Below are 525277 nucleotides of genomic sequence, written 5' to 3'. Positions count from 1 at the left end.
GAGCTTTTGCTACACACCTACAAAACTTCACACTTTAACCAACTAGAATATAGAGAAAATAAACAAATAACAAATAACTCTGTTTGAGACTGAAAGTTCATCCTTCAGTTTACCTAAAAACCGTACCACATAGTCCATTTAGTAGCTTTTCTAGTGCTTTCAATCATATCACATTAAGAATGACCTTTCAGTTTCAACTTTTCGGCGAACATTGACAAGAAGTCTTTGTGCTGAAAACTGCTCGAAAAAACGAAAATTTAAACATCTACAGTTCCTTGACAACTGGGCAAACGTCACTAGTTTAGGAAGATCAAGACCTCCAGAAGCACCACTAATTTTATTAGAAACATTTGATGAAGGGAAATTCAGACTTTTATACACTGTGTGTTGTATTTGCGTATCATCACTGTTCAGTAAAAATCGTGTATCTCCAAATTTGGTGATTTTTAATTTTTCATATTAACTGAGGGATTAAACGTCCCTTTATGGGCTGTGACAGTGCTACTGCTTCTTGCAAGAACAATTTAGAAACCCACTGGGCGATCTGAAAAGTGTATTTCACAAAGCTAAAAACTGTGTTGTTCTTCTAGCTTATCAAAAATTGATGATACATGTTTTTTACAGGACATCAACAATATGCTTGAGTTTCACAGCAAAACTTCAAAATCTTCCAATGATCTGAAATAATACTGCACAGTAGGCTGGTGGAGGACACACATGCAGCAGTTACTGTCTTTTCAAAAGTAAAACACCATTAAAAACTTGACCTACCATCCTTAGAGAGGTCATCCTATTTTTTTTTTCAGTTTGCACCACATGGTGTAAATGTGATGTTGTGCTCATGGGCATCACTAGGAAGCATCTGAACCAATGAATCATCCTCCTTCCACGCAGGTCCCTGTAAAATGAGCATGTCTCCTCCAATCATCTGAGAGCTCCTCTATGCCCCAGCACCACTCCCCTGAGCCTACTCTCAAACAGGAAGAGGAAACAGTTAAGGCCAATGGAGGAAACGACCAGTGGGATCAGTTTCACAGAGGAGAGTGGATAGGTGGTTTTTACTATGGGGAGTAAATGTCATAGGGAATGACTTCCTTCTTCAAAGACCAGCAGTCAAATCCTAACAAGTCCTCTACTCACCAAAATACCACTCTGTGGCATATTCACCATACAGTTTATATTATACTAAATGGCAATATTATATTCTGTTGCATGAAATTTCTCTGTAAATATAAATTTAACACAATGTTTCTAAGTGAAAAATTACATAGTGGGTGCTCCATGCAATACCCGATCAAAGCCAGTACCATGTTCTCACAACATTATGAGTTTAAGTATGGCAGCTGGCCAATGCTGCATTTCACCACATCACTCTCTTCCCCCTCTCTCTCTCCCCCCAGCCTATCCTGTCACACTCCAGTGTATACTACCCAATAAAGCAAACATGCCATAAAAAATAATCTCGAAATTACTGCTCTCTCATTTTCGTTTTTATGAGGTAGAAGGTATTAGACAGTAACAAAATATCACGCACTTCAGCTGTTGTGCATGAAGTGTAATATGGCCAAGAAAAGGAAGAAAGGGCACCGATTTTCTCCTTTTAAGTGATTTGTCTCACGCTGTAATTGAAGCCAACAATCAGACAAAAAACATGAGTGTCATGATATTTACAGGGTCTGTTAAAAATATACTTCCAGACACGATCAACGTAAATATTTTTTTTCACATTGCAGAAATAATTTATTTTTACCATTTTAAGAGTAGTGAGCCTTGATTCAACGGCATTTTGTGGAAAGTGACACGTTCACATACAAATAACTAGAAAATGCGCTCAGTGGAGCGCAGACCTCCGCCAAGGCCAATGTCAAACAACATAGACCAGACTTCAAAGCAAAAAATTTAGAAAATAATCCAGAACTGTTCCAAAATTTAATAGCTTCTTCCCTGGCCCATGCCCCGTCCCTCCACCAAGTTCGGTGCAAATCAGTGCAGTACTTTTTTGCGTATTCCTGCTGACAAATATACCAACAAATAAACAAACAAACCAACAAACGGACATGGATGATCACATAACCTCCTTGGCGGAGGTAATAAACCAAGTAGTGTATCAGGTCAAAAAACCTTCTCAATCAATTAAGTTAAAGTATATGTCAAAGTGTTTCTGAGAGCTACAACTCATCAATTTAAAAATATCTGGTGTTCTCAAACACCCACAGCACTCAAATACACCAGAATACCACCCACATTTATTTTTTGAAAACGTACTTCTTCCCTGAAGTGATATTATATATTTTTTTATTTTTTATATCATCAGCCTTTTCATCATATCGGCCTTGATGTCTTAGAAATGTCTTTTTAGCCTGCTCTGCTCCTTGCAATCAGATGAGGTCACAGCAGTGCAATAGACTCAAAGAAAAACAGCATTTTCACTTCGATTTGTGACAAAACCAACTAATAGCGGTCGGTTGCAGAGCAAATTCTGTGTCAAAGGCAACTGGAATGGTTCCATCAACTGGAGGATGTCCTCTAGCTAGGGTTAATGGGAGTAGAGTGGGGGGAAAGGAACTACGGAGAGCACCAGAAGAACAAAATAAAGAACTTTTCAGCTTGGATTTCTCAGAGTAATGCAGGGTCAAAAAACAGGTCAAAACCACAATGAAATCCTAATCTGGTGTGCGCTCGCAATTGTGCGTATGTGTGTGCGTGTAATCCGTTCTGTGCAGCTCACATCATGTCTCATTTTCAGCCCAGAATCACAGACAAAGGTCACCGCTTGACCTTTTCACAGCTCAGAACTGCTGCAGCACACTGGACTGATTAGTGTACACACAGACACACATTTACAAAAACTGATAGATAGACGCACACTTGCTCCGAACTGAAAAATGAAAGTAATATAGCTCTGAGCTGAAAGCACACCAAATCTTCTATTTGTAATCTCAGCCAACTGAACTGTGAGAGTACAATTTCCAAACATGTTTACTCTTGGATCCAAAATCAAAGATAGAGACCTAGTTTCTTTGTTATTTAAATTTATTCTGGTATTTTCTGATATTCTTTCCCTCTCTAAATTGCTCTCTCAATCAATGAACAATTAACTTCGTCTTAATGCCACCGCACAGGGTGGTTTTTGTTATGTGTAAAATGTCATGTTTTTTTAATGATCAATATTGTGTATTTTCAGTAATTACTTGAACATAAAATACTGAAATCAAGTGAGTGCTTGGAGCTGGATTTCGCATTTGTTCTGCAAGATGGAAATGGTGCAGCTCAGTACAAAGTCCACTCACATATATGCCAAAACCCACCTCTGTCTCAAAAAGTCTAGCCTATTACCAACTATACATTTACATTTACACATAGTGTATATATCGAGCTTGTTAAGTTTCAGATCAATTGGACCGCTGGTTGAAAAGCCAGTCCTTTAACTGTACTTGTTCATTAAAAGCCAGGTTTCCTGTCAAAGCTCGTCTCCCACTCCAAGTTAAACTTAAGAATGCAATATAAATGTAAAAGAAGGGGAGCTGGTAGCTTATTAGCAGGTGGAAAAGAACAGATTTAGTTTGGTCTCTTGTCTGATGGCGAATAGACAGGAACTATAAGGTGTCGGCGTATTGCCATTGGACATAAAATGCCATATAGCTCTAATACAGAGGAAGGATTTCTTGATTATAGGTACAGACAGCGGTTTGCAGTGTTGATGCGGTGGCTGCTGAAGGTATTGTGGCTTTTATGCAGCATTAACAAGCATGTGTGCTGATTGAAACGTTCTCCCTTATAGTAGCGTGCATGCATAACAATGATAAACACAAGGAAAGCGGCTCCCTGGTCACCACTGTAGTTGGCATAGCAACCAATATGGGACCTATCAGCACAGGTGAAACAGGGCTTTGTCCAATCAGAGTACTTGGACTGAACTACCTGGTGTATGAATGTCAGCAAGGGTCAATTGCTGCAAAATCATCAGTGATGATGAAAACACCCCATTACTGTCACAAAATGTCAGCGTGGCCATGGATCTCAGCCTCTCCCAGTTAGAGTGAATAATGTTTCTTCAGTAGGCTGCAAGGTCTGTGTGTGTGAGCATGTTAAGTGAGGAAACAAGAGTAAGTGCTTTTTTCAGTGTGAGACAAAAGGCATGCTGGCTAAAATGTTCACTCAGTATGAAAATTATTATGTTAAGACTAACGATTTCCTTTGTTGACAACCTGCTTTTGTGTTCACAATGGCTTTTTGCTCGGCTATTTGTCTTGGTGTGCTATTCAAGGCTGTCTAAAGGAAGGTTTAACTACATCTCAGTAAATCACAGTATAACTACCTCGACAGACAAAACTACACCACTGCCAAATGGCATCAACTTGTGCAGATGCTAAATAAGTCTACTCACATTTCTGAAACACTAATGGCCAATTCAGTGTCTGGGCTAAAAAAAATTATGCTTGGAAATATTGTCATCGATGCTGCTGGTGTAGTTCATTCTGCCCAGCGCTGTTCCTTGCATGAATGTGCTTTTAAACGCTCCAAAAAGGTTCATTTACTAGGGGAAAAAGGTGGCATATTTTTCTTATGAGTCTAAGTCTGGCAGTCTGTGCTGTGTACTACTCTGTACAGTTATGTCCTGTTCAGGCCTCTACGTATGAGCTGTCAATGTGGATATGGGCTGCTGGCGTTGGTTGCTGTTTATCTGATCATGCTGCTCTGCACTGTAAGAAATTTTTAGAGCTTTACTTCTGCAAAAGTAGCAATAACTCTTAAGTCCTGGATTTGAAAGTTTTAGAATGCAGGAAATACTGTACTCATCATAAAGACTATGTCCTTTAAAAATATTAAATTGTTGTAGCTCATCTAGGTGATATACTACAAATACTTTATATACTCTAGCATATCTAACTCCATATCAGTTTATATACTCTTTATATATGTTCTGTATGTAAAATATTCATTTGTAAAGTAATCATGAACCACAAATGTCAAATACATGAAATGTACTAAAGTAAAAAAGGGCTTAAAAAAAGTTTTAAAAAAGTACATTTCTCTGTGAAGTGAAAAAATGTAGTGGAATAATAGTATGAAGTTGCACAAAATGAAAATACTCAAGTAAAGTGTCAATACAGTAATTTGTAACTGTACTTGAGTAATTTGACTTTACTTCACTCCTCTGCTCCAGACTGCAAGTCTTTTGTTTTGCAATGCTGTGCATCAGAATTGGGTATGGACTAATACAGCCAATAATGATGAACTGCAATATGCCGGATACCGATCTTGCAGAATGGCTTAGGGCGGCCCTACGTCACTCATCCGATTCCTCCTTTCTTCTCCTTTCCCTCCCTGTTTTATCCGATCTATTCTTTCCTGTCCAGTTCTGTTTTAATCTCTCCCGTCTCGTCCTGTTCTTTCTCCGGCTCCGTTTTGTTCTGCCCTGTTCTGATCCAGGGCAGGGCTGCTAGCCAGAGTCACTCCATGCAGACAGGCTGATAGATCCCTCTGGCTGCAGAGTGGATGGGAAACACATGGGCAGCCTTCACTTAACTCAAAAACAACTGCTTGAAGACAGCTTCCCAATGGAAAACTTCTACAGAACATCATGCTGAAACTTGGCAGGACAAGTCTCGATCCATATCTGTGGAACAGGCCCTTTGTTGTACTGAGGATTTGGTTTTGCAATGGCAGGCTTGTGCGCCTTGGGAATGTACAATATGTGTTTATACACTATGACTGTCCAGTCTGTGAACTCGTATTGCATTCGAAAGTCCTGTTTCTGTAAAGTGTGTTTGTGCGTTGTGTGTGTGTGTGTGTGAGAGACAGGGATAGAATATGAAAATATACACAAGTAGAGAGTGAGATTTACCTAAAATACCGCTCATCAATAATGCTAGGGAATAATACGTCCCACAGACCAGGCATGCTGGACCACAGACACACCACACTATCATTTACACAGAAAAACACACACTCGCAGTTTATCCCTTAAGATGCTCCCTCCAATCTCCGCAAAGTAATAAAATATAACCCATGGGAAAATATTTTTGAATGAAATCCTTTTCCTGCTGATATGTCAGATTTTATTCTTGATGTTACATCTGATAAGTGACACCTGCATATCTATGTTAAACTGATGTATTTATTCATATTTATTTATTGAGTTATAGTAATCACTTCCATTTTTGCTCATGGCACATAAAGAGGACTTCAGAGTCTGCCTTGGCCAATTTTTCCCACACAGGAAACGGTACAGTGTGTGAGGGTCTGAGTTGGACGAGTCCATGTGTATGTTGTTTACTTGTTGTGGTGGTGGTCGAGGCTGTAGGTAAGGGCTCTGGGTCGGGCCCGGAGGGGTCTGCTGAGGGGGACTGAAGTACGGAGGGGTTCCCTGCTGCCCCGTCTGCTGCTGCTGCTGCTGTTGCTGTTGCTGCTGCTGCTGCTGCTGCTGCTGCGGCTGCGGCTGCGGCTGCTGCTGCTGGCTGTAGCCCCCCATCCCCTGCTGGCCATACGGCGCCACCTGCTGAAACAACCAATCACACAGTGGTTAGAAGGGAGATATTAAGGTCAGGGGCTGAAGCTGGAGCAAAACTTTCACTTTAAATTCAGAGCACTGCAGAGAGGCTGTTAGGTACAATTAGTGGGATATCACAGCAGGTGCCAGGTGACATATCGTAGTAGTCAATCACGTAAAAGCCAAATATTCCTCTAACCTACAATCCTCCTGGAATGATTGGAAAATAAAAACAAAAACATCGCACATGAGCCTACACAGCCAATGCATCTTTTTGTCCCTTAGCTAAAGCTCTTAATTTAGCTCAGACCGGGCTGACACCGGTCTCCCAGCAGCCCTCCGCCTAATGAACTCACACTGCAGAAACCTCTAACTCTATGTCCTCTGGCTTGCCAAATGCATCCTCCTCTCTACATTATCTCCATCGCAGTCAGCTCACAGATGGGATGACTTGTGTTGGATATTACCGCAGGCCCGTCCCAGGCCGTAACCCTAATGAGGGACACATGGATGAGCGGGGGCATTCCGGAGCAGTGCAGTTAAAAAACGAAATCGCGAGGGCGAAGCCACGCCAAGTGCCGATTCTGCATTACACAGTGGTTATGAGAGAGAATGTGAACAGGGAGTGCGTGTAACAAGCTGGCACCAATACAAATGTAGTCTTAATCCCTCCTTGTCATTTGTTATGACTACAGACAGCGCCAGGTGCTCCTCACTCCTCTAAGGATTTCCTATGGAGGCTGGGGGTTTTCTCATTCACACAGCCTCACACGCACGCACACACACACACACACACACACACACACAAGCCAAGTACAGACTATTAAACAACATTTACGACCGCTGGTGAAGCAATATGACAGCACATTTCTTGTCATATTTTTTCTCCATCATGTCATGCTGCTTTTTTATTCAGTGACAGCCAACAGCGCTGCCACAAACTCATTAAATGTGCACACAGGCTGTAATTTGGTGCACGCGCAAAGCTCATGGTCCACCTCCTAGCTTTAGCCCGAGCCCTAAACTTTGAAATGTCCCTTTAAATCTTCCTTGGAAGGCTTGGAAAAGTAAGAGTCTGCCAAACTCAGAGTGATTTACAGTATATCTCAAGTGATGTTGTTACAGGGGAATCCGTGGTGACGTAACTACTACACTGCGGCCTTGTCAGATCAAAAGCAAAGAGCACACATCCAGAGTTGTAGCTTTTCTGTGCCTGTCATTAGTGAGAAAACCCACTCATAAAAGCCTTGTTGAAACTGATGGCTGGTGTAAAATATAGTGAAATCTGATCTGGCTGCAGAGGGCCAGTGGAGATTAATACGTTTGAAATAGTTTTAAAGTGTAACTTCCTTTGAGTGGCTGGTAAAAAAGAAATCTTCTGTCTACGCTGGCAGAAGCTTTTTGACTCTCTGAATAAAGATGGTTGGACAATGTAGAATACTTCAATGGAAATCTGATTAGAAAGGACAGGTCTTTGTGTGTGGTGTGTGTGGTGTGTTGTGCGAGTGTGAGAGTGAGAGTATGTCATTAGGCCAATGAGACAGATAGACAGGGTGAGATCAGTCTACCTGGCGGAGAGGTTAATAGCATGGCCCTGCTCATGCCAACAGCACCACTGGATTCATTACTGCCAGCAAGGGCTATACACACGCACACGTGTGCACACAAACGCACACACACGCACACACACACACACACACACACACACACACACACACACACACACACACACACACACACACACACACACACACACACACACACACACACACACACACAAAATTGCAGACATAATATTCACAGACCAACATACTTAAATTAATGCACATGAATTCAAGTTGCCCTTGTATGGGGATTTGTTAGAGTAAGAAACACAAACAAATGCTCACTCTCTCTCTCTCTCACACACACACACACACACACACACACACACACACACACACACACACACACACACGCACACACACACACACAAAACACGTTATTAGATGTGGATCAAAGCCACTCCGATAAAACAGCAGCAACTCTATCCAGTGATCAGTGATGACAGGCTGGTGTGACACAGTGGGTCTCAACTGGAACACTACTGTTCTGGGATTGGTGAGGATTAGGTCGCCATGGAGATCGAGACCAGACAACCGTGGGTGGGTTCCTTTTCTCAGACAAATACAATGACGGGCTGACAGACAGATATGGGGAGACAGTGACAGATAGATAGAGGAATAGATAGATGCAGGCAGAGAGGAAGACAAAACACACAAAAAAGCGTTAACAGAGATTTGTTCTTTCTTCCCCCAAAAAATCCTCTTGGTGCTATAAATAACCCCAAAAAGCAAGTAAAGCTAATGTATACACTAGTTCCTGTTGTCTTTAAAATTGTCAACTTGAGTTGCTGAGATCTGATATGCAAAAATACACTGGGGACATAGCCAGGAAGCGTGCTGGAGTGAGAGCGCTTGAACACACCAATGTTACATCTGTTGTGTGTCTTGATAAAGTGACTGACTGGATGGGAAAAGATAACCGTGTAGGGCATCTCGTGTAATGTCATGTTACATGATTTCTATTTTCTGAATTTTCACGTCTGTAAAACTAAATAACTCTTGCTACCATTTGGGGCCACTGATGTACAAATTTACCAGGTGTTACCAGACGTTACAGGTGTCATTAACGGCATTAATGATGGCTGCATCACAATTATTTTTGCCAGATATTAACAACATAACTCTGCCTGCAAGAACTGTCTAGTATAGGTTACAGGAACATTCTTTTGTTCTGTTTGTAAGTCTGTTTTTACACGCTACAGATCCCTTGTTTAAAGACTTTTGTAACATGGCTTTAGTTGTTATCAAGGTCAAAGGCTTGCAGACCTGAAGCCTCCCTTAACTACTTTCTGTTAAAAAAAAAAAAAAAAAAAAAACTTCTTAGAGGGGGACCTCTTAAGAACCAGTGTATTCACCAAGAGAGACTGAAAGACACGCAAGCATGTAGACAGGCAATCAGGTAAGCGAGCAAAAAGGCAGACACGGAGACAAATGAATAAAGAAATAGCAACACCACCAGCCAGATGGTCAAATAAGCATAGAGACGGCAGGTAGACTGGAGGTCTAACAAGTAGCAACCAGTCACAGTGGCTTTGGGAGGGAAGAAAGAGTCATTCAAATGCAGCTCCTGTTTGATTGCTGTGCCCGGCTGTTTGAATGTACTGTACCTACTGAGCACACAACAGCTCACTGAAACCTGATATTCTTTGACTGAGAATATGCTTAGTAATAAACAGACTTGCTGTGCTGTTGCTTATACCAATAAAAATAACTGCTGGAAGTAGAAAATAAGAACATTTTCTGCCTTTTCCTACTGCTCAGGTGTGTGGAAGCAGACAAAATAACTGTGTGATTTATCCAGAGTGTCTTGGCAGGCACACAGTGTCAAATAAATGTCTGTAATGAAATGACAACAGATGTGAAGTGCTGTAGGGAGAAATGACACAGAATAGACGTCCTGCGAAGCAAATAATTCACCATAAACTGCAGAAACAGTGTGATGAAAACAAAAGCCTTGGCGGCATATTAAGATACAAAGAAACAAACACGCACACAAACACTGAGAAGAACTCAATCAAAAATCTATCAAAACAAAAGTCGTATGAAAAGGAAGACAATAACTTCCTGCTCTGCAAAGGGAGGGAATAAATAGGCATGCTAACCCTCCTCCAAGGCAGCGATATGTGTGTGTTTGTGCACATGTGTGTGTGTGTCTTAAATCAGCCGTTTAAGAACCTTGCACGGAACAAGGTACTGCTTGTAATTCAATTGGGCCAATGAGCAATAGACAGGAATTTTCATAATTCTGGCGAAGTGGCGATACAGTTCGCTGGAAACCGGGACCACAGATCGCCCGTTTTGAGTGACAGATGGGCTCAGCCAACCAGAGCACTAAGCGGAGCCACCACCCCGACCCCTGAAAGCACACACGTTCACACACCGACAGTCATGACAGGCACACACAGGCACTGCATCAGAATTAGCACCACAGACCACAGAAGTGCCAACTTAAATTAAAAAAAAGAGAGAGCGAGAGAGAGAGAAAGGCTTATGAGAAATAGGAAGTCAGGTCAGCTGACAAAGAGTCAAACAGAAGAGAAACATCATAGAAAAAGCATGGTACAGACATGTGAAGAGATACAGAGACAGTGGCAAAGGCAGATGTTTAGAGAGGCAGATATAGGGAGCTAGAAGAAAGGTTTTCCAGACTGAAATACTTAAAGGGGATGGATAAAGCGATGTTTCACATGATAAAGACAGAGAGAGACAGATAAAGACGGTGATGCAGACACAGAGATATGTGGAAAGAAAGGGGCAACACAGACAAGTTTAAAAGAGAGTGGAGGAAGGAAGGAGAGCCTTAGAGGAGGGATGGGGGCAATGTGAAATAGTGATGAAGATGAATGGAGAGAGGAAGAAAACGCAAAAGAGCTTCAGTGGATAGGAAAGTTCTTTTACACTCACATAATCTGAGGAACATAGAAGAGAGGCAGAAAGACAGACAGACGGGTAGATCTAACTGCTCAGACTGGCATCAGGACCACTAAGTGAATGTAATTAATTAATTAGCATCAACAAGCTGGGATAGAACAGCAGCAGTAGTTGAGTTGTGATGGCTAGGAATGAGAAATGTTTGCCGTGTTCACTGACTGGCATGTCTCCAACCACAAAGGAGAGGCTAATCAGTGATTTGCCTGTCTGTGTCTCATTGCCACACTGCATACTGATAGTTTAGAATATAGTGCTTCATGTACTATATAATAATTCTCTCGGTACACTGTTTTGGCAGTTTGTATACAAATAAAATAAATAGAGCAGATTTAGTATGCATACTGACATATTTGAATATACTTAATTACGTCTCCTTTCCGTTGTGAATGCGCAACATACTCAAAACCTACTTTTAAGAGACACAGCTCCGGTGTCCCTGGTGTCTTTGGCTGAACTGAAAAAAGTGCACTGTTGTGCCACCACAGCACATTGTTAGACACCCCTGATCTGTACAGATGGAAATAACAAAACATGCAGTTAATAATAATACTAGCAAATAATCCAACATCCCCGCAATGATTTGTGGGCACACTGATGAAAAGAAATGAGAGATCACATTGTTTGCACTATATTATATTTAAATCCCGTGAAGCAACTGATTGATGCTGTAATACCATATACCTGCTTTGCTAACATTAGCATACATTACACTAAAAGCCCAACGTCATCGATACAAACTGACATTTTTATTTACAAGCCTGTCCAGGTTTCATTGAGTAACTTGGCCCCAAGTTTAAAATATCTCAACTTATTTCATAACTTTGACTTAATCATATAAGGACAGGTATTGATCGAGAACTTGCTGTGGGAAGTTAGGTGTGTTTGTCTCAATGGCAGCCATTTTTCTTTTGTATTTTTTGAAAATGGCAAATAAGTCTCATATACCAGCCCTCTGGGGTTCTGAGGTTTCAGAATACTCCAAATTTCTTATCTAAGATTTTCTAGTGGAAATAATCATATATAACTGTAGGCTTAGTAACTGTACCTAATCACATGGGTTAATTGCAGCATCATTGGAAGGATGGACGTGAATATGCAGAAGCTGGCTACATTAAAATAATTCCGTTTGTAAACAGAGTGCAAAATGAAACAGAGAAATTCTTCCCATCCAGGTTCAGCGATTAAATCTAAAAGCAAACTTAAAGGCAGATAATCAAAGGAAATTTCAGCAAGCAAGCGCAGCAGGGAGAAAGGGTGTAAGGGAGAAATGGCGGTGTTGACAGATCTGTCAGTCAAAAGAATGAATACGTATACCGGTATCAAAATAACTCTGACAACTGTGGCAGTCGCCTAATCTATTTTTCTACAGTTTATTTGCCATAAGTGGAAAACATTTCAGTTATCCAGGTGTGACATTTTTCAGTTGACCTGCATCTTCCCTTTTCCTCTTGCTGTCTGACTAATCATGTCAGAGAAGGAAAGAAAGAAGAATGCGTTTTTCAAAATGGTTTAGACAATGAAAAATTAACATTAAACCAATAAGACAAGGACGTTGAGCCTTTGAATGGTTTTCATGTTTTAGGGAAGGATCCTATCTTCTATAAGGTCTTCAGCAACTCCTGATCATTTCCTCCATCCCTGAACTCACTGGATGAACTCAGTGATGTATGATAATCACGAAAAAAAAAAAAGGCAGCAAAACATTCATTCAACAGCAACTTAAAATACAAAACCAGGTAATGAAAAAAGTTATTTATAAAAGATTTCTCGTTTTTTCTTGATTTTTCGTTTTCTTTTTTCTTTTTTAAATTTTCATTTGTATTCTATGGCTCTTGATGTGTACTGTTTGTCTTAGTTTAGGCTTGTTTTTATAAGTGATTGATATGGTAAGTGTTTTAGGTGTTTTGGTTTCAACTGGTTGTTGCAGCCTGGGGGCTCTAGTGTAAAGATGCTGAAATTGCGCATCGTGAATATGATGCCTGACGACACTCTATAACCAAAACATTGCATTTCTGATAAGCTCAGCCCTGATGTTGTGAGAGAATTTTACTTTTTCTTTTGCTTGAATTTTCCTATGCATCTGTCAGAAAGGTGTGCATTAGACAACACTTAGTTTGTAAATGAATCATAGAAGATTAGTCTAAAACAAGCTTTCTGATTTAGTGTATGTCAAGATGTTTGAACCACTGGATCATTGTGCCCTGCACACACAAGTGTGTTACTGACAACAAGAGTGAAACTTCACTGGTCCAGTCTAAAAACACAGAGCACATGTGCTGTTGCTAAAGTCAGTCTCTGGTTATATGAATGTCCCCTCTCCCCATTTCTGTCACATAAAAAAAAAAAGGTGACATCTAAAGAACCCCGTTAGTTCTTTCACATCCGAGCTGAGCTGACACGAGGTTATCATTACACTCAGGACCAAAACCAATCAGCCAGCATGTTCAGCTCGGTGTGCTGATCAGATCAGCTGCTCATGGCCAATACCACAACCAGATGTGAACACCAGCGCTGGTTAGAAAATTGCAGGTGAAGGTGAGTCGGAGGGAAGGATCAGCATCAACGGTCTCATTATTAAACACAAGGCAAAGAAGAGGGGATGCATCACCGTACTTGTCATCGTCCTCGCATTTCTCCCTCCAAGGTGACGGTGCTCTCCATCGCGCAATACCTCTCTTTGATATCTATTTCTCTCGCTCCTCCCCCTCCTCATACATCGGGAGGCCCTTGACAACTCAGGAATGAGCTGCCCTTGGAGTAGTGAGAGAAAGAGTGGGGGACAGGGGGAGTTATATTCAGGACTCTCAATCGTGAAATCCCTGGAACATGAACCTCGATGCTGCACATGAAGCCAAAACTAAATATGAAAATAAAGTAACACAGTCATATTCAGGCCACAAATACAAAACCAGACTGCAGATGATTTGCTGGTATTTTTTGTATGAAGCACGGTGCACTTCATATACTGCAGATTCTTATTCCCAAATGAAAACACAAGCCTGCCTATTCAAAGATTGTGACTTATCGACCTGGTGATAACATCAACATCGCACTGACGGCAAGTGAAAGTGAATAGATAATGTAGCCATCGACTGATATACACACAGGCGTGTTTTTTTCTATATTTTCATCTCGGATCCCTTTCTGAAGACTGCCAAACGCTGCTCTCTGCCCCCGTCTGTCTTTTTATTCTTTCCCTCTCTCTAATTCTCTGTTTCTGCTCACATCTATTGATGGAAAACCGTAAAAGACAAAACAAAAACAAAAAAAAACAGGCGCTTTATTGCTGGCTGGCTGCAACTCGCAGTGGCTGTGTTGTTCCAGGCAGAGTCGTAATGGAGACATTTGGTGAGGCAGAGCAGAGCAGGTTAATGCTCTCTGTAATGTGTGTGTGAACAGCGATTTATTTTTTTTATTTTTTTTTCAAGAGGCTCTGGGCCCCGTGCCACCGGCTCCAACTGTTTTTCCCCTACTAAACTCCTGACCCCAATATGGGGCCAAGAAAGACAGAAGACAGGGGGAAATTGAGAAAGAGGGAGAGAAAAAGAAGCAAATCTGAATTGGGGGTGAAAAGGGTTCAGTTGCTAATACTGAAGGAGTCAGTGTAAGAGAGACTGTTAAATAGATCATTGATCACTTTAATTGTTTCTTAACACAGAATTTCTCAGTGTTTACACAAGAATTGTAGTGGGTAAAAGGCTATCTAATACTAGATCTAACTCAACCTAGATTCATTTTTAACAGATAGAAAATACTCATCATTAAATTACAAAGCAGAGAGGAAGGAAAAAAGGCCGGTGACACTTGTAAACATCACAATTCAGCACAAAATAGCCCTAAAACATCTTTCAGATCAATCATTTCAGCACACTCGGCTCGGCTCATTTTTCAACGCTTGCTGTGATGACAGGCTCGAACTTGTGTAGGAGTCATGTCAATTACATCTGAACAGGGAGGGAGGGAGGGAGCGTGGGGGAGGGGGGGCGTGGGGGCTTCTAGTTGAAACACGCTTGTTCACCATTAGCAGTCGATTTCAGCACAGGAGATTATACTCATATTTTACATCCCCTGCTGCGAGGCTGTCTTTCTTCGATGCTGACGCTCCGAGGCGGCGCCGTGTTAAATAACAGTGACACGATGGATTGTCGAGTTCCTTCAGGTCAGTGCGGATACCGTACGGCGCGTTAGAGAGGAATCAGGTGTTGGGTATGTCACGTAATGGGGTAGGAGGGTTAAAGGCATATGTTGTCCATGACACTTTCGGGATGATCAGCACTTCAGACACTGACACATCAGCGTACTGTGCCTTGACTAAGTCAACACCTCGTATTCATGAGTCAACCTCTATATCCTACCAGCTTTTCTGCATCACTCTGTGACCTCTGACCTTACAGACAAGAGGAAAAATATAACAGAAGTTCCTTACAACAAACTGAGAATCACATCAAACATGGTGAAAATTTTGTTCCAGTTCAAGTTAAACATTTATAATTTCCTTATATTTATTCATTGCCATGTCAACCATCTTGATAGGAATTTAATCGTGTTTCACTCAGATAAAGAGAAGCAAAGGAGCAAGCATGCATCACTGTACGATCACTAAACAACAAAACACACATACATACATACAACCAGACCACCAACTTGCCATATTGGCTCAAACGATCTATAAACCTGCCTGAATATGTGATGATGTTTTACACTTAAATAATGAAAACCTTCTCTCTCTGTCTGCTCTCTCTTCCTCTGTTACGTTTGAGGAAAAGGTACCAGGGAACTCCACCAGGTGCTACGTTTGGTTAATACTAATCTACCAGTTAATGATGATTATTCTCTTGAGATGGCATCATGGAATTTATAACATTTGAAGGCCATAGTTTGTTATGTTTACAGAATTTTCTTTAAACAACTAAACTTGGATGTCTTCAAAAACAGGTGTCCCTAAAAGGTGGGGGTCATCGTAGGCTTTGTTAAGACTGCAGGTAAATCCAGTTTGTTTCCCAACCGGATCTGTAGGACAGAATGTCCGCACTTTGTCTTCATTTTCTCTTCTCATACCGATCAAATGCCAATATACAGAGGCTGAAATCTACACCTTGATCGTGCCAATCTACGCCTTCCCAGATCTGTCTTCACATGCTGATAGTGTGTCATGTCTCTTCACTTCTCCGTTCTGCAAATGAAGCCCAGAAACTGCGATGCTGCAGCAGACTTGACCTGTGTAAAAATCTCTCTCTAATCTGGATGAAAACTGAGATGAATTCTCGGTGAGCCAATTAGAGCAGCAACTAATCCCCTTGTAACTCGGCATAGATGTAAAGCATCCCTTTCTTTCCTCTCTCTTCCTCGCTCCCTCCGTTTCGCTCCACTTTCATCTCTCTGCTCTTTTATCTTATCAATAGGAAGATACAGAGTGCTGCAGACACAGAGCGCAGAGCCAGGATCTTTCAAAAACACACCGTTTGTGACGTTTTACACCGCTTTCCTGCATTCAACACTACACTACATTAAATTCCAGCATCTCTTCACGTGCCCTAGCGAGAATGATGGAGTTTTGTAGCTCATACAACTAATGCAACAACCAGAATTAACAGACAGCCGAGTATGTAATTTACCTAATGGCTCACATGAAAAAGTATAATCCACGGGGTCACATCTTATTTATCCCAACTTAGTCTTATTTATCACGTCTATGCTATGGTTGTCCTGAGTGAATAAAACATCTCCTAATAGATGTTCTGTGTTGCTATCTTCTTTTATGTTAGATCTAGTGTATACACCCTTGAACACTAATATAACTGATAGCATCACTTTTGTCTGTAAAGGGGGAGGGTCTCCCCCCCTTTCCAGTTAATGGCCACGTAGCATCATCTCCACGTGGCATCTGATTGGCTGAGAGCCACTCTACAGCAGTGGGGTAATAAAAGTTACAAATGAGAGCAGGCTATTAGAGCCATTGACGTGCGTGGGCTAGCTTGCTAATTAATTGATCCTGAAACTTCATCTATTCCGTAGCCAGAGTGGAACCCTTAATTAATCAGCCTTTCCATATCGTTGTCCTCCTTTCTTTCAATCCTTTTCACTCTCCTCTTTTAACCCGCCCTCCCTTCCGTTTCTCTCTCGCTCCCTCCCTCCCAATGTCTTTTTTTTTTTTAGTTTTAAGCTGCCGAGAGTCCCGTGGGCTGTCTTGGAGTGCAGGTCTGGAGTTGTGGAGTAGGGAGAAGAAAGAAAAGTGTGTTTTGTGTGGGTATGTATCTGCAAGGTTGAGATGTATACTTTGAAAAGCGAGCCTCCGATGTTTCAAGATCCTTTCAGAAAGGGAGGGGTGTGATGAGGCTGTAGTGGTCCCCTTTGTACCCACAACCCTCCTCTCTCTCCATCTTTCCTGACAGAGGGGCTGATTTATTGGGGCTTCCCGGCCATCCGTCAGAGCCAGCAGCGCTGGCTGCATTAACCCCAGAGACAACCCCAGCACCCGGGGCCCCTAAGTGCTTCCAAGTGGCCCTGGCTCTCCCCATCGGTGAGGAACCCCTGTGCTGGGCTGAATCAATGCCATAAATTACCCATCTAAAGTCGATATCCCACAAGATGATGTTTGGTCAGAATTTTTACAGCTTTTTGTTTTAATGGAAACTTAAAGCCTTATCAGTACTTTCTGCCCATGTAGAGTACGTTCACATATTCTGTTGTAATTACTCAGCATTTATGTGTGTTTCTCGTTGGCTAGTTTTAGTCAACGGTTATAAACATTATGGATGTAACCTAACACCATGGATGTAACTTACTTACTTGTTGTCCTTTTGATATTAAGAGACCTGACGAAAAGTCATATTTTCACAGTAGGAGAAGCACAGGAGTAAATAATGAAATGAACAATGGATGAATTGCATTTAGCTGCTTCAATTTCAGGGTACTGGTATCATGCATGGTGGCTCGGTGTCATGCAGTCACGGCTTACTGGGACACTTGAATGGAACAGAGCCATCATTAATGTTATTAGCAACATCTGTGCTTTTACTACTATGACAAAATGTCCGCTGTGGGACAGGCCTGTTTGACAGTGATTGCAGATTCTGGTGTTGGAACGACGCTTGTGTTTACATTTAGATCATGAACAGCAACTTTTAGTTAAAATTGGATTCCTATAGCAGCTTTGGGGTAAAGTGGGAAGACTTAACTATTGAGGACAGACTCATGGTTTTATTTAGTTTACTGAAAGGAAAGGGGGAGTTCTCTTGGGGTGAATTAGGCCCATAAGCCCTTCAAACACTCTCTTCTCCTACCTTCTCCCATCCTCTCTCGTCTTTTGTTATCACTTTTCTTTTGGTTTCCGGTATATGCAGAGAAAAATGAAATAATCTGTACACTATCAAGAGACAACATGAAGGCCATGAATGGTTAAATACATTTGATTCCCTAGTTATTTACTATTACTTACTTAAAATGTTTACAATTAAAAATTCTAAAAAAGAGGATAGTGTGAATATGAATGTAGCGGCCAAAATCATAATTCCATTCAGGTGCTTCGGTTGCTTCAGGTGTTCGGTGCTATTCAGTTGTCTCGGTAAGCCAAGACCATGGGATAGTGAGGCAGCACGGACAATAATGTGACCCTGACGCTGAAGCACCTAAATTGAATTCAGCCATCGTTAATTTTATATAATGGTATATGTATACTGAATTATTATCATAACCATTTAATTTAAATAAAAGCTTTATTGAGTGCCTACAACTTTTTTTTAAAAGGGAATAAAACTCTTAGTTGACAACTGTTTCGCACTGCTTTAAGTTGAATTTTTTTCAGCTGTTCTGAAAACCACTGTAAAACATGTTGTTGTATTCCATATATGTATCACTTGAAGTGAATGAAAACAAAAAAGAATCCTGAAATGTTGAAATTATTTAGGATTGTACACAGCTGTTGCCCATTTGAAAGGAAATGAGACATGCTTTTTAAAGAATACAGATGTACTATTTTTTCTGTTTTTTTTTTCTTCCTGCCAGTTGATTACTGATGCCTGAATAATCATCTTTAAAAAGAGAGTGGGACTGGATAAAAGGTATAGAAAGCTACGAAGGACAGAGGGCTTGTAAAGGGGTCTTGTGGTTTGTATGGAATGAACGGGCAGCGGGACAGCCACATTTCCACTTGACTTTAAATGCTTGGCTTCTATTAAGTTGGCCCAGTGTGTAAGGAACAAACAGCGAACACTGGTAATGGTTTCTGCCTGACTCGTTGACACATTCAACCCCTTCACTCACACACACACACACACACACACACACACACACACACACACACACACACACGCACACAAACATACAAACACTCCTTCCTTTTGCTCTTTCCCTCTGTCTCTCTCTTTCATTTCCCAGGATATTTTTTTTTTCTCCTGCTCTTTCTCCCACTCCATCACCCCTCCCTTCTTTTCACATCAAACACTAATGTTTCCTTCAAATTCCTTTTCCTCTCCGTCTGCCAACTTTGACATCACAGGAAATTACGCTCAGAATTGGCTGCGCTGTTTAATTTTTTCTCTCTTTTTTTCCCGCTTTCAACTTCATTCCACTTCCCAAACAGACGCTTCTCTCGTGTGGCCTGTCATCCCCAAGACACCTGCCTCCTCCCTCTACTTCCTCCTCTTCTTTTTTTTTTTCTTCTGCTGATATGTTTGTTCTGGCTCCCATCACTCCACACATACACATAGTGGCTTACACTCTTTCAAATGCACGCTCTGTCCCTAACCCTTTCTGACACACTCAAACTGTCTCTCATACACACGCATGCAGAAGCAGTCTGACACTTACTACACCTAATGCAAGTTCTCTTATTTGCTGGAGGCTAATAGGAGAGGCAGATTTTTTTTCTTTCCGAGACATCAACAGTGAGATCGTTGTCTGTGCTTGCCTCCTATGACTGGATTAAGAGAAGGAGGCCATGAGCAGAGCACTTAATTGGTACTGAACTGCAGTGCTAAGAATCTGTCAGAGCGTGTGTGAGAGTGCCTGTACGATCACATCAACACGTGCATAGGTAAACTGGAAAATGTCTGTACGAGCACGTGTGGGATTGTGCATGTGTAGAGAAGAAAAAGAGCTCCAGACATTAAGCTCGAGGGCCTGAACAGTTAAACACGCTTCCCCAGAAATGATGACTTAACCTGGACTCAAGGGTCAGCCATAGCCTCCGGGTTACACACACTGTCGGTATGTTTACATGTACACCAATAAACCTTCCACTGTGAACAACCAGATTAAGTTAACAGCTCAGCCCAGGTGTTTACATTAATTTTGGACAGTAAAATGAATAAATTAGCTGAGTTGATGATCTGTAGGTGTACACATGCCACAGAAATTCAAAAAAATGAAAATAATCCTTCCTGGTAACTAAATTATACTAAGTCTTCTGCTTACAATGTTAAGAGAGTCTTGTTACACATCCATGAGCTTTTCTCACTTACCTTTATTGGTATCTACCCATGCAGCTAGTTTTGTTTTCTTTTGTTTTTTTTTAGATATCATCATCTCAGAGATTTCTGCCTCTACCCCAATACAACGGAGTCAAATAGATTTTTTTGTGGTGTTCAAAGCATCAAACAGTGACACTGTCCCTGTCACTCTGGATAATCCACAAACCTTGCTGTCAACAGTTTTCACAGGCACAATTTTTTCGGTAGAAATTAGTTTAAATAAAAACTGTAGAAGGAATAGATTTCCTTGAGTAACAGGGATTAAAATTCTGGATATATATGTTGCTTTTAATTTTTTTAAATGTAATTTGAGGTTGTTTTTTTCTAGAATTTTTTGGGTAATTTATGTTTTTATGATATAGTGATAGTGGAAAATATCAGAGACCTGGTCAAACATAAGAAACTATGATCTGGATAGACACCACCAAGGCTTAGTGACAAAATGAATGTTTGGCTGATTTGGGTAAACTGACCCTTTAATATTAAAATGAAGACCTGGTTCTGGTGTTTCCTTATAATAACTGGAGTGCTGCTGTATTCAGGTGTAATCACAGTGGTTGTAAGTGCATCCGCAACAAATATCAAAGCTGTTAGAAAGATGAATTTTGATGCTGAAGTGTGAGTCTTATGTAAAGGAGGGAGGTGAGCCCCTGCACATACCCAATACCTCCACTGCATGAAATGTTATGTATTGCTGTGGAGCTCTTATTTAATACGAGTGGGGCTTAATTTTAGTAGGATTTAATCATAATAATGAAAGGCAGTCAAAGAGGACCTTTTGTTCCCTCTGCTAAAACCCCCTATACACACACACACACACACACACACACACACACACACACACACACTCACACACACACACACACACACACACACGTTCAGTCCTGGGGAAGACGTACACACACACACATCTTTGTTGACGTCATGTTGCCTGGCAACATCCCAGCATGCTTGGCTGTGACAAGCTGAGGTCTCAGCCCTGAAGCGCGATGCATCATGGGGGATTGTGCGTGCTGTGTCTTAACATCACCCACAATCCCTCGTGCTGATGCGGCCACAGTCAAGCTGGTGAGAGTGTTCTTTTCAGCTGATCCTGGGACAGTTTTGCAACATTTGAGGTTAAGAAAGAGGGTGGGGTGGCTGATTTCTCCTCCTCAAGACACAGCTGAAATCTTGTCCATCTTCATTGTGTTTGGTGCATCTTTTGATATGATATTAACAGTCACTTTAAGACTTGATGTACAGTATATTTTGCAGTACACATCTGGAGCATTCATTTTTTTAGCCCTCCGCGCTCCTCCCTGATCAGACCCCTGACCGCTTTTCTGTAGGTGAGGCTCATTATGCTCATCTGAGAGTGTGGAATTAAACCTCCTCCTCCGAACTCATTACTGTGAGCTAGATTTCACCGGCTGCAGATAGGCAATGCGGTGGTGCTGCTTTTAAAGTCAGAGCTAGATAATTAGAAACTTTAGAAGCGCAGTTCCCATGGCTATAGCCAGAGTGAACAACTAATTCTATTTGAACTAATTACGTTCCATAGCGCTACGCTGCGATTGCTACGCCGACGCTCAGCCTCCCCTATGTAATACGCCCGAGGATTTCATCACAAAACAGTACCAGGGATGTATTTTTATGTGTGTGACTGACTGCACGTCATTATGTGCTGGTATTGCTCTCTATGCACAACATTTCTTCACGTATACACCCCTGCTTTTTCCCAACTGTGGGTATGTCATTCTGCAAAACCCCTGAGCAGGCTCAATATGTTTATTTTTGGGAGTGTGTCGACATCATCAAAATGCGTCAGAGGAGTTTTGGACCTGCAGCTTGGGTAATGAAGTCTAAGAAGAAGCCTCCCTGGTAGGACTGCAGAGCACAGTGTAATCAGTGAGACAAAAACAAAATTATTTAATCAATCATTATTTTTATTATTTGTATTATTTGTTTGTATTTTTGTATATTGATAAGAGTAGACGTTATTTTTGGCATTTACTCTTTATTTTGTAGCTGTCTAAGCTGTTCTTTCAAGACTGAAATAAAGATTGAAATAAATTTTTATTGACATTATTATTAAATAATATGAGTATTATATTTATAACACTCATTCATATTATTATTCTTATATTATTATTTCTTTATTACATTATTTTATTCATATTATTATAAACACACATAGCTCACACACACATGTAACCAAAATGGTAAAAACACAAACACACATATTTATATATATATATTTATATGTATGATGTCAACAGGTTACTTTGACATTATAAATGGGGGTTGAAGTAGAGAAATGTGGTCGTCTACCAGGCAGCGAGAGAAATTGCATTATGGGGAGTGTACAATCTAGTATTGTTGGGAGTTTATTAACCTAAACTAAAATCATGGCCTCAATTTGCTACATCAGCTTTGATAATCTGTTTAAACCTGTGTCTTGCATAGAATTTCTATGTGTGTGTGTGTGTGTGTGTGTGTGTGTGTGTGTGTGTGTGTGTGTCTCTCTCTCTATATATGAAGACTCCCAACAATACAGACTTTAGAAAGCTCCTCCAAAGCCACAAAAGACACGATACAACTGGTTTCATAATCTGAGATGTACTCCCCACGATGAGTAAACTGATCCTCACGTATGTTAAGTCAGTGTAGTAACCCTTTATTCTTTGTGCACCACTCAGTCACCCAATTTGTTAATGTCTCCACCTGAGGTTTTCTGTAGAAAATGTAACCCATGTCTCAACTTCATAATGTGAAAGAGTGTAAATGATCTGCATATAGATATGTCACCATTACACATCAATTTGCTCTGCTACTGCATGTACGCCTATTTGTACGATATTTTTAGACAATGTGGGAAGTCTGTCCATCTGTATGTCTGTCCATCAGTGTTTCCCCTCCTCCTCTCTCCATCTCTGTGGTCTTGCTATGTGTGGAAGCTTGCTTGCCCCCCTGAGAGGTGCCCAAGTCCAGACCAACAGACCTAAATGACTAAATATAGCAGGCAGTGACACATGGGACATTGTGACCCCCACCCCCCGCTGTTTCACTACAACATACACTGATGGAAGAAAATTGTCTTAGTTTGCTTTCGGCTAGAAATGTGGTAAACATACATCACACACTCAAACACATATATAAAGTTCGCACAGATTAATGCACATGCATACTTCCTCTCTACTATCCCTCCCTCTAACACACACACACACACACCCTTCCAGTCCAAATGGGATTTACTTTAGACTCAATAAAGCAGACAGAAGCACTATTGTCTCCAACACAGGCCTATTATGTCGCACAGAGACTGTGACGTGGGTCGGGTGTGCTGCATCTATGTTTACCACACAGTGAGCATTCCACTACACACACATACACAATCCAAAACACATGCGTACAAAAAAAAAAATCGCACGCACGTATATACACACACGCACACTGACAGAAGCATATAGAAATACATAATCCAGCATACAAATGCTCCATCAAACAAGCATAGAGAAATGAACATCCTTACACACACACACACACACACACACACACACACACACACACACACACACACACACACACACACACACACACACACACACACACACACACACACACACACACAGCATCGAATCCATCTTGCTCCAACGGGAATCTAAGGGGAACTGAGCGATGAACAGGAGCGACATCACCACATGCCAGGGTGTGAGATGTGCCGCCTGGTATTTTAGGCAGCGTCTCAAATTGAACATGCCAAGCCTTCAGGGGGAAATCGCTGGAGAATGTTCACAATGAGAAGCAAACGTCCCACCGCAATATCGCTTATAATACCATCTACAATATCTGGAATGGCTCTGCAGAGGTGGCTGACTCGCTCACAAGCCACAGTGAGACACACACATATGCACAGATGCAATGTATGGGTTTGTTGACATACCTGCTGTTGAGGGTACTGCATCCCACCCATGCCCATTTGGCCCCTCCCCTGCATGCTCATTGGATATCGGTGTGGAGGAGGAGACGTGTAGGGCTGGCTAGGGGGGTAAGGACCACCCCCTGGCTGCTGTGGAGACGAGTAGGGATTGTTGGACATGCCGTACAACTGCGATCGCTTCATAGCCATGAAGTCCATGGAGGACACCTGTAGCGGAAAACGAGGGATTAATGAGAAGTCATCAGCGTTACGTCCTTGGTTAATATTTCACATTTATTCATGACGGTGCATTGTGATTGTCTGAGAGACATTCAAATGAGTTCATCCACCATCTGCCAAGTTGGAACCCCTGACAGAAGTCCACTTAGTGAACAAACTCTAAACCACAGCCACCACTGATTTATTTTATAATTGCACACCAAGGGGAAGCCTTAAATTAATGTCTACAGGTCATAAATGAACTAAGAATGGTATTACGTAAGAAAAGATATTTATTGTGTAGCGATCAGGAACAAACTTTGCTGGAGGAGGGCCAATGTAAAATGACTTAATTAAAACCTGAAGCTTGTATCTTTGTTATAATGTCTGAAAGGGTTTTAAAAGAGTTCTAAATGTTGTTTAACGCGATGGGAAGCAATAGCAATAAAAACTCTATGGTGGTGCTCCCATAGCCACAGCCCAACAGTGCCCATAACCACTGTACAGTGGTCCCTGCTCACATGCTATGTTGTTGCTTAAAGCAAATGGCAGAAATAGTGATTATTACACTGAGTTTATGCTCTTATTTATACATATAAAAGAACAGGTAATGATTGACAGTTTGGCAGGGATCCAAAATTGCATTTCAAACTTGCAACAGGTTTGCAAGTTTGGATCCCTGGAGCCAATTCGGGACAGTCAAGCATTCAAAGTACCTGCTCTCCAAAGCCACACCTTGGGAGCTAGCTCCTTATACAAACGCAAAAAAAAAAAAAAAAAGAGAAGAAAGAGAAGGTGTCAAGGGCAATTTATTCCATTGTAAGTATTTCAGAGACTTTTTAGGGGTTGTCTGGGGTCTCAGTGAGCCATTTCACAATTCCAATACAGTGTGTCGGGCTAATGCTAATCCGTCACCCGTAGCGCCGTGTTTGTCTCTCTGCCGGGCAGATAATGTGGAGTTCTTCTGTCTTCCCTTTCTCCTCTCATGCTTTCTCCCTTTTGTCTCCGCCGTGTAGGATCATGTGTGATTTATGACATTTTGTTCCTACTGTTTCTTACACACACACACTTTCACTTCTCCTCTCTCATCTCCAACTAACCACCCCCCTTCTCCACCTCCATCACCACCACCACCAGCTCCCTCCTCAGTTCCCTCTCTTCTCCCCAACTCAATATCACCTTGTCTAGTGTAGAGGAGAAATTGCCACTGGATCATATTGCCAGGCTAATATCAAGAAGACATGTCAGGGGATGGGAGCACTTTATTCAGCAGGTTATGTGCAGACAGTTACGGTGCTCTAGTTTTAAAGTGGTTTGTCTACTGAGGCATGTACGTGGCGTAGTTTGGACTATTTCACAGGGTGTGGAAAGGAGAGAGAGAGTCTGGTTGGGTAGTGAGACAGATGGAGAAAGAAAGCCAGAGAGAGGGGAATGAGTGCTCTGGGGTGTCTAAAAGTTATTTCACAGCACGGAGGTGTATGTCAGCGTGTGTGAAGGGAGGGGGTTATCCTGCAAAGGGCAGCATCACTAGGATTTCAAGAGTGGAATCCTGAGAAAGAGAAAAAATGTCTTTTTGACATTTCATTGTGTGTGTTAATGCATGCTTGTAGTCCTGCTCATGCACTGTGCTCTTTACTTTGCCATGCATGTATGAAGCTGCTAATAGTGTAGAGTGTATCAGCAGTACCGATCGAAATGAAATATTTAACCACCAGAAGAAACTCACATCTCATCTGACAAAATGATTGTCACCAATAGAGTAAAACACTTCATGGAATTATTAAAGTTATGAGCCATTTTGTGAGTTAACCCATTTAAAAATGTTTTTAATAGACAAATCATTTGTATTTTTGAAAAAATGATGGATGAACTTAAGGTTCAAGAAGTTAAATTTACTCCAAATTGGATTTTTTTGGAGAGAAAACCTTGAGTCATTATGTAATTTGTCTCTGCTCCTTGTTGCTCAGTAAGACCATGAAGGGCTCGTCTGAACAGGAATGAAAGTGATCTAATAACTTCATTCAGAACGCAACCCAAATAGATTTAATCCTTAAGTACAGCATGTCTGAACTGAGCAATATACAGAATTAAACTAAGTGAATATCAAAGGAGACATTTGTTTTGGGGTATTTTGGATGTACTAAAACTGAAACTGGTCATATGTTTCTAATGTTGCAATAATGGTGTTTTTGCTAAAGTGGAGGGCAACACGTGACCTGCTTAAATGTTTTGTACACCCACACCACACCACATGCTAGACGTGCACACGCTCTCACACACACACACGCGCTCACACGCACACACAGGTTCACTAAGCAATATCTGCAGTGAAAGGGTGACATTCTCCAGTTTCTGAAAATCCAGGGTACTTTGCTACCTGTGATATTGGACACACATCCCCTCCTCAACCTCACCAATCCATCTCCTCCGTTTGCCAAAAATGCTGAGTGCTACACAAGTAAATCCCCTCACACAGCTACCAACTGTACACACACGCTTGCAAAATATGTTAACTGCAGCACTTGGAAAGCCACTGGACACAGAAAATAACTTCAGAGTTTTGGGAGCGGAGAGGTGGATGCTCGATTAAACACACACACGCACGCACACACATGCACAGGAAAAATGCATTAGCAAAATCTTGCACGGGCTCTCACTGTTGATTTCATCTCTCTCACGCACACTTGTGGGGAATTCTTAAATAAGACAGCCGCAATAAAATTATATAGAGCTATCAGATACATTGGTCCGTCTTCCACACGTGGCATTATCCACACCTGTCCATGGAGGCAAAAAATGACTATTCTCTGCCTCCCCAAACGGAGCCTCATATCTGCTCTCATGACAAGTTCCACTAAATGAGATTTCAGCCCACTGCAGCCTTTTCCTAGAGATATGCCAACCATTTCCCTCACACCACTAGGCACAAAAAAAAAAAAAACGACAACAATTCTTGACAAATTGAAACATTATTTTTTTCTCCCCTCAGAGAAATGGCTGTACTTAGGAAAAAAATTATGAATATGACACGAAGTGAATCGTGTTTGTGCCAGGAGGGACAGCAGAAAAAAAACTGGAGGGAATACACAGAAATTGTTTTTTATTTTCTTCAAATGTTTTTTTCACTTTTGTTCATCTGGGCATGCCATTCAATGGAGGAGGGGGAGGAGACATTGGAGACAATAGTAATTCAACTGCTAAATTTAAAATTCAATTTATGAACTCCTCTCCAGCGTTCTGACTCTCTCTCTCTCTCTCTCTCTTTTTTTTTAGCAAAACAAAGCCATTAAAAGAGAACATGGGTGAAATTACTGTGGGGTGAAACCTGCTAAATTGCTTTTCTGAGCTCAATCGACAGCATTTTTATGTTGCGAAAATAATTTTACTCCTTCTCGCTTTAATGTGCTAAGTTGTTAATCAGAAAGAGACAAAATGCTTGACACAAAAGGCTGGGATATGTGGATTATGAGACACACACTGGGATCAAACAAACATAAAACAATATTGGTAAATGGTTATTATTCCAATTTCATTTTGAATACGGGAATTATTTAAAAAAATCTTCTGATTTATCAGCCATGGTAAATGAACATGTTGGAGCAGGTCCTGGCACACACGCACGCACGCACGCACGCACGCACGCACACACCCACGGTCCCTGTGGCTATTGCTACCCTTGTCCTTCACACTAGATGACCAAATCATCACCTGTCTGCATCAGCCCTTCATTTCAGTTATTTACAATCCACACACACACACACACACACACACACACACACACACACACACACACACACACACACACACACACACACAGGAAACAGTGGCAGAGACAGGCTCACCCACTTAGCAGGTGTAGTGACAATACAGTGAGATCAGTGTTGTTAGTCTACAGGTATCAGCCTATATGGCTAGTGTTTGCACTAAAATCCTAATCTTTGCTGACTTTAACAGCACGCTGGTCTTCATACAACCAAAACCATGATCAACGATGTTCCTTCATATGTTCTTTATGGGCTACAAGCTGCTATATTGAGCGATGGCTACTTCAGAAATTGGTTGAACCTCGAAAGAGCAATTTAGTGAACTATTATCATCCCTTATATCACCTGGTGGTTAAATGCTGTCTCGAACAACAGCTTTTTCTGTTGGATAGGTACTGGTGCTCTACACCTCAATGCCCTTAGTTGTCTGGATACTCCGGAATCTGCAGTGTGATGTACAAAAAGAACAGGATTCAGATTTTTAAGCTATTGAAGACATATCTGGCATGTGAAAATGGTGCTGAATATATCACCTGTAAAAGATGCATCAAGCCTGACCTGATCATGGACCTGACCTTTTTGGTATTGATTATCTTCTCTTTTTCTTGGAGGGACTACCATAGAATCCAAGCTTTTATTCCAGTGTAATGAAACCATTCTAGCCTGTGTGCATTTGTGAGGAGAAACAAATAACGATAATTATTGTCAACGGATCCTCTTTATCCTCTGTGTCGGGTCTGTCTCTGGAGAATCAACATGCTGCAGCCGGCTGCTCTGCTGGGACAATCAGCCTTGTCTTTTATGTTATTTATTTAAACCATGCAGCAGAGCACTCTCCAATTCCTTTTACACTGCAGGGCCCGGCCATGCCACGGCCTCCGGAACAAAGCTCCACATATCAGGCTCGAAACCCTGTGCATTTGGGCCTACTGTTTCAAGCAGAAAAAATAAAATAGAAAGGCTGAAAAAGGAGAAAAAGATGGGAGAGGAGGAGAGGGAAAGGGAGAAAGAGGAGAAGAGAGACTGCAGCAGTGGGCGAGTGCAGATCGAGTTCCATATTAATGTGTGCAAATTCCCCCGCTCCTGCTGACTAAGATTAGAAAAATTAATTTCATGGATGCAGAGACAATACTGATGTCATCAAGCGGAGAGGAGAGGAGCAGTGCGCTGTTAACTCCTCCCTTCCTGGTCTCCATGAGAAACAGATCACTCTTTGGTATTGGTTCGTCGCTTCATTTCACTGCCAGGATTCAGCAACTAAATACTGTCGGCAAAACAGAACTCTTGGCCTAAATCGATTTTTTTTTTTTTTTATCTGTTTATCCCATCCTAAAAGCAGAACTTGTTGTGCAAGTGTGTATCGAAGTAACTGAGCTGTGTGCATGGTGGTGTTCCCTTGTGACTGCTGCATCGCTAAGAGGACCAAATTCAGTGAATTATGTCTTGAGACACAATCTCATCCTGCATCTCAGTATGCACGCCTTGTTAGTAAAAAGTCTCGTACCAAATGACAGTGTGAAGAGTAGCACTAGTCCACGGGGAGCTGGGTAGAGCCAAATTGCCTTTCCGCAGCCCAGTATGTCGGGATGGTACAGGGAGCTAGGCATGAAGGCTGGCTACCAATGAGAAGCCTAAAATCATCTGAGGAGAGAGAGGTGCAGGCAGTGACAGCCATAGAGGAGATGGGGGGGGGCATGCATACATAAACAGTGTATGTTTGGCAATGATGCTGTGAGTTGAGAAAGAAAGGCAGGCAGAGAGAAGCCAGATAACAGACTGTTGTTCTGCGGCCGACCAGCGGGCTGTTGTGTTTGGCGCAACGCACATAATCGGTCTCTCTCCTGCGTTACCCTCTGAGCTGTTGATCCGTGTGCCCTCTGCGTTTAACACCAATATTTATACCCCACACAAACATACCCACACTCATATACATCAGGGTGCTCAGAAACACAACCACCCTTTCCAACCCCCTCGCATGTGCATCAAGAAAAGTTGCCAGGCGTTCGGTTCGTCACGGCCAGCACAAAGACGTCATTAAGAGAGGGGAGGTGGGGGATGGGAGAGAGGAGGGGAGAAGGGAGGGAGCAGGAGAAGGAGAGAGGCTGCTTCATCTGTCTCAAGTGAGATTGGGGTCGCGGGGTCACCGGAGCCCTTTTCCTTCGCCGAGACTGAGAGCGAAAAGAAGCAGCGGACAGGAAAAAAAAAAAAAAACAAAACCAAAAAAAAAAAAAACAAAAACCAAAAAACCCTCAATGATAAAACGAGATGCGTCTGACATGCCGGCCACATGCCATTAGAGAATGAAAACAAATAAAATGCAATTGTGTGCAAACAGTAGAGGAAGAGACTGAATTTATTTAGATCTCCACTGTATAACAAGGAGTAGGGTAGACCAATGAATTAAAAAAAAAAAAAAAAGATAAACGTATACAGGTTCAGATAGAAAAAAATTACTTTTCCATGGGACATTTTGTAGTGATTTTCAAATCTGGTCACAGATCAAAATTCTTCATTCTCTTTTAACACATTGATTCTTTTTATATGTGCTGAGCATTTGTTTTTAAACCATATGACAAAAAAATCAGCAGTGTTACCCCTCGAAAATTGAAAAAAATCTAAATTAAAATGCTTTCAGGAAATAGTGGAGGCACCTCTATCAGCGCTGCGTTCCTATTTTCATAGAATCTGTTACTGATGTGGAGGAGTGCGAGCCTTACTACATTCCCAGTCTTTTCTTGTCTCTCCGTCCTGTGTGCTTCCTGCCTGCCGTGACCCTGGGACAGAGGAGAGCTGCTGAAAAAGCCCATTTCATCTAAGGGCCACGGTGGAACGAGAGGAATGTGTTCCTCTCTAACTTCCTCAGCCCGCAGAACCCCATGGCGAGACGCTGTTACACAACCAAATGAAAGAGAGAAAAAAGGGGCAGGAGGGAGGAAAATAACAATAACTCCATCTGCCCTGAAGAGAGAGAACAGGCTATTTGAGTAAATGTGCTGCCCTTTTGCTTCCCACGTCTCCCGGAGCCGAAATGCTGGTATTAAATATGCAGGCTAGAATCCCCCCTTATTCAAGGAAATCACCACCTTTGCTAATGGAATGGTATTGGAGAGGAACTGCGTTTCTACAGCTTGGATAATTATGAACAAGGTCCCGTATCGCCAAGTGTGTTTATGAATTAGCAATGGTTATTCATGATATTGTGCTCAGAGTAGGGTGAAAATACATAAGTGAATACTAAGCGAGCAGACCAACAGAAATGATGCTAAAGGGTCCTGAGGGGGCTTTCTCTGCCATCCATTAGTCTTTCCTGTAAGGCAAAGCTTAACAAGCTCCTCAGGCTGGGAGGCTGCCCACTGAAGGAGAGGGAGGAGAGTAAATTATGAATGTGAAAGCCCACAATAAGTCCCACTCCCTGTTATTAAGCTCTTTTCCACCCTTCCTGCTTGATTTTGTTTAGTGCTCCTGAAACGCAGGTGTAGTATTCCAATAAAAAAAGTCTTTAATCAAGGAATTAATAAATACCAAATGTGCTGTATCCATAAAAAGCAAGTTGTCAAACTAGGTCACACCTGTGGTGCAGTTAAAGAGGCTCCCCACTAAAAAACAAGGATTTGTATTCACACTGTTTGTTTTGGAGCACTGCCCAGTCCTCCTGGGTGGAACCATCCATATATCTCCTGCAGGTGATCCATCACTTAAAAAAAACCAAAACCAAAAAAAAAAAAAAAAAACCCCACAAAAACACAAACAACAAACAGATATCCTGACCTTCCTTCCTCAGGCGGATATTAGATACTCATTATAAGTCACCTGAAACAATCTGAACCAAATTGATTTCATTATTGGACTCGGCACGACACACGAGGCCCCCATGTCTGATAGCTCAGCGGGAAATTTACAGAGTTAATTAGAAAAAAATTGATTTTCATATAATCCCCCCCCCCCTCCACTCGAACATCATAAAGTGACATGGAGAGGGGCCTGTTGATGCGCGGCGGCGGCGGCGATGTTCAGTGTGGATGCGAACACAGAAGGTTAGAGGCTTGAATATTGTAACGGGAGTCTGAAAATTTATTACAGCTTTCAGTGGTAATAGAACTGTGAGTGTGTGTGTGTGTGTGTGTGTGTGTGTGTGGCTATGACAGATTGTGTAATAGCATGTTATGGTAGTGTTCTTTCCCCGCAAACCCCCTTGCACCTATATCTCCTAACCTCTTCACCTCCTGCATGCATACACTCAAACACACACTCCACTGGTACCCCACCTTCTTCCCCCCCCCACACCTCCATATAGCAGTCACAGCGGCAGCAGCCAGCAGACGTGGCCTTAATTTTCTTCTGTAATGAATGTGAGCCTCCACTCTTTCACCCCGCTGTGAAGGCTTCCCCGGCAATGGGCTCCTCGACCTGTGCTAGGGGCCCTGGAAATAGACTTCCCTCCTCCCACAGCCCCTCCAGGTCAGCCTCTGGGAGGCCCCAGGCTCTGTGAGCCTGAGCCAGGTCTCCCATCTCCTGGGCCCTGACTGGGAATCAATCACAGAGGCTGGCTGGGAACATAAGGTGGGGGAGCTGGGTCGATCAATGAGAGGCTCCAGGCCTGTGGGAGCCCTGATGCATGGCCTGACTGCATATACAACCCCCTGACTCACACTGAATTCCACTATTCACTCCTATTATTGCTAAGCCCCAGGGCAGCTAAAGTATGTTTATGGTGGACTGGCTGTGCCAGACCATATGAATAACATGTGACTGAGAAAATTGAGTGATATTAGCAACTAAAGGGCCTTAATCAGATTTGGATATGATCACGCTGAGAAAATCTATATTCATCTCATGCATGGTATCCATCCCTTTGTAATTCTTTTTTCATTCATTTTTTTTCCATCTTTGAGTTTCATTAGCCTCATTTTTTTTTTTCACACTATGAGAAAATAAAATTAAAGAACAGCTACATCTTATTGTCATTACATAAAGCATTTAGTGCTTTATTTATAGTCCTATGGAAGTTATATCAGAACGAGCCACTATGTGGCCAGAACAAGTACCCTGATCATGAGTTGTTTTACACGCTGAACCCTGACCGACCTTTTATGTTCAGGTTTTTATTAAAGGCCAGACATATTAAAGGGATGCACATATTTCCCAGGAGAGGCAGAAGATCCTTTGGCTGCAACACACAGATTTCACCATGTGTCCAGTTCTGTGAAAGAAGGTGTGTGTGTGTGTGTGTGTGTGTGTGTGTGTGTGTGTGTGTGTGTGTGTGAGAGAGAGTATCTATTGTATGTATTCACCTACGTGGCAATGTTCATGTGTATATATATATATTTTACACACTACAGTTGCTAGTAAAAATGATTTTGAATATGAGTAAACTATATTTGGGGACATGAATCTGTGTGTTCATGCACTGATGCACGCAAGTACACGCGCGCGCACACACACACACACACACACACACACACACACACACACACACACACACACACACACACACACACACAAATCAATATATTAACCAACTGTAAATGCACAGCATGTCTGTGAATGTCTGCCAATATCAGTAAAACATGTGTAGAAATATTTTGTGCGCGTGTGTGAGTGTGTGATCAGTATGTACCATCTGTGTCCAGATGTTGCGTAGAGAGCAGGCTGTGTGGACAGCCAGACAGTTGGCAGGCCTTCTGAAAGGCCTGTGTTCCTTATTGATAGAGGGATCACAGAGAAAGAGGAGTCAGACGTTCTCAGCTAGACCACAATATTGTCCTCTCTGCTGTTATTCATCCCAGTCAGCCAGGAGAAAATGGGATGTTCTGAGCCAAGTTTATAGCTGTCAGATCTGGGCCAAATAGGAGTTGAATAGGTTTCAAACATTTGGAAAACAGCATGAGGAACGTTTGATTTGTCATACAGATGCAGCCAGATTCTGGTGCCAGAGCTAAAGAATTTCATTGTATTTCAGTTCTGACAAGGATGTTAATACAGATGACTATAAAGCTGAATCTGAAATGCACAGCCCAGCGAAGCGAAGTGAACAGTCGCAAGGGCCAACATGCTGGCAGAGCGGCTAGACTGGTTCCTGAGTGTTTGTAGAGGTGAGATTGAGGCAGAGTGCAGCATAACAGAAAATACCATCTAACTATCAGCATGTTAACTTAATTGGGTAATCTCTTTGTGCTTACGAGGTGTAGTCAACACTGTGTAGATTGAATAAATCAAATACTTTAGGTATCAGAAGCGGTTATCTTAAGTATAGATACAAATACATTATCAAATAAAACAAATTTTCCAAAACTACAATAATCTCAGTGACCATGACAATAAATCTTTGAGTAAGGGCTTAAACTATCTTGCACTACCCCAGATTCTTATACTTATGAGCCTTTATATAAGGCATCTTGACTACTTAGTTTCCATTATTGCCTTGCAGATCTGTCTCCCTGACCCTGCACCCTGTGCCATCTTTCTTCCCGGGCTCCTGCCGGAGTTATGGAACACGGCCGACATTTATGAAGGGGCAGACCTTTTTCCTGGAGCTTTGATCCAGAAACTTCTATAGCCTATAGTTTTGCAGGGGTCATCCAGGAGGAGCCATGTGGGCAAGCAGCGTTTGTAAGTGAAAGCACATTGAGCTGTTCGTTTTAAGTAGAGCTGGGTGCGGAGGCCAGCGCAAAAGGGCCTCAGAGGCTTACGGGGGTTATAAGGTGCATGTTGGATGTGTGCATGTGTCTGCGGAGGCTACGCTCTACCTACTTGCGCAGGTGTGGGAAACAAATAAATACTTCGCACTAAACCATGAGGGGGAGAAAAAAAAAAAGAAAAAAAACACACAAAAATGAAAACAAGTGCCCAAAAATAGTGAATCGAAGACCAACCCAAAATTTCATCAGGCAATATAACGGCTCTCATATCTGTCATCTCGCTTTCATCAAACCCGTCCGTCCCCTATACAAATTATTCATGCCAGCAGCTAAATGTATTCAAACCATTCTGTTTACTTTATTACTCCACTTTTATTCTGCTCTTTTCCCCACATTTGTTTACAAGAATAAAAGCCTACTCTGACAGAATTATCCCTCTGCACAACAAAAATAAATCACAGCGCTTGCACACACATCATTCACATTCAAAGAGCACAGCTAAATTATAGATGGCCCCTTTCTCCCCAAATATGCATTTCATTAGCATTTCCTTCGCCTGTTGTCTTTTTTTCCCTTCTGCCCGCCTGTGTGCACGACCCACTGATGTACGTGTGTGCGCGCGCGCGTGTGTGTGTGTGTGTTTGTGTGTGTGTTTGACTACAGAACGGGAACAGACTTGCAGCAAAGCAGGACGCGTCCCCTTTCCCAAGCCTAATTTAGGATTCAATTACAATACTCTTTAAAAAGCGTCGACTTCGCAATTAATTATTTTAAGATTAGCCTGACAGTAATGGGCCTCCCACCGACGCCAGCTAGCGCAAGACTGGCCGCCTGCACCCCAGGACCCCTCTGTCTCTCCACACATATACAAACACACCTTTCTCTTTCTCTGTTTCCCCCTCACACTTTTAGTCTGCCTTCTCTCCATTTTCCTCTCCTGAGGAAACAAGAGATAAATCTTCCTCCTCCTCACCTTCATCTCCCTCGTTCTGTCCTTTCTGTTTTCTACTTCCTCTCATTGCTGCGTAAGGCTTTCTTTCTTTTCTGGTTGTTGCCCCCCCCCTTTTGTTACTTTGTGTCGTGCTCTGATCCCCTTGCAGTTGCCGCGCAATTGATACTGCTTCAGTACGGCGGGCTGCCTTTTACGAGCCACAAGGGCCTTCTCCCACATCCTACTGCGTCCCCAGGAAACACAGACGGATGAGCCCCACGACAACGTGCACACGCACGTCAACGCTTGCACTCGTACATACGGGAGCATACGCAACCGTCTGTCACCGCGGCTGCCAGGCGTAAGCGGAAAAAACGAAAAAAAAACCCAAAACACGCTGCCCTCCTCTGCCCGCTTTGATTGGAGCCAAGCGAGGCATTTTTTTTCCCTCCCCCTTCCTCTCCGCTGCTGCTGTTTTTTTTCTTTCCTTGTTTCGGAAATGGATGTCATCATCCATCCTCTTTCTCTCTCCGCTGCCAGTCAACCCCCCCACCCCACCCCCACCCCACCCCCACCCAAACGCCGCCCGCAAACCTCGGCCGAAGCCCACGGTTCTGTTTATTTAAATATTTGATATGTAAGCTGTCATAAAATAAATGTCAGAAGAGGGAAAGGGAATGGATATGCGGGGTGTGGGGAAAGAGGCCATTATGGGTAATGGTCTCTGATGTATGCCACGGCCCTTACAGCGTAACCTCCCCTCCATTCCGACCACACCATACAGACCAACCTGCACTTGACGGAGCCGAGAGACGCTGAAGCAACAGGGGAGTAGATGGAACAGGGGCATGTACAATCTGAATGTGTGTGTGTGTGTTGTGTGTCCGTGTGCACCACAAAGGCAGGGATGCAGCAGCTACACACACACACACACACACACACACACACACACAGTGACACACTTGTTCAGCTAGCGATATGGAAAATAGGCCCTCCCATGCACAATTGACTTCTAATACATTGTATACTCCTCAAACCATCCATTTACCAGGCATTGCAATTTCAGGGGCCCTGAAAGCAGCACTTTGCAAGCACTTTGCAAAATACCTTAGAAAATCTCCAGCCTTTACAAATGCTCTCTCTCTCTAACTGCCAATTCTTACATGTCTGTTAAAGTGGAAACACAGCCTTGTTCCCTGGTATATTGAACATTTCTTTATTGACTTGCCAAGATTTCCATGTTGGACACGAGACCTGGTGCTACCTACTGTTTAGACACCCTGCCGCAAATACCATTACAAACCCACACACATCTCTCCGAATGAGTGCATATGTGCAGGTCTCCCAGCTAGTGGCACCCAAAGGATTACACAGCTGTGACAATTTCACCCAAGAACTGATAAAAAAACAGGAGGTAGGCGGGCTGAATAAATCAAGTGCAGCTGCTGAGAAAGAGACAGCGAGAGAGTCAGAGAATCTCTTGGTGAACAACCTTGAATTTCTCCTTGATGCTGAGACGCTAAAATATTGAAGATCAGCACAAAAACCCCAATTAAGAAGTGAAATCATCACAAAATGTTCATTAGCGCTGATGGTATATTGGCTTGGCATTTCAGGGCCTTGTGTTCTCAGACCTTTGCCTAACAAGCTCCTTGGCCACACCAAAGGGCTGCCGGAGGGGGGAGTGACATCACATCAGGGATCAACAGTCAAAGAGAGGTGTTGCCGGCTGTTGACCTCCGTCACCTCTAAATGCTCAAAAGAACCGGATCCCCCTGTGATTTTCCCATCTGTCAGCACACAGGAATGTCTGAAAGGATACACCCCCCCAACTTTGCCTTATAATGTACATGTAACACACATACACGTCTTAAACATCCCATAAACACACACAAACCCCACCTGTAGCCTCATATTCAATTATATAAAAAAATCATGGCCCTGATTACACATATACAAACACATAATACACATCCCTGCATTAATTACATACACACACACACATCTATACTCAACCCCTACACATTTTCACATACAATCACACAACTATAACGGTTTCCCTGCCACTCGCCAAAATACACACCTCTCCATAACATCAATACACACATCAATAATCACCTCCCCTAACTCACACATAGGTGCATGTAAACATGCACACCTTCCCTAATACACACTGTTCCACGCATATATACCAAAATCTCCTCCACACACATGCCCGATGCTCCCCTCTGCCCCCTTCGGAGTCCGGGTCAGGGTGCCCTCCAGAGCGCCTCGCCCTCTCCGCTGTTAATTACCACTAATTGGCCCCGCTCGTTTTTTCCCCCTGCTATAATGGAACCATTCATCTTTACTACTTAATGAGTAGGCACTGTAGTCACCAGCCAAGGTCACCCACAACTAGCATCCAAAAGACAGAAAGAAAGAGATTTGGAAACAATTGGGGGGGGAAAAAAAGAGCCGAGACAGAGCAGTAGAGAGAGATGGAGGGGTTGTTTATGCTCTAAACTGCCAGAGAAGAAAATGTGAATTTGCAGAAGTTTCCACACATGACTCGGCTTTTTGGAATGTGGCCAATGTGTAAAAAAGTTGAGAAATGTCTGGGAGCTGTGGGAGTCTGCAGTGTCCAACGCAAACCACAACACACACAGGGAATTTCCAAAGACAGACTAATTAAAATACCCGTTATGCGAGTGAAAAGAATGAATCCCTCAAAACAATGCTGAGAGCGCAGTCTCACGCAGTCAAACCGAGCATTAAATATAAAATGTATTTTTCAAAATGCAGAAAGAGCCTGTTCTCTGGCTTATGCACACATAATTATCAAAACAATCACTGTGAGTGTAAGCACAGACTCCAGCCCCAGCGGGTGAGAGGGCAACATGTTAGCTGCCTCAACTACCATAAAACATCTAATTAACACTGAATGATTTAAATATTAGTCCAGTGGCTGCTTTGTATTCCTTTCTGTGGTGATTCCTGAAAGAACTCAAGTTACTGCTCGAAAAATTGACCTTATTACTTAAGAAAATAACACATACAACTCCCTTATTCTGCAAAATTCATCAGGGAAAAACAAAAAGAAATCGAAGTTCACAGGAGGGTCTATTTTAGTCTGATAATTCAATAAATTGTTGCCAAATCACGTACTACCCACTGAATAATAGAAGCTTTCACAGTACTCAACAAAGTGTTCGCACATGCACCCAGCAGCCAGCAGGTCGGACAAGACAACGGTGTAATGGCGAGTAATGCCGAAATCTGACAACCAGTCATCTTCCTCGGAAATATCTTTGCATCAGAGAAGTCCCAAATTGTTGCAGATCCCCCATTCAGTTTCATGCAGCGGAGCGGAAGCACAGTCACGTGCTTCTGAAGCATTGTGGCGACCAGCCTGGCACGGCAATGTTTGTAAATGGGAAAGTTGTCTATGGATTATGTTAATGTGGTATTCCACACTCCCCTCTGGCATGTGTCTGACATTACAGTAACCTTTGCATGTTTAGCTAACTGTAACTATGGATGTTCATTGAGCAGGGAGACTCACACACATGCTCGCACTTAGAAACACACAGAGACACACAGGCACAGTTGCACAGGGAGATTAACTGTGCACAGCAAACATCTGCTCTTGCGGACCACATTGATATCCTTTGGAGGAATTAACATCTTAAAGAAATAAGATATTTAAACTCCAGAATAAAGTTCACTTGGGTTGTCGATATCTAATCCAGTTCATCCAGTGTGTGTCTGAGGAGTGGCTGGAATGTAGAACATATGTCTGCATCAGAGGTGCATAATGCAAAAAATGAAAGAAAGACCGAGACTAAATATCTCGACTCCACACCCCGTGCAACACATTGCAAATGAAATTGCTAACATAACATCTTCTCCCACATACAGTCTCTCCATTGACCGGTGTCAAATATGCGTATGTGTGTGTATCACTGTGTGCATATGTCTTCTGAAGAGGATGTGGTGTGAAGTTGTTTCCTAAATTGCTGTGATAAAACTGAACTAAATGAGGCAGCGTTCAGCCAGGAGTGACCACTAGTGTCCTGCTTTTACTGGTGTCTATAAATCACCAAAACATCCACACCAGCTCTGTTCTCTCTCTCTCTCTCTCGCTCGCACACACACACACACACACACACACACACACACACACACACACACACACACACACACACACACACACACACAGAGTAAGATGTAATGGACAATTCTAAGTTTGGTAGTAAAGGAATAAGATGGGACATGTTGTGGCTGGGAAAATACATGGTTGATCAGTCAACACAAAAGACAGAGTGCACGCATAAGTGTATATTAAAGAGTGTGTGTGACAGAAAAGGACAAAGATAAAAAGGAAGGGGGACTCAGATAGAAACAGAAATGATACGGAGAAACAGCTAAAACTCATTAACAGAAACTCGGAGTGTCATCCACGTCCCATTGTTTTCCTATTTTTGTCACAGACAGTGCCTTGCTGGTGCTGTTTGGTTGTATTTTTTTTTCTTTTTTTTCTTTTTTTTTGTAGCTGAGCAAATTGTCCCACCATGCCAACGCTGATTAGGATCAGCTCAAACCAAACAGCAAGACGTGTGACTGGAGTGAACAGTCTACAGTCTGGAAACAGAGGGGAGTGCAGAGGCTTTGATGTGTAAAGTGACAAATGATGTGACGATGATGATGATGTTGATGATGATGATTTCCTCACAGACCGGTGAGAGGATGGGAGGACGGTGGCAGCATGCAGATCTTATGTGAAGTCACACACGCAAGGACTGCATGGATTACAAATAGGCCTCTATGTGAGCATGCATTTACATTTTTATCACTAATGTGACCAAAAATGCTATTAGTTGTTTTTGCTCAACGTAAGCAGAAATTCTAATAATATATAATAAAACACGGTCTTATTGAAAATATTGTGCAGCGAAAAAAATCTTCTGAATTCTTATAAATAAAAACTCCCAAGGTAATCTGCCAATTATCCTCCTCTCTTCGCTTTTGTATAGCTTAACTGTGGAACCATTAGTTCTATTATACAAAGAGGAAAGCGATGCAGAGTTTGGTTGGATCTTAAAAATGTCATGCCGTGTCTTTGAATTGGAATTAATTGCTGCAATTACAAAATTGCTCATTTCTGCAGGGACTGACCCGTTTGTTTCCCATTTCCTCTACTGCTGGCCAGAGAGGATACAAGGGATGGGAAAGCGGCAGTTACTGTAAGCAGGACAGTTTTTTAGCAGGGGCCCACAGATCTCTTCAGTATAATTTATAAATATTCCATAGGATACGTTGGCTGTCTAAATACCTCTGAACTGACTGCTGATCCCATGGGAGACCTAGCTAGCTACTGAGAGCCAGGGACAGAGAGGCAGATTAAAGAGGAGAGACTGTGTTTAAAAAGAAAACACAGACAACAAAAAGGGATGGCATCGAAAGTGAAAACGATATGTACAGAGGACCATCTGTTTAGTAAGTACATAGTTAACTGCCGTACATTTACTTAGCAAATACACAAGAAAGAAAGAAAGAAAGATCACCCCTCCTCTGGGATGGAGGAGGAGGAAGGGGTCCCTCCATTCAGCAGCTACACGTGGCTAATTAGCATATGTGAAGGTCAGGGTGGTGGCTATGGAGGGGGGGGGGTCTGGGGCTTAACCGCAGCACCCACCCCCCTGAGCTCTGGCGCCCTGCCAGCCGCACACACACACTACTCGAGTGCGGAAACCCAATATATTCGTGCGTATGTGTGTCTGTGTGTGAGGACTACAACTCATAAATACTTCTTTTTCCCCGCATCGTTCACAAGGCTGAAGCGGGGTGGGATCCAGAGGGAGAGGATTTTAACTATGCTGACATTTGCCAGAGTTCAGATACTGATTCTCTCCCTCTCTTACTCTCTCTCTCTCTCTCTCTCTCTCTGTGAACTCGGCCAAGCCCATTCCTGAGAAGTCAGCAGCCCTCCATGTGACTCACTTCAAATATCGCCTACATTTCTACATCTCTGGCCTTCCTATACTCTCTCTGTCTCTGCTCACACAGACAAGACAGCAACTGAGTCTCTAAGCAAGTACAAGTATAGTCAAATCACGACCTATTGAGATAGAAAAGACAAATGAAGATTCAATTAAATCATTGCAAAAAAGATATGCAACTAATGAATTAACACTTTCTTACAGTCAAAGTTTTTTTTTTTTCCTTTTTCTGATAAATTAAAAAGCAGGGGAAGTGCATTTGTTGAATTTATAATGATGGCATATAAAGCTATTGTGCCCATGTAGAATTTGTGATTACATGGTCGTTGTAACACTGACAAGTACTTTTCTTTGTTTTAGTGTTCAGGCTACATGAATACAGTCAGTATAAGCTGGCGTTTAAGAACAATAACAATATGCCCAATACTATTGAGTCGTTGAAGAACTTCATTTTTGCTGGTGGGTGAGTCAGTAAATAAAATTAAAATAGCATGTTTATTCAGTTTAAGTCAGCTGATACGGAGGAGAGCTAACACTCATTTTCAATTTATTTGCTATGGCATCTTTAAAGTTTTTTTGGTTTTTGATGGACACATGGCTATAAAAGAACGAAAAAGTGTTGGCAATAGTTGTTGGGTGCTGTATCCAGAACTCAACTATAGCTGCATCTGACCCTATACCAGACCTGTGATAAATCCTACAAATCCCACAATGAAAGAGGACGGCTCGGGATGGACGGTCCTCCTGAGTAAAATCCGCCACTGCTAAAATTGACTAAATAAAGTTGAGAAATGAAATTGAAAGTACAAATCAAATCCAAAAGGCCTTGGACCACCTCATCCACATGGAAAAGTCAAATTCTCCCATATGGACAATTAACTTTCTTCCCAAAATTGCTTTGGTTTTGATTTTTCTGCTCCCTCCTGACACCAATAGTTCGGATAAAACAGAGCTGGGAAACAGCTGACACCAAATCAATTCCTGCAGCCAGTAATTAAATCCTTTCTTCAGGGTGTTTACACATCAACCTTTGGCTCCAGGGGATGTTGTGAGTGCACAATGGTGCCAGGCAGAAAAATCACAATTATTTTATTAGCCAGGTAATAATACTCAAGCTTATGTCCAGTGATGCAACTGGCCAGTTTTTTTTTGGTTTTTTTTCCAATATAATTTTTTAAAATCAGAATTAAATGGTGTTTTGTGGAAACCATATGCAGACCAGGGATAACCCCGGCCTGCCAATTACCTGAGCAAGCTCTGTGTTTCATCCAAGGAAGATGAAAAACGCTGCGCGGGGTCCTTATCGGACACAACAGAGCAAATTAAAATTTCACTCTAGTGGTGCTAATCAGCACTGTGCTGGCTGGCCAAGACAGAGATGTAAACAAAACAACATAAGGAAATGACTGACGGGAGGGGGCAGAGAGCAGGAGACAGAGAGAGAGAGAGAGAGAGAGAGAGAGAGGCACGTTGCGAGAGGGGCGTGGTTGAGGTTGGATTGCTTAGTGCTGACGAAGGGGCTTTAGCCTGCTCCTGCCTGTACACACACAGACAGAGATACAGAGAGAAGAGACACACGCCCAACGACACACATTTTAAACACACACCCAAAATAAAAAGAAGCACCCAAAAAGACACGCACACCAGCGCGTCCACTTCCTAGCCAGACCCCACGAGCTCTCCGTCCGATGCAGAACATGTACCATGAATTAAATTCCAGCAGCCACAGTCAGGCCCATCACTATGCACAAGGCTCCCTGAGATAGCCGCATAATACAATGTGACATTGATGCATAGCTCCCATTATAAAGTCTTTGTTCGTATCACACTAATAATTCATAAGAGAGAAATGTAAACAGTGTGCACTGGAGAGCTCTGCGAGCAGGGATCATTTCAAGGTAAGCACATTACCAAGGATGGGATTGGGCCGAGTCTTTGATATGTAGAACTACCGGGCTTTGATTTCAATTCAAAAAAACAAACACAAAAAAAAATGGCAAAACACTGAGCATAATAGTGATAAATTAGTAGAAACTGTAGATATCCATTCATTTTTGTTTTATTAGGTCAGATTTTAAATGAGTTGCTGCTGTAATTATCCAAGCAACAATACTATTTCCAACTTCCTAAGCCCTCATTATTATCTACTAATTACTTTTATTGTTCTCTGTATTGTGTGTGTTCTGATTAGTGGATAACAGATGGATCCTTGTTACACGTATAAGATGAGACAGAAAATGCTGTTTTATTTACGCTATAAACTTAAATAAGTCATTAGGATTGCACATATGCTGTTATATTACCGCTATAGGTGCACGCGGTACATGAGGAGGGAAAAAACACACACATTGATTCAAAGCAGCTGAAGTTCAGACAAACACTCAGGCAGAAGGTCGCAAACTGAACACTGCATATTGTTCTGTTTTCCCTCAGTCAAATAGGACATGGCAATTTGAAAAACTAGGACAGTGTTATTGTGATGAGAGAGCAGATTCAACACACACCTCTAAATAACATATCTCATGTATCTCTGATGTGTGCGCACACATACACAACACACACACACACACACACACACACACACACACACACACAGTGGTGGGGCTTGTCTTCATTTTGGTGAGTGGCCAGACAAGTGAGCGTGAGGTGGGGGAGAAAGCGGTGTAAATGAGGTGCACTCGTTTCGCTCACAACTTGCTCCTGAAGAGAGGCAGTGGGGAGGGAAATTGAATTTGAAAGAGGGGAAACTGTGCCAACAGGTGACAGAGGCGTGCTCCGACCAAATGCACTCTGAAGTGAAGCGCAGTCATATCACGGGGCCAATTTGGAGGCAGTATTATGCACTACACCGCTCGCCTTTCTCGCACAGCCTGTCAGTGCACGGGAGAGCGGTGCTGCCGCTCCAAATATGAATTAAACATAGGGCTTTTGTAGCATGAATATACTGCTGCTGAAATGTTGGCAGAGTCAAAAAAAAAAACAACAAAAAACAAAAAAACAACACAGTAGCACATGCACTTACTTCTAAAGTGGAAAACTGAAAAACAAAAAAACATTTGCAGCATAAAATCTTTCATATAAGATTTGTTTAAGGGGCTGGTTTGTCGGAATAATATGAGCAGGTTAGAATAAGGCACATATAACTGTATGCTTTGACTAATGTGCCATGTGAGATTCATCAAAATGACTTTGATCCATGTATATTTAATACCCAATACACACAATCACTGATACTGTAGGTTTCTGCTGACCATCTTATCGGCCCATAATTCGCTACGATCAATACCACAACAGCCCTCCCACGCTGAAACACTCACTTCATTTCCCCGGCATACAACGCAAATTGCCTTTGATTGAAACAATGCAGGCTAATGAACTGCTTTCGTTTTGCGCGAGGCAGACCGTGCAAGCGACGCCCAACCACCTAGCCCCCCGGTCGTCCAGATGTGCCATCCGGCAGTGCGCATAATTTAGGGGCATCAAAAACGACTGGGGAATAATGCCTCTTCTGGAGAAACACTGTGGTGTTTTGGGTTCAGAGTTCTCAACTGGCAGCCCCTGGCCGCAGATCGGCACACTACTGACACTAGAAGTAATTCAGCACAGGGTTAAAGGACAACCAGGGACCCTTGAACGCCCCCCCCCAAAAAAAAACCTAGGGAAGAATAGTCGAATAATGAGCAACACTTGCTTCCTTTTCTCCACATTTAAAGCTCGAGTGCCCTCGAGCAAGGCATTCAACCCTAGTTGCTGCAGTGCCCAACAGTAAAAGTCCGCCTGAGGGGTTCGTATATAAAACTGTGGCTCCGCAAAAACGGAGTCTTTTCTTATATTTCAAAAATGTTAAAGCGCAAAGTTTTATAATACAATAACATCCTATGTAAAACCCATGATCCTATACATTCTGGATTTACATCAAGCAGAACAAAACAAAGCTGGACAGTTCCCACCATTTAACAAGTCATCCAAGACCTTAACTCAACATGGAAAGACATGGTGTATTTTTCACTGAGGGCTGACACTGCAGTGTTTCTCCGTGTCTGTTCTGTGTGGAAAATCATGAGGATAATTATCAGGAGCGGCCTAAATCTTCATAAAACTTCAATTATTGCGTTGGACGGCCTCCAAGTCTGGAGTATTCCCCTAAGATGCCAATGCAGCATCACAACAGCGCCGTGGCCAAAGATCCCTGCAAGAATCCTCCTTTTTTTTTTCTCTCTCTCTAAGTGCAGTCTCCCCAGCGGGGCCACGGGGAGCCAATCAGATGGCAGACTGGGTGTCAACTGCGAGCCAGGAGTGCGGAGAGCTTTTAGCCACTTTACCTCCACTATTCGAATTCCGAAACAGAGCTGCATGGGAGATAAGCGAGGCGCGCAGAGGCGCTCCGGCTCGACACGGAGCGCGCCGGGGGGCGACGCGGGGTCGCCGCACGGGCCGCGGCGTCCCGCCTCTCCAACCGGCGAATAAAGTCGGTCGGACTGGAAGTGTCACGGAACGCCGGCGTTCCTCGCGACCGTGTCGTGCGCGTTTCCGATCGGAATATTTGACTTTGTTCGACGAGCGCCCTCGAGTACAGCACGTCGCGTAAACTGGGCGTTTCGCAACGTGTCTGACACCACGTCGGCAGAGAGGTGAATCTGCCCGACACGACTTGTTTTTTTGTTTGTTTGTTTTTTGAAATCTCCTAATACCACAAAATGAAACAACACGGAGAACACACAGCTGGAACGTGAACTTTTGAAATGTGACAGAAACACACCCTCTGCTGCAGCCTTTGAATCATTTTAGGCTGATTCGAATCGCCTCATCAGCGATGCCGCTTTTCTAGAACCAAATGTGGGGGTTTCTCCCCTTCTTCTGTCACACCAAAGCTCATGCCGGGCGAATGTTTGACACGTTTACATAAGTCACAATTAGGAACAAGTGACGGCTTTTCCTCCTCGATATAAATAACCCATGTTATTTTCGTATAATTCACTTACAAACTTCAGCACATACTGTACCTTGTTTGAGGCACGCAGATTGTATTTGTGGTCGACACACACACACACACACACACACACACACACACACACACACACACACACACACACACCTGGTAATTATGAGTGACAGACAGTGGCTGGGAAACTCAAGTTCACCGATGCACACCTAAGCGCCTTGCTGAAGTTCCCAAAACTCACCTGCGTCCTGCCGAGGCCTTGTCCTCCGTTGCCTGGGCTCATTGAATGAGGGTGGTTTCTCTGCTGCCCCCCCCAGCCGTGAGCCGAGGCGGCTCCGTACTGGGGGCCCACGTCTTTCCCCAGGCCCATACCGGCTTGCTGCTGCGCCGTGGGGCCGCTGTAGTCTTGATAGGCACCGCCGTAGCCCCGCATCATCGGGCTGGGGGACGTCAGCAGCTGGTTGAGGGTCGGGGTTGCCCCCGAGGGATGCTGCTGCTGCTGCTGCTGCTGCTGCTGCTGAGTTTGCACCGGAAACCTCTGGAAGCCACCCGAGCCGGCTCCCAGGGGAGACTTGCCGTGGCTTGTTGAGGAGTTGCTGCCCATCATCATGTTCCCAGGTTGCCGGCATCCAGAGGGGGCCATCATCCCGTAGGCCGCGCCGCCGTAGCCCGCCCGGTACGCCGGGTACTGGTTGTACTGGCTGTTGTGGAACCCTGCTTCGTGGGAGTTCTCCATGCTGTTATGCGCCGAGGAGCGCGTTATCCCCATCCCACTGCTTTGCTGCTGCTGTCCGCCATGTTGCTCATAACAGGGCCTTGGAGTGTAATAGTTGTTATTAAACTCAGAGTTGTTGCTAGTTGGCCCTAAGTTAGAGTGTTCATACCTGGTGCTAGTCATCCTCTCGGCGGGTTTACAGGTGAGGTCCCCCTCACCTTTCGCTGGCATGTGCTGCTGCTGCGGCTCCCCCTGGCTCCCCAACAGGTTCTCTTTGCCACCGTGGTGTTGGTGATCCATACCTCTGTCCCCACGGGGCCCCTGGCCGTTGTTATTGGCGGTGTTATTACTTTGGATCTGTCGCTGCTGATGTGACGCAAACTGGCCGAATTGCGGCGGCGGCGGCGGCGGCTGCTGCTGCTGCTGCTGCGGCAGCGGTTGGGACTGAGGGGGATCTCCGCTCCCCACACATTTCAGCTTGTGGTTCGCGATCAAACCCGTCTCCATCGAGGAAGTGGTTGAATTAGTCGACGCCGAGGCGGACGTAAGGTTATTCCCATCCTTGTCGTGGCCGTCCGGAGCGTTGTGAGTCGTGGAAGTTGAATGGACCATGTTGAGCTCGTTTCGGCGGTGATGGTCTACATTATTCAGAGTCCCATCTCCGGCACCCAGCATCGGTCCAGTTCGCTGTATGGTCCCTCCTCCTCCGCCTCCTCCGGATTTACCCGAATTGAGCTCCGGACCCAAACCACTGGATAATTTCTTATTTTTGTTATTAGTTCTGGTCGGAGCCGATGCCACTTGCGCAGCCATGGTCACTCCAACATCTCAGCGCGCAGTGACAGCAAGCCCCGACCAGCCTTGCACACAGAAATTAATACAAGAGGGGAAGAAAAAAACGCAAGCTGGGAGGTGAAAAATATAATCAGTGGAAAAGCAAGCTTTGTTCTAGCGCTGGTGTGGCTGTGGTGGCGGTGAAACGGTGCGTCAGTGAGGCTTCATGTTGAAAGTTTCTCTGCCAGGTTTAAACGAAACTTTTTTGCCTTCCCCCCTCCGCCTCTCCTCCATCCCGGTTCTCGGTAATATGTTGCAGCGTCTCCCGGAGCCCTTGTGGCCCAGCATGGCATGAGAGAGAGCGGGCTCTACCAGCTTATCCACCTCCAGGGCTCCGGCGCGCCTCACATGGAAAATCCGGACTGGAGTAGCGAGTCATTACGCACGCTGCATTTTGTTTCTGGTTTTTTTTTTTTTTTTTTTTACGATGCTTTGCCGGTTGATTTTACAATAAAAAAGGATACACTGATATGGCAGTATTTTAACATGACATACATTTCCTTATTTCACTATAATATCAAGGTTTCGTTCAATACTTGCATGCCCGACGCTCAAGGAATGACTCCTTCGCTTGAGTTTAAGGTGCACACTTTATTTTTAAACACTCAACGACCGGATCAATCGTGCATTTCCTTATTACGCACGGACGCTACTCCTGCGCTCCGCAAAAAAAAATCTTCAAATAAACGCAGCAGAAGCTGTTGACTTTGCCCGAGCGAGCTTCTAAGCAATTATCCAGATCTGATTTTCCCTCTCCCCACCATCTCTGTCCCTCGGCTCAAGCCAGTTCTCTGCAGCTGACAGGAGTTGGACACGCAACCCCAAGCTGTGCGCAATAATGTTGCTATCGAAATAAGAACGTAATCACACTTTATAGCAGCTGTAATGTTGTAATATCTATACCACAGGAGTTCATCCACTACCAATCACTTCTTTTCAGACAGAAAAAGAATAATGTTCCACTTCAACATAGAAGCATAGCAATCCTGTAATAAGAGGAAAATCATGGGAATATCTCAAAGTATAAACTATATAATATTTCTCAAACTATTTGGTTTGGTAGATAAAAATGACCATTCGGTACGATTAGGTCAGTATAAACTCATTGCAAGTCTCCATAGGAATGTAATATGAATATTAAAGCAATTCTTCATTAGGGTCTTAAAAGGCTACATTTTTTAATTTCCTCCCTTCCATTTACTTTGTCAGTGACAAACTTGTCTGAAGTGATAATGACAATGAAATGGGGGAAAAAAAAGGAAAGAAAAAAAAAAAAAAAAATCAACCCCAGGCTGCAGTGTAGGAACACACAAAACCAAAGTCTACAAGATATGCTCTCCCATCAGCGGTATTCAAACATGAATGTAAAATAGTGCTTAGTAAAGAAGCCGGGGTGTCTGTTGGGACTTGAATGAGCAGAGGGTCCGCTTTGATGAGATCAGATGCATTTGATCAACAGAAGGAGCTGCGGATGAAAGAAGGGTGGAAGGGTGGAGGGGTGGGAAGAGAAGCATTTGGGGATGAGAGTTGTGCTGAGGATGGCCATGGTAATGATGATGACGACTGGCGGTGGGAACACGTGAGGAAGATGATGCTGATGATGCCAGTGGAGGAGGCAATGATGGCTATAGTAATGCTAATGACTACACGGGGTAGTGATGGCATTATTCTTTATCACCTAAATGTTGCTTTAGGTCACGTATGCTTCAAAACAAGGAGGTACAATTCACTCTGCCTTACACTTTGTGTATAGTGGAAGAGAATTCACTATGAAGCCATGTCCATGACCGTGGGAAGACCCCTGCTGGAGATACATTGTTAGTACAAGCTAGAGCTTAAAAAAAAAAAAAAAAAAGGAAAATGCATAGAAAAAAAAAATAAAAACAGAAACACACCTTGTGTTCCAGTACTACAGTACTGAACACAAATAAATGTCATAGAATAAATTTGAGATTTTTCTTCCCCCTCATTTCACATGGTAAAAAAATTACAAATTCACATCATCACATGACAGCGAGAGGCTTAATCCAATTTTTCCAAATGGAAGCTCACTGGTTGGAGACAAATAAAAGCAAGTGACATCCCCAGAAACCTTTCCCTCCCGTTTCCCTTTATGAGTCCATATGGCAGAGAATAAAAGCCATAACGTTGTTATGGTCCAACTAAAAAGTCTCCATGGTGTTCACCATTTAGTATGCTCAGGCCCAGCCCACAGCATCAACACGACCAGATGGCTGTTTATCTATAGGACAACCTGAGAAGACATCACATTTACATCCTCTGCGAGTGTGTGAGAGAGAAAATGTATAGGTGACAGAAAGTGCCTGCTGTTAATTGTCATCATCACTGATTGTGCACCTTTTCTGATTAGAACAAGCCTCATCCACACCCTTCCTGCTCTCTGTACTTTGTGCACATGACGATTCTGGCTCCCATCAGCATCCCACATCAAAGCCTCAGCTCTGATCTCATCTAGAGCAACACTAAGGCTGACAGTGAGGGGACGTCGGGCATTAGCATATTCTATGATGGCGCCCGGCTTTTCAAGCCGTTGCCTCGGCTGCAGCTCTGGGTGTGCCGCGCTGTGGCTTTGCAACTCTAATTTCCCTCTCTCGCTCATTAAAAAAAGCCCACTGTTCTCCTATTAATTCGCAGACACACTGATCTGTTTGAATGGCGACGATGGGTGTGTGTGTGTGTGTGTGGGGGAGGAGGGAGGTGGAGGAGGGCAATGGCTCAGCGCATTTGCATTTATGTTTAATTTATAACCTTCAGGGGCCCCCTGATGCAGCAAGATTGAAACAATAACTCCAGACAAACACGGGGAAGAGAGGAGGAGGAGCCGTAGGAGGGTGGATGGAATTAAAAGTATACAGATCTGGGATAGTATGTGCTTTGAATATGTGTGCGAGTGTGCGCGCGAGTGTGTGCGCATGTTGGCAACGATACAGTTACAGCCTGCCGCCCCCGTGCATGCGTTTTTGCGTGTATTCGTGAGTGCGTCTGCATCAAGGTGTATCTTGAACACACACGCACACACACATACACACACTGACAGAGAGGCAGAGGTCTCCAGTCCGCAAGGGGATAACATACCACGGTGAGTGCCTGTCAGGAAGAGAGCTGGAGTCTGTTCTGGGGGAGTCTGCAGGGATCTCCCCCTAGCAGCGCAGCAAAGAACAGCACAGCACAGCACAGCAGACAGCGGCAGCAGCACAAGCACAAGCCTGGCCAAGCACAGAAAGTGGGTCAGCCCAAAACACACACATGCACATCCAGATACACACACCCAGCTCAGATGGATGCAGCCCCGGTGTCACACTGTGGGTGCGTTTGAAAGAAAAAGAGCGGGCAGAGAGAGAATAAATAGATGATGGTTTGTGTACATGAGAGACAGCATTATTTTGCATTAGTGATGCGAAGGGGTGGCAGTCTTGTTTAAGATGAGGGGTGGATGGCTAAGGAGTAGAAAGAGGCGGGTGTAGCTGAGACAAAAAGCCAGCCAGCTATTGTGAGAACACCCTATGGAAGTGCATCAAATTGATCCATAGTCTTTTCATTTCAGGCTTGGGTAAATAACAGCATTTGCATTGATCAGTCTGCAAAACCAGGCAACGATGGGCTTGGAAGCGTACAAATACATGTGTGTGTGTGTGTATTCATGTGGCTGGTAACAAAACAGATCTCTTATTCCTTTCTACTCCTTGCGGAGTTGAAGGCCTCACCACAGCTCTACAAACGGCTATGATGGATAAAATGTTTTTCAACAACACTTGAGAAGAGTGGATGCTATTGTGTCTGCCTATATACTGAAACACAGAATCACAGAATTCCCAGGATGCCGCATGCTCTATTTATGTGTTATGAAAAACATGACTCAAAAGAAAACGGAAAACAGCTATGCTCTACTTTCACTGTCAGCTATCATGTGAAGTGTGAAGAGGAGGAAGAGGATGAGAGCGAGATACAGACAGGGAGAGGAGAGTAGCGGAGAGTGATTTTTCTTCATCCACACAGATCCTATCCTGATGGTGACAGGGGACTGGGCTCTCAGAACCCCCACCCCCCCCACACCCCCAACCCCCCATACCTCCATCCCCTCCTCCCACCCCCGTCACTGCTCCTCTCCTTCCCTCCCTCCCTTCTCCTGACTGGAGGAGTGTGTGAAGTGTCCCCCGAGAGGCACAGACTCAAAGACGGTATTTACAAGATCCACACTGAGCCCACTTTTAACTGCCTGTGAAGAACTTCTCCCGCCGCCTTTGATGTGCCAACCTAATGGGGAAGAGCTCGCCGGCAGTCATTGCATATGTTAGCGAGGCAACGTGAGCTAATCCGCTAGCATTGCAAGGTAGACTTCATGCTGCTTGCAGTAAGTGAACACTTCAAATGCTGTATGGCTTTGGTGCATTGCTGCCCTTGGAAAAATCCCTACTCTCAAACAGACGGCGATGCGATGCGTCAACTTTTACAGCAAATTAGAGGCACCGGCAGCAAAAGATGAGCACTTTGCTTATTTCATGGTGGACTTAGCATATTCATGAATTTATATGAAAGCCTACTATTGGATCACCAAGTCTATAATAAAAACTCAGTAAGATGTGCAAAACACCAACCCAATGATACTATTTACCCAACTTTTAGTAAGTATATTTGCAGATCCTAAACCCATTTTTACTGGGATTGAAAAAAACTGTGGTGCAACAAATTAGACGGCATGCTGATTGCCCTGCCACTTGACATTTCTACCCAGATGGGATAAGCAACATCAGCAAAGGAGGCAGCTCAGCGAGCTTTCCCACATCGAAAAATGCAGTTTACAAGTCTGTTTAAAGCAGGTTTGCTTTGCTCTCCTTTCTGGTGTGAGTGAGGCAAGAGGACTGATGCGTCGGAGCGACTGGTGCCCGGTGCCTTCCGTCAATTGTAAGGTCAAAGGTCAAATGACACATTTCTGGACTCATTTTCTTAGTTAACCCGCATCATCACGAACACACACACACACACACACACACACACACACAGGCAAATACACAGAGGTAAAACACTGATGCTTGTCCAACTTAGTTTTATCTTTAACAGCGGCACTGAGAAGGAAGGCTTTCATAACAAACAGAGGCATTTGGAACGATCTTGAATTAGGCTAATTAGGTTTGTGTTTTGTTTGTTGTTCAGGAGGCATGATCAAAGTGATATTTCACCAATTTGTGTCAGTTCCGGAGGAGAGGAGGAAGAGTTTGGAGAATGCTGCCTATTAATCTCCTCAGGTTCGGCACGCTGTGCGTTAGGGACAGTAATCAAAACAAGAGAATTATGAATAATGAAAAGTGTTGATCAGAAATGAAACAAAACAGAAGATTTGTGCTTTATTAGTGGCTTATTAGTAATAGAATTGGACTGTACAAGTTTTTTTTCCCTATTTTCCTGTTTTCCAGCTCTTTAAAGGGAGGGCTTCAATTTCAATGCATGCTCAATCCTCCCTGCTCAGCCTGAGTGGAAGAAGAAATATCAAAGGGATGTGGATGGCTTGACCCAGGAGCTTAGAGTATGAGAGCAACCGGCTGTTTTGATATTATCTAATATTTATGGATAACTTCCTTGATATTTCCTTCGCTCCATGAAGCCGTCCGCTTTTACAGTGTTACACAATGATGTCTTAGAGGGGCGATGACGGAGATCAAACGGGGCATGGGCTCGGAATACAGAGAGCGCTCTCTCTCTCTCCGTAGCCTGGAAGGAAACTCAGCAGCAAGCTATCTAACGCTGTGTGATTGAAATACAAGCTCCACTAGGCTGCAGCGTGAAGTGTGATGATATTTGTATTTGTGTCTCTGTCAAAGGAATACGGGCACAGAGAGGGAAAATACTGTCAGCATCTGAGCATGAAGACGTGTGTGTCTGTGTTTCTGCTTGTGATTGCATCCTATGCATCTCTGCCGTGTATATGGGATTTTTCTGCAATGAAGATGATTCCACAGTCTGCCTATCCACGGCTTTCACAGAGCCAGACACCACACAACTATTCGAGGCTGTTTGGATCAGTGATGGCCTCAGATGCTTTTCACTATCTCATCACAAAAGTCAAGTGTTCTCAACATGTTATTTGCCCAAAGTAGCCTTGTTCCAAGGCTCTATTGTTAGTCTAATGGAGGCTAGACAACACTAAGACTCTAATTATGGACACCAAAGATCAGCCCTGATAATATTGCGAGCAAAGTGGGTAATTTGTGGCTGTTGTGTTGAAGGGTTGAGGGTAGGTGAATAAAAAGGGGGTTGGGGAGGGGTGGCGATGAGAAGATGGGAGGTAGGGTAGTTGTTTTCTTGTGTCATCGCCCCATCGTCCGTCACCTTCATCGTTTCCCCAGAGCAGAAAGCCAAGATGTGGGCACAGCAGGAGAATATTAATGGAGTGTGTGACATTATGGTTCCTGCCCATTCAAAAGGAATGTTCTATAATATTATGGGCCATCAACAGGTGATTTCTCACCGCTCACTAGGCTTCATCGAAGTATACCCGCATTTCATAAAGTGCCTCCACGGTACAGCTCAAGTGCCCATTCGTCTTATTTAATACAGATATTACACATACAGTAGACCCATGCTTATAGATCAGTGGCTTGTTTGTCACTAAGCTTGCTGCATAGCTTTCCTCATAGCTACCTGAAAGATTATCCAATAAAAATTGATTGACAGTCAAGATCTGACTGAATTGATATTCTCGTACAAATTCCAAATGGTGGAGCAATAACAAGTCATCTCTGCATCATAGCACTTTCTAGTAACCTAATTCCCCCAACAATAGCTACTGTGAAAGGTTCGACAAAGCTTGGCCTTTAGTTTAAGTGCGGACTGAGGTAAACAGCCTATCACGATCAATACAGTGCAGTGCCAGATCGGCAAGACAGACACCAAAGCAACTAAGCCAGCCTGTGCCTATTCTGTCAACACCCAAAATCAAAGCCGCTCTCCCTTGAGTGATCTGTCCAAACAATTAAAATGGAACCTCTTTGTACCATCACACTTAACATGTCAGACAGGAAAATGAAAGGAGCCTCGTGTATTGGAGCTGCGTGCCGTGACGCCTCCTGTGACAAGCCCCATGGAGAGAGCGGCACACCACAGGAATGACGGCACTGTTCAAATTTTAAATATGTTTTGACACAAAATCAAAAGTTGCTCACCATTATGGGGGAGAGATTCCCTGTTTTTCTGTGTGATCACTTATTAGACCCCTAGGTGAACGAGGCAGAAATACTGACACCTGAATATTCTCTTTGCACTTTCTTTGACATTTTTTTTTTTTTTTTTTTAGCAGATCTGGGAATCATTTCACATTGTGAGATATCATTTCATAGTAAGATTGAAGCTCTGATCTCTCCACATCTGAGTCTAACAAAAAGCCACCAATGATCAATGAGGATTCCTGAGTGAGTTGCTGGGTTTTATCCGCCTCACATTCTTCCTTCTGGTGTCCAAAGCTAGGTTTGCTGCTGTTCCTTTTCTGATTATAGTAGTATGGAAGATTTGACAGCTTTGCTGTTGCAGCTCTGACAGCGAACGTTGGGCTATTTCTAACAATCCTGAAAATACACTGTACTAGACTTACCAGGATTTTTCTGTCTGTTTGAAAGCTGATTGGTTTGATTAATTTCATCCCGGAGGCATACTGACTGACTAATCAGCCAAACAATCCCATCAATCAAAATAGCTGCCATCTGACATCTTTTTGTCATGTGACAATAGCGTTTTGTAGCGAATAATACATTTTCCTTTCACATTAATAAGCTTGAGTGGCTTTAAACATAATGGAAAGCAAGACTATTTCATGGGCTTTCACTGTACTCTATACATAATCCTGAAGATGAAATTCCTAATCTTCTACCAAACAGGGGAGAGGTTTTTAAAGCAAGACCCCAATTATGCCCAGCCACAAATTAGCATGTTTAATGCAGCAAAATGTTTTAATAAAGAATAAAAGCAAGGCAGTAGAAAACAAAAGCCAACTGGGTAATAAGATTATCTCTGCCAGGCGCCCAGTGCACATCATTGTAGTTCACACAAATGGAAGAGATTATAAGTCACATTCAAAACAGCCTAATCCGTGAAAGACTCCCGATATGATTACTTTCTATTACGTTTGGTGACTGAGAGCGATGGATTTATCTGGAAGCCTGAGGAGTCTTTAAAGTACAGTTGGACATAAAGGCAAAGAGCCAGTTGAAGATTAGTTGAATCCATCTGTGATAAGCTTCAGCAGTTTGGCCACAAACAGAGATAAACACAAATCTGAAGACCAGATGATGTAATACACATTCGACAGCTATAGATTATCCCTGCAGATCAGAAATTTACATAATGTATCAAAGGCGTTATCGCTTTCCAAAACACACAAATGGATTATTTACTCACTTCTGTCAAGAACCTGTTAGATTTTCAAGTTTTTAGTTACTACAGATCTGACACAATGCCATTTTTACTGCTGTGTGTTATGGTGGTCTTAGTCATTGTCGTAGGTGTTCCTCCACTGAGTCCCATCTCGCTTGGGCAGATTACGGCCTCCTTCATCCCTGACCTCCCCTTAGTTCATGACAAGGTCAAACACCTCCCATTATGAAAAACTCTGCCTCGCCTGTTGCCAGAGAAGTATCCAAGTCGTACATCGTGAAGGTCAGGGGATTGCATAATGAACTGGAAAATGTCACTTATATTACTCCCCATTTAAATAGGGGATTTTCCGGCACCAGGAACAAGGGTGATATTTACCCTTTTTCCTGCGCAGGCCCTGAGCGAAGAGTCCTCTTAATCCAGCCTCGGGTGTGAAATTGAGTCGTACGTATGAGGGAATGTGATTCCTGGTTCCAGAGATGAGCGACTCTGCTATGCTATACTACACTACAATCAACTCTTCTTAACCAGGGGAAAGACATGAGGAGAAAAACTGTAATACCTTCGTCCCTGTGCACTCATGGTGCCCGCAGCCTTTAACAGACAATCCTAAGCATCACATCCTGGATGCTAAAATATAGAAATGATGACAGTGAAAATAAGAGGGAAAACAACAGCTAAATAAGATAATAAATGCATGATTAATATTCTTCTAATGCCAAAATATCTGCCCACTGAAGTGATGGAGCAATTACTAATTATTAGTCTGATTATTCGCATTTTCCAGCATATTCACAAAGCGACAGGAATGTCAACGCCTGCATAAATTAGCGTGAGAATAAAACAGGAGAGGTGACAGGCTGAGATGACAAAAGGGCATCCAAAGGAGAATGTTAATAATGATCCCTCTAAAACAATTTCCATTAATTTTCAGCCATCTCACCGGGGAGTAATATCTACATGCCCGAGGCAGGTTTAAATTGCATAGTCTCTCTGAAAAAGGAGGCGAAGACTCCCCAGTGTCCAGCTGCTCTCATCAGAGCAGGAAGACTTGAGGAATACCCAGGAGACAGCGCCACAATAGTGGCAGCTAAGCTATTAGCACAGCGTCAAACCAGAAGAGAGACTCACTGGATACTCATTGTTTTGAATAATCCTGTATAACAACACAAACGAGAGACATGCGCGGGCCAAAACCGGACTTCCTGGAATTCTCTTCACTTGATGTTTAGACACACTACTTCAGGTGGACAGTACTGCCAGATTGTAGGTCTATCTGTGCTGCCTGCTGCACAGCTAACAGGCAATGTCAAAGGTAGGACGTGAATAATACAATCATTTCATATTCTGACTCCCTGCCAGCAAATGTGTCACTTGGACACCGGGTCACATACCCAGTCAGCATGTGAAGGCAAAGTTGGGGCCGCCAGCTTCGCAGAGAGGAGAGGGAAGGCAGCCAGCTAATGTCACACATACCACCATCAGGGATCCTCTCCATCACCCCCTAAAGTTATTCTGTGGCCGAGCTGGCATCTCGTCTCTCTTCACCGCCAATGGGAGCCCGCTTTGCTCGTTGACACTGGGCATGTCTCCCGGGTATTGGCACACCTGGCAGACTGTCAGCGGACACAGGTTTTAAGAAAGGGCAAAGAGGGTAAGACAGGGAGGAGCTGGAGCTCTGGGATATCTTCAGGCAAAAGACGATAGTGTAATAAACACACTACAGAGCAAGTCAGCTGACTCTACCAGCCCTCTGACTAAGTTTGAAGACTTATATAGATATTGACAGAAGCTGCAAATACTTTATATTTTATGCCAAAAATATATACAAAACATCATACAAGTTCAGTATTTTCTCTATTGGCCTTTGAAACATTATTTATGTGACATAAGTGTTATTGGCTGATATTAGCTTGGCGCAGATACATGCAGATAAATAACAAGAAATTGCAGAACAGTAATAAAATAGATATGCTTGCAGTAATTTATAAACTGTGTCGCCACTTCATATTTATCACTACATATCTTGATCATAATTCTTTAAGTTCCTAATTTAAGTGACGCTTATTCCTTAAAAATGTTTAATGTTATTCATTTATGTAAAAAAAAATAAAAAAAAATAATATCAGCCAAAATATCTTTATCACATTTTGAAACTCTATTGGTTCCGGCGTCAAACAAATTTTATGGGTTAGGTTCTAATTATGAGGTAATTTCAACTAAACTTAAAGACAATTCAGTAATAATAACCAGAGAGAAACATTCATGCTAGCCGTCCTGTCGCTAACCTGTTTGAAAGCCAAAATCAAAAGTTTTGACCATTTTGTTAACATTTGGATCATACATTGTCCAAAAAAAGGTCAGCATTGACCAATGTATTGATGTTACCAGACTCTGCACAATGTGTGGTATTTGTTAGATGTAAAGAGTTTTATTTTTAGAATTAATCTCACAACATGTGAGGGAAATACAAAACCGCCCAACAGCACCAAGCACATTTAGCATCTCCTCCCACAGTCAGTCACACAAGACCATATAATGAAAACAAAGTTTCCTCCCAATGAAACTTTTCTAATATCCTGTCCCTCGCCTGCCTCTCTAAGAGGTTGGATGTCTCATTTGCAAGTGAGGGCCAGGAGAAGAGACGGCTGCCCACCAGCCTGTCCGTCAGAGGAGCTCACTGGGGAGAGTCTGTGCGCAAGCTTGAAGGAGTGTGTGTTGATTAATATCAGGAGGGCAGGGCAGTGCCCTGGCTGCGGCTGTCGATGAGAGCGAGAGAGGACAGTTCTTTTTGCTGCCGCCCAGGGAGAAGTCTGCTGGCGGAGGGGGTAATGAGCCAGAAACAGGCTGAAAGGAGAGAGAAGGCTGAGAGAAGAGGAGTGGAGGAGGCACAAGGACAGGCCACACTCTACCCCCACCTCACACACACGCGCACACACCCTTCATTCAGTCTCTCTCCTTCTCTTATCCTGCCATCCCTCACTTACCCACAGAAAGCCAAGCACCATTAAGGTCCCCCTGTATTTTTTTTTTTCTTTCACCATTTGACACTCATTCCCTACTTCCTTCTGTCTGGCTCGCTGTCTGTTGAGGTCTACATCACATTCGAACTTGAAAAACACATTTGTATGTGCTTGCATGCACACAGTCACAGGTTAGGCACACACGCATCCTTGCATTACTATTCATATGGGGGCCTTTCCAGTGTGTGAGGTTACATGCACACTACTCTCACTTCACTTCACCCAATTACTGTTAATAAGGTAGCAGTTCATGAAGGTTACATTGTTAAAAATAATCAGATTTCATTCATAACGCAACATTGTTTTTTAAAAGGATGTTCTGACATTTTGAAATATTTTCTTATTTGCTATCTTACCAAAAGTCAAAAAAGAAGTAATCAATAGCACCTTTGTATATTCAATATAGTAGTTTCAGGATGTGTTTAGTCTAACTTACACAAAGACTAGAAGTTAGCCTTCATCAAAAGTAAAGCCCTATCAGAACTGTTTTACTTGCATGTTTTATCTTGGTAGCTAGCAAGCTAACACATCAATTGTGATAGTGTCCAGAAGGATTTGTAGTAACCAACAGTAAACAGGACCACAAAATAAGATAAAAGAAATGGAGGGTCACAGTAGTATTTCTTGTATTATTGTAGGGTTACTACATCTAATTAATAAGAGTTTAAAAAAAAATTAAAGCTGGCCTGATCAATACTGATACATTACCAATGGATCAAATGACTGATTTGTAATATGAAATGGGTCTCTCGCAGGCACATACCTACATTGTATTATCACCAGACTCTGCAGTGTTTCAGCATCTTTCGGCTCATCGTCTTGATTTCACAGCCTGCAACTTTGTTTTGGTTCAGTCTCACCTCTGTCATCAGCTTAATTTCCAGCAGCAGTGGGCAGCTGTTTATAGGGGAAAAAAAAAAAATAAATAAAGTTTCTGATAAACCAATTTATGCTTACTGCACAGCACCAAACAGCAAACAGATAAAGTTAGCAGATAACCGGTGTATAATATAGCAGGCTAAAGAGTCAACTATTTTCCTCAGGAGTTGGTGGAGACTAAGACAGAGCTAAAAGACGAGTGAATATTGGACTTACATTTGCCAGGTAGGCTGAAACTCAATTCTTAATGATAATGCTAATGTTGAAAGTATGAGTACTCTGTTATTCAAAAATGTCTTCTTATAGTGCATTCAGAAAATATTCAGAGCCCTTCACTTTTTTCACATTTTATGTTGTACTTTTATGCTAAAATCATTTAAATTAATTTTTTCCCTCAATAGTCTACACTCAATAGCCTTTAATGACAAACAGAAAATAGAATTTTAGATTTTTTTTTGCATTTATTAAAAAGGAAAAACTGAATTACTACATTGACATAAGTATTCAGACCCTTTGCTCAGTACTTAGTTGAAGCACCTTTGGCAGTGATTACAGCCTCAAGTCTTCTTTGGTATGACACAACAAGCTTTGCACACCTGGATTTGAGGAATTTCTGTCATTCTTCTCTGCAGATCCTCTCCAATTCTGTCAGGCTGGATGGGGTCCGTCGGTGGACAGACATTTTCAGGTCTCTCCAGATATGTGGATTGGGTTCAATACAGGGCTCTGACTGGGCCATTTCAGGACATTCACAGAGTTGCACCTAAGCCACTGTTGTGATGTCTTGGCTGTCTTTCCTGTTGGAAGATGAATCTTCAGCCCAGTCTGAGGCACTGAGCGCTCTGGACCAGATTTTCATTAAGGATATTTCTGTACTTTGCTCTGTTCAGCTTCCCTTGAACCCTGACCAGTCTCCCTGTCCCTGCCACTGAAACCCCCCCCCCCCAAGGATGATTGTGCTGTTACCATGCTTCACCATTGGGATGGTATTGGGCAGGTGATGAGCGGTGCCTGGTTTCCTCCAGACATGACACTAAGAACTAGCACTAAACACCAAACAGACCACAGAATCCTGTTTCTCACAGTCTGAGAGTCCTTTTGTTGCTCTTTTGCAAACTCCAAGCCGGCTTTCATGAATCTCTCACTGAGGAGAGGCTTCCGTCTGGCCACTCTGTCGTAAAGCCCAGATTGGTGGAGTGCTGCAGTGATGGTTGCCCTTCTGGAAAATTTCTCCCATCTCCACACAGGATCTCTGACGCTCGGCCAGAGCGACCAACGGGCTCTTAGATCACCTCTCTTACCGAGGCCCTTCTACTTCAGTTGCTCAGTTTCCCTCGGTTGCTCAGGCAGCACTAGGAAGAGTCCTGGTTGTTCGAAACTTCTTCCATTGAAGAATTATGGAAGTCACTGTGCTCTTGGGAACCTTCAATGGGAGAAATTTTTTTTTGTAGCCTTCCCCAGATCTGTACCTCATCACAATCCTGTCTCTGAGTTCTGCAGGCAGTTCCTTCAACCTCATGGCTCGGTTTTTGCTCTGATATGCATTGTCAGCTGTGAGACCTTATATAGACAGGTGTGTACCTTTCCAAATCATGTCCAATCACATGAATTTACCACAGGTGGACTCCAGTCAAGGTGCAGAAACATCTCAAAGATGACCAAGAGAAATGGGAGGCACCTGAGCTAAATTTCAAGTGTCATTGCAAAGGATCTGAATACTTACGACAATGTGATATTTCACTTTTTCCTTTTTAATAAATTTGCAAAAATTTCTAAAATTCTGTTTTCGTCTTGTTATTCTGGGGTACTGAGTGTAAATTGATGAGGGAAAAATTAATTTAAAACAATTTTAACAAAGCTGCAACTTAACAAAATGTGAAAACAGTGAAGGGGTCGGAATACTTTCTGAATGCACTGTAAATGCAATATTCCATATTGCAGCTACTATTCTCCTCCAAAGCCCTGAAACAGGTGCAGTACTTCACCACTGCGTGAAAAAAATGTTTGGAGGCCCTGTAAATCTCTCTAACTACACCAGCACTCGCACAACACTCATAACAGCGAAGGCCTCAGAGCAGTAAGCCATAAAAAAGACACAGCCACGGGAAAAATGGGGCAGCATGGGCCTTTTCACAGTGGCCAGAGGCTGATGAGGTAAACAAGAGACCATGGGTGGGGACTAAGAATGGACACTCAGTGTTTTGGCGGGGTTGTGGTGTCAGGGGTTAGGTTGTGCTGACTGAGAATATTCCCCTCCGGATAAATTTTTTTTTGTTTTTTTCAGAGCATTGGCCACTGAGCTGCATGTTTTCTTGATGGAGGATTGGGCCGTGCAGGGACTATCTGCCGAGAGAGGATGCATCCACTGAGACTTATGAGAGAGAGCTGGGCACTGGTGGCGGTGGTGGTGGTGGTGGTGGTGGTGGTGGGGGGGGGGCAGGAAATAATATGAGCAATTTCATAAATGGAAGGGAGAGGCTGTGACTTCCTAAATCGTCTGTGAAAGACAGAAGCAGGGAGCGGCGAGGCGGGGGAGATGGTGAGCGAAGGGGACGACAGGGAGAGAGATGGAAGGAGGCAAGAGGGAGCGTGATGCAAAGTGTGAAAGAGAAAGAAGAGAAAGGAGAGGAAAGCTGGAGCCTGGTGGTAAATGGATATAACTGGGTGACAGAGGAAGGGGCAAAGTGAGAAAGAGAAAGGCTAGAGAGATGAAAAGATGAAGAGGGCAGATTTCCCACCAGCTGAGTGAGCACCTCTATTACCCTCTCTCTCTCCCTCTGCCTTTCCTCCCCTCCTCTATCTCTGTGTCCTATCAGCCTCAGTGTGGCATCCTCTCACATCAGATTAGCTCCAGACCAGAGAGATGGTTCAAACTCCTCTGTCAAAGTTATTTAAAATACATCTGACGCTGAGGCCATGCTCCATTCTGCTCCCTCCCACCATCTTTCTTTCTCCCTGTTCGTCCTTGTCATGGCCCAAACTTAGGAGATCCAGCCTCAGCAGCTCAGCTGGAATGCACATCTCCCCATGGCATCGAAAGTCACTATCAATCAAACATGAGGGTGCGGGGGAGGACCTAGGTGTGGCAGGAGGCAGGAAGGAAGGGAGACTGCAGGAGGCTCGCATAAATCACCAGCCAGGGGAAAGATGTCAGAGATAAACATGACCTGGATATTAAGATTCATATTTCCTCTTTGAGCTTAGATTTAAATAATGGCCCTACAGAGGAGCCGCCATTTAAAACTTGATTGTTTTCTTGTCAGCAAGACAAGTTACTTTTACCAAGAGCATAACAGCTTGCTTGGTATCTTCTTTTTATGATTTATTTTTTTTTTATTCCTGCAAATCGATAAAAACATTGTAGGTGAGAGTGGAACACTGCAATCCAATAGAGCAGTTAAGGGAGGCTTGGCTTTATAGAGGCATGACTGTGCATTGACCAGCACACTATGGATGACTCCTGTGAGTGAGAGGAACAGATCACACCATGAGCCACTGTGTCAAGGCTTCATTCCTCCTGATGAGAGAGGCCAGTTTGGTGTGGCACAACACAGCCCGGCGCAGCCCATTTTCTGACAGAGACGGCTATTTGAGCTCTCCAGTCATGGCCTCAGTGATGAATGGCCTCCACTGCCAGGGAAAGAAAGGAATAGGGGGCCTGGGAGCCCTCCGAGGATCAATACGTACGCACGGGAGGACCTGCTTCGCATGTTAAAAACCCTGATCCAGCCCCAGCCCCCCTGCCTGCTCACTCCACTGTCTTCTGCATCACTGACGGACAAGCCTCTGGGAGCAAGTGGGCGGGGAACTGACTCTGAGGAGGTAGGACTTCAGTGTGTGTATGTGTAGGCGCATGTGCTTGTGTACGTACATCAAGTGTGTCAGCAGGTTTCTAGAGGGGCTGGCATGTCATCAAACTCAAGGTCAACATGGCACACACAATCGCTTGGTGCACACAGACACACACGCTCACACAGCTCTGCAAATCCACCCGCTGTTGATGCTGTGAAAGGGGCCACAGTGTGACATGGTAATTCAGAGGTGTCTAAGGCGATGGATATCCTATTAATGAGCCCAAAACAATGACTAGACTAATGAGCTTATAATGGGAATATTGAATGCATGGGAATGGGATTGGGCCTTCCGTGAGCCAAGAAGGGGGACCACTGAATGAGAGCCAATGCACAAGGGTTAGAGGGCTAAAAGCTTGAGACGAATACAAACTGCAAAGGGCGTAGCAGGGGCTGTAGGAGTAGGGCTGTGTGGAGGGGTGCACAGTCAACCCAAATCAATACACCACTACCCGCCTTGCCTCATTGGGTTTGTGATATACGAGAACAGGCAGCTTCTCTGAGCATAAATAAAACATGAAAATGCAACAAATTATCAGGCTGAATGGACAGAGATCTATTTACTCAGTAATGCTGTATTTTTTATTTGTCAGATCAGACTGGGGTGGGAGGGACTGATTGTTACCCTGCATCCAATTTGAGTCAACCGAGTGCTGAGATGTGATTCAGCTTCTGTTTGTGAATTAATGAATTAATCAAAGACTGGTTGGTCGGGGAGAGGGATGAGAAGCGAACCGAGCAAACGAGTGTATGGCAAGCTGTGACGGCCTAATAGCTGGAAAAGGAATTACAGTCCAATTGCTCTGTCTTATTCTGGCCCTAATGCTGCCGAGGCCTTTTGCTGCAGCCCCTCTGTGTGATTTGATTCCATTTGGAGAGCCTTATTTTCCTCTTGATCTCACACATTAAGGACCTTGCTATTCACCAGAGCAGAAAAAAGGGGGAGGACAGTCAGCGCAATGGAATGGATTAGCACACAGCTGTTGAGACCGGGCAGGTCAATGTTTTAAATCTCTGGCCCTGTCCAGTTAAATCTGCTGGCCTGTACTTCACAGACACTCATGGATCTAAAAGGGATGAATAGCTCTGAGCAAGATGGTTGAGAATAAAAAAACCTCTGGTCCTGGAAAGGGTGAGGTGGTGGCCTTGTAAAATGGGCCTTTAGTTGCCAAGTAAGATAATCCTTTGAAGTGGTTTAAAAACAACAGAGGCCACATGGAGAAGATCCTAATGTGAGACAGATGACTAGTCCCGCCACTTGGACCATAAAACATCTCAAAAGATAATCTTGCTAAATCATACTGTGCTCTTCAATGGAGGACACTTTAAATCCCTGAAAATGTTTAGTACACAATAAAAAACACAACATATTTACAAAAAATGCTCAATTTCAAAATCCATTTGGATCACTGAAAGTCTATAGTGTTACCAGCTTTCCATCTTAAATTCCAAGTTATTACATCAGATATAACATTGACCTCCAGTGAACAGATATCTCTACTTTGTGTGTGTGTGTGTGTGTGTGTGTGTGCGATACTGAGGTAAGGAATGGAACTTTACCAGCAGTGCTTGTCTGCCCAGAGCGCAGCCAGCCAATTATCCCTCTTAATTATCTATTGACGAGATGGAATTGATGTTTTTGGAGCGCTGATTGGATAATCAGGAATGTTGGCCACAGTTATTCTCCTTGGCTGGTCTCACTCATCTGTCCAATCTGGTATCCTTGTTTGAGTAATCTGCTCAGTTGCACAACATATTCCTGCTTAACAATAATTTATGATCACAGTGAAAGGCATGGGAGATGTTTCATTTTGCTACTGAGGTTAGCATTCCGTACACCTACCGAGCACTTTATAAAGAACACCTGTATTCCTGACCATTCATGCAATTATCCAATCAGCCAATCATGTGGAACTATTTCAATGCATTAAACCATGCAGGTACAGGTCAGGAGCTTCAAATAATATTTCCATTAAACATCAGAATGGGGAAAAAATGTGATCTCAGTGACTCTGACCATGGCATGATTGTTGGTGCAAGATGGGCTGGTTTGAATGTTTCTGAAACTGCTGATCTCCTGGGGTTTTCGGACACAAAAGTCTCTAGAGTTTACTCAGAGTGGTGCAAAAAACAAAAAACATCCAGTAAGCTGCAATTCTGCGGATGGAAATGCCTTGTTGATGAGAGAGTTCAGAGAAAATCATCTCAGAATGCACAATATGTCGAATCTTGAGGCCGATGGGCTGCAACATCAGACCACGTCAGGTTCCACTCCTGTCACCCAAGAACAGAAATCTGGGGATGCAGTGGGCACAGGCTCACGAAAACCGGACAGTTGTAGAATACAAAGCAGAAATCCAAAAATGTAGCCTGGTCTACATTTTTGGATTTCTGCTGAGGGAGCAGATTGTGAGTCTGCTTACATTTTTGGATTTCTGCTGAGGCAGAAGATGGTAGGGTCAACAGTCCAGGCTGATGTTGGTGGTGGAGTAATGGTGTGGGGAATGTTTTCTTGCCACAGTCTGGGCCCCTATATACCAATCAATCATTGCTTGAATGCCACTGCCTATCTGAGTATTGTCGCGGACCATGTACATCCCTTTATGGCCACAATTTACAATCTTCTGATTGCTACTTCCAGCTTGATAATGCACTATGTCACAAAGGGAGAGTCATCTCAAACTGTTATCACGAACATCAGAATTAGTTCAGTGTCCTTCCTTGGCCTCTGAATCCAGTAGAACAACTTTGGGATGTGGTAAAACCGGTGATTGGCAGCATGAATGTACAGCGGAAAATTCAGCAGAAATTATGTGATGTTGTCATGTCAACATGGATAGAAATCTCAAAGGAAAGTTTCCATCATCTTGTGGAATCTGGGCAACTAAGAATTGAGGCTGTTTTGAGAGCAAAGGGAGGTCCTACCCAGTATTAGCATGGTGTTCCTAATAAAGTGCTCAGTGAGTGTATGTTCCACTGTGCAGGGGGTTTACTTAAACACATCAAAGGCTTTTCTCACAATGGACCAATGTTTTCAGGAGCATGGATGGCAACCTTTCCATTCTGCTCCGTTCATTAACCTTCACCTTTATCTGTAGACAGGCCAATGCTTCTTATGGGGCTCCATTTCCAAAACAGCCTGATTCTGAACAAAAGAACTTAGCTGCATTAATTTCTGCAACCTCTCTCTTTTCACATTAGCAGCCCATTTTCTTTAAACTCTCTTGGAGATCAAGCTGGCACAGGACCAGGCAGGCATCAGGAACAGCAGAGCACAAGAGTAGAGTAACACTGATTGTGCCTCCTCTAATTAAACCCTACCTGACCCCGGTGTTGGGACATCATTAGTTCTCCCTCATAATCATCACACAGCAGCAATTACATTCTGTTTGGCCCCATTTGCATTTTACAAGATTTCCCTGAACAATCAAAGACAGATTGGGAAAAGAGGAAGAAGCCAAATAAAGCATGGAAGTCCTGAAAAGAGCAGCTAGATTCAGTTTCACAACAGTATGCTGCAATGATTTGTTGCAGAGAAAGAATGTCTTTTTGCAAAATATCATGGGAGAATCAAGGTTAAAGGTTAAACATGTTGAGTCTCACTGGCCAGGATTGTAGTCTGAGACAACTTTCCATACAGCATTAATGCTATCCTGATGTTCTCTGTGGGGACAGGAGTTACACCCCTTCTTGACCAAAAAAAAAAAGAAAAAGGAAAAGAAAAAAAAGCACCACAATAATTTCTAGCAGTACAAAACTACAACTTCAACCCCTTTAGGCTTGAAAGTCTTACATTCTGCCAGGAACCAGAAATGGGTTTGTTCCAGAGATGACTGCCTCAATTTGGTAACACAGAGAGACGGGGACAGAGAGAAACTCAGACACTAAAAATAATCACACTCCAGAATACTCCACTGCAGCAGCCATACGTCTCCCCACTTGCAGAAAGTACACTACACAGAAACACACACACCAGTGCAGAATAGAGCCGTCTATGTAAGTACACACTTCAGGGAAAGTGCACAAGGGCAAATCCTCCATCTGTATTCTGGGTGACAGCAGCGTTGTGCTGGGGTAGCGTTTCTCGCCATGAGATGCCGTCTACACAGAAACAGTCATACGTCATGGACATAACAGAGGGCCCTTTGAAAGCTCATACACACAGTTGGCATTTGAATAATCTGAAGGAGACTTTTTCCTACCAGCTCCTCTCATGCATCTGTTGTTACTAAATCTGACAACAGCAGCAGAGTAAGGTCGCTGTGTTAAGAAGAGAATTATGCTGGCAAATACCCCAGGGGCATCCGGATTTCTAGGCAGTAGATGATCGGACATACATTCTCCTCTCCATACTGCAGTAAACAGAAATGTTGTTATTATAGTTGAGTCAACTACACGGATGCTAAATATATAAAAAATATACACATAATATCTGCAGAAAGCTAAACACCAGACACTGTACACTTGAATCTCAGCAGGTTTTTATTTTGATGCATAATAGTACATACCTTAACACAAGAATAAAACATTACGATGAAAACTGGTTCTGTTCACAATTGTGTTATCAACATCTCAGATTATTGTCAGTTCATTGATACTCCCGACTTTTTATCCCTTCCCGTTTGATGCCCTCAACTGGCTTTTCTCTCCCAAACCAATCTCCAGTCAAGTGTTTCTAATCTCTGCAAAGTCTGTTGAGAGACACTGTTGGGAGATGCACTCTTAATTGTGACTTGAAAAAAGATTATCGGGCTGAGATCCTATGAGGTGCACTCATTTGTTTAGAGATGGAGTTTGAGCTTTTGGATTCATGGCATGGTTATACTATCATATCAACATGGACACCATACAACTCTGTTACAATGCAACCCAATAGGAGAAAATATACACGGGACTAATGTGCTCTTGAAAACATGTTTATTCAGTGGTGGCTACAAATGATTAGCTGCCCTGTGAATAAAAGAATCTAAGTTCTGGTGAGGCATGTAGTTAGAATAGCACTCCCGTGAAAAATGCAGATTGCAAATGTACATAGCAGTGCATTGTTATCAAGGGACCTGCCGCCATCTGCAACCATTGTCGAGCCATATGAGGGTCTGAAGGAAAAGAATGCAGTACTGTGGTGCTTCTACAGCCATTAAAAGCATGAGTCTGCACCATTTCACCAAAACTGAAAAAATACTAAGTAGAGGGTTAGCAAAAACTAACTTAAACTCCTGTGAATGATGAGTCTCAGCAGTATATATTAAAAAATAAGCGCGGTTTCACAGACTCCCACTCAGGAGCGGTACTGGGGGAGGTGGGGCGCCAAACTCTGATTAGAGGGAGGAACATTTAACATTCCTGACTTTAAATATATATTTTTTTAAACATAAATTTCATTACGTAAATAAGTCCCAAACGGTTGACTCTATGTCAGCATTAGCCTTGCAATGTCCAGTATGATTTAAAACAGTACATGGCTTGTTGAGCCATTTTCAACCCAAGAAATGTCAGTATCAACACCAGCACTGATGTGTTTCATCAGAGTACGGTCATTTTCTTTAGTTTACAGCGTAAAAAACATGTTTAAGTGTACAGATGCCTCTTGAATATTTCAATCTAAGAAATTTCATTAACAGAACAAAACCCAAGATATTAAATTCGCAATGATGTAACAAAGAGGAACATAAAAATTCCCACAATTTAAAGTTAGTAACAAGTGAACATTCTGCAGTTTTGCTTCAGTTTAATTCAATTTACTTTATTTCACTAGGATAATACACTTAATATCAATATTGCTTTCCAGGGAGTCCTGAGTACATACAGTATATTAAAAACAAACAATATGACAATTAAATCATATTCATTTATATCATAAACCTTATTGGTTTTCTGAATATTGGGAAAGCCATACAATCAACAGATATATTGATTCTTTATCAAGACTGCTGTCAATTATTTTTTTGTTGATGAATTAATCAACACTTTCACTAATCAACACTTTTTTAACACTAGTCCCTTTATTTTCACTTAAGCTATAGTACTTTTCAGCATCTGATGTGATGTGAACAGCATGGATCACACTGTGTAGCCAATACGTGACAGTCATGAGATAATAAAATCCACATTAGAACAAGGAAATTGAAGGGTACTCAGGTTGAGTCCACACATTAAAATTTTATACCTCCCTTTATTCCTTCACCACGACATGGGCCTGGAGATAGTTCACGTATGTGCCACCAGTATGTCATCACTTCTAAACAGAACAACTATGACAAGTTTAGGATAATCAGAAAGTCAAGTTAGTCTACTTGGCTCACAGACAGAGTCATATTCAATGCCAAATGAATATCTTCATCAATCAACAAAAAGGGAAACACAGAAGGACCGCTGACCATCCATTGGCTAGGAGTTCATATGGAAGCTGCTAAGACTGTTAGGAGCAAGAGCACCAAAGATGCGCCAGACCTTATGAATGCTACAAGGTTGCATTTCATTGCAAATTTCGATTGCCTTCAGAATACATTAAGTAAGAGAAATGAACTAAACAATAAATTAGACAATTAAGACCTCATCAAAAAGATCAATGGTCGAAAACAAAGACTTTCTTATGTTTAAATTCAGTTTGATGAGCATTACCATAAATTCTGTCTTTATATTTTCACTTCACTGGTCCACAATAAGCTATACAATAAAATGAGCCTCTTTTTGAAATTGCAATTACTTTTTGAGGAAATTAATCATATAAAGGAACAACGTGATAAGAACTGCTAACAGGTTATTACAGCATGCCGTTCATTTCTGCCGTTTATCATGACTAAAAACTTACCTCATACCATCAGGAGAGAACAAAGTGCATTCTTAAGCCAGATTTCACATTAAGGCAATTTAAAATATTCCAAACTGCCTAATTTAGGGGTCGGACTTCTGTGTAACTTAATTCGACAAGATTAATTATACAATTAAATCCAAACTTCTCTCAATTATGTGGAGAAATGCTGCCTGTCTGCTTGGGCCGACCCTTCACCTTTGCTGAGGCAAGGTACCTGATAAGCATAATTTCAGCAGGAGCAGAAGAAATTGCTGCCTATTTTGTTGCCTTGCTCAACTCAGCACATTATAGTTCTTAATTGCTGGCAGACTTCGTAACTGTGCCCTTGACATGGAAAGGCAAAATGTTATGCCATTCACTCGCACATTACTGTACGTGCAGGAGCTCTTACCTGATTGACAGGACAATCCATTGAAACAAAAGACTTAATTGTGTGTCAACTGATTCTGCAATTACAATCGGCAGGTTTGCCACTTCAGTTTCACTGATGATGATATAATATGGCATTAGTATTGTTGTAGTCGGTCTCCAAATGTGGGGTGAGCATGGTTAAGGAGGCGGATCTACTGTATTTTAGTAGGCCTACAGTTTGGTTAATAGACAGGTAATATTCATGTCTTCACTCAGTAAAGTGTATTCCTTGAGTGCCCTTTCGCAGAATATTGTAACCTTTACAGCTACATTAAGGGGCCACTGACAACCAAGATGCAGGATCACCACTAACTCCCAGTTGTGTTTTCTTTCATATTTATGTCGAGGTTATGAGCCAAACCAGCAGGACTAAGTTACAAAGAGCAGGTGGGCTGATCCTCCTTGAAAATCAGACATTATCAACACAGTTCTTGGAGTAAGAGAAGAAAACCACCAGGGATGGGTGTAAAACCGCTTCCAAAGACCTTCAAAATCTGAGTTTCTACCCTCGGTCTCTCTCTCAATCCCTCCCTGTCATCATTTTATTCGCCTTCTCTCTGCTGCCTTCAGAGGAGAGGGAAAAAAGAAGGGGGGGAATAGTCGACTTGACCTTAATCTGCCCAGTAGTGAGTTTCAGAGAGATGACATGCAACCTCAGAGATAAAGGGCAATTGTTTCTTTTTCCCTCTTCTGAGAGCCAATTTACAGCCCCTGAGGACTTTTTCCTAAAGCTGAGAACTATTTCAGGTTCTGCCACATTGTTTTTGACTCACTCAGCTGAAGGCAGCTAAAAGAGCAAGCACCTTCACTTTCCTTTTTCTCAATCATCCTGCAGTTGATTTAATTTCATTCATATTTCTTATAAAAGACAAGGGGGTATAAAGTAGTATTTCCAATTCATGGACTATACTGTATGCGTAACCTATAATGGAAAATGTTTGCTGCTTGCTGCAGCAGCTATTAGCACAAGTCAGCAATAACATTAATCTTATGCAAGCCAAACAACTGGTCTGTGTATAAAATGCCAATAAGGAAATAAATCCCATTGGTAACATTCTGTATGCATACCCTGAGGACATGAATGAGAGGTGCCATCAGTTGCAATTGGCTTAAGGAGTGGATATTGCCTATAGACTCCGCAAATCTGCATAGAAACCAAGAAATCCACAACAGTCTGGAATGGCCATATCGATTTTTTGAGCAAGCAAGCAAATAGGCAAAAAAATAGCTATTCTATTCAAAAATATCTTTCCAATTACATTACCTTGATCTTCATTTGTTGAATCTAATGTCCAAAGATATTCTGGCAAGGTTTTCCACCTTTGTTTTATGACAAACATTTTCTACTTCAAGTTCAAGTGGCATGACTGATTAGCAAGTTGATAATTTTACCTTCAAACAGTTGGCACCCAGCAGGGGATTGATACAGAAAAACATCAAAACATGATCCATGATTGCTGGATTGTTACGTGCCCTAATCAGAACCACCTCATTAGCTCAAATGTGAATCAAGGGAGGCTGACTGGAGGACATTTTGCTTAAATGTTAGCCATTCCTCAAAGTAAAAGTGATCTGCTGTATCAAACTATGTTAGCTAGACCAGTATAATGCACAGAAGAAAGTGCATCTATTTCCCAAGCTATAAACAAAACATTAGTTAAGACTAGAATATTCATATCAGTATGTCAACAGACAAAACTGCAGCTCAGATTTTCTAATAAAAACTCTGACAGATTTGCCAAGTGCTCATATAGAATAGTCAAGAAGTGATGCATATTTAACAATGTATAAAGGCAGAGAAATTAACCATGAGACAAGTCTTGCCGAGCCAATGTGAGCCATGAATTAATAATTCGGAGTGAAGTTATTAAGTTATTTGTTAACAGTAAATATTCTGTATGTGTCCCTGAGAGCATGACTTTTTAATAATTCGGAATTTTTAAACTTTAATGTTTAGCTCCATTCTGGAAACAATGGTGCTTAGCTGTAATTGATTCTTCTGGCGTGGAGTAATTATGATGGCTGTGTCGAAGTGAAGCCTGATCCACTTGGCCCTGGGTGATAGGAGAGAGAGTGAGGGGAGAACTGACAGATTTAAAGACGTGGAGGAAAGCCAACATGGAGACACAGATTTGAATGTATCTCTTGACAGAAAGCCTGACTGAACTGGAGGCAAAATACTACACACTGGTGGGAATATCCATCTTCAAATCCTGTTTTTTTAGGCCTATTCACTCAAACGCTTCACGTCCACTAGTCTTCTTTATTTAGATGATTTGGGACTGATAAACCTTCTCCACATTTCTTTCCATCCCTGTTGGTCATATCACTCTCTTTGCCACTCTCGCCATCCTTGCCCCTGAAACAGTTTTGTTGCTAGCAGGTCACTATGCCAAAGGCAGAAGACAGAGTCGATCTCATCAGGGTAGTGCTTAATCCATCAGGGCTCAGTGTTAATTACTCGCACATCCACTAGGCTCTGAAGTGAAGCTGGGTGATGTAACATGGCCCTGCTTTTTAACAGGAACCATCCCACAAGCATGTGCAGAGTCTCTGTCTAGGGCCCATTACCTTTGCTCAAATTAATATATAAAAAGCCAAACATTCTAAACACCAGCCATGACCCACAATGGTCACAAACACATCCCATAGAGCTAGGGCAGAATGGAGCTGGGTAAAACAAACACACATGGTAAAATCCCCTAGAGGTAAAGGTGTACGGTCATCTGTGACTGTTGGGGTTTCCCACAGGTCAGCGACACACACCGCTTCATGGGGACCACCCGGAGAGAAATGCCAATTGTCTCGTGGGTCTCTATAGCCAATACACACACACACACAGACACACACACACACACACACACACACACACACACACACACACACACACACACACACAAAGACAGAGTGTCCTGTCATAGCAGGCCTGTGGCATAGCAGGCCCTGGTCACAGCTGCTCTCCCCCGCCTCGGGAGGAATTGCTTCCATTTGGCCTGTCACTTTGGCCAGGGCCACTGTGGCTTTTCTCATTTGTCAGAGAGCGGGGGCGATCCTCTGGCTCTCACAGCTAATCTGCAGCCGCAGGCCAGCGGAGACACACATGCACGCACGCACGCACACACACACACACACACACACACACACACTTCTCTCATCTGACTGATATAGGCTTTGGTTCACAAGGGTCTTTTTACTCTTTCCATTCAGTAGGGGAAAACAAGAACAACAAGGAAGAGACAGAGAGAGATGCCAAAAGTATCAAGGTCAAGAGTACAACCTCTTGTGGATCTCACTTTTTTTATTTACACTGACTGGATGGTGATGAAATTATATCCTTTTTCTGTTGACTTGAAGAACTACAAACAACACACAAGGTAATTGGACATGGTTTTAGTAATTATCCTCTGATCGAGGTAAAAATATTGCTTTAACTGTAACACCAAGGAGTCTCAGTTCCTCCTTCTTTTACATGCATGAGCACTCAGCTAGCACTTGATTAAAGGAGGAAAGGAATCAGTGAGTCTCAGAGAAGGATATCAAGGTCCAAATGAACATGAAATTGCCTGTATTCATGAATACATGTACAGAATTGCTCGGGATCAACTTTGTCTTGCTTGATTTTATTACAGTATATTGTGGAATAATTATACCATCGCCAAGCAATGCTGGCTAGTAACATTTTACAGCACTGAAGGAACGAAGCAGTCCAATTAAAGAGCTGTCACACAAGGCTTTGAGGGAAACATGGCCAACATGCTGTGCCAAAACTGATCCTATCATTAGAGGCTGCCATTGCTTTGAGGTACAAATGCTTTTAAGTCTTTCTTTCAGTCAGCTTCTGCTACAGTCAACAGGTGATGGCTCTACTTGATTATTAGTCTGCCTTAAATCTACTAGTATCAATATGCAGCTACCTGTGAGATCTATATTGGAATGAAAATTTATTCCTATGATCAAAGGCAGTTCAAAATTGGTTTGTCTCTCAAGATAAAAACAAGTAAGTCAAGGCTCTCTTGATGCTTTTAATATCAAGAGACAAACAGAACAACTCCGCAGGAACTGAATGGGACACTGTGTCAGTAAAACATGTCTTAGAGCTACAATGTACTTCTTTGGAAATAAGTAATTAGAGGAAGTCTATGATCAGACAGTATCATTTGGTTGGAGCATCTCTGACTTTCATCTTCTTATAACATCTCAAAGTAGAACTAGGTTTTCTAGCTTTTATATGAGAACACTGCCCATGTTCACAAATATTGCTCAAAGCATCTGAGATTACAGTGAGAATTAAATACTAATGAGCTAATGAGTTAAATTTATGCTGTAAGGTCATGACACACATATATTGATTTTATTATTTTAAGAGGAAGGAAGATATTTTCAGTTCACTTAAGACTATTTCAATTCACTTAGTTTGAAGGGATGGAACAAGCACAAGTACACATATTTATAATACATATGAAGCAATCTAACCGAATAACATAATCATTTGTGGATTATTCAATATATTCAATTAAGATACACACACACACGTACTGAATATATATCAAATATACAACCGAAACTGTCACTGTATAAAAACAGATAATTACTTGGTTTTGATTTAACTGCAGGTGACTATTAACTGTTCGGGTCTTACCCTGCCATTTAGAAAAGCACACTGTATCTCAATTTAAACATACATGTGGGTTTTGAATTGAAATATGTATCCTGCAAACATTATCTTCATTCTCATGCTAACAATTGCAACAATTGTAAGATGATACCTTCTTCTGGTGGTGAATTATGGTCCAAAGGCTAATGTTAAATTAAAAAAAGACAACAGGGTTCAGTACCTGTGGATTAGCGGACTCGTTGATCCTTCCACCATCTCTTGAACTCTTTGGTGACCTTTGGCAAGTGCAGTTCACACAGGTTATCGGTCAGGAACCGTTCTAAAAGGGTTAGGTGTTACAGCAAAGAAGTTAACAGTAAGGAATTAGCTTTTCCTTAATAAGACTGAATTCTCTACATGGATGCCGCTTCTGAGAGCAATGCCTCTGGGGGGGAGGGAGAAAAAACAAAAAACAAAAAAAAAACATAGGTGATAATCTAACTTACTAACTATCCAGTTCAGTTTGCCACACACATTGATCAAAGTCTCATCTTTAATTTACAAATCATTGCAAAACATATTAGAGAAAACATCATTTGAGTGATGGCCAAAACTTTTTAAGTATTTCTGACAACCTTAATATATTCCCAAGTTTAATTATTTCTTAATATTGACATTTCTAATTAAGCAGCTTAATTGGAAAGCCTGTGTGCAGTGGCAATCATTTCAGAGGCCACTTAAAAATTAATATAAAAATTATTAATGAATACTACCGCTTTTAATTGCTGTGTACCCATATTCATAATTGCTGCAGCATCCTCCTTGAAATGACACGATGACAAATACAAGTGTCATGTCAGCGCTTTCCTTCTTCATCTCACACCTCAATCAAAGCTAATCCATTTCACCTCAGCTATGAACACTGAAACAAATTAAAGTCCCATTTCATTTTCCACCTTCATTAATGCATCTTGTTTCCAAGGTTACAATCATTTAGTAACCGTGGAACAAACAAATTCAAAGAAGTGTGTGCTTTGATATTTTGAGAGGAAGACGTGGATAGAGCTTACTGGGAAAACAAATCAGCACAGAGTTTTAATCCTCCAGCTCCAAAGTGTTCTGAGCATGTTTATCATGAAACAAAGCCTTTTTCATCTAAACAAACATTTTAATATTAGACTTTAGAAACTTATGCCCAGACAATAATGCTCATAATTTAAACCTTGCCTTGGCAGTGTTATACTAGTAAGTACGTCCTGTATGTCATATGTAATATTTCTCCCTACTGCACCTGGCCTCATCAACAAGGCCAGGGGCCCTCACTGAACTGCACTATATTGTACTTATTTTTATGATCTTTTTTTTATATTTTACTGTTAATTTCCTATTTTCTATTTATGCTCCTTAACTTGCAGTACTTGCTTTATCTTTCTTTATATTTTTCTACTTACTATGTTTGTTTATTTATACGCACCAAAACACCAGGGCAAATTCCTTGTATGTGAAATCCTAGTTGGCAAGAAACCTGGTTCTGATTGTGATTCTGATAGTCCTTCTCCAAATGCCGACAGCAGACAGCATGAGCAGTAACTACACAATGTCATTATGTTTTGTAGTGTTTCCTCGTGTGTTGTGATGTGACAATGCCAGACACAATGACCCAATTTGCCTGAGTGCCTATAGGGGGGTGTCAATGGTGGGTTGCCCCATAAATACTGTACAAAGACCTTTTTAGAGGCAATAGTACAATTTCTTGTCTCTAATGACACACAGCCATAAAAAATGTCATATTTGGAGAGTGTTTACACACTAAATTTTCTTCTTTGCTCACATATAAAGAAAAAAACTGAGCCTCAAGAAATATGGGGATGGAGGTGGTGGAGGCAATGATGAGTTCTCCGACTAGCCTCTTTGGCATGCAAATCATATCTGAATTTCTCATTAGCATAAATGCATGAGCAACTTTAAATGCTTTTAATTTTCAATCTCGCCAAGCAGAGGAGTAATTTGTCACTGTCAGGACGGGAGACTAAAAGGGGGGGACCAGAGGGAGCCAAGGACTCCACGCTAAACTGGAATCACAGAAAATTTCTGATTTACTAATTGACTGATGTGCAGTTCAGTCGAGTTGCCTTGAAGGTGTAAATAATTCTGTGTATATTCAAATGGCAAAAATGAGGGAGTGTGGGGTGGATACGGAAAAGCACATTATATGATGCTTCTCCCCAGGCCATACTTTTCTCTGGTGATTCTAATTTCCAGCCTTTTACGTTTCCACTCTGTCTCCCTAAATGGGTGCAAGTTTGCTGTTTTAGTACATAATCACAGATAATCAACTGGAAATTAAAACAAAATGTCACTTTTTTTTTTTTACATCACTGTGCCATTATGTGAAAAGAGCCTGCTCAAAGCTATTCAGCAGAGGAGCACAAAAACATTCCAGCAGCTTATCACATAAGCAGTTGTAAGTCATTTCACATTTTATCTTTATTCTTACAAGATGTAAGATCAATTGACACTTCACTCTGAAGTCTAAACCATTAACGCCTAATTTTTGGAACAAAGTAGTTCAAATTTAGACAGACCTTGTTAGCTAAATATAGCTATAGGTGAAAACTGGGGGAAAAGATTTAACAAGCTCCCCATTTTAATGATTAAAACCAATTAAGCAAACATAATTAGTATGCCATAAGAAAACTAAATACAACTGCAGCATGGGGCTAGCTGCTTACCTCCAAAGTAGGCCCCATCAGACAAGGTCTTGGTGGATGTTTCTGTCTGTACAACAACTGGGCCACAGCTGATGAAATACGTGCCCTCGCCTCACTGGTCACACTGGTTGACCACACGGCCCCATTGCAAACTTCATCACCTCCAAAAGAATGGGACACCAGATCACCATAGTTCCAACTTCTTCATACCTCACCGACATCTCACGACATCCGACATCTCACGTCAGTTTCCAGCTAGCCAAAGCTGACACTAACATTTTTGAAAGCGGTAGGCAAATAAATTCATATTTTCCCTGACTTAACATAGCTGTGACATCTATGATATAAAATGTGCTGCATTTTGTTAACTTGTAACACGATTGCTATGGCGACTAGCTACATCTTAGCTACTACCTAGGTATTATCGTCCAAGCTTAAACACTTGCAGTTTTTGCTCAATTTTAACATTTATGCGTCTCCAACACCAAGCTAACCTTAACATTTAATCAAGCTTTGTCAAGTAGCTAAGTAGCAGCCCTGTAGTTAGCATGGGGTTGCTAATTTAACCAAATTGGCTGTTGTGACAAAATAATCAAATCAAAACAGGCTTCTTCGGAGGTTTTAACCGCATTTCACGGTCTCCATCCGCACAATGGTGCTGGCTCAGGTGTCAGGTATAAACACTGCTTTCTTTACTATTTAGCATTAATGCTGGCTGGTAAAAGAAGCCAGCCAAGCTAATGCTAACTACACTGGCAGCTGTGAAGCTTGCTTATATGAACAGTCACAAAATCTGCGTGCCTGGCTTTGGGGGTATCGTTTCTAATGTCTTCTCGTTACAGTTACAAAGAAACGGAGAGCTATTTCGGTAGGTTGGATAGTGGCAAATAGGGGCGAACAGTCCTTGTGCGAGCAAACCGTGGCAACGGCGGACGGGGCGAACTTCAGATGCACGTGCCGAAACGTCAGGTGCTGTCAATCATCTGAGCTCCATGGCAACAGGCAGAGAGAACTTGAGTTTTGGTTTTATGTGGACTGAATTGTTGTGGCAACTCATAGGGGCAATTAGTAAGATCGATATTTTCTTTCTTCCAAATCTAGACCTGCACTGAAGTTACAGTGCATTCAGAAAGTATTCAGACCCCCTTCCCCTTTTCTCACATTTTGTTATGTCGCAGCCTTATGCTAAAATAAAAAGATGTAATTTTCCTGTCATCAATCTACACTTAATACCCCATAACGTCAAAGCAAAAACAGAATGTTACAATATTTTGCAAATTTATTAAGAAAGAAAAACTGAAATATCATATTGAGATCCTTTGCTATGACACTTGAAATTTAGCTCAGGCGCCTCCCATTTCTCTTGGTCATCTTTGAGATGTTTCTGCACCTTGACTGGAGTCCACATGTGGTAAATTCAGGTGATTGGACATGATTTGGAAAGGCACACACCTGTGTATATAAGGTCTCACAGCTGACAATGCATATCGGAGCAAAAACCAAGACATGAGAACTGCCTGCAGAGCTCAGAGACAAGAATGAGTCAAGGCACAGATCTGGGGAAGGCTACAAAAAAAATAATTCTGCTGCATAGAAGGTTCCCAAGAGCATAGCGGCCTCCATAATTCTTCAGTAGAAGACGTTTGGAACAACCAGGACTCTTCCTAGTGCCATCTGGCCAAACTGAGCAATCGGGGGAGAAGGGCCTTGGTAAGAGAGGTGACCATGAACCCGATGGTCCCTCTGGCTGAGCTCCAGAGATCCTGTGGGAAGATGAGAGAAACTTCGATTTCAGTATTTACTTTTTAATACATTTGCAAGAATTCCTAAAATTCTGTCTTAGCTTTGTCAATTTGGGGTGTTAAGTGTAGATTGATGAGGCACAAAAAACTGAAGGGGTCTGAATACTTTTCAACAGCAATGTATATGGAAATATTAAGAGTACACTACTAAATTGAAATAATTAATTATATAATATTGTTTCATTTTAATTTAAATCTAATTTAGGTCTGAGACACCATGGCTGACAATAATAATAATAATAATAATAATAATAATAATAATAATAATACTTTTTTAAAAAGCCTTTTAATACATGTATACATTAATTTAAAAAAAAAACCAAAAGACCTAACTGGTCTTAATGTTGTGGCTGATTGGTGTACATCCTGGTATGAACTCAAGTTTACATACTCTGGTACAGGCATAGCTGGAGGAGGGTGCAACTGTGGCATATTCATTCCTTAAATCATGCTCATACTGCCCTCCAGTGTCTAAAGAGTGAATAAATGCTCAAAAATGAGATAAATACAAAAGTATTTAGACCCTTTGCTGTGGGAGTCCAAATTAAGGTCAGGTGCATCCTGTTTGCTTCAGTCATCCTTGAGATGTGTCTGGAACTTGCGTGGAGTACACCTGTGGAAAACGGAAGTGATTGGATACAGTTTAGAAAGGCACATAACTATGTATCAAAAGGTCCCAAAATTCATTCTGCATGTCAGGACAAAAAACCAGCCTATGGAGTTCAAGGAAGTCTCTGTAGACCCCTGTGATAAAATTGTGGTGAGACGTAGATGGGGTGAGGGTATAGAACCATTTCTCAAGCTTCCCGTGTTCCCAGGAGCACAAACTCAGTAACGAGCCAAGAAGGGCCTTGGTCAGGGAGGTGACCAAGAACCCGGCAGTCACTCTAACAGAGCTTCAGAATTCCTCTGCAGAAATGGGAGAACCTGCCGGAAGGACGGCCATCTCAGCAGCGCTGCATCAGTCTGGCCTTTTATGGTAGAGTGGCTAGTATGAAGCCTCTCTGGGTAAACGGCAAATCACAGTCTGCTTGGTTTGCCAAACAGCATTTAAAGGACTCTGAAAGCATGAGGGAAAAAGATTCTCTGGTCTCAAACATTTAACCCTTGGAGGAGAACGCCGAGCACTATTTCTGGCAAACCCCAGCCACTTCTCATCACCTGGCTAAGTATGGTGGTGGCAGCATCGTGCTATGGGGCTGGCACAATTTCAACTTTTACTGTAAAATGATGACAATTTAAGTCACAGAGACCCAACAAACTAGTCGTTGCTTAGGCCAAAGAATATACGTTGCAGTTTTTACAGTATATTTACACCACCAATTCCTCAATGAAATTGAGCTTTTTTTTTAAATGTTCAGGTACTGAGATCAAGTACTTCTGTGACTGCATCACTGCAGAGGCATGAAGAAGTCGGATTTGTAAAGCTCTCTCTATCCCAGCTACAATTACAGCTGGTGTGATGTGGATGAAGATCTGTGGTTTAATGTAAATGGAGGGCAAGAGAGGGAGTCGTAAACAGACTGAAAAAATATTTGTCTTAATTTCATTATCAATTTCGTCATAAATGAGAGCAGGTGTGAAATTAAGATGTGATGTACTGCGCTGAAGGGCTTTTATTATGGGATTTGTATGCAGCCACTGAACTGTATGTAATATTTATAAAACCTACTTCCACTCTTTAATTTATCTTTTCTGTTGAGTAAAATTTCAGCTACCTTTTGTTTTCTGTGCCAGAATTCCTCCTGCGTGTTTTTTTTGTTTTAAAACAGCAAAAATAACTAAATGAAATCGAAGCACAGAGTGGGAGAGAAGATTGCTTACTCAACTTCAACGCAGATAGCTGCCTGTGTGGGTATATGTGTGTACAAGAACATGCTAAAGATCAAGTGGCATGGAGTGAAAGTGCAGTTTAGGAGTGTTTCATGTAGTTGTCTAGAAGCGGTTGGCAGGAGATGAAAATGATCTCCCATCAGGCTTTTCTGTCTTTGATGAGCACAGAGCCGTCGGTTGCTTCCTTTTCTTCCTGTGCTCTCGTTCCCTCCTCTGGACCTACCATCCCGACTGTCACTTTTCATGTCTCAGCCCTGTTTGTTTGTTTTTTTTCGGTCTCTGTCTCCTGCCACTCTCCGTCCGCCCACCAGAGGTCCTCAGACCCCCCCATCCCAGTCACCTGACTGCCAGATCCACCCGCTCATCTGTTTCCTGTTCTCAATCACCTGAGCGTCCCTGCCCACTCTCACACCCGCCAGTTTCTTCATTATCCCAGCCCGTACTTAAGCCAGCCATTTCCACCAGCTACCTGTCAGATCATCTGCTTATGTCCGAGTGTGTTTCCTCATGTGCCTGCTATCTGCGTGTAGGAACTTGTTTTCTGTGCCCGCCTGTTAGTCCATCCATCTGTCCCTAAGCTTAGTTTTCTTCAGTCCATCCGTTAAAGTTCCTTCACTGAACCTGCCTACGTGTGTGTCCCTGCGATTGGGTCGTCCCTGCCCCTGCTGCTACCACCAGCTCTGTAACACTTCCCACTGTTAGGACACTGCAAAGGTTGCTCTCTACTGTGCGACTTCCTCTGTCACAAACGCTCTTGTCTTCGAGGGGAAAAAAAAAAAAAAAAATCACTACACTGTGATCATTTAGAAAACACTGACATGCCTCTGCACCCGAAATTTCTGTACATTTACTGCATTAAACAAATGCTGCGATTTTTGAGGTGATTACATGAAAACGTTGTTCATGTAGGCACTTCTACATTAGGTGATTTTCCCAGACTGAACTGATGTCCACGCACTGTAACGGTCTCGGTTCAAATCCGGATCATATTATGCTTTAAAATCTGAATGAGGTTTGATTGATACCGTATAAGAGCCGTATTGGCCTTGAAGTTGGGATGTGGGCTGGTGAATGAAAGACAACATCCATGTTGGAGAATTAAATCTCTTAGAAAGTTAAAAAAAAAGGAAAGTGGGTTGACTTGACTTTTTATGTATAGTTGCTAGCTTAACATCACTGGGCATCGATGTAAATTAAATGTTTTGTGTAGCTTTTGTAGTTCTCTAAGTGATGCAATGCAGTGAAGCTATGCAACTTTTGAAAAAAAAAAAAAAAATTACACAACCTTCCTCTTACAAATATAAAGTTGAATTCAGTGAGAATAAAAGACACCCTTACTACGTTCAATGCACTCAGCGGGTTTGTTTTCGAAGCTGCACTTGGTCTGGTTTGACCAGTGGCCGACCTTTTTTACCAAACCTTAAAAAGTTGTGTAACTGCCATCATTGCGCCAGAGCTGTGCTACTGTACCCCTCTGTTCTCCCGTGTCACTACAAAATGTCTGAATGTTTTGACCCACAAAGTAAAACAAGAAGTGAACTCACCATGGAGACATGTTTGTTGTTTCCTGCTTGTGATCCCATTCCACTTGCTCTCAGTCAGGTCACCTGATGATGATGTATTTAAAGCAAATGTTTAGAAATGAAGGGAAATTGAATTTGCCACTATCCTGGAATGGCCACCTGTGGCCACAGTAGGCGGGCGTTTGGCAGAAGTTAGAGAGTCACGCTTTCAAAAAGAGTTGTTTTACTTGACCCTTTCACGGATGGCGGGATAAAAAAAAAAAAAAAAAAGCCCCCGTACGTCTTGTTCTCACAACAAAACCACTTATAGCGTTGGGATAACAACAATCAAATTTGATCATTACACATTCCTTTAATTGCTGAGAGGTATTGCAGGATAAAGAACATTTGGTTTGACTTTTCTACAAATCCGTTTTTCGGTTAGGCCCTATACTGTCTGTACCATGAGAACGTTTGCTCATACTTTAGCTCAAAACTGTGAGATGGTAAGTCCAAATTATGAGTAAGTTTTGGGGAATTTCCTCATAATTATGAGACCAAGTCATAACTGTGAGATAGTGTCTATACTCTTATCGTTATCATGAGATTGACATCACAGCCATTATGTCATAATTAATAATTGATCAGAAAAACATGTATAAGGTAATATGTTACAATAATGAAAAATATATAGGATATATAAATAAGTAATAAGACTTTTTGGTGGTGAAAATGGGCTTGAATTAGCATTTCCTTTTCTCACATATGAAACACTTGACTCTTGAGCCATTGATGATGCATGTGATTGGCTTGTTATTAAGGGCTTGAATACACTCATAACTGGGCAAACTGAAAAAACACCACGATCGAGAGCAGGGTTGGCCTCTGTGAGCTCATTGAGCCCACTCACAGGTTTTCCCTTAGTACATTACAAGAATTACAATACAATTATTTGCAAGAAAAATACCGTAAACTAACTAATGTTTTGTGATATGAGATTCTTGTGTGAATATACTCCTAGTTGGGTTGGAAAAAAAACAGAGGAAAAACAACCAGATTTAAACAAGCAACCACCTTGGTGATACATGTTGATAGACTCTCCCCAAGGGTATTTTGCATGAACCCTCTTTCAAAAGTATTTCACAGGCAGCGACAAGAAGTATGCGGCAAATGAAATAACACGCTGATCAAAAGCTGGGTTTGCCATAAATGACGTTCACAAGGGCTTAAACTCACACGGCATACTGACATGGAGTTTCCCTCGAAGGAACACCTTGAATTTACCGGCGAGGGATGCACAGTTACCTTAGCTCTCGAATGGTCTGTGGGCCACGAGATAATGTTTGCGCGGCGGTGTTACCGGGTGCTGTTACAGCCAGTGGCCACTAGATAGCAGGTCTTATGCATGTGTGACAGGCTGGCAAAAACAAAGCAGCACTTCAATCACCTCACTGTAGACACATTTCAGAAAACCAGAATCGTTTTCAGACACAAAATATTTTATTTGAAGCACTTAATTCTGAGTGATATACATTATCCAACAGCTTATTTGTCAGCCCACTCCATATGCCATGAACGGGACGAAGCCTTAGCGTTGCATTACTTTACTGTCCATCACAGCAGCAGATTCACAACTACCAAATCTTTTAAAAAACAGTTCACAAAAATACAGAATCCAGCCAGCCAGCCCAAATTTCAAAACCACGTCCATTTTGTCTGAGTCATACTGACTGCATGGAGACACTTCTACAAAAATTACCAAAAGCAATTTGTTCCAAGAATATTCCAGTATTAGCTTTCATACAAAACAACCACTGTGTTATTGCAGCTGGAAACAAGTACAGTGAAATGTCTAAAAGAAGGAAATTTAGAGCAAAATTGGTATTTATGCGCACCAATGCAAGAAAGCCAGGGTTAATTGGTGTCGTAAGACCAGGAAAACCTTTGTGGAAGCAGTGAGGGCCGTGACCTGGCGGTGCTGAAATGAAGCACAGTGGTCTGATTTGACCTTTGACCTAAAGGCATGGGCCCTCACCAGGGAAGTAACTTGGTAACAGGTGAACAAGGGTTCGTCTCTGCGCATTTGGAGCGACTGGGTTTCCTAAGCCTTCCAGAAGGTGGCTGTTAGCAGCAAACTTGATGCCCTCCGTCCTACAAAAGCAGCTGTTGTATGACTTTTTGACTCGACTGTGGTGACGTGTAAAGAAATGCTTTTCATTAAGAGCTTAATCAAGACAAGATGTGAAAATGCATTATAAGTAAGTTTCATAGATTTATTACAGCCTGACAGAATTATTATTTATCTTTGGTAAATGTGCTGAATGTAGGAACCATTACACCCGTGAGTAGGCACTATAAGCAAAGTAGCATATTCTGAATCTAAAAATAAATGTAGTTCATGTGCTTTTTAATCAGAATGAGTTCAGTATGTGATTTGTGATGCAAAAATCTAAAGCTTTAACTTGTTGGAGATACTGAGGTGAAATGCAGATTTGCCTTGACTGAAAAGGTCCCCTGAATTACGACAGGTACAATGTGCTCCACCAATGTTTCGCCAGGAGGAATATTTGTGTGGTTTAGAAGACGGATGCGGTAGTTTTGTTTGTTTGTTTGTTTTTTATACTGATCATAACGTGACGATATTTCACAGGATTAATCAAAAGCGTTGCAGATCAGGGTTAGAAAAATATCGTACTCCTTCCAGTCAAGTTCCACTCATAGTAACTATTAAATAGCACAGCATTACAGCAGGCCCACCTGTATATTCTGTTTCATTTGCATAAAACCTGTGTTGCCTCGTTCACAAAGCGCACTATAACTGTTTCCATCCTTTTTTCCTTTTCACACAATTTTCAACAAAACACTCGTTTTTGTTGCCAAAGTCACCAGTAAAGTAGTTAATATGTTCTAAATAATATCTATTCTAATTACTAAATTGCACCAAACAAAACGGAACACAGGAAATACACAAAATAATCTACAGTCACTTTCATCATGTCATTATCTACAGTCAGATACAAAGAGGGTTGCATTCATTCAACACTAAAAAAAAAAAGTTCTCCTTTTAAGGCTTAACCCTGTAGATGTATTAAATTGCCATGCAAACACACGCATTCAATTGTAAGCAGGCAATGAGACACTGAGATAGAAAGCGGACATTGAAGAGTGTATATAAGCTCTTCTGCTTATTCCAGTTGTGCTATGACACATATATTGTGTTATTCTGGATCTCACACACACACACACGCACACACACACACACACAGACACACACTATTTAACTTTTTCAGGCTTTTCAGGCAAAGTGAGAACAAAGGGAAAAAGGACCCCTTTTGCCTCCAGTGGCGCCCTCAGCGTCTCTTCAACAAAGTAGGCGTTCTCCTCCTCCACTACAAACTGAAGAGTCTGAGTTTTGTTCACACAGTAGATGCAGTTCCCGATGACGGCACACCTGAAAGGCAAATGACTTCCAAGCCTCTGTGATGCGCAGTCGTGCCACATTTTCACTATAGTGTTGTACTTGAACACGTTAATGCCCTGCTCACGGCTGACGTCAAAGCGGTAGATGAAGCTTCTGAAAGCCACCATGTCGGTGGACTTCTTCCTGCTGTTGTTGTAGGGGCACTCCTGCCACTCGTCCCTCTTGGGATCGTACTTAAGAAGGCGGTAGAAGAGAGAGCCTCCCGAAACGTAAAGCTCTCCGCTGCAGGTGGTGGCTTCGTGGGCGACCGCGAAGGCTCCCTTGGGCAAGGGGGCCACCGTGGTCCAGCGGTCCATGCGAGGGTCATATTTCTCCACCGTAAACAGACATTCCCCTCCAATGGCGTACAAGCAGCCATCCATGGACACGAGCTTTAGCTGGGCGCGAGCCTGGTTCAGGGGTCTGACCTCGGCCCAGCGGTTGGTTATGGGGTTGTAGTAGAAGACTTTGTCTGAAACCTTGCCCTTGTCCCCGTAGCCCTTTATTCCCCCTGCCACAAACAAGTAGTTATACATGGTGCAGATGCCGCAGCCTTTAGTGTTTATGTCCTCAGGCATCGCAGTCAAAGGTCGCCAGTCATGAGCTGTTTCGTTAAAGTAGTAAATCATATGGTTCTCCTCTAAAGACCCCACAGACAAGGGGCTCTGCGGTCGGCTGCTGCAGCGGCTCGGCGGCCGGCTCCCAACTCGATCAAACACGTCATTTATCTCGGCAACCATCAGAGTCGTCCTCCCCTCCATTCTCTTCTTCAGGATTAGATCCCGCTCGGATCCAGTCAGACGCCCGTACACGGCGGGGTCTTTGAGGACCTGGAGGAAGTTGTCGCTCATGAAGCCGTAGGCGGTCTCCTTCAGTTCGCTCAGCCGCTGCTTCTTGGCTATGGTCAAAATCTCATAGCAGTTCTCTGCAGTGATTTGCCCCGACATGGAGTCCATGGCCGCCTGGACGGCGCAGGGTATTTGAAGGATTTTAGCCCCCGTGATGACATCCACAACGTTGTCCTTGCTGACATTCATCTGAGAGGTGTAAACATAGTCTATCAACGTAGACAAAGTCTTGTAGCTCACTCCTTTCACTTTCAGGATGTCTCGTGACAGCCGCGCTTTGAAGTAGTCACTCTTTTCTGCCAGGACGGACTTGTGAGCGCTGATCGTCTGCCCGCCGACTTCAATGACTAAATCAGGCTCTTTTACAGCCCGTTTATTTTCAGCCTCCTGGCCGAGGTTCGATTTGAGGACCGACTGATCGGTTTCCCGTTTGACTTGGCTAGACAAGCATACAGAGGAATCTGCACCGTAAGACACTTTAGCTCTGGCGCCATTGCGGATTTCACTGCTTGCACAAGTTTGTTGCATGCCAGCAATGTGATTGGACACAGTGGAGTCAGCGTGAGGAGGGAGATCCAGAGCTCCCTTGTCATTGGAAAGGTGAAACTGATCAGCTCTGGAGATGTACGAGCCGTTACCTTTCTGATGATCAATATGATTGTTCTCCATCAGTCTTCCATCCAACAGGTATTCCTTCTCAAACACGGGCGGAGGCCTGAAATCTTCGTCATCCCGCAGGAATCCCTGCACATAACCTGGGCACAAATTCCCATCTTTGGCAGCGGGCGGGACAAGGTCGGGGTTGGCGGCGTGGAGGATGACATCAGCCTCCACGGCGAGGGCCCCTCTGCCCTGCCCGCGGCCCTCATTCATGTCGGTGTGCTCACTGGTGGTGGGAGGCAGCGTTGGCCCCGATCATGCTGAGTGGACGGAAAAACTTGGGACTGTGCTCCTCTCTCTTCACCTGCATGGGGGTAAACAAGGAGGGAATTCAACCAAGACGAAGCAGAGGAGGGAGACTGAGTCTTGAGGCTGCAAAAACTTCTTTATTCTCTAAGGGGCGCCCTCTCTTGAATAAAAACAGACTGGAAACCAGTAAATTTAAAGGAAAAGGTTACTTTGTGCTGCCATTGCAACCTACCCTCTGTAACACACTCCTGGGCCAACGTGCCGTTGTTTCAGTCAGCAGACTGAAGCGGCGCAACGCTGTGAGAGCCACATCTGCAGTTTACCCATGAAATCGAGGCGACCCCAGCACGCAGCTCGTCGGAGGACGGAAACCGCAAAATATCACCGTGCCTGTCCCGCATTTGTGGTAATCTGGAGCCATTCAGGGCGCATGCGCAAATCGGTGCTGCTCTGATGGTGGAATTAATCTCTAACATTACGGGCAAAGGGCGTTTGTAATTATACGGAAAAACTCCCGTCTAACGCGTTCCCCGATCGTGTTGCTCAAACGACGGGGGAACAGTTAATCCAGTCTAGTCTTCAAGGAATAGGAGGTATTATAGTGTCATTGTAACCAAATTAGAATCTTCAGATAAGGATTTATGCCCATTTAGAGTTTAACGTGACCTACCTGCGTTTGCTCGCCTGTGATTAAACAGCTCAGCGCCAGCAGTTTCCCCTGCCAGTCCCCCCACGAAGCTCGGTTACGTAAGGCAGTCGCAATCCCGACGAACCGGCCAGGTTGAGCCGCCCCCGGGGTGACTTTACTTCACCGACACCTCCAGCCGCTTTGTCCCACCCGTACACCTTTTCCCCCTCCGGCGAGTCTCTCAGCTGCCGGTTCCTTCGCTCCCGCACCGAGGGCTCCCCGGTCGCCGTGGCGGCGGCGGCGGCGGCGGCGGGACGATCAGGCAGTCATTTCAGGTCGCACCTCCTTCTGATCGGCCGGCGCCAAGTAATTTCCTCCGGTGGAAGCTGGGGAGAGCTGCTGCGCACATCCAGCGTCCCTTTCCCCCCCCCCGCGGGAAACTGGAGCTGTCCAGCGTGGACAGCAGAGATACTATCTCCCTGATCTGTCAGGACAGTGATTTTGGATGTCTATTTTTTTTTTTTTAACAGTTGGCTACAGTGAGGCGGTTATTATTGATCTAAGCCACGCCCCCAGTCGGCATTAACCCTACACTCAACAGCACGAGGCTCCATCTGTTGTGCGCGCGCTGGATGCATCCAAGAGATGCGACATTCCTTTACATCCTTGTCCTGGGTACCACGGTGTATTTGGGGGGGAGTCCTCATGCCTATACACCCACATACTGTATATACGAACCCCAACCTAAAACTCATTTTATCATTTCACAAGTGTGTAAAATAACCATACAAAATTCAATGCCTATTAGAATACATCATTAATACTGAAAATAAATTGTGATTGTATACATCTTTAAGATAGAACCTTGACAATGCTCTGGAAACACGAGACACACTTTCTTTTTTGGTGAAGATCCAACACTATTCCTCTCTGAGGTCAATGACAGAGACGGTCCGAGCCAATCGAGGTGCAGCATAAGGTACGTCTGTGTAGCAATCGGGTTTGTATGGAAAAGCAAACTTGGAAGTGGAAATGTCGGTGCATGTGTGTCCCTCCCGTGACAGAAGAAGCGCGTGATGCACAGTAGCAGTCCTTTTTTTTTTAAAAATTTTTATCCAGGGTCCGCAACCTCCCTGAGACTGCGGCGTCCTCAGCAACTGGCCTTCAAATGCGGAAGCGGGGGGGGGGGGCACCGCGAGGGCATCGCACAACTATCAGTCCCGTGAGATTAGACGGCATTCAGCCGGGCGGTTTTAATGCCAGATATTCTGAGAACAAAGACTCGGTGAGGACTGATACACACACACACACACACACACACACACACACACACACACACACACACACACACACACACACACACAAAATGAGCGTCTCCATGGAAACCTCAGGGTCAGGGGGAAAACAAGAGACTTCCCATCGCAGAGCTGTCCTGATATGCGAGTAATGGCAACACCCCGGCAGACACACTGATAACTGGCTTACGTTCTACTTCTAGTTCATAAATACAAGGCAGTATTTAGTTACACTTGAATATTACCTTAGGTTCAAGTCAGTATATTAAATACAACCAAAAAAAAAAATCAGATCAGATAATATTTAGGATCCTCCTGTGGTGCCGTGGATTGTGGCGAGGGAAAAAACTCCAACCTTAATTCATCTTGTCTATTTTCGTTGGAACTGACAATATAGTGAAACATGGTTGTGCAACAGTGGACGTGGGCGTTGCGCGAGAGAAGATGCCTCGACCCTCTCCGCTCGGCAGTGGGAGAAATGAGCAGTGGAATCCCACAAGAGCTGCATCAGGCTCAGCTCATGCGGCCCCTCGGGCACATTGCTAGTCCCTGCATGTACTGATAGCTGCACACAGTCAGAGTGGAGTAGAAGTACATGGTTAGTTTGAGTCAAGACAAACTAGGCAGACCGACACCATTTCTTTTATGCGCGAATACCGCTGCTTGTCTTGACTATGATAACAATCTGTCAGCTTTACCTGGCAGCTCCTGGTCATTTATTTTGAAAATAATTTAAAATAAATGGATATTCTGGATAAAATTGCTCACTAAAGCTCACGAATGTGCATGCATGAAATACACAAGATTGATCTGTAAAACAGTGTTTATCGATTTGTTAATATATATAACATACGTACAGACAAATTGTGACAAAGGTATAAAGCTTTTTTATCTTTTTTAAAAATATCCTTATATGAGAAACAAAGATGCATTAGGGGGAACCAAAAAAATCTCTTGTGGTGATAACAACTCTTTCTTCCCTTTATGAATAGAAACCTGGCCAGCCAGGGATTCTCATCAAGCCTTCTCAAACTAATTCCGTCATCAGTATTTCACCTTTTTATCCCTTTGCTTTGTTTAACAGAATAGTTGGAGCACTGCACAAGCTGTTCCAATAGTAAAAGGATCTGACTCCATATAAACAGTTTCTCTGACCCCAAAACTCCTACACATGTAATCCTGAGCTGTCAGATTTCATATTTACAACTCTGGCCTTGACAGATGATTTAAAGTCCGGCCAAAACCTAATCCTAATCTTACAAGAAGCTTTTTTGTAACAGGTTCAAAGCCCCCCTTTTTACCTTACACCCCTTTCAAGCAGGACGATGTCATTTCTTAAGTCTCATTTCTTTTCAACACTGATCTAAAGATTGCAGTCCTGTACAGTCAACTGGTGTGGCACAAACACTGGAGAGTAATAAAATGTATTAGCCATGTTACAGAACAATGATCAACTTTATCGGTGGGTGAAATTAAAGTTAAGTGTTTTCACACGAATACATCCCTGACAAGTACAGTGTATCCTGTGACTGGTTTGTAGGGTGATGTTTACACCATGAAGCATCATGATTGAGTGGTTTTATTGATCCTTTGTTTTTTTTATGGTAGGAGACATCATTAGAAACATTGTGGAAATAATGCAGAGGGCCTGATGCAGTTCTGGTTTAAATAACACATTTAGTTGTCTTGATTCATAGCATATATTCTGTGATGTGTATCATCAGATCTCCTTGCAAGAATTGTGTGCAGCACTTCTGTTTTAACCTGAAAAAAGACAGAAAATAAAGGTGAAATCCCACAAGTATGCAATTAAAATTTTGACTTTTAACTGTTAAAATGCCATTTTTCTAACCTGTCAAGGTGTGTTTGGTGTCACATGTTAAGTAAGGGAATCTGCCAGATCATGATAGTAGAGGTGGTGTCCTCATGGCGAGACTGTTTGGTCTTTTTGTTCACCTTGCGGTGGCCCAAACCTCCAGACACCACCAGCAGAGAGCTGACATCCACCTTGCTTGAGCGGCGGCCCCTCTGGTGATGGGCTGGGTCGTGGAGCATGTCATAAAGGGCCCCGTCCTCAGGCCCGTGCTCCAAGGAGCCCTGGGATGGAGCTAGGGAGCCGCAGGATGAGGAGGACACAGAGTCTTGGAGAGCCATGGTGGTACAGCCTGCCTCCCCTAACCACACGCCTCGCCCCTGAGGAGGAGTCAGGGCTGAATCTGGCGGCTGGGCATTGTCCACATCCTCTGTCTCTGTTGGCTGGACTGAGGTGGGGGGTGTGGAGGATGGCAGTCCAGAGGGCCGGTTGCACACTGCAGCAGCCACGGTGAGGAACTTGACTGGTCCGTTGTAAGCGTGTAAGGACACCATGCCCCGACCTGACAACAAGTACAGTAGTCATCCTGTTCGTTTCACACACTTTGATGTTTGCTTGTGGATGTATATCACTAGTATACATGTCTGAGAACTGAGATTAGTAACCTGAAACTTTATCAAATGTCTGATTTGCCACTTTTTTCTTCTGTTCTGATACCTTTGATTTGGACTATTTTATCTAAATGTCTAAATCTAATGTTTGACATTCTAAATTAATTAATCCATTAATTAAAATCATATTTTGTTTGGAGCCCTATATGTAAGTACATTTGAAAATGTGATACAGTGATGTTTCAGTGTTAGCTACCTGTGACCTTGGGGATCCCCTGCAGTCTGGGGACAGAGAGAGCCACAGTCACCCCCAGGTTGGTCCCTACCAGAAGCAGACCATGGCAGACCAGCAGACTGCTCACTGACACTCTCTGGTTACCTATGGATGAAAAACAAAAGCATAACATGGGTTTAATCTTACATAGATTAAATCTTTTTCTAAAGTTAATCCATTGACATCTTGTTAAAACATAGAGAGAGACAGTTAGCGAACGACTCTGTTGGCAGAGACATCCTCCACACCCTGAGTGATTTACAGTGTCAGGCGCAAACTGCTGGTCTTCACACAGTTGTACTGTGCACATGCACACTTGTGTCTCCTGGAAAATCAGAAAAGCACATAGTAAATGGGCCACTTCACCAGGCTTGAATACAGTGTGGTGCGTGGGAGGGACCGGGTGCATCTTTTTGAGTGAGTAGGGGCATTTCTGCATCGATGATGTTCAACGGTTATTTGTCTCCAGGGCAACGTAAAGAGAAGCCTGGATAAAAGCAGCTCTTTTCAAGTGTCTGAACACAGACAAATGCACCATTATGCTCTGCTTTGAGTCAAACAAACAAACACAAAAGTGTTATGTAACAGAATGAGTGAAGCGTAATTCTGTAATTAAGCAAGGAGCTCTGCCTCTATTGAGAAAGCTTGTGGCAGCTCCAAACGGACAATCTGACCTGACTTTTTATCTTTCCTCCTGGTCAGAGAAATCCCTCTGATTCCACTTTGGACTGTAAAAGCAGCTATTGTTAAGTTAACAGCACCTTTCAGCAAAGATGGCAAGAAAGTCCGGCTTGCTGACAATCTGTTAGGTCACTTATTATGTGGAATTTGGCACTCTTCTCAGACTATCTCCACACAGGAGCTTTGTCAGGGATAAGCTATGCAAGAAATGGTATCTAGTCAGACATTTTTATCATTATTTTTTATGATTGTAATAAGAATCTGGGGTTTGGCAAAAACAGCCCTTTCAGTCCAGCTTTGTGGGAGGCGAGACTGTCATGAGTCATTACTGCTATAACAGGTTGACTTGAATTTCCTCCCTCGAAGTAATCCTCTTGGGCTTTAGGAGAAATTACTGCCAGTCTCTCTGCCTGACCCCCCTCACTAGAGCTGACCCCTCGCATGGGGCACACACACGCCATACTGCCACACTTCCAGGAATCCTGCCAGATACGCAGGCAGGTACAGAGGAAGACAAGCCTCTGCGTCTTGCCCACATGTGCTTCTAATGAGGGCCCAGAGTTAGCAGAAACACACAGACTGCTGGTCAGGGGCCTTGCTCAACTTCCTCCCTTCATAATATTTGGAGTTCCCCTCCCAGAGGGTGAACTAAAATAAACCTAGAGTGAGCGTCAACACGGCCCTGCTCTGGCCCTGATCCTACACCGGAGCACCACTTTGATCTGCACTTAGTCCTCACAACCACCAGCAGGAGGGAGGAGCAAATCCCAAGCATTACAATAATACACTATATCAGCCATTTAATCAGTCTATAAGTTATACCCTCATTCTCTATTACTCCTATTGTGAAGCTGATGGAAGCGTTTTAGATCACATTCAGTGGTACAAACATTTGTTGATTAAATGACCAGAGGATCATAAAAGTGAATAAAGTAAACTCTGAGGGGGAAATTGAATGTCTGAATGAATTTCACAGGAAACCATCAAACAGTTGTCAAGACATGACTGAAAACCAAAATGAAAACCCTTCTCAGAGGGGCATCGGGGATCACTAAAGTCAGTAGGATTCATCCTCTGGTGACAATGGATGTCTGTATACAATTTCATAGAACTCTATCCAGTAGTTGTTGAGATATTTCAGTCAGGATCAAAGTGGCTGACCGACCGACCAACATCTCCATCCATAGAACCATGTGCTTAAAAAACAAAAAAACAAAAAACAAATACTTAGTACCATTAGCTTTTTCCAAGAAGAAGTTTAGAGTCAGACAAGTTTTGACTGGAGCCACCTCACAGTGCAGCTACAGTATGTTATCCAGTCCTATCATGTCGAGTCAGTGCTTGGATCTCCGAGGGAGTGGATGCTCATGCAGGAATAAGTGTTGGGAGGTGTGCAACAATGGTGGCCTACAAACAAAGAAAAGCTGGAGGTGTTATTTACTGACCCCCCTGATGTTTTTCTCCTATTAGACCATGCATGGCTGCCTATTTAGGTCACAGAGCAGCAGACAAAGGCATACTAGACCTAGCAGCCAGCCTACATCCTCTGAGACACCATCACAGTACAGATGGAGGCCTGCTGCTTTTTGAAGTGCTTATTAAGAACTTTTTAAGATAGTCACTCTTTTATTAGTTTTTACCTTTATTTAGACTTTACACAATAAATTTCTGCACCTTTTCTTTTAATAATGAATATTATATGACTATTTTACAGCTTTTGTCCTTGACATAGATTCTTTGTCCTACTTTGGAAAAGAGGTGCAATGGGATTACCCTGGTCCCAAAGAGGTTCAATAAAATAAATCCATCCATAAATCCAGATGTCTAACTCAGAGGAAGATATTCAGATTATATATATAGAGAGAAAGCAGTCTGTTTTGACTGCAGGAATTTTCATCCATTCAGCTACTGCTTCCACTAAATTACTCTAAAACATGACCTGCACAGGATTGTTTCATAAACACTAGTTATGAGTTGCAGTGATAATGACGGCCATTAAAGCATATTAACCCTCTGAGTGTTTAGTGCTTGGATAAGCAGCTCCTATATCAAAAGAAGGGAGTTAGCAGAATTGCTCCAACATGTTTGAACATGAGAAGGATAATCCCACCTAGAGCACCTCTTGCATTTTACATTGCACCATTCATAGGAGAATTCACACTGAAGACAACGCCCCCTGTCCTTTTCTCTTTTGGTGATAGTGTTCACAGGATCAATCCTGAGCCTGATTTTGTGTTCTGTAGACAAGCCAAATTTGCATTAGGATCTGTAATGTAATATCCCTTCATAATAGTTTGGACTTCCTGGAGAATCAAATATCAGAATAATATCTTTTATTGCTATTTTCTGATATTATATCTGATATTATTTCTAGGATTAATGGAGCACAGAATTGCAGATGAAAGACCCATCACTCTAACTCATCGATTGCAGGCGGTCCCTCCTGTCCAAACAGTTTGGCTGGCAATTCCAATTACACCAGAGTTTGTGCAGAAACAGCACATTTTTTTGGTCTCATTCTGCTCCACAGCAGCGGCCAGCAGCGATAAATGCCAGTGTGGAACACTCTGGAAAAGTACAGATCCAAACAGATGACGGGCAGAGTGGCAGACAGGTGGATTTAACGCAACCACGTCATTAAAATATGCAGATCCCAACTACACACCTTGTAGGTGGTTCAATCTAGATTAAAAAAAAACTTTTGACTTCCATGCTGACTGAGAGTCCAGGGACCCAGCAGAGTTATCAGAGGAAGTAAGCTCTTAATGGCGAGGCCCAGAGGATGAAAGCTTTCATGTGTGGTGGTCTGCCCTAGAACCAGCTTCCGCTGCGGTTGCATGGATCCTATTAGCCAATATGGGCAGTAAGGTCCCAGAGCAGCAGACTTTTATCATTCACATGTGTTTGAAAAAGAGGCCTTTGACTAAACTCTAACACTGGGAATCTCCCACAATATCAAGAGAATCCAGATACTCCAAGCAGTTGGTTATCTATTACATTTTTGCTTGCAATTAGGGATTTCCTTAAGGAAACTTGGGATTGTAAATTCAGAGCTGCCAGTACTGGCCTTAAATCTTTTTTTCTACAGTCAGAAGCACAACAGTGCACAAATGATGTTAATCATTGTATCACCTTGAATAACTTGTAGCCACGGATATAAAAAGCTTTGAGTGAATGCTTCTTAATCGTAATTAGTTTTTAACTCTTCAAAGCACTGGATTTTGGATTCGTAGCTGCTCCAATAGCTAAGGGACATTTAAAAACCTCTCCAAAGAACTAATTACATGAGATCTGACATTCTGCTGATTAATAAATGTTGCATTAATTGGGAGAAGAGCCTGACAAAAAGAGTTTTAGCAGATTTAACACAACTTCCAACTCTCCCCTTCTGATATTTTGTTGCTAAATACTCCCGATGCCTTAGTGAATGTTAATACTACCTTATGGAAATAATAGAGAAATCCCCCGAAGACTAAATGTACAAACATTCTATGCCGAGCTACGCTAATGACAGTACTGCTAATGATGCTGAGGAGGAGATTGCACAGAACAACTACAAGCTGAAGACCACAACACACATACAGACTGAACCACAACTGTAAACACAAAAGAAAACTCAGAAAACACTGTATAATCCAGTTTGAAGAGGAAGGCAGAGTCAATCGTCAAAAAAAAGTTATATAAAACTTGGAGACAATATTGCAAAGAATGCTTCAAGAAAGCACGCCAAACCACAGCTGTCTGCATTACGCTGCGTGGAAGAAAAAGAGATTGAAAGCAGCAGTGATTGGACTGCACAAATCCAGACTTCATACCAACAGAAGCAATCTCCTCTCAATGAAAAAACCCCCAAACAATCAAAAAAAATTACAGCCATCCTTTTAGGCTGTGTGTTTCTGGGTCAAGCTGATGTAACACAACAGATTACAAGATCCAAAGCTACAGGCTACTCTGATGACTTCACCCTAGGACCCCGCCACACAGATGACAGGAAACTGTCCTTGTTCCACATCCCACTAAATATAATATGATCTGCTGACATAGTAACAAAACTGGTGTCAAAACGAAAGGACACATGCAGAAATTGAAAAAGTGTTATATTGTGGTGCAATACACTCCTTGGTTTTGGGAAGGTTCTGTGTGTTACATACATCGTAGGGCTGACTTCTGAATTCTTCTTCCGAGCCTCTAAAACAAATATTTGCTCTCCGCCATAAAACTCACCTGGATCCCAATTGTCTGTGAGCTACGGCTCATTTGGCTCACCTTCGACATGATTCTGCAGATATTACAGCCTGGCAATGTCTACATCCGCAGTGCCTTACACAGTCAGAGATCAAAGGTGAACCAGTGTGGTGGCATAAACTAAGTAAATTGTCTTTCAAAGCAGGGGAAAACCTCTGTGCTCATCGGAATTACTGTGCTCACTAGTAATGCAAACAACCTTCAGATACTCCTACACTGTTTATCTAAGATCTGTTTTGTTCGACACATTTTAGGTTTAGTTAACCCAAATTACATTTAAAAAAGCTTGCCAGCGTTACATTTTGATCAATTGAGGTTACTCATTAGTGGAGAAGGTGTTATTTATACCTTTAAGTGAGTCATTTCTGTGCACAATAGTGAGTCTCAAAACAAGCTCTTTGTCCTTGGTAGCACTGGTGTTTCATATGGCTAATGAATGTTACTTTATGCTGGACTCCACTAGTAGCTCAGCTGCAAATATGTACTATATTTCAGTGTGACCTCATCATTCATGTTGACCACGTTCGGTCAGTTGTCACAAGGATGTCCCGTTATTTGTTTGTGTTTGACTTTGGGCTGGATCCTCCTTTTAGAAAAGTGCCTTCCAAAGCTCACTAAGTTGCCTTAAAATTACTTGAGAGGGTCAAAATTTTTTTCCTGCAACACTATGAATAGAGGCAAAATGAGCAGGTCAAGATCAACTGTTTAGAATAAAGAAGCTTTGAAAGAGGATGAGGGTGTGACAGAACTGCCATAACAAGAGCAGTGTGGATTAGCGCCTGCACTGATGTCAGCTTATTACTGACAGGCACCAAGTAAGTAAGCACTTTGAAAACATGAGGTCATGGAACCTGCAACACCAACCATGAATGCAGGACTGTATTTGAATAAGTATAATTGACTAGAGGATCACAAGATGAGATATCAAAAGAGAACAACTGTTCTGTGCTGTCAGACAGTTCGAAACTCATTAAAGGCTTCAGTCTCTGTCAGGCGTACAGATCGCATTACTGAGTGACACTCAAGGGAAGGCAAAGAGAACTGAGAGTGGTGGTGGTGGGTAAAGTGGCAAAGGTGATGAGACCGCATAATCACTATCACTGAAGCTTAAACCACAAGGCTGTACACAGACCACGGACTTCCACAAGGTGAGAAAAAACTCTGTTTCCTACAGTACAGTATGTTTTGTTATTAGTTACTGTGTAGAATAAACCATAAAAGACTGAACGACCTACAAGAAGGAAAGTCATAGCATCAGCAGTTTAAATAGGCCACTCCAATGCCGCCCCCTACTGGCAAGAAAAATAACAGCTACTAGATTTGTGACATTAGCACCACCTGCAGCCAAAAGGTGTTATATCTACATTTTTTTTTTAATAACTACGGTTTGTGTACAAGTTTTTTTCATTTAACTGTTTAAACCTTCATGACTGTTCTTTTGGTTACTTTGGAGATGGAGTGAGGGGATCTTAACGAGATTTTTATTTATTTTAAATGTGAGAATAAAATGGGGATCGAAAGCAGAGGCCAAAAAAGAACAGTAAAAGAAAGTGATTGAGCAATGTGGGCTGACTAAATTGTGTCTTTGATGCTGAATATTTGAACTATAAATACCATACTTGGGTGTTCGTAAAATTATATACAAATCTGTTTATTGGCAGAACTACCCAGTTGACTTTTTCTCCAAATAATTAATACTTAAGGTCATTGTCTGATGAATAAGTGCCTGAAGAAGCCTAATGTTTGCTTAGTTCAAAGATATCTAGAAATGTAAAGTAAATAATTTTATATAATTTTCACTTGAATTTACAAGTTTTTTATTTTAGTGTTTAATATCCATGGGATGTTAAATCAGAAAATGAAAATTATGCCTTACCAGGCAGTATATTGTGGACAGGTGTAGCGATGTTAATGTCCTGCAAGTGCTCCAAGGTCTCTGTGTGGAAAAGGCGGAGTGTGGAACCAGAGCTGAAGGCGATCCAGATGCCCACCCCGGCCACCACCATGTAGGACACCACCATGCCCTCTTCCTGGTGGGCCTCCAGCTGCCTCTGGATGGGGAAGACAGAGCAGGGTGACAGGGCTTAGCCAGTACCTACTGCGCATACACAATAAATTCAGCCTGAGGGAGGATGTCTATCGTAAAAAGTCACAAAAATTTTCGTTAAAAGTAAATTCTAAATATCACAAAGTGAAATTTAAGAGCTAAAGACTTTTCAGTTACACTTTTGTAGCTAGACTGAAATAGAAGACCAAATTTGTCAATACAAATGAACATGACACCTTTTACAACAGAAAAAAAGATCTACCAAAAAACTGTTTTAGGAATTTTTTTAAGGCTTTTTATGACTGAAGACATCAGAATATTTTTAATACCCACTGGTGCATAGAATTGAGATACAGATAGAAATATAACAGTATATAAAACCTGTAGGACCTCTATTATTACCTATGTGATTCTCATTAACATCTACATTAACATAAACACATTTTCAAGTTAGTTTGGTGCAATAATGTGCAAAATCTGCACATTGACTAACAGAAAATGGCACTTTGCAAGGGAATCCAACAGGTTCTTACACCAACAGCACACAATATTATTATATTAGTAACATTTTAAGCTCGGGCTAAATGTTCCAGAGGCTACAGGGAGAATTTTTGGCTGTCCCATGCTGTCTGTGTGTGACTACAAACTAGAGAAAAACAAATTGAAAAGCTTAAGACACCAATCAACCCACAGAAAGTCTGTCTAGGTCTGTTTAGACTGCAGCAGCCCATGCATTGTCAGTGGTTATAATGTCTGCCACCCTGTGATTATACTTAACCATCGAAATGGAGAATCACATTTCCACATAAGACAACATAGAATATGATACAATGCAAGCTTTTTGGCCAAATGCACAAAAGCTGTCTATTCAGGGGTGATGTTATTACTTCTGAGCATAATGAGACTGTCAGGTGTCGACAAAACAAGAAGCACAAGGAAGGTAGTATTTACCACCATTTAATAAGATTTGGTTTATAGATCTCAATTTAAATCGACTTTATATACTCTTTTTCATAACCATAGGTTTTCCATTCATTCATCAGTTTAAATTAGAAAAGTTTCAAATATGTGCAGTGTAATTTTGAATTCTGTGCATGGAAACTACAATAAACTAGGCTTTTTCCATCACCACGAGTTACATAATCGCACCACACATTGCTTTACATGTAGCTGGAGTTATATTTGTCTAAGGGGAGTCCATTCCCAAGTGTCTCAGTAAAGGGTTGTGATAGAATGTGGCAACAAAAGAGCAACAAGATAATGTCTTGTGCTTTTCATTTTGATAAGTGTAAACCCTTGTCATTTATATTTGATCTACCTTTAATTAAAAATGATCTGAAGTATCCAATATCTTTGTATACATCTCAACATGCTTTCCTCTCTGCCTCAGTCCATCACACCTGTCTGACTTTCAGTCACCACTGTGGACTAACTGTAAGTCTTCAGTGTGGAAAAGAGAGCGAGACAGGCAGGTGGTCCAACATAATGAGCTTAATGAGGCTAAACAGATTATGAGTGAGCGCATGTCAGAGGAACGTTACTATTCCAGGACCCATGGCAGGTGCTTCCATTCCCTAAACCAGGCCAGAACACACACACAGGGAATACTATCCATATTCCAGGATATGGGAAAAAAAGAAGACTGGGAAGAGAATGGAGGCACCCTCATCTACTACATGTCATTTATACTTTTGGTGACCACATTTCACATAGGAAGTATCTAAATAAACAATGACATACCTATCCACACTCAAAAGATACTGCTCTTCATAACAGTCCAATTCAGCCTCGACTGTTTCCCCTTCACTTTCCTCATGACGTTTCACTTCTCTTCTTTCGTCACCTTTTTAAAAAGTGAATCACATCTCCCTCTCTCTACTGAATGATATACACTCTGGATGCAGTCCTCCTTTTCTCACTAAAATACTCATACCTTCAAGTAAAGAAAACAGCCTCTCCAAAATATGTCTTTGCTTTTTGTGGTCTGACCCAATCTTTAAAGAAACACAATTTCCTACAGACTTGACGAACAGATAGGGGGATGATACATACAGTAATCGTCTTTTTTGCTAGAGCTTGTCTTAGATAAGAAGATATGTACCAAGTGTTATTTACAGCACACACACACAAAATGGTGGGCTAAACTGCTCTATTTCTGATGTAGACATGGTATGTAATAACAGTATCAGAGCTAGGTTTCATACCTCAACAGAATGTGTGTGGGTGCTGATGATGAAGACCTGTCCACCCGATGAAGCCCAGAGGTGCTCCTCCACAGCCAGCATGGCCTTGACTGGGAGGATTCCCAACTTCAGCACCTTGGGCTTGTCACAGTTCCACAAACCGTCTGTAAGAACAACCACAATGTTGAAAGCTCAGTACTCAAATAAATAGAATTTGCATTTCATAAAATACCCTATGAGAAAAATGCAGTTTATATGCAAACACAGAATACATACTATTCAGTCAGGTTCAGGAATCTAATAAGATGCAGTAAAAGTGCATATGATGAAACATAAGCAACAACAAACCAAACCGTACAGTGCTTCACATCTCTTCTATGAGGAATATTGTGTTCTCTCTCGCAGTGTAAACCCCTTACAATTTTACATTTAATATTTAAAGATGAATTGTTCATTTAAGACACTGTAACAGTCACTCTATCTTTTTAAATGTCATCTGTAAAGGTCCTCTGCATTTATAACTCTACTAATGCTGGTGGAGTGGCCATTGATGGTTTTCACAGCCTTCACTATGAATATAGATGGGCTGCGAGGCTTTAGTCAGAGCTGAGCTCGATCCCACACGCACCACCTACACACTCTGTTCTACATGTGCCTGGGCACAAACTGTGCCATCTCTGCTGCAATGAAACACTGCATGGAGTGTCTTTATAAATATCAACACATTACACTTCTGCAACCATTATATTCACGGGTTTAGATTTCAATCCATGTTGTCATAAAATAAGAGGAAATGTAGGTTTGTTAGACAGAAAAAAGGTCTGTATTTGAAAAACTGGAACATGCTACAGTAAAAATAGCCCTTTTTTGGACTCATACTTACTTTTACCTTGAAGGTCCCTGTGTTGAATACAAAGTTCATTTCCTCCAGATACCACATTCCCTTGGCTAATCTAGGCCAGGAAGTGAATGAGGCCTCACCAATAGTGTTTGTTTAAGAAAGGGCACAAAGGCGGCTATTGAAGGGAGAGGTGCCACGCAGAGAGAGATGTTCTTTCAGAGGTACAGTAATGACTGGGGAAGTAATGGTAATCCCCGAATAAAGGAGCTCGGTGGGATTAGCACCGCAGCAATACCCTGTGTATATTGTTGTAATAATCATACTGTGTACATGAATGTACATGAGAAAAAAGAGAAAATAAAAACAAAAAAAATGACAGGGATGCCAACTTTGAGGCTTATGTAAGTCATCTCTACTGAAGCTAGTCTGCCCACATCTTTTTAAAAAACTGTAGCATTCCTGCATGCCAGCTGCACCAAACTTCTCATCATGGTGTATATATGTGTATGTGCATAAACAGTAGCACATAACCCAGACAGTAAAAGCTGATTAAACAAGCTTGTCATCTTTCTTATTTTGACAACTCTGTAACAAACAACAAATGATGTACAGCATTCTCAACAGGAAAAAGTAGATCCATGATACTGACTGTTTATGACATGTGACCTTTGCCGAATCATTGCCTCCCTCTTTCTCTATCTCTTTAACAGTCAGTCACAGAGGGAATAGCAAGCATGGCAGAATGAGGCTGACTGGCCGGCTTCAGACGCACTGCATTAAACAACAGAGTAACGTTTCTATGCAGGATAACTGAGCACTGAAGGCTTTGAAGACAGAGCCACATTGCTGTCTGTTCAGAGTGTTTTTGATGTGTCGTCACTATTCACTGCGATGGTCCCCTTTGATCGGCGGACAATGTAACATCAAAGGATATAAACTGATCATTCCTCCTAGTTCTGCTGGCTTTCTTCTCTACAGTGTAAACTGTGAGTCTGCTTTATATGCTACTGAAGTGCAGGCAGAACCAGTCACTGTGATAAAGTACTTGCACAGCATTATAACAGGCATGCAGGATACAGCTTCCCTACCAAACTATGCAGGATGAGTCACCATTTTAGCATCAAGCATCATGTTCAAATGACAGAGCTCCTGATGGGTGGAAATCGTACAAATCAGGTTTTAGGGCCAGGATTGCCTTCTGGGAGTTAATTTTACACACTGGTGGTGATAAATAATGAAATGCAGCAACTGCTGGAACATTCAGACCAATACACTGTGCTGCTGTCTAATAACTGGTTTGTGGAGAAAAAGGCTTGTCCGTCAAAACAAAGCGTAGTAAGTGGCCCAGAAAACATTCCTGAATGGTTGCATATATACTGCATGTTTCTCCCAGGCAAACTTTAACTTGACTGTGGGAGGAGCAAGAATAGTTTTCCTCCTGTCTGTCAGTCTTCAGGCCATCATCCATAATCTCTCTGTCTCTGTTTCGGTCTCTCTCTTGCACACACAATGCCTTAGAGACCAATGTAAGAAAAACAACAAAGCTGGAAATTGATAAATGAAACTTAAAAATTCTCTCTCTCAGAGAATTTGAAAATCTAATTTGAGTCGTATGAGGGAATGTAGAGGAATGAATATGTGTGACTAAGGTTAATACAACGTGCCTCTAGCAATGGCCGCATCACAGGATTAGTGACACCCATACTTATATTCAACAGCCAAGAATGACAAGGATTCTGTTTCCGCATGTTCCAGAATATGAACTTATCTTTACCAATACAATTTGACACAGAGAAAAATCAGACAAAGAAAGAAAAACAGAGAGACGGGATGAAGAAGAGGCTCAGAGACCCTCTGTTTGCACTGCTATGAAAGCCAATAAGAGATGGAACAAAACAGAGAATGTGAAAGACTGCGGGAAGAGAGCAGCCCAGATCCTTTCCTCTGCTCCGTCTGTGCTCATCTGGGAGGGAATATATTAAATAGGTCACCACTAACAGTTTGGCTTCTACCAGACAACGGAGCAAACGGAAACAGAATCTCAACACACAGCAGGGGAGACCCCTGACCTTGAGTTTCACAGTGAACCTCTGACTTACACACTAACAGCAACCCAGTGACTCAGAGGTTAAAAATTGCAGTTGAAACAATAGACCCAAAAAAACCCAGAATAACCATTTTCATCCACTGTTTTCAAATGTTTAGCTTTGTCAATTTAGCACCAATCTCTTCAGCACTTCAAGACATTACATTTTCTGCCTATAGTTGGAAAAAATCCCCAGATATGTTGCTTTTGGTAAGTAATGTCAGCAGAAGTGAGTCAAAGGTGGCTGTGTCCAAAAACAAAGTCATTAAGTCAGTAATGCTCTTAATCATGTACATGGCCAATTATGGTTGAAGTTACAAAATTCAGGGCTAGCGCAGACTAAATATTCAAGTAAACAATTTCAGCCTACACACTTAAAAAAAAAAACAAAACCAATTAACTCAATGAATGCAATTCTGTTTTGCACAATAACACTGACTTAACCTCGTAATTGCCCTAATTATAGCTAGCTAAGAGTATCAAGAATCATTACAAAGGCACAATTCTGAGACTTTAACAGATGAGCCACCCCCTCCTCACACAAACATGCACACACAGACACACGAACCTTGTGATCTGGAGTAGACTGCCACAGAGCCGCTGACCAGGCCGGCGTACAAACAGTGTTTCTTATAGACCAGGCTGGTGACAGTGGACTTGTCTGGTGTGAAGAAATGCTGCAGACGTACTTTCTTGGACCGCTGGCTGCTCTTATACACAATGATACTGAACAGGGAAGAAGATAAAATTAGTACTAAACTCAATATAGAATGCCACTTTGAGATAAACTCCTGTCTGAATATAATCAGTAAGATATTCGCTGTAGAATCAGTTAAAAAATATTATTGACTTTTATTATTACTTTGGTGTTTGTGACACTTTACAATATTGTCATAATGGTGTGCAGCATTTGACCCTTTGAGTTATATGCTCAGGTTTCAACTTTGAGTCTATAACACCTTCCTAAAGCCACTTAAATTTAACCAAACCTATTTTGTAGCTTAAAGAATTGAAATGTATTATGTCTTAACTTGTCACCAGAACAAAATAGTATGTTAAGAAATTAAAAACATTTTCAAGATGCAATTTGGGAGTTTCTTGTGCTAAACTGATTAAACATGTATTTTTAGTGTCTTCGCTTTCCCTGAAGATGCTCCTTCAAATTTGAATTCATTCCAAAACTTCCAACGATTACTGGAATGCTTTTTTAAGTAACAGAATACCTTGACCTGGTGCATGCAGTACATACAAATAGAAGTAAGTGCACTATGTTGGATCTCTCTCTGTACTACTGATAAACTCTGGTGCCAAATGAGGAGTCTACAAAAGACACCCTTTCTCTTTGATCCAAAGACACTGTCAAAAACCATGTTTATTATTTATGTAATCATGTATATTTTAAAAGACCAGTGTGTAGGATTTAGTGGCATCTAGCGGGGAGGTTGCAGATTGCAATCAACTGATTACCCCTTCCTCACCCCTCCCTTTCTAAGAATATACGAGAACCTACGGTGGCCTTCAGGTAACATAAAAACGCGAGAGGCCCTCTCTAGAGCCAGTGTTTGGTTTGTCCGTTCTGGGCTACTGCACAAAAATGGTGGTGAAACATGGCCGGTTCTGTGGAAGAGGACCCACTCCCTGTGTAGATATGAAGGGCTCTTTTAAAGCTTATGAAAACAAAATGATTCTTAGTTTCAGGAGATTATACACTAATGAAAAAACACTGCCTATAGAGCCCCCTAAATCCTACGCACTGGTCTTTTAAAGAGGGTATCCTATTAAAATGTAATTTATGACATTGTGTGGGTACAGCACAATGTGTTTCACAAAAAAGTTCATAGTTACAGCACACACTTTTCAGAGTACACTGTGTATCAACATCTGTACCTGCCGTCCTCCATGCCCAGACAGACACTGGGAGTATCACTGGCCTTTGTTGGGGGAACGTGGTCGTTTTCGGGGACCTTCTCGCCATTTTCCTGGGGTTGCTCAGCTGGGATGTAGGCCATGCATAGGATACGGGATTCCACATTGAAACACTCAGTCACTTTAGGGCTGGAGTTCTGCATGGCCACAATGGCTATCTGGCCCATCTGGTTAGTGCAACTTGCAACCTGGACAAAAATAAATAAAACCGTACTGTTTTAAGGATATTTTAATCCACTTATGTAGCTCAGTTCTGATGGCACATCTTTCCAAGAGATACCCTGTCAGGAGAGCAGACTATACGAAAAGAGAGCAAACAATACTAAACAATTACAGGTAAAGTTCTCCAACATAATTCGTGAGAAGACACTAAAGTCCCTCCACAGAGCAAAGTTGAATTACATTAGTAAGTGGAAATCAAAACAAAGTCATTATAGGCCAATTTAAAAACAAAATAATTTAATTCCTAAGACATTCCCTTACATTAAAAACAAATAACATTTAACAATTTAAAAATCTCCTCTTTCAGTTTAACATCTTTCAGCAACATTATATAAATACTTCAGCATGAAAATAACGAACTAGAGAGATGTTTATATCTTTAACAGATCTAAGGTTTTCCCTAATGGACAAAACACTGCATTAGCAGTGATTACCATGGTTATGACAGTCATTGTTTATTTTGAGAAAAACGTACCCAAGCAATAACTTTCAAACCCTGATTGTCTTTCTCAAGGTGACATTAGACATTTTAATAAATAAACAGCGAAAATGTACCATCTGCTCTGCTAAGGCACAGCAGAGCAGATGGCTCCATTACAAAACTAAGAGCCAAACTTACTGGTAGAAAAGTGTTTAAGCTTAAATAGTGTTAGCTGCTGACAATAAGCGGACTGCAAAACATTTTGTCAACAAACACTTGTTAAAGCCACTTAACACACTTGACAAAATACTCTAGGCCAAGACTCAGGTTTTAAAGTTGAGTTGTTTCTACAGAACAACACATTTAGTTCTCCCTCTGGATGGAAAAGACCCACATTACTGCAAGCAGCCACTATAAACCTTTGAATAAGCTCTTATTTTGTAGAGCTGACACAGTGCTTTTTTTCCCAAGGGATGAAGGAAAAAAATTTCTCACCCAGACACATCCATGGCCAACGACGGGTGTGTCTGCGGTGCTCTCTGTGTTTATATGGGGCTCTGGGTTATGGACAGCACACTCCACCTGGCACAGAACAGGAGGAAAAAAGGGAGGGTGATAAGAAATAGTCAAGTCGTCATATAGGAATTCACAGTGTAAAAAAAAAAAAACAGGAGTTACTAGTGTCCAGTTAGTGTTTATTAGTGTGATGGTAAATCGGCAAAGATCTCGGAGGTTCAGTCATATTGAATTCACCTTTCTGAATGAGCTAAACTAGCCATATGCTTTTTGGCACCAATCATTTTTCTACTTTGTCAGTGCTGACAGGTGTAGCGGAGCTGCCGACCTCTGGCAGCTAGTAAGAATTCTGGTAGACAAACAACTAACGTTACGGATGTGCCAATGTGGCTCCCACACCTGACATCTTTACTCAGACCTACTTGAGGGATCTAATATAAGTTTATTATCTCAATAATTGTGTGGCCCGTACGGGGATCGAACCCGCGACCTTGGCGTTATTAGCACCACGCTCTAGCCAACTGAGCTAACCGGCCATACATCACATAGCTATTTTCTGTGCCAATTCGTTACTGAGTGATGGTAGAAAAGTAACTGCGTGTGACATACAGGGAGGAGTGTGAAAGTTGGGAGATGCACATCCATACAGAAAGAACAAGAAAGACATACACATTCACCCAAAAATATGGAAAATCAGACAGTTGATTTGAGATTGATGGACACAAGGCAAAACCTGACCTAATCCCTAAAATAATAAGAATGTATATAGACAAACTTTCACTTTATAGTTTTCTGCTCTTGCCTAGATTACACTCTGAGTTACAGCCTGACACTCACAAACAAACTAGAGTATTATTATGGTATAGAGTATAAGAGCCTAGCGCCTATAGAGCCTGTGCAGTGTTAAAAGAGTGAACTTGAGGTAGAATAGACAATAGCAAAGTTTAGAATGGGATTCTGGTCACGTGAATATGTAGAAAACTGAACAAGCCATATGGTAACTCAGTGTTATAAGTATTGGGCATTTCTGTCACATCTGACATCAGCAACAGATCTTTTACAGTAATACCATTCCATATGCCATGTCTTACTCAGAGTTATTATAATGACCTGAGCTAAACTGTCAAAGTGTCACTAACTAAAACACACTGGCCCGTACGGGGATCGAACCCGCGACCTTGGCGTTATTAGCACCACGCTCTAACCAACTGAGCTAACCGGCCACACATACACATGCTTCGGTTTTTGATTTTTTTTTGCTAAAGTTCAGTCAATGCTGTTGAACACAGAAGTGTAGTAAGTGTTGTATGACATTGAGGGAAAAGTGTTTAATTTGTGAGACATAGTTAGACGCCCACACGCGCTGATACATGGACACTGTGGAAAATGTGGGGTTAAGATAACATTAAAAAGGTCCCACCTTGAACTCCTGTAGTTTTGACATGACCACAGGCATTTGTCGAAGCAAGAGAGGGTGTTTCTGCTTTTTGATCTGATTTCCATCATCCTCTGCAAAGAACCAGCCCTGCAGGTTGTCCTCTTCTGATGTAACACACACACATACACACACAAACACACACAGATACGTTGTTGAGTCAATAATGTACAGCATGCAGTAATTGTTTTTAAATAAGTTATCTGTTTTCAGAAGGAAAGACTCAAGAAGTCAGATTGTAAAGCTAAAATTATCACCTTACTTGTAATTAATTTTAAACATATTTTGCTACAAACTTAATTTTTCTCATTAGATTCACTAGTAGCCAATAATGTTTGATAGTAGCATTTTGTTTAATCATAGGCAACTGACTGAAGCGATACATATATGTTGTATAAATGCATGGACATACAATCAAAATGGAAAAACAACTGTTCAACTGAGAAAGTGAAAGTGTACAGCCAGGCAGTGTGCCGTACCTAGAGCCAGTTTGGCCATCTGCAAGTTACTTATCCATGACTGTTTGATGGCTGGGCTGAGAGTATTGAACACTGCACTGAAGTAAGTGGGTTTACCTGACCTGCCAATAGAGAGGACATAACAAAAACACAAATTATGATGAAAATAAAAGAACATTCCAACCTTGGATACTATTATATCTACTGTATATCACAAATATACAGGGAATTGTTTTTGGTGCCTCTAAGTTCACTCAACATTCTCTCAAATAAACTTCATATCTTTCATTTTCTTTTAAAGCTCTATATCATAACACATTGGGCAGAAGGTCAGGATTCACAACTGCACTTTTGATGACGTTAGACAACAAACTACTGGGTGCTGTCTGGTGCCTGCAGATTATGGTGGATCAAGAAACACAGGCAGAATAGTAACAACGTTGTTTTGATATTTTCTGTTCATTATACACAAAAGAAAACAAAAATCTCTTTCTGCACGGGGCTCTAATTTAAGGCAGAAAAGGCAGAAAAAAAAATTTAGAAAAATTTAAAGTTTAATGTTTTATTATGTAAACATCATAACATAGAGCTTTAAAAAAAGTGTCATACTGCAGCTTGAGTTTATGAACAAGACATCGTTGGAGGTTTTTGTGAGCCAAACATCAGAGATGCTTTAACAAGATTGTACTAAATGATTAATGTTCTGCGAGACATGTCAACACTTTGGCAACCAGAGGTACTGAATTAGCATTTACATTTCCCTTAACAGTCATGTTAATGTTTGAATATTCTTGCAGACAAACCAGTCCAATGATCAGCATCTTTTACAGTAAAATACCCAATATGATCAAATGAAATGTATGGTTTGGGTTGACTCCCAGCTGAGGGGACAAATGAGTCTGGCTATTCAATGCTGAATGACTAGACAGACTGTGACAAAATTGCATAGATGCCAATGTCAATTATTGCTTCTACCAGCAGCTCATGTAGACAGTATGTGTGTGTGTTTTTGGTGTGTGCGCATGTGTGTGTGGTGGGGTCCTGTCTGAAATACATTGCTCCTGTCAGCTGATGGTGACAAGTGTTGTGTTTTGTGTGCTTTGTGATTGAAGGATCAGGAGAAGGAATAAGGGAGGCACAGCTGTGTTTCCAAACATACCCGTGGATAATCTCACCAGCTAAATGCAGCAGGGACGAGGGATGGAGTGAGGAAGTGAAAGAGAGAGGGAGAATGTGACAAAGCCAAAACAAGGTTCACCCTTGGGGGACCACGTGCAGAATATAATAGTCTGTGTAAATGTGTGACATGAGCGTTCAGTAACAGCTGCTGCACTGGGTAGACTGCTGAACATTTCCTCCCCTGAAATTCATGCTTCAGATTAGAGCTGTTGGAGAAACTTGTTTATCCAAATATCCAAATGTGCTCTAATACGCTCTCCTAAAGCTACTGGCATACAGGGAGGCTGGGAGGATGGAAGGAGAAAGCAGGGTAAAAGGGGATAATGACAATTCTAGGATAAACAGGACAAGGGTGGGGAGCAAGGACTGAGACTGGAGACTGTTAAAATGTTATATGTGCTGTCTGTATGAAAAACCAATTAAAGTAAAAAAAACAGACTTGTCCTGTTTGCCAGGCAGCTGGAGTTGGATCCTACACCGGTCAGCTGCCCTGATCTCCTCCTCCTTCTTGAGTATCAGCCTCTGGAGACCTGATACCCAGTCCTGGGCCACTGTGGGGTTCACATTCTGTACACAAGAATACCGGAGGGAGAGAAAGAAAGAGAGAAAGAAGGAAAAAGGAAAGAAAGAGAAAAGGGAAGAGACTCATAAATTATACTTCAGAGCATTTCAATGTCAATAAATCATAACCACATTTATTTAGAGACAATGGTATAATTTAAGATAAAAATCGACCACTCCCAAGCGGATCTGCTCTCATCCACATTAAGTGACACAATATAGCAAGACCTTACTAATTACTAATTAGACATTGTGTCATTACTAATTAGACAATGTTTCCCTTGTCACTGTAAGGCAATCCAATACAACAATCCTGTTGCATACACTACCTTCAAGAAATTAATAATTTTTATTGACACTGATTTCGGAGCCTGTAGTTTGTGTTGTTGTTGTATTGGACTGCATTATATTGGAATGTAAGTGGTTTCTAGTATCTTTGCTCCTCTGTATATGTAAATGAGATGGAACATTTTTTACAGACTCCTTTCATTGTTCTCCCTTATCAACACAAACAGCCACAAAACATACCATGCAGTTGAATCATTAGACAAACAACTACTGTAGTAGTCTCAAACTAAACTCAACATATACATTTTTTGAGTGGCACAATTGAAGACTGGTTTACATACTCTAGTTTTGCGCAAACAGTGGAGGTACGAAGATTCTCTTTACAAGAGCAGGCAATAAGAAATTTGGCCTTTAACTGTCATTACTAATTAGATAATGATATATGGACCTTTCAATGCATGGTTCCAAACTGTGAAGAACCTTTCTGTATAAATATATAATAAAAATACTGTTCGTATCATTTAGAATATGAAATTTAATGATGAGAAAATCCTTGGCTCACAAAACTCAGTCCTGCTTTTTTCTTCCTTTTTCCCTCTCTCCATCAATCTCTCCCTTCCTCCATCTCTGGGACACATGTCTCTCTGAGAGCTCCTCTGTTACTCTGCCTCCCACTCTGCTTCTGACAGATCTACCAGCACAGCACAAACACAGCCTTACACCCTCATGCTGTGCTCTGCAAACTAAACCTTCATCCCAGCAGCACAGACAGGTGTGTGTGTGTGTGTGTGTGTGTGTGTGTGTGTGTGTGTGTGTGTGTGTGTGTGTGTGTGTGTGTGTGTGTGTGTGTGTGTGTGGCCACATGATATGACAGGCTTGAATGTAGCAAATCAAGACTTAAGAGACTCCAAATCTCCCAAGGACAAATTGTCCATGCCTGCATGTTCCAGAGCTTAAACATTATACGCCTACATAAAAGCCCAATCTTTATGGTCATCTGAGGGAAAACACAATGAATGTGATTTTTAAAGTCCTGAGGTACATTGAAGAAACATTTGTCTATGTAAATTTTTGTCAAGCTTCCAAGAATATCAATAGACACTATAACTATTCCAGAAGACCTCCTATTTAGTGGAAATTACCCAAAAGACAAGTACTTAATTATTCATATCAAATTAGACTTATACCTTTGTGATGACTTTCAGTTCTTTTGACTTGATTTTTTTGATACTTATTCTCTTTCAGACTTGACTAACCAAAGGTTATCAGGATTGAATACAATGAAATTTCATTTTTTTGTGCATTTTAATCAAACGTCCCCCAAGGGAAGTAAAGACTAGGAATGTATTGAGTTCAACTGATGTGACCTTAACTCAGTGCTTGTGTTTAGTGCAGTTGTACGGTACCTGGTAGTTTCCTTTGAGGCTGCTGATCATGCTAGAGATCTGGTTGACCAGGCTGAGGTCATGGATTAGGTTCTGCAGATCTTGGTACAACTGACCCGGGCCCATGTACAGCTTGTCTACACAGAAAAACACAAGGGCAAAATATTAAGATGGAAACAGAATGTTTTGTTTTGTAGTGACTACAATCCCATATAAAAGGCAGTGTCCTAATGTGAGCCAGTAAGAATAAAAGCATAAAAGACTGACAGATAGCAATGAAATTGAGCCGAGACCGAAAAAGCTGATGTCTCCAACACTCCTCTTATAAAAAGTTGCAAAGAAACGCAGGAATGAGTAAAGTCAGTCTGATGAGGGAAGCCGTTCAAATTGTACAAAGATCAATAAGGGGCGATCAGTCAGTTTCCCACAAGAGTGGTGACAGCTCTGCAAACTTGGCAGCGATTCTCACCAGTGTGCTTTGTTCACAAGAACACTTTTATCTAATGTTAGCTTTCAGAGGCCACACACCAAATATTGTGTTTGTCTTCGCATGTCAAAATATATAATTCTTTCTGTTCACTTGTTTACCTACTGTATTGTATGCTGGTAGGTATTTGCCTCTCATCATTTTTGCACTTGTGCTCAAAATATTAAAGCTGACGATCACTGAGCTATATGAACGGTTCAGTGATCGCTAGCGGTTACTGTGCTGTTCTGTATCAAAAAGGAAACAACAGCTTGCTTTGTGTGTATGCAAAGCACTGCTGCACAGAGCCAGGTTCATCAAGGGTCTGACAGGCCAAGAGTCTCTCTCTCTCTCGCTCTCTCTCTCTCTCGCTCTCTCTTACACGCACAGACAGACAGACACACACACACACACACACACATATACATAAACTAATGAAGATAATCATGAAGAAAAGCACGTGGGGGAATGCCAGTCAGCGAGCCAAAATTGCCAACTGAAAAATTATTGAGGTCATTTGATCAAAAGACTCAATTAACAAGTACTGGACCCTTTCAAATTAAAACCTAACTGCAAATGTTTGAGCGTGTGTATCCTCTTTTCTATATTAACCATTGAGAGTTTATATAAGTGGACAAAGAGTTAAAATGTATTCCGAGTCTTTGACACAGTCTTTGGCACACTCAGCTGTGTTTGCTTCTGCCCTTATACTTTCTCTTCTCCCTTCCCTTCTTTCTCCTCCTCCTCCTCTTCTTCTACAATAGTCACTATGTCTGTCTGGTGCTCCATGGCAACCCAGTGAAGTCCTGTCCCGAAGGTCTCACTGACTGGACATTCAGGGGAAACTTTACCCCAGTAACGCATTTGTAGGTGGTCTCTGAGAGAATGACTCAAAAATGTCTCCCTGTCAGTTTGTACACAAGAGGCTGCTCATAGACTGAGAAATTCTTTGCTGGCCTCACACATGCGTGAGCACCCCTACACGCTGAGGCACACACACGACACAGCAGGCCTACTGTAGTGTGCATTGGTTTCGGCTTCACTCATGCTTTCACTGTCAATGGCCTCCTACTTTTATTCATTCATATCACTGGATCAAATCATAGCCAGCCTACAATACATCTATACGTTATGTTTATTTACTTAGACTGTTAATAAGATCAAATGCGAACCTAATTGTTGGAGTGGGTTATGCACTTTTGTTACACTTTCTGATCAATTTGAACTAATTTACTTGTCTAACAGAGTTAGAGCCATTTTCATGGCTCATCAGTCACAGCAAAGGCTGAGACACGGGGTTGAATTCAGGTCAGGGCATAAATGTTGAATAAACAAATCCATGCTTGGTGTGTCATTATGAGCCAATGCAGCTACAACACTTCAGTTACAGCCAGTATCATACAATATAGTTATACAATGAAGACGCTACTTAATGTCACTTAATACTGGAATTGTTGAATGACAGAAGATTAAATGAACTAGCTTTTTTGCAATATCCCTGTACATGATTTAAGTTTAAATCAAATAGGCGTGTAGTTTGAGTTTTAATTTTTCATTCCACTGTATGTTAACAACAGTTCCCCTGAACCGTGTATGAAGGAGGTCTGCGTTAGCCTTGGAGCATATTTCCTCCTTCCTCCTCTTTCAATAAATGTACATTAAAAGAAATCTGAAATGTCATCATTTAATCAATAAAACCAGAGTTTCATACCATCTTCTGGTGTTTATTATCTGTATTTAATAGTAGAAATAATAACACGCAAGGAAGAATAGAATTGTGCTATCACTGAATTGACCATTCCCACAGACTAGACTAGGTCAGATCCAACTTCCTGTGAATGGCTCTTTGTGAGCCTGACAAATGCCAAGAGTTTTCTAACAAAACAGGCCTGGAAGCATCTTCAGAAGCAGGCCAGTCATCCCAGCGATGACACACTTCCAAAAAACACAAACAGTATATCTACAAATTACATACCGGCTGTGAGAGCAGCACGAGAACATAACTTTAAATGACCAGTCTGCATGGTGGTCTGATGGCTATGCAGCGGAGAGAGGAGATGAACTAAGCAGAGAGACACGCAAACAGATGACATCATATGTGGAAGAGCCTTTTCATTGCTTTCTAGCAGGCTGGTCACCGAGCTGCTTTTGGCTGAGCACAGTGGACTGAGAAACAATTGTATCCACTTCTTAAAAGTTCCTGGACAATGCACACATTTGTATGCACATACGCGCACACACACACTTTTCCAAAGGCAGACACACTACTGAGGGTTGTTTGGAAATAACTAAATCAGAGCAAGGGAAATGAGCGAAGGTCAGTATGTTATTGTTGACTAATTCAGTAAATCAGTTCTGTCAGGGGAATTAACAGTTCTTTTTGAAGCACTGCTGTCGGTCCATATCATCTCAAAATCTACTTCCACAACATCTAATTCAATTAACTGGTATTTGAAAGAACAAAACAATACACTGAGACCCATATGGCCATCCTTGGGCCTTTAAGGAGAGTGCACATCCCTTTAAGATGAGGCTGTGAAGCCGTCTGTCAGTTGCAGCCCTAGGAAAACCTGACAGCCAGACCAAGTGTTACACAGGTCTGTCTGTGCCATCTGTTACGTACACTCATGCAATGGCTGGACTGTTCATATAGCTAAGTTAAGTATCAGAGGAGGGCAGGTGGCCTGGCAGGAGATTAGTGCAAAAGAGAGGAACCAAATGTGGCTTATGTGGAGGTAAAGGGAAAAAGATATAAAAGGCAGATAAAAAAGGGTGAAGTATTTTAAGGCAGTGGAAGAAGGGAAAAGTGTGGAAAATCACCATCTGATATTTTCAGGAGGTTGTATGTGCATGTATGCGCAAAGGGTCAATATGGACCATCTACTTCACACGCTATCATCTGGATGACAACTTCACAAAGCAGGAGGAACAATACAATAATACAGGCATTGTCCCACTTAATTTAATTTATGGTCGTTACTGTCATACCCTGTGCACTTGGACAGAAATATGTCCTGGTTTTTACTGAACAGTAATCTTTTGTTAATCAGACACAGTTGATGAACTGGATGCACATAAAAAACATCACAGGATTTATTATGAGATAAATGTGACACTGTGACACGCAGCTGCAAAAGACTGAGTTTAATGTAACTAAATTACAGATGATGGATTAGAGGGAGAAAGAATGAGAGTGAGAGAGAGTGGTTGAGCACAGTGGTAGTAATTTCAGCCCACTACCAATAGCAACTAAAAGAGTGGGACTTTGACCTCAGCTTGAATACATATAACCTTTGACAGACCAGGAATAATACAGTATCAAAGCACTCACCAGCCTAGCAATGTGCACAACCAGTACCTCGACACAAACGCATACACCCAGAAAAATCTAGATCCAGGAATAGAAACTGCAGTGCTGGGACCACAAAATCATATGCTCTCATTATGCCTCTTGTTTGTCTAATCTGGGCCTTTTAAAGTGGCTGAGCAGCTGTCTGTGACAGGGGAGAACCCAGTGGAAAGACTGAAATCATTGGACTCGGCAGCCAGCAGACCAGAGGATTGCAGAAGGAAAAAATACATACTCAGGGGCTGGATGGTCTGTGCAGGACTGACGCCATTTCAGAAATGTCTGTAAATGTCCAGCAAGAAACAACTATCCATTTACTCTATGTATTTATGTAAGAGACAACGTCTGTTAGTTTAACAGAACAATAGTACAATGCTACAAGTCTATCACTTGATTTGTTCAATCAAATCACTCCAGGTACTACAGATAGATAGAGATATTTACCTTTAGTTACTACTGAGAACTTCATTAACCAGACACAAAGCATGAGCAATTACCTGACCAGCAGTAATTGGCTCCTATCCCAGAGTCTCAAATCCACATTGCCTATACAGGGACCAATCCTCAATTACTTGTTAATCCCCAATCAATTCAGCTAATTTAACTCTGTCACCTTTCCTACCAGACATTTTGGCTTCAGTTTACAGAGAGGGAAACAGAGACACAGAAGGGAAAATTGGCAGACTGCTGATTTAAAACAACAGAGTGTGACACTGTGGTTCATACTTGGCTTAGCGTTGATGACCACCTTCTCCCCAGAATGGGCTGTTGGGTAGCGGCTGCTGTCGGCCATGTCCTCACTGGATCCAAACTCTAGCACCTCCACAAAGCTCAGAGGCACGCTCCACTTTAGAAGGAACTTCTGGTCAAGTGGAGCATTACCACTGCCACTCCCACTACCATCCTGACACCTGGATAGAACAGAAAGAGATGTAGGTTTTGTGACAAAGTGGCACTGGTTCATGGTGTTAATCCCTTGTTTGTGGAGATTACACTAATCTTCTGCACTGTGTAAGAAGAAGGGATATGTGTGCAAGAAATGCTGAAGGCAGGAAAAGAGAACAGTTAACATCAGCACCGGTGGAGAAGGCTTATGGATGCCATGTGTGAACTCTAAGACAGTGTAGATTTCTAAGACAATGTAAGACAATGTAAATGTCACTCATCTAGAAAACCAATTTTTTTTTACAAATCAGTGCACATTTCCCAGATGTACTATGTGGTGACCAGCATGTACAATTACAGGACAGAAACTGAAAAGCCCAGGAACAGAGTTCTCCATCACTCTTGGTTAAGAAACAAAACAAACCCAGAGACTCAGTTTGGTCAAATGTCACCTCAAGGACATACAATGCTTACCATCTTTCTCTACACTTGACAGTTTAATTTCAATTTAGTTCAATTTGAGATCGATTTTTACTGAAATCCTAGTTACATTAAATGTTCCCTTACAGTAAGCAAGGTGGTCTTGGCAATCAATACCACAACAAAAATAAATACACAGCAATTCCTTTCGAAAACTGTAAAAAGGTGAAGAGATTACACAATATTGCACCCAAGGACAGGAGAAGGAGCAATTAAAAGGAGAGATTAAGAACAGGTCTGGTTTGCGGTCACTCTTACCGGATATTGGGCGTGGCACACATGAGCACATCATTGAGCAGGAAGAGGCGCCGCTCCTTGGTTTTGATGATTTCACCACGCTCATTGTAAACCGTCTCTACCATGTCGTCTGAGCGAATCAGGTAGCGGCTGCCATTGCTCAGAAGCTAAGGGATAGAGTTGATGTGTCAAAGTGATACTATGTCAACGTATAGTAAGAGTTTGGATCTCTGATTGAAGTGTTTGTTTAAGTACCAAGGTAACAATACCAAGCTCAGAGAGGGAATGTAAGTCATTCAGAGACCAACAGTACTCACATTTCACTAGGTTTTATTGGCTTACACAAGACAACAATCCTGGAGCATTTCAGCCTATACTGCCTCTGATAAAATCTAAAGTGAACACTGCAATCAGCTTTTTCAACCACAAGAAAAAATTCAGTCTGGTTGGGAACCTTTTTCAAGTGTCATCTTGCTCTTCTGCCCCCCATGTTTCGTGTCACTCGCTACTGTGAAACCATCCATTTTGGCTAACAGCATATAATACATGGCTATCAACAGTGACTCTGAACAATTAAAGGCTATGAGGAACTAAACTCCTCTGCCCCATGTGGGGTATCCTGTAAACACATGTTTCTACATAGATGCCGAGTGGGTGGCTGCATATAGACAAATAATTATACCTTGGGGAAAGCTGGTGTTGTGTGCACATGTTGTGCTTAGCCATGCGCTAAAAATATGGTATTCAGTCAGGAGAATAGTTGGTAGGAAATGTGAAGCTCAAGTGCCTGATGGCCACCCACACTGGGACAAGAGGGAAATGCCACAGCATATGCTAAAAGAATCAAACATTAGCCAAAAGTTTGCACACTGACTGAGAAATGAGTACATAATCAGCTCTATCCACATTCTTAACCATCATATAAAAAATATACACTAAAAACCTTATGTATCAAGAACACTGACTCCACCAAGCAATGGCAGTCTTAATACAAATGGGCAGACCTTGTTGAGGTAGCGTTCGTTCATAGCCTTTGCAATGTGACGGATCTCACAACGCTGGTCAGCTTCCCTCTTCTTTTCATTGAGCTTCTCTGCCAGTGTCTCCAGTTCGGTCAGGGCCATCTGCAGAGGCAGACGGTCTGCATGACCCACTGGTGTGTTCTTCAGCATGTCCTGATGAGGATGCACAGAGAAGTCAGACATTAGTTAGTCATTTGCTGATTATCCACACTGAGGACCAGTGCTTTTAAACTATGTCATTAATGGAATAAAAAACCTGCACCTGTACAACGCTCCCTAAAGCATGCCCTCTCCTACTCTTCCATTCTTCTTTATTTATACAGCACACATCCTCATGATAGATGACGATTTAATAATAGAATGAAAGTAGATTACACTTGCCGGTATCATTAACACCCAAGCTATTTTGATTGGTATTTGTAGCCATTAAGCTGCTGTTACACATGTTTATACTTAAAAAAGAAAGTTACCCTGTGTCCCATATTTTATGTGAGGGTTTCTGCAAGAGACACAAGCAAAGTAAATACGCCATGGAAATTGAAAGCAGCATCTGAGGAAACCATTTCCCCTTAGAACATTTCTCTCATCTACCCTTAAGGTAAGCGCTTTGAAAAATAAAGTGCCTTGACTTATGTGTATAGCTCGCCCTCTGCTGGTAGGTGGTGAATGCACATACCACACTGCCTTCTGTATATTGCCTTTACTGTAAAGGAGCATAAAATAAGATGTCATTATACCTGAAGGAGAAGAATGAACTGTGGGAACCTCTGGATAGGTTTCATCATCAGGCCATATAAAGTCATTCTGTCACTGCTGGTCTCCTGACGATGCTGCAGAAGGGAAGACTGGTTACTGCAGTGTAGTGAGATACCAGTCAAAAGAATTTATAAGGAGTAGGTCTAAAAGCATGCTAGAGGGGTACATAGTTGTACCTAACACCTGTGTAAATGTATGTACTTTTGAGTATCTTTATTCAGTGTTGTTGTAAGGAAATAATTTAACCTATCATGTACTTAATGTAATTAGCTGTCTTTACTGTCAACAGGCTGCTAAATACAAAGAATTTCACTAAATAATTGGTGAAAACAATTAGCTGTAAGCCCTTTCTACTGAAATGCAGTAGAATACCAAAAGATGTAACCATGAATAAATATGTGCATGTTTAAAAAAAAAAAAAAAAAAAAATCCCTAAGAACATTATTTATGACACTGTTTTCACAATGCAATGTAGTTCCAGTGCTAAACAATTCATGTTTGTGCAATTCTGTCAAACCTTGAGGAACTCCAGGAATCCAGGTTTGGATGCGCACGTCTTCCTTACCACTGCCATTGCATTACTGAAGTTGTTCACATACTCTCTATAGGCGTCCAGCACCATAGACTTTGAGAACTGTTGAGAAACACAGACATTTTAATGCACTAACCACTTGCAGGAACATATCGTATCACATGATTTGTAACAGTTCTGGGAGACACAGACAAATGATATCATCCTGCAGATGTTGGCATCACACTAGAAAACTCTCGTATGTGTTGCTCTGTGGGACAGAGACAAGCAAAGTACTCATTGGTATAATTCGGAGAACTCTTTGAAAAAAGCAAGGCTGCAGTATCATTATAGTTTAAATTTTCTTACACAAAAAGAAATTTCAAATTTAATTTTTTTTTGTTTAATATAACCTTTATTATTAACATTGGTCATTCTTCATATAACCTTCACAGAATTTGTGTATTAACTGTTAATATCTCATCATTTCAGTTTTTTTCTTTACCAACACATCCTGTAATTTGACAGGCATGTTTACCTAGCAACTTATGAGTTTTTTCTTTTGTTTGTTGTTATGTTTTTGTGCTTGCGCTCACATAAAGAATTCATAAGAAAATGTTTCAAAACAGAATGCAGGTTAATTTTATTTATTTAATTGTTCCTGATTCACCCAAATATGTGTTGAATATGATCCAGCTAAGCTTCTTAGGACATCTGAAAATAAACTGATAGTTCTTTTTATGGCCATAATAAAACCCCGACTCTACCATTAACATTATTTTCTCATGTGGAAAGCAATGATCCTGAACTTTGCTGCATTGCTACTTTGAATGTTGTACATGGCCAGAATCCCAGAATTCTCTTCAAAACCATAAACTCTGATTGGTCCCCCACTTAGCCAGCCCACTGAATCCTCCCCAGAGATTTGTGAAGAATTTCTTCATTATTTCTGTAAGAAGATAGTGGATATTCCGCAGCCAGTGGATTCGGAGAGCTGGATGTTTATTTCTGCCCATCTTCAGCACTAACTCACTTTCAGGAAATCTCTGTCAACCCTTGAATGCACTGTTGCACTTTCAAAATCATCCACCTGCCCTTCAGACTGCATTCCCACTTGATTTTTTAAAAGTAAGTGTTTCAGACGGTTGGGCCAGACATTTTGGCCTTTGTTAAATGCTCTGTCTACTAGCATTGTCCCTCCAATTTTAAACATGCCACCGCTTACCCCTACTTAAAGAAGCCCTGGATCTTTCTGTTGTAAGTAATTTTAGACTGATCTCTAAACAGCTTTCCTTATTCAGCTTGATCTTGCATGGCTGATTCTTGTGATTGACAAGCATTATGTTGTCAGGTTTCAAGTCCGTGTGCATGATGCCAAGATCCTTCAGGGCTTCAAAAGCAACCAGTAACTGGTGGGTCAGGGGGCATATTTCATTGAGACTCAGTGACATCAATTTCCTCTCCTTCATCAGGTCCCAAAGGCTCCTGTCCAGCATTTTGTAGGCCAGACAGGAGAGGTCATTGAACCTGAGATTGTCCATGAATCTTATTTTATTGTTTTTGTCTGGTTCAAGAGTCCTGACTGCTTCTAACATCGCCACTTCCCTTTGAATGATGTGATCTTCATTCTTTTTGTGGATTTTTATTGCCACTAACTTAGCCGTGATTAACTTGAGAAATTTGGCGATTTTGCCAAAACATCCCTCTCTGCTGAAGTCCAATACCAGGTAGCGGGCGGTATTGCTGGCGACAGTGCAGACGCTTTCTCCTTCTCCTTTTCCTTCGCATTATTTAAGGTTGAAGATGACATTGTGGAAGACATTTTGTAGTAAAACTCGGGTTGAGCACTTTTAATTTTTTTTGTTTAATATAACCTTTATTATTAACATTGGTCATTCTTCATATAACCTTCACAGAATTTGTGTATTAACTGTTAATATCTCATCATTTCAGTTTTTTTCTTTACCAACACATCCTGTAATTTGACAGGCATGTTTACCTAGCAACTTATGAGTTTTTTCTTTTGTTTGTTGTTATGTTTTTGTGCTTGCGCTCACATAAAGAATTCATAAGAAAATGTTTCAAAACAGAATGCAGGTTAATTTTATTTATTTAATTGTTCCTGATTCACCCAAATATGTGTTGAATATGATCCAGCTAAGCTTCTTAGGACATCTGAAAATAAACTGATAGTTCTTTTTATGGCCATAATAAAACCCCGACTCTACCATTAACATTATTTTCTCATGTGGAAAGCAATGATCCTGAACTTTGCTGCATTGCTACTTTGAATGTTGTACATGGCCATAATCCCAGAATTCTCTTCAAAACCATAAACTCTGATTGGTCCCCCACTTAGCCAGCCCACTGAATCCTCCCCAGAGATTTGTGAAGAATTTCTTCATTATTTCTGTAAGAAGATAGTGGATATTCCGCAGCCAGTGGATTCGGAGAGCTGGATGTTTATTTCTGCCCATCTTCAGCACTAACTCACTTTCAGGAAATCTCTGTCAACCCTTGAATGCACTGTCGCACTTTCAAAATCATCCACCTGCCCTTCAGACTGCATTCCCACTTGATTTTTTAAAAGTAAGTGTTTCAGACGGTTGGGCCAGACATTTTGGCCTTTGTTAAATGCTCTGTCTACTAGCATTGTCCCTCCAATTTTAAACATGCCACCGCTTACCCCTACTTAAAGAAGCCCTGGATCTTTCTGTTGTAAGTAATTTTAGACTGATCTCTAAACAGCTTTCCTTATTCAGCTTGATCTTGCATGGCTGATTCTTGTGATTGACAAGCATTATGTTGTCAGGTTTCAAGTCCGTGTGCATGATGCCAAGATCCTTCAGGGCTTCAAAAGCAACCAGTAACTGGTGGGTCAGGGGGCATATTTCATTGAGACTCAGTGACATCAATTTCCTCTCCTTCATCAGGTCCCAAAGGCTCCTGTCCAGCATTTTGTAGGCCAGACAGGAGAGGTCATTGAACCTGAGATTGTCCATGAATCTTATTTTATTGTTTTTGTCTGGTTCAAGAGTCCTGACTGCTTCTAACATCGCCACTTCCCTTTGAATGATGTGATCTTCATTCTTTTTGTGGATTTTTATTGCCACTAACTTAGCCGTGATTAACTTGAGAAATTTGGCGACTTTGCCAAAACATCCCTCTCTGCTGAAGTCCAATACCAGGTAGCGGGCGGTATTGCTGGCGTATTGGTGCAGACGCTTTCTCCTTCTCCTTTTCCTTCGCATTATTTAAGGTTGAAGATGACATTGTGGAAGACATTTTTGTAGTAAAACTCGGGTTGAGCACTTTTAATTTTCTTTTTTTTTGTTAATGTTGACAGTTGGTTCAAAGAAGTGGATAACATTGTTGAAAATTCTATTTAGATGATTAACTGCTTCTTTATTTAGTAGATAGATTTTGGCTTAAACAAGTCAAAAGATGACTGGGTGTCTGGTTGTCTGATTATTTTTTGTTTAAGTTTAGTACTTATTTTTGTCCATTTGTAAGTTGTTTTTTTCAAATTTTTCTACAGTTTGGTGGCTAGGGAATTTGTGTATTTAGCTTCTGTCTTGTCTATGTATACTGTAAATGAATAAACAACTTTTAATATTGCTTACAGTTAAAACAGATTAAATGTAACTATATCTTCATATTATTATATTTAATTGTATATGTACACTAAGTTTTAGGGGATATTCCATTCCCAAAATAAACTCTTAGTGTGTGAGTCCTGTTGTTTTATGAGAATTGTGAGGTGAGAGAGGGCAGTGAACAGACTTCAAATGGGTCTCGTATGGGTCTCACTGCTCCTCTGTTGTCATGCCAGGGGTCAATTCATACAAAAACAAGGAAGTGAAGTGGGGAGCAGGACTGTAGGAGATGACGTCTTTTATTTTGTAGATCCTTGCCAACGATTTGCTAGGAAGCCAAAGACGAGGAGGGTGGCGTGCATAAGATAAGAGAACAGAGTGCAGATTTCTGTATCTGCAAGTGTCTTTGACATGAAGTAAGATGGTTAGAAAGTGAGGATTCTGGCTGTGCTGCATGCAATCATCATAAATGCCATAAATGTCAAACTGATTCAAAAACAGCTTGAGTCAGGGATTTCAGGGGTACCACAGCTAATGTAGACTATTTATTTCTAAATATTTTGGTGCAATTCCTGTAAAAGAGGCTTTATAATTACAGCCTCCGCTTACCGACGCCACAAAGACATCCCCAATCATCTCCAGGCTGTCCCACTCAGCCATGCGGCTCGCCAGGGCGATCTGGAACAGGAAGTGGCACTGCAGGATCTCACGCACACGATAGAATGTCATCTTCAGTTTCCTGTCGCTCAGCAGCCTTGGCTCAATCTGGGATAGGGGCTTCTCATATTGCTGATAAAGTAGATAATGTGAACTGTAATAACATACACTTAAAAGTGGATTTGGCATTTCCTGCACTCATATTTCCATACCTCTAGTATCCTCTTCAGTGCATCAAGATAGTTCTTCTCGCTCTCCAATATAGATCCCAATATACATCTTCTCACCAGCTATAGAGGAACATACCAAACCATTGGTCTTTGGGCATTTGGTGTTTATTTTAACAGCAAATTCACACGGCAAATAGTTACATGAACTGGGATCTAAGCTGAAGGGCATGTTCATTACCTGTTGCTGTGAAAGACCCTCTGGTGCTGGACACAGCACTGGCTCAACATTGAAACAGTCCACCTCAATGAAGAGTTCAGACTCCTCATCCTCATAACAGGCTGACTTCCTCTCTAAACGATTAAGAAGAGAGAGCAAGTGAAGCTGTAAAAAATGACTGCAATTAAGCAAACATGTTGAAAGCACAGGAAAAACGCTGCCCTGTGTAAACCATATTAGCCTTTAGTAAAATACCGAAACTTTCACATTAACACTGACTTAACATAAACAGAAGAGCTAAGGGGGGGTGCTTAGTTAAAGGGATTTATTTATTTATTGCCATTTATGAAGGCAAGATGTCTTTTAAGGCTGACGCACCATGACAGAATGACTTGGTTTTGATGAAAGAGCGTCCCTTTTTCACTGCAGCTTTTGTTTTCTCAAGCCCATCCTTGGTCCCCTCCTTAGCTGCCTTCACCAGCTTTTGCATCTAGGATGAGACAAAATATACTATTAATCTTATTGCAAAAGTTTCACAGAGTAATTTTTTTCACAGTTGAGAATTTCAATCCAAGGTGAAGTTTAGTTTACTTTGTCTAAACTTATGTCTCAAACTGAACTGAGCTAAGCAGGAAAGAAGCAGTGTTAGAGCAGGGATGAAGCTAAATAGCAGACCATGTAATACAGGAGAGCAGAGCTGACCAGAGAATGACAGAAACTGGGACATCAGCTAGAAGTAACACAGTACTTACATACATTAAGACTGATTTAAGTTAGGAGAAATACTGTCAATGCCGCTAATATTTTCTGTTACAATATGTAACAGTTTTTGAGCTAGCTTAAAAACTTCTCAAATCAATGGCTCAAAATAAAAACTCAATTGCTGGTGTCTCAGTTTACTGTAGAATTTAAAAACTGTTACTGAAGAATATATCTGAAGCTTTACAACGTCCAGTACATAAACATATAACGAGAAAGATCAACACAGCAGACAGGGAGGCAAATAAATTGTATGCAAACCCATCACCAGTATAACCACCACAAATCATTCACATCAGAGCAGTATGAGGGTACTGAGGGAGTGTCAGATACCCAGAGTGGTTAGCTAGACCGACAGTTAAGGGTTGGGACTACTTTGCCTGGCACAGGCAGGTGAGGTGAGCCTCAGGTAGTTTACCTTCTGCTCGTGTTTCTGTTTTAGCTGCTGCAGCTCTACCGTTCCCACTGTATTTGCCATTAGATCTTTCATCTTTTTCTCATAGTGTTCTTTCAAGCGAGTCAGATCTTGAGAGAGCTAAACAAAAGCAAAGCAAGCGTTACTGGTTATGGTTTTGGAATGAGCTACCACCTTAGAGCCACCGCAAATTCACTTTAATTTTGAGATGTCTGTTGCTAAAAGGCAGAATGCAAAATGCACTTGCACACCATAATGGAAAATTTATACTTCATTTGTATCACAAAAATCTGATTCATTGATAACTGAATCTGATGACTGAAATATAATAACAGAGTCCACAGAGACCATTGTCTCCAGCCACAATACTGACTGTTTTGTTTTTTTTACTGCAGTTGTTATTGATTAATTTTTCTATTTTTTCCTTCACTTTACAAATTTGAAAATAGTTGCATTCATGTATAACTAAATATTTACCAACTCAACACAAAATTCACAAAATGCTTTACAAAAAACGTATTGCCTGAAGCAATCATTAATCTCTGAATGTGGTACACAAAGTGAAGTTGAATTCTCAAAACCACAAGCCAAAACATTACAGAGTGAAGCCGGTTGACTATGAGCCAGAATGATCTCTCTCAGGTCTGCAGAGGCAAGTAGACTGTTGATTCAACATCACACACACAAAGGGACTGTATATCATTGATGACTTGATCTATAAATAATTTATCAACAGGTTAAGAGCAAGCAGACAATCCCTTTTACTAAATTCCACAGTTACAAAATAAAATGAATCCCTGCTTTATCCACTGCTGTCATTCGCCCACCCATAGATGTACAGTATAATGACACAGGAGCTGGTTGTTTGCTGTAATCCAGACAGAGAGTTGGGAGGGTGATTGTTACACACATGGGTCTTCCTCTGGGGCGGCTTCCCTCTCATGAAGGCGTGGGGCAGGCCATTCTCAGGATGACCTTCCCCATCACTGGCCTCGTCGTAGCTTTCAAACTCGCTAGAACTCCATCCATTGTCGAGGGAGCTGCTGCAGCCACCCTCCTCGCCAAGCTCCACGTCATCATAGATCATCTCATCTGGATCTGTATGAAAAAAACAGGACAGTCATAGAAAATGTATTTAGAAATATAGTTCAGCTATTACCTTACTGTAAATAATGGAACCTACAGAACACTTCATATGATTATTCTATCAAATGTTAGCAGCATAAACTTTAACTAGGATCATGTAATGTGTATACATATAAACACAATAACGATATACTGCACTGAAATTGAGTACCCTTGAACTAAATATTGTCTTTGTAGAGCTTCTAATGCTGAATTTCTGCAGAGAGCAGAAATGTGCTGATTTTACATGGTCATTTGTATTATATCATAGGGTGTTGCTCTTATTTTGTTAACAACAACAATAATGAAACTACTGAAATCATAAGCGTCACAAAAGGTAATTTTAATTGAATGGCTATTGTTTTGGTTTGTAAACCAGAACACTCAACGTTGCCATAATGTTACAACAGAAAAATACTGTTTAATAACATTTTCTTCATTCAACAGCCTAAATGAATAATTCAAGTATCCCAGTTTTTGAGGAAAAAAAAAAAAAAAAAAATCAGCAAAGAAACTAGAAGTGAAAGTGAGCGATGCTGACAAGCTTAAGGCTAAGATAATGAATCTGTGAAATTTCACAAACCTGTGTTAGAGTCGGAGTTCTCTCTGGGCACGTCATCATAAATCACCTCATCTGGATCTGACCCACAAAATAAACATTCAAAAGAGCTAATGCAGGATTTCTTATATCACACAGCTAAGCTGTTCACACAACAAAGAGTAATGTGAGGGGGATCTAAAAGACAGGCACACACACAAGGGTCTGCTTCCTCAAAAGAACAGGGAAGGAAATGTCTGGGAATTTGGCTGTGTCAAAAGAAAAAAAGAGTGCCCTGAAGGACTGCACTGTGTGCAAAAGCAAGCGAGTGCAGCAAAAACTGAAATAACACCAGTATTCTCTCCATGGAAATTATACATGCTTCTCTACAAGATGTTCATTTATTATGGATTTCATTCCTTACTTTCCATCCATGCAGTGTTGGCAGGATCTGACGCCCATTTAGCCAAAGCATCCTCTTCTCTAATAGGTGGATACTCTTCACTGAAAACACTTGAAAAACCATGGAAACAAACAAAAGATTAACTATAAAAACAAAAATATTTATCTAATTTATATCTGTCAGAATAATTTTTATAAAACTATTTTAATAAAAACTGTATTAATAAAGTAATATTATTCTATGTATTACCACTGACCTGAAGACAACAGTCATTTTTAATATATTGATAAGGGTCAGTAACTATAACTGTTGCTCTGGCTGTCACGAACCTGTCCACAGGCGTGTTGCTGGTCCCGACCACAGTGACTGAGGGATGAAAAAGAGAAAATATTACACAAAGAAAATCTAACACTGTGCATTTCCTTTTCTGAACTGTGTATTTTTTCCAAACTAAATACACCATTATCAATACAATTTCTTTTTCCAGAATCTGAAAACTGCATGTCAAGCATCTCCAAAAGACCACCCAGTTCCAGGATTTAGGAATTTTAACTTGTGTTAACTTTTTTCATATGCCACCACCAGATGTCACTGATGATTCCATGTCTCCTACAATACCTAAGGTTTATTTAAGATGACAGTTTTTTGAAAATGTGCTTTGATGAATTTCACTTGACACATGCACCTAATTAAAAATGCAATGTAAACTGTAGTAAAATGTCCTTGCTAACCATATCATGGCCAACAGGACACTGAGACAAAAACCAAAACACTGCACAAATGTAAACAATTTTGTAAATTATCACACAAACCTATGTGATTCAAAATTCTTTCTCTGTGACCTTGGTGAGATAATTACAGTGTAATCAGACTCCTCAGAGTGCCAGGCCACAGGCTTGGACACAGCTACTGCATGATTTTAGGGAAACCGGAAAGTCCTTACAGCCAACACAGATCTTTGGGGAGGGCTAAATTTAGTCCCTACTTCCTTGTGGCAAGGCTTTAGGAAAAACAAGGGAAAGAAGAAAGGAGACAGCATAGAAGTAGCTGACACAGCATTGACGTGTCATAGCCTTGTATCTCTAGGTTTGTGTGTAGTGAGAAATGCAGAGAATTTACTGAAAGTAAGAAGAAACAGAGCTTTGATACCCAGAGAAAATTTTAAGTATTTCTGGGGCATTTTATGTCTGTTTTACTAATTTGAAAGTAGAGAGATAACAAGAGATAAGGAGAGAGAGGGGTCAGGAATGACAGTAAAAAAGGTCCCTGGCTCGTCTCAAACCAGGCACATTGTGGTTCATGGTTGGCACCTAGGCCACCAGGGTAACCTAGATATCCACAGAATTGTATGGTGACCTAGATGTTTTTAAAAAAAATGACTATAGTCGCATGGTTATCATTACTATTTCATGAATCATGATTTAGATATAAAAGTATTTTCAAGATTTCCCTCCACTGCAGGCTTTACTATACCATCATCATCCATGGAGAGGTGCCGAATGATGACAGGTGTGGTGTAAGCTGGTGTGATGAGTGGTACACCAGAGGGGGTTGCATAGCCACAGGGCACGGGGACCGAGTATCCGGAAGTGATGCCAACAGGGCTGGTGCAGATATCTTGGGGCTCTTCCTCTCGTTCCTTGGGCTCCATTGGTGAGGAAGTGGGAGAGGAGGGCCCATGCTGCTGCTCAAGCTGCTGCAGCTCGAGAGGAGTGATGTCAATCACAGAGTAGGGGTTGACTTTGCCCTGGGAGGAGGTCCTGGGGACGGTCTGAGGAGGGTGAGGGTCATCGATGGATGGATCCTGGCCTTCGCTGCCTGGTGAGAGAAATCAGATACAGTTAACTTAAATAGTTACATATTTACACAGTTAAAGAACTGAGCAAATATGGATCACAAAAACATGCTAAAAAAATGCTATGTCAGGCACACTCATAATGAAACAAATTACAGAATACATGAGCAGCTTACTTGTAATTACACTGTAATTAATTTGATTATAAATATACTTTCAAGATAAGTATAGACATAGACCCACAGAGACTGGGTGTAAAAACAGTCAAACCCCAATGTAATAATTTCCCTGAAGGGACAAGAACCACAGTTGTAGTTTAGAAAATTATGACACCAGCTAACTAAATTCATTATGGTTGGACAGGGTTTGAACCTACAACTTTAGCATCATCATTACCTCTCAGACCACCTAAGATAAGCAGCAATGGTTTTCCAGTAAAGAAACATTTTATGCTGCCAAAAAATGTAAAAAGTAAAGTCATAAGTTTGACTTTATTTATTCTGATTCTTCAGAGAACTTTGTTGTTTTCAGTTGGTGATATACACTTTATTTTCAACCAGTGGCCTTAATGTTCTATCAATTTACTTTCATTATTCAAGTATATATAAAACTTTACTAAACAGTTACACTTTAAACTTTTTAGACTGTTGTCCAAGGTTACAATAAGTGGCATTTGGACTGCCCTTTGCTTTTATCTATAACTGATCTGAGTTTTAGACTCTCAGAGCGAGGAAACTTTTCCAAAGAGAGGTCATTTTGGATCAGTCTCACTTTTTCAAGGAGCTTTGGTTGAGGTTTAGGTTAGGGTAAGGGCTGGGATTAAACATATAGTGGTAATTTAGTGAATTTTACTATGTAGCCAAAGGAGGTTACCATGATAATAGAAATACAAGGCATATGTTTAGGGGTTAAAATCATGCATGCTTTGGGGCTAGGGCATAAAGTGAAAAATTAGTGCAGTGTGGACATCCCTTCACTACATTACTACAGAATGAGTGAGTGAGTGAGTCAGCGAGAATAGGCAGAGCTTAGCCCTGCCTACTGCTGCTGTCACAACTTTCTGTGATAAAAGCCAGACAACCTCCAGCACCAGGCAGCCAGAGACACAAGGTGTTATGAGAGAGACAGACTGCCCCACTTCACGGCCTCACTTTTAGCCTGAGCTGAAGGGTCTGGATTAGAGCCAGATAATGTACACTAAACACAACAGGAGAATGTGGAGAATTTTTGACCACTACCACAGAGCATCAGACATATTCAAGGCATTATTTGCAGTTAACCAATGTCCAAAAGCAACTGTAGTGCAAAGGGGTCTCTGCCCCAAAGAAAGGCTAAACTGGACTCTTAATCCCCTAGAGCCAACAGTAAAATGTCAACACTTTCGGGCTGCAAACCTATTCTTCCAGGATCTGTCTCTGCATCTTCATTAAGAGGAGGGGGTGGAGGGGGTGGTAAATGTGTCTCTGTGTCATCAGTCCCCTCAGCAGCAGATGTCCCCTCTCCTTCTGGTCCTTCCGCTGTTGCTCCGCCTGCTGTGGAGGCTCTGCTTGCGGCAACTCTTGTGTCTGCCGATGATGGAGCTGTGTCAGATATGAGGGAAGGTGCTGTGGGGTCCGGGATGGGGAGATGGCCCTCAGGGTGACTGGCCACCAGATTGTCCTGGCTCTGATCCTTGCTGCTGGGGGCTGGAGGAGTTGGAGGTGCAGAAGGTGGGCGGTCAGCCTCAGGAACGTCATCAGCACTGTCATCAAAGTCGAAGGCTTCCCCCTCATCTTCATCTGCAAAAGGGACGCTGTCTGCCAACACTGGAAACAGAGATAGGGTTCACAGATACTGAGTGCTGGATTATATTACAATACATTCAGACAAGGTAGCTGAGGTAGCTATTCCTTTTACATCCCTGGTTTTACTAGGACATTGGAGGCAATATTGTAATTATTATTTATCATTGCCATATAGTTATTTTAACCCATAAACTGTACTTCAACCAAATTTCCAGAAGATTTACAATATTGTGATATACATTGCTTTTATAAATGAAATATAGTATTGGAGGGGATTTATATCAACCAGTCCAATTCGACAAGTTGAAACATATCCAAAAAATGAAAAATACATTTGAATCCTTAAGTTACAGTATATAAAGTATAGCAAACTACACTCTAAGGACTCATGTCTAAACTTTAACTCAATAATCATATTATTTCACTCAACAACTACTTTAGAGATTGTTTACAGATACACTGTGGGTGGCAGTTCTAGTCCTTGGGCTGTTAAAGTTAAAGGAGTGAGCCACATGCAGACTTATAATTAAGGGTGGAGTCTACCACCGCAGCATGTTTTCTTAGAGAAATTTTTACATCAAGGATTAGCATCAAGGATTAGCACCAAAGCAGCACATCATCTGCTCTACTGTATAGCAAAAACAAACTAGGGCAAAACCACTGGCTATAGTCAGTATTCAAAGGCGTCACGTTCACATCAGAAAGCTCACTTGGTAGAAGACAGGAAGGGAACGACACATGAATTTCCAGTTTCCACACTGCAAATAGGCCAGCAGGAAAGAGATTTGTTACTCCCTTCAGTGAGTAGTACAGCCTGAGTTTATGCATTACTACTGATCTGATGAACAGAGTGTGGCCCTGAGTCAGTGTCTCTCAATAGAGAGCAAGATGAGAGTAAAAGGATCAGGAATGCCCAGGCTCAACTTTCATCAGTTGGTTTCATGTTTTTGGCACTAAGAGCTGAATGTATAAAGACGGTATTTTAGTATTCACTCAGTGGTGTAATTAAAGAAAAAAAAAAAACTAAAGTAGAGCGAATATTTAAAAAAACGAACATGATTACAGTGCTGTGGAAAATATTGGCTAATCATTTAAACAGGATTCACAGAAGGATAACCTGAGCCAAAACCACAGACCCTGAGTGGAAGAAACTCTTATTACCACCATCTCACCCTTGAACTCTTCCAAACTGTTTCTGATTTTCTTACCAGGAGCCAACATTTAGGGAGGTCCATTTAACTTCTGAGAATGATATTCTAACGCTGTCAAAGTTTTGCTCACAAGCATACCATTGATTCTTTGTGAGCAGTTTCATCAGTAGCCGCAGCTTGACTGTATTAGCTTACAGTCCAAAGTCTTACTCTCATATCCTGACTGCGTTCCCAAAGAAAACAGAAAATTCCAAGTTTGGATGGGTTAATTTCCAGAATAATTCAAAAAGATAACCCTCAGCAGCATCAGTTGCCGAAATAGCTCAGTTGGGAGAGCGTTAGACTGAAGATCTAAAGGTCCCTGGTTCGATCCCGGGTTTCGGCATTTTTGACCTCCTCCTTTCCCCATGCCACTTCTTAATTTTCAGATATATGTCCGTGTAAATCCTATATAAAGTTTTCCCAAACATCTAGACTCCACCATTTCCTGCGGACACATATCAATATCTGTTTAATTTCCAACCTCCTGCCTAACTTTAGCTGATAAGGTTATTCTTTAGAGATAATTACCACCAAATGAACCGCGTTCACTTATGGAATATGCTGTGTTATGCCTCCAGTCCTGAATAGTCCACTGATAGTGACCAAGCAAATCTTAACTTAACGAAACTCCCTGTAGCAAAACCCCATAACTTTGAAGTCCCTCACCACGCTGTACACAGCTCTAAATCACCAGCACATTTTCCTCAGGCTTTGAAAGGTAGCTGTTCCACCCTGTAGTCAGTGTGAGAGGAAACGGCCTGTGACTAACATTCCAGGTCAACATCATGACCCCATGTCCATCTGCACCCATGACTAAAGGCGCAAGAAGAGAGAGGTGTAAAGAGCAAACCTGGAAACAGAGATGCTATCAGTCTTTTTCCATCTATGCAATAATGAGTTGTGTGGGCCACAGAGATAAGGCACAGCTAGCTGACTAACAGTCTGTGCTACTCCAGGACTGTGGGATGTATATCATATGCCAATACCTGCCGTAATATGCACTCAGATGCCCTCTCTGGGGTGTCAATGTGAAACGCTTGACTTTGCCAGAACAGAATAGGACTTGATTTGATTGGATATGGCCAGATGGTAAATCACAGCAAGTCGTTCAATAGTACATCTGCAACTATGTGTACATGAGGCCACTGATAGCTGGCTGTGTGGGTATGCATGCCAGCAGCATAATTACACAGACTGTGGTGGATGCTGACCTTACAGTGTGACCTCGAACGTGTACACACATAATCATGCATAACCACTCATATGAGGATTGTCATGTCATTATAAACTACATCCATACCCAAGCCCTGAGCGGGGAATAAAAGTGTTTTCACTTTTGTGGATGTCTCTTACCCTGCTATCCCTGTGAGAATGCAAACTACAAGATCGTGGGGGATATATATACACAAGTGTATGCGAATGCACACACACACATTGACACACAACCATGGCCTAGCTGAGGTTCCCATTGTCAATTCATAACCACAATATGGATTCTGTTTGGTGGGCTTATCTCCACACTGCTACATAATGGTCTGCTCAAATGAGTCACTGGGTTACGATTTGCTCCAGCATCGCCCCGGCAACAAAGCAAGTGACCGGCCAGCTGGAGACGAAGCATTTTTCTGGCCTGTGTCTATCCCCGGAGGCTGTATGCGTGCGTTTGTGTGTGTGGATGTGTGTGCGTGCTGCTGCAGCAGTATTCAGCCAAATACTAAGGCACATTGTCTGGTTTTCAAAGCAGCGCAGCACATTTTACCCTCCTCACTCCCTCGATCCTTTGCCCACTCACTCAGCAGCGGCGGAGCAGAGGAGAGGAATCTGTGTTGTTTACTCACACTGTCCAGTTTCAGCAGCCCTCCAGGAAGTGATCTGACCATGAGATGACCTTCAGAGGCTAGCAGGTGATACAACTGGTAACTAAGCTCTCACAGTATCACCACAGAGTTGTCTGGAGTTTAGCCTAATAGCATCTCAAAATCTCCAATCATCTCTCTATCAATGTTTTGAAACTCGACTTTGAACTGTGTGAAGTTTCACGATAGAGCTGGAATTAATGATTAATTTAATTATGAATAAATATGCCAGTTATTTTCTCATTTAAAAATCGATAAACTCGATGTTCTATAAGATTTCAGAAAACAGTGACAAATGTCCATCAACATTTCCTAAAGTCCAATGTCACATCTTCAGATTTCTTGCATTTGTCAGACCAACAGTCCAAAACCCACAGATATTTGGCTTAAAATCATATAAGACAAAGACTAGCAGAAAATCCTCACATTTTAGAGGCTAGAAATTATTATAAAAATTACATTTACTTTACAAGTAATTGATTATCAAAATGATCATAGCAATAAAACTGATAATCATTATGTTTCTGTCAATAAACTAATAAATAAAATACCTAATGGTAGACATTAATTTTGGTCCCTTTATCTATACACGTTCTGTTGCTTTGTATTGTCATTTAGTTGTGGTGAGCAAGGTGTAATTACATTAAAAGTGCGGTCAGTGACTACAGTCTGTTCTGAAATCACCTTTATCTCATTCAGTTCCCCAAATCTCAACTCAAAATTTATGGCCCGTACGGGGATCGAACCCGCGACCTTGGCGTTATTAGCACCACGCTCTAACCAACTGAGCTAACCGGCCTACTCTGACCCCACCTCATTTTAACCGATCTGTCTCAAGCTGTTCTATGAAGTTAGGCCAAAGTGCATAGCATGTGTGAATGACAAAGCGTAGTTGACCTTACTTTCAGGAGGTGGGGGAGGAAAGTCTTCCACATCCATGCTTGCTGTTCCTCTCCTGCACAAGCTTTTCAGACAGCGGCATGCGGGGGATCAACTACGCCGAAACGCATTCCTAAAAGGACAAAGACAAATGTCATAAAGTGGTAATAGACATTAGGTCGGTTGATACAGACAGTATTTCCAAATTAATTTAGCAGTGAAGAATGTTTCCATACATTATAAGTTAGGTATTTCTGGGTAGGCATACGTACACTAATCAGTGTCCGAAAGCCAAACCACACTTGTTATTCCATGTTACTTAATCACAATAGCAATTCGTCAGCAGGGGACCATCACTGTGTTGTGGTCACCTTTTGTGTCAACACCAGAATCTCAACCACGGCTAATTCAGGCAAATTAATGAAAACAAAGGAAGCTCTTATAGTGCTCCCGGGGACTGTTGATACCACCATGCGTTTAAATGTACACTACATTCTCATTTGCTAATTGTGGGCGTGAGTCATGTCATGGGCATAAATTTGCTTGGCCACCAATATAATGGATAGGCCATAGCCTGTGGAGTAACCATTATGAAAAGAAGGGCAGTGCGGGGTTTCTGGGGCTAAAAGTTATTCAAAGCAGGTTTGTGTTTAGATTTTAACTCATGTTTATTGTGGTGATTCAGGTAGTAATTGATTCAAAGCATGTCAACAGTAAACAGATATCCCTCCATTAGCTTCCTTAGCTGAGCCTTTATCAAAATTAACAAATTTACTACAGGTCATCAATCAACTGCTTTCCCACAAATAGTTACATTATAAGTTTTCACACTTTCTTCAGGGTGTGAGATCAAACACATTCAAATGTAGATTAGACACTAAACAAAGCTAAAGGCAACCACTACCTCTACCACTTTCAAGTGTTTTTGTTCAAGCACAGGAAAAATCTTTTCTTATGCTTTATTATCAAAAAGGTTACATTATGCCTCAGGCTACGAAAAATATTTCAGTGTAAACTAAATCCCAAGTACATTATCATGTCTGTAGGTTACCCCAGATGGCAATATTCTACTGAAAGACTTGGCTCTTGGCACGACTTGAAATAAAATCAGCTGAAGTATAGATGAGCATTTAGGGTGCGGAGGTCAGTTGTGACATTTTGACTTAACAGCAACCACAAATTCTGGCCCAGGGAAATGTCATTTGCATGCCGAGGCAGGAGAGCCCTTTGGGCCTGCAGGGGCATGAGAGACACTGCATTCCTCCGCAGCACAGCCTTTGTTTGCTGATATACAATTTGCATCCAGAGATGACAGTTTCTGTCAAAGGCCTCATCTAGAAAAAAGCTGTGCTTTCCAGACTTCTTCAAATTGCTAGTATCCACAAGAACAGATTGAAGAGTTATGACATCATGCTGTAGCATAAAGCAGCCATTGTTGTGGTATGTATGCCCCATATTACACCCATGCAATCTCTATAGTTCAATACAAACAACAACATAAGATTACAACAGTCTACTTCTGACTAAGAAATGTACACCACAGTATTGGTGCATACAAGATCCAAAGGATTACTCATTCTGAGTCTCAAAGCTTGTTTTGTCTACAATTAATGTGAAATCCTCTGCTTCTTTGTCCTCCACCCTATTCGCAGGGCACAAGGCCAGATCAGTTGATGTGAGCACACAGGGCCAGTGTCTGCTGAATACAGTGCAGCGGACAGATAACGCTAGCACTAACAGAGGCAGGTAGAGTATGCATAGCCTGAGGAGAATTAGCCAACACAATAGAGAGGAGATGAACAGGATCAGCTACAATGTTATATAGTATGAGAGTATTAGGCCTTCTTTAGGTTACATACTGCACAGCCTGAGAAAAGTTATGTATGTGTATAAAACAGGTAGTTACATGACAAACATGGTTGTAAATTGACCAGTACACTTTGGAGTGAGAACTAACAGCCTAGCCCTGACAGGAGCTTTGACGAGTGAGTCAGTTCTCCCTTCAAATACACTGTTCAAGGTCTAAGAGAGCAGGAAAAAGGAAAGAAGGGAGGGGAAAAGAACTAAAATATTCAAGTGTGCTCCTCAACACTGAGGCACAAAATAGAGAAACAACATTGTCTGTTAAACGTAAACATTTGAATATGCATTAGGCCAACATGATGTCTTCTAGAGGAGCTGGCTCAGTGTTTGATTGCTCCCTCACACATACTGTAAGGCAAATACAGCCTCTCTCACTTCTGCTTTGAAACCAGTCTGCAAATACCTCCTATCTTCCTCTCTCCTATAATTAGTCTGATTTTCGTCTTTTTACATGCTTCTTGGAGAAAACTAATACATCTTTCCACGAATTACATCCTCCATGTCCTGTGCATGGTATGGTGTGAATTCAAATGTGGTGTGCACCATACAAGCACCTGACTCACCCCACAGAGATGACCAGCTCAACAAAAGCACTCCTTACATCTGTAGCATCTGTCAGTAACCTGTCTATACTGCAACATTGTAAATAATGATAAACTGTGAAACACAAGAAAGCGTGTGTGCGTAGTTTGTGACACCTCAAAAGGAAGGCAAAAAACATTCCACGTAATTAATTAACAATCTTTCTGCTAATCTGCGCAGTGTTTAATTAAAAGGTACTATATTACAGTCTAATCTGAGAGAAATGATTGAGGACAGAGCGGAAGACACCGGAGAGGTAAAATCAGCTGCACAGTTGATGATAGACTCAGCTGAGCATGTCATTACGCGCTCGGAAGGCTGAGCTGTGATCTGCAGACAGGAAAACAGCAATCTGGCCTGCTGGTGTAATGCAGACAATTTGCTCACCTGTGTATTCCTAATAGCCTATGTGAAAGAACAGACAAACACAAGGATCAAAAAATGTGTGGACAATGTGTGTGGTACATATATACTGTCCACAAAATCCGCTAGTTAAAAACAAAAAAAAAAAATCAACAACTGCTATAGAGTGGCACTGTAAATGTCAACTACAAGGTTCTTGAAACTGACATTAAATTAACTAGATTTCGTAGGACCTTTTTCCCATTTCAGACTGCAAAAGGGGTATAAGTTTATTATAGTTTATTTTATCTTTAGCATTTTTAGTATTATTTAATATTTTTAAATCAAGGATGGGCTGAGAGAGCATGCATGTTCCTGCAACATCATGTGTGTCTTAATTGATACTAATACACAAATGACAAATCATCTAAATAGGGGAAAAAAAAAAAAGGGAAAAAAAAACAAAGCATGATGGGACTTGCAGAGACAGCATATGATAACAAGGAATAAAATTATACATTTGTCCATACTTTAAAAATCACAAATTTATTGTAATTTCCCTACAGTTTCCAACCTGGAAATAAAACTAACCCTTTTCAAATTTTCCTGATCTGCACCAAACCCATTAGCCATCACTTATGGCAACCAGAGATCTGTCCAAAATTAATTGTGTGTGTTGCTGAGAGCTATTCTACGTCAAACACCCTTTTTTGGTAGGGGGATTTCTGTAGCACACTTAATGACAAGTGGCATTCCACACACAGGCTGAAAGTCATAAACAAAAGCCTGGAGGAGAGGGTGTTGAGAGAGACAGACTTTTAGTCTGCTGTGAGTGTCTGTCTTTGGCTTTGCAGTTCTTTGGCCGACTGTTTTATTGAGTGTGTCCCAGTCTTCTCCTTCTACGAGGCTTACAGTAATCAGGCCTCAACCGAAAACATTATATCCCAGGCCTACAGAGAGTGGACCAACGGGCTTCACAATGTACTGTAATGTATTTGTGGAAAGGTTCAGGGGAGGACAGGACAGTGCCCTGCAGCATACTAAAAAGGAAAACAAATGTACCTTAATTCTAGTCTCTTCATAATCAACATTAAAGGGTTGGAAAAATAACAGTATTATTACAAAGAACTTGTACTGATGGTTTGTGCAGTTAATGTGTCAAATAAGCAACGATTATTCCACTATTACATCATTATATTTTGCTTGTACTGTAATCAGATTCTCATAGGCGTTGTAGACCATTGGCTAAGAAAATCTGTGGCCCATACAGAAATCAAACCCCCATTCTTGGCATTACTAAAAACACACTCTGAGTACCTGAGCTAACCAGCCTTGAGAACCCCCTGTTCTTGGTTCCTTGTATTGTGAAAAACATGGTGACGATGTGATGTACATCCCTTGGTTGCTACTGTGCCAGGTAGCACAGCTTCTACCCTAAATCTTAACTCAAAAGGTTTGTCGTTCATACAGGATTAATCATACAACCTTCGCAGTATCACAGCATCTGGTCCAACCATCCTTGACCACCCACCCTGACCCCAAAAATGGGTAGGAAAGCTTACAAACAGGCACAAGAAAACTGACTTTCAAAATCAGAATCCTGACTCCTGGTAATTTGAAACTGCTGTTGCAATCAGCAAAGGACAAATTGGAAGCATATTCATTGAGACAAATATCATAAAAAATAACAGCGAGGTCTTCTTCATAATTACATCCCCTTTTGTACCTGTAGCAGCAAAAGTCTTCTCAAGCACTGCAGAGTATTTATGCCTCCACCCAATCCCCCACTCAGTGTAATATAACCTACCCTCAACATACTGAACAATCAACCCAATCCAAAAACCAGAAGATGAGTCTGGTATTTCCCGTCTGCTACCAGTTATAATTACAGGCCTATTGGGTGTGGATTGTAGGAAATAAACTTCAATAAACAAGCCTGCAGGTCTGCATTGTTTGTATCTGATGTGAGAGGTGTGATCTATTGGACATGTCAGAGGATTTCATGTCAGCTACAAGCACTGAAGCCATGCTTCTAGACCACATTTGGTCAATGCGAAGCTACCACAGTGGTGCATTACTGCATGGTGTCATCCATCAAATTACAGTACGTAGTTAGACCATTATGATGCATCACGCAATAATAAATTACCCCATTATACACCTAGGAGGATACCTGGCATAACAGAGGTATGACATACATTACAATCATAATGTTTATTTTTTTATATTGACCTTAACCTGGAGGCAAATTATGTTTTCAGTAAAATGAGACAAAATACTGAAATGATCCTTCCATCTCGGGAATCACTGGACAAAATGAACGACTAAGGCTGCATAATATTTCAAATGTGGTGTCCATTTGACAGATTTGGCTTTCACTCCCAACTGTCTCCACCCACCCTGTGAGCAGCACCAAAGCTTTGAGACCTCAACATGTCACCAGAAGAACACTATATAGTGTGTGGTGAGCAGTGGATAAGTGGCTGCTCCAAAGAGCTTTTGTTGACTGGCTGGATTTAAGCTCTGAAGGCATTTTAATATGAATAGAGCAACTCATTCAGATTACAATAATTGAGCACAGGAAACCGCAGTACTCCTAATCGTCAGTGTACCGGTCATTGCACTGACATCAAAGATTGCCAATGACCAACCAATTCACTTATCCTTGGCTGCAAAGAATATAGCTCAATTCACAGACCATGGTACTAACACAGGCATTTGAATAGAAGGATCAAATCTAGAAGGATCGCAATCTTGGTGATTGCGGGATCAATGATGCTTACCATATACAACATAACTGATTTTCCCAGGTTAAATTCTAGCTCTAAAATTATCTGACATGTTCCCAGCTGCTAAACAGGTGTGTGGTATGTGAGCAATTTTCTCGCATCCACCTGCAAAAGAGCAGTGCCTTTCTTTCCCAGATGCTGCTGAACTATGTTGCTAATCCATGGTTTATCTCAGTGGATCATTGGAGAGGTCACGGGTGGACAGCGAATTCATAACCACCTTTCTAAAAATGAATGTTAAGCTCCTCTGCTCCACCAATCTGTACTCTGGCACCCCAAGCTTAGTCATGGTACACAGAAGGCATTTCCATGAGCAGCTACAGGCAAAGTAGCTAGTACAGGCAAAGTAACAGTTACTTTAGCAATTCGCAATTCCTGGCATTTCTCGATTAAACTACATCTGTGTTGACTGTAACAGTTACAGAACAAGATACTGCAGTTGCAGGCTATACCAAATTTTCATGACAAAATGGTTGATAAGATGTTAAAATACTGTCTCCCATAGTATCTAGATGACAGATATTGTAAATAGTGTTAACACTGATTGCCAACATTCCTTTCCTCAAAATACCAACATCCCCCCCCCCATATTCTTTGAAAACATTCACAGTCAACGCAGCTGTGGTTTGATGAGGAGAAAGTGTCAGACCAAAAAGAGCCCTGTGTCTACATGTCTCACCTGAGTGCTTACATTAGAAAACTGCAGTGAATTTTGAGCAAGGAAAAAATGATCTGTGCTTCCTTGACAGCCTTCCCTAGATGGTATTACAGTGGGTCAAGGTACTAAGAAGCTGTATCTGCAGCCAGGCCACCCTGGTTCTTTGCTAAACAAATTACCAGTGGACACTTCGGTGTACATGCATGTGTGTGGGACCTCCTGGATGTTCTAACTCACCCATTTGCTGGCCGTGTAAACTGGACATGCATAACACCAGACAATTCTAATGAAGATCAAGGGACTCTTTGTACTGAAACCATCCCTTGGGGGCTTACCTAGGCTTTAAAGTATCCTAGAAGCACTTGGCTGTTTTTTTGCAGAGGGGTAACTACTAAGGGAAATAGTCTAATTAAATTATGGTTTTACTACCTGTTTAAACTGATCTTCCAGTTGACTGGAGCTGTGCAGCCTTTTCACTGAGGAATGCTATGCATGACTACTTGAATTTGTAGTTGGGCTGACCACTTCAGCTCAGGAAGACTTCCTCACTCTTTAATGATTTTATGCAAGTGTTAAAGTCCACCGGAATTCTTATGTTTTCTATTTATATGTTTTGTATGAATAAAGTTATGGTTATTATCAAGATGGCAAACTTGACATGCCCATAAATCACTATTATAAAGGCAAAAGGCCATCTTGCACCCGCATTTTCATCCTTGGAGAGGGACTGGGGGTTGAGAGAAGTATAAGGTTGTGCTCAACACTGAGCCATACCTATCAAAATGTTAATGGCAGAGTCAAACCCTGAGGAAATATGTTAGTATCCTGTTCAGTTAATAGGTCGACATAAACACACGCAAAAAAAAAAGTTTAGCTGAGACATTTCAAGTTCTTATAAGAGTCAATTAAAACGCTTTAATTAACATAAATGAGTGAATAAAAATTAGTGAGTGCCATTGTTGTAGCAGGTAGTTGAGAGGGTTGGCAACTTGGCATTGTAGCTGAGGCGCCACGTTATAGTCATCTCCCAATACAGTTTCAAAAACAAAATGCACGTAAGGCACTATAATACACAACATTGTACGTGGTTTTATCAAATAATTAGCCTAACACTGGTGCCCACCTGGGGGGGAAAAGCAGAACAGTTGAGTTAGGGATGTTTAAAACTTTGTTATATGTGTTCAAAAATGTCCACAACTCACCATTTTCTGACTTTTTCCCAAAAGAAAATGCCTTATCCCTTCGCTAACACAGCGTGTAAGTGTTAAATGTACTGCATTTCTGTCTTCGACACGACTTTAAAAAAAACAAACAAAAAAAAAAAAAAAACCCAAAACACATCCAGCGTTTGCCCAGTGCCCTTCTCTTAACTTCACGGTCTTCGTTGCAAACTGGCTCCGTCCATGAAAACTCTTTACCGCCTCCTCGTAGCTGATTGGCCGACGGGGAGACTTCGGGAAACTCTGATTGGCCTTACAGCACATCAATCAAGCTTCCAACTTCTTCTCCGGTGGGATCGGCCCGGGATCGGACAGACGCGTTCCAAGCTGCTCACGTGACGTGTGAGGTGGCTCCCCTCGAAACAGCTGTCCGGAGAGGATGTTGCATTAAAGTTTTGTCAAACTGTGTGTGCGGAGTTTCTTGCTAGAAAACATTTTTGCTCCAAACATTTCACAAAAGGGTCACCTTTAAAAGAGGCATGAAGGTAAAAGGGCACATTTTCACCCAAACCGTAGAGTTTGGGGGGAAATGACAGTTTATACTGTCTATACTTCTTTTTCATGTCATTACTTGGTTTTATTAAATGTCACTGAAAGAGAAACCAACACTTCCTTTTGATATGCATCTGTCTGCTTTGTAAAATAAGCCTGTTACAAAGGCCGTGTTGGTGCTTTGGAGACAATAAACCTTAAGAGTGTAACAAATATGTCAAAGTCATGGATGTGTGGTCACACCAAAAACTAGGAAACATAGTGATGAGATAATTATCCCGATGCTGCCGCCTACAGGCAGATGCTCTATTGCAAAGCCTTAATACATTCTAAGTATGAACACAACCAGCGGAAACAACACTGTATGAGTGATCATTTTAATATGCAACTCAAAATAACTCAAATTATTGCATTTTCCATCACAAACAGGATATTGAATGGCATAGAGCTTAGAGGTAATCCCCCCACCCATCCCAAAAGTTATAGTATGGTATTTCTATACCTTCATAACAATTGAAATGCAAGGTGTAAATACAGCACTCTCTGATGTTAATATTTTTTGCTGTACAGCAAGAGAACAGATGAATAAGTATGTTTATATCTTCTTTATAACTGAACTGATGAAAATACTTTCAAATGCTCTAAACAGATTTTATTATTTGTGTGGATTCAGTTATTGAGCTTATAAAATGCACACAAAATTAAAAAAAAAAAAAAAAAAAACTGTCTACAAATCTAGAGTTTATTACCATATTTAGATATGATCTACGGTAGCAATGCTGTTACAGCCACCACACTGAGGAATGTGAGAGATGGTAAAGGATCTGAAAGGTTGCAGCATTTGCAGTGACAATTGAACAAAAAGTCCCTGTGCCAGATATCTGACAACAGACAAACCCGACACTCAAAGCCAAGACTTCCCTTACAATGAAGCCATTGTGTAGAAAAAAAAATACACAAAAATCTTACAGAAATACTGATGTGGGTTAAGTAGAAATAATAATCTACTTTATTAAAGCATCTCAAATTTAAATACATTTCACCCATGACACCAAAAACGAGTATGATCAAAATGTTGCTTGGTTATTTGGTATCAATTCTGCTTCACTTTTGCCACATTACATCTCCATTTTGGACAACAGAGCCTTTGTGGAGTCCTGAGCCTTCTTCCCCCAGTGACAGAAGGTTCAGTTAAGGGCCTTCTCTTTCATGACCTCGATAAACAGTCCTCTCTCTGCTGAAACGGGATCAGTCAAAAAAAAAAACACCAGTGTGACTCATGATTTCACTGATGTAATTATCCACTTCGTATCTAATAGCTCCAACGTAACTCAATTTTCTTGCCTATGCTGCTCTATCAGTGCTATGTCTGTTGTAAAAGAACCATTGGCGCTACGGACAACAAAGGCCACATTCCTGACGTGACTTTACCACCTAGTTGGTTGATGACTACTGATAAAGAGCTTAATTGGTCCTGTCTGCCTTATATTGCATTCCCAAGCACACGACATGTTGCTACTAGTATTATTTTACCTGACAGAGGAACTTTACTTCACTATCAATAGCAAAAACCAGAAGCAGCTGTGGGCCAACAGAGATTTACAGTGCAATACCTCCTCAAACATGACAGGATGTAAATCTTTAAATAATATAAGTGTACAGCAGCTTCAAAAAAATCATGCAACTTTTACATTTCCTTTACATTGCATTATTGCTTCCAACTTGATAAAAGAAGTCAAAGCAATTAACTCTATATGCTGATTTTTCCTTTTAATAAACAAGATTTTAATTTGAAAGTTTGTTCTTTTGAATGGCTCTAGCAAGATTTGCTATCATATATTTTTCCTACTGTAACTAAATCAATCATATGACTGATAGAGTTGATATTTTACAACACAGTGTCCTGAAGATGACACAAACAAACAGGGCACCATTCCACTGCCCTACACAACCACACCTACCTAATAAGAGGTAACCAGATGGAAAATAAATATTCTTTCCTTGAGATAATCAAAAACAAACCTACATGAAAACTGTCTGAAAATAAAGCCTGATGGAAGGCAATGTAGCAACATTTATCTAGGTGGTAGCAGAATGCGGATTTAGGGTCCTAATGCGTAAAAAAGTCCTAATCTAACAGAATTAATCTAAAATATCCATCCTACTATCATCACACTAAAAGTCACTTCACGCATCCATACAAAAGAAAAAACAAGTAAAAAAAATTGTGGCATCAGTTAGAAATGACCTCCTTGGTACCCCTCAGCTGGCGTGAGGTTTAACAGAAACCCCAGACTGGCCCTCCGCGGCACAGTTGAGGGTAGCCGGCTTGTTGCCAAAGTTCCAGTCCACAGGTTTGAGCAGCTGCATGGTCTTCTTGTGCGTCCAGATGGGGTTGATGATAAGCGTGAGGAGAGAGAGGCCAGTGAAGAAGAGCAGGCGTTGGGGCAGGGCCACGTGGGTGCTGATCTCTTCCCAGTGGGTCAAGGTTACCCACCACATGTAGTAGGTGAGCACCATGCGACAGTGGAACATATGGATCATCACCCACTGGTTGGCTCTCCAGATAAGGGTATGTGCCCAGCCGGCCTGTTGGGGTGAAAGAAATACAGAGAGGGGTCTTAACTCAGAAGATGAAAGCATTTTATTGCATTAGGACAAGGTTTATTTTTATACCACAACATCTTTTTATGTAGTTGTCATCACTGTAACTTATGTCTACTCAAGTCAAATATTCGGGGAGGAATGGTGACCAGTTTAATTACTGACTCTGTTGTTGTTTTTAAAGGACTTCCTCTTTCTAAGACTGCTAAACTTTATTTTTGACAGTCATAGTTGCGAAAGACCTAAGAGGAACTGAAACCTAGTTACACTTGTAATTTGAATGGTAATTGACAAGAATCTGTAAGAAAAAGATGATTTACCAGCAAAATCAGATACAACTACAGCCCTGAGAATCTTGTAAGATAACTGCACTTCCCAAAGACAGACTTTGGTACCTGCAATTCCTCTGTATCATGCTAGGAAAAGAAACCACGAGTATGAAATGTGTATGGTGTATGGAGCAAATGTGTATGGAGCAAAGTGATGACAGATAGTTTCACTCATCACAAAGGCACTTTACCTTCAGTAACATCCAGGATATGCAGGTAAATGGTGTGCTCATCTCCAGCAGCAGTGTTACCATCGGCAGGAAGTGGCCCAGGGAGTCCCACACCACCGCCCCTGCGTATCCTGACAGGGCGAAGAAGTGGTGCATCGCCAGTGGGAGGTCAAATGACCAAAATACCACACTGGAGGCGTGAAGTGCTACATTTTCAAACAAAAAGAAACCCGTGGCTGTGAGGACATTAAACCAAGACCAGTCTTCTTGGCCAGTCACTCTGTCTCTGGTTAACAAAGAGTCCTCAGTCAGAGCCCGGAGACCAGCTACAGTACTCTGGATGCCAAATACTGCCCGGGTGGCTGCGAGGTCCCAGAAAACTTTCTCCTTAGCTAGTAGGGAGTTGTAGGTGCGGGACAGAGCCACAGACAGGAGGTGAGAGAGGAGGAATATTGCTGTATAGAAGCCAAATCCCAGGCCCATAAGCTGGAGGCGATAGTCCCATTGGAAGTATTCTGCACTGGGCTGGGGAGGAGGGCTGGTTTGCTGGTCAGGATCCATGGTGGATGGAGGGGTGGCTCGGCTGCAGGTGGGACTGTGGCAGGGGCTGGCACATGCAGGGTCACCTGCAAAACAGGCGAAAGCTGCTGAGGAAAAAAGAGACAGCACACCATGCACTAAACACAGATTAAACACATTACTATCGCTCTAAACAACCGGCAAGTGTACCCAGGCTCCACCAAACTACATGTTTAACTCTGTAAATGTTCTGCTTGACTTAAAAACGCCTTTTTAAAAGCTTCGTATCGTTTGGTCCATTTAAGCCAAACATGTATCATCAAGTGTTTTCAAAAACAAGGGTCAGAGTCAAGTTTCACTCTAAACCTAACTGTTTAGTAAAATTAGCGCAAAAAAAAAAAAAAAAACTCGGAAAAGTGGGGCCGACTCAACCGGGAAAAAAACCACAAAAAAGTCTAAGCAGCAATAATTACTCACCACAAACTACCTAACGTCCTTATAACACATTACGTACGGACTCGTTCCTCCTGGACAAGTTGTACCAGGAAAATTCACATCACACCACTTCGGTTTGGTCATATGACCGCCAAACAGGAAGTCACGCCTCCTCTGAACTCCTGGACCACCCATTGGTCAACACTGCCGAGAGCCTGAATTCTACTGGCTATCTCTCAAATTATCGGTAATGCGCGTGAAGTGTGGTTAGGATTTCTTCTGTCTACATAACAAACACACAAAGCACAGATCGGATTCAAAGCCGGGTCTAAATATGCTTCATACATTCAAGCATTTAGCTGTTTTCAGACATGGCCTCCGCCATACATTTTTTAAAAAGAGAATTAAAGCTATTTCAATAAATATGAAAGTATTACATAGAGCAAATAATGCGAGAGCAGCATTTAATTGATTGCTACAGTTTGTCCAAAAATAAACAAATAAATACATTAAAAAAAAAAAAAAAGGAATTAAACTTCAAACCATCATGCCACAGGAACGCACTTGCCGTAGTGATAACACATATTAACACAGACAGATATGCACAGACAACCGTGTTCATGAATCTCTCCGGTCTGCCGGAGGAAATCCACAGAGACACGAGGACGACATGCAGACTCCACACATAAAGGGGCTCGGTCGGGTGGATTCTGTTGCTGTGATGAGGCCATGCTAACTTGTTACTTGAGCTTAGATGGGCAACAACTACACACACACACACACACGCCCGACACCCAACACTTTACATTTCTCTGTTTTGCAAGAATTTCCACACAGGTGCGAGTTCTGATAAAACCAGTTATCAGAAGTCCGTTATCTGAGGTAAAGGCAGTACTTACAGTATTTTATGTGACTATAGCACTTTACATCCCAGAACAAGAGTAATCAGGGTTATATGTTGATAAGATTTCTCATTCTTTAAAGTCGTTGTCTTCGTGAAGATAACATTCCCTGGCGGGGTGGGAACTTCACCACAAGTGAGCAATGATTAAACCTCTTGGACTAATGGTTAAAAAAATGTTTTTTTTTAAAAAAACTTCAAGAAAGAGTTGGCAGCTGCCTTTCGTGTACCGCCTCGAGAAGATAGATTATGTCATAATAATCGCAGCAATGCCTTCCATCCACTATTTGAGTTCAATTAAATCTGGATTTGTTAATGTAGGAAGAAAGGTGCACAGAGAAACCCAACTGCAACACCTGGTTACTGAACAACGCATGCACTTCTTTGTCCAACAGGGGGGGACCTCACCTCGTATATTTGAGGTTGTAAGAGGCAGGGCAAGGGGTTTAATTTCAGTTCTATATTGGAAAGTTTTTAATGGAAACACCAAACACTAGTTAATTAAGTGCTGCTGATTATTTGATTTTTTTTTTTTCTTTTTTGCAACGTCTCCAAAAAATTAACTACAAGAACATATAAAGCCAGTCTGATGTTCAATTGAAGGCAAACAGAAAGAGTGGTACATTGTAATGAACCTACATTTAATGGATTTCCATCTTCCTGGCTCCCCTATTATCTTTGTTGAGTGGGACAAATTACACTTTTTTTTTTTTGCCTGTCAAAAACCTTGTAGGTTGAAATGTTGCGTGAATTAAAACTTTTGGAAGCTTGCAAATTTCAGTGTTCAGACAGTGTCTCCTTTTCCTACAATGTACACCTTTATTATTCTTATTAGTACATGTACGTTTGGTAATTTCCATCATATCTCTGCCTAACCTCAGAGTTAGAGGAGGTTTAATCTGCCTTTAAAACTAATGATTTAGAATTTGCTGATTTGAAGCTTGAAAGTACAGTCCTGATATATTGTAGCAATAATCATATTCTTGCAGACACCTTTACAACCTGGAACAATGTAAGTATTAAGTATCTACATTTCAGAAAGGGAAATCCACATTTAAATTAACATTAGACAAAGTTATTTGACAACTAAACCAAATGTAGCAATGCTGCCAGTGGAATCAGTATGGCTACGGTGCATGAAACCTGCTGTTGTTTTGTCATAGGCACAACACTACATGCAATATTGTTAACGACTCACTTTCCAATACAACGTGTCTTGGTCTGTAACAATGTTATCACTCAGGCCATATTTTCATGTGAAGTCTCATCTAAGACAAATACCATGTTGGACGCTAATTCTATTAATATCCAGCATGGAAAAAATTCTATTGTGTTGTCAACCTAAAAGATGCTCTTGAAAAATCTGAACAGAATATTATATGATAATGGGAATAATTGGTAGCTATGAAAAAAGAGTTTATATTAAAAGGATAAAATATTCTATCCATGACATAAATGTCAAGTCGCTGTTGGCCTTCCTGACTCACTTAACCAAGAACAGTGAAAAGTAAATGCACCAATTTCTTTGACAGATGATTATACCCTTCATCTTTATCTCATTGCTATTTTGGTTAACAGACTGCATACAGATATAAGACGCATGAAATGTCAAGAAAAGTTTGATAAATTCACTGAGCCTTCCTCCTGTGAACTAAAATCCTATCCACTGGGAATACTGGTGGTATTATGAAAAGTATCAAATAACTGTTGTTTTTTGCCTTCCTGCTTTAGTGGATATCATGTAGTTTGGAGTCTGACAATATGAAATAAAATCTTTAAGGGATTTTAAATCAACTCACAACATTTTACTAAAATTCATATTTTTCCATAATTGCCGAAGTAGCAAGGGTAATTTCTTAAGTTTATAGCTAGATTTTCAAAGCAACCACACAGACAAACATTTCCAAACTTTTTCTCCAAAAATTTAATTGCAGAATTATTTACACTGAATGACCTTGGCAATGATCAAACTACTCAAAGAGGCAAAATCTTTCAATAGCTCAGCTAGGAAAGAATGGAGGAAAATGCATATGTTGTTGCAAACTACTGAAATAATACAAAAATAACCCAGTGATATGCATATGTGATAGACTTAAATAAATACATAACAAATGTACATCAGTGGGACAGTGTCATCATTTTTTGACAAAAAAAAGCCTACATTCAGAATCAGTATTTCGCATGCCATCATATCAGCTTGTAAAATAACCATAAAGTAAAAATGACAACAAAACATGAGCAAGAGCAGAAAATAGTTATGTTTCAATGAAGCATATATTATATATTTATATATCTATATATATATTTCTTTACAAATAATGAATATTTGGAATTATATTCATCTTCACTATAGATATGATATACAAGAGATGAAAATAGTTTTAGCTAAACAACTACCTTTTTCATTTTATCTAGGAATTATAGAGTTGTTTCACATTCCAAGTTCAAGGAAGTGTTGTATCAGGCTATATATCAGTGAGTCTGATGCTCTTTCCACGACATGGTTATGAAAAAGTCCCCTTGAAATATTTCACATCATGGGTGCTAGAGTCTAAGCGGATAGACAGTCGTATACCAGAGGAGAGGCCACTCAATGTCAAGATACGGGCTGAAACTAGAGAAATATGTGTTTGGAAATGGAAAAAGGGGGGTGGCAGAAATGGCTTGCTTACACAAGACTGATGAAGGACATGTGACTGTGTAGAACAATGATTTTACAGTATGCTGGATAGGTCAAAAAAGATGGCACTTGTAGTTAATTGCTGCCCTCATGACACTGATGCAAATTTCTGCCCCTCTGGGTTTCCCGGAGGTTTTGGTGGTTGACCTGGTAAATTACCACAATCTTTTAACTTAAAAAAAAAAATCAGTACAGTTACTTTCTGCCAGGTGAGGGATCCCCCAATGCTCACAGTGTCACGTGCACACCACACAAGAGTATGTCAACTAACGGAATCCAACACAGAACTCCCACTAAAATAAGCTTCAGCGAGGAAATACACGATCACTTTGTCACAAGGAGGCCATTACAGATGTCCAGCTAAGACTGTGTTCATACTTATTTGGACAAAAACGAATGAAAGGGTTTTTTTAATAAAAACTTCTCAAAGGTGGAAAAGGATTTTCACAGAGACAAACTTGAACTAACCATTACAGCAGAAAGATTTTGTTCATATCTTAGAAAATGGCTCTGAGGGAATTTCAGGAGTAACCGATGATTTCTGCAAGCCTAGTTCTTACTTTTAACTGTGGCTGTAAATTTACTAAAGTCATTGTCTCCATTGCTCAAATCCTGTTTAACAATTTTCGCTCCCTCGTGACTTCTGGCACTGGTTTGAAACGGTTCGATCATGAACTACCTAGAAAATTGGTCTCATTGCAATCACGTGAATGCCTCTTGGAGGAGAAAGAGATATGCTTTATACTGAACCAAGGAGGTGGATACAGTTCAGTTTCTCACAGCCCTGATCAGTTTGCAAATGGGACAAAACACCTCTGTTTTGTCAATAACAGCCTTCAGTGACATTAGCCTATCCTAAATTGATAGAAGCACATTTGTACAGTGCTGATGCCAAAGTTCAACTATTCAGCAATACATTTATCAACACCAGCTTTGAAGGGCCTTGGGGGCTATTTGCTTGGTCTCGCCAAGGACCCAAAATCTTACATAAGCTGCTTTGCTTAGTCAAAGGCAGGCTGAAAAATACCCAGCACGGTGCCCAGCGATCCACACAGAACAGCCTTCCAGCTACACAACAGCATACAACACCAGCAGTCTGGGGCTTGGTGCGGAGCTCCCGTCTCCTCTAAGCCAGCATATGTCAGGCCGAGTCTGTCTGTCCCCTGTCTGTCTGCCACCGTGGCAACAGCAGGGGAACGTCTCTGCCCCGCCAACCGCCTGGCGTCCCACACCCGGACAATTTCCAGAAACCCGCGGTCATGCTGTTTAAGGGCCCTGCGTCTGCAATGAAAAAACTGCACAATTAAAGAAGGGTGTGTTTTTAAAAAAAAAGTTTAATCTTACACTCAGCAGTGGGCTGTTAAAAACCCATTCTGTAACTGAAGTATGGCACGACATATCTGAGACACTGCACTCTACAGATGACTTTGGTTAAATGAAAATACTTCTTAGCTCTCTGAAATGTATTGTCTTAGCTCTACTACAAGTATTTATGATAACTAAACAATGAATAATGCATTCTGATACAGTGCAAGGTTGGTTTGAACACTGGAAAGAATTTGGAGTAAATACATCTATACTTGGGGTTATGATGGGTTCAGAGCCTATGTCTTACATCTTCAGGGACTGTGTGTATTTACATTGACCATAGACGCAACCGGTTAAAAATTTGGATTGTACTTCATCAGAAATACAATCTGTAGCACAAAAAAGTAAATTATATGTTATGGTATCTAAAATATGTATCAACAGAGTGCTGATGACACAGGGACTATGTGTATCTGTGTGTATGTTTGTGTGAGACGGAGATGCAGGTCAGGCCACAGTTGGGTAGTAATAGGGAAATCAATCCAACTCTGACACACACTGACCCCATATCACCCTCTCTTTCGCTGAATATGTTACCACTGGGCTACAAAAAACAAGATACACGCACACATATCAACAAAACACACATACACACACAAAACATTCAAATTCACATAAATGTACCTATGTTGTTAATGCTCTATGATAAATCCCCCCTGTCCTACCCTTTATGAAGCCAGGCACACTGGCACAATTAATCAACCACAAATTTCTAGGTCATAAAAATAGATTTTTAAGTGATGATTCGACCAGGTGACAGCACATTGTGTTGCATTGATTGTTTGTCTAGTACTGTATTGATTAAATAAAAAAGCAGCACCATTTAGTTGATTGATTATCCAAAGTTTTTACCATCAGACTTCAGTCTTTAGGTCAGTGTTTTGAATCTAAGGACTAAAAAGCAGCAGAATTTTAGCTTTTGCTCAAGATCAGCTTACCTTTGTGATTAATTTAGTTGTAACTACCTGATAGTAAACTCTGTGACCACTAGAGACTGTTATCCAAGGCCCCATAATTTTAATGTTGGTTTTCCACTTCCACGTCACATACCATGATATGGGTTGCACCAGTTATTCGTAAATCCATTACCGTGTCTGTGTGTAAAGTCCCTCCTTTTTAAATCTACGGGCTGGTTTCAGACTAGTGATTTACTAAATCGGGTTGCACTGCAAAAACTAAAAAAACGTCTTAGCTAGTCAAGCCTTTAGTAATGTTTAGATTAGTTGCTAGGAAATGTGTAGCACAGTCCAGTCAAAAGCTTTTCAACTATCTAAAAACGAAAAGGAAAAAAAGTAAGCCACTATAGCATCACAGGCTGTAATGTAACAGCCAAAAACAACAACTTAACTACCAATACTTTGTTTTATTTATATATGCATATGTACTTCAGATTTATTAGTATTTATGCAGTTTAGAATGAGTCCGACAATGCAAGCCTAACCGACAAATCCAGTTGTTTAGCCTGACATAGTTAGTAAAAGGTTTTGTAATATGAGGTATGTTGTGTTTTTTTTTTTTAATGAAATTTATTTTAAAGTCTTACCAGTTTACATCATTTAAACTTTTAAAGTAGTAAGTCAGATATGTTGACCACATTTCATGTGAACTCTAATTCTTCAGTCGAAACAGGTTGTATATAGCAAGCTAACGCTAGTTTGTCAGTTGATTCAGTTAGCTACGTTGCTGCCACACCTGGCAGTTAGTCGGTGTGATTATATATTTTGTAACAACTAATCTCCAGGTATGGCTTTGTTTGTGTGGTGCAACCCATTTTAATTTATGTGTAAATCTCCACTTAGTAACGTCAAAAACTTAGGCAACGTCACAGCTGGGCTAAGTTTGAATTTACAAACAGCTGGTGCAACCAGCCTCTCGAGTGCATCTGAGCATCGCGATGGTACTCAAAGGCAAATTATAATATCTAGCATGTGGTAACAAAATATCACCCACGGGTCTGCTTAGCCACAGACAGTTAACATCCTATTCCTCATGTATTTCCTTTCAACAGTAGACTCTCAAAGTTTTAGTTATTTGGGACTTGCCTCTTGCATCCCTGTGGAATGCCTTTGCCCCAATTTCTTTTCTTTACTTCTCAGTGTTTCCTAGAGGGAGTCAGTGCAGTTATGATTCTGTTTAGGTAAACTTTCAGCTACATGGAACTTTTCAAGAAATATAGAAGGCTATTTCTTTGATTAAAGAAACTACCATGCAGATATTTTGTTTATGTTTTGGAGGAGTTTTCTCTCACTCCTCATTAACTGTGGCCGGGGGTGCTACTTGGAAGGGCCTGAGAGAAGTATATTTGATGAAAACACAGCAGTTTGGTTTTGTGTGTGTGTGTGTGTGTGTGTGTGTGTGTGTGTGTGTGTGTGTGTGTGTGTGTGTGTGTGTGTGTGTGTGTGTGTGTGTGTAAACAAGCCAGTGTATGTCTGCAACAAATCCAGATTTGTCAAAAGCAATAGAGAGGGCAGGCAAGCAGTGGGTATGTGGGGGAAAAAAAATATACACAATGAATATTCTTCCCGCTCACAATTGAGAAATACAACAGTACTATTGTGAACTTGGGTATGTACATTTCCCTTGGAAATAGAGAGAATTGTAATAAGTGCATAAGTGCATTTGTCTACACATTTTGATCTAAGGAGTTACACAAACCTTCATAGTATTTATTCTACTGCATTGACATAATGAAAATGTTGGCACAAGACTTGCATGTTTTCCGCTTCAAGTAAATGTCAATATTTGAAAGTTGGCAACAGGAACATGAGATATATAGTAAGGTTGTTTGAAATGTGCATGTTAAATGAGCTGACAGATGTCCTTCTTCCACCAATCCAGACCATGAAAAATGTTTGACTGCAACCAGATTGGGTAGAAAGCTGCATTTTTTCAACACTGACCAGTCCAGAGCTTATAAGGGCTGCCTGAATAACCTTGAATGGGTGATCAGTGCCACATGCACGTGGTTGAGGTATTTCAAGCATTGGCACTTTTCAAAGTTTTGAATTTACAACAATTTTGTGATATTTAGCTTGTAATTAACATTTACTCCAAAAAGAACAGAGAAAAAAAAGAGTCACAATGTAACCTTAAATTATTTAAAAATACTGAAGGTTTCCTAACTTTGACCATTTTTGAACAACTTGAAATAAATATAATTTCTCTCATTTACTCTTTTTAGCTCAAAGGCCTGGTTGCTGGTAGGTTTTCAAAGCTGCACTTTTTAAATGGCACTTTGCAAATGCTGAAAAACTACAGATGTACCCATCCAGGACATTGGATGAGAGAGCTTGTAGGCTGGGTATCTTGATCACCAGCAAACCAAGGAGAAACCCAACCAACCCATGTCAGACATACATCTGCTAACACTTATTCTTGCAATGGGAGAAGAGGCTTGGCACATCCTACAGACCGATGGTGATGGGCACTGAGGATGGCTATTGCGATCAGACAACAGATGGATAAAGGAAGAGTTAAGAGAGTAGCAGTCTAGAAAAAAGGCTAGTTTTAAAGTTGTTTGAACATGGGAGCAGGGAGACGCGTTGGCCCCTGACCCTATCTTCTCAAAGTCTAGTCTGAGCCTCGGGAATATAGATCTCGATGCTGTCCGCTCGCTCCGAGGCGGAGTTCTGCCGGAAGGAGGCTGCCCGCTTGGCTGCCATGAGCCGCCGACGAGCCTCCTGTCGGTGCCTATCTGGGAGGTCCAAGGATTTCTCCCTTGTCACTGCACTCTTCTGTCGAACCGTCTTCTTTGGTACAGGAGCTGGTGGCTTTAAGAACAAGAGCGAATAATTATGAAGCAGTTGTACAGTAAAAAGTTATATGAAAATATGAAAATTATTGGGGTTGGGAAGGCGGTCGAAACTTGTGTTTATTTATTTTTTTAAAGCAAGGCCTTTCCGAACACGATTCATTTTTAGTTTGGACCCTGAACTTGACAAAGAAAAAAACTGCAACACCCTTTCTCAAGATATAAATCGAAAAAAAAACAAAACAAAACACTACAAGTTCACCAATTTGCCAATAAAATGATCATAGAGAATTAAGAATAGTACATGCCTTATTACACCTTAATATGTTAAGTAAGACAATAGTTTTCATACAATATAGCAATTAAATGGCACATTAAATGTGTATTTTTATTCACAGTAAATCTCCCAAGGAAGAATTAAATAAAACATAAATCTGGGATGAGAAAAATGTTAAAAGACCCTTGCTTCCCCCAAAAATTTATATTAACCCTCCAAAAAAAGAAAATTTGAAATATTTTCTGCCCCCCTGCTCCCCAATAATTTTCTGTCCCTAATCAAAAATGTTCCATCAAGTAAATTTAAATGAAAAGAGAATCAAACCTCTGACTGCTTCCTTACTTTATCTGTTTTGTTTATGCTTCCACAGAACAGCGTTGAATCAGTTCCGGTCTTTGAAGTTTTGTCAGCATCATTATACACAAGACATGCAACTGACAATGCAGGAGCATCTTGAGGCTGTCTAGTAGGGCTAACACTGGGTGTAGGGCTAACACTGCCTCGGAGACTCCTCACCTTCTTCTCTGGGCTGTCAACGGGCCTCCAGTTGTTGTTCTTGATCTGCTGCAGCTGGTCAAACTTCATGGTTACGTCGTCGATGGAGAGCTGCAGTAGGTCCCAGAACCCAGTCAGGTCCTGAGAGGTGGGCCGCGGCATGGCACTGGGGTCCTAGGTGAGACGCAGGTGAGAGGAGTTACAACGAAGATGGTATTAATGCTTGTGGTGACATTAAGTAATGAGCCAGGTAGATGGTTCAGTGTCTGTAGCCCAGATAATACGCACAAGCATGCTATAAACCACTGGTGTCTTTGCACGCAAGGAAACACATGCACGTACAGTATATGGGCATGAAGACCGTCAAGAAAATTGTGGTTACTGCAGTTCAGCTTCAATCCACTAGATGTCCTTATCAGACTCATCAAAACAGGCATGGATTCCAGTTTTGAGGCTACTGGTTATCATGAGGGATAACAACTGGTGATGGAGACCAATCCTGTCATATTTCTATGGATGGGCTCAGAAATAATAAACTGCCTTTGTCGATCCTATTCATCACTCGATTCCTGAAATGAAATGAGCATCAGATTGAGGAGCGCCTCATTGTCTCCGGTTTTAATGAGTCATGAGAATCAGTGCTAACACTTGGTCCACATCCCCGCCTTTGCTTTGAGATTTTCTTCCACTAATTCAGCCCCTTTTGCTCCATTGTTTATAACCCAGAACAATATTAGGGATAATCAGTGTTTCTGATTGCAGACATGGTGTAGATATGATCCCAAAAGCTTGAGAAGAAAATTCATGAGCTGTTTTTGAACTATGATACAAGTCACTAACACCTAGGGAAATACTCTGTAAATGCTGATATCACTATGAACGTGATTAGAAAGACTACAGTACCTTGTACCTTTATGGCCTGAAAAAAAAAACAACAAAAAAAAAACAAAAACAAAAAACAAAGTTTAAATATAACATATACAAACAAAATATTGAGCTATTTGATATTTGAGCTGTGGTGTCCCGTGCCACATTTCCAAAACATTTTCCAAAACAGGAATTTCAATTTACCCACAAAACAAGGGTTGTGGTTCTCATTTTCTTACACCCATTAATATCTCAACACGAAGTATTAGAACTGTACAATCTTATCTTTGTTTATTGTGTGTGTGGCTGTAACATGGTAAAAAGAATGCTGACCTGTGGAAACGATCTAGAACTAAATGTGTGCTTATCACGACTCTTCGTTCACTTCCTCTAGGTTGGTTCACAAGAAGACACGGTCGCTGGACTAGACTATGGTATAACGCTGGAGTGAAACAGGGAGTTTTCTATGGACATTTAAGAGTCAATGTTGAGTGTATGAAACCTGGGGAAATGTGCTGATGTCTGATGGTCCAACAGATTTACAGTATGATGGCAATCCCTGGTTCTAGTATCTATGCTATTAGAGAGTTATTGTATTTTTTTTCCAGCTTTGTTTCCAGTGTTGTTTTTTTGTCCTTGCCAACGTGGCATTATATCCTGCCACAGTATCCTGTTTGCAGGATGCTTGCAAAATGTTATCTGACTTTGACTTTAAATATTAATGGTCCTCTAAAAGCAAAAGGTTATTCACTAAAAGTGAATCAAAAGCAGACCTTTCATTCAGCTCTTTCTTTAAAGGAATTTATCAAAGACCTTTGTACAAACTGTGCATCGCTAAATTAAACTGTATCAGTGGTACTAAGAGTTTAAAGTTTACAGTAATCGTATTTTACTTTACTGTGGTGTTTTTAATGTCATATGGCATGACTAAAAGTCTCTAACTGTGCATAATATCCTGACTGAGAGTCATAGTTTTACTTTCATATTTGTGTAGCATTATAAGGTTAGTAGAATTCTTTTTTGTACAGAAAAAAAAAGAAAAGAAAAATACCCTACATTTGAAATATTATAGTATTCATCATGTAAGGTAAGCTGGGAGCACATTTCTGTTATCTGTAATTACCATGGGACTGCCTCAGCACTTCATCAGCTTTATCCTGACCCCTGAACTTGTGATGTTCTGCAAACTGTCTCGGAAGTCTTAAGGCTTCAAATATCCAGAGCTGACAGATTTAGGAGGAGTCAGTAAATTTGGAGCCCCAGCTGTGTCAGTGTGTGCGTTTAATCCCGGAGCTCCTCCCAGAGAAGCGCTCCGCGCAAACTGTTTGTCTCTTTTTAGAGCATTTTTAGGTCAAGCTTTATGAAGGTTGATCCATGAGGTAGTGAGAAGCAGGCTGGTAAAACACAATTAGACATCTTTTTCAACTGCTCATTTTTGGGAGCATTTATTTCACAAATGAAGCTAAATGTGAAGTGAATATTGTTGGTTATGTATTTGTCATGTGCAGAAATGTTGCAGCTGTTTGCGATGGAAAAGTTGTTGAGTAAACTTACATAATACTGCCGCCTTCAGTGGAAAAAAAAAGCACTTGACTTGGTCTAAAAGGCTGGTTCCCTGTATCTAATCCCCGTGCAATTCCCAATCCCCCTGAATGAGCAGTTTCTGCTGCACATTGCAAAAAAAACCATCACTATCTTTCACCGCACCAACTTCATTTGAAATATTGGGTACTTGGCTCAGATCAATAAAACGAGTTGTGAACAAGCGCAAGAAAAATATGAGGCAGAAATCCCTGACCCTGTGTGTGTTCCCGAACTCCTGGATGAGCAATAGAGCGACTGCTGTCTGGATACTTCCTGTAGGTCTATTTAAATCCAGGTTTGCCTCATTACCTCAGTTCTTCTGTTCTCTTCTCAGGACAAAGCTGCATCACCGGAAACGCATCCATCCAAGCTCATGTATTGTTCATTTCAAAACACTGAGGTCACATACAAATTTGCTAGATAGCTATTGATTCTCAGTATTGCAGCTTTCCACAATCAATGACATATTCAGGGAGTTTTGATTCAGTTTGTTGGTGCAGTAAAGCATTAAATGTGTATTGCAGGCTGGAGAAAAAAGGTTGTGAGGAGTGTGGAGCTGTGCCTAATGACAAAAGGTAATTTCATAGCTCAGCCAATGTTTTTTTTTTTCTTGTATGCTTTGTTCACACTGCAGCTGTGGCATACTAATTTCTCTTCCCCTCACTTAAAATTCAGATATGGGGTTTTCTGATTTATGCATATAGACGAAAGTTGAATGGGGTAACATTATTTAAATTTTGATCTTGGCAAATTGCACTATAAAACTAGATTTGACCTACACGTGACCTGAATGCTTTTCTGAGTTGCCATGAAAATAACATAATCAGATTTTTCTACTAAGACTGAGAAATGATTTAAACACTGCTAGATAGACAAAATAGATCATATATTTTTAAACTTCTTTTCTTTTTCCTTCATGCTTTACCATATATGGATAAACATACGCAAAAGACTAACTGTCCATTGTTTTCAATGATCGTGTGTATTGTTTCCCATGTCTCTTTTGTTGTTTTGAGATATATAGAAGATCATCTGATAACATTTAACTATATAAAAAGAAATTAACAAATTTTCTGTATTCACGTAAGACAGCTGACTTACTAATTTTGACCACAATTGTGACCGCTAGAGTTAGCCTGAAGGTCAATGAAAAACAACACTCCCTCTCTTTGATAGGTTTCCTACCAGGTTTTGCTGACAGAGCCAGTAGAATTGCTGGAATTTCTGCGACATGAGCAGCTGAGCGCTTCCCACTGCACTTCGGATCTTGCCTAGGACTGAAACACACACAGCATATCAAACACTGTCCAACATATTCAGTGCCGTTCAGTACAGTCCATTAAAGAAAACCCTCTAATCAGAAATATACGAAGCTTTAGGCAGACCACTCACTGTCCTCTGACAGGTCATTCTCTTCAGCTTCTGCCTCCATCTCTTTACACCAGCTCTCCATCCTCTTGGTCTCTGTGTGGAGCAGTTGCATGAACCAGCTCCCATCCCTCCGCAGGGAAGGGGATGCCCTGCCCGACTCGCCTGAGACCGCGCTCTCCCGCGGGGAGGGGGGTTCCAGCTGCCAGGTGGTCTCACTGGTCGTCTCCCTGGGGCTGGGGGGTTCAGCAGGGGTACGGTAGTCTTCACGGTAGCTGAAGAGTCCCTGGGTGCGTACGGTTCGCACAGCCCCATACTGCGTGGGCGTGCTGGGCTCTGAGTGACGCTGGAACCCCCCACCAAACTGCAGGCCTTTGTCCTCCATGGTAGGGAAGCCCTCCAACTCCATGTCTGCCTGCACAGCTGCAGTCACACTGTTGGAGCGTTTGAACCTGCCCTGTCTGCAAAGAGATACACATACACAGGCCAAAATGACAAAAAATGGCAGTGACTATGGGGCTATTATTTATAAAAGTGAGGGCAAACATCACAGATTGAGCTTCGCTAACAAGGTTTAAATTATTATCTGACCCTTTCTTGTCATCTTCGACTTGGATCCCAACAGAGTGGTATTCCCGTGAGCCTTTGCTCTCAGATTCAGAGTCCGTGGCCGCTTCCACCTAATACGAAGAAATGATACAAACCAACAGTGCTTCTCGTTATGTGAGCTATCATTCCCCAGTGTTACTGGGTTTATTGTTTTGGGACTGGACAGAGCACCTAAACTGGACTTGGCCTTTCAGAAAGTAAACACTGTATGATATATGGAGGCTGCAAAGGCAATAAGACAGCAGAGGTTTACTGCCGAGGATTTTAGGTTTCTACATGAATTAATATAAAAAATGAAGGAAGATGTACTGTATGTTGCACTGCACACTATAAAATGTCTAAAGGTATTCATTTTGGTTATAAATGTTGATGGTTGAAATTTGTAATATTTGTATTTCATAATTTTAAGATTTTTACAGGAGCTTGTGATGTTATAATTCTCACATTCAGGCCATATGATTATCACCTCAAGCAGAAAAAAAAATTAAGGTAAGAAGTATTTCGTTGTGCTATAATTTTTATTTTTGATACTTAGGCACTCCACAGGGTTAAAGTTTAACTAATCAATATTTTTATATGAACAATGGGTCAGATAACTATGTGTAATGTGAAGCGTAATTACAATTGTAACTACTGTTTTGGTTCACTCTCACCATTCTAGTATCACTTCTAAATGCAGGCAGTGTTTTTAGTGATAAAGCTAAAGCAGATAGACAAGGTTAGCATCTACCTCTTTGGTAGACAGGTATTTCTCTCAAAAGTGGTTTTATACCAAACCAGAGCCAAAAAGGAGAGTGGACATTGGATTTATTTTCATCAGAAACATCACTTCAAATGAGTGCTAGTGGTGCTCTATGTCTGCTGAATGTGTCTGCTATCAAGTTAGCCATATCAGCCTTCTGAGGTGCTAATACGCCAATGTTGTGTTTGCATCTTGTCATACTGCACCCAAATGGTCTAAAAAAGAAAAAAGAAAAAAAAGAATCCACTTGAAAAATGTTCAATACTTTAAGTGAGGTAGTATGGATTGATCAAGTATTCACGGCTGTGTGACCATAGTTACACAGTGACAGATAGGGCCACATTAGTGGATATTATGGGATGGGAAGGAAGAGTGACTGATGATGATTCTCCCTGCCCCTGCATGGCTGAGATCCTGATCCAGCAGCCCAGACTCAGAGAGTCTTTATCGCTGCCTGCACCACTCCCTGGAGCCCCACATTTACTGGCTTTATGGAAATCCCATAAGTGCACACTGTTTTTGCTCTGCTTTTCCGTGTGTTTCTTATTCTTCTTCTTTTTCTCATTTCTCCATTTGCTCATCTCTTTTCTTATTAACTTCCTTTGCTTTCACTTCTCTCTTGGTCTTACGTTCACAATTTCCTGCTGGTTTACTGTCACAGTGTTTTTTCTTTCCTTGCTTTCTTAAGCCTCTCTTTGTCTTTTTTGTCATTTCAGTTTTTCTTCTTTGGTGCCCACAGAACCTTATTTCGGTGTGACTGTATCAGAAATGGTCTGCAATTCTAAAGTCTGATAGTACAGAGTGTCCGATATGGTTGCTGGTCGGAAGCAATGTGCTATTTCTTTCCTTATGAATGTATCTTTTAATTCCTTTTTTCTATATATCTTTTGATAAGAAATGTTTTTTATGACATGGAGTGTAATAAAAAGAAATCAGTTTATATTTTTGTCACACCAGGAACATCATTCCTGCCTTTGCCACCACAACGATTGCAGGAGCCATCCAGAAATGTCCATATGAGGCCTTTAGAGCGTCTGACAATCATTAATCTTCAGCTCAATGTAGTATTATGACTATGATAATGAATCAAAGGGACTGGTTCAAAATAGGGTGTGCTTCTGCTGTGGAGAAATGTCAACCCTACCTTTGGTGTGGAGTGATCAGTATTAAAGCTGGGGAGTTACATTTTTGGAGAGCCATTTTGTATTCTGTCAGGCGGTTTGGGAGAAGCTGGTAGCAGGGAGGAATTGAGTGCGGAGCAGCTTGGCGAGGTGACCTCCATTGCTTTGTTTCAGAAGCAGAACAAAGTCCACCTCGTGAAGAGAGAATGGGTTTCATGTCTGTGATGGATGAAGACTGAAGGAAGACAAAAGGCCCAGGAGGCTGGCAGATTTATGTCCAATAGGCTTACCTCCACTGAGGATGTTTTGGTGTATGTACATAGAGTTACGCCGACGTGTGTACACACACACACACACACACACACACACACACACACACACACACACACACACACACACACACACACACACACACACACACACACACACACACACACACACACACACACACACACACACACACACACACACACACACACACACACACACACACACACACACACACACACTGCATCAGTAATCACAGGTGTGGAAACTGAGCATCAGCGAAAAGTTGGACAGAGCCACTGCGCCTTTCACCTAAAACACACAAACACCACCTGCTGACTTTTGCCAGCCAATGACTGTTTAAGGTTAATAGCTTTGACTTCCTCTTTATACAACCTCATTATGACTCAAATTAAGTGTTTTTGTAAATAAATCAATCAGCACTTTAGAACAAAAACATGTCGCAGCTTTAAGGTAAAAAAAATGCAGCTATAAAGTGGTCTCTGAGGACTACGGGTAGTCAAGACAACACCACATCCACGTGGTCTGAGATCAATGATTAAAAATATGCTGACCTTCTGAGATAGGGTGTAAAAAGGCAACAGCAGATCAATGCAGACGCAGGCTAATTCAGGTTAATTATACTTCCAGTAGCAGGCAAAGCAGACTGATTGGCCATATGATATGATGAGGTCAACTGCAGCTACCTGCCATGTAGATAAATCAATATTTGAAAAGTCCCAAGAGTTAGTTGCTACTGAAATGGTCTCTATTAACGGACCAGCAGGCAACAATAGGGGCTTGAAGTTAGACAGAGCAGCCTGTGCATGGAAAGCAAAGGCAACACCCGCAAAGAAGAATGTCTCTAAATTGTTCCCAATATTTTCTGAATTAGTAATTCAATGATATTTTCTGTTGTTTTAAATGGAGCTGTTCACTCAGCTAACTAAACTCTAATTATGATATGTAACTCAGTACTTTATCTCTATTTACCCTACAATTAACCAGACCAAATAGTTCAAAAGTCTTAATTTCCCAACATGAATGCTACACTACCAAAAATAAAATTCTGGTGTGGAATTACTAAATTACAAATGTATTTATATTAGTGGATCGAACAGTCATCAAAATTAAATATATTGAGACTAGAGCACTGGATTCTGACAATAACAAAAATTGTCCATATGTAAATTTATATTTAGAAAAGAAACTCAGAAAACCAGACTGATAAAACCCCAAAATTCCCAGAAAAAATACTGATGTCATGACCATAGCGTCCTCAAAGGTAGCTACGACGTTGAGGGGTTGGATTGCATCTAAAGGGAGTTCCTGGGACACTTTTTAAACAAACACTGTTGCCAGGTAAAAGCTGCCCTCTCTGAATTTCTGTCTCTATCGCTCTCATACACACACACACACGCACGCACACACACACACACACACACACACACACACACACACACACACACACACACACACACACACACTCGCTGGCTACTCCTTCCTTGAATTCACCTTCACTTCCTCTCATCCTCTTAAACAGTTAGGACTAACCTTCTGCTCCAAATTTATCTCATCCACACTTTATTATTCCCCTCTGCTGGTAATGAATGAGCTAATTCAGAGCTGCGTGTGTGCAGATTTGGAAAGATGGCGCCTCGATTGCGTTTCAACCTCTGTGAAGCTTGCTGAGGCGTAACAATGAGGTTTTGATGTTGCAGTTCCGCTATTTAAAATTAGCGCTCATCAGTGTGGTTAGGTGGCAGGATCAGCCTTGGATGACTGACTCTGACCCTCACTAACAGGAAAGAGAAACTGTAAGGACCGTATGTGGGTGAGGTATCAAGTGTCTGACAGAGACAAGAGTAAAGAGCTATCTACTCACTGTGTGAGTGGTAAGGCGACAGAAGTAAGACAGTGAGCAAATGAAGGAACACATGAAGGGGGTAGTGTTTTGCATGTTTACATGAGGCAGACAATTAATGTAACCTGGGTACTGTGAAACCTGCTTTTACATTCAACTGATTTCACCTATAAAACCTACTACATTTTTGAAACAAGGCTGCATTTTACATGTATCAGTGATTCCTGATGATGGCTCAGATACGGGCTACACTGACACAGGCTCTATTGGGAGAACCGGCTTATTTAAACATATTTAGTTTACCTTTGGTTTCACTTTCAGTTGCAATTTGGATTTAATTACTGTGTGAATCATTTTTAAGTTTAATTATTTTTGGGAGGGCCAAGTTTAAGTGGACCCAATCAAATCTCTTCTGTGGACAGGCAAAACATGTGATGAACCAAAAAAACAAATCATTTTTACAGCTAGGGGTGAATGGCCATACAAGCTGTAACAATATAACTTAATCAAAGTTTGAGTCTAGTTACTAAAGAGGGGGCCCATTAAAATATCACCAAATGCAGACTGAATTCCAGTACATCATTTTAATAGCCTACTAGAACTAATGTGTTGGAATGTGTTTTTAACTGCTCACAATTACACATAACAGAGAAATGTGCAAAACGTGCCACTGGATACTCTCTAAATTTGGATGTGTAGCAAGTGTAGCAGGATCAATTGACCTTGAAAGGATCATTTATTGCTGGCCGACTCCCTGATGACAACATCTGACAGTCAATGGCTTCAGTGTAATTTGGGTGTTAGACCGATCTTCAGCAAAAGGACTTTCTTAATATCAGCTGAAAACCCCCCCTCACAGCAATTACCCTTTAAGGTGTGCTTGATTTATTTTGCAAGAAACCTGAACAGCACCAAATAACATTCTAACACTTCCAGAATGAGAATAATGGGTCTGCTCTTTTTCTTCAAATATTTGAAAGGTTTTTGAGTTCAACTTAGCACTTGTCTAAGCAAACTGGACAGTCAGAAGAGAAGGGAGTGAGCGTGTGAATGTAGAGATTTATGTGTGGGAAAGGGAATAAAATGATAAATAGAGGAAAGTAAATGTGGATGACGGGGAATCATGATGATACAGAGGGGTTGAGAACCTAAGTATACAAACCAGGAAAATACAGAAAAATTACTACTCCCTATGCACACACAGATACCGAGAATGACTTTTAAACTTTCAAATTAAAAAAGTAACTTTGATATTCTGCTTTGATAAAATACTGCAAATGGCCCTGCTGCCACAGATTCCTCTCTCTTTCTTCTGCAGCCAGACCTGCAACCTTTCGACTGGAACGTGAGATCAACAACACCAGAGCCTCAGCTTGTTTCAAAGAATGAAGAAGACAAATCCAAGGTAAGATCACAGAGAGTGGGAGGTGGAGAGAGACATAGAAGTAAAGGAAGAAAATGGGAGAGCAAAAGAGAAGTAGGGAGGGAGCATGAATGAGATTGGATAGAAAGAGAGAGAGGTACAGTAAGTGGAGAGGGAGTGAATGAACCATGGAGTGAACTATCATTCACTAAAACCTGCGCCAGCATGAGTTGAATCTTAATTGATGGATTGCGGTAATATGACTCACTCTTGCTATTTTTAGCTGCTGAAAAGAGAGCACTGTTTCTGAGTTGAATATATGTGTGAGTGCGTAATCTGTATCATTATGCAACCATGCACAGTTTTGTGGTTCTAAGAATGTTAGTGCTAACCTGTATCCCTATGGACGATCGCGGTGTCTTGAGGTACTCCTCAGCCTTGGACACAAGGATGGCCTTGTCGCAGGTGAGCACCGAGCTGTGGCTGTCTGTGGACGGATGTCTTTTCCCAGCCATGACTCCGGCCGCCTCCATGGCTATAGTCACGGCCTTGGCACTGTCCAGGCTGTCGGTTGAGTTATAGAGGGCCCTGCCTGGGCTCAGCCCCATACTGAGACCATCAGGGGCCCACATCCCATCATGAGGGTGCCTCCCCTCGTGGTAAGCATCCTGGGTGGACTCAGTGCTGCTCTGGGCTGTGATGGAGATGAGGGGTTTGGAGGTGGTGCGCGGTGGGACCGGAGGAGGGGTCTTCTTGTAGTTGGGTGTGTAGGTGATGGCTGGAAAAGGTGGAAAGACATAATTATTTAAAGAGTCATTTTCAATGTTGACAACATGTTATTATGTGTCACTTCCATTATGGAATGTCAAAACCATGTATCTTTGATTGTTAAGTTTTCAAGAAATAAGAAAAACAGCCTTTGTGGTTTGTGATTGTGCATTTTCTAGATAATACAGGTTTTAGGTCTTTTTTAATACATAGGGCAACTGTATAAATCCACAAAATTAATCCATCAATTTATCTGAAAACCTAAAAATAACCAAATATCATTGGATAGACATCAACAAATAAGACATAAAGTTTGATCTATAAGAAATATAGAAATTAAAGACCTATCCATCTACTTAAAACCATCGTACATACCTGTATAATAGTAAAAGTGAATCTTTGAACCACACTGGTGAATTTTTGTACAAAGTCAAACATCAGTATTCCCTCTAGTCTTTCACATCATCCTTTAGAAATTATGTGTTATAAAGGTTAAAATAACATTGACACCATTCCCCCTTTCTCACTGACCCTCCCACTGCACACAAGCCTTAAACGATAGGGCTGGCGATGTTCTATATCTGTTGTTGTTTAAAAAAATCACATGGAAAGACCAAAACCTACAGTATGTTAGTCCATCTTGCAAAACTTTGCAACTTCCCTACTTTGTCCATGGCACTCAGTCCCATGCTTATCTATTCTGAGTAAATATTTAAATCTTTAAAAATGGGTATAAACATCTGACTTTAAATTTAAAAAAGGGTCAGTAATTTCCTGAAACAGCTGGGCACTGTAGTTGCTAGCAGTTGTTACTCACATGGGAGTGACAGCACATTTGCTGGGGACTATTTTCAGCTGCGGAATAATACACATTTAGAGCGCTAGTTAGTATTTACACGAGCAGGACGGTATGTGAGATCAACTCAAAATAAATGTCTGTAGCTGTGTTAATTGTAATGAAGGAACGTGTCGTGAAGTGCAACGGTGTGGCTCAATTATGTGTTTTTTAATAATTCGGGGACTACAACCGAACTCTATGGCAAAGAGGAATAATCTGTATCAGACTTTAGCTAGACAGTCAGTACTTGTTGGTGGGATCCATTTATTGTTGGCTTTGGTCTTTTTCATGGGGTTTCTTGACAATAAGAAAAATATAGAAAATCATTAGATTAATTCTTTACAGTTATCTCTCAACCAGTTGAATCCTTGTTGTTGTTTTCCTCATGGCAGTGCTTGCTTGTTCAGCTCGTAATGAACCTACTCTTCAGTCAATCAGATGATAGAGCTATGGGATCATACATCACCATTCTGAGCCGGATTTGTCCAAAGTTTTAAATGTTTATTTCCCTCCACCATGGTGCATGGTATGTCTATTTGTAAGCATCCTTCTGAGCCCAACATGGCAAGATATATATGACAATATATGGCAGAAACGTCATATGGACACCATATATTCATACCCAGTCGTTTATGACAAGAAGCTGATCGGGTTTAGTATTTTCCAGTGTATTATCACTTAATATTACTGCTCAATTAATAGACTTTGTTACTTAATGTCCTCATTAGCATATGTGGTGAGCTAATATATCATGGCAATTATGATGATGGGACATTAGGCAGAAACATCATTTGTTTCCACAACTTTATAAAATATAGCTGGTTGTTAAATATGTACAGCATGAGCATAACTTTGCAAGGTGGGTTTTGTGTTTGTATTTCTTTATTGTTCCTGATCACCTTATTGATCTAAACTCCTGGCTGAGTGAGCACTTTCTGTTCAAGAGGTGTGTTTTGCCTCTCCACCAATGTAGAAACCCTTTTCCTCCTCTTTTGTTCACTTTCAGTGCTCAGATAAGGGAGAGAATGGTTGAAAATATGAGCACCTTTTGAAGGTTATGAATATATTTTTTCGAATAATGGATAAGTCAATTAAGTAAGAGAGAACATCAAAGCGTCTGTGACACAAGACTCTCATACATGGATGATAGTGAAAAAGCAGAGAAGTAATCATGTGTGGAGGATCCTGGTGAGGAGGAAGTGCTCAAGCAAGGCTGACAACTCTCATCTTCTTATTCTGTCCATTTCATGACAGAAAGAGGGGGGATTACTTTCTTTCAAGTGCAAATGAGAATATGGACTTAATCCACAGAGAGATGGACTGAGGAATCGGTCATGAACGCCTTCTAGACTTTGACGTGTCTTTATTTGCAAGCAAGGCTTTTAGAGAAAAGCTTGCCTGGTGTAGTTACAGGCCAAAACATCTGAAGCACAACCTGTGTTTAGTGTGTTCTGATCAAAGCTGAGAGCGTGCCAGGTACCTCGCAGCCAAGAAAAGAAAAAAGGAAGAAGATGAAGAAGAACAACAGTGAGTCACGCTGCAGGTTAAGTTATGGGTTATCGTTTTCCCTGACAAAGAGGCAAACAGTGTTGAACTCTGTTTCTGTTCCTGTCTTACAAATGCTTACATCACACGAAGCAATTAAGGAAGTCCTTATGAGACCAAAACCGGATCTATTTTGAGTTCTAATGAGCTGCATCCTTCATGCAGGCCCCCAAAAAGTTAAGGCATAGAATTAATAGCCTTTCAACCTAACTACATTGTAGCCTGTACAATTACAGAACAAACTCACTGTTGTCTAAAACAAGGAATAGATTTTTTTTGTTTGCAACCCTTTTTAGAAAGAGCACCATTTATGTTTAGAACAAAACCCAGGGCTTCACCTCAAACCTGCAACACCTTTTGGCCTCTCTCTCACCCGTATTTTGGTTGTGTTTATAAATAGCTAGAGACGTCTGGTTTATGAAAAGCATTCTGCTCCGGGGGCGTAATGACACACGCTGCTGTCCATTCACAAAATTAACTTCTCATGGATGAGGAGATGCATTAAGTGAGGAACGAGGAAGATGATGTGAAAGAAGATAGTGATGTAGAGGTAAGAGGGGAAACAGGAGGGAGGGTGGATTTGCGCAGAGAGGACGGAGAGGGTTTCTTGTGTGTGTGTGTGTGTGTGTGTGTGTGTATTAGAGAGCAAGGATAAATCAGGGAGCGAGATCAAGGGAGGAAAGAGATGACCCATTCAGGGGGCATGATTCAGCAGGAGGACCAAAATAGAACTATTATTAGCCAGCCAGTCGTGCAAAGGGGAGTCATAACTCTTGCTCCCTTCTTAGCAGTGGCGGGATTACTCAGCATGTATTTTTCATCTGAAGTGAACACACAGTCACTCACTCACTCACCTGCTTGCAGCATGAATATTGTTCTGTACTATTTAAACCACTGTAACATCAACAAAATGATTGACTATAATCGTACAGAAATATGAGAATGAAGCCGCGTGTGGAGGCCTCGGACTGAACGCATAACCATGAGAGGCGAGTCCACAGACTAAGCTCATCAACTGTAATAAACTGTAATGTTTAACTAAACATCCTGGCTTATACCATGCAGGACTATTACCTAAGCAGTGAAATGGTCGGTTGAGGACTGGATCACCAACCAGACAAGGCAGGAAACTGCCCTAGGGCCCCAGATCTGACCCAGACCCCTGGGGCCTCGGGGGTCGGTGGAATTATGACTTTTGTCTGTTGGGAGCAAAGGAGGACTTTGAAACGGGAATTAACCGTTTCCCATTTCCCATTTTTTTTAACAATGGTTTTTTTAAACGATGATGATGATGATCATTCACTGACCCTAACCAAGTGGTTATTATTGTAACAATGACGACGAAGGTCCCCTAACCTTAACAAAGCTGTAATGTTTAACCTAATCCACGATGATTCCCTAACCCCTGACAAGCATATATTTTAAGCCAAACCATGATCTTTCCCTAACCAAGTCATTGTTTGTGCCTAAACCTAACTAAACCTTAGCTGTGTCAGACCAGAAAATGGTTTTATTTTTGCAGCAGTGATTTGTAACAGTTTTTGGAAGGAACATACAAATTATTCTGTCCTGCTGATACGGCATCAAATCATAAAATTCTTCTTTTGGTTGTTCTGAAGGCCAGTCACAAATGACGCATTTTGTCATTTAATTTGGAGAAGTTGTTGGATCAGTTGTGAATTTAGCATGAAATTTTCACCACTAAAGTACAATATCAACTAATGTGTGTCATTGCATTATTATGTAATCATCATGTGGCCCTTTCTTGTAGAGGGGCCCTTTGTCAAAATTAAACTTTATCTTATTAATTTTATATGAGGGATTGCCGGGGATGGGGACACCGGACTGGGTGGAAAAGTGTGGCACACATCTAGCGTTGAATGAATCAGATTTATGGTGGATGGACAAGCATGCTCTGATGGTCGCAAAGCTGTCAGAATTCAGATTTATGCAAATAGAAAAATGACCAGAAAAGTAAATGATTGTCAGAAGAGAAGAACAAACACTGCTCTTTAAACAAACACGTCAGTCAACAATGATTATCTCAATTAGAAACGTGTGAAAAGAAAAATGCAGCTCGTGTGCTTCATGTCACTTCAATAAGAATCAACTTGACTTTTCATGCCACTAGTTTTTCCAGTGTTATTAAAAGTTTGTTCACTAAACCAACTCAGAAGGAGCAGACATCTAATATGTAAAGCATTGATATCTGGCGTCTAGCTCTGACCTCATCACTCTTGACAAGGAAACACCAAACCCAGAAATTAATATTTTTTGGCTTCCAAAGGGGGCATGATATAAAAAGTTTGTGAACCACCGGTTCATACTGTCCAAACAACAGTCAATGTGCCAAACATCCCCATGACAGCAAAATGAACAAATGGTCTCCTCGCGTGTGGGTGAAGTTTCAACAGACAGTATGTACAGTGAGTACAGTTTAAATGAAGTTTCTAAAAGTATTCAGCGTGAATACTCTATTAATACTGAATATTGAATACTCTATACTCACACACACACACACACACACACACACACACACACACACACACACACACACACACACACACACACACACACACACACACACACACACACACACACACACACACACACACACACAACTACCCATGTGCTAGTGAGGCTGATTAAAGTGAAACACAAAGGCACTGATTCAACCACTCCATCTTTGTTAGGACCTCTCTATCTATCAGGACTGGCTTGTATGCGAACATGAGGGCGGGGCTGGGTGGGTGTTGAGTGACACGTCGTTAAGAGTCTTTCTCCCCGATTGGATTTATCACTGTAAAGGAAATGCAGCAGTTTGTTTTGCAGCAGGCTTTTAAGGATATGCAAATGATCTGGAGGGAGGGAGGGAGGGAGAGGATGGTAAACTCCATTATCGGCACTGTCACGAGTGTTGCCAAAAGAAACAATAAAGAAATTAATATAAAAATAGCCAACAATAGATAACAAAAACCAGACTGGATGGGTCATTACTCAAGCTTATTTAACCAACTCTGGATAGTTTGCGAAACTTTAAAAGTGTCCTGATCATTGTGATGGATCACTGAGAATAAAAACAGTTTGCAACAAACAAAACACCCCTGTGGCAGCAAATACAGTAATTTCATGGCTAGTTCCTCTTGATCTGTGGATCAAGGACATTCTTTTTTTACTCACCTATAATGCCTCTGATGTAGTCCTGCTGTTCATGAAAGTCACACTGCCGAGTCTGTCTTTAAGTAATGGTTGCTGCAGTCTGCAATGTAGACAATCCCCTGCCTTAGCTACTGGTGGCACACTGAACGGCATCTGCATGTCACCACTTACATGCATGTCACAGTGGCCTTAACCTGACCTTTTCAGGACAACAAATCATCTTCATGTCGACTAGATGGATCACTAAAATAACCAATGGAAGCTAATAATAGATACTTAGAGGTCGCTGTGTGTGTTTGTGTGTGTGTGTCTGTGTTCATGTGATACCGCAGACTTGACGATGGAGGGATGTTGGAAGGCAGGTTTGCGAAAGTGATGCTGTCGTAAATATATCAAGCAACAGCAGAGAGAGCACTCTCAACAATTGAGAGTCTGTAAAGAGTGCAGTCCCTCTCAATCAAAAAAGCAGGATGGTTTAGAGTACAGGTGTAGTGGAGCAAGTGCATTTTCCAGTCAATCTAGCTACTGTAGGGTCAAGTTCTTCATGAATGAATAACAGATATGTGTGCTCAAAGAACTCAAGGGGAAGACACTGACAACTGGTCAAGTTGCATCAATATTGAGAGAGGTCTTAAATGAATTATTATTTATCCTATAAACTCCCATTTAAAAACTAGAGTATCACATTGTGTTCTTTGCATGGTAACTTTTAGTTCATTAATCATATGGTGGTCTTTGATAAAGTTCACTTTTTTCTTTCTTTCTTTCTTTCTTTCTTTTTTTTCTTTAGATGTGAATGTGAGGGCAACTGCATATACTCAACATTATTAAAAGTTAATTTTCAGAGCAACTTACCACAGGACAACTCAGGTTTCATTAAAATTATATCTTGCGCATTAATATGGAGGCAATGGAGTATGCCCCAGGTAGCAGGTTTACCTGGGGTTTGCTGGGGAGTCCGATCAATGCTGCAGGTGGAGGGGAGGCAGAACTGGATCCCTGAAAACAAGGGAGCGGGATGGATATTCATAAGAATGGGCATATCTGCCCAAAAATACAGTACAACACAATCTACTAACATTACACAAAGAAGAGTGGATCCAGGGAGAGACTGCAGGCTACGAGGATCATCCTGCAAAGTGGGATGTAGAGAAAAATCAGTCCTTTTGGCAAAATCACAACAAAGAAGACACTCTTTCTTAAAAAATGCCTTCTTTGTTGGCACACTGACTAGGAAGTCTAAAAACACACAGTATTTAATGCCCCATGTTCCAGTAGAGCATCTTGTTTAGAGAGTGACTGAGGCCATTTTGGATAGGGTATACAATAAGTAATCAGCATTCATACAAATAGTGTTTATTTCCCTATACAGTTTTTTTTCATCTTTGAATGTCTGTTAGCCTCATACATATCTGATCTTTACTGTATACCATTTTCAGAGAGATGCAGTAACCTGTGATTGAGAATGATGTGAATAGGTCAACATGCATCATCTGACCTGGCTCTGTGACGCTGCTCCCTACATAGCTGATCTGAAACTGCTCAATAGAACAAATCATATATATATATATATATATATTTTTTTTTTTTTTTTTTTTTTTTTAAAAATCAGTTTTCATGATTTTGTATTCAAATGCATCCCAATGGGTGTATTTTTTCAAAATGCTTTACTCCTGCTTAACTCAAGCAGTACTCAATCATTTTGCCTCTTATTTAAAAGTACAGTATGACTTCTCAACTTTGCAAGATTTAGTCTTAAATCAAGAAAAATGTTTTCTTAAAGATTGCTAATTATGGTAACAAATGAGGGTATAACCACCCCATATGTGGCAAGTGTGGGGTGAAGAGAAAAGTAATGATCATGATATTTGGTATTGTTAAAGTCACTGATTAAGAAGTATTTTTGCAAAAGTTACCCTACTAGATGCTCTGTTCACATAAAAAAGAAAATGGATGTATACAGAAAGCAATCCAACCAATTACAGTAGTGCAGTTTACTTGTTTTCATGCCATTTAGGCCATCAGCTTATTTGCCTTTTAATAATATAACAGTAAATCGTGTGTTGTGACAAACACAGGTCAGCCAGCACATCACGATTTCTCTCCAAAACCAATTAAGCAGGAATTTCACAACTTCTCAGCAGCACCATTCCCTTTGTTCCAAAGTTCACAGTAGAGAAAGAGCCTGTTATCAAATGCCAATATCTTTCATAGCATGAATGAATACTGACGCAGTTTATTCTCAGACTTTATCTTATGGGAAAAAAAACATAATGTCATCGCATTACAGGTTAAATTATGTGCTACTTTTAGATAACAGTTTTGAAAGTGAAAAGTTAAACATGGAAGGGGCCCAGGGAGGAAAAGGCTGGTGCGTTTTATGCCAGTGAAATGAGCAGACTGAAACAATACAGCCCTAATTAACATCCTACCCCTCTGAAAACCATTCAGATTCAGCCAATTTAGCAAACTTTCATAAAGTGCTCTGCACATATTCAATTCAAAACAACACACAGGAAAATCCTTTTCTGGCAGCTCACTGATGTTCATCTGAAAGATTCTTTTTGTTCCAGTGCACTTTATTAGAGCACAGACTTCAGCGGGTGATTTCATATAGAGCCCATTAATTGAACCGATAGCAAAGATATATCTTGTGAATCTGCCTGGCTTTTTAGCTGTTCATTGCTGGTAACAGAATTCTGCGTATTCGGTGGTATGTAGGTTCCTTCCATTGCACTTAATATCAAAATGAATCTATGAATAAAACCAAATACTTACAGTGAGGCACTGTGTATGAAATGCACAAAATACTGAGGCCATCTTTCATGCGCCATTACAACATAATTTTCATCATTCAGTGTCATACATTTAAAAAAATAACCACACAAGGATGCACAACTCTTTTCAGGAAGGAACACAATTCAGTTCATTTCATTACAGTTATATCCCAGTTGTATTACATTCTCAGTCTTTGATTCCTGAGCTTTAAGATGATATCTTACAGTAAAAAGGCCTGTTATTACTATAGTCAGATTATCAGACAACTTAATCAAGATTTATTTTGTATTTTTTAAATAAATGTATGTTTATACTTATTATCCAGCAAAGATGTGTGTGTACAGTATGTGCTGTATATTTGGTAGCAAAGTGTATGTGCATGTCAGTAACATAAGGTTGTGGGGCTACATACCATAAGTGTAGTGGTTTGTAAGTATATTTGAGCATGAGTGTGAATGATGCAGGTTATTTTCCCAACAAATTAACAGTATAGCATTCTAGGTCTGTCTAGGATTGTGCAAACATCATTCCATAGCATCCGTTCGTTTTTCTTTATAACTGCATCCAACATCCATCCAACAGCTCACATAGTAAACATTATGTCCTTATAGTTATATGATAACTGCCAAGATTTACTTCACTCGACTCTGGAGTGAAAATAAACACAGAGCCCAAATCAAGTCAAGGCAGGAAAGTTTCCATTATCACTGCAAGGATTGCCTGGACCTCGTATACATTAGGCCAGCTTGTCCATAGTCTATAACAGAGCTCCAAAAGAGTCTCTTAAAATAGATGCATAAAATGTCTATGATGTAATCCACTGACTGAACAAGAACTTTCATTACAAGTGTATCCAGTGATTAAAAGGGTACTCTGAAATAAGCAGTACTGTTATGGAAGATAATTCACATCAGTGGTGACAACCGCTTCAGCGAAGTTCCCACAGCTTTCAGTAAATGTATTTGAAGCATCATCGTTCAGTAAATTTGTCACCACAGTGGGTTCATTGCATTCTTGCAGTCCATGACATATGGGTCTTGCTGCTACCAATGCAATCTTTTTTCCTGGAATATTACTGCAGGTTTGTGTATAGGGAAGTTCTTGCTTGAATGCCAATGACATACATGACATTTAGATCCGCACAATGCTCTACAGTGCACTGGCAGCTACAAAACCATGAGCTATAAATATACTCTGAGCTACATTTTGTCTGCTGAGAATGAGGTATGAACTCACAGAGTGAGAGACACATATGTGATTTCTGCACTGTTGTACTCGTATCTACCGCTCCATAGTTCTACACTGGCACTCCTGCGCATTGATTCTCGTCTATGCTCCCGCTTCTGCCACCTGTACCACAGGAAGGCCTTCTCACTTGAGGACCTCTCCGGACTACCTGGGGACTCTTCTTCTGCATGTTCCCCATACTCTTGGTATACAGCCATACACTGCAGTGTCTCTACAATAATACCATCTGGCTCCATGTGTGCCAGGTCCACTGTAGGTATGACTTCAAGATCTGTTGGTGATGGATCTGTATCTGGTGGAGGAGCATCTGGGGCTGGACTTGTGGGTCCAAAGTCTATTTCCAGTGACGTATCTGGGGATACTGAACTAGGAGGGGATATTGTGACAGTGACCTGTGGTAGTGGGACTTTGTGTAATTCCAAGGCTACGTCCTGAGGCAAGTGAGCTAGGCGATTCTCCATAGCTAATTCCAAACAGACGGATTCTGTTGACTGTGAAGAATCCAAGCGGCACAGCGTGGCAGGGTCAACAGTGGGTACAGTTGAACTTGGACAATCTGAGTGGTATAAGGGTGGGTCTAAATCCTCAGCATTAGATGGAGAGTCAACGCTCAGGTCAAATGGCTCTGGTTCAGGGTCCATGAACACTGAGTCAAGATCATCTTGATCTAGGGAAGTCAGCATGACTAAGTCAAAGTGGACTAGATCAGCGTGATATATGGGGGTGGTATCCAGTGGTTCTGGAAGGGGTGGCCATTCTGAGTCCTGGGACTCTGGTTGAGTGTTTGGTTGAGTTTCTACTGAGCTGGAAGCAAAGGTTGAGGCTGACGTCATTTGCTCTGGTGGAGGGTCAGAAGGATAATCTGGAAGGGTGATAATGGGATCTGGATTTGTGTCACTGTCAGTTGGACTTGCAGGAGAGTGTGTGTCCAGGTACTCTGACACCACAATGGATGGACATGTGATGTCAGTCTCTACATTACATAATGTAACAGTATCAAGATCAGGTGTGGGTGCTGAGAGTGGGCCTTGATTAATTTGGTCAGATGAAGACACCGTGGGTAAGTCTAATGGTTTTGGTTCTAATTCTGTTGATTCTGCAGGATCAGGATCTTGTAATCCTGAATATGGCAAAGACACAGTAGAAGGATCTTGAGACATTGGATCTGGCTTTTCCACAGTGTTGAGATCTGGAGACTCTGAATCTGACATGATATCATAAACATGTTCCTCTGGTGGAGACACAGTAACTAGAGGGATTGGATATGGTAGCTGTATCTTATCACTTTCAATTAGTTCTGCATCTGGGGATTTCACATCATCAGAGTAAGATGGTTCAGTATCTGAATGGGATTCATTAGCTGGCTCTATATTTATTAGCTGTGCAGTGATTAGCATTTCTTGGTCCACTGTCACTGAATCCTGGGAGCTCCCAGGGGCTGTTTCTGATGGAAACGGCACTGTACCATGAGTGGTGGCTGGCTCATTACTGACAATATCAGATGAACTCACAATTGCATGGTCTGGTAGCTCTGGTTTTGGTTCTGGTTTAGCTCTGGAGGGCACAGAAGTCAAGTCAAATGGCTCGAGTTGGACTGCTCTAACAGAGCCTGTAAGTATTGGATCCAAAAAAAGTGGTATGGCACTCTCCACATACATTGACTGTGGACAGGCAAGAATGCTTGGGTCCATTGAGAGCTGTTTTGGCAGATTTCGGCGGGCACCTTTCTTTTCCTCCTTCTCCTCTGGACAGTTCACAGCTGCATCTGCAGTGCTTTGCCGCACAAGGACCTTGCTTCTGGCCTGGGTCCCCACAGACACTTTGGATACTTGGGGTTTCTTCTCTCTAGCTCCCCCAGTGCCTCTATCTACTGAAGAGGTTCCAAGTTCTCCTTCCCCTGCCCCTGCCCTGGCTCCTGTCCCTGTCCCAGCACCAACCCCCCCGCCTAAACCAACCCCAGCTCCAGCTGCCATGTGGCCACCTTGGGGAGACCACGTGTTGTAATGCTGTGTGAAAGTGTTGAAATTACTGTTGAAAGCACGAAGCTCTTTACAGAGGTCCCTCCTGAGTTCAGCAAGCTCTCGACGCATGGCCGAGACTTCTTCCTTCCACTGCATGCTGATAGCTGCAGCCAAGGTAGCCGACTCTTTGATGCTGGCCTGGATGGCTTTTGGTGACGGCCGTTCTGGGGCACTAGATCTGGGGGATCTGAAGAGGCTTGGAGAAACAGGTGGTCCAGACAGAGGTTTGGCTGTAGCCCCCATGTTATCTTGTTGGTAAAGCCTGTCTCTTCTGATGGGGCAGCCCAGATCATCATGAGCCAAAGGGGCTGTGTCTGCCAAATCCTCATGTATACTGGTCTGGTCAGGTAAACAAGAGTCTTCCTGCACATAATTTCTATCTGGAAGACAAATGTAAATATGTATGTGTAATATGGCCAAAGGTGTGAGCAGCTGGAGAGAATGTGCTTTTAATTGCTGCAAAGCAGTAACATCAAGTCATGCACTGAATGCTGTGAGTCAAAATAATAGCATAAATCTACAACAATTAAGTGCTAATCTTATGACTATTGCCCCAATTCGCTCATCTGTATACTGTAGATGTATATTGAAGAATTTTTACACTATAATTTTAATAATCTGTAATATCATTACTCATTACAGCGTTTAAAACCAGTGTAACACTGAGACAATGCTCCCATTTTGACTCATTTCCATTAATGGTTTACACTGCCTTCTCAACCTTAATTTGTAGCATGCATTCTTCACATCTTTTCAATGCACAAAGCTGAAACTCCTAGGTCCCGGAACACATCACAGAGAATGGACAATATTCTTAAGAAATGAGGTGTAAGAACAATCCTTGCATGCTCTCCTGCCTTAATTTGAGGTAGAGAAAAGTGTACTTTGTGCAATGAAAAGAGGCAAAGATGAGCAAAGCTTCAAAACCTTTTCTCATAAATCAGGAAGTATAGTATGAACCCTATTGAAAAATGCGAGGTCCAGTTTGACCGATTGATTCGAAGCACCAATTGCCCCATGTCCAATATAGTGGCCAAATCAATCACATACCAAGCTCTGCATCCTAAAAATGCAAAGATATTTGAGTTTACTGAGAAAGCAGTGTAAGCAAACATTTATAGGTATGAAGAATTGATCATAAGCACATCTCCAGATGTCCACACCTCTAACCCTCCCTATTATAGCCCGACTGATGTTGTTAGTTCATCAATCTACTGTGGGAAGAGGTGGAATCCACTCAGACTTCTTGTCCAGACACTTTGTCTTCTTTTCTTCCCACATTCTTCATCTGTACAAGGACGTATCATTTCCTCTGTGAATCCAGCAATCAAGGGAATTGTTGAAACCACCAGCAGCTTACAATTAATAATCAAGGCTCAGTACCAGAAATAAATGCACGTGTCAGCTGAGTAGGTTTAGATTTATTTCAGCAAGTTTGCATATGTGATATATGTGACTAACCAGTGTCACAGTTCAGTTACTGATATATTCATTGTTAGCTTTGCATTATCCATTACAATAGTGTGCAGTTTTGTAATGGGATCTCATTTTGTGTAAACATGAGCTTTGCAATGAGACAAAATAATTTGTGTAAAGTGAACATTCTATGGGCGAAAAAAATTCATAGTGTATGCTGTAATATTTAAGTGTTTGCAGCACAGTGTAAACTGAGTCGAGAAGTAAAAAATGCATACTTTGCATATGGCACTTTCAAAATTTCTTTGAACAGTTCGCAATAAAGCTGTGAGTACCTTGTGGCCTCGTAAAGAAAGTCAGATATCAAAAATGTGGCGGAAAAAGCAGTCATGTACTTATTCTGACCTGATTTTTATTTCAGATCATTTCCATTTGTGATTTTCAATAGGGTTCATAGCTTTACTCTCTGATGCATCCAATGGATGAGCAGATGAAGCACTGTATACAAAATACAGTAGGATGAACTGGCACAGCTCACAAGTGATAGCTATGGTTATCATAACCTCCATCAAAAACAATGGAAACATACAGGAGTGATTCATGCAAAGATATGAAGCTGTTTGACAGCACAACCAGTGTGCACTAACTGTTCTATATTGATCATTACAACACGTCAATGCCAAGGGTAAGCTTTTGGTGTCAGTTTGTCATTTGTACTTAAGCAAACAAAAATACCAACATCCAGGATGTCACATGTTGTATTGTGCAAATTAATTTTATGTCTAATTGTCCTTACCTGTGGTGGACCTGATAGTGGAGGTGACAGTGGAGGCCATGGGGGGGATGCAGTCATCGTCTTGGGAGTAGCCAGCCTGGATGGCTCGCAGGTAGCTGTGACTCCGGGTTCGGAAGCAGCCGGGGAGGTCCAAAGCCTCCATGGCCTGGGACTCCACCTCACTGAACACCGACTCGCACACGGACTCAAACTGGCCATTTATTTCTGTTTCACTCACCTGCGAGAGAAATGCCATAAGCATTCTTTTTCTATCGTTTAGCCAGTGAAGATATTTGTCTGTTTATCTAGAAATATTAATTGGTCGGTTGTAAAACCAGATATTGTGTTGAATAAAAACAAGGCTTGCTGCTGAAATTAAATGGTGCAAACGTTTTACTATGCAAAAGGCAGCAGAGAAATCAATGAAAAATGTGTTTTTATCATGCTACAACAACAATTTTTGTATTCTTTAAGTGTTTGCTGGAAATTGCTCCATCTTATTTCCACACCCATGGTCTGGTGCCTTTTGCTGCGTAGCTTTGTGTGAATACAACTAAACAACATAATTTTAATTTTCATGAAGTGAGGGTCAGATTTTGGGGTAAAAGATTTGTTGTTGTTGACAAGAACTATGCACAGGTTTATGATGTATCTTGTAATGTCTGTGATACTGAATTGTTACAAATGGTTTTGTACTTAGTAGAAAGTTGTTTGATGGTCATCCCTCCATTCCCATTTGGGAATATCAAGAATCAAAGATAAACATCTTGTTCTATTGGGATTTGGAATTAGTAGGAGTTTGGATGAGCTTTTAATAATCTGAACAAATCAGTACACCTCTCTTTTAAGAGATTATTATCTCAACAACCCCTGCTGGTGTCATACGGATAAACAATGTGCAATGAACTGATGTAAAACGAATGTAGGTAAAATGCAGTCAGAAAAAGGGGTATGTGGGTTATAAAAACAATAACTAAATAAGAGTTGCAGTGAGGGAGAAATCTATGATTGGGACAGTTATGCTCTTTAACTGGGGTTTTAAATGAAGAACTGTGTGGTGACATCATTCTATCGTAAATTTTCCTCGAGAGTCCTTAGGACTTCCCCTGGGTCCCTCAGCAGACAGCAGTGTAAGAAGCACTGCTCTTCATTACGTGGTAGGATTTGAGAATCTTCCCTAATTGAAAAGGTGCAGACTCACCTGGCTCACTTGGCTAACACAGCTAGCCTGACTGAGGGTGCTGACAGCCCGCATATAGCTCTGGTTCCTGGAGCGAAACTTGGGCGAGTTGTAGTTGGCAGAGGGATCCAGGGCAATGCTTGGGTGCATGTCCCTGGTGGCTTGCAAATGGTAGCTCTGACTGAACAGAGAGAGAAAAAAGAGAAACAGGCAGGGAGTGGGACTACAGCCATGGTGATGATTTCTTAAGCAAGTCAGCTAAATATAGTTTAACTAATAAACAAGTAGTTTGACTACTGGTTATAGGTGTAACATAATAACAAAAACAATTAAGTGCTATTAAGAGCAGTGGGCCTCCTCTGGGTAACCTGAGCTAGAGAGGGAGACAGGTTATGACATTGCGCCTCCCAAAAAGGGTGCCTTTCTCTTTTTGTTTCTCTCCCCAACAACACTGATATGTTCACCGGTGTCCTTAAAAAGGCAGATCGATTTCTGTGTAGCTGAAACATCCAATCAATGCTTGGAAATGAGGAAAATGCAAATCTGGGGCTAGTTAGCGAACAAGCACTTCTGAGAGCATCCCAGGGTCAGCCAGGTCAATTAAATGTGCTACCCCAGCAGGGCAAGAGAGATGCTGAGAAACCCGTGCCTGGTTAGAAGTCTGCTGGAGAGAAGATGAAGAGAAAGACACAAAGAAAGAAATGTACTTCAAGTAAAGTAAAGAATACTATGTGAGTCACATTAGGAATACCAAAGTGAGCTCCCTCTATTTGTAATGGCAGGCAGGGATGAGTAAGCAGTCTCTGGGCTTTTTATAGAGATAAACACTGGTGGTTGGCAGCGAGGAAAATGCCAGTGTGATTAAAAGTCCCCCAATCCATCTTGTTGTGCTGCAGCAAGGCTGTGTGTATTTGCAAATCAATATCAACCTTCTAAACACCCAAAGACATCCGAGAACAGAAACCTCCAGAGATGAAGTCTAAATGAAGTGGTAAGAGTGAAGAAGCTGTACATGGGATGAAGTCCTACCTCTAAAATAGTGTGGTTAATCTCTCAGAAAACACAATGTAACAATGTTGCTTTCATCTTTAATATAAAAAAGGCATCTACAACCATGCTTATATAATGTATAGCAGTGAATCAAATCATATCTATATTGAGTTTAACAGTGCCTTATGCTTTGCCAGTATGAGCTGATTGCCCCAGGTGACCTCTCACTGACTGGTCTTGAGTGTTTGCTCTGTGAGGTGTCCATATTGAGTATGTCAGCAGGGCAGCGAGCCAGCTGGCTCCTATGTCCGACCACTGCAACATGGCAGCAACAGAGAGGTAAGGGGAGGGGAGGCGCTGAGCCTGTATTCACCTTAAGTCTGCAGCAAAATTGGTGATGTAGTTACGCATGTCACTGTTGATTTTATCCAGGCGGTAAGAGCTGTGGGTAGAGAAGAAAACAGAGTTACTGGGTCCCACAAGTGGGAGTTGAATGGATGTGACGTCACTGGGTACAAGTCCAATGGAACTGGCTCTGTATGGCATTTGTGGTGCACTGAATGTTTGCTTGGGGTTTTTTTCACCAAGTGCTGCAAACATTAGGGTGATACAATATGACCGACATGGCCTCAATGGAAGTGGGAGAAATTTACAGTTACATTTAGAATGCAGATAGCATTGCCTGGTGCAGGCAGTATTCTCTAAATGAAACACGTGTACATACACACAATTGACGTAATGAGAAGTGAGTTGTGAGTTGTGTCACACAGGAGGTGCACACCTACACTGCTCACCAGCACCAACCAAAAATGATAACAAAGCACTTGATGATGAAAAGCTGCACACAAAAAACAATTACACTACATCATAGACCACACATTCTCTACCTGTACTGCTAATTAGATTCGGTTAATTGAGCCTAATGAGAATTTAAAAAAAACAACAACAAACTACCTAACGTCCTTCCCTGAGCAATGAAACGTAGTCAAGATTTCGGCTGACAAAATCAGATAAAAGTGCACCGACTGAGGCATAACTGAAGCATACTTCACCCATCCCTGCCCGTAGAGATGTCTGTTATCGTTAGCTGAGTGAACGGAGGCTGTTTTAAGAATGCGAGGGCCCTTTATCAAATCATGCCAAAGCAAATTTCCTCAAATGTCTACGGAAGCCTGTAGGGGACTATATTAAAATGATAATGTAAACTCTAAAATGAAAATGTAACTCCACAATAGCATTATAATTTTCCACATGTGTATGTGTTGAGTAAGAATGAAAATGAAAATGCAATAATCTAATTTGCATTTACATTTTCCCATACTCATATGGGCATTCCATGACCATATTAAAATAATAATGGAAAAGCTGTATGACATTTAATTTTCAAATTCATACCAGTGTAAATAGTACAGTGAACATTATTAATATGTTAATTCAAATTTGAACATTAAAATGCAATATAAACCATGTATCCTGTTTGTCCATTTATGCAAGCAATATTCAAGTCCCAATTAAATTTAAAATGCAATTTTCTAACGTTTTGAAAATGAAAACAACATTTGATATTTCATTTTCAAAGACATAACCTGCTGTACAGTGGACAATATTCAAATACAATAAGTGAAACAGCGCCCCCAATCTATTGCATTTACATTTACATGTTACCATCCTCTTTTGGTGTCAAAATTAAAATGAAAATGCAATCTGTCAGTCCTCTCATCAAGGTGGGTCTTCAGTTAGGACATCAATCATTCTCTTTAGTGAGGACACCATAGGCTACCTATTGGAACCTGACTTACATGGTCATTGAGTGATGGCGAAGTGTGTAGCGCTGCACCTCCAAGAGGCCGAAGAGGCCTTGGAGCAGCAAAATTCCCCCTGTAGGGATATAACCAATTCTACTCCCCCTGCTTCCACTGCTAGCACTACCAGTGCAATGAGTGTCTCCAATCTGACTGGAATTCCTGATTGGCAAGGCAATACAAGAGGTAAGCAGTAGTAGTAGTTGCCAATCAGGATTTGCAGTCAAATTAGTGACACTTCTGGCACTGGTTATGTCACTATGAGGTGAATTTTGCTGCTCCAAGCTCTCTGCAGCCTGTCAGAGGAGCAGCGCTACAGACTTCACCGTCACACAATGACTGCAAAAAAGGCACTTCCATGGCCAATATAAAGGCATGGGATGATGGGAATCTCACATTTCCTGCCTTACATGCTGCAACAGTAAGTACTCTTTCAGTGATAAAACAAAGTCCTGCCTCGAGAATAGCTATTGTGTGATCATTTCTGAGGGGAAAGTTTTAAAGCAAGGCATCTGAATGAACAGGACATACTGTATAGAAAAAGCAAGGACGGAGGACAATTCTAAGGCATGAAAGACAGTTTGCTGCAGGATAGAAGAATTTCCAAAAACACAAACTTGACAGTGGTGGAATAAGAAGTGTTAAGAAAAAGGCTTGCAAACAGAAAAATAGCCTAACTATGCATGACACGTCTCACGCAGCCACAAGTCAGTGGATTGGAATTCAGCTTTGACCTTGAGATCTGAGGGAGTAATGCTCATACCCAATGCTGTTTGAATGAGTAATTACATTATGTCGAATCAAGAGTTATTCAATGCTTTGCCAGTGTTAACTTTGATTAATTATAGTGACTCAAGAAGCTAATCATGGATGGCAGCAAACACATTTGTGTTATTTTACAAAGTGACAAATCTGGGTCTGATTGATTGGCTTGTGGTGCGTAGACACCGGGCCTCAGTCATTTAAAGAGAAGCTAAGTTGCCGGAAATCAACGCTGATGTCCTCCCGTGCATGTGTGTCAATGCAACCCGTTATCAAACATATCATGTCATTACTGATTGACTCAGTGAAAAATTATGCTAATGGCTAATAGTGAAATTTGCCACATGTCATTCAGTTTCTATCTTCATTAATACATCCTTTAAACCTCTTTGGCAGACTTTACTGTGGCACAGAAAAGATGGTTCATATTCAATTTATCATAGCCATTGGCTCTACAGGACATACAGGACCTGAGGGTGAAGTTGTAATGAATGGGGGTTGGAGGGCGTAAATGATTACTAATGAAAACAATCATCGACATCCAAATTCTAGTTCCAGCTCAGTGGGCCCGTGACTGTGATGTATTCTTTATAGGTGAGATGAACAAAGAGGCGCCCCTATCAACCACAAGAGTGTAAGAGAGCTTGAAAGAGGGATAGATAGAGGGAGGTGACACAACCTGACAGCCTGTTCTCATTTTAACATGATTTGCCTCAGGGAGTTGCTGCTGTCAAATTTGTGTTTAGCCAATCTGAATGCCCCAGTGGGACATCAAATTGATACAAGTGCAGAGGAAATCCAACCTACGCCATGTCTGCCTTGAATCCAATCTAATTCCATCCCAACAAGCCCAATGAACCATAACAGCTCTCATATCAGGTGGCACTCGCATCTGGGGTGACTCTTATGTGTGGACTCAAAACAGTGCTAGATATCGACCACAGCGCTGTGGTGCCAAGAATAAAAACTGAAAAAAGCCACACTTCTGAACAAATGATGAGAGATTCAGGCACACTGCAGACAAAGTAATAACAATAATACACATTTAAAATGACACTTGGCAGGACTTTTATGTAAACTGTGTCCAAAGTAAATCCTAATTAAGATGTATATGAAGTCACAAATATACTCATCTAAATAGGTGATTTAAAATTTTTGCGTGTAGAACAATTGCTGTTAGCAACCCCAAGTAGTTCCCATTTTTTCCACAAAAGCCAGCCTCACCACAATTTGTGAGCTTGTCCCTTTGGTATTTTTGATAAAACAATCACAGACCAGCCAGATTTGCAAACTTGAGTGTGCCCTTTCATGCAAGCTGATTTATGGGACCTGTAGTTCAAAAGTTCAGGGAGTCACCTCTTGCTGTACTTTGATGCTGCCCATGTTTTCAGCTATAACATTATTCCAAATAAAGCTGTCTACTGCAGCAAAACTTAACTAGAAAACTAAACAACAGCCTGACCGATACTGTTTTTTTGAGGCTGACACTGATATTGATATTGAGAATATAAAAAACCTGATAATGATATTTGGTGATATGTATCATATATTATTATTACTATAGGTTTTGCAGATACATGTATACACGCTGATGGGGTAACACACTTTATATTACTGACTTTATATTACTGACTTTGATTTGTTGTTATCTGTATATATGTTTTATTCCTATTATCTGTATCCTGTTACTATCAATGCTACCGGCCTTTTTGTACTGCTGTCGGGCTAAATTTTCCTCCTGGGATCTTAAATGAGCTCTTTTAAAGAGTTGTGACCAACTTCTGTGCTAAGTGGGACATTTTACAGTTCAATAAGAAACTTGTCAGTGCTCTCTTTTGGACAAACTATGCAGTTAAGACACTGTTTATAAATTAACTCACACATCTTACCAAATGAATCTCAAATGCACAAAAGCATAGGCACAGGCAAAAAAACAAACAAAACAATTCTATCTCCATCTCAATCCAAGAGGAAAGATACCACATTATGGCACTCCTAGAGTGGGTTCAGGGGACTCTTCAGTAATGACACCCTTGGGGACACACTGGTGTTTGAAATGAATACAACAACAAACTCCTCCAGATTCAATAATGCTGCCGCTGCTGTCAATGGACTGAGAGGCAGGCCACACAGCCTAATCCATGCTGGTCAATATCTTCCTTAAAGCGGAACCCAGCAGACTCTCGGTATAACCACTGAGAGAGCCATTATTCAGAGGGGCCTTGGAGTACAATAACTGCAACTGATAGCCTTTCCTGCTGTTCCATCCTCATAAATCATTCACTGTTTACAGCTATTCAAAGTGGATAGTCAGCGGAAGCTTTGCAAGATGTCGAAGAAGGAGCATACTTAGCCGTGGCGGCCTCATTCGTTACATCATAATCTGAAAGAGCTGTTAAAAAAGGCCAAACAACTGCATCTTCTGTGACAGATATCATTATCATCCTGCCTGATCACAATCCATAACATTCGATCTGTCATTATATGTATCTTAGCAGATTCTGGGGGTGTTGCTCGCTGCGGTTTGCGTGCATCCAGGTAAAAAGTCATTCTGTGTGACTGAGTGGCAATTTAAAAATCTCTGCTTGATGGCAGTGAGCGTGGAGTCGGCTATTTGGAGAGAAAGAGACGAAGATATGACAGTAAGAGTGAGGGAATCATCTGTGTTTGTCAGTACGTGTATCACTGTCTCCTTCTGTGACTGTCTGATGTTACATACTGTAGCTATGTGTCTGTCACAGGCCGCTGAGGTCAGACACAAGGTCGTCTTTGGATAATGTCTACAATTTATGTCACATTACTTGCCTTTGGGCTTGTGTGGAGCAGAAGCAAAACAGACACACAGAGCAGGCCTGGGAAGGGACTCTTTCTACACTGTCCAGCAAACCTGCCTGATTAAAATCCACTGCGTGGAGGACAAAATGAAACTGGCTCCATTCACATTATGCTCCTTTGTTATTATATCATCTATTTTTGCAGTTCCATGCATTATTTTCAGCCATTTGCTGTGACTTGTGTTTGGATAACCCCAGTATACATGTATTCTTCTATTTCTTTATCCCTCCCTCTCAGCCCAAATATTTACTTAAGATTTATTCTTATTTAATTGAGAGATAATTCAATATATGACATTGATAGAATAATGCTTATACCGGCTTAGCCAGTTAATCTTAGAATAAAGTTTAAGAGAAGAAGAAGAAGTTTTCCAAACATGTCTTTGATTATAGTGTCAGGATGGCCTAAGCTGTATAAGCCATGTTATATAAGCAAGAGACTCTGGAGGTCTGGAGGAAGGACACAGATTTTGTTTTTTCAAATTTTCAAATGAATTAAGCACAAAAGCAGTACTTTTTTTTTAACAGCGTTGGATTCTTTGAAACATTTCTGAAACTCCCAAGTCATTTAATATTTGCACAACTACCTGGATTCTTTTAATATCAAAAATAACTGAGGTAAGACATGATTGTTGCTTCACTATTAACTCTTGCTTTCACAGTTTTTTTTCGATATTTTAGGAGTCATATCTGGCAACTTCCACATAATGACATCAGTTTTAATCTTTGGTGAAGGGTTTTGCGGCTGTACCAGAAGAATAAAGCAGGGCCCAACAACAAATTCTAAAAGCAGATTCTTCTTTAACCAAACTTTAATTCACTCTTCACCACGGTTGCCTCTACATGGCTCTTGTCAGAGAAATCAGTTGTGTCTAATCCTGTCTGCGCTTTTTTGTCATACCCCTTTGGTCAATCCAAATAAAGGCTCTGGGGTAAGTTACTTCTAAGGTTTTCTCAAAAAGAAATGAAAAATAAAAGGATAAACTATATGTGACTGTCTAAAACTGAGAACGTACAACCAGGCGTCCTGCTCTTCTTGCTGCTAAAGGCCTTTAATGGAGACCTCCACTGTGAACTTAAACATTTGCTGGTAAACGCACTCATTATACACATCTGACAAAGCAGGGCAGAGGCAGATAAAGAGATTGTTTTGAAAGAGCAGGTCTAGGAAAATGTATTTGATTGTCATATTAATTAAATATACATGTGAATCTCAGCTGTAATTAGTGTTTTCACATTCTGCTGCGAACAAAGAGGGCTTGGTCCCTTTGAAGGGGGAACGAAAGTGAATCTGCTTTCTCGTACTGCCACCTTTAAAAAAATTACTATGGAAAAGATGAATATGGCATGCACAATACAGTAATTTGGTTTCTGAAGTACTATAACAATACAATTTAAAACCACAATGGGCAGTAAAATAAGACAGTAAATAACATCTGAATAGTTTCACTTATGGATTCATAATTGAAAAATTAACATCTAAAAACTGCTGAAAAAACAACAGAAGGTGAGGCGAAAACAGAAAACAGTGGCAGCTGGGAAACATAAAACAGACAATTATCAGTACATACAACACACGGTAAAAGCTGACCTACAACAGCTTTAGAGTAACCTCTGCAGTGTATCATCGCTGTATCTCATCCTACTATAACTGGCCTTGCGCATGTAAATATTAAGAATGGTAGATAATTTTAATACTTATGTTAATGATAACACAACCCAGCAAATTCCTTTCGGGGAAAAGCTGTTACTGAATGATCTCTCAGTTATAGCATTACTGCAGGTGAGGCTACATTACTTTTTTTCGTTGATCCGAGTACTCTATTATCTAATTTTATTCTAATCTAATGGATTTGTTAATGCTGTGATCACAAGAACTCTTCTTCCATCTCTCTATAACATAGTTTCTTGTGTTTATTTTCCTGTGACATCGTCTTTCGGCTTGTCTCCTCATGTAATCCACTTATGAGCATTTTCTTCCGCCACCGAGTCACGGAAACAAAAGCCCTCTATTTCCTCAGCATTTAATAGGACACATCCCAGAAGAACACACTGAACACTTTCTTACAGTTGAACTGATATGAATATCCATAAAGGGATTCTAATGAGTGCAGAGTTTAGCTATCAAATGTTTGACACTGATGCAGTGTTGGGGCCATACAACAAGAGAACTGCCAACACCGCTAGAGGGAATGTAAATTAGCAAATAAATAGCAAGTAATGTCTTGCTCAGAAAATAAGCTGAGAAAAGGTGCACTCTTAAAAAAAATACAATCTTACAAAAGGAGCACAGAAATAAGCATGTCTTAAAAATCATACAAAACATCCTAGTGCATTGAGATAATTCAATTCCACCAAATCCCATTGTTTCCAGGATTTTCATAGATCACATTATTCTAATATGTATGTATTTCTAGACATTTTCTGGAACAAGTGAAATTACATGAGAGGCCAACAGAATGATCTCACTCGACTAGGAGTTTCATTCACTTAAAACCACTATACGTAGAACTTTTCATCTTTGGCATCCCCCAGTGGTTGTATCAAAAATGAATGGGCTGAAACCAAGAGATAAGCTGCACAAATTTTGACTGGGATTGTTTTTTTTTATTCAAACAAACAAAACTGACAGATGAGGTATTGATGTAACTATCCTCCACATGATTCATTTAAAATTTCGAGACACAAAATTTGAATTGTTAAGATGGAGCCAAACACTATGAACTACTGAAACCTTGAAGTTGACTGTGTTGTACCTCTGAGAGTCCAACAGGTCCCTGGGTCTGATGATGGCCTTGACCAGGGCGTCTGGCCGCACCGACTTCTGAGGCGATGTCTTGGGGCTGGAGTCCGACTCTCCGCTCTCCTCATCCCCCATGGCTTTAACATAGCTGCTGCTCCGCATCCGACGACAAGGGATCTCGTCATCCTTACCGCCACCAGGGTAACCCCCCCACTCATCCTGGGGCACCTGGGTGGAACGGTGAGGGACGAGGACAACATACTGGTTGGTTTCTAGAGGTATACACAACATAACTGGTGTAGTAGTTGTGACGGTGTGCTTTTGATGCTGTGGGTGATGCATTTTTAGAGAAGCTATAATTCCCACACAGAAAATTAGTCAATTTCATTCTCATCTGTCTCCTTGGCTGATAAATGCTGCACTTTGTTCACCAAGTAGTCGCTAACTTTGAGCTGAAATATGCTAAAACGCCCTGTAGGGCTCAATAGAGATAATGCTCCATGGGTTTGTCACGACGAGTGACACCTTTTAGTCTTTTGCATTATATTTTGTGTTGCCTGTTTCTTTCTGCAAACACGACTGTGGGTAAAAGATCATGGTAGTACGTCTTGAAAGTACATTATATTCCCACTTCTGCATTGCTAGCACACAATGAACTTGCAGTTTAAATCCAAGGACTGAGATTTTTCTTAACTCTTAGAGAACCATGTAAATCTGAATGAAGCTATGTTAAAGCATTAAAGCCATAAAATACAGTGTTATAACATTTTTTCCAGTCACGTAGAAATGTGCCATTTGATAGACACTAGAATTTAACCCCCTACCTCTGGCACAGGTAGTTCCATCCAGTTGAGGTACACAGGACCATTTTCATGATGAGTCAACACACATTAAACCTTCCCACAGCTTCCACAGCTGCTCAGTATTTTAGCTTTTCTGTAGTTTGGCCAGGTTACAAACTGTTGAAAACCTTGTACTGAAATGCTGTTATACATTTGGCTGGGCTGTTAATCATAATTACTGGAAAAAGAAAGCTTGAAAACCGAGAAAAGGAGCTACCTTTGCTCACCCTGTCGTGGCTTTCGCACATGGAAACCTGCCATCAAAACAAGCCAGGTAGCTCACATGCTCCAATTTTCTTCCATTCGTTCAACCAGGTAATTGTCCAGACATCATCATCGCCATTATCCTATTCAGAGTGAGGACAGGGTGCCTCACTCACACTCGCTGCCTATCTCTACTGCATATGGAGTGAAAATTTCCCACTCAACAGTGTGTGCAGCATCAGGGTGGTCTTTAAAAAAAAAAAAAAAACAAATAAAAAAAAACAGAGCATCTTGCGTGCAGGCACTCTGGCAGCACAGCACTAAATTGACTTCCACATTAGTCTTGCATGCTTTGGTCAGACAGGCAATTTTGTTATTGGAATCCATTTCAGGCAGAGCACATGTAACTGTTATAATCCGAATACAGATCATCTGGAACAAAATTATTTTTGGAATCATTATCTTACGGCAAAGGAAAAATGGCAAATGTCATTATACAACACGTAGTAATGTAATTATATGATCCTGATAGGTTTCTGTATTGGAAATGGTTGTGTGGCTTACCAAAATCTGGTGGGCTAAGTTCATCCACTCACATTATGAATTGATGAAGATTGCTCACAAGCTCATTACACACAATACCACACTTTTTTTTTCTCTTTCTAACTCACAAACACACACACACACACACACACACACACACACACACACACACACACACACACACACACACACACACACACACACACACACACACACACACACACACACACACACACTCATTTTGCTTCAGTTAAGCAGAACAACAGAGTTCAATTACTGTGACAACAGCAGTAGCAGCTGAGTCAGGGTCTTAGCCTCTCTTACAAACAACACACACACACACACGCAGACATCCTCTATAGTCACACAAAAGCACAAATGTCCCCTACTTTCTCTGTTCTCTCAGAACAGCTTTAGCTGGACACGCATTTACATGGTCAATGATCTGCACTCACAAAATATGACATTGTCAGTAATCATTAAACTCTATTTGGAAGTTGAAGGTTTCTCCGGTGCTGTAGCCATCGGTCACTTTAACATTCTGGCAGCCGGGTCGGCCTCGGCGCAGTGCCAATCCACTCAGCTCTAGATTGCATTAAGTTAAATCTGACTTGGGTCTATATTTCTTTGACTTTACAGTAACTCTACAATCAAGAAGAGTTTTAAAATAGCCCCAACAACTATTGATTATTAAGACACTGTATAGATGTGTGATTATACTGATGATATTGATTCTGTGTTTTCTGAAACTTTCTTCTGCCAGTCAATGACTCACTCACTACTTCACAGGTTCACAGCGAACTGGGTGGCAGCTGACTGGCTGCGGTAAATGTCAGGAGGAGATAGGCTGCATCCAAATGTCATTAATGTTTCAAACACATGACTCTAATCATTTTCTGATGCAAATGTCATCCATTGGAAAAATAACAAAGAACTGGGATTATCATTCAAAAGGAAATAAAAACCGAAATGATCCTTACCATGAAAAGCAGCTGGAATTGTTCAAACAGTACATACATGTCAAGCGTCACCTTTATTAGACATAAAATTCATCAACAGCTCTACAGGTGTCTTTTCGTTGTATTTATATCCAGAAAAAAGATTTCCCAGAGACACTTATTCTACCGACCTCTAGCATCAGTGCACACCCACCCACAATTACTATTCCAACAAGTGTCACATCAAATAAAAATGGCCTGAATAATTGATCAATTATGGTTTTATTACAACCCACTCTTTGTTAATCCCAGAGAATGCTGGATCAAAGCAGCCTTTAACTCTTATATTTCATCTACTGTATGTTGTAATGTTAGTATGTGTTCTTTAGGTCTTTAAAGCTCAGTATCAGATTTCACAGCAAAGTTGTGGTGTTACATCACGAAAAAAGGTATTGGTAAATGTGTATGTGGAACAAAAACACACACTGCTGCAACAAAAGTCATACAGAAAAGGACCAAGATATCCATGCATGAATTACGAATAAAAAAGCTTATTGTGATGTCTTCTATCCAGAACATGCACAGACACGGACATGCATGCACTGATACATAACCTAATGGACGGCTACACACACTCAAACACACAACCTGATAATAGACATTCATCCCACCTCCAAAGACAGGCATGCACCAGCTACCAAATGGAGTCGATGGGTTAATTAAGTCTTGGAGGGGTTTGATATTTTTAGACATCTAATTAATGAACGGAACGCCAGAGGACAGGCGCAAGCTGTGGTGAGATTTGTTTAATTCAGATCTGCTGATAAACTGGATAGATTGTAGGGTGTCTCCCAGTCAGGGTAAAAAAACAAAAACAAAAAAACAGGCTGGGCAGCAGCACGCTCATGTTGATGTGTGTGAAAATACCACACACACGGTGTCCTAGCATACTTAGTGGAGCTGAAATATGGATGCTCTTCAACATACACTTTCACCTTGACCTAAAGATCCCACTAAGCGAAGACATGGGATTCAGAGATGATCATGCATCCACAAGCTCACTGCCATGTGCAATTATCTGAAGTATTTTCAGGGATGGTTTTTAATGATTCTGTTGTTCCTAAATAAATGTGACAGGTCCTGTTCTGTTCATCGGCACATTTTGTGGAAATGATGTAAAGCCCTCCGTGAATGTGAGCTGAGGTTTGTGGGAGCTGTGTGAAAATTCACAGCTCAAGTGTGAAGATTAATATATAAAGTTACATTTTCACATTAACAGAACTTTTACAACCCACAATTAATTGGATTCTGCTCAATAAAGAACAGACATGCTTTGGGGAAAATTATTTTTTCACGTGCGATAATGACAGTTTTCTTAATGCCCACTAGGCTATGACCACAACTCTTTGCACAGCTGTTTCAGCTTTGCCAATAAATAACATTTCCGAAATGGCTCACAAACATCTCATAGCAGGATTATGCCAACACTGGCATATTGGCTTTGTGTGTCTACCTTAACATTCTTTGATCTTGGACTCTGTAAGAGGCCACAGGGAGTGTGGTGTGTGTGTGTTTGTGTGTTAGTGCTGGGTGGTGGGCCTAGGGAGGCCTCAGCCAATGCTCCTGCAGTGAAGCAGTGCTTTTCAATGATCAACTCAGCAGCTCTATCTATACACTGCGCCTCTCCCACTAAAAAACATAGGTCACTGCCATTAAGTAAAGAAATAGAGTGGGATAGACAGGGAGAGAAAGAGGCAGGATGGGAGGGATCTGAGAGGAAAGATGGAGAAATGGGTGGGAGTGAGGAAGGAAGGGAGAAAGTTAAAGAACTCAGGTTCAGTCAATGGTGATCCCACCCACTACCCTCCAGCCCCTCATTTCCTCCTACAAGACTGCATTGATATGCTGTGTGTTGTAACATGTGCTGTTTTTTTCTTCTATCACTCTCTCCTCTTCCCGCCTGACAGGGGAGAATGAATACACGGATTCCTTACCAGCTCCCCTACCTGTATGAACACCTACCACACTGACTCTGCATCTGTCTTCCTTTCTCTTTCACATATATACGCCCACACATGCAACATTCTGAAATCTCAATGGTAATCTTGTCTTCATGTTGTTTATATATTGACACATTATACTATCAGATGTTAGCATGTAATTGTAAACAGAGACGCTCAATGATAATAGGACAAGCAAACAGTCATGCCAAGGAGGTGTGTGAAAAATCTGAGTATGCCAATTTCATAATGTTGTGCTTTTGATTCAAGTGTAACTCTAAGCAAAAAAACAATGCTATACCTGAGGCTAACCCTAAATCCAAGTCTACACCTAAACTTGTTCAGATCAGCAAAATATCTGGTTTCAATGACTAATCTCAAGTACGAGAACGTACGGCCATGATAGCTGCTCCGTTATGCTATACTTAGGGACAGCGAATTGAAATTTGGACCTGATGGCAGTGTTGGAGGGAAAGCCGGGGGATAGCCAAAATTATTATAATTCATCCTGAGGGGGACAGGAATGTATAATATCATGGCAATCCTTTCAATAGTCGTTGAGAAATTTCAGTCTTAACCACAACCTCATGGTGATGCTAGAGGTAAAGTCAGGGTCACTAAATTCATTAGGATTCATCCTCTGGACACCATGAATGTCTGTACAAAATTTAATTTCTAATTATCAGTGGTTGTTGAGATTTTTCAGTCTGGATCGAAGTGGTGTACCAACCAACAGGCAGACATTGCCATCCCTAAATCCCTGCCACCAGCATTGCAAAAATGTTGATTTCCCATTAGTGGCTGGAGTGTTTTTTTGGTAGGGCATTTTTCTTATTCCTGTGGATAACTGGGCAAATGTAGATGTGATATGGTGATATTTTCATCCATCCATCCATCCATCCATCCATAATCTATACTGCTTAACCTTTTGAGGGATGGGGGAGTTGGTCGTCTAACCATTAACGCTCAAATTCACCTACAGGCAATTTAGAGTCGCCAATTGACCTTACTTGCATGTCTTTGGACTGTGGGAGGAAGCCGGAGTAAAGCCTGGTGGTAACATGCAAACACACAGAAAGGCCCCAGCCATCCAACAGGCAGGTTCGAACCCAGAACCTTCTCTCTGTGAGACCACAGAACCACCGAGCCAACCGGGATACTTTCAGTGCAGCCACAATAAATATTACTGTGACAGAACAATGATACTGTGACAAATTCAGTTCCTTCATTTGCTCAATAGTAACGTGAAGACACCAGAAATCTATGCAAACAGTGAGACCTGTTGTGTTTCAAAAGGTTTTTCTTGACCTTAAATTCTTACTGTCTTACACTTACTATCTCAATCACTTCAACCCCCGTCATTTACATAAAGGACTCAAAAAAATGCTGATATGCAAACACACTCTCTATCAAAAGTCAAACTAGGTAACACAGGAAATCACACCAGATTTAGAAGCAGATATCGGCTGGGCTAAACTGGATACAATAAAAGTAAGATTTAACACTTCATCACAACATAACTGCCTAACAGGCCAAGGAAAAACCCTTTCAGAGAAAAAAAAGAAGAAACCTTAGGGAACAGACAATGTATAGCACACAAAAGGAAATGTTTTCACAGAAATCTAAAAAGCGTATAATACATTGTTGGATATATTTTTATGGCAGATAACAGAGAGGGGATGTGGTTCCCTCATGCATTGACAACCCTACTTTTTACCTGCCTTGGTAAACATTCACTGCACCATACTTTCACGAATCCACACATTTCAAACACAGCTGACCTCTGTCCAACCTACTCTACACGTCTCATTGTTAAGTTAACTTATTGGTTTAATAAAGTACTTTTTACATTATAACTATGTGTGTGGCCTCCCCTTTTGTTGTCAGCTTTGAGCCAGATGGTAACACCTGTGCATCTGTTCCAAGTCAAGGTTATTGGCTGGGGACAGGTTAGATTGTAGTCACCCATTAACTCAGCCAGAGAGACACAGACAAAGACAAAGAGACGGGCAGTGAGTGTCAGAAATGCATCCATGTGACTCTAGTGAAATGGCAATAATATGTTCGCCATAGTTCCTCCAGAGAGCGCTAAGTTTAAAGTGAAGCTTGCAATTTACTAGCAAATCTTCATTTTACCCCTACTAATGAAGTTTGAGTAGTGACCAAAACAGAGATTTCGCATATGCGGGTAGCTGAGTCAGGAGGTAGAGTCAGTCATCCACTAACCAGAAGGTTGGTGGTTTGATCCCCGGCTCCTCCAGTCCGCATGTCGACATGTCCTTGGGCAGGATACTGAACCCCAAATTGCCTCCAATGTATCATCGGTGTGTGTGTGTGTGTGTGTGTGTGTGTGTGTGTGTGTCTGTGTTGTGTGTGTGTGTGTGTGAAGCTGTGTGCGTACATACAAAAATGCTGTTTGTATAGAAAAGCGCTGTATGAATGCATGTGAATGGGTGAATGTGGCAGTAGTGTAAAGCGCTTTGAGTGGTTGATAAAACTAGAAAAGTGCTATATAAGTGCAGTCCATTTACCATATGCCTAAGTGCCCACGATGAGGTTTTGACGGGTCTCTGTGTTTGAAAAAGAGTGAAAAGCTCAAGTGTTTGGTAAGATCTCTGTATTCTGTTTGTTCACGTAGCCAATTGAGATGGATCGAACACCAACAGTAGTAAGGACGCCTTCCAGTTCCCTCAGATTGGATGTGTTCTAGCCACAGCTGTCTAGAAGGAGACCCGAGGGCAGACCCACTGGAGAGAACAGATCTCCCAGCAGGCCTGGCAGCACTTGGAGTTCCCCCAAGGAATAGCTGGATGAACATGCTGAGGAAAAGGACGTTCTGGCCAACTTCCAAGTAAAATACTGTATCTAACTACGATATTGTCAAATATTCCTATAGTAATTCATGATATTTCTCTGTCTATGTATTGAATTTATATTTTTTGCTTTCTAAATGACAGGAAAGACATTTGCTTGTCAGTTTCCTGTCGCAGGTGGTAATTTACTGGTCAAAGTTGAACACTGTCATCATAATATTCATAACAAATCAACTCCCACTGTCTGGATAGCTATATTTGTCAAGCTCAGCAGGCAACTTGCTGAAAGTGGAGGGCTGTCAGCTCATCATTATAAGAGCTTGCCCATGTGCTTCGCCCTGTCTCTCTTCCCTCATCTGACATCTACCCTGCATCGTCTTCTTTTGCGCCTTTAAAACCTCTACAACACATTCATCACACATTCATGAAGTTCTTTCATTGTTGATGTTTCTTATCTGCACACCCTAATTATATGTTTACTTAATAAACTATATTTATTTTAAGTAAATCTCTTGTGTGAACTTCCTCCTGGTCACAATCAGTGACAGTATATAAAGATGGATGATGTATCTCCACTTCCTCCCACTGTATAGAAATGAAGCCAAAATATCCTGGATATGCGCTGGTGACGTCATTTGGAGCCAGAGTCTGCGTAGTAGTGATTGGCGGCTCAAACCACAGTATCAAGGTCCCACGCCTGACTCAATTGCGAGCACATACACACACACAGCTGTCAATCATGATGTCACACCCCCTTTTTATAGCTTTTTTATAGCACCCCCTTTTTATAGCATCAAATTAAAACCACTTTATTTGACATAGACTTAGATTTTCTAGTTTGGACCATGTCCAATCCGCTAACATGGAGGGGGCAGGGTTTATGAACTATACTGCAGCCAGCCACCAGGGGGGGATCAAGATGTTTTGGCACTTCTGGGGAGCTGTCATGTGGTCCATCTTTATACAGTCATTGGTCACCATCCCTGAGCCAGTTTGTGACAATCCACATTAGCTGCTACATCCAAAACGTATGGTTGTAATGGGACAATAATTGGCCGACTTCCCATTGCCATCAAACTAGAGGCTGTGGATCTTCATCTGCATTTCCCCTCTCTTTTTTAGAGCTACATTAATCCATTTTTGGCAAGTAAGGGGCAACATATTAAAACAAGCTGTTGAGGGCTAATGTGCTAGCAAACATTTGCCTTTGCATTATTTGTGTGTTATCCCAGTATTCGCTCTACATTTAGCTCTGTTCTTGTCCCCACCATGCTACCAACAAAAAATATCTGGCTCCTTAGCTAGCTAGATTTTTAATTTTCTTCACAAGCTGCTGCAGCTTTGTGTGTCTGCCATCTGCTGCTAGAAAGATACGGAACAGTGGGTTTAGTGGGAAATGGCTGGCTATGGGAGACTGATGAGAGCTCAAATTTAGCTATACAGCAAACTATAAGCAGATATAATACATGGAAGAGAAGATATTAGAATAAAACAAGGCTGATACAATAATGCTGAAGGATGAAGGATCCCTCTATTTAAGACTTCCAAATTCTCCAAATCAGACCCTGAGACACTACAGGGTCAAACTTATGTTCTTGACTTTATTTGCACCCAAAGGCAGGAACTATTGGCCATCCTTATTGATTTAGCTTGGGAAAGCAGTAGCACACACAATAAGGATATAAAAGAATGCACTTAACAACTGACTATTAAATGGTTATAGCCTGACAATCTCCTTGTAGAATCAAAGGAAACGTGAGGTTTGAGATAATAAAACATACAGCAAATACGACAAGGTGATAACCACAAAGCCACTCGGTTGCCTCAGGCAACAGAGACAAGTAACATTATCTACAAACTGCTGTCCAACCCTGGGGATCCTGGGACAAAATCTTACTAAGTATTGGTTCAGGGCCTGATAGTTATCTGGGAACCCCTTAATGAAAAAGTCAGGGAACCCCATGTGTGTGTTGAGGTATGTGTTCCTGTAGCTGTCTGCCACAGTGCCAGTTTTGTTTCTGCTGCTTTGCACTTCCCTTTTGTCTTTTAATCATCACCCTTTCTGCCTCTCAAGCTCCACCTTTGGCAAGCAAACATGGCAATTAATTGGCTTATTAAATCCCTCCGCAATGCCCTATCAGCAAAACTATCAAAGACTCATCCTCCCTTTGTACTATAGTACTGTATGCTGGGAGAGAACAGAGTAGCGTTTCCTGGAGCTGCTGACTTAATCAGGGCTGAGAGCTGTCAGTGAGACAAAATTATTGTGCATTGAAGTTACGGGCTGGGTGCAAGGAAGGAGGAGGAGGCATGGATTACAGCTCTTACGGCAGTCCAGGTGTGTTGACATATTTCATTTTGGAGAGAGTTTGTGAGAGAGAGCAACGGAGAGACGGTCCACACACCTATATGCACATTGAAATTCATCCAGGTGAGCCTGTCGCAAATGGTAGATTAATGTTTTGCCACAGTCACCTCCTTTCATTAATACCAAGCTCGCAGTCAAACTCATGAAGGAATAACAAGGTGTGTGTGTGTGTGTGTGTGTGTGTGTGTGTGTGGTGTGTGTTTGTGTGTGTGTGTGCGTGCGCGTGTGTGTATTTGTTTTGGGGAGGGCTAATTGGGGCTACTTTGTGAAATGACTTAGTCAGAGATGGCTAGTGATGGCTAATACCAGGTCTGATTCCCTAACATTTGTCATTTCATAGAAAGAGCAGCATATATTAATCTACTGTATTCCTATCTTCCCCAGTGTTCAGTTAATCGATCTCTCATACATACATATGTATTAACCCACAAGAAGCACACACACCCGCTGAAAGCACACTTTAACATACAGACACTTAGGCAAGATACATCTTTCTGTTTGTGGTTTCATACTTTGACAGCACAAGTTTTACTTTCCCTCCGTCATCAACCAAGGATGTATACGAGGTGACTAGCACATCATCAAACCATCTAGTGTGTGATAAACCAAATCCTGACTATTGGCTCTATGGCTCAGCCAGACTGCTCTTTGTGATGAGTGACAACAGTAGCCATAGGAAGCAAAAACAGCCATATCTTTTGCTGTTTCCTCCCCTCTGCTTCCTGGAGCATCTCGCTGCATCCATATAGGCACAGACCTCAGTGGTATGCATCTCCAACCTTCTTTTCCACTCTCCTTCGATATATCTTCCAGCTCTCAGAAAGGGCATTGATTCTCCTCCAGGGAGGGAAGATGTGTCACCCTGCAGGGATTGGATTGATAACGCTGGGCTAAATATAGCCCTGCGGCAGGAAGCAGGAGAGGAGGATATTTTTAGAAGTGTTTATAGTGCAATGACTTGGACACTACCTCAGCTGAATGACCAAATGGAAGTAAGGAAGGGGGGTGGGGTGGGGGGCACTAAACACAGCAACTCTCTCATTGAGAGATTACTGCACTTACTGGGATTGTAAGAAATTTGAGAGGATGAGTGCCCTGTCTGTCCGGTTGAAAATGATCATCAGTTATGTTTAAAAACATGTTCGTCAAAATTATTCCTCTAAAATCTTTTTGGATGACATAAGCTTAGATTGAGTGCTTTCTTTGGCTCCATTGGTTGATTTGAGTAATGTATTGGCTTTCCGTTTACAACAGTCTCTAATCCATACAACACACTCTGTGCTTAGAGTACTGAGTCTCCAAGTCACCTTTCCCAATGTGCTGAAGTGCTCACTTTATTTTGGCTGCAGGCAGTACTTATATGATGCTATCAGATACCAAATTGTTGTATACTGAGCAGCATTGTTCTAAAATCTATTTTCCCTGCTTGGATTTGCGATATGGGACTCCTAAGCATGCTTCCTTTTATCATATACCCTTCAGCATGCATATAAAACTCATGAGACACTTTTGTGGAAAGTGCTGACTCACTGAATTGATCCCCGCGGTGCTATGGGGTCTCCTGCAGAGCTGATCATCGGCCTGAGCTAAATGCTAAGCTTTTTCAGAGCCTAAACCTATGCAAAATCGAAGCAAACAACATGGTAAAAATCAGAATTGATCTCTGGTCTTTTATTCTTATACTGCTGACTCCTTGCCTCCGGTGCAGATCATTTATGAAGTTAATTGATTCATCCTGCTGTGCTAGTCATTCTGCTGCCAGCCACATGCTGAGCCACAAGACAGCGACAAATGAAACACTGTATTTAGATCAATCCGAAATCCAGCTGTGGTGAGCCACCTTTCTTCCTTGTCTATTGACCAACGACGCCTATAGAAAAACAACACTTTGTATTGCACAATGTAGGCTTAGGTTTTGGGAATAATGTATTTTTCTGTTTTGCAGTGCCTCCAGTTCTTATGAATTTTACATTATGGTGAATGGACACTCAATAACTAGTGACCGAGAAATAAAATTAATGTTTTTATCATCTTTTCAATTGTTTGTCGCTATCAAAGCATATGGGGCTCCTTTTCAAATCACTATCTTCTCCTTTCACCACATTCTCTAAATACACATCATCTAGCCATCCACAGATGCATGCATTTAAATAAACTAAATTTCTGTATCAGCCTGTAAATTTACCCAGTGAAGTGGCATCAAAAGTAAAGTGTATGCGGTTTCTGTTATCAGCGAAATTAGAAGCTTTATTGTTTGACAGGAAAACTTGCATACCCATGGGTACTACTGCCTGAGAGACCAAACCCAAGTGATACATAGCAAAATAAACCGAACTCACCTGTAGATAGTGACAGGGTCTGAGGTTGGGCTTGAGGTCAGTGGGTGTCATGGGTTTCTCCAGGTTGAGTGAAGACTTCCTGTAGGCCTCCTTGGCTTGGCTGACCGTTAGCGTGGACCAGGAGCTCCTCTTCATGAACTTGCCCTCTGGTGCCATGCTTATGCTCTCGCATGCTGAGCACTTGACGTCATTGTTACTCTTGGAGGTCTTTAGCGACAGGTCTCCTGCCAGGTGGCTGTGCATGGAATCCGGGTAGTAGTGGCTGATGTGGTCCACAGGATGCCGCGACATGATGCTCGGTGTTCTGTACGTACTGTCACTGTCCAGGTTATCGTCCGAGCTCCACCAACCTCCAGAGCGTTGCTTGCCACTACCTTCAGATTTACGGTCTTTGCTCTTGCTGCGTTTGCTGTGTTTGTGGTGGCCTTGGTGGTGGTGATGGTGGTGGTGTGAGCTGTCCCGGTGCGAGTCGCTTTTGGTACCATTCATCTTGGAGGATCCTTCTAGAGAGTGTGACTTTGTGAAAAGCTTCTGTACCGAGTGAACTAAGTGGCGTATTCGCCCAGGGCTTTCATTGCGCTGCTCTGTAGTTGTGGTTGTGGTGGAGGTGCGTTGGTACTGCAATGTGTGGAAGCCATCCCGGTGCACTGGCATCTGCTTTTCGAACTGGTCCAGTAGGTTTGCTGGGATTCGGTTCATTTTGCCGCTGCCACCATGTGAGGATGAACCACCGTCGTCTCGGGAGTCCCTCCCACCAGAAGTGTTTCCACCGCTGTCCCGTGAAGCGCTGCCATAGTGCATGCGGGGGAAAGTGCTACTAGAGATGGAGTGGTCAGTGGCCGACATTGACACCGGCATTACCATGCACTCAGAGTGGATGGAGCTCCGTGGGGAACAGCGGTGGTGACCCTCAAGGGGGCAGCTCTCAGTGGGGCTGAGGAGGTAGGAGGGGGGCCGTGAGTCGCCATGATGGAGGTGGTGGTCAAGGGAATGGTCACATTCAGCCACACCGCAGGTGTGGGTTGAAGTTGGAGAGGTGAGCTGAAGGTGGGCAGGTCGGCCACCGGAGAGACCCTTCATGTTCCTGGGTGGAGGGGAGTAGCTGTCCTCATCGAAGTACTGCGAGGGCGACCATGAATACTGCTGGTCTGAGAGCAAGAAAGAGATGGAATATTAGGTCACATCCAGGGTAAAAAAGCATTTTCCCAAAAATGAATTTCACACATAATGATAAAGAGGGAAAAAGCTAAGTGCCACATCACATGTCCTCAAACAAACTGGTGATTATCCACCATACTCTCACTCTCCACATCCACTGCAACTACAAAGGAAACAAAAAACCTCAAAAAGTGGCACATCTGAAATGTGGAAGTGAAATCAACAGATTGCACAGACAAAATCTCAGTCGTCCTATTTTTTCCCCTCCATTCAGGTCTGTAATGGCATATTGCTGGAGAGACGGAAAAAAAGAGAGAACGAAAGAAAGAGAAGGACAGGCGACAGGTAGGAGCCCGCATTGCCATTTATCCAATGCAAAGTGAAGTAATAGCCTATCACTCTGTGGTGCTGGTGTCATCCATCAAAGCCCTGAGGAGAGCGCTGTGAGCCTTATGGCCGGATAGGCATCCTTGGGAGGCGATCACCAAATGCACCGTCCCTCCTTTTCTCTTTGTTGGCCATGTAATCTTAGATTAAAACCCAATTCTGTGTGATCGGTCACCAAGGGCAGACGTCCTAGCACAATGTTTTTAACTTAATCAGAGGAAAGCTTTACTATATCTTTATGTCTCTGCATCGTCTGCTTCCACTGTAATACAATGCCCTTTCTTTGAACTGCGTCAGGATGATGGGGGTTAAAATCCCGTTGGTTACATGAGGGCTTTGTTATTAATGACACCATGAATACTACACTTGATCTACTGCCTTAACGTGGCTTTATCTTGGAAACAATAAAATTGTCCAAAAGATCCCAATGTAAGATAGATCCCAGTTTGAAGATCTTCAGTACAGTTTTTTTAATTTATGAGGTTTGCACTAGCTGATGACTACTGATTAAATTATGCTAAATTAAAATGTAAAATCTTATTAAATATAAGCATGAATTTAATGTATTTCAAAACAAAATACCTTTCTTTATTATGTTTTCCTCATTATTAGGTAATCAATGAAGAGCTAAATATTAGAACGGTAGAAATGCTTCTCCAGGTCATATTTCAAAATTATCTGCACACAGTCTTGTCAAATGGGAAACAAACAAACAAAGAATAACCATATCCAAGCTCGCTTGTCTGCCAATGATATGCCTCATAAACCTCCTGCACTTTCACTCCCACTGTAACCTCATAGAACAACAGAGAGTTTTTATGAGCTACCACAGTAAGAGAGAGAAGGAGAGGAATATTAGGCCAAAATGTAGCACTTTTAAATTTCAGTTGTTCGATATTAACAAATCAATCAATCTTAAAATATTATCATATAAGGTAATTCTGATATTGGGAAATAAATACCAAAAACAAATTTGACACCCCAGCTGTTATGGAGTAAGAACACCCTGACATAACTTATTCAGCTCCAATGAACAAAATTAGAAGTATTGATGAGTGAAATGCCAGCAGACTACCACAACCTTGTGGCTGTACTAGTGATTCATACTGCTAGGTTGGACTACTGACTAAATGTTACTGTGCGTCTCATGCTGGTGGTGGTCTTACTGCTGCTGTTTCTCCAACAACTTAAACTTAACAACTTCAAAACTTGGTTCCTACATTACCCGCACTGCAATTAACCGCAAAAAGTTTAGTCGGAGATTCAGGTTTGTAATGCTAGTAGCAGCTAATGTAGCCTCGAGGTGCTAGCCCCAAGCAGAGATGAGCAGCGGGCTACAGAGGTCTGATAAGCTCACCTCTTCCTAACTCCACTCCCCCAGATTTTTTAATTTTCAAACTTGAAGTCTTCAGCCCCAACCAGTGCTGACTAAAGTAACAACCCTTGAGGAAATTTATCAGACCACACACAGCCAAAGAAGCCTTTATACAACGTTTTTCACACATGCAGTAGTACTCCACAAGATCTGTAAACAGACTTTGATGCGTAAAATTGGTGGAGTTCTCCTTTAAGAGTTTGCTGTGAAAAACTGAAATGAAGAAAATGATGTCAATAATTTTTTATTCACCTGACGAGTCAATTGGTTGCATCTCCATTAAAATCCTACTGAAAAAGCGGCACCAGGACAGTGTGTGTGATCTGTAAAAGTCACCTGGGCCCTGTAAGACGTTTATCACCGGGTGTATTGAGGATTTTCCTGTTTTGTAAAGAGCTCTGAGAAGGTCTCATATACAGTATACATGCACACAAAAAAACCATCCAACATCACGAGAATGACTTACTATGCTGTTAGTGAATTCTGACTAAGGATGGATGCTTCCTTTTCATCTTTCAAACTGGATAAAAATGTATTCCCTTCAAACTTATTTTTAATGAGGCCTAAGATCTCAACCCCTGAGGTGCAGCTGTGCTCTTCTGTTGCTGTCGTCCTCCATCTGTCGAGATGAAAACAAATTCTCGTTGTTTACCAGTCTTACATGAGGATGACTACTTGGCAGCCTGATGTAAAATTAATCCAAGCTACTCTAAGCATGCATCAGGGGAAGAAGATAACAAATTTTCCCTCAGGAGGAAGTGTTTTTGTAAGGCTGCACATAACTAAGCTGAAAATGCCTATCAAAAATATTACTACAGAGTAAAATTCAACAGGCTAAATCAGGTGAACTTGCTTGGCCTGAGTCGGCCCAGTTCACTGCTTGGTAGTAATTGCATCAAAAGGATGATGGTGCCTTATTGAGTGATGAGTGATGCTACATTTCTGTCTGAAGTCATGTCACTGCCTTACTCCAAGGCCTTTCTCTGACGGCTGACTATTGCTTGAGGTATCTCAGGGAGCTGCACTGAATAAATTATCTACCGGCAGAGTTATGGCATTTCATGGGATTATATGACAGATGACAGACTCATCCGCCCTCCATCTCTCTTTCTCCTTTTTCATCTCTTCCTCTGCTGATACAGAATTGTACTTTAGCTAAGGGAAAGAAAAAAGTAGATGCACAATTCAAAAAGTAAGCCCTACAAAAAATTTTGAAGGTTATTTACTATTTACATATTTAGAGATTGAGGGGGAAAGCAGCTCTCTCTGTGAGTGTGCATCCTTCTGGCAAGTGCTCTGCAAACAGGGACACAAGTATCTGTGACATCTGTGGACAGGGAGAGGGCTTGTTGTTTTTACACTGATACAAGCACCTGCCATCACATTACCGGCTTCCTGGCAATGGTGCCAACTACTTAGATGGGCTGCTAGGATGGATGGTGAATTTTGAAATGGGATGGCAATTAAATTTTAGCACAGCACACAGTAGGGAAGAAAACAAGAAAACATTGTCTTTAAATGTCGACGTAAAGATGAAGAAGAAAAATCGGATATGTTTAATAAAAAGGAAAAGGCAGGGATCCTTGATGTTGTCTTCTTTACACTAAAGGTAAAAACAATCAACCAGACACATAGGCTTTTTCACTACAATGACAACAAGCCCGGCCTTGATAAGCAGACATTTCCCCAATAAAAATAAACCAATTACATTTGACTTAATGTTCTGCACATTCTGCAATCCTCCAATATTGTCTGACTGACTGAACCAATACTCAGCTCTATAATGTTGTCAAAGCTCTCTGGGCTCGACTGTGATAACCACACCTTATATCTGACACAAGGTGTGCAGGGAAAGGAAACAGAGTCAGAGGAAGAGGCTCGTTTATTAAGGGCTTCTGTTTTGTGCTACCGCTCCGCCTGCGTGCAGAGTGTGAGTAAAGGTCGTCTTGCTCCTCTTAACACATTAGCATTTAAATAGCATTATATCTGCACTGAGTATCACTGACAGCTCCCACTCTTCCATTGGCTCAGACCCTAACTGGAGTTGAAAACAAAGTTAAAAGATAATAAAGCGCTGGACTAGACTGAGAGATCAAGGCATGCGACCTTCAGACTTGGCAGTGGTTAGCAAGGTGGCTAGCTGCAGTATTATTTAAGAGAGGATTAGGATAAAGGCAACTGTAAGGGAGAGACCCAGTGTCGAGGCCCCACATGAGAGACTTCTGATTACAGCCTCTAATGTTTAGCATCACAGAAAGAATCTGTCGTTTCTGAGTTGTCTGGCATCAAATGCCCTAATCCAGTACTTTAATTTGGCTGCTTACTGGCCACATTCAAGTAAATTATTTATGAATGAGAGCAACCAATGACTGAACTCTTGTTGTAAACTGGCAAACAATCTTAAGACTCCAAAAACATATTATAGGTTTAATCCTACAACTCTCAACAAATATTATAATTACATACACTGCAATGAAATCATGTCAGTGGTTTCTTTGTGGTGGGTTACAAAGAATTTTGAAGGTGTATATTGTAAATTATATTGTATTGTATTGTAACAAATGTCAAAGGCAGCCAAAAAACTTACAGACCATTTTAGTAGCAGTAACAAAAAAAAGGTTAAAATATGTTTTCCAATAAATAAAAGCCTTGTCTAGCTATTCCATCAGCATCCCTTCCAAATGGCCAGAGTAAAGTCACACCCCTTATTTTCTGAGCAAAACAAATCGATCGAATAGCTTTCTTATCCATCTCCCAAAAGGTTAAATGCAGTCTCCCTAGAATTGTGGCCTTTCTTTAGAAAATCAAACAAAGGGGAATTGTGTCCTCAACCCTCGGGGCAAATCAGCAATGGTCTGAGCTATTAGATTTGAAAAGAAGCCAATGGACAGAGAGGAAAAGTAGCAAGTCTGTCACCTTTGCAAGCCTCATGATATCCACCATAGCGGCTCCAATCAAAATAAGGCCTTGGCTTACAGCTTTGGCAGATATCCTGCTCACTTGTCCATCCAAGTGACAGCACAGGACGCTTAATGCATACATTTCAAATGTCGACTGTGAGCTGAAACTGAACCTGCAGCATTTTAATTGCTATTGCCATACTCAACTGACTGAGCTGTTTCAAACTGCCACAGCAATTGGGAGCCAATTACTTTCTCACTGATATTTTTCCTCATAGACCATCTGTCTCTGGCCGCACGTGACACCTACAATGCCAGAAAAAAGAAAAAAAAGAACAGTTCATGTTCGATGCTGTGACTGACACCTAATGCTGAGACATGAGATGAAAAACAAAGAGTCTATTACATTACCGTGTGCTGAGTCAGCACTGCATGTGTCACTTATGGACAGGTATGCTCACACGCTTATGGGGGAGGACCTGCTCTCACAACTGGCCTTAAATCAAATCATGGGAATTCATACTGGGATGATTTTGAGAGGAGTCAGTGTCACATGAATTTATACCATAACAATGATTTACATTATTAAAAATGACCAGCAATCAAAAAATACCTATGAGCACCTAGGATTTTTAGCCTGTGTGCGTGAGTGTCTGGGTGCACCTGTGTTTTACCACAGTGAAGACTACCATCTGTATTAAGACAAAGATGCCTTCTCCATACTTCGTTAACGCTACCATGCAACTGGTGTTTCTACAGTATTTTACCTGGATCGACTTCTCAGCTGCATCGGTTTCTTTCCTTTACTTTTCATGCTAGACTGGACACTTACTACTAATTACCATAAAGAAGGTCATACACACACATTTAACCACTCTAGTGTATTAAGACTGGTAAGAGGAGATACTAAAAACATAGGTGCAAAGGATTCTGTATGGTTGGCATTGTGTTTTTCCACCTCAAAGATAGTGTACTTTTAAGAGGAATTGTCCAACTAAAAATATCAATAAATATAGAAACATATGCTGTGCCCCAAACTGAAAAAGTGACTAAATTAAATTTACTCAAACCAGAATTTGCATTCTAAACAGGGCTGATTTTTGTGCTGTTGGTAGACACTATTCTCCTGCTGAAACAGTATGCAATGACAACTGGTATATAATATGGTGCTGTATAGAATGACTATGGCTTGGGGACACAGCTTATAATCAAAGATCAAAAAAGACATTATAAATATTATTTTATGAAAAATAATCCACATTTTATTAAAAAAAACATGTATGGTGAAAGATCCTGGTTTTTCCAAGGAGAGAGGCACATATTCACCTGAAGTAACACTTCTAAAATCGTGAGAAGCATTCAATCCTAACCTGCACTGATACACATGCTTGTAGATCTTTGGCTCATTACACTGTAGCCCCCTACGTCCTGTTGCACAGAGCTGCTACTGGTCTCAGTTAGAAACCTGAGAGTGCTGTCTGGATGTGAGAGATGGCAAAGGCAGAGAACTCCCCTTCACCTTCCCCAGCGATCAAACCTGACACCCCGGCTATCTCTCTCCCAGGCGGGTGTCAAGCTTTGCCTGTGAGCACGGAGGGATAGATTAGAGCTAGGAGAAGCTAGCAGAGGTAAGTGGGTATTGTCAGCTGGGCTCATGTAAACAACAAGACAGTTTGTGTGTGGCTGTATGTTTTGGTAGAGTCATGGGCGATAACAGGTACAGGAGACTGTAAAATGATACCGATACAAAGGAAACAGGAGCTGTAACAGCGGATATGCATATTCCTGTAACCCCCTAAAGAGCTCTGAGTCTATCAGCCTCGGCACTAATCTCTTCAAAAATGATTAGGCTATTGGCAGGCTGTCCCAACAAACGTATAATGGCAATTTCTCTTCTCTAACACCCAATTTCACCGACAGAGTGGCGGCTGAAGGCAGCCATAGTATTTAGCCGCAGAGAGATTATGCTGGCCAGATAAGGAGAAGCCGCTGAATGTCTGAATACTTATCGTGAACCTGCTAATGATGAAGTGTTTTATCTGTGCTTTGCTCAGCGCTCCTCCTCAGCTCTCCTCTCTCTCTGCCAGTCAAAGTGAGGACGGAACGATTGGTGACAGAAAGACATTTAACAAAGTGTCAGGATCAGCATTCCTTGTTCCTTCCTGAATGACAACACTTAAGGCTTTTGTGCTTCCCAACTTTCTGGCTCCTGTTTTGTATCTTGGAAGTGAACACAAAAGGCTAACTTTGAAATGCTTACATCGAAAATGAAAATGCCAAGCCCACCTCATATTCTGCTGTGGTAATTTCATCCCACACAACGTCACAGCAGCAGCAACAGTGACAAATTGTTTTGCTATCTTTGTATCATTTTCTTATTCAAACAAATAATCTCCTCAATCTTAATAATTTCAAAGCCACCTGTTTATTTAAAACAGCCACAGAAATGGACTTGGAGCACAACAATGCCCCTGCGCAAACTCTTGCCAAGTGTGGTAGATTGCATGTGCTTGCATTTACATGGTGGAATCATAAATCCAGCGCAGCTATCCAGCTATGAATAAATCATGCTGAATGTGAAATTCTGCCACAGGAAAAGCCCTGTTAGTGTGTGTGTGTGTGTGTGTGTGTGTGTGTGTGTGTGTGTGTGTGTGTGTGTGTGTGTGTGTGTGTGTGTGTGTGTGTGTGTGAGAGAGAAAGAGAGTAAGTCACATCTTATGTAACAGCCAGGTCTGCATTGCCGGGCAACTTGCTAGAGGAAGCCTCAGAACTGTTCTTGGTTGCCATAGCAACTTACTCTGAAGTTCACATCCTTTGCTGTCTTTGCAGCCACCGAGGAGTTGCGGAGAAAATGAGACATAGTTTGATATTGTCATACTGTTATTATTTACTGGGATGACGTAACAAAAATAGACACACATGTCAAGGGCAGATGAGAATGTCCAGACCAACCCTCAGTCCCCAGAGACAATCCCATCACGGAACTTATTTTAAAAACACTACAGGTCCCCCAGGCCCTGCAGGCATTCACAGTCCTCAGCCTGAAGACGACAATTGAAATCCTTTCCCCGCTAATGTAATTTTCCTCTCTACAGACCACGGCAGCCCAGAGCGCGGAGGGTGGGGGCCGACCATAATGACTTTTTGTAGATGGAAGTGATACCAGCAGTCCAGTTCAGATCCTTGTCTCTCATTCGCCTCTTTCTCCAAAGTCAGCCGGAACATTAGAGCCGCAAAGTCAATCTGTGTGGTAAGTGATTAGCTGTGATGTTAATCTGGACAAAATCAGATCAGAAAAATTAAGTACTGACAACATCTGAGGGAGGAAAGTAGTGCTACTGATGGCATGAAAAGTCTTAATTACCATAAGGATTACATGAACTGTATGTGAGCGGAAGAGTTCAAAACCCTGAACCACACTGCTACACTAAACCTTCATAGTCTATAAAAAGACTCATTTGTGTGTGTACACAATCTCGAACACGAGAGCATCCACATGTTGATTTGGATGGAGGAAGGTTGCGTGTCGCTCAGGGAAGTGAAGATGAACCTGGTCACACTTAACGGATCATACAAAAGCTTTTTACCAGCCACTGATGGAGCAGCCAAACAGGAAATATAGCCACTACATAGAGCTACTATATACTAATAACCTTGTTGAGTGATGTGCTGCTGACAGCTGCCCCTATTATCATTAACGTGACTGTACAGTTTGTATTGTTATTACAAAATAATAGCATTTACCTCAGTCCTATTGATGATGCTTTATCTTAAGTTAATAACTTAACGTCAGATATTTTTAGGGCTGCAACTAAAGCTGGATTTAGTTACGGTGGAGCTGACGTGCTCTAAAATTGTATCCACGCTTCGGGGCTACAGCGTCGACGGAGATACCCTGCAAGAACTGAGACTGGCTACTTGTGTTTTCCCCAGCATGTTTTTGAGTTTGTGAAGGGTGAAGACAACATTAAAGAAGTTAAAGAAAGACTCAGTGGTCTTCTCATTTTCACTAACATACATTTAACACTACACTGCAAACCTTCCGTTCACTGCAGTCGACGTTCTGCATGAATGAATGAATGAACGTAAACACAGCGGCTGCAAGGCGGTAGTCTGTTAAGTAATGCGACACAGTGAATAATGTTGTAAGATTGCAAGCTGATGCCCAAAATTTACCCACAGTAACAAGAAGAATGCATAGTCAGTAACAGACCACGGGTGGTCGAAAAATGATCGTATTGGTATGACAAAGATTCAAGGTCACAGAAGACTGAGCTGTCTTAAATATTGCATTTTGGCAATTTGGTGGCTAACCTACATTTTTCTCCAACAAACATTTTCTAGATGCCTTAATTTCCCCGTTTATAACTCATATATGACAGCTATGTGCCGGCATCAATTACAGTGGATAAGAACATTGTGACAGATGATAGTAAAAACGACTAGCTGCATGATTGTTCTCCCACCTACAACACATGTTGCTGTCTTACACATTGGAGTTAAAAAGAGTAATTTACTTCAGGTATGTGCACTCATGCCGCCTTGATCGTCAACACTCTGTGCCAAACCACTCTTAAGGGGGCAGGCTGGCTTTCATTTGCTTTCCAAGGTACTCACTCAAACCACATGATTCTAGCAATAATTTGATGGAGTGAGTGGTCTGATTTAGTTTCCCCCTCAGACCCAACACAAGTAGCAGTAATGGGATAAAAGGAGGTATGGAAAACACGGATATAGGCTTTGAGAAAAAAACACAATGGATCGGATTTACCTGTTGTTTAATGCTTAAGCAATCACCTGATGTTTGATGCTCAAGTGTGTAACAGAAAGAAAATCACAGGAACAGAGAAAACATATCAACAGCAAGAGATTGATTGGTGACGGGCCAAACATGTTTTCCATGTTCAGTTATTATTCCTACTTCACACTCCTCTTATTCTTATTCCCAGCGGTCTTGCTGCAGCCTCTGTCACTGGATCTCCTCGAAAAGCGATTTTTGGAGTGGAAGCCAGGCTAGCATTCAGTTACAACAGAGCCAAGTTTTATCAGGAACACTCACTTGGTCAAATAAACGGTGATGACAATACAGTTTGATTTGGAGGTACAGTGTAACTCTTGGGAATACTCTATGCTGCTGCAATACGAGATAGCAACTGGGAAAACACAGCATTACAATAAATAACACACTGGCAGGAAGGCAAATAATCCTTCAGTGAAAATACTCTTGCATAGCTTTCTGGTAAGAAACAATAGAGATACCTTTGAGTATATCATTCACTCTCACTGCTTGGCACTGCTTTTCATTGAAAATGAAAATTTATGAGCTGCAGATAAGACGTTTGCCAATATCTAGACTTACATCATGGCTGGGAAGCTAGACAACTCGAGTATCTGCTGAAGTTCAACATTGATCAAAAAGCAATCTCTGACATAACTGTTTCTAAAACAAACCCTTTAAGTGGGACCGTTACCACAACAGACATCCATCCCTCCATCCACCCACCCCATCAAGAATCTACAGCGATTTTTTCTTGTTAATTTCTTCCAAGCTTTGAGCTGGAGGTTGCTTAGAAACACAGCTCAAGCATTTCACAGCCAGGACCAGAGTGTTAGTCTTTGCCTGGGGACACATACAGTGTATGGGGAGATGCGACAATCATAGCAGCCACTAGCTGTCTGCCAATTCAGGGGCCTGATCCTCCAAAGTCTGTTCTTCTAGAACGGATATGTTGTAACAGGCCAACAGTGCTCGTACCATTTGAAAGGCTGTTACAAATTCAGCAGAGAATTTCGACATTCCTTTGCTCAAATTTGGAGAACACATCCTGTATATTCCTTGTAGCCGTCAATATCCCATAATCCAATCTATCACTGGTACATATGTCACACCGACAAGACCAATGAAAAAACCGCTACGTATAAATAAAAGAAAGACATAAACTGAAAAGGTTTGTTCTTGTGTGTAGCCTGGATATGCTGTTAATCACAAAATAATGTTAAGCAGAAACTATTTTGATAATTTGTTAAAAATAATTTTGTCAAAAAAAAAACAAAAAACACAAATACCACAAATTCACTGATTCTAGCTTCACAAATGTCAATACTTGTTAGTCTTCTATGATATTTAACTGATTTGCCTTTGGCTTTTGGGCTACTGGTCAAGCTAAGCAAGCAATCTGAATATGTCAACTATGGCCCTGGGAAATCTATGGGAAATTGTTTACCATTTTCTGAGATTTTATGGACCAAACTATTAATCAATGAATTGACAAAATAATTGACAGATTAATTGATAATGAAAATATTTTTTAGATACAGGCCTAGTCTTATTTAAGGGGAAGGCAGAGGTAGAATACCTAAAGTAAGTACCTAAAACATCTACAACAGATGCAAGCCTCGACCACAACTTCAGATTAAACTCTTCAAAATGATGACAGATTAATAAAAAGATGTAACATCTCTGCTTTATACCGACGTCAAACGGAAGAGGCAGAACCAATTCTGGGTGTTCATGCTCTGTGTCATGAGAAGAGAAGACCAATTAAATATGCCCCTAGTCCCCTCTCTGGCAATTACATCACTGTAGGCTATTAATGACAGTTTGCCTCATTGTTACCATCATTTTCAAATTATGCATTAAAACATTCTCACAACAAAATGTGCTGTAAACATGAATGTCTTAGTATTTATTGGTATGAATATTGATATTGCACAACATCTGGGTAGTCTGTCCCTCGACTGAAACCAATTTAAGCGGCTGTGATATCCCTCCCGCTCCCATCTCCATTTCCAACAAGGCAAGCCCCTGAGGGTAACAACCGCATCGTTGCATCACACTGCTTCCTGATTGGCTTCTAATGCTTGTCCTTGGGGCCCAAGTTTTGGAAATTCCTACATGTGATGTGTATGCGCGAAGCAAAAGAATGAGTCCACAACGATTACTTCACCATGAGCGTTGCAGATCATAATTGAAAGACGGAGAAAAAAAAACAGTTTGGGTTACATAGCTGGTTCATCTTCAGTGTCTTTTTTTTTTTTTTGCATCCTGTTCCTCATCAGAAAGATTACACAAGTCTGGGAAAACACGAATCACAAAGTGTTCAATATTTGCAGGTGTGATTCAAAATCAACAAACTGTTGCATTCAGCAAAGTCTGTGTGAGAGTATGTGATCCTGCTGTAAATGAAAACAAGTGCTGTGCCGTCTCACATCATTTTGTCCTCAGAAAGGGCAGACATGCAGGATAGGAGAAAAGGGAGCCAAAGAAGAGGATGAATTAACGTAGGACAAGGTGAGACAAAATGAAGCATGCAGCAAGCCATGCTTATGATGGATTAACTCTGTTTTGCCTGAATTAACAGGGAATATATGGAACATGCTGTGAATCTGTTTCACTCAATGGTCAATTTAATACAATTTAATACCTAATTATGTTTCACTTGTCATACTTTAATGCCGCCTGAACGTGAACAATGAGAGGTGGTGATTTAATTGATGCTGGTCCCCTCGTCCACCACTCTGTGAATGCCATGGGTTTTGTCAGTCTGATAAAGGCAATAGATAACAACTCATTACCTTGAGTTATTAATGTTTTGTACGCTAAAAATCGCGGGGCATCGCTCACTAAGTCCAAATGGGCTGCTTAGTGCAAAACTTGATCATAAACAGATTATGAGGAGTGGAAGAATGAATTTGTAAACTATGTGGCTGTGTTACAATTACAAGAGGGAGAGAGCAGGCAAGGTCCACCGAACTGCATTATGTGAGGATATAAAGTTAAATGGTACTGGGACTAATTAAAGTGTTTATTGGTTTTCCCATAAGATTGAAGAGATACTTTAAGGTCACCAGGTAAGTGTCGACTGAGTCAATAGTAAAGGTAAGCATCTCATGACTTCAACAGCTGCTATTTCTCTTGACTCCCAAATTCAAAATATGAAATTTTGAATATTAAAAAAAAAATTTTCTGCCTGAAAGGGAGCTCTGAACTCCAGGTTCTCTTAAAATTGTTACCAGAGTATTTAAATCAGTCATGAACGAGAAACCATCTTGCAATGGGATCACACCAACTGCGACGCCCGTCAAAATGTTGATGTTCCAACCCATGAGTACTCAGTAGTCATTACTATATTATTACATGGTTACTCAGTACTCATGGGTTGGTCCACACCGATTTTTGAACTCTGACTTCATTTTGATTTAAACTACACACCTGCAAAGTTTTGTGAGTGTATGTTGCATGGTTATGAGGCTATTTTGCTGACAAAATCTGTCGATAGACAGACATACAGTGCGTGCAGAAAGTATTCAGACCCCTTCACTTTTGTGACATTCTGTTATGTTGCAGTTTTATGCAAAAATTGTTTAACTTCATTTTTCCCCCATCAATCTACACTCAATACCCCGTAATGACAAAGCAAAACAGAATTTTTAAAATTTTTGCACATGGAAAAACTGAAATGTTTTAGACTGATTACATGACTACAAGAATCTTCAGCCATTCTAGCAGCACTTTGAGGCTGTAGTTAAGCAAAGCGATGCTTCATCAGCATGCTAACATGCTAACAATTACAATAATGCTAACATTCTGATGTTTAGCAGGTCTTAATTTAGCATGTTAGCATGCTAACATTTACTAATTAGGGCTGAACATAAAGTAGGGCTGAGGCTAATGGAAATGCCATTACTTTTGCTGGTTATCAGGGAAAAACCAAATAAAACCAAGGACAAACTGTCAAATAAAAATTTTGTCCTGATGATGAAGCTAGATGAAAAGTCTCCAATCACTAATTCATCCAGAGGGGGGCATGAATTTGTGTACTAAATTTCATGACAATCTATCCAGTAGTTGTAGAGACATCTCTTTCAAAACCACAAAACTGAACCTCCTTTTAGCACTAGAGGAAAAGTCGGGGGACCACCACAGACATTTGGATTCATCATATGGGGACCATCAATCACTGGATAAGTAAAAAACTTTGACCTGCTGTTTGATGCTAGATGAAGATTCAAGGTATCACTAAGATCAGTAGGATTCATCCCCTGGGCACCATGAATATCTGTGCCAAATGTCGTGGAGATGTATCCAATATGTTTTCAGTCTGGAACAAAGTGATAGACTGACCAACTGACAGACCAACATTGCCATCCACTGAGCCATGCCTCTAGCATAGCTAAAAAACACCTTGGGCCCCCTTTTTTTTTTTTTTTACTTATTTAACGATGAATCAAATAATTTAAAAAAAGTCATCAATAGATTCATTGATTATTAAAATAACTGTAAGTTGCTGCCCTACTATATTTACTGTAGAAGCCAAAGTAAAGGTTCTGTCACAATTAAACTCTCCTTGTATGGCAAGAACCCATGTACGATACCAATCACCCACCTCCTCACCTCCCACAGTTGATGAGAACAAACAATAATAAACCAGCTTCCGTCAAGCCATTGTCAGTGCAGCCTTGCCACTTGTGTCATCCCACAGTTAAAAAAAGATGAATCAACTTCAATGAATCAGATAGCAACCAGAAAGTGAGATACAGAGAATAATAGAGACCCTCTCGAATCAGACAGATGGTTTCGTTTAGCCATCGAAATGTTTGTTAAAAAGTGCTCAGTTGCCTGCCAGGGTTCAGTTGTTGCACCTCAGTCAAGGGGCAGATGCAGTGCGAGTGAGATTTTAACAGTTTAGAGAGGTCTTCAGGGTGCCAGGAGGAAATACCACAGGTTGCATTACCTCTACGGAAGTGACTACGTGGTCGACAGTGATGGATTGTTTGGTTTTTAGAATGAACGTTAAGTGGGCCTGGCTGTCACAGTGTGCAGTGTTTTAAAGTGGACCAAAGTTAAGTGCATTGTGTGCTCTTTGAAAGCACTTCAGCTGAACGCAAAGGTAGAGACCCTGCTGCTGCAAAACGGGCGTACTACAAAAATGTCACTGCTGCCTCATTTTGAATTCACAAAAATGCAAAACAAGCCTAATTCAATCTCCATGTGATTCTTGACGCTTGAAGCAACAGGGGGTATTATATTTCAGTGAAAAAACATCTTTGGAGGACTATGAGCCATGGCATGCATCCATCATCAGCTCCAAACCCCATTTCCTGCCACAAAGATTAACCAAAAGTGACCTCCACTGAGGCTGGGTAAGGAATTAATGTTTCCTGAGGTCCACATCGGACCCAGGCATTGAGTCATTATGAGAACCCCTCAAGGAAGTGGGGGTCTTTTAGGGTCAGGACACAGTACACACTATTAACCCCACTGATCTTGGATTATTGCCACGTCAGACTGAGGCTGGTTATCACACAGACAGACCAGGCCAAAAGGGCCAGCTATTGTGTCCTGAGGTTAGCTTGCCATAGGAGGTACTGTGATTGAACACCGTCTGCAACAACAAAAGGCTGCACTCATTGTTCTTCTCAGATGCACAGAGTGAATTTCAGGGGCAAATGAAACCAAATTTGAAGCAATCACTGCAACAACGACACTTTTGATGTGATTAACATCATCATCGGAGGCTCATATTCAGCCCTAAAACCAACTATCCCCTGGGACTGGGAGAATTTCTAAACTGTATCAACAAAAAATCATTTCTAAATGAAGACTTCCAAATAACACTTCTCCAAAACTTGTGTGGGAGGAGAACTCATTTGTGAGCGAAGCAGCCTCACTCATGGATGATTCAAATGTTCCCTGATCGGAAGGGAATGGAGAAGACGGGAGGGGGCAGCCCAAACCCACAGAGGTGCAGTTTTGTCATAATTGTTGCCGAAAATAATGACAGTCCCCTACAGCAGATCAAGCTGTGTCTCTCTCACGCTGGTTTATGCTCTTTCGGTATGTGTTTCCTTTTCAAAATCAGGATGGGGGAGCATGAGATGTGTTTATTTTTAGCAATGAAAAGTGTGTCTCCAGCCCTAGGACTGCACCTCGGAGAAATGTCTGTCATGAATGGAAATGAGCGTAAGCGTTAAAGCTTTGTGTTTCAAGTGCTCCATGTTATTAGTAAGGGACAGTTTTTAATGACAAAAAAAGGAAAATACTATGTTAGAAGTTACTCGAAAGCAGGCAACACAGCTCATCAGACACAGAACGCCATGATGACAAGAAAATTAGAGACTGCAGTCAGTTATTGACCTGAATTATTATGTAAGCTTTAATTCTGCAGTATTACCCAGTATTGTTACAGCAATAATGGTGATGTTGTTTCCTCTGCCTCATTCAATTTCCCTAGCTAAACATTTGGTCCTCTGAGCATATGTGTGTTATGTCACTACAAAGTCTTAGCCCGACTGGAGGCAATGAATTCTGGGCCACTGGGAAATGTGTCTGACTTGCTCAACTCATTTTGTGTTCACCTGAGTTGCACTGAGGTTAGTAGCTAATAGAGCTGCAGATAGAGTGGTCACTGAGGTGCTATTTCCCAAGTTCCAGCATGGTGGATGTGCACGTACCCAAATACATATTATTCAAAACACTGTGTATGGTAGATTACAGCTGACATTATGGGTTTTCACATAGGCTGTGAGATATGCCTATTGTGAGATGAAAAAAATAAGCCTTATTTCCTGCTGGTCGACATGCTTTCAGAATCTAATGTCTTTTCCCAGCACTACTGAGCCAAATATCTAGCTAAATGAAGAGGCTGCAGAGCATTATAATGTGATTTTGGTGGAAGCGCATGAACTAGAGAGGAGCAACACAACAAGTGAGAGGTAGTGTTTGGCAATGAAACCAGCACATCCTTGAATGGAGTAAAAAATAGCCCCAATGTTCTACTGTAGGATGTGTGTTGTATTCATTATCTCCCACGCTATGGTGATTCAGTGTCACTGAAAGACTTACAGCCTGTCATGGGACACTGAGGACTGAGTCTCCCTGTTACGTAAAGGAGATCTTGCCTCTCTGTGACCTCAAGCTGTTTGGAGTTTATCAAGTTGTAAACAGTGCACCATGATAAACCAATGAGCACTATTTCATCGAGCTACAGCCCTCCTTGTTTTATGAGCTGGTCTGGAAGCACGGTGTCAAATGGCTATGGTGTCAGTTCAGTTGAAATGAAAAGAATCCCCAACCTGCAATATCATACAAAAATATAGTGCGGGTGAAAAGGAGACAAGAGTTCCAGCAGGACATTTTGTGGAAATTCAGATGGGGGAAAATAGGAGTGTTCATGATTCACCCATGCTGCAGCTTGACAGTAGCCATCAGTCTTATACTCTCTGAATTCATTCTTCTGAGTGCTCTGAGCCTATACATAGCAACAGTGTGCTCGCGATTCAGTAGCAAGCCAGTGCATCATCCTATATCTCTGGCCCTGTCTGACGCTTGGCTAGCCAAGCGATGCATCTGTGGAGACTTCATGAATAAAAATGCAGCAATAAACTTTGATTCTAATCAAAAAACGACACAGGACTTAAATATGGTGAGTTTGCATTGCTCTGTAATCACTAGCATCTCTAAGGTGCCATCATTTTGCAAAGCGATGATTAATTTCTTTGGGTCTCCATACACATGAGGCTCCCGATCATATAGACCAGGGATGTCTAAAATGAAGTGGCAAGCAGTGAAATGATGTGAAATGATGACATTGGTGGTTCAGCGGGGGAATTTTATGAGTCTTATTACAGTAATTGGTTCTTTTTGCTTAAAAATCCAAGGAGTTCATGCTTGACTGAGTGGAACAAACTGGAAAGAAATTCCCACCTTTGCCCCTGTGTGTGTGTTTAAAGAGGAAGGGGAATAGAGAGAGAGAGAGAAAGTGGCGGTGAAGGAGAAAGATAGCAAGAGGCTCCCAGAGGTTTTAATAAGCAGCTCTGAAGAAAGAGGCATTGGCCAGAGGAAGGAGGCCTCAGCACTGATGACCACAGCAGTGTGAGGCAGTAGACATACTGATATTAAGAAGAGGACAAAGGTGGGACAGATGGAAGCAAACCAGAGAGAATGAGACCTGATGCTCTTCAGGCTTCTTTTACCAGACTCAATTTAGTGAAAACCTCAGTGGATGTTATACTATTGTCTTGGTTTTGATTAAGGAGACAATTTTGAGATATTTGCAGTGGTGAATTCAAAAAACTGTGGAAAATGAGACTAATGCAACCACAAATATTTTCTATCAGTTATAATTTGAATGTAGTACTCTGATATAACTATGTTGCAGGGCAAGTTTCAAGTTTTCATACACTGCAATGTACAGGATGATGTGCTAATTTTAGGATGGTACATGAAACAAAGGCAAGATATAATAATCATGAAGGCCAAGTGCAGCATTAAAGATGATTTTCCTACCTGAGTCTAAATGCTAATGGCCAATTAGAGTTGACATTGAATTTTGACCCGTTGCACCACTTTTAAAATATTTGGAATAAATGTTTTCACATGGGTCATAATACTTGCATTAGTGTCATTTTCCTTTCTCTCTGTGAATCCTTTCATCCTGCTTATGAGCCTCGTATTAGCATAATGAACTGCACATATAATATAAAGATAAGTGCTTTTATATCAGTGCATACTGATTTGTGAGACAGATGTTTCCATGCGGTTCTCAAGTTACTTAAACCACTGCCTATCTTGTTTACTACAAACAACAGCAAAGTCCGGTGGACGACACTGCGAGTGGAACAAGTGGAACTGGCAGCCAACGGCATTTAGTGTAAGTGGGGCAATGGTAAAGCCATGAGGCTAAGTGGTAATTAAATCCCTACCTGGCCGCAAAACATTTCACCAGTGCTAGCTGTGCTGTGACGCAACACAAAGTTTAAACTTTTCCTCCATCAAACTTTAACATCTGCCTGCTTATCTTGCCTCACAGGGCCAGACAACAGCTCTCAAGCTCAAATGAGAAATGAGCTTTATGTGATTTAAACCCTAGAGAATACACAATGCAAATCCACCCCGTCTAGCAGATATGTTTGGGAACAGTCAGCAAACTATGGGGTGTGTTTAGACAACAGCGTGAGTCATCACATCACACCTCATCACAACTATTTGAACTCTGTAGCTTTATAAATACTGTATATAGATGCACCAATCCAACCTTTTCTCTCCCGATACTGACTCCGGTACCTCAGCTCTTGGTATCCTCTGATACAGAGTATTGATTAAAACTGTATACCTCACTGTAAGGTAAGATGAGGTCAGGGATTGCGTGGTACTAAAAACCTGAGTCATTGGCCCACTGTGACTGAATGAATGTAACGTATAGCTGTACTGTACAGTTCGCTGTAACGGCTGATGCTGGATCTGCTTAATGTCAGTTTTGGCGAAATACTGATACTGTACTGGATCATGCTATATCCCTGGTAGATATAGCATGATTCTGAGCAAACGTATCTCAAATTTATTCAGAAGCTATTTTGTGTATATTATTTATATGTTTTTGGATGTGTGAACTTTTAAAGTGTTTTCAGAATAAATTTCCATGTTTTTACAGCTCGAAAATCGCCCAGCGAGTTGTGTGTTCGTCTAACGTGGTGCAAGACAGGTTCATGTAGATATCTGAGTGAAGGTGAGACTCAAACTTCCAATGTGCAAAGCTATATGGAAAGAAAGGTGCTTTTATTGTCAGATTATGAAACTTGTAAACAACCCTAAAATGCCTTACATCTTGTGGTTTTATCCAGTTTCCTATTCAAGTGTTGATAAGTAACCAATAGTGACATTATGCCATATTTGTTCTCACCACTGTTTATACCTATCCAAATGATCAAGTGGAGTGTTTGTCATTTAACCACCATCATCAAAAGGGAGCTGAACGATGTCTGCACCAGGAGCAGAGTGATGACACCTCCCTTGGCCAATTTGTTCCACAGCCCCGGGGAGCTTTCCGAGTAATGAGACTATTTGCTTGCTGACGGTCAGTTGCTCTTGTTATCACCCCAAGAGCCTAATAAAACCACATGAGCTACAGTGAAGTTAGAGGCAGCAATGAATTCAAAAGTATCACTCTCATTTTATTGACTGTATTCTGCCTAAGAACATGATGCCTATATTCTTCTGTGAGTCATCTCAATGAAAAAAAATATTGCATTTAGTGAAGTATTGCATTTTATGCCAACAAGCTCTCGCTGTGTTTTTTTTTTTTTTTTAAAAATGAGTCGTAAATAGGTGCATTCACAAAAAGCTCATCCAAGACATTTCCATCTAATTTGGTTCAAACACCCCCCCCCCGATGTTTCTGCTGCTCATCAGTATTTTACCTGGAGTGATGTCAAGCTTTCCCCTTGCTATGCCAGGATTCTCTGAGCAAAGCTGCTCCGTATGTGCTTCCCTGCAGCTGTTACAGCCAAACCTGGACAGTTGCTCACCTGGGAGACACACACACACACACACACAGACCTACACACACAGTTAAAGCTCCCATTCTCACCTGCAGCCTGGGGTTTCTCATGTCACATTGTGGAAACAAAATATTGATAGTGGTGGAGCGAGAAAGACAGAAAGTACTTCTGATCTGAGCTCCTGCTAAAGCTGCTGATTGTCTCCCTCTAGCTCTTACTGGTAAGGAGTCCCGTATCTCTGCCTTCTCATTATTGTAGCCACTGATTTTGGCATTACTGAAGAGTCAAAGGCGGACAGATCAATGACAGCAGAGTGTGAGAAAGAGAGAGGTGTTCCATTTCAATCTCCAGAACTGATACATCCCCACACATTTGTCCTTCCTGCATTCAAATTGGAGCTAGATTAGATGGCGTGTAATATCTGAGGCAGTGCCATAACTTTCTCCTTGCAGCCTCCTTCATTGCATTGGCCTGATAAGATTTTATGTCATGTAACTAACGGGGTGGCTCTCCCTGAGACATTAAAAATTCATTTTAAATGTACTGAAGGGTAATATTAAGTGTAAAAATACCAAAGTGGCAGAGGAAAGTGTCAGAAAAGCATGTTGAGTGACAATAAGTGGTGGTTTTGCGGTTCTCTGTGTGTGTGTGTGTGTGTGTGTGTGCGACTCGAAAGAGAATGAGGGAAAGCTGAGAGAGCAACTTTGGTTACTTGATGATAAGCTCAAAAGACTGACTGCCTGCTGCACTTTTCCTTGCCGCCTGGTGAAGGGAAAGAAATTGTTTGCAGTTTAAATAGCATGTTTTCTTAATCCCACTTCACTAGGCAGCTGCAGGCAATCTTCAGATGTAACATTTTCTTCTTACTCTCGCTGCTCGCTCGCTCCCTTGCTCTCTCAGATGGCTGTTAGTGACATAAAGCTGCCGCTTTTTCCATCCTCTCAAACACTAAGCCCCTCAAACATTGTGTCGGCTTCCCAGGGCTGGGAACGGCACTGCAATCCAATGTTGCACTGTTCGCTGTCGGGCTGCTTGGTTCTTCGACTGTGTACAGTATAGCGTACGGAGCCGAGCCAGATCTGCTGGCAAAGGCCGGTGAAGCTGCAGCCCAAGATTTAAGCTGAGAGACATGACTTGTCAAACTGAAGGACGAAGGTCTCTGAATACGCCAACTCGAGCATCGAAAGCAGACGCGGCAGCTTTGCGAGGTTTCAAGCAGCAGTACTAAAGTGGAGAGTCAAAGCTACTGAAGCTCTTACCATTTTTCTATATTGCGCTGAGTGGTAGTGCTAACTTTCACGTGAAATTTAGGTCCTAGTTATTTTTTTCCTGAGAACATTTAAACCAGAATGATTTATACAGCTATTGTGCATAATTTTCAATTTTTCAAAAGAGGATAAAATTGTTTTTGGACATATTAGTAGAAACACCATCTAAGCTTCTAGTGTCTGGCCAGGCCTTTTCCCATGGCAGTGGTTGACTGCCATAGGAGGGCCGGTGTTGCCAGGCGACATGCCGTCAACTTCTGTGGTGTGTTACCGACTGGAGTCCTGGTTGATACAAGACGGTTTTTCCCCTTTTTCAACTAGCTCACATAATGTTGGTTACGTACCATTAGAAATTTAAGCAATCTGTTCCTTTACAACATTCAACATTGATGAAGACCCATCACTCTGCAAGTTTAAAGGTAGAAAGCTAGGCTAACTACATTCCACTGGAAGAATGGAGGCTAGTTAGCTAGTTAGCTTAGCTTATTAAGGTTCGACTGCCAAAACTCACAGCTCCGGTAGGCCGGTAACCTCAGCTCTCCGTACATCACTCTGTGACTTCAGTCACCACATGAAGTAAATTGCACTGTAGTGCAAAGTCACATAGTAACATAGGGAATGTTCAAATCACAGATTGGACTAAGCAATGGCTGCCGTTGTGGCTTTTGGAATTTAAGTGATGCTACAAACTATTACCAGTGCCTTCCCATACAGATGTTTCACCTGTCAAATTACCACTACCCACGGGCGTTATTACTGCAAAACAGTAAATAAAACCTAAATTTCTTTGTTTTGCTAATTACAATTTTGCCCGGGTAACACAAGTCACAACAAACACCACTGATATATAGCTTATACTGATGGCTTAGCAAAAATGAATTTTAATTTATTTCAATTTGACAATTCATTTCTTTATTAGATAACCAGAAACAGAGTGCACATGGAAACTGCAGGAGAAGAGATTGCATTATTGAGGCTCTTGAGCCTCTGTGTTGTATAATGCACAGCATCAGTATTCCCTTCACAACTACCACCAAGCCTCCCCTATACTGGACGCTGACCTTGGCCAGCGGTCTGGCATGCATCCTATTCGTCTAGCCAACATACAATGTAAATGGGTTTCTAAAAATTGAAAATTCATGCTGCCCAATTCAATATACAACAGTGTTTCTGGGCACAGAGGGGAATATGCATTAGGATGATGTTATGATGTTACCTATAACTTATATGTGTATATATATATACACGAAAACATGCAAGGCTTGAATATGGAGGAGACTGTGCACAAAACCATTACTGAGAGACAGACATTTACAGTGTGGATAAAGTACAGTTTGTGGCACAAGCTGAAAGTAAAGATTGACACATGAGAGCTTGGTGCTTAATGGATCACAGTTCAGTACACTGACTTATGTAACATGTAGTAGCTTGGGCGCCAACACACATTTATTCAGTGGGGTTGCGGAGGAGGCATCAAGGAATTAAGGAAAACAAAAAAACAGCAACATACAGTATAATCACCACAGTAACCAGAACGTTTTGATTCAGTCCTCAGTCTTCTGTTTGGATGTGTGACCTCTGCATTCGTTGGTAGTAATGTCATCGTCATTTGTCTCTCGTTATCTGTCCTCATTTTGCAAATTTCTTTTCTTGCTTATCTGTTCTTCAGACTTTTCGCTTGGAATTTTTGTTCTATATGCAACCCTTTCTCCTAGAAACAACATTTTTTTTTTTAATTCATCTTGCAGCGCAATATCCACTCGTACCAACTAATGCATGAATAAACATTTTTTTACTGTGTCCAAACAAAAGAACATTTCATCCTTCTTTTTCAGTCAGTCCGTCTCACGTGTGCCTGATGGAACAGATATGCTCCTATTTTAATCAATCCAGCTGTCTACACAGGCCACATCGCAGCTCGCGATTTACTTACACTATACATATGTCCGTAAACATGACCAGAAGTGCATTTTTATGCTAACTACAGTGATAGTAACTGTTACAGTAACTACAGTGATTGCGTACTGGGCTCTTAGCGCTTGTAAAATGCAGGTGACCTCAGGTCTGACCTACTGTGCCATCGTAGACGCACACGGAGCACCACAACTGTTGCTGCTGCTGCTCGGCTAACATGCTGCTCACGCTATGCCTTCTGTGCAGACACGGTGTTATAGTTATATTTAGGCACTCACAGCACTTGCTTAAGGGGAAGATTGTGGTCTTGGTAGAATCTTGAAGAGAGTTGGTGGGACTCCAGTGACAAAGTCCTATGTTTGGTATGCCCACCATCCACCCCAAACACCTCCCTATGATTTCCATGAGGTACAAAAATGCATGGAATTTATTTACTGGAATTAGCGTTGCCAGTGAACACAATCCAAGCAGCAATCCTGTTTCCCATCACAACATAACTAGTTAAACAAATTAGCAGTATACAAACAAAATTTGGGAGTCAAGGTTGTTCAGCCACCCTTCACTTTCTTGTCTCTCTTTCTCTGTCCTCCCTGATGCATCTCACACTTCACTTCCCTCTACCCCCTTGTCTCTCAACCATTTTCTGTCTTTATCTCCCTCGCAGTGAAGTTCAGGGTCTCGGTGAAGGTTCGGGTAATGATAAAATGCTCCTTCTCCCATTTGCTCCTGCTGTCGGTGAGTAAACTGCCCATGCATCAGCTGAAGGACAGGGCTCTTATTTTGACACAAAAACAGCTGTGATTTCTTTGTCCCCGCATGAGTAATGCAAAATGAGACTGACACCATATGTTAGACCTTGACTAGACTTATTTGAATTTCCCGTGATGTATTCTCTGGGTATGACTCTTCCTAATAATTTCTGTTTTGGGGTTTGAAGTCACATTGCCGGTCCAGGTGAGTCTTGCACACTCTTCCCTAAGACTTTTCAGTTATGTTTAGATTTAAAGCCACCCTGTCTATAAAAGTGTCCTTCCCTGCCCTTTTTCTGTAATAGCTATTATTCAGACCTCTGATTTCTCTCGTTGCAGCAAGAATAGTTTACAGACACAGCTGAGTAACGTCCTCTTATATTTTCTCTGTGTTGCATACAAGTGTGTTATTCTATGTCACAGTGCTTTCTCAGTTTCTCAGGCTTTTTCTCTCCACTGTCTGGAGCCGTGTCTTCTCGTATTTCGTTGCAAATTTGGGGCACGGCCCATTTCACCCCAAAACTCACGGAAAAGCCGTAATTGGTGCATCTTTAAAAAAAAAAAAAAAAGAACAATATATTTGGCTTTCCAGCATGGGAAGTTACAGCAGAAGAAATGATCTCAACATAAATATTCTACAGGAGTTCTTCATTATGTTCACTGAGCAGCTGTGCCTTCAGAATTTCAAGCTCTTATTCAGATTCTGTACAGTTTGGCAAGAAAAGGCTTGGAAAAGAGCAATGGAGAATATGGCTCCATGATGAATTACTTATAAGTGCTAAGAATTACTCAGTAAAAGCTTTAAAAGAAACAAAACACAAATACACTAGCACTTTGTAACAACCAATTACCAAAAAACACTTTACTGAAATCCCTTTACACCCCCAAAATTATAAATATCTATTTCATATTATGCTGACACCTATGATTATGTCCAACAATCTTTTTGCGTGTCAGTGTGTGTGCTATGTGGTGTATACAGTATGCATTATGAGATATGAGGGTGAGGGTCCCAACAGGACATGTTGCCCCTTGCTCAGCCTTCGGCACAAAGACAGGGAGACAAGATGTGCAAATGTGCATGTTTGCACTTCAATCTCTTTCTGACTTTCTCCCTCCCACTATCACACTCTCCTTCTGTCTCTCCTGCAGGACAGCAGGTACCTGCAGGCAAGAACGCCTTGGTTGGCCTTGTAAATGCATTCAACTCTTCTCTAACAAATCTCAGAGCAAGATTACAAAATGATATTTTTTTGTACAGGAAATTAAAGCTGCTCTAATCAATATTTTTATATTAACAATGGCTCAAATGAGCCTGCAGTTCCCCTCAGCTTTACACAGCGTTTTAGCATCTTCCACCATATTGTTTTGGTTTTATAGCACAGGACTTTACTGACTCTCACCTTTCTCATCAACCTCATTTCCAGGTGCAGCAGCTGTTTTAAGCAAAAAAGCTCTGAAAAAACCCATACTGTACACTACCTGCTCAGCACCAAATGGGAGATAAATTTAACAACCAGCTAGTGAATATAGAGGAGCATTTAGCTGCTAAAAAGACAGATATTTCCCTCAGGAGCTGGTGGAGCACAAAACTGATTAGCTGATTTTACCATGTTTTTTACAAAACCTTTGTTTCTGTTTAACATAAAAGCCACACTTTTCAAATGCACCAGTGTTTAATGTTGTAGCTATAAAAATGATTTCTGCAGGCACTGAATTTTGATGATTAATAGTTTTAGTCAGTGTTATGGACAGATTTCAATTGGTATTTTGAGGATTGCTTCAGAGCCCTACAGACACAAAAATGCCCTTTCTCTGTCTTTCTGTCAGTCTTTCCTTACACGATCATTCGGAACCAACCGCACACACACACACACCATCTTTCCAGGGCTGGTTTCCCTTTGGACGGTTGAGGGACACCAAGCTTCTCCCTGTGGCTCTGTGGCCGTTCTGCCCTGTGCAACATAGAGCAAGGGAATGGAGGTGCCTCGGGAGCTCCCTTCTGCCCAGCTCCACACGTTTGCTAACCTAAAATACTGTACACACACACACACACACACACACACACACACAAACATTCCCTGTCCTTCCAACATGCCGCCCCTCCCTCCTCTCTCTGCCTGTCTCAGCGGGAAGGTCATGGGCACACAGTTATCGCGCTCGATTTGATTACGTCTTAATCCAATCAAGCAAAGCAGAGAGAGGACCATTGATTTTTGAGACATAGAATAATGCTTATTGGGCTTAGAGGCACATGGCTGAATCCTGGACAAGGTTAAGTCCATGGGGAAATATCATATCTGTCACTGAGCCTGTCACTGAACATGTTTGTGGTTTATTTCTAGAGTCCCCCTTGTCACTGCAAAACATAAACAAACCTTTCAGGTCCTGTTGTATTCACAGGTAATCTCTGGTTACTTTTGTTCAGTAAGATTGTCAGAAACAGTAGATTTCCATATGAAACCCAACAACAGCCACAACAGATGAAATGCCAGGGCAATGCTGACCAGCTATAGCTGAGGAGAGGGACCAAAAAGGATTGATCACTCCTTGAAAAATTATAATCCATGCAGAAGGGATGAACTCTGGTTTTAGGAATCAAATGGGAAGAGACATATGGGAATGGTTTGCACTTGGAAACGAAGGATTAGGTGGTGTCAGTAGCATGAGAAGAACACATACAATATAGTGTTAGGCTCGAGAGCTAGGCAGCTGTCAACCATTCAAATATATCTGGAGCATATTGTATATACATGATCACACAACTGGACATGTGAATGAGTGGATCAACACTCATAAAATCACATGTGTACACAAATCACAGCATTTAATGAGACGTGAAGCAGAAGCAAGTGTGGTTAGTCAGCACTATGAAGATGTGTCCTTCAGCCTTCATGCTGTCAGTCAGTCAGGTTTAGTAAGAGTAACCTCAAGTGCAGAAAGATGGCCGTCTCCTAGAATTACATTTTGTTGACCTACTCCATCCTACATCAGTGATAGTTTGAAATGTTCTGGGCTGCCGTCCTGAATGCTCCACAGCAAATGGAACCAAAACCAGGAGGACGTTTATTTTTACAAAGTGTATTTTTTCTACATGGAACATAAAACCTGGCCTGCGCCGTTGCTCTACTGAGTTGAAGACTGAAGAACAGTGTGTCTGCAGCAAAGCGTCGCCCCCGCTCCACTTCCCACCCTCCCCGAACAGCAAACAACAAGCCGGGAGATGACGATGACAAGAGCTTTTGCTGAATGGCAAGGCCCACTCACCTTCTGGTTCACCACACAGTGTGCACTGTGATTCTAAACAAGGACCAAAGAGAGACAACAGCAGATTAATAGAGGCAACACATATGTGAAAGTTTATGTTTGTGCATGTGTACGTGGGGACAAACATTAGCGTCAGCGCCCTGTATGTAAAAAATGCTAAAAACTGCTATTCAAGATTCAGCATCTCTCTCTTCCAGGCAAAAAAAACAAGTAAAAACAATAAAAATTAGCAAAAAACATGGAGAACAACAGAGCTTTTTTGCTCCTAATGTAATTGCAGAGTGATACCCATGTGCAACATAATAGAAACCCAGCCACCATGCATAATATGACCATCAGCCACATGCGGCTGCATAAAAAGTATCAAAGTATCACTTCAATTCATCACTGCCATGTGCGATAGATACTGTGTGCAAAAAATATGAACACACAAACGTGGGTGAGAATTGATTTTCAATTGCACGCTATCCATCATTTATATTATTCACATTAGGACTGCTCCTTTAATTTAAGGACATACCAGGCTTCACATGCATCATGCGTTATAATGTAAAGGTGGAAGGTAAGTTGCTGTTTTCCTCTTGATAGTCAGCCCTTATTATTCCCATGCAAACATAACAACACACTATTACTGCAAGCCTCGAAAAGCTAAATCAATATGTGGGCATTACTGTTAATGAAGTATCAGTCTTTCCCACGATCCAACAGAGTGTAGGCAGACTCCAAGAAGTGCTCCAAGTTATTTTAAACAAAACAGATTATTGGAAGGGTTTGTTTTTCAGAGACAGACAATGGGCATGATGAACAGAATGACGATGAAAATGAGCGTTATGTCCTCAGGCCCTGGTTTCCACAGACGGCCCCAAACCAGCTGTGGTGTGTCAGTGTTTATCTCTCTTCCCTGATTTAGCACTGGCCAAAAGAGGCCATGTTCTTTTTTGTTGTTGTTTTTTTTTTTTTTTGTTATGTCAAGGCTCTCCTTCACCTAATACCTGCTAATTAGGAGCTTATGAGATCAGCAGCAACCTTGGATTAATGACTTATCTTATTTTGGTGGAAAAAAAAATCTTTTTTCATGGTTCAAATCCCTACATTCACAAATACAATAAAACATCTCCATAAATGCTTAAAACACTAAAGTGCTGCCATTTCTCCCTCCCGCTCCCCAGATGACCTTGCTCATGGGCATTGAAGGCAGCTTGGCAGACCAGCGGATGAGTGAAAGAGCACTTTTAAAGGTTCATTGTAGCTGTCAGACTGCACAGGTCGCTTGCATTTGGCAGAGCAAAGAGTCAAGTCCTATGGTTCAGGATTTTAGACTATCCTGCACACCCCACCACAGACAGACACACTGAGAACGCTCCAAACACCGTCCAGTGTTAGAGGACTGTAGAGATAATTCCACTGAAATAATTCTCCTGTTGTCACTTTGCAGAAGTAATTGCATTGTATAACTTTATTTGGATCTCTGTTCTCAAGTGCTTTACTGGGGAGGTGGTGGTTGGAGTCTGTGGGGTTGAACGGCAGCTGAAGCCTGCAGAGAATTTACTGGTTTAATTAGTATTTTTTACTTCCTTCTCCCAACACTATAATTCCGCAGAGTCAAAGCAATTGGCTCTACCTGCATGTTTAAATTTAAAGCACTCTTGAATTTCCCATGTGGAGCCAATATTGATCAGGCAGTTTTTACAGTATGGGAACTGTTCTTGGGTAATTCCCCCTTGTTTTCCCAATTGGAGGTGTAAAGCAGGTGCCAGCCTTTAGTCATCAACTAAACTTATTATGGCTCTGCTTGCCATATTAAGAACAATATTGGTCTCTGGTTTGAAGTAGGTTTGAGGTTTACGGGAAAAAAAAGGGTAAAGCCACATCTCTCCACCTACCAATCAGAATTTAACAATAACTGAACCAGAATCAAAACAGTTGGTACCTTGCCTTCTTATGTTGCCAGGGAGAAACCACTGTCACTCAAATCTGATCCAACCACTCCACATTGTCCTGATGAAGCTAAATGTAAGTTTGAGTGTTAAATTCCTATTAATTTATAACCAAGGATGTTTGTTTTTCTAACTTTAAAGAGTAATTGATCACAAACAAGCAATGTTTTACTGCCCTCTCTGGTTGAAAATTTTCAAGCCCAAATAGCATACTGGGAATGAAAAGTAGCTGTACATCCAAAGAGCAAACAATAACAAGGGCCATCCTGTGGCTTTGTTTGGAGGAGAATCCACAGCCTGATGGAGAGGGTTTTCTATTTTTGCTACTTAAGATACTGAAAGATGTTTCTAAGCAACTGCCTGAACTGCACAATCATCTCATATACAGAGAAAACAGATGAGAGCCACAAAGGAAAGGAAGCAGGAAAATAAGAGACTTTGGGAGGAAAAAACAACTTAATGACATAATTGTTGTACTTACATCAGGTCACGTACTGAATAGTTAATCAATATTCCCTTTATCATACTTCATGTGATAGAACCACATATGCCGATCAGCACCCATCTATGCAAGACATAAGAGATGGTTTTAAATCAAATCTCAGTCCATTTCAGAATGCTAGTCTCAGTTAGCATGCTTCACAAGCGTAGCAAAACTCAACGCTGACCTCTTGTTGGTTGTGAGTAAACTACCATAGGAACTCACAAGGGTCCGTGGTGTCCCCTGGTATCAATCTCCAAACACAGCATACACAGAGAACAAATCCTTAGCCTTGATCTGATAATGTATTCATCCATAATTAAAGCCTTCGTTTCCATATCGGCGTGGCTTGCTCACACCTTCCACATTGGCTGTTTTCTCTTATACCCTCACTCCTTCCCTCTCACTCTCTCTTTCTCTCCCATTCTCCTGGTCATATGATGTGTGAGAGATACAGGTGCTAATTAGCTAGTGCTAAGATTGTTCTTGGCTTTTTCACAAGAATGCTGCGTCTCTGGGAAAACACACAAGGTTATATAAAGCAAGGTGAAATGGGGCATTAAAACTTGGGAGTTGGGGCATTTTATCAATGACTTGGAGTTTACTTTGAGGAACAGCCCATAGGCTCATTTTTTTTGTTCTGAGTTGGGCAGCACACAGATTGCGAGACACAAATCAAACAAAGGCCTGTTTATTGGGACAAGGCCAATAGGTAGTCAATAAGGGGAGGTGCACAGTAATATACAGCTCACACAGATGGGTGCTAACACAGATGAACCAACATGACTGTGTACTCACAGGCATGACCGCACACACACATTGGTAAACAGACTCACACAATTATACTCAAGCACATCACAAGAACAACATACTACCACGCCCTCAGCTTCTAGCCTTATCTATGTGGATGGTCAACAATTTCAGTTTACGTTCCCCTTGACTGGTACAATCCATCTTCACCGGGGCCCCCTGCGTATATGCAGCCTCCCTCCGGAGCTGATCTAACACTTCTCAGAGAAGTCACTGTGCTGAGCACACGGCTGGAGGAGAACTCATCAGCCTGGCAGGATAAGCACTGCCTGCCTCTTAAAGGGGCTAAGTGCACCAAATTTTCACATGATCAAACTTGGTTTTAAATATGAATGTACACCAGTAATACTTGATGGAGACAATATTAATGAATCAGTAGGTTTTAAGTTTTACATTTAAAAAAACTGTTTGATATTTCTGGAAATCTTCTTTTTCACTGTCTTCCTGAACATTAGATGAGAAGATTGATACCAAACTCATGTTTGTCTCTTAAATATGAAGCTACAGCCAGCAGCTGGTTAGCTTAGCTTAGCATAAAGACTGGAAGCAGGAGGAAACAGCTAGCAAGGCTCTATCCACAGTTAAAAAACTACAAATAAGCCTACCAGCACCGCAAAATCTTACTAAATAATATGTTATATCTTTTTTATTAATCAGTATATTGAATTAATAAAGATGAAGTGCTTACAAGAAGGAAAAACATTTTTCTCAGTGACATCTTATTGTCAAGGTGAAATTTAGTATGATTCAGCTTACGTACTACATGCAATCAGCTCTAAGTGTTAATAGTTTTAAAGCTTCATGGTACCAAAAATAATACAGTACTTAATGGTAATTTGATCAATCAATCTTTAGTTTACCACGAGGTTAAAATGTCCTCCACACACAGAATCAAAACTCAGAATCAGTGCAATAGAAGCACAATAAAAGCAGTAGAAACATGTATTAAAAGCTGATTATAAATCAGACAAATACCACTTCACGGGACCAGACAGGGAGTCAGCACGTCAATATAGGTACAGGGTGCTTATTGTCAAAAATATTCGTAATATTTCCTCCTTGGAAGGGAAACAGCAGGCATCTGACATCAAACAGCAAGTGTTTTAAATCAGGCCAGACATCATAGTTTTGTGGATGAAGATGCCATGAAAACACTACAAAGAGCTTTACCACTATGTGAGCTCCAAAACGAGGTGCACTAGAACAAATGGTTAAAAAAAAAGCAAAAAAAAAAAAAAGCCATATAGTCAGCTCCTGTTGCTGTGTGTACAAACAGCAGTGGGTGGTTCAGTGTGACGCGAGTGCAGGGGATCCAAGCACGACCTTCAGTTACAGACAAATACTGTCATTCTGCAGCGAGTAAAAAGCCATCACATGTCAAAATGCATCCCCTGTCTATTTGCAAAATCTGTGTGTGTGTGTGTGTGTGTGTGTGTGTGTGTGTGTGTGTGTGTGTGTGTGTGTGTGTGTGTGTGTGTGTGTGTGTGTGTGTGTATACATGGGTGACTGTGAGGCCACTGATGCTTGAGGCAAGCACGTCTTACTGCTATGAGAGATTCATAACACTGCTCTTTGGATTATTGCAGCGGCTGAAGATTTCTTTTCTTTTGTACAATTTATCTATCTGGTGCAAATAATGGACTAATAATTAATCTACAGCTCAATTATCACATTATATAAGAATAGTCAGTGCATGTATGTTTATTTGTCAATATTACAGTATTTGGACAGTGACACAATTTTTGTAATTTTGCCTCTGTACAGCACCACAATGTATTTGAAACAAACACATCAAGATGTGGTTGAAGTGTAGACCTTTAGCTTTAATTCAAGGGGCTTTACAAAAATATCACATTAATTGTTATTTTACAGTTAATTACAGCCATTTTTATATATAGTCCTTCATTTTCAGAGGCTGAGATGTAATTGGACAATTGACTGACAATCAGTTTCATGGCCAGGTGTGGCCTGTTTGCTCATTATTTCATTGAGCAGATAAAAGGTCTGGAGTTGACTCCAAATGTTGAATTTGCATTTGGTAGCTGCTCATGGGAACTCTCAATATGTGGTCCAAAGAGTTGTCATTGCAAATGAGTCCATCATTAGGCTGAAAAAACAATACAAACCTATCAGACAGACAGCAGAAACTTTAGGAGTGGCCAAAAGGCCTGGAAGACCACGGGGGACAACTGAAGTTGATGATCACAGAATTCTTTCCTCGGTGAAGAAAATCCCGTCACAACATCTACCCAGGTCAGGAACACTCTCGAGGAGGCAGGTGTACCTTTGTCAAAGTCTTCAATCAAGAGAAACCTTCATGAATGTAAATACAGAGGGTCTTCCACAAGGTGCAAACCACCTGTAACACTCAAGAACAGAAAGGCCAGATTAGACTTGGCAAGAAAACATCTAAAAAAAAAAACTGCCCAGTTCTGGAACAAGATTCTTTGGACGGATGAAGCCAAGATTAACTTGAACCAGAGTGACAGAAAGAGAAGAGTATGGAGAAGGAAAGGAACGGCTCATGATCCAAAGCATATACCACATCATCTGTCAGACATGGGGGAGGCAGTGTTATGGCATGGGCATGAACGGCTGCCAGTTGAACTGGGTCACTTGTGTTTATTGATGATGTGACTGCTGATAGAAGTAGCAGGATGAATTCTGAAGTGCACAGGGCTAAACTATCTGCTCAGATTCAGCCAAATGCTGCAAAACTGATAGGATGGTGCTTCACATTACAGATGGATAATGACCCAAAACATATTGTGAAAGCAGCCCATGAACTTCTTAAAGCAAAGAAATGGAATATTCTTCAATGGCCAAGTCAGTCACCTGACCCCAACCCAGTTGATCAGACTTTTCACTTACTGAAGACAAAACTGAGGGCAGAAAGTACCACAGACAAGCAGCAACTGAAGGTGGCTGCAGTAAAGACCTGGCAAAGCATCTCAAGGGAGGAAACTCATCATTTGGTGATGTCCAGGGCTTCCAGAGTCATTGACTGCAAAGGCTTACCATCCAAGTATTAAAAGTAATCCTGATATTTATAAATATGTTGGTTTATCCAATTACTTTTGAGCCTCTGAAAATGGAGGGACTGTATAAAAATTACTGTAATTCCTAAACAGTTAGTGTAATATTTTTATAAAACCATCTGAATTAAAGCTGAAAGTCTACACTTTAATCACATCACGATTTGTTCGTTTAAAATCCATCATGGTGGTGTACAGAGGTAAAATTATGACAATTGTGTCACTGCCCAAATACTTATGCACCTAACTGTATTTCCGTTGTGGGGTTGTTTCAGTAGAGACAAGTCACCACTCTGCCGGTCTTGTTTAACTTCGAAAAACAGTCGCACTTCTTGTTTAACTAACAATATTTGGGGGAGTATAGACAGCAAAACGTTTTGGCCTCTGAATAATTTAAACAGTAATTATATAGAGCTGATATAATCTATGATCTAATCATTTCAGATAGAGAAGGAGACTGTAAAACCGGGTAGGAATTAGAAGTTTGCTACATGAATTATTTTTTTAATTTCTGTTTGCTAATAAAAGAGTGAGGATGGATAAAAGATAAAGTACAATAAGAATTTGTATCAAAAAATATGGGTATTTTACAAACTTTGAAGTGGATTCAAAGTGGAAAGGGCTATGAGAGCACATAGGGATGAAAACTTACCAGTCGTTTTTTTTTGCACAGGATCTAATGATGTTATTGACCCCATCTAACAATCTGCTGACAGTCTTTGACACCATTAAAGAGTAACTTAATGCCAGACCGAAAGGCAGTGTTTCACTGCCCTCTCTGGCTGAAAAAGATGAGTATTAAAACCACTGGACTAAGTTTGTTTTCATTCATAAGTAAGTGCATATCTTGAAGTATCTTATTCAGCTATTTTGAGTGTTTGAGTGGGTGTGGAAACTCATAAAATTGCAACACCTACACAGAGAGTTAAATCATTCATATGTGCTTCCTACTATGCACTTTATTTCTAAGTATGTAATGTGCAGTATATGGATGTGAAATTGCATATTCAGGACATACATATATGGACATATAATATGCATGTACATTTGTATGTGTGCCTGTTTCTGTCTACAAGTGTGTGTGTGTGTGTGTGTGTGTGTGTGTGTGTGTGTGTGTGTGTGTGTGTGTGTGTGTGTGTGTGCACTGTGTACTGTAGTACAATGTGTGGGTGGACACACTATGTTCACACTGTGGGTGTTTGTACATGAGAAGCAACATTTCGTTTAGCAGTTTTGTTTCCCAAGTTTAGTCTCTGAGCACCACACATAACAGCCTGTCTGTGACGATAAAAGGCAAAAACCAGATGGAGGGAGGACGGGAGGGACGGATTTGGTTGGACGAAGGGTGGAGAAAGTATTTAAAAGGAGGAGGAAGTAAAACATCCCATCGTTTTTCCATCAACCCCAAGGGCACTGGGGGAGATTTATAGGTTCTTTCTCTCAACTTCTGGGAGGTGAGGGGAGGTGAAAGAAAGGAAGAGGGAGATAAATATTTTAGGGAGAAGGAGATGATTAATGTGTAAGTCTGACACTGTATTGGAGTGATTTGCTACATCTAAACTGTGTTGAAGTGAGGATGGTAGAAGGAGACGAGAGGTGGATGTGTGTAAAAGAGGACAAGTGAGGTTGGACAGATGGAAAAGGATGGAGGGCTAAAGAGAAAGAGAAAGGTGTATAGACAGAAGTAGACAGAGAGACTTGTGCAGGAGAGGATGTTGCCTCTTTCACACCCCAGCAGCCATCTGTCTTGCTAGAGCATCTATCAATAGCGTTCGGCTCCATAGATGACCATATTGACACCTGCTGATGGGGGGGGGGTCGCCATCAATGACAAGTCCCTCACTTTACCTTCCCCTACACCTGCAAGTCCTGCTTGTGTCCATCCTCCCATCTCCTGTTCACTCATCATTTTTTTCTAAAACCCTTTTTAAGCCTTACGAACATTCAGACCTGAGATTCTTTGTGAGTCTCTGTGTGGTTGTGTTTGCAAATACAGTGGAAAACAACAACATGAACTGAGTTACTTATTTCTAACTGTCCACAGTATATCGAAGGTCAGCTGATGTGATTGTGACAGACATGTGACAGGAGTTGAAGTGGGCTTGAGGGTCATATTACTGAAGTTACATACAAGTTCAAACAGCTTTAAAGCCTCTCACTTATATTAAGAGAGTTCCTCAAATTGCAAATCATACCACACTAAAAGCATGATGTACTGCACATCATTCATTTTTGACAATAACAAATGGTAGGAGGAGGGGAAAAACATGTTTATTGCCTTTATTTAAAGCTAAAAATAAATATTTTAAAACAGATATAAGCATTAGAATTCATTTCATAGTGAAATATTGTTGTAGCTACATACATGTGATGCAGTGAATCAGCATATACTGTATTCTCTATATAATCAATACATAAATTGTTTCCAATATTACAGCACACCTCCAGAACGTAAATATCCCAGAAAGTCCAACTTCCCGAATTGACTGAAATAAGAATGAATTGATGCCAAGCCTGCAGACTTGGGTTCAACTATAAACGTAATGAATCGCACAAGGGAAATCTGGGGTTGATGTCTCCAAACTGTTATTGCTATGAATCAATAAATGTAAACGTTGCCAACCTCTGTCGCAGCTCATTGCCCTCAACATGTGCACAGCACTGTGCTCAATAACAGTGGACAAAGAAGCAGGAAAGAGACTCTTGTAAATAATCTGTAAGGTCAGTCACAGTGGTACTGGGGCTACTGTCTATTATTCTCATTCATACAGACATTTTAGTTTTGTAGAAGCAAAACAAACAAAACACAGAAAGGACAAAGTGGGATAAGGGGGTAAAACACAGAAGAGTGTGTGTGTGTGTGTGTGTGTGTGTGTGTGTGTGTGTGTGTGTGTGTGTGTGTGTGTGTGTGTGTGTGTGTGTGTGTGTGTGTGTGTGCGTGTGTGTGTATGTGTGTGTGTCTGCGAGCGTGCGTGCGTGAATGCACGTGTGTGTGTTCATGGGGTTCTCTGCAGGCATGTCTTTTATGCCTCTTGAAACTAGTGAAAAAATTCTATTTGTTTCTGATGGAGTTTTCCTTGTTTCAGTAATTTTCAATTATGGAACAGGGCAGAGTAATGCAAGTCACTCCATTTGTATCAAGAAAATGAGACTTGATTGAAGTAAGTAATTTGGTTTGAACTGGAAATTCATTTCATGGCACAGGCAGAATTTGTCAGCTGTTTTTAGAAAAATCAGATTTTCAGGCCCAAGGCCAGACAAAAATGACTCATTGAGATGGATTCTTTTTTGAAGAACATATTAGGCCTGCGAGTTGCCTGTGTGTCATTATTTTACTGACCAAAATTGAGTATCAGCAAGACTAACAGTCTACAGCCATGCTATTGGCTTTGTGAGGTTGTACTTAAACACAGTGATGATTTGAGCTAAAAGCTAACGTTAACACACTACCATGCTCACAGTAACAACGCTGATGTTTTAGCAAGTATAATGTTTACAACGTTCACCCTACTAGTTTAGCGTGTTAGCATGCTAACATTTGCTAATTTGCACTATACACAAAGTACATGTGAAGCTGATGGGATTATCATTGGTTTTCAGTCAGAAACCAAATAATTGAACAAAATACCGTACCAAAGTTTTTACCAGTCCATCTAGTAGATGTTGAGAATTTTCACTGGACAAGTGAAAACTTTGACCTGTGAGTGCTGCTACAGTCACGGAATCAATAAACTCATTAAAATTCATCCTCTGGGCACATTGGATATCTGTACCACATTTTATGGTAATCCATCAGAAACATGTTGAGATATCTCAGTCTGGACCAAAGTGGTGGACCAATCGACCGAGATTGGTCCACCACTTATTTCTCTAAGCAAGGTACATCGAAATTAGCATTGCCTTAGTATTGGAACACAACCACAGGTAACCTATCAGCACTAGCGTCAAAAATACAACCCAGTTTAAACTCAATATATTTGACCACATACCACCATATTGATATTGTATCTGTTAATCTAAAGTGAGACTATGTAATTTACTTAAATTACTGAACAGCAGTCACTGTGATCAATGGGTTGATCATGGTAAATTTTAAAATATAGTCTAACAGTGGCACAAGTAGCGAAGAATCATGAACTGAACTTTTCATTTGAAGGGCAAAGAATGTGTTATTCCTTATTTTAAAAGTTACAAGTTTAAAAGCCTCACTTACAGTATAAACATACAGAATAACTCAATTTCAAAGCCAAACCCAATGTCCTTTCACACCACCAACCTCCAACACCACACACACACACACACACACACACACACACACACACACACATTTTCTCATGTGCAAATACTTCATAAAGGGGCTGGAGTGTGTGTGCATGTATGTGTGAGTATCTGTCTGACTCAGAAGCAATGGCACAGTGTCACCACACTCATCAATCTACTCGCTCTCCCTAAGGATGATGTCACTGGCACCGAGCCTGGCTGGTGGTCCACTGGACTGAGGGGACCAACTCTCATTATCTCCCGTCTAGATTTATAGGGCTGCCATGCTCATATTTTACACCGGGGAACATGGTGGGGACAGAGGGAGGGAGGGAGGAAGGTAGAAAGTGAGCGAAAGATGGAAAGAGTGAGAGAGTGGGAGGGCCTGAGAGCATTTACTCATATATCACCCCACCTGACTGTTCACTCTTTAAAGAAAACTCTTCTGGCTATCAGCACTCTCAGCAGTATCAGATATCAAAGTGAGCGTGTATGTGTGTTTTGTGTGTGTGTCTGTGTGTGTGTGTGTGTGTGTGTGTGTGTGCAGTATTCCTCTTTAGACACCATATGCTGTCACCACAGACAAAAACACAGCTCACTTTGTAAAACTTCCCACAGTGGAGATATTTGAGGTAAAGACATGCAATTTGATTTCTGTTTATTTCTCTCGTTCTCACACACAACCCGCAGAGGTTACCACCTGTGCACATGAGCTATGAGTCATCCTGTCTAGTGGACAAATACACACACTACTCTGTTCACTCACTCACGAACCCGCCATCTTGCTAGTTCTATCAAATTAAAACAAACTTCAAACAGCCAAATTTTCAATGTGTTGGATGCAGATGTGACCAGTGACTTGGCACTGCCGAGAAACACCCTCCTCACCGTCACCCTCTTCCAAACTCCCTCTTTCTCTCTGTGTCACCATAAGGCACAACATTGTTCCACGTGGTTGGATGTCTGTGTAATGATGAAAGATTGGCACCCGGCACCACACAGCAGATTTCAGCACCTACACACCTGCTGCCTTTGGAGCAGACTGCTCTGCCTGGTACTGGTACACAGTACAGATGTAGCAGTGCACATGTTTGTGTGTGTGTGTGTGTGTGTGTGTGTGTGTGTGTGTGTACTTTATAAGTACTGTCCAGGGGACTGCATTATTCTCCATCTCCTGGAATGGGCCTAATGGGCTGTGAGGAGAAAGCAGATGAAGCAGGCCCAGAGGCAGCGTACGGTGTGTCTAACACCTGGTCAGCCATGTCACTTGGCGGCCATACTGGATGTGTGCCGGGGCCTTCTGTCTCTTTGTTAACTAGTACATGCATCTTGGAGGATAGCCATGACAGCTTTGCTTACAGCAAATTCTTAATCTAAACCAAGTGCCTGCAAGCTAGCAAACTATCATGCTAGACGACAAAATGTATTTAAAAAAATCTGTGTGGTAAATACTTGTATTTGTCTTAAAAAGCTGATGATATAATTTCATTGGTAATAGAACATTGCCAATTGATTTATTCTTAAATGTGAAAATTGTCAAGTCTATGTCCAACAAGATTTTAACATTTTCCTTAAGATACAGAAACCTTTAGTATGTTTAGACAGTTAGAACTTTCCAACATGCTATTCCAGTTTGGTTCTGTGATTGTTAATTAATAATATACAGTAATATAAGTCGTATAAGGGTTGCTGTGGATTTTCTTGTCTTCTTTTCTTCAGATTTTTCCTATCTCTCTAACATACCTTGAGATATTTTATTCTTTATAAAGGGATATATAAAATTATCTTAAACCTGCATTAGCTGATTTTATGTGCACTTGGTGGCAGTGGAACACTCACAAACACTGTTATAGTATCACCTAAAGTTAACATGCCTAACATGTTAGTAACCAGTGGCTTTTTTTACACACTGGACAGATATGGAGCAACATTAGTATTTATTTGGAGTCATGTGTCTTTAGCTGCTAAATGCTCCACTGTGTTCACCAGCTGCTGGAAATGACATTGATGAGAGCAGAGAGAGGAAGGAAGGAAAACAGTGAAGTTGCCTTAAAACCAAAACAGTCAGTTGAAAGATGACGAAATGCTCCAGTGGGAAGTACATTGCCGTTGGATGATAATTCTTTGTGGGTTCATCACTACAGACGACCCTTTTCACATCACACGTAGAAACTTGATACATGTAAAATACACAGATATTTATTAGAGCAGCTTTAAACATCACACACCAAGAAGGAGAAATAACAGCAGGGAGCATCATGTGTGACTGAACCAGGAACGGTGTTCCAAGAGATATTTGAGAGAAGCAAAATACGTGATAAAGGCAAGATGGGACACTCTCTCAAGGCCATGAATAACAAATTATTTCACAGCACAAAAGCATGACATTTCAGTGTTGGGACCTTAATCATCTGCTACGCTAAATGAACCACAGACAACGTAACACAGGTGCACAAGACCAACATCAATAAACCAATGACCTCTGGCAGGTGAGGAAGAGGAAATAAGGAAGAACCTCTGATAGGCTGGAAACAAGACGCCTCAAACCTACACATATAAATCATGCTCGATGGTCCAGAGAGAGGTGTTTGCTTTACCCATACCGAACGCATGAGGATGTGTTTCCACGCACTGACGCCTGGTGATTAAATGTAAACACTATGACACTGTTCGCTGGGCTTTCCCCACAGAGTGACTTCAACTCCACTGACCTGTTATCGTCACACCGCTTGAAACCACATCCCTCCTTCTGTTCCTCGCCGTCAGTGGAGCCGGAATCTGTGTCACATCAGCTTGCTTGAGAAACAATTTTACTGTTCTCCACAGGATTTACCCGTTAGACGCTGCAATGGTGGCTTACGGGGGCAAATGCTTACAGTGCAAAAGGCAAAGGGCTTCAAGATAGCTGACACGGGCTTGGCCCTGTTCATCTGCATGCGCTTCAAAATCAGAGGCGTACTGGGGAATACCATGCAACTGCAGTGCAGCATGTGGCAGAGCAGTTTTTTCTAACTATGTATCACAATATGATGACTTCGACAGCTCCTTAATGCTGAAGGCCATACAATGTAACAATTCATAATGGAGGAATTCTTCAGAGGTCCTTCATGTCCCTCCGTAGCCTAGCAACCACAATACAGCTCTTTTTTGCTCTGCGGTGTCGTACGTTACGGGGGGAGGCAACACCACCACAGAGGTGGAATGAGAAGACAGCAGCAAATGGTAGCATGCCTGGGAAATGAAGGACGACATGTAAGAGGCGAGAAAAAATAAAGAGGAGGGAGTGCATATATGTGACAGAAAGTGACACAAAGGAAGTGAGAAACAGAGAGAGAGAGAAAAGAGAAGGATTGAAGAGACGCACAGCTGCCAAAAACTGCAGACAGTCCCCAGCCTCAAAACACTAATCCTGAGAGACTTGTGAATTCTCTCACACAGGACTTTATCATACACATACACAAAAAGCCAATGCAGTTATGTGACAGACTCACACCCCCTTGCGCTCCCATGTTTGAAGACATCCCGTTGCCATAGCGACGGGCTGGGAGGAGGAGGAGGAGGTGAGCAAGGTGTTTGCGGAGTCTCCTTTCTTCGTGCAAAGTGTTTTCCCTCACACTCTCTTACTTAGAGCAGATGCATAAGCATAAAGCTAATCCGCCATCTCCACCAGGACTGATTTAATGTGGCCCACTTCCATTCTAGATGGGAAAACGCCCATGGAGGGAGGATGCTAACGCTCTTTACTCTCTATTCGATGGTCCTCTCTAGGATCTTATGATTATGTGATTATGCTTGAAGTCAGGGGTTGAAGCGTGGGAAGGGTTTAACTCTGACATAAAGATGAATATTACACGATGTGAGGTCATCCTCGATAAATATGCTTATGAGTCATGGAGTCGAAGCAGAAGTGTGTTTGCAAATCTGATAAATATTACAATGCTGGCCTCTTATATGTCTTCACAACTTCATAGCTCTGGCTATCTATCACAGGGTGTTATTGCATTCATAGTCTGATGGTGCGAGAACTGCAGAGACCGAATCATTCACTTATCCATGCAGCCATTTATTAGGTTTAATCTCCTTGATTTGAACAAAGTGTGAGCTCATCTGGAGGAGTGCTAGGCGAGTGATAAATGCTGGAATAGAAGGCTGACGCAGAGTCTGATCTGTGAAAAAATTCCCTCTCCTCTCTCAGATGTTCTCTAAGCACTGATCGGTGGGCCCTGTGCATAGATGACTAGCGGTGCGCAACCAGACATGGATTCCTAGGTGACCAACACCCACATCCTAACATCAGCACTATCGCACTCTGACTCTCATAGTAACCTATATTAGCGTGTGTCCATGCACAGGTTTGAGCAGATGTATATGCCACTACGCGCAATCACGTAAACATTCGGGCTCTTTATCACCTGCAGGTACACGTGGCAGACATGCCCTCACATACAAATATATTAAATGAATTCATTTGAATAGAGACAGTCCATTGTTTCAGCCCTACTCATTAATAGACTGAGAGCACTCTCAAACTTCTGGGGTATATTAGCCCCGACCTTGTATTAAGAGTGCCTGGGTTAACAAGCTCTAACTAGCAGGCCGACAGCACAGGAGTCCATCAGAGCTGTCTTTAAGTGGCCATGACTAAGTAGTAGCTGGTTCCAGATGGGGCCAACTCAGGTTGTAAGGGACTCTGCACTCTCCACTCTACGGAGGCTGCGAGCTGCTGACATCCAGCAAGAGAGTAAAGCACTCAAATATGGCACAGGCATGTCATAACCAGTATTTTCCAATTTATATGCATTCACTGGAATCAGAAAGAGTGGGTGATGTATATTAAATAGAATACAATGCACTGGCACTTGAGGTAGAGTATCAATGGTGAAAAAGAACTGCTCAAGCTGTATCATTCATGCAAGAATAATACTGTAAATAAATAAAAGGTGTTCCTGCAGCCATTGTCAGTTTGGAATCACAACGTGGCTTTTCTAGCTTTAATAGGTGGCTAGACTGGCAGCTGCGACCACCTGAGGGTGTGTTCACACCATTCTGCTGTATTTTAAAATGCTACTGCCATTTTTCCACATTCAGGTCAACAGGGAAAGGCTGCAGGCTGATTGGAGACAAGCTGGTGTTGGAAGGAGAATTGGGCCTTATTTTTAAAGCACAGGGGAGCACTTCCCTAATTCGAACAAATTTAAACCTTTTATCTGGTGGCACGTGAAAGCATCTTAGTACGTCATTCAACTACACAGCAGGAGCAGGCAAAGTTTCTTAATAAGGATGGGTTTGACCGGCAGGTGACTGACCAGCCCGTTGTTTCACCCATCAGTCAGCCAATCACTCAACTCGTGTTTGCTGCTGTCAAATACGTGTTTGCCGGGGGAAAATGGTTAAGGTGCATACCACACAATGGACATGATCACGGTTCAAATCCTGGCCTAGTAGTCTAATACTAATCTTGAAAAAAAGCTTGTGTTTACCAGGGCTGACTAATCACTCCAAAAATTTGATGATCAACTAATTGTTTCACTAATTTATCTTAAAAAAATGTGAATTATTTGCTATTTCTAGTTCCTCAAATGTAAGGATTTGCTACTTTTCTCTTTAAGTTTTATATTTATATTTAAATTGAATACCTTTGGGTTTTGAACTGTTGGACGGACAAAACTAACAATTTGAAGACTTGAGTTCTGAGAAACTGTGAGGGGACTTTCCCCTATTTTCTGACATTTTATAGATGCACAATTAATCATAAAAAAAAAATCAGAATTGACTGATTAGCTGAAGCTGTATCTCTAAAAAAGTAATACTTGGCAAAACGAACTGAACTAATTTAACAATGAATGTCATCACTAACTGAATGGAGAATCAGATAATCTTAAAAAAGCAAAATGCACATCTTTTTTGCAATATTATCAATTCATCAATTGGTGTGTGGAGATAGAGAACTAGAAAAACAAGTCTGCCCTTTGTAGTGTTACTTTGTTTTTAAGTGAAGTCATATAAAAGAGAAAGTGAGGTCAGGGTTTGATTTATGGTTACTGGAGGGGGATGTATACGAATAGTGGTGATGAGAGGATTAAAATGAGCACATCAAAGGATAGAAACATTTAAAGTGTCTGACAATTTCCTCTTTGTGCTTGAAAACAGATTATCAAAGAGAAAAGGAGAGAATGGGTGGACTCATACTTAGCCTCTCTAACATGACTTAGGACCCTCAGTAACAGGCGGAAAACCTAGTAAAAAATGGATTTGCATCAGCGTTTCACAGATGGTTCACTTTTGGGTTCACGTTTAGTGGCTCAGACTCATCTCCATTAGTCAGTCGTCCCTTTGTAGACAGCAGGGAGAGACTGATGGTCTGGTGAGAATAAACAGCTGGAACTTATGGGAGCGGTCTGTCTGTGTCAGGACCAGCCTTGAATTCCCAAGTATAAAAGTCGAGGTGCAATGTGGCTGGTTAAGGCCAAAAGCATTCAGTGATACATGAGTCTGCTGTCTAAACTTACAAAGCAACCCTGGGATAGAATATTAACTGCAGGCCAACTGGATACAGCGATGACAAATAACTACCTTTATATGTAATAGTGTTTAATTACATCAATATGAAAGGGGTGTTTGAGTGCAAAACCTTAACATGCCGCACTGAATCCTCATGGCATTAAACACAGAGCTAGTCTGAGCCACAAAATAGAGACATGTGAATATCATTCCGTGGCTGCAGAAAAGAGACATGGAGTCTAAGTCATAGTGACACAGCTGTACGGAATAACTCCATCCAATCAAAGAACACTCAGAGGACAAACGCAGTTTGCTTCGGAGTCATTTGCATTTTCCCTAAAATGCTGGTGATTTACGCCCCTTAAATAAAAACCATCATGCGCTTGCGGTCTCCGGCCCAGGGTGATGTAATTAATGGCAAGAACACCAGCTTCCATATGTGGAACATGGCTGGGAGTTTGCTTATCGATCAGCATCTGCCGCCCATGCAACAAAATATGATTCCAATCAATGCTGCAATGGCATAGAGGCCCTGGTGCTGATCAGCCTGACAGGAGCCAAAATTTGTGTGTGTGTATGTGTAGTCATGGGGAATTATTTCTTTTTTGTGGGTCTAAACCAATCCAGTGATATGATCAAGGATGTGTCTATTATAAAAATTGAATAGTGTTTACAATGTTCGATGAGACAGCTTTCACATGAATAATGAAAATGCATTTGTTCTAAGTGTAAATAGGAGAAGCCTTGGAAACCATGGAGCAGGAGGAGGTGGGGATGTTGGTGTGTGTGCTTGCACTTTGGTCTGCATTTAAAAGAGTGCTCCACCGGTGAAAGTGGACAGTTTAAAAAAGACACAAACCAATGCAGCAGAACAAGAGATAGTTTTTTTTGTTTTTTTTAAATTCTACACATTCTTATTCCTGCAATCATAAAAAATGTAATATACAGTGTGGTCGCCAAGATGGTCTTGAAACAAAGCACTTTCTTTATTACCCTCTGGTAATAGCCTGCTTTTTAGGCCCAGGGAACAGATCAACAAAGTAAAAGGACATTCCGGTGATGGGATCACAACCTCATGGATGCCCAAATTATTGGCACTGGCACAGCGTAATGAAATTCAGTCTTGTCTCTGTTCTGATTAAGAAAATCTGGCCTGATGCACAGTGAGGGACCTACCCACATAGGTGCTTGAACTCCCTTCGTGATAATTTTCTAGTATGTATCATCTGAAATTTTTCGATATAGGGGCCAATACAATGCCTGAGCATAATAGACAAGATGTGGCGGGCCCTAAATGTTCAAGTTGCCAACCTGAATGATATAAATGCGAGCTTTCTAAAAGCCCGGTGGATTCATTTAGAGCTTGCTTCATATGCCTGCTAATGAAAAAAGACCAATGCCCATCTGTACAGTGCATCTGTTCCCAGAAATCACTGAGTGACAGTTCAGAAAGCTGACATAGCTTTCTGAACGATCCCCATTGTCATTCACAGAACTGGTTTACTCTTGCATTTGGACGGTAAATCGAGTCTCACACCTCTCAAATGACACTGAGAGTTGTCTCATTTGTCCCCAGCGGATGCTGATCCAATCCGCCTCAAAGACAAACTGGTACTCAGGGGGAGCTGGCAACAGAAATCTGGGGATGTAAAGATGGGTCAGTACTGAAAGACACCATTACACACCTGCAAACATTTATACATGAATTTTCGTCCATTTAATTAGTTAACTCTCATTAAGCTTAGCCCTTTGTATTATCGCTGCAGTGTCACCTTGGGAAACAGTTTAAAAATAATTTTTTATCAAGCAGAGAGTTGATTTTTTTTTTTGTTACCAGATGGCTAGAAGAGTCTTTGAGGATTCTGGAAACATCTTAAGAACAGCAGTAAGTGTCATTAAATGACTTTCTGGGTTTTTCAAAGAAGGTATTTTATTTTTTATTACAGAAAAATGGATGCTTAGCTACGTGACTTGAATGTAATGGCAGTACATGACAGGCACACATTGGGGCCTATGGAGTGTTTTCCCCCACCACTAATCTGGTTCACTCTCAAACTGGTAGAAACATTACCTTCGCACCTAAGAGCAGTACAGTGTACAAAACTCTGTCTACTGGGACCACTGAGGTATCTTCATCAGCGCCACAGCAACAAATTCAATGATTCAAACAAACAATCAGCCTCAAGCCTGCCTCCCTAACCTTTTAGCTAACACTGGCCCTTTCCATATCTGACTTTATGGAATACTAGAAACACTACGCATGATACAGGTTAAGTCCTGATTGTATTTTACCGGCACAATGATTAATTATCCGAGTGTGCTTATCTATAGCGCCGTCTGTAGGTATTAATGCCAGACATGTGCTGCTCAGTGGGTATCGCAGCGGCACCACCTGGCCTAATGACCCTGCCTCTTACTAGTCAGCAGGTCTCTGGCTCGACCTGCTACAGATCAGGTGTAAGGAGGAGGAGGGTGGAGCAGGGACGGTTGCGGATGTTTGTTGTCCCCCAACACATACAAACCTGGAGAAGAAGGTGTTAGCTCGTCACCACATGATCCCAGAGGTGTCACATTTCTACCAAGCCCACATGGAGAAGGTGTAAATGTGAAAATAGTGTCTGTGTTCAAAGGCCCAACACTACACTTGTTGAGGTGGCCATGTTTTGTAAAGCACATTTCTTACAAGCAGCATAGCTGTGTTTATTCAGTGTCTTTCACATTTGTGGCATCTCAGCTGTTGGACACGTTATGTTTGGAACCACACTCATGCCATAGTCATTTGATTAAAATTTGGCAGTGTGTCATGGACATGTCACATTGATGATTTATCTGTAGCTATTAATAGGAGCTGTGGAGGAGTGGGTGTAATTGCATTTTGGTGATGAGTGACTGCATAATACGTTGAGCTATATAAGTAGATGGCAGCAAAGTGAGTCATATTATACGCTACTAAAGCTCATTGCAGGGAATTTGGTTACTTCATAGAACCAGTGATCAACAATACTTGTTCTTTTGGTCATCTGATCTCCAAAACCCTTCTCTTAGGGTCTTTGAGGCCTAAACAGTGTGAAGGGGGGTCAATCTGGGATGTCAAAAGTTAGAGTTGGGCCTTCAGATCATATTGAGGGCCTACTTCAACAAAGTATCTACTGTAAAAAACAAGGTACACACTTGATATTCCTAGTGACATAAATTCTGTTTATGTTAGGCCCACGCGCCTGCTCCCATTGCTTTATGTAACAACTGTGCACACCTGCTGTATTCTCTGCTGCGCCTGCCCATAGTGTACCCATAACCCATTGTAAAGAGCCAGTCCCCCAGCCCACATTTTTATTCTGCTCCATGTACCATCACATTTCACCAAATAATTTTCGGTCCTGTATGAAAAGCTCCATGAAAGTTTCTAATTTTTTCTGTTTGGAGTGTGACAAGGACATCAGCTAGGATTTACCAACCCTAGTCAGCAATTTGGTGTGTGTGTGGTGAACTACAGAGCACAAACTGGAGACTATCCAGCCTGCACGGAAACTTTGCATTACAAGGTGACTGCCAGTGCCTTGGGAAATAAAACACAGTGCAGCAAACATGTTGTAGGGCTTGTGGGATCTACATTTCTCCATTACTTAAATATTGCAATCAATTCGTCATTACATAACACTCATTAATTAGAAATTACGCGACGGCCAGCTCCATCGAAGGTGCCTTTAAACAACTCCAAATCCTCCACACACAGTAAGCAACCAGCCTACAGTTTAGATTTAAAGCTGTGGGGTTCACACACACCCTTCAACTCTGAACAGAACACTGTGATTCCTGAATGAAGGCTTACAATTGTCTAACGTTATCGAAGGAATGATGAAATCAGAAGATTACAAGGCCACTTCATAGTGAAATGTTTTACCCAGTGTCAGAGAACTAGGTTTGAGACACATGTCTTGGGTCTTTCAGCAGGACAGTGACCCAAAGCACACGTCAAGCAGCACAAAAGAACAGCTGAAAAGGAAAAGACGGACTGTTTTAAACTGGTGAGCAATGAGTCCTGACCTAAATGCCATTGAAAGCCTTTGGAGGGGGCTGAAATCTGCCATTTGCAAAAGAGGACTCCTGCAAACTTAAAAGAGCTTGAATGCATAACAATGGAAGAGTGGCAGAAACTACCAGCAGACAGGTGCAAGAAGCTTCTTGAAATTTTTAATTGTGTCTGGGATACAGTTTGTGTCAGTATTATTTTACTATTCGGCAACTTTTTTTAAATTTTCTTTTGTTCAGTAACTTTGGACATTTTATTAAAAATATTTTGATTATATAAAACTGGTTAATTTGCATTTATTTCTGAAGATATTCTAAATTCTGTAATTAAAATTTAGGGGTGCCAAAAATTTCCAACAGGACTGTAATATAGGACTTCTAATATAATTATTCTGAGAGGGGCCGTTCTGCATAATGAGTACTTTTACTTTTAAGTTGCTAATACTTTTGTACTTTTACTAAAGTAAAAATTTTGAATGCAGGACTTTTACTTGTAACAAAGTATTTCTACACTGTAGTATTGCTACTTTTGTTTGAGTAAAAAATCCAAGCACTTCTTCCACCACTGTTAGCAAGCCAGCTAAGAAGACACAAACATGTAAAAAAGTCAACTTTGGAGTTGTCTCCTCTTTTGGTAACATTAGAACCAAACTCATACACTCTTACCCCACCAACAGCACCAAGTTAACCTGTCCCAGACCAGCCTCTCCATCGAACAAAGAGACTAAACCGATATCAACACTCCATCAAATTACTGTAGCGCATTACTAGGTAACCCAACACTGGCCCATTACATCCATGTTGGGTATAGACTAAGGAGCCTACCCAAAAAAAGAATTAGGAATAGTTGGGTGCTGCATAGTATTGGCAACTGTTCTTGAAATAAATGACCTCTTTAATGTTCCAGTGAGGTACCTTAGCCAGGCAGCATATTTAATGATGCTAGTCTGTACTCTGAAGTTCTTTGGGACTATATTGAGACTTCCTCTTCCTATATCCTCATAAAAATCTCACTGTTGTAGTACTGAGCAGTGATAACACTCCTTTATTTGTTGTTCTAGTTTTCTGACACATTTTCAATTCATAATATGTGCATATGCTGCATGTACGATGTGTATAAGCAACCGGCTTTTTGTACATTACTTCGAGAGCTTTTAAAGAATTTAAAAGGTATGGGTAATAATGCAGATAGTGCCAAGCTAATTCAAACATAAAAATCTTTGACTCTAGCAAAATGTTGTCAATGCATACTGTCCCTGAATGTCATTACAGGAGCGTAGATCAAGTCTTGCCTGACACAACGCATCTGCTATTTTTGGAACAGGTCAGTGCATCACATCATGGCTCAGCTAAGTGATGTGACCGCAGCATCCATGGTTCTCATTAGCAAGCAGTAGTCCAGTCAAAAACCCAGCACTTTCAATAGCCCTCAGATGGTGTTTTTCATGTAGGGTCTGTGAAGACATGGGTAGAGACAGACACCGACAAGACTTGTGAGAGAATACATTAATACCATAGAAGAGATCTGGATGGTTTATTTGCCTGATTCAGTTTTTGGTGCTGCACGCTTTTCAGTACATGGACCCGTCTTTGTGCAGAAATCAGACAAAGAGAGAGTGAGACAGAGAGACATTCAGAGAGAATTTAGAGCAGGCAACCTACACTGGATTCTTTTGCGACATCCAGAGCAATACTGCACTTTGGTTGTGCCTATACTGCAGAAAAACACACTGAGTAAACAAGGGAAAGAGAGACTCAGGACTCAGATGAGACAACGCGCGCGTACCTCTGTGGGCGTGGGTGAATAAGAGAGCGCTAGAGAGAGAGCACAGACTAAAATGGGAGGGGGAAAAAGGGAGAGGAGAAATAGAAAAAGTACTCCAGACCACCTTTTGGCCATGGCACAGTCTAGAACCAGAGGGTCAGTGTGTTCACAGTGTATGTATAAAGTATTTTGTATCCTGGCTCGTCCGAGTATTTGGTATAAGTGGCTTAAAAATCTGCACCTGAATAATCCTGTATCCATGTACCAGGAAATATACAGATATACTTTGTCTCAGTGAGAAATCTGTCTCTGTGTTGTCCTTTGCCACGGATTACTTAGCAATTTAAGCTAGTTAGAACTATGACGAAAGACGCTGGACCTTAACCAGATATTTGATTTTGGGTTATCATTTTGCTTTGTGCAGGAACAAACATTGTTTGTCCCCTGTGTCTTTAAAAAATGCTGTTACCGGTGCTGGTGAACATCATGCACATAAAAGACTCACCAATGTTATTAATAGCAAATTAAAATGATTAACTATTATAGTCAAAAGTTGAAATTCAACTTGCATTGTATCAGTCAATGAAAGTAACAAAACAGACCTTTACAGCTGCCACTCTCATCTTCCTCACTAGGCCCTTGATGCCACTTGACAGATGCAAACACTCACTTACCAGGTCACTTTCTTTCCGCATTCTCTCCATCTCTATAATGCTCAATACCTCGCAATGATGACTCCATTTTCCTCATGACTGCGCAGTCTCACCTTTGACCTACCTTCCCTGCCCGCTTGCCTTGAAGGAGCGCAGTGTGTTCAGAGCACATCAGAGGTCATGACTATTTGTCACAGATCTCAGCATCTCTGCTCACTCTATGCCACAGCCCTGTGTGACAACATTGCAGGCCTTGTAAAGTAAAGCAGGAGCAGGATTCATATAAAGCCTGGCCTTAACCAAACCTATCCCAAAACAAATGGTTATGGTACAAACACTCTTAAGCCAATCATAGTTCATGTTTAGTCATTTTACCTAATAGCTGTGCAAGGATGAAGTTATGATTCCGAAGCACTAGACAGAGGCAGGATTGTAACATCTCGATAGCAGACCAAAAATTATTTTTCTGTCCTGAATCTAGAAACAGTACACTGGACACTAGACTAGACAGGTAAATGTTTAAAAAGTACAAGCCATGTTGTTTTGCACATCATTGTGGATTTTTTTTATACAATTAACAATTCTAATATAGCATATCAGTACAGTAGTTCTTCCAGTTATTCCATGATACGAGTGACCCAAGTCATCCCAAATTACAACAAACTCCTGTCTGTTGTAAAAAACCGTCACTACCAAAACCAGATAAGAAACTGGGAATATGTGACCGTCATGACGGTAGAACTGCTGGTAAAGACGGATACAACATGCAGAGAGAAATGATAATGATAGTAAAATAATCAGCAAAGGTGATTGTACCAAGCTGTCGTCTGCACAGTAGGTAGACTTGTAACTATTTGCAGTCATATTTCAAGGAAGCATCCCTTCCTTGAAATGTTACTCATTTAGAGCTATTAGACCACATTCACTTCATAAAGGAGCCCCCCACCTTGATGCAAAACCCTAAAAACTTAAACAACCAATACACCATTAATAATGCATTTGCAGTATTCAACAGGAACAGTGTCCAACTGTGACATCTGCTGACCAAAATCAACAATGCAACCAATGAGCATCACACAGCGTTTCACCATGTCTGTAAATATTTTCAACTGTAGCTGATGATGAAGCTATATAATCTAATATAATCATACCCTTTTCAAACTACATGCTAATGGGGTGAATCAAGTTTATTTACCTTTGCACAACTTGCATAAATACCAGAAATCCTTCAGTGAGCATTGCATATGTTAATATACTTTTAGCCGATTAAAGCAGGAAATCAGACTATTGGTACAGTAAATTGATTTTTTCCGGTAATCCAAAGGAGATAGTAGGAGATAATATCCACAGTGGATTAACAAAAATAACTGGGCCACTTACAAGAATTATGAACAGTAAGTGTTAGGGATTAGTTCACAAAGTGTTATAACCAGGTGAAAATAAGGTGACAAATTAGCACAAATTTTAATTATATTGCACTGTATCCTAACTCAATAAATTCCCGGTCCTCTCAGAAAACAGGTCAATACACTTTACAGGGATCTAAAAAGCATTAGAGTCATTATCAAACTCTCAATGTGTCATAATGATGAGAGTGAGTGTGGTTTTGGCATCATGCTGTGTGAATTGGCCTCAGCAGAAACTTGAGGTGATGCAGTGAGAAGCCCTGGGTTGCAGGGATCAAAACGAAGGCAAAATAAGCTGCACTGTTGCAGCATCCCTCCACCCACACGCTCACCCTGCTCACTCACACGTACGCACTCTCTGCACGAGGATGTGCGTGTACAGTATACGTGCGCGTGTGATCAGCGTGTATCAGCATGTGTGTTTCCTGCTCGTTGTCTCCATCATTCATTCTTCTCCTTGTCATACTTTTCCCCTCTCTTTTGTTCATTCTCTCAGTCCCTCCCACCTTGTTTTGATCCCTTCCCTCTTTTCTCTCCCACTCACTCTCAGTCACAAAAACATGCACATGCACCCATCTATCCACCCACACACGCAGTTGGCACGGCAGAGTCCCTGACAAAAACAGTGCGTTTTGGTGTGGGGTTATGCAAAGAAACACAAAAATTGGTGCGGCACCACTGCCTAATGGTGTCTCCATGGCAACTAAAAGAGCAAGGCCCTGCGATGCGGTGTCAAACAAACACTGGATTTTAAACCTTAGGAAAGAAATGAGCTGTGTGTCGTGGCGGTGGAGGGATGGGATCAATTAAAAAGCAGAGATAAGCTCTTTCCTTTATACTTTATACTGCAGGCTTCATACTGTTACTACTGGATATTACATACTCATCAAAGCATAATATTTAGTATGGAGAATGAAGTTTGTGCCACATATAGCTCTACTTTCATAATATCCAGTGTTCCCCCTTTGTGTCCTTTTAAGTAAGGTTGGAAAAATCATCTTATTTCACTGTTTGAGAGTATCATTTTTACTGTGAATCAGCTTGTTCCAATTCTTCAGTGAAGCTATCACTGAGCAGTCACAACATTAAAACCAGTTACCGGTTTTAATGTTGTGGCTGATCGGTGTATATGCTGTTTACACTGAGTAAAATCATCGAACAATCAAATAATCAAAGCATTAAATGGAAATATCCTTGTTGTGTTGTGCATCATTTCATACACTTATCCCCAAAATTCAGCCTGACATCTTGGCTATCCTTGAAAACTTTGGGGTCTCCACAAGAACTGAAAATGAAGTTCTGTGGGTTTGAAAAGGTTTGGCTGCATAGAGTTGGCAAGACTGATGATGTGGTTTTAGAGGATAAAGTGGAACTGACCCTCTGAAACTTCCACTTCACATTCCAACCAATGGTCTTTTGCTAAATTTATTAGAACATTTATCACAAAAAGTGACAGCTGACCCTTTAAATTTATTCTGTGTTGTATTATTCAGATCTTGTGTCCTGACTAACCTAAAGAAAGTCAAACTTAAAGGAATAGATCAACATTTTGGAAAATATGCTTAATCACTTTCTTGCCAAGAGGTAGATAAGAAGAATGATAACGCTTTCATATCTGCATCGTAAACGTGAAGGTGGAGCCAGCAACTGGTTAGCCTAGCTTAGCATAAGGACTGGAGACATAAGGACAGAGATAACGCTAGCCTGGCTTTGTCCAACAATTACAAAGTCCGTCTAGCAGCACCTTTAAAGCCCACCAATTCACATTTTTATTTAAAGTTCGCTTAATCCATACAAAAACTGAAGTGTAAAAATGACACTTTTCTGTTTTACCTCCATAAAATGGCAAAGTGTGATTTTTACACTCCACATTTTGAGTCATTTTGCCTGAATTGTTCTTGGCAAGAGAGTGAATAAGCGTATGTCCCAAAGTGTTGACTTACTCTTTTAATATAGGACAGAATAGTTTGCAAAGTGTAATGACCTATCAGACCTTATTGAAAACAAAATTATGCATCTCAAGGGGCTTATCTTACCTTTTACATACAAAAGGTTCCACATACTACACAGACACAGCTACACTGCAGGAATGAAGTGTAACTCCATACACACACATATGCCTGTTACACTACAGAGAAAGGTAGGGATGGCGGTGTGCCAGAGGACACAACAGTTTATCATCCTGTAACTTGGTGCCTATCAGAGGCATGAAGGTGTGTCAACAAACTGCTGGTGGAGGTAAAGGGAGCATCGCAGCCAGAGCAGCTTATTCAGGTGTAACTTCCAAGAGGCGGGCCTGAACAGTGCTTCCAAGTAGCAAAGAGGTTGTTCTGTTTCAGTGCATGAGTCATTTGGCTTTAATGCTTTACCTGTGGCTCCGAGGCTGAGCTCTGGCACTGGCTCAGGCTGCAGTGCAACCTATTGACTGCCCGGAGAAACAGAGTGAGAAGAAGAACAAGAAGAAAAAAGAGACGAAGCAGAGAGAAACAGGGAGAAAAGGAGGGCTTGAGAGAGTGTGCTGGTGAGTGACATACACACAGAGAGAGAGCGATGCTGAGCCAAAAGAAGAGAGGGCTTTCTTCTCTTGTTTTTCTTTTGGGTTGAGTTCAAGATTCTCCGTAGGGAGAGAAGCCTGCTCTGAAGAGGTGACTGTTCAGAACCTCACTGTGTTAGCTCCCATGTGTGTGTGTGTATGCGTGTATACCAAAAAGAAAGGGGTTGAAAGAGACAGCTGGACACTGATTGGAGTCAAAACTATCCCAGCAGACAGACTGTGCACTGACAGTTGTTCACGCCTAACACAAACACACGCACACACATATGCAACTGACACACACAAACACACACACACACACACGGAACAAACCAACACATCTGACACAACAGCGGTTGATCATCTACAGCGAGGGGGCTGCCTCATCCCACACTGGAACACCATACTGACCAGTGACTTAATGTAACAAGCCAGGCCACCATGTGTGTGTCCAACAGGTCAAACGTTCATTCACAGCTGTGGAGCATAACTCTCATCCAAAAAAACCAACACACAGAAAGACGTCAGCTGCTGATTCATTACAAATTCAATTATTGCAAATTAAGTTTTCACCCATTTTCTATCTCAACCTTCTCCATTTCAGTCAAACACATTCCTTTGCTGTAAGGTTCCTGCAGCTGCATTGCAACAGATCAGAAATAAAGACATTGTGCTTCTTTATGTAAGTAACCAATTTTCAGAGACACTTGTCGTTCCAGTAGCTGGTCCCTGTTGGACTGTGACAATATGCTTCCTTAAGCTGTGCAAATCAACACGAGTGGCTCACAAACCATGAAATCTGAGCTCTGCAAACATGATTTGTTACCCTGGCAATGCAAACAGACCTGAATCGACATCAACCGTGTCTTCAAAAACCACTTAACTGTATGCAAACCTTCAGAGGCTGGTAACCTTTACAAGATCCCTGGCCTACCTTAACTCACTTTAAGACGTGCTACTCCAGGCCTCTTGCACAAATGGAATTAATTGCTCCTTGTTGCGGTTATTACAGATTTTTCTGTTACACATGTAATTCATGTGAAATTATGTAGATTAGTACTGCAATGTGTTGATGGCAACATTCCATACATGGTCTCACAGCTACTTGTCCATGTACATGCAGAGGGATGACAGGCTATAGGATTCCTTCATTGCCTTTACTTCTTCCCTCTGATTCGTTTACGGTTGACGGCTGTTTTCATTGTTTGTGAGCTTCAGTGTTTGAGCGTCCAGGTTGCTGTCAAAGCTGCTGTGAGCCCATTGTCCCAGATATCCAATGTGAGCCGCCAAGAATGCTCAGAATGGTTCTTCCATCTGTGCACTTTTTAAAACGCTGATCCCTGTGTTTGTACACAAATACAAATTTTTCCATTTCTCAGCCTTCATTTGCTACTTCTGGGAAACACTTGCTTAATTCAGGAAGCACACTGACAATGTGCATCAAACAGAAACGGAATAAATATGTTGCATGGGTCGACTTAAATGCAGCAAGGCCTCAACCAAACTAAACATGACACACAGATACCGTGCTAATTGACCTAAGGGACACACATTATGTAAGCAAGCTGTTTGTGCAATCAAATTCAGCCGCCACTCAAGAGTCATTCATCTTGCTGGAAAATAAATGTGACAGAATCATTTTCAGTGCGCCAACAGCTGTATCTGTCTCACTCCTGGTTCATCCTGATTCCTTGTCAGAATGCTGAAAGGGACAAGCCCAACGGAGCAGGTGTCTCACAGGACAAGCTATAGCCCGTCATTGTCGGCCAGGTTAATATTTACTGTATATATCTAGATTACTCAGGTTTGGTGCGTGATTACAACTAATCAGTGCTGAAGTACATGTACTGCAGCTTAATAGAAGATAAGGGTGTGACTGGTTATTGTGTTGTTTGTGTGCATTTAGAATGTGAGTCAAATATTATTATTGCCAGTGGTCTCATCAAGTTACAAGCCAAGCTGCCAGACGCTGAAGCTAATTCTGATACTACTGCAAAAGCACAATTGCATGACCAATGCAGTGTCTAAGCGTACCTGCTCTTTCCATTACACTTGGAGCAAGCTATATGCAAAACAGTTTGAGAAGTATAAGTCGAAGGGTGTGGTGATAAAGCTCAGTAGGATTGCTTGTTTAATATCTTTTAAACAGATGTGCCAATCACAGGGGCAAATTAAGAAAATAGCTCCACTAAATGAGAAGAAAGTGCAGATCATCAGTAAGAAGTTTAAATACTTTTTGGCATGCATAGAAATCAGTCTTAATAGTTTCTCCCTTGATCATCGATGCGGCCTAAGGAACATTATGTTGCTTTATAAGTTCAATTTCTGCCATAAAACTTTGTCACCATGTTTTATGTGTTTATGGGATGTGGTTTTATTTTCAAAGTCAAAAAAGTAATTCCACAAAGTAGCACAATTCCCATCCATTGGGTTAAAAAGAGATTGTTAATAAGTTACCCAATTGTATTCAATTATAGTACATGCTTACACATTATTATACCGTACCATGCTAATGGTATATGGTATGGTAATGTGAAAAAAATAGGATCAACCACTTACGGGTTTCCCTCTGTCTTAATTTTTTTACTATTAATAGAGTTATTGATGACAATGTACTTTGTATTGTTGTTCTTGGACATCAGTGAAATTACATCTAAATTTCGGGTATTATGTATTTTATTTTGTAGTAATAAGTATGGTGAAATGTATGCAACATATATATAATTACATGCAAATTTGGGAAAATGGAAATTTGAGTACTTAGTAACTACAAAATCTAGTAGCCACTTGACCTGCTCATCCAATCCAAAAAGTCCTCGTTACTGTATGTGTGTCCATGCATGTACTCTATAGATCCATGTACAAATTTATGAACGCTGTCACCTCCCGGCTTACATTTACATTAATCAGAAGCTATGCTTCATGAGTGTGGAACATGGATTGAAAGTCACCACTTACTCACTGCAATGACACTTAGAGTGGTCCTATGCAAGAGGCCATGTTTTTACCCATGCATGTTAACATGAAGGCAGCTCAACAAGTACTTGCATTCTGTAGGAGCACTCACAGCTATGTGATCCAGCAACCTCCGAGCTGGTGGGGACTGGCTCAAAGACACTACAGCTGGACAGATGATTGCTGTTACTGTGACTTGAACCAGAATTGCCCTTTGACTGCCTTACACATACACATAAAGCCCACTGTATTATGAACAGTTTGATACACAATGCAGGATGCATGTAGGGGGAAGCCCCATTGAAATGAGGACCTGTAATTCTAATTAATGAGCACCACTGGGGAAGGTCAGACAAGCCATAAGAACCGCTGATTATCGGTACGTCCAAAATATTTCTGTTGCTGTAAATGTTTTTCAGTTAATACCTAGAGACCTGATCCTTCAGAGTAGTGACACAGTTCAGGTACGGCAATAATAATGCCTGAAACAGGCTTTAATTCCCATCAGATAGGTCCACCTCCAAAAACACCAGGCAGACTGCTGGAAGTTACTTCAGATTAGAAGCATCTGTTCAAATACCATGGACTGATAGATGAAGAGCCTCTCTAACCAAGCCTACGCTGTCTGTGGCTGACTAACACACTGTCTGTTAGCAGCCTTGGTGGGAGAGAGTCTGTCTGCAGTGCAGTAGTGGACATGAACATCCAAAGCATTTCCTCTAACTGGCTGCAGTGGCTCTGTGCTCCACCAAGCAGGCTGATTTACACCGGGGGCGAGAACCCGGGGGACCCAGGTTGTAAATCGTCACCAAGTCACCACCCACAGTCGAACGCCACCCAATACCCGCTAAAGAGACGCCAATGTACTGTAGGTGAGTGTTTCCCAAAAGTGAGCGTGTGATGACGTCTGAGCTCACAAGCACATTCAAGGGATGGGGGACAGTTGATAGTGTTGAAAGGGAAACGCAAACACACACACACACACACACACACACACACACACACACACACACACACACACACACACACACACACACACACACACACACACACACACACACACACACACACACACACACACGACAGCGGGAACACACATGCACACACACATGCACACACACATGCACTCTTTCTCCTTGACCAAAGGCTAAAAGCACTTCATTCACAAAACACAAAGCGACGCACAAGCTGCCCACGCAGAGCTCACCCTTCCATCAGAGAGTTCACATTAGACGCATACAACTGCCCACACACCCGCATGTATGCGCTCACACACACATGCACATTGTAGTGTGCATGTGTGTCTGAGCGCGTACATGCACAATGTAGTGTGCACCCTTACCAGTGCCGTCATAGAATCTCCTTGTTATTATCTGTGCTGCACTGCACTCCACATACAGTAAAAATAATAATGGAAAAATAATAATGCTGCACTTTTTTTATACACCCCCAGGAAACACACTCGAATACACATCAATACAGCTTCTACCACTCCCTGATACTTAATTAAGATTGGATCATGAACATGCAAATCATGTAGAGTACAGGAGGGTAAACATAATTAATCCTGACTCAATATTTAAAAAGAGCTAACAATTTCAAGTTGCTGCAGTAGAACAGAATTTATTGCAGAGCTCTTTGGAAAATATGATGAAAGCTCAGAGAGCAAAAGTGGTCTATTATAAAGCATAGAAGCACACAGTTTGAACAGACACACATGACTGCACGCCAGCCATATGTTGACCATACCCTACATTGGACCTGTTTGCACACAACTTCTGCCAAAATATCATCTCCTGATCAGAACATGTCAACCCCCCCTCAGGGAGAAACGAGCCAAAGGTGCTGCTCTGTCACCCTCTACATCAAATGCAGAATAAAAAAAATCAAGCCAGAGGAAGAACTTACCTGGCACAGAGTCTAACAGCAGGAGGCATCTAAGAGCACACGCTTCTCTGTCACCCGGAGACAGCGCAACATCACACAGACATATGTGCAAGAGATGTTGGATTTAAGACTTCCTGAGCTCTTCCTTTCTCCCTCGTCTATCCTATGACTTTTCCCTCACATTTATCCAGACCCTCTGATGATAGGTAGAGGGGTGGCAAAAGAACGAGGGCTAAAAAGGGAAAGAAGGGTGGGAAAATGACAGTGAGATGCTCAGATCTCCTTCACTGAGACGAGTTGTGAGCGCACCGTGAGGACCATCCACTGCAGCAGACCGGAGTAGCGTGCAGCAAGAGAGGGAGAGGGAGAGGAGAGAGGAGAGAGGCAGGCAAAACAGACATTTGCTGCTGCTGCTGGTTCCAACAGCATGGCTTGAGCAAAAATCTGGAACTGGAGTCTGGAACCTGGACTTTGTCACTGAACGTTTACCCTAACAGATGGAGAGTTATGGTGAGAAGAGGAGCAAGAGACAGTCAGAGGCTTTTTTTTTTTACATGGCACCAATCAGACTTTTCCAATATCTCAGCGCCATTCCTCTCTTGCATGACATCTAATATTTCATTCTCTTCCTCACTCTACTGCTGTGCCTTCATCATCATTCTCCAGGTTCTTCCGTTTCCTTTTCCACATATCAAGAGCTCTTTCCAAACATGGAGGAGTCATCATAACCACTGACAATGACTGTCTTGTCCTTTTGTTTTCTTTCTCAGTGTCTTCCTTTCTTGTTCTTGTTCTGTCTCAGTCAACAATAATGTGTGACAGTGCAAACAGAGCATTGTTTTTAGAATTTAAGTTAAAAGAGATAACATCAAAAGTGGCAATGTACGGTGATTTATGGTACATTAAGTTACATAACTGGTCGAATTATCCACATGGAGTATGAATACTAGGCACACAAGTGTATTCAAAGCATGTCAGATTTTAAAGGGAATTCTCTCCAAAGATGTGGCACATTTAGCCATCTATCAATCTCTCTTATGGAGCAATTGGGCTGCCTGGCGGAAGTGCCCCTTGCTTGCTGTAACAGGGGAGCAGGCTTTTAGTTAGAGTCCTTCGGCCCCAGCGGGGCTCAAGGCCACTTGGCAGAGCTGCTTCCTGCCCAAATCCTTCAATGATTAACAGTGGCAGACAGGATGGAGCAGCTGTCAATCCAGATCTACAGTCTCGGCCAAGAGAGCCGGCTAGCCAACCGCCGCGCACGCTAACAGTGCACAACCAGGTAGAGCGGGGATTTATGAGCCAATTGAAAAAATTCATTCCCCCGTCACCAGATAGGTGGGTACATGCATAATACTGATATTGTTCCTTGCCTTGATCACATAAAAAAAAATTAAAGCGAATGGGACGAGACAAAGGATGGGATGAGCTGACTGCGTTTAAGGTGAGGCTGTGGCTCAGGTCCAAAGGGTTGATAGGGTGATTCCTGTTGGGATGATATTTTCACAGCACTATTTTTATCTTCTGCTGTAAATTACTTGTCAAAATTCACTTGAATTTTTAATTTATTATGCATTTATAATTTTAGTGTGAAGCAGTTTTACCCCTGGTTTAACCTTCTGTCTATATTATATTTTGATCTCATATATCTCCTTTTTTGGTACTTTCACACAGCACCACAGAAATGATGTGTTATTACTATCAATGTTATTATTATTATTATTACAATTAGTTGAAAGTGACCATTCGTGAATCCCCACCTCTGAACAGAATTTGTCCAACTGTGACTAGGCACAGCAAACCTTTCAAGTTTTAGATTATTCCACATGCCAAACCATTCAGGGGTTATGTTAGATTGAATAACATTTTGATTATTTTAATTAGTCAGACCCGGTGTTTGAAAAACTACTGCAAATTCTAAATGTTAAATCTACCAGGATTATCGTTGTAAACTATCTCGTGCTAAACACATGTGGAAGTCACCTAGCTCTACCGGAGAAGGAGTCAAATGTGTATTTCCTACTTGGCCGAAAACATGTAAGCCTGCGGCAGCCTGAAAAAAAATACGAGTGTATGTTCCTGCTGAGAGACTTTATTTTGAAAGAAAGTGATGGCCATTGGGGAGAAAGATTTGTACTTTGAACTAGTATTTCATTTATCTGCTCAACACATCTACTCACAAGATTTATAAAGACATCCAATTATAATCCTTATAGATTCAAGTGATAATCATATTGAAAATGTATTGCATTCAATAGAAGCTCACTCAAGGAGTTCCACAACACCTGATGAACTCAGACCATAATGCAGCTGCTCAGTTCAGTCTAACCTGTTCAGTCAGATCAGAACGACAAAACGAACAGAACATGTTCTTTTTATATCCTTCCAATTCTCTACTTTTCACTTTTCCATTCCTCTCTTCTTCTTCTTCCTCATCCTCCCCTTCTTCTTGATCTCTCTTCTCTTCCTTTTTCTCAGGTATGATCATTTTCTGAGCTCTCCGCATGCTGAACATAAAATACCTCTCCTCTCCTGTGTCAGGTGTCTCTCGGTCGGCTGGAAAGCAGGCCTTCCTCTTTGTGTATAACAAATCTGATCTCACAAAAATATTCATTTCACGGGTCGCTGTCCCATACAAGTCAATATCCTTGCAGGGAAAGGCATTAAGCATTATTCTCTTCTCTATTCAAATTGGAAACAGCAAAGTAGGACTGTGCCAGAGATATCAGCCTCCTGCTATACGCGGTTTGTCCTTGTAATGAGGTTGCAGCCACTGTTAACTATTCATTCTAGTCATTCACTATCCAGCGTTATCATTGCTCTCGAATGGCTGTGGCTAAGCGACATGCAAAAAAGACATGTCTCACCTGTCTTGTTTTGTTGGACTGATGTGTTCTGGCACCCTGGTCTCACCAAATGGCGTACGAATAACACAGCAATTTCCTTAAGTCATTCTGCGTTTTATGACAACGCATTTGTTGCTTTTCACGTGTCATTTCATGCTATGTCATTTCTCTACTGAATAACCCCTTACCCTCCCCACCCCCCTAACTCTAACCCTAACCAAAACGGCGTTAAATGACAGGTGGGTTTATACAGTATTACATGACACGTGAAAAGCTTAAAATGCGTAGAAATTACACACAAAAAGTCCCCGAAAGTGGTGGGCTATTTAAACACAATCCCATGAGCTCACGTTAGCTCTGGGCAGTTTGTCATCGTTTAATGATGCACATACCAAAACCTAAATATTCTATGCAATTAATGCAGACTGAAACTTTCGATGTTTGTTAATTGATATGCTGCTCTTTTATCCCGTATAGTAAAACACTAAAATAAGCAGATTTGTGTGGTTGGAGATGCTAGGAGATTATTAAATGGTAATCTGTAAACTGTTCATTGTGAGTCACCTTTTCTGGCATTGTGAGTCACCTTTTCTGGCTGATAAAGCCCGTAAACTAATGCCCGTGTTTTAATGTGAAATATCATCAACCTGGGTTGACTCTGACACTTTACACTCAAAACAAATGCAATCCACACAAACTATAAAGTCTGAAACAGCGGAAAGCATTACAAACAGATCTTTTCTCAGTGCATTAAAGACACCCAAAATGCTGAACTGAAGTTTCAAAGTTCAAAGACCGGCAACGCTTTTAAACTTTGACAGAAGTAGTTTAGTAGTTTAGAACTGCACTTCCATTACGTTTTGATGTAAGTACTGATGAAGGTACTTGAATGTCTGTACAGAACTACATAGCAATCAGTCCAATAGTTGTTGAGACATTTCACTCAAAACCACCACCAAATTCATTTGTAAATATCCTCTGGAGACCAAAAATGCCTGTATAAAATTATACGACAATCCATCCAGAATTTGTTGAGATATTTCTGTCTGGATCAAAGTAGTGGGCCGACTGAATGAATGACACTGCCATCCTTGGAGAAGGGCGGTCAAAACTGATGCAGTAGATGCAGAAATAGTCTGATTTTTTTGTCACTTTTCCAAAGCCTGGATCCCAAAGTTCCTTTATGCAATTTACTGGATTCTTTCATTGGACAGGCTCTACCTTGTAAACGCCCATATCTTTCAAACTCGATGCACCTAGTTGGTAACACAGACTTTCTTTTAAAAATGTCTTGTCTCTAGGCCTAAGCTGAGGTACCTAGGTGATGTTGCTTGTATAATTTTCTCAGACTTGACAAAGCTCTTCCAGAGCCACAGAGGACAATATTCAGGTGTTTTCACAGGCTGAGAAGTGCTCCCAGTGGCTAGTAAATTGACTTTGACAAGTAAAGTCAGTGGAGTACCACCTTAAGTAGGTTAGGGTTTTACCTGGAATTATCTCTTTCTAACATAGTTCTCTGAGACACTCAATAACCGAGTGTGTCTTGTCTTTACCTGTTAACCTGCAAGACACGACAAAACATTACCAGTTTGTGAGTAATGCAATTTAAAAGCTTGATATTGTTTTGCAGCAATGTCCACTATCCAAAACTAACCAAGCCCACACACACGTCTTACTTTGTCAGTGGTAGTTACCTGCACATTGTCAAAACTACTAAACCACTGTGACATTAAATGTATCCAAGAGGAAATATCTAAGTCTATCAGACAAATCAAATCCAGAGTTAATTTAATACTGTGTTTGTATTCCTGGCATATCTGGCTCTGCTTGCAGCCGGGATAATGGCTCTCCTAGTTTATCTGCTTTCTCTGATCTCATTTGCTGTTACGTTTTGTTTGTGGTTTGTGTAAATGCTGTGTGTGTGTGTGTGTGTGTGTGTGTGTGTGTGTGTGTGTGTCTGTGTGTGAGTCTGTGTGTGTGCACGCGTTATGTAACCACTAAACCCATTGCTAAACACTGCTGTAGTTGTTCAAGGTGATATCACCCACAGTATTAACAAGGATTTTCTCACACAGACAAACCTCACAACCCGCTACTACATCTGCATTAAAGTGTGGTTCATCGATCCACATCTCAGCTCGTCGTACCACATTGGGGAATAAAAGCAGCTACAGAGTGTCTGCATCATTTACAGCAGTTTTGAAAAATCCAGGAGGGTGTCGGTGGACTGCCAGTGTCTGCAGGGGGTCCGTCCTATTCACATCGTCCTCAGGCCATGAGAAAGGTGAACTGCAAAGAGTTGCGTACAACCCACATGTATTTCTCATGTCACTTCTTCATTCATATCTGCAGCTGCCTGTGCATTGACTAGGTCAACACATGGCTTGATGAACGACGCCTGCCTAGGCCCTAAGAAAAACAATGTGCTGAATATGCCAAGTCGTTTAGTTTAGGAAAGCACAAGAAATGACTCTAAGCAGGAGATTACTCGAACGCATTAAGCAGGGTGATGGATTTTCCGAAAGGTAATAATACACCCAACGAAGACAAATGTGTGAGCGAAAGCACTCCGACTGCAAGTGCATAATGAGCAGGTAAAGCACACATACAAACCTTATGGTGGAATCTAATGGCTGATCAATTTGATAAAACTCTTTTCATGTTTCTTTCATGTTGCTTACGCCTTCTGTCTCCCCTCTCTCCATATCAGTTTACTTATTGTGATTGATGCAGTTGCAGAGTTTGCATTTCAGTCTTCTCTGCTTGTGTCAACTTGGAGCTATTTTTCCCACTTCTAACAACTGAGAGTTGAGATTGTTGTGTTTGATCCTGTATTGTAAAAACAGAAATGGTTGACGTGTCCAGTTACATTTCCCCACCTGAAGGGGAGCAGAATAAAACCTAATTTTGTTCCTGAAATTTAATTAATCCTACTTTAATACTCCTGTGTACTGTGAGCTTTCTGGGAGACTTTTATTCTACCAGATTTAAGTAATTCTTGCAAATAAGGTCATTGTTAAAAATAAGTGATAAACAATATTGCAGCATAAAGTTCCTTTAACTCTTGACTTCTTGATCAGAGCCGGACATCCACTTCTGTTCCTGCGTCTCGTGCAGTTTGCGATGAGCTTCGTAAATGATGTGTTTGCCTATTTAGAGTCCTGACTCAGCAGGCCAATTTGTGGCAGCAGCCCAGCAGAAAGGAGACCTTCAGCAGTTTGTCTATGATTCATCTAAATCATTAGTTCTTTAAAACACCGTGGTGGAGGGCGAATGTTTATAGCAAGGAGACATTAAAGGTGTAAATCAGGCCTGGTGCTGGCCCATCCCCTGTGGCATCATCAGAAATATGATAAACGGTCAGCACATTCAGGGAAAGTTTCTCATTCGACAGCCACTTTACCACTTGGGTCACACCGGTTAATTTTCTGAATATAAAAGACGACAGGTAATGAAACAATAAATGCACACATGTATAGTCTTGTTATTCCACCAATGATGTGTACTTATGGTTGCATTAGCTGTGTTTCTCCTTACTCAATGTTATGTTTTACTGGAAAACAGCTCTCTCCAAATCAAATATTGTGCAGAGACTGAAGCATGACTGTCTGGTTGGTCCTCTTGCCCTCTAAGCTGCAACTTGAGAGAGCAATGCCATGAAAACATGTATTTCAAACTATAATCAATGTGTCATTGTTTTGAAATACACGTCATGTTTTCATTGCCAGAGACTGAAATGGACTTGACGTTTTCTTTTTTCAATTACTGTAAACAGACATGCGGAACTGTTGTTAAATAAACCGCGAATGCCAAAAACTAGAATATAAACCTCTGTTACTTGTTTTTGTCCGTGAGTACGATTGTATCAATTCAAAGGGTTCTGAGGGTCATTACATACAAAAGAAGTCCAGGGCACAATGGTGGTTCTAGGGGTTGAAGACACTGACCATGAACCAAAACATTCTTATTTCAAGTCTGGCCAGGGACCTTTGCTGCATGTTATTCCCTCATTTCTCTGTCCCCTTATTTCCTGTCATTACTCTACTGGTTCTGTAATAAAGTCATAAAAACCACCTCAAAAGATTCTCATAAGAAACCAAAGTCAGGGCTCATATATCCTTTCAAAACTACAAAGTACTTTATGTCTGAATTACACAAGCATTAGCCACTGAAATTCACCTCAGTCTGAATGATTGTTTTCTCCTCTTTCTACTCACATCTTTGTACCTCTGAGTTTGCATACAGTTTTCACAATGTACCATAAATTCAGATTTTGCAAAATGCAAATTGGGTACATTTGAAATTGCATGCAATATGTCCCAAGATGATAAACTATATACAACTAATCAAATGATGAAAACTGCTTGTATAGACTAGATTTCCATACTAAGAATCATGTGACATAAGGTACAACACACCATTTTACTTCCCAAGAGGGAGTGCGGCTGCTGTTTAAATTACTATCTTATCTATGAACCACATTCATGCAATTTAAATGTTGAACATTGAACATTTTCAGGTTGAGAAGTTGGCTGTAGCTATCTACAGAAAGCAGATAATGTTTACATAGAAATGAAAATAATTGTCCAGATGGTGAAAACATACTCTTAAGGCATCTGAGCCATGATAACAATCGAACAGCAGTAGGAAACATGTACACGGCACACATACAGCCATGCCAAGTAGATTTTACAGCTCCTCCGAAGTCTCAGATGGCCACTTTGTCGTCTGCAAGTCTCGAGGCCCAAAATGTGCATTTTCAATGACACTGTGTCACCATTTACTTCTCCCTCATCTGACACAAACCTTGGGAAAGGACACCCATAATGGTGACAAAAAAAATTCTGTCAGGAAGGTGTTATTCCGTTCCTGGAAAGGGTGACAGATACAAATAATTTTGGACAGCACAAAGTGGAAAGAGAAAAGGAGAATGAGATGCATTACAGAGTGAGCAATGGTGATTATTGCACTGCCCAAGATGTGGTAGTATTTGTGGAACCAAAGCTGGACTTAATGAAAAGAAGGCACACGATGAAGAAGAATTGTGCTTACACTGAAATTCAATATCATTTTATGTTCACAATCTTGGCTCCGGAGCAGCACTGCATAGATTGTAATGAGTGTGAACTATCTCATTCAGATGGGAAGAAGACTAGGGAGCTCGATAAAGGACAAATCAGGGAGATTATGCACACAGGGTCTTATTGTAGTTCTGAATAATTCCCATGCTGGTCTCAAGTCTGTAATACCAAACATCCCAAAGGAAATGACCAAATGAATTAGTGTGAATTATATGTGCTAAGCTGCAAAAGTTAACATGTCAGGCTAACTAGCTTACTACCAACAGTGGGAACCGAACCCATTGTTACTTCCAACGCATTTCATGCTAAACAGTTTGTGGGGTTATACGTTACATTACAAAAGCTCCGTTCATGACTAGCAATTGAAACTACAAACAATGATGCATAAAGGTAGCATGTAAGCTAAGCAGCTAGACAAAGTTATATTTGAATAAAATAACAGTCTGATCTTATATTTTTCATATACACTAGGCCTAGCTGCCTCCACAAATCACTAAAACAACAATGCTCTTTTGAATGAATCATAAGCTGGTAAGGGAGGCTAATGACTTTTTGCCCATGTAGCTTAAGCCTCAGCATGATGTCATATGCAAGTGCATATCTAAGACATTTTTACAGGGATTCATTTTAAATTGACATTAAGAAGTCACCGGGAGACAGTGTTTTCAACCAACTCATGGAGCTAACAATAGCTTATTTGGCCAGCTAGGTTGTGGCTAATAAAATCTGCTTGCAAAATCAGTATCACTGTGTAAACTGTGCGGCAATGGAAAGCCTGACAAGTGGCTTAGGGGGCGGGGCTTAGCAAACGGTCAGTTAATTAAAAAGCACTGCAATGCCAGGGTAGGGTTAAAATACTGCAAGAGCGTACACTACTCCTGTTTATCAAAAATCTGAGTATGTCAAAAAAGAACATTTTTGGACAAAAACAAGTGATTTAATCGTGGTTCTCACCTATCTGCATCCAATAAGGTGAAAGGCATCACATCAGAGCAGCAATTAACTTCTAGTAATTAGCATGTGACTCACACTCATTTCACAGCCCCTCTCGCAGAAAATGCTGCCTCCACATGTTCAACTCTGCACCTGGTGCTGCGACACAGAGACAGATTGGGGTCATCTGTTGATGTTTACCGAAGAAAATTAAAACAAAGTGAGCTCACATTAAATTAGTTTGACCTACTGCGGCAGAACTGTGCACATATGTGGCTTCTATACGGTCGGCTTCCTTCTGCGTGGTTTGAAAGACCAAAACACAGCAGCAACACGACAGCTGGCCTGATGGCAACAGAGGAACACACTCACAAACGCACATGTTCTCCCATGAGCCGGATTTTTGTTCATATGACGTGTAGTTGTGTGTTTTTGTTGTTTATAGAATTAAGCTTCCTCTCAGCTTGCGACAAGGGAAATTACTTCTACAGAATAACACTGGTCCTCCATGCTGGTCATGTGATCTATTTATCACCTTCTTCCCTGCTGAACACAGCATATTTAAGGAGAAACGAGGATCTCCACTATGAGCTGAATTCTTGTAGACTTGTATTTCTTGACTCAGCTGTAGCGTGCAGAAAGATCCCTCACTCTATCATCGTGGTAAATCTTGTGTATATTTGCCTACTTACTGGATATTACCAGCAGTGCAGCACATACTGACAAAGGGATCATGCTGGTTAACATGAAACAGTGGGTTATCTGATCTCACACACACTGCGAGAGCTCGGAGTGTGCAGATACCCAGAAACAGAGATGCAGCTCAATTTTTTTTGTAGGCAAACACAGTTGAGTCAAATTGAGGTGGTGCATAACACCATTCCATTATGTGCTCACTAACTTTAGAAAATGAATGTTTTGCTTTGTTAAATGAGGCGAACAAACGAGGGTAAAATCTAAACTAAAAATAATAAACAGACACGTTCAGCTTACAAATGGGTTCTTAAATTGCCCAGCTCAGCGGTGAATTCATTTTCTTCATTAGAAATATGCCAGATTCTGAAGGGAGGATGTAAATCTGCATCAGCATACAAAGTCATGTTCCAGCAGTTTTCCTTTCTAAAGCCCACAGGTCTGTTTCAGAGGGACATACGATATTGCTACAGCTTTGTAAATAACTTCAGGGGCTTTCCTAAAAAGTTTTGATTGTAATCGCTGCTGATTCTCACAGTCTTACGTGTTAAGGCAGGACAACACACAAGTCATCAAGCTAGGCCTGCATCTAGTAGACCTATTTGATATTTAGAGTATATCACAGCAATAATAGCTGAAGGGGGCTTTTTTTACTTTGATTTTGGGAATGAGTGTGATAGTAGTAGCCCTTTACTGTACAATATAATTACCAATGCCTTTGCAGATTGTCAAAGGTTAAGAAAGAAAAATAGAAAAAGAAAGTTTCAAACCATTTCTCAGCTTTCTTTGTATGTACGAATGATATAACACAAGGTTATTTTAGAGATGTAAACAAGACAGAGCATATATACATGACCGGATGAACAGACAGAGAATAAGGGCTATGTCGAAGTAATATGGCGGTAGAGGTGTTAAAGGTAGAGTGAGCAATTCAAATCTAATACGCTTTTTAACAAATTAGTCAGATATCTCCTCATGGTGCGCTAGCTGGCCGTTCTGTGTTTGTTGAAAAAAATCCAGTGTTCCTACACAACCCTGGCTCTGTAAATGGAATATAAATAAAGTGGCCCGGACCGACAATTCAAGCCAAACAGCGACTAGGGACAATCAAGCTCGTGCACAGGAGGGTTGAAGGGGATAACAGGATGCAGGGGGAGTGAGAGAGATGGTAATTCTGGCGCATGCTGATGTGCTACACAACAGAGAAAGAGAGATGGCCGATTAATAAACTACTTTCTAGTTTGCCAAGATATGGTGTTGATGTGATGTTAGTTTAGTAGTGGGAGTAGGAGTTGTATCACTGTTTGCAGCTGGTGTGCTGGCTCTGGGAAACCGTCTCGTCCTCTCTGCATGTTAGCTTCGCAGCAGCAACTGTACAGACAGTTTGCTGCCTCGTTGTTTGCTCTACAGCACGGTATTTGTCTGTGAACATGCAAAGGGTTTCATAGCCACAAAGACCTAAAAACCGAAGCTTGCAGAAGCTAGCTTTGAAATGCTTTGCCAGGTAACATTACTCGTCCTTCCAAGCTTGCATGACATTTTTTTCTTATAATTCCACAAAATTGTTGAGGAGCTGCTGTTATTAGCTGGACAGAGAAAGAATAAGAAGATTTCATGGAGAGGGGGAAAGAGGGGTTGAAGGGAAAAACAGGGACAGAAAGTTTGTCTAGGTGGGTGGTAGAGGATGATAAGTGTGAATTTCGAGTGTATGAGCATGCATGTGTGGTTGTATCAGTCACTACTGGACAAAAAAGAGGAGGGGGGAGTTCCACAGAGTAGCTCCACAGGCTGACAGTAACACCAATAAGATGAAGTTAGTCTATTTGTGGAAATCTGAATGCAAATGGTATAAGAACTGTTCACATAAATGTTCCAATGCATGTGATATTCTGACTTTGCAGACACAGTTTAATGTTAATGTATGAACCTATTATCCTCCATCCACTGTACAGGTAACCAATGCATAGTAGCACCTGTTTGTTTTTAGACAGCCTAGAATCTCAAGAGTAAAGAAAACTGAATATCACTATGCCGCTATTCATCCATTATTCAGTGGCATAGAGTCTGTCAATGCTTTTCTTTGAAATTTAAAACTTATTTCTCAAAGTGAATAGTACCGTTAATATTCCCTTTATACACCACAAGAAAGAAAGAAATGAATGAAGCCAAAAAAAAAGGCTAATGGAGCCGTCATTAGAATATGTTACACATAAACAGCTGTGGATGTTAGATTAAGAAACAAAGAAAAATACAAAAGTAAGTCTGTTCTCACATCCTTTTTGCTGCATTTGTCTGCAAAAAAAAGAGGCAATACTCCCGGCCCACTGTATGATTCAAACTTTGGAAATCATGAAAGTCTCCTTCACGCGCCTACTAGATATCAATGCATCACCTCCAGCCTCTCCCATTCCCAAGATTCAGCTCTGCCACTGCACCAATGCATGGAAGAATGTTTTTTGTGCATTTTCCCACATGAACACACAATAGATCACGAACACATGGGTAGAGGCAGACGTCATGCTATGCACACTAGACAAGAAAATCAGTGTTCTGTTCCTTCAGTATTCAGTATCTTCAGTGTTCAAACAAAGCCTTTACTATTTTACTGTTTTTTGGGTTTCAATAAAAATACCACAGATCAAGTCAGATAAATCATCTGGGCCCAATTTCATTAGCAAGTTTTAGTTTATCACAGATACAGGACGAATGTACTTGGGTCGAGGGAGGGGGACGACAAATTCAAAATTAAGGAATCATTATCAAAATGTCTGTGGTATGTGTCTATGCATCAGCTAATATTGTATGTACAGTATGTATATATATATTTTTAAAATCCCATATCAGTTAGGCTCAACGTTTACTTTTTATATGGTATGTTATTTCTGGATATGTGATGCTTAACATAAACAAATTGTTTTCATGGAAAACTGTTTACATGAGGTGCTCTAAAACTTGTGACCGGTAGTGTATCAAAATGAAAGTCAGTGATGATTATTACTAGTATCATGAGTGAGTGTCTGAAATCTCAGTTTCTCATGATAGAGTGAACTATTAAATGTCTATTACACAGAGAGTGGCGAATGAGTGAACTAGGGGATGATTTTGAAGCTGTTGTTTCCTGATAGCTCTACGGAGGCCTGTTTCGGAGAAGACATTTTGACATGTCACGGTAGGAAAAGCACAGCTGTAAATAATAAAAATCAATGATGGCTGAATTCCATTTAGCTGTTTCTTTTTCAGGGTCCTGGAACTGTGCATGCCTAAAGACCTTTTTCAATGATCATTTTTTTGGACTTGTCATACTAAAAGAAAGCACTGGTGAGACAAATTTCTTTAAGCATGGCTCCACTGAGAGTTGCAGTAAACAATGCAGTGCCAGACACAACAGGTCACCAAATGGAATGCGCTCCTGGCTGATGTTTTTAATTACACCTGTGCTTTTTCTGTGATGACCAAACAATGCCCACTGTGTAAAAGGACTATTCTCCTGATGATGGTTTTAAGGAAAACCCAAAAAGCTTGAACCTCTAGCAGGGCCTCTGTCCTTTTTCTGAGTAACTTTACTCTTACATCAGCAGATCTCCTTGCTCACATAAATTATCAATATCACTTTTTTCCAGTATTGGTAGCTGCAACGTGTCATTATTTCTGATGGTAGTTGAAAATCTGTGTTCATACATGTTCCTAAGTAAAATATGAAGTGTGTCCCTTCATTATTGCTCAGTCTCTGTATCTGCCTGTTCTCCTAGCTACCATCCAACACAGTGGGGTGTGCCTACAAGACCTGCCTTCCTCCACACAGTCTGTCTTTCCTCGTTCTCCTCTTCGTCCTGCAAACTCTCTCTCGGCCTATCTCTCTCTGTCTCTCCCCCCTCCTGTTCTCTCATGCCGATCCGCCTGTTCATCTCACAGCCCAAATGGCAGCAGGCAAACCAGACAGCATGACTCCGACAATATTGCGACACATTTTTGTCAGAGTTATAGCTGAGTCTGGTTTTAAGTGAATGATTAATCTTTTAGAAGATCTTGGGAACTGAGGGCAAAGGCCTGAGTCGAGATCTTTAGGGAGGGATATAAACCTGGGCATGAGGTAGTGAACGTATTGTTCATCCTCACATAACTCTAAATCCAGTGAGTTCCAGCCTTAACCTCTGCATTGGAGAAACATTCTTCTTGGCCTTGCTAAAGTTAGAGGGATGCTGAAATCCATAATATAGCAGTGGAGAGGACAACCACTCTGCTAGGACTTACTATAATCCTTCAATTTCATATTTTAGCCGGGTGTGATAAAAAGACAAAGACAGACGGTCAAAAGATCACTCTCGTGTAATTAAGATTTTCCTTCATGGGTCAAATGTAAAATATGTGTGAGTGTGTGCTGTGTGTAAGGGTGTAAGGTACCAAATATTGAAGCTGTAAGACACCAGTACGGTAGTATTTTATTCTAACGTGGCTTGGAATAAGACATCACAGCTCCCCCATGAGGAAAGAAGTTGGCATAAAATGACATGAAAGTAAAAAAAAGTTTAGAGGGACAAAGAAGGAAGCTTGTACGTGTGGAAGCCCTGCCATGAATTATGGATGAATTTTACAAACACTGTCAGAGTGTGACAAAATCTGGGATCAATTTCAGATGTCTTTGCACCAAGGCCCCTTCAGTGCGTATATCAGAAAACAGCAGAACTCTCAAAATGGGAAAAAGGGAAAGCTGAGTGGCAGTATATGTGTAAATCATTCAGGTAGGGAAAAAATAGAAGGGACTAAGGGAAAAGGAAGTTGTAGATAAGATGAAAAGCAAAAGTGGTCCTGGCAAAAAGCAATGATTTGGAAAGAGGTTTTTTGCCCTGGCACATTACCAAGGTGTATCATGCTGTGAAAGGTGTTGTTTTTTTATCATTTCTCCCAGAAGAAATAGACATACAATACCTAGCCAGACAGTTCTTTTTCTTTTCCCACCAAAAAAAATCCACGCAGCCAAGCCAGCACTTTTCATCCTTTGTCCCCCCTCCTCTCTGGGCCCCTGGCCAGCATGGATGAATGGCAGCTACAATCGTCTCTAGCATCCTCATGTTCCCCCTGCATGGAGGTTTGTTCCATTACAAAAACTGACCAGAGATGCTGTGTGAGTGTGTACATGACCGTACGCAGGGTTTTAGAAATACCAAGGTCCAGAAACTGAGCCTCCTAGAGGTGTTTGGGGGGCTATAGGTTCCACTGTAATTACCAAAGAACATGTACATTATTTGAATGTAATCCTACCATTGGCACCGTGGGCAGCACCTGCTCTTCATCTCTCATCTCCATCACCTTCTCTCTATTTTTTCTCTCAGTCTCCTCATCTTGTCTTCCTTTCCCAAAACTTGGCTTGGACTAATGCAATCTTTTCATTTTTTCTGTGTCAGTGAAGAAAGTAAACACAGGATCAATTGAAATTTATATGCAAATGATACCAGCCTCCGCTTGGATAATCATGCAATGAAAAAAAAAATATAGTAGTACCTAATTTATCAGGCATTTCAGCCCTTTATACAAACTGAATAGAAAGAAAAGCATTTCAACTTTTGTTGAAGATTTATCTGTCTGACATTGGATGGATGGATTTAATGTTAGCTATTTAACTAGTTAATTCACTCAACTGAAACTAACTAACCACCATCATGATGGACGGCCACTGTTTAAGATAGCGCAACTACACAGGAGCTATTCGTCAGATGATGCCTGGGGATGAATGGCATTGAACTACAAGCAGTCAGCTAGTAAAACTCTCTAGCTACCTGTAACAAGCTTCAGCTGCCTGCCCAGTTCAACGAACCACCATGTTGAGTAAAGATTTTGTTCTAACAAGATCTTTCATTCCTGCCACCCACACACAATCAATGACGCCAGTGATCATTTGAGAAAGTCGGTTATCTTGGCCTTGTACGATAGCTTTGCAGCACCAAAGTAGATTTATTTTTAGGCAATTATTTCACAGCTTTTATTATATACAGACCTCGGAAAAAATACCGAGGTCCGGACCTGGTTGACCTCAATGGTGACTATGGCCATGAGTGTGTGTCTGCGAACTATTCCTCCTAGAGTAGCTCGCCACACCTCAGCAATTTTCCAAGTTCCAACACCGGAGGCAGACACAACGCAATACCTGATTGGTATAGCGAGATGAGCCTACGGTATTAAAACAGAAAAGATCCTGGTTTCTCTTATCAGTGAGAAAACACAATGTATTTTTTGGCTCAGGTAAATCTGAGGAGAGAAATCTATAAAGGCTGCATACATAGGAAGCTACAAGGTGTCACTCAGCCTTTGTCCTCTATTTATCTGGAGCTCCTCAACTGTTACACTATGCCCTCTGTTCTTTTCAGTTGAGGAAATCCCCAGCTACAGAGATTAGGTGTAAAATGGCTTATTAATAATTAAAGTATTTAAATGGACTTTCATCAATACATGCTGACTCGGGTCACTTCTTGGCACTGCTTGATGGTAATAAAGGGTGTCCCAGCCATGATTAATTGCCACAATTTTGCAAGTTGTCCAGGTACACCAATATTGAAAATTCTAATGTGTGGTCAAAACACTATGAATAATAAATAGTGAACATTATGTAGGAACACTAATCATTACAGTGTAAAGTAATGCGCATCTACATGAGTCTTCAGGGCATCTGAGAAAGGATTATGACCCTAAAAACTGATCTAAGAACCAGTCACATGCAAAAAAAATCCGCCAAAAACAAGCCTGACCTTAAGTAAATCTTGCCCATCTGTCACAGCTCCTGTCTTGTTTCAATCATTCCTTCTAGCCTTCACACTGAACTGGCAGCCTATTTAAATTCAGCCTCCTACTCCGCTAGTGTCGACCTTGCAGTGTTTAGGCAAGCTGCTAAAACCTCTCCAAATAGTCGTCGGTGTGCGTGGCTGGTAGCAGGGCTGAAGTACCGAGCTGATGCATTGTGATGGCACACAGATTGAATGCTTCATGGGTCCCTGGTCCGCTCCGCTAGCCTGTATCCCAGTGCTGTTTCCTCCCCAGCGCTCCGTGCTGTGAGAAAGTGATGTAAATCTTTTGCAAAGGCCTGTTCGCTACAGCCGCAGATTCACCCTCTCAGTCATGCAGACTAAAGATAAGCTGACTCACAGTGCACAATAGGTGAATGCTAAGCAGTATGGGTGAATCTTATTACGGGGCTGAAGAGGAAATAAGTGGGTAAAAGCGTTTTTTTTTTTTCAAAGCTGCAGTTCCATATGCCCTTGCAGAGTCCTTCACCTGCCGCAAAAACATCTCCAGCTGAATAAGATGTACAAAAAGCATAAAAGAGAGCACAGAGCTGAGGGCATTAGTCAGTCTTACTGAACATGAGTTAGTGATCAGTGATTTTATGTTCACCCTGTATTAAAGCATGATGTGTTTTGTTTTTTTCTACACCAAAAATCCCAATTTAGGCACATAGCACCATCTCATGGTCTCACTCAGAAATTCATCTCCAATATAGAGAATATACAAGAGTAATGCTTACAGCACTTGAACATTATATACAGACGGGTGACAAAATAAAGGAAAAACCATGATAATGTGTCTTAGTAAGGTGTTGGGCCACCACATGCTGCCAGAAGCGCTTCAATGCACCTTGGCATGTATTCTACATGTCTCTGGAGCTCTACTGGAGGGATGAAACACCATTCTTCCAAAAGATATTCCCTCTTCTGGTGTTTTGATGATGGTGGTGGAGAGCGCTCCAAAACCTCCCATAGCTGTTCAATTGGGTTGAAATCTTGTGATCCTAGAACTCTGCCCTCATTTTGATCTCAACTACACACCTGTAAAGTTTCGTGAATGCATCTTGCACGGGTGTGACGCTATCACAGTGACCATATCTGTCCGATGACAGACAGACAGATAAACACCTGCCAAGTACTCAAAACAATCTCTGTGGTTGGCCTTGCTATAGAGGGTGTCTCCAGGACCACATTTGCCATGATGATACACACAAACACACACACACACACACACACACACACACATACACACACAGCATGACTGGATGTTAATTGCTCAATTGTACCATGCAGTACCCCTTTTTGGAAGCATCTGCATCTGTTATGTTTCTCCGTTAAATTATTCCGGTTTTTCCTTTAATTTGTCACCTGTCTGTATGTTTTCCCACAGTGACAAAAAATGTTTAACAGTATGCTCTCCTACTGTAAAACACAAACAGTAACATATTCAAATCCGAAAAGGCACTCTTTACTGCCAATAACTCCAGTGTGATTTTATGTAAATCTGCTCATAAGAAGTAAAGATCAGCTCTTGCCAAACCAAAGTCGAGAAGTAAAATGTTCCTAACCTCCACATGTGCATTCCTTACTGAGTTGACACAGGTAGCATTCACACACGGCGCCACACACATCTAGAAAGCTGTGTGAGCCTCCTCAGGAATCCTGGGTCATTTGTTAATTCGGTAGCACTGGGGGTGCTACCCATCCACTCCTTTTTCATCCGAGTTGTAGGACAGCTGAGCAGGATCTCATGAATCGATTACAAAACTGGAATTGGACAATATATTCAGACAAGCCTATCAATATTTAACGCACTGTTATATATTCCACTACCATCCTTAATACTTTGAAGCACTATCAAAGATGACTATGCTAGTGGAGGGGCCAGACAGCTCCAGCCCCAGATACATACAGTAAAGGCACAAGCTGTACAGTTAGATGAATTATTAACTGCTCTCACTCCTGTTTAAAGTGAGGCAAGGCTGCAAAGTCACTTAAAAGCAGCTGGTTCAAACCATCTCCGAGCTGAGGATGTGGCAGGCTGTGGAATTACATAATCTGCTTGATGCAGGCTGGAAATAGAGTTGGAGAAAAGATGACGCCTTCTGATGAAAGAAGGCTTGAGCTTAATTTGTAGAAGGGTAATAATAAAGGCGATGGTGGTGCGGAAAAGTAAATAGATGTTGATGCAGCTTCATGAGTAGATGGAAATGCATGGACGGCACAAAAGGAATGTGTGTCAAATTGTAAAAAATAAGACAAAACCTAATTGTTAAAATAGCTCTACACTAGCAATAGCTGTGTGTGTGAACTTGAATGTTAAGTGACTGTCCAGAATATAATCCATACCTGCATTCATACCTTAATTCTCAATCACCTCCATCTCTCACACCTTAGCTTTTGATTATGATGACAGCCATATGCCAGGCTGTCTGTTGTCTAGGCAGTCCAAACAGCGAGCCATCAATCCTCCGGGTTGGATGTAATACCTGTCGACGCTAAACACAGTTGACTTTCAATACAGCCTGATGCATGAGCCATTTACCTGCTACCATTAACTGGGAAGTGCTATTACCATTCTTCATGCAGATGCTCCCTCAAGACGTCAACCCACTACTTGGGTACAAAGTGGGAAACTGATGTATAAGCCTCATCTGTCGATAATCTTAAACATATGGCAGTGTATATAGCTACTGAGTGTAATACACTGATTAGCTATGATGCAGCACAGCAGGCAAACAAAAGCTGTGGATCACCACTAATGTAGTCTGTCTCTCCCTCTCAAATCTACACCACATTTTGCTGAGGCAGGTGTGTGATGGTGAAACACCATTACTGTCGTCTGTAATGGAAAATTTTAATACTATTCACCTTATATGCTGTAGTTATATAAATCTATGGAATGCACTGATTGCTCACTGTTCCGTTGACCTTCAGCATTAAAACGATGCCAGGCAGACGGCCTTTGGAACAATTCTTATGTGTGTGTCTTATCTCTTTGAACAGTTACACAGCAACCTCTCCCTTCTGTACTCATTAAAGGGCATGAATGAATAACTAAGTTTTGTACTCTTTGCTCATTGTTATGCTTTGCTCATTGCCATACACTGCTTATTGCTGATCTCTGTATGCTTGAGGCCATCTGCAGATGATGAATTAAACTTACAGAAAGACAAGAGTTGACTCTTAGTACTATGTGAAACAGAAGTGAATTTCCACCACACGTCTTAATGAGAGCCCTGCGTCTTTTCCCCCCTGTGGTCGTCCCAGCAGGGCTTTAACTGGGCCTAAGATGTTGGACAGATTAGATGGGAGAGATAACCTCCATCTGTCTTCATGACTGTCTGGCCTTTATTGCTTTAGGAGAAGTGCTGCTTTCACAAGCTCTTCCCCCTGCTCGGCCAGGAAAACCAATATTTGTTTCTGTGTCTGGTCCTGCGTGATTTGTAACAGGGTGGTTTTACATTTGTGGTCCTGACTAGGTAAACATAATGTGTTCATCTTTATAAAGGGCAGGATTCAAGAAAGCATACATCTATCAATGAGCCTCTCAGCTCATCAAGAAGAACCAGATTTTATACTGGCCTGTGAGCATAATATTATCTTGAGAAAATATTATCTTATGAAATATTTGTTACTGAACTTTAGGACAACTTGCAGAGTAAACAGGAACAAGAGTCCACAGCCATCACTTACGCCTTCACAGTTGTGCTTTCAGCTAATAGCTAATCCACATGCTAATATGTTCACAGTGACTATGCTGGTATGTTGATGTTTGAAAGATATGTTTACCATACAGACCATCTTATTTTAGCATGTTAGCAAGATAACATTTGCCAATTAGCACTAAACACAAGTTTTGCAGCTAGATGAAAGATCGGGTTATTACAATTCATCCCCTGAAGACCATGAATGTATGGGCCAAATTTCATGGTAATCAATCCTCTAGTTATCAAGATATTTAAATATCAAAAATGTCAATCTCAATTTCAACCTGCTTTAAGTCATTAGAATACATTTTCTGGGAACCATGACTGTCTGTTCCAAATTGTGTGCCAATTGATGTCATAGATGTAGAGATATTTCACAAAATACTGTAGCTAAAACCACTGACCTGCTGGTAACTCTAGAAAAAAAGTCAAGGGGATCAGAGGAGTCAGAGGATCTCTAAAGGCAGTAAGATTGCTTATCCTCTGGGGGCCATGAACATCTGCACACAATTTCATTGTTCAGCCATCCAGTATTTGTTGATATAATTCAGTCAGGTGGACCAACTGGCTGACCGACATTGCCAACCCTGAAACCATACTGCTAGCATGGCTAAAAACATCAAGTGTGGCTTCCTTAATTATTGGTTTACTCTTCATCTCATTTTTATTTCTTTGAGTTTGCATCTTTTTGGATATATTGTCTAGGAAATGCCATATTTTAAAGTAAAGCAAAGTACTATTAATTATAGGCCAGCACCTACCTGAGGAACTCAAGTTCAAGCCCCAAAATGAGAGAGCATCTACCTTCCTTATGTGTGCTTGTTCAAGATACTGTAAACTTAGCTGCTTGAGAAACTGCTGCTTTATTGCTGAGCATGATGTTCCAATAAGATTATCAATAATGTATGTTGATGGTGTAAGGATGACATAAGGACTTATGTCTCCTAAAAATTCCTATATGTGGCCGTATTTTTGGTTTGATGTCATTAACCTTTGAGGATTTAATGCACCCTGGAATGAAATCAAAACAGTGCAGAGGTGTGCTATACTCATGTACGGGTCATTGAGTTCCCATCAGTAGGAATTAATAATAAGAAAATATTGAGAATTAACGATGGTGGAAGAAAGTGTCTAGTTACTGTTTTGTTTTGTTGTTTTTGGTCACATCTGAGTTTACCATGCCATTTAAATAGTGTCAATTTTTCCTTTGTTTTCTGTTTTTTTTATTCACATGCTTTAATTTGTGATTGTGGACATCATTGACTCTGACAACTATTAATTTCCTCTATTTTATTCTAACATTTGTTATTGCTACTAATATTTTTGTTAAAGCCTTCTTTTTTCAGCTTCTTTATTCAGCTGGATGACAGCTGAGAAAGAGACTTGTTTTTGCAGACAAATTTGTTATTCATAAATCTGAAAGAAGTCTGAGGGAATGTCTTAATGGTTTATATTGCCAGAGTACCAGAATTGTTGTAATCAAATGACTCAACAAGCTGTAATTGAATTATTTTTGGAACTACAAAGACCTTAACCTAATATACTTTCACTTCCCAGTATTGATTTGTTGCAAAGGCAAAAACAAAACAACAGCCCTCCAATTTTCCATCAATATTAAATGAAAACATCAGGCTTTGTATCATTCATGCTGTTCCACCTGTTAGGGTGTCTTCAACTTAGAGGTAACAAAAGATGTCATTGGCAGAGATGTCCCTGGCCATTAAATGAAACTAAACGTTCAAGACAGAGAAAGGGGGGATGTGTTTACACAGATGGATAATTCAGACACTGACAGACAGACTGAGTCTAATATGCATAACTTGGATTCACATACAGTAGATGTAAGGAAAAGTGCATTATTTAACGACAACACTTTGATGTTTGTGAGTTACTTGATTAGGAGACACAAAAATATTAAAAAAGAAAACCTGCAGACTGATGAGTACACTTATCAGTTGTACTAACTTTGGAATGAGTTTCAGTGCGTGAGATGTGTGTGTTGATCTCCTGCAGTATTTGTAGTATGAAGACTGCTGAATGATTAGATGTACATTTTCAGTTTATCACGCCAACTGCAGTTTTTTGTGGCGACTCCACCATTAACAGAGAGTTATATAAAATCCTTCTGCCCACATAATTTTTTTTATTGTATTATTGGATTATTGGATTACGCAGAACATCTGATTCAGGTATGAAAAACAAACAAATGTTTCTTCTTCTTCTTACACTGCATGCCTGTTTTCCTTTCCTGAGTTGTCATAATATTAAAAGCTATCCAGTGCATGTTTTGCGTCTGCATACACTCGTCACAGTAGGGGTCCCCGCACAGTGAATCTCACAGAAGTTTGGACTGAGGGAACGAAAGCCCACTGTCAAAACATCTGTCGTATCACCGCAGTAAGGGACTGAATTTGCTGCTCAATAATATTCTCCCAATAATCCTTCCCAGTGCATGAATAAACCATCAAGTCAGTATTCTAGCAGATTTACTATCTAATGCAAAGTTGTATAAGTTCAGTGCGGCCTCTGAGCTATTGGGAGCTTGGGTTAAGAGAAACTGGTGTCATTTGACTCTTTGTCTTCGACAGCACTATAAAGAGGTGCTCAATCATTATCTTGACATTTAGTCTGTTCACTCTTAATGTCTGGGTCATAGATTATAAAACAGAAACACTTACAGTATGTGTAGGCTAAATATAATTTAACTTTCTTTAGTAGTGCAAAATTTTTAAGCAATTCAGTTCTTGAATCTACTGTGCTCAGAAGACATTACATAACATCAATGCTAAAGGAGAATGCCAAAACTATTTAGCTTTACAGGATAATGCTGCTGCTTGTCATAAAAGCAAAGATCTTTTCAACATTTTCCATGACTCAATAAGTATGTCCAAGCTTTTGAGACAGTGCCGAAAAAAAATAAAACCCAGAACTTTGGAGTTCTGCTTTTTTTTTTTTTTTTTACATATTAAAGAATTCATGACTGGGTTTAATGACTAAATCAGAGTTTACAATGATATTTTTTTCATTGTGTTTGCGCTATTTTAACCCTACACTTCCCTCTGTTTCTCTCCCTGCTCCTATTGTCACTTTCTCTTATACACACTGAAAAACACAATAAACTTTAACCCTGAGCAGTGAATCATCCTGATAAGCTGTGGAATGAGGTTGAAACTGGTTGTCTCTTATTATCTGTCAAGTTGGAGGTCTGACTCTTGCCGTAATTAGGCCGAGAGTCATTACAGAGACATTGAGCGTGTCACTGGCCAGTTATATCGTACATGGCTCTGCTCCACAGCTGAAACAGTTGGTCAATTAATTGATTAGCCAATTGAAAGAACATTTTATAATCAAAATACTACACAAGGAAAAACATGTCACACACAACCCACTCCCAGTGCAATCTTGATGAAGGCATTTGCAGAGGATTACACAAAAGAAGCAAAAATGTACAGCAATGTTGAATAAAAGAAGAAAACAGAAACGCTAGGTCATTCCAGAAATAACGATTCCCGCTGACAACTTGGAGCAACTGATGACACATCAAGTAAAATGCCATAAATTCTTTGAAATACACTCACAATAAAAACGTAAGTCAGTCATAAGTTCAAAGAGAGGTACAGCTGATGTCTTACTTTCCGTGTCCTTGAAAAGAATAGGGTGGTAGAGTATCTGTCCATGCACGTTTCTTATTAGTGAACTATCACCAGCAGCCAAAGGAATGTTAATAAAAAGTGCAAGAGATGACTTACATGCTGTTTTTCTGATTATTATTTTGAAGGATGAGCAGTGGAGGAAAGGCCTTGTCTGTCGGTCCCTCTAGGCATAAACATATTCAATTATATTCAACAAATAGTGTTTGGCTGGACTGGAGAGTTGAAAGAGCATGTGGTTTGGCTGCCTGGCGGAGATGGGTGGCCTGACGCACAAACCCAAAGAAAACCTTATGGTCAGAGAGATTAGATAGGCAAAAGAATCAACAGAGAGTGGCAAGTGCATATGGTATCATCTAGAGCAGAATATGGTCCAGACTAGTCTGAGAGTTCAAAGACAGATAAAAGTCATAGTGGCGAGTGGTTAGCCTAGGAATGCTAATGGCCACCCTAGCATTGCTAATGACAGCCAAGTCCGTTACATATCCATTGGGGCTGAGATAGAAATCTGAGTTAGTAGGCTCATGGAGTGAATAGCCTAGCTTGGCGAGAAGGTAGCTCACCTTGGAGAGTGACAATGAAGACATACCTCCATCCTCTCATATACCACCGTCTGCCTCTCAGTTACCAGCGATGGCTTATCATTGGCCAGATCAGTAGCTGGTTTTTGCAAGGATATAGCCTCCACCAACTTTTCAGTAGTCTTAATTGTGTCCCTTACCCTTCGTCATACATCAGTTCCTCAGTTCTATCTACTAAGAAGACTGGCAATGCGACCAGGGGTCAGAGCCACATGACACAGACAGATGTACTTAGTTTTCCGTGTGCGTGCAAAATCGTTTGTTTGCATTCTTTGTATTGAGTGAGCTGAGGCCAGCAGTTTTCAAGGCCAGCGCTGACTTCAATCATAATCTTGAAATTTAGTCTGTCAACTCTTAATGTCTGGGTCATAGAAACAGAACAGAAACACTTACAGTAAGTATAGGCTAAATATAATTTAACTTTCTTTAGTATTGCAAAATGTTTAAGCAATAATCTTAAAATCTAATTTAACCCTTTGAATGACTCTTTGACTCACAGCATCATAATGTTATTATTATTCTCATTAAATTGGCTTCAGAACTTTTTGCTTTAGTCTACCTCATCAAGTTAAATTCAGTTCTTTAATCTACTGTGTTCAGAAGACATTACGTACCATCACTGCTAAAGGAGAACGCCAAAACTACTTAGCTGACTTCAGGACATACAAAATATCATGATCAAATGGCAGTCACACAATGGACTTAATTAGGAAAAAATATTGTTTTTGTTGTGAAAACCCTGCAAATTACATTGTTCTAACAGATTCATTTACTGAAATAATTTTACTATGCAGAAAATTTTAACCCATCAGTAAAATAGAGCTGGAACAATTAGTCAATTATGTGATCAATCAGTCAACAGTAATAGGCAACTATTTTCATTATCGATTAATTTTGTGAATAATTTTTCAAGCAAAACAAGAGACATTTGCTTGTTCCAACCTCTTCAATTTTAAAAATCTTCTGTTTTTCTCTGTTTTATATCATTTTAAATTGAATATCTTTGGGTTTTTAGCCTGTCGGCTGGACAAAAAAAAGAGGTCTGAAGATGTCACCGTGGGCTCTGGGAAATTGTGATGGGTATTTTATAGACAAAACAATGTACTGATTAAGAACAAGAAAATAACTGGCAGATTGATATAATAATAAAAATGATTGTTAGTTGCAGCCTGAAATTTTCATGTCTTTGTTCTTCAGTGCACACCAGAGAAACAAAGTCATAACAAAGCATGTTTTTGGTATTTGACTTCCTGCCTTGTTCTTGTTTTGGCTGTGATCCTGGTTAATCAAATCATAGCTAGCCTCCCCAGACAGCTGGTTGCTGGCCCGCCGGCTAAAGCCACTCCACAGATAATGTCACTTCCTGTGAAAACAAACTGATTCTGTTACCAGAAATGGTCACTGTTATCCATCACAGCATTATCACAAAAAAACCCCACTAAATCTGAACTGTCGTAAGTACTACAAAGACTCTGTCAGGCAGAGAAAATGTTTCTTTTAGTAAGAAGTGATAGTGTGAGTTATCACCTCCCTCTGAGTACCTGATCGTCTGGCAGTGCAAACAGTAAGACAAATGTTTGCATTGAAATTGGCCTCTGCAAGCTTTATATTTTTCTTATTTTTATACAGCAATGGTAGTGGACATGTCTGAGTGTGTGTGTGTGTGTGTCTGTGTGTGTGTGCGTGTGCGCGCGTGTCAGCAAAGAGAACCACACGGTGATAAATGTGAAGAGACAAGGCAAACAAGAAGTGCTGTGCATAAAAGTGATAAAGACATGCAACTGTGTGCCTGCAGCATGTTCAGACAAACAGGTGGAGCTCAGTTAGGCTTCCCTTGTCTGGTGTTGGGGAGCTCCAGGCTACCAAATGAGTACCTTCTATTCGGCATAGCCACTGCGCTAATAATGAGGGGTGAAATAAATGGTGCCACTTTAAAAACTCTCTATGTCAGGCTAATAGTTGAGTTTTGTTGGCTCCAGCTTTCTAGGCTAGAGGTTACTCTGTGCTCTGAAGAGGAGGTTCATGAGGTTGATGTCACTGTGGCAATTATACCATACAGTGGCATGAAAAAGTTTGGGCACCCCTGGTCAAAATTTCTGTTACTGTGAGTAGTTAAGCGAGTAAAAGATGACCTTATTTCCGAAAGGCCTGAAGTTTAGAACGAAACGTTTCTTTAACATTTTAAGGAAGATTACTTTTTTAATGCCATCTGTTACCGTTTCAAAACCTTCAGCTTGTGCCTCCTGAGGTCGTCCATTGTGGATTTTTGAGGTGTGTTTAGTATCATTATCCTGTTGTAGAAGCCATCCTCTTTTCATCTTCAGCATTTTTATAGACGGTGCGATATTTGCTCCCAGAATTTGCTGGTATTTAATTGAATTCATTCTTCCCTCTACCAGTGAAATGTTCCCCATGCCACTGGCTGCAAAACACACCCAAAGCATGATCAATCCATCCGCGTGCAAAAAAGTTGGAGAGGTGTTCTTTTCATGAAATTCTGCACCCTCTTTTTCTCCAAACATACCTTTGATCATTGTGGCCAAAAAGTTCTATTTTAACTTTCATAAGTCCGCAGGACTTGTTTCCAAAATGTATCAGGCTTGTTTAGATGTTCCTTTAGAAACATCTTTTGCACTCAAACAGGGGTTTTAATTTGCCTTGCCAGCAATCCTACCAGCAGTTCTCTCTGAAAGTTTTCTTGGTCTTCCGGACCTCAACTTGACCTCCACCATTCCTGTTAACTGCCATTTCTTAATCACATTATGAACTGAGGCACCTTCTTATAGCTTTCTGCTTTGTGGGCATCAATTATTTTAATTTTCAGAGTGCTAGGCAGCTGCTTAGAGGGGCCCATGGCTGCTGATTCTTTAGACAAGGTTTGAGGAGTCAGAGTATTTATAAAGCTTTGGAATTTGCATCACATGGCCTTTCCTAACGATGACTGTGAACAAGTCATTGTCTTAACAAGCTAATTAAGGTCTGAGACCTCGTTAGAAGAAGTTATCTGAGAGCTCAGATCTCTTGGGGTGCCCAAACTTTTGTATAGTGCTCCTTTCCTTTTTTCACTCTAAAATTGTACAAAAAAAAAAAATAGTACACTGCTTGAAATGTTGAAAAGAATATTTCATCTTTAACTTTATTTTTGGTTTGTTTTAAAGTGTGTGGAATTCAGAGGCTCTTAAAAAAATAAATAAATAGTATACGAGTAATGTAAATGTAATTTTCATCATTAATATAATTACATGTGATCTAGCAAATAATGAATTCTGATTAAATGAGTTATCATGCTTTCCATAGTATCGTTAGTGTGCCAAAAAAGAGCCACATAGATTGCTGCATCATAATGCACTAAACCAATATTTAGCTTTTATTTCCTTCATAGAGTCGATACTTTTTGAAAAATATTATTGTTACATAAAAAATTTTAATACCATTTCCAATGTAAACAATGCACCTGTAAACATTAAATAATGTTTTACCACAAAGAGCACTGTTCTTTACTGAGTTCTCTTCGACTGACAATCAGTTCTATTGTCTTTTTAGGATAATTATCTGAAAAAAAAAAAAATCTGTAAACAGCTGAATGATTTTTCTACCTGAAAATGCAGAGGAGTTGAGGGACTTTTTTCAGCCCTGAGGAGGGACTGCAGTCTTCCTCACAAGCTGCCTTCTGCCCCAACAGCCTCCACCATGAAGAAAGGACAGCTCAAATGTAGCCTAAAAGAGGCAAATTCTGGTGCCTCACCACTGCTTCTAAAGCTTAAATGCTGTGAGAACACGATTATAACCGTAGGCAATTCAAATGAGCATTTTAACATTTTTATCATTTTGCTCTGAAACTGTAAAACGGAGGGGGGGGGTAGGATTCCCTGCAGTGGAAATTACACCCTTACAACTAACAGATAGGAAATGTGAACACTTTAGTCTAGATATGCACACAGTGCTTCAAAATGCCAAAATCGCTACCGATAGAAAATGAATATACAGTCACATCTGTAGTCCACTGGTCAACTGTGGAAAGAATTGCAATGAGGGTGAAACATAGAGGTGTGATACCCAGACAGAAGAGTGTCCTTGAAAAAAGACAGAGGTGATACATTCTCTATTCTCATTATCGGCTGCTAAATAGACCTTAATAATCAGCTACTGTATGCTATGTGTCACACACGCACATACACATGCATGCTCATATATAGACTGAGCAAATATATCCCGCACTTCCATGTTCAAGTTCTTGCTGCAGTCTGCTTTTTTGTGTTTACTGAGGTACCAAAGGGGGATCACATAAAAGCCCAAGACTCAATGACAAGTTTTTTTTTTTTTACTTAAAAGTAATGTCTCCAGCTTCTTTGTGTTGACATAAACCATTTCTGACATGTACAATAGTTTTGGATGACACTATACACAGACAAACTGTGAAGCAAAGTCTGAGGTGAGTTTCAACAGAAAGTCTGGCACTTGAGACCATTAGAGCATAGCTGACAGCTTGCTATTTCTCACTATCACGGTCACACACACACACACTCACGGATGCACACACACACCCAAGCACAAATACTGGCCGACTTTGTTTGGACTATCTAGCTGGTCAACGATTCTATAGATTTCAGATGAATCATCTTCTACAATCACCCCTCTCTGTCACCTTACAACCCCAATTTTATCTAGCTATTCCATGGAGGCAACCAGTATTAACATGCAGGTGCTGGGCTGCAGCTACCCCCGCAATTTCAGTTTTTGCATGATGTCTGCTGGACTGGTGCAAAACAAGACAAAGCAAAAAAGAAGCTGAACTCCCAGGGGCTTCTCGTGTTTCACAAAACTTTCAGTAAATTGAAAGAGAAAAGTCTGACCAGAGAAGCAAAGAAGGCAAAAAAAAAAAAAAAAAGACTACTCACATCTTATTTGCAACAACAAGTGGTAAGGTTTTAATGAAATGGGTTCTTCATGTCATGAGCTATAACTGGCATGACCTACAAGCTGCCATGTCAGGCTGCAACAAACAATTATATTGAGACTGAACTTTCACTCTTGACTTTGGAAGAATAGATGACAAAGCAGTTTCATCACAAGTTCCATTTAGTGACTGTTCTGGAGCTTTCAATTGCATAAAAAGATCTTCCTCAACAGATGGCATTTTTTCCACGTATACTTAGTTAAGCTTGTCCTTAGATGAGATTGAAAGTTAATTTTTAACCTTGGAAACAGTAGTTGACATATCCTGAATTATATGATATGGCGGGAAATTCCTGAAGAGCTACTTAATGGACCTTTGGTACTTGATTTTACATCAACAATTTCCAGTCTCATATCTATAAAATGTTGAAAGTAAAGATATACATCCATCAAAAATAATGACAACCAAACCTTTCTTACCTTGAAACAAGCAACAATCAAAAAAATCCAACAGTACAGGTAATTTATTTCTACCAAATTGAAAAAATAAAACACTTTAACATTTCAGATGCTGTTACTTGTAAGTTTTTTTTTGGTATTTTACTTAATGGCTGATATGATAATTAAAGCTGATTATTTTTAACTGATTAATTGACTACAGTAATCATTTCAGCACTTCTACTTTGCATTTCAGCCATGTGAGCATTTAGAGATGTTACAACTACAACCTTTAACAACAAAAGCTGTCTTTCCCAAGTATCTGTATCTCACTTATTAGAAGCCCCATCATTCTTTATGTGTTTCTATCTCTCTTTCCTTTACTATTCTGTTTCAGCACACATGGAATTGAGATGTCCATTCCTCCTCCCTCCTACAGAGTGATCATTCTTAATGCAGGATTAAAGCTACACTTCTGAGTGTCTGGATGGAGTCCATAGCTCTTCAGGATGAGCACAAAATGGACTGCCATTAGTAGAGACATATAGTATAGGCTGTGAACTCATTGTCTGCTGATAAGTGCACCATCAGAAAGTGTGTATACGCGTGTGTGTGTGTGTGTGTGTGTGTGTGTGTGTGTGTGTGTGTGTGTGTGTGTGTGTGTGTGTGTGTGTGTGTGTGTGTGTGTGTGTGTGTGTGATTGCTGCTGAAGTAAGGAGAGAAGGAGAGAGGATGCAAACAGAATTAAAGAGAATTAAAGGTCTGTCAACACAGCAACAAAAACTGAACCAACTCCCATTTCTTTCACTTCCTGCCACCGCTATTTAACTATTAATGAGCAGCTTGGAACAGAGTGACTCAGTGTTAAATCAAAGCTTACTCCCAGCTCGCTCATTATGTAAGGGACAAGCTGAGACAGACCATCCACAGAGACCAGCTGTTCTCCAGTTAGACACTATGTAGTTCAATGACAGGGCTCTCTACAGAGAAACAAAGCACACACTCACAAATATGTCCATGGGCTGGTAAGGGTGCAGCACACTCACCTAGAAATAGAAAAAAAAATGAATAGAAGTGTGAATTTTAATTAAGATTCACAGTCATCAATACACATTGAGAAATTCGCCAAAAGCTAGGAGAGCATTCCTGTGGATTCCCAGTATTATAGCTGAATTAGGTTTTGGCCCCACAGTGGGTTTCAAACTGTGCCGTCATAAATCTACGGAGCCCTCTGACAGGTCAAACCATTTTCTGACCCTGACCAATCACACCTTTCAACTGCCCTTGAATCCTACCCTCGCCCAAGCAAAGTGCAGCTGCTCTGCTGATAAATCAGGCCTTACATCTGCATTCTATCTGCCAGGGCTAACCTACAAAGGCCAGCCCATCTAGTTCGATAGGCAGTTTCATCTGAATGCCATTGCCAACTCAGTTGTACAGTCAACATCACTGTTTATTTGGTTGCACTTACATTACAGATAGCGATTAATTAGCAGCCCCTGTGGTATGAGAAATGTCTCCATGTATAAATAATTTTCCTCGTCTGGCAAGTTGTGTCTGGCAATTCTACAGTGTCATCAGGTGGGCATCCTCTCTGCAACTGGTGTTTTGTTAAGTTTGGGTCCCAGAAGCACCTCCCAATTTACCTGTATCCAGAAACTAAACACAGCCCTCAGAAGGAACTTATCTACACTTCCATCTATGGCTAGCATCATCATCAACATCATCACAGCTAACAACAATTTAGCTAAAAACAACTTTTAGCCAACATGTTAGGCCGCAGTAACTATCCATCGCTGGAATGCAGCCTAGCCCACCAAACAAACTCTCTATAAGGACACCAGCTACACTATTGGTTAACAACGTGATAGCTCGCAACAACCAGCTGAGAGCATGATGAGCTACCTGGCATGTTGCCATCACTGGCAGGAAGTGGCCTCACCCACCAACAAAGCAAACATCAACCACCAACATGCTAGTTACCAGTAATGAACTAACAATCCAGCAGTAGCAGCATGCAACCAAAGATTCCACAGGTGAGACCATCATAGTTATCACAGAATTTTCACTGTCGCTGACTATTGCATTCCAACATCTGTAGCGATACACATACAAATAAACAGCAGCGAAAGTGGTAACTCAAACCCTGACATACGAACATTGTACTTGCCTAACAGCTCATCTCGACTCAAATTCCGTTTTTTCAAAATGTCTACAGGCACTGTACAATGAATATTCAGCTAAGCTGCACCTTGACCAGCATGTAATATTTTACAGAGCTCTGATACCGCGTGGGAGATGTATCGCTAAGTTTCCCTCTCATCCATTATGCTTCTGTGTCATATTTGTTTACGGTCAATTTGGTGCCACAGCAGTCGGGGTGCACAGAGACAGAGGCCTGGAGAAAGAGGCCATGTTTCCGAGCTACCCACTCTCGTAACAGTTCACTGGGTACGCCTTGGCGGAGCTGGAGGGAGTGCAGAGGAGGAGAGAAGAGGGAGGCGAGTGTCGAGGGTGCAGACTAACAGCAGAAAGTAGGGAAGGCTGAGGAGGACAGATAGTGCAGGACTCATTATCAACTACAGCAGTCGAGAGTTTAGAAGACACGAGGAGAGCTCCTGAGGGCTGCCAGCACACACACATAGACAGACACACACACACACACACACACATATCCACTCTTTCCCCTCACTTTACTCAATGAGCCCTCATTCATTCTCTCATCTTTCTGCTTTTTTTCACCATCATCGTTCACTTTCTCTTGCAAATACAGTCCATAAGTATTATTTATGCTTTGAATCTTTTTACTGAAGTCTATCTGTTTCTCTCTGGGTGTCTCTTGTGGTGAGTGGGTATGAAGAGCATACAGAGATGGCATCAGGGCCTCTAAGAACTATCAGAAAGAGACAGGCTCTCCCTGGTTGTCTCGCTTTGCTATAGATTGATATCAAGGGTACTGGAGGACACGTCGTGTATGTGTTCACTGAACGACTGAGTGCGTGTGTGTCTACGTACAATGTGTATGTGAACACATTCACTAAAAGGAGGCTGGACACACTCAGTGGGAAAGTGACAGCTCACCCGTTAATTACGCAAGCTAATAGAGCAGCTGCTGATTTCCTCCCCTGTCAGTGAGATTCATAGCGGGACGGGGAGACTCAGGCGGGACGTGAACCATTAAGGTGGACGTGCTGTGGTTCTGGGCAGAGGCTAAGTAAGGTAAAAAGAAGCGCCATTGACACGCAGCTGTGACTGGATGAGGACATAACAGAAACTTTTCATACCGGGGACTCAAGGAGTATTGATGACGCTCTTAAGAAGTTGAGAACTTCCCCAACTTGAACTGGTATGTTGTTCTTATGAGGACCTTAAAGCATAATTCCCAAATACTTTGTTGATTTTCATCTCATAAAAATCTTCTCTTGCTTTCTAACTAAGGTCCTCTCTGTATCCTCTGAGTCCTCCTGGCCAGCTTGTTTCCATGGCAACGTGTCCTCAGACAAACCCTTCCACTTTAAGTTGACACAAAATACACAACAAGGATGGTAAGTTAGCTAATTAAAGTGTAACCCAACAACTACTATACCAGCGTTCGAGCCAGCAAGCTACATTTTAATGATGGAGAATCTTGACTGTCTGCTTGTTTGGTTTATTCTGTTAATTTATTATTTATTAATTATTATCTATTACTGCTTTTTTACACTATCCAAATGTCACTATGACATGATGCTAACACTCTCATATTGCTGATGATATTTTATGCTCTCCGATCTCATTTATTTGATCCTTAGGAAAAATAAACAATACTGACAATAAAATTTTGAAATGCTATGCGATTGTGCACTAATGTTAGCAATCAATTAAATATTTTCATTACCATTTTTAAAAAAAAGAATTGAGGTTTATGCTTGTTGCTGTTTTTTTTTTAAATTAAAAGTAACCATGACATTAATTGTTGTCATTTTTGTCATGCCTGAATTCAGGTCTTTGCATAAACACTGAAATATGCTTTAGACTAAAGAGACCACATGAAAAGAATTCGAGCACCTCTTTAAGTATGTCTTGTACTTTCATACTATACAGCAAATTCACATGCATCAAATGCCATGATGAAAAATACTTGAACTTTTTGCTTTTCACATCCAAAACAGAAGCAAACCTCAAGCACAGCAAATCATGCAAGAAGAAGAACATTATATCTAACTAATCTCCTCTTAACTAATATCAGTGACATTCTCCTATAATAGTGAAAAATGAAAGATAAACAATAACACTAGGTACAATTACCTCCATATAGAGAATAACACATGGGAATCGTAAATTGAGGCAATGGGTAATAGGAATGTGCTTGTGCTTCTGTGTGTGTGATACTGTTAGAGACTGTGAGACTCAGGGGAGACAAAATCGATGAGGATATGAGGCCATGAATGCCAAAAAGAAGTGTCCAAATCCTGAAAGGGATGATAGAAGGGTTTCCCAGAATGCAACAGTCAGCGTGTCTCTTTACAGTACCCCTGTGCTGAAGGTATAACAACATAAGCAATGTCAGAGACTGTACATCTAAAACTACTTGCTCTCTGTAAGAAGTCCTCCCTGCTACTCATTCAGTGGATGCGAGCTTGTACTCTGTATCATAATGTTCCATTCAATCCTAACGTCAAATATGAGGTTGAAGTGAATTTCACCAGCGGAAATAACTAGTTACAGAATTTTTTTTTTAATGTTAGAGCAGGAGAGTGACTCTGAGCTGGCGATAGGATGAGATGATAATAGGATGCCAGAAATTCAACATGGAGATGAAAAATGGCAACAAAATGGTGAAATATTCATGCACTAATTAAGGTCTATAAATAGGAATGGTCTGTGAATTTGTGGCATAGAAACGCTGAGTGCTCATCAGCACAAAGGGTTCCGCTTACGGAGTACATTAGGAGCAGAGGGACACACTGATAACAGAGAGAGAGTGTAAGATTACGATAAGCCTCATCCCTCCAGTTTCTATGCAAGAGCTTTCGAATCAGAGAAACAGAAGGAAGAGAGCATATGAGGGAAGTGGTTCTGAGGAGGAGATGGCTTTGTAGGTGCTTGGAAACTGACCACGAGAGGGCGCCCCTCGCTCATTAGAGTACAGTAGAGCGGAGCACATGCACACAGACATGGACACACACACACACACACACACAATGTACTGGCTTAATTGTATTCAGGAGCAGGAGATACCAGTCTTTTCACAGCCGTTACATTGAAAGTCTCCTCTAATCTTACTTGCTCTTTGTCATTTTCCAGATATTCCACCCATCTTGCTCTTCCCTCTCCGACCTCAAGCCCTACAGTAAATGTTTCAATTCTTGTAACGCCTTACGCAGACTCAAGTGTGACTCAACACTACTGTACTCTCTAATGAGTATCCTCATCCAATGCCAGTGTTAATTTGTGCCATCTGTTTAACATGTGCAAATACAACCACGCTACACTCCCTACTATCCATCAGTGGAAAAAAGTAAAGCTTATTAAGAATGGACACAATGCACCTACTGACACCACGAGCTGTGTTGCCATGAGAACAGGATGCCAAAGTAGACATTATAAATACAGAAACTGCTGGGGGCACTGAGGTTGTTCAAAGCTCTTGTATTTGAGATGGAACTTGTGGCTGAATGATGGTGTATGAAATTTGGTGGAAATAGTTTGACAAAATCAGAGGTTTCGTGACGCACCGCTGATGAGTAGGCTTTTCTAGAGAAGTCCCCTGTACTATGTCTTCTTGACAGCACAATACATCAGAATAAAGATATTGTCAGAGCGATGTTTTTCAAGATGAAATGGAATATGTAAGCGATGGCAGTCAAACTGGTGTGGCTGTCAAGTTAATATTCACATGCAGAGAATGTAGCCTACATACTAATGTGTGTAGATACAAACGTCATGAACTAAATAAACGGCCAACTCCCTCTCCCAGAATCTTGTCTGCTAATATCACCCTGGAAAAGTTTCAGCACTTCAGACATCCATATTCATAAGGTTATTATAAGGTTATTTTAATAAGTGTCCAGTCTGTCAGAACACCTTGTTCTAAGTCCAGTTGAGACGTGCACCCCTGGGTACTCCATATTCATGCAGCCATTGCCAGCCACTTCAGCTAAACACACAACAACTCATCTTGCTGAGAAAGGTAAGTCTTGTAAAGTAATCACCAAAAACTTGAGCTAACATTTATAAAGCTCCTCACAGACTTTTCTCTAAATGATTGAATTTGCCTGGCATAAAAAAGGGGATTGTTCCACAACAGCAAACCACACCCATCTGGCAGCTCTTTGAATGGAGAGAGGAATTGAGTGGATTGGATTAAAATTTTGCCCAGGACTGGCTTACAGAACTTTTATGCTGAAAATAACATTAAAATTGCTGATTTAAAGGTTTGTCAAGTTCCTTATCTGCTTAAGTGCAGATAATCTTGCCTATATGCTCCATCAAACATTAATTTCACGCTGTGAGATGCCTCACAGTTATCAGTTAGAACTGGGAGTTCCAACCTCCAACACCTAAAATTCATGACACATTTCCAAGTCTCTTTTTATCACCAAGGTTGCTGTGCCCTTGCTGTTCTCTTCAGAATGTCTCACACCTGGGAAGGGTGTACAGTTAACTTTCTCACCATGCATCGGAAAAACTGTTTAAGGTAGACATTGGTCTTGCACTGTTTGTAGAACAAAGTGCATAACAGCGGACTAATTTCACCACAGACAACAAATATTTTTAAGATGACAAAATGGCCATGATTCTGACAAATGAGCGGAGCACTGCGTAGCCAATACGTGTTGGAGCAGAGTTAGTGACGTTTTGTTGGTGGGATGGATGGTGTGGGAGCCCATGTGCATGCAGTCTCATTGCAGTCGAGAGGTTGGAGAGGTTGAGTCGCCAAAAGTAAACGCACAGAGAGGCAGAAGAAGTCATTACTGTGAAGACTGCAGCCAGGTACCTGAGTATATCTCCCTGCTCTTCAATTTCATCAGCAACCTCTTCACACCTGCAACGATGTGAAGAAGCCTGTCATCATCACAAGTTTGCAAACACCTGCCCCGAAATTTTTCCCTCCCTCTGACATGTAAGTGGAGAAAGTTTAGGACACACAGAGAACCCCATATGATTTTAGGGTCTTTTGCAACATGTTAATTTTGCAAAAGATAACATTATGTGCCAGAAACTAAGAGTAACAAGTGTATTGTAAGAATCACAATGACAAAAAGGTCAGTCTATGGCCAAATAGGAATGAAGGGGTCACTTTATATCAAAACTGTGTGGAAAACAGTCAGTAAGAATGCATATAGCCAGCAGACGAGGTATGACATACAGAGCACACACAAAAACAGGTAGACAGACAAATATGGCCCACCCACTCAGCATCCAGTACCCAGCATGACCACCCACTCATTACCCCCACTGACGGGCTCTCACCTTCTGTCTCAGCACTGTGTGTGACTGGTGTATTAAATGGAGAGGGGGGCATCTGTTTGATCCTTACCTGTGTTCCTGTCTGGTAAGATACAGCAATGCTTCTGCAGTATGCCTGGCAACACCTTCCAAGAAACAACAAAGGGGTGGGGAGAAGAGAGGGGTGGGAGAGTGAAAAACATTAATATCACAGCAGCTCAAAGCAGATAAACAAGGTGGAGAAACACTGAGCCATGCTGTGACCCACAATTACGGAGCAGCAACAGACACCTATTTCTCAAACCATTTGCATCAAAAGAAGGAGCTCTCATATTTATCTGAGACCTTTCTTCTGCAACATGATCTGAGTAGCAGAGCACTAAATGATGTTCCCGGTGTAAATGTGTATGTGGAGGGTTAATTTCTGACTTTATCCCAGATTCAGTCTTCAAACAGAAGAAAGGTTAAATGGTGTGTGAAGGAAAATATGATACCCAAACAATCCATTGGGAAAGAGGAGCAAAGAAATAAAGTATTGCTCGACTGAGGTGGAGGAAAGGATGGCAATCTAATCGGTCATTCTGATGGGGTCATGTCAAACGGCAAATTTTAAAAGCTTTCTCTGCTGAATCAGCATCATAACTATGCCAGGCAGTTGTAGCAGCAAATACAACAGCCAATTATTGCACTACTCACAAGCGTGAGGTGATGATACTAATCAATAATGCACGCTTACAATCTATTCTGTCAAGAGTTGTCCATCCAAAGTTATATATCTTAGCTGTTAATATTTTGCTATTGTCAGTCTGTCTTCTGTAAGTGAACAGTTTATGTCTTGTTCTTGGGAAACACTGCAGAACCATTTTTCTGCAGAATCAAAACAAAGTACCCTGTTTTAAAGTCTTTCTATGATATGACTTTTCTTAAGCTGTGCTGTGACACTGAATGCAATTATTGGTGTTCAAAAGGCACAAATGTGCATGATTTCCGCCAGAAAGAAACCCAGGGAACCAAAACAAGGAAGACGATGCGGAGGCAGCACAGCAGGTAATATCAATGTCTCTTTGTCCTTCCATATGACTGACAGGATCTTTGTTTTCCAAAATGAGTTTCAGAATATAGACAGACCTCTTCTTCTCTCTCCCTCTCTCTCTCTTAAAATTCCTTTACATGTACACTTGCACCTCATCTCAAGCTCCTCTGTCTCTCTGAGTTATTTTACTCCTCTTTGGAACTGAACAAGACCAATCAGATAAGTGTCCCCTTTTAATTAAAGAGAGGAGCATGTATAAAGGTACCTATTGAAAAGAGAAAGAAGACCAGATATAAAAAATGGAAATGAACCCTAATGTCTTGTCTCTTGGGACATTCAATTAGCTATCAACCCACTACATCATTCATACAGGATGAGGGCATTAAGCACACTGACTACTGTCATCGAGGCTCTCTTTATACTTTACCAGCAGCACAGCAAGAGGAGAGATAATCCTGTCATAACATAAACACTTTAGTTTGTGCCAATAAATTTGTCATTAGAATTCAGTCAGGTCTGACCCTCAAACTCACTTTGAATTTAGTTTTAAGGGAGATGTTTTTCTTTCTTTTTTACTTCTATTTAAAACACTAGATATCTTGTTAGAGTCACCAAACTCTCTTAACTGGCCGATCTTGTTATAAATCACTCATTTCAATCTGATGAATGTCACCTGTTGAAGAGAAGGTGCACATTCGTGAGATTTCATTGTTAGCATAATCAATAACCCCTAAAACTGCCATATAAGGTTGTCTGTTCTGTACCATGTGTGAGTTTTATTCGCAAAGATGTTACTACAGAGTAAAAAAAACAGACTTTCACACTGCAGAGCTTGTAGTCTAGCTTTCGGAAATCATCAGATGAAAAGAAAACAAGTTCTGCAGTAGCAGTAGTGATATTAGAGGACACAGACATAGCGAGGGAATGGTTTGATATAAAGTTAGATGCTGCATAAAAAAAGGCCTCTCTAAAGCAAAGCACTCCATGATTAATATGGGAGGACAATCAGTGAGATATTAGACTAGAGAATATTACATCCTATAGTAGTGATGAAGTGATGTTGCACCGACGTATTATCCTCTGTTGCAACAGAGGAGGATAATACCCATATGACCAAAGCCATTGTTACCGTAGCGTGTTCCAGCCCAACGGCCTAGGCTCATGCACTCTAACTGACAATTTATATTAAACAGTTTAAAACACGCGGTAAATTCAATTTTACCGCGTGTCTTCATCTACTTCTGATCAATTCCAGTCTCCACCAGCCAACCTCTCCTGCAAGCCACACTAGCTTCCCCCCTGTTGTTGAGAAGATCTACTATTACCTCCTTAGGTACAGTATATGCAACCCTACACCAACTCACCAGTCCTTATCCACAACAATAGGGAATAGTCCCAGAAAGTGCTGCTGTGGAGAGGATACTTTTTGACTGCTATCTTATCAAGCCACTGTACAACCACTTTCAACATCAAAGTCACTCTACTGTAATGCTGCCTTTACATGTTGTGATCAGTGAAAGACCAAATACGGTGTTATCAACCCGCACAGCAGCCCTTTACAAATCTGATATCTATTCCCTGTCAGCCACCAACTGTCTTAGGCCCTGTAACGAGTTCAATAAAAGTAGCTCTGCTAAATGATAGATCTCTAGCTATCTGACTAGATTTTATGCTTTTGACTGAAACCCGGTTAGACATGAATAGCAATGCGACTCTTCTCAAGGCATGTCCACCAAAGCACAACTCCTATCAGTCAGTGAGACGGGAAAAGAGAGGGGGAGGAGTCACCATCATTTACTCAAAACAGTTTAGCTGTACAAAGGTAGACCTTGGTAAATTTCATCTTTTGAATATCTTGCCTTTATGCTCAAGGCAGAACAAGCAGTACTCACTCTAACAATATATAGGCCTCCAAAACAGTTATCTCTATCTCTCGCAGAGTTCTTCCAGTTGGCCGCTCTTAAATAAATGGAGATTTTAACATTCATATTAACAACAGCGCTGACTCTAAGTCTATGGAATTAATGAATCTACTTGAAAGCCCTGAGCATGTCACAGAGGCCACCCATCAGCATGTCAAGATCTTCGATTTAGTTGTTTCAAAAGGGTTAGCGGTTGGTGTTTCAGTGTCTCATAGCCCTGTCTCTGATCATTATTGTGTGTTTTTTAACAGTGTCCTGTCCGTAGTTATGATCACAGATGAGTGTTTGGTTCAGAAATTATTCTTAGATGCTGTAGCAGAACTTGCGTTCTCTGAGCCTGTGATTTCTTTTGATCCATTTGCTGTCAACTGCTCACTAGAGGGAAATGGTTATGGCTTTCAATAACAATTTAACTAGCAGACTGAACAAAGCTGCCCCACTCAAGGCTAAAAAGAAGTCATACAATCAAACATCTCCATGGATAGACACCACTATCCATGATTTTAAGAGGTCATGTAGAGCAGCGGCACATGTCGGGAGGTTCAGGGTAGCATTTACAAAGAATACATACTGTAGTCACCTGTAAGAAGACTGTATGCATTGCCAGACAGGTTTACTTTTCTAAGATCATTACAGAAAACAAAAATAATTCTAAAAGAGACTGTTAAATCTTGCCCCTGACCCTGACCTTCTAAGCCAAGCCTCTGCCCATAAATGTGAGGAATTTGCAACTTTCTTTAAACAATAAAATCACAACCATCAGAGCTGGAATTGCTAAAACTGCCGGAAACCCCTGCAATCAACCTAATGAAAGGCAGGCAACAATGAGCAAATTCATCTGTATCTCAAACCGCAGACCTTTGTAAGGCTGTTAATCTAAACAAACCGTCATCCTGTTGTGTCGACCCAGTCCCTCCTCCAATCTTTAAGAGGGTTTTCAACAGTATCTCAAATTATGTCCTAAAAATTATTAACATATCCCTTGAAACTGGAGTTCCCTGAGGTCTTCAAAACTGCTGTCCTGATACTTGAAACAGTTGTTTTCCACCAGATAAACAACTTTCTAAATGAAAATAATATTCTAGAGAAATTACAATCAGGTTTCAGAGCTAATCATAGCACAGAAACTGCTCTCACCAAGATAGTTAGTGATCTGAGACTATGTGGTGATCGCAGCAAGGTTACAGTTCTGGTTCTCTTATATTTAAGTGCAGCATTTGACACAGTAGACCATGGACTTCTGCTAAACCGCCTTGAGAATTGGGTTGGCCTCTCCGAGATGTGTTCTAAACTGGCTCTGAACATAAACTACAGAAAGAAAATTTTATGTTCGTCTCGGGGACCATGTGTCAAAGAAAGATGATATAACCTCTGGTGTTGCACAAGGGAGCTAACTTACCCCTCTGTTGTTCTCATTATACATGCTTCCTCTAGGGGATATAATAAGGGAACACAATGTTAGCTTCCATAGCTCCACTTATTATACATACTATCTGTTGAGCTAAGTGATGTCGATGCCGTAAGCTCCCTCACTGCCTAACTGTTGGCAAATGGATGAATAATAATTTGCTAGAACTAAGTGAGGGTAAGACAGAAATTCTACAAAACTAAAAGGGGTGAACTAATTCAACAACTTGGTAATCTGAAACCCTGGATCAAACCAGAAATAAGAAGTCTGGGTGCTATTTTAGGCTATGACTTAAATTTGATGTCCCATATAAACAAAGTGACCGAGGTGGCATTCTTTCATCTCAAAAACATTGCCAAGGTACGGCCGTTCCTGACCCAGCAAGACGCTGAAAAATTAATTCATGCTTTCATCTCAAGTAGGCTACACTATTGCAATGCACTTTTTACTGCTCTCCCTAAAATCTCTATTGAGATTTTATCCAGAATTCTGCTGCTAGACTGCACACAAAAACAAAGAAAAGAGAAAACATCAATCCCGCCTTAGCTACACTGCATTGGCTCCTTGTATCTTTTAGAAATTATTTCAAAGTCTTTCTACTTGTACTGTATACAAAGCTCAGATTCCCTGTTGTTTTATGTTCCTTCCCTTAGACCCTTTACTGCTGGCTTTCTAGTTACCCAAAACCCCACCAAAAAGAACATTGAAGATGCAGCTGTTTTCAGCTGTGTGCCCAAACTGTGGAACAGCCTACCCGAAGATATTAGAGAGACAGGCTCTGTTGAAATCTTAAACTGCACTTAAAAATATATCTCTCTAACCTAGTGTTCTTCTAGCACCACCTATTACAATATGCATTATTCACATGGTGTTCCACATGCTGTTTTTAAATGTTCTTTTATGCCTTTTTTTCTTTATGCCTGTTTTATTAGTTGATTATGCGTCTAAATGTCTTTTTAGTCATTTTGAAATTATCTTTTGAACTCTCAAATGCTTGCCTTTACTTTAACACTAAGCACTTTTATCTTTCCCTGCTTACTTTTCATTTATTCTGTGTTTGCTGTGTTTTTTCATTTTTAAATGTAATGCACGTTGAGCTTCATGTTTTGTATGAAAGGTGCTATACAAATAAAGTTCACTTCACATAACTGTTTTACTATTTTAGCCAAAATACATGTGCACGGGCATATTGGTAGATACCTGAGCATTGGATTATGATGTTGAGCCACTGGTTCAGCAGTGATAATCCAGGAAGTGAAGGGCACAATTGTAGCCTATGTACAACTTGATGGCACAGAATGGCTGAGCCTGCACTTTAAGGTATAGGTTGCCGGTGAAAACCATGTATCTCCAAATTTAATGATTTTGAATTTTTCATAGTATGAAGTGTTCCTTTCTGGATTGAGAAAATTCTTAAGCAACATAAACCATGTAAAATCCAACTGAAACATATTATCTCATGAAAAGCTGATGTTTTTGAAATACATGGTTTTTAAAGGACAGAGTGGAATGGTAGCATGGTCTGGTCTTAAAAGCAGGGTTAAGTAGCGGCCCTAACAGAGATACAAGCTTAAACTAATATTAACAGGTCATCAAATGTACTGTATACCAAAGTTGCAACTGTGAAGAAAATCTGACTAAAAGTATTTTATTATTTATATTGTGTTTTATAGAATTTATTCAAATTTATTCAATATTTATCTGTTTAAAGGTGATATATGTACGTTTTCTCTGCTGCCAAACATGGTTTCTTGCCAGGAGCATGTGCTGGTGGTGATAGGGGTTGCTTGCCAAGAGCTTCAGTCATCGTTGTGTTTACAAGACAAGAGGTTAGAATACGTCCTCTAAGCAACGCTACTTCTTCAGGGTAGACTGGAGGCTACAGTGACTCGCTATCAGAAAGTGACAAGACGGGCGAGGGCTGGGGGCTAGCTGTTAGCATGCTAACTTCAGTGGAAGAAAAGAAGTGATAGAAATAATGATTATTAATATTGGCATTGCTTTCCACTGCTGGAGACAGTAGCGAGTAAAGGAATTAAGTTTGCTTTGCTGAACTTGCAACATTTCTTCTAGACTGGTAAGTAAACGACTAAGTTAAGGCTAACGCTGGTTATGCAGCAATAGCAGAACTCACATATAGCTCCCTTAAAAGTTTTTGCACAGAGTAAATTAATTATTTCATTATGATTTTACAGATTTCTTTTTTAAATGTGTGGCTATGTGCTATGAAAACTATGCTTATAATGGCTCTGATGACAACAAAACAATTGATTTTTAACTGTCTGAATGCATGCCCTGTCATCCAGGTTCTCTAACTAAATGCTACTCAGAAAATAAGTGGATAGGAAAGTGGGAGTGGTAGATACAAATAGATGGCTCTGCAGAGATGAGAGATACAATGATTGGTTTGTAATGACTCAAACAGCTGCATGATGTACAGTGATAATTGATGCTGGATAGCTGGCTGGCTCACAGAGCCTTGTACTGGAGGAGTGTGGAAAACAAACTGTCATGGACACTCTTCAGCTTTTCAGACGCACAGAGCTGTCACTTGCCTCACATTTTATGGTTTAAAAGGATTGGAGTCTGGATGCAAGGCGTCTAATTTCACATTCCAAAATGCATTACGCATCCATTTGTTTGTCTTTTTCAGCTTATTTCGGAATGAGCACAAGAGAGGATTTATGTCACCGTGTTTTAACGAGACAGATTAACAAGACACAGAAGGGCAAACCTGTGGACACATATAACTGGGATAAGTGGAAATACAAAAACTGTTGACAATCTGGCATGATATTTTGCTTGGTTTGGTATTTGTACAGATTTGTTTTCTCACAATATACACAGATTTGAATAGCAGGTTTATTTCGAATCACATTTTTTGCTTGGCTGATTTTGTGCCAAGACCAACTATTCATGTAATAAATAAAGCTCATTAATTATAATAACCCCTTAAAATCAGCAGTTTTATTTGACAGTTTTTCACTTTTTGTTGCGGTCAATGGAGATGCACCAAAAGAAAAAAAATACATCTCCAACGACAATCCAAAATAATAACCTTGGGACTAGAAGCCAAATCTTGTGAATGGGTCTTCAAACCCCACTGAGTGAGTGAATTAATAAAAAGCTCCATTTGGAGATGTTGTAGCAATTTACCATCATTCTCCTCCAATAGGACTGGTTGCCATTCTCTTGTTGCCCGAGGCTGTAAGAGAAAGGATTCTTTGGGGATATCATTAAACTCCCTGGAAGAAGATATTTCCAGTTATTCTCAACTCTCCATATTATCGCCCTGTTACATCTACATTTCTCATGGCATATGGTTTGGAAATGCACAAGATAATAGTACAGTATATAACAGTATTTTTGTCATAACGCTGGCTATAAAGATAGGAAAGTGCTGATTGAGGAATTATTTACTTGTTATTTTCACATATTTCAAGCATATTTGTTTGAGAGTTATGAGACCATTTGAAGATATGATATAACCCAATCAAAAATAAAATTGAGATAGCTGAACTTCTAGGCCAGAGTGGTGAGTAACATATGAAAATTCACTATTGCATCCATTTAAGTTAATTTTGTGGGTTTTTCTATGAAGGATCAGAAAAACAAGTTTTAGATGTTTTTATAGTTTCTTTGTTGGTTTAAATATAGATACATGTCTTGGACAAAGCAGGTATTGAGCCAGGTGGTTCTTTTCAAAGAGACACATTTTAGAGTGTAAGAGCACTCAAGACAGACAGACAGAGACTCTTGAGGCAGTAATGGAAGAGAGAAACAACCAAATTCATGCTCTCATAACTGAGATGAACAATCACACAGGCCAACTCAGGTGAGTCAGACACCATTTGAGTCAATGAAAAAACTTTTACTCTCTGATAACAGCTTTATGAAAACAACCCCAGATATAAAAAAAAATTGATTACTTTCCCCCCGAAAGTCAATTTGTCTGTGAGATTGTTTTACCTACTGTTTGACGGAGCCTGCCTCAAGAGACTAGAGAGTGAGGATCAGAAATAGCCTCTGTGATCTAACTTGTGCACAAGCTGATGCTCATAAAAGTAAAGTTACAACATCAAAAAGTACAAGTAAATGAGTCTTGGTTGTTGTTTAAGTTATAAAAATTCCCCCAATAGTGACCACTGTGCGCAGGAACCCTGTCAGCCTAGTTGCACTAGACTGGTGTAAATGCCTCCAAACAAGTCAGGCTCCAATGCACCAGCTTCATCCCGAGCCTCAGATCATATGAAGAGCCATTACTCTTTACATGAATTGACGCTGGGGACAACACAGCCTAGTTTGACCACGCTAGAGAGCAGACAACAAGAACTGCTCTGGTCCCAGTGGTGTTTCATGATGCTCACAAAGAAGATACCTGTCTAAATACTAGTCACATAAATATACACAGACATACAGACTCGCTACCTATCTCCACACACTATGACTGCTGGGTACAGGCAATTATCACAGGTGGCAATGTATAATAGCTTATCTTGGTGCCTGCTGCTGAGGGCGAGAGTGCAACTCTTGGTGAGCTAATGGAGATCGGAGGACGGACAGGAAGTGGAGTCACTCCAGTGCATTTCAAAGATCTTCCTGTGTGCCTAGAGCAATGTCTGCTCCATTCTACCAAGTCAAGCTTTCAAATGCAGTGGTGTGCAGATTGATAGATAAGATAAGATAAGATAAGATAAATTGAAGATAAGGTCTGCACTGGAGCCACTTACCCTAGCAACAGCCATAATACATACAACCCACAAATATACAAAATATTGGAAACAGCTTTCAATATAATGCAGTTCAATTGTTTTTACTGCACCATAGCTTCATTGTCAATATCATAAATGTCCTTCTCACAGCAGGAATGATGGCAGCTTTCTCATGCTTAATTTATAGTTTCACCTCTGAGCTTCTGTAGACTTGCTCTGCAAAGGTGAAACCTTGCTAGCTTCACTGTAATCACGGCCTCAGCAGTATACTGCATCCAAGGGCACTGATTTCTGACTTGTACTGCAAAATCGTAAGGTGTGGAGTATTTAGTCCTTGGACAGTAACGTAGTACAATTAAATCACTAAGTAATTCTCTGGAGTTTAATCAAATCTCTTAGACCCGCCACAATCAAAAACTCTGCTGCCTTGATGGTCCTTCATTAGAGTGGGCTGTTGTATTAATCCAGTATATTCAAGTTCATTGCTCAGTTTAAAGAGTCTGGTCAAGACTCAGTTGTAAAAGAGCTCGGCCTTTCACCAGCAGTAATGGCATTAGGACTTAAGCTCTACAACGGACACCTCAAGTACACTTGGAATTGTGTGGGGCCTTGCACTTGTATTAGTTTAAAATTTCAAATTTTGACAGTGTTAACACACTGGGCCTTAGGGGACAAATTTATAATTCCATTTAAACCTTTAAAAAAGTTTCACAGGCATACAGCTTACAAGAGACACAGGCAGTTGTCTCTATGCTCTGCAAACCTTCAAAGGGTGCTGTTATGATGAAAATCAACAGGTCTGCAAAGGCAGTCTGGCAAAATCATCATAAATTATTATATTACAAACTGAGATCAAACTGTCTGTATTTATGCTGTATTTATGACTGTGCATTTAGAATTGAGAGGAAAGTTTACAGATAGTATACCAGCTTGCTAATGACCTTGTAATGAGTCACATCTGACTTCGGGCTATGTGGCAGCTATTGCACTGACAGTAACACTGGGAGAGGGCAATGACACCCCTCTGCCTGAAAGATCTGTGCCCACTGCAGCACAAAGGTGATTAACTGAGTAGTGTTGGTGCACAGGTATACACAGACACACACACAAAAAGACTCACATACTGTATATACACAAGGTTGGCTCTAATGCATTATTAGATTCATAAAGCTCTGTCCCATCCGTCCCCTCCATTCCCTCTACATCCCTCTACTGAAGCCAAACTATTACAGAGGTAGGGGGGCATTTATCATGGAATGAATGGAGACATAAAAAGAGAGGAACATATAGACAGAAGAGGAGGGAGAGAGAAAGAAGAAAGGTGAATAAGAGTGCATGACCAGGTAAGGTAAGAGAAAGTATTAAAGTGAAGAAGGAGAAGAAGAAGGAGAGAAAGCAGAACCACATCTGTCATGGTGAGTGGACGACTGAGAAAAGAGCCTGCTAAATGTTTCAACATTTACTTTTAGTCAGACGAGTCTACATTCACCGCTGCTCCTCTCCCCCTGTAGACAAAACTAACATCACCACACACATAAATGTCGCGTTTCAAGTTCGCTTTGCATCTTCAATCAGATTATGAGAGCCTTATCATGTCACTGCCAAGTAGGCAAAGTCCAAACAAGCCTCCCATTGATGACTCTCTATGCTTGGGCATGTATGTGTGTGTTTGATTGTCCCTGCAAGCAATTTAACAGCAGCGTTGGAAATATCCTGAAACAAGCTACCTTCAATTCCAGAGTACTTCTGCGGGGAAATAGTGTCCGTTTCCGATCAATTTTTTTTGTCCTTTATACTTCATACACAAGTGGTAGCTTTTAATTAGGCTCTCACCTTTTTAGTTAAAGAATTTCCTTACTCCATCTTGTATGAATCTACAGGCTTTCATTGAAAGTCTGATTAGTCACCTGGTTTAAAGCATAGGTGGTGATGTTGATGAGGTGAAAGGTAGGCCCCCTTAAAGCTGGTAAGTGACACGTAATTTATTTTTCAGTCACATAAGGACTTATAGAGGTGACATGCATTTCTCACCTGCCACCTGACACCTGTCCACCCACAGGTTCCTCCTCTATTAGGTATAGACGGGCTACATATGCATACTTATTGCACAGACACACCCAAGTAAAGTATGCACACAGATCTGCACACGCAAATATACTCAATTCCCTTCTCATTGATTTAAAGTAATTACATTTGGTCTGACTGCTTGCTGCCACTGCCACGGCTCTAGAGCTCTTCTAGCCACCTGCATAATGAATGAACATGGGACCCTTCACTAGTGCCCGATATAAAAAAATGCTTGTTACCTCGGCAGAAAATGCAGTTTCCATGTATGGACTGCTGTCTAATGCACACCGTTTCAAGTCCACAGTGTACACGTCGAAATCTCATCCAATCTGTTGTGTGTCATTAAAGAAAGGCTGGCTGAAACACTGCTGTCTAAAAATAAGGACTTTTTGTATTATTGAGCAGGGCACGAATACAGCATCGAGGAGTATCTTGGTAAAACTTCTAGCTGCGAGGGTGAACAGCAGTAATGCCACTGAGCTTCTAAAGCATTGCAATGAATATAGTCCCCTATTTTAAGCACCTCTGTGATTATGATGTCTGACAATGTGAGTGCTGGCAGCCAGCACTTTGTCACTCACAGTGTGTGCTGAGTGCTTTGGATTTGCTGTGGATTCGGCAGCAGTGCTGAAGCAGGCATTCAATACACCTTCCCTTTTTTTTTTTGTATTGCTCAATCATGGGAATCTATTGGAGCTGAGACATCAATAATTGCAACTGCACTGAATCTTAAACAACACAATGTGTCAGTGTACAACGGACAAACAAGCGGTTAATCATTTCTAATCTTGCAACATCCCTAACAATAAAAGAGGCTTGATTCTTTCACCAGCAATAATCACCCATTCACACAAGTACAAGTGTCACAATTTGATTAATCAGAGGGCTTGTGAGAATTGTGCATATGCTTTTCAATGCCTTGTTCAATGACAGGTATTATGTAACATGTTTACACAGGTCTGTGGAGTTTTTCTTGATTCTTACAAAACCTTCAACTCATCCGAAAGGCTTCTCTTGTTAAGATGTGTGGAGCTCAACTCTCACTCAGGATTGCCAGCACTGGGCTTGGGCTCTGTGAGACACAGTCAGTGAAGCTCATCCACCCACAGAGACTACAGTCGGCACGGTACATACAGTATTACATGACGGTGCACAACAGGGGGAGTCTGGAGGAGATCAAACCTGACCTAACATCCTTTTGTGAAGTTAACCTTGTGCTCTGGGGGCTTTTTTCTGCCTGAAATGCTCCTCATTCAAGCCTCCTCCACAGGGATAAATGTAAATTTGTGTAATGTGATCACTGACCATGATTAAACAAATCTGCATTTTGGTACTTGACTTGGTTTAAATAATTATGGAAGGCTTTTACAATGTTACCATTTTGAAATAGCCAATAGTCCAAAAGTGTGATTACCTTGCACACCTAGGAAAATCCTGCAACCAAACTGCTTAAACACACACCCATTTTTTTCCCCCTATTGCATACATCTCCTCATTTACAGTAAGATGATAAAAGATCTTTGATGACTCAAAGATTAATAAAAGATAGTGGGGGGTTTACCTTCTTCAGAGCTGACATTCTAGGTGGATCCTCCTCCTGCAAAGCCCGTTCACATGCTGAGGTCCCAAGCCAAGTTTGGAGGGTGCGCAAATCCTAACTCAGTCCGGTGCTGATGCTGAGCCATGAGGTGCCTGTTTGGTATTCTCGTCTCGCTTTCACCCCGTCCTACAGCTGGCTTGGTGTGCGCACGCCCAAGACCGCTGTTATTACAGCATCCAAACACGTGGGGAGCTGTAGCCCGGTGCATCACATTCATCACACTTCTTGAAAGAAAGTTGGGAATTTAAAGTGTCATGAAAAATAAACTGGCCTCGACTATTATGGCAGGAAGACAGGTTTGCTCAACTGATTTAAGATCGTTGTCGAAGAACCAGGAGTTACAGTTTGATCGTCCTGCACTAAATATCACAGAAGTGAATGACTTTGGAAAAAGCTAAAGTTAATATTTCCTCAGTCCAATTCATCATAATACACAGTGACCAGGCAGTCTCAAAATTGTATGTTATTTTATAGATATGTCATTACATAATAGTGCTTTATATGCCGATTTGAAGAATGGATTCGACTGATCCAGCCAGAACATTAATTCATGAAATACTGGACATATACCTTTCCTGAAAACCAAGTCTACTTTAAATTACCATTATTTTGAATGGAAATTGGCGCAGCGGGACCAGGTCTTCAGGTCCCCTCCCTCGCTGTCAGTGCTGTCATATTGTGTGAGTGTAGTAGCTCATGGAGAGTGCAGCTGGAGAAGCCCGAACATTACTGCACTTTAGTTAGTGTAGTTAAATTAATTTTAATTAGCTCAAGCTATTTTCTTAACACGCACAGTTGCACATTTCTTACTACTTCACCTGTGTGTGTGATGTAGACACCTCTCCGGTAAGAAGGGAACTCAATTGAAAAGCTAGCATGCTGGCTAGCTTGCTAGCATATTACCTATAGCTGCCTAGCGGTCTGCAACATACATGTTTGCCTCTTCCTCGCTTCCAGTCTGCTAGGTATGTCGATATGGCACAAAGGAAAGAAGGTGAGCAATATCAGTGTCCCCTACAACTTTGCGAAATGCATACAAAAACTCAGGTTATGTTGTTTGTTGCTAGCTAGCTAACGTAGCTATCCGGCTAAGTCTCGCGTTAAGTAGGTGACAAGCCATGTTGTAAACAAATGCACGTGTACCACTGTCACAAATACTCAAATGGAAATGAGTGGTTGGGCATTTTGCCAGTCGTTGGGGTACAGTGTAGTGGTGTTACTGTGAGAATAATAGTATAATGCCCACCACATGCACATAATCCATAAAGCAAGCACCTCTTTGGTTTGATGGTCAACCTGGTTTCCTTTTTGACTTCATCCTTTGTTCTACACAAATGAGGTCGAAAACTTGCTGCGCAAATTAAGCCCACTTCACTGAATTGCATTGTTAAACTGGCAGATTTTAGCATGATGTCTAAAATTTTGTTGCCTTTCATAGAAGTTAGGTGCCAACGCATCTCATTAACAGGTAGTGTTATGTCCGTTTTTTGTCCTATGTCTTGTGTCATTTAGTATTTAAATCAAAAGTCCTCCAGAAGCTTTACCCTGCAGCTCCCAAATTGGAGAGGGAACCCAGCCCACCACGCATTGTAGAGGCTGTAGCCAAGAAAACCTATGTAAAGCGAAAAGCCTCTCAAGAGGACACTGCTGCTGGTAAGATCAGACACTTGCTGTTTACCAAAGTTAAAAAATATATATATATTTTTTACCTTTTCTTTCGATCCTCTTCCCTCTTTCTAAAATATACACATTAACATACCAGCACACCATACAGACAGAATTGCCAGCCTCCTGCTCCTGCTCATAACATTGGGTTTTACTACCGTTCTTGATTTGCCACGTCTGTCTCAGGAGATGTAGGGCAGACACAGAGTGCAGCCAATCCCCACAGGCGGGTGTACACAGTCCTACTTCCTCCTGCAGACTACAAGACACATTCCGAGAAATCTGTCACCGTCCCCCAACTGGAAAGCATAAACAATGCCGAGGACCCAGCTGGTAAGTCAACCATAATCTTACATTTATGGACTTGCACCATGCAACATAAAGCTAGGAGAAATTTACAGCATTGGGGTTTCTCCATGTTGGCTCGAAGTAGTATTAAAGTCACTCTTTCTGATTGTGTCGGACAATATACTTAAGGGAAACAGACAGTGATAATCAATTGTGTTCTTGAACTGAGGTGAACAGCGTAGATGGTGTTTGAGCCTGGGTGATCATTCTTTGCCTTTGAAAACTCTGTTAAATCTGTTGTTTGTCAGAGTAAGCGTCCATATGTTAATGTCAGGTTGAAATGTTCTTGACCTGGGATGAGTAGAGTTGGCTGGCAGTTTGATACAAGGATCAGTCACACTCTTGGCAGTTGATATGCATAGTTTAAAGACTGTTTATTTTCATGAACCAATGAAATTAAAAGGGTGTAATAAAAGCCCCTGCCTCATTACACATGTCTCTGTACTTGTCATCTTTCTTAATGCAGACATCCACACACCTGACAGACTTCTGCTTTACGTCAGTGAAATATAAGAGACTTTTATTCCAAAGGCTGGATTAAATGATGAGGTTAAGTTTGATTAATTGCGCTCGGCAGCCTAACAGTCCTTAATTGAGCAAATTTTTGGATTTAATGGGCAGTGAGCCTTGATGGAAATTGCAATCCAGAGTCCTGTTTAAGGTCAGATTGAGTTGGGCTTAATAAAGGTTTCTTGATAATAAAACCAGCAGTTTGATATCATAGAAACAGTACAACAGTAACTAGTTGATATAATATAGTAATGATTAATGTGTTAAGAGTGAATAAGACAATCTCTGTGGTCGTCTTGATTTACCAGATGTATTTCCACACTGTGTCTACACCGTTGCTGCGCAGTCTGTACGATATTGGATAGTAAGATATGAAAAGACAACTAATCTACAAGCTTTTCGCATATTTATGTGTGGTTGTAGCCTTCAGCTAGTTCAAGGAATATTTCTAGAAATAAATCTCTGATCCATTATTTTTTTCAGCTGCCTCTGTGTTACTGTACCTGCTGTAGCTTGCAGTTGGTATCATTTGTTTAACATTGAAAACACATTTTCTGGACATCCAAATTGCACTACTGTCTCTAAATTACCATGCCAAGACATGATACTTACTTCGTTTTTTTAGTATTTCTCAATTCCTTCAGATACAGTATACTGTGTGAGAGATGTGGCTATTCAAGCTATTTAGGGCATTCAGAATTCTCTCTTTCTCTGTGCTTAGCTACATATTGACATGAGACATTGTTTACCATTTTTAATCTGCCACAAAAGGAAAGAATTAATAAAATCATCATAAATTTTGCATATTTGTACATGCTCTTTAAAGGACGAGACTCAGCTCCTAGCTTCCGAGATGTTATCACTCCAATCCCTGTTAAACTGAAATGAGGTGTGAATCCTTTTGAAACCCCCCCAACCACTATTTTCAGTGGTCAGTGCACTGCCACTTTCTGAGCTGCATTATGTTCTGGCTGCTAGCCAGTCAGGTGCTCATTATTGTGAACGGGTCACTAAGAATTCGATGGGAGCGGGTATCTTCGACCTCTCAAGGCCTCTTAAGTTGTTAAGGGCAGGGGAGGTGGTGAGGGAGCTGCTCAGCCAACAAGAGATCTGCTTCTCCATGGGCTCACATTTAAGCTGTAGTCATTCCTGGTTAAGTTTAAAGTGTTAAGACATTACATAAAACTGATTTAACAGTCTGATAAAACTTTTACATAAGAGTAAACTGCAAAACAAATCAAACTGCAAAGCTAAAAGGAAACTGCAGGAGCCCTAATGCTGATATCCAAAGGTTAGGAAGGATGTGGTATTTTTGTGTGTGTGTGTGTGTGTGTGTGTGTGTGTGTGTGTGTGTGTGTGTGTGTGTGTGTGTGTGTGTGTGTGTGTGTGTGTGTGTGTGTGTGTGTGTGTGTGCGCGCGCACTGAAAAGCTGCTGGATAACCTGAGCAATCAGCTCCTTTTTTATTTCATCTTTCATCAGACATAGTGCTGGATTCAAAATAAAGTCAGTTTACAAGCAGTGTGGGAGATGTATATTTCATTGTACATGATCATTACTGAATAATAAAAACAAAACTGAATAGAGGATTTTGTCTGCTATTCTGTCAAGAGGCGGCACACAAAACCACATATACAGCATACTGATTCTACTGTACTTTTATTAACCGCCGGCGGTCTCAGGTTTGTTCCATGTAAAGCCAGGATTCAGCAGGCTTCTTTTCAATCAACACAAGACCGCACAAGCTGATTTTGCTGATTAGAATGCAATCAGTGAAAAAGACGGAGTATCTGACTAGTTGAATCGGCTGGTGCAGTGATTGGCTGGAGGGAACCTGCAGTCTCTTAGCCTGTGATGCCACATTATTGGACACTACTGGAAACCAAATCCTTAATGGTTTGATTGCAGGTGCCCCAGTCAAATCTGTTCCCTTAACAATGGGAACACAAGAATCCGCCATTTTTTTTCAATTCTGGTTTAGGGCCTTCAAGAGTAGAGTTGCACATGAAGGCTCTAATTGATTAATTTTAACTATGTATGGAAAATAATCAAGAGCTTTCGATCTTGTTGCCAACAGAAGAGAGCGTCCATGAGAGCAATGAAGAACTAGACCAAGATAAAGAGCAGGAAGAACAGAAAAGAAAAAGAAGAAGAAGGAAAAGAAAGAAACCAACTCTTCATCAAGACTTTGGGCAAGATGGTGCAGCTCCAGGGAATGAGTCCAGCGGAGGCCAGAGCCAGACGACTGTGGATGAGGGTGGAGAGCACATTAGCAGGAACAAGAAGAGGAAGCTGAAAAAGAAACGGCACAAAGAGAAGCTGCTCTCCATGGGGGTGATGCCCCGAGCTGCTGCCCTGGAGTTCACATACCAAAAAGATGGGAATGAGGAGGAGGAGGATAACGAGAGGAGAGCTGCTGAGATGTCAGACTTCCTCAGGACAACGCTGGAAATCTATATGTCAGATTGTAAGTACTGAGCAAAGGCAGTTTTGCCTTTTTGGATCATGATTCTTTTCCTCTCTGTACCAAATCTTCTAGTTATTGGTAAAGCTAGTGCTGCAGTATTCCCCATTCAATGTTAATATTTGGAAAATGGAGACCCTGCCATAACAAGTTTGATTTTGATTAATTTTGGGAGTTATTATGCAAAAAGCTGGTGCGGTTCATAGATGTAGTTTACAAACATTTATGTAAATGCTGCCAAAAGTTCATTAAGATGCAGGGTGTGCTGACAATTAGGCCCTGACTAGTCCAAATGTAGGGTTATCTTTTTTGTCAGCTGGAGATGGATTACACTCCTCTAATATTAGATAAAACACTAAATATGATGTTGATGCTTTTAATGAGCCGACCACCCTTCTCTTCCTCTGTGCTCCTACAGCCTCATTGCATGTAGACAAGGTTCCTCTCCTGTCTGGCACAGTGGATGGTCTTCTGAGCCACATATCCAGTGGATGTAAGCCCAACTCTGTCCTCAAGCAGCTCTCTAGTCTGAAGGCCTTTGTTCAACAGAAAGACACAGACAAACTGGAAAAGGCACTGAAGGAGCTCTATAACAACTCCTGTATGTCTGCAGGTCAGTGCATGGATCAGTCAAAACAACAAAAATTTAGATAGCGTTTTCCAAGAAGAGCAAGAGGGTAGTTATGGAAAGAGAAATGGTGAGAACCCTTGCTGATGAGAGCTTGACTTGTAGTCAATGCTGCTTCATGTTTGTTACAAGCATCCATTCCTGTCCATACTGGCCTCCTCTCACAGGGATCTGCCCCAGGCACTTCACTGACCTGTCCCTGCAGGTTAATACTTGCCTCTGTCTGTCTGTGCTTGCCTCCCATTCTGTGCACTGTTACATTGATATTTATTGTTCACCTGAGTATACCTGCCCGTACTTGCCTTCACCCGCCTTTACCTGTATGTACCTGCCCCTTGATTTGCAGTACTAGAGCTGGTCTTGTCCATATTACATCTCACGCACTTGGTGACCTCCACCATGAGTTAATTAACATGTTTCAACTTGTTCATCTTGCCCTAACTCTGTCAACACTCAAAACATCTCATGTGTGCCCAGACACGTTTTCACCTGTGAGTGTGTGTGTGTGTGTGTGAGTGTGTGTGTGTGTGTGTGTGTGTTTATGCATTTGCATGTTTGGGTACCTGGCTGCATAATAGGATCAGCTGGGACTTTGCTGCTGTCACGCACGCAAGTGTATGTGTGTGAGAACAAGAGTGAGAGAGACCAGCAAGGAGATTCAGGCCACTGCCACATTGCAGGCCACACAGTGACGCTTGTCTCTGCCTGTCCCTGCCCCCCAACAAAAATTCATATTCTATGACTCATGCTTCAATTCACTGCTTTTTTTAAATGCTGCTGTTTTTAAATACAAATCCAGCAGATTGTATCACAGCAGAAAAATACTCATCTAACTTGAAGGATTCCTTGTGAATGAATGAATCTTTTTAGTTTAAGATTTAGTTCTTGATGTAATTGAGACATTTATGAATCACTGGAATAAGACAGTTTAAAATGATTAAATCTTTTTTTTGCTTAACATCCACCTTCTTAAATCAGCATTCTATAATTTAATTTAACCCTCACCCACTGCTGTGCAAGAGCTTATCCATGTGCTTGTGGAGAGGTGTACTTTGAAAGTCCTTCAAGTGAGTTCATTAAAGCGCTCCTCACTCTATCTACCCTTGCACTGGCAATCAGTTGAGTGCAGGAGCAGGTCTGAAGCACATTTCCTTTGAGTATATTTTACTGCACCCTGGAGATCCTCTCATAAATGACACTGGCTTAACTTCTCCCCTTTATACCATCTGTTTTATATTCGGCACTGAATAAATAGAATTCAAACTTTTTCAAGGGCAAATAAAGAGAGATTCTGTCTTGGGTGAGAGAGAGATGGGTGCGATTGAATGTTTACTTGGAGAGAGGTAGGAAGTAGATTAGCCCAGTAGCAGGAGATTTTGGTTTCTTATGCTTAAAATACAACAGCAAATAGTTCTCTCTTGTGATAACACTGACTGTTCCTGTGGTACTGTGTTGTAAGCAGTCTCAGCTATAACAGAAATGTTTCTCTCTGTTTTTTAGAGGAAACCTCCGCAGTCATTTCACTGTTCCAATACTGGATCACAGACATTCTTCCCATGCAGGGAGACAAGAAGACAGGTCTTTCTACAACACACACATGAGACTGTCAGTCACACTAAAACAGAGCTGTCCTGAAAGATTAATATCTACCACTAGATCTTGAAAATATCTTCTTTATTACACTGCACTGTAGAATGTTTGACTCATCATGATGCTATATCAGATTTTTATTATTAAATATTTTTGATTTTAAATTTATGCCTTTGTGTAATTCATGTTCATGCCTCCTATTGTACAAACGGGAAACAAGGCCAGTTAATCCTGAGCTTTGCAAATCCTTCCAGAATCAGAAAAACTTTATTGATCTCCGTATGCCACGAATAAGCTTTAAGTTTTCATTACCAACCAATCTGTTACTTACCTCTGTGTTTGTTAGAGTTGTTTTTCATGAAATTTCAAATTAATCAAACATTTAATTGGTATTAACATTACACTCATCCTCCTCATCTAATCCCCTAATTGCCAGAGAAGTAAAATGTCAGCTCTGCTGGATTTCCAGTATTGTTTGCAAATGTTATGACATTTACACCCAGTCGGTTAACCTAATAACTCAATTATCTACAGTACACTCTCCACAAACCAATTTCTGACCATGTTGATATTCCATGTGCCTTTTCAGGTTTGCTAACTGCACTAGATTAATTGATAGTCTTCGAGGAGGTAATAGTGATGAGGCTAATAGCGTGTCTCTGCAGATATTCATTGCGGGGCTGAATGATAAAGAACAATAACGAGTCCCATTGCATTATTCTCACAACCGCTTATCTAACTGTATGCTCAAGATAGCAACACAGTGTGTTGTTGATGGAACTTGGGATCCAGTACCACCCAGGGAGTCAGTGGCTTAACTTCCCGCATCACCATACCTGTCTACAGCTCAGGTAATCTATTCTAATACATCTACCCATAGCTCAGGTGGAGAGTTCAGGAAAAGGGCAGAGAATTATCTCGGCTGGACAGCACTGTTGTGATGACCTGTGTGAGAGCTATCTGCCAAGTACCAGCTTCAGAGGAGCTGTTGTCTTTCTAGAACTGGGATGCACCAAGAGAGACCAGCAGGTTATACTGTACACTGTAACACAGCTCAGAGTGTGTGTGTAGTATTATGTTTGTGAACAATTCGCATGAGGGCAGCCATTTATGGACTTCATTCATGGATGGACGCACCAGGTGCTGTGTCTGATGGAAGTTCGTGGGCTCATTCTGCAGACATTAGCCAGAGGAGACAGTAAAAGCAAAGACCACATTGCCTGTCATGTTTATGTAACATAATATGAAGTTCATCATTTGTAGTTCTTGGTGTTATATCCATGCTAGCATGACTCTAGGGATGGCAATGTCAGTCTGTCCAATTTTCAATCCAACACTTTGATCCGGACTGAAATATCTGAACTTCTACTGGATGGATTGGCAAAAAATTTGGTACAGACATTCATAGTTCCCAGACAGTACATCCCAACGACTGACTTTTCCTCTTGCGCCACCATGAGGTTCACATTTTGTAGTTTTGAGGGAAATGTCTCAATAATTATTGAATTGATCGCCATTACATTTGGTACAGACATTCATGTCTCCATCAGTATGAATTGAAATAACTTTGGCTATCCCTTAAAGCAGCTATAATTGGTATTCGTATTATAACAATGTATCAAATGATGATGTGAAAACAATGGGACAGCGTGAAAAGGGGAGAATTATCACATGAATCTGCAGTTCCCCTCTCCTTTACATAGGTTTATAGCGATTTCGGCTTACTGTTTACCTGTCCAGACTACAAATTTACCATTATGGTTCACTCTCACAGCTCTCATAGTATTGTTTTTGGCCACAGCGGGAAGCTCAGAAAAAAAAAAAAAAATCCACTGTAATTAGCCTACTCTGCAGCGAAAGGCTGATAAGCATTTAGTGTATAATAGCAAAAGGAGAGTTTAGTTCTCTTGGAGCTAAAAGGGGAGTGAATATTTGCCAGGTGGCCAGAAACAAGACCCCAAATGAATGCTACTGCTTCCTAACTGATGGATGTGTAAATAGGCAATTGTTTGTTAACAAGTCCGCAATATCAGCTTAAAAGAAGATATGTTCACGGCCTTTTTCATTTGCCCGCAAATGACCAAAATATCAGTTACTACAGGTTGAACTTTTCATCTAGTACCACCATGAGGTCAAAATTTTAATCTGTCCAATACTTTGGTTTATAATCAAATTCCTGCAAAATTAAGGATATTCCCATCTACCTCAGCTCTGCTTTTGACTGCTAATTAGGAAATGTAAATAAATCTAATCTAAATGTTAGCGCTTTAGTATTGTTGTTATTAGCATGTTAGCATGTTCACATTAGCATTTAGCTCAAAGCACTGCTGCGCTGTTAGCAAGAAAACTTTTGCCTGCCTTTTTTATATTTTCTAGCACTGAAGGCTTTTTTTTTTTCTCCTGTAGTACTTTATAAGTTGTATGGTTTGTTTGACAAACCCACTAGGCATTGCAAGTTTCAATGGCATCATGTCAAGCATTACATTGCGGACATTGCCAGGTTTGAGATTATTCATGGATGCATGAGTTGGGAGGCAGAATTGGGTCCTATTATCAGAGCTGAGAAGAAGGTCACTGTTGGCTGCTCTCACTGGAGAGAATTCCTCTCGTCCACCGAGAGACATTATCAGCACAGCTACCTCATTATAAGACCTCCCTGTGAGCTCAGGACCCTTAGGCCAGGAGGGATATTAAAGCTTAAAGAAATTTGCTGACATAGCAGGAGAAGTCATTCTCAGCATCAATAGGAAAACATCCAAATCAACCTACGAGGCAGATTCAAATGGGTTATAGTGGTTCTGACTTCAAGTGACTTGAACCTTCTGCATAAGGCTATTAAATTAACTGCTGAAGTCAGAAACTATTTACACTTTATGCTATTGTGCATTACCTCTACCTAGTGATCAACAAGTTGTCATTCATCATTTTCCACTTTGGCATCATACTCCCTTCAAACAAGAAGGAAATATGCATCAAAAGCCTGAAAACCAAAATATTGACAATGACAGTATGTTCATTGTTATCTGCTCTTAAAATGTGCAAAAAATAATGACATGATTAATAAGAATCTTTTATATTCTTTTATGTATTTATTAATACAATATTACATAGAAAATACTTAATGTTTAACAGAATTTACTGTGTTCCACTGTTGCAATACATCAGACAAAACAGCATATATTAATACGCATATTTCATTGATTTTTAATTACAGCTTGCTTTAAGTTATTAATTTCATTAGCAGAATTTTGTAAAACAATAATACAGTATGATTATATGATTTTATATAAATATGACTCCACTTTCATTTTAATATTTGAGTGTCACCCAGTCCCACACTTGATCCATCCTGCCTTCTGTTTAGACCAACTTCTTTGTCCCTGTGTGCCAACTCCTGTAATCTCCTTAGACACACCACCTGCAGACTGCCTGTTATGTAAAGACAGGACATTATAAGGGCTGACCAGTTTGTCCTGCATCAGATAGCTGAGCACAGGTTGAAGAGTCCACGTGTACACCCGGATAGACCCTCTGTCAGTGGGTTTCCCATCCTGGGAGCCCAGGGAGAGGAGCTTGAGTGAGAGAGAGCCAACTATTACCTGGCCTTTAACTCACCCCTGATCTAACAAGACAGCCATTGTGGAACGCTCCAAAATGTTTTTCAGACTCCCAAGACTGACTCCGGGCTACATCCGGTTACTGCAGGTGAGTTTTGGAAGTTTGGCTTATGTAATGGAAAATTTGATTGTTGTTTCATTTTGAACATTCATAATATAAGGAGGTTCTGATATGGATATTTGAATGCCACTTTGTTATAAAGGTGCATAAGTTTTGATGACAAGAAGATACTGTAACTGCGTACGGCATAATGTAATGTGCTGTGATTTTTAATCTCAGATGCACAGTGACACTAAAGCTGTCTGTAGTACTGGGTATCAGGGGCATAAAGTGCTGAGTCATTAAAAGGGGCCTGAAGTGGATTGAAATTTATTGCAATTTATGTGCACCAGGCCGTTTGTTTTGATTTAAGACCTTTAAAATAAAAGGGCAGAAAGCCCTGTTAATGTCTTGGATTTGAAGTCTAGGTTGCATGCTGCTTGGCATGCTCTGTCTTTACTGGTCCTTGAGGAGTAGAAGAAAGTGGCAGATGAAACAATTTAACAGTTCGGAGCACAGCCATTGATGTAATGAATGTTGCGAGGTACTGCCTTTATGGGTGCGTAGGTTTTATAGACAGAGACAGAACATACAGCAAGCTGGTTTCACTTAGAATTATGTTTTTTCAGTCGGTTGTCTCAACAGATTCAGTTGTGACAAGATGATAAATTACAGTACCATTATATTATATACATGCCATCAGGGTAACTGTTTCAGTCAAAGTAGGATGCATTTTTTTTTTTTTTTTTAAGCTTACAAACCACAAGTTTTTTTGTGGTTTCCAGCAAACAATGGAAAAATCCAAGCCTACGACAGTCCATTGCATTTTAAATGGAAATAGGAACTGGGTGAGTGCGCCACAGGAATGGCTTTTTAACAGCCTGTGACACAGCTCCATTAGAAACTATGAAGTTTTGATCATTTGCTCCTCTGTGCTCTTTATAATTGTCAAGGGCCCATGGAGGAAATCGCCCATGTCACAAAATAGACAAGCTTTTTGTTTGTCAAGAGAGACAGACTGCGATTTGGTAAATCAGAGAAGATGGGTTTTTAATCTTTTGGGCATTGGTGGGAGGGTTGGATGGGGCAGGGGGCTGAGGTGAGCATATTGTGGCTCACTCATTGGATGAAGAAGATTGTTTGGAAAAAGGGCTGCAGAGCATGTTGTCCTCATGTGCTGTGGTCTTTAGAACCAAAATTGACCTCCATCCATGCATATACTTTGGATATTAACAAATCATAACTCTTTGGTCATTCTTTGCAAAGAAGTTGTGTTATTTCTGGATAACCTTGAAGTCCTGTGACAATTAATTTCTGTCATACTCGCATTGAGAAAATCTAACATTCCTCTGATCAAGTCTCACTCTCCACTTTTCTCCCCTTTCAGACCCAGGCCTACCACAATGTGTCTGTAACACCTCCAGCTGAGAAGACCATGCCTGGTATGGCTGTGCTGCTGGGGGCCGTGGGGATCGGGGTGTGTGGCTACAGCTCCAGGCAGTTGGCCCTCTACCACCGGCCCTCCGCCCGTGTGCTGCAGTTGGTTGGCACACACACTGATGCCAGCATGATGGGCACAGCAGCTCATAGGACCCCCCACCTGGATGTAAATCGCCAGGTTAATGCCTGCCAGGAGATCCCACCTCCCTCCTTTGTGGGCCAGAAAGTACCCTTAAAATGACCTGTGATTCTAAGTTGAATTTAGGTTGGCCAGCATTATTGGTTTAGTTCCAGTGATGACACTTTTGCATGTCTAAGATTGTAGCTATGCTGGCCCATTGCACCAATGTGGCCCATGTGCTCTCTGAAGATGTGCAGGTGTTATCTCTGACTGAACCTGTATGTTGGCAGAAAGTTGGAAGTGATATCGTATAGTAATATGGAATGCTGTAAGTACTTCAGCACATTTAAAAATAGTTTAAATTCTACTGGATTGCATCAATTAGTCACTATTATTAGAGTCTTTAATACACTGAGAGGACACTAAGCAATTTGAATGATTGGATGAGTACGTAATAATGCTGGAACTTCCCAGAGACTGTTGCTGAATGTGGTTTGAATGAGCTAACATGTTTAATTATGGGACATTGTGTGTCTTTTGGAGGCCTGGTGTAATAAGGGACTGACACTTGGCAGTACCCCTCTGTACACAGATGGTTGGCAACCTTCTCCCTGTGCCCCTCCCACCCCACCCCAGGCAGACAGCCATTTGTAAGTGCTTGCGCAGTCCATCCCCGCCCATGACTTCAATTGATTTCCTCTGAGGAGGAGGAGCAGGTGCCATCCATCAAGAAGCCTTGGCATTTGCTGGCGCGGTCTGGCATCGGCTGTCAATCGCGAGACAGTGGTGGAAGATACTTCAGAAAAGTAAATTCTCAAAAGTTTGGTCAAGGAGTGGCAGGGCAGTTTTGGGTATAGAAACCTATCTTTAAGTTTATTTACATCTGATATCAAGACCTGGGTCATGTAAACAACACTTGAACAAATAATCCTTGCTGGATTATGAATCCTAATTTACCTATCTGAGACACAGCCGGTGGCAGGTTGGCAAGGTAGAATGGTGATTCCTCCTGGTTAAGCCTGTGTCCTCAATAGGGATTAACCCAGGTGGAAAATCATTCCTGGCACACACGCTCATTAACCTAATCTGGTATTAGAGAGAGAAGGACCCATGAGAGGCAGACAGTTCCTGTGCATCCCAATTTTGTACCATTCCCCCTGCGGTGTCCACCATTCGACCCACTGTCATACATGGATTATGGTATTGGTGTTTCCATTTGTGTTCACACCAAAAAAAAAAGGTTGGCAGTTAAAAGGGACTTAAGATTTGGTGAGACACTGAGCGTGGTTGAGAATGTGTGCCGTGCCTTATAGATTGCACAGGCTCATTCTATCTCTAAATTTACCCCCCCCCTTTTTATGCTGAAGATGGATATGTAGAAATCTATTGAATCCGATATGATGGTGACACAAGTCATTAAAGAGACAAGTTTTACTAGTATTCTGGAAAGTTGTGAAAAATAAGGATGGTGAAAAAGTTGAGTGTTTCATCACTTAGAGGTCAGCCAGACCTTGTATGCTGAGCCATCCTTGTCTGTTTGCCAAATTGGACCAGCAGCTAGTTGTGCCACGTTGGGACTTTTTAGAGCCCCAGTAGCGGCAATTCATAACACTAGTGTAGTAGGTCACCAACAAAATTGTTGTAATCCACTCAGGAGAGGGAGCTAATGGCTCCAACTGGCATCAGACACTGAACATTTGGTCACCTTACTCTGGACAGAGATTGACACCCATAAACAATTTTCATAAAGGGGTTATGATGGTCTCAAAACTATAGGATACTATGTGTGTTCATACACCCGAGGGAAAAGTAGAGGGTAAATTGTGGCTTTTAAAACTTTGCTTTCGGCAATGACAGATTCAGACGTTCAACGTGGTCTTCACCTGCTTTAAAATCCAAGTTGAAAGTATTTCACATGTTAGAACTCAATTCACTTTATAGTCATGTTCAAGCATTGCACTACCGTGAGTGTGAAATCAATGTGGGTAGGGGTTGGAGGTTGTGTAACGCACCTGGCTGGTTTTCATGGATTCTCTCTATACTGCAGTGGTGCACAGAGCACTGTGAAAACCTATTGCTCTCAGTCAGAGGGTGGAGGAGAGTTTGTCTCCTCACTGCAGCAAACGTCCTGTTTCATTCAGCATTGTGCAGTTTAGGATGGGGAACTTCCATGACAGTGCACTGACAAAAGGGATATCTAAAAACAAGTTTGCTTTTAGAATAAAATACAGGCAATGTTTGAGAGCGCAGTGTTCTTCTGTTGGCTCAAAAGTGCTCATCCATTACAATCCATAAAGGTCTCCAAACTTGTATTCAGCTGTGTCCATTAGAGGAGAGATTGTTCTGTTAGCAATGTAATTAATATTTAATGACAAGCTGTGAGAAGAGATTTATGAAATAAAAGCATTTGGCAAACATGCATGCTCTACTGTTGCACTTTAGTCACACCTGTGGTTTTCATTGTTTCTGTACAGCACTAGGTGATGAAGTTGTTCTTTTTGTACCAAGAAATAAATACATTTTTAGTCAAAGTAGAAATACATGCTGTTTTGCTGTAATTAAATTTAGAGATTAGATTACTCTGTAACACTTTACTCATTCAGCCATGTGTAGATTTTAGAATTCATGTATCATCTTTGTTATTAGGATAAATGATTTCCTTATTTTACAGAGAAAATCGCTATGCCTCAGACTTCATTTGGGGCTATATTACTCTATAATGTATCAGACTAATATAAAAGATATGGTCAAGTAAACAAGTTGTTGTGGTTTTTGAGGTTTAAGTAAGTAAAATCTTGGTTGAACACTTCGAAGCAGGGTTGAAGTCAATCCAGATTAGATATTTCAGAGTCTGAAAAATGTCTGGAGGACCTTAAAAGACCAGTGACTTTCAACCCTGCACCCACCTTTTTACAAATCTGCAGATGCAGGATTCATCAGTGGATATTTTACATCTCAGAACCTACGATAACATTAAGCAATGAACTCAAATATACAGTCAAATTCTCTGATTTTGGCTAGAATGTGTTTTTCCAAAAAAACGGGGTCAAGAGTTTAGACAAGCAGGCTTTGTAGCATTTCAAATCCCAGATAGCCAGTCGGAAACAAACTTTGGGCAATCGTAAGAAATTTTTTTTATGTGTCTCAAACATGACCCTTGCTCCAACCAGATTTCTTATTGTAACCTGCAATGGCGTCACAATAAAAGATCACTAAAAGCCTTAGTAAACAAAACATTGGCCCGCTATGAGCCCGTTTACATACTTTACAGAATAAAATGATTCCTTACATTTTTTATTGTTACAGGTGCTTCAGTAGAGTTTTTAAAAACAGGTGGATAAAACCTTCTATGAAAGGAATTGGAAGTAGGAAAGATGGGTGAACGTAGTATTTTAGTAAATGTGCAATTTGTTTGATGAGCGATATCTAATCAACTCTGCATATCAGAGCTTTCACTTAAATCTATTATGTAGCAGAGGCTCAGCAGTCTGTGTTGCTGTCATGATTTGGGGTTAAGTTATTTAACTTTTAGTGTTTTAAATCCTGTGTAATGCTTCAATAATGGGACACGTGTTATGTTTAAGTTGTTTGCATCAGAATCAAACCAAATCAAAGAGCTGCATCAATGAAGAAGATTAATGAGAAGTCTTTGAAATTATGAGCATAAACATACCACCCTAGTTTAATGCATTCACAGCTCGGAGTGTGCAGATGTTGCACTGAAATATCATCATCTTTTTTTGTGATGAACAATTTTGTAATTTTTTTATTTTATTTTATTTTATTTTATTTTTTTTGTTATTTCTTAACAGAGTACAAAATAATATGCATCACAAAATATACATTCAAACCCACCCACACCCTTACGCCTACAACTCATCATCAAAAGACATACACATCTGGCCTCGGTTGTCAACACAAAAGCCCTTCATCATATGCAGTGGCTACAGATATTTAGAACAACACAAAAACTCAACTAACAAACATCGCAAAACAAAGAAGTGAAAAGCAAGCATGTATTTTGACCATGCATAGATGAAGACCACTAAACACAATACATGTGACTCCCCACATCGTAAGGCCTGTATCAGAAGCCCTCCGGAAAGTTTAAGTATTTTCCCCATACATCCATTCTTACAGGCCGTTTATAGGACGTCTTTTCGAATGCTGCTACTCTTGCCATCTCCGCAGGCCATCCTTGGACTGAAGAATCTGTCTGCCTATCATAGTACTAGTCTGGACCCAATTCCCAGTGTGTTTGGTCTAACCAATCTGCAGAGAGTCCAACAGAAGCGATGCATAATCTTAAAGCCAATGAGGTGGGATTTATCAATACCCAATTTTGGATTGAGCTAAACATCATCATCTTAACATTCACTTGAGCCATGTGGGAGCCAAACACTCGGTGGGGAAGCTTAAATGAAAGTCACCCAGAAAAGGCTGGTACAAAAACTGTAGAGAACAGAATCTTGCAGCCTGGCGCTGTCTGGTTCAGTAGGTCAGTGGGTCAGCAACCTGCAGGCGACCAGTGGAGAGGGCCGCCACATCCCAGAGGCAACAGGTTTTTTTCTCCTGACTCAGCCTAACTGTGCCCTCCAGTGGACACATCCAGCGGCCATCTGTGCCATCGGTCATCGTTTTGTTTTGTTTTTCCGCCCTCTGCCCTTGCCGTGCCGATTAAAACCAGGCTTTCTCTTCTTATCAACTTTTCTTTTTCTTTCTTTTTTTTTTTTTGCTCTTTTTGTTTTTCTTTTCATCCGCAAAATGTTGCGGAAGTTAAACTTTGTTCATAGGAAATGCATTTGCATTTCTCAGGCAGCCATTCCCTCTCCTCGGTGAAGACACGGCGGGGCAGTGCGCTTGGTTGAGCAGCGCTGGAGGAAGCAAAGTGTGGAGAAGAAGGATTCGCCAAACTCGGGACCAAAGACTTGAGACTTATTTGTCTGCTTTCAGCGGGTATGTGTCCACTTTTTTATGGCTCTTCCAATTAAAGGTCTTGGTTTTAACGCAGTGGGCGAAGAGTACTTTTACTTTTCTAAACGCGTTTTCAAACTCTTGGATGCGCACTTCATTCGGGCATCTGTGTAAACGTTTTGATTGCGCGTTGAAGTAAAAAAAAAAAAAAAAAAGTGGCTTTCGATCAAAATGATGTTTCCTTTTTATCAAAATATATCAAATTAGTTTTGCCAACTTGGACTAGTTTTTGTCGTTTCGAAGGCGCGGAAAATATGCTGCTTCTGTGTTGGTGTTTGGCGCATTTCTCATGTGTATAGTTTATATTCTTTCAGATGCCTTTAAACCCGACTTGCCCACACGTTTTTTGGCACATGTGGTCACACTGGACTGTTCTGCCTCTGCGGCTGATATCACACCTGTGGTTCAGCCTCATTGTGTGAACACACGGATTTTCTTTGGGTTCAGGTGAGCAGCATGAGCTCCCTGTTCCTCCCTCGGTCAACCAAGAACTTTTCAGGGAATCGGAGGTGGTTCTGTTCAGAGCTGTGGTCACTGAATTATTTCTCAGCTGGGTAACGGTATAAGTGCAAGACTTCATCCATCATCTTACTGGATATCCTGTGTGTGTGTGTGTGTGTGTGTGTGTGTGTGTGTGTGTGTGTGTGTGTGTGTGTGTGTAGGTCACCTCAACAGTGCCACTTTGGTCTGGGCTGAGTGAAAGAGGGGAAAAAAAAAAAAAGCACCTGCAGGGCCGCATCTGTGGCCCAAACCCCAATACTGCAGTATGGGCAACTTTTCCAGCAAGGACGGCCATGGACCTACAGGTATGTCAGCACACACACACACAGGTACACACACTCATAAATCTGAAAGTTTTTAAACTCTCTAATTCTGGTCAAATCACTTCCTTTAAATCTTCTTTGCTCTGTCTGCATTCTGAAATGGATTTCAAATATTTGGCACGACACACAGATGGCCGGCTGTGTGTGTGTGTGTCTGTTGCCCTCCTGTTTTGAGATTTATATATTTTTTTGAGAATAAAGCCAGAACACCTCAAGGCTCTGATTCATGTAGTAGAAGGAGGATAGTGGAGAGAAAAAAGGGACAGATACAGGAGGAGCAAGCATACTACAACAGAATTCCTTGAAAAAAAATGGGGGATGAGGGATAATCAGGAAATTGAAGGCAACAAAAGGAGAGGCAAGCAGGAAGACTGTGTGTGTGTGTGTGTGTGTGTGTGTGTGTGTGTGTGTGTGTGTGTGTGTGTGTGTGTGTGTGTGTGTGTGTGTGTGAGAGAGAGAGAGAGAGGCGCGCGATTACGTGCCTGCCTGTGCGCGCGCTGAGCGGCAGGAGGAATCTTGGCAGCCCTCCTGCGTGTTGCTCAGTGAGTGGTCATTCTCCTCGCGTCCCTGTGTGATTCGTTCTGGCCCCGCCGGGCCAGCTGTGATGAATCGGCAGAATTCCCCGGCTCAGCACAAGGGCAACGGATTAATCATAGGAAGCCTAATGCTATCTGACACACACACACTCACGCAGACCTGAACAGACACACACACACACACTCATTCAGTCAATCTGCCACCCACGGCTGGACGAGCACATTAAGGTTTGGAATGTAGAAATAAAAAGCAGGGGTGGCATGAGAAAGTTATTAGACAATCCTGTCATTCTTTTTTAGTGAGTTGGCCTTACAGCAGGTTGGGCATAACTTTGTAAATGTTTGACTGCTGCTCTTACATCACTTAAGAAAACAGCACATTCATTTTTCTAGGAGTGAGGCTTTTGTCCAAACAAGGCAAAGGAGGAAAGAGAAGAAGGAGACACAATTCCCGGTGGTTCCCATTGCTTCTGCGGTTTTTTATTAGTTGGGCAAGAAACGCTGAGCCACAAAGTAAAAATCACTTGTGTTATTGTTATTGTGTCAAGTTTAGAAATTTATTTGCAACCCACTGCTGGAAAATTTATCATTGTAACATTTGTCCTCTATCTATGTGTGTGTTTCTGAATTTGGGGAATGATGTCAAAGCAACATTTTGGATGAGCGGTCCAAGAGGAATGTCTCCCTTAAAGCATCTTCAGGGGCATGGACTGGCTGTTTGGCGGCCAATGAGGGCCTTGTTTTTCCGGTCACCTCACTGAGTGATGTTTTCAGTGTTAACATGCCAGATCAGTGACCACTACTATTTTCATTCTGGTCGTCATTCTTTCCAAGATTCAGTTGTTTAGTCTCAGTGTCTCTTGCAGTACTTAGAATTTTAACGTACTCCTCCACTTAAAAAAAAAAAAAAGGTTTGTTTATTATTGCGTCACTCGGATGTTTGAGCTTCACTATGAAGAGTGATGTAGTTGCAGAGTTTGACACTGGAAAGCTGTTTTCACTTTCATCTGATTTTGTGACATCTAACACAAGTGATGTGTGAAACTTAAAACCTCCGGTGCACATACAAAGACAATGGACTTTTCAGTGAAGCAGGAGACATCTCGTTTCCAGTAGTTAAACAAAAAATCTTGAAACATGTCTGGTGGGGGTCTTTAAACATGTATTTGCCATCCTGACTTTATCTGAATTTAATGTTTTTTTCTTTAGGCGCCCATGGGGAGAGTTTCCACACTCCTCCTACTTCTCCACAGAGTGATGCGCCTGCTGTCATGCCTGGTGTCCCCCAGCTCCTTCACCCTACCTCGCATCAACCTTCCCTTGCTGCCCCAGTTTCACCTCCACCTCCAGTCCCAGTCATCACATCCATCGGGAAGAAATTGCAGCCCACCACCACCCCAACCACCCCCAACACGTCCAGTCCCACTCATCTACCAGTCAGCCCAAACAGCTCAACCACTGGCCCTGGAGTTAGCCTGGTGCAAAACAAGCCCGGAACTACTGTGGTTAAAGGACAAGCTGCTTTGGGGAGGAATGGGGGTCCTCCAACATCTACCCCTAGGACTCCCAGTTCTAGGACTGTGGCTGTCAGCCCTACAAAGAGCCCCTCTTCTCTGTGTAGTGCCTCACCTTTGATGGGCAGCTCTTCAGGGAAGAACTGGAGCGAAAGGGACAGTGGTCTGAGTCAGTCTTTACTGCCTGGTCATGAAGCTGGGGACAGCCATAGTGAGGAACTTCAGAAACTTCTGGAGGAATGTAGGACATCACTGGGTATCACTGCGAGTCATGATGGGACCAAGAACATGGCAGGCAAGAGTGATTATATGTTGTTATATTACCAGTATTTCTATTTTCAATATTTTTGTTTTCCTAAATATACTTAACTGCCAATAAATAATGTTCAGGTCTGCAGAATTTATGTTTGATCACTACAATTTTTGATTTCATTGCGGGCCTAACATTTCCCTATTTGGAGAAGGGCAAATCCATTTCCTTGACATTTCTTTTTTGTATTTGATATGCATGTGATGTCTTCTGACATTTCTGTATCCTTCCCTCAGAGATACTGAAGCATCTACTGACAGAAGTGAAGAATTTGAAGAGCACTTTGCAGGTGAGATGTGCTTGAAAGGTTGTATGCATTTTAAATATAATCTGGCCAGTTTTTTCTTTACCAGTTGCTGGGTGTGTGCTCAGTGCGATATTAATGCTAAGTGACCGTTGGCTAAACCTTTCCCACGAACAGCAGTTGTTCATTCTTAGCTTGGCAACTATAACTAGGCCCAGGCCTGTCCAGTTCACGACGTGGAAGCGGTAGGCATGAAGCTGTATTAAGAGTGATACTAGGTATAGACACAGTTTGGCGTGTGGTGTCTCTTTTTTGTAGCCATTCCAAAACCAAAAATACAAGAGCAAAAGTGTATGGGAGTGGATTAAGTAATTTCCGTCAAGACATTGGTTAGTCCTCATCCTAAAAGCCTCTTGTAAACCTAAAGGTGAAACATACTGGGGAAAAAAAACATACAGGGTTATGTTAAAATGACAGGTGCGTCTGATTTACATTTTTACATATCATACTAACTAACAAGCTCTACATTGCAATATAAGGCTGCTGACTCACGTAGCTTTAGCACAATATCATGTACGTAGCCATCAAGTGCATATTTAAGACCTCTTTTACAGGGTTCTCGTTCTAAAACTAGTCACCTGGAAACATTTAAGAGATAGCCAGAGACAAATGTTTTGGCAAACTCATGCAGCTAATGTTAGCTTGATTGGCTAGCTACAGCTTATAATATTTGCTAGCAATTATTATCCTTTCAGCCAGCGTAAATTACAGTCCCCAGCTAGAAATTAGTAGCCAGCTTTTCTCTACCTGTGTTTGAAATGAAGGACCCATTGTTTTAAAAAAAATAATACTGATTTTTGAGAGTGGTAACTACATGTCCCATGCGAAAGTGAAAAGTGTGACAGATGTAGTTAATGGTAACTAAGGGAAGTGAGGCTTGGCGAACGGTCAATTAAAGATCAAACTGACAGAGGAAATGCCTCAGTCTTCTAAAGAAAGTCACTTTTGAGTATTCAAATCTTTTCTTATCTTTTTACCAACACAATTGAATGAGTAAAGAGGATGGTATAGCAATGTAAACAGGAAGTCATGCACTCCAATTATACATTAGTCACTGTAGTGCTTGTGACCTTTCATCCAGGAGATAACACCAAAGCACGCCCTGTCACCCCCCCCCCCCCAAATCACAATAGGCCCTGGAGTGGGCCCCACTCGGCCGCCTGGGAATTCTAGCTTTGCTAATGTAGGTCTTCCTGTCCTCTGCTTCTCCTGAGAGGCCCAAAAGAGGAAAATCTGAGATCATCTTCTTTTTACGTTTCTTGGGGCTCATGCTTGTAGAATTGATCAGATATGGTTGCATGTGGTGGCTCCTTTTGAACGGAGAAACTTACAACTTGAATTTTAGCAGGACACCTGTTGCTTTCATCGTTATAGATCTAAAGTGTACAGTGTGAAGATTCCACAACAAGATTTCTTACAAACATTTCAACCTGAAACTTTATTTTCCATATCTGGGATCCAGGCACAAGATGCTTTTCCAGTAGGGTGACTGGCTATTTTGGACTATCCCAAACCCAAAGTTGGATAAACCATGCACCGTAAGAGTAAAAATTCTGGTTAAAAACGAAACAAAAAAAAACAAAAAATCCTTCAGTCCAACTGGTCAGGCGTTTCATTCTTATGAGGATGGTGATATTCTGCGGTAATTTCCTGTCAGTCGTTCGTTCCAATTCCTGACCCTCCCTTATGAGGATTGTAGCCAGAGGCTCCCAGCTTCCTCTAGATCTGCCACAGATTACAACAGCTGGAATATGCCTCCCTCAACTCCATCTCTTTGCTCCTCCTTTCTTCACTCTGTGATTATCCTCACCTCTGTTATTCTCTTATGTCCCCATGTATTAAAAGCAGAAATACTTTAATTGCGTTATATTACAAGCAAGTACTAATTTGACACACATGTACTCCACTTCTTCTCCTCCACACCTCCATGGTGTCACCTCTTTCTCTACTTGATATTCTATCCCTGCTCCCTTCTCTCTTTCCTTCCTCTCTCCTCCACTTTCCCACATCCCCATGAGGACCTATAAGCCTTGTGCAGGCCATCTAAACCTCAGAGACTGTGGTGTAGTACTAAGAGGTAGCCATGTATTAAAAATTGGGGCAAGCCAACACTGTGTTTACATGGGCCCTCGGTAGGGCAGTATAAGCTAGCTCCTGTCCTGGGAGCCTTTTTGTGGAGAGCCAGAGAAGGGGAGTGCAGTGCGGAGGAGGGGGTTCACATTTGGCTGTCCAGGAGACAAAAGTTGTTTTGTTTTGTGCTGTGCTGTATGTGTGTGTGTGTGTGTGTGTGTGTGTGTGTGTGTGTGTGTGTGTGTGTGTGTGTGTGTGTGTGTGTGTGTGTGTGTGTGTGTGGGCTGCTGCTTCAAGTGACTGGCTGGCTGTGTGTTTTTGTGTGTGTGCTACACGTGAGACAGAAGGCTCACAAACACATACAGACACATTGAAAGTCTTGGCGAGTACAATTGGTTTCAGCTTTGTAGGGAAGCCTCCCCCCTTTTGCCTCCTTCCTTTGCTGCGCCTCTCTGCCTTTTCCTTATTCCCTCATTCTTTCTTCATTGGAGAGCTGACCGCTGCTCCCTGAGCACAAGAACTCAAAACAATTACCCTACAACTTTTGCTGCAATGCTCCACTCCATCTCATTCTCCCCTTTCCCTCTCTCTGTCTTCTCCTCAACCCTTCTCTATCACACTCTCTAAGACTCCCAGTCTGTTCTTACACTTCCATCCATCTTTTCATCTGACCCCTACTTGCTCAAGCCTTTTTTTCATTAGCTCTGACCTCCTGTTTTTTTTCCCCCGTTTTTTCCATGTAATTTAAGTAGCCATTTTTCTTGCAGTCCCATTCTATCAGCTAAGCCTCACCTCAAGCTTTTCCGTCCCCAAATGCTACTGTCTTTCTTTGTCTATCCAACGGCCATAATGTATTTATGATGTACTGTAGTTAAACTGACTTCTGAAAAAAGACACATGATTACCCAATGTGCAGCGAACTAGTAAGGATGTTATTCAATGTACCATCTGTCTGTGTTTATGTGCATCACCAGTCTTCAGTTGTCTTAACCAACAAAAATGAAAACACTCCATTCATGGCTGAGTAGTGGGTGGCAGGTCGGATTTGTGCTCCCTCCTGGAGATTTAGTCGATCTCAAAGCCCTGCTTTGGAATCAGTTCCAGGTGAATGCTGCCGGAGATTTCCAGGAATGATCTCCTGGTTCTCTCTGCTCGCTTTTCTCCTTGCTAGACTGCTCCAGCAAACCAGACTCAAAAAGGCCCTGTATCTGGAGGCCACGGAGGCTGTACACTGGTAGGATGAAGATTTAGTGTGATTGGGAGTTGGCTTGTGTGCATACTGTGTCAAATTTGCTCTGCAGAGTAAATGGCACTGACTCCAGACCCTTTTCTTTGATGTCTGAGGACATTTAGAAATGCAACTTGTCCCAAGTTATTTTCAGTAGCCATTCAGTGGGAATTTCGGCTACTTTATACTGCATGTGTGTGTGATTGTGTAGCAGGAGTAAAATGCCTCCTAATAGGCATAAGAGTGTATTCAACCATTTTTTGAATCACACCACAGGCTGTGGAAGGCTGGAGAAAGGAGCCATTACAGAGTTGGGATGTTTCCCCAAGTATGTGTTAGAAAACTGGGTGTGGAGGTGAACTAGGGACAGATGGTTAGAATACATACACACACACACACACACACTGTACTCAGTCTCCAAGTGTGCTGGACTCTTTCCAGGAACAGTCATGAAATCAGATGTGCATCAACAATATGGACAACAAGTGTATCTGTGTGTGTGAGCCTGTGTGTGCCTGAGAATGCTGGACACCACATCTGGTCTTGCAGTGGGGCACTAGGTCAGGTCTTGAGGGACTGAGCGAGTGTGTGTGTGTTTTAAAACTGACAATCCACACCCTTATCTCAGTGTGAACTGAGGAGCGCCCCTTCCTGTTTCCTTAAACAGACATGCTCCAGTTGGAGTGTCCACATTCAGATAGCAAAGACTCTGTGAAGACAAGATCCCTCTAAATTCATGTGTCATAGGATACATGTTGCCAGGGTGAGTGTGCTCCAAATTACCCTGAATGTGTGGATGTGTTTGAGAAAACTTAACAATGTGGTTTGGTGTTGAGGTAAAAGAATAAGGGAGGTGTATGTGTGGGAGAGAAAAGGGGAATATGATATATGTGTGTGTGTGTGTGTGTGTGTGTGTGTGTGTGCGCACGGATCCAGTGTAATCGGGTCCAGCTGTGGTTTTGAGTCACTGGTCAGATGAGGGAGCAACTTGGCTCAGACGACGCCTCCTCCTCCTTTCTTCATCTAATTACCAACCTTCCCAACCTCTCTGCTCCTACATCAGTCCTTCACATCACTCTTGCTTACATTGCTCCACAGTCTGTATGCATCCTCGATTAAATCTGTGTGTCATTTCAACTACTTTTATTGTCCTTCCTCTCTTTGAGTCCTTTTTCACATTCCCTCTGACTTTTATGATTATGGTTGCTTGATGTTTTTTTAATGGTCTGGTATCGTTTACTGCTTCCCTGGTTCTGAGTGCATCTTTTGATGTCTGGGGTAGTGTTTGTGCGTGTCCAAGGCAATAACTACTCCCAAAGAATGAAAACTGCAAACTTTTTCTACCTTAGTCGCTCATTTTTAAAACTGAATCTGTTTCAAAATAAGTTTCTCATCTAAGCAGTCCAGCTCATTTCTAATTGGTAACAGTGGATCACAAGGAAAAAACTTACTGAGCCATGGGGCTGGTGACACAGAAGGCAGTTTCACAATGTGTCTTTGGCTGAGCTCCCAAAATCTTGCTTGAATATTTTTTCTTTTTCTCTATCCAGGCTTGCTTAGGGTCGTGTGTTTTTTTTTTTTTTTTTTACTAAACATAAAGCAAATATCCTTGGTTAATTGCTTTTAGAAGACAGGAGTAAAACCTTTTGACTCAGTTACGCCTTGTTAGAGATGAATTGCCAGCGCCATTCCTCTCTGCATGCTGAAGCTTGCCACTCAGTTCGGCTCAACTTATGCTCTCTAATGAGTTGTCTTTATGAGTTGGTCTTATATGTTGTTCATTTGATTATAGTCATTGTCCGCTGCGTAGTCAGCTATGTTTGGTGTTGGCAATCAGACCCAGTTTGGGTTCAAATGTGCTCCTTTCCTTTGTATGGAGTTATTACAGAAAATGATTTACAGTATAATACTGCTTGTCTAAGTGTAGCAGCACAATTTGCCTGTTTACACAGTACTGCAATGAAAACACAAGTTGCGTGTGTTATTGATATGTACGTAAATTGAAATAAGAAAAGATCAATTCTTTTAGCCACGCTAGCACCTCAGGATGAACTGTGATGTTGGTGATCCTTTAATGTAACATTTTAGCCTCATCATTAGGTCAACATTTTTGTAAAATTTGTCCAATGCTTTGGTTTATCACCAAATACCTGAAAAGCTAATGGCATTCTCATGCTACCATGTTGAACTAAGCTTGGTGAACATGGTAACATGACTATGTACAGCCTCACAACGCTGCTAGCAAGGACTCAGTCTTTTTAGAAATGATTTATCTACAATACATATGTATGGGCCAAGCACACTTTTGTATAGAAAGGTCACCATGAACCTTGGTAACAAAGTAAGAGCATGAAGTTTAATTTGACTTTACAAATGAGTTGAAATAAATGTACTGGCTTGCGTTGTTGTGAGCGGTGAAATGAGAGACAAAACATTCAGACAGAAAGACTAGATGAACTGATTTTGTTGAAGCTAATTGTGTGCCACCATCTACTTTTCAAGAAAGACAAGGCACCACAAATATCACTTTGTGTTCCTTTAAAGCATCTTCAATCGGTTGAAATAAAAATAAGTATTTTTCATGTGAACACACCCACTGTTTCCCTTCCAGACAGAGCGTGGGGAATGGCTGCAGTTCCAGGCCGACCTCCAGGTGGCAGTGTCAGTGGCAGACCGCCTGAGAGCTGAGGCAGAGGAAGAGCTGACGGCGCTCCAGACGGCGCACAAGGATGTCGAGAGGGAGCTGGCTGCTGCCCAGCAAAGACAGAAGGAGGCTGATATGCAACTGGTCACCCTGAGGGGGGAGTTAAAGGAGAGCAGGCAGAGACTGGCAACTCTTACCCAGGCTCAAGGCAAAACTGATGCCCAGGCTCCTTGTCATGAACCAGAGAGGCACAACGCAGAACCCGCCAAAACTTTTGAGAGCAAAGAAGGGACTCAGAAGGGCATGGACAGGGCGGTGTACAGGTTGGGACGAGAACGGATGGAAAGTAGCGGTGAGAATGACGTGACGAAAAATGTTGTCAGCGAGGAGGCGAGAACATGCTGTAAGGGGGTGACTAAACGTTACCTGAGAAATTTGACCAACGAGGATAGGAGCGGAGAGGAGGTGCGATCCACTGACACACGAAGGACGGTAACCACAGAGAGATCAAGGTGCGATTAAACTATTTGACTTTGTGCGTTTTTTGGGAATACACAAAAACAAACAGGACTAATCAGTTTGTGTAGGTGGCTCTCCAGTGTGTTCAGACAGTCAGATATTTCAAAACAAAGCGGCTTGACTGTCTTAAACATTTTTGTCTCTGACATAGCATGCAAAAATGGATAACAATAACCAAATTTGGTCAGGACTGTGATTATGGCTTCTTTTGAATGTGTTGCACACAATCCGTGGTCCTTCACAGGGCCACTTTAGGACAGTTTGAACGGTTTAATTTAAAGCTGGAGCTGAGTGGAGTAGCTGTCCTGAAAAAATTCCACTTAAAAACAGCTGGTATGGTTTATCGTGTCTGTTCTCTTTACTGTGTACTGTAATATTACAGAAGCCTTTCCAGATTACCTGCCTCCTCAGAGCCCGTCACCATGCAGAATGGAACCTCCCAGTCCAATACTGCCACAACAGTTGGACCCACAAACAAAGTGAGATACTTTATCTTGAGGAAGAATCTTCAATAGACTTTGGTTGTTAGCCAGGAAATACCTATGCACTTAATCATTTTTTTCTTTTTTACCATGAGTGTAATGATTTTGACCTAATTTGAACTAGTTTGTTTTCAAGAACTTGGGGCAACTAAGAGGCCGAAGAAATCTGGATTGGCAAGACAGCAGGTCAAGCACTGACATAGGTATGTGTGTACAAAATGCTTGTATACAGTGTGTCACAGTACGCTTGTGTGTGTGTGTGTGTGTGTGTGTGTGTGTGTGTGTGTGTGTGTGTGTGTGTGTGTGTGTGTGTGTGTTTTTGCATGCATGCGTTCTATATCTATATTTGCCAATTTTATCTCCTGAAAATGTTAATGGCACCCCACTGAGTTTCTGAGCACTAGTAGTGCTGTTGAGCAATGTTTTTACAAGTGGGTCCCCATTTTGCTTGTGTTGTGCATGCGCAGGAGGACACACAAGGGACATACAGTACATGCACGCGCTTGACCATGCAGGTGGCCAAGTACACAAACATTACTGATTGTTTCATGTTTTTCTGCTGAATGACAGTTGAAGATGGTAACTCTCAAAGACGCTTAGCTATGTGTCCGCAAAGACAGTGAAGAAGAGTACTGCTGGAAAAGTATAATAAATAAGGACAAAAACTATGCAGAGTTTATAATTGTTTTAAAAAACCTTTTTAAAGCTGCACTAATCAACATTTTTTACATAAACAGTGTCCAAATGACTATGCATAATCTGAAAGGGGAGGCACGTAAAACACAAAACCAGAGGAAATTATTACCCAATTCTGCAGTGTCCCTCAACTATATGGAAAATTTTAGCATCTTTACGCTCAGTGTTTTGTTTTTCATGGTACACAACTTACTCTTTTTTTCCCTCTCACCGTTCTTACAATGTCATTTCCAGCCAAAGCAGATGGCTGTTTTTTAGCCTAAAAGTTTTGCTACACCAGCAGTACTTTCCCTGCTCACAGAGAGAGAGAGAGACAGAGAGAGAGAGAGAGAGAGACAGAGAGATTAGCTGGTGAACATATCGGAGCAGCTAGCATCTAAAGAGCCGGATAAAAGAGAATGAACATTGGACTTAATTCGTTGGGTCGTCCGAAACATGACAAATGAATGCTAATGTTGCTCAGGGTCTGATAGATGTGTAAATAGCATTTTTGGCTAATACATTTGCCATTATACTTGTTTCTCTGCCCCCAAGTGGCCAAAAAATGAATCAATATGGCTTTAAACATGTAGAGGGGTCACAGGTTGTATAACTTAACATCTCCCCTTTCGACACTGCTAGACTTGCTGTTAGGTAATGCAGTATTGTTGCCTGTCATTGCAGGAAAACGTGAGGAGTCTCTAAACAAGTACAACTCTGCCCTCACTGAGTTACCTCCCACAAAGTGAGTCCACACACACACACACACACACACACACACACACACACACACACACACACACACACACACACACACACACAAACACTGTCAGACCATTGTGTCCAATCATCAGGCTAATTGCTACGTCCTGTGTAAATCTAATTACTCGTTTCGACCCGAGCACATTTGTCTGCTGAACTCATGAAGCTCAATATTGGGGCCTAAACAGCTCTCTCACTTGAATCAATGGGTTAATTAAGTTTTTCTTTCAATAACAGAGTCAAGTATGGGACAGGATTTGTTTTGTTTTTTTTGTTTTTTTTAATACCTCCACAAAATTTCCCCTCATAACAGCAACTCCTGTAGTGTTAAAATAAAAAATCTGAAGCCCTCAGCAGTTTATCTTGTTGTCAGATCCCAGGATGGTTTCAACCTGCTGCTGCGTCGCCATGGAGGCTCCAAGAGAAACTCCCTGCTCCGCTGGTGTCAGAGCCGAACCCAAGGCTACAAGGTTACCCTGGACAAAATTTAGTACAGACTTTCTTAAAGCTGAACTAGATTATATTTTATATTAATTTACATTTTTATTTTATGTATATTAAATAAAATATTACTTTTTTTCCAAGCAATATCTAATGTTAAATTAGTGCTTTATATGTATTATAGTACACTATGCTGTCATAGTGACAGGAAAAGTTTGCTGATTTTCCTTCTTACAATTCAGACTTGAAGATGTGTCTCATTGTTCTTAATATTCCTAAAAAGAAGTCAGAATTCCACTTTTCCAAAGTCTCAGGAATGGATCATGATTTTTGGATTTTATACCTATATTTCAATTAGTTACTTACCACTTAGCGTTGTCCAGTTAAACCGAGACCACTGAAACTCCTGTCTTCCATCCCCCTTTCTGTCATTCCTTTCCTTGCAGAATATCGACATCACCAACTTCAGCAGCAGCTGGGCTGATGGTCTCGCCTTCTGTGCTGTCTACCACACGTACATCCCCTCACACATCCCTTACAGCACTCTTACTCCAGAGAGCAAGGTAGGAACTGTGCCTGGCGCCCGTGCATTGAATAGGACCAAGTGATTTATGGTGTTCAACTTATCGATTCATTCTTCTCTTTGTAGAGAGAGAATCTCAGTCTGGCATTCAAAACAGGAGAGACTGTTGGGATTGCACAAACCCTGGTACACTTCAATGTATTTTACAGACAAAACACCATTTACTTTTCTGTGACAGATTCAAGGTTGATTTTGAGCTTGTCAAATTATTTGAAATCCTTGTTCAACAGACGGCAGAGGAGATGCTGAGAGCAGGTGGTCCTGACTGGCAAAGGGTCCTGAGCTACGTGGAGAGCATGTACCGTCACTTTGAGATGTGACTACTAGAGGTACTGACAGACAATCCCACAGTGGATCCTTAAGGACTCGTCAAAGGAAACACCTCAAGTTGTTATGATGATGGCTCCCTGAATACTATACCATACCCTAGGAGGGTGTCTGGGAAACTGGAGAAACTATTCCTCTGTTTGCAAAAAAAAAAAAAAACGAAATCAAAAGACATTTAAAGCTACAAGTTGCAACTTTTTGATATGGAATTATTATTTAGCTTGACGTCAAAGTGAAGGATATCTTAAAACAACAATAACAAAAAAGCCATCAGAACCAAAGGACGTAAACACTGATGAAAATCAGTTTTTCGTACTGTGGTCATTTCCATTCATTTTTCACGTGACTTTACAGATGTGGAAAATTTTAGCGTAATTGACATACTTACAAATATTTACCTATACATACAATCAAGTTTTCGAAGCTATGTGGATGTGCTTGTAAGACTGGACGGAAATCTTTTAGTCCTTTTTGCTGAAGAAATGTTATCATTAAATTGTTAAAAAAATATATATTTATATTGATAAAGGCAAATTTTTAGTAAAGCACACCTTTTTCCAAAAAATAATACTTTGAAAATTTTATTTTGCTGCTGAGGGTTGAAGTTCCTTCTGCTTTGTTTGCTGTCATCTGTAAAATGTCCTCTGACCAGGTAGTGACGAGGTAAAAAGTACCAGGTTTTGATGGGTTTGTTGACATAGACTCCACAGTCAGCATTTCATTTTTTGTTGTTTACCTTCTGATATCCTCCATATTCTTAATCAGCTGACATTTCACATACATCATTACAATAGTCTGAGGAACTCAGCCACAGTGAAAGTAGACAGCTTATCCAGTTGGGTGAAAATTGCAGAGGTGAGCATCTGAAAGACAGAGGAGGGGGGAAGAATTAACAAAACACTTTTAATGCAAAGAGTTACGTATTGTAGCTTTAAAAATAATGGTTATGACTGACCAGCTTATAGAATTTCAGAATATGTGGATCTTTTTTTTTTTTTTTTTTTTTTTTTTTTTTAATATATATAGCATCTCTTTGAGGAAGGTAGTGTATGTACAGAATGAGTTGCTGTATATGTCTCCACACTGGTACTTAGCTGGCAGAAAGTGCTGTATTATATCATGTCTTTCTTCAAATATGTTCTATCTGCAAATATGTTTCGCCTTTTAACCTTTTCCTGGACCTTTTTAGCACTCTGTAAATATGCACTTTGTCAGCACTTTGTTGGTGGAAGAATGTAATAATGTACAGTACAGTAGTTGTTAAAAGCTCAGAGGGCATTCACTAGCAAGGCTGCAGACCAGTCAGAAGATTTGTCCAAGTTAAAATGTCTGCTTTTGAATGGCGGGCGATGTTTTCTCACAGGAAAACACAGGGACTGTTTGGTAGTGATCAAAATCTAAAAAAGTGCCTCCATGTTATCACAAGCGTGCCAGTGCTGTTTAGGTCCTCAGGGATGTGAATTACAGGAGTGACATTGAGCAAAAAAAATACAAGCTTACACAGGCCTGCACAGCCGGTTTCAACATCATGTCACGTCACACCTGCGTCCTCACAGATGCACAAACGCACTATAGGTCATATTTCAACAGCGCAGAGAAACTAAATGCCAGGTATTGTTATGACATGTTCAAAGCCGGTTTGTTGCCAAAGTTGTATGTGCCAGATATTGGACAAATACACCTTATATTGTAAAACATGTTTATATGTAACTAGTGTGAAAAAAAAAACATGATACCAAAGAAATAAAATATTAATTTGAAACAAATAAAAATGTGTGGGTATTTTCTAACCATGTGACGAAGTATTTCCAAGTAAATGTTTGAGTGCATTTAACACTTGCTACAATGAAAAGACTGAACACCAGCATCCATTCCTGGGCTTTTAGCCAAGTAAAGTATTCCCTTCTCTTCCGGTTTAAAGCCCTGGTTTAAAGCGACGAGTTAGCTTTGAGTCTGCTACCTCCTGCTGGTAAGAAAGAATTAATACAGGCCTTCATTGTGACTGTGTTGTCAGGTTCCTCAGTGAAAATTTAATTACTGCTTAGTGGTTAAAACATGGCCCCACAGTGTCAGCTATTCTCCTCCATGCTGCTATTTTTACTAAAAACTATGTGTAGCCTGTATTTTTATGTCATATCATATGACATCCCCTTTTCAGTTTAGCTTTTTTTGGATAAAACTTTTTGCATTTTGGTGACTGATCCACATTTTCTCCTGAGACAAAGCCTCATTATCACCCCAGTTTTTGCTGTCCTGACACCCTGTGTCGTCAGTGTAATTGAAAGGTCAAACCTGTTTACCCCAGAGAAGAATTGTGGTAAAATGGATTTGTTTTCCAAGGAAGGCGCCATAAAGCAGTAAAATGTTCACAAAAACAATCCAGATTCAAATAGCAGCATCTATTTTCATGCCAAGAATAAAACACTCAGGTGGTTTTGTGTCACATATCAAATGCAGCGTTATATTCCTTCTGGCATTCAAGACGTCTTTTCTTCCCCGTATGGACACACTAACACCGGAGCATCTCTCTGTGCTTTGGACAGGACTGGGAATTGACTCTGAATAGACAGATGAGATGCTTACCCCTGGGCAAAGGCGTTAATGAGTGTGTGAACACCCCCCACTTCACTTATCCATTGTGTGTAACAAAGAATATATGCCTGATAAAGTGTGTGTGTGTGCGTGCGTGCGTGCGTGCGTGTGTGAGTGCGAGGACAGGAGGTGGAGTTTTGTAACATGTAGTCCAGGTCAGTTGAGCTTGTGAAAGTGGTGGCCGTCAGTTGGTGTGTTTGAACCAAAAGCCGGACGTGTGACCAAGCGGGGAACAGAAGCATGGCTGGGATCTGGATCCTGGTTGTGTGTTTGGGAATTATGTGTTTAGTTGTGCCTGGTTCAACTCTGGATTTAACCAGGTAAGTGGTGCAGTTTGTTGTGAATGCAATCACAATTACTTTTTGAAGCTACAAAGAACACCTCAGTTCATATTTTATATGTTGGTACAGCCCAACTGACTTGTTTGACTAATCGATGACACCCCTTTCTTCCCTGCGTCTTTAAGGACGTTGTTTCTGATCTCAGGCCCAGAGGTGCTGCATGCTGGGACACCCACTCCGCTGGCTGTCACCGTGTTTGCAGACTTCCCTGGCAGGGTGACGGCTGAATTGGCACACGGCGACACCAGAGTGGCCCAAACAGAGGACTTCCAAGGAGGTGACACTGCCATTGCGCAGAGATTTAGGTTTGATTTGCATAATGATTTTTGACATTTTAGAGAGCTAAAGCATTGTTCTGTTTTTAAGGTTTGACCAGGGTTCTCATACTCCCCCCTGTGAGTATATTTTCCTTTACTTTCCTCTTTACTTTCTTCTTTCGTTATTCAGAAAATCACTGCAGCTTTTTCTCACAGAAGAGAGAATAATACTTGATGATTTCTAAGCCTGATATCACATGATTATGCTTCTGATAATGCTTACACACTCGCTCCAGATTCCTGGCTCTATAACCCAGAATTCCCTCTTAAACTTGACGGTCAGAGGCTACAGGGGTGACAGTCTCATTTTCACCAACACCACCCCCGTCAGCTTCAGCCTCAAGAATGTCTCCACCTTCATCCAAACCGACAAATCGCGGTGCCAACCGGGCGATACCGTCAGAGTGAGAATCGTGTCTGTCCAGTTGGATAACCATCCATACAAAGGCAGAGTGGGTGTCTCTGTACAGGTAGGTTTCTGTCTTGGGTGTGTGTGAAAGAACAAAGCCACAGGAGCTGCACAGATTTTTAGCCAGGCATTGTGTGGCCGTGGGAAGCTTGACTGATGTTCCTCTGTCACACGCAGGATCCCAGTGGGAATGTTATCGACAGGTGGGAGTCCACGGGGAACCCGGGGATAGTGTTGCAGGAATTCAGTTTATCCCAGACAGCTCCTCTTGGACAGTGGGTGATCACAACAACAGTGAATGTAGGGTTGAATTTTTGTTGTTTACCTTTTTCTGTTTGAAAGACTAGTATTTGAACTGAGCAATATGGCGGGGAAAAAAAAAATTCCTGCCAGTTTAACCTTTTACCCTCTTTGATACAGGGCGTGACTGATGAGAAAAAATTCACTGTGGAGCATCATGGTAACAGACCTATATTTTTTTATTTATTAAGTTTAAACCATAGGTTTCGCTTGCCCATGTGTACTGTACACTGAGAGGGTCTCACTGGCCATTGTGAATAATGCTGCTGTGCACACCGACCCTGAGGAGGTCCCTTCCCAAAGCGAGTCCAGTTCCAAACAGTCTTCCTTCTGTGTACAAACCCATTTCACAGTCCCCTCGTTTTGTTGCCGTCCATCCGCTGCAGCTCAGCACGGGCACACTGTCTGGGGAAACAAAAATAAATCGTAACTTCTTGGATGATAACTACTTGATTTTTTTAATTTTTTTTTTTTTTTACCGCCTTTGTCACATCTTTGCTGACGGTTGTTGCAGAGCCTCCTCCTTTCGAAGTGCTGCTCCGGACACCGCCACGGGTCCTCGCCGGGGACGACCTCTCGGGATCAGTCCGAGCGCTGTGAGTCTCGGTTAGCTCGTTGGCACCGATAGCATCCCCCTCGACACACGTGTCAGGAAAGTACACTGAAGGAAGTCCCGGTTTTTGTTTCCTTAGCCACCCCGGTGGACAGCCTGTACAGGGGACGCTGGCTGTCTCGGTCACTCTGGCACCTGACGCGTCCAGTGCAGCCTCTCCGGACGCGCTGGAGCAGACGAAGGAGGTGAGGACCTCAGGCGTTCTGCGCTTGTGGCCGGCTCTTGCAGCCAAAGCATCCGCACGCTTCGTGGCACCGGGCTCACTTTTGACCGCTGTTTGTTTTTTTTTTGTTTTTTTGTTTTCAGATCCGCGGGTCAACGCGGTTCTTCGTCGGCGATGATCAACTCCGAGCCCTGCGCGCTTCGTCGGGAATGAGCGGCGTCGGCCGTGTGCGCGTCGCTGCCCGCGTTACCAGCAACTCGACCGGTGAGACAAGATTTTAGAAAGGGCGTCGGCTCAATGCGTAACGTGCGTTTCCCCTGTGCTTCTCCGAACCGCTGCATGATACGATGTCTTGTCGCCCAAGGATTTAAAGTGGAGAAAACCGTCGAAGTCCGCCTGATGCAGAACACGTACCAGCTCACTTTCCACGACTTCCCGCCTTCGCTTCGACCATCCTTGCACTTCTCTACAAAAGTGAGCGACTTACTGTTACTCTGTTTGCGTGACAGCTGGTTTAAAATGTCACTCGCCGGAGCCAACGACCTGCTCTGTGCCCCACAGCTCAGGATCTCCAGATATGACAGAAAGCCTCTGGGCTCACAGGATCTAAAGTACCCGGCTGTGGTTGAGGTCACTCAGAGAGGGTCCACGATGGATGCTGAACGTGCGACTCGGACCGTCCCCGTGCCCGAGGACGGCCACGTCCGCGTCCAGTTTAAATTACAGGATCGGGTGGAGATGCTCTTTGTTCGGGTGAGTGTTTTTGACTTACAGTACCTAGAGTGTTGGTCCTCTGGGAAAAGTACTGCTCAGCAGTTTCGAAGAAACATGACCCCGGGACCTGGAAAGTGTAAGCAGACATCCTAGGATCCTGAATCTTAGGATGCATCTTTACTAGGGACCTAAATGATTATTGTAGTCCAACGGTTAATGTTTTTAATACCATGTTTGTATTCAGGCCAGATTCCGATCCAGTGAGGAGACTCTGAAGGTCTACAACAACTACTCCTCTCCTAGTAGCTCATACATTCAGATCTCCCCAGTCAATACCTTACCTGCACAGGTAACCCCAAACATGTGTTTTGTAGCTTGGTGCTAATGTATGCAGATAGTGATTGTTTTAATTAGTTAGCTAAGTATTTCACATAATATTTCTAACTTTCAGATTGGATTGCCTCTTCAAATAGATGTGGAGAGCACCTTTAAACTGACTACACTTCACTTTGTGGTACGTGCGCCAACCTCTATTAGCACCAACCTGGTACATCACCACTGTGAAGCCTGCAAATACTGTACGCTATAGTGGACGCAGGTGTACTGATCATTATGGGATGTTATGGATCTCACCGCGCTTATTACTTCTTTGAATGAAAACTCTGAAGAGGTTTGTGGTCAAATGCGAATAACAAAAGCTTCTCCTTTTGGTGTTGTACTTCCAGGTGAGCTGTAGAGGTCAAGTGGTGGCCGCTGGAACAACAAACTCCTCATCTTTTTCTCTGACCCCAACACTGTCCTGGTCCCCTGAGGCCTGTGTCACTGTCTACTGCATCCTTTCTAACGGAGAGGTCACCAGTGACACGGCGCACATACCCATCAACCAGCACAACTACGTACTTTAATTTATTGTTCAATCACCGCACCTGGTTGTATTATTTAAAAAGGTACATAAATTCTCCCGGACATGCCTGTCATTGACTGTGTGTTTGCTTTCCTCAGGTGTCTCTAAACTGGAGCAGTGACAGGGTTCAGCCAGGTGAGCAGGTATTGCTCACCGTGACTGCCCTTGAACCCAGGTCCCAGGTAGGAATTGTGGTAACGGGAACACGTGATGACGACACTCCAGACGATGACCAGGACTTAACAGTGAAGCAGGTATGGCAGCTCTTTTGATTTGCCAAAGCCTCAAAGGACAGCTCTTTTAACACTGATCAGTTTTATGTGTTCTGATTGGGGATTAGAGTCACTTGATAGGAACCCAGACGCCACACTGTGCTCTAAAGCCTTGACAAAAGAGCAAAATATAATCTCTGAAACTTAAACTTCTGTGAACCCTCCTTAGGAAAGTCACCATATTCTGCTTTGTGCATTTCACAGTTACAAAGCCCCAGTCCTCCCAGTCACCTTAATCAGTTGTACAATCTTCAAAGACACACCTTTCCCAGTTTGATACTCGACGAGTATTCAGTGTGTGACCACTAAGCCAGTTGGTCTGGATGTAACCTATCTTTCTGCTTTGTTAGGAGATGACTCTGCTGTTTCTAAGAGATGGTAACCCTAGTGAGTTGGGTGCAAGGCCTGAGGGTTATTGATGGATGCAAGATGGAGGAAACAAAGCTTCACCACAGTGGGTTGTCTTCAGATGACCTTTTCTCATTACCAAAGCTCTGGCAGCATATAGTGTGTCTGGTAGATCATTTAAAAACTGAGATCTCCTCAGGCATCTACAGAGCTGAGACTGTTTTACACCTTACGTCACCTGCCAAGACCTGACCTATTTTTCATAGGCTGTCACGCTAATGATGCATCATCGGATGGTGGACTTCTTAGTACAGGCTTCAATGGTGGTACACATCTAAAAAGACTGTTTATGGTCATATTTTTAGAGGCTACAACAACAAATGTATCTCTTTTTATCATCTTTTTTGTGTCTTTCGCACCATAGGAATGCAATATTAGGATGCTGACCAATGCCAGACTGTATAAGACAAAGCAGACTGATGGACCTAGAAATGGTATGATGATAAATAACACAGTGAATCACTGTGGTCCCTCAACAAAGCATCTCCTCTCCATTTGGAGTCCCTCTTGTGGCCATTTAGTGGATTGTATCGGTCTCACAATTTCAGTAATACTGGATTTAACCTACAGTCTGGCCTTTTCCTGATCTCTTTTCTCTCTTTTCGGGGGCAGGGGGTTTCAAAGGGGGTGTCCTATTGGTGGAGAAGTACTGGAGCCCCTGGATGGCTGCCACTGAAACCTTGCTGTGGTTAGACACTAATGTTAGGTGAGTGTACATCGGTTTGGGAAGGAGATTATATATATTTAGGAGAAATGCCAACTTACTAAATAAAGTACGTACCATGCTTTTTCTGTAATTTCCATTAGTGCCAAAACATGGACAAGTGGGAAAATAACAGTGCCAGATGGCGTTACTTCTTTGAATGCTGTAGCAATGGAAATGTCAGACAACCTGGGTTTGGGCTTCACTCCTGTGCCACTAAAGGTAACTAAACACTCAGTATGTGCCGCTATATACCGGTGATATTTCTCTAAGTTGAGGTAGTTGCCAGAAGTCTTGTTGTTTTTCTTTTGAACAGTGGATGTTGTACACTTTTGCTACCACTCAGAGAAACTCTAAAGCGTAGTCTGTTTGCCTGCTTCTTATACTGAAAACAAGCATTACAGGCTTTACTAATTTTCATTGAAATCTGACTCGATATTTTGTCGTTCTCATGGTGATTTGTTTTGTTTTTATATTATTGTTAGCCAAAAATTGCATTGAACTGGTCTTTGTCCTTTCATTCATAGTTGACTGTGTCCAAAGACTTCTCCTTGTCTCTGAATGTCCCATCATACCTCATCAGGGGAGAGGAGATTGTGGTAGAGGTGAACATCATCAACCATTTAGAGCAGGACATAGAGGTATGAAGGACTAAATTTGTGGTATATTCTGGCTGAGATGAGAGTGGTAAATTATCTGACAAGTTGCTGAATTATTATTCCAGCCCTTTACAACTCCATGAAACTCCCTAGCTGATTATTTAAAAGTTTCTTCCAACAATAAACATCTGTCACTCTCAGAAGGCATTTCAAGTGTTTTTGGAGCTTCTTGGTCCCATCTGTTTCTCTCTGCAGGTCATCGTGCTGCTCACACAGAGCAAGGCCTTTGAGTTTGTGTTGGCGGACAGAGTGGACGCCTCTGTGGTAAATGCCCAAAAACTCACCTTAGGGAGTCACGTCTCTGCCTCAGCTCTGTTCCCTATAAGGCCTGTAGCTCTGGGTGAGATTGAAATATCTGTGGATGCCGTATGTGCTGAGGCCTCAGACAGCCTAGTATGGCAAGTGCTCGTTAAGGTATGGAATGAATGAAATATTGGAGTCTTGAGAATAGTGGGAATGGATGCAGTATAAAATATAATGTGCTACAGGCATACAGTTCATCCTATGATAACAGTGTATTATTTCCATGTTCCTGAAGCCTGAGGGCGTTGAACAGTCCTTCTCAGAGACTCTGTTCCTGGAGCTGGCACCAGAGAAGCACTACAATTCCAAATCCGTCTCCTTCTCCTTTCCACCAGATGTGGTACTGGGCAGTCAGAGGGCCCACGTGGCTTTGGTTGGTACGTCTACCATTTGTCCTCCCTGTTGGCGGTTCCATCCGAGTGCAGTTTATGTTTACTTTTAGTCAATTAGCCGTGTGTAATATGTGCTCACTTTTTCCTTGTTGTTTAGCTGATGGTCTTGGGTGTAGGCGCATCAAACCCCTGAAAACATTTAGGTACTGCATGTTGAAAAATGGAAACAATGGGCATCAAACAGGAATGTTTATGTTGGGAAGAATCTGAACAGCTGCCAGGCTGTTTGGCTGGGCTCATCTCAGGTTGAGGGATGTTGGGCATTTGTCATGGTAGACAGGCGAGCTTCAGGATTTTCCTTGGTCGGAGCCAAATTTGTGGTTTCTGTGTTTGTTGTAATAGTCAGCTTTATTACAGATCTAGCAAATGTGCTGGATGGAGTTTTTGTCTCTACTGTAGATTCCAGCATGTGATGATATTTTATAAGCTCTTTGCCATTTTCCATACCATATAACTTGACTAGCTCTGACTTTCCAAGCGGCCATTTCAAAACTACGATTTTCTTTTACATACAGGTCAATAGTAGCCACATTTGAACTGCTACGGTGACGCATATATTTCAAAATTGACATAATATGCGGTTTGAAGCACAGACCCTCTGTGGTGTGTCTGGTCTGAAACCTAGTAGCGAACATGCTGTGCAACAGTTAAATCCTTCCTCTTTCCCTCACAGGTGACATCTTGGCCTTGTCCTTTAGTGACTTGGGTTCGCTGGTTCAGATGCCTCTTGGTTGTGGGGAGCAAAACATGGTCAGCTTTGCTCCAAGTATTTATGTTCTCCAGTACCTGGAAAAGTCAACCCTGGATGATAAGGAGATCAGGAGCAGGGCTATGGGCTATATGATGGAGGGTAGGCAGCCTTTACATGACTCACTGGAGTCACTTACTTATAGTAAATTACACAGTATACTTACTGTATACATTAAAATTGGTTATTAGTGTTATTCAGGCATAACAGAGCATCTTCTTAATGATAATTAACTGTATTAAATCTAGGTATCTGTTACTGATTTTCAGTTTATATTCCATGTTTTATCAACATGTTATATTATCTGCTGTAAGGATATCGGAGACAACTGTCCTACCAACGAGACGATGGTTCCTTCAGTGCTTTTGGAGCCAGCGACACCTCTGGGAGCACATGGTGGGTTGCCAGTTTACTGGAAATGACACAAGTGAAGGGTAGTTTATTTCAAGTCAGTGGAGGTGAAATCATCTCTTATTTTTGCAGTGCTCACTTGCTTCATGAAATATGTGTAATTAGCCAGTAGTGTCGATATCTTGAAACAAGCTTGAATAAGGTTTGATTAGTAAAAAGTAAATCAATCACACTCCTTTCATTTTCGCACCAAAGTGTTATTTGGTTTGAAAGAATCTTTTCTTTTTTCACAGCTTTTCATCGTTTGTGCTGCATTGATATACATTAAATCGATAGAAATGTCATTTCCCCCTTTGTAACGCTGCTGCTCCCCTGTCTTTGGTTGTAGGCTGACAGCCTTTGTGCTGCGGTGCTTCCTCCAGGCTCAGCCTCACATGCAGGTAGACCAGAGTGTCCTGACCAGAGCCATGACTTGGCTCTTGAAACACCAGGGTCCTCAGGGGGAGTTCAGTGAGGTGGGCAGATTGATCCACACAGAGATGCAGGGCGGACTGGATAATGGTCCAGTGGCACTCACTGCTTATGTGCTGATGGCACTGCTGGAGGACGAGACCTTTGCGGTATGTCAGTAGAGAAGGGGATATTACATGGGAGAATGACCTGTAATCAATTTTGTTGTGGTGTCAATGGGAATATATTAGGGCTGCCATGGAAAGTACATTATATTAGGAAAGCAAGTCAGTTGACAGTAATGATCTTTTGTCTGGTTTCCCTTGAAGGAAATGTACCCAGGCAATGTGTCCCTGGCCCAGAGGTACCTGGAGAACAAAGTGTCCAGTGGGCTGGTCAGTAACTACAGCCTGTGTCTGGTGGCATATGCTTTAGCTCTGGCCAACAGTCCTGTGGCTGGCACTGCTCTGTTTGAGCTCACCAGAAGAGCCGACTACACAGGTAAGTTAGTAGAGGGGCATATGTACTGTCATGCCTTAGCATCAAAGATAGTATTTCTTGTCTTATACAGTATTTCCACCATGATTCACAAATAATTTATTCAAAGAAGTTCGTACTGATTTGTTCAGACTACTGTATCAACAAGTGGCTCCAAAGTCACTAGACGATTTGTGGGTAGTTACTGTATAGCCCCACCATCTGGTGATCTGCTGGAACATTTTTGCCTGAGTAGCAGGTTAGATTTCAAACTCACAAAATTTAACTCTTGTGGTTCTTAAAGTTCCTAAGATCCAGATCCATCTAATCAAGAGCAGCAGCAACACTAAAAACAAAATTTCAGCACTTCATGGTTAGATCCCTAATGATATTCATGTAATTTATTTTTCATTGTGCAGTATGATAAATTTGTAGGAACAGTATATGGACATATACTTATACTGATTACAATTTCTGTCCTTTTACTCCAAAGATGGAGTCATGATGTGGAGATCCTCTGCTGGCCTGCAGTCACATGACTGGCAGCCGCGCGCGGCGCAGATCGAGATGGCCTCTTATGTGCTGCTGGCTCTTTTTAAGCGTGCCAGCCTTGTTGAGGGCATTGCACTCCTTAAGTGGTTAAGCAAGCAGAGAAATCATCTAGGAGGCTACAGGACAACACAGGTGGGACTAAACCTTCATTCTGTTGCGTCAGTAACTGATGTTTAACTATGTAACTGGAAATAAAGTAAGACCCTGTTTATGTTATGTGTTTTGCAAATTGATAAATATATACAGTTAGGTACGTACGTATTTGGACAGTGACACAATTTTTGCAATTTTGCCTCTGTACACCACCACAATGGATTTGAAACAAACACATCAAGATGTGACTGAAGTGTAGACTTTCAGCTTTAATTCAAGGGGTTTAACAAAAGTATCACATTAACCGTTTAGGAATTACAGCAATTTTTATACGTTCCTCATTTTCAGTGGCTCAAAAGTAATCGGACAATTGACTGAGAATCAGTTTCGTGGCCAGATGTGGCCTGTTCCCTCATTATTTCATGACAAATTAAGCAGATAAAAGGTCTGGAGTTGATTCCAAGTGTTGAATTTGTATTTGGTACCTGCTCATGGAAACTCAATATGTGGTCCAAAGAGTTGTCATTGCAAATGAGTCCATCATTAGGCTGAAAAAACAATACAAACCTATCAGACAGACAGCAGAAACTTTAGGAGTGGCCAAATCACCAATTTGGTACATTCTTAAAAAGAAGGAATGAACTGGCGAGCTCAGTAACGCCAAAAGGCCTGGAAGACCAAAGTGACAACTGAAGCTGATGATCACAAAATTCTTTCCTTGGTGACGAAAATCCCTTCACAACATCTACCCAGGTCAGGAACACTCTCGAGGAGGCAGGTGTACCATTGTCAAAGTCTACAGTCAAGAGAAACCTTCATGAATGTAAATACAGAGGGTCTTCCACAAGTTGCAAACCACCTGTAACACTCAGGAACAGAAAGGCCAGATTAGACTTGGCAAGAAAACATCTTAAAAAACTGCCCAGTTCTGGAACAAGATTCTTTGGACGGATGAAGCTGACATTAACTCGTACCATAATGATGGGAAAAAAAGAATATACAGAAGGAAAGGAACGGTTCATGATCCAAAGCATGTACCACATCATCTGTCAAACATGGGGCAGGCAGTGATATGGCATGGGCATGAACGGCTGCCAGTGGAACTGGCTCATTGTGTTTATTGATGATGTGACTGCTGATAGAAGTAGCAGGAGGAATTCTGAAGTGTACAGGGCTAAACTATCTGCTCAGATTCAGCCAAATGCTGCAAAACTAATAGGATGGTCCAATTACTTTTGAGCCACTGAAAATGAGGAACGTACAAAAATGGCTTTAATTCGTAAACGGTTAATGTGATATTTTTGTTAAACCCCTCGAATTAAAGCTGAAAGTCTACACTTCAGTCACATCTGGATGGCTTCATTTCAAATTCATCATTGTAGTGTACAGAGGTAAAATTACAAAAATTTTGCCACTGTCCAAATACTTATGTACCTAACTGTATATGTAATGACCTATTCCATTGTGAAAATAACTTTATATTACAGCTCTAGCCAAATGTGTTACCATATCTCAAAAATATCCCCCAATTCTGCAACAGACTATCTTTAAATGGTGAGAGAACATTGATTGTTAACCTTTTCCTTCCTCAGGACACAGTGGTTGCCCTCCAGGCTCTGTCTTACTACGCTGCATTCAGTGGTGCCAACGCAATTGACCTCAGGCTTAATATATCGGCCCCAGCATCTTCGTTTGTGTCTCTGTTTAGTATCAACTCCAATAACTATCGGATGTATCAAAGACAAGAGGTAATAAACGTGTGGAATCCCACAGTTGATGCCTAATACATGTTTTTTTGGTTTTTTTTGGTTTTCTTTATGATGACGGTGTACTTACTGAACCATTGTACAGCCTGGATTTTCTGCTTTTATTTTATGTTTTCAAGATTAATGCTGACAAGGATCTACACCTAAATATATACATGCAAGGAAGGGGATTTGCCATGTTTCAGGTACAGTATACAACATTGCTGTTCCTATCACCCGCTCTTCTTTGTTTTGCCAAAGCTGTCCACGCTAAAGGAAAATACAACACCACAACTCCAAACTACCCCCTACAATGCTGGAATGTTTTCCTACGTCCAGCACATTCAGCTCAACATAAAGTATAGTTAAACCACCAGAGCATGACTAGAATAAATTGAACACAGCAGCTGTGCATGATAGCTTCACCCAGCACAACGTACTGCCTTGTAAATGCTAAAGGAAAACACCTAAATGCAAATGTATCATGATAATGGCCTTTCAGGAATTAACATCTGGAACACATACTCAGTAATACCAGATAATATTACTGAGAGGACGACTATGGTGAAAGGTAAATCTCTTCACTATGTTCAATATTATAACCTGTTGTCTTTATAGAAACAAGTAAACAAACACAGATGTTCAATCTTTTTTTTTTTTTTTTTTTTTTTTGCTTAATGGAATAGTTTTTCTCACGGCCATAACAGATACTGGTTTTGTGACCGTGAGGCATTTGGCTGTGGAATCGGGTAGTACTGTAAACTGAACTGTACACTTTAGCTCTTTATCCCCTAAATCTATGTCTTTACGTCCCTACACATCTCCATGAACCCATCCAGATGAATGTCTTTTACAACGTGAAGACCACAGCGTTGTCACAGACCCTCCAGCATGCCTCAAATGAGGAGGCTTTCTCGTTAGATGTGGATGTTACTGATGAAAGAGACGACAATCACATGCTGCTGTCTATCTGCATGAGGTAAGTACTGCAACACAGACAGATGTATATGTCAAGTTAATTTCATTTTTTTAACATTTCTTATAATATATGCCTGTTTTTTGGATGTTATCTATCTGTCTGTTGTGTTGCCATGTATATCGAATATTACATAACACCAGGGCCCTTAATTTATATGACCTCTTGCTTGTTTTGCTCTCTAGATTAAAGGACAGCCAGGTGATATCTCATACAGGTATGGTTATCTTGGATGTGGGCATGCTCAGTGGTTTCAGGATGTCTCCTGGAGCTGCTGCCCCAGCAGATCTCATCAGGAAGGTGGAGATACTGCCCGAGAAAGTTAGCCTGTACCTGGATTCAGTAAGTGTGTCTTCAGCGTGGCAACATTTCATGGTCAGGCTAACAGCACGATTTGCAGGAAAATTGCAGCTTTGGTTATGCACACATCCTTCCAGACTAGGGCTGCTAGAACAATCTGATTGGCCAAGTCAAATCTTCATGAGTGGAGCTAAAGCAGTCGAAAGTCCCTGCTCAACCTCAAGCCGTTAAGACATTTTAGACTAGCCACCAAAGAATGGATTTATTCACTGAATATAATTGCGTTGGCAATTTTAAGAAATCTGTTAATTTTTTCGTTATTGCTTTCTTTGCCTGAAAATTGTCCGAGTTGAGTCTAAAGATGATAAGAATCAGCCTTAACATCCCACTCATATTTGTAGAATAAGCATTTTCAGGTCATTAACACACTCCCAGAAAAAATACTTAGGACTTGACCTGTGACCACAGTGGTAGCTAACTGGTAGGTGCTGTAAGGATCTGCAAAGAACCACAGCTTTCTTGGTCAGTTTCCATTAAAGGTGTAATAGTGGAAAAGGATAGCCTGAGGCACAGCACTGTTGTTGCTAACTGAAAAATGCAGTTTAGCTAACTTAGGTTAGATTATTGTCTGAGCTGAGCAACCCAACCAGCTGTAAACTGTAAACCTAAATATCTATCTCAGGTTTTTTACTTATCACACTCAATATATTCCGCTTACACAAATGTCACATCATTGCCATTTATGGTCTGCATTTAGATTCATGCTTGTTCAGCATTTACATTTGTTTGCTAGCTCAACTTCTAGAAATATTTAACACACAAAGTGTGTGTGTGTGTGTGTTTCAGAAAAAGGTAATCATTTAAACAAATGATCCTCTTATTATACTTGCGCATTTACAGTATGTTGTACTTCTTGTTTCTGTGAAGCTTAATGGTTTGTTGGCCCTTTTTACTGACTTCTCCACCTTATAAGGTCCTTAAGTTAAGAGAATGATTTCCTACAGTAGATATCAGTACAAGTATTAACATACTAATGAATTACGAATTACGTAACTATCAATCAGTATATATTGTTTACACACACTAGTATATCACGCTTCACTTTTCTGGCACTTTGCAGCTTACCAAGTCAGAGGTTTGCATCAGACTTCCCGTCATCAGAGACTACAAAGTGGCCCATGTACAGGATGCCATGGTGCAGGTTTACGACTACTATGAACCGAGTGAGTACAACTTCGCACAGTCTTGCTGCAATTTCTTAGAGTTGTATGCAATTATTTAAAATGTTTTTTAAACCACGGACATGAAAACGAAATGCAGTAGCCTGTGCTGTTTTAGCTATGATGCCTTTCAAAGCAGCTTAGTCTTAGTGTTGGACTGTGGCAAAAGTCGGGATCGCTCAACATAAAATTGCCAGTGTGCTTTTTACAGTGATTTACTCAGAGTGTGACATACCGATGATCAGAATATCATCTGATTATTTTTGCCTCTCTCATAGCGAGAAAAGCAGTAAGAACATACAACTCAGATTTTCTTCACAACATGGACTCCTGCTTCTTCTGTGGCACAAACTGCGATCTGTGTACGCCCGGTATCACCATCACAGTTTCCTCCCCCCTCTCGTCTCACTCAGTAAGCGTTGCCAACTATAGCTTGAGTTGCGTATTTCTTGGAGTTACTGCTTTTTTTATTGCAGTCTGTTTCTATGAAATTTGATTTTTTTTTTTTAATTATTCAAGAAATGAATATATATTGAGACACAGTTTTAGTACAGTATGTACACATTCATATGCACTGGATGCAATGTAAAAATTCTCTACAAAAGTTATGATTTCTTGACAAATGATTGTAATATTTAGAGGACTGTTTGCATGCTGCTCTTTTGCTAAGTGCACACTTGTTTTCTACTATTTAGTGTTTAATGTTTAATGTTTTATTGTTTTTGAACAGAACTGTCTGAGAAATTACTGTCTTTGGAAACCTACCTATAAATTCCATTTATACTGTGTATGTATTTTTTGGTCTGATACATTAGAAAACAAATAAAATAATTTCTTTCCTCAGTTCATGAAACCTACCATTCTCCCTATGAATCCATGTGTTGACTGGAATAAATAACTCATGTATAAATGGCAGTGGAACAAATGAAAAGCATTTATTTCTCTGTTCCACATGTGTCCTCTTGTCACCATTTTGGCAGAAAATGCAGGCATTTTAAACTGAAGCAATATAAAGGCTAAAATAAGATTTATTCTACAGCTCTATCGTACTTTCCAGCAAAAGGCTGACGTTTGGGTTTAATATGTTTCTACCAGTGTTGATATGAAACACTCCTGCTTGAGGGAACCAGACCTCACCGAGTAAAGTTCCCTGTAAGATCACCTCTGCCACTTCAAGTAATGCTTAACCAGAGGAAAGCAGACTGACCTGCAGATATATGCACACATGTAAATCCACGTCGCTGACGTATCATGGAAAATGAATGTTATTTCTAAGGTTTCAGCCTACTGTGTTCAGGCCCGTAGCATATTTCATTTTGTACAACAAACATTTCACAGCATGTTCATTTGAATGTGGTTCCTTTTTTGGTTCTACTAATCGATAATCTCATTTTATACTGGCTCCTTCTCTACATACAGTGCTGTATATGAAGCAATATCAGTAGCCTGCTCTTAATGAATCCCCAAAATCCCAGAGAAAAAATATATAGTATAGTTGTGCTAGAGTTAAATGTAAATGAAACCTGTTTTAAACAAATATCTGCCGTGTTGAAATGTCTCTGCCCGTGACAGAAGTATGTTCTGTAGCTGAGCCTGACCTTTGACCTCATTGGGATTAAGCCACATTCTACCTTGATGCATTTAAACAAAAAAAAACAAAAAAGTGCTGTCCTGATGTTTTGTGTTTTAATGGCAAGGCACGTCTGGTTTTTATGTGTTAGATAGGCTAATTGGGTAAAGCAATTTCCCTCTAGGGGACTAAAGCGTATAGTTCATGAGCAAAAACAGACATGGAATGACGCTGAGAGTATGAGTTGCTACACAAAAAGCAAGTATATACTTAAGGCAAACTTAAACACATTCGGACCTTTAACTTTTGGCTTCAATTGAATATAATAAATGTTACAACTTAGGAGAAAATCTCCGTAGAGTCCTGTGAAAAGCTCTTCCGCCTTCAGTAGACACAGTGATGTAACTGTGAATACGTCGGGATATCCCAAATTTTGACCATGTCCCACCAAACTTTCTTGTGCTTATTCTCCCTACAGGTCCCCATGGCGTTCACATATGTTGTTGTTATAAGACATTACCTTATATCATCGTGTTGCTCTAACTGGTACCACACAGTAGTAGCTTACAGGAGTTGTAGGAGCCTCAGAAAACACACGCGCATACAAAAAAGTGATGGATAGATAGAACATATTTGGCTACTACGCTGCCAAAGTTGCCCCCTAGGAGAAATAAAGAAATTCCATACAGTACAGTTCCCATTTTTTAAAAATGTACTCTACTGCTAATATTGTTCTTGTCAATTTTCTAGTCCGTGGTTTCACAAAAAGCTGAAAGGCTGCAGTACTCAATTCACAAACACTAGATGGCAGGCTTGGTATCATTATAGTGATGGGTTCAAAGCTTAGATGAGCACTCAAGCCCATATAAACTAACAGTATCACAAACAGGAAATATCTTCTGCTTCTACACTAAACATGTTTTTAATTTAATAATAACTTTGCTGTTATTAATAAATACAACAAATTCTTATAATGTTGGAAGGATGTGGTCTTAGGGAAACTAATCCTTCCCTTAGAGCATTTTAGCAAGAGTTACAGAATATGCCACTTTTTGTGATGCAAGGAATAATTAAAAATGGGTATTTGCATCCTGTGTGCTGTCACCCTGTTCATTGCCTGTAAGTAAGTCCCTGTTTTTTTTAACTGCTCTGTGGCTCTGAATACATATTCCAGTGGGATAACACCACACACACAAAGGTCATGACAAACGACCCTTACTTATCGGGGCCTTGTTGTGGGTCAGGCTACAAAAACAGACAACCAATCAGGGGCATGCATTGAGTCATGATGTCATGCATTTACAATGTCAGAGGGCTGACAGCTGTCTAATGTAGTGGCCTTAACTGACAGAGAGCTTAGGTTAAGGGCAGTGAAAGTATTAAGACTTTAAGATGAGACGAAAGAACTATTTCTACCCAAAAAAAGGCCCATGGGAGAGAGATTTATGGCTTTACAAGGCATCTTTCTTTCGCCACGCTGTTATCTAGTTGTGAAGTGCAACATGAGATTAAAAAGAACAAAATGGAATATCTCCCAAAGTGAAGCTCCTGTAGAAATAGAGAACGATTGCTGCAGAAGTTTCTGGAGCCCGGTGCTGAGTTATATTGTGCCCAGAACAACACTGAGGTCTAAACCCATGAATCCGGTCCACTGAGGCTGATGATATTTATTAATATTCACTCCTGTCAATGTGTCTGTGAGAGCAATGGTGCTGGCAACACGCCTGTCACCAAGGAGATGCAGATGGGCTAAACAAAGTGAAGGAGATGATTATTTATGAGTTTCATCTCCTGATGGGAGCCATTAAAGCAACATGCAATGTTGTTTTTGGACTCCGTGTGACAGGATATAAGATGGACTGTGTGTTTTGTTCAAACAAGCGATTCACATCGACAGCAAGTTTTGCAGATGAATCCTCAAAGTAGGATTGTCTACATAACTGAGACATATCTATCACTTGTTGAATAGATTTTATCAAACACTCATCAAAAAGGAAAAGACAGATGTAGTACCCTTGTTGATTTGTATATTCAGCAATGAAAATGATATGATATATTGTAATATTATAATGATAAATTGCATGTATAGTTTACATTTTGTAACCATAGTTATTCAGCGTAGGATGATTTGGTTAGTAAGTGCTTCTGGCAAGTTTGTTGCTATATTTAAGTAAAATATTTATTCCAAAAACAGAGATACTAAATTGCTCCATGTGGTCCTGCTGCAGATGACATCAGTAGGAAAGAATCACAAGCACAACAAACAACCACATCATATGGAAACCCACTGCTGTTGGTGTCATGACAGGAATCGGAGGTGGCAGCAACAACGAAGATGAAGGGAAAACTTCCAACTCCCAAGCGATGCAACCTGAACGACTCCCTACGTCTGTGTTTGGGAGGAGGATGATGCGTCTGTTTGGCAAGGCACGCTCCGTTCACCGGGGCGAGTCATGGAAAATCCCTTTGAGCTTCCATCCCACCCAAAGTGAGTGTGTATTTACACAACCCCCCAGGCGACCCTGCACAGACTGGCCCAGACGGATGAATCCATCCCGGACGGAGGGGACTCCGGAGGCACAAAGCAGGGCTTAAGCTCCACTCAGTCATCCTGCTTGAGGGAAGCCATCCCTGATCTTATCACTATGGTATGGTCCTCGGAAGTGGAGATGCTGCCAGACTCGAGGACTCTGGTTGATTCTTCATCACCAGACTAAGACTGTGTTTGGGCAGATTATCATCTGCATGTACACAGGTGAAGGCTATCTGCTTATGTGAGTCACTGTCTCGTGGTGCGTCAGCAGCTATTCAACTATATGTTTTTGTGTCTGCGTCACTGTTATTTTAAGTATGAGCTGCTACAGGCCCAGTGAGACATAACACCACGCAACCCCAGAATCATACACTATGTATCACGGTCCTGCCCTGGCTATCTCTCAGAACTTGGACATTTCAGTCACAGATCCGTTCAGAAAATTTGTTACAGGCAAAATATTAAAAATGCAAATTCATTCACAAAAGTTAGGAAATCTTTTTAGTGACTTTTAAACAAAAAACAACAACAAAAAACAACATCAGGTGGAGGTACAGTAACAAAAAACATGTTTTACTTTAACAGATAAAAGTCCCCATCCTTTCAAATTCAATATAAACCATGTAACATCGAAGATGGTGCAGGACTGTTTGATGGCTCACTGACTGCATTGTTGCTCCATGCTGCCCCTGGTGGCCAGGGGGTGAATGAATGAGATCACTGTTTTAGCCATGCTAGTGGCCCGGCTCTAGAGATTGGCAGTATCAGTCACTTGGATGGTCCATCAAAGTGGCGGCTGTAGGCTAAGAATATTTCCTTCCACCACCAAAGTGGTGGGCCAACCAACCAACTGAAATATCTCAACAATTATTGGATGGATTGCCATAAAATTTGGTTCAGACGTTCATGGTCCCAGAGGGTGAATCGTAATGACCAGATATGAAAAAATACCCGCAAAACTAATGACATTCCCATTGGCCTTAGCTGTTCTTTCTGTATATTGCTAATAAGAAAGACAGTGAAAACCACAGAAACAATCACAATGGTGCAGGCCTGAACGAGTGACAAACAGAACCTACTCCTGAACTGAAGAGAGTCGCGGCAGTATGAACTGCGATGTGTTTATTTACTTTTATGTGCTGCAGCACATTTGAAAGGGAATGTGAAGCGACAAAAGAAAAAAAATTGTTCAATGATTTCCACCTCTTAATGTCCATGTCCCAAGCGAATGCAGGACCATGAAACGTACCATATGGCACTGGATCAAGGCTAAGCACCACACAGCCCTCAGCGGCTTTCTCCCATACTCTTCATTTATCTTCCTCACAGATTTAATAGCTACTTCCAAAGCCTACCCTGTATATTTCCTTATGTGTGAGTGAAGGACCACTTCAGCTCCTTTCCAGGCCCACTGACGTTTCAGCACAGCAAAAAGAAGCTGTTTTCCTTTTGGTGAAAGGGCATCACTGGGAAAGGCTTCAGCGATACCTGCTCTTGGAGTGTGATTGATTTATTCTGTCTGGCTCCGGATGGTTCCTTCACTCATCACCTCTGTGCTCCATTTATCCAGCCTCACACTCCCACTTGGCACCCCTCAGTGAGTCAGTCAGGCTCTGGGGTTCTGTTAAATCTTTTGTGTGTGTGTGTGTGTGTGTGTGTGTGTGTGTGTGTGTGTGTGTGTGTGTGTGTGTGTGTGTGTGTGTGTGTGTGAGAGAGAGTATATTAAACAGAGAGTGAGAGAATTAATGATTAAGAGTAGAAGACAGACTAAACCTAATCAGTCTTAAGCACAAACAAAGGGACAAACCCTGACTCTGAATGTCAATGTGACTTCTCACACGTCCAGTGGGTGCTTGCCTAGTTTTGCACTCATTTTTTTCACCGGGGTCAGTTTTGCTACCCCAGATTCAGCTGTCACACATTTCCTCAACCTCACTGGCAAATTAGAGTAATCCGAAACAGGTGAAAATAGGTTTACACCACTGCTCTCGTATGTGCATGTGCGAGTGTGTTTGTAAAGTATGTGGACATGACACAAAAAAGAAGAGAGGAAATTACTGCAAGATTGTTCATGTGTGTGAAATCCAGGGGCAGCTTCAGGAAAGCAGCCCATGTGTGTTTGTACAGACATATCTGACTGACATGGAATTATTGTGTGTCTAGACCACAGAAAGAGCAGGGGTTCCTGCAGTCTGATTAGGACCCAAACACTGTCTGAGTCGTCTGGATTTGTTTGATCAACTCCTTTGATTACTTCACACGGAGGAAACGTAAAGGCCGAGCTAAACACATGTGACTTGAGGGTTCCTGCAGTAGCAGGGATCACGGGATTGATGAACGGAGGGAGCTGTGCAAATAAACACTCTTGCTCTGTTATTCCACTGACGTATGGCTCGATGATAATGAACATTGAAATGGTGGACCTATAGCTGCTGGAAATACTCGAGTCACAGCTGAAATAGAGCGCACGGCATCCGATATATACTTCTGTATCTCCTCTTCTGGCAGAGGGTCATTTTATCTCAGCTTGAGCCTGAAGACGACAGATTTATAACAGAAAGCTTGCATTACAAACTGTGATACAGACTTTCAAAGGGGCAATTACAAGACAAACAAAATATGTTACTGGTTGCATGATTGGAAATGAAGGATCCAGGAAATCTTTGGGGGTTTTTTGCACTGATTTTGACCATTCTTTTCCAAATCTGTTTCTTGCAAGTCCCCTACTTTATAAAATTGCAGTGCTAAATCACTAGAGTACTATTTATGATCACAAACCCCTGTGTTTGGACAGGAAAGAGTAACAGAAAACATTGGAGGCATAAAATGAATCATAGGACAAAGTTCCGATAATGTCTATTAAACTAGTGTATTCAAAAATGATCCATATTTTTATGTTGGCCTAATCATAGGAAAACATTCTCAAAGTTCGTAGCGGGACAGTTCACATACTACTGTGCAATAGCCAGTCTCTCTTTCTTTCTCTCTCTCTCAGCCCTGCCTAGTCCCATCTGTCCTGTGATTTCAACAGAGCTGATCTTGTTGTCTAAATATTTCCTGTCACAGTTTAAGGAGTTTTGCAGGAGGGCAGATGGTATAAAACTCAGAAGCACAATATTTCCATTTTGCTACTGGGCTGCCAGCCACTTTAGGCCCACTACAATGTGGTGATTGACAGAGTAATAGGCAGGAACTCTGGGGGGACACAGGGTAGATAACCAAAGCTAACTTTTCCAGTCGTGAAATTTTGCCACTCCATTACCATTAACTAGCATGGATGTATTTTTGTGTGTACATGTTATTAGGTCTACACTCGGAAGTGGCATTCAGTCATGTGATATTTTGTCAGCAGGCCATAAATCCAGACCATAAAAGGCATGCTGCCTTGAAACATCTCCTTTACACATATATTTGTACGAGCTCACATGTAACGTTTCTATAATCCAATTACCTAAAATGAATTTACCTTATAGAGTCTATTCAAGCTGCAATTCAAGTTGTTCAAATTCACAGTCAAGAACTCGTAAACTTTATAGCCTGGACTTTGGCCTGAGACCCTGTCAGTGAGGCCACGCTGCTCCTTTTGGCCTGTGGACACCTTGAAAAGAGATCATTTCAAGAAAACAGATGATGTGACAAACTTTGGCACTGCCGACTTAAGTGTGCATCCAGTTCTCTCTTTACAACCTTAATGTGGCTTGCAATGATTTTCATGATCCTCTTGCTCAACTATTCTTTTCTGTCCCATTAAAAGCGATTTTTTGGCAGCGTTAACACTTGATCTGTTGAAGATTTTAAGTGATATTAGGTGCAAAATATGCGGTGTCATTATGTCTTGTAAATTTTGTGAGAAATTGGGATTTTTGCAGGATAAATACTGAACAGTGTTGTTTTTTGGCAACGGCTGCATGTGGTATCTATCCCCAGATGTGCAAATGCAAGCAGTCGAACACCTATACAGTGATACAGAAATACCTGAATCAGTCATTATTTTATTCTTTTAAGATGTGCTGCTGCTTTGTGACATCAACTGTATTTCTTTTCTTTAGCCGCAGACAGCATCTGTATGCACATGTATTGTATGAATAAGAGAACAAGAACTCCACCCATGTGGTGGTCGCTGACACATCAAACACTTCAGGGAAACACACCCAATTTGCTCCTGACTTTTTGCACTTAACTGTAAATCCCCCCCCTGTCAATCCTGCGGTGTTTGGAGACAAGCTGAGCTCTTGCTGTGGCAGACAGACAGAACAGGAATGTCTGTCAGGGCGACATATGTAACTGGCTGGAAGGAAACCAAGCAGGGGCCAGTGGATCGCTGTAAACTGCAGAGCCAAAACAAGAAGATCTGAATCTCTGTTTTTTTAGTACTTTTCTCCACACACCTCTGTTCAGTTACGTATCCAAGGACACTTGCAAACTACCCTGTTTGCCTGTGGTTTAAGCTACATAAAAACAAAAATATTCTTTACACTTTACATTTTTGCTAACCATTTTTTGAATGCATGCCGCTCAGTTTTACATTTTTGGATGTATTTTTCCTACCATTCAAGACAGCCATTGGTTTCCATTCATTTCTGTACAGTATAAAAATCAGTTAGCAGACTCATGAAACTTGCTATCTTGAGTTGTGTTATTTTTTGTCAGTGTTTATTGATCTTTGAGTGGTGCAGTTTAAGCGTGGATTGATGAGAAAAGTCTGCACTGCATTGCCTAATAGCAGGCAAACTGTTATCATATGGAAATGAGTGGAAAACCAGTGGATACCTCGAAATGTAGGGTTACACGGAAATTTCACAGCAGCAGTGTTTTTGTAACAAATGAGCTGACTGCTAAATATGAAGCCATGAGACGGTTAGCTTAGCTTAGCATAGACTGGATGACAGAGGGAAACAGCTACTCTGGGTGTCTTACAAATTCCAACTACCAGCACCCCTAAAACTCACTACTAAACATGTTATAATTCATTTGTTTAATACGCACAAAAACTGAAGAGTGAAAATGGAAAATGAAAAACGTCCAGATATTCTGACATGAGTTCATACATTTTTATAAGATAGTTACCCCACTAGCTTTGTAGTCATGTGATTTAAATAGCCTAAATTAGCTAAAATTGTTGCGTTACATATTCATAGCAGTTTGTTAAGAGATGCAACCAGAAAAAAAACGTCTATTGCTCCTGTTAAATTAGCTAATTCAATTCTATTAATGATAATATCGGAGATGTAACCGCCAGATACAGTGGCTTTGCCGCCTCATAAAACCACAAGGTGTCTTTTTACTTTGGTTTCATACAGATTAAACAAACAAGATATAACGTTAAATAGTGAGCTTTAGCTTTTATTTCCTCCTATTTTCAGTCTTTATGCTATACTAAGCTAACTGGCTGCAGGTTAGCTTCATGTTTAACATACATAATATAAGAGTGGTATTGATCTTGTTGCCTAACTTGTCTCTAACTTCTCTATTGTCTCAAGCAAATATGTGTATTTCCCAAAATGTGTCACTGCTTCTTAAAAGTTTTCCTATCCCCTCAATCCTTGTTAAAGGTACACTTGTAAAAGGAACTTTACTCCAGATTTCTCAAGTCAAGCTGCTCAGTGGTGACAAGCACACAGTGTGAATGTGTGTAGCAGGATGAATGTCAGGAAAGTGTTACTGAAAAAGAACACGCATGCTGAGCAAACCTCCTCAGATAGCTCAACCTTAGAAAAAATGGTTTCCATTTTCTGTGTTGTATCACTGTAAGGACTGTCCTCCTTGTTTCCTGTAAACTACGTACCATACATAAGGCAGAAACATCTACAGGATGGAGACAAATGGAGTAAAGGCACTCTGAACCCCCTAAACTGCTGAGACGGGGAACAAGGGCTGAAACGTAATAGCTATGACCTAAATAGATTTTACAGCCGCTCCTTCCTCACTGGGGGAGCCAACATATGCAGAAAACATCAAGCAGAGGTGAGTAGCAGCAGCCATTATCTTCCTCATTGCAGAGTTTGGCATGAAATATAGTTGGTTTAAGCTCAATGCCACAGCAGGCCAAGGCCTGTAGAGAAAGGGTGCGAGTTGTGAGGAGCCAGTCATACTAAGTCTTACATAACTCTGCCTAGACAGGCTGTATTCCAAGTTGCCCAAACCTAAAGTCCAGCCTTGTTTTGTCCAGGTAACTTCTGCAGATGTTTCTTAGAGAGTCAGAGAGACGGTAAATCACAGCTGCAGTGACAAGAAGCTTGAAAGAAGGAAAAGAAAAAAGAAAGGTACACCTGAGGATGTATGGAAGAAAAACATGAGGCTAGAGAAGATAGAAGACAGTGAAGATTTGATGAGCTTCTGGTGACGAAAGGCCTCCATTTCTCCTCAGTGTGGTGGGAGCCTTTATGTTGTCTAGACTTACTCTGATGTATGATGGAAGCCCGGACCACGAACCCTGGGGGAGTGGGGGGTGGACATCCATCTATATCAGAAACCACAATCTCCCTGTGTCAGGCCTCTTTCCAGGAGACGCTGCGGAGCCTCTATTGTGAACAGCAGAAGCTGCTGAGATTAAGTCATGGAAAATCTGGGCCCCCAAAGCTTGTAATTGCTTAATTGGATAGCCTCACTCCCTCAACTATTTCTCTAGTCTTTATTTTCCTATGTAGCTACATGCATTGATGAGAACATAAACCAGAAAGCTCTGTCTGAGAGGTGTGTATGCGTACGTGTGTCTGCACGTTCTTATTAGTAGTGATTGTTGGATCTGAACTATAGCTTGTCTGTGATTTGTGGTTCTCTGATTTAGAGCCATTTTTTCCACTTCAAACCACAGGGCTCACATGCCGGTGAGCTGGTTATGGAGTATACAGTTGGAAGGGGGTGGATGTGGATGTGTGTGTGTGTTTGTGGGTTTGGGGTGTGTTTTTTGTTTTGTCTTTGATGAGTCGAGACTGTCAGCTTCTTCGCCTATTGACGCAGTAAAAGTGAAACATGGGTTCTAATGAGCAAAGAGCAAGAAACTAGTCGGAAGAGTTTCAATTTGCTCTGTCTAGCTGTGATTTTACGTGTCCGGAGCAATAAGTTCTTCATATATTATCTTGTAAACCAGTCAAATTATCATTCTCCATTACTGTTTGATATAATTGTCATATATGCCAGAATAGCATTAAAATTGGGTCATATTACCTTTAAACATCATGCTTTAACTTTTACAAACCCACAGAGAGATGCTTGGCCCAATATGAGCCGGCTATATACTTTGCACCATAGAACATGGCTTATTCACAGCTCTCAAGGGGCCACGCTTTTGCCGCCTTTAAAATGATCTTAACATCAACGCTTGCTTTTTTGGTGGAACACCAAGGTGAGGGTCCTTCCTGGCCAAGTTGTTTTGCCACTTGAGCACTGAAGCGCTATGAAAGTCAGTAGACCCTGCAGCCCCAGAGGGCCAAAGCAAGGCCCACACAGACACCGCAGAACAGTAAAGAGGAGGAACAGAAAGGGGGAAATATTCGAGTTTATTGTCCTATGAGATCTCATGCTATACGATGACTTGTTCTCAAGGAAGAAGGCTTGCCAAGGGGAATGGTTCTGAGATCAGTTTTCTCTGTATGTCTTAATGTCTTGTGGAGGATGGATTTCATTGTATATACAGAAAGTGGTGAGGTGCAAACGTAAAGACATTTTTACTGATATACTTCTCATTTCTTTATATAGATGATAATCAGACTGTTGTGACTGCTCTGACTTATTCTCAGTCGGTCCCATGAGACTTATTAGCAGTCCTTCGCTGTCTGATAACACGGCAACTCACTCATTCCTGTGTTTAGCTCAGGGTCTGAGGTTTTGAACAGATACACGCCAGGTCAAAGGCTTTCCTCCCTGTCAGTATGCATTAGAGTTATGACATTCGTTGTTGCTGATGTCATTATTGTGCAATGATTTAAACAAGAGATTGAAATAGCTGCTGCAGACAGAGTACAGGCCCTTCCTGAGCGTGTATGACTTAATTTCATAGAAAAATATTTCGATTTTCCTTCACTATGGTCTTGACTAGACTGGAATTTTACCTCAATATTTTTGTTCATATTTTTTATTCGTTTTAACACATCTCCCCATATGCACTGGCGAATTACATTAACTGGCCCTTTTCATTCAGAGACACAGTGCTAAGTAACTGCTGGATGAACCTTGATGGGTTCTATGAAATAGTAACGCTAACCATAAAATTCTGATTTCTCTCAAAGCTGCTCAACAGGACAGTGACAATAAGAATTTGGATTTCAAATAACTAATGACACGTTTAATGTCATCCGGCTGCAGGTTGTAAAACTGAGACATTTTTTTGACCAGTCAAGCCAAGACAACATTATTCTTGTTATAAAAGTGTTGCAAAGCATTTCCAACATTTCCAGAGTACAATGATGTGGTAATTTTCTCTGCAGACAAATTAACATCTCTTCTGGGAAGCAAGGGGACAAACCTATTTGCATCGATGAAGTCTGAGGAATAAAATCACCTCATTATCTGCAAAATAGAAAGCTCGAGGAAACAATGATTCCAGTTTAAATTAAGAATAAAGTGAGCTAACACAGAAACAGCTCAGCAACTTCAGCGACAAACAGAATTCTTGAACCATAGTATGCAAGTGTAATGTGCGTGTGTGTGTTTGTGTGTGCTACAACAAGCTCAAGTGGGCTCACAAAATTGCTTCCTGGAATGATAGGTGGGTGGACAGATAGATGGATAACACTGAAAGGATAAATAATGCCAAATAGTTTCACTGTCATGTTTTTTGTGACCATTATGAAAACATTTTAAATTGAATCATTTTAACATTTTATCTGTTTCAATATACTGTACAACAGGTTTAACCACATTGTGTGTTTAACCACAAAAGATTTATTTGGCAGTAAAAAAAAAAAAAAGTGAAAGTACCCAACATAATGATAATGTAAAATCAACAAATAACACTAATAATAAAACTAATAAACTCAATTTATTAGGGCAGCTGTATATGAAGTTGCAGTAGGTATTAAAACAGAACTTTTATTGATAAATAGTAAAGAGAGTAGTTTAATATTATTCAACTCATGAACCATTACAACAAGGCTGAGGTTTAAAGTTCACTCTTGTGGAAACAACGTTGGAAACGTTGGAAACAACAGTTGGGGAAGGCACTTCCACCCCAAGATCCATTTAGGAAATGTTCTGGTGCTTTTGATCATATCACATGAACTTTATCAGCAGATGGAATTTGCCCAGTTATCATAAAATTGTAGATTTGCCACCATGATGGTTTATTATTCCTGCTGTGTATATTATCGTTTTTCATATTCCAGACAATCGCCAGAACCAAAATTTGTTGAATGGATTTGCTGATTTTTGATCAGATATCAGCCCAGGGTACATCATGTTGATAGTGGCTGGTACGGCAGTATTACGCTATTACAGAATCCTCTTCACAAGATTAAATATATTATATTAAATAATAGCAGGTATAAAAAAATATAAAATGTTGCATGTGCTGCACATCACGAATGATACGAGTATTTTTAATACACTTTCCAGACGTGTGCAATTTCTCTTTAGCCTCTTTAGCTAGCAAACTCAACAGCTGGTACCAAATTTAGCCAGTTAGTCCTGTTAGTCAGAGCAGCAACAATGCCAATGTTATTCTGAATGAACCAGCTAGAGGCTTCTGCTGTAAATAAACACAGTATACAGACACAGAAATTACACTTCTCTAGCTTTTAAACCTTAGCTCAACAACGTTGCTCATGCTGCCTAGTTAGCTAAGCCAGATTGTTAGAATATTACTTAGAAGAGTCTGTACTAGCATTGTTAGATAACTACAACAAAAGTCTGTTTGTCTTTTTGATCTTCACTAACTTGCATCTCTTTCTCTGAAGATCATCTTTAGATTTTGCCAGCCTCTGCTGTTAACATTCAGAATATAACAACAATATACAAAGCTCACAGACCCTGCCAAGCTAGTTAGCTATCTAGGTAGATGGCATATGCAGTCTTGTTACGCTAAATCAATAAGAGATGTTAGTTTCTGTGAACGTGTGCTTTATAACTATATTTACTATTTACAACAGCAGCTCGATAGTTGATTTACAATGACGTTGACATTGTTGCTCTAGCTAACAGGAGCTAACTGGCTAATTCCAGTGGCAACTGTTTAGCTTGCTTTCTAAATAGGCAGGGGGCATGCGATTGGCTGGAGGTTAGAGGGCCGTGACAACACCACTGTAATGAAAAGTGACATTATGAAATGAAAAGTGGCATGAAATACAAGTGTTACTGGGGAAAATGCCAATATGAAATAATAAAAGACGTTTAAAAAAGGCCATTTTGAGATAAAAAATATCCATTATGAACTAAGACTGATTTCCTACATAACTGTTATAATGAAAATAAGAAGGTTCAAATAACATTTTCTAATAATGAGTTGAGTTGTAGTATTTATATACTAAATTATTTTTCCATTTATATATTTTCCACGGTGATTTCATGTTATTGTTCGTTTCATGATTTTGTCAGTAGGATTACACCAAAAGTACTGAACAGATTTGCAACAGACTTGGTCGAGGGATGGAGTACGGGTCAGGGAAAAAAAACACAAAATTTTGATGGGATCTGGTTAAAAGGGGGAATCCAGGATTTTTTTTAAATCACTTTCCCTAACATTGCAAGATATTTGGCCTTGGTGGAGGTATGCGCTCGACTAAGTGCCATTTTAGTTTATTAATTTAATACTGAACATTTTGGAATTCCATACCCCTTAGCTATGATGCTAGGGTCAGATTGTGCCTGGGTTTAATTTGCTGTGAGTAATTGCTGCTTTTCTCCAAATGTGGTCTGATAATCCTAAAGTTACAATAAGATTAACAGCCTGTCATTTTCTTTTTCCTGCAAAAAGTGTATGGGGAAAAAAATGAAGTCATGACATCAGCTGAACACTGTTCGCTAGCCGTCTTTGCTTCTGACACAAGTCGTCTACCTAAAGAGTGACCTCATACTTAATTTCACACATGGTAAGCAAACCTAAATGGAAGGTGCTGATAGCAATAGTGTAGATGATAAAATTTCATTTGAAGCATGTTTCCAATGCAAAGTGATGAATTATTAAAGATTAGCTAATCTTGGGAATTTGTGCCTCTGCTGACTATGGACAGCACAGGGATTCTGTCTTTAATAGCACCCATTGAGCTTCATGATTAGTTTCCAAGCCTTTCATGCAAATTCAGCTCCCAGGCTTCATTTTCCGCTCATTAAAAACAGGCCCTGAAACTCCTGTTCAGCACGACAAATCTCTCCGGTCATCACATTTCTCCGCTATAACAATACAACAGTGTGTCGACTCAGCACTTCCTCCGCTTCCCACATTTGTTTTGGGAGAACGCCTGGTTCTCAGGCTGGGCTGTTTTATTGACTGTTGGAGAGAAGGTTCAGGTGCTGCAGGTGGTGATTCCCACACACACACACACACACACACACACACACACACACACACACACACACACACGCACACGCACACAAAAGCTCAAATATACATTACATCATGTGGTCTGGGAGTTTATGCTCCTGACCAGTGAGGCAGTGAGTTACCTGGTGTTGCTCTCATCAAGGTTTCTCCTCTATTACCTTAATTTCTCAGTTGTGACACTCATTATAATGGTGACAAAACAAAAAACTTGCTGCTGGACGCTGAGAATGTTATGGCGGTGTGAGCCTAATGTTTTTGGTGGGACACCAGTGATTGCATGTGTAGAAATAATCACCCTCTGGCAAGAAATGGTGTCATTTGAAATGGGTCTGATCATTACTTAAAAGCATGACCTCATTTGGCTCTGGCCAGCCTATGCAGAGCTGCCTCATTGGAATAAAGCTGAAGCCATCAATAATGAGCTTATTTGTAGCTTAAAGCACCAGGTCACCACAAATGAAGACTGTTAAAAAAAGGCCCCAAGACATTTGTCCTACAGACATTTCACCCACTGCACCACTTCTCACAGGTCAAATACTTTATTTGTATATTGATAATAATTTTATATTTACAGTAACACCATGAAGATGCTCAAGTTTTTCATGTGAATCCTGGACCATCAGTGTTGAGCCTCATCCACACTTTTATTCCACCATGATAATCCACTCAGTATCAGTACTGCTTTCCAGGAGTCCTGGATCAATGTTTAGGAATAGTTCAACATTTTGGGAAATTTTTGCCAAGAGTTAGATGAGAAGATCAAAGTTGACCTCCCTCTACCTCTCCAGTCTCCTCCTTTATTGATTTTTGAGTGTTTCTTTAAATGTGTTAATCAGATGTTGTCTATCTCAGGCCCTGCCAGGGAAGTTTCTGAGCTCATGGATAGTTTGTGTCAAGTTTGTTCTAATCTGAAACAAACTGGTCCAGAGCATCACATGAGCTGAGCCAACAACGTCAAACTTAACGTGCATATTGTTGTAATAAATGCTTAAAACCTTGACAGAAGTGTCCTGACTGAACTGATGCTAAATATAAAGCTCGGACCATGAGATTGTAATTTTACTTTAGCCCAAAGACTGGAAAGAGCTACAGTGCTGCTTTGTTTGATCTGTTCAAAAGACGAAATATAAAAATCACAGGTTGCGGTTTTTCAGAGTATTTCTTGGCTGGGTGCAGTGACTTCCTGAAGCCTCAACCTCATGTTGATGACAAGACAAGATAAATAACCCCTGTTGGTTTTTGTATGGATTAAACAAACAAAATATAATATGTACTAGGTATGTTGATTATTTGGCTTTAAAGGTAGTCATAGGCGGATTATGTTACATTTAGACAAAGCCAGACTAGCTGTTTCCCCTTGTTTCCAGCTACACTAGGTTAACCAGCTGCTGCCTCTAACGTACAGACATGAGAGTGGAATTGATCTTCTCATCAAACTCTCAGCAGAAGTGGTACTAGGTTGACCGTTTTCACAGACAGTGATTTAGGCAAATACAGCACTGTGATCGGGTCTTTGTTTTGGAACTCTGCTGTTGGTCTACTTCCTTTCTTGATTAATGTGGTCAAAAACTGAGGAACTTATTGTTTTTTGACATCTGTTTATTATTCAACAACCTTAATTTAACCTTAATTTAATGTTATTTGACTGAGGACACTGCACAACTGGTAAGACTCTCAGGACCTGGAACTCTGGCTTACTGCAGGATGTGTTGTGCTTTGTCATACATTACAAAGCCTTCATTGAAGCCACGCCTGAAAGTCAAAGTAGTTTGTTGTAGTTTTGAAAACATGAAAGCAATCAGCATTGCTGAGTCAGAATGTGTGTTCACCATAATTTAGGCTGTGGACGATTACTTGTAAGCTGTCACCGGAGGCTGTCGGCAGCGTGCCTGCCTCCACGCTTAGACTCTAGCTGCTAAGCCCTTTCTTCTCTCTAAAGGCAGGATGTCAATAAACTCACCAAAGCTTTTGGTCAAGCCAGACAGAGGATCGGCTCTGAGGCATTTTATGGAGGATCTCGTAAGTTCAACACACAGATGTTGATATTAGTCTGAGGATGGAGGGGGAGCTGAAGATGGAATCTGCAAGAGTATGAACATTACACTTGGGGTCAATGCAGCAGTGCAAGGGCTGTCTCTCAAAATGCTACCTGCGCCTAAAACCTCATGGTGTACATATTGTAATTTAAGAAATACACACTCAGTCTCTCTTTAGTAATTTATATGGCCAAAGGGACCACTATGTGTAAAGTGGACCCAGCCAAAGTCTGTCTGACTGTGTCTCATACGTAAGGTTAGACTAATACCAAGAAGCAGGGCAGGACGCCACAGCGAGTAATGCACTACTCAACAGGCCTTTTATTTGTTATCCTTTGCTTCTTAAACCTTTAAAGGGGTCATGGGTCAAAGTGACTGCCTGGGGAGAGATTTAGCTGGCTGATTAAGTAAACAACATGCTGGCAGTATCGGCTGAGCGCGGAGAGACGGAGAAACATCGCAGGCTCGTCAGAGGAGGTGGAGAGGAACGTGATCTGGTAATAGGATCCAGAGTGTTGAGGGATGATGTCATGAGGAAACACAGGCAGGCGGCCAGGCCAGTTGCTGTGTAGATGGATATGTGGAGTGACAAAACTGCAGAGAGATAAAAGCACTAAATCTGGAAAACATTTGATTATGTTCAACTGGATTTCTATCTCTCTGGGTAATTTCATTAATCCTTGAAAGGAAGCAAGGAGGACTGGCAAGCAGACTCTCTTTGAATTTCTGTGGTCCGGTGTGAAAACAAAAAAGCACTTCCTATGTCATAATTTCAGGGAATTTTGTTTGGCATTTTGTGTGTTTGTAAATATCTTTTGAATACCCCCATTAATCTGCTACAAGACATACTTTCTTCACACATGGTGGGCCTTTAGTAGTGGTGGTTGTGGCAGGGGTGGTGGCGGCGTGGGCTTTACCAGCAGGCATCCCTGTTCATCTGCAGCACATCCTCCTTGACGGTGGCTGAGGGCCGAGGGCTGAACATATCAAATCTCTGAAAAACCGCTGTCTGAAATCTGGATAGTCTGTGATATATTCCATCCTTCAAACCCACACACTGTACGCATATTACTGTATTCTGACCTCTAAAGGAACTGCCCAAAGGCGCCACTCACGTTGTCTATTTGAACCAGTGATGTGCACATGTGGGACAGAAGTTGGCATTTTGGTTTGTGCTTTCTGGGATGATGTAACTGTGGTGTAATAAGTGAAACAATGTTGGTAAAGACAGTATGAACTGTCTGTCAGCTGAGGGTGTCTTCTCTTTGACATAGGGTTAAAACTAAAGCAATATCGCTATGTTATCCAAAAATCGGCTTCTCCTCTCAAGCTAAACCCAAACAGTGAAAAGTATTGTAGTAAAGAGGGGAGTGAATCGAACTTATGAATAAGTTGCTGCTCTGCAGGGGAGAGAGTGGGTAGCAGCGGTAATGTTACTTGAGCAGGAATGACAGGGAGAGAATGGTCCTGTTCAAACAGCCAGAGTTCATAATGACAGCTGGATTTACTGAGGAGAGCCAGTCCCTTGTATCACTGCAGAGCAGAGTGACATGGAGACTGTGTGAGTGAACAGGTATCTTTTCCACTAATCTCGCGATAAACGACAACAGCACCTGCAACCATGTTAAGCGTACACAACAAAAATGGTGGCCGCTGTAGCCTCATAATGCTTCGAGGACTTTAAAATTAAAAATGACAGAATTGAGACTAAAATTTCACCATCAAAAACTAGATTTTGTCTTTAGATTTTTGTTGACTAAAACTAAAGGACTTAAATGACTCAGACTAAAACTAAACCAGAATCAGATACCAACATTAACATGGTCTTGGACCAAATTTTCAAGGAAAAGCCTGCGTGGAGGTGTAGGGTTTGAACAACACTGTCTTAGAAATTAGAATTTCCGTTTCTATACAACTCAACTGCAATAGCAAATACATTTTGTAGGCAAAGCAATTACTGGCTGGATTATGGTCAGAGACAACATATTTTTTGAATGAATGAAGCACCGGGAGATGCCAGGAGTTGGTTGGGAAGGATGGTGGGTGCACAAAGTGCACAACTGTCACACCAGAGACTCGGGTTCGAGTCCATAGTGCTGTCTGTGTTTAGAGTTAGGCAACAAAAGCGCTTTGGTTAAGCTTAGCGAAAGATCATGGTTTTGGTTAAAAGTAAATAAAAATGTTTCTTTTTTCAGTATTAAACCAGACCACAATCTTTCCCAAACCTTAACCAACTGCTGTGAGAGTCTAAACAAAACCATAAAAAAGTTTAATGATGGTGTGTCACTACTAGTGGACATTGCTCTGCAAGATTGGATATTTTGGTGGAAAACGAACACGTTGTCTGTGCTGATATGTTCAGTATCGGTGTATTTGTGACTTGCCAGAAAAATGAACATAACATCATTACATTAATACAAAACATAATCCGGTCACATTTAGGTTTCCTACAAAAAATATTTGCTGTTACAGTTGAGTCTTATAGAAACGTAACTTTTGGGAGAAGTGTTGGTTTAAAAGATGTGGGCATTAGGAGGCAGGGGGCTTTATTGAAAGATGCCAAAGAGTTACATTATGGGAAATGTAGGACCCAGCATTTTTTAAGCTTAATCAAAAAGTCAGGATACTGTATCTTAGCCTCTATGGCTTTTGACTGTTTTTTGTGAGTCCCCCTATTTTCTGGAAGCGCAGTAAACTGTAAAACATCATACAGGACTTCAGAGGACTCAACTACTCTTTTCTCATTAACTTAATGTAAATATGTAAATTTCGTTAATTTCAAGTTAAATCAATATAGAATGTCTAGTTTTAATTTTCAGACGACTTCAGAACTTATAAATATGAATTGTTCTAACTTTTTTTAAGGTCTTTTGACTTGAAATGAGTTGAATGAATGAACGGCTGAGAGTTCACTCAACTCATTGAACACTTTCCAGCACGCATTGCTTGAGAGTTAAAACTCTTTTTTTTTTTTTTGCAGTGTGAAAAAAACAGACATGATGTAAACTTGCTGTATGTCTTTAATACATGTGAAAGTAAGTCATGGTTGATTCTTTTCATAACAATGTAGACAATGCCTAGCATGTTGTCTTTGCACTGACTGGTAGAAAATTGCTCCAACAGCTTCAGCGGTAAGTTCGTCGTGTCAAATGAAGAAATGACTCTTTAAACTGAGAAAATGTAAAAGGAAAGCCAATCTGTCTGTATGACTAAACAGTCAGTTCAACTTAATATTATAACTTTAATAAACTTGATTTCCCCAGTTCTGTTAACTCAGTTTTACATTTTCAAAATGTCATTGAACTAACTATTTAACCTAAGTTCAGTTAACTCACATTTTTAAGGCAGCCGGAGAACTTGCAATTCTAAGTTGAACAAGCTTAAGATGAGTTACAGTGTATTACAGTGCTGGAGTGCCTCTTTAAGAGGGATAACTAAATATGAATCCTAAATTATTTTAAATTTGATGGCATGAGTGGAATGACACAAAGGCATAGTTACAGAGACTTTGAGAACTCCTCTAAAAATCAGAGGCACACAGTAAATATCACTTTAACCATGTCTTTAGAGATGAAAGTGAACCCATCCCTCAGACTGAGCAATAAGGTCAAGGTCGTTTTGGTCTTGTCTCCCTCTAATCACAAGGTTGAGAATGTTTTTCTATCACACAAAAGCAGCCATAGTCGTGTTACTGTTGTTAGAGCTGACACAAGTTATGACTTACTGGGATGATGCAAACAGATGGAGATGGCACAGCAGCAGCTATTTTGAATTTACTTTTATTCCTGAGTATTACTGGAAATACTGGGTTGTAAACACTTCAACAGTAACTGATTCAGTCTTCCCAACATTTCTGAGGTAGTTATGTCATTTGGTTTCAAACGAATGTTACTTGACTGCATTTTATTACACACAATAAAATTAGGTGCATTTAGGGCCCCTGTACCAACTGCTTTGTTGCAGCACCACTTTAAATCTCCCTCATAAAAATTACAATGAAATGCAACTACATTCTTCTCAGGTGACATATATGAATGCCACATATGAATGACATAACATTAGTCAATCTTAAGTGTTAACTTTGGTACAGTAGATGTACAGTGATAGCTCTGCCAAAGAGAATTATGATAGAGGATAATGTTTTGGGTTTTTCTTGCTTATGATTCTTGTGTTATTCAGTTAACACTCTTCCACAGTGCTTTGACCCTGTCTGCTACCTGGGTTAGGATGGTTATCAACAAGACAGGTCTCTGAAACATTGGGGACGCCCTTTAGTAACTAACTGCTGACACAAAGTTCACACTAACACTTTTTTTAATACATTGTCAAACCATTAAATGATCCTGAATGATGATTGCAGGTTAATTTGGAAAGACTGTTGTTCTGGATTGGACTTGCTTCCAGATGTGATCATGTGGCATTTGGATGAATAATTTTCACCATTACTTGGACCCCCGGCGCAGAGCATTTTGAACTATGTTTATAGGAAGAAAATTCCAGTCACACAGTCCTTTGATCACACTTTGCTGCAGTAGTTATTCATTGTCTTGATCAGTACATCTCAAATCTCTTCCGGGATAATTAGCTTTTTATCATTTGTTCTCTGGGATTCGAGGCCTTTTATCAAACATTTTCCTAATCCACCAGTCTTTGGGGTATTCAGTGTGTAAAGCACTGGGGCACCGCTCTCTGTGTTGTGTTAAGATGGGTGGGCAGATGTGTGTCTCTCATCTTCAACCTTACACGCCCAAAACAACAGGCCACATGAAGCACTGTGGTCCTGAAAGACATCTGGAGCGTCTGGACACTACAGGATACACTCAAACACTATTTACTGCATGTGGACTTGCATAAATGTGCACAGGCTGTATTAATGTATTTCTAAGGGAAATTCCCGTAAAAATGTCCCCACTTTTAGGGACATTTTGTCATCTTTCTGTCCTTAAAAGGAAATCTGGGTCTTTTTCTAAAATCCCATGTATGATTCTTATTTCTTATTTATATACTTGTCAAACTCAAAACAGGGATGCAATCTAAATCTGCCTGAGGAGAGTAAAATCCTTTGCTCCAGATTCCCAACATACCTATGGGCTTATTGTGACTAAAGCTTGGATAAAACCTCCAAAATGGTCCTGTGATAAGTTTAAAGACCTCTAATGGCACTTAATTGGTCGGCTCTTTGTGTAGGGGATACGCCAGAGGGCTGACCAGCATGTCATCAAGTTTCAAGATAGCATGCCTGGACATAAATGGAAATTGGTGGGTTAGTTGATGATTGAACACAGCTACAATGGTCATTTCATTGGGCTGAGTTATAATAGTGCCATTATAGTGCGTGTGTGTTTCAAATCTGTTCACTGCTCTTGGGTGGTAAAACAGTCTAATTAAGTCCTGGTAAGTAAATCATAAGGCTGAGAAAATGGATCTAAAGGCTGTTAGAATGTAATTGAACAATCACATTTGATGTTGTAACATTTTCCAGAACTCAGAGAGGAGAAAAAGTTGCATTTTTTTGCCTTTGCCTTTTTACCCCTGATAGTGAAAGAAAGGTAAAAATTTGTATAAGATGATCCTCCCAAGATATGAGCAAAAATTCAGATGATAAGGAATTCATTGAGTAATTCCAGTGGTCATCTGTATACCATTTCCCATGGCAAAGTGTCTCTGTTTAGTTATGTGGAACAATTTTTTTGCCACGATACCCTCTCAATGTTGCGTTATGATACGGGTAACCAAACCCCAGTTTCTACAGCATTCTGTACAACACCCTCTATTTACCAAACTCTATAATGTTGGCCAAATGGAAAAACTCACTGTCACTGTTGCTATAGGGAACATCAATCCATAGAAGTAACCAGTTGTGGCAGTAGAAGGGGTTTTAGTGGATCCCTTATCAACGGAGCAAAGACAAACCCTGAAATTTGCACCATTTATGCCTCTCTCTTTTTGTCTGTCCAGCAATTTTGTTGATTGTTGCAAAATGCTCGGAGGGCAGCAGACCAGATTGCATGTGGCCTGCAGTCACACGGATGCAAAACAAAATTCTTTATGTTCTGTTCATTTATTGAATCGAAAGAACTTGTTCCTTTAGACTACTCTTGGATCCGTTTTCGCACATTCATTCATCAGGATTGCGGTTTGGATCGAGGGGGGCGTAAGCTGATCCTTGATATCTAAGAAAGACGGCTTCAAAGTCTGGGGATTCAGCCCATACATGAGGTTTGGCGTGTAGAGAGAGATCTTTTGTTCCTCTGGACACAGCAAGTCCAGCTGCTCTTTTTCTTGCTTCACATAAGCAGCACCTACTCCACTAAAAAGCCAAGCTCATTGTCACAGAATCATGCAACGCCTGGAGTTTAACAGTTGAAATCAAATGTTTTATTTGGGGTCATTTTATAATGCCAAGGCAAACCTCCGTGTCTAATTTTAGCTATTCGCTCTATTTAAAGGTAATTAGGTTGTGTAATAGAACAATAGAGGCTGTGTGCACTTATCTTATTACCTATTTTTATCAGCGGTTTAAGTGAATTAGTGATTAGTGATTAGTGGTTTTCACATAATTACTACCAAAGTGATTCAAGCTCTACATTCAGAATTGACTTTTGAAATGAATTGTTTGGATCAACACACATCTGTAAAGCTGCTATAATCAATACATTTTATGTTGACAATGGAAAGCTGACTGCAGTTCCCCCTCAGCTCTACGGAGCATTTTAGTGCCTCTCAGTGCTCTCATATTGTTATATCTTGGCTGCTACTGTTGCTCTGTGTCTGCTGGTTGTGTGGCAATTGTTAGCCATATCAACTTTAGTAGGTGATAAAATTTCAATGTTGTGTTTACAGCCTGTTTTTGCTTACACATATTGACCAAAAATTCTTTTTCAAAAACTAGTAAAAAGCGCAGACTCAAAATAAATTAATTCACGGGGGAATGCAGTTCCCTGGAGGTTTGTGGGTTGCATGGGAACATGGACTAGATTGCTTGCTTTGTATCAGCACGTGTCCTTTGATGTCAGGAAGCTTCGCAATGCTAATGATCTCTTTCATACACAATCTAGCAACACCATTAGCTCTTCCAGTGGGGTTAATCGAGCAACAATCATCCAAAGTGCTCCCCGCGTCCACTTAATCATTCAGCTGGGCTGGGATGTAAATGTTTAAGATTTACGATTTGCTGACTTTCAGTTTACCATTTCCTTGTCCTCTTTAAATGATGAGACACTTTGTTACTGTACTGTATTCAAACAGTGGAGCTAATGTAGTTAATGCAGGGGCAGATACTAGTAGACATTACAGTAACTGTACATTGATCTCACGTTAATGGCAAGTGATTCTCAAGGTCTCCAGAAGTATTTTTGCACAACAATGAGAGGATTTATAACTTTGTTTAGAAAATAAGCTGTGTTGTGGTGATGGTTCTGGTGTAAATAATAAGGGCATATGCCTCCAAGGTCTTTAGCTATTCAGTTACAGTCAATTACTGTTTCAAAGTGCTGAGATATATAGCTGTCTCTACAGCCAGCAGGCCTTTTTTGAATAAAGTATATTGTTATTGCCCATACTGTTCTGGTTTTAATGAACATTATCATGCATTGTACCCATGGGAGCTTTTACTAGCAGCTGAGGACAGTGACATGGGAAGACCTTATTTATTGCAAATAAAACATAATGAAAGCTGGTTTGCTATAGGGACCAACAAATTTGAGTTCACACTCTTAAGAACAATAAACAGTATTTATTGTAATTGGTCACATCTGGGCACATGGTCGGGTGAAAGTCTGCAGTGAAAATAAAAGCAAAACAAGGAGCTTATGTGCAATCACTCAGCAGATGATACAACTGTCATGTCGTAATCTGAAATATTGTGGAGTTTGATTTCTAAAATCTGGAGCTGAAATGCACAAAATGTTTGGAGCTGTTGTTTTCAAACCTGCCAGGCAAAGCCAAAGCGTTGGATCACAGTGGGAGTATAAAGTAGCTTTCCATCTTTCAACCACTGAGACGTGGCAACATGAACACAGAACAAGAGAGATTTTGACAGCAGACCAAATTACGGAAGCCAAGAACGATCGAACTTGCAATTATTATTTTGTTGCTGTTATCTCGAGATCACAAGTTAATTATTTTGTTATCTAACAAATCTAACAAATCTCGTTTTCTCATGATAACGGGATAAATTATCTCCTAATCTTGAGAAGACAAGCCTTGTTATCTTGAGATAACAAAGTAATTAACCCAGGGCTTTATTTGTGCCCGATTCTGCTGGAACAGGATCCAGGACCTCCTAGATTGGGACCGGCAGTTATTTGATTTGATCTGGACCTCCTTTGTCACTATCAAAATCTGTACATACATTGTGTGTAATATTTAAGGTTATCTGTTCTGTCATTCTTTTATTTCCCATTGAAGTTACTTGTAACTTCAACATTAAATAAACCGAAAGATACGGTGAGAGGAAATGCTCCGCTGTATCTCACAGGTTCAGCTGTCCAAGTTAAAACAAAATTAGCTCAGAGTGGACAAAAAGACGAAACCACGCCGCCGGAGCCCAGACTTAGCAGGTCAGTTGTTGTGAGAGGAGGAACCTCAGAGTTGGAGCCATGTTGTTGGCAGAGGAGATTCTGTGCTGCATGCTGCCCCCCCAAACCTAAATAAGCAACTAATGAATTCCATATCCTTTTACATGATAGTCAGAAGAACATTAATTAATTCCCTCCTCATACCTTGCAGTCACACTGCTCCCAGAACTCCCAATGGTAGGAGGCCATTTTGCAGACCAGATGTGAAGTGCTTGCAGAGCATTTATTGTGTGACTAGGGCTCTTGGGTTGCATTGAAAAGAGTCACTTTAGGAGAGTCTCTGTTGGAGAACAATGTGGTAATTGTCAGATCAAATATCTCCGCTGCTATTTCACCCTAACTTACCTTCAGATACTCATAGCTGTTGGCAGCAGAGCAGAGTCGGAGGGACAAGCTCTGTTTGTTTCTTGTTTTAAAACTCAGAACCTCACAGAAAATTTCTTCTCCGTTTGCAGGTTGTTTGCATAACAGCTAACATGAGAGAGTTTTCAAAGACATACAGTATGTAACATTTATAAAAATAATCCAGCACAGTGGCAAAATTTAACATGCATTTAATCTAGTGTGTCAAAACACTTTGGTCCCCCCCGTAGCCTGTATTGCCAGTTCACACTCTACGCTTTAACCGTTGTGAGTAAATGCTGTAGAATTAGTAGCATGACCCATTACTACTTTGTCTTTGTTTGTGTAGGAGTAGCAGTGAGCAACATGTTTTTTTTAATTCATTAAAAGACATTTTCTGAACATCAAAGCCAAATTGTTGCAGAAAAGATACTGCTGTGAACATAACCTGGTAAACAGAACTGACACAGCTCCAATATAAGTATATCCACATACACTTTACACACAAACATAGTGACCTAATTATATAATTAGCTCTAAATGTCCTATTAAGTACTAATTAATGTCAAAGTAATGATTTACTAAACTGGGTTGCTCCATTAAAATTTATGAAATGCCTTAGTTAATGTGTAAATTGGTTGCTATCCAAAATTAGCACAAAAAAAAAAACGCAAACCACGGACGCATCACAAGCTGTAGCATAACTTTCAAAATTATACTTTTAGGGAGCAAACAATAGATTAAACTCATAAATACACGTATTACTTTGTTTATAAGTGGAGAAATATATTTCAGAGTTTGTAGTATTCATTCACTTTAGAAGGAGTGGGAATGATCTGATTACACTAACCTAGCTAACGTTATTTATTCATTTAGCAAAATGTTATTAGCATCACATTTTGTAATTTGTGGGATGTTGTATTACTTTTGTGAAGTGGAATTTTAAAATCTTACCAGTTTAACTACATCATTATTAAACAACATTCAATTGTCAGGCCAGTAATGTCAACAATATGAAATGATATCTTTTCTTTTCAATCTAAGCGGGTAATAGGTCACATTAGCAAGCTAACGTTAGCTTTGTCGGTTGGTTCAGTTAGCTACCGAACAGTTACAACTGATGTAAATATTTTACTCTATGTAAAAAATTAGTTTGTGTGGCACAAACCTTTTTAATTTAGTGATGTGTAAATCTCCACTTAATTAAAATATTACAACTAGGCTAAGTTTATCTTGGTTAGTATCTTAGTATCCTAAATTTGTACTGGAATAAGATATACAGTGTATGGCTAAGATAAATGGTAATGGAAGCAGACCCAGGAGCAAAAAAAAAAAAAAAAAAAAAAAATCACTGCTATCCCTGCTTCCATAATTGCATGCTGGCCCATAACACAACACCACTGTCAGCAGACACTGGATGGGATAACGTGAGAATGTAATAAGGAAAACATGGTTTCATTTCATCCTTGTTGGTCGGCTCTTACATCTCCCCATCTCTCATCCTTTAATCTGTTTTGATCACAACTTTACTCATCTACAAAGACCAGACGGAGGAGATGTCAACAGTGTAAAAGGACTTGACTGCACAGTCAGTCATAAAACTTGCCAAAACACCTGAACCATGTTGTTTCAGCTGCTCGTATCTCCTCACGCACTCACTGTTTGGTTGCTTTCTGATATGATCCATGGCTGTCAGCATGTTTGTCAGCGAGCCAGAGAGAGAAAAGGATCATCTTACGTTAATGCATAACATTTGGACAGAAGGTTCAGTCCAATTAGAACTAGATGACTGCAATCGTAACCAGGCTGTTTACGAGGACAGAAGTGGGCAGTGATGAAACACGAACACAATTGGTCGCTGGACACTTCGGAGACACATAATAGACTCAGGTGTAAACGGCGATGTGTCTCACTTCTCCACTTGTGTTCGGATCACCCAAGATGCATGTTAATTCCAGGTGTAAACAGGGTCACAAACTCTGCAGTTCCCTGGTGTTTTGCTTCCGCTAGATGGGCCTGTGACTGTCAGTTGTCTTTGTGCAGAGATTGAGAATCACAAATCTCTTGAGCTGACGAAAGCTGAAGCAGAGACAGTTTCATCTGCACTTAATTACACCAATAAGAGACGTTTGTGTTTCAGAAATTTAAAACTACTTCATGGAGAAATCATGAACAGATTTAACAACTAATTATTTTACATTTGTTGGAGATGACCATCAGTTTGTTCATTATTCCATGGTTTTCACAACACCATTGGTCTTTAATTTAATATCTGGCAATGCAATATTATAACTGTACATGTGTGTAATTAATTCCATCTATCTTCTGTACAAATACTACAATAATTTATGTTACATGTCTCCCTTCCTCTGTTTTCTACAGCTGCAAGGATGTAGTGTATGGGGTATTTTTGACCATCCAGATTTTATTGTTTAAAAACCATCTGGACTGAGGTTCACTCCAACTTGTCCATTCAGGAAGTGCAGGTAATCAGCCTTTCACTTTATTCTGTCCATTTTCGTGCTAAAGTAATACCCGTAGAGGTCTGTGGAACATGGGAACGGATGCAGAAGAATCCATTTAAGACAACACGGCATGAAACATTTTATTGAATTATTGGGCTTTTGAAATATGAGGTTTCCTGGGTAACTTAACCAAAGCACAGGCACATTTAGAAATTTCATCATTTGGAGTCTTGGCTACATGATTTGCACTACTTGTGCTTCGATGTGGAGCCATTAAATAATCTCTGAATTTGTCAGACACCGATACAGTAAGGTACTCAGCTGTGACAATCTGTTGCTGGTTGCATAGTAGACAAGATCAGTAAACTGTAGTTAAGCTCATCTGAGTAGAAACACACAATGTGCACTGAAACAAGCTTTTCTGTGTGACGTTACTTAAAAGAATATTCAGCAGAAACATGCAAACACACTGAGTGCATTAACACTTATTGAGTAAAATTTGACTGGCTTTAAACCTTGGCTTCTCTGCCCTCCTCAAATGCAAGAAAATGTTAGTATTTTACTTTTGGAAAAACTTTAAATACTTGAAAAAACAAATGCAAATCTCACAGTAATGACTTAATCAATCTTTGCTGTTCCCACATTGATCCAGATGTAACCACCCCCCTTTACTCTGTTGTTTTTGTCCTCTTTAACAAGATCCATATCCCTGAACTTCAAATACCAAAGCTCTGAAACCAGGAGAGGTTAGTGAAGCATTACTGACATATTTTTTCCAAATGGACAGAGGAAAGACAATGGCACTATACAAGAGCATAAGTGTCAAGTAATAGGAGAGTAAAATTGAATTTTATTTTTGGATACACAATTGTAAAAAAAAAAAAAAAAAATTATATAAAGAGGTAGACGGAGATGTTAAAGAAGTACAACTGTGACTACAAGCACTTGGTATTTAAAACAAGACTGACTAGGCTGCCCTTTTAGTCCCAGACCAAAAAATCATATCTACAGTTACCACCTAAAAACAATGCCAACCAATGTCTGAGTTTTTATTGATTCTGATATTGTCTTTATACAGCGGCATGGTTGTCATGGTTGATAATCACAAGGATGACAAAACTCCTGTCTTGCTACTTGCTGCTGTAATTTTTACGTTGATTCTCAGCAGTATGTCCCTTTAAAGCCTGTGGGTAAGTCATTATTCAATCCATAACTATGCCAAAGAAAAACAAACTCTAAGTCCAGCCATGAATCTTCATGGCAGAGCAGCCACACTGACTGCACAACGTAGATTTATGGAGTAATTAATGCCAGGAGAATTTCTCCAAATGGAAATGCACAAAGTGTACTGCTGTGCTTCTTGCATCTGCATTTCTTTGAATACATGTCCTTGACCAGAGAAGTAAGTACTTCCTTGTTATTATTACCCACAGCAGTTGGTGTATTTTAAAGGAAAAGGCTGGGGATATTCTAGATTTTTGTTTTTGTGAACCAAAAAAAAACCAGCAAGTATTGTCTGCGTAGGCAAAGCCTGGCATATATTAGTCCTCTGTGCCACAGACTTCAGTTGTGGTCCAAAAACTATTAAACACACATAAATAGGCCACACCACTGCACTTGGTGATATGTTTTTCATTACAGTGAACACACACAGTTTAGTTTATTTTGAGTAAAACATGCACCCTCAAGCTGCTGCAAATATTCACTTGAGCACCAAATGTATATTATTCCACAGCTGAAAGTAGTTCCCAACAAATAGACAATTTTGTCCAGTTTATGTAGTGTATGCTAAAAACTGTAGTACCCAGCCGTTTTAAGAAATTATTTGTTACTGTTACCTGCTGTTTTTAAATGAAACTACTCTATATATATTTGTGCCTTTTTTTTAAGGTCTCTTCCTTCATGGCTACTAAGAAAACATATTTTTCGATGTGTGATATGCATTAAATGAGAAAATGTCTTGGCTGGGCTCTAAAGAGGAACACATTTTATCTTAAACAGAGATAAGTGTGTGGCCTGGAGAGGAGAAAGAGCAGTAAGTGTGCTGCTGAAAGCTTTATACAACCCAAAATTTGGAGCCTTTCCCTTAATGCCATTGCATAACATGTTGAGTTATTCCAGACCAGACTGAGAATAAGGGATTTTTGATGACATAACAGTGTCGTCTGAAGTTATTTATGAGTTATGAGGGTTTGTGTTGGATAAATATCATACAAGAGTCGTTTGGATAGTAATGAACCTTTCATATAAGGGAAAAAATCATTGTTGTTTCATAGAAAGAATGTGAGCCCTAATGGCAATTTAAAATAAGACTTCTCACCTCAGATCGTTCTAGTGGATAGATCATGAGAAGAGGCCAAACTCCAAGACTAGTATAGTTACCAGTGCAACAGTTAACCTCATTAACAGCTGCTTTGTCTGTCTGATGCCTCAACTCGAAGAATTTTCCAATCGAAGGCTTGCACAGAACCTAGTGAAGGGACCAAACTATGATCTATCTGCTTCTGTGTGTTCCTATTACACCATTTCCATGATCTTCTTTGGAACAATACATTAGAGTTGACTCCTGCAGTGCAGAGTTAGATAGGTGGCCTTGTTGAAAAAACATTACTGTCATCCAGTAATGCCTGCAGTTATCGTATGGTTTAAGTGAAGTGAGACATTTAAACCTGCAGATCTGAAAACTCAGTGGCAACCCTACATCCCTCCTAACGACAATGTGAACTTGGTTCATAACCAGATCTCACCCAAGTTGGAATGTACTGGTGCACAGTTTCATAAAACAAAATGTCAGAAATTGCTTCATTTGTAACACAGCATCAAATTATCTGTATTATCTACCATAAAACAGTACACTGACACAAGTTTTAACATTAATTTATTTACCCAAAGAATTTCACAAGGTTTCATTTAGGATCGCATCGGCACTGCTCATATTTAGTGAAGGAGTGTAGTAGGCCTGCAGTGAATGTACTATATGGCATGTGGGTTGAATTCATATATTTTTAAATTATCTTTTTTGCTAAAGGTCCATTTCTTTCATGCAACTGTCACTGAATTTTTGGGAAACGCGCTTATTTGTTTTCTTGCCGAGAGTTATGTGAGAAGATTCCTATCACCCTCCTGTCTGTCTGGAAGATGTAAGGCAGCTGGTTAGCTTAGCTTAGTATAAAGACCGTCATAGGTGGGTGAAAAAGTTTGTAGTCCATTTGGTTAATGGAAATGTTATACTTTCATTTGAATTTTGTCCTAAGTTTGTAGTAATATCTGTGTCCTAAAATGCCCTAGCATCTTTTTAAAAAAATGTTTTTTAAATTTACACTCACTATTTCAAGTTAAATTCAAAATTCAAAAAGAGAAAACCTGAAGAAGAGGAAGTGTAATCAAACATGTACAAATGTGTGGGCCATGTTGAGAGTTCTGCACACTGAAATCAGCAATCATCACAGTGATCATTTTTCAGGTTCACTCCCAGCTCGTTTACTCGTGCATCTCAGCTGCAGAGGCGGAGCAGCCTTTATTGTGGCGGCTCCACATCCCCGTGCGGACAAGCCGTTAAACTGACAAGATGAATGACAGCCAGCAATCAGAGAAAGCCAGGGGGCCCTGTTCTGTAAGTGATGCCAAAAATAAATGCATCAAGCGCAACTGAGGGAAAAACAAATGGAAAGTTTTGCAGGAAAGCTCACCACACGATAAGTATCTGAAAATTAAAAGCAAAGAAACCAACAATTACATTTAGGCTTTAATTTGATGTTCTGTTTAGTTTGCGCACCTGCCAGAGATCTGACATCTTACACCACCACAGCCCACTTCAAACATGACATAACTCCACGTGTCCTGATCTGCACCTTCCCCCAATGAACTGCTTCCTTGCTGCAAAATGTCTACTCTTACACCTTGCCAAAAGACCTTTTTAAAACTTTATTCCTTTTAGAAGAGACAATAAAATCCCCATCAGGCTTTGCATTGGCAGCTGCATAACTGAGCAATAAAACCGGCTGCCGTCACATTCCTCCATCTTGGTTTTGACCATCAATGACCTCTGCGTGGCATCTCTGTCAGGACTCCCAAAGGTTTTGAAACAGTAACACATGTCAGAATTATGATGGAGGGAATCCCTTCTATGGAAACACCTTCGCTGCACTTCTCTCCATTTGCTTCTCTGTCTTCTGCACTATTTCTTGAAGAGGCTGTAGATTAACGCAACTTTTTTTTACAGAGCATGTATCAACTTGAAAGAAAATAAGTAGATGGCTTTTCCCCGGGTAGCAGAGATGAAAAGAACTTATCCCTTCCTTTTTAACCATGTTATTATAGGTATATTTACAGGGGCTGTGTTTCAGAGCCTAAAATACCTCCATGGTTTTAATTATAGATGTCCTCTATGTGGTAGCTGTTACAATTTGTTAGGAAAAGTTGTGCTGCAAAAGAAAACTATTTTAATGTCATTTGATGACTTTTCAGGAACTGAGAAAAAGCTTAAATAAGTCCCATGAAATCATCCAGCTTAGATTAAAAATCACTGACGAATGGAATCACTAACGTTGGAGTTAGGCAAGGCTGAATTAGCAACTGGAAAAAAAGTGAACGATTTACCACAGACTCTGAGGACCCCTGAAGGCCCGAGGTTGTATGTCGGTTAGTTTGTGGTAATTTGATTGTCATAGATTTGTTCGGTAATATCCACTACGATGTTGGTCTTAAGATCTTGAGGCCCTTTCTTATAGACAAGTTAAACTCAAGTTTAAACTCAGGTTTTAACACCAGATAAACCAGTTAAAAGTTCGAATATACACTTACATATGCAACACATACATATCCTTCACAGAATAAATGACCTGGGGCAGCGTTGTATTCCAATGTAAAAAATACTGGTTTGTTCCTGGGACTCTGGTCAAAATGGGTCAGCGGAACTTATCTGTGGGGGTTCAGTTGAGGCCGTCAGTAGCTTATCTGGCCCTTGAGTTAGGATGTGTCATCTGACAATAAAGAAATGTCCTTATAATGTTTCAGGAAAAGCTGGAAAAGCAGGAAAATGCTTAGTTCAAATGTGTGTTTCATTTATTTGAATTCCAAAGGAAAAAAACAGTTGTGTTTGGCAATGATTTATGTCAAATAAAAAGTTAGTCTGGATTTTATGAATTCTGAAAATACTTCAAGCTGTCTTCGGTATGAAATAGATATGTCTTCCATCCCTGCAGAAGGTCGACTTAAAAAATACAGACCCACTGAGCAGCAGATAACAGGCACTCTGGTGGCCTCAGTGGTAATGAACAACAGCTGCCAAACTCTCTGCACATCTCTAGTTGTTATATTTCTGCCTGCGGGTACGAGCTAAACAACTTCTTACCAACTGAATCCCCCCCGAGTATGTTCAGCAAATGGAGAATGTTCTGTCATGCGTTATTTGTTGAAAACTGTGAATAAGGTTGAACAGGAAAGCTGACAAATCGCTGCTTCATTTCCCATCATACTCCCTCTGCTCACCGTTAGCAGCCGCAGCACCGACACAAACATACTTGTGTTTCATAGACACAAAAAAAGTGATACATGGCCACACGGGGAAAAAAGAGAGAGAAAAAGACAGGGATTAAGAACATCTGCAACTGTTCACATGAAAATCTGTTAAAAACATTATTCTTCCCTTTTATTTGTTCTTGCAACCACTTCTTTAAAACAGGGAAAATTGAAAGACAGAGTTGAGTTGTTGACAAACTTTTTATTTATATTAAGTGAATCTGCAAGCATTTTATTAGTCTTTTGCATGGTAGAAGTGGAGAGATTATCATTGTTTGAAGTTTCCTATAGAATGAAGAGGTTTACTTTTATCCTCAATTCACCAATAGCCTTGCAGCAGTGAGGACAAATTAACAGGGAGTCTTTTTGCTCATGGCTTTTTCAGCATCTGTAGACTTGGTGATCTCAGACCGGATGGAAATGTGTGAAAACGGTCAAGGGAGTTTGGTGCGCTCCGTACTGGTCAGGATCAGGTTAGACGGCTGGCTGAACCGTGTTGAGGTGCGCCGGGTGTTTTGATAGGAGGTAAGTGACATGATGCCCAAAGCCAACAGCGGATTATATATCTCACACATCTGTTCAAACTCTTAAAGAGACTCACGCACCAAGCATTTTGGAAATTCCGAGACGCCCAAAGCAGTGAGACCAAACTAAGCCATTTAGTTGTGTTGTACTCCCCTAACTGTAAATTTAATGTCCAATATGATCACCCCAGAGTGTATTTTGAGTAATGCCAATGATGAGGAAATTTAAAAATTATGATATAAAAGTTTGTTTTAGAGCAGGCATATTCAGTTTCAATGGTTCTACAGCTACGTCCTGAAATTAAAACATCAGATACTAGAACAAAGGTGCTGTATGTATTTGTGTGGTGAAAAGCTTTAAATCACTGAATATTTTCGTCAACACCCTGTCAAAAAGATGCAGCTGTTAGCTAGTATCAAGTTTATGCTCCTGCGCTGGTGAGAATAACTGGGGAGAACAGAAAATGCCAAACCGAAAACAGGCACCGCAAGCATGAAATGAAAAGGCGATGGGCCCAGGAGGCTGAAAAGCGGTCAGATGTATATCCATGATGTGATGGCCAGGGATCTTGCTTTAAATATTATTTTTATCTGTTTTATACACTTACTGGGAGAACTTCAATCTGATATGGAAGTTCTTCACAGACATATGATCAGGATGGCATTTACAGGCAGTCTTTCCAACTTAGCGCCTTTGTCACTAGATTTACCAATGTTTCACAGACCTCCAGCGGCTTTTCTCTACCAAAGCACCTAGCGACAAATCTCTGGTGACTTTTTGGACAAACCTTACCTACGTTCCGTAGAAGAGAGTCGCCAGTATAGCCCCACGAGTGCGAGGTGGAGATTTTGTCAGACCGCATTGCAGTTATAAAATCAGGTTTTTAGCAGTGCAGAGCAGCAGCTTGGAGCTGCCTTGGAAGTGATTGCTAGTTAACATGGAGTCTTAATGGGCCCCGTTTCAGTCACTATTTCATACTTGTTCGGTTGCCTGACAACAGAAACAGAAACACATGTAAATGAGAACAGCTTTACTGGAAATTCATCTGTATTAAAATACCTTATACGCAGAGAGTAGGAGAGAAGCAAACCGATAAAGAGCGGTCCAGCCACATACTAGGTTTTTGAACCCATCTTGTTACTTTTGCTGTGAATAGATGACAAACAGGCTGTTTATCATTTTTTAAATTTATAATGAGCTTAAAACTCCAGCCCCCAGGTAAGAATGGATCATGCGAAAGATGAGGCTTCAAGCCAGCGAAGCCCTGACATTACTATTAGGCTGGGATGCTTTCACAACACACTCAGAAAATTTACCTGTTAAGATCATTAAATTGTTTTGTTTAGCTTGGACGACTCAGAGGAACTCTTGCCTCGCATTCTGGCAGAAGCAGCAAATCCTTGAAATATTATCATACTTCATTCAATCTGTTTACAGTGGAATCTGGGTTGAAATTAAGAGACGGTCAATAAATTTTGGAGGGAATATAAACAACAAGAAGTGCCAGGGACTGTAATAGCACAGGAAACCCTCTGGTGGTGTTTAGAGTGACTTACAGACTGGTCGATGAGAGTCTGAACTGTGACAACACCCCAGACAAAATATAATGCCCTGTTAACACTTTGGTTTAAGAACAAAACAATTTGAAAAGGCAAAGAATTTGTGATCTTTTGTTTTTATTAGTGCGGGTAAAAGACACTGCCAGAAACCACTGAACAACAAAAATGTATAATATGTAAAAAGCTCCTGAGCGGCTATCTTTGTAAACATCTTGCTAACCCCCCCCATGCGGTTCACATAAAGACTCTATTTGTGATATAACAATAAAAAAGAATAAAAGAAAAGAAAAAGAAATGTTACTGAAGCTATAGACAATACAAGCTATGGAACAATACACACAAACCCTTATCCTCAAAAATGTACGGTGTTATTGTTACAGGTGTAAATTTTAACTTATAGATATCACCATGAAACTTCCCCAGGTGATTACTTACATTAAGAAAATTATTTTTTGTATTACAAGTTTTCTGAAATTGTATGTTTAAGTAAATGCAAATGAGGGATAATCTAATTGAATATGCAGTTCTGTGCATACATTTCTGAATTGCCTGAATGTTGGATAAAGCCAGGATCAAAATTCTTGTTTCATTGTGATGACATATTAGAGTCCAAGGGTTTTACAGTGGGGATTTTGGATATCTCTTTTTCTCACTCCATAAATCAGAAAGTACTGTCAACAACCATAAAAAAATCCATTTACACCATGTCTTTTGCAATTAAAATGTATTATAAATCAGGCTATGAATGATGTATGAACAAACCCCTCTGTAAAAACCTTATAGGAATATAGATGGGAATGAAGGTTTGGTGTATGAGAGTAGAGATTTCTGGCTCAGAGTATGTGAAAAAACTAATTTTGAGAAAATGACCCTCAAAGATTTTTATTGGAAAACACTAATTACGGACACAATATCTGATACAAAGGAAATGACCATGTTTAGATGTGATAACATTGTGCAGCGGAAAGAGGGTTTTACAACAGTACCTGTGATGACATGGTGCAGACAACGATCACGGTACTGCATGTTGGCTTAGAACGCTAACTTTTGGTGAATTTGGAAGAAGTCTATAGACGCAAATAGACAAAGTGTAGCAACACCTAAATGTGTATTTTGGATGTTTTCTTTCCACTAGTCTGAAAGGAGACATTATTGAAGCACAATAACCCAGAATCTCGAAAGTGACCAATGCATGAAAAAATGTCTTTGCCTGCCATGTCTCATCTTAACAGGACAACTGATTTTTGTCTAACATCACTATGAGGTAATGTCAAAATCGGTAACAGAGTGTAGCAAACACATCCAAGTGCCCTTGTTTCCCCTATGCAGCTTTAAATATAAAAAAAAAAAATCTAATAAAATAAAAAAATAAACAAACAGATGTCTGCTGACAACAGCTCATAAAAGTCCCAGATGTAAGGCTAGGGCATTGGGACAGATCCCTGTTGGACCACGATGAACAAAAACATTTTCCATGTGATGCAGTCTCCTTAATCTGAATTGAGTATGTAATTTTCATAGCTACAACATCCCAGTGAAATAAAGTAATTCTCTATTATCATCATTAATATCCATTTGGAGAGTGGAGCGTAACGATACGGCCAGATGCACGACTGAGTAAACGAGCAGGGATTCTGGTCCCCTGCCAGTTCAAAGACATCACATGGTCTGACCACATTCAGTGCGCCTGTGTGCGTGTTTGTACATGTAATGGTGTGCTGGTGCATCAGTGGAAAAGGTTCCAGTTTCTCACGCCTCGATCTCCACTCAGCTGGTGTCACACATTCAACCACATCCAACCTGCCGACTCCTCACCCTCCTTTGCTCGAACAGATATCAGTTCATGACGGACGACTCTGGTCAAAGTGGTGGTTAGGAGATGAGCACGATGTACTGGCCATGAAGCAGAAGGAAATACTATACATGTGGTTTGACTGATGAGCAGTTGGGCAGAGCTGTCAGATGATGAGCCTTGTGTCAATTAGACAGGTATTTGACATGAAACGTATTTACCAATGTTTGTGAACGATACAGTATATCTCAGCTGATAGAGTGATTAGGCCATAGATTCCCTTGCAGTATCTACTAAGTCTTTGTTTCTCACTATCACCAACTGAATCTGTAAAAATAGCAGTTTTATCCAGTTGTTCAAGACTTTTATTGCAGTTTCAAACATCTATTATTGGTTAAAGCTCTCCAAGGAAAAAAATCTCTGGCAGTCAGTTATACTGTACATTTTATGTTTTGGGAATAAACACTAGATGACTAATAGCCACAATGGCTGGCCAAAAAAAACCAAAAAAAAACACGCATAGCACAACCTACGGAAATGCAAACTTTATCCACCAAAAAAAACAAGAATTGGAAAAAAAGAGAAGAAAAAACAAAAAACAAATGACTGCTCAGTGGACAGTAATTGTATTAAAAAGGAAAGCAATCATTTCAACAACTGAAGTGAGCATTTACAAAGATTAAAGGTCTCTAAGATGAGAAGGAATGACAAGGAGCTTTGCAGATTTATCTCTTTTACTTTTGGAGTGTTAGACTGATTCGTTTTGAGTGGTGAGATAATATACTGGTCCAGGCACACCATTAGCTGTATGATACAAAAGCAATGGCTTTTGTACATTTAAACAATGGAATCGCCAAATTAAGAAAAACAACTTTTTTAAATAGATGTTACTTTAAAAGTAAAAGTCTTGCTCCATTGACCTCCAAGGGTTGTTTGTATGAAGGCCTCACACCTACAGTTTTGCATTCAAATACTATATACTATACATTATATTCAGTATGATCTTTGGATTTGCTTGCATAGTCACAAAAGCCGCACAAAACTTGTGCAACGAGTTCAACTTTGCTGAAGTTTGACATGCAAATTTATTTAACTCTCCTGTGTTGGAGGATAAATTGCTCCACTAAAAAGAAATGATTTGCAGACAGTTATGAGACAGGAGTCAATGAAACATGAGTTTATTGTCCTGTTAGCGACCGAGCTAACAAGCTTGTTAACTGCCAGTTAGCAAGCCTGTTAGGTCAGAGAGCCTTTTGTCTTCATCAGTAACTTTTTATTGAATAAAATGATGCACAGTCAAGGGAGCAAAATGCCAGGGGGCAGTAAACACCACAATACAGAGAAAATAAAAAGATGCTATTGGGAACTATTGATGGTGCTAGCACGTTCCCGGCTGGCTAGTGTGTTAGCAGTTAAATTCCCCGAATACAGCAGTTCACCAACTGGCCCTGCGAGTAGCACCTGCAGCACCCGGCCTCTAGAGCCAAATATTTTGTGCAAAGGTGCTCTCGCTGGTGTGAGAGTGTCCCAAATCTGTTGAGCCTCTAACCACACTCATAATCACAGCTGGCCGTAGACAGGTGTGTGTTTTGCTTGTGATCATACCCAGCTGTGATGTAGCATTGCACCAAAGTCTAACCATAGCTGTATTGCATGTTGTGTGGAAAGAGCCTGTAGCCACTATAAGTTGGTAGCCCAAGCAAAATTATCAGTGCATTTTTTTTAATTATTATTATTTAAGGTTTTGAATATAAATATAATCCAAATGAGCAAAGTGCATCTGTTACAAATTATCCTAAACAACAGTTTAGGCACCGTGATAACTTAAGTGCTCATTATGGCACCCGTCTACCCCTCCTCCATTACTCTTCCCTCCTTTTTACAAGAACAGAACAGTCATGCAGTTTCCATTCCCACACATGAAACATCTTTGTTGTCAAAGAGCAGATCAATCTTATCAAATACCTACATAAGCTCTCTCCAAAAATCTGCAGCTCATTTGCAGCTAATGTGGTTGCTGTGGTGATTTGTTCCTTATGTGTGTTTTGTTTCCAGGACGTTTATCATCTGCATTATTCATCGTACATGACCTCATATCTGGCACAAAATAACTTGAAACAAGCAGCTAATAAACTTTAAACTACATTTTAACATATGCTCCATGAACCAATACCCTTCAAACAGCATAAATTCAGAATGTTACACAGAAATGACGTGAAAAATATCCAGTGTCTTATATTCGTCTTTCCATCATATGATGAAAGTCAAAGAAAATGCTTGCCCCAAGGGGTTTAGTGGTTAGCTCAGTTTATCTCCGAATTTCATGTTCAGTGTACATGTCAGGCCCAACCTCACACATTTGTTTGTGTCTACAAGAGTGGGCCAAGGAAGAACAGACAAATAAATAGAAGACCTCAGTACAGGAATGATAGAATATTTTTAAACCTACCACACTGAGGCAGAATACATTATTCTCCCACAGTCAGTCTTTTCCTAAATAGCAAAATGGATTTAGTCCTTGGTGGTGCAGGAAAACATAAAATGCCCAAATATTTCTAAATAAAAGTCAATCTGGACAAAAGAGACAGGCCAACGCAAAAAAAAAAAAGGAAATGGAATATCTCTTTGAGCTCTGTTCTTTCTTTGTAAGGATGTTAATCTTCAGCACATTTGACAGAATTACAGTAGTAAAAAGCACAACTGGTAATTCTTGATGATCAAAGATAAGTGCAGTTGTTTTGTTAATAATCACATTACCCCGCCATTGTTTCATCTTAGATAGTCAAATCAGACTATTCAGTTAAAAGTGTCGGCCTGACAACTATTTGACTACTGTATATTGGCTGCAGTCGGTGTTACGTTTTGACTACAGTGAATCGTAACACTGGAAATCTCTACACCCTCTCACTTTTTCCTTTTCTGTGGGTATTCATGATCATTGACATCCAATTTAAGCCACTGACTCATCCTATGTTCTTTATAGACTGTTCACCAAAAGCCAATGCTGTATGTATAGTCTTTGAAATGTCCAACTTTGGCATCCCTTATAAAAAAAAAAAAAACACTGGCAGACAGACGCTTCCCCCCACCAACACTGAGGATGAATTGGCACAAAGCAATGTAGACTGACCTGATTTTCCCAAGGATTGCTTCATTTTTCAACGAACAAAAACCTCCATCAGAATATGTTGGTTATGAAAAACTATTTTCACAGTGACTTTAAGTATTTCTACTCCATATTCTGTCTATTCAGGACATGTGAGAATGACTTTACCTTGTACAAACCATTAAACTAAGAACATATGAGTGCATCTAAACTATGAAGTGGTTACAGATGGAAGCATTTTTCATAACAATAATAATAATGTTAACGATGATATCATTCAGCTGCTGTTCCTCTTGTTTCCTCTCAGTATATATTAAGAGAAACCTTAATTATATATATTCGGTATTCACAAAAAAAATACATAAAAGAAAAATACTGTAAATTCATTACAATATTCCAATGATCAAAGCTGGGGATTTTTGTCTAGACTGTCTTTTTCTTTGAGGCTGTAGTTTGCAGAGTGTTGATAAGCAGATACTCTGTTGAGTGTCATTGCCAGTGAGCATCTGCTTGACTAGTTTTCATGTGTCTGGCATATGTTTTCATGAGACTTTTTTTCCTCTTTGCAGTGTTTGTGCCACATCAATTCAGGCAGCAACTATCTGACCTCTTTTTACTGCTAAATTGCCTTACGTTGCCTTGAAACTCAAAAACTTAAAATGGTACAGTAATAAGTTGTGGGTGCAAGTTTCAAACACTGCCAAACAAGAAAAAAATTGCATTCATGAGGAGTAACAGTGGTTGAATCCACACTTATGACAGTCTCAGTAACATCTGAGGGGTTTGTGTTTTCTTTTCTGTCTACCCTGTGTTCATCAAGCGGTCAGAAGAAATGATTCCCTGACTTTACTGTAAAATACCCTGCACTTCACCCTGTCGGACAGATTTGCATGCTTATAGCCAGGAGCCGCCAGGCTGTAATTCAGACTGTCAGCTGTGGGTGGGGCACATCTCTCTGCTAATGCTGGAGGATTATCAGTGATTTGTGGACAAATAGAGGAAAAGCTCCAACAGCTCCATCATTCATCTGTAATTATTATGTGAGTATTGATGACTGATACAGCTGCAGTTAACATGGTGTCTGCGGGATGATGTCATTGGTCATTGTTGAAATTAAGCAAACTTTATATGCCTGCCGCAGAGCAGTTATTTAATAATGAGAAGAGTTGCAAACAGGTTTCAAGAGGGGATAAAGTGAGCATGAGAAGCTTTACATGTGGTAAAGTTCCTGCTTTATTAGAATATACAGGAAGGAAAAGTGTGATAAAGGGCATGATGAAGACATGGTGCTTCATTTGGACCCGTGTCACGCGTTCCATTCCACCACTATACCTCATCATGGCAACATCTGAAAAAAAGTTTAATCTTTTCTTAATAAAGCAGGATTCAATGCAGTAGCCGCATCAGTCTCTGTCTCCCCAGCTCGCAGGCTTCCTCCTCTCAACTCTCAGGCACATGTGTTGTGAATTAGCCTGCTGGCAACAGACGTAATCTGGAGTCTTCCTCCGATGGACGTGGCCCAGGTAGACTTTTACTCATCCCCCGCTGACTGATCTTAGCGGAAAGTCTATGTCCAGTTATGCTGTAAAACACTCAAAATCCAAACTTGACCAGAGGTGATCAGAGAGAAAAATAGGTCAGTAGCAATGATACCACCCTGACATTAGGACTGGATTATTGATTACCGTACAACAGTGTCTGAGGGGAAGAGAGGCCTCCAAATCAACTCTGACAACTCTTTGTGTTTATTTGATTTTACTCACATAGACTTCCATCTCACACAATTTAATTCTGATCCCCATTTAGCTAACCTGGTAATGGCTGTTATGTTATTTACTTGTTAGCATTCACAAATTTTGCCTGCATCTTTATGTCAAAACTCCTCATTAATGAGAGCTCCTTGTAGCATGTGTTTCCAGTTATTCCAATAATCTGCAAGCCAGAGGTACCTGATGGGGTGTCTTTGAAAATTCAGTGACAGCTTTATGTCCATGTTGTGAAATTCACAAATGAGTAGGTGAGTGACTGTTGACTTATGTTCAAGCACACTTGGATCTCAGGCTTGTCCTAAATGCTCTTTGCAGCTTTCCAAAGATTATAGCCCCTCCTGACACCCGCTGCTGCTGATTCAGCAATTTTAAAGCGCTGATTGCCAGAATCCATCTAATTTACACACAGAGATAAGATAAATGGTAACTATAGCCAGCCAACTGAGTAAGACATTTGTATAAATATGTACGTAAATATTTGACATTATGATATTATATGTAAATAACATATAATCATATTTATGTATGAAAATGTTTTACATTTTACATTGATTCTATGGATGAATCAATTAAATTCAACTGTGATCTCACTACTAGGAAATATTTTGTCTCATAAAATGACAAATGAAAAAAGGTAGAAGATAGAACAGATGCTAAGATGCATCCTACATGCATTTCTTGCTTAACTGTGACTGTTGCAGTTACACTTTATGTGTCCACATGTCATCAGTCCGACTGGGTTTTAAGAGAGAACCAAACATTACATGAGACTATACCTTAAACAGCTCAGATGTCCAGAGAGCACATTACACAGTGTGCACATTCAAGTAAGAATGTTAACTTTGTGACCATCTCAGACGTCTCCTTTACTGCTTCCCTCGATGGTTATAACACAGAATATCCATCCTGGCAATCACTGGGAGCAGTATGGTAATTTCATTTCTGAATCTTATGGCAAACCGCAAAACAGAAACTATCTGTGCTTGTCTGCATTTCTCCTGTTACATGATGGTTGCTTGATGTCTACATGGACATGTGGCAACACTTAGAGAATTTTTTCCACTGGTGCGAGAATCTTTCATGCCTTTTTTCTTTCCACTTCATGGAGTTCAAGGCCCTAGGATTTACCAAACATTATGGAGATGTAAACCTGTGTATTTTGAAAATGAGTTGTTTATAAAGATGCTGTAATTCTAGCATGACTTTAAAGTCAAGCAGACTACAGCGGCTCAACAGGATCGCTACAGTTTTTGTGATGGGTAAAGATATTATCTAACTTGACAGTATCTTCACTTGTAATACTTGGCAGTTTTAAGGATGTAGTATAAGTATTTTTGCTCTGGTTATCTGAAGTTAAAATACTGTACCTTACACCACTGGTTTTATAAAACCAGTGGATATCTAAATGTGACCTCTCATCCAAGATTTTCACTGAGGCCCTGTTCGTACCTGGCATATTAACATGTGTCTTCGGTGATCCATCACAAGTGGACAAATATGTCAGTTCACACCTGGCATTCGAATGCGTCTCCACATGCGTCTCGAATGACCATTTGTGATCGGATCTCACTTCCCCGCCTAGCCTGCTGGAAATGAAAAGAAGAGGAAATCAAAACAGTACAGACTGGTTCTATTCCTTGGCGTGTTCCAGGCACGCTCAAGATGTTTGACGCATGTGTAATATATCTCTATAGGCTTTTCGAAAACTTCAGACGTACGACGTATTTGTTTGCGAATGAGTATATGCTTACGCAGAAGATGTCAGTTGAGTAGGTGCTCCTTCAATATGGCCCAGGAGACATTTGTGTACACACTGCTAAAAGAACCTGGCCATATGCGGCCCAGACCACCTCCGAACGTGGTCTGCACGATAGGATCTCGATGAGTCCTCAATGCGTCTTGGGTGCTTTCATACCTGTACTTAGAGCTTGTTAATTCCAGGTATGAACAGGGCCTGAGTTGTGACCAGTTCAAGTTTAAATAATGCTTTTATATAAAGATGTGTATTTTTCTTCTTTCCTCTCCCATTAGTAAACTTGTGACCCCCTCAGGTCCCGGACCCCCAGGTTGGAAACCACTGCCACACATTGATTTAGAACTGTTCACATAAAGCAACATTTGACTTGTTCTAATACATGGATTAACAAAAAAGTTCTCTCCATCCAGACCCAGGTGACAGGTGGGGGAGTGATGTGCCATCAAATGCCACCTAATGACTGGACTAAAAACCAGCAATGTCTGGTTTTATCACACTGCAAGGCCTGACACTGGAGAAAGCAAGAGGCACTGAAACAGTTTAAGTTTGGATACACTTAAGCTCATTCAGTATCAAACATTTCATTTAAGAGGTTCCTCATGAGCTGAGGGGTAGAATTAATTTGTCTGGCAATTGCATTAAAGTTGGCTCTGTTATTACACATAAATGATGCTAATAGAAACTAATAACTGTCCTGTAAATGCTAAAATTTTACTTTACTATTACAACTGACACTCTTAGTATCATCAGTATATTGACTGCCTGAATGATTGTCGTCATGGAATACGTGGTCTGTGGTTTATCAGAAAAGACAACAGTGAAAATACTGTTTCAAATGTAGGACATTCTTGCATATCATATCTAAATGATTAATTCATTAAAAATGTAATCCTGTTGTTGAGGTTATAGCATCTAGTAATAAATGCTGTATATTGATGTTGCCATACATGTTACTGTCTTCATATACTGCAGAAACTGCATGTACAAGCTGTCTGAATATAAAGTATAAACAGCAGTTTTACTTTAGGCACTTTAAAGCATGTGCATATGATTTACTGCTCCAGCTTGTGTGTGGAAGGCATCTCAGCTGTGGATATTATGAGTCACAGAGCCCAGACGGCCCTCAGATCCTTCCTCTACAGGTAGTGGGGCCCGGCAGTTGTAGACCTGGCTGCCTGGGAGACCGGCACCATGGAAAGTGTGGTTTGGTGGTTCATTTGAAAAGACAGGAGTGCAAAGCTAACAAGGGCACCTTCAGTTTTACTGCACCTTAGGTTACAGAACACTGAGAAGAAGTCTGAGCATCTTTATCCTGGAAACTCTTCAGACATATGGAGAGTTTCTTTGTTACTGTACAACAGTCGGATATAGTTTAGCCAAAGTTCTTGATTCATGGCATATCAATATTTATCGTTATTTTGTGTAAAATCAATCAGCCAACGCATTAATTGCACATAATGGTCCATGGTAGTAAAAGATCAAAATTAGTTACATAGTATCACCTACAATCCAAGTCCCATTTAAAGTATATATACCTAATAGCACCTACAATAGACTGTTAATTTCTAAAGTTGTGCCAAACTGTGCCTGTAAAATAACACATTTTATATAATTTCTGCAATTCAGTTTAAATTAAGTTGGTGTTTAAAGCTCTGTGGTGTTTTCAATAAATACATCAAGGAAAATGTTTTTATAATCACTCTCTGGATGAAAAAGTGAAAGCAGTCATGGTTGCCATCATAAAGTTAGCACCAGACAACACAGAAATGAGCCATTGCGCACCAGGACTAATTTCTTTTTATTATTTATTTCTTTTTTTTATGAAACAATTTCCATCCATAAAATCAAGTTCCAGGAAACAAAAGCATCATTTGGAGCCAATGAATCAGTGGAATATGAGACTTTACAAGGCTCTGCACCCTCATGTGGAAAGCTGAGCAAAGTGGAGCTACATGTTAATGCACAATAACGACCAATGAAATATATTCCTTTAACATTCATGTCTTCAAGTATTTACTTTATATCATCTATTGCAGAGAAATTTTTATGTTTACTAAGGAATTTCTATGAAAATCAGTTGCTATGAGAAGTAAAATAACAGTTCATATTAACCAATGGCCAGTGCAAAATGCATTTGTTTTCATTCTAATGAAAGACATTAATGTATGTTATGAAACATTATATTCCCATGAGTCCTTAAAGCCTGATATTAGGTCACTAGAGAAAGCTGCCGTCTACACTAACTGAAATCATTCTTTAGCAGTAAGACCAACTATGGCAGCTCTCATTAATCTTCCACTTCATATAACTACTGTATTTATTTTGTGTTGTCATGTTAAAGCTCGAGTTTAGAAGCCATTTCCTGTTCATTTTTCGCCAGCGCTCAAGGGACTTAGCCCGTATTTCCACAGGATTGTCAGACTGTTGCTTCTAGTTTACTGTACATAAAGAGATAATTGGGTCATTATCAATGTTTGCACTCCATTAAAAATCAATAATAATCAATTAACACTGTCATTGGACACTGTGCTATACCGGAAACTGAAGTGTCTGTAGTGTGTACCTCTAACTGTGTCTTACTGGCCTGCAGTTAATAATAAAAAAACCTATAATAAAAATGACACGTATAATGAAAGACAACACAATGCATGTGTATGGTGCATTTCTTTGTCTTTTTATTAGGTGGTGTTGTGTTTTTCTTATTTATTATATGTAATTAACTAGCATAGACAATTTGACATTAGCGCTAAGAATTTCCAGTGCAACTAAACTCAGCTTTTATAGCAGAAATTTGAAGTTAGACTAAGTAACTTTAGATAGAAGAAAATAACACATTCTTCTACTTACAAATCAAAAAATGAATTCATAAACAATAAAGTAGATCAGTGCTCATTTAATTATTCTCAGGTGTTTTGCTGCTATAGCTTTATGTGGTCTGGTAGGACCAGCAGTTGATGGTGGCTAATATTAGCTTAAATTAGCAAACATTACGTAGATATTGCTGTAAAACAGGCTGCTGACTTAATGACTGCACATTTAGCATTATTCCATAATTGTCAGTTGTGTTAAGCAAAGGTTACATACTCTCTCAGAATCAAGAGATCCTGACTTATTAGAATAAGGGGGAGGGCAGCAACCATACTTCCCTTCTAAGCAGATGACTGAAAACAACCATTTGCTGTTTCGGGTTTATCGCGGGTAAGTGTAGGGAAACACTGCATTGTAAAAGGATAGCAGAGTAAGAGGTTTTACCCCCAAAAAAGACAACACTTCATTACAAAGCCATTTCCTGTGATACATACAACTGGTCAGACCTTGGAAAATGTAGGTGTATTTCCCACTGAGTGCATAATTAAACATTTAGTTGTGGCTTCAGCAAAACTGAAGATGAAGATAACCTTCAAAGACCAGGCTGTGTAAAACTCAAGCCAAGAAATTCCCCAAACCGCAACTGAGGTCAAGGAAGCTGGTAGTGTTTGCCCTCGACTTAAGCAGACATTAGACCAATTTGTGCTATTTTCAGCATTACAAGCTCCTTCCTAATGTTAAATTAAAGAGTGAGTCAGGATGTACTATTTACAAGGGGTAATGAGAAGCATTCCCCGACACTTTAGCTGCCAGCAGACTGCTAACTGCACTCTGAATCTACACATGATGTCATATGCGGACGAATAGAATAATCAGCCTCTGATGCTCAACGCTGCTCCTGCAGCCTCTGAACAGGAGAAGCATTTAGTCGTTTAGGTCGTTCAAGCATGTAAACCACAATTAACAATACGCAGTAACCTTGCATAATAGCGATAACAGGAGAAGCTATTAGATTTTACTGCCTGTGACATTTAGGCCATTTACAATACTGCAAGAGGTCTCTTCTCAACGCCAGAGCTCATGGCACAGAGCGCAAACTCCTTATCCTTGTCACAAATGACAGCGCAATGAGGTGCTGACATTTTGGCAAAGCCTATAATTGCATGGTTGTCATGCTGGTCACTTAAACAGAAAGATCACATTAGTTTATCAAGTTAGTCTGCTTTGCTTAATCCAAGTTACCTGTTATTACAGGAATGTATTTCAGATTTTCGAGACTTTGGGAAAATCTTCAAAGGAGGCACGATTGTTGTTGTAATGTGAGATGATGACTTCAAACGTAACAATGTAACAAGGCAAGAGAGGTAAAAGGGTCAAAGAAGAATTAGGCTCAGACCAACAACACAGCAAGTGGTGTTCTTTGTTCAGCTGAGTAACATCTGTGACCACCATAACCATTAATCCCTGAATATGAGCTACAACTGCCCTGAGGCTCACATGTTGTTGAATGGCACTTTTGTGGTTGTGGTTAACGGGCAGACAGGATGGTCATGCTTCTCATTCTCTGTGACGGAGCCAAAACACCAGGGATTCCTCCGTCCTGGGCGCAGTGACTCTCATTGTTAACGTCACCTGCAACAGCCCGTAATTGCCTCCGTGACAGATTTTCCCATTGTTAAAATGTTCAAGCTAACGAAATGACTGTCTGGAAAGACTCAGCAAAAAATAATACTTATAACATAGGGCAAAAATGTACTGAATCTTCTAAAAATATGAGGCAGTCATACATGCCTTTCTATTCACATCGTGAATAAAACTTAAGTTTCACTTTGCTGACTCCTCTCAAGCTACAAATCATGTTACTCCTGAGTTTCCCAATATTGTTGAAAATACTATAGTTGCAGTAGTAAGATAGAAATGTTAAGGATTTATAATTTATGATGAGTTGATCTTGATTCATTTTAGGAGCAATCTAATTCAATTTTCATTCTAAAGCTATATGAACTATATGCCTTTCCGCCTTTCCTGCGTAGTTAAATTGCATGACTCACACGCAGTTCACAGAAAAGGTTGTGTGCAAGTACTGGACATGATGCAGGAGACGAGAACTGTTGGTGGTGTAATTCAGATGGCATTCAGTATTACCATGTTGGATAACACTGGTTACCGTTCACTTCTTTAGTCTTCATTTCTAAAACAACGTGACACAATAAACTCTCTCAGCCCACAGTGTATTCCGTTGCACTGTAAACTGATGCACTACAGCTACTCAAGCAATGTTTGCTGCCCCCTAAGGTCAATACGGGTGTTATTTAGAATAGAACTCCAGGACCTGTATTATTAAAACACACTTTCTGTTATCACCAGGACTGGCCTTTCACAGATAATAATGTTAAATATTAATTCACTTCACTTTAATGGCAACATGACAAGTGCTGCCAGAATCACAATGTTCCTAGACAATGAAAAGCTGAATGCATCACAATGCAAGATGCAAGAATAAGAAATGAAACCTGTGTCTATGGATTTTTTGGCCAAATGGGGGCAGCATAACAAGATGTAAACACAAAATTGACCAATCATCACCTTTATATACATACACAGTAGATGTTAGCAAACATTTGCCTACTCATACCAGTCACAAGTCACAAAGCAACATTTGCAATTTTTTTTTTAAATTTTGATTCTGATGATAGGATGGTTGTAAGTACAATATTCAGTTCCTTTTAGCTCTGATTTTGGTCTGTACCAATTCCTGCAGAGTCCCAAGATAATCATCTATGGGTTCATCCCTATCAAATTTTCATAGTCATTTGATCCATCATTAATATAAAAATGTAGCTTTAGAGACATTTACGATTTTGTTATGATTAAGCTGTGTGGCTAACATACATTATGATATACAAAATATACATCTTGAAGGCAGTTTAATCAATTCTGCTCTCATGAACAAGTTTGTCATAGACTCAGATAACCCCAGTCTTCATGGTGAGTGAATAAAAGTTTTACAAGACTCTAATTATATGGTAGGATCTTCTATACAGGTGCTGTCTATTTTATTGAGGGAACTTATAGTATACAACCACAGAGTTGAGCCTTGGATCTATAAAAAATGATTACTATCTTGTCTGGAGGAGGTCCTTCCTTCCTCATCTTCTCCTATAAGCAATTTAGTATTGCTATATCTTCTCAGAGGGAAACCTCAATCCCCTGCCGGCGTCATCCTTCAAAAAAGAGGTTTGAAGTAATTAGGAAAACGTTCTGGTTGTCTCTTGCTTCTATGGGCAGCCACTGGATGGTATTGGCTTGGAAAAAATTGATTTTTCACCCTTTGTTCAATGTTTCTTCAGCTGATTTTGGAAGGAGAATAGCAAGAGCCTTATGGTTCAAAACAAAAAACATAATCCTGATTCCTGGCAGTAACTCTGGGAGTGTGGGTAGTGAACCCCCATAGCTTATGGTGTAATGATGGGGTGAGCCTCTTAATTTCCCATCAAAGAGAGACCCCAAATATCCAGGGCCATTGCATGAAACAGGAATTGGCTTGCAAGTAATTACCCACAGGAAATTTATAGGTCTCTCTTCTTTTGCATCATTGCCATTTTCCCAGACATTTGAGTACAGCCTTATTCGTCTACTGTACAGGTCAAACAGTACATGGAAGCATTTACCAGTACAATTTATGTATGAAAGCTGGACAAAACTGAACTTCACTTTTTGTCAAACTCCTGCCAAATAAAAGTGTATATAGCCAACTGTGCAGCAAATAGTCCTAGGTCCTTCAACATAAGTGTCTCTGACAGAAATCATGTAATTTAAACCAAACTTAAATTAGCTTAAAACACAGCTAAACCAAGTCAGGAATAAATGAAAAGCTCTCTGCTATGTTTGTGAATTCCATATGAGAGGGATAGTTAAAGGCACCAAAGGTGGTAGAATGAATGAACACGGTCTCCCCATAGTTCATTTGGTACCATACTTTACCAAAAACCAAACCCAAACGATACAAGCACCCCGGCCCAGTTTGACATCATGATGTAAGATTGATGCCAAAGAAACATTCACTCCTCTGCTATTTATGGTTTCCCAAATAAAGAGCTTTTACTGGAATGATTGTGGAAAATTACATAAGAGAATGTCTTAAAGGGTTTCCAGTGGTTCATGATTTTTGTTTGATGCATAATGTGATAGATAGTAATTACAAAGTGTCTAAAAAATGGCCGGTTAGGAGATTTTGAGGGTGGAAAGAGGGGACAAGTGCTTTAAAAATGTGAGTAACATAGCTGTGCCTTGAAGGGATACAAATATGGGCTAAGAAAATGACCATTTTTTTTCAGTAACGGGAATACATTGCCCTAACTTCTTACAATCTAGGGTATTTTCAAATGCTAATTAAGCCATAGGCCATGTCAGCATTTTGATATAAATTTGTTATTACGTTTAGGCTGATATGTGAGATGCAAAAGTAAATACAGCATCATTACATCAACTGACAGATTGCTTGGCCTTTTTTTCCCTCTACCTAAATAAAGAGCAAAAAGAAAGAACTCCCTGCTCCCAAACACTGGAGCTTAAACTTTCATAGCAGATGGAAAATGTGAGTGGATGAAGAGCAAACAGTGGAAAAAGTTCCGGCTATGGTTTGAACATTTCTAATTGACGCAGACAGTGCCTGACTGCACAGACAAGGATCCCATTTTCTGTACATACTTCACAGCAGGCATGGCAGGCTCTGAGGCCATGAATAAATAAATCAATAACTTAAAGGTGTAAAACCACCAAGAGTGACAAGGTAAACTTTTCACGGCCACCTAGTTCAACAGAAATCCGACATGACATTTGACAAAGATCCTATTAAGTGAGGTCCTAAAAGAAGAAGGTCCCTGTGAGAACGTCTTTGCTATTTCTGTGGCCTAATGGGTCATTATCTGGCACACTGACAGACAAAATGGATTGTGGGTAGTGAGACTACATTCAAAGAGTCTTCCCTTCATTACCTGTTTGTTTTTCCTAGCCTTGGCTTTCCTTACTCTCGGTAAACTGTTTTTGTATCATCATTCCAGTCTTTCCATCATTCACAACTGAGTCTAAACCTTGTACTGTCTTCTCAAAAATGTTTCAGTTTAGATTAATTTAAGGATTATACTTGCTGCTATATTTTGACTATAAAACATAATAAGCATCAACTGGATTAACATTAAAAAGTTATGAAGAAAGGCAAAATTCAGCCTTCTCAATCTGCCAGCGGAAATAGTGTGATTTGATTGACCTAAATCAAATGTCAAAATTCCCTGATTTTATTATTGGTGCGCTGAAGTTACCTGATGTTAAAACCTGCAGTACTGTTTGCACAGGATAGATTTCAGTCTTAACACTATTCAAAAACACTCACTTTTCCAACAAAAGTTGCTGATCCTTCTTTTTCCACTGTGACATGTTAAATGTCCGTGAAGACACCTACTGCCCTCTCCTTCTCTGCTTACTCAGCCCTGCCTCCAAAGCCCCACCTACTAAATGAGACCCACATTTAAAGGTGCTCTGTGGAGTTTTCTTAGTGGAGTAAACAAACAGTAATGTTTACGTTAGGTGTTTCTAACCAAAATGCATTTTATATATCCTTTAGACAATGTTGACTCTATTTCCTTACTTGTAAAACACTTGCTAAGCTGACTTTTTGAATATTCGAGACCTACATTACCTAAATCCTGCTGTAAAATCAAGAAGTAGCTCTGACACATCACGGTATTTCAGTGACGCTTCTCACCTAAGGTGTTATTTGTGTTTTCCCAAATTTTTTGAATGAATACATTTGTCACTGCGGATCCACACACAAACCCTTTGGTTTGACATGCACCAAAGGCCCTCATCTGGGATTGAAATGAGATTTGGGGTTTTACTCAACAATGACAGGTCTGTCCCAAGACCCCCACTTGCCACCTTGAGCACTTAAGTGCGTGTTCACGTACTGACAGGTAATAGGCAAGCGTGTCCCATGTGGGAATAATACCTACACACAGTACACTTAACCGGCACCTGATACACACTTCTCCTAATACTGCTTCGAAGCAGAGTTCAGAGCTAAATGTATACCACAATTAACCAGTCTCCTGCGCAACACCAGTCTGGCTGCTGGCAGTAGTGCGCCTATAAGTTGGTTTTAAGACCGACACTAATAAACAGACATGAAGAAGTCAAAGTTAATGACAAGTTGGATTCAGTATGAAAATTATGACAGAAGCCATTAGAATAATGTAATGTTATGTCTCTTTTATATACAGTAGACCTACATGCTTCTAGATAACTATTAATTGACCTTCGCAAAGTCCTGCCCCTCGAACGCAGACTCACCAATCATGGCGTAGCATCAGCCAGCTCCGACCAGGGTCCGACAGCTATACGGCTGTGCTCTATAGACTCATGCAATCGTTTAGGATTTTCATCATTGTCAGGCTGTGTTTGGTGGATTTCGAGGTAGTCATGGTTAAACATTGTGCCAGGGGCACGTGGAACAGTGATACCAATCAAAGTAAGTCCAATCAGACGAGTGCAAAAACCTGTGGAGCAAAAATTAGCAGATTACAGCACATCAGTCATTAACTAGCACTTCTATGCTACTTAAGGTATACTGAATGTATACCCTAACCGCTTTTGTGTTTTTAATGATTTTAACAGTGAACCTACCCTGCTTTACAGGAACAGTGTTGCTCCTTCGTTTCATAGTCTTCTGTGTTGATCGCCAGGTGATGTGATGGTTCTTTAACTTTTTTAACGTGTTTTTGCTGCTGAGACAGTTTGAAATCCTGGATACATCACTCAAACGCATACTGTCTGCTCCTCTCTGAAATAGCTTTTTTCTTTTTCCAAAAATTGGATAATATTTCTTTAGGGAGTGCAGTTAGTGACAGTGTGGGCGCCAGTGACAGCTTGACTGACTAGCAGCGGCTAACCACGAAGGGCAGGGCTTAGCAAATAGTCAATTGCTTTATCCATTTATTCCCCCTCTCAGCTCTGATTGGAGCTGTAAGACTGTATGTTTTATATGACTTATTTGTTCCAAAAATCATCTGAGCTCTGTTGTGCCATGCACAGTACATGTGCATGAGTATGGGGATTTTCTTAGTAAGCAAGTGTGTCCCAGTGAACTCTGATAAATCTTCACGTTTGCCGTCTTAACAGTTACTTGGACACTGTGGTAAATACCAGAAATTCATAACACAAGTAGCCAGTTGACTACTCACTAATACTTCAAGTGTGAGTATTGGGATGGACCCATAGGCATTTTGTATTACTTTTTTTAAGTGTTTTTCTATTTTAATTTCAGTGTTTTGCATACACTTTCATAGAAGTCAAAACTGAGACAAAAAGCTTTTGAAGCAGCGTGATGCTCAACAGAGCTATCAGACTCAGACTAATTTTGCTCTCTCTCTCTCTCCCTCTTTCTCTTTCTCTACACAAACACACACACAAACACACACACACACACACACACACACACACACTGGCTGACTGGACTTCCTTAGTCGCTTGGAGGCAGCACTGTTCCTCTAACAAGCAGTGTCTCAGTGGCCATCATCATAAACTTGGCCTTAGTGGCCCAAACAGTGTTGCTCACAGCCAGAGGATCTCTCTCTCTGGTGGAAGTTCGCCTGCTGACTCACTGCAGAGGGACACTGCAGCGAATTCTCAGCCATGACTCTGACACAAACAAGCAGGATGTCTCTCTACATCCAAGTTAGCATCCAAAGAAAGCATCTGCACAAATTAATAATAAACCACTCCTTATAGAGGATAAGGATGTCTGGATGGTGTAGTGCATCCAAGGACCCAACCTTTGGTCATTTCCAACTTCAGTGTGAGTCATAATAATTTTTTTTTTTTTTTTGCTGTTTAACAGTAATCTGTGCAACTAAAATCATTTTAGGAGAAAAATATTCATAATGTGCTGTCAAATTATTGCCATATACCTGCCATCAACCTTGGCAATATAGTAAAATTCAAACATTTGTTATTAATTACCTATCCATCAAAGATTAATAGTAGCCTCATAATCATGATATATTTGGAATACTGTGAGAATTGTTTTTATGATCTTCAGAACTAGATGTTTGTGTTGTTGTGTGTTTGTATGCGCCTAGAAAAGTTGACAGTAGTCCTGCTCACACATAAAGGGCATCTGGTTCATATTGGAGTAAGACGAGCTCTTCTGTGAAACACTGCCAACAAATTACTACAAGTATGAAATGTCTTTGAGCACAGTACATTACATCACACTGCATCATATCATTGTCTAAAATGGACTTTAGGCAGATGCCGCTGATGGTCTGCTAAAGGAAGACTGCCACTGACAACATGACAATTTCGAAGGCAGACAATCATTCTCTGAGTATTTATGAGGGTATGATGTCTCTCTATTATGAAGAAGAAAGTGCTATGCGAAAATAGGAACATTTTTATCATGATAACTTATTAATGTGTCGACAGGAAAATGAAATCACTGTTCTGAAGCAGAGCCTGTGTGCAGGTGTTCTTGTGAAATAATATGAGGGACGTGGTACCTAAGAGGAATCCCCAAGATAAGCCAGGAACTACCTTCAAATCACGCAAGAGCTATTGTCAACATCCCTCATCAGTCTGGGAGAAAAGTGATTATTATCTGACTGTACAGAGGCCAAAGTGAAGCCAGAGGGACAATGCTGTACACTTCAACAGCACTATTTCCAATCTAATCCAAGCTGTTGTGCATAGTAAATCCTTGTGGGGTGGGGGGAACTAAGAAACAAAACCAAAGACATCTGCCGAAACCTGGCGGGACCTTCAGTAACGTCACTGAAATACTAGCATTGGCTAATGGAGAACGCATGGAGAGGGGTGTGTTTTCATAGGTAGGTGAAGTAAATATGAAAGTGTATCAAGTACATGAATGATTAATGGGAGGAACAGCCATGTACTGTTTTTAGCGCTGTGCTGCCTGTCTGTGATGTGACCAGGACCAAAGCTCCAGCTGAATGCTCAATCTGTAATGTTCTGGCTGTCACTGAAAAAACCAAAGGCCAGATCTGAGTCGTGTTAGCAAAGAAGAAATATTCCAATACACACCCTTGTTTAATTTATTTGCTGTTTTTACACTGGCAGCTCCTTGAAGCCGATTACCAAGCCTGTGCATAAAAAAATCAACAGTGCACAGTGAATAAACTATCAGCTAGTTTAGTACTGTAAACTTTACATATACAAAACATGTAGTTCAAAGGAAAACTTTAACATTTTGAGAAATGCTTTTTCGCTTTCTTCCTGAGAGTTAGATGAGAAAGTAGATGCTACGCTTTAGTGGTACTACTAAGCCAGGCTAGCTGACTCTCCCGGTTTCCAGCACCTATGCTACGTAAACTAACTGGTCTCCTGCCTGTAGCTTCATATATAGTGCACAAACATTAGAGTATCAATCTTCTCATCTAATACTCAGCAAGAAAGCAAAAAAAACATATAAATGTCAAACTATTAAGAATAAATACATTTAGAAGAGGTACACGATGAATTTGGTTTACAATAGGACTGGTAGTAGAAAATATTGGACTTGACAGCATTGTAAGCATTATGGCTTCAAGTTTCCTGATTACTTTTTCATGTTTTTGGCTTCTTTGGCTCATGAAAACAACACAGCACAAGGTGGTAGCTTCAGATTATATCATATTGCGTACAAGTAGCAGCTAAACAGGGCTACAAAACCACAAAATAAACTGTGGAGGAAGGAGGTCAGACCCATAAAACTGCTCAGTCCAACTTACCTAACCACAGCGCACACCCTCTTGCTGTTACATGAACATGAAGACATCACTAAAAAAATAATCTTTTTTTTTGTTTTTACAATTTTAGATGCTTCACACTGTAAGCCACACAGAACAAGTCAAATGAGTCAGGATCCGTTTCAGTGGGCAAGTTGTGTAACAAGCCTCTGAGATGGAGTAAAGACAGCCCAGAAGGAAGCGTTAAACTCATAAGCTAAACAAAAGGAAAATAGAAAGTTTGCAGACAAGAAAATCACCTCCCCTGTTGGGAGTCTTTGGTGTCTCCTGCCGGTAACTTCATTCTACCTGAGCAGAGGAAAGTTTGGCACTAAGTTCCAAAAGTATGAAGACAGTCAAATCCATACAGAAGTCAATGAATAAGCCCAATGAACCCAAACAAACCCCCAACTACAGTGCAGTTTTGCGCAAAGTGAGGTACACAAATTTATACAAAGTGAAAAAAGATGAATGTTGACAGAACAATTGGAGAGCCTGAGGGGTTTAAAGATGGAAGACCATCACACTATCATCTTACCAGTCACTTGGCACCAGTGAGTGAAGATCTGCCGGAGAGATTTAAGACAAGGAATTTTAATTTAAACTAGATTATGCTTCAAATCATAAATAAATGCCCATACACCACATCGTAGCCACAAACACACTAGAAGTGTACTGAAAATATGGAATTGTCCCATCAAAAGTCATATAATTTAACATTTCAGCAGTGAAATAAGAGAACCTTGAGGTTGACAATTTCTGACTTACGTACCCCATCTGTTGCTTTCAGCTCTTAGCCCATTCTTCTCTCTACCAAAAACGTAAATCTTTAAAAATGGATTACAAATATATAGTTTATTTTTTGATAAATGCTCAGTAATTTCTTAAATGAGCTGGGCGCTGTAGATTTTAGCAAACATTACTCAAATAGAAAAAAATAGTGCATTTGATAGGGGCTATTTTCAGCTGTGGGTTAATACACATTTGGTCCTCTTATTGTTTACTGCAGCTAGAGGATGTATGTAGGATTGAGTCAAACTAAACTACATTTCCGATGTTCATGGTAATGAAGGAATTGCCACACGGTACAAAGGTGTGGCTCGTTCATGAGGTTTCAACATTTTTAGGACAACAATGGAGCTCTTCGGCATAGAAGAATACTCCTATATCAGGCTTTGGCTACACTGGCAATTTTTTTTTTTTTAGGATCAATTCATTGTTGGTTTTGGGCTTTTCAAATGATTTTTTTGACTACAAGAAAAGAGTAGAATATTGCCAGACTTATCCTTTGAGTCTTGGGACAGAGGTTATATCAAATGAAATATCCTTCCTGTCAACAAGCTAAAGCAGAGTAAAAATTACTATGAGCACATCAGTGGTAATGGTCACGTGGATCCATTCTCTCTGCAGATTTTCAAATCTTGAAGAAATTCCAAGTCCTTCATTTCACACTATAATATTTTCTTGAGTGGTGCCATCTGAATACACTTGAGGACAAAACCAGAACCGCAAAACCACCAAAACAGCCTCTTAATCACCAGTCAGCTGACATCTAGGGCTGAGGATGAAGCCCAAATTATAAACTTCATCAACTTCATGTCAAAACCCTCCATTCATGATTCATTATAAAAGCATCATGAGATCACACAATGATTTGACTATTTTATTCAGCAACAGTGCAAAAAAAAGGTTTCACAAAATTTGATTAAACCTGGCAAAATGGTCAAACTGGCGGTAAAAATGACATAAAGCTCTCAGCCTTAATCAGTTCAAACCAGTGACTGAGTTTCCATTAGATTACTATTTTGTTTCCCAGAATCATGCAAAAAATGTCAGCATGTGATTTACTAAAACATTAAGCAAGAGAACACGTCGCAAGAGAAAGTTAGGAGAAACATCAGGCTACACTTCAAATAACTGGCTTTTTTTTTTCAAATTAATCTTAACAAGACAAACTCTTTGTGCTATATTAAACTACAGCAGGATCTTATTTATCAGACTGGTTCTGATTAATCTTTAGTTTGTTATTTCCATAACTGCAGATCATTTTAATAGACTTGCAGCTCTGTATCTGGTATGTGCTTCTCCAGAACTGGGTTGTCTGTCCAAACTCTAAAACCATGAAAAGAAAAGACCTTTGTTGATCAGATGAAGATTTATTAGACCATTAAAGAATAATGATTAGTCTTGTTTCAGAGAGACCTGGCCTAATTGCAGTAGTTAGACTAAATTACAGGGCTATTATGCCATGTTTTGGCATTACTGTTCACCTCATACTGAATCAAGACGAGCAAGAACATCATGAATTATTTTGACTGGGGTGAGACACAACATTACTGTACTGGAACATAATGAATATGTGTTGGTAGGATTTGCTAACTGACTGTTCGCTTAACCCTTCCCCTGAACAGTGATTGATCAGAGCTTAGGAACTGTAACTAGGCACATTTCATAAATACAAATAATTTTTGTTGTGTGTCTTTACAGCTGACGGTGATGACAAAAAATGTTGAGGATTAGTAAATGTCCAAAATATGAATTTACTGCTCAATACATAGTAAACTATTGAGTGTCCATTGTATAGGGAGTAGTGGATGAGTAAATGATGGAGTGATTTCAGACACAGCCCTGGAAGCTATCAGAGTGTAAGCTAATGGTGCGTTGGAGCAGTCAAGTGGGAAAAACCGTCCAGGCTCCAAGTTGGGAATTTTTGACATCAAAGAAATCTCCCACTTTGTGTGCTAACTGACTATTAGCAGAGTGTCTGCAAATGCACCACCACTGGCAGTTAAACAAAATAAAATGCAACACTAACACTAATACAAACCATTCAGCTCATTTTATAACAGATATACACTGTTTGTATCTGCTTTTGCTTGGTAATGAACTTCTAAACATACACAATACAACCCAAGCAAATAATTTAGGCTGTTAGGCTGTGTATCTGATGTGACAACAAGGTTAACAGTGGGGCTACCTTGGAATAATGCATGGACACTCCCAATTCGGAAATTCCTATTCTTCCGACAGTGCGTGTACATTAGTGGCTATGTCAAAATCTTTAATTGATTTAGAGAAGTTTGCACTCCAGTAACCCTAGGTAACGTTAACGAGATTGTGTCACATTTGCCAGACACATAAAATAGACTTTATCCTAATAGCCTTTTCTCTCATAATGTTAACAGTGAAAATTCTGGCAGAAAATACAGACAAGTGAAGCAGCCAAACACTGTAATGTCAGAACGAAATAAGTCTGACCTTACATTTTTCCTTAGCATATTGTGACTAACTGGCTCTGCCTGGGACAGCTTTAGCCACACTCTTTTAGCATTATACTATCCATGTATGTAGCTGTAATGCGCACCCCTTTTTACAAGATTCTCATTTTAAAAATGAGTCAGCCGGAAACTTTAGCATTTTCAGTCAACTCACGGAGATAACATTAGCTTAATTAGTTAGCTAGCCACAGCTAGCAACGGTTGTCAGCCTACTTTTGTCTACTTCTGTTTGAAATCAAGGAGCCATTGTTTCAAAAACTACCAGTTTTAAGGGGTAAATCAGCCACTGTTGTTATTGTAAAGTGCATTATGTGTCATGCGAGAACAAAAAGCTTGACAGGCATAGCAACAGCAAGGGGGGTTTATGCTTAGAGAACAGTCAATTAAGAAAATAAGTATATTTTATCCTAGTGCTTTCTTATTCACAATTTTGTTCACTAATGCAATCAAAGAAATAACACAATAACTTATAAAATAATTAGATCTTTATATATTGTTATATACAAATTTCAGTATGAATATATCGGTTGTGTTTCACCTCTGCAAAATATATGTAGCATGTGGGTTTTACATTAAAACAACTGTGCTGAAACAATCTTTTAAATAAAAAACAGGACCCATTGCTGCCATTCCACATTATTTGGTGAGGGTGTATGCTTCTTGATGGAAACAGATGGGGGATGGAAGTGGGAAGACCACAACTCCTCCAGTTGTCATCCGGTTTGTCTGCAACAGCACTGTAGTGAACAGCAGAGAGATTGTCTGGGAAATCCATTACTAATAGGAATAGGATTATAAACCTCCACTATCATCCACATGGAATGTCCCTCCCACACGGATGAAGACCATCAGGCCTTATAGCACCTCCATCATGTCGCCCCCTCCTCTTCATTTAAAGTCTGAGTAAGAAATTACTCATATCATTCTGATGGGAAAGTTTAAAAGCGGGAGCACACAAGACACATAATGATTCATGTTATAATTTTAGGTGTTTTATCTACGATAATGACACACATAAACTTATTTCAAAGAAATTTTTATAATTTTAAATGCAAGCTGTGTGGCCGCATTTCATCATGGTGACATCTTTAATGGATGGAAACACCGAGTCAAAGCCAAGTCGTGATGTACTGTATGTACTGTAACCTTAAACTGACATGTTCCACAGAGACGTTTGACATTGACTTAAGTGTGAAGCTGTAAAATTCCCCCCAATGACCAGTCAGGGACACATAGAACTGCTGCTGGGCCTGTAGTTTTATTCCATTGGCTGTTACCGTATTGCACTGTTACTTATTGTAAATCCAAAATCAGATTACCATAAAAATAGGTTGAAATAGGTGAATAATTCATGGCCCTTAGAAGATCAATTCTAATGATTTAGAGGCCCTCTGATAATTTCTTTCTTTTTTCCTTTTTTTATATCACCACAGTCCAGTTTCAGTTTCGCCTTGACTAATCTGGCTCATGACAAAAATGAATGGCTTTAATTTATTGTAGGTTTTGTGATCCCTAAAGGAAATATCCTTGTTTTGTTGACCTTTCCTCTAGCACCAACTATCCATCCATAGATTTTTATGACAGCGGGCTACACATCCAAACATCCTCCATGCTTTCTGGGGGGTCCCAATGCATTTCCAGATAACATGGGATAAGTAGTCCCTCTGTTGTTTTCTGGCTCTACCCTGGTGTTCTAGGGTCCAAGATGCATCGTGATCAGAAGCACAAACTACCTAAACTGGATTATTTCAACAAGAAGGAGCAGTGGTTGTGTTCTAGCTGTCTGGTTACTAAATCCTATGTCTATAAGTAAGCCCAGTCACCCTACAAAGGAAACCTCACCCTACTCATTCCATCCATTTGTATTTGCAGTTTCATTCGTTTTGTCATTACCCAAAGCTTAAAACCACACATGAGGACTGACGTGCTGCCCATCTGTCTGTTGATCTTGTGTTTCATCTTAACTTCACTTGTGAGCAACATTCAAAGACATTTGTAATACTATACTTGGGGCACCACCATCAGGCCAAAATATCAAAACGTAATGACCAGATTGCAATGAAATTTTGGAAACTCCATGAAGTGTTAGCTTTGGTTCCAAGACATCAGAGGCTGCTGTAATAGCTGGATTTCCATTACATTTGCTGCGGATGTTCGTGATCCCCGGAGGATAAATCTTAATGTTTCTGATGATCCCCCTGACTTCCTCTAGTACATCTTTCAAGCCAAAATACCTGTTTCACAAGATATTGTGATTCCTCATGGGCAGATTGCCATGATATTCGAAGACCAAAGTTATTCTCATAGGGAGATAAACTCTTTAGGGTTTAATGGCTCTATGGCCTTTCCTCTGGCAAACCTTTTAATTTTTATTTTTTAGACCCACAATTAAAAAGGTCGACCAAAGTAATTTAGCCTGAACCAAAATATCAACAGCTGACCCAAATCAGCTGTTGATATTTTGGTTCAACCAATTAGATATAACAGCAAAGTCATGTTAATTTAAAAATTCATAGTTGCGTGTCAGAAATGTATGATGAAATGTTAGGTGGGTCATGATTTGAGAAAGTGCTTTGCATCCCTTTTTGGATCAGTGTATTATTTCATGTTTGTGAAGACATAGTTTTAGGGGTCATATTAACACGTTGGAAATCTGATTCAATGTGGTTTTTGTAATTCCTGTAAGTTACTTTGAGAGGTGAGATACTTTTATATGTCATGAGATGAAAATTCAAACAGCCCAGCTCTCCTCTCTTTCAAGCAGCTTTTGACCATTATCTGTAATTTAGAACACTAATGTATTCTTTATGCTAATTTCCTCTCACCCAAAAAAGGAATGAATGAAAACACAACTTACAAATGTTTTCTCTTTTTTTAGTCTTTCCCAGAACAGCAGGCCCCTTTCCTCCTCTCACTGACATTCACAGACACCTCTGAGAGCTGAGTCACTGAGACTCATCCTCCATCGGCAGTTCACAGGTCACCATCACGGCAGCTCAGCCAGCTGCTGCAGCCCCGGAGGGGAAACTGGAGAGGATTTTCTCAAAATGTCTCTGTAAGGAAAGAGTGACACAGCACTACGCTTTGCCTCAGTAAGCATTTTTCCTCACAGCTCTCTGGGGAGGGAGGCACTGACTGTCCAAGCCCACACAGACAAGCCCCCACACTATCACTCAAACAAATGTCCTAAATGAACTCAGGCGTCACAATGTCCAACTCTATTCTAGCTATTTTGAAATTTAACTGAGCTAGTGCCTAAAGTTTGAGGGTTTCCACAAGGTCACCTATCATTTGTTTATAATATTCCATGATTAATTTTGATCAATGCTTTCCAACCTCGGGATGGGACCTTCCAAGATAAATCTGGGGGGTCACCAGATGATTAAAGGAATAAATGTAAAAAATCAGCTACAGAAAATCTTTTCTGAATTTTTTTTCTTTGAAATACTAGATGCTTTAAACCCTTCAGGCCCCTAAAATCCTTAAAATAAAAGTGAGTGAAATGCCAAATACTGAAAATGCTAAAAGGAATAGTTCACCATTTTTGGAAATACACTTTTTCTCTTTCTTGCCAAGAGTTAGCTGAGATCTATACCACTTCAATATCTGTACATTAAATATGAAGTTATACCCAGAAGACAGTTAGCTTACTATATCACAAAGACTGGAAAGAGGTAGAACCAGCTAGCCTGACTCTGTCCAAAGGTAAGAAAGCCTACCAAGACCTCTAAGCTCACTCCACACTGCTCACAGGCAACCTACAGTGACGATAAGACTCCAGGAAGTCACTGCTTCAGGCCAAGAAACAGTCTGGTACTTAACCCCTTACAAAACCACAACCTTTTGTTTTTACACATTGATTTTTGTACGAATTAAAGAAATTAAATATATGTTACTTAGTGAGCTTTAAGGCCTGATCTCACCAGGATTTAAAATGGCGAGCAGATCCTCTGATCATGAACTGAAAATGAACCCGCATGAGGAGACTAAATTAATCTGTCCATATCTCCACTTTCACCTTGTCAGGCATCTAATAATCATTTAAATGAGATTAACCCAGGCAAAAGAAATCACTGCTCACAACCGATGACATCTATAGGCCATATCCTGTGAAGAGGGATCACAAGTAGACAGTGCTTCATTTTAAAGCCAAAAAGACTGGGAAACACAGATTTTGATGATACTGTCACCAGCAAGACTTTTGATTTTTAAAAGACTTTAAAAATCCCACTAACTTAAAAATAAATCTTCTTTCCTGTCGCAGTATAGATCTCTCAAAATGTTTCATATGTGCCCATGTGTGTAGAGAGATGTGGAACACCTACTGAGATATCTGTTCATTATTTAGTGCTTGTTTATAACAGTATGATTTCATACTGTCCCAAGCAGTATGACGTCATGTGGTTGTATCCTTTCTCCAGAACATACTCCATGCTCCAAGGCATATTGTTAATTGCGTCTCATCTTATCTTACATTCAACAACTGACTGCATGGATACACGTGTCCTCTTCCAGACTACTTCAGAGGAGATATTTACTGCGGCACAAACTTTAGGAACAACTAACCCTTTCCTCAGTTCTCCCATGAAATCAGGATTTTCTATATTTACCAGTGGTTGTAACATAATCAGTACAAGATGACACAGATGATATTTTCCCAACATGTTTGTCACACTTCATTTTTGACTCATGCTAGATCATGCTGACAAGCGGCTGCGTTGGGATCACGGATATCTTTAGCGAGAAATGCTAACTAGAGGTACTGTGTGCTGCCACAAGCCGCCTGATTTCTTCATAATTTGGCTTGTAACGCTATAAAACCTCACTGGGCTGAAAACATTGGAAAATAAGGCTGAAATAAGTGCGCTCTAATAGGAGCAGATGGACCATGTCAAAAGTGGAGATGACTTATTCCAATAAAATATTTCACAGCTGTCTGGGAGCATTTAAACAGCCCCCAAAAGGGAAGACTAAACATGTATACTCATTAACAACAGTAGGAAAAGGGTGTGCTGAATGAATCGGGTTATAGACGGGTTCATCTACACCTACACTCTTGGATGAATGAAAATATAAAGGGATGTTGATTTTTCATATAACACTGTCTGACTGCAACATCCAACCAATATCTTATGTTCACAAAAATCCCCTGGATGAGTTTCACCCCATCAGCCCTCTAGTCACAACTACAAAGCATCTGAGACCACCCTCGTCTCTCAACAAATACACCATCACAGCTCGCTCTGCAGAAAGGTCAGACTTGTCGTAAACATCGGTGCAACCTTTTTCTGGGATAGGCGAGGGAATCAAAACACTTGCTGGCCTCCAGTCAGTGATCTCCACAGCTGTGCTCTCCATGTACTGCTTCCTACAAAAGAGGGAAAAGCACTGACCTGAACTGGGGGGAGGGCTTTTTAGAGACTCTCAAAAGAGATAACTTTAAGAGGGAAACTAAAGTTATAATCCTTCAGATTTTCATTGAATCAAACCATGTTATGATGCTATTTATGGTGTACATTCAGCAATAGCCATTCAAAAGTATGTAGTTTATATACTGTTAGTGGTGGAGTCTGCCTTTGCCACGCTGGCTCCAGATTGCCAACCTATGCACGAGGCAGTCAAAGGAAACAAGCTAGCATTAGTGTTTTCAATTTCATTTCATTGATATCAGCCTCACTGTTTACTGTTCACTTACCCACAGCCATATCAGAACTGTATTTAGTTACTGCTAAAGCAAACATAAGTTTTCCAGGTTACTGTTGCTTCACAATCGTTTTTTCATTGTGCAGTTTCATTGCTGAAAAATGAGTATACAAAACAAGACAGCAGTCATTTTCAGCATTTTCTTCACCAGCAGAACCTTTTTTAATTTTTTGGAACGAAGAGTTTTTGGCTTCTCAGCAAGGTAACCAGCTCGTTACCTTGTCCTGCTTATGTGTGGAAAACTACTCGCATCATCTGCAGCATTAAAATCAGATCACGGGTAGAATTATTCTTGGCTTACTTTATTAAAACAATGTGAGTCTGTTTTGCTACTCTGTAAACACACACATCTGTTTTATTCCTGACAAAGTAGCTGCTCAATGAGTTTTTGCTGTAGTATTAAACCACACAAGCTGTTATCACCAGTAACCGCAGTTGCTGCCAATTCAACCAGGACTTGATCAATCCTTTGCATCTAATTCTGAAGTGTTTTCAAAGTTTCCTTTTGAAAATTGCATGTGTCTCTCATTAGTGATTTAAGTTAATGATACTTTATGCAGCAGTAATAGGGCCCAATGGAGGGGATCAGGAGTGATTTTATCTATAAAACACATTGCATAGTTCCTTGTTTTGTTTCCCATTTGGGGGACATTTTGGTGACAAGTAACGGGGCAAACAAGGACATGGGCTTTTTAAGAGGAATAATTCATAACCAAAGCTCCTTTTTTTACAAGGTCAGCTGGAGAACTTTTGGCTCTCCTTTTACCATATCCAAAGGGGAGTGCTGCTTGTCTGTTGCTGTTGGCATATCTGTCAGTGGAAACCTACTGTCTGCATGCTGCCTGAATATTTGCCCTTTGAGGCGTCAACGCCCCTTCAAGTTCAAAAGGACTACTTCATTCCTTCCCCAGTTTTTGGTTGGCAAGCCAAGAATCAAAGCCACTCCGTTCTAATCGGTGACTGCTTAAAGTAAAGCAATTCATATACATTTGTGTGTGGTTCCCTTTGTGCAGTGATTCCCTTTCTAAACCACGTTAAAGTCAAGATGAGATTACATACAGTATTATAGTGCCATTTACAGATTTGTCGTAACTTAAGGCAAATTGATTTTATTACTTTTTTGATGGGTTTCCACAAAAGTATCCATAATATAGATTATTCTACTGCATTTTACTGGAAAGTTGGAGTGTCACATGGTCGAAATGCTGATTCAGCGGCTTGTCCAGCCTGCCAAAAGTAAAATTCAGAGGAGGGAAATTTTTGGAATACAAAAAAACACAAAATCCGAACAGAAGATTGGGTTGTTGCATAGGCGATCTAATAAAAAGCTTTATTATTATTGGTCTTCAAAAACCCATACTGGTCAGCCTCACTCATTATCCCATTGTAGGCTTGAAACCTCAGCTCAAATCTTGCATAAAGGCGGTGTATGCGATATGTTGATGTTTTTGTCTCATGGAGCCCATCCTTCAACCACTAGGCCCACATGAAGCTCAAGTTTCCACCCTGCTGAAGTGTCCTTGAGGAAAACTCTGTGTCCCTTGTACTCATAAACGCTTTGCTTTTTTGCTAAGAGTTAGAGATGAAGACTGATACCACTCTAAGGTTGGCACGCCAAATATTCCAAAAGTATTCCTTTAATGAGGCATCTTGACCACACTGATATGATAACTGTTTTGATGTTGATGATTTAGAACAAAATGTATTTATATTTGCTTTCCCTTGCCAGAAGGATGTTCTATGACTGTGTTCTCTATTTGTGTTTAAGGCTCACATCGTAACGATTAATGTACTGTGCAGAAGTTTACTTTATGAGCAGAGCTGTAACATGAAAATATGAAAACTTTCCACGTTTCTACATTCCCCTGCATGTTATCGCCATTATTTCAGCTGTCATCCTACCAATTCCCATGCTACAGCTTTCATAGCGCTCCTAAAAGTCCAAATAAAAATTTACTTTTCAGTCGCTTATGATTACTTTTCAGTACCAGACTCATTCATCTCATGTGCTGCCCAGTGCCCATGCACGGTTTCATTCTGTTTATGGCATTAAATTCTTATTTAATGCTGTGCAAGAATTTTAAATTATTTCATGAAGATACAAGAAAAACGTCATGCAGTGTGCTTTGAACTTTTACTTTGTTACGCAGTTCTTCAGTAAATCAAAAACTGGTGAACTGCTGAGGTGAGTTTTGCTTTCTCTGAACCTCAGTCTGTGTTTTAACATGGCAACGCTGATATTACGTCACATGACTGATATGAACCATTCCACATTTATTTAATTTATTGACCATATGGTCAGAGTTTGACTTTGTTCTTATGTCTTGCTTCTTGACTAGTGACCAACTTTAAACTCCCTTTATAAAAGGAATTTTTCACATTTATGTAAGTAACCATGATACCATTCTCATATCTGTCCATTCAATAGCCAGGAGCCAGTTAGCTTAGCTTAGCATAAAAACTGGAAACAGAGGGAAAAATCTAGCCTAGCTCTGTCCAAAGGTAACAAAATCCACTTACTAGCACCTCTGAAGCTCACTAATTATTACTAATTAAGAAGAAACACATAAGCTCCCATAAAACCACAACTTCTTGTTTTTATACTTTTTATTTTCGGAACAGATTAAACAAATGAGATACAACATGCTACTTAGTGAGGTTTAAAGGGGCTGATAGGTGGATTTTGTTACCTTTGGACAGACCTAGGCTAGATGTTTCTATAGCAAGCCAAACATATTAAATGTTAAACGGAGTTGCCATACATTTCCCGGTTTCCGGTCTTTATGCTAAGGTAAGCTAACCATCTGCTAGTTTTAGCTTCATATTTATTGTACGGACACGAGAGAGGTATTGCTTTTCTCATCTTAGTGAAAAAGCAAATAATCTGAATTTGTCCTTAAAGTCTTAATTTGGGAATTAAATGCTACACAAGACCACCAATAGTCCTACCCACTGATGTGGAAGAGACACTTTGTCTGGAAATAAAACAAACCTAAGAAAGTTCAAATCTGTAACAACCACAGTCTGTGGAGCAGCCCCCTTGAAACTCTTGCCACAAAGTGAACACAGATGCATGCTGGATCATCGACTAAGTCAAAGAAATCAGCAGACAGAACACAAACGGGGTTACAGGGGGATTGTATCAGGCAACACTGCAGACAGTTTTTTGTTAGTTTGGAGGGAAACAGTGTGAATGGTTGTGGTGGAAAAAAGGGGTACTTTAAGGCTTCAGTGCTGCTTTGGAGAGTGTCATACAATGATGTCATAACAAAATTCAGAGCTGGATGTTGAGACATAGTATGAACAGCATATCACTTATAACAGGTGTGAACAAATTTCAACAAGGCCAGTGTGTCTCAGCGAGTGTTGTTTTGAGATAAGTATTGTTAATGAAGAGGAGCTTTATAAAAAAGCCACACCATAAAGTGTGAGGTGAGACCATAGCTGTGGGTTTTGTTATGTTACGATCTCTGCCATATATGACAATGTGCTGCTAAAGGAAGATTTACATGGCAGACATTCTTTTTTTACATTTCTCGTGTAAGCGCTTTTCTGTATGTGAAGTGGTTTCACAGACTTGCCTCCACCTCCTTTATGACCAACATGTACCAGCTGTTCGGGCTCTCATAGTGTACTTCACCTGCAAGAATTCCCCACTCTCATGAAATATAAATGTCTATAAATTCTACTCGAAGTTCCCAGATATTCCAAAAGTGCCTCGTGGTTTCTTGTGCACATCAGGAAATAAGGGTAAAAAATTATAGGGTTTCAAAATGGGATTTCTCCCTTCTTGTGGTAGTGATCTTTGACTGGATAACCGTTTGTGCAAAACTCCTCCTCAGATATGCTTTCACACCATCATGATAAAGAGAAATGGCGTCAGCAGTTCTTTACCTCATACATCTCTTATTTCATCTTTAGACATGTTTAATGGGTGGAAATCTTTGAGTTTTTCTGATATCTGCCCAGTCACATTTGCATTGTTTCCTCAAGGAAATCTGAGCATAATCATTACAAGCTGATAGGATTAAAGCCAAGCGGGTGCTTATAAAAGGGAGTGAAGTGGTTCACATGTTGGAAAAATTAGGCATTGTGGACTGTTTGTTTTCACACTCCCTCCTTTCTTTTCTTGCTGCCCTGACATGACCTAGTATTCTGGACGGCTCAAAATATCTTTAGCTGTCAAAATAAATAAAGACTCAAACTTCAAAGCACAGAAATAGGTAGATGTTGCATCAGACAGCAGCTGTAGATCTGACCTTGGATTTTTTGGGTAATAAATGTACAAAAATTGGTTTTGGCTGTATATACAATATTCTCTACAGATACTGTGAGAAAGTAAAGTTATTAGTCAAAGACAAAAATGGCTGGGAAGTCAGAACAAATGCTACATTTTCAGTAGTTTTATTGAAAAATGCCTCTTCTGTTTCAGAAATAAATAAGAAAATAAGGCTGTGTGGAATTCACAAAATGTGCAGTTAAAACATGAGAAAAGCAATTCTATGTCAATAGTCTTGCAACCAAGTCCAAACTGCATTGACAGAAAACAACAACTATATTCTGACTTAGAAATCCTCAGTAAATATACAACACAAACATGCAATTCCACCTTTGGTAACAAAACAAAAAAAAAAAAACAAAAAAAAAAATTGTTTTTGGTTTGTTACAATAAATCAGATTATCATTTGGTTTACAAGCCGTACAAAACATCACAATGAACAAATCTTTGGGGATCAAATTAATTGTCCTTTTTACCAACTGAGTATCTGAAACAGCTTTACATACTGAAATTGGACAAAAACAACATGGGTTGTCTGAAAGTGTTCGAAAACCTAGATGCTGTGCTTCCTTTGACATACTTTCTGCGGGTTTTCACATGATTAGTGCATTACACATTGGAATCCGATAAACACTTGCAGTTATTTTACAAGCAGACACTTAAAGGGAAACATTTAGCAAGCACACAGGTTTGTAATGAACGAACATGTAAGTTTGTAGTCATCTTGCTAAACTTTCTTATGTCAAAAAAATATATGTTCAATATAACCAGGGGTATCAAACCCATATAGGTACTAGTTTTGTTCTGAATATCACTTCATCCTCACATTAAGTGATTATGAATATTACATTTTCTGAGAACTCTTTATTGTAGCTATGATGCTAGTGTGTCTGTATTGTCTCTTGGTAGTGATCTCTTTCCTCGTTGGTTTCGTGAGTAACCGGGTGATTGTATTGTCTCAAACTCGTCAGCTGGCTCCACAGGTATAGAGACTACCTCAGGGTCAGGCTGGTAGCGGCTGGCTAAAAAAGTATTCGGGACGGCCAATCAAAAAAAGGGTTCGTTCTATGACTTTTCACATGCACAATTTAAATTATATTGCACTATGGAACTTCCAGAAAATGCCCTGTGTCAAACTATTGTTTCCTCTAGTACCAAAAAAGGCTAAATAAAAAACTTTTGTGATGACATTTACAATAAAATCCATCAAGCTACTGGATAATAAGACGTAGTAAAATAACCAGCTGAAACTACAAAAGACACATGGAAATAGCAGGGGAGCAACATGTAGCACTGATTTAGCCAACGTACATAAAGAACATGATGATTAAAAGTACAAATGGAACATGCTTCAGGCTAAACCAGAGCTGTTTAAATCACTTAAGGCATCGTAAACAGAGGTTATGCTGGTGGTAAGTAAGCAGAGGGTTATGAGGCACAAGCTCAATACAGATGTTAACCTGATTTTTAGTGAAATGTCCTGGTTCATACAATCATTTACAAGGCAAAAAAAAAAAATTAGTTTTATTTACACATATCACCTCTACATTAACTTTGCTTTCAGTTATTAAATCCTCTATGTTAGTAGTTGTTTTGGGTGGTATTTGTACATGCTCCTTCCTTCGTAGAAATGCTCAGTCTCTGTTTTTTTATTTCCCAGCGGTTTGTGGTTCAAGATGCAAACAGGCCAGCAGGTTGCCATCACTGTAGCTTGTAGCTGTGAGATGATGTTAGTGCCAGTCCGCTCCGTTCTGGTTTTTTTTTTTTTTTTTGGTTTCTTTGACTATTGTAATGTTTGTTTTAATGTTCAATAATTATGTCCATGGTGATTATCCTTACGTGCCCGATAGCAAATGGGCAAACATCTCAGAAACAGGGCTTCAAAGTGTAAGTGGCACAGGTGACTTAGAAAGTTTACTATGCCAAACCTGAAAATAGTTCAAAGAGGGTGTGAGTTTTCTCTGTGGAACAAAGTTATTATCATATTATTTGATTTAATGTAAGTCATCATACACAACTAGCTAGAATGCTTTACATGCCAGTTTTAAATTTGTACATCAAATGTATGGAGGTATTGGAATATAGTAGCTTCTAACTGACGGTTCACTAAACCCCTCCTCCAAACAGCAATTGCCCAATCATAGCTAGGCAATCGTAATCAAGGTTGCCAATTTAGTGAATTTCTCGCTAGATTTGGTGACTTTTAGGAACCCTTCAGCAACTTTTTTTATTAGTTTTTTTTTTAAAAGCAACTAGTTACAAATCTGTCGACTTTTTGGGCAGACTTTAACTCCTTTCCCTAGTGGAGAGGTGCTACTTTTTCTCAGTGAATGTGCTTTCATGTGGCTGTGGCCCTCTGTAATGATGATGCTAATGTTAGCTCGTTTGACTAGCTAGCTACAGCTGGTAAAATCAGCCAGTGATAGTTGTCATTTCAGTCGACAAAATCGACGGCCGCTGGCTAGAAATGGGAAACTTGCTTTTGTCTACTTCTGTCTGAAATCAAGGACCCATTGTAAAAAAAAAATAAAAAATCACTAAGAATTCTTGGTGATAAATCTGTACATTATCATCATTAAACTGCATTATGTGCCATGGAAGAACGAAAAGCTTGACAGGCATGGCAACTGCAACTAAGGGGGTGGGGCTTAGTGAACAAAATTCATATGGAAATAAGTTATAACAGCTTTCTGTTCAATATCACTACTGTGGAACACTTTCATTCATATCTCCATACATTATCAAAGAAAGAGGTAGTGCAATGAGTTGCAAATATCATTAGTCTGCATACACTTAGTCTTTTATCTAATGTCGTACCATGCAGGACCTAGACAGTACTGAGTGTACCTGTGTATCCTTGTCCATTGTAAGGAATGCCAACACACTGAGAAGAGTCGCAGTATCCAGGGGGTCCTGATGGTCCCCTCACCCCAGGAGTACCCTGGCGACCTTGAGGGCCACGGGGCCCAGCGGAGCCAGAGGGACCTGGAGGTCCCGTTCTAGAATCGCCTGGTGGCCCTGCAAAGGGGAGAGAGTCGGTGAGTGAAGCCAGTCTGACTAAGGAGTCTCTGGAGCTCAGCAGAGAGTCCCACTGACATCACCCATAAATCTTTGGTGGAAATGGTGGTGGGTAACACAGGGCTACAACACTGTAATTTAAAATTTTCAATGGCTCAATTAAAAAAGCTGGACCCAAAAAAAAAAAAGGGTCTGGAGTTTTGTGGAGTTACCCCCTGGCCCCGTGTGTCTAGACAGTAAAAACTCAGGATGGAATTTTCCCCCTCTCTCTTTTTCTCTCCCTTAAGTGAGCCCATGTGTTGTCAATGAAGCCACCAAAGAAAGCTCATTATACAACAATCCACCCCCCCCCCACACACACACACACACACAAATGTGAATACTCAGTGTGGACTTCCTCCCTCTGGTCTTCACTTGTTTCTCACTTCATTCACAGAAACAGAAATGTCAGTGTTTGGTGTTGTGGGGAAGACATCAACAGAAGGTTCCTGTTGTTTTACCTAGCTTCCTTTGGGGAAAGGAAATCCTCTGAAGTGGTGAGCTTTTTACCGAAGACATATTGGATATCAATTGCGACCGAGGAGAGGCTATGAACTTTTTCAAACTGAAAAATCAGTCTAATACCATTATTTATTTATTTATTTCCAAACCTGCATCGTGACCTCCACTGATGGCTGACTGGAGATTGTCTAAACTCCAGACACAGAAATTCTCTACTTAATGATGAATGTAAATACCTTCCATTTACCCTGTAATATTTCAAATGTGCATCATAAAGCCTCAAGAAAGGAAAGAATTGGGAATATGTTTGCGGTCTTTCCAAAAAAGTTATGTGCTGCAGATGCCCAAACGAAGGTGCCTGGGTCACATATACTGTATGTAAATTTTAACCTCTAGTTGGAATTTGTCGTTTTAATTAGACTAATGGGACTACTCTGTGTCCTATAAAGGTTCCCAAAAAAAGGTGAAAAAGCTCTCACAGCTGTGTTTTAGTGTAAAAATGAAGATGTAAGGGAACAGTGGGAATGCTGGAGAACAACGTTCAACACAAAATGTGGTTGCTTGTGTTCCTGGCTCATTGTGATGGCAGTTTCAACTAAAACAGGATAAAAAGGCAAACTGTGTTACCTGGTGGCCCATTGGCGCCTCTTTGTCCTCTCATACCAGTTCCTGGAGAACCCCTCTCTCCCTTCTCTCCTGGCAAACCTACATAAGCCAGAGAAAATAGGAAAAATTGTTTTCAGTTTTAAGTTTTCAGAAAAATCAGCAATATCTGGAAAGGAGTATAAATCTAAACGGCATGTTTGAAATACAAGAAGAGAAATTCATTATCTAATAATATTTTGCAGTGCTAACTTGAATCATGTGTATACTACACAAGGTAATGCAGTTTTGCTGTTATTCCATTCATGTTGGACAAACACTACAGTCTACAGAGTCCAAGGCACCATGACCTTAATTATTTTATTGCTCACCCTTTGCGTATTATTTCTCCGCTTGCTGCTTTGTACCACTACCAAACATTCAGAAAATGAGGAGAGATAAAATACCTCTTTCTCCTTGACTTCCAGGTAAACCTGGGCCTCCAGGGAAACCAGTTCGACCCGTTTGCCCAGGCTCTCCGCGGGATCCCTGGTTGCCGGGGGGACCAGGAGGACCGGGTGGCCCCGGACTGTTGCTACGATATCCTGAAGGAATCTGGTTGAGCATCATGTCAATTCTGCTCATTTGACCTGTAAAAGAAGAATAAAATCAGCTGGATTTGGTCGAGATGTAAATTTTGACGACTAAAAAATTCCCTTAGGATTAAGGAATGGTTTGCTCACTGTTCACAAGCTGTTCACAGACTTGTCTGGCAATGGAGCGCATCATGTTCTGGGATGCAAAGTCTCCCTGGAAAACAAAGAAGTTTTCATGAAGAGATGGCACTGCCTTTCTGATTGATGATGGATTATAACAGGTGTATGAGTCATTAAATAAAAACAACACATACCCTCTCTCCTTTCTCTCCTTTAAGGCCAACAGGTCCCTGATAACGAAAAGGAAAAAGTTAGACCAAGCAATGACAATGCCCTTAACCTTGTCCTTCCCTAAACTTTGTCATGTGACCATCAGTTTATGTCTTTTTATTTAATACATACTGGGTTTCCTGTGTCTCCTGGTTTCCCTGGTTTCCCAGTAATTCCTGGTACACCTGGATTTCCAGGGCTTCCCTGAAAAAAAAAGAAAAAATGCAGAAAGTTTAGTGTTTATTTTAAATGACTGCACAGTAACATAACTGCATCGTTTAACTCCTGCTCCCTATTAATGGTTGTGTTACAAGCTTTAAGTTGAGATCTATGCTTTGACATGTGCAGCGAGGCGGGGTGGGGAGAGGCGTGTGGTACAAGCTGCCAAGAACACTAAAAAGGAGATGGAAACACAGACATACACACCCGCCACCAGGCACTGCTAATGGCTCTTAGAGCTCTCAGGATAGTATAGTGCATGTGAATTCTATACTGGCATGTTGCCTTTTGGCATTACGGCTGGATTAAGTAGATTCAGACCTCCACCAAACCACAGAAGAAGAAAATTAGATGAATGCACCATCCTCTAACAGTGGAGGGGCCTAAACTCTACGGTCGGATTTTTTTATCTGCTATTCCAGCAGAGTGCAACTGTGGAGCCAGAGGAGTAATTGTTGTAGATATATCAGGAAGAAAGGCACACTCCAAGGAATACTTATTTAGGTTTCTTCTCAACACAAACACACACACACACACACACTCACCATGGGCCCTGGTGGGCCTCTGGGTCCAGATTGTCCCTCCTTTCCCGGTGGCCCCTATGTAGAAACAACATACAATCACACATGGGTTACAACACACTGGGGACCCTGTTCATGCTATACATCAATGTCATGACTTTATATTGGTTCAGCCCCAAGTCTGTCATTTGAAATTACATTTATAAGTATTATTTTGGCTGACACAAGTGAGAACGTGCAGTGTAGTGGCATTATATCTGTATAGCTGCAAAACATGCACTTAAGCAAGTGTTGGATCCATTTCTAGGATTTGAATACAAGTGTGTACACCCAGCAGGCCTGGAGGAGGATCTTACCCGCGCTCCGCTTGGCCCAACGGGGCCCAGAGGACCACGTGGCCCAGGAGGACCCTGGGAAAAAAGCAGACAGACTTAATTAAATACTAATGATCAACAACACCATATTTATACAGTTCCCTTCTGCCTCTGCTGGTGTAGAATTTACAGAAAAAAATCCTGCAGTTTTCTTATTATTTAGCCAAAGATAATATATAACCCTATTACTCAACACTTGAACAATCTTTCTCTTGTCAGTTGAAACACCATGTCTAATTTAATTGTGTATTGATAGCACTGTTATAATAGGCTCTATTGTGTAAAGTTACTAACACAAAGATGCCAATAGGCTCTGAAGATCATTGAATGGGACTTTCTCCCATGTGTGAATTTGCTTATTCAGAGGCCAGAATATCCAGTGCCGAAGTTCTCTGTAGTTGAAGGGGGGGGGGGGTGTATGCATGGGTTGGCTGGATGACCTCAGCTGGATGAATGAACAGCTGCTCGGCCAAGAGATGGCTACGTAATGCCAACCCACTCAAAAATTCACTTCCACCAAAAAGTTCCCACGTAATGTACAATGGCTTTTGCTCAAATTGAATCTGTCTCTGCCTTGATAGAGCAGTGATATCAATAATCTGAAGAAGCTAAAAGTTAAAAAGTTTTAACTTTGAACTTTTATCCAAGAAGTCCCCCAAATGACATCTACTGTAAGGCAAAGATGCTCAGACAGTTTTATGGACTTCGCCAAGTCACAGACATCTTCAATTACAAGGCTCGAGAGGAATATGTTCCATTCCCTATTCCCCCTTTGGAAACATGAGTTTGCACTTCATAATGATTTAACGGCACCACTGGCCTTCTACAGTTTGTCAATCAAACTGGGGGCTGATTTTAGAGTGTGGGTATCCCTGAGGATGGCATGGTAAACCTCCCACTCAGAGTGTGGTTTTAATATCGCCATGAGGACTGAATCCAGTCTCCAGTAGCAGCGCTGCTCTCTATGGATAGTCTCCTGTTTCCTGTTCATAAACCACAAAATGAGAGGGGAGTACTTACTTGCAGACCAGGCAGGCCCGAGTCTCCAGGATCTCCCTTTGGTCCCGGGCGACCCTGAAGGCGGAGGAGGAGGGAAAGAGAGGTTTGCAAGACGCTTTAGTCTTTGTTTTATCTTTCTTAGCTTGTGATTGATTTCATGTTTTGACAAGAACATCCCTAGGTTAGAAAATAAAGAAGCAGTCTAACTGCCTTGCTACAAGTAGAGTGGACTGTAATGTGTTTTGACTGTAGTTGTAAATCCCACTCACTGGTGGATCTGCAACAGAAAATATTTCATCTGCTCAACAACTTTCACACAAACTGCACATTCATATGAGCAAATATGAGCACTAATCATAAGTGACAGTGTATCTCATATACATTGAAATCCGTCTACCACAGACACTTTTTCTTCTCTTTGTTTTGTGTTCCTAATGTCATATGTGAATGGTCTGTAGTGTAGGTAAACTTACAGGTTCTCCAGGTAGAGACAGTCCGTTAGGGCCTTGTGGACCTGGTGGTCCCATTGCACCTGGGAGTCCTGGCTCACCGCGTGGACCCATTGGACCCTACAGCATTACAGCAGACATAAAACAAAACAAAGCTGTTACATAGCCACTCTCTTACAAAAGAACCCCCAAGACAACTAATGACAAATGACGACTAATCAGACAGACTTTTACTGCACAGATATAGAAAATGAACATTAACAGTGTTGGGAAATGGGCCTTTAAGGTGCTTCACATAGGCTCCCTTTAAATCAAGTTGAGAAAAAATATACAGCAGGGTTCAATAACTGGATTCAGATGTGTGCAATTTCCTTGCAGGGCAATAATAGCTTCTGAAATACCATGACAATGAGAAGTTGAAGTCTATTATGTGTGGATTACCATTACTGATAATGTCAGTAAGCTTCACTGGCTATGAACTGAGTCAGATTATTCTTTTAACACCAAATTTATAGTAACAGAGTTATGAAATCAAAGCAAAAAAAATAAATCCCCCCCAAAAAACACTGATAACAATTTACATGCTTTAAGTGATGTTAAGTTTAACTCACAGTGTTGCCGGATTCTCCTCTATCTCCTCGTGGTCCCTTAGAACCTGGGCTGCCCTGGAAAGGCAAATAGCCAGAAACACTGAGTGAGTGTAACAACAGGAGCAGATTCCAAAACCCCTAAAACCGCGAGCCCTACAAAATCCTTGATGGGACTTAGTGAGGTTACCAGGCATACATATTCCAGACTTCTCCTCGAGACATTTTTAGCGTTTTCCGACAGGCATTTATCTTTTGACATGTCTTCCTAAGCCCATATTTCTTTGTATGCCACTGATCTCCTCCTCTACTGCTCTTTCCAGAGGAAAAGTAAATACCACTCCTGATTCAAGGGACATCCTCAGTCTACTGAGGTTCAAACTGTATAACAGGCAAATGTCAAAAAGTTCTTCATAGCTGTAGGGTCACTATAACACTATGACTTTCTCTGGGGATCAGCAGAGGAAAGAGGCGTTAACATCATCATTAAAACACGTGTGACTGCTGAGAAAACATTTTATCAGGTGAAGACAGACAGAGGAAGAGGAGGTGAAGCTAGACAAGAAGGCATGATATAGTAGTGGGATGTGTCTGGATAGTGTCTTTACCGTAGGTCCAGGGGGACCCTCAGGGCCGATACTGTCCTGTGTGCATGTGCACGAGTGGGGAAGGGATGGGCACTTGGCCTCATCTCTCTGAAAAGGAAGACAGAAGATATAGAAATTAGAAAAAAATAAATAAATGTGCAATTGAGTATTGTAAAAGTCCCTTTACTCATAATTGAGACCATGTCTTGGTAATCTGCACAATACAAGGGGTAAAACTGAAAATCTGGACATTTTCCTACAGTATCCTGGCAAACTGCAGCTTTGACTTTGCTTGTAGTTTAAAAAAAAGAGAGTTGAGAAAGCCAGCAAAGGTCATGATGGAATAGTGGCTCATGCTGAAATGTGACTGGAATCAGCAAAGTCAGCAGGGGGGCTTTAAGGCCAAAGAGAGCCAGCTGCAAACCTTGTTCACATTTTTGGAAAGGAGTCTTTGACATGATAAGTTATATAACACTGCATTCATTGATGTGATGTATTAGTATCTGATGCAAATTATAGATCAATTGCTTGTAATTGGATAAATGTGCTTGCATCCGGTCTTTAACACAGTGTATCCAAATAAATATGATTCACTGTCTGCTCTGTGATCTAAAGGAGAGCTTGTTTTCATGTAATTGTGAGGTCATGCTGGCAACAGTCCAGTTAGCACAATTACAAAGGATACAAGGTTCTATTCAGTTCAGCTGAGGCACTTTCTTTTCAAGCAGCAATCTAGTTATCAGCCATGCATTTCGACTAATGACCATATCAGTTTAAAGATAACCTACTCATGCATACAGTATATACAATTGTAATGGTCCTCTTACCATTAATTCTAAACCGCTAACTGTAAAACCTAATATAATGGTCCTGTTTCATTAAAAACTGGCAAATATTCCAGTGGTGCACCTATAAATGACCTTTTGACCTATGTATTTGTATGATTGCGCAATGACACTTGTTCTTACTGTGGCGGGAAGGTCGCAGCATCTGTCTCGGCTGATCCAGCTCAAGCTGCAGATAATATCGAACATCTGGAGCTGGAACTACACAACATAAGAAGGGGGAAAACATCCAGGGGTGTTACAAATGGCTCCCATTCACAATGAAAATGTATATTGTTAAAAAACAGACAACAATGAGCCCCTCAGAGAAATAGAAAGATGGCGGTTTTCATCCTTCCAGCAGTCATTGGAAGCAGTTAAAAAGTAATTGTGCATCTACACACAAGAGGTTTTGGATATTCATTCTTTGGAAGGTTGTGAGATGCTCTTCCAAACGTGTTTTTCCAAGCCTTTGTGTTTCTGAGTATGACTTTATTTTTGCTTACTGTTGCAGACTCCCTCCTTCCTCCAGACTTGACCAACTTGCCAAGCACTTCATAACCGTCCAGTGTGATGTTGTTGGCCTCCTTGATGGTCTTCTCAGCCACCTCTTGACAGTCCACATTGAGCTTGACTTTCTCTGGAGAGATGGTGATGTGGAGCTGCAGGAGGGAGAGAGCGGATGGAGAGAGGTCACTAAAAAAAAAAAATTCTAGTCTTCTCAAAACTTCACAGCTTCCAACTTTGTTGCAACACAAATACTTGGCAGACTACTAAGAACACTGCAGCTTTTCAAAAGCTGGGTTTGGCATTCATTTCTATTTGGAAGGGGCATGATTGCCCTTTAATAGAGCAGAGAAATTCTTTAAGAAAGTCCAACCATAAGGCTAGAAACAACCTCACTGAACCTTTATAAACCATGTTGTCTGAATCATATAGAGACACTGATAACAGATTCCACATAACTGCAAGATTGTTTAGTCTTTGCAGAACCATGTTATTATAGATTCTGATATTACCTCAGAGTGGTTACTGATTCAGCATACAACTGCTGTTTGAGGCCTCTGCAGATTTATGACCATAAAAGAGGAAATATACAACAGTTGGCATTTCCGTGTAGTATTAAAGCTGTAGTCAGTGACTGTATAACAACACGGCATGACAAAGTGCCAGATTTTGAAGTTTCCTGTCCAGAGAACCCAGCTCCACATCTTGAAATGATATCATTTGCGGTGTGCCATCAAAAGTCCTACACGTTCCATACTTTCCCCTCACAGTTGCACTTTTTCCCCTTCTCAACAGTCAGACACGCTTTCTTTATGTCAGGAAAACCAAGCTACCATTTCTTTCTACAAAGCCATAGCAACCACAGACTAGGCCATAGTTCTTGGCAATCAATCCCAAAATTACAGTTGACTTCCTTGGCAACAGAACAAACCATCTTGTGGACCGCAAAGAGAGAGGGGTGTCGCTTATCCTCGGGTCCTGGTAAGGATATATTATACCATGATGCTCTTATGAGGACTCTCATGAGGGCTTACCAAAACAACTTTGGATGATTTACTGGGATGGCATGTATATATTACCTCACTGACCAATAAGTAAACACAATAAAAACACTTCGGTCACTGGAAAATAAGTGTTCAGGAAAACTAGCTTTTCAGTCACCACTGCTCCCTCCGATGATGGTACTTGCTGTTAATCTGGTCCCTCTGCAGCAAAGTGTTGACAGATGAACATTTGTCATTCATCAATTGTTAGGACAGAGGGTTCCACTGTGTTTTGCTGTGTCGACACTCTACATATAGTACATGTGGTAAGGTTTCATGATGACACCATCTCTGCACAATGATTTCTATAATATTAGATTTTATTATTCTTGGTTTTGTCATGACTGTTCCTCCATTTTTATAACCCTGAACACTGAAGGCCTCACCTCCCTAATTTCATGCATGCACTCATGAGCTGTTGTGAGTCCTCTCTATAAAAAAAATGCATCTAAGATTGAATTAGCTTTTGTTGAGAATAAAAGGAAATAAATGTTCAGTATAGAATCTCCATTATATTGGAGGTTTAATGCAAATAGTGCTAAGACTGCCCATGAAATCTGCAGTTGGGCTGATCATTTATGTACTGTCAATCTAAATGGGAAGGTCCCAGTCAGATCGGGCACATGTGAACAGACAAGGCACCGTCTGTTTATTTGGTTAGAGAAGTTAATTTATAATTGACTGTTTTTCTAGTGTGGATTTTAGGGTCAGTAAGTCTACTTGTCCAGGTCACAGAAAGAAGACTTCTTTTCCAAAAGAAAGTTGTCACAAATGAAGAGCACAACGAGTGCAGTCAGTGGATATTTTGGCAAAGTATCCATTAGGCCAACAAAGAAGTGAGAACCAGCGTCAAGGAGTGCTTTAGCTTTGTGGAGAGTTCCATTCACCTCCCCCTTCTGTCCTAATTAGTGTATGCATATTTTGGCACAATCTTCCCCGCTGTGTCCCTGAAAGGAAAGTTTGAAAGACTGAGTTCAAGACATTTTTCGAGAAACAGTAAGGGTTGTGTATTTTTCAGCATGGAAGCAAACTGCAGTGCACTGATCAGTGACTACAACAACTTCCACCAGTCACTATGACTTATGAAAAACTTCTTCTCTTCAGTTAACAGGAAGGTTCCCAGTACAGACTCCCACCCTTCCAGTGTAGGAGGGGATTCCCCAGTGGGGTAGTGAGTGGGTAGCATCTGCTTAAGTCATCTTTGAGAGCTTTACCACATGTTCATCGAGTGGTAGACCAAGACCTCTCCAGCCTGAGTTACTCTTTATTCACTAGCAAGAGGAGAGAAGCCAAATCTGTGAGCTGACTCAGGAGTGCCTAACACGGCTTTAGAAATTGTTGAACTCCTTATCTTAAAATTACAAATTAACTTCTAGCTAGCATCAAAAAAAATTTTAAATGAATGTTTGTTTAAAAAAATGATCTGCATACTGATCAATTGAGGCGACTGACAGAAAACTGATTGGCAACAATTTTTGACAGCCAATTTATTTTCTGAAATAATTCTTCTAGGAAAAACCACAAAATTTCACCTGTTCCAACATCTCAAATGTTAATAATTTCTGTTTTTTCTTTGTCTTCTGTGATAATATACTGAATATTTTTGGGTTTTGGACCCGTTGGTCAGAAAAAACAAGACATCTGAAGATATCACCATGGCCACTATGGGAACATGTGATGGGCATTTGCTAACATAGTCTAAAGAATTAATCACTTAATTGGAAGAATAATCTGTAGAATATTCAATAACGAAAATAATCCTTAGGTGAAGCTCTGATTGGTTAACCTAAAATTTAAAAGTCAACATGTGTTTTTATGGCATTTTGTTTTGTTTTTCTTCGCACATGGACAGTAAGCACAACTGCCATTTGTGTCAAGCCTCATCAGCGGTCACTCTGGTTTCAGCACAGACACACACACATACAAACACAGACACTGAGGTCACTCTGTAATAGCAATGGACAAAGTGTTGGGAAACCTCTGACAACATGTAAACACACACCACCACAGCAGTCGGCAGTGGCACTTACTCAGCAAATAAGCAAATAAGCAGCTAGTAGACCGCCGCACACTCGCCAGCTCACAGAACAGCAACTACCGCACCACGAACTAGTCACCCAGTGTAAGTACAGACTACAGTCTCCACCGGAGACTGATAGAGCACACACACATACGCACATGCAGATCAGGCTGCTGTCCAAATACAGCAGCAGTGATGTCATTTACATCCGGTCCTGAACCAAAATTTTCCAGTTTCTCATTCATTCATAACTTCCTCCTACAAATAGTTGTGTAGATGCTAAATGGTCAAACTGAAAAGCCATTTGCAGCACGCTCTGATTTAGGGGCCAATATATTGCTGTCATCAGTCCCTCAGTTCAGAAAACTGTAATATCAGGAAATGGGCAAACTTTGATGTCGGATAAGACCCCGCTACATTGAAAAAGGTCATTCATTGTGATTACTTTAGAATTAGGGGGGAAAAAGGGATCTGTGTCCCAAATAAGCGGCACACTGTCCTTGGGAACAAACTGTTAAATGCAGCTGGACGTGACTTTGAGCGCATTGGAACCAGACATTTTTCCTCCAGTGACGAATCTAGCATCTTAAGTCGATCCAGGTCGGTATGAAAATAACTGTCCTTCATTGTTCTACTCTCTACACCCTACTGTGGTGGAACATAACAGAGGATGTTTTATATTCGCTGCTACTTTGAGTTGGACTTAAATGCATTTGATGTGTATTTTCACCCCCGAGAGTATCCATACTATACAGATACTATTTAAATATATAGTTATGCAAACTATGAGGGAGTTCCATCTTAATTTCTTGCATGAAAGGCAGGGCAGATGTTGGCACGGATCAGTTTCAGAGTGAAGAAAATGTTTCATCGAGACATTTGGAAACATCTGGATTCAACCTATTAATGCAGTGATTGCAATGCTTGCATTTTTCAGCCAATAACGTGTATTCTTGCTTCCACAACTACTGAGTGTCCTTAATGCATCCTTACACTCTTATACCCTCTGTCATTAAAGCCTGAGAAAAAAGTGTAAAGGGGCACTCTACTTATTTCCCACACAAATTGTAGTTTACTCATCATGGGAAGTGCTATTCAGCCTGCGAAAACAGCTTTATAATGTCTTTTGTGGCTTTAGAGAAGCTTTGTCAAGTCTAAGAAAAGCCCATTCCAAGATAACTCTGATGACCGATTAGGGTTATTTTGGACTGGGCTTGTGACTTTCATCAATTTTGGAAATTATTTTCCTAATCTATCTCCCATTTCTCTGTGAGTGAAATACTAAAGCAGTGGAAAGCCCTTTAAAGAATTACTCTAAAGTCTTCTTATTTAGAGAAAATTATTTAGACTTGCGATCTGCTCTTCAAAAGCTTCATGCCACTTTTGAACCAAACTCAAGCTGAACCCTAATAAAAATCAATGCAGTCCAAAGCAGATTGGTTTGGAATTCACTTAACAACTACCAGGGTAGTCTCAAGTCTTGATGTGGTTCAGACCTCCATGGTTAACTGTAACAATTTGCACATTACGCTGCTCCAACCTCTCCTTAAACGTATTTATAGCCTCCGCTATCCATTCATCAAATTAACTGTGCATGGTCTAAAAAAGCTTAATATCATATTATAAAAAAGGCCCAGAAAACCACATTGACAGTAAACTGACACTCTTAAGTTGGATAGCAGGGAACTTTTGATAGGTAACATGGTACAGCTACATGGCATTGGCTGTTTGTCACATCTTCACATTAAAAGGTAATTCAGCCAAATCAAATGAGGCGTTAAAATCACACACAGACATGCGAAAAAGATTTAAAAACAATATGTGTGAAAGGAATTGAAATTGTGTTTACCTTGTGGAAGCTCCCATGGAAAACCCTCTTCACTTGCTCCTCATTAAACGTGGCCCTCTGGATCTCTCCTCGGGTGTCCTTGTTGTAGAACGTGATGGTTTTGCTCGAAGCTGAAAAGAGCAGAGTCTTTGATGAATCCCGGACAGTGTGTTACGATGCGGTGGCACGCAAAGCACAGACAGGACTATAGAGAACACATGGTTGTAGAGAGAGGAGCGGGATAAAGAGAAGGCTAGGAGGGATTAGGTCCATGCCTGTAATTATTTGCACACATTTATCACGTGTGCAAGCGCACATTTGTAAAACATACTTACTTAAAAATAAAGGCTTTCTATTATAGAATAAAGAAGTCGAGCCAAATCCAACATCAGAATCAAATTCAGAGTAGTGGATTGAAGTCAGTTATATGGTTTGCTTCAATATCCTTCCACTGCCTTCTTTGTGCTCCCTATCATATCTGACAAAGATCAATTAACTTTAACTATCTGTAAATAAGGTAAGAGTTAGAGAGAGAAAGACAGTGGCTTAAGTTGTTAAATAAAGAGTGTAAAGTTGCCTATATGTTGGGTCGGCTACAGCAGCTTCGCCCACCAGCTGAGCGCCAAAACACAACGGGAGGCTTACGGTTGACGTTGAGCCCGACCTCGGGGTTGTTGTTTTTGTCTGCAATCTGCCAGATATCGAAAGGCTCAGAGGTCGTGTCAGGCAGCAGGCGGAAGAGCAGGATAATGGTGTAAGATGGGGGAAGACCCTCCGGATGTATCTCCCTGTTCGTGTTAAAAACATACATTGTGATGAGTCATGAGTCAGAACTGTGCCCTCATTACACTAGAAGTCAAAACATCACATATGAGAAAAGCACCCTGTCACACAGGCTGAAGAACCTGTACTTGATTGCCAGTTTTCCTTCTGGCCTTGCAGAAATTGTCCACATATTGAAAGCATTTTCTGTCCCGTCTCCTTTGCTACAGTTCAAAGCATTTCCATTTGTGCAGATTAAGCCAGCGGCTCTGCCCACGCACACAAAATACATATCATTATAAAGATATTAACAAAGTATGCTGAAGAGGTTTGGATACTCCAACAGTTCTCCAATTTCCTTACACCAGTTAAATGGGGCCTAATAAAGCCAACAAGCTCTTGACCCAGGGATGATCTGTTTGCTCCAAGTATGAAGTAGGCGGGAGGAGGGATTTTTTAATTCTACAACCAAATTTGTTTTGCTCCATACACAGTTTATTCCACAAGCTGCAACAACAAATAGCTAAGGGCTTAGTGCCAAAGGGCACTAGGGAAACCCCTCTGACTCTGACTACAGCAACATCGTTATGGGAAATGACTGTGGGCTGGGCAGGATTATAGTGCACGGGAGATAAGACCAATAGGCGGGGAATATGCCCATAGTGAGACTCACACTCCCTCGATTTGACACATACACATACTATTTAGCATCAGGTCTTACTTGGTGGGCTGGTTCAGGAAGGAATCCTTGTGCAGCCTGTAGGCAATGTAGCTGTTGAAGGAGCCCGGCTCCATGGACACACCATTCATGCCAGCGAATGTCCGGTCTGTGATGTTGAAAGCCTCCAGCATCCTGAAGCCTGGAAGGGTTAAAGAAACATTAGCCACGCTGAGAACATGGAAAAAGAAACATTGGAATAGTGAAATAGTAGCAGAGCATAATAGTAATGTAGTAATGCCTCCAAACTCTTTACTGGATTAGTTTTATGGTGATGTTGTAGGCTTACCAGGCGTGGTGAATCCATCGATGTAGATCAGAGGGCAAGCTAAAACATGACAAGAAGTTATTAGGAGTTGGAAAAACTGATTAGGGTTTAAAGAATGTAGTTCATCTTTCTTTATTTATTTCCCCTGGCAGTAAATCAGCTGAATGTACATCACTGGGTGAGCTTCCTGTTCCCTGTGCAGGTGCACTATTCAACTTCTCTTGAAGCTACAAAATCAAAATCCACAGTAATGTTTTCGTCTTGGAATGCAGAAATACTAAACTATAGTAGTGTTTTAATGATATACATTAATCTCTGCCTTACTGGAAGTGGCTGTTTCACAGATAAAGGTGATCAGGTTGTCCTGGATCTTGGCAAAGGCGTCATAGTCGTCTACTACGAACACATGTCTCTCACTGGGTTTGCTGCCGATATTTCTCAGCTCTGTCATGTCAACATCGGCCACTCCAACCACAAACACGCTGTAACCTGTGGGGGCAAAACACACACACACACAAAGACCCAAAAATAATAAAACACGATTGTTAAGATTCCAGTAACCACCAGCAGTTTCATCACTGTAGGAATTAATACAAATTATGATGATAGGAAATCGTAGTTTGGGTGCAAACAGTTCCACTACTATACTGTACATATGTTCTGTAAACACAGCTCAAACCAAAACACACATGAAAATGATAAATAATTCCACACAGACCAGAATGCTGCAGTTTCTCTGCACTCTTCTTGACGTCATCCTGGGAGCGTCCATCTGTGACCACCACCAGCACCTTCGGGACGTTCCTCCTCATGCCACTGTCTGAGGTGAACACCTTCTCATGCACGTGCTTGAGAGCAATGCCTGGATGAAGGTGGAGTAAGAAATTGGATCAGAAAGAGATCAGAGAACAATTACAAGCAATTCACTGCTAAGACGGACTCTGGTTTGTTTCACACTACTCGAGAAACGAAATCTTGTTGAGTCTGAAGTGCACTGAATCAATACAAGTGAATATTTTATGGTGTACCTGTCTTGGTGTTTCCTCCTCTGTAGCGGACAGTCTGCAAAGCTGACAACACTATGCCCTTGTCATGGTAGGTGTTCAGTTTGAACTCTGTCTTGGCATCATCACTGTACTGCACAAATGAGACCTACAAAAAAAACATACAAAAATTATAAGGATACGACTAACAATAAAACACAAATACAAATGACAAAAACACAACATTCAAAACTACACTGAAAAAATACCTCTACAATCATCATTTCCCAACCAACTCTATGGAGAGACAAACATTACTGAAAAGACAGCACCGAGATTTATACTGACCTGCATGCCGCTGGGACTGATAACATCAAAGGCTCCAGTCATGCTCGTGACAAACTGGATGACCTTATTGAAGCTCTCGTCTCCAATACTCCAGGAGCCATCAATGAGGAAGACCAGGTCCGCTTTGGCACCTTTGCACACTGTGGCCCAGGTGCAATGATGTTAATGTGAAGAATAATCTCAGCTAAGATATAAGACTTGTTATTTTTTAACACACAGGTGCATATGTCAAAGTTGTACTCACCTTCTAGCGCAGGGGGGACTGTTGCTGGAGCAGGGGGGGTTGGAGGCTCGGTTGGCACCTCTGTGGGTTTGACCACTGCAAGACAAAACAGAGACAAATGCACAACATTGACGTACTATACTGTGGCTAGTGAGGAAATATTCATATAACGCAAAAAAAAAAAAAGACATTCTAATAGCTTTTACCATCCTCTCATACATTAGCATTGCGCTGGCATAGAAAATGTTATCTTACATGTCCTCTCCTTGATGCTCACTCCAGGTCCCTCAAGGTTGGGGGTTTGGGTGTACACAGTGGCATTGTAGAGAGTGTCAGGGGTCAAGCCATCAAAGCAGTAGCTGCTCTCCGAGCCTCTGACAGTGATCTCCTGAGCTCCTCTCTTGGAGGCTGGAGAAGAGGAAAGACAGAAGAGAACAGAGTCCAGATTCATCTTGCAGTAATGCAACATATCTAGAGTCTACTTCAACAAGGCCTCTTTATTGTGTTACTGAGTACAACACTTACTGTCGAAAGGATTGACTTTGAGTCTGTAGGAGGTAGCTGCTCTGTGAGGGGCCCATCGGATGCAGAAAGAGTCATAGCCTACATTGTAGGTGGTCACGTCTGTCACATTCAGGTACACTAAAGGGAAGCAAGCAACACGACCATTAGTACATACAGTATTTCTCTTGTGTCCAGCACTTATTTGCAAGTCAATAGTTTGTATCGTCTACCACTCAGTACTGGAATCATCTATTTAATTTTATGCACGAATGCCTGTCAACCATTTTTCACTTACATGTGGTGCCTTGTCCAATCAAAGGTGCACTGAAGCCTGTGTTGTACTGTGCCAGCACTTTCAGGTCATAGGTGGTTCCAGGTTTCAGGTTATGCAGGTGATGGGTGGTCACATCTCCGACAAACACCTCGAACGACTCATCAGAGCCTGAAAAGAGACATAAATATTATACAAGTGCCTTTGAGCAATGCAGTGTTCTGTGTAGTAACAGCTTAAAAACTATATTCTCCTGAAGGTAACACTGCTTTATCCACATAAAAACATGCCCATACCCTCAGGCTGGTAGATAAGCTTGTATCCGTTAACCCTGGAGGGGGCGGGGTCCCAGGCCACCCTGAAGCGGGTGTACCACTCATCAGAAACACGGAGGTTCCTTGGGCCGAGCATACCCACTGTGGGAAACAGGACAGGACAGCACAGTAAACAAAGGCTTCGGCTCATTGAAATGGGATGCAGCTAGTTTGATTTTTCAGTTTATTCATTGTTAGTGAACGGTAATTACTGTATTATAGCCTATTATGGTTTTTGAATTATCTCAACGTGTGGTTGAGGGAATGGTAAATTCAACCGAATCAGAGAAATAATGAAAAATAAATAAATAAATAAATACATAATTAAGTAGGCTCAAGGACCCGAGCGGCATTAAGATATATAATAGGATTTATTTTGTTTGAAAAGCAAAATTGGGCAAGACACTGGCCAGCACTGTAAGTACAAGTTCTACAAGACTGGAACACAGCCAGTTCATCATTCTCTGGCAAAGGCATGGTGCTCTCTTGCTCTTTGGCCTCCATGAACAGTCAAGAGTTTCACTAATTCCACTTTTGCTACAATGATTCAAGATCCCTTATCAATGGATCGGTCTATTCAGATTTTCTGCACACTGGTGGGTGAATGTGTGTGTGCAGTAGCGTAGAATGTTTTTAATGCGGGTCTGTCGATGAGCTTAATTTCATTTCCTTAAATGGTCTCTGCATCAGTCAAAAGGATACACACAGGGTGGAGCGCAGTGAAGTACACTCATGTGGTTGGAGGGAGGAACAGTTTGTACCTGTGCGTCCATCTCCCTCTAGCACTCCTCCTGGTCCATCAGCATAGATCGCAGTCACTTTGATATTATACGGTGTATCTGGATCCAGGTTCTGCAGGATCACATCGTTTCTGTTTCCTGGTACTGTAGTCTACAAGAGGAAAGGGGTGTCACATTTATAAATACATTAATAACAGAGAAAATCAAGTGCATATTAGGGGTATTTTTGAATAATGCGAATTAGTTCATCACTCAGTTCATCGAAAACTGAAAAGAGTGAGGAAAGACAATTTATTACACTGTAATATGTGGAATTATACTCAAGCTTACGTATTCCTCGATGGGATCTCCTATGGTCTGGGCATAGGTGATGCGGTATTGCATGACAGGACCTTCAGCATGTTCCCAGCTCACAGAGAGAGTAGTGGTGGTGGGGTCGTACACACGCATGTTCCTTGGACCACTACGGGGAACTAAGCGTGGAAACAATAAGAAAGAAGAGTTTGTTTGTGCTGTTCATTCCAAACATCTCCATGTCCCATGTGTTGTCTTTTTGCATGATACAAAAAATTAGGCTAATTGTTGATTACTGAAATACCTATAATAGATCTGCATTTATACTCTAAGAAGCTTAATACACAGGGTCTTCAGATGTTTTCCACACTCAAAGATGGTCTTTAAAACACTGGCCCAGGTTCTTACTTGTCTTTCCATTATCAGTGATAGTGGGTCCTTCGCCATCGCTGTACAAGGCGACCACTCCAATGTTGTATTCAGTATCTGGGAGCAGCGGTTGCAGCAAGGCTGTGGTGGTGGTCCCTGGTACCACAAGCTACACAAAGACACCAAACAGGTCAGGAATCAACACTGCCGCATGTGTAGACTTAAGCCCTAAACTATGTTTGGCTCAGTAAAATCAGACAAAGATAATGTGAATAAACGTGTTTATTTTATAAAAAAACTAAGCAGTGGTGTAAGGGTGCTTAACATGATGCAGTACAGTTCCCGCCAAACACATACACAAAAAAAGACCTTTCCCTTCTCCTCTGACAGCTGCTTGTGTTGTACACTCTCTCTACTCCCTTTTACTCAACAGCCTCTTGCTGTCAGCACTAAGTAAAAGGAAGAGTCAAATATTCCTTAGATGTTGGGAGGTGTGGTGGTGGTGGTGGGGTGGGGGCTTGTTTGACAGCCAGCACCACTGTTTAACCCAGTCTGACAGTGAAGACGGCTGATTACATAGACACCACCTCCTCCTCACCCCCTCTGTGTTTTTGGGTTAGTTAGCTGGACAGAGTAAGGCAAGAGCTCCTTGAGGACTCTGGCCTGGTGATAACCTCTGGGGGAGGGATGAATAGCTGTGTCAGAGGGGTTATGTGCGAGGGACCGTACCGTATGTGAGTTTTTGACCAGCAGGTGGGTGGGTGAATCTGCTTACTATGTTTTCATGTAAATGCAAAAACATCTTGCTGTCTGCTTTAGTTCTCTTTCATTTGCATCACTTGCACTCTGCTCCCATCCATCCTGGTCAAAAACTTACTGAGGTGGTTGAGAGTCTCAGTATAAAAATAATATCACAGGCGACACTGGTAGAGCTGGTAATTCATGCTACAAATCTCCAGCTGGTGTTAAATTTGATGGTGCTGCCTAAGAAAGACCACATGGTCAATGACGCACATCATTAGCTCCGTCCAGGGAAAAGGCTTCATCCTGCCATAAATGTGCTAAAATATAAAGATAAAGGCAGAGTTCACCTCTCTATCAATAAAGAGGAATATGCCTCAATCTTCAGAGATTGTTATTAGGGATCCAACGCAGAAAGACTTCTTAAGGGTGCAGTCTTTCTGACAGATGCTAAAGAAAGCTAAGAATGCAGTGTAAAGTTACACTTCAAAAGTTGTTTGTGGTTTCTTTAACCGAGAAAGCCTTTACACATGAAGATATGGGCACATTGGTGCCAGATGCCACATACCGTGTAGAGAACAAGAGTTGCCATTAAAGAATTTCTCCTTTAATTAACACGTCCTGGTCTAAAGAAAAGAATTCAACCGACAGTAACTGCACTCATGTACCATTTGATGAACAGACTAATGTTTTGCTTTCAATAAGTTCAGGATGAGGCACTTTCAGCCCCATTGACACACAGTCTGCTGTAAATGCTGGTAAAAATGGGTTGCTGTTTGGGCAACACCTCCACCCAGATGTTCTCTAAGTCCCCTCTATCTTAATGAATCCCTCGTTGTTTGTGTTTGTATAATGTTTTAAGGGACTTAGCTATGAGATCTTTGCTTGTGTTGTAATGAGTAAATAAAAACTCTTTTTAGTTATGGGTACAGTTGTACACCTACTGTAAATGTGTTTTCTTTGTATGCATATATGCTAAACTAAATTTCTTCCTACACAGTGGATTGACACTCACCGACTCAGAGGGCCTAGTGCCAGTCTGAGGTGTATAGATCACGCGGTACATCTGGACTGGGCCTGTGGCAGCGTCCCAGCGAACGTTCAGACTGTTGGTAGAGGGGTTGAAAACCTGGATGTTCCTGACAGGGCTACGCTCCACTGCCGAGCCAGGAATGTTGGGTGGTTAGAGGCAGAGGCAAAATGGAGGATGTGAAAGGTTAGGGTCAGGGTCAGGGTAAGGTAAAGTAAAAAGTGGGTGCAAAGTGGTGAGAAGAGTAATGAGAAGAAGGTTGGACATGGAGAAAAGAGTGATGACAGGGTAAGGTTAAAGGTTGACAGCAGATTTGGAAGACACATAGAGGGAAAGGATGAGATAAGGCAGAGGAGACAAAAAACAGAGAGTTTGATTAGGTCAGGTACTCGTAAGTGGAGAATGGACAGAGGTCAGTTAATGAGAGGTTTAAACCAACAATTACACAAGAACAAAGCCCATAATACCGCTACACAAATGAACTTACATTTTTATGTATTTTAGTATTTCCCTATTCTTTTTTGTGCTTTAGTACTTTTAAGTTTTACCTTAATTGACTTCTTAGCAGACATCTAAATGTTACCTTTGTAATGGTCTACCCTAGTCTTGCCTACAGTCAGAAGAGCCCAATGACTACATGAGAATGTTTCAATAAAATGGGAACAATACTCCCCAGCAAACAACAGAGACAAGTTTAAGACATTACTGCTATCAACAGGAGACGTCCTGTCAGGGCCCTAAAGGTTAATGAAAATGATATACAAGGCCCATGTGCAGCCTGGTGTGAAGCCTGCCTTCCAAAAAACAAAAGCAGATGTTTAGAGGCGTTGCGCCGCTCCCCATTATAACCCCATAAATGCAGGGGAAAAACATAGTGGGCAAAGCGCAGTGAGTGAGCTTCTGTACTTTTCACGGACTAAAGCCTGTTGCCCAAAAAGCTGCTTTGAATTTGAAGGCACAGTTAACCAAGGCTAGCAATGTTAGCTCAAGTAGTGAAAGCAGATCCCTACTTAGAGTGAATGAGATGAGAATAAACTGAAACACTGCAGTTTGTACTTGACCATATATTCTACAGAGGCAACAGTGTTACAGGGTTAGCAGTAAAAAGTTTTGTAGCAGTATGATCTGATATACTGTACATACTGTATAAGAGTTTGGTTAACATGTCTAGGAAAAAGCCACTAAACATGAGGGACCATTGCTACAGAAGAGAAAATGGGGGTAACAGTAGCAGGCATAGAGCATGCCCTTAGCCAAGTGAGTTCAGAGCCATAAAACATATAATACTATCCATTCATTTCAAACTCCCTTTCTGTTTCTTTTTCCCAAAGGAGAGCCAATTACTCAATATATCCCCTCCCCCATTGCTCAGCCCCACTATTATCCTGACCACTACCCTCCATTCCAACCTATAAATGGACAATATTACAGTAAGTAGAGAGGAGACACCATTATAATGCTGCCAACCCAGAGGAATTCCTTCCTCCGCAATCACCCCGCAAAAAGCTGACTCATTCCCTGTAGAGGTTGGTGGTTTTAAACTGTGGAAGAAAATGGAAAATTGCTGTTCTTAAAAGAAGTTCAAACTTTGCTGACTGAGCTTAATGGTGTCATTTTATGTTATTTTTTTATGTTACATGTTACATGTAAGGTGTGGATTGAGTGTCTATTAATGGCATTTAATGTATGGCTCAGTTTGGCTTGCTTAAAGAATTTAAAAGGCCTTGGATGATATCATGAAATAAATTGAAGCTTTCTGACAACCAGAAACAGAAAGCCAGCAACTAAGGCCAGTAAGTTCATTCTGGACAGACATGAATGGATTCCTGACTCAGGAAAAAATCCCACTGCAGTCATGCAGGATGTAATTCTCAGAGGTCCTCTTCCCAGTCTGCATGGGCTATTCTAAACCCTGAAATATGTCTTCCAAGGATTTCACCACTGCATCTAAACTTCCCTGGATGGAACACCATTGTAAGTTGTTACGTACACCAGCGACTATATGCATGCAGTGCTTACATGTTTTGCCATTCTCAGACATGCGTTGTCCCTCTCCAGCAGAGTAGACAGGAACCAAAGTTACAGTGTAGACAGTATCAGACTGCAGGTTCTTCAGCACAGTGTTGTAGGTGCTGCCTGATACTTGCACCTAGAAAGAAGTACAGCAAGACATACATCACTCTGCATTCATTTTGTTGTTTATACAAATCTACAGTGTAGAGCTATTCTCCAGCTTACCATCTCTTCATCTCCTCCAGCTGCAGGAACATAAAAGACCCTGTACTGGCGCACGATGCCCTCAGCAGCCTCCCATTGGACATTCAGGGTGCTAGTGGTGGGGTCAATAACCTGCAGGTTCCTAACACCACCCAAAGGCTCTGGGGTAAGATAAAGGTATTATACAGTTAATATTGCAAACATACAATAATAGCAACATCATTGCAGTTTTGTCTATAAGCTTTAGTACTCCATGAGTGCACTTAGACATACTGTACCACACTAAAACTGTAAACCTTTTAGACATTTATTATAGAAACTGCTATTATCAATTGTCCTTTGGGGAGAACACTAAGAGGGAGACAACTTACTGGTCTTTCCAAGGCCGTTAAGCTCTCTGCTGACTCCGCGGGCATAGACAGCCACCACAGTTATAGTGTATTCAGTGTCAGGGGTCAGCTTGGGAAGCAGGACAGTATTCTTCTTCCCTCCAACCTGGGTCTAGTTGGTGAAGAATAAACGTCAGCGTCCTTGTTTTGATTCTTCTTAATAAAAAATAAAAAACTATTATTATGACTCTTAAATCAGTCACTGATGCTGTCAAATGCATGTGAACCCAAGGTGATCATATTGAATGTAGACTTAATGAATTTTGCTACTTAATCCACAGTTTACTAGTTTAGTTGGCTAAAAGTTAACGTGGCTATTCATTCTATAAGAAAGCTTTTGCATTTCATCAAATTACTACAAAATATCATCCTCTTGCTAAAACTTTAAAAACAACCATTTGCAACTCTGGAATCTGCTCAGGGAGAAGATATTTGATCTGTTTTTGATGGGATAAAGAGTTTAACAACTCTCCATGGGTTCCTTAAATTGATGTAACTAATCTGATGGAAAGAATTCTACCTGAAAACTACTAGAGCGTCAATATATCAGAGGAGGAATGTTTTGAGTGTTTTTGGACATGGTTAGTACACAGCGCACCGGCCAAGGTAAATCTGTACGCTGATTGCTGAAACAGTCGGATGTCTTCTCATAACAATCATGACTGGTGATGAATTTACTACACTGCTTTTTTCTTAAGCTATAAGGACTGGGGATATAATTCTAAGAGAGATTTGAGAGCGTGTTTGCATGTGGATTTGTGTATGATAATGTATGTATACATCCGCTTTAATCCTTTGTGGATTTGTTTGATCATTGTACAGCTCTCTCAGGCCTTCTCAACCAACTGACTAATACAGCAAAATTCCCTGTGATAGCTGTCCTTGTTGAAATCCTTGCAGTGAACCAAGAAGACTTGGCTAATGTTAGCTTGTTAATTTCCAGTTTTCCATCAACTTTTCAGTGTAATATCGCCTAGGCGATAAGCACAACAACAATTCATCAGATACTAACGTGGAAAACTTTCCATCTTGTGTTAAAAGGGAAACTAATGGTCAACAAATGACCTACATAACACCAGCTGAGCTAAAGCTGAATCCTTTACAAAACTTTTGATAGGGTAAATTATAAGAAAGAAAAATAGCTTATGGACCAGTGTGTAGGATTTAGTGGCATCTAGCGGTGAGGTTGCAGATTTCAACCAACTGATTACCCCTCCCCTCAACCCTCCCTTTCCAAGTGTGTGGGAAAACCTGCGGTGGCCTTTAGGTAACGTAAAAACACGGAAGAGCCAGTTTTTGGTTTGTCCGTTCAGGGCTTCTGTAGAAACATGGCAGTGCAACTTCGCAGCCTCCATGGAAGAGGACCTACTCCCTACGTAGATATGAAGGGCTCATTTAAGCTATCGGAAACGCAACGATTCTTAGTTTCAGGTGAGTATAAACTACTGAAAACATAATCATGAACATTATTTTCCATTTCTGCCAATAGAGCTCCTTAAATCCTACGCACTGGTCCTTTAAACATTTAGATGCTTCTACAATATGCCATATGTCGGATGCCGTCTGGGCCTTATTAAGATAGGTTGAAAAACAATGGAATAATATCCACTGTGCAGCATTTTAAACACAATCTGCCGTATAGTATATGACATCTGTGGCACAGTATTCTCTCATTAGACATAACTAAACCTCACTGGGAAAGTGCATTCCATATTTCATGTACACACACACAGCTGATCAAATAGTACACATCACAAGTGAACCATTACAGCACAGTGCAGATAAATGCTTAATCTCATAAGCATCTCTCCACTTTCCCCCCATAGAGCTGTTAAATTATCAAAATGTGTCATGTGAACTTTGTAAAACATTTAAATTTTAGCTCTATTAAGCAACTCGTGACTTCCAATAAATGCCAAGCAGTGAGGATGAAATATTTCACTAGAGTTGGTTGGAACATTTAACATTGATTTAAGGGGATGTTTCACAGCTTGTCAGTGTGGCTACCGGTCTGTAACCTTGTGTAGGAGTGTGTGCATCAGCACTGTTTAGCAACTCTATAGTCTTGCTTTTAAGTCTTGCTTTTGGAAGCAATGAGAAATGTCTGACAGCAAATTGAAACCAAAAGTTCAGCTGTCATCCAAAAAAACTTTTGTTCAGTAAGGCAGCCAAAAATGCAGGACCATCAGGAGACAGTCTGCAGTGTCAGGAAACACTGAGAAATACTAAGCAGGATTTTGTACACATCAATGCTGCCATATCCAAACAAAAGATTAAGAGACTTGACTTAAAATAAACTAAAATACTGCATTACCAGGAGCAGATGTTTAGCTATATACTTATATTGTGTGGAGGCAAAGCTGCTCTAGAGGAAAAAGAAAATCCACTGACTGAGTTACCATTGTTTGTCTGGCCAAGTAAGCTAGACTGAAGTCCAGTGAAGAAGACAAGGAGTAAGAGTGAGGAGCAGGCAGCTAGTATTTTAAAGCTTAGTGGTTCTGCTAAGAACTGAAAAATGGAATCTAAATGTGCTAACGTATCCGCATTTCCAAATCAGCCTTGTTGACCTTCCAAATTAAACTAGGTATACAACACTTTCATTGATATTCCTTGACACTCATCCTCTTTCTTCAGCTGTATGTACTGTCTTTTCAACCAACTGAAATTCCTCTTATAGATATTAAAATTGAACCTGTAACTTGTGCTACTTGTGCATTCAAGATTACAAGTTGGTTAATTTACACTCCAGCTGTTCTTTAACAAGAACAATGAGATTACTTGAACTTCATGAGATATAAAATGCTGCACTGTATTTAGTCAAAATATGATAGCAGTATGAAGACACTGTGTACAGGTGGCTGTCTGTTGGTCTGTTGTGTGACTTACAGTCTGGCTCCTGCCCCCAGATGTGGGGACATAAGTGATCCTGTAGTTCTGGACGCGACCTGGAGCTGGATTCCACCTGGCGTTCAGACTGGTGGTGGTTTCGTTGAACACAACCAAGTCGGTGGGAGGTGCATTAGGTGCTGGAAAATGCACGCACACACACATATAATTATTACAACCATATCAACATGCTTATCTGTCATTTGTAGTAAAAGAACTCTTCCGAAGGATTTCCATAAAAATATCTTTTAAAGACACAGTCCTTGACATTTTGGTCAGTCTACGTTAAGATGTATATTCTTAGTCTTGAATGCCTCAATTGTCATCAAAATATAAGTTGATTTACCTCTAGATAATGCCCTTTTCTTGTGGTATAACAAAGCAGGTCTACCACTCATTTGTATCAAGGACTGCAGCTTTAAAGAAGAAAAGACAATCCACCTCTGGGATCTTGTCTTTTCTGAAGTAGGGATGGATTCTCTTGAACAGCCATGGATCGAAGGCTGTTCAAGAGAACAGCCATCAAGCCATGGATTGATGGAAAAGATGACAATGGATGGAGTGATGAATGCATGGATGAATGCAATGCATAGATAGATGGATAAATAGATGATGGATAATGGGATGGGCTTCAAAAACAGGGACTGAAATCCCTGTTTTGCAGGGCATGCATAGTTGAAATCCATCTATTTAATTTGACTATGTAAGAACATACTCATGAACAGCCGTGGGATGAATGGCATGGACAATGGGACAAACAGACGACGACAGACAAATACATAATAAAACCAAATGTGTCAGCTGTAGCACCATTGGAGCGGTGGATGGGTTAAGGGCCTTGCTTGATGATGAAATGATGGTTGTCCAATGAACAACAGTGCTGATGACTGGTTGAAATAATAAAACATGCTTTCATCACTTGAAAGAAAAAGCATCCTCTTGCTTTACCACAAATGTACTTACTTGGCCTACCACCTTGCCTGGACACTATAGAGGCAGAAATAGAAAGGTATAATAGGCATACCCTTCACTGAACATTTCACTCAGCATATTTCCAGCAGGTAAAATCAAAAGGTTAATCATTGGTCTAGCCTTCCGTCCAGATCCAACACAGATTTTGTCCAGCAGCTGAATAAAACAGTGTTAAATTGCATTGCTATTAAGCTGTCATCACAGAGCTGCTGGAGTGTGTATCTTACATGTCCTCTCAGTGCCCAGCAGATCCTCGCTCTCTGATTCATCTGGATAGATTGCAGTGATAGACACATCATAGGGTGTGTCTGGCTCTAAGTTCTCCAGGAGGTGGGTTGTCTCATCACTGTTCACAATGGCCTAATGATAAAAACACAAACACAGCAATGTGGGAAGGTTCTTGACTAAAATTTTAGCAAATACAGACTAAAGACAAGAAACACAAGGTCCATAGTAGAGTGTTTATAATTGGATTGGTGAAACTGTCTGTTTTTTAGATGTTCTTGCTGCCTCCTCCAGGTCCTTTCCAAAGCATCGTCATTGAGCTTACTATGGGACTCTTACAGAAATAACAGCATGATTTATTAGAAATGTAATCATCTTGGAAAGTTGGTTTTCTCTTACATATTCGAGGCTGGTCTCTCCCTTCTTAGTCCAGCCAATGCGGTACAGAGCAACATCAGGGGCTCCGTGCTCCCAGCTGGCTCTGAAGCTGGTCTGGGTAACTTCTGAGAATCGTAGGCTCTTTGGGGCAGGAACCACACCTACAGAGTAAAAGGAAGGAAGTTAATTGTGATCTCTATATCCATGAGAATCCACATCCACATTGTCATCATAATAATAATTTTCACTCTTACCAGTGATTGCCTCTCCCAACATTGGCTGTCCAGTTCCCCCGTCATAGATTGGAGTAACAGCTAAACCATACTCAGTCTGTGAGATCAGGTTGTCCAGTTGTCTGTCAGTCACACTTCCTCCCACTTCCAGCTATAAAACAATCAACCAAACTTGTTAAATATTATTACATGAAATCAATGATGCAAATATATAGAGCTTTGCAAATTATATTTGAAATTAAGAAGAACTTCAGATGTTTTCTTCTTCAGAAAAATTTTGCCAAGTACTTGCAAAACTTTAATTCCATTCTCAGTGTGTGTTCCCAAGAACATTGGCGACAGTGGTAATAAAAAGACCTAATAAGGCTGGTTGGAAACTTGACCACAAGATATAAACTGTGCCTGTTTCCAGAGGAAAACGGAACAAATAAAACACTCAACAAACAGCAACAAGATACAAAATCTGACCAAACACCTTGAAAACCAGCAAATACCATACTAGTTCTATTGCTCTATTCCATTCCAAGGTTTATTAGCTGAAGATCAAGAAATTAAACTTTAGGGATTCATTGTCAACACCTATTAACAGTTGCTGTATGTTTGTCTGAATGTTTGCATTTTCATTTGAGTTGTAAGTCTAAACAGACACTTTATTTGTCTCTCAGGACCACAAAACCATGCAAAAGGTTTCACTCTCTGTCCTGCAATCTATGCTGTGAGTGGTATACTGTCACGTATTGGACTCTATCACATAATCCAAGGTCAGACATGACATTCTGCTACTTTCTGAGCAGTAGGTTCTTCCTTCCCAATTCTGACAATCACATCATCAGCCCATGAGTCACTTTCACATGTGTGTTTCCACCCAAGGAGCTTTGAGGATCACCTCCACATGATTTATGGCTAAGGAAATAGCAAACGGCAGACGACAGTTTGTTGCAGTGGCCCAAGAACTCCCAAATGGGGACATGCAAGCATAAAGTATTTGTCTAGTCCCTACGACCCTAACCAGCCTTTAACCCCCACAAAACCATGTTCTGATAGTTTCATAATCTTTTCACTGGACTCCAGAATATTCCCTGATGTCCATCCAACCAGCTGCAGTCTCCATTATGTAGTCTAAGCCAATAATTTGAAGGATCAGTCAAAAAATATCTAGATAAATTCACCACCATCAAACCTAATGGCTCAAACAGACAAAAATCTCAATGCAGGTAATGTAGGGAAGAGCAGAAGGAACAGAACTGGTAAAAAAATAAAAAAAAGGGCTGCTAACACCCTGTTTATGTATATTTAATTGGTTTAGGGATGTGAAAAATGCAAAGCTAAACAGGACTGGAACTAAATTTACCTCTTTAGCTTCTCCATCCACAGGCTTGTAGGTGATGAGGTATTTGCGAACAGGACCAGGAGCAGCATCCCATATAAGCCTCATGGTGCTGTGGGTGACATCACGAACCCTGAGTTCGCCTGCAGGTGGCAGGGGCACTGAACAAGGAACAGAATGTCAGTGTTAGTTTCAGGACAGGATTATATTTGAATGAATGAATGAAAGAAGATAATCGTGAGTTCACAGTGGCCCCAGTACATCAGATATCACCAATGAACATTAAGTTATATCAGCTTCATTAAATATGCATTAATGAAATCAATTCACGATTCAGTAACTACATACGGGTGACTCCCTGATTGGTCAATGGTCCACTAGCTGATTCTCCATGCAGGGCGAAGAGGGAAAGCATGTAGGCCGTGTTGGGGAGTAGCTTCACCAGCTGGACATCAGTTGTATCTCCTCCCACTCTGATCTGCAAGGGGACATAGATAGCGACATTTGGATAAGAACATGAGAAATGTCCCTTTGCGGCGCATCTGCTGAATCCAGTTTTGACTCACAAGGTTTAACACCTCGTGAACAAATGATGATGTTCCCTTTGCAGAGTGAGCTCATGGTTCACCCACCCCTTTGTGACTAACAATGTCCCTCTGTATTTTCCCTTCTGCCTTGTCTCCTGAATGGTGAGCAAACACTGGTAGCTTTGTAAAATGGTATTTCAGTGTGTGACATCTGTATTTTGTCAAAAACTACTGACAGTTTGATGTATTTGGTCAGTTGTAGTGTTTAATTATGTGTTCGCATGTGTTTGGTACATATGAATGTGTGCAAGCATGTGTGTTTTTGTCCACCCATAAAAACATGTGCATGTGCTAATTTTTACACAGTCCAAATCTGTCATATCCACAGCTGGTTGGCTGCATGCCCTTTTGCTCACTGACACTGTGTTCTCACTGCTCTCAGAATGGCTCTTACCTCCTGCTCCAGGGTGGGCTCAGTGGCATTCATGGTGTTGTAGAGCAGCATGTAGCCATTAGCACCATCGACCTCCTCCCACCTCACCCGCATGGTGGTGGTCTGTTCATCATAAACGTCCATCCGCCTCACGGCACTCAGGGGCACTGGATAACCGAGATGACAATTAGTAAATATACCTCACAGGATTACATAGATATTCACATTTTTCTCATTACGTGTTTTTGATTTCAAAGAGTTTCTCAGGCTTATTTTGTATGCCATTAACACTGTGCAATCTTAACAATCAGTGCTGTTTTATATGTCCTATTTAGATACCATATAACACTATTAAATCTCTGCTAGTTTAGATACATCTTAAAAGAAACAAAGAAAGAAGTCAAAATTGCCCTCAAACCCCAGTAAATTAATGTAAATTGTCTAAAAAATAGCATCTAATTAGGATTTACGATTGCTATCTTTTTGTGGCCACATATGGTTTTATAAACAATACCAAGATATATTTTACCTTTGAACCTTTGATTAATGGAGACCACACAGGAATCACATTCACTGCGTGCGTTCAACTTGTGTCATCCAACTAAGCCAGAGAGATTCAGTGATGTTGGCTGACTCAAAGGGAAATTGCTGCTTATGAAACTAAAGGCTGAAGGCTGGAGTGCTCAAGAGCTTGTTGAAATTTAAAATGTTGTTCTTAGACAACCCCTTACATCTGGGTTTCCTTAAGTGGGAAAGTCTCTGTGAGTGAGAACATGCCTCTTCAACCAAGTTCAGCATAATATTGTCTCATCTAAGACCAGTGATCATAGACCAGTCAGCCAGTTCTTGTTAGATAGTTTAGTTTAGGTAGTTTACATTCCCGTTGGCAAATTTTACCATACATGGATCTCTCAGGTGGATCTTTTTAAACCAAATGTTACCAGCCTATAAGTAAGCCAAAAACCCAGACAGAGAAGACATACGTGTGGTCTCGGTTCCTTTAAGAGGCTCACTATTCTCCTCTCCCACCACGGAGTAGACGCTGACCAGGTACTTTGTCAGAGGGAAGAGTTTCTGGAGAACCACCGTGTTCTCAGTACCATCCACGAACACCTAATAAGAGAGGGAATGGTTAGATGATTGCAGCTAAAGTAGTAATCTGTAGGATCCCTCTATTATGTCACTGGCACAAAGCTGTCATTCAGGAGTTAAAAACCTTTTATGAAGTCTGAGTGCCTGCAGATACTTTCTCAAAATAAAAGATAGTGTTTTTGTTGGGGGACCGATAACCAATTTAGGAGCAAAACAATCAAATGCTCTATCTATTATTGTTACTGAATTACTGAATTAACTTGAGCATTTTGAAAAGAATTCCAATTAAAACAAAAACCTCTGACAAATGTTTACCGGCCTAAAACTCGGCCTGAACGTGTGCTTCAATTCCAGATCCACATATAAACAATAATAAAACCTCATCCACTATGTACACTATTAAACAAAACCATGGGAGGTGGACAAAAACAAACATCTCCTACATATAATTAGATTCAGACAAAAAAAAAAGCATCTAGTCCACATTTTGTAGGTCCTAGACCCTGCTGGCTATCACTTGTGATGTCATTATTTACTTTCTAATCTTCTTATCTGAGAGCTGTGTTTTTTTGTTTTCTTGCCCTGTGTCAGATAATAGTGTAATTAGACACCCACAAAGCCAGACGCCAACACAAACAGGAGGCTGGAAATAGACATTTGAGTTTCCCATCAGTATCAAAAACAGTGGGCCAGGCCACCATTAAACCAACATCCACTCAATACCAACACGGCAGGATGCGCTACACTTACTGCAAATTTTGGTGCGATTGAATTAGTTACAGTCGAGACTGTTTTTGGTGTTGCACATTATGGCCGATATACCTGTTGTGGGAGTCCTGACAAAGTCATGTACTCCACAAGGTACTTCTCCACGGGGCCTTCAGGAGCAGTCCACGTGGCTCTGAAGGAGTGGTGAGTAATCTCTGATGTCACTAGATTGGTGGGAGCATCTGCTGCACCTCCTATTTAGATGTAAGCATAGAAAGATAGAAAATTGCAATATGGGCCATTACAGTGAACATTTCACACTGTCCTGCTAATGTATTCCGGATCGTTTTCTGCCTTTAATGCTTGTGATCACTGATTCTGAGTTAATTAAAGAGAGTTACAAAATTTGACAAAACCCATCACCTTTTAATTCTTACAAAGTAGTTTCATGGCTTTTCTACAAAAGTTATTTATGAGGGAGCAAAAACAAAACAAAAAAAAACTAAACGTGGCAATAAAAACATGTTTACTTAGTAACAAGTCTTAACAGAACCTTGTTCATACTGTAGCAATACTGACACTCTAAAGCCACATCCTCTCCAAGAAGTTCCCCAATAGTAGCTCTTTAATTGGATTCAGGAGCCGACAGTTTCCTATTCCATGGAGGAAGAAGGAATAGATCTGCAATAATTTTCAAGAACATGGCTGGTTCTTAGCTTCTAGAGTTGCTTTCCATGGTGGGCCACACATGTAACTTCATGTGGGCTAGGGATGCCCTACACTCATCAAATGTCTGGGAACAGAGCCGTTGGCTTAGACTATGCGGTATGTAGTTATGAATAGTATCTGTGCATACACTGATGCAAACTCATACATACCTGGTCCCTTGACACTGTTACAGAGGTTGTCAGTAAGATTGTCCACAATGTCCAACAGGAAGGAGAAGTCAGCCACGTTGTACATGTGAATATCATCTGGATCAGAGGCAATTGACCTCAACTCATTCTCATCAGCATTCTTCACACCTAAACAACAATGTTTAGTTCAACAGTCATTAGTAAGTTGATACATATGGGAATTCTACTTCAGAGGATGAGTCCTTGCAAGTCAAGAGAAGGGAATTTTGCTTACCAATGGCATACAACTCAATGCCCTGATCACGCAGGTTCTGAGAGTTGACAATAACATCGTCCTGGGATTTGCCATCAGTGATCAACACACCGATCTTTCGAGAGTTGGGTCGCATCCCAACATTCTCTTTGAAATTGTTCTGGAGGATGTAGTTCAAAGCCAGACCTGCAAATAAGACATTTGTGTATTTATCAACCTGATCACAACTTCAACTCATTCATGATGAATCAGAGAAGAACACAAATGGATAAACTGGTCAAATTTTAGACACACAGTCTATAATCCCCTCTGTGCCTACAGTAACAGAAGTGGCAGCACTACCAATAGTAAAACATTAAAGAAATAGATTGAAGTACCGGTCAAGGTGTTGCCGCCTTTGTAGGGCAGGTTAGCCACAGCCTCTAGGAGTGACTCCCGGGTTCTATGAGCATCCAAGTACCATTCAGTCTTGGGGTCTCCGCTGTACTGAGCAAGACCTGTAGACACCATACCTGTTAGACAAACTCACAAAGACTATTTTTGTATTATTAGTAATAACCAGTATACTGGTTGACCCACCAATTTGGACCCTTTCGGGGCCAATGTCAAAGACTCCCACCATTCGGGCGATAAAGGCACGAATGGTCTTGAAGTTGAGACGTCCAATACTCCACGAGCCGTCCACCAGCAGCACAATGTCAGCCTGCGCAGTGGTCTTACACATCACATCTGAGAGGGCAGGAGTTAATGTGTCATAATTGGACAAAGTGGAAAGTTGCAAATGAGATGTAGTTCAACTGTCATGTATACAAAATGGTGTGTTCTGAATTATACAGATGTAGAATGTGTTCAAAGAAATATGAGAGTAAAAGGAAAGAGGGAAAGAAAAGTTCATGACATAAAATTTCATTTTTAGAAAAGGACATCAAAACAATTTCCAGAATGCTAAACAAACATCTCCACAAACAAGCAGTTAAACATTACTTTTCTTCCTTTAATTCTTATCAGAGAACTTTGATTTTCCAGTTGTTATAATTATTATCTTCTTGTCTTGTGGCAATTCGAGGCAGTCTTCCTCTCATTTCTTCTTTTTGGATCCATGAGTTAGTCCAGGAGGGCAAATCAGGAGAATATGCCCTTAATGGCCCATGACATATCAAAGGCCTCCACTGGAGAGATTATTGCGCTCTCCAGAGCAGCAAGGTAATATTCAGATCCATGTGTTTCATACAGCTGTGTGATAGCCAGATGTTGAACCTAACTGCCACTGTCTGCAACTGAAAACAGGTTATATATTTGATTGACAGATTGGTTTGCTCACACAGAAAACCCATCCCGTGACAGACAACCAGCTGTCAGACTTACAGAGAGAGAGAGAGAGAAATAGAGGGAAACTACAGAGGTACTACAACATATCTGCTAACATAATTCCAACAAGTAGGTCTGTTACAGGTATATATATATATTTATATATATATATTATCACACACACACACACAATATCTGAGACTTCATAAGACAATTGGCTATCTGTTGGCTAGGATGAAAATGAAAAAAAAATTAATGAAAAATTACATTCGAAAAATTTTTTTTAATGTAATTTTAAACAGTTCTTAATAAATTAGGACAAGGGATGAAAGAGAATGTTACTTAAGGTTTTTAACACCCACAACTTTCTTTGCCCTTGGAGCTCCAGAGGCTTGCTAAGAACTGACCTGTGGCCATTAGATGGTACAGGGGAGACTGGGATTCTCTCACCTCTTCTATTTTACCTTTTGGAGCTTGCAGCTGTCCCTGAATCTGGATCTGCCTCCATATTAGGACTGGGCCCTGCAGCTAAGAGGTGACCTTTCAAGTTCCTTTCAGTAAACACAACAATTTTTCTCTTCTCACACTTACTGCCTGCCTCACTCTGACTCACAAGGTAGGAAAACCTTTTATAACTGCAAACAGATTGTATGCGTATGGCTTGAATCTACACTGGCCGTACTTGGACAGGAAATAAAAAGCGGAAGCCCAAAGTGACACAATGAACAAAGTAAGAAAAGGGTAGATGGATGGAATTGCCATTACATCTGTTATTGCGTGAGACAATTAGCTTTGAGGAAAGGCATTTAGATGAACTCTTCAGCTTTTATGAGGCATGGGTTTAGAGTGTATTTTCCTAAGCAAAAAATTACAATGTGATACAGACTCCAATGTTTGACCGTTGCTGCCAAGACACAGAACATTCTGGAGACTCTGCCTTAAATGTGATGACAGGCAAATTACTAAAACCATTTCAGTTGTTCGTGTTCTAGTTAGTTTTAGCATACAAATTTTTTTCTCTGTTATTCCTTTGATGTTATAGTACATTTTTATCATATGAATGTAGGTTTTACAATAGAATATTGGATTCTAAAGTAGAACTTTACCTGGTGTCTCAAAAGGTGGAGGCTCAGGTCCATCACTAAGAGTGGTTTTCTCCTCTCCAGCCAATGGCATACTCTCTCCTCCATCAAACATACCAAACACATTCACTGAGTATTTGGTACCAGCTCTGTAGCCCAAAAAAAAAACAGTAGTGTTCAGTTTGTTTGTTTTTTTTACATGATATACTGGAGAATATTATTCAAAGCTTATAGGACAATGAGAATCAAAAAGGGGAATCAGCCTGAAGACACACCTCAGCTCCTCTAGGACAACAGTATTATCATAAGGTCCAACCCGAAGTTCTCCCAGGTCAATGTCATCCCCTACAGGGTGGAAAGTGACTTTGTAACCCCTAACATCACCAGGAGCATGGTCCCAAGTTACACGGAAGCTGGTCTTGGTAGGCTCTGAAGTGTGTAGGTTCCTAGGACCTTTGAAAGGTGACACTGGAGAGAAGAAAAAAGCATAGTGTAGATTGACTAAATGGGACAGTCTTTATAATGAAGATAAAGAACAATAAGTACATTTACTGCCTTAGTCATTTAGTATGAGGTGGTATGGTTGTGATGAGGATGTGGTTGAGTTTGTAAATGATAATCAAACTTTTCCTAACTTGACAACAGACAGAGCTACATTGGTGGTGTGGTGAATGATAGGCCAACGTACATGTTGTTCCTACTCCTTGCCTTGCTTTGCCCTCTCCAGAACGATAGACTGGCAGAACAGTGATGTCATAGGTGGTGAGGGGAGTAAGGCGCCTTAGCACAGTGGAAGTAGTGCCACCAGCCACCTTAGCTGCTAGCTGGCGCCCTCCAGCCTGGGGTTTGTAGGTAACGCGGTAGTTGAGCACATTTCCAGGTGCCGCCTGCCATGTCACCTTCATGCTTTTCTCTGTCTCCTCTGAGACAACAATTGCTCTTCCAGCAGCTGAGACTGCAAGGAAGGAAAAAAGGAACAAAGGTTATAAAGGAGGAGAAATGATGAATGGATGGTCTGAGGGAAAATGTGTACTTTGGGCCTTGTTCAGATTGGAATCTGTACTAAATGTGTGCTTAACCGCTTATATTTCCAACATACCTTTGGAAATATAAGCAGCAGAGCTTTCCTGCTGATAAGTAAATTAAACAGTAACACGCTTGGCTACCTCAGAGTCTTTCATTCTGAAGTATACCTTAAACAGGCCCAAATTTACATGATTGATTGTGTTTAGTTGGTGGGTTTGGGAGCCAGGCTTAGTTGTCTTGTGAATCTGAGCAAATCCCTTTCTGTTTCTTATTTTCAGAGCAGAAAGTGTGAACTGTTCAAAACGAACTGAGGAAAAGACTGCTCACTTTTATTAACGGAAAAAAGCAGTGCACCCAGCGCAACAGACAACGGGTGCAAAGTGAAGGAAGGAATGAGAATGAGGCGGATGAATTCCCTCCAAAATAGTGTGAGTTTCCGCTCAATTTGCTTTACCCATCCAAGCATGAGTGTAGTCTAACAAGGGAGAGGCCAGTGTCTATCTGTCCTGCATCTCCCATGAAAACAGGGTGCAGGCACGCTGGAAATTATATCACCCCTGTACATACATATAACACACAAGCACAGTCTTCAAGATGTGCACGCAAAGTCTCTATTGTCTTGATGTCTCAGGTGAATACCAACAGCTATGAAATTATCTCGTGGCTCGACAGAATGAACAGAACAGTAAGTGTCGCTGACAGATCCCTAATTTTATATAACACCCTGAAATGGCGTTTAAAGCTTAACTTTATTTTGTGGATGATTTTTGAACCCGCGTATCTACCCCAGATTTCTTAGTAATGATCTTCTAAAGTCTATTTGTAACTTAAGGCATAAGGAGAGTTAACGACAAGAAAGTTAAAACCTGCATTCTTGGCTTTTAAAACAATCACCATGACAATTACACATGAAAAAGCTTTTTAGCCGTCCTTTTGTGGTCATACAGCTTTCATGGCTTTTATGGTTGCAGAGTTAAACCAAATGCACCTAACTCATAAAAATTAAGTGGAGAAGAGGAAAACAAGAGCGGAGGAGCTTCCCAAAGAGACAAAGAAAAAGAAACAAAGACAGAAGGGAGCAGATGTAGCAAGCAAACAAAGAAGAAAGGTGAAGGATAGGCAAAGTAAGTTTATGGTGGAGAAGTTAAAGCAGCTAAAGTAACTTACCATCTGTGGTTTCTTCTCCGACCAGTGGCTGGCCCTCTCCACGGCCATAGCCAGCAAACACAGAGACCTGATAGCGTGTCTCTGGGGTGAGACCCTCCAGAACCGTGGCAGTGGTGTCTCCTGGTATTGTCTTTTCCCCAGCCTCTTCAGTGAAAAGAGACTTCCACCTGATCCAGTACTGACGAACGTTACCAGGGGCCGCAGTCCAAGACACAGCAAAACTGGTGTCGGTGATATCTTTGGTCACCAAGTCTCTGGGTGAACCAAGCTCTGTGGATAAATGAAAATGGTGGTGTTAGTACTAAGGTAAAAACATGCTTCAGCTCATCCCAGCCCAGTGATGGCTTTGTCCAGGTGTGTTGATTTTTAATGCAGATATATGGAGGTTTGAAGAAGAAAACCAGACACAAATCGTAAATGGACAAAACCAATAACCCCAACGATAAGCCGCCAACAATCACTCATCTGTCACCACTTTAACCCCTTAGGATCTATTTGAACAACCTGATTTTCTCCCTTCTTAATCAGAGACTGCTGGAAAAATCTCCCTGGAAAACTAATCACAAATCACATATCCTCAGCGTTCCTCTGCAGCACTTTTATTTTCCATCGAAACAGAGGAAACCAGATCCACCAAAGTGTGTTTGCTACAATTGCAGATGTTGCACTCTCCCTTTCCCTCCTTCACTCGCTTTTCCTGAGAGACCATCTTGAAAGGAGAAAGGCACAGAAATAGAGTGGAGGGAATTTTGTGGTGGTGTCTCGTGAAGTGCAGCCAGCACATGCTTGGCTGAGAGGGTTGCCCATGTTGAGATGGACTCTCAACACTCCAGTCTGGCTGCCATATAGAAGAGCTGTATCCACCACAGGAGGATAGGCTGCCATACATAGCCTCCCACACAACCTCTGGGATTATTATTCCTCACTCAATCCCCTAAACCCCTCCATGTCAGCAACTAATGACAATATAATCACAGGCAGAGCAGAGCTGCGCTGCTGGGTGGTCTCTCTCAAACCTTACCAAATGAGCTTTAATAAAAAAGCCAGTTGCAAAGAATGAGATGAAGCACAAATCTACCACAAGTCCAATGCATGATCATTTGGAAATGTTAGGAGAACGTGGAGCACAAAAGGCAGCTGTGTCTATCTGTCACCCTATGAGTCCTTCTCAGCATCAAACCATTGCAGATGATTTGGAATCTGATGTGAACAGAAATGACAGCAGCAGCCGTGCCGGCCAAGCAAAGCGATCTGCACCCTAAGAGAAGAGTCTAGATATGAAGAGTAATGGCCACGACCACAAACTAATGAAGAGTTGCAGATTTTGGAGCCCCATGAAAAAAGTGAGGACTGCTTATAAATACCCATATCATTTTATCAAAAGGGTAATCTTCGGCAACAGCAAAGGATGAACTTGACTGACTTTTACGGCTGTGTGTGAACCACGGGCAAAATAATCGCAAGAAAATGACTTCTGCAGAGAGTTGCTCACTTTTCATCAATACTTGCAGACAAGCTAAAGAGAAGGACCCACTCCAGGAAGCAAAGCACACATACACAAAACACATGGTCCACAGACCTAGCAAAAGCTTTGGTTTTTCTAATATATGCATTTACAAAAAGTAGTGTATGTAACAGATATGTGTTAACAAGAATACACATGTAACTTTATGCAAATAATTACATTCTGGGTATCCCCTTAGTCTTTAAAAAAAAACACACATATGACAGAACTGATGATCATCTTGCAGGGCATGTGCAGACATAACCTTCACATTTGCAGCCAAAGATATCTAAAGGTTGAAAATATAAATGAATGCACTTGTGAAAAAGATTCAATGCCAACAGGTAGGGAAAATGCACAGGACACACTACCAATCTACCAGCACTATCCTAACTATTTTACATGGCTTAATAGACTAAGTATCTTTATGCACAACCTTGGTATTGGATAGCAGTTAGTTGGATCTCAGACCCGACTAAGCTATGTTTTACTCATTCTAATTCAGGCTTTACCCAGGCTAATTCTGTAAACTTCCCCAAAATCACAGCAGGAAATACAAAGTTCCCTCCATCTGCCATTTCAGCACTGGCACTCCACTTCAAACTTTCCTTAGTGCATGGTTCACTAAGACATACTGTATTTCTGAGACACAAAGAAGAAGCCTTCAGTGTCTGTGTGCCAAGGCTGCCTCTTTCTGGCCTTTTACCTCAAAGGATCTTTAGAGCGGTGGAGAAAAAAAGCCTGGCAGTACCACTGAAAGAGCCTGACAGTGCCTAAAAGTTCCCAGAGGCATCATTTTAAGAGGAAATAAAACCATGATGCTACAGTTTCACCTGCTGTTGTGCAGCTCGTTGTGGTGCCATGTAAATAATTACTTATTTGAGAGATGGGTAGAATAGCTCCTTCAGGGTTTGAACATATGACCTCTCGCTTATGGGCCAAGCTTTTTATCCACAGGGCCACCCTGAAGCATTCTGGTTCAAATTTTGAAGTACCCATTTTTCTATTAGTCCTCACTCTCTCTCTCTCTGCCTCTGCCTGTCCTTTGTCCCACCCTGGAGGAAGACGAACAGACAGTTCTCCCTGAGACCAGACAGACAGCTCACGTGGCTTTCAAGGTCCTCTTGGGTAACATCTTCCACATGTGGGATAAAACTCCCTCTTCTTAAGTAAATAATTTTGCCATGTTTGTGTATAATATCCTCATTTTGGATGTTTACCTAAGCATTCCCTTTGACACCATCTCTGTCCTCCTTCTGAGTCATTTCAGGATGTTATAATTCTGTCCTACGGCTTCTGTATTGGCCACCATCCACTGTTAGCCACAAGGGGTGGCTTTGTGTGAGCCACTCTCTTCCAGTTCTCGCCTACGTGAACTTCACAGAGAGGGTCACTCAAAATGAGTGGCACTTAGAACAATAAGATCAGTGTTGGAGTATGCTGACGTCATGACAGCTTCATAGAGCTGGCTAAACAAAGTGCTTTGTCATGGAGGTTTTTCCTGTGGGACAGTGTGGCTGATGACAACACATATTTGACCCAGTGAAACTAACTCTATAATCAAAACCAAGCTCTTTGGTCAAAGTGGGAACGGAGAAAAAAAGAAAAGCAAAATAATTCCCTTTCTTTTAAAATCTTCCACTAAACAAAATGTAAACAAAGATCCACTATTCTAGTTGTGAATTCAAAATTGAAATTTTTTTCATTTCTAAAGGACAGAGTAATAGCCAAAGTCCTCCTTTGTAACCAATGAGCAGGTCCGTGTGGTTTGTAATATGTACGCCTGTTGAGTAGGAACACACCCAGCACTGAGGTCCTCACTACTGCAGATTAAAGACTGCAACTGTGCTGTTTTCATCAAAGGAAAAAAGAAACACTACAGAGGTCATAACTGATACTCTCCAAGTCTAGTTCAGAGGCTGCTACAGACCACTACAGCATATTGGGGTAAACTCCCCACTATAATTTAATGCCCAACCAGGTAAACTCCTCTGGTTTTGCAGTCACAAGTGGAGCTGACTAAAATCCAGAGACATTTTCCTCTGTGGGACAAAGTAGCTTGGTTGTTTTTTTGCACCCCCAGAGCTAGGACCTCCCCCCTTTTCTCTAGAAACAGATGTCTTTGACTTCCTTTCCTGCGGTATGACACTACAACAATTCTTTTTACCAATCAAAAGAGTACAGCCTCGTGTCTTCTTCACCGTCTATAAACAGTCATCTATATGTAGAAAAAATCCACAGATGGCGTACAACATGCCAAAAACTAAAATGTTGTGGGGACTTTTGTCAGAGAGCTAAACTGACAGCCAACAGTCAACAGCAATTATTTACAAGTAAAGTAATACAGCATCTGATGTTCATAATAAAATATTCCCCATATGTCTTATAAAACACTGTAAAACAATAAATCATATGTCCCAGACAGGCCAAGATGTAAAGGTATTACCAGGAAAGCATATGGCTGTCAAAGTCTGTTCCAACCAAAAGTTTTCAAAGTTTACAAGCATCCCCCACCCATTTCCACCTCACTGTCTTCATGGGCGGCAAAGCCACCCTAACCTACAATCTGTGCCAAAAAAATTACATCAAGTGCCACATTCCTGTCTTTTCCCCTCTAACCACAGCCCATATACTCAACCAACCTTGCTAAGTAAAAGCACAACTTCCTTAATTCTGATGTAGTCGCCTGTGAGAAACACCAGATGCTACATACTTGGAGGGACTTAGAGCGAGACAAATTACCTAATTTCAGCAGAATAACACCATTAAGCACTTTGAAAAACTATAAATACTAATCAATAACCAAATTTCCCTAAATGTGCATGCCTAAATCGCTAAGGTTTCTTGCCTCTGGAAAAGAAGCTGAACACAATAATACATTTGTCCATTCAGCAGTATGCACTTGCTGAGCCCACAGCCACAAAGCATGCTTCACATTTCTGTCACACATTCTGTCACGTTTCAACTTAGACATTAGCAATATGACAATCTTCCATACCTTCTAAGGTTGTTCCTGTGCCCAGAAGAGGATCACCCAGACCAGAAGAATAGCGAGCACTAACAAACAGCTCATATTCAGTGGCTGGTTGGAGGTTCTTCAGGACAGCTTGGGTAGTATCTCCTTTGACAGATATCTCCTTCCTCTCACCACCATCAGCAGGTTTGAAGGCAATGCGGTACTGAAGGACATTTCCTGGAGCAGCCTGCCATGCCAGTTTCATTGTAGATACGGTCTCGTCAAAGACACGAAGGTCGCGAGGAGTGCCACGGGCTGAGAGGAAACAAAAATGGATCAGAAACTAATTTATTTCGAGTTTCACATAACTGTTTGGCACTTGCTGTTAACAAATTACTTCCTAAAGACTACTAGCTTTTTCTGACTCACCTTCCTTAGTGGTACCATCGACCTGCATCTCCTTCCCTATGCCAGTAGCGTACTCAGCAGACACAGACACACGGTAGGTGGTAATGGGGAAAAGCTCCTGGAGAACTATGGTAGTCTCTGGTCCAATGGTCTGTGCCTCCAGTGTCTCCCCAGCACCATTCAGTGGAACGTAGGACAGGCGATACCTGATCACCGAACCTGGAGCAGCTTGCCATGACACCCTAAAACTGTTTATTGTCTCCTCTGTAACTCGTAGGTTTCGTACAGTCCCTTGCACTGAAAAGAAAAATATTGTAGATGTTAAATATTCTAATTTTGATTACTTTAGCTGTATTGGGTCAAACCCAAAGTCTCTCTCACCTTCAAGAGTGGTCTCTTCACCAGTCAAAGGGAAACTGTCTCCTTTTTCGTACTGAGCAAAGACGTTGACTTCGTAGGCAGTGAGGGGATAAAGGTGGGGCAGAACAGCTGTGGTGGTGTCACCAGGTACTGCCAGAGAAATGTAGTCTCCAGTGACATCTTCAGCCTTGCGGAAACGCACAAGGTAAGACATGACACTGGTAGTAGGGGCAGTCCACGTGGTACGGAAACTTCTGGAGGTAATTTCAGAGAACTGCAAGTCTCTGGGTGGAAGCAGACCTGAAAATCAAAGATTACTTATTCAGAAAGTCTTTCATTAAAAGGTAGCGTATGGGCCCTAATCACGTTAAAGTTGCAAATTGCTACTACCGTGATCATATTTTGCTATAAATCTATTAGGTTTATGGGGCTACTGTGGCTTTGTTTTATTCCTTTCTCCTCTCTGTCCATTGCCTTGGACATGGGCATTACCTTCAATTAATGGCAGAAATGAATAGCAAAGCATTGTTGTAACTTTGTTCAGCTGACAAAGTTAAAAAACATTTTTATATCAGGCATGGAATGGTACACTCACAAATTGGTGTGTGTTTTGGGACTACATGCCTTCAGTATCAATAAGCATAGTGTTTGGTGTGATGTCTTCTAACCACTGTGTGAAACAGCTACAGCTCTATTTTCTCTCAGAGCTGGGGTGGCCTTTTGAATCATAATTATGGTCAAGTTGAAATAGTACTGTTGTCCTAGTCGCTGTAGTGTTTTCAAACTTTAGGCGATAAATGCTGTGATAGAGCTCATTCAAGAAGCATGTATGTGGTTTTGTGGTGTGATTACTGGCAGGCTGTGTTAGAGTGAGTTCATTAAATTTTGCTTGTGCCTTGCCTGACAGCAATTTACACATTATTATAATGCTGTGTTTTGCTTTTTCTTGATCGCATTGGCTCTTCACCACCAACAGACAGACAGATGGTACAGTGTCTAATAAGGGCAGTATGGACCAACATGAAGGTACTAACATACTTAGCAAATGGCAGTCTTCCAAAACGGATGCCAAGAAAATTATGACCATATTATGTGGCTACACTTCAAGTAACACTTAGCATGTCAAGATATATTCTATCCTCCTACTTACTTCTCTTTTTGATGTTGAGTAGCTCCTGTTCAATCCTCAGACAGATGGATTGGGTCAGCTCCTTGGAAATCCTCTGGAAAGCATCAAAGTCCTCCACCTCATAGACATGAGTGTCTGCTGGGGGATTAGCAATGGCCTCCAATTCAGACCTTACTGCATCCTTCACACCAACGGCAAAGATCTCCACATCAATATTCCTCAGGTTGGTGGCTGCATCCTTAAAAGAGTCTGATGACTTTCCATCTGTGATCAGGACCATGACACGGGGAACATTTTGTCTTGCTCCACGGGCAGGGATAAAGATCTTCTCCCTGACATAGGCCATGGCCTTGCCAGTGTTAGTGGAGCCTCCACGGTAGGGGAACGTGCGCACAGCTTTGACAACAGCATTAATATCATGGTGGGTGTTGAGGGCAAACTCGGTGTGTGGATCACGACTGTACTGGACCAAGCTAATCTGGACCTTGCTGGGGCCAATGTCAAATGAATTGACCAGAACCTCCAAGAAGGCACGGACTTTAGCAAAGTTTTGTAATCCAATACTGTACGAGCCATCAACCAGTAGGACCACATCAGCCTGCACATCCACTCCCAAAGAGCACTCTGGGAGGACAAGAAATCATGGGTCAATTAAAGGCCTCGTATAGCTTACATAATGAAACAAGTTGACAATTGAGGGACTTAAAGTAAATCTAACCTAAAAATAGTCAAATAAAGATGACGTCCATGCACAACCAATTCATCTTACCTGTTGAAACCTTGACAGGCTGGGTCTTCTCCAATGCAATTGTGGGCTCACTGGGAGTCAGACCCTTGAGGGCATACAAGTTGATCTCATACTCAGTCTCAGGGGAAAGGTCACGGACATTGATGGATGTTTGAGTGGCTCCCATGTATAGCTCCTGACGTTTCATTCCAGGTAACATGGGATTGAGAGTGAGCTTGTAGCCTGTGATATCGCCTAGGGATGCATCCCATGTCACTCTCATTGACTTAGATGCAATTTCTGTGACCTGGAGGTTAGAGGCTGGCTCCACCACTGAGGAAAAAAATCACAAGAAATTAAAAGATTTTAGTTAGAGAATTAAACCATTTAGACTCTGTTATTACATGGGCTTTTAAGATGTAGCATCAAAATGTTAGGCTGTATATATTGTAACACATCCAATAAAGATCATTTGGCTCACTTTCTTCTCCGCTGACCAGAGAGCTGAGCTGGTCATCAACACCGGAGCAAACCTCTTGGATGATCTTTTTCTGTACCTCTTGGATCAGGTCAAAGTTGGGAACATTGTACACATGTTTATTGTAAGGTGTGGAGGCCATATCCCTTAGCTCATCCTCATCTGCGCCTTTGATACCTGAGTGGGGAAATGTGAAGTACAACAATGTTAACTCATGTTTTATCCTACTGTCTGCATCACAGATGTGGAAGACTGTTGACGGTTTCAGAGCACTGTGTATGATAGAAAATAGTGCCTGACTTTTACCAAGTAAAATATCTCACAAAGAACAATCAGTGGAAAATCAAATGATTTCCCAGAAGAGGAAGACTTTCACATGGTAGAACACAATTCAGTAAAACACTGAATAATAAACCATACCTAGGACAAATATTTCCACTCCAATGTTCCTAAGTCTTTTAGCATGCTCTTCCACTGGGTCCTGGGATTTTCCATCAGTGATGATCATGGCTACCTTTGGAAAAGCTTTTCTGGATCCAGCTCCTTCTGTGAAGATGTTTCTCAGCAGGTAATGTATGGCATCACCTAAGACAGAAATGTACAGTATGTTTATGTGCATTTTTAAATATTTGCCTGGTATTCTTGTATTCATAATGTCCCATCATATACTACATCAACTCATTAAACAACTTTAAGGTTTGGATCACTTGCAGAAGAGTACAAATCTACTAATTTCCACCTTTCCATCTCTGTACCTTCTTCTAATGAGCACCTTACCGGTCATTGTATTTCCACCCTTGTATGGCAGGGAGTTGATGGCTTGGAGCAGGTCTCCCCTTCTGTTGTAACGGGTAAGAGGAAACTCTGTGCGGGTGTCTGTGCTGTACTGAACCACGGCCACCCGGGTCTTGTCCTCGCCAATATCGAAGGCCCCTGCCAGGGAGCTGATGAAACTGCGGATGTGCTTGAAGTTTTCTCTGCCCACACTCCATGAGCCATCCACCAGAAAAACCAAATCTGCTATTGCACTGACCGAACACTCTGGAGACAGATATTTATATTGGAGAAATAAGACAGTCAGCTAGAAATAAAAGCATTTAGAAATAATGTAAAACATTTTGACTGATCCAGATTAGGAACAGTTTGGGTTTTAGTAGAGGCTAATGATGGGTGTAAAAACTAGAAGCACATCCTTTCTGTCTCAAATTAAGTTGCCAGTTAAGGTATGGCAGCAAGCACTTGGTCTTGAAACAATATTTTCACATTGCCACATTTCTTCTCCTTGTCTGTCTAAATAAAATCAAATCCTTGGCAGTTAGTTGGAAGACTCAGAGATATGCATTCTGACATCAAAGAAAATATCAACCAGTGCCAAACAGTGGGCTGATATAGCCATTCCTTCAGACATTCAAAAATGTGGCTTTATAGACTAAACATTCAGCAGAGGTTCCACCAGCAATGTTCACTTTCAAATCCTGCAGAGCTTTAAACCATAGATAAAACTCTCTGGAACATTTAATATGACTCTACTGAAATAAATGGCAGGGCTTATGTGGATGGACTTTAATCCTCGTTACCCTTGGTCTCTTCGACTCTAAATTCTGTTCCTCAAATCTCATAAGCCTCGTTCTTAAAAGGCCATCGTTCTTTCTCAAAATTCCCTGACCTAATGTTGAAAATTATGGCATCCAAGTAAAGGTTTAGTCAAACATTTTGTGTGGCTGTGAAGGGCTTTCTGAGTGCTTGACCATGAATAAGGGGTTTAATAGAATCTGAAAGTGTGAACCCCTGTCTCCTTTGTTCCTGATGTGCCGACTGGTTCCAATTAAAATAGCCAATGTGTGCCTTCCCAGTCACTGTTGGAACCCTGCCTGCTCACCCTGTGACAACCCTGACCAAATTATTCCATGGGAAAAAAATTCTATAATGACAGTCATGAGGGAAAAAAATATATTAAAAAAAATTGGAAAGCCAGCCCAGTTCATATTTTGGTTGACACTAGAGCAAACATACTCACTGATTGCATCGGACTGTGGCCTCCTGACTCGTTCACTGGTGTTACTGGACTGGACTGAAACACAGGAAACACTTGGTAAGTTAGCACTGCACATTGCCGCCCCTGCCTCACTGTGTGCTTTTCGCAGGGGAAAAAGGCAAGAAAAATAACTCTTCATAAAAGCTGGTCAACAGGATCAAAGCCACATGCACACAAACACATATCTTTATGCTGCATCAACTGTAAACAGTGACCAATTCAAGAGTCAGTAAACAAGTGTGACCCCCCCCCCCACACTACTTTTCTACATCTCATGTGGCTACATGAAAATGCTAAATGGAATAAGCTATGCTCTTATTAAAGGGGGAATATCATCTTTAGAAGCATATTGTATTATAAATTTCAAACGTTATCCCTATGCTGTAAGAGGAGATAATCTTTGCTATTAGTGAACATCTCCTTCACAATTTGTTCTTGATGTCATACTAATGAACATCAGCATATATAATGAATGAGAAGACAATGGAAACGTTTACTGACAGTTATCACTTAGAAATTTCTGGACACAACAGTATCTTCTGCCTTTACACACTAGCAATACTATATCATTAAAAACAAAATTATTTAAATTTTAAAAGTTCACATACTGCAGAAACTACACTAATCTCTAATTAACTCTAAATAGAAAAATAGGCTTCCATTTCTCCACACAATCTAAATTAACCCCATTTGAATTATGTACTTACTGGTCAGTTGCCCAAAGATGGGAATGCTCTCTTCTGACCCAAAAAAGGAGTTTATGGACACTGAATAGTCCAAGTCAGGGGTCAGGTCAGTGATTGAGGTCATGGTGACATACGCCTCAAGGGTCAAGTCTCTAACCGGTTCATCTAGGAGAGGAAATCAAGCAGTAAATCAACTGCTGTGTGCGCATTTACTGTGTGTGTATATACTGGCAGGTTCAGATCACTGACATAAGTGCTGGCTCCATACTGACCTGCATCTGACATAACTTGTATTCTGAAGCCCTCTATCCTCGATGAGGGTATTGTCCATGACATTTCCACTGTGTTCTCATTTAAAATTTTAAATTTCAAGTCTGAGGGTGGTTCCACTGCAAATAAGAGATGAAAAAGTGTTAAATCACAACAAACATATAGATATGTATGAAGATGGTTGTATTGGTGATCAAATCAAAGTAAGACATTTTAAATTAAGCATTCACATTGATCCCAACGACAAACACTTCATGACTGAAGTGGACTTGTTCGTTGTTGGGGACAGACACACAGGACTGACGTCCATTTGGGAGGATGACAGGTAAAGGACACGTGACAACATTGAAAAAGTGTGAGAAGCCATTTTGGAGCAAAATGGCACTTGTTTGAGTTGTCCAGCCAAGATGGCCAGCAACTCAAGCACTGGCATACACGCTTATGTGCCAACATGTGCACGACTCTACACAAACTTTACCAAAGTGCAAACACTGAGTGAACCATCCAACACATGCTGAATGCAGTCATTACAACGCATGCCCCGACCACATACTTAACTGCTTTTATGATGGAGCTGATCTCAGCAGTACAAAAACACAACAGCGACTTCATTCTCAAGGTTACTGATTATACAATGGAATTAAGGTTGCCATATAGTTGATGAGGTAACTCTTGAAAAAATTTAACATCATATGTTATATATACATTGTATATAAACATATTTCAAAGACAAAAAGTGTTTTTTTGTTTATTTGGTTAAGACTTGACACAAGTGAGTGGCACACATCCATTGCAAACCTTTTAAAAAGAATACACAATTCGTCGCCAGAGACTCTTGTGTACCTTTTCATTGGCAGCATAATGTATGAGAAGGCATGAGAGAACAACATTACTCTAGACACTTAAAAGTATGTTCAGATGTACTGTAATAGAGGAGATGTGTACATTAAAATAAATATAAGAAAACATATACAGTGTGACAAGACCACGCGCCTTTACGTCGAGCTGACTTGATCACAGCGTCATGCATCATGTACATGAGAAAGTTGTTTGGTTCAACAACTTTGACTGACTGGACGGTAGTTTCCATGTACCACACACACAGAAATGACAGACATATTTTAAAATGATATTCTTTCTTACAGCTTCTAGGCTACCAGCTGAGAGCTAATGTTACGTAGCAGAGGTGTGTTAAAATTTAGTACTTGTCATTTACATGCATGAAAATCACATCAAAGTATTTTAAGAGTTGAATCTAAAAGTGCTAACTTTCCTTTTTGATAAGTTACCCACTGTCATTCAAAGTATCATAGAGTTACTTTTAATTTCCATTCATTTATTAGTAATTAAACTCTTGATACGAAGAAAAGTTAAAAAGTCATAAAGTTAGGTTATTTCAGAGAAAATTGGTGTTTCGAGACAAAAAAGCTTCTGAGTGACTAAGTGAACAACTGAAAATCAGTAGAGAAGAAACAATCACTGAATTTTGTGAGAATGTTAATGTTAATTAATGAGGTTAGCATGACGTTATTTGCGCTGACCTCAAGTGCTAGGCCATTAATCCACAGTAGTACCAGGAGTAGCAGTCCATGCAGACGACTGTAAAATGTCAGCAAAGAGCTTTGCCATGTGGGTGCATGCTAGCTGTAAAGTATTGCCAGAGTGCCATGGGAGGCAAGAATATCATTTTAAAATACACTTTGGAGGAGGAAGCCATAGCTTGGGACACAGTGAATACACAGGCAGATGACACACAGGAGCCCACTAAATACTTAAACACTGGGATTGGAGGATCACCAACCTGGCATATCAACTCAAGGAGCCCCGATGGACCGTGTTCCCCTGATTTCTCCGAAAGTATCATCTCCAACAGCAAATGGTAAGGGGTATGGAAGTGTGCGTATGTGTGCCTGTGTGTGTTTATATATCTGTGTGTGTGTGTGTGTGTGTGTGTGTGTGTGTGTGTGTGTGTGTGTGTGTGTGTGTGTGTGTGTGTGTGTAGGTGTGTATGAATGGTGGGGTTGGTAATAAGTAGCAAAACGATGGATGGTGGATTGAAAAAATTTGGAAAAACGTTTTAGGCTGGTCTTCACTTGAATGACGCATCTGCCACTCCCACCTTTGTTCATGGCAAGATGGTGTGAGCATGTCATATCTATTTTTTACAATTTTTTTGAGCATATGTCCTTCTGGTTCTACTTCAGGAACAAAGATGGTTTTGTCAAAATAACATCCTCTGTTATTTGGACCTTGTGGTTGCTATTGTTATACGAATGTCTGTCCCAACAGTTCCTAATAAAGGACATTTCTGGCTCCCAGGGGCCAGAGTCTGGCTACTGTTAGTAACCTCTGTCTTCAGCCGGCCAGCCAGCTATCCTGGCCTGAGCTTCTGCCAGGAGGAGAGACCAAGAAAAGAAGGAAAGAACACCGACCTTCCCAAAGAGGCAGGACAGATGCCAAAGTAATTCCACAACATGTGCTGACATTAAACATTACTGCATATTAACTTTCCATATGTATTGCAACTCAGCGTTTTTGTGAATGCCGGCAAAGAAGCCCGAGAAAGGCTCTTTGTCTTTGTGCTGTCCGAGGATTAATTTGCTATTCTCGTATTTCATCTTTCCATTCGGTTAGTGGAGATATGTGAGAACAGACGTTTGACTCCTCTCAACCCGCCGGAGAGCTTTCAAAGGGAAAAAATCAGAAGGTTTCCATACCATATTTCCATATTGGTCATTATTTGGACTGAAATTATTTGAATATGAAATTACTTTAAATCCGATTCTGTCAAAACTACTGACAGATTGTTAACAGTCTGTTGTTGGATCTCGTGACATGTACAGCAAAAAGCATTTAATTACTACTAAAACAGTGATATATAAGCCCAAATGAGAGTTGGAAACTAACAGTTAGCTGAGTATGGCACTTAAATATCATTTTTAAGCACTTGCATTTTCTTCGGATCTTTCCATTCATTAGACCTTCAACCAACAAAACTACAAGACCGGATCCATAATGTGACACTGTAAAAAGGACAATTCTTCTGAAAGGGTACTTTCACTTTTGATACTGAGTGTAAAAAAAAAAAAAAAAATCCTTATACACTGTTTTACATATTTTTAGCCTTGAAAACACTCACTCTACTACCACTATTGTTCTGTTACTGTTGTTGCACAAGCAATTTAATGACTTAATACACTGTATTTACTTACTGCTGCAACCACTCTTAAAAAATTGCAGAGATTTACACACGTTTACAACATCCCACTATGCCCTCAACATAATCAGAATAACTTAAAATATATGTGATCTAGCATTTCAGTGTGTTATTACTTAGGATTTTCATTCTTTCAATTTTTGCTTTGGAAAAAGCGCACAGAAAAAAAAAATTAAAACAGCAACAGGCCTGCTAAAACATTTCTGGGGAAACATAGAGTCATGAAATGAGTTTTGTTCTACTCTTAGTAGCCTATGAGCCCTGCTGTTTAATAAGGTTACTTACAAATTGGAAAGGAAATAAACTCTAGTTTGCTTGGTTTCTTATATGTAGCAAATTTGAATGAGAAAGTTGCCCCTGAGGTATCAGTTTAAAGTATCTAAATTACAGCCTAAATACGAGTAAATTGGATCTGGATTTGGAATTGTCAAAGGCTGACAACATCTGACAATATACGCTGAAAATGAGGGATAAAAGCATGACAGTCATAAAAGAATCAGCCAGTAGTCCGAAAGTGACATAGTCAAATAACATACACATGAAATAAGAATAACTTTATTAAGTTTATCAATACAAATAGTTCAGTGTTTCCATGTGATGACTTTCTGACATTAAAATAAAAGACTAATCATTGTAACATAAACAACCATAGGAGAGAATAGATTAAAGAAGGGAAGGAGGAGATAAAGAGACAGAGGGATATAGTGTGTGTAAGTGGACTGAGCCAGGTGGTTTCATTTACCTTGGGCATCTATGGAGGATAACAAGACTGCAAGGAGGGCAGCCACGGCCAGTGACAGCCTTATCTTCATGTTTGGGTTATAGGGTCAGCAGCGCATCAATCAGTCTGCGGGCAAAGAGATAAAATGAGTTCAAGCCTTGGATCTACAGCTCATTGTGTCAGTGTGGTGTGACTAGGCACCACAGGTCAGGGACAGATATACGTCTAATTTACTGCCGCGCCCAGATGGTCCGACTTCGACAGAGTATGAGCTAAAGAATGGCCCGTTTGCCTTTAACTAAAGGACATAGTATGTCTATTCAACATGCACAGTGGACCCAAATGCTCTCCTGAATTACGTCTTTTTAATATGGAATCCAGATCATTTAATCATTGCTTCCCACCGTGATAACAAAATCTGCTAGCTCCATCTAGACTCCCTTACACAAGTGCCACACCTTGCTGCCCCCGGTTGATGCCCACACCCTGAGGTAGATACTTAGTACTAACTGCTGTAGGTATTTAGTGATGAGGGACTGGAAAAAAAAAAAAAAAAAAAAAACATTTCAACACATGTTCAACTGGTTTGACCTTCATATGACTTTTCTGGAAACCCGTTGCTTTCTAGCTGTCCCGATCATTTTGGTGGCTCACTTCGCAGCTCACTATACACAGTATAGTCTTATCTATAGTTCCCGCTCACATGGATGTAGGGGGTCTGGGAGACCACAACAAAAACTCAGTCCATGGTAGGTTACTTATTTTTGTATCTTAAATCTTACAATTGCTCCCCCTATATATCTCTTTGACTGTATATATATAGTCAAAGAGACTATAGTTTTATTGCATATATGATATATTTATATATATATATATATATATATATATATATATATATATGTGTGTGTGTCTTTATGACAAGGTCAAATTCAGTTGAAGAAATTAAGGGGGGACAACGGTTTTTACATGGGCTCATCTAATAGTCTATAATAAACAGACTTAAATAGATTATTATTCTGCAATCATTAGTTCCCTCGAAATGGAATAAACCTACGGGAGCGGGTTAGTCCTTTTACCAAAGGATCAGCAGACCCCACACAGGCAGTATAGTCTGAACTCAGCGTCTGTGGTCTTCACCACAGGCTTTGCGCCCCGCCTGGTGCACAAGAGGCAAAACTGCAGCTGCAGAGGCCAAAATGACCCTCCTGGCCCCTCAAATGCAAGGGGCTTTATCTCGTCAAAATGACTACATTGCCCATCAACTGAAACTGAAACACCAGGTGGCCCCATCACTTGCAACGACTCTGCTTTATTTGCAGGTAGTATTTCAAACCAGGGGCTCGTCCGTGGGTTTTCATTCACTTCACCAGAGCTCAGTAAAGTGACTGGGCGTCGATTGGCATCCTAAAAAGTTTGTTAGAAAATGTCATTAAAAGCGATTTAGTTGCTCTTAAAAACGGCCATTTTAAGTCATGCATGTAAGGCACACAGGCCAAATTACTGCAAAACGCAGTAAAGTATAAAGCTGGGCAAGGAAATGTCAAAATTCTCCAAAAATTTGGGAAAAGTAAAAAAAAAGTTATTTCTATTCTCTAAAGTGCCAAAATGGACTCATTTGCGATAAATAAAAAGTCAGTCTACTCACCTAATCAACCCCCCAAAAAAAGAAGCGACCAGTTCTCAGAGCAGCCTGCCTGACGCCTCCCGCTCTGGAAAGTAAGAGAGAACTCTGAGGAGCTGCGACTGGAGCCCTCTCTCCTCTCTCTGGCTACTGGAAGCTCCGCCAGCAGATGTCCAAGAAGGAAGAGCCTCTTTCCAAGTGGGAAGAATCTTTCCACCATGGGCTACTTAATAGGGGGGCAGTTCCCAGCTCTCAATTTACCATCATACGGGTTTCTTGCGAAACCTCTGCCTGTCAGTTGACATATGCCCCCCCTCTGGAACCGATCCACTTTTTGGAAATTAACCCCCCCCCCAACATTCCTTCGGTCTGTCGATTTAATGAGTTTCCAGTGCCATTGTGACTTCACCGCAGGGGCACAGCTGGCCAGGCAACACTGGGAGGGGAAGTGTTTCATATGCGCAACCTGCCACCCTTATCCAATCTCCTACCTCAGATCTGAACCGAGATTTTCCCTCTGTGAGCAGAAAATCTCTTGCAATAACAACATGGCTGTTCTCTCTTAATGCGCCCGGGGCACCCAAAGAAACAAAAACAACCGTAATCAAATGAGCTCATTTATGTCCCAAGTTTACACGATGGGTAAGTGGTCCTGGAACGGTGAAGCGCCTCAGCCACAGCCTGCCCTGCTCCCTCACTGCCTCCAATCAGGGCTCCTGACTGATGGGTTTATGGTGCCCTCTAGTGCAAAAGACAAAGACGCACACTGCCCACGCACGTTTGGACTGGTGAGAGAAAGCCAATCTCTTTTTGTGAACAGATCCTTATCTGCAAACGGCGCAGGAGTGACAGACACAAATAATCACAAATACACCGGTAACACATCGGACTGCAGCCTCCTGCTAAACTCAAATTCTGGGTGAAGAGGAAGTCAGGGGTCCTGATCTAGTTCCTAAAAATATATGAGCTCAATATAAAGCTTGTAGCAAAAAGTTACCCAACATCCGCAGCAGGAATCAGGTTTTAAAAAGTGGCAAAACTTGATGAGATGTATATTTTTAATTCTATATTTGCAGGTCGTGATTTGCACAGTCAATAAATAGGGGTTTCAATCATGAAACAAATCTGATATTATCGATGGGGCAAATCATTTCCCAGATTACAAATCTGCACAACAGAGAATTGATGAACTACGTACAGCAACTGTTTCATCGGACAAACAAAGTCAGATTTCACAGTGGGGCATTGCAGTTGTCAACAGCCCCAGTGTATGACATATCTGCTCCCTGCGAAGGCATCGCACAAGGATTACAGATGTGACTGAAACGCAGCACAGCCTAATTAGCCCAACTTCAAACAACCCTTTATGATACATCGTCAAATTACAGTCTTTTTATTTTCAAAGCCTTTTTCAGTAATAACGTGAGTGGCGAGTCACTGGTATGAAATGTGTTTTATCCACACAAAAAAAAAAAAAAAACACACACTGAGACGTCTGAAGTGAGCCTGACTCATCGAATCTCAGACCAATGCTTACAGACCAAACACAGTGAGCTCGGATGGATGGGTAAACTGTGATCTACATGGTGTGTGAAGGACTTTTAGTGTTTCTGTACTATTCTGATTTTGTAGAGTAATACGATTCAAGTTTAGGTTACACTTAAAAAAAAAATACCTTAAGTGTGTATGCCAATATGCCATTTCCGTCACAGTCTGTTGGCAAAGAGCATAGTCTCTGGTTAACCAGAGCAGTGCTTGCTGTGGGATTTAGAAACAAGGGTAGGCCGTTTGTCAACTATGACTCCAGTCATCAGCAAAGCCCACCACACTGGAACGTTGATTTTCCAACGGATTTTTTCTTAATTAGCCGCCTGCAAGCATAATGAGTATAACTCCAGCCCCCCGTTACAGGCCACAGACTTTGAAAAATTGCAGGGGGGAGACACACTGATACTTATCTTACAAGCTCCAAAGAGGATAAAATTCAATTCTGCCTCCAGAACCTGAGGATACAGTGGACGCTTTAACATGATCATTATTACCGTTAAATAATGTAATGTCTCACTTTAAACACTAACAAATGAAAAACAGAGTTTCCAGATTTCAAGTCAAACATGCACACAAGAGGATATATCAAAAAATACGTACATACTTAACCAAAACTATTTATACAGACTGATACAGCAAGTTACTTTGGGACTGTGACTTCACCTCACAAATCAGCACAACCAATTGGGAGAAATGAATGCTTATCACGCTATTATTTCAACATTATTTCATATCTACAATATATTGATTCAAGGTGCCTGAAAGAGAAAGAAAGTTCTTCCCAAGACTAGACTACTTCTACAGCTACAGGAGTCACACCTCAGCTTCTACAACACGGTTAAAAAGATCCGAAACAGTTTGTGCTTTTTCTTCCGTGTTACCAATCTATCTGCAGGCACTGCTGCTTATGGTCCACCTGCAAACCTGCTGAGGACCCTTGTGGCGCAAGCACTTAACAAAGGATTTCATAGTTTCAACAGGTTCAATTCAAGCATGGCAGACAGTGGATGATGGTGATGGTAAAAACTGAAACGGTATGAAATTGAAATGAAACAAAAGACACCAGGTGTCGTTAAGTGACACAAGGTTGGCAAGGTTTGTGTCTGTAGCAATGAGCCACCTTGAACAAAGTGTGCTAAAAATAGTTGTTTGAGAAAATGAATATAGCGACATCTGCTGGCCGATCCTCGGCACCTGCGTGAAAGGTTTAAATTGCCAGACAGTGAGTCAAGACAGAGGTCAACTCACAGGATTGCTTTACAAATTTGTGAATGCATGCATGACCAAAAATGCACGAGGAATCCCAGCCTGTTAATAGGTTTTAATTTAACATCCGATCACTACAGATTGTTATTATTAGTGTGTTATTTAATGATATAAAAATTATACGATAAATGATAAAAGATGTGGCAGCATCGATAACCGAGAAAATCAAAAATGACACCAATACATTGACCAAGTTGTTTAATTGGACCCTACAAACCTTATAAAATCCATACATTTCAAATTTAAACAATTCATTACTTATTAACCAATCAGGAACACAAGATTATAACAGAAGATGTAGTGAAACAAGAGGAAAACCTAACAAATGTGACACTTTTAAAGTGCGTATCATTTGGTCAACATTGAAGATTGCAAGATAGATTAACACCCAGGCCAAACTGTAACAACTAAAAGCAGCTTTGGCCTCTAACCAGCCAGAGACACTTCCCAGAGTCTCAGAATGAAGCATACTGGATATAGTGGTACAGGATCATGTTCCCATTATTAACAAGCATTAGATCGTCAGAGTATTCTCAGTGATTAAAAAAAGATACCTTATGACTGGCTCAGTCTCTTTATATAACCAGTCGTAGCTTAGAGGAGAGTCCTATGACTCTCCAGGGGTAAAACAGTTCTTGTTAAACATCAATGCTTACCGTAATTACCAGCGTGCAAGCAACGATTATCCCATTCTATATTCAAGGTCATCTAAAAAACCACAGAGGTATGTCAATGAAATATAATGGTACATTCATCAGCAGGACATGTTACAGTACATAGTATGGACATAAACTTTAAAAATACATACATCCTTCAATAATTAAGCGATTTGCAAAGCACTGCTAAAATAAAAAAGATACTCTGAGAATGCATAGATAAATAGAAGATTAAAAAAAAATTGAAGATGGGCAAGATGAATCTCAGCAGCCAACTTGAAGCTTTATGCACAGAGACACAGACTCGAGCATCTTTCGTTTTACCATAAACACACATAAACACAGCTTTGGATGAGACGCTTAAGACGCTTTTGTCCTTCCACAAATACATGAGACATTTACAAAGACCAGTGTATTCACGCTAAAGATTTAAAAAAAAAAAAAAAAAACAGTCCAGACCGGACCCCAGAAGGGTCACCTGTGCATGCAGAGACTGGAAAACGTGACACACAAGTGTTTAGTTTGGAATATCTGCACTGTTGTTGCGGGTGTCATATTTATGGTGGATGATGAGCAGGACAACACCCAGGAAGAAGCAGATGGAGCCCACAGTGATGTAGGCGATGCCCAGGAAAGGGTTCTTTCCTCCCATCCAGGAGATGGTGCTCAGGATCATTCGCTTGCGACCATCAAAGCTGAGCACAGGGTAATCTGATTATAGGTGGTTAAAGCAAAAACATCAGGAGCTTCTGGACAGAGAGAGATGACATTTTACATTAGGATTTATAAATAATCTATACATCAACTATTAATATACCTTTAAAGTAATGAAAAAGCATTAATACATTTGTAGACATTATTAAACAGTTTCTCTAAAAGCTCCCCTTAACAAATAAACTAGTGCTCAGAGCCGCACTAGTCCATTTCTCAGCGGTAGAGGTAACAGTTTCACCATAGAACCTGAATATGCAGAAACAGAATGTTGTGTCAGTAAACTGAACAACTACTTTTGTGGGCTTCACATTTTCAGTTTAGTTCTGTAGAGCTTGACTTGTTTTGGTATGCCTGTGTTTAGTTGTGGTTTTTAAGAAGTGGTAGTATGTATCTGTGCTCCTTGTGAATCCCAAGCTTCTCCATCTGGGGACTGATCAAAGTAGCTGGTTTACTGAGGTATCTGGAAAACTTTGCTGAGTAAATCCAGAATACTCTCTACTCTGGAACAGGTGTTGATGGAAAATGAAATGTTTCTGGGTTTTACTAAATATTAAAAACATTGTTTTGTTAAACCAGTTTTCTTTTCTTTTTTTAGCCCCAGGTTGGATATCAAACAAAGAGTACTGGAGTCGCAGTGAGTATAGTGGTGTTTGCTGATAGCACAGTATTTGACAGCAAACTGACAACAAGCTAAATTAACATTGATTTGTTGTTTAGGTGTTGTGGTGCTCACTAAGTTTCAATTTGTCAGTCTCTGTAGACAGGTTTTGTGAATTTGTGGCAAATCTACAGTGCATACAGAAAGTATTCAGACTCAGAATTTTTTCACAGTTTCTTGTGTTTCAGCCTTATCCTAAATTCATTTTTCCCTCATTAAATCTACGCTCAATACCCCATCATGACAAAGTGAAAACAGAATTTTAGAAATTTTACGCAATTTTATTACAAAAGGAAAAAGTAAAATATCACATTGACATAAGTATTCAGACCCTTTGCTCTGACACTTGAAATTTAGCTCAGATGCCTCAAATTTCTCCACCTGTGGTAAATTCAGGTGACTGGACATGATTTGGAAAGGCACACACCTGTCTATATAAGGTCCCACAGCAGAAAATGCATATCGGAGCAAAAACCAAGCCAGGAGGTCGAAGGAACTGCCTGCAGAGCTCAGAGACAGGAATGAGTCAAGGCACAGATCTGGGGAAGGCTACAAAAAAGATTTCTGCTGCATAGAAGGTTCCCAAGAGCATAGCGGCCTCCATAATTCTTCAGTGGAAGACGTTTGGAACAACCAGGACTCTTCCTAGTGCCATCTGGCCAAACTGAGCAATCGGGGGAGAAGGGCCTTGGTAAGAGAGGTGACCATGAACCCGATGGTTCCTCTGGTTGAGCTCCAGAGATCCTGTGTGGAGATTGGAGATACTTCCAGATGGACAACCAATACTAAGCATCATGTCTGATTTCCTCCAGACATAACGCTAAGAATTGAGGCCAAACAGTTCGATCTTAGTTTCATGAAGACCAGAGAATCTTTGTTGTTTTCTTATTTCTTGTCTTGTGTGTGCCTTTCCAAATCATGGCCACTCACCTGAATTTACCACAGGTGGACTCAAATCAAGGTGTAGAAACATCTCAAAGATGACCAAGAGAAATGGGAGGCATCTGAGCTAAATTTCAAGTGTCATAGCAAAGGATCGTAATACTCATGTCAATGTAATATTTCAGTTATTCCTTTTTTAATAATTGGGGGAGAAGGGCCTTGGTAAGAGACCCTTCCAAAATTTTCTAAAATTCTGTTCTTGCTTTGTCATTATGGGATAATGAGTGTAGATTGTTGAGGGGGAAAAATGAATTTAAACAATTTTAACATAAGGCTGCAATATAGCAGAAAAACTTAAGGGGTCTGAATACTTTCTGAATGCACTGTATGTGACTTATGATGATCTAAGATTTTTATGTTTTTCTAATATCATACACTGAAGCTTTACTTGAGTAAATAAAATTCATACTAGCCAACCCTATGGCTTAAGGCTACCTCCAAGTTTCGATTGTGCAGTAGAGTTTCGGGCTACACCTCAAAGGATACTGTAAGTAATGTCCAAGACGTATCTGCCACTGGGTAGAGTGGGAGTCGTGCTGGACTTCTTCTGGATGATGCGATAGAGCTTGCGAAAGGTGGGCAAGGCAGCCGTGCGCATCCACACAATGAAGTCCTCATTGATAAAGCCGTTGTTTTCAGGATCTGATGGGTCCAACTCATACACTGGCTTCCTCCAGTTCAATGGCTTAGTTGTACCTGAGAGAGAGAATAAGACAAAACCAAGCTAGTCACTGCAGTATAAGTGTTTTGAAGTTTTTTTAAGAACAGTTTGCTAAAATCACCTTGGAAAACGACAGTAAGGTTGTTTCCACCAGGATTCCTGAATTTCACATGCTTGTCTGTCCACCACGCAATGCCCTTCTTTACCAGAGGAATTGTATTTCTGGTGACATTGGAATCAATATGATACAGCTCCAGAGTGTCTGAAAACAAAGAAGCACTGCATTCAATATTGTTGCATTGCAAGTGTGGCAGAGGAGCTGAACCGACGTCAGTGAGTTTTGTTACGTACAGAGCTTTAAGTAGGAGTTTAAATGGTCAGATAAGTCTTAAGTTGAACATGAGTATCAACCCTTACACTGCTGGGGGGAAAACATACAAAGTTGTTCACTATGTCTCACTTACCATTGAAAAGGCTGTTAGCTATGGCCCCACATGGGGCAATGGGCTGTCCATCACTCATACGGTATGGCTCACATTCCTTGCTGGGGTTCTATAAACAACAGTGAAAGTTGAATGGATGCAAGAGGCTTTTACTGAAATCTCTGCATGATGTAAAAACATCACTTGCAAGATTGTACCGTCAAAGCAGACCGGTCACCATTCAATTGGCTGTCATCCCTGGACTTCACATAGCGTCTGTGGTTCTGATAGAAGTTGGATAAGCCGTAGTACATAAAGACATTGCTCTGCAGGGGAGGAGAGATTGTGTTATAGACTGCACATGTAACAAATATTGGTCTCTCTATCTTTTTAAATCAATCCTATGTTGTTTTATCTTTATTGCACCAAAAAAAAAAGCAAATGTAGTAACTTGCAACCCAAATCTAGGCTGTAGCAAATGATACTGGTGTTTCTTATCCGAAATCTGTTCAGACTGAAAAGCAACTGGCTGTGAGCTTTTTATAAGTTATCAATAAAAGCCTTCTCAAAAGTTACTGGACTGCATATTTTAAGACCAGAAAAATCAATGACAATGAAGTCTCCAAACAACCTTGAGTGTGCCTTTCTTTGGACTCAAAATAGATCTTAATGGACATTCGGTGTCAGGAGGGTAGTTTTTCCCCCCTTATTTCATTGCACAAGCAACATTATCAATATTGGAGCTGAAGGCATGTATTATTCATTGGGTCCGCAGGTCCTCAGCTCACCTCAAATGGCTGATCCAGTGTGAAGTTCACAGTGCAGATGCATGGCGTTGTGCTGTTCCAGCTGAAGTTCTTGGCACAGCTGTAGCATGGACTGTTAATGTCCACACCAGTGTAATCAATCTGAAAATGAGGAGCCGATTATTTAACAAAAAAGAGCAGAATTTAACATATTAATGACATTTAGCTAAAATAAAGATATGTTTTGTACTGTTTCATATCCATATACACTCAGTAGGCAGTTTATTCAGTGCAAGAAGATAAAATTAATTCTTTGTTATACAACTTTCCTGCAGCACATCCTATTTTCATCCCTCTATTGAGGTTTTTGAGAGGAACTGATTCAACTGTAAGTTTACACTGAAGGCTATTGAATTTGACCGTTATACTGATGTTTATCCAATATTTTTACAATATTTTGTCTACCCTAATGATAAAATAGGGGTGTCACACTAAAAATGTCTTTCTAACATTTTGTACACCCTCATAAATAAAAATTGGGTGCTATGTGTTTCGATCATTGTATCAGTGCTTCAAATATCCAATGTCTACAGATAATGTAAATGGGTGGAGAGAATACTTTTAATTCTCAACTTAATGAAATACAGTTAAACAGCTCCAGAAATGGCAGCCTGCAAAATGAACCCTATAGCCTTTCATTGCAGTGCTGCTGATTTAGACTGCATTAGTGTGAGCTACAGTTGCTAGCTGAAGTTAAATAATGAACTGACAACAAGGTAATTTCGATATGGAGTATTCAGAAATATGGCAACTTGTTATTTGTGTGCTTGCTAGTCGTCAACTTGACACAACTCAAAAACAGATTTGCAGTACATGGCTTGCTGCCGCCTCCGTAGCTAGCTAATAGTAACTTGAAATGGACTATGTGGAAAACCCTAGACGAACCTTGTCCGCGGTGGCTTTAAAGTTAGAGAGTTAAAAGAGGTGAGCTGGTTAAAAGACCGGCGGACATTACTGTTACTGTACCTCGAACTCTCTGATGTTGTTTGATGTGACATACAAGCCGATGCCGATGGGGATGAAGATGAGACCGATAACGAAAAAGGCAGGCAGCACGGTGCCTGCTGTCAGGATGGGCTGCCAGGCTGGTAGTCTCTGCTGCTTGAACGCTGTGTTGTCCGGCTTTTTACTTTTCGCAGCCCCTGCTCCGCCGTGACTCGAAGCGCCCGAGTGGTGTCCGTCCTCTTCCTTAGCGTTATAGCTTGACGCCATCATGGCTGCAATCCGCTCCGAGCAAAATAATCCACTTTACCTGACAGCCGACAGTTCCTCGGTAATACCACACGGCAAATAAGAGACAAAACGTGTAGGTAAAGGGTGAAACTGCCTAAGGAGTGAAACTTTGCATCTTTCTAATTCAAATAGCTTCTTGTTGCACTATTCATTTCATCCGTCTGGTTAATCTCATCCCGAGGAAGAAGCCGGAAGCTTTTGAGCCAATAGGGTGTTGAAACGCAACAGTTACATCATCGTAGAAAATAAAGATGCCCTTTTCTCACACTGACTGCTGTGCACAAACATCTGATGTTAAATGTAAAGATCTGTGTTTATGACAGTTTTAAAATGGGAATCCAAGTATGGAAGCAATAATATGCTACCACCTACCTGTCTGACTTTAGGTGTTTTGAATCCCCGTCATGGAAATTTCCAAGGGAATTTCAAGTTGTGCAATTTTAAAACTTGATTTAATAACTATTTTTCACAAATTTCAGAAGATTCAAGTGTCCATTATTCAAAGGGTAAGTTCATGTAGACACCAAACAATAAGATGAAAAATTTTTGAGCGACCACGGATAAGAACAACGTATAGCTGCGACCATGACAAAAAAAAAGATATAACGTGAAGTTTCTTGTTTTAACAAGAGCTAATTTGCATTATAGGAATTTTTTAGTGTTATAATTACATATTTTCATTATGTGAAATAGCAACAAAGTCTTGTGATATAAAAACTTAAAGTGATAAGTTTCTTTTAAAAAGAGAATAACTTGGTATCTAGTAATAACAACAAAATAATATGAGTGAATGAAAAACAGGAAAAATTGTTATAACGTAAAAAGATTTTTGTAAAAATTATAATATTTTCTTGTTAAAATGACAACCTGAGCAAAAGAAAATTGTCATGGTGGCAGCAATATGCTCCCATTCCTTTGTCATATAAGTTGTACTTTATCACACAAAACATATGGAAACTGAATTGTCCATTGTAGCATCTGTGTGTATTCCTAAAAGATTAAAAGATTACTGACTGCGTAATGTTGCAAAAGCATGACTATAACTACACAGATGAAACAGTCACATGCAACAGATTGGGCCTGTTTGCCAGATGTACACATTTGTCCCCATGCATATTAGTGTTTCTTATTTTCCTACATAAATGAGCATGTCACACTACCCTTTGAATTTATTTAAAATACATAGTAAGTAGAAATCTTTCACAGAAAAAAATAAACATACTTTACATGAAAAGTATTTTGACCTATAATGTGTCCATATAAAATATATCAGCAAACTCATATGTGAGACGACCACTCATAGCAAGAGGCAGTTAGTAGCTGCAGAGTCTGATATGATAATTAACCCAAATGCCCATCACAATACACACTGCAAATACAAAGATTATGGTTCCATCTATATGACAGAAATATATATGAGTCAGACAAGTACAAAAGACTTTACAAAAATTAAAAATGAATGGCTTACTTAATTACAAAAAATACTTCTGTGCCTTGTAATGTCTAGCTGAGTTGTATAGAGTCTTGAGACCTTTTTTGTTATTGTGGGTATTGTCTTAATCTCTCTGAAGCACCATATTTAGATATGTTTAGGTATTTTGTTGGTACTATAATGTTAATCAAGCTTTTCCTCCATTTTGTAAAGTATTGCTATTCACAGTGGATTTCTTAACTTCTATCCTCATAGAATGAGTCTCAGCTCGTGACTCCAGCTTCACTCCACCCGAGATCCCCAGGGATCCCAGCACAGCTTTCCCCGTCTTCAGGCTCTTGGACATTGGGATGCGGGTCAGCCCTGTGCGAGGTGGCTGGGCATCATGCCCAGTCTGACAATAGGGAGAGAGAGTACAGTTTCTCAGGCAGGGGAATGAAGACAGGGGAGCACTTGAGGGGAGCATGACCAGTAAATAATGGAAAAGGGGAAAAACCCATTGCAGGAAAAAAAAGTAAGAATTTCTAACTGCAACTGATCACATGCACTATATTAAATGTGTGAATGAAAAATGCAAATATTTATCCAGTCTTTCACTTCAATTCCAGCGGGTGAGCACTTGTCCAGGCTAGGTTTCAGTGTGCTGTTATTGGTACAAGGCTGTTTTGTGTCAGCCAGAGGGCACTGAGCCCTGCATGGCTGTTTGTGAATTTAAACAGTGCGTAACAACTATAAATTACAGCATGACTGTAGCAGGGTGGCAAAACGCCACATCATTAGCTCTGCTGTTCTGACGCCTGCCCACAAAGCCATTTTTGTCACGCTATCCATCTGATGCACGAAGAGCAAGTTATAAGGTCCACTGAAACACCGACACAATGTTGTCCCTTTACCCATTCCTAGCAGAGTGAAATGAAGCTGTTAGTGGACTTATTTTACTTAATGAAACATCATGTGTAATATATGAAATATGAAACCATTGTCGTCCTCATGCCTTTCTCATGTCTGTACACTAAATATAAGGCCTTAGCCAACAACTGCTTCGCTTAGCTTAGTTTATCTTAGCACAATGACTGGAAATAGGTCTAAACAGCTAGCTTGGCTCTATCCAAAGGTAAAAAAAATCCTCCTATAAGCGCTTTTAAAGCTACATATATCATATTGTATCTTGGTTGTACAAAAATGTCAAAAAAAAGTGTAAAAATTTGATGTTTTACTGAGGCGTTATGGGGGGTTATTGTGAATGTATCCTGGCACATAACCCACCGTACATTTATAGAATCAAATAAACAAGATATAAAATTAATTAGTGAGCTTTAGAGGTGCTGCTAGTCAGATTTTGTTACTGTTGGACATAGTCAGGCTAGCTTTTTCAACTTCCTTAATGAAATTAACATCACTATTATATATTAGATTTTTACAAACTATTATTGTTGGCTCTTAAAATTCACCCAAGGTACAAAAAAAAAAATTCTCACTCACATGGTGCAGTGCAGATAGTTTGGGATTTATTTGCCCACTTGAACTTGTCCAATGAACTGAATTCATTGGCAGTTGAATGTTTTTAAACATAATTTTTTTGTGCTTTTAATCCCCATTGGGATGGAGGAAAAAAAGACCCAAGGAAAACATGCTATTTCATAATTTGTATGAACAGAACCTTTAAGTAAAACTTACCATGCTTTGTGTTGGTCTGGAAGTGGTGGATGTAACAGGGGAAATGGTGATACTGCTCGTCACTTTGCTCTGTGTGCTCCTAGTAGCAGTGGCGGTGATTTGGCGGGGGGAGCGCAAAACCGTCCCAGTTGATAAGGTCATTTCCTTACTGTCTGTTACAGCAGCCATTGGTCTGACTACCATCTTTGGGGTGACACTGTTGCCTAGATGAATATGGATCTTGTTATCTTCAGTGGTGGTGATGATGCTGGTATTGTGGCCCTTCCGTATAGGCACCGGGACCATCTGCTTCTCCGGGGTAACCTTGAACACAGCGCGGCCCATGGTCATCTCCTGGGGCTCTGGGGAGGCAGATGCTTCAGGCAGTACAGCAGTGCTGACTGCCATAATAGAGAAAGGGGACAAGGGCCTTCCTGAGGCAGTGGAGGAAGCTCGACTGCTTTCTGGAGACTTGGCTCTGGATATAGCTGTGATGGTGACTGGAGACTTGGCTCTTTCAGGGCCCTGAGGTCCAGTGGTGGGCTTTCTCCTGGGGGTCGGGGCAGAGTAGGTGGGAATGATTGTGATTCTGGATTTAGGTTGAGATGGGTTAGGGCTGAGGGGAGCTTGGCTAGAGAAAACATCCTCAGTAGTAGGGCTACTGATCTCAACAGTGGCCATGTTGCTTTGATGGTCTGGTGTTACTCGGATATGTAAAGGCTTCCCTTGTTTTGGGGACATGGTCAGTTCAGAGGGCAAATGATCTCCATTAATGTGCAGAGGCTTTTCCAAGTTGGTCTCTTGAGGGGTGTTGTCCTTTTTCCTCATCCAAGGAATCCAGGATTTTTTCATGCCTAGGTCACTGCTAGATGAATGACACCGCTCAATAGTGCCAGTCTTTTCTGTTGGCTTCTTCAGGCACTTTTGTCTGAAGTTGTTCATGATGTGATTTTCTTCTTGAACAGACTTCCTGATAAAAACAGCTGGGGTATCCTCCTCTGCTAGCCCAGTGGACAATGCCTCTGTCTGTACTCCAGTGGATGTCACAGCAACATCCACCATTCTCCTCCCATTCAAGCTGGGCCTTAGTGCTCGACTGTGGCGCTTTGCTATCTCCAGCTCTTTGGTGAGATGGAAAACTTCAGTGCCCGTGTTCTTTGCTTTCTCTTCCTCTTCCAAGAACCTCTGCTGCAGGACAGAGTAGTCCACTTGCAGCTGAGAAAGCTGGTCTTCTTTGTGCATCAGTTCATGGATCTTCTCTTTGAGGGCTACGACATCAGCCTGCAGTTCCCTTGTTTTGGCCTCCTCTCGTTTGCATTGTTGTCGGAGGTCTTCTTCCTGGCTTTCCTCCTCTCCTTTCTCAATTGCTTTGTTCCGCGCTATCTTATTCCTCATTTCCTCCACCTGCTGGGAAAGAATGTTGGCTTTGTCTTGTTCAGTCATGAACCTTTTCTCCAACATGTCATACTGATCCTCTGTCTTGATCAAATCTCCCTCTACCACTTCAAGCTGTTTGAGACGATTTTTCAGGCGTTCAATTTCAAAGGTCAATTCCTTAACTTTGTTGTCTTCTCTTCTTACGGGGTCAGGCGTTCTTCCCAGTTCACATTTCACTGAATTCTTCACTGATAGTTTTTCTGCTTGCTCAAACCCATCTAACCTCTTTTTCATGTGGCTGACTTTAGAGTTAAGATCCTTAGATTTATCAATTTCATAAGCTAGCTTAGTGTCCAGGTCCCTCTTTTCTATCTTTAGAGTTTCTACTTTGGTTTCCATCTCTGATTTCAACTTCAGAAGCTTTTTGCTTTCTTCTATCAGTTTCTCAGTCACCTCCATAACCTTACCCTGCTCAACCTTGACCATTATACTCAAATCCTCCTTTTTCTTCTCATCTGACTTCATTCTTTCCATCAAGGTCTTTCGTTCTTCCATCAAAGCAACCGTCAATGACTTCAGCTTACTCAAGTCATCCTTAAGGCTAAGCTCAGACTTCTCCAACTTGAGTTCAGAAGACTCGAGCTCTTTCATGCGGATCCTGAGAGCTACGACTTCATCTGAGAGCTCTTTGGTCAGGCCCTTTTCTCTCTCTAAAGCAGTGTGCAACTGTGCACATTCAGACTTGCTGATGCTGAATGAACCCTCAAGTTTCTCTAACTCCATCATTCTTTTCTGGAGCTTCTCTACTTCCAGCCTGAGGTCTTTACTCTTACTATCTTCCTCTTTCAGCCTCTTTCTTAGCTCCTTACACTGATTTTCAGTCTTTGTAATCTCCTCATCCTTTCCCTCCATCTCCAATACCCGCTTCCGTAAGTTCTCCAACTCAGTAATCAAGTTGGAGTTGCCACAGTCCCCTTTGCCAATCTTCTCCCTGAGCTCCTGCAGTTCCTCCTCCGATTTCCTCAAGGCCCCGTTGCTTTCCTCTAGCTCTTCCACTTTATGGGTAAGCCCCAAAAGTTTGGCATTCAGTTGACGGTTGTGGAGCTCCTGACTGGCTAGCTTGGCACTCATCTCATCGTGTTGTTGGGTGAGCTTGGCAGATTTCTCTTTAAGCTCAGCATCCAGGCTCAGCACCCTGTGGCCATCCTCCCGTGCACGCTCCCTGGCTTCGGTCAGTGCCTGCTCCCGCTGTTGCAGCTGCTGGCTGAATTCCTGGACCCGCTGGCTCTGTTGGTCCATTTGCTCTAGGTGCTGCTGGCGCTCATTGACCAACATCAGGGCAAAGGACTTCAGCTTGACCAGCTCCTCTCGTACCTTTGCCAGACGTTTAGAGTGCTCCTTCTCCTTTCTTACCTGGTAGGCTTTTTCGTTCTCAAGCAACCTCTTCAGTCTAAAAATGTGAAGGGAAAAAACAAAGTCATGGCATTAGTTTTGTGTTTTATCGATTTCAAAGTCAGTAACTTTGTATCTGTTTGCCATAGTGTCACGGAAATATCAAATGTTTCATTGATCCTGAGTCATAATTTTGATTCTATTCAGACTAGTTTGAGGGTCAAAGTGTTCTCTCTTTTTGAAAGTAATAATCTCAAAACACACCAAGGTACAAACCCAAGATTTTCCTTAAACATATTTAAAGTATTATTCACAGAAATTCAAGAATTTTACCACACACATTATAATATATTTGGGTGATAAGACTAAGTCCAATACTGGAAGCCATTTCTATCTATGACAAAAAATGAATTTCATCATATACAGTAAGCTGCGCAATGAACAAAATTTCATACATGATATGCCACTATGCAGAACAAGCAAGAAGATCAATAGCGAAAACTAGTAATGATCTATACTAAAACTCCCAAATACAATTTTCATCCCTGTTGTGGGCAAAGGACAAAAACTGCTCACGAAAGTTTAACACCCCCTCACCAAGTGTTCTTCTTTTCTCTTAGCTTCTTTCTATGCTGCTCATGCACATTCTCATCTCCGGCTCAAACAAAATGCATGCAAAGCAAATTGAATGCAAAGCTGCATGATCTCCTTGTACACTCACTGGGACAGTGAGTGTAATACAATATTCAACCAGAACTCTTTTGCATTGCATTGCAAAAATTTTGCATTGCAAAAGAAACCAAATTAATGGGTAAAGGCACAACAAGTAAGCTTGTGCATATTCTACATCTTAAACAACCTCTAAAGATTCGAAATGAGCCTCTCTTAAAACATTTCCTGTCACCTCAAGTTGGGTTTGTTCCACTCCTCAGAAACAAACCCGATTTAAAACTTACCCACTACGGATGCTCTACAAACAGGCACATAGCCCTTTTCCCACTATATAAAATCCACTCAGAATGCATAAGAAGCAGCAGGGGCCTCCTTTTCCACAGATCTTCCACCATCACATTCCAAGCATGTTATCAGGACAATGAAAGGTGAATAAATACATCACTCTACTGAGTGATGTCACATCATCCATATAAGGCTGTAATGTGTGTATGAGAGTGTGTGTGCTGCTCTGCTTCGGACACTGTGAAGGGGGTGGGACCCTTGCCACAGGAGGAGTGTTTTTGCAAAACTCCCCCCAATTTCACTCTTTCATAAAACATGATATGGCATTTGAGGGAAAACAACTATGGACAGTTTTGTTTACAAAGGTACTATAGAGAAGGAATAAATATGAACATTTTTTCTCAGACGAAATCAGGTTGAAAATTGAATTATAGCTCAATTTTCTAGAGTGCACAGGATATTGCCTCTGCAGACCAGAAGCCATAATCTCACTGGTACAGGAGACAGGAGATAATGTCTGCTGTAGTTCTACTTGAGGGGAAACTGGACCTGAACAGGGTCCCCTGCAAAGTCCAGATTTGATGAGGAAACCAGATATGGATGAGTTGAAAGTCTCCCTTGAGGTGATGAGGATCTGGGAGGATTGAACGTAACCATGACGATATGTTTGTGAAATGGTATGCCCAGACTCTTGCATGGAACTGTATGGATACAGTTTATCATATAACAGACCACAGTTTTCACAATCCTAAATCTCTGCACATGAATTCAATTTGAAATTCTGTGGATTCTCGGTTTGTAAATGGCAGTAAACATCTAACATTGTTTGATATTACCAGCAGCTTTCATTGCCAAGTAGGATTAGTATGCCTGGCTACTGTACAAAGGAGCCATCCAGACCACAGAGTGCAGCTCTTAAAATTCATGCTTACATAGTCAGAAATCACTGACACCCTAGAAATTGGCACTCTCAGTCAGGATGTCAGTGGTATTTGGCACTGATGGTCCAAGTGATGTAAAAACTACTGTATAGTTTATTCTTACAAGGTTGTGCTCTGTTACTAAGGAAGAAATAACTATGGACAAATTGGCTGTGTACGGTCTTTCCAGTCCTAGGTGGCAAATACAAATGCTTGGCCTTCCCCTAAGAAACATGCTCCTGTTATTTTGTATATTAAATGCATTTTAAAATTTCTTCTTAGTTTTTAACGTTTTCCAAGTGCATTTCAGGTTTAAGAAAGCTATTTAAATGAGGATATAAACTTCTAAGGCAGAAATATAAACACATTTCCTAAGCAAGCACACAGGTGCGATCTATAAGCCAACATCCACAAGAGAGCTTTTTTTTTCCCCATCATGGAACGACATTTCATCCCATGGTTCCTGGGAATTTGCTCAGAGGCACTGTACCCCCCCCCCCCCCGTGTCAGGAGGCTGAGGAGTGAAGCAGACGTGAACTGCCAAAAAGCTGTCAAAACACTGTGTTGTGCAGTAATGACCTCTCTTGACAGAGAAAAAGCATTAAGTGTGAAGCAAGAGAGTCAGTGATAATGTACAGTACGGAAGACTGATATGGCGCTAAAAGAGAGAAATCAGAAGCAAAGTGGACATTAGGCTATTTAAAGGCAAACACAATAGGTCTACACATTACTGTATGCATATGATCTGCTGACAGATTGTTGAAAAATGTGTAGTTTGTGTTGTACGGCTTTAAAATGACAAGAAAACGAACATTTTAGTTTTCAATTTCAGGCCTGCATTTTCCTTCTGACTTTACATTCTTTAAAACTCCCTTCATGAATGGGAGCCATTTCTTCCATTAATCATTACACATACCACCATGCCACTTAAATATTTTAACATCTTGACATATAAATCGCTCTGTTGTCTGAGAGGGTGTTAATTGCTGACAGCTACCAGTCAGAAACAGCTTTCTCAGTGCCCATCCTCTGCATTCCTGCAGATGTTTGGCACAAGACCTCTGACTTTTCTCTCTTTACTCTCACCCGGATGGCTGGAGGAGATCATATCGATAAGGATGAGATGATGACATGCTTCCATCTCACCCGAGAGACTGAATGTCAAAACAGGGCTGTACCAGAAAAGGCAGATTTGTGCGTGCTTTGCCCATCCATCTTTTCATGGTTTAACTTTTTTTCCTCCTGCTAGTTTCTGTTTTTGTGACCTTCCACAACTCTCATTTTGATGGCACTCCTAGCCAGTTTTACGTATTTTTACAGCAACAGATAGAAGAATCTGGGCTTTGCGGGTGCTGACAGATCAAGACATAGCAGAGATGAACCCCTTACTCTCTCTCCGCGATGTGACAGAGGCCAACCTGTGCATGAGCCAAGAAACCTGTTGGAAACTACCTGACATCAGAAGGAGATCAACTCTTTCTTGAATTCAAACCAAGGATCAGGTTAAAGTAGAGTGGTAGTCCATTATGCACGATTTGTGCCATTTACTTCAAACTGAGGCTTAGGCTTACTGCCCCCTACATTGAAAGGTTTTTATCATGATCTCATTCACGTTTTTTTGTTTTTTTTTAATTAGACACACTAGTGGCTTGGCTCTAGGGACGGCAATGTTGGCCGGTTAGTTCACCACTTTGGTCCAAACTCAAATATCGTAACAACTATTGCATGGATTGCCCTGAAATAATCGACAGACATTCACGTCCCCCTCAGTATGGCTTGTAATGACTTCAGCTGAAAGCACCACTATGTCTAAATACAGCTTCACAGAGCTTCTGTCATTTTTCTCCTCACAGCTTCCTAAAGGCCAACCTGTACTGTCACATCTACTTTTGCTAAGATGGTAGAATGCACAAATTTGCCTGCACATCAAAGTGAAAACCAAAAACTTGACTTTCATCTCTCTGTTTTCGACCTCTCTGTAGTCATTCATGCATACATTTTGCTTCGGGATAGATGTGTTTGAAGTAAGGTTTAGTGGAATGTCAGTCAAACCAAATCTTCAATAAAACATAGTATGTGTTCAGCCTCACAAAATCCAAATGGTTTACTGTCAGTTGCACACACAACATAAATTCCTTGAGCAATTTTGAAATCATTAAAAATCCAACTTTACTCTAGAAAAGTTTATATAGGCGTGTCCACACTGATTTACAATCAAGTGCAATTTTTTTTATTGAAATGTTTTAAATCACGATTAACCTCTTTCCTCATGAAACCAGCCTGACGAGTACATGTTGAAGTCTGCTGCTCATTTCCCAACCCTCTCCCTGAGTGTGTGTGACGGCAGCTCAGCTGTCATGAATCTGACTTGGCTTCTATGGTCTGTTTTCTGCGTCCCGCAGGAAAAGCCCTGAGGAATAGAAGCAGTGTGTGTGTCCACTGGGTCAGTGCTGCAAATGAACTGTGTGAAGGTTTGACAGTGTATGAAATGCAGCATATAAGTGGTCTCTAGTCTGCTTTACATTAGAAGGAGAGGTTCAGTACAATATTGCTCTGTCACACATGCTATCATGCCTGTTTGGCAAACTATAAATGTAAAGAGAAGCACATTTTAACTTACATTAGTACAATTAATGCACACAATATCCCCATCTCTCAAGGGTATTGTGTGAGAATGGGCAGTGCTGTGTTATGGGAACTGCAAAAAATAAAATTCCCCAACAAGCAACAGCCAATTAAACTCTCTCATCAGTCAGGACTTTAATTTGTAGGGCCTCCTTTCTCATACACATTCAGTGCACATCCACACCCGGCTTGTTTGATCTCTGTGAGGCCCTCTACACACACGAGATGTAACCCTCCCCTCTCTGATGTTGGAGAGTGTGTACGTCACCCCCTTTCTCTGTCCACCCAACCTCTCATCCCCCATCTCCTCTTGACCAACAAGCCAGGTCACAACCTCAGCGATGACTTCATTTCGGATTGGTTCCTCTGAAATGCCCTTATTCCGTCATTTCTTTTTCCTCCTGTTCCTCCACCTGACCTCCCTCTTTCCCACAGCAAAGAGCCTGACCCCATCCTCACCTACAGTTTCCACTCAGCCTCCCTCCTCCCATCCCTAAGCTACGTACTTGTCCCTGTCAAAGGAAGGTATGTGAGGTTATCACTTCAGTAACCCCCCCCCCCCCGTGCTTCACCGCGTTGATGAGGCCGCCTTTCAAACATTATCCAATGTCGATGCGTTCCTTCACCCAACTTCTCCCTGGATTTTCTCACCTTTTTCACTCAATATGTTCCACACTGGTTTTATAAACCATGTTGGCTCTCTGCTTCATTTTCTCCCTTCTCTCCTACAGCTTTCACCCGTTTCCCCATTTAGTCCTTCCCCTTCTTTTACCAGTCTGTCTTTCCAGCACACTTTCCATATGCAAAACGTATTCTGTTTGAATTAGTGCAGCAAATAAAGTTATACTGACATTAAATATAGATTTATAAGAATATAGTAGGATTTATACTGTATATAAAAATCAATGTTTTCATTTTTCAAAGCTGTGTTTTCTTCTTTTTCGTTGCTTCAGTTATATATACAACTCAAAAAGGGTTCATTTGTTGACCTTCTTACATTTTTTATCATAGTTAGATAACATTATTTAAATGATAAGACGATACTATATATGCCCCTAGAAATGTAGGTAGTTGAAGAGTAGGTTTGCACGATTTTTGGAATGAAATCTGGTGAAGGGTCACTATTGTTTTAATCATGTCGCAGTTCTAAGCCCTACTTCCCGCAGGCCTCCTCTCTCCTCCTCACCTTTCTCTCTCCTGCTCCAAGAGGTTGGTGAAGTCGTCACTTTTGTTCATGTAGTCAACGTGTTTGCGTTTCTCTGTGTCCAGCTCGTGGACGGTGCGACGATGGCACTTTTCAGCGAGCAGCAACTGGCCCAGCATCCGTCGGTACGTCTCCCTGTGCTTCTCCTGCAGACGCTCCAGCTGGGAAAGGGCAAAGTCACACAGTCACAGCCACACGGGCACACACGCAACCACATGCAAGTGCCACAGACACGTGAAAAACTGAATTTTATTTGCTGTGGTGGTAATAGCAACAAGGTGTTGAGGAATTTCACATAAAATCTCTCACCTCTGAAATGTTTTACAGCAAATTTTTTGCAAAAAAGAATAAGCTGGGAAAGAAAAATATTTACATTTCCAACTAATTTTAGGCTTTACTTTACTTACAAAAGTATCTCATACATTTTTAGAGTTCATATCTCAACAAAAGCGTTGTGAGTCAAACATTACCTTTTTTAACATTTCCCTTATGACTTGACTTGACTACTTGACTTTAAGATTTAACTGTCTTTTGTGGGTTTACATGGTCTTGTGACACAAGAGCCCAGTAAACCTGTTAATAAAAAGTAAAATCTCCATCATCCCTAGGAGTTTGACACATTTGGAGATGTATTTGCTGACAACAGAAACACTGCTGTTACTGAGAGTTGCCAACCCACCTCAGCCATAGGCTTTTGGTAGACACTGTCGTCGTGCGGCTCAGTGCCGGTGATGAAGCTGTCTCTCTGCAGGGCCTGGAGAGCTGAGCTGGGGACCACAGAGCCGTAACGTGATTCAAGGGGCTCTGGGACAGTCTGTTTGCACTTTAGCATGCAGATAACATCCTCTCTGGCCTGAAACCACATAGACATATATAGAAATATACGTAAATGACATAGCATATTGACTTGAGGAGGAGGAGTATGTGTTCACTCAATTCGACACCTGTATGAAGAGACTGGCTTCCAGATTTCTTCAAAATAGTCACTTGCCAAACACATGTTGCACTTTGGCACATTAAACTGCCATATTCAACCACAAGATGGAGCTAAATTCTAACCAATCCAAAGCATGCATCAGCACTTTCCATTCAGAATGATCTTGTTTTCATCCACAATGTCTTTCGCATGGGTATGTTTTCTACCCCTCATTATTGCACTTACCCTACTTATTACAGCAGGTTAAAGGTCAAAGGGATCCAATATACCACGTACAATGGGGAACAACATCCAACCCACCTGAACCTCTCCTTCCATGATCACCAGCAGTTTCAGTAGATCCTCTTTGGACAGATCCATGACGTCCCTTCTTATTTCTCCAGCCTCAGGAGAATCCAACAAAAGCTTCTCTTTGTCAGTGATCACCTCGACCTCCACCTTATCCTCACTCTCATTCTGCTGAACTTTGGCCTTCAGGCTCTTCACAGGCAAACCCACTTCCTGTTCTTGGCCGATGTCATGCTTGTCCTGTGGAACCCCAAGCACCCCACTGGCTGGGTTCTCCACCGCCCTGCTTTTGGACCTCATCTTCTACCTGTGACGAGGTCAGAAGAGAGAGGAGGGGGTTTTTTAGAGCAAATAGTACCATTCTCGTGTCTTTTTTTGGCATAATTCGTCTCATGTTATACTCCCGCTCATGAACAAACATTTTTTTTTAAGTTTCAGTTGAAAGTTTGGCCTCCGAATATCTTTCTACTGTAATACTTCAGATTGTGTTAGTGCATGGCCACAGTTTACAGTGCGTTTTATGACTTTGGCCTTGACTATCTTTCCTCGTATTGCATCTCCCCACGCAATGCCTTACTGACCCACTTTTATCCAATACACTCAAACAAAAGAAAACTACACATACACGGGATTACAGCTGGATGATATTGTCCTATATAACATTCCTAATCTAGAATAAATAGCCTTAATTACCCAGCGCTGTGTGTTTGTGTGCTGTATGGGGGTGTGTGCATTCCTGGAACGTCCCGTTCTCTCACAACGGTTGTGTATCCCATGCTGAGTGTTGATGGTCTGGAAGCACATTTGTAGCACTCCTGGGTGCTGTAACCTTCTCTGCTGACATTAAAAGTCTGATTCAAAACTTTTTCTTATCCAGATCCTGAAAATAAATTTGTTAATGACGGACTCTAACTTTAATTCTACTGCATCACTTATAACAACACAAGTCCTGTTGAAGTGGCCTGTAGAATTCTTGTATTGTAAACTTGATTACTTAAACACACAGTTAAAGCAGTCCATGTATGTACTGTTCACTCATACTTTGCAGTATATCAGTGGTTCAAAACCTTTCTTTTTCTGAAGTACCCCACCTGTCAGATGGGCTCAACTACCTCTAACCACCATGCTCCAAATGTGTTCATTTGAAATTATCTTTGTTATTCAACACTATTACTCACACAAAAGTGGATCATTATAACAATATTTTTTCATACAATTGATAAATTAAATTCAACTGTTTATCCATTACTTTTAGCTAACTATTTGAACTTCCCTGTTCGCTTACTACTTTTCAAAAGCTCTCAGTGGTGTTTGTTACGGTTGAAGCACGTCAGTGGGGTTTGTGTCAGTCAGCTTTTCATAGCTGATAGTTCACTAATGAATTTGACAATAAATTTACTAATGGTCAGCACCACAACAATTTTTAATCATATTAGTTTTTTGAGTATGCAAAGAAATCTTAGCTGAGCCTCTCCAAAATCCTCTCACGTACCTCTGGCAACTGCAAAAGTGCCTCTTGTAGTAAGTATCCCTTGGCCCTGTTTGAGAATCACTGCATTAAAAAGTCAAAGTTGCAGTTTAAGTCACTGGGCTAAAGGTATGTTTGCATTTCTTTTTGGTTGTAGAGGTTTTTGTGTGCATGCTTGTGTGTGTTTAAGTTCTATAACAACAGCCTTGAGACACTGAGCAAGTGCACTTTTTGTGATCAATTTCAGATGTGATATCAACAGCACTTCTAAATTACAAACACCTCCCACCCCTAAAAATCCCCTCCATAGCACCCTGGTGATATCATAGCACCCTCACTTCTGAATCATGCGTTGAGACATCCTGAGCAAATTTGCTAGAATGTCCAATGATATTTACTGTAATCTGGGAGACTCAAAGTGGAACAGCCATAGCCATCAATAGCCATCTGAGTCGGTCTAACTAGATGATAAAAGTGAACTGGCTGTTATAAAAGAGGAATGAGACTTTCTATATGCAATGTCAAGAGGCTTGAAAGCAAGTCTATCAAAGGTTTCGGTTCACATGTAGAAAAATGTTTATCTTTTTCTGTAATAGCAGTCAGCAAAGTTAAAGACTGCAGTGAATTCTAATGATGCTTGAAACCGGTCTCTTTGAATCCTACCTGTTTCCAGGAAAAAGAACCAAGCACATGAGAGGGAAGGGTGCACGATAACACTGACTGCATCTTTAAGTTCAAACAAAAAAGTATCAAATCTGACAAACCAACACATTAAGTACATTCCTTATCTCAATTCTGGGAGTTCAGTGAGTGCACACTGGCTCCAAGGAGATCTGGTTCTTAACTGGAGATTAATTGCAGTGCCTTCTTCCCTGTCCATAACTTCTCACTATCACTGAGTCAAATGTCATAGTACAGCAGTGCACACAAGTTCTTACAATATTCATGCCACCATTCAAACAGTGCCAGCGAGTCTGAATGATGCCCAGGGAAGGTGGAGGGAATGAAAAATGGACACCACTGGGGCATGAGAGTGATTAAACATAGAAACATGTGCAGTATTGTAAATGACTCTGGCAGAGTACTGCTGACAAAATGGTTGACACTGAGGTGGGCACTCGACCGTTTATTTTTAATTTCTGGGCTGATGCCATGAAAATCCAGGGAAGCTACTGTAACAGCTCGCCTCATTTTTGGTGTCACTCCCATTCCACAGGCCAGGCCAGGGTGTGTTTGTAGTTATACTTGAATCGTGTATGACTATAGAATGTTATAATAAAATAGAAATTTAATGTAACATTAAGGATAAAGAAATGTAGTATTACAAACTGACCATTTAAATGTATTCAATGCACATAAAGTGAGGGCCAAAAATCTGAGACCAGTTTTTGATTAATTGCAGAGGGTCTGGCAAAAGACAATTTCACTCTTGTATGTAGACTGCCAAAACCCTAAAAATTGGATAAGTTGATGTATATCTCTGTGACTTAAGCAATTCATTTTTTTTTCCATCAACACCCTTGCATTCTATTTGGCTCTAAGTAAATACATTTCTCTATCATATCCTTAATTGGATGTCAGGTTTATGTCCAGCTAATGAAGTCTAATATTCACTCTCCTTTTAGCTGCTTATATGGTCTCCACCAACTCCAGAAGAAAATGCTCCACTATGTTCACTAGCTAGTCGCTAACTTTGTCTGTCTACTTTTTGGTGCTGGGCAGGTAGCATACAGATAGAATTTTAGAGCTTTTTCCCCTGAAAATAGTTGCTTGTTGGGTCTGGAAACAAGAGTTAATAAAAACAGTAAATCTGCGGGCAGTAAAACCAAAACAATAAGCTGAAAGATACTAAACGCTCTGCAGAGCTGAGAGAAAGTGCAGAGTTGGGTGATAATTCTCTTTAGGTTTGTCACACGTTAAACATAGTCATTTGATCCATTGTTAATATGCAAGTATTCATTGTAGCAGCTTTAACTTTCAACAAAAGGACTCAACTATACAACTGTAACTTTCCCAAGTTGCACAATGATAACATTTCATACAAAACATTTCCCGGACAGCTGTAGGAGATAGTAATAATCACTCAAATTTCATAGGTTCTATTGATGACAAGATTTAATTTGACAGCACTTAGTCTTCAAAGTCTGTTTATCATCAAAGCCTGTTGATGACAAGTCTTTGTCATCAATACGTCTTTGCGGTTTGATCCACCTTGGCTGGTCACTGCAGTCTTGACTGTAGGGAATTCTCCAGAGCAACAAATGGGGATTCCTGGGCCACGTGGCCTGCATTCCAGTCTGGCATGCAACATTCCCCGTTGTCTTTATGGAAAATAAAGGAGAGCTGGCAGACAAAAAGCCTTTACTCTGAGGTCTGCGCCAACCCACCACAATGCGCACACACAGATTCATGGCATCTAAAACATCGGCACAATATTAGTGACTGCTCGGTATCATATACTTTGATGCCTTCAAATATGAAAGGGTGGCTTAATACCCAGCGAGACCCCAGTCAAGGCCTAAGCCTAAATTTAAAGCAGGACCTCGAATCTATCCCAGGGTTTGGGCTAGTCCAGCTGTCCCGTCCCATATATGCGTATTTATAGGTCCCACCAAAACACGTGCCTCCATTCCAAAGTGAAAAAAGGGGGCTATAAAATTTTGTCATTGGTCAGCAAGTCAGCAGTAACATGTGCCGCATAGTCTTCATATTATCAGTGACAAGACACGCTGCTTTAGAGTTAAAAAAATGAGTTGATTAATTGATTAGTCGATCAACAGAAGATTAATCAGCTATGATTTTGATAACTGATTCATTGTTTCAGTTATATAATCAAAATTATAATAATATAATAATAATATTATAATCAATAATATATAATATATATATTAACACTATATATTTAATGTTAACTGAGTTCAGCTTCTCAAATGTGAAGATTTGCTTCTTCTTTATATTAAGTTGAATATCTTTGGGTTTTGGACTGTTCATCAAACAAAAGTGGACATTTAAAGATGTCACTTTTTGGCTTTCACTGATTGTTACAGGCATTTCTCACTATTTTTTTTTTTTAACATTTCATTAACTGAATGATTACTGATTAATCAAAAAAGGATTTAACTGTTACCTGCAATCCACTAGCTTTTGGGATACAAGACTTCAATGGCACGAAAGATGGGTTCATGTAAAATTGTGCATATAGTCTGACTTTAAACCCTGTGTATTGGTGTTACATGATGTGGTCTGGTAGTTCTAGACCATGTCTGTGGCGTTCATGTAAACAGAAAAAGTGAGGAGGGGGAGGTCAGGAGATAAAAGTCTGGCGTTTAGCCAAATTAATTTGCCAGAGATGAGGGATGAGAACAGCAGCTGCAAATAATCTAACAATGTGCTATAGGAAAAATGACTAATTTGATTCAGTGAGTTTTGACATATTCACACCACAAACCCAGTGTGACCAAACAAGGAGTTAGAAATGTTCTTTGCATGCGAGCGTTTGGCAACTTGTTCTGCCAGAAGACACTGATAAAATGCGGTACGCTTGAGAAGCTCTTCCGTCCTGACAAGAAAAACACACGGGGCCGCCAAGATATGGGAATTTCAATCAAAACTGTAGCTGTGGATGAGATTCAAAGCTATAAGACAATCCATCTGATATTGAAAGGTTTGTGAGCTCCTATTTCCCATGCAAGGGTACAAAGCTGCAGCCTGTTCCAGGATTTTGATGGACAGCACATTCCACCCCAGACGGCCAGTGACTTCTGGGGTCAGATTTTACATAACAGCCATGTTCTAGGAAAATAGAGACACTGTTAGCAAGCTTTTTCTGTTCAGACACAGACTCAGACATGTACACATTCCCGTAAGATTTAACTTTTCAGAACATTTTGTCCAGTAATACTAAATTGAACTGTCAAAGAGCCTTCATGGACAAAGCACAAGCATTTACAGCTTGTCTTACTGTAATGGTGGCTTCTATAAATACCTCATAGTGACGATAACTCCAGCACTGACAAACCATGCTGGAGCAAAATGTCAGCATAGGTGGTGGGTCGCATCTCGTAGTATTGTCCTGATGTCACATTAACTTGATCCTCTCACTGGAGCCTAATGTAGCTTCAGCAGTTAAGGTTTCACTAATGAGCAAACTAAGAGGAAAGTCTTCTCTACATGTAATTTCTCACATTAATGACTTACCTGCTGTGAAGGACAAACGGAGACACTATTTGCATCATAAATAACTCTGCGCAGGTAGTTCCTGAATCAGTAACTTATGAATTATGACATATTTATCCTTGTTGTGCTGGTGGCAGTTTGTTAAATATTCACTTTGAGTCTACGATGGACTCACATAATCCCTGTGTAAATCCGCAAGAGCAATAGCAAATCTTCATAAGATGAAACAGGCTCTAACTCGTGTCATGCATTATGAACATAGGGGTGTGTGTGAGACTTTGATGCATATTTTATTCAGTCACCAACCCCATTTTTCTGAAAGTATCACACTGTCACCAAGCATATTGATTGCTGCAGCGGCTGGAATACACGACACACCTCCGTCTGCCATAATTAGTTTAACATTCAGTGCATAATGGGAAACATGAACACATCCATTATTTCCAGGAATTAAACGTGTTAAGCTGTAGCCTCAAAACAGGGAGCAGTTCCCACAGCAACAGCATTTATTCAATCTACCGGGAGCATTCACAAACCAAGGCTTACTCATGAAGATTCTTCAACACTAGTGGCATCACTGGATGTCATCTTTACAGCATGGAGATCAAGGAAGAGATCAAGTTCCGGCTGTTCTATGAATAGAAACACCAGGAAAACATATGGATGAAGCATACTTAGATTATGGTACAATGTCATGGGGTCAGCCATTTGTCTGCACTCTCTTGTCTAAATGCCTACTAGATCAGAGTTCCACAGACTGAACTTCATTTGTCAGCTAGAAATCCCCACAGGAAGAACTAAGCTGTTTTTTGTGACTATCAATTTTTGTACACTGTAATCAACCCATGTTGGACCGTTTGGCTCGCGGATGATGTAGCTGTTTCAATTGAAAGCAGTGTTTGGATTGGAAAGGTCCATTGACTTCACGGCACATTGTTCTCTGTCATTTCAACACATGTGGTGTTATAAGTAGTTACTGAACAGATTTCAAAGAATATTGCTTTAAGTGGTGCCGATGCCACAACTTTATTTGTCAGCTTGTTCGGGACCTCTTCAGCAGCATCAAGGCCATAGAATAAGCTGTTGGTCAGCCAGTACGTATCACACTCCCACTGCACTATTCCAAATCTTCACCACCACTACCCATTTAAGTTTTGTAGGTGAGCACGTGTGTTGTTTTTTGTTAGTGTTGTGACTTTGCTCTTTTGTCTGTTGTTTACCTTTTTCCACAGAGAACAAAAACTAGTTATCATAAAAACAATGACGTGATGGTGATTGTGGCAGGTGGGAAAAAATAAAGGAGCGAATAGACTGGGGATCTGAAGAACTCTGTCTCATTAACAGTTGTGTGAAATTATAGCGTGGTGTTCAGTCTTCAGCACAAAGTAACAATCAACCACAGAGACCAGTAATCCTTATCTCAGTGCTTTCAGTAAATATACACTGGCTTATTTTCTCAGACTCAGGGACATCGCTGGACAGATGAGGTCTCTGGGTAGCTGTAATCATCCCACATCAGTCCCCTGGAAGAATCATGATTAAGTCACTTCCCCCCAGAAAAAAAAAAAACATGGATGGGAGAAGGAAAAGCATGGGTTGGATAGAGAGGGTGGGAGCATGATTGAGTCAACTAATATTTCCCTTCTGTGGAATTTCAAATGTCTCTTACATCAAACCAAAAAAGGTTTTTCTGCTCAGAGATTGCCAGAAACACACTATGCATGGAAAATACTTGTTAGCCAAGTAAACTCTGATGAAACCAGAAACATTTGTGACACTCGTGATATTACTACTGTATGTGAACTTCATGGATGACCTCACTATTTCTAATATTATTACATGTCAAGAAGCACTTAACAACCAATCTACTGTTTATAGCAAGTATGCGTTCCCATCTTGCACGCTACATATCAAGTGATCTTGAGAAGATCTTGGGTTGCTATGGAGTTTAAGGACTTATTTTTAAACCAAGGGAGCATGAGTTATAAGTGCCACTGTTCTGTGAAACATCCAAATGTGTCTAAACTGCATTTTTGGAATTCAAGACCGGAGGCCCGTATACGACTGGAGCTGTGCATATGTCAGTGACAGCTGTTGTTGAGGCCCAACAGACGTATGGGGAAGACACTGACTATCCTGGCAGCGCTGAGCTCCGCCTCCCACAGTATTGTGTTTCTGTGCATGTACATAGACATATCCTCGAATGAAGTAGCCTATGCGCCACACACAGACACGCACATACGACACAAAAGCACAGACACACATGCATGCAGCAGTAAGAAAGGAATGGGGTCACTGAGTTGATAATGTGCGTGTCAAAGAATAATGAAAGAAATGCGTTTGGAACATTTACAGTAACAAGTCCTCTTCAGTGCATTAGCTCATTCTTGCAACTGTTACTTATTTAAAATATTGCTATTAAAACTCTTTTTTTCATTCAAATTTATTTTAGTATCTACTTTTCTTTTTAATTTTGTCCAAAGATGTGTAATAAGCGGCAAGCAATTCTTTGAACACATGCTGCACTTGCCACAAGCAGTTCATGCAGAAACACAACATTTCCACTGATCTTGAGCAGGCCTAAAACACAATATAATAAGTTACAAATATCAAGTCAGTGTGCTACACTGTCAGTTGAATATTTGGACTACTACACTGCAACAAAGAGAAAGCTCATGGCAAGGATATAATGCTACAGCTCACAGTTAAACTATGTCGCCTTCTGCACGAGCAACAAGTCAAGTGACGCAGAGATATAGTAATGTCACGAGATAAGCCAGTGACACATTTAGTGTATCGCAAATCAATGCTGCTTTGGCAAACACCCAAGCTTAGCCAGTTGGTTTCAGTTTAAACAGGGACGACAATATTGATTTATAGTGATTGATTCGTCATAACTGCCCAGTTGACATTCACAAATCCTTTTTCAGGTGGCTATTTGACTGACTGAACTCCACAGACCTTCCAAGCATTGTGCCAGGCAGGAGAGGATGTGCATAGATATGGCTGGAACACGCACAAAAATGTTAATGAGTAATATCTCTGCACCAGTTCTCTTTGCCTTGTTTCAGAGGTGATATCACTGAGTGCACAGAGGCCACATCAGCTGGACAAGGTGGGAGGCAGGGAGAGGAAGGGTGAGGTTGCACAGAGCCCCTGGACACTGACAGCAGCCTTAAGCCACACCAGTACTAGATTCCCCTACTGCGTGTGAGATACATTTCACATTTCCTTTTCTTTTTACTGAGGCAAGGTGATGTGCTCCATGACAAATGGACAGCGGCTAGCAGGAGCCATGTGTCTCCTCCTCCAAGGCAGATGACTTCAGGCGGATGAAATGGAATTCATTTTGGCGTCATTACGATCCATAAATATTCAGAATGAAAGATGTCATCCTGCTGCAGCTTGTGAATGCCTCCTAAGATTCGTAATGTTCAGCAGTGGTGTGTATTTTCACTGTGTACTGTATTTGGTGTGTGTGTATGTGTGTGTGTGTGTGTGTGTGTGTGTGTGTGTGAGTGCAGTAAGTGCAACAGTGATAGCTACATGATGCTGAGGAGGTGTTGAGTTGGCAGATGTGGGTGACGTTGAGGGCAAAGGTTGCATGTGTGTGTGTATAATATGAGTGCACATCATCCTTAAACATGAACTGAAACATAAGCTGAATTACTTCTCTTTTGCCTACATTCTTAATATCTCAGTGCACCATCAGCCAACCCCCCCCCCCTTGTCTGGGGAAGTTGTGGGCTTTTCTTCCCACATGCAAAGAAAAAAGGCCTTCACACTAAATGGTCTTATTCAGACGGCAATATCATATGTAATTCACTGAGAAATGTTTGATTCATGACTCTCTTCTTTATGTATGCATTATCACAATGCCATATCTGTATTGCCATTAAGAGCACTAAGAGTAGTCCCTTGTCTTCTCACGGGTGAGTAATTAATGCAAAATGTAGAAATCCATATTATTTGAATATATAAAGAGTGGTCTGAATTAATTACACGCTTCAGGGAAAAGTAGTTTCATTCATATGGCTCAAATACAGCTCAAATGTAAACAAGAGGGTGGATTTCTTTGAACCAGTGCTCTTTATTGGCTTCAGAAAACTGGTGACAGTTCAGCTGCACCTGTACCTGAGCTTTCTCCTGTATTTCAGTCTGAAAGCAGAACAGCTGATAAGTCCTGCTTTGCCAGAGGCACATGGTTGTCTCTGGCTCTTTCCCACACAAGGGCAAGGAGAACAGGAATGTTTTCATTATTAGAAACGTAGAAGAAGCTAACTCACCTGCTGCTGTTTTGTCCCCAGGTTTAAGTAATTAGTAGCCACACCAAGTAATCCAAGAAAAAGGCCCGAAAGGAGTCAAGTATCCACTAATATCCTCTAGCTTGTGTTGTCCACTTGTAGTGTCTGCTACTGCCTGGTGCCAAGAGCCATCTCAAGCTCCGCTCTCTGTCTCTCTCTCCTCTTACAGTTCTTCAGGTCGGGGAGGGAATGGTAGAGAGCACTAACAGCGTACTGTAACTTCCCTCTCTCTCTAAACCTCCCTCCCTCTTTCACTCCCACAGCCTATCCAGTTTTGCTCTGCACAGCACTCTAAAACACACCTCTCATTTTCTTTCCCTCCTATCCTTTCCTGAAGTCAGTTAAAGAGTGTGTGAGAATAAAAGGCGGGGGGGCAGGCACTATTCTACTCCCTCTCAGCAGTTGAAAGGGGCCATTGCCTGGTGAGGAGAAAGGCAGAGGTGCGGTATGATGTCCTTTGTCACCGGGCCAGATCTTTTCACTCAGCTGCATCCTCCATTGTCTCTCTATACTCTTTTTGACTGGAGTCACAGAGACTAAAAGTATAGCTCTATATTTAACTTGTCCTCTTGCCAACATGGGTGCTGTTAGCAGCTGAAGCTAGCTGAATGCTAGATGTTTTGGCTGGCCAGCTAGAGAGCCAATTCTCCCTGCTGACCCTTGGTGACAGCTGAACGCTACCATGCTATTCTCTCATGCTGGGAAAGTCCAGTGAAAGCAGCCACCCAAGCCCTAACAGAGGTCCAAGGAACCACCAATTGCTGACTTAGGAGGGTTGAGTGCGGCCAAACTCTCCAGGACTTTGGAGGCTAGACTGCGTTTTTGGCCCTGCTTGTAAAAAACAATCTAAATTAGGCCAGGGAGCTAAATCTGAGGTACAGTAATTGTGCTCTGCATCAATGGGAATAGTTGACTTTGCTGCCAGGGTACTGTTGGGCTAGACATGTGCATGGTTACAGTAGAAAGTAAACATACCTAAACTTGGTTCAGACACATTTTTATTTGTGGGATAATGTTAACCCACTTTTCAAGGCCAACATAAATTTTGTATATCTTGTAATCTTGTATAGCACATGGTAAACTTAGTTAAATGGCCTTTTAAAGAAAAAACAATTAAGCACATGACTTGACTGGTGACCCCATCCTGCACTAGTAGGCATAAAGGCCTGGTCACATCAGCTTTTAAAACAGCAATTGGAAACAATTAATTTAGAAGAGAATAACTGCAATCAATGGATTTGTTCAAATCGGCCTCAAGTTCACATCTGGTGAAAAGAAGGGCTGACATTTGAGGGAATCGAAAGCTGGAAAATTCAACATGGAGGAAGTTATCGTAGCTTAATAGCTGCATTGCATCATCCACTTTAATGAAACCCCCCTCTGTCGGAGTAAAAACTACTACAGTTATAAGACAGGAGTCAATGGTACAAATACGTCTTTTGAATAAACTGTGTGAACTTATTGTCCCATATAGTGCTAGCCCAAAATGAACAAAAATGATCTTTTCTACTGGTACTTCTGCGAATTCGATACAAATCGAGTTTACACTGAAATGTACTGCCTCCAGGAATCAGCCATATGCTGACACTCTGCAGTCAGACACTGACAAAAGTGTACACATTCTCCCGCCTACTCGGCTTTTATACGCTAACAAACTAACTGTCAGCCATATAAATTAAAGCATTACAACCTTAAATCATTTTACATACCCACTGGAGTGCTCTGTTACAAAGTTTAGCTTGGTTTAAGAAGTGCAGGTGTTAACTGACTGACACAAGTTTTCACTTCTGTCGACACTTCTCATACATGCCAAACTGAATTCATATGCCTGCCAAAGAGGCCAACTGGGAGCTTCAGGTCTCACCGAATTTGTTCATGTACCCGAGTCACAGTAGACCCAGCGCTTTGGTTAAGTTACACAGCTTTTAGTGCCCACTAGTGTTGATAATTGTTTTGCATTTGGATTTAAATATTTTCATCGTCTCCAGGTTATTTCTCATTTCTGCTACTGTCATAATACAGTATAAATACTAGTTGGTAGAGTTTTGTTCATTTACTGTAAAAGTACACATGTAGCATCAACACGATTATCACAGTTAGTTAAGTATAACCCTTATTGATTTCATAATTAATGAGCTTTAATAGCTTACAGGTTCACATTTTGTGAGGATAATGAAGTACATTTCACTTAAACTTGATACCAGCATGTTAATTGTGTCCTGCACTTTAGTGGCCTGAAAGGTGTGCATCACTCAATACTCGAACTACTTGATACATTGAGTGGTCTGCATCCAATATATACCAAGGGAAGAAAAAACACTCCAACATCCTGGAACTACCCATAGGCAACCAAGCTAATAAACTTGCTAACTGACGGTTAACAATCTTGTTAGCCCAGAGAGTTTTTTTTCCTAATAACTCTTTATTGAATGAAATGATGTAGGCTAGGTTCCTGAAAACAAAATGGCAGAGGCGAGTAAACAGAGCTTCAGAAATATTTTCTGACTAGTGCTAGCATGTTATTGGCTAGCCAGCATGTTAGTGGTTAGTTCTTCGGCTACAGTAGTCCTTTCAAATACATCACGTTAAGGAAGTAATCACACCATGATTAGGACCTTTAATTATTTTATGTGTACAGGTTAATTGGTTATATTATCTCCCTGCATGGTCTTCAAAAGCTGCTGAGTATACGCTTCCAATAGGCTGACTTTGACATCTGATTTATAGCCAGATGTCAAAGTCAATCCCAGCTGACATTTGGGTGAGAGCCGGGGTACACCGTGGACAGGTCTCCAGTCTGTCACGGGGCTGACACATAGGCCCTGTTCATACCTGGCTTAACATGTGTCTTGGGTGATCCAGTCACAAGTGGACAAACTCTTCAGTTCACACCTGGCATTAGAATGTGTCTCCACGGGCGTCTCAAGTGACCACTTACGATCAGATCTCACCTCCACACTCTATATGCAAATAAAAAGATACCTACAGCGCTGTTTGCAAAGGCCAAGTGCATTGTTGTTTTTAACTGACGGGAGGCAGCAATGCCCTTCCTGTGCCTAGTCTGCTGGAAATTAAAAGAAAAAGGAGTGGAATTCAAATCAATACAGACTGGGTCTATTCCTTAGCGTGTTCCAGACAAACCAACTCGCCCAAGAATGAGTACGTGCATCCGCTTATGGAAAGGACGTCAGTTGAGTAGGTGTTCCTTCAATGTGGCCCAGGACACATTCGTGTACACACTGCGAAGACAATGTGGCCATATGCGGCCCAGACCATATCCGAATGTGGTCTGAGCAATCTCAATGCGTCCTCAATTCACACCTGTACAGAGAGCTGTCCACTCATTTTCGGATCACCAGGGATCGGCAGGTCGATAGAGAAACAGTCACATGCACATTGACACCTACAGGCAATTTAGAGTCACCAATTAACCTAACCTGCTTGTATTTGGACTGTGGGAGGAAGCCAGTGTACCTGGAGTACATGCAAACTCCACAAACTCCCCCAGCCAAACAGTGTGAACCACTGCACCACCGTGCCACTCAGGATAAATGCTTCTCTCAGTCATCATAGATAGAAGACACAATACTACGGTTTTGCTTCTCTGCATAATTTTCTTGATGCAGTGTGATTGGCTGTTGATGTTTTGCTGGTTATTTTAATATTTGGCCACATAGTTCTTTATTACTGGTTGATGTTTATCTTGTTTGTAGCTCATAATAATCATTGACAGGATATTTGATTGTTTAGTGCTATTTGAGCCTGATGATAGCATATAATGCAGGAGAAGTCATTTCACATCAGCCTGCATTTTTCTTTTCCTAAAGTGAAAGTTTTTTCTGGTCACCAGAGGGGAAACGCTTGGTGTACATAATAAAACTCTTACCACTAGTAGGAAACCAAAGCTAACAAAAGAAGCAGCAGCTAACCCACAGATAAACTCACTGAGGAATTATATCAGATGGATATAGACACATTCATTCCCTCTTTGTCAGTTCTTTTGTGTTGCAATCGGTTGCAATGTACATCTGACCCAAGAGCAGTTTTGTTCACACATTTCCATTGCTGAATTATTTGGGTGTGGGCCTGATGTAATGTTTTGTTCAGTAAAATGAAAACACAATTGAGCAGACACAAATGGATAGACATAGATGGACTAACAGAAACACACAATGGACAGGCTTTCTGGTTGTTACATTCCTTTACTTTAGCTACCAGTTGTTCATTGACTTTCCCAAGCGGCTCTTGATATCTGGAGATACAAGGTCATCCAAGAGGTCTCCAAC

General features: G+C 40.9%; 11 protein-coding genes and 4 non-coding genes across 25 annotated transcripts in view; 4 read left to right on the top strand and 11 right to left on the bottom strand.

The window, feature by feature from the left end:
* The window catches only part of LOC120795643 (AT-rich interactive domain-containing protein 1B-like), a 174582-nt gene extending 125888 nt beyond the window's left edge, over window positions 1–48694 (bottom strand). The window contains exons 1-3 of the mRNA XM_040137714.1: window positions 47116–48694; window positions 24424–24627; window positions 6281–6502 (exon numbers count right to left, since the gene is read on the bottom strand). Of these exons, the coding sequence (XP_039993648.1) occupies window positions 6281–6502; window positions 24424–24627; window positions 47116–48402 (1713 nt within the window). The 5' untranslated portion in view covers window positions 48403–48694. The remainder of the gene's footprint in view (window positions 1–6280; window positions 6503–24423; window positions 24628–47115) is intronic.
* A 37032-nt stretch (window positions 48695–85726) lies between these two features.
* On the bottom strand, window positions 85727–90400 carry LOC120795935 (kelch repeat and BTB domain-containing protein 11). 2 transcript variants are annotated; one of them, XM_040138224.1, is made up of 2 exons: window positions 90113–90400; window positions 85727–89497 (listed from the first exon to the last, which is right to left on the bottom strand). In XM_040138224.1, the coding sequence occupies exon 2, from the start codon at window positions 89404–89406 to the stop codon at window positions 87499–87501; it is 1908 nt and encodes a 635-aa protein (XP_039994158.1). In that variant the 5' UTR covers window positions 89407–89497; window positions 90113–90400; the 3' UTR covers window positions 85727–87498. The 2 variants fall into 2 exon arrangements, with proteins under 2 accessions (XP_039994158.1, XP_039994159.1); XM_040138225.1 differs by lacking the exon at window positions 90113–90400 and adding an exon at window positions 89675–89879.
* Window positions 90401–92928: 2528 nt separating this feature from the next.
* Window positions 92929–145236, bottom strand: arhgef10 (Rho guanine nucleotide exchange factor (GEF) 10). Of its 2 annotated transcripts, XM_040137520.1 has the most exons (30): window positions 145067–145236; window positions 137654–137763; window positions 133313–133723; window positions 131597–131941; window positions 130453–130489; window positions 130145–130233; window positions 129766–129822; window positions 128968–129155; window positions 128061–128177; window positions 127262–127373; window positions 126905–127017; window positions 126709–126786; window positions 126449–126628; window positions 122250–122366; window positions 121714–121806; window positions 120959–121129; window positions 119976–120121; window positions 119079–119263; window positions 114559–114674; window positions 112743–112870; window positions 111146–111246; window positions 110652–110773; window positions 109211–109297; window positions 108034–108260; window positions 106715–106872; window positions 103241–103383; window positions 100866–101040; window positions 94046–94168; window positions 93218–93740; window positions 92929–93129 (listed from the first exon to the last, which is right to left on the bottom strand). In XM_040137520.1, exons 2-29 carry the CDS (start codon window positions 137688–137690, stop codon window positions 93238–93240), a joined length of 4359 nt encoding a protein of 1452 aa, XP_039993454.1. In that variant the 5' UTR covers window positions 137691–137763; window positions 145067–145236; the 3' UTR covers window positions 92929–93129; window positions 93218–93237. The 2 variants fall into 2 exon arrangements, with proteins under 2 accessions (XP_039993454.1, XP_039993455.1); XM_040137521.1 differs by lacking the exon at window positions 128061–128177.
* trnai-aau lies at window positions 109694–109767 on the bottom strand. The gene has a single exon. It is a non-coding gene; the product is annotated as a tRNA-Ile (tRNA).
* On the bottom strand, window positions 110381–110454 carry trnai-aau. Its single transcript has one exon. It is a non-coding gene; the product is annotated as a tRNA-Ile (tRNA).
* trnaf-gaa lies at window positions 135166–135238 on the top strand. Its single transcript has one exon. It is a non-coding gene; the product is annotated as a tRNA-Phe (tRNA).
* Window positions 137477–137550, bottom strand: trnai-aau. The gene has a single exon. It is a non-coding gene; the product is annotated as a tRNA-Ile (tRNA).
* Window positions 145237–146303: 1067 nt separating the features above from the next.
* Window positions 146304–149763, bottom strand: cln8 (CLN8 transmembrane ER and ERGIC protein). Its single transcript, XM_040136459.1, has 3 exons — window positions 149676–149763; window positions 148701–149305; window positions 146304–148165 (listed from the first exon to the last, which is right to left on the bottom strand). The coding sequence occupies exons 2-3, from the start codon at window positions 149238–149240 to the stop codon at window positions 147839–147841; spliced, it is 867 nt and encodes a 288-aa protein (XP_039992393.1). The 5' UTR covers window positions 149241–149305; window positions 149676–149763; the 3' UTR covers window positions 146304–147838.
* A 7440-nt stretch (window positions 149764–157203) lies between these two features.
* Window positions 157204–316787, bottom strand: dlgap2a (discs, large (Drosophila) homolog-associated protein 2a). Its single transcript, XM_040138024.1, has 14 exons — window positions 316719–316787; window positions 316078–316340; window positions 303466–303520; window positions 302923–302970; window positions 205797–206944; window positions 193763–193977; window positions 184649–184799; window positions 183460–183676; window positions 169283–169668; window positions 163516–163604; window positions 162949–163385; window positions 162742–162833; window positions 159119–159279; window positions 157204–158356 (listed from the first exon to the last, which is right to left on the bottom strand). The coding sequence occupies exons 2-14, from the start codon at window positions 316093–316095 to the stop codon at window positions 158146–158148; spliced, it is 3228 nt and encodes a 1075-aa protein (XP_039993958.1). The 5' UTR covers window positions 316096–316340; window positions 316719–316787; the 3' UTR covers window positions 157204–158145.
* LOC120795832 (glutamate-rich protein 1) lies at window positions 316740–323467 on the top strand. The gene is made up of 6 exons (XM_040138025.1): window positions 316740–317110; window positions 317629–317769; window positions 317968–318114; window positions 320715–321104; window positions 321520–321714; window positions 323230–323467. Exons 1-6 carry the CDS (start codon window positions 317092–317094, stop codon window positions 323328–323330), a joined length of 993 nt encoding a protein of 330 aa, XP_039993959.1. The 5' UTR covers window positions 316740–317091; the 3' UTR covers window positions 323331–323467.
* Window positions 323468–333131: 9664 nt separating this feature from the next.
* Window positions 333132–346927, top strand: si:ch211-195o20.7 (cytospin-A). 3 transcript variants are annotated; one of them, XM_040137996.1, is made up of 12 exons: window positions 333132–333493; window positions 334174–334317; window positions 336081–336680; window positions 336932–336984; window positions 342909–343453; window positions 343843–343939; window positions 344067–344145; window positions 345302–345362; window positions 345753–345849; window positions 346267–346383; window positions 346470–346529; window positions 346634–346927. In XM_040137996.1, exons 2-12 carry the CDS (start codon window positions 334278–334280, stop codon window positions 346721–346723), a joined length of 1839 nt encoding a protein of 612 aa, XP_039993930.1. In that variant the 5' UTR covers window positions 333132–333493; window positions 334174–334277; the 3' UTR covers window positions 346724–346927. The 3 variants fall into 3 exon arrangements, with proteins under 3 accessions (XP_039993930.1, XP_039993932.1, XP_039993931.1); XM_040137998.1 differs by having other exon boundaries at window positions 333133–333493; window positions 344079–344145; XM_040137997.1 differs by lacking the exon at window positions 333132–333493 and adding an exon at window positions 333751–333958.
* A 4364-nt stretch (window positions 346928–351291) lies between these two features.
* On the top strand, window positions 351292–363573 carry LOC120795944 (CD109 antigen-like). Of its 2 annotated transcripts, XM_040138240.1 has the most exons (25): window positions 351292–351487; window positions 351609–351729; window positions 351830–351939; window positions 352027–352218; window positions 352424–352528; window positions 352631–352693; window positions 352905–353075; window positions 353182–353337; window positions 354128–354197; window positions 354388–354469; window positions 354571–354688; window positions 354994–355107; window positions 355321–355539; window positions 355664–355805; window positions 356494–356670; window positions 356883–356964; window positions 357308–357539; window positions 357699–357870; window positions 358340–358530; window positions 360084–360239; window positions 360377–360442; window positions 361076–361215; window positions 361398–361554; window positions 362633–362735; window positions 363011–363573. In XM_040138240.1, exons 2-25 carry the CDS (start codon window positions 351675–351677, stop codon window positions 363226–363228), a joined length of 3291 nt encoding a protein of 1096 aa, XP_039994174.1. In that variant the 5' UTR covers window positions 351292–351487; window positions 351609–351674; the 3' UTR covers window positions 363229–363573. The 2 variants fall into 2 exon arrangements, with proteins under 2 accessions (XP_039994174.1, XP_039994173.1); XM_040138239.1 differs by lacking the exon at window positions 351292–351487 and having other exon boundaries at window positions 351649–351939.
* A 68385-nt stretch (window positions 363574–431958) lies between these two features.
* On the bottom strand, window positions 431959–489541 carry col12a1a (collagen, type XII, alpha 1a). Of its 4 annotated transcripts, none has more exons than XM_040136619.1 (66): window positions 489374–489541; window positions 487750–487854; window positions 483793–483909; window positions 483542–483685; window positions 482817–482870; window positions 481577–481840; window positions 481220–481384; window positions 480803–480976; window positions 480364–480654; window positions 479616–480218; window positions 478487–478765; window positions 478127–478402; window positions 477740–478012; window positions 473238–473507; window positions 471733–471999; window positions 471320–471512; window positions 471069–471193; window positions 469234–469383; window positions 469032–469151; window positions 468676–468840; window positions 468423–468569; window positions 467659–467798; window positions 466728–466857; window positions 465766–465911; window positions 465133–465262; window positions 464809–464945; window positions 463479–463608; window positions 463246–463385; window positions 462849–462981; window positions 462613–462636; window positions 461650–461789; window positions 458746–458875; window positions 458396–458535; window positions 458177–458306; window positions 456143–456285; window positions 454426–454555; window positions 454054–454196; window positions 453745–453874; window positions 452966–453085; window positions 452694–452840; window positions 452420–452536; window positions 452150–452302; window positions 451916–451990; window positions 451672–451811; window positions 451369–451492; window positions 451059–451202; window positions 450665–450829; window positions 450362–450400; window positions 450076–450214; window positions 449238–449380; window positions 448614–448723; window positions 443701–443856; window positions 443339–443416; window positions 442392–442478; window positions 441808–441861; window positions 441221–441316; window positions 440769–440822; window positions 439731–439784; window positions 439399–439452; window positions 438767–438838; window positions 438619–438654; window positions 438452–438518; window positions 438176–438358; window positions 437754–437831; window positions 436455–436625; window positions 431959–434629 (listed from the first exon to the last, which is right to left on the bottom strand). In XM_040136619.1, exons 2-66 carry the CDS (start codon window positions 487817–487819, stop codon window positions 434481–434483), a joined length of 9348 nt encoding a protein of 3115 aa, XP_039992553.1. In that variant the 5' UTR covers window positions 487820–487854; window positions 489374–489541; the 3' UTR covers window positions 431959–434480. The 4 variants fall into 4 exon arrangements, with proteins under 4 accessions (XP_039992553.1, XP_039992554.1, XP_039992556.1 ...); XM_040136621.1 differs by having other exon boundaries at window positions 434520–435535; XM_040136620.1 differs by lacking the exon at window positions 462613–462636.
* Window positions 489542–492346: 2805 nt separating this feature from the next.
* Window positions 492347–498483, bottom strand: LOC120795924 (cell cycle control protein 50A-like). The gene is made up of 7 exons (XM_040138208.1): window positions 497989–498483; window positions 497005–497124; window positions 496435–496542; window positions 496259–496346; window positions 495916–496056; window positions 495620–495829; window positions 492347–493530 (listed from the first exon to the last, which is right to left on the bottom strand). The coding sequence occupies exons 1-7, from the start codon at window positions 498235–498237 to the stop codon at window positions 493337–493339; spliced, it is 1110 nt and encodes a 369-aa protein (XP_039994142.1). The 5' UTR covers window positions 498238–498483; the 3' UTR covers window positions 492347–493336.
* A 944-nt stretch (window positions 498484–499427) lies between these two features.
* Window positions 499428–521162, bottom strand: LOC120795917 (filamin-A-interacting protein 1-like). 3 transcript variants are annotated; one of them, XM_040138200.1, is made up of 7 exons: window positions 520974–521162; window positions 517234–517319; window positions 511056–511350; window positions 510498–510671; window positions 509801–509979; window positions 501365–504170; window positions 499428–500081 (listed from the first exon to the last, which is right to left on the bottom strand). In XM_040138200.1, exons 3-7 carry the CDS (start codon window positions 511341–511343, stop codon window positions 499875–499877), a joined length of 3654 nt encoding a protein of 1217 aa, XP_039994134.1. In that variant the 5' UTR covers window positions 511344–511350; window positions 517234–517319; window positions 520974–521162; the 3' UTR covers window positions 499428–499874. The 3 variants fall into 3 exon arrangements, with proteins under 3 accessions (XP_039994134.1, XP_039994135.1, XP_039994133.1); XM_040138201.1 differs by having other exon boundaries at window positions 517234–517314; XM_040138199.1 differs by lacking the exon at window positions 517234–517319.
* Window positions 521163–525277: the final 4115 nt, after the last annotated feature.

The sequence above is a fragment of the Xiphias gladius genome, chromosome 10 (genome assembly GCF_016859285.1).
Source record: "Xiphias gladius isolate SHS-SW01 ecotype Sanya breed wild chromosome 10, ASM1685928v1, whole genome shotgun sequence".
Lineage (NCBI taxonomy): Eukaryota > Metazoa > Chordata > Actinopteri > Istiophoriformes > Xiphiidae > Xiphias > Xiphias gladius.
Note: the sequence above shows the minus strand (reverse complement) of the source record. Positions and strands in the feature narration are given on the sequence as shown.

Coding starts and splice junctions, on each gene's coding strand:
- dlgap2a (XM_040138024.1), bottom strand. Junction 163,386..163,515: donor GTCGAAGATGACAAGAAAGG/GTCAGATAATAA, acceptor ATCTCTTTGCAG/ACAGGGCAGGTTCAAACGCT. Junction 162,834..162,948: donor GAATGACCTGTCAGAGGACA/GTGAGTGGTCTG, acceptor TGTGTGTTTCAG/TCCTAGGCAAGATCCGAAGT.
- si:ch211-195o20.7 (XM_040137996.1), top strand. CDS start 334,278: ATGGGCAACTTTTCCAGCAAGGACGGCCATGGACCTACAG. Junction 336,985..342,908: donor ATTTGAAGAGCACTTTGCAG/GTGAGATGTGCT, acceptor TTTCCCTTCCAG/ACAGAGCGTGGGGAATGGCT. Junction 345,850..346,266: donor GCCGAACCCAAGGCTACAAG/GTTACCCTGGAC, acceptor CTTTCCTTGCAG/AATATCGACATCACCAACTT.
- col12a1a (XM_040136619.1), bottom strand. CDS start 487,819: ATGAAGATAAGGCTGTCACTGGCCGTGGCTGCCCTCCTTGCAGTCTTG. Junction 450,215..450,361: donor CGATGGATTCACCACGCCTG/GTAAGCCTACAA, acceptor TAACCCTTCCAG/GCTTCAGGATGCTGGAGGCT. Junction 438,655..438,766: donor CAGGAGACACAGGAAACCCA/GTATGTATTAAA, acceptor TTTCGTTATCAG/GGACCTGTTGGCCTTAAAGG.
- LOC120795917 (XM_040138200.1), bottom strand. CDS start 511,343: ATGAGGTCCAAAAGCAGGGCGGTGGAGAACCCAGCCAGTGGGGTGCTT. Junction 510,672..511,055: donor TCATGGAAGGAGAGGTTCAG/GTGGGTTGGATG, acceptor ATGTGGTTTCAG/GCCAGAGAGGATGTTATCTG. Junction 504,171..509,800: donor TTGGAGCAGGAGAGAGAAAG/GTGAGGAGGAGA, acceptor TCACATTTTTAG/ACTGAAGAGGTTGCTTGAGA.
- LOC120795944 (XM_040138239.1), top strand. CDS start 351,763: ATGCGTAACGTGCGTTTCCCCTGTGCTTCTCCGAACCGCTGCATGATA. Junction 353,076..353,181: donor CCATCAACCAGCACAACTAC/GTACTTTAATTT, acceptor TGCTTTCCTCAG/GTGTCTCTAAACTGGAGCAG. Junction 361,216..361,397: donor CTGCTGTCTATCTGCATGAG/GTAAGTACTGCA, acceptor TTTGCTCTCTAG/ATTAAAGGACAGCCAGGTGA.
- arhgef10 (XM_040137520.1), bottom strand. CDS start 137,690: ATGGATGTGGAAGACTTTCCTCCCCCACCTCCTGAAA. Junction 130,490..131,596: donor CCTCTCCATGGATGATGATG/GTATAGTAAAGC, acceptor TTCATCCCTCAG/TCACTGTGGTCGGGACCAGC. Junction 127,018..127,261: donor AACCAAGTCATTCTGTCATG/GTGCGTCAGCCT, acceptor TTAATCGTTTAG/AGAGGAAGTCAGCCTGTTAT.
- LOC120795924 (XM_040138208.1), bottom strand. CDS start 498,237: ATGATGGCGTCAAGCTATAACGCTAAGGAAGAGGACGGACACCACTCG. Junction 496,543..497,004: donor CACTGGATCAGCCATTTGAG/GTGAGCTGAGGA, acceptor CCTCCCCTGCAG/AGCAATGTCTTTATGTACTA. Junction 493,531..495,619: donor CGTCTTGGACATTACTTACA/GTATCCTTTGAG, acceptor ACCTATAATCAG/ATTACCCTGTGCTCAGCTTT.
- LOC120795832 (XM_040138025.1), top strand. Junction 317,770..317,967: donor TCAAGAGGACACTGCTGCTG/GTAAGATCAGAC, acceptor CGTCTGTCTCAG/GAGATGTAGGGCAGACACAG. Junction 321,105..321,519: donor GGAAATCTATATGTCAGATT/GTAAGTACTGAG, acceptor GTGCTCCTACAG/CCTCATTGCATGTAGACAAG.
- LOC120795935 (XM_040138224.1), bottom strand. CDS start 89,406: ATGAATGAGGGCCGCGGGCAGGGCAGAGGGGCCCTCGCCGTGGAGGCT.
- cln8 (XM_040136459.1), bottom strand. CDS start 149,240: ATGGATCCTGACCAGCAAACCAGCCCTCCTCCCCAGCCCAGTGCAGAA. Junction 148,166..148,700: donor TATCCTGGATGTTACTGAAG/GTAAAGTGCCTT, acceptor TCACCCCAACAG/GCCGGCTGGGCACATACCCT.